The sequence below is a fragment of the Gorilla gorilla genome, chromosome 2 (genome assembly GCF_029281585.2).
Source record: "Gorilla gorilla gorilla isolate KB3781 chromosome 2, NHGRI_mGorGor1-v2.1_pri, whole genome shotgun sequence".
NCBI lineage: Eukaryota > Metazoa > Chordata > Mammalia > Primates > Hominidae > Gorilla > Gorilla gorilla.
This window is the reverse complement of record NC_086017.1, coordinates 122,392,857-122,906,936: the sequence shown is the minus strand read 5'-3', so window position 1 is coordinate 122,906,936 and position 514,080 is coordinate 122,392,857. Positions and strand designations below refer to the sequence as shown.

Here is a 514,080-nt window from a genome sequence, read left to right as displayed (position 1 = left end):
CTCTGTCAAATACTTAAGAGCAAGATTAAAAGGATCTCATGGCCCTTGTGTGTTACTTTTCTGTGGCCCATATATACCCTGCTTTATCATAATTTCTCTCTGTCTCCTTTATGGGCTCTCTGAAGGAATAAACGGTAATTTATTTTGATTCCTCAGCCCCTAATGCAGGGAGTGCCTGGCTTAGCTTTGAAGCTCAATAAACATTTGAGGGAAGGAAGGGAGGGACAGTGGGTAGAGGGGGAGAGAAAGGGAGAAAGAAAGAGTGAGAAAGAGAGAGAGAGAATATTTCCTCTTAGCACAAGGTTCAGCACATGGAAATGCTAAATAAATGATGGCTGAATTAAAAAGAATTTGCAACTGCTGTGAGTGATAGGAAACAGCTTCCCATCTAAGATCCATTCAAGGTCACTTTAGCCCTAGGAAGTGTAAGGAGGCTGGGGAGGGGAGGAGGAAGCACGGGGTAAGGGGCAGAAGGATTGAACTCCTGTCCTTGATTTGTTTTTTCAGGTAATGTGACCTTGGACTGACCACCTTGCCTCTAGGCCGACCATATAAAACAACAGTTGTTTTTTGGTTTTTGTTTGTTTTATTTTTATCAGGGAAGTGCTTCCTAGATTTTTTTTTTTTTTTTTTGGTCGCGGACTCTAAAATTCAGATGAAAGCTATGACTTCTTTCCAGAAGCTCACGCATCCTTCTCATATCAGTAAGTACTCTACAGTCAGAACAACAACCATGTAAGAAAGATCAATTAATTTAGCATTCAATCAGACTATATTTACCTAACTCTTCAGTTCAGCCTAATGTACAAGATCCTCCGTATTCTCCCTGTTTACCTGTCTGTCTGTCTACCTCCTTTTTCAAGGCCACCCTCCGTGCCCAGATTTCCTGTATCAAAACTAACCTGTTTTCTATTGAAAAATTATTACTGGTCCATACCAGTCTCCCTTTGCTTGTACTGATCTGTTTCCATGAAGTGGCCTTCTCTGATTTTTATAAACCAACAAACTACATCTGCACAAGGATGTTCTAAAACTTTATATAAAAATGCTAGGACAGTGCAAATGTGTCAGCTGGGGAACAGCAGAGAAACCACGGCAAATAAGCTGCTTTGTTCTGGGTTGGGGTTGTGTGTGTTTGTCTTAATGGCCCATTGACTTGACTTCCCCACCAGTTTCCTCAAGGACAGAGATCTTATCTTGCTCACCACTCTGCTCCCATGCCTACCCCAGGACCCAACACATAATGAACAGTCTCAAGATGTATCAAATGAATGTTCGGGAACCAGTTCATGAACCCTTCTCTGGATGCCATCCCTGGGCAATTTGGATGTCTTTCTTCTGTCATCACAAGATAATCACTTAAGCAAAAAAACTCACACCTTCTCTCTAGCACTGAACTCTGAACTTTTTGAAAGTAGAAGATGCATCTGTGAGCTTTCTGAAGGTAGGAGATGCATCGTGGTGTGTTTGATGCCCTACATTCTGCCAAGCAAATCACAAGTGATCAATTTATGTGCATATAAGTGACCTGAACCGTTCAAGACAGTATTCCTTCATTTTTTGCCTGAAAGTCTTCCCTTCCAATCAGATTTTCATATCTCTGAGAGTACATCTAGGAAAACTGTTTCTCTACCCATAACACTTCTGTCACCAAATGTGGGGGTGGGGGTGGGGGTTCCGCACACCAAGCAACTCTCCAATTCATTGCAGACACCAACTGGATGTCCAATGATTCAATTCAATTCTGACATCAGCTACCAAGAGTTCGTGTCAGACCCCAAAGGTTAAAGGCACATTCTTACTAGACCGCCCCCCAATGCAGATCCCAATCAGAAGTAGTAGGTCCCCAGGCTACCCACACTGCTGTCCAAATTGGCTACAAATTGGCTGTTCTCATAAAGCCCTCAGGTTTCATAATTTGCTAAAATGACTCACAGAACTCAGAGAAACACTTTACTTACTATTCCTTCTTTATTATAAAGGATGCAAATGAGCAGCCAGATGAAGAAGTACCTACGGCGAGGTCCAGAAGAGTCTCTAGAGTAGGAGCTTCTGTCCCTGTGGAGTTGGAGCATGCCACCCTCCCAGCAACTGGATATGTTCACCAACCTGGAAGCTCCTTGGTTTTTACAGAGGTCAGTTTTAAATCATTGTGCATTCGTGATTAAGCTCAGTCTTCAGCCCCCTCTTGAAAGTTACAATCCTCTAAGCATGTGGTTGGTTTCTCTGGTTACCTAGGGGCTTTCAGCCACCAGTCACTTCGTTAACATACAAAAAGACATTCTTAGAAGCTCTGTGTTAGGATCTAAGGACTACAATCAAATATTATAACAAAATGTATGTATATAAACCAAAAGATGCTCCTATCACTCCTATCATTCAGGAAGTTACAGAATGTTAGAAGCTCCGAGCCAGAAATCTAGGGCACAGAATAACTACGTATTTCACATTATATCATGGTGCATGATTTTGTATCAAATATATTAACATGTATAGATGGCAACTCCGATACAAGTCAACAAAGGCTATACTTGCAGTGTTGCATAAGTGAGAACTCTATAGGAAAGGGCTTAGTTATGACACCTGTCCGAAAGGATCAGTCAGATCAACAAACACGTAATAACAGAGGAGAGAAAGATGCATGTGCAAAATGGAGCTCAGGGAGCCGGAAATTCAAGGTTGCCTAGAAACAGGTGGTGGGTGGAATGAGGAAATGAAACAGCTTAGCATTCCATTAATTTTTTTAAAGCTACAAATGCATTACATTTCTGAACCAGTGAAAATCTCCTGAGCATCCTTCTCAGCTCTTCCCATCCTAACCCCAATCTCCTCCTCTTGCTCTCCTATGGGGAGAAAATGGTGTTGGTAAAAAAAAAAGAAAAAGAAATGAGAAAGAGAATTCTGGCTTATGTCTCCTTAAAATATCAACACCAGGCCGAGCACCATGGTTCACGCCTGTAATCCTAGCACTTTGGAAGGCCAAGGTCGGAGGATTGTTTGAGTACAGGAGTTTGGGACCAGCCTGGGCATCATAATGAGAACTCTGTCTCTACAACAAATTTTAAAAGTTAGCCCAGGTGTGCTGGCATAGACCTGTGGTCTCAGCTACTCAGGAGGCTGAGGCAGCAGGATTGCTTGAGCCCAGGAGTTCAAGGTTGCAGTGAGCTGTGATTGTGCCACTACACTCCAGCCTGGGTGACAGAGCAAGATCTTGTCTCAAAACAAAATAATAAAAAACCATCAACACCAGTTTTGGAAATGGTGTATCCATATTAGAAAAAGGAAAATCCCATCAGAAATACCTATGGCAGATTAGGGCTGCATTGCTAATGCTGGACTCATACCATAAGCCCTAACCCCAAAGAAACACAGATTTTTAACTTACTGATATACAGCCACAGAAGTGTCCAGGCTATGACTGCTAGGATGAATAAAAATACAGTGAAGAGAATGATTTTATTTTGTACATTCCAAAAGGGAACTTTTTTCTTGGATTGCTTCTTGGGTTTGGCTTTGCCAATGGGTCTTTGTGGTGGTCGTCTTCCTGGCAATGGTAGTCGTCTCCCTGGCAATGGTGGTCGTCTCACTGGCAGCTTCTTTTGGGCACTGACCACTTGGACTGAGATATTGGATATCTTCAAAAAAAAGAAATAAGATATGTTACCAAGTAGAAGTAGACAGGATCTTAAATGAAACTACCCAGTCAGGAGATGTTGGTACTAAAAGGCCTAAATGTGACTATTTAAGCATTCATATTTATGTAAGTATATCAAATTATTTACATAAGTATAATAACTTGATTTGCACCAAGTCACAAAATTAAGATCAGATAAACTAGACATTACTGTATACAAACCCTAGTGAAATGGTTTCTATTGGGGGAACCAGCCCCCGATATTTCAATGTAGGTTCTTTTCTATTTTCCCTAAGTGTCGGCCGGTCTGAGAAATAAAGAGAAAGAGTACAAAAGAGAGAAATTTTAAAGCTGGGTGTCCAGGGAAGACATCACATGTCGGCAGGTTCCATGATGCCCCCTCAGCCACAAAACCAGCAAGTTTTTATTAGCGATTTTCAAAGGGGAGGTAGTATATGAATAGGGTGTGGGCCACAGAGATCACATGCTTCAAAGGCAATAAAATATCACAAGGCAGAAGGTCAGAGCAAGATCACAAGGTCAGGGTGAAACTAGAATTGCTAATGAAGGTCCATGTCCTGCTGGGCACACATTGTCATTGATAAACATCTTAGCAGGAAACAGGGTTCAAGAGCAGAGAACTGGTCTGACTAGAATTCACCAGCCTGGAATTTCCTAATCCTAGCAAGCCTGGGGGTGCTGCAGGAGACTAGGGTGTGTTTCATCCCTTATCTGCAACTGCATAAGGCAGACACTCCTTGACGACCATTTTAGAGGTCTCTTCCTGGGGATGCTTTCTTTTCCCAGGGCTGTTAATTATTAATATTCCTTACTGGGGAAAGAATTTAGTGATATTTCTCTTACCCATTTTTGGCAATAAGAGAAATATGGCTCTGTCCTGCATGGCTCCCAGGCAGTCAGACCCAATGGTTATCTCCCTTGTTCCCTGAACATTGCTGTTATCCTGTTCTTTTTTCAAGGTGCCCAGATTTCATATTGTTCAAACACACATGCTTTACAAACAATTTGTGCAGTTAACGCAATCATCACAGGGTCCTGAGGCGACATACATCCTCAGTTTACAAAGATGACGGGATTAAGAGATTAAAGTAAAGACAGGCATAGGAAATTATGAGAGTATTGATTGGGGAAGTGATAAATGTCCATGAACTCTTCACAATTTATGTTCAGAGATTACAGTAAAGACAGGCGTAAGAAATTATGAAAGTATTAATTTGGGGAACCAATAAATGTCCATGAAATCTTTACAATTAATGTTCTTCTGCCATGGCTTCAGCAATTCCCTCCATTCGGGGTCGCTGACTTCCCACAACAGTTTCTAGGTTCTTTCCTCAACTCTCCAACTCTGTTGAATAGATGCTGTGGAGGAGAGGCCTGAATTTCAGGGGTAAAGTAGATTAGAGGATTTGAAGGTTAGGAGGTTAAGGTTAAGATTCTATGTGGATAGATTCATGTGTGTACACAGCCCCTCCCTTTTTTTTTTTTTTTTTTTTTTTGACAGAGTTTTGCTCTTATTGCCCAGGCTGGAGTGCAATGGAGTGATCTTGGCTCACTGCAACCTCCGCCTCATGGGTTCCAGCGATTCCCCTGCCTCAGCATCCCAAGTAGCTGGGATTACAGGCACTCACCACCACACCTGGCTAATTCTGTATTTGTAGTAGAGATGGGGGTTTCACCATGTTGGTCAAGTTGGTCTTGAACTCTTGACCTCAGGTGATCCACCCGCCTTGGCCTCCCAAAGTGCTGGGATTCCAGGTGTGAGCCACTATGCCTGTCCACAGTCCTTTTTGTATATGTGTGTGTTTCACATGTTTGTATTATATTGTTTTTCTCTCACAATCAATTATTTCTGGGCTTATGCAGGATTGAAAATAAGAAGATAAGTGAGTTCCCCACAGAAATGAATTGATTTCCTAGTTACAGCTTCCTAGTTACAGCTTCATGACTGGGTGGTAGGAAGGAAAAGTAAAGGTGATATGATAATTTGCATAGGTTGTACAAATTTGTGCAATTTGTAACTGCACAAATTGTTCGTAAAGCATGTGTGTTTACATAGGGTTGTAGGGTTGTAGGTTTATAGGAATTAAATATGTTTGTTTTGCCATTGCCAGCCACTGCCATTGCCAGCCACAGTTTCTCAATTATAAATGAAAGAATTATTTAAAAGTAAATGGAAGAATGAAATAGAACACTCATTAGATTAGAAAATTGTTGGTTTAAGTGTATTGATGTGCATAGTGTTATGTGCAAGAGTAAAAAATACATTATTTAATTGTTTCCCTTCCTCCTCTTTTATTTTCTTGTCTACCCTCTGCTATTTGATGCTGCGAATTCTTTAATAATGTATTCAAGAGTTTAGCTTCATTTAAGGAGAGATTTATACAAGTCAGGGTAACTAAACTCCAGAGATGAAATAGCTTTTAACCACACATTCTTTTAAAGGCAACAATGTGGAATGCCAATGCCAAAGAAATAATCTGTCTTTCGCACTGTCCTTAAGAGTTCTCTCCTTCTCTTTTCCTCTCCCTCACTCTTCTCTTCAAAACTCATACCCTCCAGTCTTTAATCTTGCCAATTAATGGGATAATACGTGGCCACGTACACTCTGAATTATTCATGGCCCCTTCATTCTTTTTGCCAAACACCTTGTCAACCCCTGGAGTGAAGTGTCGCTTGTATCCTTTCTGGTGAAATTGAACTAGACCAGACATCATTTAATGTGGTGTCCTGCAGGAATGAGGATGGGGTTTCTAAAGAGAGAAACATTCCATTGTAGAATGAGTTGATGATGGTATCAAGCTACTTTCAAGTGCTCCCCCAAAAGAAATAAACACGCAGAAATGCCAGTACATGTTGAACTGACAAAGCCAAGTTTGGATCTTTTAAGTGCAGAAACACATTATAGGCAGTCTCAGTTAGCACTGATTAAATTTTAAAATGGAATTTGTGTAGAGATCAGTACAATTCCCCTGGAGTTTTAGAAAAATGGCTACAAATCAATTGCCACGTACAGCACTTTATAATAAGCTCACATTTGTAAAACCCATTAATTAACATAAGAAGATAAAATATTTTATTATTGTTTCCTTTATTTTTATAAGGTCATACAATCTCATTTTACTAACAGGGTCAACAATAAATGGCATTCAAGTAAGAGAAAGTTTCTCACCCTGTACTTACTTTCAGGTCAGCAGGTGCGGCTGAAACATCGCTGTTTTCTTTGTCCATTATTAGGCGTTTTGTGTGTGATCATCCAGGGGTGTCTCAAAGCCAGTTTTCGCCTCTTATATGCTCTCTTGAGAAGAATTGAGAGAACCGTCACCGCATTCAAGCTAGCTTTCAGAGGAGTGGAATCAATTTACCTCCACCGGGTTCAGTTCAGAAACTGAAGCCGCCTCATTGCTATATTGTAAATGTTAAAGGGACCTAGCACTCAGCTTTGCACCCCAAACTCAAGGATTCTCAATGTAACTTTCATAGGAGTCAGGCCTCTCAGAGTACAGCCAGCCTCAAGGCAAGGTTTTCTTATAAGAAACACAATCCTACAATCCAGTAACATTGAAAAATCATTATAATTTTTTTCTTGCATCTCCTAAAGAATATGAAGAGGTCTAATTTACAACCCTCAGCACCACATCTGAGAAGTCCTCACACCTCATTTCTCTTGCGTGGCATCTCTTGCCTGCTCCAGGAGACTCACTCTTCAGTCCTGCTCTCAACTCTCCAGCCATACTCTCTGAGAACTCATAATCCAAAGGGACTTTTTTCCATTTAGCTCCCCCTACTTCTTGCAGTCAGTCCTCAGTAAACCTGGGGCCCTTTCTGCTGTAAAGCCCCTGTTTCCATCTCTCCCATACTTCCCAATGTCAATCTGAATTAGATCCATGGTGGGAAGAATAATCCTGAGGGGCAGTGTCAGAATTTTTCTTAGCAGACTGGGAGAAAAAGGCAGGGATTGCTGGAACCTCATCACCCTGTGGGCACTGGGTGTCAACAGAAAGCTGATCTGTCACGCTTTAAAGGAGAAACACTGTTCTGCTGATCCAGACACAAACTTCAGCATCATTCACGGGCTGTGCATATGGCAAGTGAGAAACTGCCTGCTGAAAGTGGTGAAAGATTAGTTGAGTTGCCTCATACCTGAAATTTGATCGAACTTGGGGAAGATGAGACAGAATAACAAAAAAAAAAAAAAAAGAATTAAGTCAAGTACAAATTCGCCTCTTGGGTTTTGTTATTTATTATTCACATTGATGAAATTATTAATAATGGTTTAGACTTTATAATATTACTTTTAATGGCTCATCTTTCCAGTATTATTTCTCTACCTATTTCTAGAACTAACTCATATTTCACCAATATAAGTAAAATTTATATACTTATCAGTGGCCATTGACAAAGACTCTCTTCTTGACCAAAGTGTAGTCAGGTTACTCTGAGCTCTCTTTTCAACTAGACCTTGTCCTTGGGCCTTGTCTTTGGCCCATCTAGTCAGTTTAGCAGGAATCCCCCCGCCTTGATATCTGATCACCCTTGATTTTGCTTTCTTTTTCTTTTCTTTCTTTCTTTCTTTTTTTTTTTTTTTTTTTTTTTTGATTCAAGAGTGGCCTCGAAATACCCTTGATATCTGATCAAGTTCTTTATCCCCTACCCTTGATATGTAAGTCCTTGGCTGCCTGTAACAACAAGAATCCCGATTGGTCAGTTTAGCAAGAATGCCCCTTGATGTTTCCCCTTAGTAATTTTCCAACCATGGACCCCCTCACTCTCTTCATTGACTACTAATCCCCAGCTTTCTTTGCTGTATTTGGAACTGAGTTCAGCTCTATATCGACTTCACTTTCTCCCGTTGCAACAGTGCTGAAGAAAATCTGTCTTTACAGCCTTTAACTAGTGTACCCCCAATCCTTTTTTCCCTTTCACACCACGAAGTGTGAAAAGTGGCAGCAAAATATCAGCAGGCTGTGTTAAATGTACTGAATTTAAAAGCAATCATAAAACCAACCAAAGGCTGCTTTTTCACTATCATCATGCCAGCAATTCTAAATAATGTCAGTGACAAAATACTCCTCCCTAAAAAAAAAAAAAAAAAAATTGGTATGAGTTCTAAACAATCACTGCCACTACAACCGTTTTAATAATACTTATCTAAGTGTATAATGAGCAATTCCTATTATTCATTTTTTAATAAGTGGTGAATGTCATGCAGAAATTAATTTGGAAAACTCCCAACTGTAAAGTTGGTCTCAAACATGTTGTGGGTAACAACTATCTGGGGCCCGTGGTGCAGGTAGTAAAGGAATTTCCCAAGACAGTTGTAGGTAAAGAAAGGTAGATTTGTTAGAGAAAGTAAGAAAATACATTGCAAGAGAGCAACAGGCAGATCAGCAAGAGAGGAGCCGGCTGCGAGGAGACAAAGGCTGGCTCGGGATTTTACAGGATGGTGCTTGTGCTCAAGAGGGCCACGTGGAGTGCTGATAATGCCAAGGTCACAATGAGCTAACTTGTATTTTTCTATCAGCCAAGGGTCTGGTGATAAGTTGGGTGCAGGAAGATTGTGAGTTATTTGAGTTACTTGCACAGGAGGGCTACATGTCTTGGACCATGAAGAAAGGCAGACTTACAGCTCATTTGCTTTCTTCTTTTTGCTTTTCCCTGCTTCCACCAGCCCAACTCCTTTTCCCTAGTTAGGACTCCACAGAATACAAGAAGACTGTGACACATGTTCATTTCAAGAGTAAGCTTCTAATAGTCTGGAATCATTTGCACATACTTAGGGCAGAGTCCTTGCCTCCAACAATCCCTGTGGGATTACACATTGCTGCATTTAAAGGGAAGGTTCAAAACAAGCAATAATAGCACAATGATTGTAAAGACCAAGAAACAGAACTCCAGTTATTTCATTTGTCCTTCTATGTGACCAATGAGTTAATTTATATTTAAAATTTAATACAGTTACAGAGTATGAACTGCAAGGTGTAATATTTTTATATGTAATATTCTGTATGCAGTATGTATTTTGTTAATTTTATTTTTGCTAGCATAATTATATATACAAAGTTGACTAAAATTTTTCACTTTTTTTCTCACCAATATTATTATTAGTTTTATTTCATGATTCCTCCTGAAAACAATTTTACTGTATAGGAGAAGAGATTGTTGAGAAATGATCCACTCCAAGGAGAAGCAGCCCCTGAGTAGCTGGGCAGCTTCTGTAGGGTCAACAGTGTGAAGGACCGACCGCAGGGTGTCGTTGGCAACCGCCTGGTAACCGGTGAGTCCATCGGCCAGCAGAGCTCATACCCACATTCCCAGATTAGTCCAGGGGGTCCAGGTACTACCTCGGCTGCGGCTCTTCCAGATGCATGGAGGCTGCACCACCGCCCATGCCCTGAGTGCATGGTACCAGGAGGCACAGGCCATACTTCTGCTGGAGCCAAGTGGTGCAGAGCCTGGGCCACTGCTCCAAGTAGCTGGGCCTTCCCACAGCTAACTATCCAGAATAAGTGGTAGATAACCTTCCAACTGGTGTATCCACTGCGTTTATCATGGTTGGGCCAGTTTGGAAGTGGAAATGTCCATAAGATGGTGGCGAACATAGGGTGGAATCCATACTGCAAAAATACCAAAAAAATCCACAAAAACTCCTACCATGCATGCCTTTAAAGAGGACTTCTGGCGGGGCATAGTGGCTCATACCTGTCATCCCAGCACTTTGAAAGGCCAAGGGAGGAGGATCACTTGAAGCCAGGAGTTTGAGACCAGCATGGGCAACCTAGCAAGATCCTGTTCGTACAAAAAAAAAAAAAAGCCAGGTGTGGTGGTTCGCCATTAGTCCTAGCTACTCTCTGGGATGCTGAGGTAGTAGGATCTCATGGGCACAGGAGTTTGAGGCTGCAGTGAACTAGGACTTCTGTGGGAAAATCCTCAATGTGACTATCGTTGGCTACCTCATAAAGGAAATTACTAATCAGAAAAAAACTTTTTGGATTCTTTAGAGTCACTTGTTTCAGCAATTCATGGTGATATTGAGGAAGCTAAGAAACGATGTGATTTACCAGAACATTTGAAACTCAAAGAAGACAATTTCTTCCAGGTTCCTAAAAGCAAAATGATGAATGGCCACTGATGAAAAAAATCATCTTATTTATTCATTCACTGTTTTCTAGTGAAAACGTAACTGCTCATAACTCTGCAGTCTCATCTTGGTTGTATTTTAAAAACCAAACATTTCCCTACAGCTATTAATTAGTTTAAACAGTGCACTGCAGTTACCATTTTATGTTTCAACTGTTAAACCCATCAGGACGTAGTACAAAAGGGATTCATTTAAAAATCAATATTATTTTTATGTAATATGTTGATTCAAATGCATCACTAGAAAGGTATTGGTCTTATCACGGAAATGAAATGTATGTAAGTACGGGTAAAAAGGCAAGTCACTAGTTTGATGTGAGAAGTATAATTCTCATGGTAAAATACCAGCATATATGTACTCATATAGATTTACTGCTAAACACAGGGGCCTTATAAAAGTAAATGCACTAAACAGAAGGTTGATAGTTTATTATAATCTTAAAAGGAAAAAATCTAGATTTTGTACTTTTTTGATATTTTGTACATCAATATATTATCATAAACATGAGGACATTTGGGAAATATTATTTTAGTCATTTCCTTTATGAGGTCACAGCATTGTATCATCTTCATTTTTGTATGGCACTGCCTCAGTTTGTGGACTAGACACCCTCTGCCTATCATGGTTTTTGTGTTTATATTTTAAGACAGCAGAATAAGTGTTTTTTGAATCTGTAGGTCTCATTTTTGTGTTGGATAACCCTTTTTATCTTTTAACATTTTGTGTTGGATAACCCTTTTTATCTTTTATCTTTTTAATAGTAGATATCTCTGTCCTGCCACCATTTTTTTTTACTTTTGTTCTTTCTTCCTTTAAATTATTGTCAATGTCAGTTTATTCCATTTAGAATATCCTACAACTGTATACTTAAAAGAGATTGCATCTGTCCATACCATTCCATTCTTTCACTATAGAACAGTGATTAAGCGTATGTATGTATTGCATTTTATAGAAAAAACAAAACAGCAAACTTCATCTTTAGTTTTCCTTAAGATTTAAATGAACATGTAGCCGTTCATTTATATGTACCAGTTTTTTAAAGGGCACAAAACTATTGAGCCAGTTAAACTATAAAATAATTAGAAAGTTATTTATTTTTAATGCAAGTATATGTTCTGGAGCAAATCTAAATTGCTGTAGTTGCATATGCACAATGTAATTTGATGCTTGTCTAAACAGTGCTTGTAGCTTCAGGGAAATGCATAAAATTTTACTTAAATAATTTTCATAATATGGATTTTTCCTCCTACTAACTGTATGATTTTTGGCCATTTGAATGTTTTTCTTTATACCAGAAGAAAGTTGAAATCGTTGGATATTTAGGAAATTAAGATTACAGGTTGTGTTGGGCTCCTCAAACAGCATCTTGCATCATTGTTCACTCTAGCAACAGATTTGGTGGTAAATGGGGGTTGGGGTTGGAGTAGAACTACGCAAAAGCTATTTTTAAAGATAACTCTTTATGCATCAGTTTCCCCTAATCTGCATAGGTGAATTAGAAGTGATTTTAATTAAAATATTTTAAATTATTTAGAAAAGCATATAAAGTTGTTGGAGAAGAGAAAATCATATATAAACTCAGTTGGATTGTGTTTTACTTTTTGGTGTATGTATTTATGGCAAACAATATAGTTTGTAGCTTCTTTATATTTTATAGAAATATTTAGAAAACATAATTTTAAATGTTAGAAATCCTATACTTGAAAGAAGCCTCATTTATCACGGATTTTTGAAGCAAAGTTAAAAACAAACCTGGAAATTGTAAAAATATTTGTGCTTGTTTTGTCTGAATAGGTTGCTGCTAATTATGTTCTCCTTAGGTGTGTGAAAGTTATTTGATGTTTTATTGTCATCTTGCATTTTGTTAAATAGCCATCACTTTTGAAAATCAAAGGGTATCCTTGTTTAAGAATTGTGTCAGCATTTTTCAAAATTTTATATTATTTATGTATTATAATAAATTACTATATTACCATTTTGATTAGTCTGAATGTCTTCAGGCCTTGAAATAAATCTTGACCAAGTGATACAAAACAAAATATAGAAAGAAATGATCTACTCTAAGTGAGCAGTTATATGATAAAGCAACTACAGCAAAATGTTAATGGTAGAATCTAGGTGTGGGTATATGCATTTACACTATAAAATTATTTCAACTGCTTGTTTGAAATTTTTCTTCATAAAATGTTGAGGGGAAAATGATCATCTCTGAGAGTCAAATACACTAGATAAGTCACTGGTTTTGAGTAATGATGGCAAAGAAAGCTGGGATGTAAGATAAGCAAGCTTGCAACAAGCTTGGTGAGCAAGTATGCATTGATCTCCTTGTTGTTTTTTACTGGTATGGAAGTTCTGGTACAGAGTCCTTTCAATCCCAGAGCATATGACCAAAGACAATCACAATGGCCGGGTACATGCTGATGTTTTCCATCATAAGCAGTTTAGAAGACGGTGGAGAGATTTCTATTTCTTCCCAGGAGCAAAGGCCCCTGTGCTAAGGGAAGCAGGGTAGGTGTCTGAAAGCTGGCTTTCTAAGCAGATAGTGTACAGTGATCTAGATCAAAGGAGAGATATTTCTCCATTGCATTTAGCAGTGATTATTGGGAGAAAACACATCATCAATACATGAATTCAACACACGAAAACACTTTAGATGTTTCAGCCTTCCATCCCTGTGCTGAGACTAGCACATTGTGAAGACAGGATGTAAGTCCAAATCATCTATCTAATGTGAACAAGGTTCTGCACTGCTGCCATAGAAGGCACTTAGCAGCGGGAGGTGACACTTTCATCTTTGCCTAACCAGAGGAGAGGTCAGCTCTTCAGAAACTGATAAGTGTCTTTCTGCTACTTAGGACCCACTTCTCCCTATTACGATAAGTGGCTACGTGCAAAGTTGCCATCTGATCACCACTGTCCACTGAGTCATCTGCAGAGGGGGAGTAAATCCTGAGGAATCTCAAGGTTGCACAGGATGCTGGGAAGTCAGCCAGCCACTTAACATTATCATTCTCGGTGTTCTGTAATAGACTCGTGTAACAATGATCCTGGCTTCCCTTTCCGTGATGACTTGCAGGGAGCATGATTCTAATCTTTTGGGTCACATCACATGGATTTTTTTTTTTTTTTTTTTTTTTGAGATGGAGTCTCGCTCTGTCGCCCAGGCTGGAGTGCAATGGCACGATCTCAGCTCACTGCAAGCTCCCCCTCCTGGGTTCACACCATTCTCCTGCCTCAGCCTCCCGAGTAGCTGGGACTACCGGCGCCCGCCACCACGCCCGGTTAATTTTTTTTTTGTTTTTGGTAGAGATGGGGTTTCACCGTGTTAGCCAGGATGGTCTCGATCTCTTGACCTCATGATCCGCCCTCCTGGGCCTCCCAAAGTGCTGGGATTACAGGCATAAGCCACCGCGCCCCGCCATGGATCTTTTTTAAAAGTGAAATTGTAGTACGGCATCTGAAATCTGGGCCATTGCAATATCCTCTTAACTGCTTTTCCTTCTGTAGGCTCATCTGCCACACTCTGACCCATGAGTACATCACTGTTAATAAATCTTCCTAAAACGACTCTAACGTCACTTCCATCTTTAACAAATGGCAGCCCTTTTGTGCAGTCCCTCTAGCCTGGCATTCGAGGTTTCCTCAGTGTGGCTCCAGGCTGCCTTTCTAACTGTGTACTCCTGTCACATATACTAACCCTGTTCTGTCAAATCATGCATTTTCCATTTTTATTCCTCCATTTATTCATCCATCTATCTGTTAACTCAATATTTATTTCATGCCTACTATATGACATATCAAATATTTTTAAAAACTGAATAAAACCTATTACTGCCCTTAAAAAGGTCTCACTGGAGGGGGCAGAAATGCAAATGACTGATTATAATATTATGTAATAAATATTATAACAGAGATGTGAACAAATGCCCTAGAACCTTAGAGGAAGCTGATATTAACAGCCCTCTCCCCTGAATTTCGTGCCCCCAGAGCATATTGCTATTCAAATCCTAACCACTTTCCATACCCTACTTATAGCTCTCCTCCATGCTTTTGCACCCCACCGCATGACACTCTCTTCTTCCTAACTCAAAACCTTTATGGTACATACTAGTACTTGAGACTCTAAATAATGTAATAATTAATCAAGCACTACTTTGTAGCATCTATCATCTGTCTTGTTGGCTATTTAATTTGTCATATGGATATCCTATCTCCAACTAAACTCCAGGCTCCTTGAAGACAAGGTCCCTGTATTATATCCTTCAATGTAATAACCTTGGGAAGGGGCAATTGGTGATAGCCTCTTCAGGAATTAGTTAGGTCTGGGATTTGTTTGCACCTTATTTACAAGCTAATAAGTTAGCTTGTTAACTGTTTTATGGATGGTAGCAAAAGACACAAGATTCATGGCTCAGCAAACAGCATGAGTGTCAGTGGGTGTCCCACAGGGGTGATACAACATGGTCCAGATGGATGCTGCATCTGTAGTGGGTTTCCATTGCAGCTGAGGAATGCAGAGTTTGGAAAATCCACCATTTTTACAGCAAACAATAAGCAAACCTGCTCATTGTCCAAGATGAAGATATTATCTCCTCCCACAGAGCCCACAAACACACCCTGAGAAATGGCCAAGATGGAGAGCAGTCAGGGCCTTGTATTCTTGGCATACACAGCGTATTCGTTTCCCAGGGCTGCCACAAATTGGAAGGCTAAAACCACAGAAATTTATTGTCTCACAGTTTTAGAGGCCAAAAATTCAAGGTGTTGGCAGGGTCATGTGCCCTCTGAAACCTGTAGGGTAGAATTTTTCCTTGTGTTTTCCTAGCAGCTGCAGCTGCAGCCCTTCAGTCTCTGCGTTTATCATCACATGGCATTCTCCCCTGTGTGCCGCTGTGTTTCTTCTTTTATAAGGACACCAGCCCTGTTGGATTAAGGGTCCGTTCTACTCTACCATAACCTCATCTTAAACAATTACATCTGCAATAACCCCATTTCCAAATAATATTACATTCTAAGGTGGTGGGAGTTAGACTTCAACGTATGTTTTTTGGGAGACATAATTCAATGCATACCACCCAATAAGGCCTGTAGGATATTGAGAGACTTGGAGAACTGTCTCTCTCAACAGAGTAAACTTGCCTGTAATAGACAGCACTGCAAAAATTCTAGAGCCAGGTCATATTCTGAGATAGGTGTAGGTGGCATTCTTACCATTTCATCCAGATGTCATCCTGAAATCCTACTCTACTCTTCTGACTCTCCCTCTACGGTAGAGAGGGGGAGGATGTTTCAGTGTGATTTATTTATGGTCAAGAAGGAATTATGATTCATTAGTACATGATACATGGTCAGCCATATTACAAGAAGTGAATGTTCAGACAAGATTGTCCTGCTATTCAACTAGACCAGTAATGGGAGAGTTAATGGGTGAAAAGTGTCTTTTCTTTGTGGTTCAATGGACCTGTAGAAAATATCTCTTTTCGTTTTTTGATTGCCTACTATGAGAAGCACTCAATTCAGTATGAACATGTGACTGGGCTAAGGGACACTGAGGTAAACTAGTCCAGAAGCCATTCTACCTCACATATCTAACCAGACAAACCCTAGCAGGCACAGATTGTCCCCAGGTGGTAAACAGCATTGTCACAGAAAGCTGCCATCTCATTGAGCTGGTGTAGCATCTGGCTCACAGCAGGAGCTAAATCTGATTTATGTTTGATGAAGAAATGAACCTGCTGTACTAAAAAGTACTGACTTTGGAAATAGTACAAAGGTCACTAGATTACAAAGGGATGCTTTTGAAAAACAACTACAAATCAGAATAACAAGATAGGGTTGGGAAAATGATGAAAGGATAGAAAATGAGAAAAATTATGATAGAAATAAATGAATCAAAATGAACTTGGTACAGAGAGGTATGGAATAAAAATGAGGAGTGAAAATCAGTGGAGGAGAAAACAAAAGGAACAGAACAATTAAATAATTTAAAACATGTATTCCATGGTTTAAGTTGGCCTGGAGACCATCTCACATCTTAGCATCCAAGGGCTCAGTTTTGCAGCTCTGCAGAGATAGCTTCTCCACCAAATTCATCTCAGTAATGCTGTTCAGTGCTCCCAGCTTCTGTGCTGTTTAGCGCTGTGTCATATCAACTTTTTCATAGACTATGCACGTTCTGGAATCTGAAATAATAACACTCAACTATTTGCTCATTGCCCTTAATCATTCCCAGTTAGAGGCCCCAATGGCCTTGATATAATTTGATAATGGCAATTGAGAGAAATGACTGAGTGTGTGTTCTGGAAATTTCTGTCAAAATCTCAGGTGCTTGAAAGCACAGCTAAAATCCAAATAAAAACAGTGGTGATGTGATAAAACAGAAATCCTACCTTATGTCCCCCACCCCCCAAAAAAGAAATATTTCAAAATTAAATTAGAGGTTATATTATGCCATTTTTGTGTTGCTGTAAAGAAACTCTTTGGGAGGCCAAGGCAGGTGGATCACCTAAGGTCAGGAGTTCGAGACCAGCCTGACGAACAAGGTTAAACCCCATCTCTACTAAATACCAAAAATTAGCTGGGTGTGGTGGCACATGCCTGCAATCCCAGCTACTTGGGAGGCTGAGGAAGGAGAATCGCTTGAAACCGGGAGGCGGAGGTTGCAGTGAGTTGAGATTGCGCCATTGCACCCCAGCCTGGGCAACAAGAGCAAAACTCCATCTCAAAACAAAAAAAAAAGAAAAGAAAAGAAAAGAAAAGAAAGAAACTGAGACTGGGTAATTTGTGAGGAAAAGAGATTTAATTAGCTCATGGGGTTGTAGGCAGTACAGCAAGCATGGTGCCAGCATCTGCTTCTGGTGAGGACCTCAAGGAGTGTACAATCACGGTGTATCAGTTCATTTTCACACTGCCATAAAGAACTGCCCAACATTGGGCAATTTATAAAGGAAAGAGGTTTAATTGACTCATGGTTCTGAATGGCTGGGGAGGCCTCAGGGAACTTACAGTGATGGTGGAAAGCAAAGGAGAAGCAAGGCACGTCTTCACAAGGCAGCAGGAAAGGGTGAGTGTGAAGGAGGAACTGTCAAACACTTATAAAACCATCAGATCTCGTGAGAACTCACTCACTATCACAAGAACAGCATGGGGAAAACCTTCCCCATGATCCAAAGACCTCCCACCACGGCCCTCCCTCAACACATGGGGATTATGGGGATTACAATGCAAGATGAGATTTGGATGGAGACACAGCCAAACCATATCACATGGTGAAAGGTAAAGGGGAACCAGCACATCACATGGTGAGAGGAAGGAAGAGAGAGAGAGTAGGGATCCAGGTACCACACACTTTCAAACAACCAGATCTTGCAAGAATGAACTCACTCATCACCAAAGGGATAGCACTGAGCTATTCATGAAAGATATGCTCTCATGATCCAACTACCTCCCACCAGGCCCCACCTCCAACTCCAATACTGGGGATTACATTTCAACATGAGATTTGGTAGGGACACAGATTCAAACTATATCATTCTACCCCTGGCCCCACAAATCTCATGTTCTTCTCACACTGCAAAATACAATCATCCTCTACCAATAGTCCCCCAAAGTCTCAACTCAAAAGTCCCAAGTCCCAAATCCAAAGTCTCATCTCTAAATAAGTTCCTGACATCTATGAGCCTGTAAAATCAAAACAAGTTATTTAATTCCAAGATACAATGGTAGTACAGGCACGGAATAAACACTTCCTTTCCAAAAGGGAGAAATCAGCCAAAATAAAGGGCTACAGGCCTCAAGTAAGTTCAAAACCCAGTAGTGCAGTCATTAAAATCTTAAAGCTCCAAAATAATCTCCTTTGACTCCATGTCCCACATCCAGGGCACACTGATATGAGGGCTGGGCTTCCAAGACCTTGGACAGCTTCATCCCCATGGCTTTACGAGGTACAGCCCCTGTGGCTGCTCTCATGGGCCGATGTTGAGTGCTTGTCACTTTTCCAGATGCAGCGTATAAGCTGCCAATGAATCTATCGTCCTGGGGTCTGGAGGACAGTGGCCCCTTCCCACAGATCCACTAGGAAGTGCCCCAGTGGGGACTCTGCCAAGGAAGATTGGCAGCCTCCTTCACTCTTGAACTCTGTGCACATGCAGGCTTAACATCATGTGGAAGCCACCAAGACTTAAGGATTGCACCCTCTAGAACAGCAGCCTGAACTGTACTTGGGTCCCTTTGAGCTGTGGCTAGAGCTGGAGTGGAAGGGATGGAGGGAACAATGTCCTGAGGCTGCTCAGGGTAACAGGGCCCTAGGGCCTGGCCCCCCAAAACCATTCTTTCCTTCTAGGCTTCTGGGCCTGTCATGGGAGGGACTGCCTCAGAGATCTCAGAAATGCCTTAGAGAACTTTTTCTCATTGTCTTGGCTGTTAGCATGTGGCTCTTTTTTAGTCACAGAAATCTCTTTAACAAGTGGGTTGCTCTGACACACTCTTGGATTCCTCTCCCAAAAAAGCTTTTCCTTTCTCTGCCACATAGTCAGGCTGCAAATTTTCTAAACTTTTACACTCTGCTTCCCTTTTAAATATAAGTTCCAACTTTGGGTCATTTCTTTGCTTGCATATCAGAGTGTAGGTTGTTAGAAGCAACCACGCCACTTCTTGAACACTTTACTGCTTAAAAATTTCCTCCATCAGAGGCCCTACATTGTCACTCTTAAGTTCAAACTTTCACAGATCCCTAGGGCATAGACACAATACAGCCAAGTTCTTTGCAAAGGCATAACAAGGGTGACCTTTGCTCCAGTTCCCAATTAAGTTCCTCATTTCCTTTTGAGACCTCATCATCCTAGACTTCACTGTCCATATAACTATCAGCATTTTGGTCACAACCATTTAACCAGTCTCTAAGAAGTTCCAAACTTTTCCTCATTTTCCTATCTTCTTCTCAGACCTCCAAACTCTTCCAATCTCTGCACATGACTCAGTTCCAAAGTTGCTTCCACATTACCAGGTATCTTTATAGCAACACCCCACTCCTTGGTACCAATTTCTATGTTAGGCCATTTTTGCATTGCTGTGAAGAAATACCTGAGACTGGGTAATTTGTAAGGAAAAGAAGTTTAATTGACTCCTGGATCTCCAGGCAGTACAGAAAGCACGGTGCCAGCATCTGCTTCTTTTGAGGGCCTCAGGAAGATTACAGTCATGGCAGAAGGCAAAGGAGAGCTAGTGCATTACATGGCCAGAGGGAGCCAGAGGAAGAGTGGTGGGGGAGGTGCTATACACTTCCAAACAACTAGATCTTGTGAGAATTCACTCACTCATCACAAAGGGGATGGCACTAAGCCAATCATGAAGAATATGCCCCCATGATCCAAATGCCTCCCACCAGGTCCCACCTCCAACTTTAACACAGGGGATTACATTTCAACATGAGATTTGGTGGGGACAAACATCCAAACCATATCAGATCCTTTCTGCTAAAGATTGCTTTGGCTTTCCAACCTTTCCTATCCTAATTGAGGAGCCATATAGTGCTGGAGCAGTTGTTTTTTTGTTTTTGCTTTTTTACTTTTTTTTACTGGTTTTGTTTTCATTTTGCAACCGTAGGTTCAGTTTTGTTCCTGGCAACGCACGTAATGTTGTGTTTCTGTTTGTGTAACACTAGCCACTAAACTGATTTTTATTCATTTCCACTGGCATCTCTAATAGGGTGTTAATTCAGCAGAGGGTCCCCTGGCTGTTGCATTCTAACTGATCTCCTTGGAGAATTCTAAAATATGGTTGATTAGGTTCATGGACCTAGCAACAAGATGCAGGAGCCTCCAGTGGAATTTTACTACTTCCCCAGCAGGCTAAGTGCCTCTGACTTTCTGAGGGTACTTGCTGGCATCCTCACACTGTCTCATCAAACATAAAGGGCATATGAGTGGATGTCTCTGCTATGTGATCATTCAGTACATCAATTTGCTCCAATGGGCTGGAAATAGTTTTATCTTAAATGGTATTTTTGCACTTCTTTCATAAGTTAAATTTCACTAGAAGTCCTTGACGGCACTCGCCTACAGTTAGCCACAGCTGCCAAATCCCCTTACTCAGAGATACAGGCTCTTCAGATTCGCTGATAAAATGCCTTAGTGTTTCAGCAAATCAGTGGAGGATGGAATCTGTCCACAGGGCTGGTATCACACTGTGAGAATCATTGTCCTCCACAGTAATCCAAAGTCGTGAGGCATGACTGCACAGTTAGAGGGGCTGTGCTGACTCTTTTTTTTTTTCTTTTTTTTCTTTTTTCAGACACAGCCTCACTCTTCTTCACAGGCTGGAGTGCAGTGAGGCGATCTCGGCTCACTGCAACCTCTGCCTCCCAGATTTAAGAGATTCTCCTGCCTCAGCCTCCCGAGTAGCTGGGAGTACAGGCACCCGGCACCACGCCAGGCTAGTTTTTGTATTTTTGGTAGAGACAGGATTCTACCATGTTGACCAGGCTGGTCTCAAACTCGAACTCCTGGCCTCAGGTGATCCACCTGCCTCGGCCTCCCAAAGTGCTGGGATTACAAGCATAAGTCACTGTGCCCAGCCCTGGCTCTTCTTATGAGTGACCTACATCAGCTAAGGGAGAGTCTGTTCCTTAAATACCCTGAGGGTATTATGGTGCCCGACATATAGAAGGTGCTCAGTAAGTCTTGGCTGTTATATTAATTAAATTCAAAATGTCTATTAATTAGATTAATAGCATCTATTAATTACTATGAAGCAATGAATACAACATTGCCAAAGACCTAGTTTTACCATCTTTATTCCTTTTACTACAGAGAGGAGTGTTGTGACTCTTTTCCTTCTCAAAATTAAATTTTGTGTCCAAGGAGAATAACTCACTCATTTTACCCTAATCCTGGACCTAATTAAAAGATCCCAAAGAAAGAAAGTTACATGACATCTGCACAGCTATGCAAGCATCATTCCAATCAAGAACCATATGTTAAACTTTCAAATGTAAAACAAGCTACTTGAATATTGATTATTTATATACACAAGGGTGCTCTGAATTCAGGAAAGAAATACATATTTTGAATTTAAGCCAGAGAACTACACCTATCTGTACTTTCCTGATTTATAGACTGGTAAGCTCTTCATTGTGAGTTCCTATTGGGGAAAGAGTAAGTGTTAATTCAGTACAGGGACCATGTCTTCACTCATGTATCCACCAGAGTCCAGCACTGTGTCTAGGATGTGGAAGGGGGCACTGTATAGTAGAATTCAGAAGGCTTTGGAATCAATGCTCAGAGTTCAAATTTCAGTTCTTCCTCTTACTATTTGTGGACCCTTGGACAATCCCTTAGGCTCTCTATACCTCACTTTCCTTATCTGGGAAATTACATAAATACTCACCTTACAGGGTTGTTATAAGTATTAAAGGATATGAATTATATAGAGTGCCTGACACTTAGTAGGTGTTAAATAAATACCTGCTACAGTTTGAATGTACATGTTCCTCCAAAATTCGTATGTTGGAACTCAAGCCCCCAAGGTGATGGCATTAAAAGATGGGCCTTGTGTGGTGATTAGGCCATGAGGGTTCTGTGCTTATTAATGGGGTTAGTGCCCTTATAAAAGGGGCTTCAGAGAGCTTCCTAGGCCTTCAGTTTCTTCTGCCATGTGAGGACACAGCATTTGTCCCCACTGAAGGACACAGCAACAAGGTGCCATCTTGCAAACAGAGGGCAAGCCCTTACCAAACACCACATCTGTTTGTTTTTTTGATCCTGTACTTCTCAGCCTCCATAACAATGGGAAATACATTTTTAATATTTATAAATTACCCAGTCTAAGGTATTTTGTTATAGCAGCCCAACTGGACTAAGGGCAATTTCTATCAAGTGAAATTCCCATAGGTCATTATTTTTTTCCCTTTAGTTTGTTCTGAAATGGAATTTCTTCATAAGAAATTTCTTTATAAGGCAGAGTTCCTTATTTTGCAATCTATGTGAGCGAAGCTCATCGCATCATAAGACTGATGCAATGTTCTCCCGAAGAATTATTGATTCAAAACTGTGGAACCAGGCCGGGCACGGTGGCTCACGCCCGTAATCCCAGCACTTTGGGAGGACAGGGAGGCGGATCACCGGAGGTCAGAGGTTCAAGACCAGGCTGGCCAACATGGTGAAACCCCATCTGTACTAAAAATACAAAAAATCAGTCGGGCGTGGTGGCACATGGCTGTAGTCATGGTTACTCGGGAGTCTGAGGCAGGAGAATCTCTTGAGCCTGGAAGGTGGAGGTTGCAGTGAGCTGAGATCATTGCCACAGCACTCTAGCCTAGGCGACAGAGTGAGTGAGACACCGTCTCAAAAAAAAAAAAAAAAAAAAAAGAATGTGGAACCAGAATGGATCTTTAACTTTATCCTCCAGAAGGCATTCAATATCTGTCTCGTTAAAACAAAGGTCAGTAGGATAGTATTTACCCTAAACTCATTTAAACCACAGTGAGATTTATTCTTGCCCTTCAACAGAGCTTTACTTTTCAACTCAGGGCTTTTCAACTCAGGGTTATAAAAGTTGACATATTTATTTTGAGTCTATATTATAGACTCACAGCCATGTCAAATTCTTTGATTTTACTGAGTAGTAAATCAATTAACTACATTTTGCAATGCTTTCTTGTCTAAGACATTCAAATTGAATTCTGGAAACAGTAATTTCTGTTCTGGTATCATATTTTTCAATAATTTTTTACCAGCCAACCCTTCTGTTTTTAGCAATCCTATTTACTTCATACAGTTTTACTTCATACAGTCATTAACAAGCATAAGGCTGGGTATGGTGGCTCATGCCTGTAATCCCAGCACTCGTGGAGGCTGAGACAGGCAGATCACCTGAGGTCGGGAGTTTGAGACCAGCCAGACCAACATGGAGAAACCCGTCTCTACCAAAAAATACAAAATTAGCAGAATGTGGTGGCACATGCCTGTAATTCCAGCTACTTGGGAGGCTGAGGCAGGAGAATCGCTTGAACCCAGGAGGCAGAGGTCACAGTGAGCCGAGATCACACCATTGCACTCCAGCCTGGGCAACAAGAGCAAAACGCTGTCTCAAATAAATAAATAAATAAATAATAATAAAACAAGCATTAATTGCTCACAGATCCAATGTGCTCTGTGGCAGAAATGAAAAACACTGGGATTTGTGGCAAGGTATCCAACCACCATAAAATTTCTTTGCAGCTGCCCAGGAAGAACACCAAATTCCACTAACATCCTAGCATGCAGACGGTGTCTTTCAAAATATTCACAATTTTTAAAAAAGTGATAATGCTTATAAGAGTGTATGGAAATGGCCACATATACTTAGCAGGTGAGGCGCTAAACTGGTAGTATGGAGGGTAGTTTGACAATATTAATCAAAAATGGATACTTATCACTAGGAAATTATCCTAAGGTAATTATTACAAAGATATAGCTATAAGGATGTTTCTTATAGCATTAATTTTAATGATGAAATTTGACAACATTTTAAAATCCAGCAGTAAAGTGTTAATTAAATGAAAAGTGATACATCCATTCAACAGATTTTCAAGGAAAAATTATTCAGTCATTTCCATGTAGAACTTTCCATGTAGAAGGACCAGCTTCCTCATCCGGTCTTGTTGGGACACCCCATTGAGTCAGACCTTCCTACTTCTTGAGAAGATATCTACCCTCCCCTTTTATCTGATAGGTTGTAGCTGTGAGAAACTGGTTTATTACCAAAGGATTGTAGAAATGAAGATATTCTCGATATGTTATGCAGATTACATATGCATTTTAATTTGCTAGGATGAGATGCACTAAATTGTGGGTTGTGGTTATCCTGGAGGATGGAATTAAAGAGGGTCTTTACGTTGCCCAAATTGTTGAATATTTTACAACGTTTTATCAAGGGAAAAATCTATTTTGAAATTTGATAAAAGGGAATAATTATCTTGCTGGCCCATTGTACAAATACCTTGAAGCTACAGTGACAGTCAATAAATTAAGCATGATAAACATTAATTAAGATCTGTGTTATTAATAAAGCAGCAGCAAAATAATAAAGCAGGTACAAACCAACATCTAGAATCACCCTGTGTTTTCCAAGGAGCTTTGCCTCAGAGGCTCATCTATTATGGAGTATGTCACAACTGCTTACTGCAATACAAAGCAACTTTGACTTAATATATTGAAGAAAGGATTAATGTTTTAAAATATGCAATTATCTTTCTTTTGTTTGCTGGGTGCACATGTTGGCAAACAACTGTTTCAACATGAAAATTCCCATTTCTAGATATGAGCTGAGAGGAGTGAAAAAAAAAAAAGAAAATTTTTATTTCTACAATTTGCAGCATGTTATCATCACATGGAGAAAAATTGAGTACCAGAGGCCCAGAAGAATCCTTCTCATTTGGCCCCCTAGCCAGTGGTTTTAATAGCACAGTAGGTGTATTACTAACACAGGGTTTACATAATGACTATCCAGAGTTTACTGTCACTCAGTCACCACTGCCTGCAATTAGAAAAAAGTACATGGCATGCTAATTGGGTCTATAATTTAAGAAAGAAGAAAGATTGCTCTTTTAAAAAAATGGACTTGACTATACTTTGGATCCAATCAAGCTATTACATTATTTCCTGTAGCTGAAATGCATAAACAAACTATCAAGAATTGGCACCTACCATATGAAATGGTTCTCAAACAATGCTCGGGAGCAGAGACGCTGATCTTACTCAGGGGGTGCAGTGACCCTAAGCTTGTTTATCATATGCACAGTGTGAGGGCATTACCAAGCCCATGCGAAAGATGGCCTGGAGTCTACATTATTCAAGAAGCTGACCTTGGCCTGTTTAAATGTGGAAATTTCACTTCTAAAATGTCCAAGGGAAATAGGCTTTAAAAGCACTCACAAGAATGATGTGCTCATTTCTGCCAATAATGCTACTACAATTTAAAATTTTATCTTTGTGCTTTACAGTTACCATAGCAGTGAAAGATTCATAGTCAACAGAATTGTTTCAATTTCAATGACTGATTAAATTAGCAGTTTTGCTAATTTGAGGCCATGCCAATTAAATTTATTATCTACAGTAGTGCTGCACTCTATTATGCCATTAAAGCTTTCTGCGAATGGTAACTAAAATGGCAGAATGCCTGCAAATAAAAAACAAGATCCTACTACTTGACTGCAAATGCAAAGTGGGAAAAGAGGGAAAAATAATATCAGGCTTTAGCTTGGATCACTTCTGGTGACTTTTGGGAAAATACATCGAGACAGATATTCTTTGGAACTACACACTGGATTCTCATTCTCTACCCTAATCAGGGTAAACCTCTGCTCTAGGGCCTCAAATTTTTTCAAGAGCCTCGTCTCTAGGTTACAATTATTAGATACAACTGAAGGGATGGGAGTCTCCATGGGCGGGGGTTGCATCTTGTTGGGAGGAGAAATATCCAGGTGCTGGCAAGTCTACCGGTGCTCTTTTTACCTGCTCCTCACTCCAGCTGGGCTCCAGCACAGCCCTGAACTTAGCAAGCTGATTCCTGCTGGCTCTGAACTAATTTTGCTGTTTTCTCACCTCTCTGTGTCACTGGTACAGCTAGGGCAGTGTGGGAGCCAGAACACGGCACATCCTGAAAGTTCTCTCCCAATCCATTCCCTTCCTGATGGAGGCTATTTCCCTAGGGCCCCTACCCCCAATCCCAAACAGGGACCTAGACACCTTCTGTTTCTCCAGGACTTTCCTCCCAGTTTTATTTCGCTTTTTGGGATCCATCGGCCTCCCTCTCTTACTTTTGTGGCAACTCCAAGGTAAGGTTTTAGGTAATAATTCAGCTGCCATAGCTGGGAGACATCTTTCTGGGAATAGGCAGTTCACCAGTAGCTGTCAAAGGGTCACTAGAACTTCTAGCAGACACAGTAAACTGCTTAGGTGACCCACAGGCCAATTTTCTTTAGCATAATGGTTTTTCCTTTGTTCTTTTACATTAAAGGTCTTTTTTAAATGTTATACTGATTCCTAATGTGTAATATAGATATATCAGAGCTGCTATGGTTGAAGCAGGAGTGGGGGCCCAGGGTTCTGCCTCCTCAGCAGTCCTGCCCCCACAGGGATCCCATAGGAACCTCTGGGTAAACCTAGAACTGCAGAGAACAAAGAGAGAACACAGTCCAAAAAACTACCATCCAAACATTTAGAGTGTGGCGATGTCTATACTTTCAACTATTTTATCTTTTTCTTGTTATCCATTATATGGATAAAATACCTTATTTCTTTTCTTACTAGATGTATCACATGTTTTTTTTTTTCCTTGTTTCTACTGGTAAGAAAGGATAAGATGAACTGATAATCCCCAGGCTTTTTTGACCTTTTAATGTTTTCTACCCACGGGGAAAAAAATCTCAAAAACCTATTCATCTTAGGCAAATCTCAATACCAGGCAATATCCTAGGGTTTTCAGGGTTTAGACCCTTTAAATGACTTTAGGAGAGCAAACTACATTGTCTATAACTCCTGGATGATGAAAAAAAACTGTATAAATGTCAGCACTGGACCTAGGGTCTGGTCTGTAAGAGGAAGATGAATGCTAGAGAAGTGAAAACTGCTCATTCATCCAGTCATCTACCCACCCATCCATTCAATAAAACCATCCACCCATCCATTCTTCCTTCCATCCATTCAACAGATACTTCCTGGGCATCTCTACAAGAGCTTCTCAAGAAACCGGGCTTTGTCTCCTGGGCTGTGTCCTCTACAGGTCTAGCACAATAAGCACAAAGTACATGCTCAAAAACTTGTTGTGGTCAAAGACTTTGTTCTTGAACTTATGTCTCTAGGCTCTCAGAGTGGGCGAAATGACTCCTAAACTTTCTATTCCAATTGCCAAGATAAACGCGATAATCTTGCAAGAGCGTCCTCATAGCTAACCTATATTGCTCAGCTGCAGCTTAAGCTTAATTCCATCTTTCTGGCCTTTGAATGGAAGAGAAACCAGTCCGGACTGTGGAGTCCCTAAGAGAAAGAACGAACTTTACACTGTAAGACACAAGACTAATTACTTTATTAGGTGCATTCTATAAGTTGAAGAGGAGAATTTTTGGCAAATAAATAAATAAATAAATAATCAAACAGACTCTGGGGCCCGAGGAGCTCAGGAAAACGGAAGCGGAGTCTTTGCATAGTTCTAAATGAACAGGAGGTGGCAGCAGTAGGCAACGCGGATTCTCGGCGGAAATGCAGCACTTGCAAAAACCAGGGACAGAAGGCTTTGAGAAAGAGGAGAAGGTCAGAAGGTGACTAACTATTTCTTTTTCGTAGAGACCATGGTGTGGAACATTCGTCCTCTCTACCAGGGGCAGGATGCCGCGTCCTACATGATCTGCCTGGGCATCCCGTACCCTGTCATGCCCGCCTGGGAGGCTCCCTTGTTGCTGCCCATCTGCAGGCCTATTACGTTCTGTCCCTGGCGAAGCTGCTCCTCGGAAAAGCCTCTCCGATTCTGCTGGGCTTTCCTGGACAAGGAAAGTGAGAGGGAATAATGTCATTATGACAGTTTTCCAATCCTTTTCAAGATATGCAATTAGACAGGCTCTGCTGGGGGTCCCCAAATAGATCAGCAGGTCCTACCCTGAGCTGTGGTTATGAGCTATGGCCCTACTCTGAGCTATGGCCCTACCCTGAGCTATGGCCCTACCCTGCACTGTGGACCTACCCTGAGCCGTGGCCCTACTCTCAGCTATCTCTGGCCCTAGCCTGAGCTGTGGCCCTACCATGATGCATGAGCTCCCTATCTTTTAGAAGCCCAGGTGTTTTCCAGAATTCCAGCAAAGAGTAGGGCAGAATCAGTGGCTACCTCTCTGGGGAATTTACTCTCAGCTTTTCTTGTTTCTCTTTCTCCCCACTCTCCCTTCTTCCCCCACCACTTTAGGCCATCTCAGACTTCTAAGAAGAAGCCTGCTTCTTCTTACCCTTTCTCTCACAGCTACCTCAAGCCTTTGTGAAAATTAAAATTGGTTCTTCTTACAAAGCACATCATTAATCCCATTCCCCCTTTCCCTGTATAGGGCCAAGATGAATATACCCTTTTAGAGCCAAGGGACCTAAGAGTTAATGAGGGGAAATGTCGCACTCTAGATTAGAGGTCTGCAAACTTTGGTAAAGAGCCAGATAGTACATAATTGTGGTTGTGTAGCCACATGGGAACACGGTAGTTCACTAATAATACAGACACTAAAACCAGGGTTTCAAATGGCCAATATCTCAGAAGTTTTCAGGGCGAGTGTTCTTTAAAATGACAAGCTGGTAATTTTTTTTTTTTAATAACTGTCAAGGAGAAGAAAAGGGGATCATGGAAATGAATAATCAATTATTTGCCACAGGGCACTCTTCTACAACTAAATTACCCAGTTTAAGCTTCCTGCCTACCCTACCCCCTGAAAAAAAAAATCATTTTAAAAAAAGACCCTTTACTGAGAGATAACCATATAATTTGTCATCCGGACTAGGACGCTGTTGAGAGTGAAAGAGAGTTCTATTAATAGATACACTGGGACAACATAGATATTAACCATGACTGTTCCAGACAAACAGGACATATTTACCCTTTATTAAGTACACAAACAAAAAAGGAAGGAAGGAGGGAGGGAGGGAGGGAAGGAGAAAGGAAGAAAGGAAGGAAAGGAAGGAAGGAAGGAAGGGAGGGAGGGAGGGAAGCAGGCAGGCAGGCAAGAAAGCTCAGAGCTGGCTTAAGTCATAATAAAGCCAAGTTCAGACATGAAGCCACCTTCAAGAAAGGCCATCCAGTCCTGCTGAGCCTCAGGAGAAACAGAACCTGGGTGGAGCTGGGAGGTATCTGGTAGAAAAGGCCCAACCATTTCTGCTCTGGATAGGTTACTGGCCTGTACAGAAGCATCAGTCTTTCATTGCTTTGGGGAACTCAGTTGTGGAGACAGCAGTGCTTGGTCCTGGGGCTTTGCACATAAAGCCTCTGTAGAGTTCCAAGGCTTCAGACCCTCCCTCTGGTTAAAATCGCCTTGTGGTCCAGGGGGCAAGGAAGAGGCTTTTACCTGTGAAACCAGGATGGCTCTCCCCGATAGCAGCCATCATCCTTGGTGACTGCAACGCTGCCTAAAGCCATCAGGGTCCTCTGCACAGCTGCCATGTCCTTCCCTGGAAGCCAACAAAGAGATTAAAGCCAAGCACATGTCAGAGCCAAGGAATGCTGGAAGGATACGGCTGGACACCCAGGAGGGAAGTTCTGATAGAAGGCTGCAGGTGACCAGATTCAAGGGAGCAGTGCTATCAAACACCTCCCAAAGTGGCCCTAAGACAACCATACCCAAACTTCTCAGAAAGGAACAAAAAGTAACCTGGTTAATTATTCTCTATATGGTACATACCAGAGATACCAAGTTTCTAATCCGTTCATAGTTGCTGTATAAATAAAATCATCCATGTGCATCAAATTGAGTATTCACTTTGCTCTTTGGGCCAGAGGCCTGGCAAATGAAGAACAGCAAATCAACACAGAAAGCACTCAATGTGACACAAGTGATAGGGCCTTTATTTTGTGCCGCTTGAAAACAGCTAAATGGAGACAATGAACAACTGGCTTGTGTGTGACAGAGAGGAGACCAAGGGAGAGGGATGTGCAGTGTGGCCCCTCCACAGTGGGATGGGGAGCCCTGTTACCTAAGCAGCCCAGTGACCATTAACCCATGGAGAAAGCAACTGGGCCTTACAACTCAGCCTTTCCTCCCATTCTTTCTCCTTTCTTCTCTTCCAGTTGACTGACCTGTCCTAAACTGAGAAGATGCTACTGAGGGGGTGGCCTGCAATTTAGAATCAGACCAAAAGTCCATGCAAGGCACCAGTGTGGAATACAAAAGCTAAAAAGCATAGGGTTAAAAGGGAAGGCAGCATCTAACCTGGCGGGGAACTGTGAAAGTTAAGGGCAAGTATTAAGGCTCTCTTTAGACCTGGTGAACCGTCTGCAGTTTTTTGGCCCAGCTGCTGCAGCTCAGTCTCTGGGGAATACAGAATTACAGGGGAAAGGCAGATGGAAAGTGAGAATGGAGTATGAACTGTAATAAAATAAACAATTAAGGCCTTCAGAGGAAGTCCAGCTCAGGATCTTCATTTATTCGAAGAGGAGAGACAGAAAGCTGATCCTCTCTCCCCTCCACCCCCACCTCCCATATTAACCACAGGGTGATTGCCTGAATCCTGAGGCCCTGTGGGACTGGTTGGTGAATACAAGGATAAAATGCTGTCAATGGATAGTCCCCCAGACTCAAGGAATAACTGGGGTGGTGGAGAATGAAGTATTTCAGAAGCAGACAGAAGGGAGAAGGCATAAGGAATATTCAGAACTAAGAAGAAACACAGAAATTGTTGTTAGAATGACTCTTCCACAGGTGAAAGCATTTCTGTAATTGTCACCATATAATGGGACACTTTTTTAAAAATATAAATGTAGTAATGATATTCTGAAGGTTCCTTCTGTGAAGAGATAGGGAGAGGACTTGCTCTTAGGCAGTGAACTATTAAAGGGAACCTAGAGAAATAAATGAGCAAAGGAAGGCTTAGGTTAGGGTATATCACTCATCTCTACTCTTTACAAAGAGCACCCTGGATACTTGTTTCTGGTGGTTGGAAAGAGCTATTCTGATATGTCCAGGATCTGGGAAAATGTGGGGCCTGACATCCAGCAGATCACCCACAGACACTACCCTGGAGCAATGCATGAAGAAGCAAAGTTTTATTAAACTATAGAACTAGACTCCTTCAAAGTAGCTAGTTCATCCCTGGTATCCCTGCATCTAGAAAATTCCCAACACTTAGTTCCCTTTGTCCTTTCTGGGTTCATGTAGTAGTCTATATAACACTTCTTATATATAAGACTATATATAAGAACTTATGAGAACTAACACTTATATATAAGTGTTATATATAACATTTCTTATATAGACTACTACGTGAACCCAGAAAGGACAAAGGGAACTAAGTTGCCGGCTAAGATAAGATATCCAGGAGCCTAGAACTATCAACACAACTCCACCCTCATCCCAGGAGAGTGGAAAAGGAAGTGATTACACTTGAGAAAGAAGCCACTAGGGAAGCAGGCATTATTTGACAGGAAGAAATTGGAATTTTTTCCTTAAGAAACTTTCCAAAGTAAGATATTTGATATAAATTATAGGGTAGACACTGTATATGTCATCTCAACCTCGTGGAATTGGGATTATTCCTCCTCATGTTTGGATGAGAAAACTAATTCAAAGAGGTTAATTAACATGCCCAGAGTCACCCAATCAGTTAACAGAGCCCAGCTCTAGATCAGACCTGTCTGAATGCAAAGCCCTTGAACAATCCACCATGCCACTCTGCCATCTCCCATGGCACCCCATTGCAGGCTGGATGAGGAGCACATTCCTCAGTAGGAACCAGCGATCAGGGATGATCTGAAAGGGTCATGATGACTGTTTTGTGCCAAGCCAGAGGGGACACTGAGGGGAATAAAACTGGAGCACAGATTTCAGGCCCTGTAGAATCAAGGGCACCAACCTCAATGCCCATAAGTCTTTGAGTGTTTTCGTCTAGGTTTCTCCATGTCTTCATCCAAACAAGACTGAAACAAAGAAAAGCAGTTAGGGCCTCACTACTGATGTTCTGGCCAAGTGATATCATTTGGATGTTTTGTCCTCTCCAAATCTCATGTTGAAATGTGACCTCCAATGTGGGAGGTGGGCTTAGTAGGAGGTGTTTGGGTCGTGAGGGCAGATCCCTCATGAATGGCTTGGTGCTGACCTCATGATAATGAGTGAGTTCTTATGTATGAGTTCACACAAGATCTGGCTGTTTAAGAGCCTGGCACCTTTACCTTCTGTCTCTTGCTCCCTCTTTCACCATGTGACATACTGGCTCCCCTTCGCCTTCCACCATGATTGTAAGCTTCTTGAGGCCCTTGCCAGAAGCAGGTGCCAGCACCACACTTCCTGTACACTCTGCAGAACCGTGAGCTAAAATAAAACCTCTTTATGAATTACCCAGTCTCAAATATTCCTTTAAAGCAACAAAAATGGACTAGTACACTAAGTTAATGATTGCCAAAATTCTAAATAACATTATGACCAGAAATCTGCCTTCTGGAACCAGTTCACATCTAGCTCACTTTCTTGTTATGTTATTCTTGTTATGTTTCCTAATTCCAGCACTCTTGGACTGACAAGATGGGAAGAGGGCCTCTTTCCAGCCTTCCCTGTCTTGTTTTGCCAGTTCAGAAGCCTACATCAAGTACCATTGGATGAGAGTGGCACACAGGAATCAGGGCCACTTGTAGAAGCTGATTTCTGCAACTGGGGGTCAAAAATTTAAGTGCATAAAAAAGCGCTGAGGTTAAGGAAGCTCTGTGATGTGCACGAAGTATAAAACAACAAAAGGCTGGGCACAGTGGCTCACACCAGTAATTTCAACACTTTGGGAGGCTGAGGCAGGAAGACTGCTTGAGCCCAGGAGTTTCAGGCTGCAGTGACCTATGATTGCACCACTGCACTCCAGCCTGGGCAACAGAGGGAACCCCTGTCTCTAAATAACAATAAGATAAATGAAATAAATTTATAAACAAGAAAAGCACAACTAGTCGTATCACAACCAAGTGTCATATCTGCCTAATGACGAAGCCTTCAAAATTGTGCAAGTGTAAAAAATGGCCATACACAGCCTGCTTTCCCAAGCTTCTTGGATTATTTATGGGAGTTTGAGGGGGGGCATCTCTTTTAAAATATGCATTTTGAGGTCATTCTCCTGAGAGAATGATTTGGTAAATTCTGGGAGTCCATATTTTTAATAAGCTTCCCGGGTGATTCATATCTTCAGGCAAGTTTGAGAGTTATAGGTGTTGCCTGGTGATTTGCAAGCTAAACTGATCTTCAGGATTACCCAAGAATCTTAAATATTCAGATTCTGGGGCAGTCTCCTGGGATGATTGTGAGGCAGCCAGATGGACAAGCAGATACTACTCTAAAGCTTTGGTTTTCAATGTTTAAAAACATCCCCATGTCTGCCATGTGGTAAGTACTAAGTAATATTTGTTAAGCAATAACTCCTCTCTTCAGAGATATCCTCCACAAAGTCAAAAGTAAAAGCAATAATTAGAAAAGCTCTGTTCCAAGTTGGAAGTCAGCCCAGAGCCCTGCAGCTTGGAATGGCTTTGCTCCCTGACAGCCACCCTGGATGCTTTGGTAGATGGCTGGGGCTCCTCAAGTGAGCTTGAAAGCCACTGCTCCAGGCCATTCTTCCAAGAAAAGAAAAACATTCCTCAAAGAAGGATCAACTAAGTGTCGGGAATTTTCTGGATGGAGGGATAGCAAAAATGAGATAGAGTCTGGTTATCTAAGAGCTGGTGGAATCTGAAAAGCATACATACTGTATGATTCCTACTTTATGAGATACTAGAAAAGGCAAAACTCTTGAGACAGTAAAAAGATCAGTGGTTGCCAGGGTTGAGGGTGGGAGGGATGAAAAGGCAAAGCACAGAAGCTTTTTAGGGCAGTACTTGATATGATACCGCAATGATGAATATGCGTCATTATACATTTGCCCAAATGCATAGAATGTATAACAGCAAGAGTGAACCTAATGTAAACTATGTATTTTGGATGATAATGATGTGCCAATGTAGGCTGATTACTTGCAATATGTGCTCCTTTCGTAGGGGATGTTGATAATGGGGAAGGCTGTGCATTTGTGGGGAGAGAGGGCATATGGAAAATATCTGTACCTTCCTCTCAATTTTGCTGTGACCCTAAAACTCCTTGAAAATATTAGTCTTAAACAAAAAAGGAGCTGATGGTATGGTAGCTTTCTCTGTCTCACCTGGCAAGCGTTTTCAGCAAGAGTCTCACCTAGCAACTGACAGCTTTACTTGACAATACAGAGCTCCCTATTTCCTACATTGTCACAAAGTAATGTTATCCAAAGTGTGATCCTGTACCCCATATTACTAAGTTATAACTCCTGGGGAGTAGGACTGGAGGTTCTGCATTGTAAGGCCCCAACCAAGGAATTCTTAATGCTATAAAGATACTTTAACAAGGATTTTGTTCCATTAAATTCTTTATTACTTCCAAGGTATCTTATGTATGTCTATGAAAATAAAAAGTAAATGAAAAGGATAAAGGCAAAGAAAAAAGGTAAAAGAGAAGTCATTTGGGTGTGTCAACTTGGATTGGACAGTCTCTACTTTCTATTTCTACTTTTAATACAAAAAATCAGTCTTGCAGTCAAAGTTCTTTGTCTCAGAGCTATTATACTTCTGTTATATATCAGTCTTGACTCAGCCTTGTAACTCTTAGAATACTGGATTTTTCCATCTTTCTTGGACTTACAGAGAAAGTAAGCAGTAGTGTATGAAACCATGTCTTATTTCCCTGAATAATAACTTTGGCCTAGCTTCCAATTCTCCACTGAAGGTAGACCAAAATATTGCAACAGTCAAGGGAGAAATATCAGGGGTGAGGTTGGGTTTGCTCTGTGGATTTTGTAAATGTTTGTTGCTTGCCTCCCTGACTCCCACTGCTCTGGGTGGTGCTCTTAAAGTGGGGTTCCCTGACCAGCAGAATCAATATGGTCTGTGAATTGGTAAGAAATACAAATTCTTGGCCTCACCTCAGACATATTACCTCAGAAACTCTGCTGTTGGGGCTTAGCAGTCTGTGCTTTAACAAGTCTACCTAGTGATTCCGGTGCATGCTAGCATTAGAGAGCCATTGCTAAAGGAAAGACCCACCAAATACAATCGTCAGCAGCCACTTGAAATAAATGCAGTGACGGCTGCTCTGATAGAAAATGAGGCTTCCAGGCCGGGCGCGGTGGCTCACACCTGTAATCCCAGCACTTTGGGAGGCCGAGGTGGGCGGATCACGAAGTCAGGAGATCAAGACCATCCTGGCTAACACAGTGAAACCTCTTCTCTACTAAAAATAAAAAAAAATTAGCCGGGTGTGGTGGCAGGTACCTGTAAGTCCCAGCTACTCGGGAGGCTCAGGCAGGAGAATGCCGTGAACCTGGGAGGCGGAGCTTGCAGTGAGCCGAGATCAGGCCACTGCACTCCAGCCTGGGCGACAGAGCAAGACTCCATCTCAAAAAAAAAAAAAAAGGCTTCGAGCAGCAGACACTTGTGATGTCTCAAGTCATTACAGGTACTTTACTTACAATATCCCAAGAGATCTCTCATGCTGTGTGAAATATCTCTTCACTCTTGCTGTTGAGGAATGACACATAAAGTGACGCCTTCCCAGAGAATATATTTGAACCTCCAGCCCCTTCCAATGTAAACCATACCTCCCTAACTCCCAGTCATCAAGAGAGGGGAACAGGCATGACATCACCATGTGTTCAGGATCCTTACCAGTAGAATTACTAAGAAGAGCCATGAGACTGATTGATCTGTGAGTCTTGCCTGCTCTGACATTCTAGAATTTTATACGTTTAATGCACATCAAGTGGTTATACAAATGAACCAAAAAGATCAGTTGCTGAATGACTAATAGTGTGGGGGGGAAAGCCAACATTTATTAGGTGTCTGGTAGCCAGGCACTGTGCTAGCTTCTTTACATAGTTAATCCTTACAAAAATTCTACAAAAGAGAGGCATTAGAACTGTTTACCGAGAAGGGAACTGAGGCTCTGAGAAACTAAGCAATTTAAACAAGGTCACACAGTTAGTATGTAGCAAAAGAGATTTCAACCCATCTACCTGACTCCAAAACTCATGCTCTTTCCAGCGTAGTGGGGTCTTCTGTGTTTGGAATTAGTAAAGCAATAAATTATGGGGAAAGACATCAAGAGGGTAATGATCACAAAGTGGAAAAAAATGTCAATAAAGTGATGCCTAAAGCCTAGTCGTTCGTATTAGAGAATAGCTGATGAGGTAAAGGCTCCGCAGCTGTCAGAGAGGGCAAAGGTCATTCAGGCAACCTCCCCCGCCCCCCCCCAACACCAGCTCCTGTATGTGGCCACTAAGTCCATTTGTTCTAAGACAGAGTGAGTGTCTTTCCAGACTTACTTTTCCCTCCCTTATTTTCTGTTAATCTTAGAAAAGACAAGCCAATGACAATAATAATTTCTACATCACCAACTTTTATTATCCTCTACTATCGTCATGAACCATGCTAAACACTTCTAATGAACTATCTTGTTTACTTTCCATATCAACCCTGTGAAATACATATGATTATCCCCACTTTACAACTGAGAAAATCGAGGCTTAGAGAAGTTAATTGATAAGTGGTAGAGCACAGGTTTGGCCAGGCAGTCTAATTTCTGACTCAGGAGCCTTTACTCTCCTGTAATACTTTCCAGGATAAGCTTGTATTGCAGTCTTTCTGTCCTGATACTACACCAGCACACTCACTTGCTCTAATATGTTCTCTCTCTCTCTTACACACACCCCCCGCCCCCCACCTTTCTTGTTCTGCGTTTTCTTCCTTTCCCACTTTCTGTCCACAGAAAAGATGCGGAAGTCTTACCTGCAGAGTACTTTCTTCTGAATCATAGACAGCTGAGATGGCCCCACCCCTGCCCTTTCCAGGGCACCCATGGCAAATCCAAAAGTAATCTGCCAGGCCATTCACCTTCTGTTATCCAAGAGAAGACTTCCCAGGCCCCTTCCATTCCTCTAAGCCACCCTACTTCTTCTCCATCACTGAAAGCAAGTGGTCACCCCAGCTCCCTGCTAGGGGGACTTCGGTAGCTTTGTCTATAATGTCCCTGTGATTGTGTTGTTTTTCTGGACCATTTAGCTTTGGGTTTCATTTTAAAGCCTTGAATCTTGTATTCCAATTACCCTGCAGTCTATCTGAAGTATTTCACCTGGGGGGATTAAGGATAGTGGTACATCTGGGGCCTCAGCCTATAGAAGTGATTGAAGCCTAAACAAGAAGGCATTTGGCAAGCCTGGGCTCCTCCAGACTTATGGGTTTGCAACATCCAGGCAGCCTGAAGAGTCAGAGGGCAGCTGTGGGCAAGCAGAGCCCTACTTGGGAGAAGACACTGAGTAGGGGAGATGGGAGAGTGAGAGCTGTTGGGCATGAAATACTTGCAGAGGAGGAAAAGAAGCTCCTAGGCAAGGAGGGCTGGAGCCACAGTGGCCACAGACACCACATCCAAGGTGCAGGGAATCCAGAATTAATGTAAGTTGATATGTGAGGACAGCATCAAAACCACAGTCAAGGTAGAGAGTAGTAGGGAGAATGTGGCACTAAGCTAAGCAAACAGCTAGTCTAATAGCTGTGTGCACAAACATGTACCCCTCACATGCACATAGACGCATAACACGTGCCAACCCCGCCCCGCAGCATTCCTTTGATTTCAGCTTTCTTATGCCAAAACACATGAGCAACAACCAGTTCTTGCAGAAAGGACCCCAGCCTCACTTGCTCAGTCTGCTCTGCAGTACTGTCAGCCTTCCCCTCCCTCTCCCTGCTTCTCTGCTCAAAGCGACCCACTTTTGTACCTCCTGCCCTGTTGTATGGTGACCAGCATTGGCCTAAGCTTCAGACAGTGATCCTGGGGAATATCAGATATCCCCTCCAACCTATAATAAATCTCCCTGGACTTTGGTCCTCAGTTGCCATTCCATAGAGTCAGCCACCAGACCCTGGGGCCTCTTGGGGCCATTTGGAAACTCTGAAGCACCTGCTTTCCTATTGACAGCTCTCCTGTTCATCCCTACCTACTGCATGACCTACCTACAGTTCTTCCTGCTACCTGTCAGTCCAGGTGCCCTTGGAGTGGACCTCCTTCCTTATTTCCTTTAAAGCCCCATTTTTCTACCCTAGGGCTGGGACTCTTAGTATCTGTCTTGTTGCCCTGGAGCTGACTGGTCCACGGCCCTGGCTCAGGCAACCACACTCATCCCTCCGGGCCTCCCTCTTTCCTTAGAGGAGTCTAACACACGGGTCTGGGGCAGGTGGTATATACCTCCTCCGACTCTGTACATCAGGGACTATTTCTCCCTACACTCCTCCACACTTGCTGTGAGCACCTCTGACGAGTAAAGTTTACCTTTGTGTTCTTTGTAAAAAGGGGAGAGACAAGTAAAGCATCCTCAGTAGCATGAAGACAGGAAAGCTCTCAGAATCCTCACCTCCCACAGACCTCCTGGCTTCTTCCTCCTCCCACATACTTCCTGCACTTTGTGGGGTGGGGGGGGACTCACCCGGGTCCCTTCCATTCACACTGACTCTCCTATCCTTCTGTCCTACACAGTTCTGAGTCATCTTCCTCCTCCTCACCTCCTCCCCCACCTCCTCTTCATCCTCATCACCTAGTCACCATTATGATTCAACAGCACACTCACGGTGTAGGTGAAGGAAACTAAGCCTCCTGGCTCAAGAATGGGTTGGCAGACTAGTTAAGGCTCTATTCTTTGCTGTCAGAGAGCCCAGGTTTGAATTCTGGCTCTGCTATCTCATGGACACAAGAAACCATGTGCAAGCTTCAGTTTCATCATCTTTGAAATGGGAAAATTAAAAAAACATTTACCTCATGGGATTGTTAGCAGAACTGACTGACATTATGCAATAAAGCACTTGTACAATGCCTTGTGCATAGGAAAACATCAATAAGCAGTAGCTATGTAGCTATCTGTATTAGCTAGAAAAAAATCATCATAGTTTTGATCTAGGAAGCAAGGATCAAATCTCAACTGTGAAATTACATGAGAATTTGGAGGCTCAACAGCAAGACCCATAGCCTGGCCTGGCCTGCGGTTTTGAATATCTGAGTTTCTAAATAATGGCAAACCACAAGGTAAACTTATTAGCATCTTAGGATTTTAACCACTTACCTATGAGGGAAACATGCAATGCCAGCTCTTTGCATGACGCCGAGGATTAAGGAGGCAATTGTTTCTTTATAAATCATAGTGTGGTGAGTAGTAGAATGGTCCTCTGCTAGAAATCTATTTCAACCATCATCTGAACACCCTTTAAAATACCATGTCTGTCCATCAGGGGAAAGCTACCCCATTCTCACTGTCAGCAGAGCCATTTGGGTCACTGCCCTGGGGATCCCGTTGGTTGGGCCACTAATGACAGCCAGTGACAAAGAGCATGTGAGAGCAGAGTCAATCTGACAGTCCTGCTCTGACTAGTTGGTATCTCTTGGTGCCTCAGGCAGGCCTAGTGGAGAAGGAACACAGTCACATGGTTGGGTATACACATTTTCGCTAAAGGGGACATTAACGACACCATGACCATAGGTCCCAAATTCTCTGGCAGTGTCTCCATTCACATCATTTCCCCTAGTAATGGCAGATCATTAAATACATTCAGGAGTGTGATTTGATTTTTATGCTTTTGTAAGATTTCCTCACCAAGTCAATTCACAAATGTGAAGGAAACAAGCACTTGTCACACTGTGAGCAGAATGCATATCCGGAAGGCATAGTCACCAAGCTCCCAGATAAAGGTTTAACAAAAGCTTGGAGTGCTATCTATTTCTCAGATTGACAAAATAGCCCCAGATGGTTTTGTCTATAAGCTGCAGTTGAGCAAGAAGCACACTGGCCCCCTGCCTCCCTTCTCTGGTAGCTGTGATTTGTTATGGGAGAGGTAAGAGGAATAAAAGGCAGTATGTCACCTTTAGCTTCCTCTAGCTTGAGGCTTCTGTTTACATTAGTTGCTGAGATCCCCTCTGTGTCCTCAGGGTGTGTGTTCCATTAAAAGAGGGTACCTCCTTTTAATAGAACATAACAATGGGGAAGGCAAACAGTGCCCCCAGGATAACAGCTGAGAGCATCTTACGCACATCAATCGGCACAGGGAAGAACACTGTGAGCAGTTTTTACAAGGAGATGGGGCAAAGGAGAGAAGAAAAGAACGATCCCAAAGGCCAGAGGGCTGTTTACCTTCCCATAGATCCACCGTCTGAAAGATGTCAGTGGTTCTGACACCATAGGTCTCCGCAGCTTTTAGGAACTGGGAGATTTGCTCCATCTGCTTAAAAGCCATCTTTGACTCTGAGATCTTGGGTATGGGCTCTTGTCCTGGTGGGTATAAACTATTTATCAGCTTGCACAGGACCTGAAGAGGGAGGGGAGAGACAGAATCAATGTTTCCCTTCGTATTTACAGGTCAAGAATGAGAAGTGAATCCTGCTCACATGGGACACTGCTCATCCAGTTTGGGCAGGAGCAAGTCATGGGCCCCAGGAAGGCATGGGCTCTGGGCTGTGTAGCCAGGCTCCTATACTAAGCCCCAAAGGCCCAGATGACCCCATTCCTAGTGCTGCTCCTTACCACAGAGATTCCTGTAGCCTGGGAGCGCCATTCCCTCCCTGTTCCTCCCTTCCTTTTTCTGGATGAGGGAAAGAATGTTTACAGATAGGGAATGACGTGACGTGATGAGGACGTGATTCTAGACTTTCAAAGGAGGAATGACTTAGTGGCTCCTGAGGTTGGCAGAGCTCAAATGATAGAGTCTAATATTATTTCTTCTATCAAAAGGCAAATAAGCAGGCTTCAATTTACTCATCCCATATATTTTAACATTGTGTAAAAGAAGTGAATGTGGTACCTTTTTCTCAGATATATATATAACCCAAGCTCTGGGCAACCCAGCAGAAGCATTGGATAGCAGTTATGTAACAGTAAATCACAGACTGCAGGAAAGGATGGGCTTGTTTGAATCACAGAGCCTGCGGCCCTCAAACCCTCAAACACACACAAGCATTTGGTCAGAAAGGCAGTTAACAAATAAGGACTCCTTTCAGTTTCATGAGAACCCATCCACTCAATAAACAGACACTGAACACTTCCAGGGTGCATGGCTCCCACAAGAATGTGAAGGTGGCTAGTCCCCCTCCTCCCTCCTTTGTTTCACTGTGTAACCAACACGATCCCCTAGGGAAAGAAATGGCCCCAGAAGAGCTGATGCACCAGGAAGGCTGGGGAAATTACAAGGACATACTTATCTCTATTCTCATTAGAAAAATCAAAAGGGCTTCGAATTTGCCAACTCAGAAGGGAGATGTAATGCTAGGGTGAGTGGAGAACCCCCAAGTTAGGTAGGGAATAGTGCATGGAGCCCAAATCTTCCAACCCTGAAGAAATAAAGGCATTCTCATCCCCTCCCGGTGAGACACAGAGCTTGGCAACAGCAGCTCTTCCCGCAGCCTTACGTTAAAAGAAAGGGCCCTGGAGGGTTTCCCTGCCCACCGCCCCAGCAACCGAGATCGCTGCCGGCCTTACCGTCCCGTCCATTAACCATTTCTGAAAATGGGCCCTGCCGGGGGGCGGGTGCTCTATGTCCTCGGCGCACTGCAGGATGATCCAGTCCACCAGCTTGTTCTCCAGGTCCGCATCATACTTCTGCTCGATCTTCTCCTGCACCTCTCGGCTTAAGCCATAGCTCGGGCCCCTGTTAGCCATCTCTGGAAAGAAGAGAGGACACGCGCGGCATCCACACAATAGCAGCAGCAGCAGCCTCCGGCTCCCTGCAGACGGGGCTGGGATATGGCTGGGCAGCCTGGCCCAGCAGCAGCAAAGCGGGCAGAAAGCCGGGCGTGGTTTAAATCAAGGAGCCAATGAAGCCAATGGGGTTTCACCTACAAACGGGAAAGAAAAGCACAGCTACCCGCCAGTAACTCTAGAATAAAGCTCCGGCCGGTCCAGGGGGGCTGGAATCCCCCTCCCGATCCCGCCTATCAATGAGACGAGATGATATAACACGGACTCACAATCAAGTCTGAACCCCCAGGCAGCAAGGGGGATGGGTGGCGGACGTTTCCTCCCCCTTCTCAGTAGCACTTTGCAAAGGCAGAAACCATGAGATCGGGAAGAGCAGGTAATTAGCAGGCAGGGAGGAAGCCTCCTTTCATGTTGAATTGCAGCCGCTGCTGCCTCGCGCCTGGAAGAATGGCACATTGATTTGATTTTCTCATGGCTGAGGGGGCTCAACCAGGGCCGTTGCTAAGAGCCCTCCAAAAAGCCAGCCCTCTCCCGTGTCAATCAAGCCCGCCTGCCTCCCTCCCGCTGAGAGCCTCTTTCTCATCTGCACAATTCTTTCCCTCTTCTGGGGAGACAGCCGATTGTCTACGAGGCCAGCAGCTGCACAAGGGGATGAGGGCCTGTGGGAGGGTCCGTTCTACCAACTGTCCATCTGTCGGGAATAGCCAAGCCACTTTCCCCCTGCCCTGAGGTAACAACTGTCTGGCAGGACAGGAGGGGAGGGACTGAGAGCTGCTATCATTTACTTGTTCAGCTGCCAGCCCAACTTCACCCAGAAACTTCCATCCTGAAACTGTTGTGCCTCAGTTTGACTTATTCAAGGGAGGTATTTTTTTCATGCTACTCTTAACCGAAAGACACTAAGAACAAGTTTTATAAATTATTATTATAATTCTTACTATATATTTTTAGACAGAGTCTCGCTCTGTTGCCCAGGCTGGAGTGCAGTGGCACAATCTCGGCTGGCTGCAACCTCTGCCTCCTGGGTTCAAGCGATTCTCCTGCCTCAGCCTCCCAGGTAGCTAGGATTACAGGTGTGTGCCACCAGCCCTGGCTAATTTTTGTATTTTTAGTGGAGATGGGGTTTTTCCACGTTGGTCAGGCTGGTCTTGAACTCCTGACCTCGGGTGATCTGATTGCCTCAGCCTCCCAAAGTTCTGGGATTACAGGCATGAGCCACCGCGCCCGGCAAGTTTTATAAATTAAACAAAACTCAATGACTAAGAACTCTTAGAGTGAAAGGTTTTGATAGAATGTAAAGACTTCATCTGAAGTAAGGACCGTGAAGGCACAACTGACATATTGTCAGAAGTAACTGAATATTTCTCATGGGCAAACAAGCACTCAGGAGAAACCATTAGATCTAAGTTGGCCCCAAATTTTTATAACAGCTAAAGGGCTTGGCAGTTTGTCCTCCTAGACTGTAAGCCATTTGTGGGTAAAGATTGAGTCTCATTGGTGTTGTGTAATTCTCTGGGTGTTTTTCATGAGAAAAATTCCACATTTTTTTTGTTTGGTTCATTTCTTCATTCAACAGATATTTACTGAGTGTGTATGCCAACTACTGGACTGAGGAGGAATAAAATACAATTCTTGCATCGAAAACAGATTGATAAATTGACTCAAGCATATTAAATAAAGCAATTCTGGGTACATGGGATGATGATCTTTGTCCCTGTGGGAAATTGATTAGAAGCTACGCAGGAAATGACTCCTCAAATAATACATGTATTGAGAAAAATCTCCTACCGGCTGGTGCCTGGACTAATGAAAATTTAATTACTTAGGAGATATGTGGGTGGTTTGCCTGAAAAAGACTTAGCAGTCAGTCGTTGAAGGCCTGGCAGACAGTCCTCTGAAAACAGAAAACCAGGAGCTTCAGGACAGCAGTAGGTTTAGGAAGAGACAAGGGAAGGGCTGACTAAGGCAGGTCTTGATGCTGCATGAAATCATCAGTTGAAGAAGCTCGAAAGACAGCAGCACTGTGTTGGGACACTTGGAGCTTAGGGGAAGAGTTTAGAGCAGGGAAATTGACAGAAGAATTATGGAACTCACCATTGGTATCTTGGGGAGCAGCCATAAGGCTAGTTCCCACCTTAGACTAAGCGAACGGAGTCCCAAACAGAAACCATGTAATTTTTTCCATGGCTGGAATGGCTCTAAGGAAGTTGTTGGTTTGATATGCAAAGCTTGAAACAATTCTAAAGATGTACATTTGCTTGACTTTTTTTAAACACTGTGTTTTGCAAATCTTTTGTACCCAAAGAGTCCCTCGTATTATAACAGAGTAGCTGGTGTGCTTTAAGTGAATGACTGGGCCCATGGTTCTAGAGAGGATACAATGGCAAAGAGAGGGGCCACAGCAGGGCATGGAAGTGTCCAGAAATCCAGAGGAAGTCTTCAGAGAAAAAATGCTTCATCTCCTCAGGGGTGACAGTGGAAATCAGCTCAATGCCACATTTACTAAGTGCCTACTAGTATTATAGTCAATGTTTCAACAACTTTTTCTTTCTTTTTTTTTGATTCGGAGTCTCACTCTGCGGCCAGGCTGGGGCGCAATGGTGCGATCTCAGCTCACCGCAACCTCTGACTCCCTAGTTCAAGCGATTCTTCTGCCTCAGCCTCCCAAGTAGCGAGGATTACAGGCATGCGCCACCACAACTAGCTTATTTTTGTATTTTTAGTAGAGATAGGGTTTTCACCATGTTAGCCAGGATGGTCTCAATCTCCTGACCTCGTGATCCGCCTGCCTCAGCCTCCCAAAGAGCTGGGATTACAGGCGTGAGCCACCACGCCCAGCCTCAACAACTTTTTAAGGGCCTATGTGTATAGCAGAGACACAAAAATAAATGATACATGACAATTTGGTTTAGTAACGATGTTAAACTTGTAAACAATAAATGCCAGATGTCATGCTAAAATTATGCACAAAGAACTCAGATTGGTACAATAATACCTGGAGGAGGGTGTTAAGGAATCAGTATAAATGAGATTATTTTAAGTCTTGAAAGACAAGTAGGTGTTTGCCAGGTGGATAGAGTGAGGCAAGAGGGGTAGGGAATGTTGCTGTCAAAAGAAGTGTATTTAAGGTGAAAATCTTCCGGTATTAATAAAACATAGGGTTAAAGAGAAGAGAAACATAGAAAGAAAAATGAGGCTGGAATGTCAGGCAGGCTCCAGATTATAAAATGGTGTGTTTGCAAGTGCCCATGGTTAAATTTTCAGGAATTTCAAGAGACAGATGCTAAACTCAGTCATTCTTAGCAATAAGGTTATATTAACTTACTCTTAAATAAGTTATATTACAAAGAAAAGTTACTCAAAATGAACCACTTCCTGATTTATTTTGCTACATTTTACTGTTAGCTATGTTGAGGATATTCACGTTTATTGTCTCTATATGGTGTAAATACGATGTGATGGTGTGCTACTGGGCATTTTATTCCAGCTTTGCATTCAGAGATGTCATGATGTAGTTTAAAACCAGCCAGGGCAGGAATATTTATGCTGTGAATATTAGCAAATGCTACAAATCAGGGCTTCCACCCCACCACCAAAAGCCAGTTGTTAAACTGGCTTTCAGCAACTGGTTTTTGTTTGTTAAACCAGCCTTTCATGGACTCACATATCATGCAAGAGTTTGAGCTTTTTCATAGAGAGAGAGGATCATCAATCCGATTTGGGTAAAGGAAAAGGAGACAGTCAGAATGACTCACAAGTTTGACTTGTATAACAGAAGCAATGGTGGCGCCATTTATTTTAAGAGGACTCATAGGTGGGGAGAGACATAAAGCAGAAAAGATAATAAGGTTTGGATTTACTGCATTTGGGAAGCCCATGGTCCATCCCAGTTCGTTAGGCAGTTGGTTTTATGTGTCTGGAGCTCAAGAGTCTAGATTGTAGGTATGTAGTTGAGTCACCTGCAAGCAGGTAGTAGTTTAAACCATGAACATGGGTGATGTTGCTCAAGGTGAATAAGTAGCAAGAGAAGACTGCCAAGGCCAGAACTCAAGGAGTATTAACATTATAAGGTGGGCAAGGAGGAGGAGCCAGTAAAGGGGTTGATATAGCATAGTCAGAGCTGTCTGAGGACAAACAATGTCAAAATAAAGCTTCTGACCTTGGTCATCCTTTGAGAGAAGGAAGCTAGGATATAAACTGAGAATTTCAAAGCAGGAAGTGGTACCAAAAAGGCATGGATAGAGTACTGTTCACAAGAGAGCCCAGAGGACCCAGCAACAAACTTCCTGAAAAAGAGAGATGGGGATGAGTAAGGAAAGGATTCCGAGAGACTGACTTTTGAGCTTCTTCTTTAGTAGAAGTTTACCTGCAAAACCCTGAAAGCCTAGGAAAAGGGGAAGACAAAATGGGAAAGTATATTTTCCCCAAAAGACACATTTAGTTAAAAAAAATTGCCTGCAAATTTCTAGGTATATTCTCTAAATATACCAAAGCATCACATTTTTTTTTCATCCAACCATTACACATACTCCACGATTGTTTCTAAACTAAGAAGTACTTGAGATCTATATTTAGAGGATCTTAAAAAGGTATATTGAAATTCCACCCACCTCAACCCCAGAATATAAAAATTCTTTAGATTTAACTGTTCCAAATTTAATGAGTATTTGACATATTCACTTTGGGGACTATCCTGGGAACAGTTATGTGGCAAGTAATTCTTTCAGCTTTCTATCTCCATATTTTATAAAACTCAGTGTTGCCCAGAGCTTTTTTCTTCTCCTTCTCCAGAGACGTTTCTATATTGGCTGTTTGGAGAATGGTGTACTGTTTAGATTTGTATCTGGAAATGCCTCTAATCTCAACAGATGTAGCAAAAGCAAAATAGATTACGTGGCTTCACTTAGCCTTCTTTTCAAATGGTATTTGCCTTATTCCTTTCTGTTGTGCATACTGAGATTTAGAGGGGTCGTGTCACTTATTTTAAATAATGACTAAGTTCCAGGGACTAAGGCACTGAAGGGCTCCCAGTTATTCCTCCATTTTACACGTCAGTAAATACATGGGATGGAACGGTTTCAGAAAGGAGCTTTGGGGAAAACTAGAAAAAACAAATAATTAACAGCGCACTAAAATACACTAAATCTCATGGATGCAAACTCATTTGGAATTTGCGATGTTAACCTCTGCAAAGCTAGATTAAATTTTAAAAGATTTTCCTAACCTTAGATAATAAAGGTTCCTTCTCCTTTTTTGTTTTAAACAATTAGCATTTGAAAGAATACCATACAACATTCCTATTTGGGATCTCGAGGTCAGGAAGGTCAAATCCAGTCCAGTTCAGTTCAGCTTTAGAAGACCTACCCACTTCCTTGCCTCCACCTTCCTTCCTATGCCTTCATGGATTGTGTCCATCAGTCTCTGACGGGACTGTGTTCTGTACATAATGAAAAGCAAAAAGATACTGCCTCCTGTGTCATTGTTCTAAATGTATTTGTGCTTATTTAGACCTTACACCGCATTATCTAGGTTTATGTTATTTTACAGAAGAGACTGAGACTCAGTGAGGTTAATTGCTCAGTCACAGAGCTAGTAAATGGTGAGCCAAAATTAAAAACCAAGCTTGTCTCTGACCTTAACCATTATGCTATACTGTCTCTATATATGTATTATAAATCTCTAATCATATTTATTATTTTGCGCAGAAAACCATCATTGGCAAGGGCCCTCGCCTTCATGTTCCTAACAAGCCTCACACCTAGCAATGTCTAGGCAAAGTAAGTCCTTGAATAGCCAGTGCCATCTTCTATCAACCCACTCCAGCACCAGAGACTGTGGCACTCATAGATGATTTATCTTTGTGGTTTGTAATTTTTGTCCAGTATAAAAGATAACCCATGGATTGTAGTTTAATTGCCCCGTAGGACATAAACCAGTTTTGTATCTGTGGAGTGGAGAGGCCCTCACCACCACCCCCAAATTTGAAGATTTGCTAGGAAGACTCGTAAGACTCCACATACAGTTCTGCTCACGGCCATGATTTATTACAGTGAAAGGATACAAAACAAAATCAGCAAAGGAAAAAAGACATATGGGGTGAAGTCAGGGGAAACTAAGTGCAAGCTTCCAAGAATCCTCTGCCAGTGGAATCACAGAGGATGACCTTAATTCTCCCAGCAACCAGTTTTAACAGCACTTGTGAAACACTGTCAACCAGAAAAGCTTCTTAGAGACTGAGTGCCTGGGGTTTTTACTGGGAGCTGGTCACAAAGGGTAGTCTCTGCCTGGCACATACCAAAATTCCAGACTCCCAGAAGGAAAGCAGGTGTTCAGAAGAAACTATATTGTTTTACAGTTTACACATAGTAAGCTACTTTGATCAGTTCTGGGAATGGTGGAAGCCCCCTGAACTCCAAGTTCCCAGATGCCAATCAAGGGCCAACCTTGTAAAGCAGGTCTCTAAGGTTAAGTAATCAGGTCGGCTTCATTAACACCTTTTTCTGCACAGCAATTTTATCTCAACATTTTTTCTTCAATGCCCATAAATACTCAGTTTCTTGAATTGTACTTTGAACCAGGTTTACTATCTGCTCGTTTCCTCATTAATGAGTTGAATAAGTCTTCGACACATGCTCATCTTATACACGTATATATATGAGTCATGTTGTCAACTTAAAAGGTTTGACAGATAATAACCTAATCAAGCTAAATAAAGTCCCGCCAAAATTAATAAATAAAAAACATTAACTCAATAATATCAAGGCTCAATCTACACCTCACTTTAGTTATTCAGGAAAGAAAAAAAAATAACCTTTATACTAGCATTTCACACTTTCTTACTGACTTCAGAACGTCTTCTGATTTAGGTGGCAATCACTTGCCTAGTTGTACTTAGGGCAATATTAATAAAATAATGAATGTTTCTGCAAGAAATAATATATAAAGATTAATTTCCTCTTTAATTTTACCAATCAGAATATTAAAAATACTACATCATTGTTTTAGATGAAATTCCCCATTTAAATATATTACACATAAGCCAAATTTTACAAACAGCTCCTTGTATCACTGTACAATTTTGGGCCTTTAAAAAAAAAAGCTCAATTTTAAGTTTGAATATAATGTGCAGTTTATATAACATATATATTATATAATATATATACTTTATACATTATATAAAGTATTATCCTTATTGTGAACTTTATTACGCTTCTGAAATTTCTCCATCATTTCAAATTTACTTCAATAAAAATTTCCCTATATTTTGTGAATTGCATTTTCAAATCAGAAGTAATGTTACAAATTTCCGTCTATAATAAAAAACAAAATATTCACCCTTTATTAATAATCCTAATTGGAAAAGGATGCAATTAAGAGCTGGCACAGCTAACATAAGCATAAGAAAGGTAAACTTTTCCTGAATTAAAAAAAAGGAAATACTTTAATGAAAAAAAATCAAGGACAGAAGGAAGGAGAAAATTTTCTAAACAGCAGCTGGTCCTTCTTCACAATTTGCATTACTTGTGCAAATACATCATTAAATAATACTCATCTGATATTTACAAAATAGAGAAAAGGGAAAAACCTAAAGTATCAGGACCTTTCACTTGTTATCCCTCTTCCAATCTTCTGGATACATTAGTTTACATACCAACTAAACATGTGATACTAGTTAACTATAGTTGAGAGCTTATCAATTAAGTCATCAATAGTGTAAACAAGAAGTTGAATGTCTGCTTTTTCCCTCATTCGGTGATCACTGTGTTTTCGGAGGATGACATCCACATCTGTGCTGAGTACTCGATCGGCAACCTGCATTGATGTATGCCAAGGTACAATGTCATCCTTCATGCCATGGAGCAATCTTATGGGGCAGTTCACAGGAATTGGGCTATGTAATAAGCAGTGATGTTCAGCTTCTTTAATGAAACTGTACTGAACGTTATAAACTCCTTCTTCAGAGTATTTTGATGGCATGCTCCACACACCTTTCATCTCTACTTCCTTTTTTAGCTATTGGAAAAAGAAAGAAAAATAAAAGTATTTGTGACTTTAGGCAACATTAACACAGGCAATAGTTTTAAGTAATCTAAAGAAAGCAGTTCACAAAAGTATAACAATAATAATTATCAATAATTACTATATGCAAGGTACTGTGATGGGTATTTTATACATATTATTCCATAAGATTCTGATAATAATTCTGTTGTTATTCTATTTTTATAAAAGAGGATATTATGGTTTAGATAAATGAAATACTGTGTGCAACAGTTCAGGGCTAGGCTACTAACTGTTATGGCTAAGACTCAAACTTAAATTTAAATTTATCTAATTTTATCATACACTATCTCAAATCAGATGTTGCTTCATCCCAACTGAAAAGAAAAATGAAGGGGGAGAAAAGCACTACAATTTCTTGGAATCAGTCCAGGTATCATTCATATTTAAATAAAATCAAATCTTAGAATAAACATTGTTTAGATTTCAAAATTGTAAACCTAAAAGTGCTTATAAGTAGCTAAAATGGGTATGGCATAGGGGAAGAAGAGAAAGAATCAAACACAGAACTAAGAACAAAAAAATAAGAGTAATTACACTGTAACAATCATACACATACTCATGCAATTTTAGGCTGAATGTAAAGAAATATAGTTTTTCCTTCCAGAGTCCTATAAAAGAGAAAAAAATTTGATTTTTGTTCTGGATGACAAAGAAGTCTTCCACATACTTCCTGAAAGCCAAACAATAATATCTGTACATTTATTCCCTTAAAATGAAATATACATGTCCTTTGACTTTTTGAGAACTCTTAGTTTTTATACAATTTATCTTAATTTTTCTAAAAAAATTAGAATTTTGTATAATGAGTAACATGCAGTCATATAGAAAACATAAAAATAATTAAAGAAATAAATCACCCATAATCCTATCTTATGGAGAGAAAAACCATTAATATGTGGCTTATTTCCTTCCAATATTTGTCTATATGTGTTTTGGTTTTTGTGTAATATGTAAAATACATACATATTACACATTCATATACAGTTTTCTATGCTGCTTTATTTAGTACATATATTTCTGGGTTTAAAAAATTCTATGAAAAGGTTTTAAATGCTGCACAGCAGTCCACCATAATTGACTTAATTAGTTTGACCATCTCATACTGTGGTATTGTCATGAACACTTTTGAGCATAAGTTTATTTATATATAATAGATTATTGGAAAGATGATCACAGCTTAAAACTAAAACAAAAATCAAGCTATGAATAGTTTCAAGACTGTTACAATCATATAATATGAAGGGCATTTCTAGAAAAATGGAATGGACATCTTATCAAAAATTTTTAAAAATAAGGAAAGAAAAGCTACACATATTTGAAAAATTTAAAGTTTCAACAAATATACTATGATTTTCCCATGTTTAAAATTGTTAATTTATTGCAAATGTAAAAAGGAAAACAAGAACTTAAAAAATATGTATGACATAATATAATCTATATGTACTTAAGCTTTTAATGTATTTTTAATTCCAAAAAGACTTAATAATTCAGTAAAAAAAAAACTGTACTTCTAAATATGTCTCCAAATGATTTAAAATTAATGAAATTCTACAAAACTATAAAATGTATAAATCTATATCAATATCATGGCATTCTCTGTATTAAAACAACATATGAACCAAATATTTAAACTAAAGATGATATTTAGCTATCCTCAAGCTACTCAGGATTGTTTCTGAATTTGTAAATACTTCAGCAGATAGAACTTAGTCCCACTGGTTATTAGCTGAAGTGGAGGCTTTGCTAATTAAGGGGACACTGAATTAATAATAGTTTCATTTTAAGCATCCCTGGCCCCCAACTAGCTCTGCTACCTGCCACTGAATTGAATGAAAATGGTCCATTTGAAGAACAAAGTTAACTTTATAAAATGTTGTATGTCTCAAATCCTCAAGAACAAAAAGTTCAGAAACAGCAAAGACATTACCCAAAGAAAATGTACAATATATTAAGTTCTACATCAACAAAACTTATCAAGGCAATGTGGTTCAGAAGCTTACATTCCCAACAGCTGTGCATCATGTCTGAGGCCCTCTAGTGTCCAAAGAAGGTGATAATAATTAGAGTCGGTTAAGAGGATGGTCAAGTTCTTACAGAAGTAATGAGAAATGCTGGGCTTACTATTCCCAGGGTTATAAAAGATAGTAAAAATCTCCACATCTGCTCCGTTGACATTGTTAGGGCTAGCTGTTTATGTGGAGAAGAGATAGCGGTCTTAGTGTTGGTGCTCTTTCCTTATACATGCTTTTAAGTTAACCAAGGGCTCAACATGCTTCTGTTAACAACTGCTTATCTGATTAAGTATTAGCAAAAAATGCCTTGATTTGCAGATTATAAATCTTCTCAATTAGAAAGTATCTACCCTATGCTCACTCTGACTGATGTGAACACACACACACGCAGAGAAATGTACATGGCCAGGCACAGTGGCTTGTGTCTCTAAACAGCACTTTGGGGGTCCAAGGCAGGAGAATCTCTTGAGCCTAGGAGTTCAAGACCGGCCTGGGCAACATGGCGAGACCCCATCGCTACAAAAAATACAAAAATCAGCCAGGCATAGTGGTGTGCACTTGTGGTCCCAGCTACTCAGGAGGCTGAGGTGGGAGGATCTCTTGAGTCTAGGGGGTCAAGGCTGCAGTAAGCAATGACTGCACCACTGCACTCCAGCCTGGGCAACAGAGATACCCTAAAAACCCCCCAAAATAAAAACAAAACCAAAACAAATGTACACAGGTTTTGTCATTTACCAATAATTAAATACAATAAACCCCCCAACCCCCAAAAATCAACTCCTTTTCAATCTGCCATGTCTTTGAGATAATTTCCTACCCAAGAAGCGCTGTATTATTGAGTTAAGAGGATGGAGCAAGGAGTCCACATTTAGATCCACAAAATGGCAAAGGTGGGAAAAACATGAAGACATTGAGCAACTATGTATGAGAAATCACCAAGAAAGTGAACAAAATTCAGAAACAGGAGATAAGTTCAAGGAAGACCAGCTTTGTAATTTCAGCTCTGATAGGAAATAATATGAGAAACCTGAATACACACACAATGCTATTTCTTAAGGAGCTGAAAACAACCTGAACTAAGAATGAACTTAGTTAATACATGGCACAGGTATTAATGCAGAACTTGAGGCAAATCAATGACATTCTACTATTCAACACTGCATACGTTTTTTCTTCTTTTTTTTTTTAAATTTCTGAACCTCCTTCTCCTCTTCCTCCATTCTCTAAAGCATTGTTCTCAAACTTTACAAGAGGTTTGTTAAAACACAGACTGCTGGGCCATACCCCCAGTTTCTGATTCAGGGTAAAACCCAAGATTTTGGGTTTCTAACAAGTTCTCAGGTGCTGCTGCTGCTGCTGCTAGCCTAGGGACCATATTTTTTAACTACTGCTCTGTTTTCTTTAATTTCTGTGTCTCTGTCACTCTGACTGACAATATCTGTCTGGAGAGTTCTGTTGAGAGGAACTGAGGCTGCTTTTAGGCTAAAACAAAGACAGTCAGCTCTCCATATTCATGGTTTCTGCATCCATGGATTCAACTAACTTTGTATCAAAAATATCTGGAAAAAAAAGATTACCTCTGTATTGAACGTGTACAGACTTTTTTTCTTGTCCGTATTCCCTAAACGATACAGTATAACAACAATTTACATAGCGCTTACATTGTACTAGGTATTTTAAGTAATCTGGCGATGATTTAGATTATACAAGATTATGGGCAAATACTACACCATTTTTTTTCTCAGAGACTTGACCATCTATGGATTTTGGTATCCATGGGAGGTCTTGGAAGCAATCCCCTTCAGATACCAAGGGATGACTGCAGTTTCAGTTCATTAGCCCACTCTAACATAGTCATAAGAACAGGCACTACTGCCCATATGCCACAAAGTAAGAGGACCAAAAGGAGATCACGATGTATGATCCAAATAAGTAAATGTAATAATAAAGAAAATGTGGCTAAAAAAAAGAAACTTCAAAGTGTGATTTTGTTAATGTGTCTCAAATACTTGGCAGAATGATTTGAAGAGACTACGAAGAAAGGAAATCTTAAACAAGATGCCAAATAGTTAAAGATAGAAAAGAGATTGTGTACAGAAAGGCAGCTAAGACAAAAGCTGGGCCAGCACAGTAAGTCAAAGGAATTATTGTTTTCTGTCCCTCCTTCCCTCAAAGAAAGAGGGAGCAGAAGAAGTATAAGCGGTAAATATACTGAGGTGGCAAAAGTGACTTTTGACTTACCTCAACAGGAAGCTGATTAAACTTTGTCACTAAGGTATCTGCAGCTGTAGCTACACCAATAAGAGCCACGACCTTTTCTGGTCGTGCAATCGCAGCATGAAGCATAAGCCACCCTCCAAGGCTAGATCCAACAAGAATCTAAAAGTAAAATAAAATAAAATATTAGGTCTTTAAGATAGAACAGGTTATAAACATAAAACAAAATATGTACAATAAAAAAATTAGAAAGTAAAAATAGAATCATTTTAAATCAAATATCAAAATTGATTAAACATTTAAATTAAATAAAAACATTTTCATATCTAAAGAAACAGCTTAGGCCGGGTGTGGTAGCTCACGCCTGTAATCCCAGCACTTTGGGAGGCCCAGGCGGGCGAATCACGAGGTCAGGAGATCGAGACCATCCTGGCCAACACGGTGAAACCCCGTCTCTACTAAAAATACGAACAATTAGCCGGGCATGGTGGCGGGTGCCTGTAGTCCCAGCTACCTGGGAGGCTGAGGCAGGAGGATGGCATGAACCCGGGAGGCGGAGCTTGCAGTGAGCCGAGACTGCGCCACTGCACTCCAGGCTGGGCAACAGCACGAGACTCCATCTCAAAAAACAAAACAAAACAAAACAAAACAAACAGCTTAAATACGAGGTTACAGTAATTATCATCATACTTAACAAAAACAGTCACCTGTGGCCCATCAGCCAAGTCATCAATTATAGAAAGAACATCTTTTCTCCATTTCCCCAGTGTGCTTTCCTCTGAGTTACCATCTGAACTTCCAACTCCTGAGTAATCAAACCTGGAAAAAGGGGAAAAAATCTATATCTAAATATCTATATATCTGCTTCTTTAATTTTTAAGAAAGATAGCACCTTCCTCACTACTATAATGCTTATAGTGAAACATCACAACCAATATGTATTTTAACAAATTCTATTGGCTTATTAATTTTCAAATACCTCCTGTGTCCAATCACTTTCTCACCTCCTCCACTGCTACCAGCCTGGTCCTAGTCACAGTGTCTCTCAACCGAACTGAATGCAAGTGTCTCCTAAAAAGTCTCCTGTTTGCATTTTCACACTCATTGTCTTTCCCTATATAGCAGAGTGATCCTTTTAAAACAAAACCATGTCTTGCAAACCCTCCAAAGGCTTTCTATAATCTTTAAATCCAGAGCCCTTACCATACTCTGGTGCCTGATCACCTCTCTGATCTCATTTCTCATTGTTTTCTCTCTCTCCCTCCCTCCCAACTGTATCTTCGCTTTGCTTCTTGAAGCTCCCATCTCATCAGCTTTTCTCTCCACATGGCATACTCTCCTCCAGATAGCCATTTAGATTGCTCCCACACTTCATTCAGGCCTTTGGCTCAAATATTACATCCTCAGAAAAGCCTCCCATGACCATTCAATTATTAAAACTGTGCTGCTTTCATCATTCTCTAATTCTTTACTCTGCTTCATTTTCTTCATAGCACTTATTACTACTTGAGATATATTTGATTATTTATGGTCTGTCTCCCACATTAGAATGAAAGTTCCACATGGGCACAAGCTTTGTTTCAATGCGTTCCTAGTGCCTAGTTCAGTTCCTTGTGAGTGGTAGGTGCTTAGTGTATATTTAGTGAATTAATGGAAGGGAAGGAGACCAGAATAAAATTCATCATCACCAACCCATCCCTTTCTCCTTCCAACTTCCTAGTTATCTAGGCTCAGTTATCTGTCTGATCTATGAATTTTACCTCTCCTTAAGGGTATCAAATCAATAAAAAATCATGGTGGTATAAAGTATCATACCACACCCACAGGTTACCTAAACCCTAGTCATACTGAACTACTCCTAATTCCCAGTTACACCCTTTTATAACTTAGAGCCTTAGCATGCTGTTCTGCTGCCAAGAACAGCTTCCTCCCCAACCCAAATTCGTAGTCACCCTTTAAGTCATGTCACCTCCTCTGAGGAACTTCACTTGACATATATGCCCCATTTAATACTAGTCACTTTCTTTTGTATGTACTCAACACTTTTCATATTGTATTGTAATCAAGTTTGTTTTTAAACATTCATCTCCCTCTGACTAGAATGTCAGTTCCTTAAGAGGAGGCTGTTTTATTCGTTTGTTTTTCCAGGCCACAGAATACTGCCTGCCCTATACCATCACCATTCTTTCTCATTTCTTCTTATGTTCAACCCTTTCTTGGTACTTTGGTAAGTCCAGTATCTTGGTGTAGGTGTTTATTTGTCATCTTAGACCTAGACTATCACAGTAGCCTTCTATCTTGTGTCTCTATGACTCTGTCTTTAAATAGAGTCACTATATACATGTCAGTTTTTTTCTTTAACATTATAGCATTACCTTCAGTGCTCCCTGTGATATACAACATAAACACTTAGTGTTTTGGCCTGTTTTTTTTAACCATTATATTCTGGTCATTTCAGATTGATTTCACAATTAATTTTACAGTAAATTTTTTTTTACTACTAAATTTTACAGTAGTACTCACTTCATCAGGGAATACTACTGCTTTAGAGAAATTGATGAACTTACTGTTCCTAAAATAGGTCTATGTTTTCTTATGTGTTTCACATCTCACACTGTTGATTCCTTTACCTGGAATACCTTCTTCCATCATCTTCTTTACTGATATCTTTTCTCTTCTTTACTGATATCCTTTCCCAGAGCCTAGTTCAAATGAACCTTTTTGGTGGAATGGCTGGTACAGTAAGTAAGGGATTTATGAGAAATAGGGGAGAGAAGAAATTAAATTTTTCTTTAGGTTTGAAGTGAAACGATTTTGGATCCTTGGGAAATAGAACAGGGCACCTGGTGCAGTCTAAATCAGTTACTGTTTCCCCCTCAATCCAGGGTATGTAAGAGATGGGTAGAAGGGGTGGAGGAAAAAAGGGGGAAAGACACCAACTAATTTTCTCCTTTTCTCTCTTCATAGGTGGCAATTGGATATGGCTGAATGTGGCATCTTTTACAGTTAGCTGTCTTCCAAATATATGGTGAGGATGCAAAATACTTGTACAGCTCCTTCATGAAGGAAAATATAAATACTTGGTGATACTAATAGGGTACCATTAAAAAAATATAGTTAACTCTCACTGAACCCCAATCTAGAGACAAAGATAATCCAAACATATTCAGCACTTTAAAACTTTTAAACAGTAGCACATCTCCATCTTAGCAGCCTCAATAGTCTGGGATGTAGTCCCAAATAAAAATTCTATTACAAATAATTATGAGAGAATACCAGCCTTAAAACCATATGTTATATTCCTGAGATCTGAATCGGTCTTATTTTAGGCATGGTGATAGGACCTTAATAAAACATTTTCATACAGTCATATGTTTTCTTTCTTGTGTAATAAACTATTTCATCATTGAAGATCTAAATTTTACAGCAAAAAATCCCAACAAAAGCAACCTGAAAAATTAGAGAATAGAAGATAAAATCTCTTATAATAAAGTGCAATCAATAGTTAACAATAATTAGACTGTGATGAACTTTGATAAGAGCAAATAAAATGGAACTTGTTCAAACTAAATATTTGTAGTTAAGCACTATTCTTTATGAAGGTATACTCATACAGGATCCAAAAATGCAGAAAAGCCACATTATGTCTTATAGGGAGACAGGAACTGGTTATAACTCTCATAGTCTCAAAGCTGAAATTTTAGAACTGGTAAAATGGTGATTTCTTGATTCAAATTTATTCAGTGGCAAAAAAGAAAAGTGATAACAATATTTTTGATATTATGATCTTCTGCTCAGGACAGTCCCCCTCCTTGGACAGCACTTCCCTCCTACCCAAATCTGAATTATTCTTCAACGTTCCTTTATCTATTTCAATCCCACTGTCTCTAACTTTATGCAATTAAGTATACTGTTCTTTTGTCACAATCCCATTCTGATGAGTATTTCTGCCAAATTTCTAACATGTATTTTATCTTGTGTTTCCCCACCCTGAATGAAAGGTCCTCATAGGCAAGTACAATGTTTTATAATTCTTTGTTATTATGCAGCACTCAGTATAGTGCTAGAAAATCTATTTCCAAAAAGTACTCCAATCTTCAGAATAAGTCAGAACAGATTTTAAAATAGTTCTGAGTATGAAAATAAAATAATTCATTAGTTTGGTAAAAGAAATAAGATTAAATCTTATTTAATTTTATAATTGACATAATTGCTGCTAATATATTGAACAGGTAGTCTGAAAGTTTTATATACAGCTGTATTTTCTAGAATTATTGAATGAATGTTTGTGAGTCACTCTTCTAAAAATTTAGATGGATAGATTTTTAGGCTGTTAGTGCTAGAAAATAACTCAGAAGTTATCTCTAGTCCAACCTCCTTCTTTTGATGACAAACTTAGGTCCAAAGTTTATTAACTTACTTGTCTTGTCATAGTTATTGCTCGAATTTATTCTAGAACTCATGTTTCTTGAATTCCAGGCTAATCTTCTTTTTACGAAATCATACCATCTCTTCTGGACAGTGGATACTAAACATATAACTGCTACAGGTAGACCTTATAATAACATAAAGTTATTTACTAAAATAACTCTCAGTATGAAAAATTAGGAATTATAAAATCAAGCTTGAGTTAAGTACCACTTATCCCTATTTATGCTTATATATATTCAGATTACAGGAGAGGGAAGAGAAAACTCAGCAGAAATTTGCATTATATGATACTTTTAAATACATGTATTACTTTTAGATAAACAGTGATCAAATAAAGTCCTTAAGTCCCCAGTGGAAAATGATAATATAAGAGACTGTATGAAAGCCAACTAGTATATCTGTTTGTTGTCACATACATTATTGCCTCTAAAGAGCTTAGTTACCAATATTTCCCTTAAGATGTCCTTTTCTGCCAGGGTTGTCAGCGTGGCACAAAGGCCTTTAAAAAAGGTCTTTTAAAGGTTGCTTTTAAAATTACCCTAAATCACAAGATGCAAGTTTACAGACCATTAAAATAATGTATAAAAATGCTGGCATTTACTTCAACTGATTAGAACAGAAGTAATTCTCCATTGTAATGCTAACAGTAGCAATATTTTCTCAGTAATGTGTTGTTCCTACCTTATGCAGGCGTGACCTAGAGATTTGCAGAACTCCTCAATCGCCAACGCTTTTGTACCATTCATATAAGAAAGATAGCCAGGGATGAAGATAATTCCTGGACTTTTGCCTTTTAGCTTCTTATAAGCCAGGTTTGGAAGGTCTGGTCGATTAAGGAATGAGAGTGACGTCTTTTGTCTACAAGCTAAACAAAGTACACAAAAAGTAAACTATGGTTTGTAAATTCAGTCTTTGGAAAACCATATATATTTTCGATCTTAACTTTCTTATCTCAATGAATTGATATTAAATACTATTTCCATTTAATAGAAAAAACAAGAACAGACTCAAAGTACTAAGTTAGCAAGTCTGTGCATGAGATCTCCAGTTTTAAAATCATGCCATCAGTAACTTCTTTGAGCAAAGTCCAGTCTTGATTCTTCCAAAATACACAATGCGGTAGGAATTTCAAGACAACAAAAGACAGAGACTAATCGAAAAACATTTTCCTGTTGCTGCTTTATCATCTATCCTAAACAGTATCAACCAACATTCAGATTTACCCGCAATAGTTTCAGCCCTCTCTTGTGAGATTTTTGGCTTTGTTTTTAAATTTATTTTTTGACAAGTTTCACATCCCTTATTTTCTTTCTCTCTCTTTTTTTTTGAGACAGGGTCTCACCTTGTCACTCTGGCTAGAGTGCAGTGGTGCAATCCTAGCTTACGGCAGCCTGGACTTCCTCGACTCCCCAGGCTCAAGCCATCGTCCCACCTCAGCCTCCCCAGTAGCTGCATTACACGCATGTACCACCACACCTGGTTAATTTTTGTATTTTTTGTGGAGACAGGGTCTCATTATGTTGCCCAGACTGGTCTCAAACTCCCAGGCTCAAGTGACCCTCCCACCTTGGCCTCCCATTGCTGAAATTACAGGTGTGAGCCACCATGCCTGGCCTTGCATCTCCTACTTTCTTGGGGGTCAGGGAAGAAACAGGTTTGGTCTGCCCTTGGAAAATTGTTTCAAAGGAGGACGTGCTGTGCCCTTTTTATTACTGACTCCCATCCACCTGCCCACCCATCCGCCTACCTCAACCAAGAAATCATGAGCCATGGTAACAACTCATAATTTTATTGTCAGCTGAGGTGGGTTCAATGAGCAGTTTCTTTAAAAATAACATATGATAGTATCGTTTTTGGAAAGAGATTTCTTATAGACCTATGCAATCACTTTGCGTTTTGTTGGTTTGGCTTTCTGTAAATGGTACACAGAGATTTTAGTGTAATTTAAGTACAACAGTACAATTGGTGAACTTCATAAGATTATTCTATTTCATCTTTTTCAAATTTTCCATTATAAAATCCATACTTGCTCTTAAGAAACAAGTAGATATTTTTTTAAAAGAGTCATTTATAATCCCACCTCTTCTTTCCAAAGACAATAATTTTGTGTACTTCCTTAGAGTCTTTGGACTAATACATTTTCTTTTTTTATATTAAATGAAGCTGTCCTCCACTTTGAAAACTTCTCAGTCTTGAGAAGAGAATCCATGTGTGCTGCTAAAGTTTTCCCCATTTTGTAATTAAGAAGTTGATTTTTCAAAGATGTAATTGAAGGCCTTAAAGCTATCCTTTTTACATAAAAGCTTGTTTCAAAGTATAGAGAAATATGCCAAATTTAAAACTTTTGGTAAGGACCAGTTATGTTGATCCACTCATGTTCATTTCCCATCTACTCAGCTGAGCACTAAAAAAAATTCTTACTATCCTCTTCCAGAAATCACCTCTCAAAACATAATTTCCCCGAGATGATTATAATTTATTTAATGTAAGTTCTAAGTAGACAGATTCATATAATTATATTCATAAATCATCTTTGAACATAAAGATTAGTTCAAAGCCTGGTGCATAAGTGCTCAATGAATAAGTGCTAACTAGATGAAATAATATACTCTGGTTAATGAACTGACATACTACATTTTACTAGGAGTATTTGCATGTGTAACATGCCTTTTGGTTGCGCACAACTAAATGCAAGTTAATCCGATTATAAAAGTTTAAAAACTGGATACAAAAATCTCCATACAAAAGATCTGTGCCGTGACATTAATTACCACTCCAAGCACCATGCATCATCTGACAGCTACGTGGCAATGGTGTGAACCACACACAAAGCCAAAAAAATAAAAGGATCTAATTCAAAGACTATATATACATATACGAGGTTCTCTGATTTTTAGCCCAAATTCTAGTTTCCTTTGTGCAATAATGATTATGGTTCTTTCACTGAGTGGGTGCAGCAAGAAAGCAGAACTAGAAATTAGGCTTATGAGGGCGTCTACACTTTTACAAAGAACATGCCTCGCATTGTTAGGTTCCCTAAACTCAAAGGAGAGGCAGTCTAAGCATTTTAGGAGTCACAATCTACAAATTCCTAGAAGTAACTAATAATAATGCATTAAACGCACATCTTAATTTTTTCTAGTGTTGGCCTTTAATGCAGGGGAGGCAGGTAAGGAGCAGGAGCTCTTTAAACTGCACAGTGTAAAACGCCAGCGAGGGCCCGGGGTGCCCAGAATGCCGCAGGGCCGCGGCAGAGCTCTCCTCACAGCCTTCACCAGAAGTCTACAAAGCGCCTAGAACTGGGGTGTTGAGAAAGGGGGAGGAGCATTTTTGAACCGGGCGCCAAAGACGCACTGCACAGGCACGGTAACTGACGGAACCCGAGGCGTTCGAAAGAACGCATCCTACTCCCGCCTTTCGGACACTGACCTGGGAGCCACCGTGGCGCCCGCTGAGGTATCTGTGCAAGCAGAACGCTGAGGCCACGGTGGGGACCGAAGGGGACGGCTGCCCAGCCCCAGCTCCGACAAGGTACCCAGGCCGCCACAGCTGCGAAGCGCGCAACCGCCATCTTCGTAGTTGTCCCCGCACCCTGCAGTGTCCCACTGAGGGGCACGCTACGCAACGGAACCGAGGCTGCGCATGCGCTTCAGGCTGGAAGGCGGAACTTGCTGAAGAGCTTCCCGCAAGATTTTCAGCTTGCGAAGAGTGCACATGCGCAGAGCGTCGTGGCTCTTTCGTTTGTTTTAGACTGTTGGTTCTACTAGTAGCGGGGTTTGGCTTGGGGCCTTTAGGATGTTTTGAGTGACGTCGGGAGGCTGCCCTATCAGCGAGCTGATAGATACTACAGAGCTGGAAGCTCAGAAAGGAACCCTATCCAACGGTCCTAGATGGGAAACCGTCTCCTGTCGAGGACACCAGGCTTGCTGCATCACCTGCAATCCCGCCGACCGCGTGACAGTTTTAACCTGTACTGGAAATGCTCCCAAGATCTGACATTAATCTCGCCTGTATAACCTGGAATGGTATCGGACATTCCCCGCTCTAGATCTATATGCCTGATTAACGAAATATTGAATTATCTTGGCCCCTTCCTCGTGCTATATGCGAAAATAAACTTCAGTAAAAAAAGATTTCAACGGAAGAATACAACTGAGAGGATTAAATAAATTTTAGGAGAATATTATATAATCCGGGGACAGAAGGGACTTTCTTAACCAAGATTTCAAAACCCCAACATCATAAATAAAAAATATATTTGTATACGAATTTAAACTTTTTGAATGGCAAAAGACACCTCAAGTTGATTAAGAGCCTAGAAAAATGGATTTTGTAGCATAGATACATTAATACTTCTATTCAGCCTGCTCCTATAAATAAAAAATATAATTCAAATAAAATTGGCCAACAGCTATAAATAGGCAGCCCATATAAGGAAACATGATGCTCAAACTCACTAAATGAAAAACTGGAATTAAAAAAATAATGCCTTTTTCCCCCCATTCAGTTGGCAAAAAAGAAAAATAATTGGCAAGGATGCTAGACACTAGCACTTATGTATGATTGCTAGGAAGGTGAATTACTAAAATTTGTTGTCAAGTAATATGGCCACATCTATTACAATTTTAAAATATGCATCCATTCCAGTGCCTTTTAACGCAGTGGCACCAATTTGTGATTATCCTATAGAAAACAACACTAGTTCTTAAGACTGCATATTATCTACTACACCGTTTTTAGAGGCAAAGAGAAGGAAAAAATGGGAATGGCTAACAATAGAAAAATAGTTGAAAAAATTGTAGTACAAGGGTTTCCAGACTCCAGCTCTAAATACCTTTCAAACTAATTCCTGGGGGCCTCAAGCATCAACCATGGAGTTTTACGTAGTAGTTTCCTGTTTAAAAGTTATGGTGGCTTGTGTAATACTTTGAGTATATATAAGATAGTAAAGTAACTTTTATTATCCTGGTTATAAATTTGGGGGGCAGTAATTGGTACCAGAATTAAAGGCAAAGTTTGGATATAGTGAATCCAGCATGTCTTTGGAGTCGTGAGAACCTGGACTGTTGGAACAGTCTGGAACAGTTAGATAAATAAAGACTGAATAGATCTCTTTCTTGAGAGGTGGGATGCCTCTCTCTACTAAGGACATATAGTTAAGGACAGCAACTTGATTTCAGGACATACTCCAAAAGATGCTGAGCTATGTTGCCCGTTGTCCATTAGACCTGTTGTAGACTCTAAGGGACTAAATCACTAAGGTGATGCCTGATGCATGTCATTTCATCATCCCTTATATTTCTTTTTTGGGTTTGTGTGTGTGTGTGCGTGTGTGTATGTTTTAGACGGAGTCTCACTCTTGTCACCCAGCCTGGAGTGCAATGGGGCGATCTCAGCTCACTGCAACCTCCACCTCCTGGGTTCAAGCGATTCTCCTGCTTCAGCCTCCTGAATGGCTGGGATTACAGACACCCACCATCATGCCTGGTTAATTTTTGTATTTTTAGTAGAGATGGGGTTTCACCATGTTGGCCAGGCTGGTCTCGAACTCCTGACTGCAGGTGATCCACCCCCCTTGGCCTCCCAAAGTGCTGGAATTACAGGTGTGAGCCACCGCACCTGGCCCATCCCTTATATCTTAACAAACACTTCTCTCTGCATGTTTTGGATAATTGCAAATATTCTCAATCACTTCTCTCCCTTTTCTTCCCCTTTATTTTTGCAAGTCTTCTTGCATTTTACTTGCAGTAAGATGAAAAATCTGACTGGTCATAGTGGGAAAATCACTGCACAGAAAAGCAGAGAAACCCATGGATTGTTTTCTGTATTCATTCTTGTTGTCTAACAAATTAGAAAAAATTATGGCCAGTAGCAAGTACAGATGCTTTTACGGACAGTGATGAGCTTGAAGTAGACAAATTTGTTTCCACTCTGGGTACCTATTGTCAATGTTGACTTCATCAATATATAAAGGGGGCAAAGGGACATACTGCTGAGGGAAGCTTCTCTCTCTGAAATCTGCTGCCTTAGTTCAGGGAGACAAATGAGATGCCCCACCAAATAAAGCTTTATATCACATTTACATGATTTTTTTTTCGTGTAAGATATAAGGATAAGTAAACACACTCCTTGCAATCCCCAGCAATAAATGTATCTGTGTAAACAGACAACAATATGATGTCAGAGTTTTTCAGGGTTCATTTCATTTTGTAAGCAATAGGATGTAACCAGAGATACTTCTATTGGAATACTTCAGTTTACACACTACAAATCATAATGTTAGCACACAACAAACTTTACATAGTTTCTACAACTGTCATTTGCGATTAATTCATCCTCCATCATACTACAGATAGGTAACTTCAAAATGAGAGATGAGTTTATTTTCAAATGTGAAATCATGTCAACATTTTAATCCAAACTCAATATATTTAACACACATATTTAAGAGGCTTACTACATCATGCAATTGGATTAGAACACCTTTACAATCCTATGAAGAGGGTACAGTGCAGAAAAGTCATATCTTTACATTAACCAACAAAATCTTAGCAATTATATTTTAGTCTTACATCACTACAGGGTTTAAAAGTGATCGCTGCAAAATCAGATTTTAAAAATATCTTCCACAATCATGATTTTTGTCCTTCACTGTTCAAGTAAAATCTTGTGTCATCCAGTTGCAAAATCTTATTATTGACAACACGTATACGTGTATACAAACCACACTGCAAATTAACAAAAGAATTGTACCCAGTCAGGCTGACAAAGTTTAATAAAGGGACACTTCTAATCTAATCATTTCATCTTGTAAGTAATATCGTTATTCTCTACATCTATTCATTTGCCATGTTTTAGGAAAGAGCACATTCATACTTTCAAACATGCAAAACATGATAAACTAGAATAAATGGCACTTGAAAAACCATTATAAAAGAGACTTGCCTGAAGTCGTTTCATTTGACAAAAATTAACTAAAAAAAAGGCTAATTGTAAAAAAAATAATAAAATAATACATTATAGAGAATATTAAGTTGAACTTCATTTGCCGTTTTGTAGAACTACACCACTTCTGCAAATAAGTATGTTAATTGGTCTGTTCTTTGGTGAAAACAGAGCTATGATTTCATAGTTATGTCGAGGGAGCAGTTAGCAGGTGTGCTCCACAACAAAAAGAAATCAGACAATCTAAAGGACATTGGCTACTGGTTGCCTTTATTCTCAGCACCAAGAATGGAGAAATCTTCAGCAAAACAAGCTCCTAACACCAGATATTCTCTTTATTTAAAATTGTTCAACATGACAGAATGCCTGTTGCGTAACATGGCTTTTTTTTCTAAAACGCACAGCTTTTTGCTTTCTTCTTTTACAAAAAGTGGTTTACTACATATATATATATATGGTAGCTTACACCAGTGGTGACACTGCAAAGTCAATTTCCTGGGCATTTGATGGCATCAAAATACCATTTTGAAATATACAGAACAATACGAAATGCAGTTCATCACTTGCAGTTACTACTGTTCCACGGAAGTCAGGTCAGGTCTTTGGTTTTGGTGCAGTACTTACAAAATTAAGGCAAAACTCCTCCTAAAATGTATTTCCCTCCAAGCCCTTACTTGCTTATGTTTACAAAATAACTGTCAACAAAATGCTACCTTTTTTTTAAAAAGCCAGTTGATTACCAATAATGTCAATGCCAATGATTTGGGTGATAAAGTTATTCTGTATTTTCAAGTACATACAGATATTCTGTGTAACCTGTTTAGTTTATTTCACCAAATCCGACAACTGATTAAAAACAGTTTGTAAGAAATGTTCCTATGAGTGATCCAATTTATCAAAATAGTGTTTTCTTTCTCATGGAAGCTTCAATTATTTTGCTATTTATTATCAAGGTTTGTATTAAAACCCCTTCTTTATTTTTTACAAATAACTTGTCTTGATATGAAAGGAGTTCTGAGTGTTTACAGCTCAAGGGATGGATCTGTTGGGTTTTCTCATCTGGGGTTGAATATGGCTTCATTCTTGTAAGAGATTATTGCCGTCTGCCCTGAAGTGGACTGTTGCCTCAGTTCACTACAACAAGAAGTGAGTGTAACCTTCTGCCCCCGTAACTATAACATCCATCCAGATCCGCATGGCTTCTGGCGATGGGGCTACCATATAATAGATTCTGTCATGAGTCTTGACGCTAAAGGTGAGTAACGGATTAGGACTCTAAAATTCAAAAAAGGAAAAAGAATGTAAAATAAACATCTTAAAATACAACATTAAATAACACAGACATGTGATGACTTCTTCAAAATTTTCAATTTATTAAATTTACAAAGGCGTTACTTTTGCTCTACTATAACTCACACACCTGTCCCAGAGCCTTTTTCAGGACTGACCATTTTTCTGAACAGGAAATCTCAGACAGAACTCATAAATTATTTCAGCAGCTAGTTTGTAAAGCTCTAGCAGGGTACCTAGCTGAGAGTAGGAGTTTAATAAATAGTAGCTGTTATTCTTAGCCCTACTAGGACTTGCTCACGATCCCCCTCTTAACTATACAGTAGCTTCTTTTTAGAACCCTGGCAGAGTCATTTCGCAGGGTTTCCCAAACCATTATGTCCAGAATATTTCCTCAGTTTGCTATGATATTTTTTTTTCCTCAAAAAGAACAGCCATCCCACTTACTTCGTGTTTACTTTTCCAGGACCATTCTGATCATATCTATCTGTTATATCAGAACATCAGCTTCAAACTTCTTAGACTCCAAAAATATTTTTCCCTTCTTAATTATGCATTCAAATTGTAGGAATTTAGAAAACTGATGTTTACCTTATTAGCATTCTTGAGGTGATCATAATAGACTTCTTCAATGGCTTGAAAGTATATTACTCCTTTCAATTTAGTTTCATGCTTGTCTGCAAAGACAGATAAGTGTTAAATACTTTATCGCCACTGAAGAACAGAAAAAATAATAATTTTATTACAATTATAATCATTAAAATATTTACAAAGTATTTAATTTATCTAAGATTAATTCAGAGAACTTGGGCTAGTGCATGAGGCCCCTTCCATCTATATTGGAAAAATAAAAAAAGAAAAGCCATAAAATTACTAGCTGCAAACCGAAGAACGAGATGACTTTGCCTAAGGCTCTCCAGCAGATTAGCAGTCAAAAGATAACCCAACATACTGACTTTCAGGTTAGCATGGAAAGTGTAAACTCTAACAGCACCAATACAAATGATTTCTCCGCATTTTCCAAGACTGTCTTTGTAATGAAAATATTAATATGTAGATCTGTTGTAATAAAATTTTTACAAAGTGTTTTTTGACTTGTTATTTAAAATAATTTTCTACCCATATTTATTTCTTATCAAATTTCTTATTCAGGGTGCTTGATTTTTTCCCCCATTTTCAACAGAGCTTCAAGCAAATAATTTATTGTCCTTTCAATGCAACAATTTCCAAACTGTTTTCAAAGATTTCATCACATTTACCATAAAAACAAAGCAAAACAAAAACAACCAAAACATGACTCAAACATATAGCACCACTCTGTGATCTACTAAGTTCTTGAAATATTTTGTAACTTAAACTCTGCAAGGATCACAGTGCGTGTCAGCATATTAAAGAATTTTAAAAGCATGAATGAGGAGGCAGGGAAAGAGACTCTATCATACCCTAGTAGTGGAAGTGCAAATAAGACAGCCTCTTTTGGAAGACAGTTGGTAAAACAAACACAATTAAAAACACAAAAATCCTCTTACTGAGCAATTCCACTTAACTGTATAAGATCTCGTGTGTGTGCAAATAAATGTACATGGATTTGTGTTTGCTGTGGCACAAGGTTGCAAAAGATCTGCTTGAGCTTTAATAGGAGACTGATTCAATTATAGACCAGCCATACAATGAAATCTACAAAGTTACTGAAATGATGGAGGTAGATCTGTATCTGCTCCTAAGCAAAAAACCCTTGAAATACTATTATATGAAATAGGGTACGAATAGAATGAATAATTTAGTCCCAAATGTATAAGAGAAAAAAAGAAAATACATACATACTGAAACATATATAAAAGTGAATAGAGAAAATCTGAAATATTTCAGGCTTAAAAACGAGAGATCAGAACTTTTGTAATGATAAAGAGACTTACTTTCATCATACAAATTTTTGTTATATTTTGAATTTTTTACTAGGTGAATGTCCCTTTTTAACTACAAAAAGTTAGTCTAAAAAATAATGGCCCTGAAAAGTTCAGCAGAGAGTAAAACTATTTAATCGCATTTAATCCAGAATATCCTAACCTATTTGCCCATTGACCATATTTTTTTCTTTGTTTTTCCTCTTCCTTGTGAAACACTGTTTTAACTGATACCGTGTTCAGTTAAGTTTCAGTCAGTTTCTGTGAAAGACAAGGTCAATGTATCTCTCAAACATTTGCTGGAAATGATATTGCAGTAATTCATGAGAATACAATAATACTTTGTTTTCTGAAAGCAAATGTAAAATAAAATCTGGAGATAAAAGCAAATCTTGCCAGTGTTTCAAGCAAGCAGAAGGAAACTTTGGTTTGCAGGGCACTTCATATATGAGAAAGAACTCTGAAAAATATAAGCCTCACAGCCACATTATGAGCGAAGAGAAGCAATGATGCTATTGTAAATTGATGAGATAACGCTGCGCATTCTGTCTCTCTCAGTATTATGCCATCAATTTGCAGACATATTTTCTAGGCCTCGGTTTTCTTTAGAGACTCTCCTAAAGATCCCAGTTAATATGGGAGGCCAAGGACAAAGGCCAGGGCCATGAACAGAGTCCTGGGACTTTGCCACTCAGCGTTCACATTTGCAGCTCCTTCACAAGTACACGGCCATTTCCCTCACTGACAGGCAGAAGGGACGTGACTCCTGTAGGGTTAAGTACAGCCCAAATTGCGATCTGGATGACTGCCTGCGGACCGGTCTATTCCTGTGCTTGTTGTGTATGAGAAGCGGGGGTGGGGTAGGAGTGGACAAAGCTGATAGGTGATGGCCGTAAACAGAGCCGAACGAGCAGCGTTTGTCCAACTAGGTCTCACCAGCCAGTTATATCATAAATACATATTAAAAAGCAAATGAAATGTAATTTTTGTCTGTTTTTTTAAATTAGGGTTCTGGGTAATTTTTCATATACCAAGAAGGTTTTGGTATTTTTTTAAAATTGAAATCAGTCACCAGAAGTTTCGGTTTGCAAAGACACATTTACATGGGTCTGAAGCTTGGAGCTTAGGTTTGAAGCAGTTGGTCAGGTCATGAAACCACTCACCTGGCCGACAGATGAGAGAATGAAATAAGGCTCACAGAGAACAGGAGCACAGAAGAAGAGTGAAGCAGTTTTGTCTGAAGTTCTTTAAAGTTGTATTTTTGGAAAATTCTGGGTGAGGTTTTCTGAAGACAATACCATATCATACAGTTTTGTTTATGCAGTGTGCAGACATCAAATTGTATTAACTGAAGAAAGCTGCTCTGGATGTTTATAAAACTCAATGACAAAAAGGCTTAGAGAGGCAAAGCAGGGGACCTAGGACCGGCAGGCCATCAGCTTCAGGCCACTAACTTCTCCAGTAACTGGAACCTCACCCAAAGAGCTCCTCAGTGAAAGGCAGGCATTCCCCTACCAGCTCCTCACCCAAATTCTGGGGCTCCTGAGCCACTCCTTCCTTTCTTCCACAGGCTGCTTGGTTTCTCACACTTCTCCTTATAAACATAACCTGACCTCACTGGATTGATTAAATGACTAGACTGTTATTTATATTTTATTGCATCGATACATTTTACTATTCCTGGTGATGCTCATAAATACTGACAGTCACCCCAAAACAGGGTTTTTTTCATAATATCTGGTATGACACCACTCTTTTTTAGCAGCTGCAAAGAAAGTAGAGCTATACTTGTACTAAAAATAGACATGTTTCGTATGTGATCCAAGAGGAAATAAGAGGTTCTTAATAAGTATGCCAGTTACACTAATATTCCTGCACTTATATAAGATTTGGTAGGGTATGTTTCTTGTCAGCCAACATTTAAGAATCCAAAAATATTTCAGTCACTTAATAAATATTACTGATCACTAGTTTACCAATGAGCTTTACTCTCTGTGCTTAAAAGATCATTCTAGTTTATGAACTATAGTTGAATGATTTTCAGCTACGGCTGCCTAATTGTGTGTGACTTAAATGGGACGTATGACAATCAATCAATCACAAACCTCCCCCCACCCCCTTTTTTTTCTGGTGCGGTGGTTTGAAAGGCAATATTTTTTCTGATCACACCCTATAGTGATAGTATTTCTAGTATGATATTGTGATGTTTCATAAAATACAGTGAACATAAACAACTTGTTACCTAAATAAAGAATGGATTAAAACAGAAAAACAAATAAAAGGCAATATTTTGATCTAAAGAATAAATTTTACTTAATATTTATTGGGACCTGAGTTTACTTCAGAAGTAACATAGACCACTTCCCACTTTTTAAAGTAACATATAATGTTTATTATTTCTAGAAAGGAAATTCATATCATATGGACTATATAATCCAAATATAAAATAATGTACACCTACAAATCTAATATTGCCATTAATTCTGTTACGTATCAACCTACCTATTTACACTGAATTTCAATTGCCTTTGCTCTTTAACAGGGGGTTCTTGATTTGAGTATATGGCTTAAATTGTTTTTATCACCCACCTGCATAATAAGAGAATGTTCGCTTGTTCCGATCAAAAACAAACCAACGTTTTTTCCACGTTTTAATTTTCCCACCCATTTTGATGAGGAATCCTCGGCAGGTCTTCTCTGTGATTGATACATGGTAACAGGTGTCAATATTGTGGCCAGCAGTTTCTACATGGCTCCGCAAATCAAAGTCTTCCTTCCGGACAGGCAGGTAGCGTGTCAAAGGACGAGCCTGGAAAAGTGCAAAACCCATTGCATCTATAGCTAATTATTTGTTTTGTTTTAGGTCACAGATGTTTAGAAGCAGAAATTAACTGTAAAACCTAAGCTTTAAAATGCCTATATGATTAAAAGAGCTTAAGATAAACAAACCACTTATGATTTGGAGTCTAAAAAGTGGATAGTATTTTCAGAAAGATGCTGTAATATGTAGGGGAGAGGCAGATAAACTCATGACAATTTATTCTATTCCTTAAGATGGGCAGTTGAGAAAATGAAAAATGGTCATTTATCTTAGTTTAAAAGATGTGCTTTGCTCTTGTAATGAAGCATGAAGTTTTCTGGGCTGCTCCTTGCAGATGAGGACTGCTCCACTGTTAAGTTTCCAGAAGTTGTCCCTGCCACAGCTTAACAATCATTCTCAAGTAATCTCAAGCATGACATGATTGATTGAACACTATTTAGTAAGTACGGCCCCCACAGGATCCCACAAAGCTGTACTTGTCAGTTTACATATATTCCGATAGAAATTGAAGGCAGAGATTTATATTTTGAAAAGTAAAGCTAAAATAAAGACAGAAGTGGAATCGAAACTGGACCTAATGTAATGAACTGTCTAGGACCAGATGCCAAAGGGATGTATTTAGATGTCTTTTATGTTACTGATGGCTGGTATGAAAGCTCGTCCAATCTAGGAAGCATATATCACCATGGGTGATAGTTCTAAAATGGTGTCTTATTTTATGCTGTTAAATAACCCCACCTCTTTGCCTTGGGGAAACGACCTAATTATATACTTGGAGGCAACACTTATAATCAGGATTAAAATAGAATTGTGCTTTTTGGTTTGGCTTCAGATAGTAAACAAGCATGGATGACTTTCACTGCAAGTCAAAATTTGGCAGAGGGTTGGGCATGATGAAATAAAATAAACAAATTTTACTTTCTACTTTTCCTTCAATACTTAACGTTTGATTATGTGGTACTTTGGTTGTAACAGATGCTACAGGCTTACTGATACCTCAAAGCACACAAAGTCTTAAAGATAGTCTCTAACTGCTATACTATCAAATGGCCAGCAACCACAAAGAATAAAAGTAATGGTATCTTTTGCCTTTGAGTCTAGTGAATCTTGATAAAATAGCGTTCAGCTTTAAATTACATAGTACTTAACAAAACTTTATGTTAGTTGCTCAGAAAACATATTATGTAAGCAGCTATAGTGACAAGAACAGAGATTCAAATTCTATGATGACCAAGATAAGACATTAAACAAAATGTGTGGTTTCTCCAAACTTTGCTTGAGTACAACAAGCTTGTGCACAGGTGTTGAGGACTACTGTAGCAAAGGGAACACATGTGACAATACAGTGCTCAGAAAAAAGACAAAACACTACCACCATGACGAAGACACTGGGCTTGGTGAAAAATTACACTGCTCTAGACTGTTTGCTTGTAAAAGATGGCTTAGTAGAATCTCTTCCATTCCCCAAGCAAAGGTTTCAGTTCAAATGTTGTATTTGTTTTCAGCAGCAAATCCAGGTGCATTTTTAAAAGCTGCTCAAAAAAGATTCTCTTTTTAAAATGTACTCCAAGGAATGGGTGGAAGAAAAAGTGCTGCTCCTGGCAAAACGTTCCATGCATGACTAAAGAAAAGTGTCATTTGGTTGGTGGTTCCCTAAGAGTTTTGAAATGAACTCACATTTTTTTTTTTTTTTTTGCACAGGAATGCACTCTCTTCTCTTAACCCTTACATGTCAAGTGCTAATGCTCAGTGCCCAGGAAAGCATCCTCAGACACAGAATAGCTGTCTTCTAGGAACTGCCACCAGGGGGCAACCTGCCCATATGCATTCAGATTGACTGACCAACCTGTGCCCTTTGTTTCTCCCTTATTTTTACTTCCTTTTCTATTAACTTCTGCCTCTGGCTAGTTTCTTCCTGTAATCGTTTTTCCAGGATTTCCCGGCGTCGTTTTTCTTCTTCCAGGGCTCGTTTTTTGGCTTCCATTTCCCGTTCCTAAACATTATGCATAACAATGATTATTTTAAAACATACTGGTTATACTTGAATGGTTCCAATCAATATAAAAAAGACAATTCTTTCTAGACAAATCTTGGTTTGTAGACTAGTCTCTTATAATACATAACCTACAAGAAAACAACTCATAACCATGCCTGGTATAGCTTCCAAAATCATCATCTGCAGAAATGCAACCACTAAATTTAATTAACAATTAAATTGTGGTCTTCAGTGAAAATCCAGCTTGTTAATATATTCAGTCATTTCATCATTTCATATCAACCAGCAACTCTCCCATTTTAAATAAAAAGCCTCACAAACTGTACTTGAGCACTTATCACGTGATTTAGCCTGTCTTTTGACTACCGTCTTCTAACTGAAGGCCATGGTCCCTCTAATTCCTGTTGTTGCTCTGTAGTTTCCTGGCTGAAGGTCACAGAGGAAGCACATGGGGAAGTTAGAAAAGGAAAGGAGGTGCCCTTCAGGGCAGGATGCAAAGGCATTTTGGGGGATTCCTAAGGAAGTCAGATTCTGACTTGAAATACAGTTATAAAAACGTGGGATTTTAAATATTAAAATAGTGCAGTTAGCACAAGCTGGGAAGGAAGAAATAATGCATAAAGACATGACATTCCTCCCTGCTCCTTGGCAGGAACACAAAGCAGCCATCAAAAGACAAAAAACAAAAACAAAAAACAAAAAAAAAACCACACAAAAAAACACAAAGTGTTCATTTCGGTCTATGTCAATACTATATATATATTTCAAGTTATGGAAAATCCACTGCAGTAGAGAGCCTTAGAAATCATCTAACACCTTTATTTTTCAGATAAGAAAATGAGACTGAGAAAGGTTGAGTGATTTATTCCAGGAACACACGGCTCCTTAAGGAGGAGTATTGTCTGATGCCAAGTGCAGGGCTCCTGCACCACGGTATCACAGACCTCCAGCATGAAAATATGAAGCTTACCCTGGATTCGAGCAGCCGCGTCTTTTCTGCATGAGCCTGCTTCAAAAGTCTCTCCATTTCTTCTATTCTAGCAATATTTGAAGTGCTGGCACTGAATGAAACACCAAAGCCTTTTAAGAATATTGGTTTAGACTGAGAAGTCTCTCTAATACACACACACACACACACGCACACACACACACACACACCCCACACACACACACACACACGGGGTCAAGGGAGGTACATGACAAAATCCAAGCATATATAATTTAAAGAATGTTACTTACGAGTCATTGGACCGAAGAGGCAAATCAATTCAACTCTGAAAATTGTAGGTGACACTGACTTACCTCAGTTTAGAAGACAAAATATAGGCAAGCAAAATAATGCTAATGCTTTACTCATAGGTAAATAAACCAAAACCAAATCTTGCAAAGTGTGACTTCTAAATGCTTCCTCCAAAGTCTAAAAATAATGACCCATGAGAGTCCTTCCCATTAGTTTAATGACTTAAAGATATCAGACCAACAAGACTATCACCAACGTTCTATATAAATGACACCTAATGTTTGGAGTCACTTTATTCAGTTGTGGAATATGTATTATGAGCTACTTTTCGTTGTCCCTTTATATGTGTGGACACTTTATTTATTAAATCATGATGCCAATTAAAACATGACTTCTCCTATAGGTGCAATGGATGGATAGCAGCCAGTTTTGTGAAGAGTACCCCCTCATGATACCAATGAGAAAACTGTATAAAGAGATTTAAGAGCTTCAAAAGAAATGATGGAAAAGACATCACTCAAGTGAAAGATGAAACCAAAGGGAGTGAAAGGTGCAAGAACAGTCAGGGTAACTAAAAGACAAAGTGAAAACTTGAAAATGTTTAACACAAAACAGGAAATTTTGTTTTCCACCGCTTACATTCTATTTGACTGTTCTGGAAAAGAGAGACTATAACCTAGGTCAAAACTTATTTACTTTGCTGTTTCAGCTATGGAAACCATATGCTGTTTGTAATGCATGTGTACTTTTGTACTCATTTAAGTACCTGCCTTCTTTACTAGACTCTCTTGAGGACATACAGACAGACTTTCGTGCCTGTATCCCTGTAGCATAGAACCTGGCATAGAGTAGGGATACATGTTTGTTAGACACATTCATATAAAAATAAATTCATTAAAAATTCATATAAAAATGAAGAATCAGAGACCTCTTGGTTATAGATACTTATTAATATAGTATTCTCAAATTATATTTTTGTAAATCAAACCTAGGATGGTTTAAATCTAGGGCTAAGAGTTCTGTTGAAGAGAACACAGGGCATACAGTTTATTCTATAATCAGTACTGACAGCCCCATTACAAAACACATCCATTAAGGAGTGAACTGTCTTAGGAATACCGGATCCTTATAAGCTTAACAATTAGGCTGCACTTTGCAGAGTAACCTTGAACCACTTTTTAGCCAGGTGTTTTCTCCCACATGAAAGAGAAGAACATGGCAGAATCTTCTCATTATTTCCATTAGCCAGTGAGGAGATACAAAAGAGTAAGTTCTGTTCTCTTCAGCTAGCAAGAATCCAAGGGAAAGAAATCTTTTAATTTTTGTACAGGAATTCTTATTCTCCTTCATTGTGAATACCTGACTTCATGGATGGAAAGGGATAAACTTCATTGCCCCAACTGAGAAAGCCAAAGACAGGCATGCAGGACATATAAGGGCACAAAATTATATTTATATTCTATAGTGTAGTTTGTGACATCAAATATATATGTTTTATATCTCTCATTAATTTGAAAATAATTTGAATTTCACTAAGTTTCAGGTCTTGAAAACTCGCCAGTTAGTCAAAACAAACTCACCAATAGCCTAATCCCCATTTATCCCTTTTTTTCATATAGTCAATGTTTATTTAGATTTCACTGTTTACCATTTTCTTTGCTTACATGTCTTCCCTCCTGCCCCCACCATGAGATTTATTGAGCATACATATACTTGACAAATTAAATTTGCATATATTTATGGTATATAACATGATGTTTTGATGTATGCATACATTGTGCAATGATTACTACAATGAAGCTAATTAACGTGGCTCACGCCTGTAATCCCAGCACTTTGGGAGGCCAAGTTGGGTGGATTACCTGAGGTCAGGAGTTCAAGACCAGCCTGGCCAACATGGTGAAACCCCTTCTCTACTAAAAAAAAAAAAAAAAAAAAAAAAAAATTAGCCAGGTGTAGTGGTGGGTACCTGTAATCTCAGTTACTCATGAGGCTGAGACGAGAGAATTGCTTGAACCTGCAAGACAGAGGTTGCAGTGAGCTGAGATTGCACCATTGCACACCAGCCTGGGCAACACAGTGAGACTCTGTCTCAAAAATAATAATAATAATAGCAACACATTTATCACCTCATGTAGTTACCTTTTGTGTGTGTGTGTGTGTGTGGTAAGACACATTTGTCCCTTAATTCTATGATAGCACTATTGCAGGATGGTAATTCCTGACAAGTAGTTACGTGTGGCCATGATCATTTTCCACAGTTGCTTTACACAAAACTGACTCTGTGGTGCTGGCAACTGCAGATAATTAATCCCCATGGTCAGAAACTACTAATAGTATTTAATGTCATTGTCTTATGAGATCTTCTGAATGTCAAAAAATTGAAGCCAAAGTAGAAGATGCCTGTAAAAGGTGGAGTGCAAAGGGGAGAGAAAAACAGGCATTTCTCTTCTACTACCACCAACTTTAAAACAAAATTTATGATACTCTAAGATAAGCTCTTACCCATTATTATGATGGAAAATAAGTGATAAACATCAGGGAAGCAGGTAATGAGGAACTAATGTTTGGAATGTGTATTTTGATAAAGCATCCTTAATTGGAAATTTTTTGAAGATTGGTAGAAAGAAGAGTAAAAAACTAAAAAATCTTTTCTGCTTAAGATTTGTTTTTAACTTATGTACTAAAATATTCCCAAATTATAAGCCTATTAATGAGGTAATTCCATGCTGAAATTCTAGTCACACAAACTTGGTCTCGTGGTTTATTATGTCACAAAAAAATATTTGTAGGATGATAGGATTACTCAGAGTTGTGGGTACATTTGCCCTTCACTTTTTGTTGAGACATCACTTTGTGACTACCAGAAAGTTACATGAGTCAGACAATGTTTTTGTTCTTTCAATATCATTATTTACAGTGTAGATAAACATAATGCTCAGAAAATAGGTCTTGGGTCACAGAAAACAGACAATTGAGAGTTAATTCTGCATGCAATCTCCATTCTGCTAAAATTATTAAACTGGCTTATAGAAGAGTATTCTGAATACTACCTACACAGATACTTATTATTACTATGATCATTATTAACTTACTAAGCCCTGACTTTGTGCTTATCCTTTGAGAAAATGTTAAGAACCAGTACAGTCAAAGGCACAGAGATGGGAGAGTTCTTCATCCTCTCAATCATTAAGCTCTGTGAGGTGTATTGGGAGAATGAACGGGAGTTGGGCTGGACCTAGAGTGCCAGGTTCTGGGATCCGAGAGTAGGTAGTGGGACATCAAAACTTTAGAAAAGGAGGAGCACCATGGCCAGATTTATATGTTAAGACCACCTTTGCTTGTCTCAAAGTATAAATACAAACGTGAACACTTAAATCCTTACAAAAATTTTAACATACAGAATAGCAAAAAGCTTCCTTTTAACAAATACAAGGGTAAGAAATCCTCCAAAGTTCTGACTGCTGTTGGAAATCATTCCTTTTCTTTTTCTTTCTTTTTTTTTTTTTTGAGATGGAGTTTCACTCTTGTTGCCCAGGCCGGAGTGCAATGGCACAGTTTTGGCTCACTGTAACCTCCGCCTCCCGGGTTTAAGGGATTCTCCTGCCTCAGCCTCCTGAGTAGCTGAGATTACAGGCATGCACCATCATGCCCAGCTAATTTTTTGTATTTAGTAGAGACAGGGTTTCACCATGTTGGTCTGGCTGGTCTCAAACTCCTGACCTCAGGTGATCCACCCACCTTGGCCTCCCAAAGTAGCTGGGATTACAGGCATGCGCCACTGTGCCTGGGCCCTCTTTTTTAAATCAAAAGCAGTGTAAGTGAAGCTTAGAGCTAACCAACAGAAGGAAATCAATTTTAAAGCACAGTGTAAATTTGAGCTCAAGTGGAGAAAAACAGGATAAAGGTGGACACAGATTATATGATGCCTGACTAGCTAAGTTACACAAGATAAGAGAAACTACTTTCAAAGGCCATCATGATACCAACCCTCTTCTGCATTACAGACCCTTTATGTCTCAAAAATTTGGGCTTGTGCATATACAGTTCCCAAACTGATGGCTTTACTTTTTGTGAGCAGTAGGCTCTTTTCCAAACCAGAAACCTTACCCATAAATAAATCTTACCTAGAGATGTTGTCAGGTGAGCAAGCAGAGATGCTGGTCTCCATGCTATCAGAGCTATCGAGGCTCAGAGTATCAAAGGCCTGGTCCTTGTAGCTGTGATCTGGATAATGGAAACTATTCAAGTAGACATTTGATTCAGATGCTGTGCGGTTGTAAAATTCAGATTTCTGCCTGTGTCCTTCACTCATCTGTTGGTGATTATAACCTAAGGAAGGAGCCATAAATATGTTAGTTTGCCTCATTTTTCAGTCTTTGAATCTTAAACATCTACAGACACAAGCCAGCAACCAGAAACATCTGCCTATGAAGCTTGGGCCTTGGTCTAATTTGTTTTGAAGCCAAGAAGATCAAAGAAAGAGCACCATGCTCAGTGCAAGCAACAGTTTAAATGAAGTGGTCTGCTGAGTCTCTTACCCCTCAGCAGGATCACTTGACACTTTCCTATGGCATTCCTACATCTCAGCACAACCAGCAACACACAAACACAAAAGAAACCAAACAGAAACACAATCAAAGGCCCTGAATCCTCTAGAAATAGCTGTGTTCAAGTGAAAATAAGATGCCTCCTAGTGACAAGCAAAACCAGGGTTTTAGGGCAGGCACTTCTTCAATGGTATTCAACTTAAGGAACACTCAGTCTGGTCATAAAAAAGCAGGTGGAATCTTTCAAGTGTAGGATTTCAGAAACTCATAGCTCATATCATCACTGACACTTTTAATCTTGTTAAGATCCAAACTACACATTTTTCCCATTTTCTCTGTCTCTCTTTTTCAGTTGTTCTTGTCTGTCAATTACTTATTTAATTCAGAGTCAACATTCCTTCCAATGATTGTGCTCCTCGTAATTACCCTAGCTCTCTTCTTTTCCCACCATAACAATCAGCCTTCCACAAGCTGTTGATAACAACCATTTGAAAATGTAGGCATCAGTAGGACGAAAAGCACCATAAATGAGAGGTCTTTTCTTTATTTTTTATTTTTATTTTTTGAGACGGAGTCATGCTCTGTCACCAGGCTGGAGTGCAGTGGCACAATCTCAGCTCACTGCAACCTCCACCTCCTGGGTTCAAGCAATTCTCCTGCCTCAGCCTCCCAAGTAGCTGGGACTACAGGAGTGCACCACCATACTCAGCTAACTTTTGTATTTTTAGTAGAGATGGGGTTTCACCATGTTGGCCAGGATTATCCTGATCTCTTGACCTTGTGATCTGCCTGCCTCGGCCTCCCAAAGTGCTGGGATTACAGGCGTGAGCCACCGTGCCCGGCCAAGAGGTCTTTTCTTTACCCTGGTGCTCGGTCACCTGGCACTTTAGGTTACTGGCTTTACCTTGTGTTACTGCTGTGGCTTGCTCTCTGATCGCTGATTTAGGGCATTACAAGTCAAATTTTCTTCTTTTCAATTCTCTATTTATCATAGACTCAGAAGCAGGCATCATATTGATTAACAAATTCCTCCATTCATTAAAAAACTTTTCTCTAGCCAGTACTAGAGTTTGTAATCTCTTTCTCCCTGATAAGAGAATGTCTACTCGAATAGTTTCCATTACCCAGGGAGTTATTACCAGAGCTATTCAGAGTTCACAACTGGACCATTTGAATTTCCTCTTTTTTGTGTGCTCTACCTACCTTTCAATGAAAGTTTTAGTAATAATGAAATGGTCAATAGTAGGCAAGAGGATGAAAGAAGAGAAGTAATTCTCAATGGCTTTCTCAGCTATTGATTAAACATTTCCATTTAAAAATAGAAGCCACATCCATGATGCCTTAATAAAGCATTGTATGTCAAAATTTCTGTAAAATGGTTTTAGTTTCATGCAGAGTATTCACACCATTAGTATTTGGAGTGGTTTTAGATATTTAAGTGAAAATAGGTTATTTCAGATTCAGACATTTCTGGGAAAATAAATTACTTTAATATAATCTGCCATTATAAATTATAAATACATATGTATTTTTTAAAGCCATATAGCATTTAGCTAAGGGAAGATGCAAAACATAAAAGCACACCACAAGACTGAATAGAATGTCATGAATTATAATGATCAATCCACACAGCATTGAATGAAGCTGGTATAGTCACATGCGTGAAGCTGCGCCTTTTTTTAAGGAAGGCGAAATAATTCATTACTCAAATATTTACCTTTGATACTTGAACTTTTGGAATTACTAATTGCTCCTTTTAAGTTGTTTCCAATTATTTATTATGCAAATGACAAAAAAACAACAGAAATTATTTGAAAAGCTCACACACGTATATTTTCTTATGATTTCAAAAAAAGGCTTGTGGCATAGAAAAGTTTCACATTGGCACCAACTACATGGAAGATATTTCCTTGTAGTATGAAAAACAAATCCCTAAATGACAGCCATGTAATTTAAAACATACAAGAATTATCTCTCTGGCAATGAGTGACATTGCCACAACCTCTTCCTCTCCCTGAGTTTTCACACTGAGGAAAAACCAACCCATATGAAGCAATTACCACCGTCTTGGAAAAGCAGGAAAGAAGGTGAGCATATTTCTTAAGGGAACTGTATGTCTTGCTCCTCAGATCTTCCAGGGTTGTGTTTTTTGTTGTTGCTGTTTTTCGGCTACTTTTCCAAAAGTAACACAGAATAACAAAATAGAACTTACGGGTGAAGGATATAGTAAACTAAAATGACTCAGATGTTTCAGGTGAATGTAGAAGGGCCAGCTACATTACAATTTGTACTGTGCTAAGGGTTGTGAATATTAATTCCCCAGACCAACTCACAAGTTGTTGAGGTTTGACTCTACGACTGAATCTCCCAGTCATTCTGGTGGTAGGATAAGCATTTTACATTTTCACGGCAACTTAAACGAAAAAGCATGAGGCCAATAATAAGCATCTTTTTCCCAACCCATGATTTTTATTTCCCATGAATCCAAAGTGAGTGGAAAAGTTCACCTCATGGAGCTACTCATTTCTGCCTACTGGCAACACTTTACTGACCTCAGTGAACCCCACTGTCACCTGGCCTAGCTTCCTCCCTGCTGAACAAATCCCCCCAAAACAGGTAACCCCTGCAATTATCAGTACGGGCATGGGCCCCTCTCCTGTGATCCTGCAATTGAACCAGTGTGATTCCAAAGAGCTCATTTTGGGATTCAGGCTCTGGCCTGGCCATCCAAAGGCATAGATATTTTAAACAGAGGAAACGTCATAGAAGATCAGGGGACGGGGTTGGGTAACCTGGTAGGAGGCCCAAGAGAGATGCTGGTGCAGTGAAGGAACACTAGAATGGCAGTAAACTGGCCTAGGCCTCCACTCTCATGGAAGCTTTATCAGGAAAGGGGATGCAGATGTCCTGTGCACCACAGTTTACCTCCATTTATTTGGCATGTGGATGTCATAAGATAAACAGTCACTGAATTAATTTATCTTTTCATCTGTATATTCCATATAAATAGTCAAATAAGGAAGTGGAATGCATCTACTTTTTGAGGGGGAGCAAAGAAACAAGATTGGGAAAAATGAGACTTTCCCAACCTCTGAGACTATTTGGTTTCTGTTTTTTAATTATGTAGCAAGAATAACATTAATCAGTGGGAAAGCAACTAAAACAGTAAAAAGGGCCTTGAAAATGCTCTAAATCCTTCCTATCCAGAGAGAAATAGCTGTTTGAAGGGGTAGTTTATAAGGTGTATAAAGCAAGACCTAATTGAGGCTTGTTTCTAATCATAGCCACACAAGGAACCCAAACCAGTTCAGCTCTTCACTGCCTGGGAGAGCCAAGGGACCAAATGTGCAAGGCCCATTTATTATTATTATTTTTAATGCCAGTCTCTATTAATTCTGGCTAAATGGACCTGAAAAGTCTCTTGTGAGTTAACGATCACACAATGTGTAGAGTCCTGCCAATACATTCCCAATATGTGGTATATACTTTTACATGGCTATCTGGGCTGTAATATAGAAAGTAAGATGACTAAAAGTATAACCTGGGGTTAAGAGGATAAAATTAACCAGTATTTCTAACAATTCAGCCTGTCATAGCTCACCTGCTGAGGAATTCATTCTTCCTAATGACAGTCCACAGCCAGAAGAAGAGGGCACAGGACAAGTCAGGAATGAAGAAGGAGAATGATTGTAGAAAGGGAAAAAGATACAAGATCAAAAAGGATGACAAGGGGGCAGGAAAAACATACAACACTTCCAACATGCACTCAATGATGGTGTTAGTTACAATAGCAAATTAACAAGGTATGATGTTCACAGTTTCAGATTAAATCCAAGTTTACAGAGAAAAACTCAAGAAACCTTAAAAAAATTGATACATGCATAGTCAAAAAAGACTGTTACAAGACAAAGAAATCTTTCACACATATTCATCAACCAGAAAATAGGAAGAATAAAAACAGATTATATCTGTCAAACAATTCTTTTTCCAAACAGACAATATAGCAAATAGTTTTTAAGAGCTCAAGTTTGTAAAATGCCATTCAATTATTTGAAGCACAGTTCATCAAGTGTTATAACACATCGTCTAACATCCTACATCTCTACCACCTAGCCACAGGAAATAACCATCTTACTTATTCAAGCCAATCATTTAAACTATACTTCACTCTCCACTAAGTCTTTCTTAGAAAACAGGCTCCAACGAAATGAATAAGTAGGAGCTTCCTAAATCCTTTCATCCTTTGACTGTAGCCTGACTTATTTATACCTGTCCTTTTTAAAGGAGAATCATGGTTTACACTTAGCTCATATACATCACAATACCCTCTATTCTCTTTATACAGATCCTGAATCTTACAAAACAATGCTTCCACAGCACTTATGTTTCCTGCAGGGTCTGACCTTGCGATTAAAAGCCAAAACAAAGAGGGTCATGCAGCTGCCAGTGAATGAACAGCAGCTGCACCCAGCATTGTGTTTCTTGCAAATGTGCAACAATTTTTCTCTATTGTGTAAAAGAAATAATCATTAGACTAAAAATCCACCACTGCACAGTGTTAAATCTGATCATTTCTTAAACATGACTTGACAATGACCTTTCAATATTTGCTGGAAACAAAAACACCACACAATGAGGTTGTCATACCTTTCTTGGACTTTCCTGTATTTAACAAAAACAAAAGGACAAAGATTTCATTCATTCTAAAGCTGACAAAGGAATAGTTCACAAGTTGTTCAAAAGCCAATAACCATTCCAACTTCAGAAGCTGAGTTTCTCAGCTCTCTGTTTTAAACTCTCCTCTCAAAGTTCTTTGCACGACTCACGCTGTCAGTTCTATTAACAGTGCTGATTGAGTAAGGCTTATACTTACACCATCATCCTTGATGTATCCATTACGAATAGCAGCAAAAAAAGGTGTATTTAAGTTAATTGTGTAAGTTTAAAAGATGATTAAGTCTACTAAATGTGAGTTAGTGAAAATATGCCAGGTATAATTTTTTTCAAATCCATAGAATTTTACTTGTATTTGCTATTTTAATAAAGTTAACAAGTGCTAGTCAAACAATTCTAAATGAAATTATGATCCATCCCTCCTAGGTTTTTTGTGAACCACCAGTTTGGGCTGTGTAGAAAATCCTGCCAATTTTACAGTCTGCTGGGGCTCTAAGAACTATAGACCCTGACTTCTCCTCCTCTGGGTAGGGGAGCCAAAGGCAGCAGGCTGTCTTTTCAGAACACATCTCCTTGGACCAACACGCATATAATGGTTCTTTATTTCCTCAAAAGCTGCCCCATCAGAATTACATGAAACTCTTCAAGAGGAAGAGCACTTCACAGTTACAGCAGAGAAAGACTGAAGTTGCAGTCTTCTGAGCTGCATAAAGGACGTATCAATAAAGAACAAGAGCACAAAAGATAAATCAAAGACAGATTTGATTTTGCGACGGGAACATCAGTAATGTGGCCTAAGGGAATTAGCTCAGTTTTCCTCTATGAAACTGGCATGGGATTCCCATTACTTCAGGGGAAAACAGATTAGAATAACTGAGATCAAACCTTCCCTCGGTTTCACCATATTCTCAGAAAATCCTCTTAAATGGTAATGTTAATGGCTCTTGAGTTTTGCAAATCTATTTATTTACTCTAAAGTTCTAGTTTTTCTTACTCTTTGAGAAAATACTTTTATTTATTAATTTATTTTTTGAGACAGGGTCTTGCTCTGTTGCCTAGGCTATAGTGTAGTGGCATGATGTCGGCTCACTACAGCCTTGACTCCCAGGCTCAAGCGATCCTCCTACCTCAGCCTCCTGAGTGGTGGGGACCACAGGTGCATGCCACCATGCCTGGCTAATTTTTAAATTACTTGTAGAGATGGGATCTCACTATGTTGCCCAGGCTGGTCTCAAATTCTTAAGCAATCTTCCCTCCTCAGCCTCCTAAGGTGCTGAGAGTACAGGCATGAGCCACCAAACCTGCCAAGAAAATGCTTTTAACATGGAGTATAGTAATTTGTGATCCCACTCTCTTTCCCAAATGCTTGCTCTTTCAATTAAACACCTGAAGTACATGAAAATGCTTAATGGTCTTTGTTGGTGTTGTGGCCAATCTAAGCTTTGATGTCTTCCGACGGTGGGAAAAATATATTTAAAAAGAAGTCTAATACATGCCTGTAATCCCAGCACTTTGGGAGGCCAAGGTGGGAGACCACTGGAGCCCAGGAGGTCGAGACCATCCTGGGAAACATGACAAAAACCCATCTCTGCCAAAAAATACAAAAATCAGCCAGGTGTGGTAGCACACACCTATAGTTCCAGCTTACTTGAGAGGCTGAGGTGGGAGGATCACTTGAACCCAGGAGGCAGAGTTTGCAGTGAGCTATAATCACACACCACTGCATTCCAGCCTGGACAACAGAGTGAGACCTTGTCTCAAATATTTATATGTAAATATTACAGAAAAATGTTTCAACAGCAAATAGACTTGACCCACAACTTAACAGTGATAAATGAGAGCCAAAATAGACTCATTTGTTTATTATTTATAAATATCAAAAGAATATGTTTAGCTTATTAAGAAATTATGGCAAAGAAAATAAAATAGTTCAATCAGTTTATTTGATTCAAATATTACCACTGCAAATGTCTCTTACACATTATAAACCTATTATGAATACTATACCCTCTAATTTTTAAATCGCCTTTAGTAATGATTTGAAAACCTCGTTCCAGTGATATATATATATATCATATATACATACACAATACACATTATGTGCACATATATATAAATTTATGTATGTATATGTAGCATATATGTATTATATGTATGTGCGTGTGTGTGTGTGTGTGTGTGTATATGTATATTTTCCCCTGATGGAAAACCAGTGTTATCTCTCAGTACCATTGGCAGAGGCCAAAGAGCTAGAATCGAATTCCAGCCTGCTTAGAGGGGAGGATTTGAATCCCATCACTGCATGAATGTATTTGAAGGCCAAATGCCTGCCATCCCCAAAGCATTTCCATTTATATCCTGGGCATACCGCCATTATTTCATTTACCACGTTTTATTGAAATCATCTGTTCTGTGTCTTTCTTCCTCAATAGACTATAAACATTTCAAAGGCAAGCTTCCTATCATTCATTTGCATTCTTGGCACCTAGCATCGTGCCTGCTCTAAAGTTAGGGCAATGTAACTTGTTGACTTAAACTATTGTGTTAACACAAGAAATCTAATCCTCTCAACAGGAAGCTTAGCCCTGGAACTACATTACAGTAATTTCTTCTAGCCCCATGAAGACTATCTGAGAATCCCATTATAAATGTAATGTATTACTACAAAAAAAAAATGCTGAGTCAAAGTCTACCTGAAACATAACAACTATGAACTATAAAAGCTCAAATCTACATTAAAAGGCCTATAAGAATTCTGTTCTGGGCCACTAATGCTATATTTGCCGTGTCAGCTCAATGATTCTTTAGCACAAGGTTCATTCGACATAGTGGCTCAGACACAACCCAGGTGAGTGATCTTGGTTAAGTGCCCTGGTAATCTCCTTGGATCTCACTGGTCTCTCTTTTCTTTCTATTAATCGAATGGGAAGGTTAGTAATTCTCTAGGGGTCTTTCTGGTTTCAGAGTTCTATCAAATCTATAAAGTACAATGGGAATGTTTAAAATATACCAGCTATATGTATAAATAGGAAAAATTATATATCCCTCCCGAAAGAGAACACATTAAGAGTAAAATTAGGCCTTTGGTTGATCCCTCCTCTAATCATCCCTACCCCTGTTCTCACTTCCTCCCCCTGAAGAATTCTAATGCTTAACAAAAGGCCATGACATTTGGTTTAAAAGGTACGTACCTCTGAGCATCCTCCGAGATTCTGAGTCTTTGGCCATGGCTGCCAGTGAGGGAGGGAGCACACTTCCACAGCTGTTACTCTGTCCTAGGGGCAGGTGGGCCTGCGGGAAGCAGGAGGGAGTACTTCAGGCAAGCTGCAGGCTGAATGGACCTTTAGGAAATGGCCACATCCCTGTTTCCAAAGCTCCTATCTAAGTGTACAGGGCAGAGAAGGTAAGTCTTTGCATTTCATTTGTTGATGCTAAGTGGTAAAGGCCAGTTACTGGCCCTCCCGAGAAGTTCCAGGGTAGTCGCAATATCAAAGCACTTCCTCCAACAGCAGCAATTCCAAAAGTGAAGACAGCTGGGGAAGACACTGTCCAAAATCACCTGAAAGAATGACTGAAAGTTCTTCATGCATAAGGAGCAGAGGGCAGATGCAGGGCCAAGAATGCATGCGCACCATGCAAAAGAACAGGGAAGAGCTACTCTTGTTACAAATGCACCCATTTTTATTTATCCCGTTATGCGGTGGGCTGAAACTGAAGAAATCTATGAACACCCTAATGGTTTTAGCATTTTTTAAAAATAGCAAAATCCTTCATGTAGATAAAATATACTTGAAACACAAATTTATAAAACAGATTAAAACAAAGTTACTCTGATTAAGGGCAGGGGAAGGGCTCAAAAGTCTGTCTCATTCAGAACCTCCTTCACACCTGCCTCTTCTCTTGCCACAATGATCCCCTCAGGCATGTCGGCAGAACCTGAGGGAGAGCTTGGGTGGGCGTCAGGTCGCATAGGTTCACATTCCACTCCACTACATACCAGCTGAGGGCTCCTTGGTTAGTCACTTAGCCTTATACACCTCAGTTTATCCATACATACAACCGGAATAATAATCAGTAGTCTACTACCCAGTGCTGCTGGATTTTCAAATGAAGCAATCCACATAAAAGGCTCAACCCAGCGTCAGCTACATGAAAATGTCTGAATAAATATTTGTTGCTGTTATTCCTGGAACACAGAGGCTATATCCTATCTTATCTCCAGATGTGGGATGCAGCCACGGAAGTCCATCATGTAAGTGAATGCCACTCATCGCCTGGGTTGTGCTGGTAGAAAATACCCTGAAGCATGTTCTTTGGCCCCAGAGCATACAGTTTCAGATGTCCTCTGAACAGGTAGAAAATGAGATTTAGTCCTGATGTCTGCCTAACAAGTAAATGTAATGATTTATTATTTAGCACTTTTCTTTAAAGGCCTTTACACATCAGTGAATATAATGACAAGAAGACTCATGGAATGGGAAGCCCGTGGTTTCTCCCAGGTCCTACCTTTGGGGTGATGCTTCTCCCCATAGTAGCACTGCTGAAATGTGGGGAGATGGAAGATGTGGTTTTCTTTCGAGGCAAAGTATCACTCAGATAGAGGCCTTCTTTATGCTGTTTTTTCCTTTCTTCCAGACTTCTAAAGTGCTTTAAATGCAAATGCAAAGCAAAATAGCAAAACTTGACTAACTGTAATAGGTGACTGAAGAAATGAAGAATTATGCATTTACAAAAAAAACTGGAATTTTAACAGAATTTTTCTTAAAGTTATTCAACATATACTGTGTTCACTGATAGATTTGAGCTAGTATTTGATTAGATACTAAACACTGCAGGAATTTATGCTGAACCTAGAAATCTTTAAAAAATTCCACCTTTCACTTCTGTAGTGCCTGCGGCCTTGGGGCCTCAGGACAACTTACAAATTATTATGATGGTCGCCATGTGGATGGCAGAACAGCCAGTGGACAAAGCACGTAAGCACTTTCTCCCCTTCCGGGCAGTTCTGTGTGATGACACAGATACCAGTGAGAAGAGGACAAGAAAGGGGGAAAAGGAGAAAAAGAGAAAAAGCTAGTAAACAGGGAAGATGTTTGAAAGTTGTAATAATATTTCAGTCACATAAACACACTCCAAATCCACATAAAGTTTCCCTAAAAGGCATCATTCTAGGTTACTTTTTAAAAAGATCTTGGCCAAGGAGCCCCTACAGTAATCTCTCATATTTAAAAATCCTCTAATGGACTATTTAATTTTTTTCAGATTTCTGAAGAAAGATTTTTGTCCACTTGAAACTTACTCAAATTTTTCTTGGCCTCACCCTAGGAATGTCTTTAATAGTAAAATGATTTCTTGTTTAAGTGATAGGTGCACCAAAATCTCAGAAATCACCACTAGAGAACTTATCCATGTAACCAAACCCTACCTGTTCCCCCCAAAACTATGAAAATAAAAAAAGAAAGAAAAAACACAAAAATGAGCTCAAAAAAATTTTTGCTGAAATATATTTGAAACATATAGATAAGAATAGAGGATAATTTAAAAGATATTCATATACCCACCACTTAGCTTCACAAAATCTTAACATTGCTTTATTTTTTTAAAGAAATAAAACATAAATATATATAGTAAAGTGATTTCTTAATTAAAGATTTTTTAGGTCTGATCATTTTAAAGTCATTTTAAAAGCTCATGCTTTTGAAATGCACAAGAATTAATGCAAATTTTAATTACCAAATTTATAAACAGTCTTCAAATATGCCAATCATAAAAATCTGCATTTTAACTTTATAATTAACTGTTTATACTAGCTAATCAATTTATTAAGAGCTATGTGCCAGGTATGATGGTTTATATATGTTATCTCATTAAATTATTATAATAATCCTGTGAGGTAGGTACTATTACTATCTCTATATTACAGATGAGAAATCTAGGGTGCAGAGAGGTGAAATAAACTTAGCCAAAGTCATGTAGCTGGAAAGCGGCAGAGCTAGAATTCATGGCCAGGTAGTCCATACTAAGATGATAATAATACTTTGCAGTTTGGCTGATTAATGCTCCTTTTAGATAGTAAAATGACATCAGAACACTTCAATCTAGCTCCCACTATGATCAAATATTATAAATTCTGAAATTCATAACTTTCCAACATTCCATAATGATAGCTTAATAAAATAGAAAAGAAACCCCAATGAAAACACAGTCTAACTGAAATTTGGCAGAAAACAGCAGGTTTGTAAACTGTGATTGTTTTGCTACTAGAGATTTCTTGAATGAAGCTGTTTAAGAAATAAACCTAACATCAAAATTGAAGGCATTTAGGTCTTCCATTCTCCTTGTTTCTTCCTTGAATACATAACTTATTTCATCCACCTTTCACCAATATCCTTTCATATCAGCCCAGGTGGCAGTAACCTTAAGGCAGTGAGAGATATAGTCCTTTAACAAATGGTAATTGATGGTAAAGGTAACTTCAAGAAACATAAGGGCTAAGCATGACCAACCAGAGCTTGCCTACATCAGCGCAATGACCCCTTGGGATCTTTTGGCACCAAATTCCTGTAGGTATTTGATTATAATCAAAAGGAAGTCTCAAAACAGATTTTTTTTTTGAATACCCAAGCATCAATATACTCTGAATGTTCTAAAATGAAGGCAACATTTAGAATAAAAAATTATTTATTTAAAAATCTGGTGAATAAAAACTGGATTTATGGACCAAATGCACTATTTGTGGTGTGACCTTGGACAAGCTACTTAACCTCACTGAGCCTCAGTTCCCAAAACTTTAATATGGAGATAATTTTTACTTCATGGGATCATTAGAAGGATGTAAAGAGATACACAAATTTATAAAACAGATTAAAACAAAGGTACTCTGATTAAGGGAGTAAAATGTTTAACAAATTCTGACACAGTAACAAGGGAATGATGTCTATTATGGTTTCAACTATGTATAATAAAAATATTTTGTGTTGATAACATAACTCTTTATACTATGGATTTTATAGAAATGCTTGCTAGTATTTTAAGAACTATCTGAGATAAGTTGCAATATTTTGGTTGACTGGTAACTGAAGGATGAGGGTATAAAAAGTGCTCAAACATATAAAAGCCAGTAGGGGACGCTCAAGGTATCAAAACCTTACAACAATTCTAACACTCTTAGAACACACTAAATGTTCTTAAGAGGAAAAAAAAAATCAGAGAAGTATGCAACTTGCCTTTTTAAAAATGCCTTTGGGAAAGTAGAAGAAAAGATTCCACATAAGTAATTTCGTTGTCAAAATAACATTCCCAAACTCTAAATTCCAGTTCCTAATTACCTGTTGCTTCTGCTGCTGCTGCTGCTGCCTTCTGTGTTTCTTAGCTGGTAAAGGAGGAGGTGTGTCATTTAAAGGTAAAGGATCAACAGATGTAGCCATGAATTCAGGCCATGGGGCTGATGTATGTTGAGTGATAGGATGAGGAGAAAGAGTGGAAGGAAACACAAATCCAGAATAGACAGGTGATCTTTGCTTTATAGGAGAAAGAAAAGGTATATATGTGTCCACATGAAATGAAAGAATAAGACATAGAAATGAAATTGATAGTTTGTTCTGTTTTGTTATATTTTAATTAAGAAGTTACAATTGATGAGCAATATCTTTCAATTTAGCCTCTTATTAAAATCCCACACTGTAAGCGACTTGGATCATTGAAGGTATTTTAATTTATTATTATTGACCCCTCCCCTAGAAGGCTTTTAAAAGGCCTAATATTTAAAAGCATCCATGTTACAAAACAAAATTGAAAACAAAGTCAAACTGAAAAGGCAACTCAAATCAACAATTTTAGAAAGGCTTTTTAATTTATAAGAAAACTAAGTTGAGTTAGAGTGCTAAGACATAGAAAATATTTCTTTGACTTACTTCTCCTAGTACTCCACTCTGTAGCATAAGTTTCATGGTTTCTAGAATTTTTTATTGGCAGAGCATTACCCCCAAATTCGTACACTTTATAAACTCAGCCTTACCCTACCCCTCTGGCCAAACAGATACACATTTGTCATGCACGTTCTCGTGGACCTCATTTTCAGTTGGCCGTGGGTTAATTTCTGACATGAAGAAAAGCAGTGAATGAATGAAACGTCATGCCTACACACCTCTTTACTCTGTGGCTGGCTCGCCAGCACAGCTGTGGCAGGCTCAGTGGCAACAGCATCAGCATCAGCAGGAAACTGAGTGGAAGGGGATAGATTCGTGGAATTGCCACATGGCTCATTAATCTCATTTACACTGATATAGCCCTAAAAGGAGGAATTCAGAAGTTAAACACAAAGAAAGCAAAAGCTGAGGCATGCGAGAGTATTAATGTTCCCAGTACAATGAAGTTAGCTTAGAGCGGCACAGCCAGATATCTGTGGTATTATCAAATGTTTCATTAAAGGAATAATCAGCAATTAAAATGGATTTACATTGCTTAATCTTGAAAATCGGCATTCTAAGTATTAAACATAATTTTTCTGATGAAATCAAGATAACTGTAGTATAAATAACCCAAAATCTTCTATTTTAAAATATCCAGAAGTATCAGCATTCATTCTGTTGATGGATTAAGGTTGTCAACAACATATACATTTAAAGTAATAGCACACCAAGATGTAATAGTACACCAAGATGTAAAATTGACAATGCAATCACTCATTCCCTAATTAAAGAGCCTTTCTGACAAATCTTCATTCTTAGATTTTCACCGTTTCTGTTTCCTGATGAATTAAAGTGTGAGGAAAATGGGCTGAGGGCTACTGGGTTTTACACTAAGAAAACATTTTTAAAACAGTAATTATTTATAGCGGGTTCTAGCTTTTGGGCATCTCAACCAAATGAGAATAAAAATAACACTGTCCTTTCATGCAGGTGAGTCTTCCCTAACAAAACAAATGTGTGCATGCACAAACACACAGACACACACGCACACACACACACACACACGGAGTCCTAAGGTAGAGTTGCAACCAGAGTATGTTTCAATTCAAGGCAGCCTCCCTAACCCCCATCTCTACCCATAGGACAGAGAATTTCCAGTTACTTTTGAACTCAATAATTGAGTTCTGGCTTCAGCTTAGAGAAAATACCCACAGATCAAAATATCTGAGAAGCAGAACTCCCGAATCTGTGGAAAAGGCACTTGTCAATTTTCATGGAAAGTAATTATACAGACCAATCATGATTTTCACCACCCCAATAAAACAGTGTGAAAAAGCTATATAAAATAACACCTCTCTTTTAAAGCTGAAATTGAGTTAAATTTGACATAAAGATTCTTCAATGACTCCATCAATCCTTTTACAAATTTTAGGCTGAAAAATAAAAAACCTTGATTTTTGGTAAAAACCTTGAAAGGGTTGATAACAAAGTGGAGAATGCTAGAGTTGATTGTTTATAAATTGGATGTGTCAGAGACTTGCACTTCAGAAGGCAGGATAGATATCACGTAAAGTTTTATAATGTTAAACTGAAGAAAAGAAGTAGTCAACTAGGTCAAGTTCATTCAATATGTAATACTGAATCAGAAAGAAAATGAACAATTTTGAGTTTTTCTTTTGCTCAGTTAATAGTCGACTGTTTTGAAGCCAAGTTTTAATTATTTATATGAGTCATAAACCATACAATTTAATTAATTGCTTCAAAAATGTAAACTGCTTTAAAACCTGGGAGGTCTTTAAAAGAGGCTATAAATCAATCACCCCTTTAAAAAAGAAAAAGGAGAGAGAATGAAAGAGAGAGCAGAAGAAAAAAAAGAAAAACATCTTGTGAGTCAAGTCTGCTTTGTACAGGAAAGTGAACACACAGCACAAGAATTGCCATGTGTTCTCATAGCAACTCATTGTTGTACTCAACAAGCAGAAGAGTTGCAGATACACAACAATAGTAAAACAAACTAAATGTGCTTTTGACATCAGAATGTCTGCAGGAAATAAAGAGCAACTCATTAACAGAAAAGGAAAGACTTCATTCTTCTATTAGGAGACGAAAAGACTTTAGAGCCCATCCAATTCATCTGGATGCCACAAGCTCTTCAAACTCTGTATGTCCAGAGTCAACTCCAAATCTTCCCTCTTAAACAATTCCTTCCGCAGTTTTCCCTATCTCACTAAAAGGTGCTTACCATCTACTTCATTATTCAAACTGGAATAATGGCATGATTCCAGACACCTTCCTTTATTTACTTCATCCCAACATCCAATCTATCAGCAAGAACTGTCAACTCTACCTCCAAAATACCTGCTAATCCAGCTAACTCCTTCTATCTCTCTGCCATCCTCCAATTCAAGCCACCAGCATCTCTAGCCTATGCTACTGCAGTAATCTCCAAAACAATTTCCCTGCATCTCCCTCTCTTACTTTTTATGATCCAGTAGTCACAGAGCAGCCCAGAGTGATCTTTAACAAATGGATAGCAAATGTCACCTCCCTGCTTAAAACCACTTAGAGGCCTCCCATCACACATGCAGTAGACCATATTTCTTTAACAGACTCACAAGACCTGCACTCTTACCCACCTTGCTAACATTGTCTTAGGCCATGACATTCCATTCACAACCACGCTTTGTTCATTGAACCTGACAGTTCCACGTTCCGAATAATGAAAAGAAACTATGAAACTGAATGATCTAATAAAGCTTTGGAAGAAATATTCACAAAATGCTTCTGAGGTACACATATAGTCACACTTAATATTGTGATGAGCATTTTGTTTCATATACTTACACACACAAAAATATTTTCTATGTAAGAGTCCTAACTCCACTGTCTAAAGGGTTTTTTTTGATTATGCAAACACGTAAGTAGAAGCAAGCTTTTCTTTTAGCTTTTTAGAAAAACAATAAATATAAGGAATATAAATATAGGCTGGGCCCAGTGGCTCACGCCTGTAATCCCAGCACTTTGGGAGGCCAAGGCAGGCAGATCACCTGAGATCAGGAGTTTGAGACCGGCCTGACCAATATGGTGAAACCCTGTCTCTACTAAAAATACAAAAATCAGCTGGGTGTGGTGGCGGGTACCTGTAGTCCCAGCTACTCAGGAGGCTGAGACAGGAGAATTGCTTGAACCCAGGAAGCGGAGGTTGCAGTGAGCTGAGATCATGCCACTGCACTCCAGCCTGGGCAACACAGTAAGACTCTGTCTCAATATATATATATATATATATATATATATATATATATAAACTATTTTTTCTCAGTTATAATTTTCCAAATTAGAGTTAAAATATTCTCCCAGTGTGGCAGTGTAGTTCCTTAAGATATCTGGTGGGCAAAGTGGTGATGGGGACTGGGGAAAGGTGGATATTGGAGATAAAGAGTATGTACAGTTTACTGTAAATAGGACTTTCCAGTTTAGAGGGGAAAATGGCAGAAACAACAGTTGCAGGGGTGGGGAAATAGGGAAAAGAAAGAAACCAGACCACCTTCTAAAATGTTTGCAGGCATTTTCATGTTCTGTAAGACTCAGGAGAAGGAGAAGCAAAATAAGAGACAGGAGGGAGAAAGGAGACTCAGGAAGGAAAAAGGAGAATTTAAGACTCATCTTGGTCTGGATCTTCAAGTTTTTGAAACGCCAGATTAACCCACAATGTCACCGCCCAGCAAAGTAGACACACACACACAAACACACACACATACACATACACACACACACACAATGTGCATCTGCATTAGACACAAGGATAATCTCTGAAATCCTCAAAGCATACATAATGAAAGGCAGGGAAACCATCCAAGCATTGAGTGCTTTCACAGGTCCTTTGAGTTAATATTTTTATTATTCAGCTAATCAAGTAAAGCTGAAATACATCTCCTGATTTCTAAGGCAACATAAAGCGACATGTAAAATCATAGCTTACCTCTTTTAAAGTATTGGGGTTAACGGGAAACCCTTTCCCCCCAGAGAGGCTGGAGTATTTCTTTTCCAAATTACAAAGATTCTCCTTTTCCTGAAGGAATACAAAACCTATTAAACTTAAAAGTCAACCTTCGATGCAACTGAGAAGCATGGTGACTTTGCATTAGAGACTAACATCAGATTCTCACATATTTCCCCCATTTCTATTTCCTCTCATCATACTCAGTCAAAATTTCAAATCTGTATACTAGAGGTCATCTTCTGCTAGCTGATATGCTGCATGAGTTGTTTCCAAACATACTTAGCTATATAACCTTTAATTCCTAATAAATTTTATAGAGTCATTTAAAAATGTGTTTAAAATAAAATTTTAAAAACATTATTTTCAGCCAGGTGTGATGGCTCACGCCTGTAATCCCAGCACTTTGGGAGGCTGAGGCGGGCAGATCATGAGGTCGAGATTGAGACCATCCTGGCTAACACGGTGAAACCCTGTCTGTACTAAAAATACAAAAAAATTAGCCAGGTGTGGTGGCAGGCACCTGTAGTCCCAGCTACTCGGGAGGCTGAGGCAGGAGAATGCCATGAGGCGGAGGTTGCAGTGAGCCGAGATCGCGCCACTGCACTGCAGCCTGGGAGACAGAGCAAGATTCTGTCTAAGAAAAAACAAAACAAACAAAAAAAAACTAACAAAAATTATTTTCTAATGTCTTTTTCTTTTAATCCTTCCAAATAACACATAATTGTTGATGATGTAATATCACATGATGTTGTTGATGACATAATATCTGATGATGTAATATCACAACCCAGTGATATATTTTCTTTTGGGAACTTTATGGTGTTAGCTTTTATATTTGTCTATGATTCATCTTGAATTAATTTGGTATTAAGCAACATTTATGGGTCACTTTTTTATTGTGGTATAATTTGTATATGTGTCCTTGCCATGGCTAGGGCTAAAATATTTTTAATTAAAAAAAAAAGTGCATTCAGTGAAATGCATAGATCTTAAGTATATAGATTTATGAGTTTTAACAAATGGAATAATATCCCAGACAAGATAAAGAGCATTTCTGTCACCCCAATCATTTCCTCATGCCCCTACCTGTCAACTTCCACCCTTATGAGCAAGCATTGTTCTGATTTCCATGGCCTTAACACTAGTTTTGCCTGTGTTATAAAGTGTTTGCCTACTTATAAAATGTAACCACTTTATATAAATGGAATCATACAATATGCATTCTTTTGTGTCAGCCCTCTTTCACTCCATGTTACAGGCATCAGTAGTTCACTGTTTTTTATTGTTGAGGAGTCCTGTATTATATAAATATACCTAACAATTTGCTTATCCATGCTCCTATTGATGGATATTTAGGTTTTCTAGTTTTGTTTTGTTTTGTTTACTATTATGGAAAAAACTACTTTAAACAGTCTTGAAGAAGTTTTATATGAAGACATGTTTTCATTTATATTGTGTAAATACCTAGAAGTGGAGTTGCTGGGTCATAGATGGATGTTAAAATAAACTTCTACAAAGTTCTGTGAAAGGACTGTATATTTTACACTCAAGTCAGCAATGTATGAAAGTTCTAGTTGCTTCATATTCTTGTCAGCATTTGAGATTTTCACTTCTTAACTTTAGTCAGTTTAGTTTATGAGGTGGAATTAAATTGCTGTTCTAATTCATATTGCCTTGATGACTAATGATGAGTATTTTCCCATGTAACTTTTCGGTTCTTCATATACGTTCTTTTGTAAAATCTTTATTCAAGACTTTTGCCTGTTTTTTAAAAAAATTTATTGAGGTATTGCTATTATTATTGATGTGTACAGGTTCTTAATATGTTGTGGATACAAGTCTTTTGTCATTTCTTTTAAAAATTTTTGCTTACTCAAGGCTATAAAAGTAAACTTTCACTCATATTTTGTTCTGGAAGCTTTATCATTTTAATTTTTATATTGAGGTCTCTGATATATCTTGAATGAATTTACATATATCATATGACGATATTGAGGTTTATTTTTTTTCCATGTTGACTCAGTTGATCCAGCATCATTTCTTTGAAAGACTTGTTTTGGTGCCTTTGTCAAAAATCAAAAGACAGTATATATGTATGGGTCCATTTTTGGACTTATAGTTCAGTTTCATTGATCTATTTAATATACGTGTATTTGTATGGCAGTACCACCCTGCCTTAAATGGCTCCAGAGTAAACCTTGAAATAAGAGTACAAATCCTCCAACTTTGTTCTCATTCAAAGTTGTTTTGGCTGTTCTAGGCTCTTTGCATTTTCATATGCAGTTGATTATTGGTGGTAACTATGTTACATAATGTTGCCACGAACACTGAAATTAGTGAATACTGAACCACTGCCCCTAAAAAAAATACAGGGTTGGGTTCCTGCAAGCCTCTAGTCACAGTATTTTCATCAACTGATCAGTACTGAACTTTGTTTTATGTGTGTTTCTGTTTGAAGACACTTACTTAATATTATATTATATACCATTATATATTAATATTAACATATTATACTATATATTATTATTTGTATATTAAGATATATATTGCTGATTCATTAACCTTGAACTGACAGTCAGCAACACTATAACAGCGTGAATGAAGTTCATCTAACACACGTATTTTCTCCATAAGGCCCTTCACAGCCTTCTTGCATTTAGAAGCACTTCACTGCACTTAGTCACTATGCTTGGGAGGCATTTTATGCAGCAAATCACCAACAAAAAACAAAAACGTAAAAACATGGCATTAAATAATCCACAAAAATAACACTTGTTTACAGTATGAGAGAGAAAACAAGAAGGCGGGATGCTCCCTTGTTCAACCTCAGCTGGGAATGTGCATATTGGCCAACTCAAAATTTTCACCACTCCGTGTATTTCTGTCAATGACTGCAAAAGTGCCACAAGTATCAATTTAGAGGTTACAAATACATTTTAGCAAGTAGACATAATCACAAACATAGAATCCCTGAATAATGAAGATCAACTGTAAATTTTAGCATCAACTTGTCAATTTCTAGAAAAAAGTCTGTTGGGATTTTGATTGGGATTAAAATGTATCTATAGATCAGTTTAGAAAAATAAAAATCTTAATACTTACAGACCACAATTTTTACAATCTAATTGTATCTTATATATTTTAATAGGAAAATATTATATCTGTGATTGTGCTTACCCATTTTATAAAATCTATCACTAGGAGTTTTTCTTTTTGGCTAAAATTTTAAATATTAAATACTACATATTACACTATCTAAGTTAACCTGTGACTTTGAATATTGTGTTCCAAAGGTAAAATAGTAGTGAGGATGCTAATGGAAACAGATTTCATCCCCAGAGCAAGAGATAGAGAGGGAAAATACAACTCCATTCAGAGACTTCGAGGTGGGAAAAAGAGGAAGATGGAAGTTGTCAGAAATATGTACGGGCTGCTGGGGCACCTCAAATGGGTTCATAATTCTACGTGAAGGATCTATTTCCTCTCTCTTCTCCTTTTGTTTTGTTTTGTTTTGTTTTGCTTTGTTTTTTTGAGACAGGGTCTCACTCTGTTGCCCAGGCTGGAGTACAGTGGCATGATCTTGGCTCACTGAAACCTCTGCCTCCCAGATTCAAGCGATTCTCCTGCCTCAGCCTTCTGAGTAGCTGGGATCAAGGTGTGTGCTACCATGCCCAGCTAATTTTTTGTATTTTTGGTAGATATAGGGTTTTTCCATGTTGGCCAGACGGGTCTTGAACTCCTGGCCTCAAGTGATCTGCCTGCTTCAACCTCCCAAAATGCTGGGATTGTAGGCAGGAGCCACAGTGTCAGGCCTTCCCCTTTCCTCTTAACCTAAAATAGCTAAGAAGGGAATGAATATTCATTTATTTTAGGTGGGACTATGGTATAGCTTCATCCTTTAATACTTCCTTCTGGATTTGGTCTTTCTCTGCATGCCATTCTTATGGTCCCAAGTGTCATATTGCTAATGTAGTGGCATAAATGCAGGGTTCAGATCTGAGACTAACCCCATTAACTTTAATGTTTCGTGTCTTATTGCTGAAATGATACCGGGGCCATGTCAGAGAGTTAGGCTACAGCTTGCTTTTCAATGTCTTTGGGCAAAGAACTCTCTTTACAGGTAGTCACTTTAGGTGTTGGACCAGAAGAGGACATAGTCTCTTTGGTGAGGATGATCTTGCCACCCCTCGACCATACCATATGGAGTTTCTACCTACCCAATTAATTCAAACTAAATGCAATGTGACATTTGCTAGAAAGACCCATGCACAAATAACTGGAGTTCAAAACACCAGATCAGCTGGGCCAAAATATTTGACAGTAGTAAAAAGGACATTTTTCCTTAAGTTCACCCTAAATTGGTGTTAGAATGCATTTTAACTATTTGATGAATGGTATGACTTTTTTAAAAAAGAGGAAAATAATCATTTAAAAATACAGACTTTCCATCGTTAAGATTTTCACAATGTGAAAAAAGCATGAAGAAAACATCCTTGCTTATTTTCTGAATGCTAGTTAATAGTTCAGAGTATCAGCTTATGAGTGTGGAGGATTAAATAAAAAAGTATATAAAAATCTTCCTTAAATTGTATAGACATTCACTATTAAAAGGTGTTTACTTTAAAGGGGGCAATTTCCCTGAATTTGGAACCTATGTTTTACTGTAGCCAGTGCTGAAAAGGAAATACTTACTCTTTGCAACATCATTATTAAATTATTCTTTTCTTTCACAAAATGATCTTGTTCTCTCTGAGCCTGCTGAACAATGTGATTGGCTTGCTTTTTCAATGCAGAAATTTTTTCCTGGTGGAAAAGAGATGATCATAGGAAGATGTACATTAGACACTCAAAGGTTTGCTAGTCTGTCCGAGAAAAGGGACATAAAAATTTTCACAACTGGAATAACAGTGACTACATTTTAGTTGCTGGTGGGCAGTGATTATTACCAAGAGACTGTGAGGCATTTCTTTGACCTGTCAGCCTCAATACTTTCTTTACTGAAGGCTAATATAGATCAACTGATTAAAAACCTATCTTGAAGAACCCAGAAGTCAACAGGAAATCTTGTTTTAGGCTATCGATGAATTTTTTACAACATCTTGGGTACGCCTCATGAGAAAAAAACAATGGAATTTCTTATTTAAACTGAGAGTTTAAGAAAACACCTTCTCTTGTCTTTCCTTTCCTCAATTTTACTGGTTTAGCACAGAGCCCTGGGTGTGATTCTAAATTCTGGAACAAAGTTGAATTCTGGGCTGGACATCTAAGTGCTAGGGGTTGGGTGGAGTCAGTAGTAATCCACATGGCATTCTACTTCTAATGGTAATAAGCTATCAGCCAGTTTTGAGAACTATTGAGCAATGAAAACAGAGAAAAATCCAAAATAGACTTTGTTCATAGAATTATTCTGAACCCAGTTACTATGATTGCAAAAAGAAATAATTTAAAACCAATATCTGAATTCCTGATTTTCTATGCCTTGGTTTTCACATGAATGAAACAATTAGGTATTATTCATAAATGCATCTACAGCATTATGTAACAACTGTAATATGTCTCAATTTGTCTAATTTGGAACACCATTTGCCACATACATGGCAGACTACGTAATCTGTCAAATGTGATATTCAGACAGACATATGTCATAACTATGTTAAGCAGAAATATATTTTGATTTTTCACATTGAATGACACCTGGCAAAAGTACCTTTCTAGAAACGATGTTCCGTTGATATTCAGCAACTTCACGCAGGAGCTGTTGAGTCAAGTTCTCCTTTTCTTCATCTAGACGGCTCTCATGTTCAAGCTGCTGGAACTCCAGGTCTTCAAAGTGTTTGCTTTCAACATCCAACAGGTCAGCATCCTTTGGAGAAAAGTGAATGAAAACAGGACACACTGAGATAACTACCACCTTCTTACTGTGAAGAAACATTTATTAAAAGCAGTTGGTCCAAGATATCTTTCCAATTACAATATTGACCAGGGTTAGAACATAACACTATCTTTTGGAGTTAAATCCCAGAACGTGACTGTTAGAGGGAATCGAAAAGGCAGCATTTATTTCACCCTCAGTTTTAGACTTCTCTGTGGAGGTAAGAATTCTTGCGTTAAACCCACTGGGTGGCTTTAAAATGGAGAAGGAAGTACAAAAACAACTCAGTAAATAACCTAAACATAATCTGCAGTCCAAAGGTGTAACATAGTGTTACAAGAAAATTCTTCTTGGCCAGGCGTGGTGGGTGGCTCATACATGTAATCCCAGCACTTTGGGAGGCTGAGGTGGGGGGATCACCTGAGGTCAGGAGTTTGAGACCAGCCTGGCCAACATGGCGAAACCCCGTCTCTACTAAAAATACAAAAGTTAGCTGGGCGTGGTGGTGGGCACCTGTAGTCCCAGCTACTTGGGAGGCTGAGACAGGAGAACTGCTTGAGATGGAGGTTGCAGTGAGCCGAGATTGTGCCATTGCACTCCACCCTGGGCGACAAGGGTGAAACTCTGTCAAAAAATAAAAATAAAAATAAAAATAAAAAAAAGAAAGAAAGGAAAGGAAAGGAAAGGAAGCTCTTCTTTTCTTCAATTTTTCATAGAAACAAGACTAATGTGGAGATTAAAGAGTCAAAAGCTGGCACACGTACAGACCAGAGGTATCTAATAGGGATACATGTATCCCAGATGGTACACAATACAATCTGCTGGACTGTGCAGAAAAAAATTAGACCCCTTTCATACTCGTTTTTAATTGTTTATTTTCTTTTGCAGTTTCTTAACATATGTTTTCTAATGTATACACAAGCAGCATAGTATGTATACATGATTTTAAATACATACATTCTTTGGGCATGCACACTATATATATTTATAATAATATGGATTATATATCATATATCTACAAAGGAAATGCATGCTCTAATAATTTTATTAAAGGGATAAGCAATCAAAAAACTTTTGGACATGGGCTCTAGGTGATGATGATGTGTCGGTGGAGGTTTAGCAATTGTAACAATTGTACTGCTCTGGTGGAGAATGTTGATAATGAGGGGAGCCTACGCATGCGCAGGGGCAGAAGGAATATGGCAAATGTCTGTAAGTTCTGCTGGGTTTTGCTGAAAATATAAAACTTCTCTAAAAAATAAAGTCTTTTTTTTAAAAATTGAAAAGTGAGGTTTTAAAGCCAGGGTTCTATGAGCCCATTAAAAATATGTACACACCTTTTTACTGGAAAGTGTAAACAAAGCTTTTATGAGGCACAAAGGGTGACTCAAAAGGTTAAACACCACCACTCTCAGAATAATCTTGAGGACATTTAAGGAAGATCAGAAATCATGAAAATCAGATGGTCTAGAAAAAGCATTCTCTAACCTATGAGGTACTTGAAGACAGGAATATATTTATGCATCTGCATTCATGCAGAGATTGATGCATGTTGTATAGATTATTCTCTAATATACTTTTTGTTTAAACACCCTCTTATTTTTGGAGTCTTTAACATTATTTATAAATTGCGTATGTTTAGGAAATCTCTTTTTCTTTTCCTTTTTTTTTAATTTTTTTTTTTTTAGAAGACAGGGTCTTGCTTTGTCACTCAGGCTGGAGTGCCATGGCACAACACAGCTTACTGCACCCTCGACCTCCCAGGCTCAAGCGATCTTCCTGCCTCAACCTCCCAAGTAGCTGGGACTACAGGTGCACACCACCATGCCTGGCTAATTTTTGTACTTTTTTGTAGAACGGGGTTTTGCCATATTGCCCAGGCTGGTCTCAAACTCAAGCAATCCACTCATCTCAGCCTCTACTCACATGGATCCACTCACCTGGGATTATAGGTGTAAGCCACCACAGCCAGCCAGATTTTTTATAAATATAACTTATACATAATCTACATCCAAAAGGAAGAGGTAGCTGGGCTCTGTGGCTCACAGCTCTACACAGCTAACATAACCAAAGCATTTTTTGGTTGTTCTTCAATCAAATCATCAAAGAGAGTTGGATAAATAATTATATGCTAAGTTATTTCTATATCGATATTCAACCCCACCCCCACTCTGGTTTTTATATTAATGATAAAACAAGCTTTTTGATAAAATGAAATGTATTTCTATCTTCTGCAATGACTTTTACTCTAGGGATGATTCATAGAAGAGCTATTAGCTACTGAGTAATTAGCAACAAGACTATCATGTCAACACAGACAATTCTCAAAGCTTAAGAACAGGAAAAACACAGTTTGAAAAACATATTCAACATTTCTTAACACTTCTTTACATTTTATTTGGCTCCAAAAAAATATATGCTCAATTTCAAGTGTTTGGTTGACATTTCAAGTTTATCAGACATTTCAAATTTATAACTTCTAAAAGAATTAATGAATTAAAAGAATTAAGGAATTAAGAAATAACTCAAGTGTTATGGCTTAAAACAATATCTTCTGTTTTGAAATAATACACTGGCTGACATAATAAGCACATACACTCAAGTTTATAAGGTCTTCCAATTAAGCTTGATTTGTGGCCTAAGATTACTGAGATTTTAAAAAAAGGAATAAGCCCTTTTTCTGGCTTATAAGTAATCTTCATTCAAAGTGGCCATATGACTCAGAATATATACACTTTGCTAGTCAGTTGCTTACTCCACATCTGGCTAATATGCAATATGTGTTATTTTAACCCTGCATGAAAGTCAAAGAATCATTCATTTATTTGTAGTAAATACCTAAACCACTGCATGAAAATAATGGCATACTAAGTAAGAAAGTTGAAAATTAGGCTAGGCTCAGCACTCAGACTCCACTGACGTAATCATCTGATCAAGTTATCTAAACCATCAAAATGTGTGTATATAAACTTACATCTTAAACAAAAAACTATTAGGGAGAGGAATAAAAACTTTTACAAGATTTTATGTATGAATAAGAAGTCTGGGAATGGAATTTGGGGGCAGGAATAGTTTAATTGAGCACAGAATAATATACACAGGAAGTTCAAAGTGAAGTATGTATGACTAATTGAACGAAAATTTTAACTATACTTCACTCACTAAAAGAGCATTACATATCTCTACTGGCTGGCAAGCTCAAAGGACAGGCATGAAGGACCTAAAACAGCTGCACTAAAGGAAATTCTGTGCAATTTCTTTTTTCTTTCCAGTAACTTTTTAAATAATGTATATGGCAGAAGTTTACATGCAGTTCTTTATGTTTTCTTTGCCTGATGGAGGGACAGGAAGAAGAGAATAGATGTGGTATGACCAGGAGAAATTGCAGTAATAACAGCTCATGGCCAACTCCAGAAGCAAATTTAAATGGGGCTCAGGGTTTTGTTAACTTTTACACTTTAACTACATACTTTTGGAATATGGAAAAAGACAGTTGAAATAATCTAGTCCAACCTCCTTGAGGTGATTAATACTGTCAACCTGATTGAATTGAAGGATGCAAAGTATTGATCCTGGGTGTGTCTGGGAGGATCTTGCCAAAGATTAACATTTGAGTCGGTGGGCTGGGAAAGGCAGACCCACCCTTAATCTGGGCGAGCACCATCTAATCAGCTGCCAGAGTGGCTAGAATATAAAGCAGGCAGAAACAAAACAAAACAAGAAACAACGTGAAAAGACTAGACTGGCCTAGCCTCCCAGCCTACATCTTTCTCCTGTGCTGGATGCTTCCTGCCCTTGAACACTGGACTCCAAGTACTTCAGTTTTGAGACTTGGACTGGCTCGCCTTGCTCCTCAGCTTCCAGACAGCCTGTTGTGGGACCTTGTGATTTTGGGAGTTAATACTTAATGAACTCCCCTACATCTATCTATCTATCTATCTATCTATCTATCTATCTATCTATCTATCTTATATATACATATATCGTATTAGTTCTGTCCCTCTAGAGAACCCTGACTAATACACTCCTTATTTCATATATGAGGATATTGCAGCACATAGAAGTTGAATGACTTGTCCAAGACTAATGGATAAACTAATTTTATAGCCAGTGACAGTAAAAAGGTCTTTTAATTGTAGATCACTGAATAAAATTTTTTTAAAACATCAAGATACTCCCCGACTCTACTAAAAATATGAAAAATGAGCCAGGCATGGTGGCAGGTGCCTGTAGTCCCAGCTGCTCAGGAGGCTGAGGCAGGAGAATGGCGTGAACCTGGGAGGTGGACCTTGCAGTGAGCCAAGATCGCACTACTACACTCCAGCCTGGGCGACAGAGCAAGACTCTGTCTCAAAAAAAAAAAAAAAAAAAATCAAGATACCAAAATCAACCATTCATTTGAGTAAATATCAAAAGCACAAGAAGACAGTTACCTGGCTGGGATAGTTTTCTTGTGCTTTTGATTATTTACTCAAATAAAAGTTTGATTTTGGTCTTGATTAAAAAAATTTATCCAGTGATATCTACAATTAGTAGACCTTTTTTCTATCACTGGCTCTAAAATCATTTTATCCATTAGTCTTGGACAACCCATTCCAACTCTATGGGCCTAAATATCCTCATATATGAAATGAGAAGGTAGGATGAGATTATTTCTATTATCTTTTTCCACATGAGATGAGTTAAGTGACTCATTTTCATTTAACATCAGTTTTCTTTTCTACACTATTAGTAACCCAGGGATTGCTGTGCCCATATCAACTACCAGATTGGTAAGGCCATGTTAACAACATACCAACCACAGGCCACAAAACCAATATCAGATGAAAATAATATTCAGACTCTAACATCATGATTTAAAGGTAGGAAGACCAGCCACAAGTCATTATGTTGCATGTACAAAATCATTCTACAATTTCAGCTGAAGTATTCAATATGCAGTTTAATAAAATAACTTTCTTCTTATTCTTTTATTTTTTTACTTTGTGTGACTTACCACCTAATGAAGCTATTTATAATAAAACAAACTTTATTAAATCTAGTTTAAATGCCCAAGGGAAAGCTTTGTAGTGAAGTCATATTCTGAAGTGTTTGAAGTCTAAAGGGAGATAAGCTGTGATAACACAGAAAGGTCCTAAAGTGAACTTTAGGACTTACTTCTCATGAAGTAAGTGAACTTTTTACTGATTAAGCCAAGGCATTGGTGAAGAGTTATACTGGTCGTCATCCTTGAAAAACAGAATTAGTAGACCTCTTAATATCAGGTGAACTGCAGCCATCACAAGCCAGTTATCTCTCCTAAGGAAAGAGGTTTTATAAGAATTTTACACTCTGGAGAGGAAAGGGAAGAAGTCTCTGCCTTCAATTAATGGAAAAGACTGTCTGCATCATTTCCTTTCCTCTTTTGTAGTCAGAATCTTTGGAACATATAACTGATATTGTGAGTTATCCTACAGAATCTAGATTAAGCTAAACAGTATTTATGTTAATCATAATCCAAGTTGTGAATAGAGTCTATCAATTTTTATGTAAAGCAATGTTTATAAAGAATACAATAAATGGATAACCAGAGGAAGGGAAGGACAAAATATACAACTATGCTGCTGACTGTAAATAAGGAATTACAATGACTGTGTAAAATCTTTAGTGATAAGGAGAGTTAAAAAACAGTAAGCAAATATAAAAAAAATCAGTTTTCCCATCTCTTTTGTTAACTAGCATAAACACAAGCAAATTACAAACTGAAATTACTTTACAAATACTAGTTTTCTTCCAATCATTTTTATCATAAAATTTTCAGAGAATTGTGACTGAGAGGCAGGAAGTTTTATCTTCTTACAACAAATTCAGCTGCATACAATAAAAGGAGTAAAGGGAAGACATATGGTTAAAACTTTCTTTGCTCCAACATTGTAAGAAATAAATACTAAAACTATTATGCTGCAGTTTAAACAGCTGCACTGGATTCTCATTATTAAGATGTTCTCAACTTCTGCAATACACTGAAAAGCTTTAACTGTTATTTTTTCACCTAGTGACGTTCTCAGAGGTAGCAAATATTTTTGTATTAAAGGTCATCTTAAGAATGTTTAAGGATGTGCTATCTCAATAAATTTTTCAACCTCCCCATTCCCAAGAAGGTACAAACATAATAACATGGATGAAACTAGCTTGTTATACTCAGGTAGAATCATAAATTGTTACTCACTTAAGACAAATTACTATTACATGACTCTTTCAGATATCTAAGACTGTTAACGACTGCTTCCCCAGAGGGAAGCAGTTTACTGGGGCTGCTGTTCAAAGGAAATGACCCAGTTGCCAAGAGGCTATGAAATATTAAGTGGCTGTGCCAGTGTTTGTGAAACTATCCACCTAGGAAGTCTTGCTTTCAGAAGATAACCAGTGTGGTTGTGTTAAACGCTGCCAACCTTAAGGATCAAAGAATAACTTGATAAAGCTTAACTAGAAAGTCTATGCTGCATTAAGTTCTTAGAAATTATGAAGCTCACATGAGATGTTGAGGGCATTCGTAATGCCCTGCATCTTGGGTCTTGGTGTTTAATTGTTGTGATTGGGCTAATTGGTTCAATGTCACTAACCAGCAGAAAGAAAAGGAAAAACAAAAGAACAGCTGCTGGTGGGGAGCAAATCAGAAAATAGGATAATTTGGGGACAAGAGTCTAAAATCAAGCTAAAGAACAAAACATTCAAGGGTAAATAGGATTCATGATGCAGCAGAGAATGCAGGGGAAGAGATCAGTTAATACAAATGCTATAATGTTGATGTTGGTTACAAATCAGAAATAGCTTCTTTTGTCACAAAAAAAATGACTCCAGAAATGGTTTTGCATTAGAAATTATGTGAAGGATTCTAACAAGGAATTTTAAAAACTGATTAGCATGGAATAATATATACTGTTAGCATGCATATTTCCATTTAAACGTATCTAATGACTAGAAGTTATGCAAACTTATGCTATATGAAGTAGTAAGTCACAGGTAAGTGGCACTTAAGTGAAAAACAAAAACGAAAAGCAAAATAACTGGTGCATTCCTGTTTGCTACTGACCCTCTTCAGTTGTTGTTGTAACTGTTCCCTCATGGACTCAGGACAATTGTCCAGCTGGGTCTTCTGCTCGGAGTAAAGCTCCTGAAGCCTCTCTAGTTTTTCCCTTTCAGCATCAAGCTTTACCTTCTCCTGAAGTTCAGAAACCAGAAAATAGAATAGAAATTACCTTCACACCCCCAAGCAGGTGCTAGTGAACATTTCTCAAGGATAACACAAACAAACATACACAAACTCTGGACAATCTATGAATGTAGAAACGTATCTTGTTAGTGGCTAGGATAAAGGGATATAAGTGGAAGTTAAGACAAAGGGACTGGGTTTCTGCATTCTCAAAGCACAGTCCACTTCATGGCAGTGACTCCCACTTTCCTTCCCTCCCTCCTTCCTGCCACCATGTTACAAAAGCAGGGGAAGCAATGGTCATGTTGAGTGTTGGTCATTGGCCAACAATCAAAGAAATGCCAACCAAATTCATAAGCAAGCCTTGCTAAGAGTCACCTGTCAGAGAAACAGACAAAGGAAAGGGGGCATTTACCTCAAGGACTGTCATAGCCTAACTCGCTCAAGGCCTTTCCATGGCAAGTTTTGGAATTTATTGGTTTTGTTCTCAGGTTAGAGGAATTCTAGGTGTATTAATTGACATCCCCGTCATCTGAAACAGTTCTAGCTATCTGGAAAACTTCAGAACTTACAGAGTTAGAAAATCTTAATCCAGAGAGATTATTCAAGGACTGAGAGAGAGCTAGTAAAAATGCAAGACAGACAAAGCAGCGAGGGGAAGGCATAGGCAGCTCAGACACACCAAAAATGTGATGGGGACTGCGGAAATACAGACTTTCCCACAACGACTGACATAAAAATAAACTGAAACACGGACTGTGAATAAAAGAAAAGAGTCAGAGAAGAAAGGAGAAGGAAGAGAATACTAAATCCCTTCCAAGTCACACGTGCCAATGAGACCCTGGACATTCTCTAGGATTTAATAGGCAAATACTCTAATACAGTGATTACACGGCTTTACAATGCTACCTCTTAAATTAAGAAACAAAACTTCAGTTTTTTGGTGTCAGTCTTCCCAACTTGTGTTCTTTTTATGATGCTCTGAACAATTGAAACAAATTTCAGATGTGTCTTCTCCTTGTGTAACACCATCAGCCTAAACAAAAGCACTTTATGAAGCACTTTGACAATTTGACCTTCGGTAAGTGAAATGACCACCGCCTTCCCTTCCTTATATTCCTTTTATATAAACTGGCAGGAACAAAACTAGCTTCTAAGCACATCACAGAAGGACTCTTTTTAAGGATTTTCCTCTGAAATAGTCCTATGAAATTATCCTTACTACATTTTACCAAAATGGCCATGATTTCCTACATAAACACATAGATTCCGTATAAAAGATGTTATGGTTCAAATCTAAAACTACATGACATCAATACCAGTTCACTTGAGTCTCCATTTTTCACTTAAATTTAGAAATGTATATTTGGCTTTAGAAATGTAATTTTCTTAAAATAATTAAATTCAGAAATCATAAATCTGAGACCCCTACTTCACATACCAATCTAACATGGTTCTGTAACAACTTAAAAGTTTAACAGACAAGAACGAAAATTTCTTCGATCTTCAATGGTAAGTTTGCTCACTGTACACACCAATTGTGCAAGAGTTGGAGAAAGCAATGGCATTATTAACAGAACAGAGGATGCCCACGTGTGCTAATCCATAGTTAAACTGAATACACTAGCACCATTAGATTTAGTCTTTAGTTTCAGAATTTTTTTTTCCTTAATAAAACCAGCCATACAGAATATCTGTTGTTCTCTGGCTAAGAAAAAGTGTTCTCTCCTATGTGTGCGCATCAAAGATTGCCCTATTTACACAGCAAAATAATTTTATCCCAAGAGTTCTATTTCTAGGTACTGCATCTCTACTAGCATGTACCTAGTAGAGTTTGGAGGTAGTACTAGCAACTCTACCTCCAAAAGGAAAGCTAAAAAGTAATTTAAAAAAGAAGAAGAAGAAGACTACTCATTATAATTTAATAGCACATGTATAAAGCCCTAAAATTTAAAGTTATCTTTGACAGAAAACACTGATATGATATTTGATAATACAGAAAGCCACTGGCCTAAAACACAGGTCTCAAATCTGAAGAAATAACAAAAGTACTCCTGATGCTCTCAAATGTTTGTATTGTTAATAATAAACTCAAATCAACAACTAATAAAAAAAAATCTTTCATGCCTGTAATCCCAGCACTTTGGGAGGCTGAGGCAGGTGGATCATGGGTCAGAAGATCGAGACCATCCTGGCTAACACGGTGAGACCCCATCTCTACTAAAAAAAAAAAATTAGCTGGGCATGGTGGCAGGTGTCTGTAGTCCCAGCTACTCGGGAGGCTGAGGTAGGAGAATGGTGTGAACCCAGGAGGCAGAGCTTGCAGTGAGCCGAGATCGTGTCACTGCACTTCAGCCTGGGCGACAGAGTGAGACTCTGCCTCAAAAAAAAAAAAAAATCTTATATTTAAATAGTGCCTTACTTCCGAGGTGCTCAAAAGGTTTCGCAATTCATACAAGGGGCCATCTAGAAGAATATGCAAGCAGGCACCATTAGAACTTTTTGCAGCTTCTCTGTTTATCAGTAATGCTGTGACCACTACCTGGGTCCCAGAGCAAAAGCTCAGTGGTGCCAAAGCTAGGGCAAAGGAAGTAAAGGGAAAGGATGAAAGAAGACCAGTGGCAGGTGGGCCTGGCTATAAATCACAGAGGATGGCAGAGGTGATATAACTCCTGTGAGTGCCAGAAGTAGACCAACTTTGAGCCAGAAAGAAATTAATATTCCTCTATTCTATTTATTGTCCAGGAAGTTGTTAAAGGAAAATTAGCTCTAGGCAAGCAGTTAATTAGAGCTGAAAGTTTCACCTTCTACAGTGAATGTAAAATAGATGGCATTTGAGGGTTTAGGGATTCTTGCTTTTTAAATGTAAAATATTAAGATTGAGGTTTTTCTCTTCCACCATATTTAAATTGGTAAACTCACCTATTCTAACTACAATAGGCACAATAATATTTTCCAAACACCAAATTGAGAGAGAATATAACTTTTTAAAAAAGATTCATAAATGTACTTTCAGGAAAAAAAAATGAATTAAAAAAATTTTTAAAATAGTGTCTCACTCTGTCATCCAGGCTGGATTGCAGTGGTATGATCACAGTTCACTGCAGCCTTTAACTCCTAGGATCAAGTGATTCTCCCATCTTAGCCTCCCAAGTAGCTGGGACTACAGGTGCGCACAACCATACCAGATTAATTTTTTATTTTTTATCTGAAGAGATGGGGGCCTCATTATGTTTCCCAGGGTGGTCTTGAACTCATGGGCTCAAGAGATTTTCCCACTTCGGCCTCCTAAAGTGCTGGGATTATAGGCATGAGCCACTGCACCTAGCCTAAAATGCATTTTTAATAAATTTATCACATTTCACTTTATTGAAAAAATTAAGATTAGAAGGAATTGGAACACTCCAGGAAAATCCAGATGTACAAGAGGGCATTTATAAAACCACAAACAGAATGGGACTTTCCTAGAGACAGCATTGTTTTCACTTTGACTTGTCTTCTCTTGATGTACGAGCAAAATCCAGTTGGGTCACAAATTCATGCCAGTTTTGACCTATTTTGTATATTTAAAACTGACGTTTCTAGAGTTCCACATTCATATACAGACAAAGGTAAATTACCCATGGGTAAATTAAGGTAGAAATCAGTTTATAAAATTGGGCCTATATTTGCTTCCATAGTGAGTTGTTTGTTCATTTGCCCAATAACAATTGAAAGAAAACTAGAGGAGAGGAAAGAAAAGAGAGCAATTGATCCTGTCCCCATGTAGCACAGTCCAGTTAACCCGTTAGAACAATGTGGAAGAGCTTTTAAATATACTATTTCCCAGGTCCCAATTTGGTTACAAATCCAGGGATAGAAGACTTAGTAACATGCATTTTAAAATCTCTCCAGGTTTTCTGATATGCAGACAGGTTGAGACCCATTGACTTAGCCACCCAGGGTTATGAGAGAGGCAAAAGCAATTAACTACAATTTGATTTTTCTAATGAATATACAGAACATTAATACAGGATCCACCAAAAAATATTCTTAAAATATTTGGTCCTAATGCCTTTACTTCACAGTATAAAAGTCCTCTCTTACAAATAATACCCCAGTTGTAAATTTTTTGCATTTAAATTAAATGTCTCAAGTAAACCAAACAAAAACTGTGACAGATTCCAGTATGCAATATTCATACAGACAGGGATGATACATTTCAGATTCAGAGGTGAAATATTTATCGTCTAACCATACAAATGATCAGGATTGTTAAGAGTTTACACTAAAGGATTTGAACTTGCACACGAGTTGCCAATAATCTTGAATGATCTTAAAAACGCAAGGCTTGTCAAAAGACTACTTATTCTGCTAGATCTCATGGTTAAAAGACAATAACATAAATTGTCTCTCTTCTAAGTTGTATTACTGAAGGAATAAGCAAATTTAATTTGCTAACTCTCTGGAGATTCAATACTACACAGAATATTCTAGGATACCAATTAAAAAATCATTTTACCATATTTAAGTGTGCAATACTTGATAAACGGATGGTTCAAGGTTACGAATTTATTAACCTGTAGGGCTGCCAGATAAAACAGAAGACATTCAGCTAAACTGAATTTCAGATGAACAACAAATGACTTTCATGTTAAGTATGTCCCAATTATTGCATGGGACATAATTACAATACAGAATGATTCTGTTTGTCTGAAATGCAAATGTACCTGAGGTTCTTGTATTTCTGTTTGCTAGTTCTGACAACCCTGTTAGCATGATAAAGATTTTCCTAAAAATTAAAATCCACTTTTGTAATTTCCAAACTGTTTAGCACAGAACCCAGCACTCTAGGCACGCGGGCCACATTTCATTAGATATGCGGTCAGGTTTGGAATTGACGCAGTGATATGTTAAAATTTATAGTCTCTAAGCCTTCATTTATTTATTTATTTATTTGACAGAGATGAGGTCTCACTGTGTTACCTACACTGGTCTTGAACTCCTGAGCTCAAGTGATCCTCTTGCCTCAGCCTCTCAAAGTGCTGGGATTACAGGTGTGAGTCTCCACGCCTGGCCAGTCGTCATTTTTAAGGGAGGTCCATTCAAAGCCCTATCTATATATCCTAAAAATCCCTTTCCTTCCTGTTCCTAAACCCTGTGGCTTTGTTTGGGAGGCAGGCATCCTTATAGGTTCATAGATTAGGCAACTATTTTAGGCCCATAATCATTTATGTGAAATTCGTTTTTCTTTTAACTGCTTTATTGAAGTAGAATTCATAGGCAAAAACATGGCCCATGTTTAAGCATTCCTTTTGATGAGTCTGGACATATGCATACGTCCATGATACTATATAAGTCAGGAAGTATTTTGGATATCGGAATATTCTGAATTTCATAGAGGTAACACAGATTATATAGTGTATATTATATGACATTTCCAGTAAGATTTGGAGCAGTACCCTCTAATCAAACATGTTACTATTTCTGTAGCTACATTTATGAATACTCAACCTTACAAAATTACTTTTTCTCCCCACGAAACTTTTCAGATTTTGGAACTGCAGAGGAAAGATTATAGACCTGTGTCAACAAATAATGATTGTTGAGTAACCAACCATTCTCTGCCTCTGAAGAGGAACATCCTATAATTCTTTCTTTCTTAGATTTTTTTCCTTTGGCTTTGACATTTTAATTACACAATTGATGAATGTTTAGCATAGAAAAAAAAAAACTAGAAAGTCAGAAACTCAGGACTTATGTAACCAAACAACTACCAGAAAAAAATAGCCTCAATCTGGAATCCTATTGATTTAATTCCCAAATCCCATTATACAGTTCCACTTCCTCTGACCAGGGAGCCAACTTTGAAATGTAAGAAAGAGGCACGGGAAGGGCTGGGTCCCTGCTGCACACTGACTGTGACTTGGCACCTGTTCTGCACTCAAGAGGTATTAACACTTTGCTGAAGAATTCTGGGCTAGGCTCACTGTCTTTCTCTGGCTCCAAAGGAAGGATGGGGAGGAAGTAACAGGTACTTTGGCCAGAAAATCGTGGGAAAAAAGATTTAACCATTTAACATGCAATGATATATGCTTACTGTAGAAACATTAGGAAGTCAAAGAATTTAAGATTTCATTCAGGAACATGTTGTATGGCACAGAATGATTTAAGCTTCAGTTCAAAACTTTAAGTGTGTTTCATGTGTTTAAGCGTGCAGGCTAGGATGGCTACAAAATATAACAATGCATCTGTGTGAAGACACACAATATTTGTCCTTAAACAAAAGGATAGTTTGAGATATATGTTTATCGTCTGGGTCATGGGAAGACCCCTCAGCACGTCTACTGAATCAGAAGCTTTTCTTAACCATTTTATTTAATTTTGGTACAACTGACTTGATTTTTGTGCGCTAAAAAGAAGCACAGATAAAACAGATAATCCAGAAATAGAAGAAATTGAAAAATATTTTTAGTTTCAAATTTTTAATATAGCTAGAAATAGACAGAGACAGAAAACCTACGCAAACAGATGCACACATCCGTATCTTCTTAGCCATTGCCTGAGATCAGGCTCTGCCTTGGAATGGGGATGGGGAGTAGAAGGGAAGGAAGCCAGTTCCACAGTCAGGCCTTTGCCCAAGCTGGGCTTCATGGTGCTAGCGGTTTCCCTACTCTGTCACCAGGCCCATTAAATGAGAACAGTTTGCTAGACAAGAGGTCCCAATCTTCTTTCACTTGCTATAAGAAAATGTGATGGTCTCTTTGCTTACTGCTTCACCAAGTAAATATACCCTCCAGATTTATGTTGGAGTTAGATCCTTGTTTAAGCTTCATCAGTGTTCATAGTGGCTCCATCTGTGATGTGGCTACTGTCCGAGAACACAACCGGCAGGTGGCATGTATCTCAAGGTCAGATGGAAACAGGGTTATTGATGTTCGTAACAGTGGTACCCCTAAGGGTAATAAAAGGCCAGTGCAGGAAACTGCTGCAAAAATGTTCAATAAATACACAGTAGAACAAACTGACTATATTTTATGTTTTCTATAGAAGTATGCCTACAGTTTATATTTCATATGGTAACATATAATAAATACTAATCATGATAACTTACACTAAATGTGCAAAATAAAATGCATTCCTAAATCAGCTAAAAGAAGTAATACTAAAGATCAATCTTCAGGGCCAAAAAAAATAACATCAGTAATTTCGTATCAAGATTTGAATGCTGATGTCTGGGCTAGGTGGCTCACACCTGTAATCCCAGCACTTTGGGAGGTCAAGGCAGGCAGATCACCTGAGGTCAGGCATTCGAGACCAGCCTGGACAACATGACAAAACTCCGTCTCTACTAAAAATGTAAAAATTAGCTGAGTGTCATGGTGGGAGCCTGTAATCCCAACTACTCGGGAGGCTGAGGCAGGAGAATCACTTGAACCTGGGAGGAGGAGTTTGCACTGAGCCACTGCACTCCAGCCTGGGCAACAGAGAGAGACTCTGTCCCAAAAAAATAAAAAACAAAAGATTTGAATGGGGAGGCATTCTGAGGTATTATTAAGCCTTTTTCCTATGGCTCCGGCCTTGTCTCCAAAATTCTAGAGCCAGGCTTACAGGATGTACTATTAACATCTGAATCGGAGCTTGCCCAACAGAGATATCTTTTCAGGTTTTGCTTTTCTCATTCCATGGTTTATATCTGACCACAGCAACAGGTGTATGGAAAAGGAAACACGATCCCTAAGGGGAAAGGCCACTTCCTCCTTCTGTCTTACACTTTGGCATGATGGGCCGTGTGACTACAGGCCTCCTGGCATGTGCACACGGGCAGCCCAGCCCAGCTGTCCTGAAACTTGGCTGCACGTAGCTCTTTGGCAGGTGTTTGGCTCAGTGTTTTGCTAAGGCCCAGCCTGGACCAGCCATTAGCAGGAAAATCCAACAACAATATTCGCAAGCACACTGGGCAGTATCCTGGCACATGCTACGGGCTGGATAAACAGTGTATCACAGTGCCCTAGTGCCCTCCTCTATTTCACAGGCTAGAGTGGGATATAAATGTCTAGTAGGCTCAAAACAAACATAAATTATAAAATGTTTATCTGTAAAAAGAACAACAGGGAAAATCTAACCTGAACTGGAAAGGTCTAGGAGGGCTTTTCTGAAAAACTAACACTGATCTTGAGCCCTGAAAGACAGAACCAATCAGGCATGGAATATGAGGAAGGGAATTCCAGGTAGGGGAAAACAGTATCTGCAAAGGACTGGGGTTGGGGGAGGATGAATCTTTTAACAAATAGAAAGATAGAAAGGAAGGTGACTATGAGAGTGCTGTGAAGAATGGGAGGGTGGTGACAGAAAGGCTGCTGATAGAAAGGCTGGTGACAGAAAGGCTGGTGACAGATCACACTAAGGAATTTGGATGCATAGTCAAGTACAGTGTGATACAAACCACAGTAATATGGTCTAATTTCTTCTTTTTAATCACATTGGCTGCTGTGAAGAGAATGGATTGAAGGAAAGCAAGTGGAAGTAGACTAAATAAGAGATTTTCATAATAGAGAAGAGAATGCTGTTAGTGGAGATGCAGAGATGTTGAAGCAATCAAGAAATAAGCTGGTAATCAACTGAATGTAGGGATGATAAGGAAAGACGTGTCAAGATCAATTTCCAGGTTTCTGTTGAAGATATAGGTGAATAGAGATGCAATTTCCTGGTTGGAAAAACTGGAGGATGGAGGGTGGAGGGTGGAAGGCAAGGGAAAAGATAAGATCAAGAGTTCAGTTATGGGTGTGTTCAATTGGAAATACCCATGAAATATCCAAGTGGGGATGTCAGGTAGGCACAGGATATGAGTCAGAATTCCAAAAAGGGTTATGAACTAGAGAAATCCCTATGATAGTCACCAGCATATACAAGTTATTTGAAGCCATAGCTATAGACGGACATGAGGGTACAAGAGAACTGAGTTCAGATGAGAGATAAAGAGTGAGAAAGAGGTAAGAGAAATAGATGGAAAACCAGAAGATTGTGGTACACAAAGGCAAACAAAAGGGAGACAGTGAAGAAGCACCAAGAAAAGAGCTGCCCCCTGTACTGAATGCTGCTCAGGAGTCTGATCATGAGGGGACTGAAAAGCACCCAGCAGGCTGGGCACCACTGAGGTCTTTAGTAGTCTTAACAGGAGAGAATCTGATGGAGGAGTAGAGGTCTAAGCCAACTGGAGTGGGAAGAATGTTTAATTGGAAAATGAAGAAAAGGAGACACAGTATACCCAGAAAATTGTTTAATAAGTTTAGCTATGATGAAGAGAAGAGAGATAAGGCAGTAGCTTATTGTTAATCAATAAAGTAGTAATTTATTTTTAAAATAATAATATTGGCATGCTGACAGTAAAGAGAGAGAAACTGCCCCCAGGGGGTGAGGGTGCAGAAAGACTGAAGACCTCAAGAAGGTGGGATAGGATGACACCCAGAGCACATCCAAAGGGACTGGTCTTTGATGGAAGGAGGGAACCCCGCCTTCATTGTGAGAAGATGGGATGCTTCTAATTTCTCTGTGGTAAGATGATCTCTGAGCCAGAGGGATGAAAGTGGGCCAGGAGTATGAACAGAGTGTATGAAATAGCTGTGTCATTAAATGGTGGAATAAATTTATTTGAGAAACATAATAATGTTTTTGCCAAGCTGTGTTGAGTCTCTATTTGAGTTTAGTTGTCAAGAATACGTAGTAACATCATCTAGACCAGTCTTTGTTTCCACTTCCCACATCCTCTTCTGGAGTTCCTCACCCCAAGCCAGTTTCTGCCATTTTTCACATGATGTAATGACAGACAATAATCCTACCTTCTAAGACCAACTAATTCCCTCATAGCTGTATGAGCTGGTCCTATGCGTCAAGCCCCTGTAGTCCCCTCTCCAGTGCATAGCCTCTGTCAAGCCATCAAAACAATATTAGGAAGGATGGAGGTAGCTTCCTTGCTTGTTTCTGCCCGTGTTCCTAGAATTCCACCTAAGAATTCCACCTTGAAAACATAAGATAACTTTCCCTGGGAAGTGAGATTTAACATTGGCTCAACTTGCTTCACTTTTGTGTAGAATCTGATATTAATGAGAAATACAGAAATAGAATTTGCAGGCCATGCCATATGTGAGATACACAAAATAAATAACTACATGGATTAGGATGGCAGGAGGGTTCACAGGGAACATGATACCCAATTCCTATGTTGCACGAGTTTTCCAATATGACATAAATAGCAATAAAACTACTCTACTATTACTTAATTTAATTAATATTTACTTGATAATAAAATATTAACACAAGACATCTGATGCCTCCAATGAAGGCTTCTTGCAGAATCTTTGAAAAGCATAGCCATTAACTGAATCCTTCAGTACTGCAGACTTAGACAGTCAACTCTTTGACTTCATTTTGGCTTTTAAGAAAAATACACCCACTACCCAAATACTACTTAAAAGTTTGGGCCAGGTGCGGCGGCTCACGCCTGTAATCCCAGCACTTTGGGAGGCTGAGGTGGGCAGATCACGAGGTCAGGAGATAGATACCATCCTGGCTAACACGGTGAAACCCCGTCTCTACTGAAAATACAAAAAATTAGCCAGGTGTGGTGGCGGGTGCCTGTAGTCCCAGCTACTTGGGAGGCTGAGGCAGGAGAATGGCTGAACCCGCGAGGCGGAGCTTGCAGTGAGCCGAGATTGCGCCACTGCACTCCAGCCTGGGCGACAGAGTGAGACTCCGTTTCAAAAAAAAAAAAAAAAGTCTGGGGGCAGAATGAACATATATAAAATTTAATATGAAAAGCCTGCGCAGTTTAATTCTAACATGCTGGTAACCAAGAAATTGATGTGTAGCATTTAATTTGACTTTATTTCTGACTACCATTTTGAGCTCATTCTCTGGCACCAAGATCAAATGCCCTTATTTATAGGTCTTAAACAAATAAGAGCCTAAAAAGGAAGTCACGTTCAGCAGAAATTCTTTCTACACATTACCACTAGAACTTACTCAAACTAAAAATTTTTTCTTTTTCTCAGCTTAGTGGAGAACATGTTGAGTAAGGAAGAATGTGTTAAAGCTTATTTGCTTTTTCTTTCTCAAATTGGAATTTTATTTTCAGTTTTATTGGAATTTTATTTTTAGTTCTGCTCTAACTAACACAGAATGGGAGAGGAGAGTAATGTATATTTCCCAGAGGAAAAAAACACATAAACAGACAAACCCAACTACCATCCTGAATTCTAAAATTTGCAAGTGATTTTTCATACTTTCCCTAATAGATATCAGCCACCATTCAGGTTGTGATCCAAAATGTATACACAGAACCTTTTCCAAGATAAGTGTCAACTGTGTTTCACAGATAGCTTTCCTTTGGCAGTGTGTGAGGACTACCCCAAGAAGAAAATTTTAGAAACTCCAATACATTTGTCAAAAAGCAGTGCACTTGCATTGAAAACAATAGCAAGGCAAAGCAGGTGAGATGAGTGGTTCTCATTCATCTGTTTAATAAACAGAAAAATGAAAAGAAATAAAAGAAATGAGGCAACCCTATTTGAATTTGCTTAAGCCGTCCCTACAGGGCAGCAGTGGTAAAGAACTTCAGTATACTAAAAAAATTACTTAAAAAACACAATGGAATCAGAAAAGCAGAAAGGCCAATGAAAAAAAGCAAACAAACAACTCACTCATCTCAAGTAGGATAAAGCTGCCAGGAATATTGGCTCACAAATTATATGAACTCTGCTCTCTCAGCATCAGCTGCCCAGTACCTGGCAGTTCTTGGTTTCTGACAATGTATGATCTTAGGATTTTTCTCTAGTGCCACTGCCTCCAGGAACATGATACACAAATCCAAAACCACAGTAATCCATTCAACATTTAAATTCAATCAATTGGGACCACCACTTTGCCCATAAAAACTGCATTGAAATATAATTTTCTTTTACCTTGGTCTTTTCACCAACAATGTTCTTTTCCAGTTCAGCTATTTTCCGGTTTAGATGATCCAAAATCTCCTTCTCCTTCATAAGTTCAGTTGTTTCAGATTTCTGTTCTCCATCCAAAAGAGCACATTCCATATCCAACTAAGGACACAAACCAAAGCTCAGAAGTGTTTCACCTTTGGGGATATTCTCAACTGACCACCCTAGAGATACATTTGCAACAGCTACAAATTTCCAAAAGTAATACTGTAGCAGCCAGATCGGGTGCCTGAGAACACTCCAGAGAGCCCATGTGAAAGCAAGATTCCCATATAAGCAAGCTAGAGAGCCTAGAATATATTCACTAAAAAAACTAGCTATCTTATCACTTAACTTTTCTACTATAACCTCTCTTCTGCTCACTTCTCAAGGATATTTTGCCTATTTGCTTCAGCTCAAGATCAAGCACAAACCACCATGGGAGCAGCCACGTCTTTCTTTCTTTGTCCCTAGAGCATGGGAAGAGAAAGTTACCCGAGCCCAGCATGTGAGCTCTGCATTCCTCGCAATGCCAGCAGGAGGGGTTTCCAGCGTCTCTACGCAAGACAACAGGTGAGCAGTCCCCTAACCACTTAAGGGCCTATAGGTATCATCTGTAAGGACAGACACACAGATCTTCCCTAGGCAGAATTATGTGCCCCTTCTCATGCCATGGGGGTAACATAAAAATGCCACTGTCTTCTATTGTGGTTATGTAATATGTGTTCTGTCTGCTTCCCCCTGGTTTCCAAACCTCTAGAAACCTGGATCGATTTTTGATCCATGTGTGAATTTCATCATGGTGCCAATGTGATATCCAACTCATAGTAAAGCAAGTTCAGAAAACATTTGCTGGATTTGACCTTGAAATCTAAATACAGAGCACCTCAGCTGATAGATCCTCTGTTAGGTCAGGTCAGAAAGCACGTACTAGTTTAAACAAAGTTGGTTGGAGATTCATAAGTACATTAAAGAGGGCTTAATATGTTTATCTCATCTGGTTGGAAAAAAAAAAGAAAAAAGGAATGTAGAAAAAGGGTATTTTCACTCTACACAGGGAACCCACTGAATAAATGTTTGCTTGTGTTGACGTCTATGTATCTGGCCTCCAAAGCCTATGCCTGAATAAGTAGCAATATTTTCAAGCTAAAGGAAAGAAAGAAAAAAGGGAAGAGGGTAAAAAGTTTACCTCTCTGAAAGACTCATCCATCTGATCATTTATATCTTTGATTTTTTGCTTAAGTTCCTCAAGGTTGTTCAGAATGACTATCCGGGTTTCTTCCATTGCAGCCAACTCCTGAGATCTCTGTTCTTCACTTATACCCTCTGGGGTCTGCGATTAATCAATACAGAAATGGATTATTCACACCTCAGTTCTAGAATTTCCCAACTTGACTTGTAAACCATCCACAGGTCTAGGGTTTCACAGTCTCCATGCCCATGTAGATTTTAAAAGCATCCCTGCAATTGCACGCTTGGAGCTCTGATGTGTTTTTCCCACATGATGCCATCCTTGGCAGTTAGGCTCTCAGGAGAGTTGAGACAAACCAACTTCAGTTCACCAATTCATATCCTTTTGAAGCTAAAAGAACTAAGAGATTACACAGATAAGAAAGGTGTGGTATGTAGAGATTGAGATGACTTCTCCAAGGTTATAGAGAAAGTTCAGCATAACAGAGAACTAGAACTGACAGAAGACTTGTGGCATCTTCCTCAGGATCTCTTGGGCATGATGCTATGGTTATTACAAGCACAATATTCTCTCCCATCTTCCAGGTGAGGACATCTCCTGCAAAAGCCTCTTGAATCTCTAGGCATACTGTTGGGTCTTGCTGCTAGGGTTACCTGCAAATAAGCATTCATGCTTATGTATTTCCTTCTCAACACAAGTTAGAAAAGCAAGGGCACATCACTTTGGGGAGCCATAAAATGATTTAAAACTACACACTCAGTATTAAATTAATTGATGCTTCACTTTTGTGTTAGTGCACTATTTCCTCTCTTTGTCCTATAGACCTTCTTGCTATATAGCATCTAAGACACTCCCTAAAACAGGACACTGGCCACCATTCATAAAATTATTTCATGGAAAAACTGGTTCATCGGCAAGAAATAAGAAAGTCAAGAAACAAGTGAGAGAGTGCATAGTTACACTCCTGAATGGAGCTATGACAGATGGCCAGGGAAGAAGGCAATATTGTAGATCACACACACAGTCAAAATGTGACTGTTTATTCTTCAAGAAGAGAATGGAGTGAATTACAAATAGCTTCTTCTTTCTAGAATTTCTGGTTAGTTATCTTGGATATCACCTGGTAGAGACCAATCTTTCTATATATACTATATGTCAGTATGAATGTATTATTTATTTAAATTATCCCTTTTTGAAAAAGAAGTAATTTTTTTGGATCAGCAAGTCAATAATTATACAGTTTCACAAATGAAAATTGAAAACAGCAGCCCAGTTGAGTAAATTATTGAATATTTGTTACTAATTATTAAAAAAAAATCTTCAAATTAACCCCCAAAAAAACCCATTGAGTATATTTCACTAGGTTCACTAAATTTATTTGACAATCCTGATAATACATTTAAGAAGCCATCCATCATGTCATATTCTGTATGCTTTATTCATATTTATATTCTTTATTCTTTACTCTACTTTGTAGCTTTTTAAAGTGATTCAACGATTCAGCATTTAGTACCTCAGGTTTGTTAGGACAAAGGTAAGCAGCTCTTCCAAGCTTTGACATTTAGCTCTTTAATTGTCATCTTACATGAAATATCTTATCAACTAATAAAACAACTGTTGACCTTTTTATCACAGACAATAAAGCTCATTGTCCTAATACTAAGGTGACTGTTTTAAGCCATGAGGAATGCCTGTAACAGTGAAATGGCATTCCAGAATCACTGTGAGTAATCCTAGCAGGAAAGCCTCACCAAGGGCGGTATCCTGTTGGGTCAAGATTACATATTAGGTTTCTACTTCCAAAATGGCTTAAAAATATCTCTTTCACAGGTGGAAGCAAGGCATTAAGAAAAATACAAAACAACAGAACAATCTGCAAAACTCTAAACTTTATAAGCAAGTAGGGGATAAAGATGGTTAATAGTGGGAATCATCTACATAATTCAAAGTTTTTAGAAAGTTTATCACAGTAGATATATTTAATAATAGACAACTTAAGAGTCTGTTTATAGCAATAAATGCCATCTAGGAAATGTTTGTGGTTTTTTTCTAAGTTATTTATAAGAAGCAAAATCTCCAGGAAGCATTCTAAAACCAAACGCTTTATGATAGAATGGGGTGAGGACAATGTAATCTCATTTATTAACCAAATAAAGAAAACCAATAGAAAGCCAAGGTGTGGTAGCCACTGAGTAGCTTTAAGTTTTATAGTGACAGAGAACACTGCAATTTTAAACATATGCCCTTCATTTTAATTTCTCTGGGAATTTTTTTTTCCAGTAATGGACAGGAATCTACTAACAGTGACATGTTTTAATAAGCACATTACGCGTGTATGTGCATCCTCTAATATGTTATCTTTGGGGAAACTTGATCCACACAGGAAAGGGGAGAGATGATAGGGGAAAAGACACTTTCTGCTTGCCCCTTTTTCACAGATTTCTTCTTAAAACCCTTTTGCAGCCAAAGGAGAGAGGGGTGCAAGGGATTCAAAAGGAGAAAGATGAGCCACTTTCCAGACAACTTTTACCTCAGGAGGTGGTTCACAAAGGCCAACTAAAATTAGCGTATTTCCAACGTCATCTGCATCTGTAAGTGTTACATAAAGCAAGTTCTTGACTGGTAACTCTCAGGTTTCCTAAATATCATTAAGATTGTTTTGTATAGTTAAGTCAACTTACAAGAGAGGAATGTGAAAAACATTCCTCTCTTCTCCATTTATCCCTAAATCGATTATTAACATTGTACTTTGTTAGGCAAATAATCCAGTGTGGAAATTAATTGAAGAGAAAGAGCATGCAAAACAAATAGGAAGGTTTTTTTTAAAAGAATTTTCTGTCTGCTGTCTCAAGGTAATATATGTCCACCTTCAGAAAGTAATAAGTAAAAAAATGTGTTTCTTGGAATCCATCAGCTCTGCTCACTTGTACTCTTTCTACACTGCTGTGTGGTAACCTGGGTGTCCTTGATGTTTCCTGCCTCTAAAGGATGCAGAGTCTTACCTCTCTTGCAACAATAGATGCTGCACTAAGCTTCACAGGCCTCCTATTCCACAATTACACGCTTGAGCAATTAAAAACATCTGCCAAGATCTGCTCGTGTATGCACCAACAGCATTCTTGTCATAGCCCTCTCCAGGAGGAAACCTGTCTCCCAAAAGATAGTCTTTAGAGACAGCACACAGCTTAACGTTTTTAACAAAAAACTGGCAGATCTCCATAAAGGAAGATATGTGAAAAGAGTAAGATCAAAAGGAAGCAAAGGGTTTCTAAGGAAGCCCAATGGCTGATGACAACAACTCAACTTTTCAAGTGATGGGTCATTTACTGTGCCTGAACAACAACAACTTTTGATTCCTCCCTGCCCCTACTTTCTTCCCTATCTTGGTTTCTAATCATTGCAACTCTCTGCCCACAGAAACAGATCCTGTTCAGAATTAGTCTCCATTGAGAATTAGTAAGGTAAACATGGTCACTATAGCAAAAAGAAGGGATGGGTAGGGCTCAGTGGCGCACCCTTGTCATCCCAGCACTTTGGGAGGCCGAGGCAGGCAGATCACTTGAGGTCAGGAGTTCGAGACTGGCCTAGCCAACAGGGTGAAACCTTGTCTCTACTAAAAATACAAAAATTAGCCAGGCATGGTGGCGTGTGCCTGTAGTCACCGCTACTCGGGAGGCTGAAGCAGGAGATTCGCTTGAACCTGGAAGGCAGAGGTTGCAGTGAGCCTAGATTGCACCACTGCACTCCAGCCTGGGTGACAGAGCAAGACTCTGTCTCAAAAAAAAAGAAAGAAAGAAAAAAGAAGGGATTGATGTCCAACATGTATTCAACAGTCCAAAGTCCTGATGTGTATCATGGAAAAACTCACTAGGTAGATAATGATTTCTGACTAGGAACATTCAGTGTAAAAGTCTTGCCGTAGCTAAACAAACACACAAACTCCCCTGAATAATGCCCATGTGATAAATTACTGCCAGAATTTAGTACCATGACAATATCTTCCTCTTAAAGAGTCAATGTGTCCTTCTCTTATAACAAAAGATTAACTAAAGAATCTCACAGTTGAACTTAATAGTAAGCATCAATTAAGCAAATCAATACATTAATCCTACTTATTCCTAAATAAGTAAATCCACCTTGTGAATATCATATCTGCTTTTTCCTCCTATTTACTATTTTTGTTATTCTAATTTTAGTCCAATAAAATTTATATCTTTCATTGTAAGCTCCTTCAAATCATTTTTGGAGAAATTTAAAACCTGAATTGTTGTAGAAAAAAATTCTTAACCTGTGTGAAAAAAATGTAATAACACAAGATTTTGGGGTTCTAAGTCCTGTACAAAAAGAAAAAGAAAAAAAATTTAAAAGATTTTTCCTTAAACTCCATTTAACAAATCCTCAAAAGGATGACAATTTTAAACCAACATACAACCAGAAGACGGAATAGTACTTATGAGTACCAATAAATCTTAAACTCCTATATGCCCAAAAAATATAAATAAAGTCAAAATAAAGACTAGTTATGATAAAAGGCTCATCTGCTTACCACAAACAGCTCTTACTACTCAGTAAAACACAAGAAAAATAAAACAATTAAAAAAATGGGTGAAGAACATGAATAAGTGGGTCAAAAAATACAAATAATAACTAAAAATATGAAAAGATCCCCAACTTGATGCATAATTAAAGAAAAGCAAATTAAACTTCTATCAATTTGGCTAATTGAAAAATTTTGACAATATGCAACCTTGGCAAGTGTATGGAGAACACTTGTGTTTATATGCACATATAAACTTAGTCAAAGTGTCACCTGGATATATAGACTCTTTTTTTAATATGGTCTTTTAGAAGTACGATTTGGAAATATTGAGTAAAGTGAAAAATACACAAACTCTTTGACCCAGCAATTCCACTTTTAGTAAGTGATCCCACAGACACATTTGCAGAATTGTGCAAATATATATATGCTACAATACTTGCTGCATATGGATTTTATTAGCAAAAAAAAAAAACCCTGAAAATAAATGGTAGTTGCAAACAAAAGAAGAGCAATTGGTCATTAAAAAGAATGAGGTAGAGCTGTGTATACTAATATGCAAAGATACCCAAGGCATTTAGTGAGGGAAAAAAAGTACAGAACACTATGTGTGTGTGTGTCTGTCTATGCCTATAACAGATAGCCATATATACACAGAAAATATTAGGAAGGCAGGTAAGACAATTTTAGCACCAGTTTTACACCTGCTTATCACTCAGGTGTACCACCTGAAAGGGTGCAGGGAGAAGAGAAATGTGCTTTCTTTCTACTCTTCTGTGCTGCTACAATTTTTACAGTGCAAATTTGTTACTTTACAGTAAACACCCTAATTTGCTGCACCTTGCTCAGCTAATGACCTCTTAAATTGAAATTTCACTGAAAACATCCTGGATAATTAGCATGATAAAATCATCAGTTTCCATGCCAAAGCATATGCACAGCCCTAGACCTTAAATCCTAGTATCTTTGCTGGGCCAACATTACCTTTGGTAGGATACTTAGATAAGAGGACTCGCTGGAAGCTTTCGGAAAGGTGGAGGATGGTGGTGGAGGAGTCCGGGTGAGGTCGCTGAGTAGTTCATCATTCCTGGTGCTCCTGGGGGTAAAGAAGCTGGCACTGCTCTGACTGAGACTCCCACAGCTTGCCAAGTCTGCATCAGGGAGGGAGTCTTTCCGGTGGCACCTGTATCTTGTGTCAGGGCTCATGAGGGCTTCCTCAAACACAGACTCCTCATCAGAGAGCTGCAGCTTCTCAAGCTCCTTGTTGATTTTCTGCACATCTTCCACGGTGGTCCCAGTAGATAAGCAACTGTCGGGCTTTGTGTATTCAGCACAGAGACTGAGGATGGTCTCCAGACGCTGTCTCTCCTGGAACACAGAGAGGAGGGGGAGGTCAGTGGGTTTGTGAGAATGAACACTACTCCAAATAAAAAGACTGAAGAGGCTGGGACAACTGGTGCTTGCATTCCATACATAAACCCACAAACACTTGGCTGGTGATGATTTTCATAATCTTTGACGGATGCATTTAAAGATCCAGGTGAAATGGGGTTTAACAATGCCCAACTTTCCTCCCAAACTCAATTCTGGCTTCTACTCTCTCCCCTTTATTGGTATATCACAGGGCTGGCCCTAGCACACATCAGCACTCAGTAAGCCTTTTCATAACTTATGAATTCTCCAAGGTTTCTGAAGGGTGGGGTTAGGGAGAAAGACAAGGTCTTACTCTGTCCCAAAGGCTGGAGTGCAGTGGCACAATCATAGCTCACTTTATTTAACTCCTGGGCTCCAGTGATCCTCCTGCCTCAGCCTCCCAAAAGTTGCTGAGATTACAGGCACATGCCATTGCACCAAATTCATTTTTTTTAAACCTCCATTTCCTATCTATCCTCCTTCCCAGCCTCTACTTATCTACCTTCAACAATATCTAGCTTTTTCATCACTACTGACTTAATACTTGTGCTTAAAATTAATTCTCTAACTTCCTAAATATTATCCTACTGTTAGACTATGTGTTAGACACACAAAGAGAAAAACAGCTACTTACTGAATCTTTTAATTTAAAAGACCTATGTCTTCAATTTTTTTTTTCTTGAAAATTTTGAAAATTTTCTAAACTTTTTAATGCCTGGTCACCATATAAAGGTCTTTCTCTACTAATTTCTTATATAATTAAAATTATAAAAGAGATAGAATGTTGCACTAAAATGAAGAACATTTCACATGAAGTCCAGATACACACCGATGTAACTCAAATTCACAGGTCATTAAATCTTTGATTAATTTAGCTAGAAAATAAATTTATTTTTAAAAAATCAATACATAGGCCATTGATATCTATAACAGCACTGCAATCTTACCGGACTCCCCATGCAACAGGCAGATATCTATGATTTTGAACTTTAAGTAGGTTAATTATACAGTTTGTGAGCAACAGGATATAATTTACAAAATGCTTCTCTGCTTCTCATAAACCTAGACAGCATTGCTTGAGGTAGGAAATCTCAACGTCTTTACCTTTCACGTTAATTCCAAGGCCAAAGTGAAAAAAGAACTAAAAACAAAAACCATCTATTGTGATCACATTTACCACACTGAGAAGAGGCTTCACACGCTCTCCATAGAAAAACATTTTCCAAACTGCTTATCAGCAATAAAGCAGAAAAATATTAAGCATCACTGGACTGCTGTTCTCATTTCAATTGCAGCTAATTTGTAAAGACAAACTTTACAAGACAATTAGCTCTTTATTAGTTGATGCTATTAACAAGCAGAAAAGTCAAACAGGAACAGACCAACATAACTCCTTAGGTTCCATTAAATACATTACTCAAATGACAAGACAGATATTTAAGGTGTATCTGACTTACATTTGCCCTCTAAAGTAATCCCCCAACAAAAAGATAAAAGAGCAATAGCTTGATCAAAAGGACTAATAAACTAGTTCCTACAAGCTCGCACCTCCCTTTCACTGCCTGAACTTCTGGACTCCAGCTGCAGCTCCGTCCTCATGGCCTCTTCCCACGGCAGGCACTCATAGCTATACACTCTCATCTTGGGCTCTTCTGCACCCTATCCATCCAGGAGCCCTGGTACTTATTTATCTCTTCAGTTTCCACCAGCTGCCAAGCCCTGCCCATCTCAGCTTTATAGGGAGGAAGCAGAGGGGACATAGCCTTCATTGCCTTATTTTAAACTTCTCCAACAATCTGGAAAAGTCTACATGGGCATATGCAAAAACAACCTCCAGGAGCATATGTAAGGAGAGGGAGAGGGACAAGATGTTACATTTTACTTCTCAATAGCATCTATATTAGAGGCGAATCTCTGAAGAAAAGTTCTTTTTCTGCCACTTAGGTAATTAAGTTGAAGCATCTAAACTCAAGTCTTTCCTAATCTTTGTAGTATAACATGCATATATTAGCCTTGGCATAAATATTTGGGATTATCTGAAAGTTGTCCATTTCCAATTACCTGGGCTCTAAGGTGTGGTGTTCAAAAGCATGAAAGATATTTCGGTCTAGCCTGGAATACATAGAAAAATTCCTCCCACATGGCCTTCCCAAAATAGTTTCTTTTTCTGCAGTGGTATTGCTTAATTCCAAAGGGAATAAATGATCCCAGCCTTAAGATGAATGCTATTTCAGACAGTGAAACGCAGTATTCAAAGGCTTGTGCACAGGAAGTTTGGTCTACTGGTATGTGTTTCTCTCTATTCTTATCACCCCATTCACAGCCAATCCGTCCAAGTTTGAATCACTGACACATGCAGCACTGCTGCCCACGAGTTTAAAAGAAAACCAGGTTGCACTGAGACACACTGGCCCTATAATAGCTGCACCAAAGAAAAATAAACTGATGTCCAAGGTGCGTCAGAAGAAAGTCTGTAAGGCATTTCAGAAAGCACTACAGGAAGCCTTTTAAGGAAAACTCTGAACAGAAATTACTGTCATAAGATAATTCTCCCTTCAGCCTTCTGCACTCTGGAGTCTTCTTCCTTCCCATTCATCATGCCAATAGCCTGCAACCTGCATGACCCAAATCCAGAATGACCATTCCAGACCAGAACCTCTCAAGAATCAAAGAGGGCACTGTTAATAATTATGCTGGAACCTCAAATGCAAACTGGGATTGGTCCTGGCAAACTGTGATGTCTGACCCCCCACTTAAAACCAAACTTTCTTTGAAGCTTCACCTAACAACCTGCTATTTAATAAGTCAAAAGGCTGGCTGCCCTCTGAGATTTCCAAATCCTACCCACCTTTCCAAACTAGGAATCTAGTGTTCATTCTCTTGAAAAGTCCAAGTACAGAGCCTACATACCTTAATGCTCCAAAATATCAGTGCTAAGAATTTAGAAAGTAGGTCATCTTGAATAAAATTATTTTACATATATTTTTATTTTTTTCGCCCTTCCCATTTCTCCTTTTCTTCATCTCTATCTCCCACATATATCAAAGGAAGTGTTGAAGGAGACACAAGATTTTAGAAAGTATACGTAAAGAAAATTGTGTGCAATTTTTCACTTAGAGGTTAAAGGGGAAAAAATGGTGATGGGCTACGGGTATGCTTTTTGACCTCTGAGCTTTTTTCCATCTTCAGAGGACTGTGTCTGACATTGTTCCCACTGGAGATTCACAGCCCTCAGGAGAGGGTATATCCATCTCCTAAACCCATCCAAGGGCCCTTGTAACTAACACCAACCAGTGTAGGTCACAGGACGGTACACATACTGCATAAATACATACATTATGCAGAAAACCAACTGCTGACACTTAAGCACAGGTGTAATCTTTGCTAAAAACCTTTTGTTACAACCAGTATATTGGGTCATGTATTACTTAAAACAAAAGGTCAACCTTTAATTTTTAGATATAATTTAGTTGAAATGGGATTTTTTTTTTTTTAGGAGGACCTATTATAACTGGTGTGACTTGACTTCTCTCTTCTATTAGCCCCAGGACTTCAATGTCTCCATAATCTTCAGTTCAACAAAGGTCTACTAACTTACTTATTGTCTAGTAACGTGCTGGGGATCCATAAATGAAAAAAGATGGCAAGATGAAAATTTTTTTCTTTTTTTCTGAGACAAAGTCTGTCAATGTCACCCAGGCTGGAGCACAGTGGTGCACTCATAGCTCACTGCAAGCCTCGATCTCCTGGGCTCAAGGGATCCTCCCACCTCAGCCTCCAGAGTAGTGGGGACTCCAGGCATGCAACCTTGTCCAGTTAATTTTTTAATTTTTTGGAAGAAAGATGGCATCTTGCTATGTTGCACAGGCTGGTCTCAAGCTCCTGGACTCAAGCAATCTTCCTCTCACCTTGGCCTCTCACATGAGACACTGCACATAGCAAAGCATAGCATTTCTACCCTCAAATCTTTAATAGGAGGCACAAATAGGTGATCAGTTATAAAAGCAGTGATAACAGAAGTTTATAGACCACCTATGAGTTCACAGATGGCGAAACAGTACACAAAAATTACAGAAAAACAAATTTGAGTCCTCAAGGATAAATATGAGTCTGTCTGGTCTACTGGGACAGTGGGGTGGGCAGGGCATTTCCATAAAAGCACCACAGAAGCAAAGGCATAGAGCTGTGGCATATCATGGTATGCTCAGAGATCAGCAACTAGTATGTGGCTAGAGAGATGGGGTCTTTTGGGGGAAGAGGAATGAGGTACCTGCACAGAAATGGGTCACATTTCTTCCTCTTAGGGATTACAACAGCCCTAAAGTAAGTTTTGGAAACCACAAGAGTCAGGAACCCTGGTCTGAGTGAGTGGTGGAATGAGAAAAGCTGGTGCTGACAGCAGGTATGCAGACTTTCCAGGATTCCATGTACAAATCCTGATGTTTCAATTAGGTAATGACAGAAAGGAGGGAAAACAGAAGCAATGGCTCAAAGTCTGTTATATGGGTCTGTCTGTTTTAGAGATAAATCCTTGAGGGTAGTAACCGGGCTATTACAATCAGTTCACCTCTTTCTGGACACAGGATAAGACGGCTCCTCTCTTCCTCACCCTCAAACTGGATATGGCCCTCAGACTTGTACCGGCCAATGAAGTGTGAAAAGCAAGGTGTATCACTTCTGCATGAACAACAGCCAGGGCATGATTCATCACATGCCTTGCTCTAACATGGCAGAGTGGCTCTCCAGATTGGCTGCAGGTGTTGGCTCCATCAGGAAACGTGGAGCAGAGGCTTCTTTTAACTCACACTAGTCCTGGAGTGTAAGAAAGAAACAGACCTGTATTTAAGCCTTGGAGTTTTTTTTTAATTTTATTAATGGACTTCTACATTATGACTAATAAATCATGTGCAATTTCAGGCAGAACACTTTTCCAAAACTTAGAGATGAGGGACTCAGGGATCCTACTAAAGAAAGCTCAGTTACTTATTGGGTAATAAATAATTTGTCTTTGCCCAAAGAGAGGTCTGACCTTTGCCATTGGCTTCTGGGAGATAATCTATGTCATACTCAGCTGCAGTGTCTTTGTTTAGGGTAGAGTGGGCCACATGTGATGATCTTAGGGTATAAGCTGGCCACTCCAGAAAGACCAATTATGTGATTTAGTGTGGGGGCCTTAAGTCATGGGTTATCAGCCAACCTGGAGACTGAAATTAACCATGTGGGAAACTGATCAATCAGTAATGCTTATGTGATGAAGTCTCAATAAGAACTATGGCAAAACCCCATCTCTACAAAAAATGCAAAAATTATCTGGGCATGGTGGCTCATGCCTGTAGTCTCAGCTACTTGGAAGGCTAAGGCTGGAGGATCACTTGAGTCCAGGAGGCGGAGGTTGCAGTAAGCTGATATAGCACCACTGCACTCCAGCCTGAGAGACAGAGGGAGACCCTGTCTCAAAAAAACAAAACAGAAAAAAATAGCTGATCACGGTGGCTCACACCTGTAATCCCCAAACTTTGGAAGGTTGAGACGTGTGGATCACCAGAGGTCAGGAGTTTTAGACCAGCCTAATATGGTTAAACCCTGTATCTACTAAAAATACAAAAATCAGCCGGGAGCGGTGGTGGGTGCCTGTAGTCCCAGCTACTTGGGAGGGTGAGAAAGGAGAATTGCTTGAACCCAGGGGGCAAAGGTTGCAGTGAGCCCAGTCGTGCTACTACACTCCAACTTGGGCAACAAAGCAAGACTCTCTCTCAAAAAACAAACAAACAAACAAACAAAAAACCTGTGGGTACTACAGCTTGGGTAAGCCTCCCTGTCATGTGCATACTATCACCTACCAATGCTTAATGCTGGTAGAGTAACACTTTCTGACCTACAGGAAAAGGACATGGAAGTGTTGCCTTTGGAACTCTTTGGACTCTGCCCTGTGTGTGTCTTTCTTTGGCTAATCTTTATCTGTATCCTTTCCCTATTAGTGAATCGTAACTGTGCTTATCATAGCTGTCAATGGGTTCTGTGAGTCTTTCTAGTGAATTATCGAATCTGAGGGTGGTCTAGGAAACCCCAGAACTTGCGGTTGGTGTCAGATGTGGGGAAAATCTTGTGTGGAGACACTGCTCTTCAGACTTTTCACTGGCTTTCACATTTACACAAACATTGCCTTAGTATTGCTTTTATCAGTTTAGGACAAATGATCTCATTTGTATATAAAAGTGAGGGGTTTTTATCATTTGGTTTTACAAATTATCTTTATGGAAGTCAGTTCAATATCTAGCTTCTTAGCCACACATTATTTTATTTTATACACTGGCTGAGAAGTCTGCCTTCAGGCTTGTGGTCAGGAAAACACTTTACTCTGCCACCCTTAGTTTAAATAGCATGTGCATGTATGTGTGCACCATCAGTAGGGCTGAGCTGGAAAGAGGAAACAAAAGTGTAATGCCTTTGTATGACTGTGTCTGCTCTGGAGGCAACTGTAAGTTATTGGAGAATGTGACAGCCACTAACTGACCAACATTTGTTATGTGCAGATTACTATTGATATTTTGTATGCTAATGCCTATTCTCCCGAAGAATAATAGATAACTGTACTGAGAGTGAGACATATGTGAATAACTAGGACAGCATTTACCAGTCATTGATTTTTCAATACCCACTTCTCAAACATGCTCAATACACTTACATACACAAACACACTGCCTAAGGAGACCAAGGCCATTCTGCTTAAATTCCCTAGACTTCCCTCTTCTATCTTCGTCCATCTAGTCCTCCTTTCGTCAATGTACTATAGTGGCTAAATGCATGAACTCTGGAGCCAGACCACTTAGGTCTGAATCTGGGTTCTGCAGCTACCTGTGTGACCCTGGCCAAGCTATTTAGCTTCTTTGTGTCTCAATTTCCTCAAGTATAAACCAGAATTACTAGAATGTCTACCTTATTGGGTTATCATGAGGATTTATGTATATGAATGTATACAGTTATGTGTTGCTTAACGATGGGGATATGTTCTAAGAAATGCAAGGTTAGGCTATTTCATTTTTGTTCAAACATCAGGGTGTACTTACTCAAACCTATATAGTATTAGCCTACTACACACCTAGCCTATATTGTATAGTTTATTGCGCCTAGGCTACAAACTTGCAAAGCATGTTACTGCACTGAACGTTGTAGGCAATTTTAACACCATGGTAAGTACTTGTGTATCTAAACATACCTAAACATAGAAAGTACACTAAAAATATGGTATTACAATCGTATAGGACCACCATCATATTTGTGGTCCATCACTGACCAAAACAAAATATCTGCACACATAACAACATTCCAGTCAACAAGGTGCTACATATACAAAGGTAGTCCCATAAAATTATAACGGGTGTCATCTTCCATTCTCTAACCTGAAAAACGTAAAGGAAAAAAAAAGATTATAATGGAGCTGAAAAATTCCTATTTTTTAATGACATAATAGCTGTTGTAACATAATATGTTGCAACATATTACTCATGTGTTTGCTGCGATGCTGATATAAACAAACCTACAGCAAAACATGTTGAGGAATCCCTAGCTTACCCATGGGGTGACCCTCCCAAAGGTAGCTCAGACTTTTAAGGTAGGGTGTGGTGGCTCACGCCTATAATCTCAGCACTTTGGGAAACCAAGGCGATGGATCACTTGGGGACAGGAGTTTGAGACCAGCCTGGCCAACATGGTGAAACCCTATCTCTACTAAAAATACAAAAATTAGCTGGGTGAGGCGGCACGCACCTGTAGTCCCAGCTACTTGGGAGGCTGAGGTGGGAGGATCGCTTGAGCCTGGGAGGCAGAGACTACAGTGAGCCGAGATCACACCACTGCACTCTCCAGCTTGTGTGACAATGAGACACTGTCTCAAATAAATAAATAAATAAATGACTTAAAAAAACAAAAAACAAAAAACAGAAAGCCAATCTCTTGACACATTACATCAGACCCCAACTGAAAAGGTTACTGTCTACTTTAGAATTCTTACACTTTTAAATGATTCCCACCTATCCCCAGAACAAAATAGTAGTCAACAGCAGTTAGCTAAAACTCACTGGGTGCTTGCTGGGTGCCAGACACAATCCCCACCTGTATTTTAATTTTTAATTTTCATGACTTTGTGGGGGGTGGTTTTATTCTAATCCCCATTTAACAGATAAGGAAAGTGAGGCACAGAGAGACTTAGTAACCTAATTAGAGGGCCCGCTCTCATGCAACCAGTGGCCAGTGTGAATAGGAAAAATCATTGCCGTTATCTTTCATAATACACTTTTGCAAGATGATGAAATCACCTAACAATGCATTTCTCAGCAACACATTCCCATCATTAAGCAATGCATGACTGATCATCTATGACACTTAGAAGGGTGTCTGGGACAAAGTAAACAGCATAAGCATTAGCTCAGTTATCTGAGGAGAGTCTCTCAGTCTTTCCAAGAGGAAGCCCTCTGCCTGCACCAATGCACTTTGTTCCCACTGTCCTGTGGCTTTGCTCTATTGATTATTCCTTCTCCTACACCTTTCCCTCTCTGACTCCTTCTCCTTTGTCTGAAAATGTACTCAAGTCCCTCCCTCCCATCAAAATAAACAAAAAGCCATCTTACAACCAGATTATCCAGTAGATCTACTCTTCTACTTCCCTACTTCCCCTTTCACACCCACCACACCCACACTCCCAATCTCCAAGAAGCTACTAATGCTCAGCACTTCCATCTCCACTCATTCCCGGAGCTTTGCAATCTGGGGCAGCATGCTCCTGCCTTTACGCAGACTGGACATCCCGAATGAGAAGGGGCATTTTGCACTTTCCCCAGGAAAATTAGGAGTAAAATGACCAGAAATAGGTGAAGTGCTTAAAAATAAAGATATCAGGACTACAGGAGGCTCAGTACCTCTCTGTCATTTTATATTTTAATGATTTGTGGAATAAATTGAATTCTCACCTCCACAGAACCCTTGGACTTTTTTTTTTTTTTTTTTTTTTTGAGACAGGGTCTCGCTCTGTCACCCAGTCTATAGTGCAGTGTTGCAATCTTGGCTCATTGCAACCCCCACCTCTTGGGTCCAAGCAATTCTCCCACCTCAGCCTCCCGAGTAGCTGGGATTATAGGTGCCTGCCACCACACCCGACTAATTTTTGTATTTTTAGTAGAAATGGTGTTTTGCCATGTTGGCCAGGCTGGTCTCGAACTCCTCACCTCAAGTGATCTGCCCGCCTCGGCCTCCCAAAAGTGCTGGGATTACAGGTGTGGGCCACTGTGTCCAGCTGGACTTTAAGAGCAGAATCTGTATTTCAGCTTAAGTAGAAAGAACATAGAGTTGGATTTGAAGTTCTGGCACTTATCAGACCTATAACACAGTTATTATTTTTTTTAATCAAGTTCAACCTTTCAAGCCTCAATTACATGGTCTATAAAACAGAGATGAGTAGATTAGTGCCTCCCCTTGGGATCTTGGAAGAATTCAGTAAGGAACTGTGTGCGCGAACATGTGATGCACTATGTGCTTTCAAGTCTAAAGGTGGTGCCAGTCTTGTAGTAGGTGCTCACTCTTTGTCAGTCATGGTTAGGATGGTTTCTGTCAAAAGCGTGAAGTGAACTAGATAATTATCTTGTAGACTCTGAAGAACCATCTCTAATACTGATTAACAAGCACGCCTAAAAACTAGACTCAATTATTTTCAGGGAAAGGAAATACAGGAAAAATACATTGTTATGCAGCCAAATGTCTCCCTGAAAAATCTGTGGGGTTTCTTTGGCTATCTAGAAGGACACAAAATTCCCTCAAGGCCACCAACTCCCTGCCCTGTGGTCCACCTGCCTCTGCCCCTGGCAACAGAGCTCTGCCCAGTTGCCATAGTAACCTGGGGAGAAAGGCATCTTGTCATTTGGTCCTCCCACGCTCACCACTACAGAGCAACACATTAAGTATAGTGGAGTCGCTTCTAGAAAGAACTACCCTCCAAAAAATCCATTGTCTTATTAAGGACACATACTTCACCCTTGACATAAAACCCAGGCTTCTCTTCACACTGCCCTGGCTCCACCCTAAACTTCAGAGAAACGGGTGTCCCCCCCCTACTGAGGGCATGCATCATTCAAATACCCGAGGAACTTTCTCATATCCTGCCTTACTCATACTTAGAAGAAGAAATTTAGTTCTTTTAATCTTACCTCATGAACCAATTCCTCACCTGTGTTTTTAAAAATTACTATCACAAAAAAAATACAAATAAAAATTATGATTACTCAGAAGTCTCTCTAAACCTATTGTGGTTTGGTAGCTTTCCAATTAAAAAATAAATAAAATAAAAACTGAATAAATTGCCAGGACTGGTGGCTCACACCGATAATCCCAGCACTTTGGGAGGCCAAGGTAGGGGATCACTTGAGGCCAGGAGTTAGAGACTAGCCTGGGCAACATGGTGAAATGCCATCTCTACAGAAAATACAAAAATTAGCTGGGCATGGTGGCTCACGCCTGTAGTCCCAGCTACTCAGGAGGCCAAGGCAGGAGGACCACTTGAGCTGGGGAGGCGGAGATTGCACTGAACTGTGACCACACCACTGCACTCCAGCCTGGGTGACAGAGGGAGACCCCCACCTCAAAGAAAAGAAAATTGAATAAATATTTACTGTTACTTGCCTGTGTCAACATTTCCCTCAAACCCACTTGCCTCTACTACTATTTCTGGCTATGTGCCTGTTTTATTTGTACTTTAAAAATAGATATAAATATAAATTAAGTATATATTTAATTACTAATGTATGCTAAAGTAATGTTTATTTATTTTTATTTTCTTCCTTTTTGAGACAGCGTCTTGCACTGTCACCCAGGCTACGGTGCAATAATGTGATCATGGCTCACTGTAGCCTCAATCTCCTGGGCTCAAGTGATCCTCCCACCTTGGCCTCCCAAAGTGCTGGCATTTACAGGCATGAGCTACCATGCCCAGCCTATTTTGATTTTCATTTACATTAAACACATTCTTAAGTAATATAACTTGATTTAATTAATCCTATTAACTTTTTGGCCAATGACGTTTTCCTGACTTGTTTTTTCCACCTCAGCATTTTGTTAGGCAGATGCAAGTAAATCTCTGACCACAATTACCATTTATCTAGGATCCTCTATATTTTAGACCTTTTCCTGATGACTTTTTGCACTTTCTACTTAAAATCAACCAGCAGATGGGTGGGTTATGAAATGTTTTACTTTCAAAAAATATTAAGGTTGGAGGTGAACTATTCTTAAAAGACAAAAATATATCATTTTAAAGAAAATACCCATTATGAATGACTCCAAAATATTCAAAGGAGAAAACAGTGTATTTCTCCCTATTGACTGAAAAAAACCGGCCATAAGTCAAAGAAATTCATGTGATCAGTATCATCATAATTTCCATACAGCATCTATGAAAAACATGCCAGATGTTTTTCTTACATAGACAGTGTTCCAGAAGGAAGTCTGCACAGTGCCTGACTTCTGTTAAAGAAATTATGCTATTGCTCTTCACCATTAAAGAAAACACAACAAAATCTAATCATACTGTCATCTCTTTACATTTTCGCTTTAGCTTGATAAAGTTCCAGAAGATCTTGTTTGCTTCATCTGAAAGACTATAGTCTATAAAACACAATCCATTAAAATACTTTAGTTCAATCAAAATAAGTATATGAGAGGTATAAAGACCTTTAAATCCTGATGTTTGAAAACATATCCTATCCTTTAAAAAATAAGATTTTTTTTAATGCATAAAGAAACCAGTAGGTAAAGAACCAGGAAAGTCTGCATGTAAAAAAACGACAGTAGACTATAACATAACAACTGAAGGTACTGTAATACAATTATTTTTGAGTCATATCACATAAAAATATTATGTGTTAAATTTTTTTTTTTTTTTTTTTTGAGACAGAGTCTCACTCTGTCACCCAGACTGGAGTGCAATGGTGCGATCTTGGCTCTCTGCAACCTCCACCACCCGGGTTCAAGTGATTTTCCTGCCTCAGCCTCCTGAGTAGCTGGGACCACAGGCACGTGCCACCACGTCTGGCTAATTTTTTGTATTTTTAGTAGAGATGGGGTTTCACCGTGTTAGCCAGGATGGTCTCGATCTCCTGACCTCGTGATTCGCCCGCCTCGGCCTCCCAAACTGCTAGGACGACAGGCGTGAGCCACCGCGCCTGGCCTGTGTTAAAATTTTAAGAGCATGTCACAAAGTTTTATGTAGAGAAACGCAAAAGAGGGCTGGGTGCAGTGGCTCACGCCTGTGATCCCAGCACATCAGGAGGCTGAGGCAGGAGGATCGCTTGAAGCCAGCCTCATCAACATAGAGAGACCCCATTTCTATAAAAAAGAAAAAAAAAAGCAAAACAAACAATGGCATGTCTTCTTTCTAAATCTGAGAATAGTGTTAAGAAAGTAACTACAGGCATATCTCATTTTACTGCATTTTGCTTTATTGTGCTCTGCAGATAGTGCATTTTTTACAAAGTGATTTGTGGAAACCCTGCAGCAAGCAAGTCTATTAGCACATTTTTCCAATAGTATGTGCTCACTTCATGTCTCTGTGTCACATTCTGGTAATTCTTACAATATTTCAAACTTTTTCATTATCATCATATCTGTTATGATGATCTGATCAGTGATCTTTGACATTACTATTGTAATAGTTTTGGACACCACAAACCATGCCCATATAAGACAGCAAACTTAATTAATAAATGTTGTACTTGTTCTAACCACTCCATCAACAGGCCATTTCCCTGTCTCTCTCCCTCTCTTCAGGCCTCCCATTCCCTAAGACACAATATTGAAATTAGGCAAATTAATAACCTTTTGATGGCTTCTAAGTGTTCAACTGAAAGAGTTACAGATCTCACACTTTAAAGCAAAAGCTAGAAATGATTAAGCTTTGAGAGAAAGGCATGCCAAAAATGAGATAGGCCAAAAGTGAGCTCTCTTGTACCAATTAGCCAAGTTGTAAATGCAAAAGAGAAGTTCTTGAAGGAAATTAAAGGTGATTCTTCATACACAAATGTTAAGAAAGTGAAACAGCCTTACTGCTGATGTAAAGAAAGTTTTAGTGGTCAAAATAGATCAAACACTTCCTTAGGCCACAACCTAATCCAGAGCAAGGCCCTAACTCTCTTCAGTTCTATGAAGGCTAAATGAGGTGAAGAAGCTGCAGAAGAAAAATCTGTAACTAGCAGAGACTGGGTCATGAGGTTTAAGGAAAGACATTGTCTCCATAACATAAAAGTGCAAAGTGAAACAGAATATGCTGATGTAGAAGGTGCAGCAAGTCAATTGGGAAGATCTAAGATAATTGATGAAGGTAGCTACACGAAACAACAGGTTTTCAGCTGGGCCAGTGGCTCACTCCTGTAATCCCAGCACTTTGGGAGGCCTAGGTGAGAGGATCACTTGAGGCCAGGAGCTCAACACCAGCCTGGGCCACAATTAATCAATCAATAAATAAACAACAAACAAACAATGTAGACAAAACAGCTTTATATTGGAAGAAGATGCCATCTAGGACTTACAAAGCTAGAGAGAAGTCAATGCCTGGCTTCAAATCTTCAAAGGATAGGTTGACTCTGTTTTTAGGAGCTAAAGTCAGCTGCTAACTTTAAGTTGAAACCAATGCTCATTGACCATTCCAAAAATACCAAGGCCCTTAAGAATTATGCTAAATCTATTTTGCCTGTGCTGTGTAAGTGGCGCAACAAAGCCTAGATGACACCACATCTGTTTATACCACGGTTTACTGAATATTTTAAGCCCACTGTTGAGATCTACTGCTCAGGGGAAAAAAATTTCCTTTAAAAATATTACCGCTAGGGGGAAGTCGGGGAGAGCATCAGGAAAAATAGCTAAATGCATGCCAGGCTTAATACCTAGGTGATGGGTTGATAGGTGCAGCAAACCATCATGGCATATGTTTACCTATGTAATAATTCTGCATATTATACACATGTATCCCAGAACTTAAAATAAATTTAAAAATATATGAATAAAATTACTGCTCCCTGACAACACACCTAGTCACTCAAGAGCTCTGATAAAGAGGCACAAGGAAAATAAATGTTGTTTTCATGCCTGATAACACAATATCCATTTTACATCCCATGGGGTAATTTTGGCTTTCAAGTCTTTTTATTTTAAACATATACTCTGTAAGGCCATAGTTGCCATAGGTAGTGATTCTTCTGATAGAGCTGAGCAAAGCCAATCAAAAAACCACCTGGAAAGAATTCACCATTTTAGATGCCATTAAGAATATTTTGGTTCAGAAGAGGAGGTATTGACATTTTTATCAACATGAACGAGTTTGGAAGAAGTTGATTCCAGTCCTTATGGATGACTTTGAGGAGTTTAAGACTTCAGTGGAAGAAGTAACTGCAGATGTGATAGAAACAGCAAAAGAACTATAACTAAACGTGGAACCTGAAGATGAGAATGAATTGCTGAAATCTCATGATAAAACTTGAACTGATGAGGAATTGCTTCATATGGATGAGCGAAGAAAATGGTTTCTTGAGATGGAAACTACTCCTGGTAAAGGTGCTGTTAACATTTTTGAAATGACAACAAAGGATTTAGAATATTACGTGAGCTTAGTTGATAAAGCAGTGGCAGGGATTGAGAGGACTGATTCCAACTCTGAAAAAAGTTCAGAGGAATCTTTTGTGAAAGGAAGAGTTGAATCGATGTGACAAACTTCATTGTTATCTTATTTTTAAAAATTGCCAGCTGGGTGCGGTGGCTCACACCTGTAATCCCAGCACTTTGGAAGGCTGAGTTGGGTGGGTCACTTCAGGTCAGGAGTTTGAGACCAGCCTGGCCAACATGGTGAAACCGCATCTCTACCAAAAATGTAAAAAATTAGCTGGGTGTGGTGGCTGGTGCCTGTAATCCCAGCTGCTTGGGAGGCTGAAGCAAGAGAATCACTTGATGTCAGGAGGCAGAGGTGCAGCAGTGAGCCAAGATCACACCACTGCACTCCAGCCTGGGAGACAGAGCAAGACTCACACACACACACACACACACAAAGAAATTGCCACAGCCACTCCAACCTTCAAGAACCATGAGCTTGTTCAGTCAGCAGCCATCAACATCAAGACAAAACCCTCCACTAGCAAAAAGATTACAACTCACTGAAGGCTCATATAATTGTTAGTATTTTTTTAAGCAATAAAGTATTTTTAAATTAAGGTATGTACATTTTTATACATAATGCTGTTGCATACTTAATATATTACAGTATTGTGTAAACATAACTTTAATATGCACTGGGAAACCAAAAAATTTGCGTCACTTGCTTTATTATGATGTTTGCCTTATTGCGGTGGTCTGGAACCAAACCCACAATATCTCAGAGGTATGCCTGAATATTTTCCTTTCTCCCAAGACAACCTGTAAATTGAAATCTCTGCCTAAGATGATTTAGGCCTTGGTCTTCGTGATCTGATGGAAACGATGACCTTTCATAGCTTCAGCTTTGTTATTCTATAATCAGAATGAAAGAATAATCACCATATGAGAAAGCTGTTCCTCTTAATTCTACTCAGCATTTTCCTAAAATTCTGTCTTTTCTCAAAATCCAAATTACAACCCCAGAGCTGGGATATGGTCTTAGCAATTTTGAATAAGAAATACCAATTTATCCAAACCAAAATTTTTCAACCTGCAGTCATTAGACTTCACCACAGCAAAGCTTTTGGCTATTTGCAACTGTAGGAAACTAATCTCACTGACTTCAGCTTCAGGGAAGATGAATTAGACATACTTTACCCTGTTTCTCCCACTAAGTATAACTCAGAACCCTGTACATTATATGGAGAAAAAAACAGAAGAAGACTCTGAAAGGTGGAAAAAGGCAGACTGGGGACCCAGCGAAACACACAGAAGTGTGTCTCTGGGATTTCCCTTTGCCTCATGTATCCTAGTCTTAAACCTGATGAACCAGTGACTGCAACAACCTGCCCAATTTCCACAGAACTCTGCTGAGTGAACAAAGCCAAACCCACAGGTTACATGCTATACGGTTATATTTTGAAATGACAAAATTATAGAAATGGAGAAGAAATCAGTGGTCATCGGGGTTAAGGAGAAGGGAAGCTGGTACGGCTATAAAAGGCCAACATGAGAGACCCTTGTGGTGTTAGAACTGTTCTGTATCTTCACTGTATCAGTGTCAATATCCTAGCTCTGACATTGTCCTATAGTTTGACAAGATGTTACTATTGGAGGAAACTGGGTAAAGGATACACAGGATCCCTCTGAATTATGTCCTATGATTGCTTGTGAATCTCCGATTATTCAACATAAAGAGATTATTTTATTTAAGTGACTTCTAATAAGCACCTTCTTAACTGGCACATTGAGATGGCTGAAACAAAAGAAAAAGTGCTGGATGTGTTACCCTTGTAATGCTTGTTTTGGATTTTCTTTTTTTTTTTTTTTTGAAAAATCAATTTCCAACTTTAAGAATATTCTCTACAGCAAATATTCCCATAATCTTTTCTCAAGCTGGGGAAGAGAAATTCACATTATAAGAATTAGCCAGCGCAGCCTGGACACAGTGTCTCACACCTGTAATCCTAGCACTTTGGGTGGCCAAGGTGGGCAGATCGCCTGAGGTCAGGAGTTCCAGACCAGTCTGGCCAACATACGTGGCAAAACCCCGTCTCTACTAAAAATACAAAAATTAGCCAGGTATGGTGGCAGTCGCCTGTAATCCCAGCTACTTGGGAGGCTGAGGCAGGAGAATTGCTTGAACCCTTAGGAGGCGGAGGTTGCAGTGAGCTGAGGTCACACCACTGCACTCTAGCCTGGGCAACAGAGGGAGACTCCGTCTCGGGGGGGGAAAAAGAATTAGCCAGCACAATCACTAAACCTATTAGTTGATGATAAATTTTTAAAATGGTAGCTCAATAAATAGTCAGCTTTTAAATTTAGATATACTAGGCCAGGCATGGTGGCTCACACCTATAATCCCAATACTTTCAGAGGCTAAGGGGAGCAAATCACTTGAGGCCAGGAGTTCGAGAGCAACCTGGCCAACATGGCAAAACCCTGTGTCTACTAAAAATACAAAAATTAGTTGGGCATTGTGGCATGCACCTGTAATCCCAGCTACTCAGCAGGCTGAGCCGAGATCATGCCACTGCACTCCAGCCTGGACAACATAGCAAGACTCTCCTCAAAAAAAGAATAATAAATAAATATAGATATACTAAGTAATTTGACAACAAATATGGGGACCACTTTTACCAGAAACAATCAATAGTCCTCCTTCACTTCATGTATCTCCATACAGATAGATAGATAGATAGACAGATAGATTTTTTTTTTTTTTTTGACTGAGTTTCACTCTTTTGCCCAGGCCGGACTGCAATGGCTCGATCTCGGCTCACTGCAACCTTCACCTCATGGGTTCAAGCGATTTTCCTGCTTCAGCCTCCGAAGTAGCTGGGATTACAGGCATGTGCCACCACGCCCAGCTAATTTTGTATTTTTTTAGTAGAGACAAGGTTTCACCATGCTGGTCAGGGTGGTCTCGAACTCCTGACCGCAGATGATCTACCTGCCTTGGCCTCCCAGAGTGCTGGGATTACAGGCGTGAGCCAATACGCCTGGCCTCCACTCCTATATATTTGTTGGTCTTGATATATTTTCAGTTTTTACTTAGTTTATATTTCTTTCTACAAATTTTATTTATGACCTTTATTTCTTATTTAGAAACAAGTGTTCATATATTTATTTATGATTTTAAAAAAGAATGAGACTTCTTCTATAACTGACACGGGGGCATACAGGGCCTCTTTTTAGTCCAAGTTGCTTTCTATATTTCAGCATTTAGCCTGAGAAAGCTGAACTATGTGAAGAGTCAGAACATACATCTCTCAAATTCTAAGAACAATTTTTTAATGCATGGCACCATCAAGAGGCAATAGCTTGTACTGCTACTATAAGAACAGAGGGTTTGCTCTCAAGAATGGACTACTGCAATATAGAATTTCATGAAGACTTTAGCTCTGTTTCCCCAATGTGAAGTCATTAGATTATTGCCAAATGCTAACTTTTCCTTCTCACTGCTTTTCTGCCCATCTCTCCAAGTGAAGAAGAAAGAAAAAAGATATGACAACTGTTTTTTTTTTTTTTTACTCTCAGTTAATGGAGGACAATTGGCAGCCCAAATTTGCTAATGATTAATTCCTTTAATATTTAATCAACATATACACACATACAGACATACACATACATACATACATACACACACACTCGCACACCAGCAATTTGTAGAGAGAAAGTCCTTGCTTTATTCTCTAATGACCCAAGGTGATCTGATGACAGATAATATTTTTCTTTATATTACCCAGTGACAAAAAATGTACTTACTTTATTTAGAAATAGTGCTGTTTACTTAGAGAATAGATTGCTTATTTAGGGAGTGGGTAGCATCGTCAATCTACTCCTGTGCTGTCAAATATATTATACCTAATTTCACCTGGATTTTTTTTTTTGCTTATCTTAACATAATAAATTTAAAATGACATTCATGGCTCACATCATATTTCTGAGCTAAATCTGATAAACCCTCCAAACAACGTAGGAAAGTTAAAAAAAAAAGGCAGAGAATTGACTGGCTATTTTAAACATTAGAGAAATTAAGAAAAGTCTCCACAGCAAAAATTCAGCTTAAGGCTTAGGCTGAATCTGAAGATTAAATCAACTTATGTACCTGACAATGGCCATTCTAGCTCAGAGTATAGGAAGAGAGCCATTGTTTCTCAAGATCCTTTCAAAAGTCTTGAGCCACTAAGTTTATTGGGTTGGTAAACAAACCTCTCACACCATCTGCAATTTAGCTGGCTTCTTCCAGCTAGTGCAGCCATTTTTTTAATAAATTAAAATTATACTCAGGATGTAGCAAACGGAAGGGCCACATCAGGAAGGAGATTCAAGTAAGACTGGAGGACAAAATAGTTTTCAATACTTAAGCTTGCCTTCACATTTCAAAGACATTCTTCTAAAAAAAAAAAAGATGAATACTATGACTAAGCAACAATAAGCATGCTCTTAACATTGTCCATTCTGCTATTCAAACAAAAAATATTGTCAAACTTATAATATGGCTCAACATAGCCAAAAAGGTCTGAATGCCCAACTTATTTTGGGGGGGTCAGGACTCACCAGGAAATAGAGACAGCAAGAAGCAAATAGAGAAGCAAAAATCTACATGTGGAGTCACTTTGACCTGACAACGCTCACTAGTCTTGGGTTCCTAAACAATTTTTCCTAATTACAACATTAAATAATACCAACCTGTTTATTTTCTGGTCTTTAAAATAGCATCTGCATCTGACCACGTTTCAGAGATTGGAGAACATATAAATTTATTTTATAAAATGCCAAAAATCTTTAAACAAATATGCTCAATTAGTCTTTTACTTAATTTTAGAAACATTAGATCTATGATCTGCTCAATGGTACACAAGCAAGACTCTCAGACCTGTAGCTTTGGTTTTTGTACGACCTTGGAGACCACCAATTCTTACAAAGAATGCTAGAAAATTTTCAAAGTAAAGAAAAATAACTCTTTCATCTTTTTAATTGAAAGTTGGAAAAGAATTTCCCCTTTCTGGAAGTAAAAAAAGAATGCATTTATACTGAGATATCTTCATTTTTTGTATAGAGCTTCACTATTACCTAGAACTAAATGCTTATCATCTGGGAACCAGGGATGCAAACTACAGTCACAGATTAAGGAAACCCAGAATAAACGTCAAGAATGGGTATCAAAAACATTCAATTACTCTTTTTAAAAACATTTAAAGAATGCTTCCTATACTCTAGTCATCTGGCTAGGAGGTGCATCTATAGTGGTGAGCAAGATAGGTATGGTCCCAGCCTCTTACTGATTAAAATTATATAGTTATAAAGTGCTTTCATGGGAACTATAAGGACAACACACCTTCAATGGTAGGAATTGCTGACCCAGACATTTCACCTATTCACATAACTACCACAGAAACATTAATATGTGCCTTAAAAGAAAGCCAACCTTATTTTCAAGGAATCCATACGTAATGTAAAAAATTCATATGTGTGTAAAAAATCAGAAAACCTTACTCCATGCTTCATGAGAGCTGGTATCACATTACAACATGTTTGAGAAGTAAGTATCAATGTGGCCCTGCATAGTTCTAAATGGCAACAATGCTATTTACCAAGGCACTACAGACGACCATCACCAGCCAGAAAGAAAATATTGGATGGCTACAATGCAATTTGTGGGAATCCACTGGTTCTCCACAAAAGAACAAGATGCTTTTGGCAACGTAACCAAATGAATACTCTTAAAAGCATCACGGTTTGCTTTCATTTTTTAATTTTCCCCTTTTCTTCTGAAAATGACTTTCACTGCCTTGGACCATAAAAAGCTCTAGACGGCCATCACTACCTCTGGACTACTTGGAGGAAGGCAGGTGTCAAATAGGATGAATACAAGAATACCCTACTTTATAATGACTTTTCTAACCTCTAGAACAGCAGTCTGCAAAATTTTTGGCAACAGGATTGGTCTCATGGAAGACAATTTTTCCATGGACATGGGGGAGGGATGGTTTCGGGGTGATTCAAGCACATTACATTTATTGGGCACTTTATTTCTATTATTATTACACTGTAATGTGTAATGAAATAATTATATAACTCATCATAATGTAGAATCAGTGGGAGCCCTGAGCTTGTTTTCCTGCAACTAGATGGCCCCATCTGGGGGTGATGGGAGACAGTGACAGATCATCAGGGCGTTAGACTCTCATAAGGAGCGCGCAACCCAGATTCCTCATATGAGCAGTTCACAATAGTGTTCACGCTCTTTTGAAAATCCAATGCCACCACTGATCTGACAGGAGTTGGAGCTCAGGCAGTAACGTGAGTGATGGGGAGTGGCTGGAAATACAAATGAACCTTTGCTGGCTCACCGCTCACCTCCTGCTCTGCGGCCCCATTCCTAACAGGCCACAAACACTACTGGTCTGTGGCCCATGGCCCAGGGGTTGGTGACCCATGCTCTAGAACATCTAATTTGTCAAAGAATCAGCATCCCAGCCCTCTAGCAACACCTTATCCGTTAATGTCCTCTACTTGAAACAGAGCTCAGAGTGAGGAAGTTAAAATGACCACCAACCAGTCCAAATGGATGTCACAAGGTCTATGAACTGAAGAGCACACACTTCATGTGCTCAGGACCTCCTTGAGAACCTCACTTGTACTTAGTCACTCTTAGTTCAGAACATTTCAAATCAAGGCTTGATAACTGATTTCTAAGATCATAAAAAACGAAAAGGCTGGCAAAAATGACCAAAGCATGAATTGGCAGCTGAGAACAAAACCAAAAAAGAAAAATTTTTTTTTAAAAAAGGAACAAATTAAACATCTCAAATAGCACAGCAGCTGGAGGTTATTTAATACGGACTCAAAGTGGATTATTTACCTCATTAATAGGCCCTTGGAGATACATAATTACAGTTCGATCTTTAATACTCAATAAAAGTACCTTGAGTTTTCAAATAAAGATTGAACACATTAAAAAAAATCCAGGTGAAACACTAGTAGAATCACAGCAGACCTAAAAATATTACAGATATTATGCTTAGTGAACCAGCTTTACCCCACCTGGTTTCCTCATTAATGAGTTAAAGAAATCTTTGGCATCTATTCATTCTTCATTTATATAAGAGTTGCGTTTACTTTCTGAAAATTATGCTTTGACAATTTGGAGGTCCTAATAAAATGTGCAAGTGACTCACTTTATCCAGTCAATTAAATTGCACTGCCCATGAAGTATATCTCATGGGCTGGATGCCCAGACACATCTTTTCTTGGCTTCTGAGGTAAATCACAAATGGCAGTAGAACATCACCTTCACTGACTCGCTAATCTCTTTAGCTTTTGTTTTACTGAGTCTGTCTTAGTTTTTGTTTCTAATCCTTGGCCAAGTTTCACTGGGGTTTTGGTTTGCATACAACTGACAGTTATCTCCATTGGTGGCAGCCATGACTAGGAATCTGGTTTCACGATCTGACCACGTGGTGAGTTGTCAGGTAGAATCGGAATCCAGTCTTGGTCAGGTGAGAGGTGACAGAGTATTTGTTTGTTGTTGTTGTTGTTTATAATTTGTTTGTTTTTCTATTTGTATACTCAGATCAGGAATATATTTTGTGCCTGATGGAAAAGCAATCAGTCTTTTGAGATCTGGAAAAGTGAGATTTTGTGTTCTAGTGTTCACTTTTGATCTGTAATTGGAGCTGTAGGACTTAAGCCATAAACCTTTCATCTGTCTTTCTACCTGGGGGCAGGATGGGGAACACGGTTTGTAGGTGAAGTATTTTTCTATCTCCCGAGGATAATAATAAATTAAACAGAGAAGGCCTACTGTTCTGATTGGTTTATAGAGATCAACAAGTAGTTAGATAAGTCTAACATTCCCAGAATTTCAAGAATTTATTTTCTTGAAATAAATTTTGTGAAATTCTAATGCTTTAAATGTGCTTATTTTAATGATGGGGTTTCACTCTGCCACCCGGGCTGGAGTTCAGTGGCATGATCATGGCTTATTGCAGCCTCAATCTCCTGAGCTCAATCAATACTGCCACCTCAGCCTCCCAAATAGCTGGAACTACAGGTGTGCACCACCACACCCAGCTAATTTTTGTATTTTTTGTAGAGACAGGGTTTTGCCATGTTGCCCGGGCTGGTCTCAAATTCCTGGACTCAAGTGATCCTCCCACCTTGGCCTCCCAAAGTGCTGGGATTACAAGTGTAAGCCACCTCACCCAGCCTAACTGTGCTCCCTTAAAAAAAAAAAGACCTGATTTGATAATTTGGTTTTAAAAACAGCTATAGGGACACATGTTGTCAGGATCTCCTGGGGCTGTGTCATGGGTAAATATAACTTTTAAGAAAAAAATACATTTTAAAAACAACAACAAAACAGCTACACATCTTTTCCTTGTTTCATCAGTGTACAGTATAATACAAGTATAATCTCATTTTTTAAAAAAACTCGAATGTTTTATGATGAAGAGATTAGTTTACCTGAACTTTTAAACTGTCTTATATTAGTTTGCTAAAAACATAAGCTAAGATTACTTCCATAAAATTAAGAAAAATATAAACTTTGTGCTCATCTAAACTGAACTATAACTGTGACAAACCTTTTCACATTATCAATAATTATGTTCTGTGATGTGTTAGCTTGAACATAATTTCTAATACCTTTAAGTATTTTTGTCTTAGTGTCTGGTTGTTCCAGAATGTGGAAGAAGTTGATGGAAACAGAAAATTGCAGATCTGCAAAAAGGGAGTTAGATTTAACTTGGTTTATAATGCTTGCAAATAAAAAGGCTATAAAGAAGTAATAAAATTTTAAAAATTTGGCAAAGTTTGCATGATTTTGATGCAATTATTCATAAAGTATGTTTAATGTAATGCATTAAAAATGTAATATATGACAAGCACCCTGTTAATGTAAAACTAAAATGCAGTTATCTCTATTGAAATGACAGACTGATCTTGGAGAAATCAGCCTACGCTTGTAAAAGGCAGTACTAATCTGCCCACAGAACAGAGATTAGTATCTTACAAGTGTAACTTCCTGAGCTTTGCGCTGACTGGAATATATTCTTGCAAAGAGTTTTCTTCATTTTTGAATGATTTGAGGTTTCTTGCTCATCATAAAATAATCTATTGCCATTTTCTTAAATAGCCAAACCACAAACATTCACTACTCTCAGGTATACACAATTCTTTATTACTCAAGTGACAAAATCTCTGATTTTGCCTTCAAGATCAGGCAGACCCTAAATACAGAAAAAAAATAAAATTTCCAAGATATCTATTCCTGAACTACTTTTAGGTTTTCCCAGAGAACCTCTGGGCAATCACAAAGATTTGTCTTTAATTTTACAAAAAGAAAGAGGCTAGAAATAATTAGGTTTGTTCACTGTGCCCCTAAAAATTTCTCAAATCAAATGAGAAAGTTACCCTTCCTTAAGATAATTTTGTACGGGTAAAATAATATTTTTAATATTATAGGTAATGTTCAAAGATTGGGTACTTTACAGAAAGACCCTGAATATATGTCAGTGCCCTCACTCTCTGTAATATGTTCTTGAAAAACTGATTTAAAGGATTTTAACTCTCCTTCATGCTGATATTGTTTGTTAAATTAACCATAAATAACCATAGCCACTTAACTCTTACATTCACCGAGTGTTCTCTACTTTCTCCGTGAGCTTGTCTACAAAATACAATATCTCATTAATGAAGAAAAGACAGTTTTAGAATCTTGTGGACAGAACTTTACCAGGTATTCTTAACCCTTAATATTTCAAAGAATTGCATAGACAAAAATGAGACAGTACTAGGCAGCTACATCAGATTTTCAGGACTTTTTAGTCTAGAAATAGATGACTTCATGAAACCAAATTTAGAGCCTAAGATACAGAGGAATAAGAATTAATTACATAGAAGTGATTGAATTGATAATAAAAAATGAATTTCTAAATGTGGATATGTGTTTTGGAATATTACTAGTATTATTTTTAATGTTCTATTTTTTCAGGGGGAAAACCCTTTGGAATTCATACTGCTCTATCTCTAATCCTCTATTCAGCTAACTCTGATTTTGCAAACTAAATGAAATATTATTTTAATGGTAAATTGTTCTCACTGATCTCTCAGACATATTTGAGTCACTTTACTTTTTAATGGCAATATCATCATTTGCATAGGCTTGATAAGAATCCGTCATCCCTTTTACCACAATGTAGTCAAACAAATAGACCATGCAACCAAGATCAAGTCTAGAGTGTCAAATTTAAAAATAAGCCTCATTTCAACAGATACGATACGCCCACTATTAAAGAAAAAATATATAAATTCATATTTAGAGCAATATCCACAAAGCTCTCCCAAGAAGTCAAAACTGTTTATGACTTAACAGGCCCAACCTTACAGGCAGTACAGAAGGTCACTTCCTGGATTGCCAAGAACCATACCAGATTTGGAAAATCTGGAGGAAAGAGAAATTCACCAACACTTAGTGATGCTGAACATGAAACCTAGCAGAGATGAATTTCTTGAATTTGGTTCCCTATCTTTGGAACAGAAGAGCAAATAGAAGCATTTAAGGAAGATGTCCGGAGTAATGGAAGCCATTAAAAATGCTCTCCCAGATTTCTTGATAAGTTATCGGATAGAAGTTAATATTCTGGCTTTATAAATAATAGTTGCTCTGCATGGTATAGCATTATATTTGCTGTCCATATACAAGATTTTTGTATGCTAATTAAAACATCTTCTGAATTTCTGTCAATGAAGCAAGCCCAAACAAAATGCCATTTTGTGACCATGAACAGTCTGCAGAGATTATTTATGGTAATAAAGAGGAAAGTCATACTGAGTACTGTATAACTGACCCACTCAAAGACTATCTAAATTCTCTAAGGGTATGCACATTTGTTTTCATTCACTATTGTCAGTTAGGGTATTTGAAAACTCTGTAAGAACAGACATCAACTTATCAAAAACTATGAGTGATGCAAATGATTACTGCTCTAAAATGTCAAACGTATTTCCTTCTGGATGGATGCAAATGGTTTCTGTCCATTATAATCCAAAGGTTACAACAGGGGTGTCCAATCTTGGGCCACACTGGAGAAGAACTGTCTTGGGCCACACATAAAATACACTAACGATAGCTGATGAGCTTTAAAAAAAAAAAAAAAAAAAAAAAACGCAAAAAAAAATCTCATAATGTTTTAAGAAACTTTGAGTTTGTATTGGGTGGCATTCAAAGCCATTGTGGGCCTTGTGCGGCCCACAGGCCACAGGTTGGACAAGCCTGGGTTACAATTTTATTGTCCTATAGGGTATTAACCAGTTTTGTGATTCAAAAATCATATTCTAGAATATTTTAGCGACTAAAATACTTCTGATAATCCTACTGTGTTGTTGTAAATCAGCTTTACTATCCTGCAGCTTCTCTTGTTAAGGAAATCATGAATCAAAAATGAATCAAAGTAATCTCTCACAGATATTCATTCTAAGAGAAAAACCTGTGCTTAAAAGAGAATGGAAAAATGCAGTTGTTTATTCTCATTCATTGGTGAGACTCTCAAGGGATGTTTCCCCGTCTTATTTTCAATATTTCAACGATAAGTATAAATTCATTTTAAATGGAAAAAGACAACTCAATAGATCTTGTGAGTATGTGTAGTTTGGAATCACTGTACGTGATAAGAATCAGAGCTAAAGATAGTAAGGTTGCATATGAACAGTGTGGAGAAAAGCTGAGCACCACTGAGGCAACTCCAACTTTCTAGACAACTTGCTATAAAGACAAATTTACTACCTAATTCTTGGTGAGTCATGATTTCACTGACTACTTCTCTCATAACCATACACAAGCAAATTTAATGATATAAATAATACAAGTCAGCATTTCCTCATAAAGAGAAGTTTGTAAGACTCAGAAATTTCATAAAATTCGCAACTCCTCTGTTATGTTTTTAAAGAATTTATACTTGTGAGAAGTCCGCAGAGCAACTAAATTAACATTAATTTCTGGAGGCCTTCAAGATAGCCAAACACTCCTATTAATAGTGATATGGGAAGAAGAAGGATAGCAGGAGAGAAGAGAAAGATAGCAGCTGTGGCTGGTGAACATGAATATCCTATATTCCCACATATCCTGGAGTCTATCTCCAAGGCTGCCCTGTAGATGCTGGTTAATGAAACAGTGAGGTCAATCACTGTTGAGATGAAGATTACCAATCGCTCCATTTCCTGCTCCCTGAGTCTTTCCTCCCTCTGCCGCCGGTGATAATCCATCAGGTCATCACGTCCTGAAATGGAGCTAATACTGCTTTTCCGTTCCCGAAGGGCAGGCTGGGGGGTTCCTGAGGCCTGTCTGAGGCTTTCCAAATCAGCCTCATCAAATTCCACAGATCCACAAGAGAAGTTCCTCCTGGTTGCAAAAACTCTGTCTGACTCTCCAGCAAGAAGTGAATGACTCGGGTTTGTCCCCACATATGAAGCCCGATCAAAGTCATCAGAGGCACAGGAGGAGGTGGAGGCCAGAAGCATCTTCCGAGCCACTCGTGGACTGGCAGGGACACTGAGGGTAGAACTTACATAAGGATTGCCTTCAGAAGCAGAGGTTTTATAGGGTAAAGCCCCTGAGCTCAAAGAAGAAAAATTAAGGTAATTGTCATTGTCTATTACGCTATGAGGTAGATCCTTTTCCCCAAGTTTTGTTCGTTTGGAATTGCCCAGAGAGTTTCTTGGAGGCAAGCTGAGAGGTGTCAGCTGGTTCTCTGTGGCTCTGTACAACCTGGGAAGTGATCGGCTGTAGGCTCCCATGTGACTCAGGCTGCTGCTGGAGTACTTCCTAGTTCTCAAATTGATGTTTTCAGATGCAAGCTCCTTGTGTCTAGTTAACTTGGGTTGAAGCATCAGGCTGTCCTGAATGCTCATTTTCCTGGCTTGCTTTGGGCTTGAAGGCATGCTTGCGGCTCCCGATCTGCTGATAGGAGGCGGGCCAGCATCACTCAGGGAACTTCCATTCCACATGGCCAGGAGCGAGCCAGATGCCTTCCGACCTTCCAGCCCTCCAAGAAAGTAGACATTGTCATGCGATTTATTCCTTGAGCTATATTTGGAATAGGGAGGCTTCTCTGAGAGCCTCAAGGCCCTTTCACTGTCCCGGCCAGTATAATGATCAAAGTCTGCTCTTCCAAGTGGATATCCACTGAGGGAGGATGTAGTGTTGAGTAAAGGAGTTGGAGGTTTCATAGGAATATTTTTGTCAGTTCCATCATAAGAGAACTGCTTGTTTCCCTGGATTTTGGCTAAGGAGGGGCTGCTTCTGACACTGGTTCCCAAAGGAGAAGGGCTTCTCTTTGCAGGCACAGGTTGTGAGAGGGTTAAATAGGAGCCAGAATAGTCTCCATTGGCTTTAAATCTCAGACTGGAAGAGTATTTCTTTGGGCTGAGGCTCTCCATCATGTTTTGGGAATCGTTCTCAACAGAATGCACCACAGAGTCTTCCTCTAAGCTACCATTTTGTAAATCTAGCTCCTTCTGTATGTAGCTATGCTCTTCCATAATCTTGCTGGAATCTGTAAAGAAATAAAAGAGAAAATTTTGCCTTAAAGATTTTAAAAGAACAATCCCTTGTTAGGCCTACATCTGAACAAATAATCTTGCAGTCTGACCTAATGCAACTAACAAACACAAACTCAGTTTTACTAAAAAACCTGTTAAAACCATACAGCAAATTAAAGGAGAATAAAGATCATTGATCTGAGATAACTTATGTACAAAAGAGAAATAAAAGGACAGCAATGACATTTGAGCGAAACAAATCCCTAACCAAGTAAAGGTGCAGGATTAGGCTGGTACATTAAAAAAGACAATTTCTCCTTAATGTTCTGGCCCTTCGAGAAACACCTGCTTCCCTAGTGACTAGCTAATGCCCAAAGGCATAATGCAATGGACTTTCCTATAGCTGTCTCTGCTAGAATCATTAACTGTTCAGAAATAAAGTCCTGAGGAAACAAAATTCACATTTGGGCAGAGAAAAAAAAGTTTACGTTAGACACTGATCAATAACATGAGGGTTAGAAGATGGTTCTTTAAACAAGGGCTCTGGGAGTTACCTTCTCAACAAAAAGACTTAAAGCTCCTTTAGTCATCAGAGGCAGGTAATAACAAAGAAAAGGGTATTCCACCAATTATTGACACATGGTCAGGATGGTATATTTAAAAACCTGAAACTGTTATACCCTTTAAATTTTCTAGTACCCCAAATGCACTATGCTCATCCGTGCAAATTCTCTCCTCTAGCAGAAACAACTATCAGGACCTAGTCACTCTTCCAGGGACAGATCAGGATTCTATCTTCCACCATTAAAATTTTTAAGAAAATATGTTTTGAACCCTGGTTTGCACAATGTTAACTTAAAACACTAAAGTTTTAGCCGATGAAAATGTCTTTGAATTACAAACTATTACTGCAAATGGGAAGGCTTATAATTCTACCTGAAAAAAAAATTTTCTTAGATTATCAGCAAAGGGAAAATACAGTTTAAACATTGTCATTGAACTCATGAACCACTGTAACTGTCCTCCAACCCTTAGGCACATCAGACACTAATTATGACATCTCTGGTCTATATATAAACAGTATCACATATGGTTAGTAATGGTTTCATAATGTGGTTGTCTCTGTAACTAGGCCACAAGTTTAAGGAAGAGGTTATGTCTGGTATTTTTATCTTCCACCCCTCTAGCTCTTGTTGTCCTATAGGTGAAAAACTTGATGAACATAAGCTTTCCATTTTAATCAAAGCCTTCCTCACTCCCTCTCAGCCATGGATTAAGGACCTTCACCCTGTTGCTCAGCTTCACACACTTTGTGAGCAAATTCAGGCAGCCTAGTAAAGAGCTGCTTCTTTATCCAGAAGGCCAAGAAACAGTCTGGCTGCATAAATCCTGGTGATGGGCCAGGTACCCAACTGCCCATAAAGGTGCCTTGGGCTCCTTCTCCTCTAACCCAAAGCCCTGCCCAGATAGATACAAACATAATTTATCTTTTTAAATGCACCTCAAAAAAAAAAAAAAAAAAAAGAAGTTTCTTCATTATATTTGGCTCCCAGCTGGGATCTAGTCCTGCCATCTAGCTCTTGGTAAGGCTTTCATTTCCTCCGGGACAGTGCCCTTTCTGCCTCCAAGACAAATAGTCTTCTCAGCATGTGTCTACTGCTATCAATTCTGGTTTTAAAAGCAACACCAGCCTGGATTGAGAAATATCTTACCATGCCCGCTTAGAGGACTGAAACTGAGACTCCTCTATTCTGAACTAACATCACCTCTCGTTGGCTTGCCATACTGAAATTCCAGCAAGCCTTGGACAATTCTCTCAAGTTAAATATTTTGGAAGTGAAAAAACAAGGAAATACATAGATCCTGAGGACATTTCAGTGTTATTTATTAGAATGGGAAAATACCATAAATGCCAAATAATAGCGAAAAAATTAAATAAGCTATAATACATCATGAGAGAATATTGTACAATCATTTAAAATCATATTTTGAAGTACATTTTATAGCATAAAAAGTACATTCATAAAATGTTGTTAGTTTTAAAAAACATATATATAATCAGGGCAGCTTTTTTACAGACACCCACCCATACACATGGATTATACACACACAGGTATATTTCTGTATATAATACAAGGAGTGTCATTTTCTTATTCAGTTGACTCTTGAACAACACAGGATTGAACTACATGGGTACCCTTACCAATGCAAAATTTTTTTCAATAAATATACTGGAAAATTTTTTGGAGATTTGCAATAATTTGAAAACACTAACTGTGTAGCCTAGAAATACTGAAAAAAAAAAGAAAAGTGAGGTATGTGATGAGCATAAAATATTTGTGGCTACTAGTCTATTTCATCATTTACAACCATAAAATATACACAGATGTCTTATGAAAAGTAACACAGACTACACATGATGCCATTCTCAGTATAGAGAAATGTAAACAAACATAAAAATATATTATATCATGGTTGCATAAAATTAACTGTAGTACATACTATACTACTGTAATAATTTTGTGGATACCCCCTGTTGCTACTGCAGTGAACTCAAGTGTTGCAGGTATTCACTGAAAACGCCATGTGATGCTAATCACCTCCGCATGAGCAGTTCATCTCTCCTGTAAATTTAATATTGCAGTAATAAGTTATATCTCATGGTTCTTAAGTATTTTTAACACATTTGATGTAATATTATAAACCCTGAATAACACCATGGGACCCATACGAAGTGCGATTAGTGATGCTGGAAGTGCTCCCAGGAAGCAGAGACAAGTCACGACATTGCAAGAAAAAATTGAATTGTCTGATATGTACCAGAGATTGAGGCCTGCAGCTACAGTTGCCTGCCATTTCAAAATAAATGAATCCAGCATAAGGACCACTATAAGAAAAGAAAAGGAAAACTGTGAAGTTGTCACTGCAGCTATGCCAGCAGGTATGAAAATTTTATACTTTTTGTGAAATAACTTTGAGTCTCATAGTGAAAATGCACATTTTAAGTGGGCACAGGATTGCTATAAAAAAAGGCATACCTATAGACTCTAATAAGATTCAAGAAAAGGCAAAATCATTACATGACAACTTAAAGCAAAAGGAGGTAAGGAATCTAAAGCTGGATAATTTAATGCCAGCAAAGGTTGGTTTGATATTTTAGAAACAGATTTGGCTGAAAAAATAGCAAGATAACAGGAGAAGCAGCTTCTGCTAACCAAGAGGCAGCAGATAAGTTCCCGGACACCATATAAATTCCCTGAGGAGAAAGGATATCTGCCTGAACAGGGTAGTTTCATTGTTTTTATTTATTTATATATTTTTTAATCAACTCCCAAGCACTTGGATGAACAGGTTTTTAATGCAGAAAAAATTTGCCCGATCTTGAAAAAAAAAAAAATGCCACAAAGGACATTCGCTAGTAAGGAAGAGAAGCAAGGATTTAAGGCAGCAAAGGACAGACTTACTCTACCATTTTGTGCATATGCAGTCATAGTTATGACCGGAACTGTCCTCTATAAAGCCGCTAACCCTGAGCCTTCAAAGGAAAACATAAATACTAGTCTTTTAGTTGTACCACAAGAAGGCTTGGACAATGAGAGCTCTTTTCCTGGACTGGTTCCACTGATGCTTTGTCCCTGGAGTCAGGAAGTACTTTGCCAGTAAGAAACTGCCTTTTAAAGTTCTTTTGACATTAGACAATGCGTCTGGCCACTCAGAACTCCATGAGTTCAACACCAAAGGCATCAAAGTGGTCTACTTGCCCCCAAACATATCTCTAATTCTGCCTTTAGATTAGGGGGTCCTAACGACCTTTCAGGCTCATTATGGTACCCTATGGAAAGCACTGTCAATGCTATGGTAGAGAACCCTGACAGGGAGAAAAGCATAAAAGCCTGGAAGTACTACCCTATTGACAACACCATTATTGTTATAGAAAAGGCCATGAAAGCCATGGAGCCCAAAATAATACATATCTGCTGGAGAAAACTGTGTCCAGATGTTGTAAATGACTTCAAAAAATTTACAACACAGCCAGCCAAGAAAATCACCAAAGAGACTGTAGATATGGCCAAAAAAAAAAAAAAAAAAGGCACTGGGTGAAGGGTTTCAAGATATGGGTCTTGAAGAAATTCAAGAGCTAATACACCACACAAGGGGAATTAACAGAGGACAACTTAATAGAGAAAAGTGCTTCTAACCACTGTCAGATGATGAAGAAGATATAGAAGAAGCAGTACCAGAAAACAAACTGACATTACACAATCTGGCAGAAGGGTTCTGATTATTCAAGACTGCTTTTGCCTTCTTTTACAACGTGGACCGTTCTATGACACAGGCACCGAACTATAGCAAATGGCTGAAGAAGGATTGGTCCCATAATAAAACATTTTTAGAGAAATAAAAAAAGTAAAAAGCTTACTTTTTGTAAAGTGTAACTTTACACTTCAAAAAAGTTACACTTTACAAAAAGGCGTAAAGTTACACGAATGTGCCTGCCTCTCCTGCCTCCCTTTCTACCTCCTCCATTTCTGCCTCTGCCACCCTGGAGACATCAAGACCAGCTCCTCTTCTTCCTCCTCCTCAGCCTACTCAACATGAAGATGAAGAGGATGAAGACCTTCATAATGATCCACTTCCACTTAATAAATAGTAAATATAAGACTATACTTTCAGGGATCATTTCTATACTTCATTACTAGAGAAGTTTCTCTGAACGTGTAGAGTACCAACTTCTACGCAAATAAACTAGAAAATCTAGAAGAAATGGACAAATTCCTGGACACATACACTCTCCTAAGACTAAACCAAGAAGAGGTGGAACCCTGAATAGCCCAATAACAAGTTCTGAAATTGAGGCAGCAATTAGTAGCCTACCAACCAAAAAAAGTCCAGGACCAGACGGATTCACAGCTGAATGTTACCAGAGGTACAAAGAGGAGCTGGTACCATTCCTTCTGAAACTATTCCGGACAATAGAAAAAGAGGAAATGCTCCCTAACTCATTTGATGAGCCCAGCATCATCCTGATACCAAAACCTGGCAGAGACACATCAAAAAAGGAAAATCTCAGGCCAATATCCCAATGAATATCAATGCGAAAATCTTCAATAAAATACTGGAAAACCGAATCCAGCAGCACATCAAAAAGCTTATCCACCATGATCAAGTTGGCTTCATCCCTGGGATGCAAGGCTGGTTCAACATATGCAAATCAATAAATGTAATCCATCACATAATCAGAACCAATAATAAAAACCACATGATTGTCTCAATAGATGCAGAAAAGGCCTTTGACAAAATTCAACAGCCTTCATGCTAAAAACTCTCAATAAACTGGGTATTGATGGAACGTACCTCAAAATAATAAGAGCTATTTATGACAAACCTACAGCCAATAACATACTGAATGGACAAAAAACGGAAGCATTCCCTTTGAAAACCAGCACAAGACAACGATGCCTTCTCTCACCACTCTTATTCAACATAGTATTGGAAGTTCTGGCCAGGGCAATCAGGCAACAGAAAGAAATACAGGGTATTCAATTAGGAAAAGAGGAAGTCAATTGTCTCTGTTTGCAGATGACGACTGTATATTTAGAAAACCCCATCGTCTCAGCCCAAAATCTCCTTAAGCTGATAAGCAACTTCAGCAAAGTCTCAGGATACAGAATCAATGTGCAAAAATCACAAACATTGCTATTTACCAATAACAGACAAACAAAGAGCCAAATCATGAGTGAACTCCTATTCACAATTGCTTCAAAGAGAATAAAATACCTAGGAATCCAACTTACAAGGGATGTGAAGAACCTCTTCAAGGAGAACTACAAACCACTGCTCAAAGAAATAAGAGAGGACGCAAAGAAGTGGAAAAACATCCCATGCTAACAGATAGGAATAATCAATATTGTGAAAATGGCCATACTTCCCAAAGTAATTTAGGGATTCAATGCTATTCCCATCAAGCTACCATTGACTTTCTTCACAGAATTGGAAAAAACTACTTTAAATTTCATATGGAACCAAAAAAGAGCCCGCATAGCCAAAACAATCCTAAGCAAAAAGAACAAAGCTGGAGGCATCATGCTACCTGACTTCAATGTATACTACAAGGCTACAGTAACCAAAACTGCATGGTACTAGATAGACCAATGGAACAGAACAGAGACCTCAGAAATAACACCACCCATCTACAACCATCTGATCTTTGACAAACTTGACAAAAACAAGCAATGGGGAAAGGATTCCCTATTTAATAAATGGTGTTGGGAAAACTGGCTAGCCATATACAGAAAACTGAAACTGGATCCCTTCCTTACACCTTATACAAAAATTAACTCAAGATGGATTAAAGACTTAAACGTAAGACCTAAAACCATAAAAACCCTAGAAGAAAACCTAGGCAATACCATTCAGGAAATAGGCATGGGCAAAGACTTCATGACTAAAACACCAAAAGCAATGGTAACAAAAGTCAAAATTGACAAATGGGATATGATTAAACTAAAGAGCTTCTGCACAGCAAAAGACACTATTATCAGAGTGAGCAGGCAACCTACAGAATGGGAGAAAATTTTTGCAATCTACCCATCTGACAAAGGGCTAATATCCAGAATCTACAAAGAACTTAAACAAATTTACAAGAAAAAAACAACCCTATCAAAAAGTGGGCAAAGGATATGAACAGACACTTCTCAAAAGAAGACATTCATGCAGCCAACAAACATATGAAAAAAAAGCTCATCATCACTGGTCATTAGAAAAATGCAAATCAAAACAACAATGAGATACCATCTCACACCAGTTAGAAAGGCAATCATTAAAAAGTCAGGAAACAACAGATGTTGGAGAGGATGTGGAGAAATAGGAACACTTTTACACTGTTGGTGGGAGTGTAAACTAGTTCAACCATTGTGGAAGACAGTGTGGTGATTCCTCAGGGATCTAGAGCTAGAAATACCATTTGACCCAGCAATCCCATTACTGGATATATACCCAAAGGATTATAAATCATTCTACTATAAAGACACATGCAAGCGTATGTTTATTGCAGCACTGTTCACAATAACAAAGACTTGGAACCAACCCAAATGCCCATCAATGATAGACTGGATAAAGAAAATGTAGCACATATACACCATGGAATACTATGCAGCCTTAAAAAGGATAAGTTCATGTCTTTTGCAGGGACATGGATGATGCTGGAAACCATAATTCTCAGCAAACTAACACAAGAACAGAAAACCAAACACTGCATGTTCTCACTCATAAGTGGGAGTTGATCAACGAGAACACATGGACACAGGGAGGGGAATATCACATACCATGGCTTGTCAGGGTGTGGGGGGCTAGGGGCGGGATAGCATTAGGAGAAATACTTAATGTAGATGACGGGTTGATGGGTGCAGCAAACCACCATGGCACGTGTATACCTATGTAACAAACCTGCACGTTCTGCACATGTACCCCAGAACTTAAAGTATAACTTAAAAAAAAGTAAATACATTTTCTCTCCGTTATGAACATCTTAATAACCTCTTTTCTCTAAATTACTTTATTATAAGAATATAGTATATCATACATATAAAATATGTGTTATTTTGTATTAAAATATGTGTTAATTGGCTTTGTTATTAGTAAGGCTTCTCGTCAATGGTAAACTAACAGTAGTTAAGTTTTGGGGGAGTAAAAAGTTATATGCAGATTTTCAACTTAGCAGGGTGTCAGTGTTCTTAACCGCCAAGTTGCTCAAGAGTCAACTGTACATACACCCAACCATACACACAGGTAGGGGTCAAGCCAAAATCCTGGGAATCAACGTTGGTCTCCTCTGTTACTAGCACCCCCTTCCTCATTTTATCCATCAATAAATCCTGTCAACACTGTCCTTAAAACATATTCTGAATCTGATCATTTCTTAGCATTTCCATGGTAGCCTCTCTAGTACAAGCCAGTATCTACTCTTGCCTCCTCAATATGCCTATTCTTCCACAGCAATAATAACAATAACAATGGACTGGAAGAAATCACACCAAAAAAATCAGTAGTGATTTTATTTGGATGGCAGTTTTACCAGTGACTTTTAACTTACCTCTCTCATACTAGTTCATATTTTCTACATTTTATATAATACATTTGGACCATTTTGACAACCAGGAAAAAAAAAACTCACCATAAAATACTAGAATATGTTGCAACACTTCATTTTAAAGTTGATTAAACATTTTCTTTTTTTTTTTTTTTGAGACAGTCTTGCTCTGTTGCCCAGGCTGGAATGCAATGGTGCAATCTCGACTCACTGCATCTTCCGCCTCCAAGGTTCAAGCGATTCTCCTGCCTCAGCCTCCCCAGTAGCTAGGATTACAGGTGTGTACCACCATGCCTGGCTAATTTTTGTATTTTTAGTAGAAACGGGGTTTCACCATGTTTCCCAAGCTGGTCTCTAACTCCTGACTTCAAGTGATCTGCCTGCCTCGGCCTCCCAAAGTGCTAGGATTATAGGCGTGAGCCACTGTGTCTGGCCAATTAAACATTTTAAGTTGATTTTTTCCTTACCTCTTGCCCAATTTTCAAGCCAGATATTAACTTTTCCAAAAAAAGGTTAAAGAACTCCTTTGCCAGGCGCGGTGCCTCACAACTATAATCCCAGCACTTTGGGAGGCCCAGGCAGGCAGATCACCTAACACTGGGAGTTCGAGACCAGCCTGACCAACATGGAGAAACTCCATCTCTACTAAAAATACAAAAAATTAGCCAGGCATGGTGGTGCATGCCTGTAATCCCAGCTACTCGGGAGGCCGAGGCAGGAGAATCACCTGAACCCGGGAGCGGAGGTTGTGGTGAGCTGAGATTGCGCCATTGCACTCTAGCCTGGGCAACAAGCAAAACTCCATCGCAAAAAAAAAAAAAAAAAAAAAAAGTCTTGATCAGACTAATTTAATATATAAATATTGAAGACTGCAACATTTTTTCCAACTCTTCTAAATGACTGGCAAAAACATTAATCATATGAATTTATCTGTTTCACTCTTTATGCATCTGAAAAACTACAAAATCAAATATTTCTCTGATACGAATAAAGCTAACAGAATTGTTATAAAAAAAGTCTCTAGATGTTTGCTGAATAATAGCTTAGATAATATTAATATTCTTGTTTTTTAGAATGTAGCTACATTACTTCCATATTTGAGTAGTTCTGTTTATTGTACAGGGAAAAAAATTAAAAATCTCAATGGGTAGTTTTAGGCACTTCATTCATTAAATCCATGCCTACTGTTTATCAGACATTTACTTAGCAGGCATTAGTGTTACTCACTAATATTCCAGTTTTTCTTTCAGGAACATAGTGAGGTTGCTCTTCCTCATCTCTGTGAGGTTAGGTGTGGCTATGTCCCTTGCTTTGATCAATGAAATATGAAAGTAACTTGCCAGTTCCAAGCTGAAGCATCATGAGTCAGAGCAGCAGTCACCATTTCCCACTCCCCCGCTAGGACAACTAGCCTCATCCAGGCTTGCAGAGGCTTTGTTAACCCCCACTCCTGAATGAGGACATGGAACAAGGTCCTTGTCAACACAAGATTGTCTGCAGCCCCTGAGATTTGGGGTTTCTTTGTTACTATGAGGATGCTAATCTTCATTAAGTACCTAGTGTAAATCAGGCTCTGAGCTAGGCACTGGGAGACATACGGTAAGAGATACCATTTCCTGCCTTTACATAGCTTAGAGTACAAAGGGAAAAACACACTTATGAACAAATAATTGCTATGCATGCCTTAATATAATTGGTTGACACGAAAAGGAACACAGAGTGGGGCAAATCCAGTGAGAGTGGTAGTTTTGAGGAGGTTACAGTATAAAGAAATGATGAAGGAGCCCACTGAAGGGAAGGGAATCTGATCGGTATTATTCAAAAGTAGCATAAAGCCACTTGCACACCTAAAATTCTGTGAGTTAAAGGATGTAAACAAACTTCCAAGCCCATATTAGGTCAGACCACTGGTACATCCAACAAACATCCTATCTCTGATAGAATTAAAAACCAAATCCATATAGGAAAAATCATTATTTTCTATAACACCGTTTTTTAAAATCTAGAACGGTAAGTCTCCTGGTATGAACTACATTTAATAATCGTGTATTTCTCGCTCGTAGTTCTCTAAATCTTTTTCTGTCTCCACCACCATGTAAGATATGCCCTCCTGGGTCCAAGCAGCATGCCTCCCCTAAAAGTGATTTAACTTGGACAGTAATCCTTCAAGTGTTTAGGTGTGGCTCCAAAAAAAATCTGAGATGTTAGAATAGACAAGAATTAATGCCAGTTAGTAAGAAGGACTTTGCTTTGAAAGAAATATATACAAAATGGGAAACAAAACTAAGTTAAGGGTATTCCCATAATATGCAGACACAGCAACCCAGAAAGCAAGCCAGGGCAGATGTCACTAAGCAGAATAAAAAGCTAAGCACTTACACCCAAACTGCATTTTAAATATTTACTCCAACAGTAAAGAATTGAAGGGTTTAATACCTCATGTCAAAATGAATACTCAAAGGTTTGGCTTTTGACTCCGCAGTATAAGACACTGATGTTATTTTTTAGATGATAAAATACATTAATATACTCGAACCTGTTTGTAGTTGGAAATGCTACTTAACCACCTGACTAAAATATTACGAAGCTCTGTCCCCTCTTTATTTGGGCTAAAGAAACTATAGAGTATTAAACTACATACAGATTCCCTACTACCCCAGAAGTGCCACCACTTTTCCTCCTCTCAAATATACACTTTTTCTAAAAACCAAAAACTATGATTACCAAAGCAGATTGGTTGGCCAAACAAAATATAACAGCAGAATTTTCCAAAGTAGTGTTGGCTGAAAGATCGGCTTTACAAACTCTAGGGAAGCAGCAAGCAGGATATTTGCAAATAAGAAACCACATCTTAGAAACAGCCATGCACCATTTCTTCTTGGCCATGCATATCTGTAGAGGAAAGTTACAGAAGACTGGGATGGCAGGATATTCCAGAGAAAATTTGAAGGGATATTCGTGTTTGATACCCCATTTTTTTTTTTAGTTCAAGCTTATCGGTCCTGTTTAGAATGTATAAAAGGTTCTGCATTTAGAGATTTACCATCAGGTACAAATATGGAATCCATTCATTTTCCTGAAGCTTAGTTTACGTGCCACAGCTGAATGTATATGTATATTTGTTTCAACTTGATTTCTCTTAACCTTACAAATCAATTCAACTCAAAAGGTACAGAATAATTCAGATGGGTGACTTTTCTGACCCCATGAGTGACAACAACGGCTACTGACAGCTCTTGCCTTCCCTATTTCCAGAGTGCCCTTTTCATTTTAGGTGTGAGTAGGCCTAATCCCATTAGGAACTCCTAGGAAATGCAGACCAGTCATCAGTCGTGTATTTTGAATGAGGATTAGGGTGTGGGCAAGGAGAGAAGAGGCACGAGGATGAAGAACACAGTAAGAGTTTGGTTTTAATTCCCTAGGCAATGACAGCAGGAGGGACGTGATTGTACACATCAGAGACTGCAGCTGAGTATAGAGGAAGAAAGCAGAGTTAGGAAGGTGAGAGGTGAGGGAGAGCACACAAGAGGCACTGCCAAGGTGACAACAGGAGGGAGGGAAGTGGGGAAGGGAGGTCTGTGTTAACATGTGTAAGAGAGGAGGCAAAGAAGATGCCAAAGTTTACAGCCTGTCTTCTTGATCTATGCTGATGTGTTTGTTTTGGGTTTCCTGTATATTTTACGTAAACAAAAAAGAGGTCCCAGTGAAACTATATGATCCCTGCATTATGTTACTGTGGAAAGAAAACAGTCCCAAAGGCCTTAATGGCTACATGCCTTATTACATGTGTATCCACAGAATGGGCTGGGAGAAGCGAATGCATCTGGTGCCCATCTGAGAGAAAAGGCAACACAGGGAAGTCTAAACAGGAAAGAAGTTAATATATGTTGAAATGTTTGCATTTACTTTCCAATCCATAAATTAAATCCACCCAGTGCTCTTGTTATTTTATCACCTGAAACCTACTACATCACCTCATTAGAAAACGCCAAGAAGTCATGAAGAGATCGCTGGAAGGTACCCACAGAAAGTCACAGTACTTTTTCCCTGGAAAATAAAATTACCTGAAAAACCAACTTAGGGATCATTTTTAAAAGTTCTTTGGGAGATTCTTTTCTCTTTGGTACAATTCTGGTATCTGTTTTGAAATAAAATTCTCCAGCTCCATTTGTATCAGATAGCACCAGAATGAAGCTAATCCCTTTCAAACTATAAATCGACAACAGTGAATTTATGATACTGTGAACTGTAGGGATCAGAGTTTCAAGATAATGAAAACACACCGAAGAAACAAAGGTTTTTTTGGAGTTTTTTTGTTTGTTTGTTTGTTTTAACAGGGTCTGTCACCCAGGCTGGAGTGCAGTGGCACAATCTTACCTCACTGCAACCTCTGCCTCCCGGGCTCAAGCCATCCTCCCACTTCAGCATCTCCAGTAGCTGGGACTACAGGCATGGGCCACCATACCTGGCTATTTTTTTTTTTTTTTGTACTTTTTGTAGAAACAGGTTTTTGCCATGTTTCTCAGGTTGGTCTTAAACTCCTGGGCTCAAGTAATCCACCTGCCTTGGCCTCCCAAAAGTGCTAGGATTACAGGCATAAGCCACCATGCTGGGCCAAGAACGAAGTTTTAAAAGCAAAGAAACAAATGTAAATGTCTGTTGTATTGTGCTGTGTTGTGTTAGAGAAGAGGGACTTAAAGTCTGGCCTACATAAATGCAATTATCCAGGTAATTTATACGAAGTGAGTATGGAGAATTCCCAAATTATACAACGTATTACTTGTCATTTCACACTGTCACATACAGACACTGCCTTAGGATCATCCAATCAATATAGTAGGAATTAATCGAAGAGGGACTGACTGCAAGAGCAAGTGATAGAAAACTGTAAATCGTTTCATATTGTTGAGAAAATGCAGAGGGATTTAGATTACAGAAGCAAATTCAGGAAAATTCATTTCAAAAAAAAAAAATTAGAGTGTGGGTCAAAATTTCCACTTTATAACAAAGTTTGAGTCTATACCCATGCCCTGCAAGAGCCATGGAGCAGAGACGCTGACTTGGAGTCCGCATTTTGTGGCAGACAGTGGTTGATGCTTGGTGTTCAAAGCACTCCCCGCACACTGGTGGTCCACAGGCTGGTCTCTTTCAGCACTGATGTTTACAATAAGATGATGTTATGAATAAAGCATGCACTGATGACATGTAATTGAATTCAGACATCAGCTTAGAGCAGTCCTTCAGAAGCAGTGCCATTTTTTACAGGAATTCTGTGGGGGTATTTCTGTGGTGACCAATGGCAGCAGATGGGGCCTGAGGGGAAGCTTTCAGAGGATTGAAGGAAAAAACAAATCTAGTTAAACCTGAAACTCCAAGCTTTATAGTGGACAACAATGGACACAAAAACTTCTCTCTTTTTCCACTAATCCCAACATCAAAACACATGGAAGAGGGAGCTAATTATTAGAAGCTCCAGAAACAACCACTTCCTAGCAATATTCTCATTTCAAAAGTCAAAAAGGAGCCTATTTTCCTCATCCTCTGTTCTCCAAACACCATCCTCAGTTAAACCCTTAGTCCCCTCAACTCCCCCTCTGCAAACAGACCTAGCTACTTCACAAATATTTCCTTGCATTCTTATCTCCTCCTCAACCTCCTCTATCTCTGCAAACAAGCCTCACCTGTCCACATATCCCCAAACTCATCTGCAAACACCCCCCTCTAAGCAAATAGCCCCAGATCCTCTCTCCTTCCAACGCTATTCCCTACAGCTTCTGCAGCCATCCATAACCCTGGACCTTCCCACTGTCTCAATACCTTCTCCTTAGAACTTCCTCTTCTCTCACTCCCTCATCCTGGCTTTCTAACCTCTGTTCCTTTAAACTCTTCCTCCACACACAAGATTTTATATCTCACAGCAGAGAGAGAAAAAAGCCTGTTAGTAGACATAGTCTCCTTATTGTTCTGTTTTGCAAATAAACACAGCAGCAAATGGATTCCAACTCCTCTTCCTTTGCACCATGTTCTTTGTCACTCAAAGACCTGCCTGTTTGAACAAAATAATTATTACCCACTAGAAACATGTAGGTAGGTGGATATTCTCCAAGGAGGATGTTTACAATTATCAAAAAGATCCAACAAAGCAGTTCCATGGGAAGAAATGTATTTTAATGGCAAAATAAGGAGGCTTGTTTATTCTTTCAGACTGAACCTATTACAACAGGCAGCTGTAAATCCTAATGTGTGTAGACACACACACACACACACACACACAGAGACAGACACACATGCTGTCCACATGCCTACAGTGGTCTAAAACACACAAAGGCTTTTTGTGACTGCTAATGGGGACTCTTCAGAATTCAGACAAGACACATCCTCGGAATTCACCAGGTGACAGGGCTGGAGAGAAAGGTGAGGGCCGCTGGGGACCAGAATGTGGCTGTGATATCTCAGGACACCGATTACACAGTTGCTTTCTTGCTTTTCTTTTTCTTTCTTTTCCTTTTTTTTTCTTTTTTTTTTAAATTTTTACTTTATCATATTCTAAAGATACCTAAAAGAAGAAGTAAGGAAGACCATTAGGGAAAGAACAAAAGACTCAAAGGATGCTACAGGAGGGAAAAGGGGCCCAGAAGGAAGTGGAGAGTGATGGGGGATAATGAGAACATTAAGTGCAGATGGTAGGAGTGGAGCACAATATAAAAGAAGTTCCAGCTTCTTCCTGTCACAATAAAAGAGTGTAACCCCAGGCTACCATTCCCTTCTGTTATCCCTAGCTGTATTGAAGTCCGAGCTCTGTCAAACAAGAAGAAGAAAAAAAAAATTCCAGATGGTATTCGAAGGTTCCTAAAAGTAATCACAATCAACAGCAATAACCATATTTCAAATGAGGATCTTCATCTCCTGTGAGCAGAGGCTACTTTTAAATCAGTCTACATTGTTTTACATTAGGAATTGTTAGAAATCTTATAGGTCTCTTAGTAAAGAGGGTAAGCCATCAATCATACAGATTTTTAAAAAAGTTTTGTGCTAGTCCCTTGAGTAAGACTAGTCTGTAGGAACTTTAAAATATTCTTTAGACTCTGCAAGTAATTTAGCTGCATGTTCCCTGTGATAACTCTCTTCAGCCAGTGAAGAGGACAGGTTGGGGGAGGACAGAAAGCAGAAGCAACCTCAATAAACTTTTGTGTCATTAGTTTCCTCACACTTGCAAAATTCCTTACTTTTACATAAATCATCAAGGTGTGATTTCTTCAATTAGGCTCACATTTGTGTTAAAGGAGCTTTACCAATATTTAAAGGAGACAATATCAATAAGTATTGAAATATATATATATACACACACACACACATATATATATAAATTCAGCTCAACAGAAATTAAAAGTGTGCTGTCTGTGATTACAGAAAATACAAGGAAGAGAATAATATTTTTTTTTAAAAAAAAGACAGAAATGCAATTACCTAATTCTAAAATATGGGAAAGTCCCCAGGGGTGGGAGGGGGGTGGGGGGAAGACTCATGAATAAGCAAATGGCAAGGGGGGAAAAAAAAAACAAGAGGAAGAGAGAAGTATTCTCAATTAAAGAGACTGAGGGCACATACCAATTAAATGCAATGTGTGGACATGGTTTTGGATCCTGTTTTGAACAATCCATCTATTTTTTACAATGTATGAAGCTAGGCAAGGTGGCTGAGGCTCATAATCCCAGCACTTCAGGAGGCCGAGGCATGAGGATTGCTTGAGCCTAGGAGTTTGAGACCAGCCTGACCAGCATAGAAAGACCCCATCTCTACAAAAATTTAAAAAATTAGCCAGGCATGGCGGTGCATGCCTGTAGTTCCAGCTACTCAGGAGGCAGAGGCGGAGAGGCAGAGGTGGAGGCAGGGGGATCACTTGAGCCCAGGAGGGCAAGGCTGCAGTGAGCCATGATCATGCCACTGCACTCCAGTCTGGGTGACGCAGCAAGATCCTGTCATTTTTTTTTTAAAGTATGAGCTGGGAGCAGTAGCTCAGGCCTGTAATTCCAGCACTCTAGGAGGCCGAGGCAGGCAGATCACTGGAGCCCAGGACTTCGAGACCAGCTTGGGCAACATGGTGAGACCCCATCTCTACAAAATATACAAAAATTAGCCAGGCATGGCGGCACAAGCCTGCAGTCCCAGCTACTGGGAAGGTTGAGGTGAGAGGATCAGTTGAACCCAGGAGACCAAGGCTGCAGTAAGCCAACATGGTGCCACTGTACTCCAGCCTGGGTGACAGAGCAAGACCCTGTCTCAAAAAAATAAAAATGAAAATTAAAAAAAGACATATGAGACAATCAGAGAATTTGAGACTGGAAACTAGATGATAATGCTGTGGTTTTTTAAAAGTGTGATGATGATATATCTTAAAAATACTCTTAGAGTTACATTGTAAATTATTTACGAATGAAATATGATGATGTTTGGAATCTGCTTTATAACAATCCATGTTTTAGGGTAAAGTGAGGTTTACAAATGAAACAAGATTAGCATATATAAATAATTGTTGAAGCTGGGTGATAGGTACATGGATCTTTGTTTATTATTTTATTATTATTTTAGTATACATTTAAATTTTTGTGTAGTTTAATATTTTTCATGATAAAGTATCTTTTAAAAAATCTACGCGCATTCTGCAAGTCAACATCAATAAAATGTGTATACTGCCTTAAAAATTATAGTAGCTGACTTTACAAAGAAGGTTGGGGTCATATCACTGGCTCCTAGCTGATTTTTTTTTTTAAGTATAAAATACTAACTCTTTATCATACTGAATTAAGTTCCTAAAAGCTGGTACATGTATTTTTAAGTAACTGGGAGAAGTTTGAAAGCAAATACATTTTCAAGATAACAAGTAAGCAGGCCATCACATTTAAGATATTTTCAAGATAACGTTATGTGGGGTAGCTAAGTGTCACCACTGCGTGCCCAAATAATGATTTCTTCATAAAACTGTCAAACCCTCCATATCAAGAATTCCAGCCTCAATTAAAAGGTTAAAATACACATACACACACACACACACACACCCCTTAGAAACTTATGTTAAGGAAGAGAGTGGAGGAGCTCTTTAGGTCAAGTTCTTCATAGAATCCTAACCAAGGATCCTGATCAAGTCCCCCGTAAAGCTAGAAGGGTCTTCCTTTACTATGTAATCACCCAGTGAAGTGCAGAACCATGGGATAACTAACTTCAGATACTCTTCTTCAATCACAGGAGTGCTACAGGGAAAAGCACCCTCTGATCTTTTGATCTCAAAGCTAATTTCAAGCAAGAGAATTATCAACCTGGGGATCATATGCAGATAAAGATGCTCTCTCTTGACCCTGAAACCACCTCTGTGGACTTTAACTGGAAGCTGAGGAGAGTGTATGGGAGGGAAACTCTCTGATCTTGCCGCCATCCTGCCCCATCCCACACTACTGATCAAAAGACACTCCCTTAAGAGTAATATTTAATTTTTCCAAAGTAACCTTCCCCAGACCTAAATACTTGCTGGAATTCCCATTCCCTAACCCAAGATTTATGAACTGCGAATAGTCAGAGTACAAACAGGCTCACAAGAGGTGGAACAGACACAGGTCAACCACGTCTTCCATGTTTGTAATGCATTTCGCTTTACATCACAAATTGAGTGGGTGTGGCCGGGCTCGGTGGCTCATGCCTGTAATTCCAGCACTCTGTGATGCTGAGATGGGCAAATCACCAAAGGTCAGGAGTTTGAGACCAGCCTGGCCAATATGGCGAAATCCCATCACTATTAAAGTACAGAAATTAGCTGGGTGTGGTGGTGCATGCCTGTAATCCCAGCTACTCGGGAGGCTGAGGCAGGATAATCACTTGAACCCGGGAGGCCGAGGTTGCAGTGGGCTGGATCGCACCACTGTACTCCAGCCTGGGTGACAGAGCAACTCTGTCTCCAAAAAAAAAAAAAAAAAAAAAAAAAAAAAAAAAAAAATGAGTGGGTGGGTAGGTTTCTAAAATATTGTAAAGTAAAAATAATAATTATGATAATATCATATCTTCATTACTTAGCAGCTGATTATGCAGAATGAGTATTATAAAACACTTAATTTTTCCTTCCATGCTATCTACCTTTTGACCACTTACTGCTTGAAAGAAGGGAAATAACTTGAACAAGTCAAGATAAACAATTGACTAAGTTTAATTTAATTTTAATCAATGCTTTTTTTTTAATAACTCTGGCCAAAAGATCTAATAAAGGAAATGGTTACGTTAGGATGTTATTTTTATTACAGTGGCCAATCTAGTAGAAAGAACACTGGATAGGCTGCCAGGGAAGCAAGTCAGAAGATCCATCTTAGTTCTGGTTCTGCTAACAGAACTAAGATCTGGAGCACGTCAATTCGCCTGTCTTCATTTTGTTTTAACAGGAGTTTCTCCATACTCAACATGGTGAGGGTGAACTACATGTTCTTTCTGCTCCAACTTTCTGGACTCCCACAGATACTGGTTAAATAACACAGGAGTGCTCATTACATAATGCAGGAAATGGAAATGACCACAGAACAGAAATAGTTTTAGTGATAAGGTGGCAGCTACCTAATTGGGAAAAGATTTCACCGGACTGTTGCCCATGACATTCCAAAGGCATGGTAAATTGTTTTAGCATAACATAGTGGGAAAAAGGCCTGGTCAGAGTTATGGTAATGTAATACAATATGGGTATTTGATTGAGCATGATGTATAAGAAAGGTTTTGTCTGCATTCCCATGGCTTGCAGTTTCCTTAATAAATCTTAAGCTGTTTTTGAAAAGCTACTTCTGCAATGACGTAAGCAGTGAGGCAGCCAGACATCACTTCTCAATCCCCTCTGAATATCTCTTGGCTGTGCAGCACTATTCACACTGGGTCTGCACTGGTCAAAAGAATGTAGGAGCTGGGTTTCTTTTGCCTTTATCTTTCCTTGTTTTAGCAGTAGGGTGGTCAAGAAAGAAATCTTGGAAAACTCTTGTAATCTTTAACTTTTTTGCTATTTCATAGGCTAGTTCCATGAACATACTGCCATCTAGGGCAGTCACATGCAATGTGCAAACAAAACATTCTAAGATGATCAACACCAATTCCCACTGAATTAGCAGCAAGTCTCAGAAAAAGCTGACCTGGCTTAAGGCCATCGATAAATAGTGGCATACACAATATTTTCTTTCCTTTTACTTTGTAAAGTAAGGAAAAGCAGTTCATCTAATAAAATCAACCTAACACACTAAACAAGTATCTCCTGTAAAAATCCTCTCAAAAACTTTTTGACTAACTAACCCTGTTACTCTATATCTTATTAATCTGTTTCTTTGTATAGCAATTACCTACAACCTCTAGGTTTCCCACACAACAGTAAAATGATTTTTACACTTGGGTTTCTCTTACTGACCACTAGCTGCTATAGACAACTATCTTGCCTTTAAAGCAGATACAGCACAAAGCTCCTTTTCTGCAATGTCTAAGAAATATCCTTAAGCGTCATGAAAACAACTGTAAGCAAATTAACTCCCAGAAGGTACAAATTCCTGGATGAACACAGAGAGAAGTTCTGCCTTGCTAAATGTTTACTTTGAAGGGATTTGAAAATCTGAGCTAACAATTTTGGTTTTATTTATTTTTAAAAGACAAGTTACTTTAATCAAATCACAATAAATATTTCTAGCCAACAGTTATTTTTTTAAAAACTACTCCTGTCTCCTCTCCCATCATCTGAAAAACAGTAACAAGAATGGCCAGATGAAAGGTGATAATGAAAAGACTGCTACACCCCTTTTGCATAGTACCTGCGGGGGGGCAGATCCCCTAAAAGGGCTATCACTCTTGAGTCATTTCTAAATATATCACTATGTACTTGGCTTTGAGGTGCACCCTTTGGCTAGTTGTCAAAATGATAAGAAACTATCTTAACACTTTTCAGAGGTTTTATGTCTCCCACCAAAGGCATACTAAAAACTTTCCTATATGGCCAGAACCTGTCAGATTTGAGTATTAGATAAAATAACTACCACAGGAGGACAACTTGGCACCCAGAACTAGAATCTATAATCATGAGCCTAACGGCTAACCATAGCAATGTAAACAGGAGAGTACACATGTTTGTAATTAATCAGGCTATGGTGTACAACTTTTCTGATAATCAAAAACTCATTAAGGTAACTCCTTTCTATAAACAGAGCCATTCACAAATACCATGCTTTTTAAACTCTCCCAAGTAATTAACAATAACTTTCTTTACTATCATTTTCTTTCCCATTAGGTAAACACATGGAATGGTAGAGACTGTGGGTGCAGGAGAAAGTACAATAGAACAGGAGGCTTGCAGATTCTGCCGCTATCTAACCCAGTTAGTTGGTTGGAGGGAAAAGATTCAGATAAGAGGATTTCTAAGGTTCCTTTTACCCCCATAGTTATTTTGTTCTACATGCTGAAAGAATAGCTAAGCTTGAATTGTCTTCTGATTCTTAATCCTAGTTCTATGCAATTGAATTTATATTAGATATCCCCTCATCAGCTTATGAATTTCTCCCACAATTTCCCCAACACTTGCTCATTTCCATATATGCCAGGTGTCTTTTTTTCTTCCATACTCAGGAGGCCTCTGTAATTCTCCCTTCTGTCCAGGCCAGCCCTATCCATTCATGTACTCTACTCTTAACCGGTAAGGCAGGGAGGAACAGAAAATCTCAAATGTTCTGTTTTGTACCTGGATTCAAAAGCAACATCTGCTATGTCTGTGGAACCATCTGTTGCCTACTTTGCCATGGAAAGGACGGTACAGGCATCAGAAGTGGAGTGTCACAGGTCATATAATGGAATTACCTCTTTCTGGGACTGGGACACCCAGGCACGTGCCCCACAGTCTCTATGGCTAATGCCACCCCTCCCCCATCGAAGCATTTATTTATTTTCTCACAGGGAATGGTGCTTTGAAACTTTTACACAAGGTCAGGTCCAGTGTGTTTTGTTTTTTGTTCCCATTTGCCTGAATCTCTATTTTAAAATTTTTAACTACTGGGTTGTACCTAGAACTTTGTCTGCCCGCCCTTAGCTCGCTTGAGACCTTATGAGTCCTAAAGCTCTGAGTGTCTCAGTTTTTTACATCTATAAAAAGAAGGGGTAGAAATTAAGTGATCTCTGAGGCTCCCTTGTGCTCTAATGCTCCCAAATCCCATGACTTTAATCCAACTCAAAGTTGTCAATGAACACAAGTTCCTCGACCTCTATGGTATATTAAGACTCTAAATGGCAAGGACAAAAGAATCTGCTGCATACAAAACGGCTTCTATGATAAGGGTCTCTTGTTTAACACAGTTAAACAAGTTTCTTGAGGATCCAAATCAGATTAAGATGCCTAATCTTGTTAACCTACTCCCCCAGGCAATACTCTAGTGTAGGGTTTGGGGCTGCATAATTGTTTTTGTGTCCCGTGCATGGCAGGGTGCTTAACCGCATCCCAGGCCTCTACCCACTATATGGCAGTAGCACTCTCCTCCTGTCAGTTGCTACAACCAAAAATACGTTGCCAGTATCCCCTGGGGGCCAAAACCCCTCTCCCAGTGAAAACCACAGCTCTAATGTATGTCAGGACTTTAAGATAAAGCACATCACTTAGGTGTTTTTGTTTCAAAAGAGTGACATTTACACAATCAACAATTAAGTACACCAAGACTTTACAGATAGATTCATAAGGCACAGGTACTCCACCTAGAAAATGTACAAAGCCACTGTCACTCTAAGCCATCCACAGCACCATAGCACTGCCTCCCTGCTAAAGGTTGAAAATCAGGATATAAAGCCATAACGTTAACTACTCTTTTAAAAATATTTAAAAGGAGACCGGGTGTGGTGGCTCATGCCTGTAATCCCAGTACTTTGGGAGGCCAAGGCAGGTGGATCACCTGAGGTTAAGAGTTTGAGACCAGCCTGACCAACATGGCAAAATCCTGTCACTACTAAAAATAGAAAAATTAGCCAGGTGTGGTGGCAGGCGCCTGTAATCCCAGCTACTCGGGAGGCTGAGGCAGGAAAATGGCTTGAACCTAGGAGGCAGAAGTTGTAGTGAGCCGAGGTAACTTCTCCAATGAACTCCAGAGTCAACCCTTGCTTATAGATCTCAAAATGGAGCTTTGAAGAAAATAGTGAAAACCAGAGACTGGTTAATCACTTTGGCTTATTTTTTCCTCTCTTGCATACACAACAAACACACATGGTAAATAAAACGTTTCTGGAAAGGTTGCTAACGAGTTTCAGCTTGGTCACAGTTATTGAAGGGAGGAGTGTGAGCAAGCTCTCCGTCCAATTTCCTAAGTATCTTTTCCTCCCCTTTTCAAACAGGGATCCAGGCGACACCCGTGGCAGACGATCTCAACACCAAAAGAACAGCAGCTGCCAGCTGCATAAAACAGATTGAGGCCTGCAAATTGACTGAAATGATGACTACTCTTAACCAGACATCTCATTTTTCCACTTCTGACAGGCTGAGATCTGCAAACCTCTGGGTCTCAAGAGATGAAGGCTACATTAGCCAACTAAGACGACAAACTCAACTCTTCCTTGTCATTAAATAATTTGCCAGTTATAAATGGTTTAGTAACTTTACAGAATTTAAGTACATGTAATGTTTATATTTCCCCATTAAATGTAAGAGGCAAAGAAAATCCTTTTAAATAACTAAGCAGAGGATATGAAAGGGGAGCCAAGAATAGACAGAACTGTTACTTTTCAAAGAACCTTCGCTCTTTATTCAAACAAATATTTACACAATTGAAGGCAACGGCAAGAGAGATATAGCCATTCTGTTAAAATAGTGGGCAACTCTAACGGTTTATTTATCCCAAATCCGACAGTTCTGTTGCTAACCTACCAGGAACCAAGAATTCAAGTGTTCACAGGGCAAAAGTTTAACCTTTTGAAACTGTGGACCTCATTTAGATCTCTCCCAGCCGAATTCAAACGTTAGAATCCCAGAGACATATCTCGAACGCCCAAATTAAACCAAACTAGGAAGCTTAAAATTACACGTCCAATACTTGAAAACCTACATCTGTAACTTACACGTTCATATTACGAAGGGAAATGTGGCTGACAAATATTTACACTAAAAAGACTCCACATTTTTATGCCTCGTCTAGTTACACTCCCAGCTGTGCCTGGCTATGACTAGCTGTGCATTCTAGAGCTCTTCAGAGCTACTTCAGAGTTGCAGGATAAAGATTTCTAGGGAAGAGGGCAGGGCCAGGCGCCCGGAGGATTTCCAGCCACGGGTAGTTTACCGAGAGAAAAAGCTGCGGGCGTCGCTCCCTCTTTTACATAAGAAAGGTAAGTGAGGAACCGCGAAGCAGTTTGACTTCTCAAGCTCTTTCAAACAGGAAACCCCAACCCTGGGAGGGACAGCCTGTCAGCCTTTTAATTTCCTGGTGGTGGCGGGAGTTAGCCAGGTCCTCCGCGCTTTAATAAGTGATGACTGCTAGGGCTAAGTTATTAAACGAACCAGCAAACAATTCAGCTGCGCCTCCGCCGCGCAGGGAGCTGGAGAAACAGAGGGTTAAAATACTCCCCAAGCCTTCCAGCTGCTATCTCTAGGGGTGCCGAGACGGCCACACTATAAACTTTCAGTGGGGGGTCAAAAGCCAAATCGGAATCAGCCGCTCTTGGCGGTTAAAGCTCGTAGGTTCACTCTTGAAAGAAAGTGGAACTAGAAGCGCAGCTAGCCAAATATTTGCGGGGAGGGAGTCTTCTCTGAATCCCGCGCCCTACACCATCCAGCAGCGGACCTTCTCTTTCTCAGGGAGCTATCCCAAGGATCCCCATCCCTCTCTCCATGTGCATTCCAGAGTTGTTGGAAAAAGTTGCCCCCAGTTCCCCCACATTCTGCCTGTTTCCTACAATCACTCTGGAAGCATCTTCCCTACCAGACACTCCCTCCCCGGGATCCCCTCAACCGGAGATCTACCCAGCCCCTCGAGAGTCATGCACAACGGGGTTCGCCACCCCCATCCACCCAGCTGCGCAGCCTGGGCACTGCCGACCCCAGCCCGGGCTTTTGTCCCTACAGCCTGTAAAGAAGCAAAGAAACTCTGTGTCCCCGGAGCCCACTCACCGTCTCATCTTTCCTCCAAACCGCCGCTCTACGCTGGCGCCGCCGCCCTAGCGCCTAGCCTTTGCCCCCACCCACCCTGTCTCCTTCAGTGAGCCCGCCGGCCCCTCCTGACTCGCGGTGAGCAGTCAGCGCGCCCCTCCTCGGCCCGGGCAGCCACTGCCTCCTCTCCGCCCCCAACCCTCCGCAGCGCAACCGGCGGCAACCAACTCGGCCGCGGGGGAGGCAGCGTCCCCGGGACGCACTCCTGGCACACGGAGTCGGCACCACCCCCTCCTCCCGGGCGACCACCGCCGCCTCCTCACCTGGCCATTGGTGCGGCCCGTTCCCGGCGGCGAGAGAAGGCAGGCGCGCTCCTTGCGCCACGCCACACCGTCGGGCCCCCGTCGGGTCCCCCTCGGGCCGCAATGGTGGGCTCCGCGCGGCTGGGTCCGGCACTCTTGACCCCCTTTGTAACCACCGCGACGGGCACCCAGGGAGTTCGAGCAAAGAAGTTGGTGACCTACCCCGCTCCCAGGCAGTTTGCTGTTGGGGCTTTCACGGCTGCTGGAAGGGCATGGCTGTTTGCCCCATCACTGGGCGCCAGCTTCTCAAAGCTACGTTCACAGCAACGCAGTAGGGACTTTCGTGGCAGACTTTTTGTAAGAGCTGAAAGAAGGGCGGGAGGGTTTACGTCCTCGGGTGATGATTTCCTCACCAGACAGTGAAGTATCTATTGGGAAACTCCAGGTGACCGCACCTCCTTCCGACAGTTCGCCCCGGGGCAAGTTTACCAGCTGCGTCAGAAAGCAGGTTTGCAAAATCCTTGGAGAACGGCCTGAGCTAAGGACTGGGGTCAGGAGGGTTTTAAACTCATTCTGATTTTCTTGCAATCATATCTCTTGAAAGTTTTAATATTTTCCCCAATATTTTTCTGAGTTGCTATAACCAATGAAAACAATGCTGATGTAGACGTCCACCAGCCAATGCTTTATTGGAAGTCAACGAATGAGACCGAGGGTGGCCCATAATCAGTCTCGGCACGCGGGAATGTGAACCTCTTCCAAGGTCTGGGCGAGTCCCTAGAGTTAGGCAGATGAAGGACATTGGCCCTCGAGAATCTCACACCAGCAAAGAAGAGCACAACGAAGCGCAAACTACTTATGATCACTGTGGCTTTGGGCAAGTTGTAGCTCCCAGCAACAATTTCTTCACCTAGAGTGCAGCAATAAATGATACTGGTGCTGCAGGGCAGCTAATAAGCTTCTGAATAATATATGCAAAGTACTTGGCAGCATGAGCAGAACTCAGTATACCGTCACTGAAGAAATAGCTTATTTAATGATTACACTTTTCATAGGTGCAAGTAAAAGTTTGACTTTTAGGGAGAGCCTCACCTACGGAATGTCTTTTTTAAATTTCTTTTTTAATTATACTTTAAGTTCTGGGATATATGTGCAGAACGTGCAGGTTTGTTACACAGGTATACATGTGTCATGGTGGTTTGCAGCACCCATCAACCCTTCATCTAGGTTTTAAGCTCCGCATGCATTAGTTGTTTGTCCTAATGCTCTCCCTCCCCTTGTCCCCCACCCCCAACAGGCCTCAGGGTGTGATGTTCCCCTCCCTGTGTCCATATGTTCTCATTGTTCAACTCCCACTTATGATGAGAACATGCAGTGTTTGGTTTTCTGTTCCTGTGTTAGTTTGCTGAGAATGATGGTTTCCAGCATCATCCATGTCCCCGCAAAGGACATGAACTCATTCTTTTTTATGGCTGCATGGTATTCCATGGTGTATATGTGCCACATTTTCTTTATCATTGATGGGCATTTGGGTTGGTTCCAAGTCTTTGTTATTGTGAACAGTGCTGCAATAAACATACGTTTGTATGTGTCTTTATAGTAGAATGATTTATAATTCTTTGGGTATATACCCAGTAATGGGATTGCTGGGTCAAATGGTATTTCTAGTTCTAGATCCCTGAGGAATCGCCACACTGTCTTCCACAATGGTTGAACTAACTTATACTCCCACCAACAGTGTAAAAGCGTTCCCATTTCTCCACATCCTCTGCAGCATCTGTTGTTTCCTGGCTTTTTAATGATTGCCATTCTAACTGACGTGAGATGGTATCTCGTTGTGGTTTTGATTTGCATTTCTGTAATGACTAGTGATTATGAGCTTTTTTTCATATGTTTGTTAGGAATGCCTGGTTTTTTAGAGGAATTCTTTTCCCTGTCCTGAGTTTTTGCCCTGCAGAAGCATACATACACTGATCAATCCAACAGTTAAACAGTTAAGTGCTCCAGCAATGTTCTTTTCTCACCCACGTCATCTCTTTCCTCCTCTTTTTTGGATCATCCCCATAAACATACAATCATTTTATTTCCTTTACCTTGGAATTTTTTTCTTTTCTTTTTTTTTTTTTTTTGAGACAGGGCCTCACTTTGTCACCCAGGTTGGAGTGTGATGGCGCAGTCATAGCTCACTGCAGCCTTAACCTCCTGGGCTCAAGTGATCCTCCCACTTCAGCCTCCTGAATAGCTGGGACCACAGGTGCAGACCACCATGCCCAGCTAATATTGAATTTTTTGCAGAGATGGGGTTTCACCACATTGCCCAGACTGTTCTTGAACTCCTGGGCTCAAGCGATCTGTCCGCCTCCGCCACCCTAAGTGTTGGGATGACAGGTGTGAGCCACTGTGCCCAGCCTCCTACTTCCCCTTTATCACTCACTTAGCCCCTGCCACAGTGGCCTCGTAGACTAGATTCCTAGGTAAATACGTTCTATCTCAGGGCCTTTGTTCTAATTGCCCTCTCTGCCTATAATTCCCTCCTCCCAAGTATCTGCATGGTTCACTCCCTCACTTCCTTCAAGACACTGTTCAATGTCACCGTGTTGCTCAGGCCTGCTCTGACCACTCTACTTAAAAGTTTAAAATGTGTTTTCCATACTACTTAAATTTACTTTTTGACAAAGTCACCACATTCTATTATATTGTAAAATGTACTTTTAAAAATTATGTTTATTGTCTGTCTCTCCTCACTAGAATGTAAGGCAGGCAGGCAGAGAGTTTTGCCTGTTCTCTCCAGTGCTATATCCCTAGTGTGCCTACAAGGATGCCGGACATGTAAATGGTGCTCAAGAATAAATGATGGCTTTGACCCAAAGCACTGTGTTGCAAACATTTCCTTGCCTCGAGCAATGCCAGAAATACACTTGACTACACAGACATCTTAGAGACAACTTTTCTCCCTTCAGGTCCAAGGAGAATGTGCACCAACACAGCACATTTAGAATGGCCATAATTAGATTGCCAATATTTATGTCTAAGAAAAAAATAGCTAAATTTATTGAGAGCAATAATTACTATTGTATACATATCCGGTATTCTTCCAAATATAGGACAATATTCGTTGATGCGGTGAGAGTTACTGTTTGTTACTACTCCCATTTTATAAGTAAAAAAGGAATCACAGAGAAGTCAGTTGTCACTCAGGTAATAAGTTGGTAAAGGCAGAATTTGAGCACTTGTTCTTGAGTTCATTGTCTTTAATGCTACCTTCTACCTCTTTTCTAAGTATGAATGTTACTAGGGGACATTTCTGTATAATGAATAATTCCAAATTACTAGACAAAAAGTAATCCTCACTGGCCTCCCTTCACTGCCTTGTTTTATCTGCTAGCATCTCTATCTCTTATGATAGCCAAGCTCCTAGAAGGCAAAGGGAGTCATTTTATTCATATTTGTATGAATCATACTCCAAGACTTATACATGGAAGGGACTCAAAAAGTAGTCATTGAATGTGACTTTTTCAAGTGACTAAACCCAGCAAAGTTTCCCATTCCTGATGAGTTAGAGTGGTTTTCAATAGCTTTCATAAGGCCATAGCAGCCTGAAGGTAGACGAGACCACCCTGAAGGTGCAAGTCTTAAATTAGATAAATTCAGTCCAGGCTCAGTGGCTCACGCCTGTAATCCCAGCACCTTGGGAGCCGAGGTAGCAGGATTGCTTGAGATTAGAAGTTCCAGAGCAGCCTGGCCAACATGGCAAAACCCGTCTCTACTAAAAATACAAAAATATTAGCCGGGCATGGTGGTGCACCATCTGTAGTCCCAGCTACTCAGGAGGCTGAGGTGGGAGAATCACCTGAGAATTCGAGGCTGGGTGAGCCATGATCGCACCACTGCACTCCAGCCTGGGTGGCAGAGTGAGACCTTGTCGCAAAAAAAAAAAAAAAAAAAAAAAAAAAAAGACAAATGCAGACCTCAACATCTATAGAAAGCACTCAATAAAGTGCAACTGTTATCGTTATTATTATATTACCAGACTTTCTTTTAGTAATGGTGATGGAAAGAAAGAAGAAAGAAAGAAAGAAAGGAAAGAAAAGAAGGAAGGAAGGAAAGAAGGAAGGGAGGAAGGAAGGAAGGAAGGAAGGAAAAAGAGGGAAGCGCGGGAGGGGGAGAGAGAGAAAGAGAAAGAAAGGAAGGAAGGAAGAAAGAGAGAGTTTTTCTACCTTTTCTATTTCCTGGGTTCTTTATAATAAAGTTTTCTATTTAATCACAGACCAGAGTCCTGCCTCCGCTCTGCCATTCCTTATTACTAGAGATATTGTGTTGTAAACTAAACAGCAGACCTTTATTGTTTGCCTCTCCAGGATCTGTAGTGGTTACAGTCCCTGATCTTACTTTCCTGTGTCCTTCACCCTCTCAGGTGGGGAACCTTAAAATGTTGCACAGTGTTGAGGCTAAAGCAACTCTATCTTGGATGCTAATCTGACATGCTGACTTTTTTTTTTCTTTTTACCCTAATTCCATGGAAGATTACCTGTTGACTTCTGATTAACCCGAGTTCTGGGAATTACTCTAAGATTTGTACTTTATCTACTGTTACCTTAAATCCTGCCCTTGGGTCAAAACAACCTTGACCATAAATCCTGCCCATGGGCAGATTCACGTAGCATTCTTGCCTCTCCCCAGGGGGTCGACTTCAATTCTCCTACACATTCTTTTCCTTTAGTTTATGTGTCTTGACTCTGGGAGTGACAGCGTGGAGATGCACCATCTTTTTTCGCAGCCACTGGGGACATGGCTTCTGTTCATAAGTCCCTATTAAATGTTTCTCTCTGAGAAACTGGACTTGTCAGCCTCTTTCTTTGGCTTTTCAGCTTCTGTGGTCTTTGGGAGTAGGTTTGTACATACCTGCTCACTTTGAAACACATACAGTGATATTATGAATTATTGATGTTATTCCATTTGGAATTATTTTTGCTATTGTTCTCTTTTATTAGAAAAGATCGGTTGGATTTGATTAACTTTTTATGTCCTGAATCTGTATATTTGCTCCTTTCTCTGCAACGATAGCCTAACAAATCTTTGTAGCTATTACCTCATTTCAATCTTACTGCAGTTTAACTCATGGAACAATTGTTTGTGCTGAAGTTCGCTTTAATATTATGATGATTTAATGAATCAAGAAGTTTCTACTTGCAAAGTGCAGTGGAAAAATCATTGACTGTAAAGTCAGGCAGAACTGGGTTTTAAGCCCTGATTCAGCCCCTTTGCTAGCTAATATGGTTTGACTCTGTGTCCCAACCCAAATCTCACCTGGAATTGTAATTCTCATAATCCCAAAGTGTCAAGGGTGGGACCAGGTGGAGGTAATTGGATCTTGGGGGCAGTTTCCCCCATGCTGTTCTCTCTCATGATAGTGAGTTCTCATGACATCTGATGGTTTTGTAAGTGTCTGGCATTTCCCCTTCTTGCATTCATTCTGTCCTGCTGCCCTGTGAAGAAAGTGTCTGCTTCTCCTTTGCCTTTTGCCATGATTGTAAGCTTCCTGAGGCCTCCCCAGCAATGCGAAACTGTGAGTCAATTAAACCTCTTTCCTTTATAAGTTACCCAGTCTCAGGTATTTCTTTATAGGAGTGTGAGAATGGACTAATACAATAGCCAAGTAATTTGAGTGCATTATTTATCTTCATTGAGAAGCAAACTTCTATTCTGAAAAGTAAGAACTATTTTTTTTTTTTTTTTGGAGATGGAGTCTTGCTCTTGTTGCCCAGGCTGGAGTGCAATGGCATGATCTTGGCTCACCACAACCTCTGCCTACTGGGTTTAAGCGATTCTCCTGCCTCAGCCTCTGGAGTAGCTGGGATTACAGGCATGCACCACCATGCCTGGCTAATTTTGTATTTTTAGAAGAGATGGGATTTCACCATGTTGGTCAGGCTGGTCTTGAACTCTCGACCTCAGTTGATCCACCCACTTCGGCCTCCCAAAGTGCTGGGATTACAGGTGTGAGCCACCGCACCTGGCCAAACTCATATTTTATGAGCCAGTGTGTTAATGTAGGTACCATTCCTTGCACAGAGGATAGACAGCACAAAAAGAACACCCAGCAGAGTAGTTTCCAACCACATTTGCCTTTCTGGAACTATTGATAATGATGTTGACCATTGAGTTGTACACTGACTGTCCTATATAAGTTCAGTTCCAATTTACACACTCTTTTTAGTACTTAGATAAATTTTCTCTCTAAAAAATAAATGTACTTTCATTTCTTAGAAAAGGCATCTTCATCTATTTTCACATTGGATCTGCAATTGTTGTTAAGGGAAACTATGTAACCCAGTGTTTCTCTTTGTATCCTTGTTGCCTGGAAGCCCAGAGTCAAGCTTACCATTAAATTTTTGTGTAACGGTAATAAAGACTTTGCTTTCCTCTCCTTTTTAAAATGTTGATGTATTTTTATTCCAATAACCTTATCGAATATTTGGTTTTTACTATACATTCTCTAATATATATTTAAATATATAAAGTATAAATAACATATTAATCAAATTAATACCAGAACGTTAACCAAAACTAAAGTGAAAATCGCTTTTTAACCTCCTAGGGGCATAAAAAGGGAAATACCTAATTTTTGTCTCCTCAAGTTTAATGATTATCCCCATGTGCTGGTTTATCTTTAAACAATTACAAGGTAGGTTCTCCATGAGAAAAATGTAAATCTATTTGGAACATCTGATTAATTTCTGCATTAAATGTTCTCTTTCCGCCCTGCCCCCAATCTTTTCTGTGAGTCTGTATTGTAATCAGGCAGGAAAAGGATGGTGTGTGTGTGTGTGTGTGTGTGTGTGTGTGTGTGTGTCTTTTAGATTAACCTATCCCAGCTGTGTTATCTGGCTCACTTTTCTTGTCATTTGAGGACCCTGAATTGGTCTACTTTGCCTGCGTAGTGGGCTTAAAACAAGGAGTTTCTCTGTATCTTATCTGCTTATCATGGAAAAAAGAAACCAACACCTTATCAGCAGTATTCCTTGATACTGAAGAGAACTCAGCTTCTCTTCTCTCTATTGGTTTTCTTTGTTTTTCCTTTCATCTGACTTTCATCATCCCTCCAGTTATACCATACCTTGATTTCAAATTTGTCCTTAATGTTATACATAAAGATAATTATATTATGTATAAAGATAATTATACATAAGGATTATTATAATATATAATCCTTATGTATAATATTAATTTATGTATATATAATATATAATGTGTACTATATATGATCTTTACATATAACATAATTATATATATAATATATATTTTACATATATATGGAGAGAGAGAGAGCGAGAGAGAGAGGGAGAATGCCACCTTGGGCATCTATCCAATTGGATAGATGTCCAAATTGATGTGTCAGATATACACAGACTTCAGCACACGGGAGAACTCTGACAACTGAGAGCAGGGGCCAGGATTCAGAACATGAGGAATGTTAAAGGCAAATTTACGAAGCACCTACTCTGTTTTATACTGCCTAGCATATAACTGTATATGATAATGTAATATATACTAAAAAACAATGATACAGAAGAGTTCAGGTGAAGGGGTATTTGTGTCCTATGAGTCCAACAGGGAAGACAACATATGTGAGTTTCATATTGAAAAAAAAAAGGTTGGGGGGCCTTCTAGGCAGAGGAAAGACCATGAGCAATGTAGGAGGACAGTAAAGCCAAGGCAGGTTTGGGAAAGAGTGAGTAATACAGCCGCCTGAGCTGGGGAGGGAGGAGTAGGAGATAAGATCTAGGGTGCTGGGGCCAGATTTGAGGAAAGGGGAAAGATGGGGCTTTGAATTTTAGGCTTCACATCGAATACCATTTTAATTATGTCATTTCCTTACTCTAAACTTGCACTGGCTCCTTGCTGCGGGACAACAGGAAGAGCCAGCGGCTATGTAGGAAGTGGAACAACATGATTACATAGGCATAGGGTGAAAAAGAAATATGAGCTCCAGCCACAACATTTAAAGACTTTAATAAAGCCCCACTCTACTTCCTGTATTAAACAAGGTGTCAGTCGCAAGTCGAAGCTGCTCAACTGCGAACTGCGTATTCATTAGGGCCACAATTAAGATATTAAATCTCTCCGTCCACTCCTGACTGCCCTTTTTCTTTTTCAGAGTTATGATTACTCTGTAGTCACAGATCCTAAAATGCTCACAGAAATACACATAAGCAGGCCCATTTTGGCTGTTGGGTCACTGATGGACTAGAAATTCAGTGACAACATTCCAATTAACTGGCTGTGTCTGCAGGGGCTCAGAGCTACTTGCCAGACCATTTTTAATGTTCCACTTGATGGGGTCAATGTCATTGCTTGTCTCAGGAGAATCGCAAAGAACACTAGTAAAAACCTTTTTTTTTTTTTTTTTTTTTTTTTTTAAGACGGAATCTCGCTCTATCACCCAGGCTGGAGTGCAGTGGCGTGATCTCGGCTCACTGCAAGCTCTGCCTCCCGGGTTCATGCCATTCTCCTGCCTCAGCCTCCCGAGTAGCTGGGACTACAGGTCACCACCACCACACCCAGCTAATTTTTTGTATTTTTAGTAGAGACGGGGTTTCACTGTGTTAGCCAGGTTGGTCTCCATCTCCTGACCTCATGATCCGCCTGACTCGGCCTCCGAAAGTGCTGGGATTACAGGCGTGAGCCACCACGCCTGGCCAAAAACATTATTTTATAGCACTCAACTCTGACTGGAGATTTATGTTAGTGCTCAATAAATTCTAAATGGTTGTTTGAAGCATTTATTTCTGAGATACAGATAGTGATGTTATGACTAGTATAGTTCTTTTATTTATTTATGTATTGACTTTAAAGACAAGGTCTTGTTCTGTTGCCCAGGCTGGAGTATAGTGGCGTAATCATAGATCATTGTAACTTGAAACCTGGACTCAAGCCATCCTCGTGCCTCAGCCTTCCAAGTAACTAGGACTACAAGTGCATGCCACCACACCCAGATTTTAAAATTTTTTTGTAGAGATGGGATCTTGCTGCGTTGCCCAGGCTGGTCTTAAGCTCCTGGGGTCAAGTGATCCTCCTGCTTCATCTTAGTATGGTTATTTTAGTCTCATTTGAATTTATGACTATCCTCAAAAACCAAGAATTTCTTTTTAAATTTTTTAAAATTTCAACAGCTTTTTAGGTACAAGTAGTTTTTTTATTACACGAATGAATTATATAGTGATGAATTTTGATATTTTAGTGCACCCATCATGCAAGTAGTGTACATTTACCTAATGTGCAGTTTTTCATCCCTAGCCCTGCCCCCCTCACCTTCTCCCTTTGAGTTTCTAAAGTCCATTATGTCACTCTGTATACCTTTGTGTACCCATAGCTTAACTCCCACTTATAAGTGAGAACATACGGTTTTCAGTTTTCCACCCCTGTTATTTCACTTAGAATAATGGCCTCCAGCGGCTGGGCGCGGTGGCTTACGCCTGTAATCCTAGCACTTGGGGAGGCCGAGGTGGGTGGATCACGAGGTCAGGAGATCGAGACCATCCTGGCTAACATGGTGAAACCCTGTCTCTACTAAAAATACAAAAAATTAGCTGGGTGTGGTGGCGGGCGCCTGTAGTCCCAGCTACTCGGGAGGCTGAGGCAGGAGAATGGCGTGAACCCGGGAGGCGGAGCTTGCAGTGAGCCGAGATCGCGCCACTGCACTCTAGCCTGGGCGACAGAGCGAGACTCCGTCCCCCCCCCCCCAAAAAAAAAAGAATAATGGCCTCCAGCTCCATATAAGTTGCTGGAGAAGACATTATTTCATGCTTTTTAATGGCTGAATAGTATTCCATGGTGTATCTATACCACATTTTCTTTATTCACTCATTAGTTGATAGGCACTTAGGTTGGTTCCACATCTTTGCAATTGTGAACTGCACTGCTATAAAATATATGTGCAAGTGTCTATTTTGTATAATGACAAGAACTAAGAATTTCTGAGTTACAAATATTCCTAAAGAAGATTATCAAAATTCACTTGCTGTGCTGTTCAAATGGAAAACAAAAGAAGCTCTATTTAAAAGGTCATTCTCTTAATGGTAATTTCCAGAGCTTGATTCCTATGGTATTAGTATTATATTTACAAGACTGACATAAGAATTTTCAGAACTTTGGCCTGGCACAGTGGCTCATGCCTGGAATCCCAGCGCTTTGGGAGGCCAAGGTGGAAGGATCATTTGAGCCCAGGAGTTTGAGACCAGCCTAGACAACATATCAAAACCCCTTCTCTAAAAAATTTTTTTCAATTATCCAGGCATGGTGTCTTGGGCCTATAGTCTTACCTACTCTGGAGACTGAGGCAGGAGGATCACTTGAGCCCAAGAATTCAAGGCTGCAGTGAGCTATGATTCCATCACTGCATTCCAGCCTAGGCAATAGAGTGAGACCATATCAAAAAAACAAACAAACAAAAAAGAAACAAACTCCAGAACTTTAACATGGGTATATGGATTCACTGTATCTTCAATGTTAATATTAAAGGTAGCTTTATAAAAGGCTTGGCAACCCATCAATTCACAAGAGGAAAGTTTCATATACAGTCGGGCATTGCTTGAGGCTAGGGCTATGTTCTGAGAAATGCGTTGTTAGGTAATTTTGTCGTTATGCAAACATCTTAGAGTCCACTTACACAAACCTAGGTGGCATAGTCTATTACACACCCAGTCTATATGGCATAACCATAAGAATGGCATAGCCTATTCCTAGGCTACAAGCCTATATAGCATGCTACTGTACTGAATACTGTAGGCAACTGTAATATAATGGTAAATATTTGTGTATCTAAACATCTCAACACAGAAAAGGTAAGGTGTTGTGCTACTGTACCACTGTCACCAGATGATAAGACATTTTTCCACTCCATTATAATCTTGCAGGGCCACTGTTGTACATGTGGTCCCTCATTGATTGAAACATTATGCAGTGCATGACTGTATATGTCTAAAGGGAGTATTTTTCTCCCCACACCCCAAGTCTGTTGGCAGAGCTTTCTGGGGCTCTTCCTCTGTTTCTTCAACAAAAATCCCAGATAAGGTCTGAGATCCCTCAACACTTGGAGTGCTGTTTGGGGGGGTCAAAGCACCAAAGCACTTATGCTTTTTACTCCTCTAGCCTGCTGAGCATTGATGAGCAATGTAATCAAGACAAGCTCTGATGTGGTTTATTGTTTTCCTGTTGCAAAAGCTAGTTTTGTCCTGCAGAAGTTATCAAAGTGACTATCCAGGTGGAAAACTCCTTACACAGGCAATTTTGAAGGATCCCTAGTGGCAGGTGGCGGGGGGGTAACCTTACCCTTGATGAATAATTCACTGGTAATTAGTTCTCAAAGGAAAGTTTTATCTCTCATGGGCTATTAGCATTTTATGATAGATTCTCAATTACTTTGTTGAATGCTTTGATCCTACTGGAAATATCAGTCCTTTGTTTTTCATTCCAACTTCCACAATCCTCAGTACAAGAAAGAAGGAAGGTTTAGGAATGTACACGGGGGAAGGTGAGGGTCGCATACTGTCTACCTACACAGAGGTATCCTTTGGGCACAGCAGACGTAACATGTCCTAATCATTACATCATTATCACCTTCCCTCACGTGCACCCCTCAGCCCTCCTTCTTAATTGTAGTCTACAATTAAGTAAAGGACACCCTCTTAGATCCAGTCATCCAACTCCCTTATCTGGAAAACTTCTTCAGTCCCTCAAGTCCTCCTCAACCCCTATTACCAATACATTGCCAAATCATATAATTTTTACCTCTTAAATATCTGTCAGTAGTACTTTTCATCCCCTTGCCTTCATTTACTACCTGGTATTTCCCCACTTTTAGAGAGAGCCAGGAATAAGTCAAGGGGAGATGGAACCTCATTAGGCCCAGGGCTAAAGGGACATTGGGTGTGCAGTAAGTAAGGCTCTCCCAAGGAAATGGAAGATGCAGAGCCTAAAGAAAAAGCTAAGATCCACATTTTGGAAAGAGGGTCTGGAAGTATCAAATCCAAGACTGTGCATTTTGCCATGAGAGGGGATGGGGTATAGGGCAGTTGCTGAGTAATATTCAGTATTTAAAGCTTCCACTTATGGCAGGATGTGATGGCCAGGTGAGATGGGATGGGAGGATATTGGAATTGTAATAGGCTCCTAAATCAAGCCTCAATAATAGTACTTAAAATTTTAAGTTCTTTTATTAGTCTTTTTTTCCCCTAATCTCCTGCACACAATTCTAAGCTGTATGAGGACCGGGATCTTTCTATCTTGTTCATTGTCATATCTCCAGTGCGTCTCTCAGAACTTCATACATGACAGACACTATTAAATATTTGTTGAATAATTACATAAATTGGTCTTTACTGAAACTCTAATCTCATCACTCCAATGCTTAGAATTCTTCAATAACTTCTCAAAGCCTTTAGGATAAAATAAATCTGGAATCCTCAGATTAGCATGAAAACAAATAAAAAAAAATGTCATTTGGTTTCTCCAGGTTATTTTCCCACCTAATAGCTTGTCATTTCCTTCCTCCTCTTCCTGCAAGGAGGGAGCATTCCAGTCACAGTAAACTGCCTGCAGTTATTCACATGAGTCACATTCATATATCTCTTTCCTCATAATCACAATTCACCTAGCAATCGTTGCTTCAGAAATCACCCTCTCCAGAAAGTCCAAAACCATGACTGGTTTTGGTTAGATGTCAAAGTATTTCACATCGTCATATTGCAATGTTTCTGTTTTATTTTCCATGTATGCTCGAGATAAACACTCCCTACAGATTGCAGAATTCCCAGCCAGCCCCCACAATAGAGCAACTGAGTAAGACAATTGCTTAAAATCTCTCTTTGTCTCTCTTTCTCTGTGTGTGTGTGTATGTGTGTTCTATTGGTTCTGTTTCTCTGGAGAGCCCTAACGCAGGTTTTTCTATTTTAACTTCTTGTGTCTAGAACTTAGCACAATGAGTAAATGAAAAATTAAATCTAGTTTGGAATTGCCCTCCCTTAATACAAGAAGACTTTGCAGTACAGAGCTGGTCAGCTGGTCAGAAGGAAATACTAATGAGATTGGCTGAAACTAGGTAACCAAGCTTATCCCTCAGCCTTCTGGTTACTTGATCATCTGAGGCATAATAAAAAATAATGAGGAATATATACACTTTATAAACCTATTTAGTCTGTTTGAGTGCCAGGGAAACCCTTTGCAAAGATTTCAACCAGAACCACAAACCCTGTGAATTGGGAGTAGTCGTATTGGAGCCTCCTCCCTCCTCAGATATGTCAATATCAGCTACTCTGCTGGAGTCTAAAGGCTTGGTGTCTTTCTCTATACATCCCATCCCACCCTTTCTTGTGCAGGCTTTGATTTCTGAATGACTGATGAGTCACTGGGAAAGACCTCCACACCAGCTGCTTGGGTCTTCCCATCCTTCAGCATCTGGACTAAATAAAACCTCAGCATATGTCTTCAGTGAAGTAAGATATGGTGGCCTGTGAACAAGCAGGTGACCAAAGTTCTGGGCAAGGATTGCCAGCCTCAGGCTCTCTTCCCCAGTGATTGCTGGACTCCTGGGTATATGCTTGAAAATGCCAGCTCATTCCCAATATGTATGATGGAGTAAGAACTTGTAAATATGTACTGAAAACCTCTGACAATAAAGTTCTCACCGAAATGTTGCACATCACCAACTCCATCTTCCTTGGGCACCTCTCTCTTGGTATCCTCCTCCTCCATCAGGATCTTCTGCTGAATCTCAAAGGATAAACTGGGATCAGTGCCAGCCTGCACACAGCAAGAAAAGAGAGGTACCATAATTGGAAAGCTGAATTGACCTCTGAAAACTCAAGGTCAACAGAACTTCATCTGTTGAACACAGATGTTGAACATCTGGGGAAACTAACTACTGCTGAAGTCGAAAAACAGACGTCCTGGATCACTCTGTTATTCCACTGCTATCTTCCCTGTAAAACAACAGAACTTCGCCACCACCAGCACCACTGACAACAAAAGCACACTTTTATCTAGAATAGACAAATCTGGCAAACAAGTAATGGACAATGCTTAAACCAAAAGAGGAACCAGTTTCTTAGCATAGTTATTTCTTCCTGGGCATGTTGCTGCTTATTTTCTATTTTTCATCCCCTGCTTTTTATTTTACCAGCCACCCTGTTAGGTACTTTGTCTTTACTATTTCTTCTACTTTTTACAAATCCCATAGTTTTTGTTTGTTTGTTTGTTTGTTTGTTTTGAGACAGAGTCTCACTCTGTCACCCAGGCTGGAGTGCAGTGGCATGATCTTGGCTCATGCAACCTCCACCTCCCAGATTCAAGCAATTCTCCTGCGTCAGCCTCCTGAGTAGGTGGGATTACAGGCATGTGCCACCAGGCTCGGCTAATTTTTTTGTATTTTTAGTAGAGACGGGGTTTCACCATATTGGCCAGGCTGGTCTCAAACTCCTGACCTTGTAATCCACCCACCTCGACCTTCCAAAGTGCTGGGATTACAGGCATGAGCCACTGCACCCGGCACAAATCCTATATTATAGGGAAAGAAACCAGTGTCCTTGTTCTCAAGAGCTTCCCAAAGAGTTCCTGACTTTAAGTCTGGATTCCCGCAGCTGACATATCTGATATTCTCTGTAGACACAGGGGAGCCCCAGGAGATAACCTGGTCCCACTATCATGTAAGTAAGGGCTCCCATTTGTTGTACACCTAGTATGCCAAATATTGTCCCACTTGATTCTCACAATGTCTCTAAGACTAAGTGCTGTCATTTTTTTCTTTAACAAATGAGGAGCCAGAGACTGAAGAGGAATAATTAGAGAGTTATCAAAAGTCACATAACCAGTGATGTACATTACCTAATAATGTGACAATCACCATCTCCTATTCAAATGCTAAAACATACCAGGTTTTGTTTATATTGCTCTTGGTATATTAAGGAGAATGAACCTTAATGGTGGCAGAATTGGAGGTAGAAAGATAAGTTAGAGGTCTATACAATAATTCAGGGGAGAGATGCTAAGAAACTAAACTAAAGGCATTTGTGTACAATAGTGAGATGCAGACTGTATGATATACCTGAGAGGTACAACGCATCAAGCCAACATGATTTCTTGATTCTAGAAGGTGCGTACAGGGGAGAGAGAGTTTGATTTGGGTAAGTGACGGATGATGGTGCCATTATCTATGAATGGAAATATTGAAAGTAGAACAGATGTGGGGTGAGGAGGGGAATTTAATTCTGGACATGTTGAATTGAAATATATCTATAGGGCATCCAAGTGAAGTGCAGGGTAGAGAACAAGATTAGAGATGTATATTTGGAGGATGCAGAGCAAGACAAGTTTGTTTTTGTTTTTTTTCAAAATGGGAGGGAGCAAGGCAAACTGTCTCATAGGCTGAGAGAGATGTTAAAGATCTAGGAAACAGAGAGATTAAGTGACAGAGGAATGTCCTGGGAGAATAGAGAGAGGATGAGGTCAAGAATCCAGCTGGAGTGTTGGTCTTGACTAGAATAAGCTCTTTTTATCTCAAGAGCATGGGTAGTGAAAGCAGGTAAGGGTAGATGCCAATGTAGGTCAACAGCTATGTGATGGGAAGGTTACAATTAGAGGATTTTTACATTACTGAGTTTTTTACATACTGAGTTTACATACATTGTTTTTGTCCATGAAGAACAAGGCCAAGTCTTCCATTGAAAGTGTACTATTTAGGAGATAACTGTTGAAATATAAACTTCCATAAGTTATACTTAAAAGAAGCTTTAAAAACTTTTGTGCTATAAGCAATACCATCAAAAAATGAAATGAGAGCCCACAGAGCAGGAGAAAATGTTTGTAAATTATATATCTGATAAGGGATTTGTAGCTAGAGTATTTGTAAAACTCTTAAAATTCAAAACACTTAGCAAAGCATGGTGGCTCACTGTTGTAATCCCAACACTTTGGGAGGCTGAGGCAGGAGGATCACTTGAGCCCAGGATTTCAAGACCAGCCCAGGCAACATAGAGAGATCCTGTCTATACCAAAGATTTTAAAAAATTAGCCAGGCATGGTGCCATGTGCCTGTGTTCCCAGCTACTTGGAGGTTGAGGCAGGAGGATGGCTTGAGCCCAGGAGCTAAGAGCTGCAGTGAGTTCTGATCATGCTACTGTGCTCCAGCCTGGGCAACAGAGTGAGACGCTGTCTAATAAAAAAATCAAAATACTCAAAGGATTTGAGTAGACATTGCTCCAAAGGAGATACACTGAACATCTTTAGCCATTTGGGAAAGGCACATGAATACCACAATATGATACCATTTCATACCCACTGGGATGGATATAATAAAAAAGACAGATTGTAACAAGTATTGGAGAGAATGGAGAAATTGGAGCACTCATAGGGTGTTTGTGGAAATACAAAATGCCTCTTTGGATCACAATCTGCCAGTTCCTCTAAAGGTTAACAGGGCTGCCATAAAATCCAGAAATTCCACTCCTACGTATATACCCCAAAGAAATGAAAACATATGTTCTCACAAAAACTCATATGTAAATGTTCATGGTGTCGTTATTTGTAATAGCAAAAAATGGAAACAACTCAGATGTATTTCAAAAGGTGAATGGATAAAGCATGATTTATCTATACAATGGAATATTATTCAGCAATACAAAGGAATAAAGTACTGACAATGCTTCAACATGGATGAACTTTGAAAACATGCTAAATGAAAGAAGGTAGTCACAAAAGATCACATATTACATGATTACATTTATATGAACTGTTCAGAATAGTTAAATCTATAGAGACAGAAAATAGATTTGTGGTTGCCTGGAAGTGGATGTAGGGAAGAGATGAAAGAGGAATAGAGAGTGCTGCTAATGGGTGTGGATTTTCTTTTGAGAGGAAAATATTCTAAAGTTAGTTTCTGGATGACTTTTTGAATATATTAAAAACCATTGAATTGTAAACTTTAAGTAGGTGAATTATATGGTCTGTGAGTTATATCTCAATAAAAGCTGTTTTTTAAAAAAAGAAGCTTCACAGAAGATTTTTAGGGCAGTGAAAATACTCCGTAAGATACTGTAATAGTGGATACAGGTTATTATATATTTGTCTAAACCCATAGAATGTACAATACCAAGAGTGAACCCTAATGTAAATATGGATTTTGTGTGATGGCAATGCATCAATATAGGTTCACCAGTTCACCAGTTGTAACACACATACCACCCAGGTGGGGATGTTAATAAGGGGAAAGGCCATGTTTGTGTGAGGATGGGGATATATGAGAAATCTCTGTACCTTCATCTCAATTTTGCTGTGAACCAAAAAATAGTCTTTAAAGAAAAAAAAGCAGAAGCTTAAAGTCTAAGGAAAAGATTGTTGATGGAGGCAAGAAGTGAACACTGCTTAAGACCAGATAATAATAATGGCCATTATATTTGTGCAGTTATGAGCCAGGTACTGTGCTAAGTGTTTTACCTACATTATCTCCTTTATAACTTCACTATAACCCTATAAGGTACTTTTCCCTAAATTTACAGAAATGCAATTAAAGCTGAGAAAAATAAAGAACTTGTCCAAAGTCAATAGTAAGAAAGATAGGAAGACAAAATGCAGACCTAGATCTGTGTGAGTCTGTTCCTTAATACATGTACTGTGCTGTCTCCCACAAGCTTTGCTTTGCTTTCTAACTCTGACTTTCTAGGTTCTGCACAAATGCCAACATCTTCAGGCCAATTTCTTTTTCCAGGGCATTCCTACAGTGCTCTAGGTCTATCAGTCTTAGAGTGGTAGACAGCATTTCTACCTCTACAGTCTAATGAAGAGTTGCAGAATCAACACATTCATAATAAAAATGTTGTGGAATAAATGTATTGATAAATGTTCACTCTCCTTAACTCCTCCACACGCAGGAGTCCTAGAAACCCAGCTGATACCCTGTACAGAGTGATTTCCTGATGTTCAGAGCACTTACAGCCAGAGTAACTGAGAGCCCAACCCAGAGAAAATGCATCTCTTTATTCTATTTGAAGAGGTTATGAGTGAGAAGAAAAGAACAAAAGTTGATCTCAACTGTTAGATAGAGAGACAATGCCCATACTCATTCACCTGTCAAGGTGGTTCTGGAGTTCTACAATCTTGATGCAACCTTCCACCTTTCCTCACATAGTAACTGCAGATATACCTAAATTACTTCCTGGTATGTAGGAGGGGTTCAAGAAGTTTCCTCTTCCTTTTTCATTCCTTTACAGCTCCCCCCTCCTCCTACTCCTACTCAATAACCATGAAAAGCTCACTGTTTAAATTCAAACCCCTTCTCTACTAAAAATACAGCTAAAAATTAGCTGGGTGTGATGGCGAGTGCCTGTAGTCCCAGCTACTCAGGAGGCTGAGGGATGAGAATCGCTTTAACCTGGGAGGCAGAGGTTGCAGTGAGCCAAGATCACGCCATTGCACTCCAGCCTGGGTGACAGAGTGAGACTCCATCTCAAAAATAAATACATAAAATTAATTAATTAAATAAAATTATAAATTCAAACTTCTAGTCTGGAATGGAGTAACTATAAAAGAAGAGAAAAAATATAAACCTAGCTCCCTAGATTAGCTGCCTAAACTCCTCTGTGGCCTGGTAATCATGACAAAATGGTATTGGGGACTATCTGCCTGCTGATGAAACTATGACATCTGTCCACATATGTCTTTATGCCACGTTATTATAATGTGAGAGGCAGTAGAAGAAAAATAGTTCTTTTTAATAAAATAGGGTATACCAGTGTTTACGTGAGCTTACATTGTGTCAGGCATTGTACTGAAGTCTGTATAGACATCTTGTCATTTTATTCTCACACAATCTTTTGAGTAGGTTCTTATAATTAATAGGCAAGAAAATTGAGGGCAGAAGAGGAGGAATAACTTCTCTAAGGTCACCTAGTCAGTAAGGGAGGAGTCAGCAACCTCCCCTTAATTTATGTGGCCCTAAGACAGGTCTATTTCTGTGTTAGATTGTCTCTTTATCCTTTCTGTTATCATCAAGCTCCCTTTCATGGAAACTGTTCTCCTAAAAATGGTATGGAGGAAAATGACTCTAATGCGTAAACAAGATTACAAGCCATTATCCAATATCAATGCAAAAATGCTAGAGTAAATATTAGAAAACAGAATCCCAACACCACATTAAGAAAATATACCACAACCAGGTAGGATTTATTTCTGGAATGCAAGGATGATTCAATATGAGGAAATCTATTAATTTAAATACTATATTAGTAGATATAAGAAGAATAATCATATATTATCCTCAGTTGGGGAAAAAGCTTTTTAAAATTCTTTTAATTTTATTTTATTAAACAAATTTTTTTTGGAGACAGGGTCTCACTGTCACCCAGGCTGGAGTGCAGTGGTGCAATCATAGCTCACTGCAGCCTCAACCTCCTGGGCTCAAGCAATTCTTCTGCCTCAGTCTTCCACGCAGGTAGGACTACAGGCATGTACCACTCTACCTGGCTAATATTTTTATTTTGATTTGTTAGAAATGGGGCCTCACTATTTTGCCTAGGTTGGTCTTAAACTCCTTGTCTCAAGCAATTCTGCTGCCTCAGCCTCCCGAAGTGCTGGGATTACAGGCATGAGCCACCACACTTGGCAAAAAAAAAAAAAAAACAAAAAAAAAACAAAATAAGCGGGGGTGGGGGGCTTTTAAACAAAACTCAATTCCTATTCCTGATAAAAACACTCAAGAAAATAGAAATTGAGGCATATTTTCTACACTTGATCTTAGCCACAAGGCTGATAAATGATAGTGCATATTTTTCTATACCTCGGTCCTAAAGCCGGTGTTATGTTTAATCAGAAAATACTAGAGGTATTTCCACTGAGATTAGAAAAAGGTAAGGATGCTTACTCTCTCTCCATCTATTGAACATTTTTTTCCTAGAGATTATAACCAACACAATTAAAAAAGAAAAAAAATCGATTCATAGGAAATGGAAAAGAAGAAATAAAACTATTTACAGATGATATAGTTTACCCAGAGAATCTGAGAAAATCAATGATAAACTCACAGGCCATAAAATCAACTTTATCTTTTTAAAATGCTAAAGATAACGTTAATTTTAAAATAACTTCAAATGTTAAAAGCTGCAAGAATAGCACAAAGAACAATTTTTTTTCTGGAACTACTTGAGAGTACATTGTGAACAGAGAGCCCATCACTGTTGAGTAATGTGTAACCCTTCCAAGAAGGGCATTTTTCAGATAACCAATACACAAGAATCAAAATCAGGACATTGTCATTGACACTAACATTAAATTCAAAACTCCATTCAAGTTAGTTAATTATCCCAATAATATTCTTTATAGAATGCAATCTAGGAACGTGTTATATTTAGTTTTTCTGACTCTTTAATGTTTTTGTTTGTTTGTTTGTTTCAGTCTGGAAGAGCTCAGTGTGGGTGGCCTCTCTTGGCTAATTTATCCTCACTTGCACCCTCTCAGTACCAGGGGTAATGGAAGAGACAAAGAGGGTGACCACAATCAAACCCATCCTGCCAGACATATAAAATGAATAATTGCTTGAGTGTGTAGAGAAATCTGGAAGTGATTCTACACTTTTATCTTATTTTTACTATAAAAGTTTTGAAGCAGACTATAAAAATAGAAATATGTTAAATGATGAATATTCATTCTGCTGAATTCTTCCTGGATAGAACGTTCACAAGAAAAAAATTGTCTTATTTCCAAAATGGTTCTCCTAAATTAGATTTAGAAGTTTATCTGTTCTTAGGTCAGTATATGCTCAGCACTAACTGCTCTTCAAGAAAATCTCAGAGTCTATTCTTAGATTAAATTTTAAACAGATAATACTGAGAACACAACTATCCTCATTTTGTTAGATATTAATTCTAAGCAAGTTTTAAAAAATATTCTAATCTGACTCTGCCTCAAAGTTCTGTTGAAAATTCAGATTGTCACTAATTCTGTGGGGCTGTAGTTCAAATTTCTTTACACGTAAAGCCTACAACTATTTTTTCCTAGTTATATTTTTATGGTAATCAAATTATTAGCCTTCATCCATGTTGACTGTCTGAAGGGTTCTGAAAGTATAATAGGTATATAAGTAACTTCCATGCTGTGCTGGTTTGATGAATTTCTGGGAAATCAACCCAGATACATTATTGGATTTGCTATCATTCTTGTAGAGCTGCTTTTCTAAGAACAGTTTGGAAAGGGAAAGAGGGATTGTGGGCAGGGTCAAATTCCTCTTCTAGGTTGCCAGAGGCAAGAGCGTACTGAGGAACTTTTTAAACATACAGGTTCCTGGGTAGGAGTGGTGGCAGGTGCCTATAGTCCCAGCCGCTCAGGAGATAAAGGCGGGAAGATTGCTTGAGCCCAGGAGTTTGCGACCAGCCTGGGCAACATAGCGAGAACCTGTCTCTAAAACAAACATGCAAACAAATACATAAATAAAAATAAAATTACAGGTACCTTACCCGCACTCTAGACTTTCTGAATCAGAATCTGTGTTGGTAGGTTCAGTAATGTGTGTTTGTTGTTGTTGTTGTTGTTGTTGTTATTTTTGAGACAGAATCTCCCTCTGTCACCCAGGCTGGAGTGCGGTGGGACAATCTCAGCTTACTGCAGCCTCCATCTCCCGGGTTCAAGTGATTCTCATGCTGCAGTTCCCGAGTAGCTGAGATTACAGGCGTGCATCACTATGCCCGGCTAATTTTTGAATTTGTAGTAGAGAAGAGATTTTGCCATGTTGACCAGGCTGGTCTCGAACTCCTGGCTTCAAGTTATCCTCCTGCCTTGGCCTTCCACAGTCCTGAAATTACAGGTGTGAACCACCGTGCCCGGCCAGGTTCAGTAATATGTGTTTGTAAGAAGTTTCCAAAGAAAGTCTTCTGTAGTAAGCTTAATACTAACCTTGATTAGCTTTGAGAAATTGTGTCCCACAGAATGTCAGTTTAACAGAATGATCCCATAAAAACTAAGGAGTTTTGGAAATGATGCATTCTATAGCCCCTCCTTAGCAAGCCATGGGACATATTAGTATATGCATTTAGTATAGGGTCTGAGGAAACATCTACTTAATTTTGTGTAATCCAGCATTTCTCAAATTTATTTGAGTACAGCACACACTTTTTTTGACACAACAGAAATTACTATGCACCCCAAAGAGCACGACTTTGAGAGAGATTGATATAGAACACACTCTTCTCCATGCCACCCCCTCTTTATTAATAGATCAACTGTTTGACGTTAGGCAACTCAGGAATGAATGTAACTTCAAACTTTTATAAGGAATATTGTACAAGGTTGCATAAGAACTTCCTGCCTAGTATTCTCTGGCTCTTCCTCTGTTCATTCCTAAACTTTAGATATTTTTTAAAAACCGATAACAGTTATGATAACAAATGTGCACTGATTTCTTACTCTATGCAGACTGTGTTCTAAGCACTTTGCAGGCATTATACCCCTTAATACACAGCCCTCTGAGGTAGTTTCATTACTATAACAATGCTATAACAGGATACTGAGGTACAGAGATATAAACAACTAAACCTAAGAAAACTCACAGTAAGTGGTGAAGCAGGTATTACAGACACTAAATCCAGGTTCTCAGATTCAAAGTCTATAATGTTAACCACTTCATTATTCCACCTGAATAATGTAGATTTGATATGGTTGGGCTCTGTGTCCCACCCAAATCTCATCTCGAATTGTCATCCCCATGTGTCAAGGGAGGGACCTGGTGGGAGATGATTGGATCATGGGGGTGGTCCCCTCTTGCTGTTCTCCAGATAGTAAGTTTTCATGAGGTCTGATGGTTTAAAAGTTTTTGGCAGTCCCCCTCACCTCCTGTCGCCATGTAAGACGTGCCTTGCTTCCCCTTCACTTTTTGCCACAATTGTAAGGTCCCTGAGGTCTCCTCAGCCATGTGGAACTGTAAGTCAATTAAATCTTTTTCCTTTATAAATTGCCCAGACTCCGGTTGTTCTTTATAGAATGTGAAAATGGACTAATACGAGATTCTTTGGGAATCTTATTCAAAGCCAAAGCTTCCCTTGTTCTTGGCTTCCTAAGCCCTGTCCCTAATGCTTGCTCTCTCTTCTGAGCTACAGATCTACATCCCTAACTGCTTGTTAGACACGTCAGTGAGGAGCTAGAGCTGGATTCTCAAACTTAACATATCTCTGTAGAACTTCATCTTCCCTTTCCAAACTTACCCTTCCTTTTGTTTTCCCTCTTTCCAGCATTCATGAATTTCTTCATATGACAACTGTGAGCACTTACCATGCATTTGGCACTGTGCTCTGTTGGGGACTTAAAGGTGAACAGGGCTTCTTATTCCTGACTTCCGTTTGGCTCATAACTTCAGTGAACACATGCTTCATCATGGCCACTTTCTTCTCTTTCTGCATTTTGTCCTTTCAGATTAGTCTCCAGCAGCTGTTTTATTCTGTAAGTTGTTCTTAAGTCATATCATTGAAAAAGAATTTGGTTGTTGGATTATCTTTCTCTGAAAGGACATTGGCATGTCTGTAGGTGCTGTGGCAGATTGTATTACAAAAGTGGCCCCACTGGCTCACATGCTCATGCCACCATGTGACATTGGCAGCCCTCCATCATGAGGTGGGATCTACATTTCTCCCCTTGGATCTGGATGGGCCTGTAAATACTAGTAGAAGTGATGCTACGCTATGTGCTTTTCAAGGCTAAGCTCTAAAAGGCAGACAACTTCTTCCTGGCCCTTCGGAGAAGCTAGCCCTTGGAACCTAGGCCCTGAGTCGTGAGGAAGAGGAAAGACTACATGGGGTCACTATGTAAGGTGTTCCTGGTGACAGCCCCTGCTGAGGACCCAGCTGACAGCAAGCACCAACCTCCAGACAAGTGAGTAAGATTTCAGATGATTCCTAGTCCTATCCTTTTCATGTCCCCAGCTGATGCTGAGTGAAGCAGAGACAAGATGTTCTCCCTGAACCTTAGCTAAATTGCAGAATTGGAGCAGCATAAATACCGTCATTGTTTTAAGCCGCTGAGTTTTGGGGTGTCTGTTACACTGCAATCGACAGTGGGAACAGGTGCCTACCATTATTTTCACCAGCTATTGACAGAGGTAGAGTCACATGGCATAAAGTATAGCTACCTGGAAGGAGCTGCTGCTGGGGAAGCAGGCACCATTATTAAGCGTCAATTGTGTGCCATCCGTTTCACATTTTTAATCCTGTGTAGCACTTAATAAAGTACTTTGCATGTAGTATATGTTGAATAAATATTTGCTAAATTGAGTTGAAATATGGCTTGATAGTTAAGTACATGACTTTAGCAGTCAGATATACTATACAAACCACAGCTCTAGACGCTACAGCTGTGTGATGGGAAGCAAGTTTCTTCCCCAATCCATCAGTTTCTATATTTTTATGGTAATAAAAATATCATTAAACTCTGAAACTGATATAAGGATTAAATATTTAAGGCATGTGCAAGTGCCTAAGAATGCGAGGCTCATGGTAAATCTCTCTCTCATTCTCTCTTAAATTTTAGGACAAAATGAGAAGGATTGTAGCCTGATTGTGAGGGATCTTGAAGCATAGTTAAGGTTCATTCTTTAGGCATTAGGGACTCATGGAAAATTACAAAGGTGTGATATGCATAAGGCAAGGTTTGAGAAGATTACTATGGCAATAATGTGTAGAAAGGATATATAAAGACCAGTTCCGAAGCTAAAGTCAGTGTCCAAGAATGTTAGGGTCTAAAAAAGACTTAAAAATATAGCCAAGGGGATATCAGGTCAGGAATAAATTGCAGGATGATATTACAAAGGAAATTTCCATAGTCTTTGATTGGCTGGGTTTGAGTCTACCAAGGAAAAAGTTAAAATAAGAAAAGCAAGTCCAAAATTGGTCTCAATAATTTGGCAGCATTTATTAAAGGATCCCCTATGATTCAACAACTTCACTTCTAAAAATTTGTCTTATAAAGAAATGAGGGCAAGAGTACTTAAAGTTATATGTCAGAGATATTTACTGCATCCTTGTTTGTGATAACACAGTGTTGAGAAACTATAATACCATCAGTAAGGTCATGGTTAAGTAGACTACTATATGTTCATACAATCAAATAATATGAAAATGAGGTAAATCTAGATAAACTGACCTGAATGATAAGTTGTAAGTGAAAAGAGCAAGTTGTAAAGCTATATGTGTGTATATATATACACACATATATATAAAAATCAGATGACTATATATATAGTCATCTGATATATATATTATATATAATGGCATTATATATATAATGCCACTATATATATTATATATATAATTCTATTATATATAATATTATATATAATGGCATTATCTACATTTTTAAGTTGGTATGTATCTACATATATAGAGATAATATATAATATTACATATATAATGCCATTATATATATATAATGCCATCTGATTTTTGTTAACAGCATTAAAAAGCCTAAGTGTCGGAAAATAACAACACTAAGATTAATGCTGTTTTCCTCTGGGGAATGGGGATGGAAGGATGTGGGAATGGAGTGGTCTTACAAGATTTACTTTGATTAATTGGTACAATTTATCTTTTTTTTTGTTTTTTGTTTTTTTAAAAAATAAGAACATATTATATTTGCAAATTTCATACCATTACAAGCAAACAATGCCATTAACAGAAGCAGTAAAGTTGAAAAGATTGTTGGATTCAGGGGAAAGAAACTGATTAGATATAGATTAACTTGTAAAAAGAAAAAGAGATGTAGATTAACTTGTATTTGGTATGAAGTGGTGCTGTACTAAAGGGTTGGATTGTGGTTAGAGTTGTGGTAGTTGTTGGCAGCAGTCAAGGGTGTATCTGGGCAGGCTTTCCAGGTTGTGGTTCTTGTAGGGCTCAGAGAAGATGTGGTTGATATGAATAGAGCTTGCAGCTAAGACTAGAGGGTCAAAGGCAAAACTCATGAGCCAGTGTCATGGGAAGCAGCACTACAGATCATTTTTACTGCTGCTGGGTCCTAGGATTGGAGGGAATAACTCTCTCTGACACAGCCTTGTTCACCCTAAAGGCTAGCTTAGGACATCTATCTGACTGACCAATAATTTACCCTGGATTCAACATAACAGGAGAGGCAGAAGGTAGTACAACATCCTACTTGTGAAACTAATCTTTATTAATTTGTCTATTCCCACCTTAAACTTATTTACATTTTTAAGTTGGTATGTATCTATATCTGCATTCGTATCTATATCACCCATACTTATAACTATAATCTATATCATCTCTCTGTTTAGATAGATACAGATAGGTATCCCTGTCTGCCTCTTCTCATGTGAAACAATTAGCAGGTATTCAAACTTGGTCTTGAACAATACTATGTATTGAGACATATTAAATATAGGGTAAGCACATTATAAAAATGGATCCCACATGGGGTATTATAGTGGTATGTTGTAGAGCCAGTGTTTTATTGTAGAATTACTGATTGCTTCTCCAGATGGGTTTAAATTGATGACTCTAAGAAAATTTTTGCAAACTCCCCCCCTTGTGGCTTACTGTCCCTACAAATGTGCGCATGGGAAGACCCACTTTCTCTTCATTACTTGAAAATGCTTCGGGCAAAGAAACACTTGGATGTTTTTATTAAATAAACATTATCTTCAAAGCCCAATGATGAATTTTTTTAATAAGTGAAAGTCTCTTTTGAAATCCTTTTCAATATTAATGCATATTGTATAAGTATAAATAATACATTTGAGATTTTTAAAAATGCATATGCAAAGTGATTTGCAGAAGTCCCTAAAATATTTATGATTCTACTATCTACAATTTCCTTTTATTTATCCTATCTCCTTGTAGATTCTGATTAAGTATAGGTAGGGATTTTTAAAAAGTGTCATGGCTCATGCCTTTCTTTCTTCCTTCTTTTCTATCTCTCTCTTTTCTTTCTTTCTTTCTTTCTCTTTCTTTCTTTCCTTCTTTCCTTCTTTTCTTTCTTTCTAGAAAATAAAAATGTGGAAATATAATGAGTCCTCTAAGATCCCACCGCCCCTCATGCTGACAATGATATGCTTAGACTCTGGGATGTGCTGCCTTTTTTTTTTTTTTTTTGCCATGTTCCTTATTCATGGTATTTCAGAACAAAAGATTTATACATACCCATGAAGCTACATATATTCTTTTTTTAAAATCACTGTTATCAAGCCATATGATATCTCATAAATTAACAGAAAAATGTTGCATGTAAGATAAAGAATTTTAGATTGCTTTAATTTTGTCAGTCTCACTTCTTTCTAAGCAGAAATACCAGCCTCAGTTTCCCTGCTTATTAAGCAATATATGCTTCCAAGCAATTGCAAAGTGAAAAATGGAAGTACCTTTAGAAATTACTTTATGCTGCCACCACTAATCTGATAGAGGCCTGGAAGTAGGAGGAAAGAGTAAAAGCTGTTTTTCTGGCAGTCAGGAACAATGCAGAGAAAGTGGAGGCCTGCTCCAAATTTTAGTAGCTTATATGCATCATTTACTATAGTTGGTGAGTGGATAGGAGAAACAAAATTACAAATTTCTCTTTAGTGGCTTGGCTAAGAAGTTGAAATTGAGAGTAGACTCAATCTAAATCTTTTAGCAATTAGATACATATCTAATTCTTGGTTTTGCTGTGTGTGTGTGTGTGTGTGTGTGTGTGTTTTGAATAGTTCTGTCAGTTTGCTGATAAGAAAATGTAAGGTGATATGAAATAAAAAAAAACAAAAAAAGTATTGTGAGTTTAGGATCTAGTGAAAAACTGTGGGTGGTCTTCTAGAACCTAGTTAAATCATATACAAAATAGAATTGTTAGAAATATCAGATGTTGGTCAGGCGCGGTGGCTCATGCCTGTAATCCCAGCACTTTGGGAGGCCGAGGCGGGCGGATCACCAGGTCAGGAGTTCGAGACCACCCTGACCAACATGGTGAAACCCCGTCTCTACTAAAACTACAAAAATTATCTGGGTGTGGTGGCATGTGCCTGTAATCCCAGCTACTCAGAAGGCTGATGAAGGAGAATCGCTTGAACCCAGGAGGCAGAGGTTGCAGTGAGCTGAGATCATACCGCTGTACTCCAGCCTGGTAATAGCAAGACTCAATCTCAAAAAAAAAAAAAAAAAAAAAACCAAAAAAAAGAAAAAGGAAAAGAAAAAGAAATATCAGATGTTAGGACTTTTTTTTTTTTTTTTAAACAAAAGAATAATGAAAGAACCAGGAATCCAGGATGGGAGAGTTGAGTGAGCATGATACCTTCCTTTAGGGAGGAGAAACAATCCATTGGCTAGTTTGAGTTGTTTTTCAGTCATAGTCATGGATTTGAACAATCCATCCAACTCTTTCACCCAGTTCTTCTCTTTAGTAATTGCATGCCTTTGCGAGATGGGGCAATGTGGGAGAGATGTGGGAAGATAAATGGCCCTTCAGAGGTTTCCATGACTTTTTAGAATTTTAGTGTGTTGGCTCTAATTAATGCTGTCAATAGGAGAAGGGAAATGTCTAAAATTCTGGGTGAACAGTCACTTAGCTACTCAGAAAAACATTTGGAAATTAGAAAAAACATTGTAAACATTTATATGTGTTCCTTTTGATCTAACAAGCGTCTATATTCCCTTTCCTCTAAGAGAAAAGATCCAGTAGGTTTGGCTGGTTGGCTAATAGCAGAGGACCACTGTGATGTCTTCGTATTTATACTACACAGTGTGTGGCATTTGGCAGGGACTCAATAGATGTTTTCTAGGTTTCATTAAATTGACTGAGTCAAGTGGAAGGTATAATCTTTTTTGTTTGTTTGTTTGTTTGTTCATTTTGTTTTTGAGACAGATCTCACTCTGTCGCCCAGGCTGGAGTGCTGTGGCGCAATCTTGGCTAGTCACTGCATCCTCTGCCTCCAGGGCTCAAATGATTCTTCCACATTCACCTCCTGAGCAACTGGAACTACCAGTGCACACCACCACACCCGGCTAATTTTTGTAGAGACAGGGTCTCCCTGTGTTGTCAGTCTGGTCTCGAACTCCTGGGCTCAAACGATCCGCCAGCCTCAACCTCCCAAAGTGCTGGGATTACAGGCGTGAACCACTGCGCCTGGCCACAGTCTTTTAAAAGCCAAAACTATTTAAAAATATTGATAAAATGTTTATTAAGTATGTCATTCAATATGTGTTCATAGATTACCTGAGCAGGGGAAATTAGAGAGGGGAAATCAAAAGATGATCCATTGACAGACTGGAAGTTCCCTGTCACTGGTAGGAAGCATTACCAGCATCTAAATCAATCAGTGCACAGGAGGATATTGGGGCTGGGGCAGGGCAACTTCAGCTGCCTCTGTGTTTATAAAGCAGTTGGACTTCAGTTGCTGTAACTCTCCTGGCCTTTCTCTCCCAGTTGGTTCACTCTGCCCCAGAAGAGAAGGGGCAACTCTCCCATGGGAGCATTTGGGAAATACACTCGTTCTGTGTAGTTGAGAGCTAGCTGACCTCAGGAGCTACAGTGGCTGAGCTCCTTTCTGGTCTGGTTTACAGAGGCAGGCCCCTATGGGGAGGTGCACTGTGAATGGCTGTTAGTCTACCTAATTTTGGAATGCAGTTTTAGGAAGTCCTCTGTTGCACTGCACCTAAGCTATACCCTCCTTTGTGAGCTTTGTAGTAATGAAGGTGACATTTTTATCTCCTTCTGCCAGACTTCCATGTCTATCTTTTCATTGTTTTCATTTGGAAATATGTACTGAGCCCTTAGACTGTGCCAAGCACTCCAGTAAGCCCTGAGACTCTACCCACAGAAGCTCACAGTGTAGCATATTTATAATGCAGTTGAACAAGTGGGTGAGCATGAAGCTTCCCAGGAAGAAACAGTCTGAACCGAGTTGCTCAGTTTTTGGTCTTTCCTTTTTTTTTTTTTTTTTTTTTTGAGACGGATTCTCGTCTCGCTGTGTCGCTCAGGCCGGCGTGCAATGGCACAATCTCCAATCTCGGCTCACTGCAAGCTCCGCCTCCCGGGTTCACGCCATTCTCTGCCTCAGCCTCCCGAGTAGCTGGGACTACAGGCGCCTGCCACAACACCCGGCTAATTTTTTGTCTTTTTAGTAGAGATGGGGTTTCACCGTGTTAGCCAGGATGGTATCTATCTCCTGACCTCGTGATCCGCCCACCTGGGCCTCCCAAAGTGCTGGGATTACAGGCGTGAGCTACCGCGCCCGGCCTGGTCTTTCCTTAACCGAGTCATAACAGAGTGGGATTTGGCCAGAAGGTAGTCGGGTGTGGTGAGAGCTTCGGCTGCAGAGGCAGTAGGAGCTCGGTTCTGAAAGGCTCTCCTTAAAAGCCATACTAAGGGCCCTGGATTTTGCCTGGTAGGCAACAGACAGCTGGTTAAAAGGTTAGAGGAAGGATGTGGTCACATTTCTGTCTTAAATAAGTCAGTTTGATAGGTGGGAGGATCAATTTGAACAGGACAAGCCTAAAGAGACTAGTTTGCAGGTTGTTCTAGGTGAGAAATTATAAGGAAGTGATTTAGTAGCACCTCTGTTTTTCCTTTGTTTTTCCTTTCCTTTTTTCTCTTGGACATTGTGACATGAGCTAATGCACAAAAAGCATTTGCGTTTAACTGCAGTTCATAGCAAGAACTCAATAAATGTCGGCCATCATCATTTTCTTTTTCTAAATCATCATGTCATTTCCATCATCATCAGCAGCAGAAGCAGTAATTTCTCCCTTACTACTCATCCTAAATAATGAGCAGCCTCCTAGAGGCAGGCTGCTCCCAGAAGAAGAGAGCCATAGAACCTTCTCTCAGACGGCTCTGGTTCAGCTGATCAAACCACTCCCTGCACCCACTCCCACTCCACCACCGCATGACTACACCTCCCCTGGCAGAATTGCCAAAGATCCTGCATTCCTACCCTGGCCGTGGAGCAAAACTGCGGCATTACTGTTGGGTATTAAGGATTTCCTCTTTGTTTTACCGTTATCATGCTTTCGTCTAGCCAGAACTCTACTTACCTGATAGAAAATGTAGGGTTCAATTCTTTGTTTAGCTGCCAAGATTCTTCAGTGCTTTGGCAAGGAAAGGAAATCTGGCACAAGTGTTTAGGATTGCCCATGTACCTAAGAAAACTACACTTTCTAGATGTAAAGAGTATGTGAGTGGTCTTGTCACCAATGTGCCAGCTTTATCCCCTTGAATAATTGGAAATCCCCCAGCAAATACCCTATTGAAGGAATTTTACTTGACTGGTGTATTTTCAAGGTCTTATTTAAAATTATATTTGAATTAAAATTTTTTTTTTCTTGAGACAAAGCCTTGCTCTGTTGCCTAGGCTGGAGTGCAGTGGCATGCTCTTGGCTCACTGCAACCTCCACCTCTCAGGTTCAAGCAATTCTCCTGCCTCAGCCTCCCTAGTAGCTGAGAATACAAGCACGTGCCACCATGCCTAGCTAATTCTTTTTATTTTTATTTTTAGTAGAGATGGGGTTTCACCATGTTGGCCAGGCGGATCTCGAACTCCTGACCTCAGGTGATCCTCCCACCTTAGCCTCTCAAAGTGCTGGCATTACAAGCATGAGCCACCATGCTCGGCCTAATAATAACATTAATAATAATAAGTGTAATAAGGAAAAATGACAAAAATAAAATAATCCAAATTTTATTACAGAAAACTCTTTCTTAAATTAAACTTAAACTTCTTAAAATAACCACAGAACAACCAATTGATTTTATTTCAACCTTATTTTTCTTTTCTAGCTCTCTTATAAAGATTTGTGAGCCAAAAATTAAGAAGATTCAAATGAAAAAAACCTTCATAAAGATGCAGCACTTAAAGGGTTATTTAAAAGAGGAAGTGTGGGCCAGGCATGGTGAGGTGGCTCACCCCGGCAATCCCAGCACTTTGGGAGGCCAAGGTGGGCAGATCACTTGAGTCCAGGAGTTTGAGACCAGCCTGGCCAACATGGCAGAATCTTGTCTCTACTAAAAATACAAACTTTAGCCAGGCATGGTGGTGCACGCCTGTAATCCCAGCTACTCAGGAGGCTGAGGCACGAGAATAGCTTGAACCCATCAGGCAGAGGCTCCCATGAGCTGAGATGGTGCTACTGCACCCCAGCCTGGGTAACAGAGGAAGATTATGTCACAAAAAAGAGGAAGTGCGGTTTGTATGTTCTTTCAATATAGAATGGCTATTTTTTTTACTCTACTGTAAGCATGGTCAATATGATTTTCCTACATCTGTCTTCAAGAAGATGAGAATCTTTTGAAACTAATAGCTTACAGTCTCCCAAGGACCTCTCTTTTTGATAGTGTAATAATCTTCATATATCACCAAAGTAGAATTATACTGGCAAAGTTAAGAATCTGGATCCAGCTTGTCAAAGTCACAACCTTTTGTATGTTTGTTCAATTGTCCTACAGTGATTTGTACTTGTGACAATTACCTAGATTATGGAAATTTGTAGGTTTGAGCAAATCTTTTTCTTCTCAGTATTTTTGTCTTCTTACCTGTAAATAGTGAGCATGCTAAAAGCTCAAAAAGTTCTTCTCAGGGGTTTACCATGAAATAGTCTTCCTTTAAATGTAGAGATTAAATTTTAAGTTATTTACGTGAGCAGATGAGGCCATTAAGAGATAATATAGAAAGGTAAAGGGTCTACAAGTGGATATATAAGGAACAATTTTTCCACATTTTTCAAGAACACTCAGGCAGAGTGAATTATTCATGCACCTATAACTAAAAAAGGCAGTTATCAGTTGCCTTTCCACAGAGTACATACTTTAAAATGTCCAACAAAGTTTGCGTCTGTTAGAATACTTTCAGCCACAAGTTTGTCAAATTAGCTTAAGCCATGTTGAAAACCATCGACTCGTGTAACTATACATCATAGATTCACTGGGCTTCAGGTTCATGGACTCAGATGCTTTTCAGCTCTAGGTTCTGCTGAACACAGGCTTCATTCTGAGGACAGTTTCCCACAGCTGCCAGCTGCAATCAGGGCTACATGCTTTTACTTCCACTGCTGGTGTAGGAAAGACTTGCTTCCTGAAAGGTCCCTCAAGCATAAGGAAACGTTTCCCCTGGAGACCTTTAGTTGATTTGGGTCACACGTTCACTCCAGAATCAACAGTGGGAAAAGTTATGAGATAACTCTTTGGCTAGTCAGGCTATTGAGGATGTGGGCTGAGTCAGAAAGAAGAAGATACCTGGCCAGAAAGGGGTGGATATCTTCCATTCTGTTGGAAAGGAAGAAAGGACAATGGATGCTTTAGGCCACCATTAACAGCCACTCCAGAGTTCCTGGGAGGAGTAGGCCTATGCAGTAAGGAAGAAAACCACTGTGAACATTCATACGGAGTAAGATTTGGCAGTCGAAGCTACCAAATGAGGCAGATAAAAAACCTATTTATAGGGAGAAGACAGAGAGAAAAGAACCAACCAGCAAGTGGGTTGGAAGATCAGAGGGTATGGCTAAGAATTTTATTGCTTTTCAAAGCAAGGAGAGAGGATGGTTTCAAGTTATCTGCAGACAGAGAAGTAATAGAGCAATAATCCTGTGACTGACTGCCCTGCGCTTAAGCACACTTTGTGTCAGAACTTCTTGCTCACTCTTAATAGGGGAAAGGAGGCTCTGAAAGACAGCATTTTTGTGAGTAATCCAAGATGAAACTAAGTTACCTAAAGAGACAGATACGACTAGTGGATTAAACTAAGTCTGTACCCCCTCCACCATCTCCTCACACATACACACGTACTGCAGTGCTATGCAGGCAAGGGGGCTGGTGAGGAACGTCAGGCCAGTCACAGGGAAAACAAGACACATTTTCTTTATAGCTCTCAGTGGTATGTGAACCCAGCATACATTTCTTCATTACATAATGACCAAGTTATTTGAAAGATCAAAAAAAGTTAACACATACTGATCGTGATTGTACAATTGTCTGTCATTTAAGTTTGCTGTGAATTTATCTATATGTAGATGTGAATAGATAAGACTTTGCTAGGTTTGTGAAAGTCTGGTAAACTATTTGGTCAGTGTAGAAACCTAAGGGCTAGTGAGAGGAACTTCATGCAGATTCCACTCCGTTGACCCACTGACTATTCTAAGAGGACTCTTGAGATCAGTGATTAGGGGCATTGTTTTCCTTAAAAACTTGTCATCTACAAATATGAATCTACAATTCAGTGATAAATACCTTCCTTCAAGCACTATGATATGGTGCAACTTTTTTGAAACTTCTAAGTTGAATTCATTGAAATGGGGTATTATCTGGAAGTCTCTGAAAATAACAGAATAAGTATTTTCTCAGGCATGCTATCTTGGGGTATATGCAAATTATTGAACACCTATTCCATATCCCAGCTCTCATTAGGGGGAACTGTTGAAATTGCAGCTCCATTAAGTCAAGAACTTTGGCTCAAAATGGAGGAGATGATCAAGGTATTTCCCAACTCCCACTTCTTCCTGGTCCCTTAGGCCTCCTGGCTTGCAACCACTTGGAAGCTGCCCTGGTTGAGTACTCCAGCATCACCTTGGTGGTACTATGTGCTGCTAATGGCACTGCTGCTGCTCCTTTGACCATGTGATGCAGACATCATCACTGAAGCCCCTTCCAGGAAAGCATGTTGCCTAGTGCCTCCAATGCCCTTCCTTTGTCCCCATGCTATTGCTGCATAAATCTGTTACTTAACCAGACATGTTATAATTATGTGCATTTTTTTTTCCGAGGGCTAAACAGAGAGTTCTTCCAAGACAAGGACTTTCATGATTTATAGTGCTGTATTAATTACATAGTATGTGATCAGCAAATAAAGGAAAGAAAAGTTCTGGTGGCTTTTGGTATTGGTCCCAAGGAGGGAATTTGGACCAAGGAGGTAAGATTGGAATAAGAGAAGAGCTCACATTGTTAGCTTAATTTCCTCTGACGTCAGGCTTTCTCTTCTGCAACTTGCCAATGTTTACCAGAGCTCATAGGAAAGGTGCTGTATCTGATTTTGATTTTAGACATTGAATTTTCACTGTAATACAGAAAATTCCCATCCTTTAAGATGGGGCAAGCAAATACTAGAAATGTGTGGTGGTCTAAAGACTGCTCAAGGAGATTTTCAATTCTGACAGTTGAGGCTACTTTATATGTTCACTGAAAGTTCCTGACTTTCCTTGACATTTTTGGAATTGAGAGGAGTCTAAGAGATATCTCTTCTACACCTGCCTTTCATTTTCACAAGGAAAACAGTTGTTCGAATATTGGCAGAACAAGTTGTTTTCAGTTTACCATTATATATATATATATATATATATACACACACACACATACACACACATACATAAAGATAGAGAGACAGAGAGAAAGAAACATTTTTTTTTTTTCTGATGCAAAGTATGAAGGAAATAGAGGAGAGCAACATGTGAGAAACTAATACCTAAATTTACTACCTCAGGTTCTGGCATCAAAAAGTGGACTGGAAAGGTAATCAGTATAATTATATATAACCTGGCCTGCTTTTATTTATGGGGCTTGACATATCACCCAAATTTGCCAAATATAGGGTTTCCTGAAAACTGAAATTCAAACTCTTCCTGTAGAAATGTGGTCATGCCTAGTAAAGCTGCTACCCCACAGAGGTTATATATCTTTTCAATACTAAACATTTTTGCCTGCCAGCAGCCTGGAATGAAAATAAAGCCTGAAGTTTCAGACCATTAGACCATTAGAGCCTGCTGGGCCTCCCCTAGGTTACTGATATTTTCCTGGGTAGGTAGTAAGAGGAACATGTTCAAATAGAACTTTACAAAATGTAATAGCACTTGGCAAACAACGTCTTATTTTTAGTAGCATTACCTGCTGTTGTGTTCAAGAACAAATTAGCTGTCATGGAGCTGGTGATGATTAATTTTGTGTGTCACCTTGACTACATCATGGTACCCAGATATTTGGTCAAATGCTAGTCTGATGTGGCTGTGAAGGTATTTTTTTAAGATTAATATTTAAATGAGCAACCTTTAAATAAAGCAGTTTACCTCCATATTGTGGATGGGCCTCATCTCATCAGTTGGAGGCCTTAAGAGAAAAAAGACTAATTTCCCCTCAAAAAGAAAAAATTCTATCAGCATACTACCTTTGGCCTTGAGCTACAGCATCAAACCTTCCCTGGTCTCCAGCCTGCTGACCTACCCTCCAGATTTTGAATTTGCTAGTCTCCATAATCATGTGAGTCAATTCCTTAAAATAAATCTCTCTCTGTCTGTCTCTCCCACTTCTGTCTCTCATCCATTGGTTGTGTTTCTCTGGGGAACCTTGACTAATACAGACGCATCACATATTCTCCACAGCATGGATTTAGGCTCTCTGGCGCAGTGTCTTGGGTCTTAGAAGAACAATGAGCCTGGTTTGACCAGAAAAGACATTCAAAATCTATCATGGCAGTGGGACATATATTTCTTTGGGTTTCATCTTGGGAGAGTTGCTGAAAGCAGGCCCGATTCAGCTAGGACTTACACTGGATACTCAGAATCACTGGGGACCCTGACATGGAACCCACATAAGACCTAAAAGGAGACTTTTCCTGAAGTCTCCAGGAGAGGAGAACTTCAGGGGCTCTTGGAACTAAACCTCGGTTCTGGAATTGCACTCTCCCAACTAGCACATTTTGGCTGCTGAAGTCTGAAGGCAAAATCTTGCTTGACTCTGGAATTTGTTCTAGTGATATGCTGCTATTTTAATTCTGAAGTGTGTTAATATCCTGACAACTCCTGGTGTTGATAAACTATAGTACTGTCCTTATACTTGGGCAAAGGGATATGTGCCATAGTTCTCACATTTATAGAGCCTCATTCCGGCCATGCCCTTCTGGCCCTATCTTCTTTGCTTTACTCCTCTTCTTCCTCCTCCTTCTTGACCACAAACTGGAGAATCCAGGTCTGGAAATTCCATGCCCAACTTCCTTGTTCAGGGCCTGTGAAGATCTGCTCTCTCAAAGGTACATACATTTAGATCTGAGAGGTGGCCATGGGGCCACTGGTTGTAAGTTATGTGGATTGAACTTATAGTTGTGGGCTAGTGTGAGACACAACACATATGAGACACAGTAAATATAGTGTAGAATGGATCACAAAAGAGATTGAAAAGAGAGGACTTTCAGTCTGAGCCAGGACTAGCTTTCCTTGCATCACTATAGTGTTTCCACTATAGTATATAGTTCCACTAGAGTAGAATGCCAAGGGGTCTGAGAATTCTAAACTTCAATTTTGTTTTCCAAGAGGTTATCAAGGTATTTTTTAAAATCAAGTTTGGAAGAAAAAAACATTTCTTTAACCATTTTAACTTCGTTTTTAACTTTGAACTATTTCGACTCAGAGTATGCAGACATTCATTTGTACTCTAGACCATCTCTGTCAATCATTACAACAGTGGAGGAATTTGTGACTGAAATAAAGGTTTAGATTAGCTGACCACCAAGTCCCCTGCCAATGTTGTGATTCTACATGTGGTAGTTAGGGGCGGAAGAATATGGTCAGACCCTCTCTAGAGAGCTCAAGAAAAACAAAGAGGAACAACCTCAAGCCACTAGGGCAAGGATGGTTTGACCTTAATCCAAGTTTCCTTTTGGTTAGACTTCCTATGTGAACACTACTTTTCTTCAAAGCTTCATTACCATGAAAGCCTGCAAGACATTTCATACCATGCCAGATGCGGTTACTAAATGAGGACTTGTCAACCTTGTTTGGTTTCAAACTCAGTAATTTATTTGATAAATGTGGATGCATCTTGACAATTAAACTCTCAGATTCCATTGGTATTTGTTTGTCTTTGGGGTAAACAGATAAAAGAAAATTAGAATAAGTCATTGTATATTCTAAAGGACAAATAAGCAAGGTATCTTCTGAAGGACAAACAACACTGGGGTTGAGATAATAGTGGGTTTGTTTTCTGAGAGGAAGCATAGTATATCCATAGAGAATGTACTCATGATATTTCTAGGACACCCACTTTGGTTTTTTGGGCATTTTATCCAGCTTCTCAAAATTCTCTGTTGTACAAATTCTCTCAAAAAGAAAAGAAGAATGCCTAGAACTTGAAATGAAGCTCTCCTGTACTCATTGTCCCCCAGGTGGGAAGTAATCAGTGTAGTCAGATATCTCTGGCTTTGCCATGAATTAAAGATGCAGAAAGGTCTTCTATTTCAGATGATTAGACTTGAAAAAGACTAAGTGGCATTGAATTCAGATGGGTTATCTACCTTGGCTTTTTATGGATTCCCTTGACAAAATATTGGTTACAATTCTATATGTTTGAAGTCTCGAAGATTTGTCATTGTAAACTAGGATGGTGCTATGGACTGAATTTTGCCCCACAGCCACCCCCCACCCCATTTATATGTGGAAGCCCTAACCCCCAGTCAGAGATGGGCATTTGGGAGATAAGTAGGTTTAAATGAAGCCATGATGGTAGACCTCATGATGAAAAGAGTGCCCTCATAAGAATAGACACCTGAGAGCTTGCACACACATTCTCTCTGAATATGAGAACACAGTGAGAAGGCAGCCATCTACAAGCCAGGAAGAGAGTCCTTACCAGATCCTGACCATGCTGGCATTCTAATCTCGGATTTCTAGGCACCAAAACTGTGAGAAAATACATTTCTGTTGTTTAAGCCACCCAATTGATGACATTTTGTTTTGGCAGCCTAAATTGACTAGGACAGATGGACATGAACTTTGGAAGGTGCATTGGAAGGGAAAAATAACAAAACTCATGGAATGAAACCAACCTTGAGGAGAGGAGGCATCTAGTATAGTGACCAAGGTTCAAGGGGTTCAGTGATTATTATGGCCCAGCATGGAGCCAATGGCAGAATTTTTTTAGAATTCAGCAGATCTGGACTGGTGTCAGCCTTGTGGAAAATGGCATAAGAGAGCTGAAATTTTAAAGCCCTATTTTTGGCTTTCACTCTGGTGCTAGTAAGGCTCTAGCTAGCAAGGCCATGACTGCAAAGAGCTTTTAGAATTTTCAAGACCCATCTTCAGCTGTGACAGTGTATGGCATTGTGGAAATATGGCACTAGTCATCCAATCAGACTCTTAACTTAGAGAGTGGAAGCAGGACTAGCCTACTGGGAAAAAAGTCAGTTCCTAGAGTTCTTGAACAATACAGTTAAGTAGAAGATTTGAGACTTTGTACCAAAGGCAGAAACTGGGCTTAGTACTAATAGCCCATGTTAGGGAAGAGGGTCAAGTAAGTAACAAAAATGTGACCAATTTTGTGAACATATTTGTGCTGAGTTTAGATAGGTTGTACCATTTATTAAATACATGGCTTCTAAGACGATTCCACTTCCTTCATCTCAAACAAGGTCTATCATCTCTCCATTTCCAAGGCCACTACATTTCTCTTTGATACTTTACTAAATAGTAACACATGCAGACACACACACACACACACACACATGCACACACACACACACACACACACACCCACACACACACCAGTTTTTTAAAAAATTTCTTTTTAAGCAAGACTGGCTTCTCAAAACCTATCCCTATGAGTCAGCTTACATTTAATAGAAACTATAACCTTATATCAAAGGCCTTTTTTCACAAGAAATCAATCTCAGAGATGAACATTAGTGAACAAAAATGAGAAAAGCATAAACGAATAAAATAAGGCACCATAGCTCATCAAAGAACAAATAAAGGCCAAATGAGCTACAAATGTTAGCTTGTCTTGTACTTATTAATTTCAATAATATATTAATATTACCAGCCTATCTTCTCCCACAAGAGACATATTGTCAGTAAAGTAAACAAAACTCACTTTCATTTCTGCTCAGTCTGATTTGATGCTTATAACTCAGTCAGCTAAACTGTGGTATTATTAATGTGTTTACAGAATCTGAGAAGTCATGGTCTCCAGCACTCTAGATATTCTGAGCCTATTTTCATATGCTGGGCTATGTCTACCTGGGGAACCACGGTCCTAAGTACAATTGGCTATGAGATAAGAGTTTGGAAAGTTCTAACAAAATGCTAGAAAATATGGGAAAATAATTTTGGTTAAGGGATACAAGTTGTTCTTGTGCCTTAATTTGAAAAGTAAAGAATAAAAAGATGGTAGTGTAAAGGATTTAAAGGTGACATCCTCAGAAAGTGACCTTTCTAATGATTTTCTTCTATTACTAAGAAATGATAAAGACCAGCACTGTGCCAATCCTATTCTTTCTCCTTTATACCTTTAAGTCAGCTGGTATGGATCCTCATTCATGTCTTATATGCAAGAAACTTTAAATAAACTTCTCTTCTTGTGCATAAAGCAACATAAGATGTTGCTGTGGTTTGGATACTGTTTGTTTATTCCCACCAAAGCTCATGTTGAAATTTGATCCCCAGAGTTGCAGTATTGGGAGGTGGGGCCTAGTGAGAGGTGTTTGGCTAGTGGGTGGATCCTCATGAATAGCTTGGTGCTGTTCTTCTGGTAATCGCTTGTATTAGTCCGTTTTCACATTGCTGATAAAGACATGCCTGAGACTGGGTAATTTACAAAAGAAATAGGTTTATTGGACTTACAGTTCCACATGGCTGGGGAGGCCTCACAATCATGGTGGAAGGTGAAAGACAAGGAGGAGCATGTCATGTCTTGCATGGATGGCGTCAGGCAAAAAGAGAGCTTGTGCAGGGAAACTCCCACTTTTGAAACTATTATATCTTGTGAGACTCATTCACTATCATGAGAACAGTGCAGGAAAGACCTGCCCCCATAATTCAATCACCTCCCACTGGGTTGTTCCCACAACATGTGGAAATCGTGGGAGTTACAATTCAGATGAGATTTTGGTGGGGACACAGCCAAGTCATATCATTCCACTGTTGGCCCCTCTCAAATCTCATGTCCTCACATTTCAAAACCAATCATGCATTCCCAACAGTCCCCCAAAGTCTTAACTCATTTCAGCATTAACTCAAAAGTTCACAGTCCGACATCTAATCTGAGACAAGGCAAGTCCCTTCTGCCTATGAGCCTGTAAATTCAAAAGCAAGTTAATTACTTCCTAGATATAATGGGGAGTACAGGCATCAGGTAAATACAGCCATTCCAAATGGGAGAAATTTGCCAAAACAAAGGGCTCCAGGCCCCATGCAAGTCCAAAATCCAGTGGGGCAGTCAAATCTTAAAGCTCCAAAATAATCTCCTTTCACTCTAGGTCTTACATCCAGGTCACGCTGATGCAAGAGGTAGGTTCCCAGTCTTGGGAAGCTCTGCTCCTATGGCTTTCCAGGGTACAGCCTCCCTCCCAGCTCCCTTTATGGGCTGTCATTGAGTGTCTGTGGCTTTTCCAGGTGAACAGTTCAAGCTGTCAGTGGATCTACCATTCTGGGGTCTGCAGGATGGTAGCCCTCTTCTGACAGCTCCACTAGGCAGTGCCTCAGTAGGGACTCTGTGTAGGGGCTCTGACCCCAAATTTCCCTTCTGCACTGCCCTAGTGGAGGTTCTCCATGAGGGCCCCACCCTGGCAGCAAACTTCTGTATGGTCATCCAAGTGTTTTCATACATCTTCTGAAATCTAGGGGGAAGTTCTAAAGCCTCAATTCTTGAATTCTGTTCACTCGCAGGCTCAACACCATGTGGAAGCTGCTAAGGCTTGGGGCTTACACCCTCTGAAGCCAACATAGGTTGGCTCCTTTCAGGCACATATGGAGCAGCTGGGCACCAAGTCCCTAGGCTGCATACAGCATGGGACCCTGGGCCCAACCCACAAAACTGCTTTTTCCTCCTAGGCCTCCAGGAAGCTGTTGTAAAGACCTCGACATGCCCTGGAGACATTGTCCCCATTGTCTTGGGGATTATTTGACTCCTCATTAATTATGTACATTTCTGCAGCCAGCTTGAATTTCTCCTCAGAAAATGGGATTTTCTTTTCTATAGTGTTGTCAGGCTGCAAATTTTCTGAACTTTTATGCTCTGCTTCCCTTATAAAACTGAATGCCTCTAACAGCACCCAAGTCACCCCTTGAATGCTTTGCTGCTTGGAAATTTCTTTGGCCAGATACCCTAAATAATCTCTCTCAAGCTGAAAGTTCCACAAATCTCTAGGGAAGGTGCAAAATGTCACCAGTCTCTTTGCTAAAACATAACAAGAATCATCTTTGCTCTAGTTTCCAACAAATTCCTCATCTTCATCTGAGACCACCTCAGCCTGGACTTCATTATCCATATCATTATCAGCATTTTGTCAAAATCATTCAGTAAGTCTCTAGGGAGTTCCAAACTTTCCCACATTTTCCTGTCTTCTTCTGAGCCCTCCAAACTGTTCCACTTCTGCCTGTTACCCAATTCCAAAGTCACTTCCATATTTCTGGGTATCTTCTCAGCAGTGCCCCACTCTACTGGTACCAATATACTGTATTAGTCCATTTTCATGCTGCTGACAAAGACATACCTGAGACTGGGCAATTTACCAAAGAAAGTGGTTTATTGGACTTACAGTTCCACATGGATGGGGAGGCCTCACAATCATGGTGGAAGGTGAAAGGCAAGGAGGAGCACATCATGTCTTACATGGATGGTAGCAAGCAAAGAGAGAGATTGTGCATAGAAACTCCCATTTTTAAAACCTTCAGCTCTCGTGAGACTCATTCACTATCACAAGAACAGCGCAGGAAACACCCGCACCCATAATTCAATCACCTTCCACCAGGTTCCTCCCACACTACGTGGGAACTGTGGAAGTTATAATTCAAGATGAGATTTGGGTGGGGACACAGCCAAACCATATCATCACTTTTGTGAGACTGGACTAGTTCTCTCAAAAATGGATTTGTTTCTGAGAGAGTGGGTTGTTATAAAGCCAGGATGTTCCTCGGGTTTCCCTCTCTTTGTGCTTGTAAGCTCCCCATTTTGCTTTCTGCCATGAGGGCAGCCTGAAGCCCTCACCAGATGCAAATGCCCAGTCTCAAACTTTCCAGCCACCAGAATCATAAGCCAACCCCCACCTCCCTGCTTTTTTTTTTTAAATAAATACTTCATTTCAGGTATTCTGTTATAACACTACATGAACCATGCAGACATCTATGTAGAAAACTTAACATCATGGGGTACAATAAGAAAATCTGTTTTCCAATCTTATTTTAAGAACTGCTCATATATAAAGGAGAGTTTATTAAGTATTAACTTACATGATCACAAGGTCTCACAATAGGCTGTCTTCAAGTTCAGGAGCAAGGAGAGCCAGTCCGAGTCCCAAAACTGAAGAACCTGGAGTCTGATGTTCGAGAGCAGCAAGCAACCAGCATGGGAGAAAGATGTAGGCTGGGAGGCTAAGTTAGTCTTTCTTTTTCACATTTTTTTTTCCTGCTTATATTCTAGCTGCACTGGCAGCTGATTAGATTGTGCCCACCCAGGTTAAGGGTGGGTCTGCCTTCCCTAGCCTGACTCAAATGTTAATATCTTTTGGCAACACCCTCACAGACACACCCAAGATCAGTACTTTGTATCCTTCAATCCACTCAGTATTAACCATCACAGTGGTGTATCCCACGTTTTGGAATACACTGTTTTGGACCATGTCCTTGCAGCTCAGCTGCAATTGGGTATTTGAAGGAGACTTATGTTCACCTCCACCTGGCACACTGTGGGAGTTGAATTAAGATCTCCCTTTTAGCAAATATTGAGCATTTTGAACAAATGACATAGAATAAAAAGAAGCCCCTTAAGTGGATGAAGAGCACAGCAACCACATATCTTGGGTTGTTTGAAACAGGCCTTGTTTAGTGCCCCTTTTCACTCACAAAAGCATCCCCAGTTTTTTGATAAAACTATGTGTTTGCTCTAATTAAGTGGCCTAAATATCACACAATGAATTGTATGCATCCAAATACATTACTTCTTCACTCAGCTCAAGAACTGGTGGCAAAGAAGAGAAAGTCTGAACCAGATTGCAGCCTTAAATATACTTTGTAGTTTTTCCAATTGGTTTATAATTATTAGCAATTTTTGGCACTCTTCCATTTTCCTTTCCTTTTAGTCATTTTTCCACTAAGAATTCCAAAGATTTGTATAATTTTGAATTTTGTGTAACACGCTGTTTTAGACTTTCAGTTATAACATTTACTATTACATTTATTCTGATAGGAGGGAAAATTTGTCATAAAAGCCCAAAGGCTGGTAGGTTTGCTTTAGCCTTAAGCCACAAAAATTTCACCTGTCAATTATTTTACATGTTAAGGATTAACTAAAGACCAAAAGAGGGGGAAACTAAATATACTAAAAATATCCTTTCCCTTTTAAAAAAATGTCTAAGCCTCCAAAATATATTGTACATGGATTGATTTACTTATTTATTTTAATGGACAAATAAAAATGTCATATGTAATATACAAAAGTACAATACATTGTTATTAACTATAGTAATCACATTATACAACAGCTCTCTTGAACTTGTTTCCCCAAGCTGAAACTTTGTATCCTTTTACTAACATCTGCCCAACTCCTCCTACACATTTTTTATACTTGAATGGGAAGTGTCCATTCAGCTGGAGTCTTTTAAGTTAAACATGCTACAAACTACCATTATGTGCTAAAGCACTCGGCTAGATTTTGATTATTGAAGCCTTGGTCTCTTCTTTAGCAGAGCTTCTAGTCTGAGAAAGGATAGCTATTAAATACCAGTTACAAAGCAATGTGATAATGCTATGGGGGAAGCATCCTGCCAATGTTTGTAATGTTTTCCCCACACTTCCTTTCTAGGACCACATGACCTTACCTCTGGATTTTGGCTGTAAAAGCTTGATTTTTATGTCTCCACTCTCTCTACCCTTTTGAAACAAGAGTTAAAAATAAACAGAAAATGTAAAAAATTAATTTGTCTGGCTCCAAGCTATATTCATTAACTTCCTCTGCAGAAAGTCAAAGGCTAGTGGTATTTGATGAAGCTCCAATCTGAGTTCTTCTCTCAGGGAAAAAATCTTAATGAAGCTGCTTTGAACAGTTGGGATAAAACCAGGCAGCAAAGGGACTGTCCTAGGATGATCATACTAAGCAAACTCATCCTAAGCCTGGACATGGTCTCATAGTGTAGAAGAAGCCAGCTGAAAATCTCCCAATGAGGTCATTAATTCCTCCTCATTCACTGATTCCTTCCAAAGTTGAGAAACTCCATGAAAACATTCAGTTACCTGGTCCTTCCATTGGATCATCACATAAACTTATGTTTCATTTGCTAATTCAGACATCATATGTTTATACTGTCCTCTCCATTTCCCCTTGCAGAGTACTGTTCTTACAAAGTGTTAGCTTTTGTGTTCACTGTAACTTTTCATAGAGTCACAATTCACACACAGCATTCCTGCCTTCAAGGAAACTGTCTTAAGCTCCATTCGTATCAACTGAAAACACATGGTGATCACAGAAAGATGGCCTGGATATATGGATGATGTTCTAAGTGACTGGGAACATCCTAGAAAAAGAAATAGTCTGTAAAACAAAAATCTGTCTGCCTGAAATATATTAATGGCCTTGGAAATGGAATCAGAGATAAGAGACAGCAGAGAAGCCCCTTTTCTTTAATCTAAATACTGGAATTCAGGTTCTGAGATTTCACAGAGACGGGGTTGATAGCAGAGCCAGAAGAAAGAGAGCAGATGTTGATGAAGGAACATTCCAAGCAATTTTCTCTCACCTTGGGGCAATGTTTTGAACATACACAGTTAAGGTGGAAAGCAGCTTATATAGGATGAAGGTCACAAAAATGAATATAGTTTAGACATCATGATTTCATCTCTCTCTCTCCTGGACTTTATCATAATGGCATCATCCAGTGTGCTTAGAGTGAGCAAAAGATGTTTGTTTTTAATAATTCTTTGGCAGATAGGTCAGGAATGTAGGCCTAATATCCTGCTTTGCTTATATGAACCTTAAAAACAGAATTATAGTATCTGAAAGACAGAAAGAGTTTAAAGATCATCATTTCATTTTTTTGTGTGTGTGTATGTGTGTGTGTAGTGATGAATCTATTGATTACCTGTATCACAATCAATAGGGTGCCAGTAAATAATTAAGATTCCTGAATCTTGTCATAGAACAAGTGAATCAAAATTTTTGTGGGTGCTACAGGTTAAAAACCTGCATATTATTAATAATAAATAAACTGCCTAACGATTTCTTTTGTACATTAAAGCTTGACACTCACTGGCCTAATCTACCCTTTAATTTGCCAATGAGAAAACTGGGCCATTTCTTCACCAAGACTAATTGGTAGCAAAATATGCATAATGCAAGAGTTCTCCTGACCCCAGTAGAGTACATTTTTTAAAATGATTTCATGAAGAGACTTGGAATGTCCTATAGCAATGATTACTTTCTGTTTCATGCAAACACCAAGTCCTGAAAGGTTCCTTAACGGGATAAAGCTTCTAGTTTTGTAGGTACTTGGTTTTATTAGTTAAATGCTAAATGGAGTACATTTTTATAGGAGGCTTTAACTGTAAGACCAGTTACTTAAATCCTCCTGAGAAATATCCTGATGACTCAGGATGAGACATCCCCTGGTCTCTTCTTGCATCCAAAGTCCTTTTTAGCTCTGCTTACAGATTATCCTGTTTAATAGCAAAGATGTTTCCCTGAGGGGGTTCATGGAGCATGTATCTGGGCCATTTACCTAGGATGACAGCTCTTTGAAATCTCCTCTGTATCCTCTTGCAGAGCTAGTTTAGTGCAGATACAACTGTACATCCCTACACAGATCAAACACATTTCCCAAACTTACTGTCCAGTGTATTTATTTATTATATTATACACCGAGGATCTTTGTAAAATTTATTTTGGACAAAGGATTCCATTGTCAAAAATAAGGCATTTGGAAGACATATTTTTAAAAATGTGTTGCTTTGAAGAGTAACACTGATTTCTACATTTAGGGATAGTCTGTGTGGGTTGCTATATCATTGCTATGGACGGAATAGCGTCCTTGGAAAATTTATATGTTGAAGCCCTAACCCTCAATATGACTGTATTTAAAGAGAACTTTTAGGAGGTAATTAAGGTTAAATGAGGTCATAAGAATGGGGTCCTAATCTGATAGGATTAGTGGTCTTAAAAGAAGATGACAGACAGAGCCCTCTCTTCACATACATGCACCAAGGAAAGATCATGTGAGCACACAACAAAGTGGGGGCTGTCTGCAAGCCAGGAAGAGGGCTCCCACCGGAAATTGAGCATGCTGGCACCCTGAGCTTGAACTTTCCAGCTTCCAGAATTGTGAGAAATAAACTTCTGTTGTTTAAGCCACCCAGTCTATAGTATTTGTTATGGCAGCCTGAGGAGATTAAGATAGTCATGAAGAGTAGGCCTAGTTTCAGAAATGGACATGAAAACACACGGTAATATGGTCCCAGATAGGCCCCTTCCTGGAACACATATTTCCTATCTCAGGTGCTCTCAGGTTGTGGTTAGTGTGTATGGCCTCTGTGTGTGTCACCTTGCATTTGGCTTAATAGCCTCTAGCTTCTTTCAGATAGCTCCATGGCAGTGTTAGAGTGATGCCCTACTGGTGTTTCCTTAGGATTGTTAACCATAACATGATGCACTAATGCTCTTAAACCAGCCTGGACAACATAATGAGAGCTCGTCTCCACAAAAAAGCTTTAAAAAAATTACCTGGGTGCAGTGATGCATGCCTGTAGTCCCAGCTACTTGGGAGGCTGAGGAGGGAGAATTCCTAACTATAGGTTGTACAACAGAACTCTAGAACGTCTTCATCTTGCATAACTGAAATTTGTTACTCTATTATATGCTTGAGGTGTATCTAAACTCTTGAGTTTGCATACTTTTTTATTACATCATGACTATTGTCTTCAAACCTTTACAAGTGACTGGGCTGATAAACTTAATTTAAAGTGACTCTTACTTCAGGTAAGTTATTTCATTGATTCATATTTCTTCCAACCTTAGCACCACCACAAATCAGAGCTTCCTGATGATAGGTAAATCTGCCAGGCTTTGCCTTAGCAACAAAGAAAAGCAAACTTACTAAAGATATTTCAGGGTCAAAGACCTGATATATAGTGATAAGTTGGCATTAGATATAAAGAATCCATTTTAAGAACTGAGGAAGCTAATAAGTATGTGGGTGTTTGTGGAGAAAAGAAGAGGAAATCAGGTTTGTGAGGCTGGGCAGTGGCCCATTGCTGGACTTCAGATAGACTTTTCAGATTACTGACATGCCATAGAACCACAGGCTTGGAGACAGCATTCTCATAAGGGAAGGGGTTGAGCATAAGGTCACCCAAAGGCAGAAGAAAATATTTATTTTACTATTTAGAGTTGTTTTCCTTTCTTTAAACAAACTCTCCATCAATTCCACAGCAAGAGCTTTCTTCTGGCACATCTGGTTTTTGTGAATACATTAGTGAGTTTCCCAGGAAGCCGCAGCATCACACAAAGGCCCATGATCATTTCACCAGGTAATGATTAATGTCATGTTACAGTTTCACAATATCATAATTGAATAATCAATTAACTAAGGTTTTGTGAGTACTATGTGTGAAGAACAATAATTTATTTATGTGACTATTCCTCCTCGATGACAGCAGTCAGTTCCTTCTGGAAAGTATAGATTAAGCCATTGCATTTCTTGGTAAATAAATATACTAGTCAAAGACCAAGATATTATTTATGTGTATGTACTAATGACTTTAACAGAGATATAAACCCTTATTTTAGGAATTGTTTAGTACTAGTAGTAGAGTTCTAAATGGATGCTATATAAAGAATTTGCTCTTTATTATATTAGTTATGAGAATTACAACCAGTGAATCGTAGTAACTGGAAAATACCTTAGGGTTATAAAAGGAAATCCATTAATTGTACAAATTAAATATTTGAAGACCAAAGAGGGCAGGAGACTTATCCAGGCCTCCTGAGTCTTTAGAGTTTTTAATTAGAGCACCAGTCCATGCAGATTGTATTTGTCTTCTTGAAGCTGTGACTCATGAGATATACAGGTATTGCTTAAGAATACATGTTTACTCTTTCTGCACTACCTGAGTGACAGGATCATCCATGTCCCAGACCCCAGCACCACGCAGTATACCCACGTAACAAACCTGCATGTGCACCCTCTGAATCCAAAATAAAAGATGAAAAAAAAAACCCAGAATATATGTTTAAACACCCAGCTCTGACCGAGGACTCAAAAGAAAAGTGGCAACACAGGATGTGGAGGTGAACGGCAACCTCCTTTTTCCGAGCAGACATAGCTAATGTCATTCACGCAAAGCCCTTATGTTTGATTGCACAAACATACAACACCATGTAGAAAAATAAGAAAAGATCATCTGTGGATGGAACATCTGGGTGGGTACAGCCAGTCTCTGTGGTTTGTCTCTTTCTAAGATGTCAGAGTGGCATACTCTAAAGACAGTTCACCCCACAATTTTGAACACATTCCCTAAGACCCAGAGAATCAAATTGTTAATGCTGCCATGAATTCTTTACAATGGTTTTACATTAATATTGCCAGGAGAAACTTTAAAATCACCAATGCCCCGGCCCCTTTCCAGACCAATGAAATCAGAATTTCTGGGCTGGGTCCCAGGCATTGGTAATTTTTAACACTCCCCAGGTGACTCTAATGTGCAGCCAGGCCTGAGAACTATTGAGTCACTCATAAAATTAGGCAAAAAAAAAAAAAAAAAAAAAAAAAACAACACCCAGATTATTTATAAAATGGTCTTCTTATCAAAGAAATAAAGCAATGTTCAGTTAACTACATTTAGCAAATAATTACCAATTTAGCTGGCACTGTCTTAAATCTGTGAGATTCATTCTTCTCCTCATCCTCCTCCTCTTCCTTCTCCTTCTTCTTCTCATTTTTTGAGACAGGGTCTCACTCTGTCGCCCAGGCTGTAGTGCAGTGGGTCCATCATAGCTCACTGCAGCTTTGAATTCCTGGGCTTGAGCAATCCTTCAGCCTCAGCTTCCTGAGTAGTCAGGACTACAAGTGGGACTACTGGACTACAGGCGTGTAAATTTAAAAAATCACACGCCTGGCTATTTTTTTTAATTTTTATTTTTTTGTAGAGATGGGGTCTTCCTATGTGGCCCAGGCCTCCTGGGCAAACTCCTGGCCCCAAGCAATCCTCCCAACTTGGCTTCCCAGAGTTGCTGGGATTACAGGTGTGTGCCACTACGCCTGGCAGGGATTCATGCTTCTTTTGACATTTAAATAAGTCAATGTTTAAACCCTAATCTTCAGTTTCCGACATTTATGACTTTCCCTCTTTATGTTCTTTGTCTCAAGATGAACATTTGTACTTTAAGTGATTTTCTAGTCAGCAATTATCATTTATTAAATTCCTAATGTTTGCCTGTCTCTATGTTAGGTACTTTGTACACTTAATTTATTCCTCACAACAGAGCTATGCATTAGACATTATTATCCTCATTGTATATAAGGGAAAATTGAATCCCAGATAAGTTGAGTTGGATGGCTAGAAATAGCCATTCTGATCCCCTAAACCAGGTTTATTTTTTTCCTATTCTAGTATACTGTATCCTGACAATAGCATGGCGTCACAGCTAAGTCCCGGTCTGAGAATCGGCAAATGTGTGCTCTGGACCTGCAACTAACGTCTCTTGCAAGTCCCATAACTTGAACTTCTTCATCTTAAGAAAACAAAAAGGGGCTGGGCATGGTGGCTTATGCTTGTAATCCCAGCACTTTGGGAGGCCAAGGTGGGAGGAGTGCTTGAGCCTAGGAAGAAGTTCAAGACCAGCCTGGACAACACAGTGAAACCCCATTTCGAAAAAAATTATTAAAAAAAAAAAAGAAGGGCTAGGTGCGGTGGCTCATGCCTGTAATCCCAGCACTCTGGGAGGCCGAGGCAGGCAGATCACCTGAGGTCAGGAGTTCAAGACCAGCCTGGCCAATGTGGTGAAACCCTGTCTCTACTAAAAATACAAAAATTAGCCAGGCGTGCTGGCTCATGCCTATAGTCCCAGTTACTTGAGAGGCTGAAGGCACGAGAATTGCTTGAACCCAGGAAGCAGAGGTTGCAGTGAGCCAAGATCGAGACACTGCACTCCAGCCTGGGTGACAGAGTGAGACTCCGTCTCAAAAAAAAGAAAAGAAGAAAAAAAAAGATTCAAGAAGGCAAGAAAGAAGCCAGTCACAGAAGACTACATTTTGTATTATATAAAATTCCATTTATATGAAATTTCTAGAAAAGGCAAAACTATAGAGACAGAGAATTGGTTCAGTGGTTGGCTGGGGTGGGAGAGGGGATTGACTGCCACAGGTGTGAGGGAACTTTCTGGTGTGATGGGTATGTTTTAAACTGGACTGTGGTGCTGATTGCATAATCATATATAGTCATCAAAAATTCTATAATTGTACACTTACAATGGGAGAATTTTATGATATGCAAATTATTCCTCAATAAGGCTGTTAAAAATGGTACTGGGACTTGCACTAGAAGATGACTGCTGTAATGATTCTAGAGATACTAACTCTTTATGGCATTTTCACAGCAGATAACTTGAATTGTTGAATCTTTAACAACATTTTGACCTGTTTTTTTATGTACCCATTTAAGTATCCAATTGATAACTCTTGACCAATTCTCTGTCTCTATTGTTTTGCCTTTTCTAGAAATTTCATATAAATGGAATTTTATATAATACAAAATGTAGTCTTCTGTGACTGGCTTCTTTCTTGACTTCTTGAATCTTTTCTTTTTTCTTCTTCTTTTTTTTTTTTTTTGCATACATCTATGCAACCACCATCACAATCAAGATATAAACATTTCCATCACCCCAAAATTTCCCTGTGTCCTTCCCAGTCAACACTCCCACTCACCACCCCTGGCCCCAGGCACCACTGACCTGCTTTCTGTCACTATAGATTAGATTTGTCTTTACTAGCATTCCATAAAAATGGAATCAGACAGTATGTATACTTTTGTGTCTGGCTTCTTTCACTAAGCTTGCTGTTTATGAGACTCATCCATGTTGTTGCATTTATCCAGTAAATTTTTTTTTTTTTTTTTTTGAGACGGAGTATTGCTCTGTCGCCCAGGCTGGAGTGCAGCGGCGCAATCTCGGCTCACTGCAAGCTCCGCCTCCCAGGTTCGTGCCATTCTCCTGCCTCAGCCTCCCGAGTAGCTGGGACTACAGGCATGCGCCACCATGCCCAGCTAATTTTTTTGTATTTTTAGTAAAGACGGGGTTTCACCATGTTAGCCAGGATGGTCTCGAGCTCCTGACCTCGTGATCCGCCCGCCTCAGCCTCCCAAAGTGCTGGGATTACAGGCTTGAGCCACAGCGCCTGGCCCCAGTAATTTTTTTTATTGTTGAGTAGTATTAGATTGTATGGCTACATCATAATTTGTTCTTGGCTATAATGAACAAAGCTGCTATAAACATTTATGTACAAGTCTTTTGTGGATTTACGTTTCATTTCTCTTGGGTAAATTCCTATATCTAGGAGTAGACTTGTTGGGTAACAAGGCACATGTACGTTTAATGTGTTAAGAAATTGCCAAACTGTTCTCCAAAGTGACTGAGGTTGACACTTTCAAATTCTACATTCTTGCTAGCAGTGTATAAAACTTCTGGTTGCTCCACATCCTGCCCAGCACCTAGTATTGTTCTATTATTTTATTTTTCACATGAATAACTTTTTATTTCACCAAAAACTTGATATTGTTCTATTGTTATTTATGTCAATATTTTATTTCTCAGTGAAATTTATTACATAATTTTGAAGTTTTTCTCAAAATAAGAAGTGGCCCACTTTTTAGAAGCCCTGTGTGCAAATTAATTCTTACTGTTCAGCATCACAGTTATTTAAAAAGTCAAATAAACACTGCAGTTTAGCAAAGTTTTCCCCCCAGAATTTCAATGGTAAGTATTAGCTGTAATTTTAAATAAGAAATGAAAGTTTAATTGGGCAAAATCTGGACATCCACATGGAGTAAAGTAGAAACGTATCAGTCAAGTCATGTGGGACTAATTTTTTGAGGTTTAGCTCCATTATTACTGTACTTGTGCTGCAGATAGTATACCTTGTACTCTGAGTAGAAAACAATACATCAGTAGGTTGGGGCCTAGCATCATCATTTACTTTTTTGCATCTGAGGCTTCTTTCTTTATTTCTAACAGGTTGACCTGAACATCATTGGCTAAACATAGGAAATCAAGAAATTGTTAAAACTTGGCCAAAGTTTTCTACCTCTAATAGTTAAGAGATGATGAAGGGAAGACTCTGTTCTTTAGAAGAATTCAATAATGTCTTCTTTCACAGGCTTTAAAAGATTATCTCTTCAAAGATTCTTCTAACTTTTTGTTTGTTTATAGACCATGTGTTCTCAATAGGAGCAATATTGTCCACCAAAGGGTGAAAATTGGTTCTTGGGGGGTTTAACATTTTCTTACTATTTTAATGTATAAAGCACAGATATACGTATATACAGTTCCTAAACAACATAATGGTGTCTCTGTGGCATTAAATCTCATGGAGGAGAGGACGATCAGAAAGAATGTCTAAAAAGGCTTCTTTAGGGATGTGATACTGAACAAAAGTTTAGAAACTGAAATAGAGGACAGGAAAGGCACATAAAGAGTTTAAGGGGACTAATCAAACAGGACGTTTTCAACTGATTACATGAATTTGGTCTGAGACTGATCCCTCAGAATGCCCCCCACTCTCAAGATACCATTTCGCCTGAAGTCATTAGCTTTGGAATAGAAAGGAACAAATCTACGCTTTGTTAAGAAATATTTGTAAATTGGAAATTTGCATTCTTTATCTCACTTTGTTTTAAAGCAACATCGGATAAAAAAATATTGTTATATCCATTTTTTATAGCTGAGGGAAGTAACGCTCAATGAGGTTAACACTTTCAAATTCTACAAAGAATACACAGTTTCTGAGTGTGATTACTGAATGTAAGAACCTGAGTTTCTTTCATTTCAAAGCCAACGATTTCCTCCCGCTCATGTGCTAGCCAGGGATTGCTGGTGGGTGAGATGGTGTTCCATTCCACTATCCTGAGTTCACTGAAAATGGACTCAAATGCCTGAGTCAGGAATTGATGTGTTCTCACAGCTCGAATTCTGGGAAGACTAGTGGTGGGGGTGGGGCTGTCACTAAGATGTCCAGGAGTTCTGCACGGGGCGGTGGGGGCACATTCTCCCGGGAAGTCTCAACTGGACTGGAGCTTACAGGAATCCAAGAGCTTTGGCTAGAACAGAACCAATCTCAGGATTGCAGAGAACCCTGTTAGTAGCAACCTTACATTCCATTCCATATTTGTCAGTGAGGGAGAGGCACTCTGATCCACATCAGAAATTTGAAGAACCACATAAGTTTTGGCTAGCTGCCTGTTCCCTGTGCTTCACAGCTTAACGATGAAACTTTTGTTCGCTGTGTTCTTCCATCCTCCGCTCCCAAGTAGCAGATGCCAACCAAGGAATGACTGCTGATTTCAAAATTAGAGAGATGGCCATATAGACTATGAACATATAGATCATTTCTGCTTTTTCTTTTGTTTCTAGAGATTAGTATAAAACTTTTTGTACAACATCCCCTATACTCATTAAATCTGTGACATCCTTGTTGCTACCTGATATCATATATCTGCTTTATTTTATATTTCTGCTTTTCCTTTTCCAGTGACAGGTTGCCATTTTAAAGGTGATTAATTATCTATCATTTGGGAGCAGAACCATAACCTTTAACTTTTCCTGACAGGACAAAAAACATGTGTTCACACCACCCACCCTTATTGATTCTCACGGTAAGGAAGAAGAGAGGATCATAAACTAGAAGTGAAAAAATGGAGGTTTTAGTGCTTTTTCTTTAAAAGAGAGAGAATGCATGATGCTTGCCTCACTCTGCTGTAACAAATGAATGTAAGTTAAAACTAAAATACAGTTTAGAAAACTTTCACATATTACTCACAAGAACAAGCTATGAGTGTTGTTATTTTACTGTTTGCTAAATGTATAGTACTAATGTCTCTTCTAAGGGACAAATATCAAGCATTTCACAAGAGGTTACACGTCATCTTGCTCTATGCTAGCATGGAAATAAATGAGAGTTGGGAAAACAGGAAATAAATATTCTAAGTTATCAGGGAATGCTGCCAAGGCATCATAGGAGTGTCACTAGTTATTTTGGTTTCTCAACCAAGACCTGAGATACAAGGCTAGTGGGTGGTGTCTAGGACAACACAGAGAAAATGAGGAAGCTCTTGGAAAGTGCTCTCCCCTTGCTCTGTGTCCCCTTTATTCTTCACTCTGTAGGCCAGATCCTCTGGAGGCAGAATGCAGCCACCACTGTGTTTACACTTTGGTACAAGAGAGGTTTCTTGTACGTAAGCACAGTGCTCCATGGAGCCATAGAGATAGCTGGTGGCACTCTGCAGTTTTCTGTGCAGTAGCTTGATAGACTGGAGAAAGCCTGAACTAGGAGCCAAAGTTTTGATGTTAGATGCATAATCATCACAAGTAACACAAATCAATTTTTAGCAAGTGACTTAAATCTTTCTATCCTGGTTAATTTATTTTTTTACATTCTAAAAATTGAGATAGAATTCATATACTATAATATCCACCCTTTATAAAGTCTAGAATTTGATGATATTTAGTACATTCACAAAGTTGTGCAACCATCACTGCTATCTTATTCCAGAACATTGTCACCATTCCAAAACAAAACAAAACAAAACACCCATATCCATGAGCAGTCACTCCTTACTCTTCCCTCCTCCCAGTCCCCAGCAACCACTAATATATGTTCTGTCTCTATAGACTTGACTATTCCACACATTTCATATAAATGTAATTATATGTTATGTGATCTCTTGTGTCTGTCTCCTTTCACTTAGCATAATGTTTTCAAGGTTCATTCACAGTGTTACATGTATCAAAATTTTATTTCTTTTTATGGGCAATAATACTCAATTGTAGCTTATTGTTTAGTCACTCATTCATCTGGTCATCCATCCTTCACCTACTCTTCACTGAATACTTATTATGAACCAGCCTTGTCCTAGGCTCTTGGGACACATTTATTCATATTTGTGACATGAATGAATAAAGGCACAAATTTATTAACTATTATATAAAGATAAATATGAGATCTTCATATCACCTCAGTTAAAAATATTGGGTGAACAGATTGTTTATGAGCTTTTAAAATTTTGAGGTCTTTGTATCCAAAGGAGAGCTGAGTTCTTGTTTAGTTTCTGTGTCTACTTACCCCTTGAAACTTAGATTAGAGGAGGGAGGGAGGCCTGCTTCATGAACCCCAGGACTGTGGGTTATTTCAACGTGGCCCTGTGCTCAGAGGGGCCTATGCTTGTTTTAACACTCTGTTGTGACTGTCTTGAAATTCTTAATAACTTTTGAACAAGGGGCCTTGTATTTCATTTTCCACTGGGCCCTGTAATTTATGTGGCCAGTTCTGAAGGGAGCAAATATTTATTAAGTGTCTACTCTGTATTGGCCATTGAATTTGACCCCACAGCTCATGTTGTTTAACAAGTCATATTTCTCTATTTTAAAAATGAGAATATTACATTTAATATTATTTAAGGTCTCTTCTATGTCCAAATTTCACTAATTCTAAGTCTTGCAAAATGATCTATGAAGGCAATGTATTATACTTGTACCAGCTGATTCATCTTTTCAAGATTTATCTTAATTGTCATAACTTCCTGGAAATCTTCCTTGATTCTTTCCCCAGCCAAATTTAGTAAGCTTTCTTTTGTGTTCTCACACTCCCTCAGTGTTATTAACAGAGCTTTTTATAAAACTGGATTTTATGGAGTAAAAATAGTTTCTGTCTCTCTCATTGCATTTTATGTCCCCTTTAAATCAGGTACTGCTTCTTAGTTAACGTGTAACTTGCATAATGCTTCTTAAAACAAGCAGGATTAAAGAGTCCAATAGTAAAAATGAAAGTTCAGAAATGCCAGTTCATGACATTATTAGAGATGGGAAAATCTGAGGCAAACACATAGTCCACAACAAAGTCACTGGAATATAGAAACTAAAGATATACAGTGAGAAAAGAAATTAGGACATTTTCCCAAGTAAACTTAACTTAAAAGAACTATAGTTTTAAAATGATATATGCATAATAGTATAGGAATTTAATAAACAAAAAGTAATACAAAAGTAATACCTCTCCATAATTTTAAAATAATCAAAAGGCACAGAGGGTATAAAATAAAAATTTCTTTTCATGTAATTTCCCAGTCTCATTTTCCAAAGATATGCTCAATAAGAGTTTCTTGGCCAGGCATGGTGGCTCACGTCTGTAATCCCAGCACTTTGGGAAGCTGAGGCAGGCAGAAACTTGAGCCCACGAATTTAACACTAGCTGGGGAAACATGGCAAAACCCCATCTCTACAGAAAATTGCAAAAACTAGGTGGGCATGGTGGTGCATGCCTGTAGTCCTAGCTACTCAGAAGGTTGAAGTGGGAGGATTACCTGAGCCCAGGGAGGTTGAGTCTGCAGTGAGCCGTGATTGTGCCACCACACTCCAGCCTGGTTAACAGAGTAAGACTCTGTCTCAAAAAAAAAGTTTCTCGAGTCTCCTCCTAGAAATGCTTTATGAGGAGTACATTTATACAATCTTGTTATTGCACAAATAGGATTCTATTTATATTTCTATATAGTTCTTTTCCTTGCCTTTTACTTAGTAATATTTTTGAGACCTCCTCCCATATTTGTATCTATAGATCTCCCTAATTCATTTTCAGGAGTGCATAGTACTCTATGACATGTGTTGAACACAGTTAAATAAAGCAGTCCTTTCTGACGAATACATAACATTGTTTTCAGTTTCTGTAAATTATGGAAAACCACAATAGATATCTTCATATAGGAAGATATTCACAGTATAAATTTCCAGCAGTGAAATTGCTGGAAGTCTTTATAATTTGATTTTAAGAAAAACTTAATTCAGTACCCAACCTGATGACTTTGAGACAATTTCACATTTACTTGTTTGTTCTTGTCCCTCACCTTCCTTTAGAATTTCTTTTTTCTGATTGGGATGACATATTTCTAAAGTATTTCTAGCTTTCAAAAAATAATTTATAGAAAATCAGTCTAAATTTTTAAAGACCAATTGAAGCTGTCTACCTCACCAATGTGAAGAACTGAAGTAGAATTTAATTTTCTTTTCTAATACTTTTTTCTAGTATTAAATTCAAAGACTACTATTCGTCTTTTATTTACAGCAGTCTGTGTTCAAATTGTGCTGACACCATGATAGATTTCAGAGTGATCTTTTTGGCTATGTGGGTCTCTCCCATTATAATAAGAGTACCAGCTTCTTAATGCTTGTGATATGATTTGGCTGTGTCCCCACCCAAATCTCATCTTGAATTTTAGTTCCCATAATCCCTAGGTGTCATGGGAGGGACCCAGTGGGAAGTAATGGAATCACGGGGGTGGTTTCCCCCATGCTATTCTTGTGATAGTGAGTTCTCACAAGGTCCAGTGGTTTTATAAGGGGCTTCCTGCTTCACTTGGCTCTTATTTTTCTCCTTGCTGCCGCCATGTGAAGAAGGATGTGTTTGCTTCCCCTTCTGCCATGATTGTAAGTTTCCTAGGGCCTCCCTAGCCATGCTGAACTGTGAGTCAATCAAACCTCTTTCTTTCATAAATTACCCAGTCTTGGGTATGTCTTTATTAGCAGCATGAGAGTGGACTCATACAGCCTGTCTCCATGTTAGCTCACCTTCCTGGCTCTCATATGAGGCCCAAACAACACTCCTTTGCATAGTAGAAATTCAGCATATATTTTGAAATTGTATTGGAAACATCAAAGATGCCAGATCCTAGAATTGTTCAGATTAAAGATAAAATAACATTTTATTTTATTTTATTTTATTTTTATTAGAGACAGGCTCCAGCCCTGTCACCCAGCCTTGAGGACAGTGGCATGATCATAGCTCACTGCAGCCTTGGCCTCCTGGGCTCAAGTGATCCTCCTGCCTCAGCCTCCCAAAGTGTTGGGATTACAGGTATGATACACTGCACCTGACTGAAAATATTTTAAATAAATGCTTTAATAATTTCATTGCAGTTTTGTGGCCCAGGTAATTTTCACTTAATCTTACTTGATTACAGAAAGCAGTATGAAAAGTAAACACAAGGAAGCCTAGAACATACCGAAATTCTCCTATACAGATGATTTGAGTTTTAAATATTTTTAGGTCTCATTTCCTTGCTTTCTTTAGAATGATGGTAAAAATTGACTTTTTAAACATCTTTTGAAAAATTAGAGCACTCTCAGATTTAGAATGTTCCCTGATTCTTTTTCTTCTTCTTTTTTTAAGATAGAAAATTTGGGAGTAAATTATAAAGGCCAAGATTTTAGAAGTTCACCTTGTTTTCTATTCCTCTACAATTGTTTTTCAAATTTTTCAAATTTTAATTTTTTGAGATAGGGTCTCACTGTGTCACCCAGGATGGAGTGCAGTGGCATGATTTTGGCTCACTGCAGCCTCAAACTCCTGGGCTTAAGGGATCCTCCCACCTCAGCCTCCCAGGTAGCTGGGACTACTAGCATGCACCATTACACTTAGCTAAGGTTCTTATGTTTTTATAGAGATGGGTGTCTCACTATATCGCCAAGGCTGGCCTCAAACTCATGGGCTCAAGCAATCCTTCCACAGTGGCTTCCCACATGGTGGTGATTACAGTCGCAAACCACTGCACCCTGCCCTATTTGTCTACAATTGAGTAATCACAATTGCGTAGCTTTCGGCAAATCACTTCATTTCTCTGAGGCTTGGTTGTTCTGTTGTCTGCAAAGTTAAGAGTATCTTAAATATCTATCCAGTTCTAAAATGGTATGACATCAAAGTGGGAGTGATGGTGGAGAAGGGTTGTGAAAGTTGCTTGTAAACATATTTAGCAGATTTACAGAAGTCAAATAAAGCAATGAAAAAGTTCCACATATAGGAGGAGTTTAAAAAGACACAGATGGTAGCAAAAATAGAACCAAGGGATTTTTGCCTTTGTCTCATGACAGACTGTCTTATGGAATCCTTACACATGGATTGAATTGCTTTCAAGTAAGGCAGTCAACAAGAATATGAAGCAAAAATTCTGTGGCAATGGCTGGGCCTCTAGTTATTCAGTGTCTGAGATGAGAATTAGGAAAGTGAGATGGTCTATAACCCACAATAACTACTCTCTCTGTGTGTATGTGTGTGTGTGTGTCTGCCTAAATAGAACTTAAACCATTCAAAGTTCCACATCTTTCTTTTTCATTTGTTAATTTCTTTAGGATCTGCTATTCGTTAGGCACTGGTGATATGTGGTCAGTGGGGGAAACAGATATTGAGTAAATAATCACGTCAACACATAGATAATGACATATTGTGGCAATGCTAAGAATGACAGTAAATATAATGAGAAACTAAAGCAGGGTCACTCATTTAGATTATGTAATCAATGAAAGCCTTCTTTGAGGAGATCACATTTAGCTAAGACATGAGGCATGACCAGAAGGTAGGCAGGAAAAGAAGATTTTAGGTAAAGGGGTAGACTAATCCTGAGCTAGAAAAGGGTTAGAGGAAGTTTAAAAACAAACAAAACCGGTCATGTCAATAGCCTAGAGAAGAGCAATAGGGAATAACACTAGAAGGCTTATAGGCCTTGTAGATCTTGATAAGAATTTTACATTTTATTATTGTATATCTTACTATTTGAGGATGTTACACAATCTGATTTGTGTTTTTAAAATCTCTCTCTTAGGCCAGGCACAGTGGCTCATGCTTGTAATCCCAGCACTTTGCGGGGTCAAGGTGGGTCAGGAGCTTTAGAACAGCCTGGCTAACATGGCAAGACCCTGTCTCTGCTAAAAATACCAAAAATTAGCCAGATGCATGCCTGTAATCCCAGCTACTCAGGTGACTGAGGCACAAGAATCGCTTGAATCCAGGAGGCAGAAGTTGCAGTGAGCTGAGATCATGCCACTGCACTTCAGCATGGACAACAGAGTGAGAGTCTGTCTCAAAAACAATAAAAAATAAAATAAAATCTCCTACTGGCTATTCTGTGGAGAATCTGTTAGAAGTGAACAAATGTGGATTCAGAGATTGGTTTAAGGAGATATAGAGAATTACCAGAATTAGGAAAGGGATAACATCAGGATGATAGCAGCTTGAACTAGGTAACAGCAAAGGAGCTGGAGAAAAGTGGATAGATTTTGGCAATATTTTGAGGGCAGAATCAACAAGACAGTGTCTTAACACTTCTGGTATTTTGTTTGTTTCTTTTTAGGTTTCATTTACTTTGTCTTCACTACATCTAGTAAAAATGAAAAGGCGTTTTTCTATTCCTCTCTCCCTCTAAAGAAAACAGGTCTTGGCTGGATGTGGTGGCTCATGCCTGTAATCCCAGCACTTTGGGAAGCCGAGTCAGGCAGACACCTGAGGTCAGGAGTTCAAGACCAGCCTGGCTGACATGGTGAAACCTCGTCTCTACTAAAAATACACAAAATTAGCCTGGGTGTGGTGGCGGGCGCCTGTAATCCCAGCTACTCAGGAGGCTGAGGCAGGAGAGTCGCTTGAACTCAGAGGGCGGAGGTTGCAGTCAGCCGAGATCGCGTCACTGCACTCCAGCCTGGGTGACAGAGTGAGACTCAAAACAAATAAACAAAACAAAAATTAGATGGGTGGGGTGGTGCACACACCTATAATCCCAACTGCTGGGGAGGCTGAGGCAGGAAAATTGCTTGATCCCGGGAAGCGGAGGTTGCAGTGGGCCTAGATCACATCATTGCACTCCAGCCTGGGTGACAGAGCAAGACTCCGTCTCAAAAACAAAAACCAAAAAAAACCTACCCAGGTCTTTACTTATGAAAACTAGGTAAACTGAGGCATGTTGAATGATTATCCAAAAGGAGGAGGAGCTCCAAGGATTAAAGGAGGCAGTGTGGGTGGGAAAGAGAGTGGGATTTCCCAAGACTTCAAGATGTATGGAAGTGAGATTATTTATCAAATGCCTACTTACTTTCAAATAAATATTGTAGGGACCTAGTTCTGCTCCCATGTGACTCACTGGAGATGGCAAGATTGTTGATGGAGGCAGCATTGTGAAGGACTGTGTGGAGACTCTTAATGAAAGATCCTCAGCTCAGGCTTACCACAGAGAGAACAGAAGCAACTGCATTCAAATGGACCGTAGGTCTTGGACAATGTGCACTTTGGTGGCGACTGAAATTTCCAGTTAGGGTACATCCTCTCCTTGGCCATCTCCACTCTTGTATCATTTTTGGGAGGAAAAGGAGCTCTTAAACATTACTGAAATGCAGTTTCCCATGACTGAAGGGTGGAGACCTAAGAATACCTATCTGATTTCTTAAAATAAAGAAGTGCAACTCTGAGGGTTGAGGAACTTCTTTTATTTACATACCTTTTAATTATGGCACCTTAAACAAAAACTAGACATTAGTTGTTACCACTCATGATGATAGTGGTGGAGAACTGGTAGATTTGAGAATATTTTGCAGTCAAATGCTCAACCACTGAGCTATACCCCCGATTTTAGAATATTTTGGAAATTTTGAGACAATGCTCCTGGAGTGAACATAAAAACAGCTGGAGAGCATGTGATCCTCTTCACATCTGAAAGCCATTAAAGACAACAGTGGCAGAGGCATTCCAGATGGTTCCACCCCTCAGCTAAATGCTGTAGGCCCTGCTTTGCATGCTAGCTCCAATACCACACCAAAGTGAGCAGGCCTCAAGCAAAGATGAGAATGGCAAGGGTTGATCAAATGCCTTGCCATTCATGTATCAGGGACTGAAGTTCCACAGCTCAGGTGTGTATCATGGCCCAGGTGGATCCAATCCAATCACTTTAGCCTTATAAAGCAATTTAGGACACAGTGAAATCCGTACTCTTATACATTTTTGTGACAATATGAATTGTTTAACCTTTCTTGAGGGCAGATCTAGTGGTATCTACAAATAATCTTCAGGAAGCAAGATGGCCAAATAGCACCCTCGAGCAATTGTCCCCACTGTAGGAACACCAAATTTGAACAACTATCCACAAAAGAAAGCATCTATAAGACCCCAAAATCAGGTGAGTGATCACAGTACATGGTTTTAACTTCATATCACTGAAAGAGGCACTGAAGAAGATAGGAAAGACTGTCTTGAATTGCCAACACCACCCCTCCTCTATTCTGCAGCAGCAGCCACATGGCCCAGAGAAAGAATCTGCATGTTGAGGGAGAGAGGGTGCAGTGACTGCGGGACTTTGCATTGGAACTCAGTGCTGCCTTTCACGGTGGAAAGTAAAGCAGGGCAGAAATTGGCAAGTGCCCATGGAGGGAGCATTTAGACCAGCCCTAGTCAGAGGGGAATCATGCATCCCAGCGACTGGGTTCTGGAAAGCATCGCCACTCTGGACTAAAGTGGTCTGGGGTCCTAAATAAACTTGAAAGGCAGTCTAGGCCACAAGGACTGCAATTCCTGGGCAAGTCCCAGTGCTGTACTTGCCAGTGGACTTGGGGTACACGCAACCTAGTGAGACACCAGCTGGGATGACAAGGGAGTGCTTGAGTTACCCCTCCCCCAACTCCAGGCAGCACAGCTCTCAGCTCTGAGAGATTCCTTTCTTCTGCTTGAGGAAGGATAGGGGAGACTAAAGAGGACTTTATCTTGAAACTTGGATACCAGATGAGCCACAGTAGGTTAGAGCACCAGGCAGAGTCCTGAGGTCCCCATTCCAGGTTCTAGCTCCCAGATGACATTTCTAGACAAACCCTCGGACAGAAGAGAGCCCACTGCCTAGAGGAAAGAATCCAGTTCCGGAAGGATTCATCACCTGCTGACCAAAGAGTCCTTGGACCTAGAATAAACATCAGTGGTAGCCAGGCAGTATTTGCTGCAGGCCTTGGATGAGACCTAGTCCCATGCTGACTTCAGGTGAGACCCAGCACATTCCCAGCTGTGGCAGCTATGGGGAGGGACTCTTTCTGCTTGGAAAAAGGAGAGCAGAGTATAAAGGGAGCTTTGTCTTGCACTTGGTTATCAGCTCGGCCACAGTGGGGTAGAGCACCAAGTGGGCTCTTAGGGTTCCTAATTCCAGGCCTTGGCTCCCTGGACCAGAGGGGAGTCCACTGCCCTGAAGGGAGAGACCCAGATCTAACAGTGTTCACCATAAGCTGACTGAGGAGCTCTTGGGCCTTAAGTGAACATCAGTAGTAGCCAAGCAGTATTTTCTGCAAGCCTGGGGCAGTGGTGGCCATGGGAAGAGTCTCCCCTGCTTGAGGAAACGGGAGGGAAGAGTAGGAATGACTGTCTTGTGGCTTTGGAGCCAGCTTAGCCACAGTAGAATAGAGCGCCGGGTAGATTCCTAAGGTTCCTGATCCTGGGCCCTTGCTCAAAGGCAGCAATTCTGGACCTGCCCTGGGTGGGGTGGGGGAAGCTTGCCCCCTGAAGGCAAAACCACAAGCCTGGCTGGATTCGGCACCTGCTGATTGTAGAGCCCTTGGGCTTTGAGGGAACATCCTAGGCAGTGGTCGCCATGGGCCTTGGGTAAGACCCAGTGCTGTGCTAGCTTTGGGTCTGAATCAGTGTAGTCCCAGTGTTGGTGGCCACAGGGGTGCTTGTGTCACCCTACCCTCAGCTATAAATAACCTTCAAATATTCACATCCTTCCTTCTTTTCATTGGATTTCTTGTACACAGAAATAAATTAATCATAACCTTGGTTCAGTACATACCCATGGCATGCATTTGTTTGCTTATTTGTTTCTGATAAATCCTTAGAAAATACCAACCAAAGTGAATGTTCAGATCTTTTTGTTTATTTAGTTTTTCTTTTTGTTTTTGTTTTTTTAATTTGAGACAGGGTCTTGTTTGGTCACCCCGGATGGAGTGTAGTGGCGTGATCAGGGCTCACTAAAGCTTCAAATTCCTGGGCTCAAACGATCCTTCCACCTCAGCCTCCTGAGTAGTTAGGAACACAGATGTGTGCCACTACACTTGGCGAATTTTAAAATTTTTTGTAGGGATGGAGGTCTCCTTATGTTGCCCAGGCTGGTCTTGAACTTCTGGGCTCAAGCGATTCTTCCACCTTGGCCTCCCAAAGTGCTGGGATTAAAGACATGAGCCACCATGCCTGGTGCTCAGATCTTGATGCTAACTGATAGCTAATTGTAAGTTCTCCACATTTCATCCCTATGCCTCCCTCCTATCTGAGCTAATGTGAATCTCATATTCATTATCTCATGCTTTCTCTTTTATATAAGAAAGGATATATATACATATCAGAATTATGAAATGATCCTTTCAGAAATGAGGGAGAAATAAAGTATTTCCAAAGCAAGCAAAAACTGAAGATATTTGTCACCACTAGGCTGGTCTTACAAGAAATACTGAAGAGTCCTGCATCTGGAAGCAAAAAGACAGTAATCACCATCACGAAAACATGTAAAAGTATAAAAGTCATTAGTAGAGCATAGAGACAAACATTGTATGTTTTTACTTATATGTGAAAGCTAAAAAAGTTGATCTCATGGAAGTAGAGAGAATGATGGTTACCAGAGGCTGGGAAGGCTGGTTAGGGGATGGAAGGGATGAAGAGGTTATGGTTAATGGGTACAAAAATATAATTAGATAGAAAGAATAAGTTCTAGTGTTTGAGAAGACAGTAGGGTGACTATAGTTAATAATAACTTATTGGATAGTTCAAAGTAGCTAGAAAAGAAGATTTCAAATGTTCCCAGCACAAAGAAATGACAAATCTTTGAAGCAATGGATATCCTAATTACCCTGATTTGATCATTACACATAGTATGCATGTATCAAAATATCACATGTACCCCATAAATATGTACAATTATAATGTATCACTGATGAAATTTAGAACATAAAAAAAGATAAAGTATATTTAACATGTGGCTTTAAAATAGCATTTTATAACCATTTCATTAAAAGCAAAAAAGTCTGACAACAGATCCACAGCATTGCTTATACACTACTGGGGAGATTGAGTTGGTACAACAACTCTGGAAAACAGTTTTGCATTATCTCTTAAAGGTAAGCATTTACCTACCCCGTGACAAATTGCCTACACAATGCTGCCTCAACAAAGATACTTTTGAGAATAAAATGGGGGCACTAACAGTGAGTTAGTCCTGTGAGTCCTTGGATAAGAAAGTGTAAACTGGGACTGAAATGGGAAAAGAGAATCACCTTGTCATTTACCTAAGACCCAGAAAGTCCACTCACAGGAAGCAAACCATTGCATCTGCTCACAGGGGTCCTGTATAGGAATGTTCATAGCAGGGCATGAACACAGTCTTGCACATAGCCTTTCACCCAGCAGATACCATATATAGAAATTTATTATAACAAAAGAATATTGGTTAAGAACAAACATTCACCTACAGTGTAACTCATCAAACTATTTTTATAATTCTGGAAATCTGGAAGCTATCTAAATATTGATAATTCATAGCTGGTTAAATCATTGTGACACAATAATAAAACATTACCAAAAGTTAGGGAAGATAATATTACAGAGAAATATTTATGGAAAAGGTTCACAGTACACTAGGGGAAAAGCGGATTACATATCAGAATGCTTACCACGGCACCATTTTTATAAAATGAATACATACGTTAAAAAGAGACTAGGAGGATACATTTTACATCATTAATACTAGATATTGGTGGTTTTCTTGAAAATGTTTAATTTTTTAATTTACTTCTCTATATTACTATATTTGTCTACAACAATCATGTATTTTTAAAAAAGTTTTAAAAGTGAAAAGTAAATTCTATTGCACCAGAACACTGTTTAGGTTGGAGGCTGTTCTGTTATGATTGTCTTCATTTTAGGTCATTTTATGTCCAGAGTATCCTAAACAGGCAGCTTCCCTTGCACTGCGCTCACCTCATCAAACAGAAGTCTCTACTGCATCTGCGAAAGGTTCTTTTCCTTTGTCAAAACACAGTGCTTAGGTGGCCACAAACACATGTCAGTTCACTGTCATAGTCTGGCTCCTGAGTTGCAATAATTCAGTAACCTACTGAGCAACTCCTAATGCCTCAAGTGCTGTGAAGAGAGTATGAAGAGACTACTAGTTGTGTGGATGAAAAGTTCTGGAAGGTATATATTAAACCTTTCAAGATCTTTGGAGCTTGGTACCTTATCAGAGGAGAGACATTTACCTGAGGAGTTGGAGTAAACCTTTTGTGGTCAGAAAGGAGACACAATGAACTTCCTGGGGTCAGAGGGCAACCATATTACTACAACAGCAGGAGTCTCTTTCTTGGCGAGTCTCTAAATGGAGAGTGGTCTTTATTTCTAATAAGGGAAGCTGAATATTCAGGTCTATGCTATGAGATTTTCAGGGTTATGAAAACCCAGAGTATGCCTATTTCTAAGCAGGAACAAAATTAAGAGGCTAGGCCTCCACTTCCTAGTAGCTGACTAGCTGTAACATTTCTGAGGTGCTGATAAGATCCAAGGGCAATTTGAACGCCCTGCCCCCAGTCAGGCTCCTCACGCCCATGGAGTCATGATAGCACTGGCTGTGGTATGAGAATTCCATTCCAAAATTCTGAGGGGGCTTTGGTTGGATAGAATCTGCCATGTGAAGATCATGGACTTCACAATATGGGGGTGGTGAGAACCAAAGAATCATTGTTTCCAAGATTTCTCAGGAACTCAGTTTTGTATTGCTCAGTTGGCTAAAGACAAGGGCCAAACAAAAATACTCAGGGCACATAGCCCTGGTGATGATAGCTTGTCCAATTTTGGCACGGCAGTAACTGCTATTTGTTGGTCGCTGTTTATAGGGTTAGACACCATATGAACTAAGCACATAATATATATTATTATCTCATGTAATTCTGAACAACTCTGCAAAGTAAGCTATTACCATTGCTATTTTACAGGTGAGAAAATGGCATTTCAGAAAAGTCAAATAACTTTCCAAAGTCCACAAAATTAGTAAAGAAATTTGAACTGAGGACCATTTGAATCCAAAATCTGCACTCTCATTCACTATAGTACATGGCTTCCCATGTATATATGTCAGAGCAGTTAAATCTTTCTTCTTTTTTTAAACAGAGAATGTACTTATAGCAAAACCATTTTGTTCTTTATGGCCTCTAAAATAATCCTGACTGGAAGATATCTGCCAATTATGTAACCAACTATGAGTGGTGCCTCCTTAATTGTTGGTTGAACAAATGACTACCTAGCTCCCATAGAGAGCATATTATTACACCTTCTCAGAAAGCAGACTAATAAGGAGTTCTATTGGAGTCTATAGTCTTTTCTTCAAAGGAACTCCTAATCTGATGCCAGGCATCTGATAGAACCTTGAGCAACAGGCATAATTTGTTGTTTAGCAGAGACCTCTTTGACTGACCAGGAGTGGGGAGCACTGTTTTTTCCATCGCCTTGATAAAAATACCTGCAGTTACGATTGGGAAAAGTAAAACTCAGGGATTTGATGTGTGAACCTGGCATTCCTGGCTCACCAATATGATTCCAACAAGGAGAAGAACATAATATAGCGCTCATCATTTCATTTCTCTACCCACGATCTTGCAATGTTTTTCCTCTGCCAACAAGGAAAGAAAATAGAGCTATTCCTTTACTGAGCACCTACTATGTGTCTGATAGGTGCTTTCCCATAAGTTATTCTTTTACTCTTTAAAGCAGAGGTGTGCAATCTTTTCTCTCCCCTAGGCCATATTGGAAGAAGAAGAATTGTCTTGGGCCACACATAAAATACACTAACACTAACGATAGCTGATGAGCTAAAAAAAAAATTGCAAAACAAATCTCCTAATGTTTTAAGAAAGTTTATGAATTGTGTCGGGCTGCTTTCAAAGCTGTCCTGGGCCTCATGAGGCTTGCAGAATTCAGGTTGGACAAGGTTGCTTTAAAGCATCCCTGTGTGGTATAGGTTTAGCTATTTCAATCTTACTGCATCATCTTAGGCTCTTTTTAGAGAGAAAGAATAAAAGGTAGATAGATGGGAGAAGTAAACAGGAGAAGAGACAAAGGGTCTTTATAAAGATCTTCTTTTCATTTAGGGAATATCAAATTAATGTCATTTAAAATAATATTGACACATGCTTTCTCCTCTTGGACTTTTCTACCTTTAGAGGACAAAGGCCTTGGTGTTAAATAGCAGACTGACACACAAAAGTTCCAGACTCTACTTCTGACCTGGGTGAATTTATCACTATGTCACTCTTAGTTTTTGGTCATAGGAAGGTAGTCATGCAGATATAACCCCATGGCATTCATAGGAAGCAACATGACATCTATCCAAATTACTGCTTTGAAATGACATTAAAAAGAAAATACCATAATGGTTTTTTCCATCCACTCGCTTCTGTGACTGAGTTTCCTTCCTTTGTCCTTTAAGCACATTTAGGGCTGAAAAGTCCCACCAATTCTCCTCCTGGAAACTAGTAACCTTCTTGGGTCAGGATGCATGAGACAAACATCTTGGTTAAAGTGAGAAGACTATTTATGGCCAGGAGTCTTGACCTGTTTCCAATTCATGCTCCCATTCCAGTCTTTGCCAGACTGGAGGATTTCTTACCCTCTATTTCTAATATATTTACTGAAAAATTTACTGCTTTATTCTCTAAGGTTTATTTTGGGGGACTACAAAGTCTATGTTTATTTAAAAAACTGTGGAAAAAAATTGGTGTATCTTCAACTTGGTGTTCTATTTTAGAGAAACATGCAATCAGGTTGGATTCACCCCAGAATAGATTGGGTAGGCTGCCAGAGACTCGACCCCGGGGTGGTCCTTTCTTCTTGGCTGTGGCTGTGGAATGCCTCCCCTATCTCCCATGTGTCCTCTTTGAGGTGAAGTGGACCAGAAGGAAAAAGAGGAAAAAGGCAGGTCAGAAGCAGAGCCCCAGAGAACACAGAAGAGAAAGCCTAGAGTAGCCCAAGCTACCAACAATGTCTTTGAAAATGGTAGAAGTAGATTGAGCTCTCCAATTCTAGCTTGAAAGGGTTCTCATCTGTAGCAAGTGTCAGGCCACAGTCACACACCATGAAAAGTCAGGAAAAGGGTCTGTGAATGTTATGATGGAGAGAACATTCATTTTCAGCATTTGAAACCCAAGTGCAAAAAAATATCCAAAGAGAAAGGAGAATATCTCACTTATAAGTTCCATTTGATTTAAAGTTAACTGTTCTCTAAAGAAATTCTGATTAAATAGCATGCTATAGAGCACACGGTAAATACTCCCGAATGGCAAATTATTAAACTTTTTAAACAGGGAACACATTCACCTTCAGTAACGCGAAAGCGTGAGGATAGAAATTATAAGCTAGAGTCTCTTGGGGTATATTTGAGATATCTAAAGGCCAAGTAGGCTGTCAGTCTCTGACACTATGGCAGTTAAAGACATCCAACACAATTGTTATGTAGTAGCATAATTGTTGGTCTACTAGGCTGTCATCACCACTAAACTGTGAGAGCTTTGACAGTACAACAGTCTTCACTTTAATTGCCCTTGAATCAATAGTACCTAGCATTGCGCCCCATGCAAAATAAGTTCTTAACCTTTTTTTTTTTGATGAATGACGAATGTGTGAACCTTGGATTTAACCTCTGGTTTTTGCATCTGAGGCTCTCAGTAGGACAAGGCACTGAGACAGCCAGAGTTTATTAAAATAGGCATAGGAGTTTCTATTTGAAAACCTGACTATGTCATTTATTATACCTATTTATTAAACATAGAATTATAGGATCTTAGGCTTTGAGGGGACTCTTAGATCATCTGGTAATGATATTTTAGTTCAACTCTCTCATTTTAGAATGACAAACTGTAGCCCAGGTGAGATAAGTGATCTGCCTAAGATTCTACTGCTTATCGTTGGGTGGGAGGGCCTGGGCTTGTCTGCCAATCCCCTAAGTTGCCGATGCTCTGTCTTATCCTCCCACTTTAAGCCTTTTTCAGAACTCACACTTAAATTTTTGAAAGTAACAATAGTTATTTACTAGGTCATTTTCTTCAGCTAGGTCAAACAATCCAGAATCATAAAATCTTAGACTTTGGAAGAGGCCTTAGAGGTCATGAGTTTAACATCCCAACCCAAGCAAGGATCTCCTGTACAAACTTGAATGGCATTTAGTAATTGTTTGAATTCCTACAGCAGTAGGATGTCAGTATAGTCAGTCCTCTGTATCTGTGGATTCTGCATCAATGGATTCAACCAACCATGAATGAAAAATATTTGGGGGAAAAAACTGCATCTGTGCTAAGCATGTATTGACTTTTTTTCTTGTCATTATCCTTAAACAATACAGCATAACGAATATTTACATTGCATTTACAGTGTATTAGGTATTAGAAGTAATCTAGGGATGATTTAAAAGAGAATGTCCATAGGTCCAGTGCAAATACTATGCCATTTTATATCAGAGACTTGAGCATCTGTGGATTTTGGTATCCATGAGAGGTCCTAGAACCAATCCTCCATAGATACTGAGGGATAACTGTACCTCATTTTTGAATATAAAATTCTTCCTTTTATTTAAATAAGATTTGCTACAAATTTTAATGTGCCAAATGCCAATATCTAGAACTACACAGAATGAATCTACCACATTTTCATGCCAATCCTTCCTAATTATGAATACAATTTTCATGTCAATATAAATCTCTTCCCGAGCAAAACATTTTTTGAATTCTTCTTCAAAAGATATGGTTTCCTGAACCACCACCATTCTGGTTGCCCTTCTCTGACTATCCTCCTATTTATCAATGTCCTAATTGAATTTTAGAAGTAGTCTAACAGATGAAGAGTAGTAGAATTATGACTTACTTCTTGGTGTGTCCTAGACTTTTGTTAAAGAAGTTTAAGATTGCATTAATGTGTGTGTTTGCCTCTCTAATGCTTCTTGTTGAGTTTAAGATTACTTAAAATCACTAGGTATTTTTGGGTGGGAGGGGAAGAATCCTGTCATATTTAATATTCAGAAATAAATTCTAGATGGATTAAAAATGTATATGTAAAAACAAAATAATCAAAGAACTAGAGGAAAATATTATATTTGAAAATGCTAATTTTACTTGGAGATTTGAGAATTCCAAATGTATCTTTCAAGGATATAAGTCACATAAGACAGACTGCTATATTTTGCCAAGTAAAATTAAAACTCCAAAGTGGAAGAATAATAAAAATATCAAAAAATAAACAGAAGACAGAAATATGCTTGCAAAATACATGTAGGGGTTAACAGAATTAATATCTCAAGAGCCCTTGAGAATCAACTGAAATAGACTAATATCAGTAGATCAATGAATAAAGAGCATGAATAAGTGAGTCACAAATGAAGAAATAAAATGGCTCACAAACATGTGATGAAATGTTCAAACAAGCTAGATGCCAAAGTTGCTGGCAAAATTAAGCTGCTAAAAATGAAATTAATAGCCAATATTCTATGCAGACAAATACTTGGAAAAACAGATTTTCTCACACACAGCTGATGGAACTATACATTTTTATTACTTATTTAGTATAATTTGGAAATATATGATCAAAGCTTAAGAAAGCAATTAATTTTGTTCTCAAAAATATCACTTTTCCTAATTTATTCTAAGTGAAATATTAAAGATGTGTGCAAAGAGTCTTATCATAGCACTACTTATAATATAAAAATAGAAAAAATAAAGTTTTTACAATAGGGAATTGGTTAGGTATGACATGTTAGAGTAATGGACCATTACTATTAATTAGTTAAAAAATTGATGTAGAAATATACTTACTTCACAATATAATGAAGTAAACAAGTATGTTACAATATACATGACATTTTTATAATTTATGTGTATATTGCATATGTGTGCTAAAAGTCTTGGAATTAACAGAGCACAAACACACTTTTTCTTATCTTTATGTTCTGAAATACTAGTTTCATCACTCAGAATAGGTTGGATTATACTGCAGTAACAAATAATCCCCAAATCCCAGTGACTTAACGCAGTCAAAAATTAGTTCTTGCTTATGCTGCTTATCAGCACGGTTTATGAGAGAGGGACCTACTGATCACACCCACTCACAGACACAGACAGATGGCTCCAGAAGCCTCCACTACCACTGAGGCAGGAAAAAAGGATGAGGCAACTTGCACACATTGCATGACACTTCTGGTATTTTGTTGTTCAAAGAAAATCTCATGTCTCACTTCAAAGGAACAAAGAAATGCAAGCTTCCAATGAGCTCAGAAGAACAATTTTTGCAGACAGTCCTAATGACTATCACATTTACAGTTTTTTCTGTTTGCTTGTTTGTGTTTCCTGATTTTTGTAAGTCAACATATATAACACTTTATTAAGAGAAATTCCTGTTCGGACATATGTCCTTAATCATGCATTTGTGGAATTCTGGGCTCTGATATTTATTGCCTGTTAGAATATTTCTCAATCTTGATCTGATCCTATTAACCAACGTATCTTCCCTCCCAGTTTGGTTATTTGGCAGTTCTGAAGATATCATCTAAATCATCATCAGTGACACCAGGCAGGGTGATCATTCCGGAGAGAGAATTCCTCTCAAAGGACATGGATCCTCTAAACAATTGCCCTTAATATGCTTATTCAATTGACTCTGAATTCACCCAACTGTATTTTTATGTAGCCCTCAGTTTACCATCTGGTTCTTAAAGATAACAAACTTTGTCAAGAGCCTTACTGTAATTGAATTTCTCTTTGGTATTCATCTGATGTAGTGTTTTAAGTTTGGCATAACTTGATCTTAAAAAACTCCTTTGGGATTAAGGCAAGATTTTTCTGGCCCAAATGTTCACAAATTGGCTTTTAATATTTATCCTAGAATTTTGCTAGTGATCAACAGCAAGCTGATCAATCTCTAAATTAGAAGGTCAATTTTCTGTCTCAGGAATACAAGTACCTTTATAGTTATTAATGTTTATCTTCAACCTGTTTCTCTCCCTGGGTGCTTGCTCCCTCATTGATCTGCAAGTTTGTTCTGAATAATCTGGACCTGGAGATTTGAACACATTTAAAGGTGATGAGTTTTTGTTTTGTCTTGTTTTAATTTCTTTCCCTTGCTCATGTTTCTCTTTTTCCCTAGTAGTGTTTATTCAATTATTTTATTTTTTTCTCCAAGCCTCAGTCTTGAAAAATAATTCTTTTATTTTAAAGAACGTGCCACTACTAAGATAAATAGAGCTTAATTCTAAAACAAAGTGGATATTTTAGATGTAAATTGCCAGTTGAGGCTACCCATTTCAGAAAGAATATTATAAGCAAAGGTTATCACATGTTGGCTCTTCTATTATTGCCCAGTAGAAGATTTGTACATATTCATTGGAGGGCTCTAGAAATCTCTCTCTGAACAGTAAAGATTTTCCCATGACCTTGATGCTGAAGCCATGGACTTTGGAACTCCTGCAAGCAGTTTCTAGAAATAGTCATGTTGAGCAAGAATTCTCAAAATTTTGAAGCACAGAGAGCTTTGGAATTTTAGAAAGTGCTGTCCTGGAATAGCAGCTGGGGACAGAGGAGGGGAAAACAGATAGGAACTAAGAAGAAAAAGGAAAAACTGGAAGTAGGACAAAATTATATGTGATATAAGGTTAGTATGCAAGACTAATTCAAGCTATGCAATAATATAAAATGTATATATAGAGAATCCTAAAAAAGAAGACACTATGTCTAAAAATATTTCAAAACTTTTTTCTCTCTGAATAGCCTGAGAACAAACATAAAGCTCTATTTATCACCTCATATGTGCTAAGCACTTGTTCAAAATGATGAGAAAAGTAGAGAGGGTTGTTGCCTTCATGGAATTTATTGTTAAGAAGAAAGACAGACAATTCCTAAGCTGTGCCTGATAAGTACCCAGTGGGGTCAGTACTTGGTACTACAGAAAGAAGCTCTAGCAGGAGTCTCACCCAGTTTAAAGGGGAATAGGAAGGGCCAGGGAAGGATCTCTGGCATAAGTGATGTTTAAACTGAAACCAAAACAGAGAAGAAAGAATTTGCCAAGCTTATGGGGAGAGTAGAGAGCATTCTGGACCGAGGGAATAGTAAGAACAAAAACTTAACAAATTGATTGAGTGTAAAAGCTCAAGCTTGAGCTTTTGAGCTCAAAGAGTGGTAATTTTGAGGGGCTCGTGGTAGGCCAGAGCATCTCTCCTTTTTTACTATCCTCGCTTTATATTTTGGAACTGAGATCACTGAGCTATGTGACTAGCTTAAGGTTTGACTTAATTGCCAGGAACGTAATGTCCTTTTCAAGAGTGGCCATTGGACTGAGAATAGGAAGTTCCATGTATAACTAAGGTTGTTCCCAGTAAAAACCTGAACATTTGCTACCAATTTTAAGGGCAGTCATTACCCATCTCTAGATTGTACTATTATTTTTATCATTTGGATGCAAATAATGAAGTTTAGCTTCACACTTAGTCTTTCTCTATTACATCCTATCTCCATATCTTGACCCTGGCCTTGGATCCTGTCATATTCCTGAGACAGTACATAAGTAAACAGAGCTTGGCCTGAGGGAAATAGAGATAAGGCATTCTTTCCTTGCTTGACCAAATTCAAAATAGGCAGGTTGCATTCTGGCCCTATGACTGAGGTAGTTTTGTGCCACAGCAATACTGCTTCTGTTTACAGCTGCCACCTCATCATTTAGAGGACTGTATTTAATCTGCACTAAAAGGAGTGTAGGAACCACTTGAGAAAATCTTGCAAAGTTCTCCGGATTCTTTTCTAGATTAAAAAACACCTTCCCCCCAAACTGTACTTACTATACTTAAGAATTTGAGAGTTGAGAGTGTGGGGAGAAAGGAATGCATCTGCATAGCAGAAGGTGGAAGAAAATTCTTGCTTTTAAATGAAATCATATTTGAAAAACTAATGATCATTTCTGTTATCTATGTGAGCCTGTTCTTGTTGTGGATATCCACAAAGGAGAAATTAATTGTAACTTGACACAAATATTTAGAAGGTAGAACAAAGAATCCTGGAGGAATAAGGCTATTGTGATGAAATCATTGTTATTGGGGAGATGCTGGTAAAAAGCCCCCAAATTAAGTTTGGTATTGGTATTGGAGCATTACATGAGTAGTCCAAGCTTTCCTGGCAATCCTGACTCAGGAGGGCTGTGGATACAGAATGTAATACAGGATTTGGGGAAAAGGGAGAGGGATAAAGAAGGATGAGAGACATGTGGATTAGAGCTGAGGGAAAACTTTTCTCAAGAGTTTAAAAATAGGCTTGGGAGCAGCTCCAGAGCATAAGGAAAGCAGGTGGAGAGAGATAAGGAGATTTTAAAGAAATAGTCACTATGGTCAATAGAGTTCATCAGACATAAGTAAAGAAGTTATGTTTTTAAAATTTTAAGGCATTTAGTTTTTCTTGATTATGACATCACTCCATGACTGGCCCATAATGACGTCAACTTGAAATATAAAAGCTAAAAAATGACTTTAGAGAAAACTCCATACATTTTAATGTTGAGGAAGATAATGCAAAAGAAAACATTCTGAGTAACTACACAAACATAATGGATGATGATCATTCACTTGTTGATTAAATATTTATTAATCATCTACTATATGTATAGCTCTATGCTTGATTTGGGGGAAAATCAAGATTCAGTGTGCTGCAGAGGAACAGGCAATCTACTTGTGAAGACACACAGATAGTCCTTTGTAAACATTCAGTTAATGCACTCACATATGAAAACACCTATCAACATCTGTTATAAGATCCTGTCTTTCCTTCTGCTGCTATTGATGCATTTGGGTCTATCCACGGGGCCATCAAAGCTGCAAGTCTGCCATAACCCATCATAATTTTACCTGAATAATCTCTGATATGAGAGTTCCAGATGACATGAATTAGAATTCTAAATGTGCTTTTCTATTAGCATAAAACTCATATGGTTCTGAGATGCTGTCTTAGTCTTAGCAGGTTTCTGCCGCTGTAATGGAATACCACAGGCTCCAACATTTATAAAGAAAACAGATTTATTTTGGCTCATGGTTCTGGAGGCTGAGAAGTCTAAGAGCATGGCACTGGCACCAGTGAGGGTCTTATTGCTGTGTTATTTCATAATGGAAAAGAAAGCAAGGCATGTGAAACAGAAAGTTGGGCCTAACTAATCTTTTTCTTCTTCTTTTTCTTCTTCTTTTTTTTTTTTTTTAAATCAGGAGCCCACTCCTGCATTAGCAAATCCCCTCCTGCAATAACAGCTTCACTCTTATTGCCGAACCTTCTCTTTAAGGTCACCTCTCAATGTGGTTGCTATGGCAATTAAATTCCAGCATGAGTTTTGGTGGGGGCATTCCAAACCACAGAAGAGCTATACTTTAGCCTTTCTAATAATGTACAGAATGAAGTCAACATCTGAGAACTTACTGTGACAAATAATTGACTTGTAAATGAATGTTTGGCTCACATTTTGTGAATAGACACATGTCAGAGTCCTCGACTCTCCTCTTCCTAAAAATCTGAATGTGTGGGGTGATAAATAGCCAAGTGTTGGGGTGTATGACCCAACCCTTCATTGGCCATGGCTGATTGGCTACTTACCCTAAGTATTTCCATATAGAGGATGGCCAGAGACCTGTGTAGCAAAGGCAAAAAGAGGATGTAGGTCAGAGTCCTCTTAAGAGTATAGATTTTTGCATTCTGCCAAAAGAACATATGCACCTGTATGTTCATCTTAACGCCATTCACAAGAGCAAAAACATGGAATGAACCCAGTTGCCCATCAAGGGCCCAGTGCCCAATCCACTGTGGGTGCCCAGACTAAAAAGAAAATGTAGTACATATACACCATGGAATATACTATGTAGCCATAAAAAAGAATGAAATTATGCCTTTTGCAGCAACATGGATACAGCTGGAGGCCATTATCCTAAGAGAACAGGAGAAACAGAATGCAGAAACAGAAAACTAAATGCAGTTATGTTCCCACAAGTGAGAGCTCAACATTGGGTACACATGGAAATAAAGATGGGAGCAATAGATACTGGGGACTACTAGAGGGAGGAGGGGGGCAAGGGCTGAAAAACTACCTATTGGGTACTACGCTTAGTACCTGGGTGACAGGTTCAATCATACCCCAAATCTCAGTATCACACAATATATCCTTGCAACAAACCTGCACATGTACCCCCTGATTCTATAATAAAAGTTGAAAAAGAAAAAAATATATAGATTTTGGGAACCTGAAAGGTTATAATAAGTAATCCATGAAAACTGAAGCAGAAATGTCATACCGTAGAACAGTGCTTCTTAAAGGTGGTCCCTGGACCAGCAGCATCAACATCACATGGGAACTTGTTAGTTTTTTCCCCAGACCTACCGAGTCAGAAACTCTGAAGGTAGGGCCCAGAAACCTGAGTTTTACATATCCTCCAGGTGATTCTGATGCTGCTAAAATTTTGAGAGCCACTATTGAGAAAGTAGCCAAAGAAAGGCTGCCTGAGTGACCTAATGAACCACATAGATGATAAAGGGAGTCAGTAAGGAACTCTGTGTGAGCAAAGGAAAATTTTAGGTGGAAGAGAGTGGATTAGATGACAGAAGAGAACTGGGGAGAAAGTGTGATCCCTCAGTTTCAGTTTCTGTTGATGTATATCCACACAACACTTGCCATGTTTTTTTTTAGGGATTCACATTTGACTGTGGTTTCTTGGGACCAAATTGTCCTGAGTTGAGCCCTGGGTAGAAAGTAGAGATGTTCTGAGCAAGATAGTCTAAGGCTACGGACTCTCTAATGAGAGTTGAAGCGCATTTTACATGAGAGCACGAGTTGCCTTCCAAGTTCACTAAAACTATGGTCAAGTACATTTTTCTAGAAAGGGCAGTTACGGCTCTGAGGGTGGGCTGAACATTTTACATATTTTTGCAATCCTTAATGCAGCCTAATGCGGGGGATTCATAATGCATCTTGTTAGTTTGCTAGGGCTCCCATAACAAAATACTACACACTGGGTGGCTTAAACAACAGAAATTTATTGTCTCACAGTTTTGGAGGCTAGAAGTCTGAAATCAAGGTGTGGGCAAAGTTGGTTTCTTCTGAAGGCTATGAGGGAAGCATCCATTCCATGCTTCTCTCCTTGGCTCGTAGATGGCCATCTTTATGTTCACATGGTGTTCTCTTCATGTGCTTGTGTCCACATTTCCCTATGATAAGGACATAAATCATAGTAGAGGAGACCTACCCAATGACCTCATGTTAACTTGATTACCTTTGTAAAGACCTACCTCCAAATAAGGTCACATTCTGACGTCTTGGTGGTTATGACTCTACATATGAATTTGGGGAAATATAACCCATAACAGTATCCCTATTTTCAAAATGAAGACCTACAGAGAGGTTGTATGAGTGCCCAAGGGGCAGTAGGTTGATTGTGCGATGAAATGTAAATCCGGAGCTCTCCACAATATAGTCAGCTCCTACGCTTATAAAACATATCTGCTGGAGTTTGTTAAATGGTCTGGATTTGCCAGAAGCCAGTCCGTTTAGCTTAAAAAAAAAGGGAGGGCAATGATGTAGAAGAATATGTAACATCTATACTGGGGTAAAACACATGTTTTACATCTACAACTAGTTGAAGGATTTAGCACCCATTATTTTTGCCCATTAGAATAGTGCCTCCTATTTCTTTGAAGAGGAATCAGATGAAATTCAGCTCATGTGATAGGACTGCTAATTCTTTTTTATTGTATTAAACAGATGGCATCAAAAAACAAGTTGCAAATATGATGCATATGGGGTTACCACAAGTGAGTATCTTTTGGAAGAAAAAAAATGTGGCACATAACAGAAAGAAATCACATAAAGATGAACACAGAATGAAAGAGCTGTTTTGTTATGTGGAACCAAAGTGCCTTTAGTCTTTTTGCTCTTCTAAAAATATTCACATTTGAGAGTGGACTGGTCTGATTCAAGATGCTGTACTAAATATCCCTTTGTTAGAAAATAAGATAAAAAGAAATACCATAAATTCTAAGCCTAAATTTTAGAGCTGAATATTAACTTCAAATTATATTATGTGGTATTTTGGATTATCTTATGAGAAAAAAAGAAAGAAAATAAGAGAAAGAAGCATAATCCTTATTTAGAAAATCATACTCGTTCAATGTTAATAATTAACTCCTATTACTGTTGTGTAATGGAGATAGATACCTGTTTCATTAGTAAAAACTAGTAATCTGTTTTGACATTTCGAGAGAAAAAAATGTATTTTGCTTGGTCCTTGAGAAGATGCCTTGATTCCTAGTTATTTTTTTTTTCTAGTAAGAATCACTTTCTTTGTAGAAGACCCATTTTCTTAGAACTTCCTGCAGCAAATGATGCTGTCTCCTCATCAAAGCCCTTCTGTCTGGGCCTCTTGTGTCATTGCCTGTAACTGGCTCTCAGCTTTCTGGCTTCTCTTTTTTATGCTGATTGGTGGCCTTTATTTCTTTGGCCCCTTAACCGTACACACTTTCCAAATTTTCTTGGCTTGACTGTAAGCTCCTTAGCGATAAGAATCTATCTTCTATTTCCTTGGAAATATACTTAAGTGTCTTCAGCTTAAGCATCTTTGGACAGAATGTATTTCTATCTTCTCTACCTGAGAAAGATTGGAAGGGAGAAAGCATAATAAATACCACTGGTTTTAGGACTGATTGCCAAATCTAAAGGAAGTACACGTTATTGAATTACCTGATGACTAAGGGAAGGTGAAGTTTATATGAAACATCAAGGGGGAACTGTAACTCCTTGGCACTCTTATGGAGGCCTAGATTCTTGGAGTTCTACATCTAGGTGTATGAGTTATTACAAATCCCTTCCTTCACATTTTCCAGTTTTCTAGAATATGATGTAGTTGATTTAGTATCTAGGCAGGAAAAGATTTGCCCTCAGGAAGCTAAACTTTCCAGGATGCTGCAGGGAGATTCCAACTGTATCAGTCTGGAGTGAGAGGTGCAATGTAGGAATGTGCACTCAGTTAGTAAATTAATATTTGATTTAAAATAGATATCAAATCCTATAAATTATAAATACTTTGAAAATAGGTTACATTAATAGAAAGGGAATTTCTTATATTAAAATGTCACCCTATACACAGTCCTAAAGAAAGAGATTTTGCTTTTCTATCTTCTCTTTCTATCCCCTTTCCTTCCCCTAGTGCCACTTGATTGACAAAGAGATGTGGAATGGGACTCAAGGAGAGTTTATACGATAAAAGGGATTATTTCCCAGATCCACTTATACTCTAATCCTATAGGTAATTCCTCTGAAGGTCCACATTTGAATAAGACTGATTCTTACATGACTGCCTTCCTAAATAGCAGTTATGAGGGGCTCTCAGTCTAGTTATTCATAAGCATCAGCCCAGAAGCTTGCTCTGTATTGTCCCACTATGCTTAAGAATCTCTTGCCTTTGGAATTGCTGTGAGGAGGTCAATATCTCTGAAAAAGAGCTAAATATGTTCCAAAGCTTTCACCAGCAGCTGTCAGAATACTTCAGGGCCAGTTTTATAGCAAAGCAATGAAGCATACTTTTAAAACTTATTTTAGAAAGAAATGCCCATTTCCATAAACTCAGTGCAAATTCTGAGCTCTCACTAATTTAGCAGTAAGATATAAATGGGTTCCCAGGTGTTCAATTGTAGAGAAATGTAAACATTCTCCTACTTTATTTACTAGGGGAACACATATCTAAAATAATTATTCTCTGGGTCAAACTTTAAGCCAAAATTTTATCTCTAGTTTTATAATTACATTTCCTGAGTATTCTAGTTTCTTTTATATTTAACCTTCAGAACAAACCATATTCTATGCACATGACTTGAATGACATTACAAAATGGAACAATTAGGAAAAGTTCTAGGAAGGATGACCAAAAATCTGAATTAATTATTATCTAATTACTTCCAAACCCCTTTCTGAACACCCTTTCTGCTAGAAGAATGCTTTGGGCTATATCAAATTTAGCATCACACCTGCAGCACACATGCTCTGCAACCTCCCACTCTTACTTCTTGACTAACCAGTTTTTCAAAAGTATCATCTACATGCTCTTCTATGTGATTTTCTTCCATGACTACTCATCTGTTTAATCGGTGGGGGAAGTAATCTCAACTGAATAGATTAGACCTGGGTTCTCGAGGTTTGTTTTCTAAGGGTGTGGACCAACCCTGCATCTAGCAAAATGATAGTCCAAGTCATCTCTTTTTGATCTCTCTGCTCTTTGGTTCCATGTATAAATGATGGTGATGATGATAGTATCTACTCATAAGGTTGTTTGGAGGATGACATGAGATATCTGTAGAGCCACAAGAGAAGTGCTCTGCAATTGACTCCCCTGTTCAATGATTGATAGCTATGATTATTATCTCATTATTAGGAATTCTTATAAGACTCTCATATTTTCTTTATGTCACACATTGTGCTATTAAATATAAATCTTAATTCGGTTCCCTTGTTTCTCCAACTCATTCCTTATGGCACATCCTTCTGATGAGATTCAGGCAGAATCCAATCCATCAAGAGTATTTTCATGTTTCCCAGACATTGTCTTGGGTTTCTCAACAGCACAGAGGGATGCTGAACTGGATAATGAAACCACACCCAAGCTGTGGAGTTGACAAAAGAGCTGGATCATGAAAATATTTCTCTTAGGGATAGGTTTGGCAACCCTCTGTTTAAATTAAAAACACCACGAATTTGGGGCCTAGTAAATTGACAGTGTTCTTTGAAATCAAAATAAGTTAACATGACAAAGAATGTGCCAGTCAGGATACACACATGCCTGAAATGATTTCAAGTCAGCTTTATTTCAGCAATTTTTCCCTTTGAAAGATGAAAACAGAAAAAAACCATGAAAACCACTCCAAGCCCCAGTGGTGCCCTTTCCCAGGACTCTGCATGTCTTACATTTCTAGCAGTGATGCTTCTTCAGCCAGTGCTTCTAAATGCAGATGCGCCAAGCCACTCGGGGCTCGCATCCCTAGCATTTTGCTGCCTGATCTCCATTAACTTCCAGGAGATAGAGCATACATTAGCACCAGGACTTTGATCAATTTTTTTTCTGTCTGACTTTATTAATTTCCTGAGCCACTAAACCCTCCCTGAAGGAGGAAACTGCACCCTAACAGCAAGTCTGCAAAAACATCTGCTGTGAAATGCATTCCTGAAGCACATCCATCACCCAGATACCTCTCACAGCCTTACTTGAGTGAGACCCCTACCTGGAGCTCCCAAGAGCACACAACAGAGGTGGGAAGGTGAGGTCTCAATAACTAAGGAGCCCTCCCTGGCACTGGCTTTCTCCTCCCTACAGTCCACTGTGTGAATGAAGCAGCAATATTCTAAAGGCTGTATCTCATAGTGCCACTGACAGGTGTTTATAGAGCTCAGCTAAGTGAAGAAGAAACCTTAATACTGAATACAGATGAACTAAATGTCATTTGAAAATTTCTCTTTATTTAGGCCAGTTTGGCTTTTTCCTGGTACCTGCTGTTACAGCAGCTTTCCCAGTAAGTGGTGGGAAGAGAGTGCATAAATAAGTTTTCAACACAAGAAGTGACGTGGTAGTATTTGAGAAGAAACTAATGTTTTGAGATATTAGAAATAAAGATCCAACAAGACCTGGCCTCATATTAAACCTATGTTATAGTACATCATAATAGTTTACTGAGAATAAGCATAAACTCTTTTGTTGCTAAGTTCCTGATGAGTAAAATAGCTATGTTTATTTATTTAATCAACAAAAGTTTATTAAGTGCCTACTCATACAGGCACTCTGCCAGTCAAGGGATATATCAAAGCAGAAAGATACGAAGTCGTTGTCTCTGTCTCAGGAGAAATTCAGGTAAATAGATCTGGGTAACTCAAAGTCAAGGATGAATGCGAAGTGCTTGAGAGAGCATAAGATCGTGGAAACATATTTTGCTACAGCTATGAGAAGTCAGGAAAAACCCTATCTAAAATTCACCTTTCTCTAAAGCTTGTGTGACAAATCACCAATTTTATTAGTCTTTAAGGGACCCCCTCAAGCCTATGTTGGGATCCATATTCACAACCCTTGGCTGTCTTCTCATACATTTGGGTCATGCGATAGCTTTCATACTTTAATGTGAATTGAAGGCACCTGGGAAATGGTTAAAAATGAGATTCATGAGTTCTCACTCCGAGAACTTCTGCTCCAGGTTTGGAGCAGAGCCTGGGAAACCTTGTTAACTTTAATGAATAAGCTTTTCTGATAATTCTGCTAAAAGTGGTTCTCAGACTGCACTTCGAGCGATGCTATCAGAGCACTGAAATTCCTGTTTGTCTGTTTCAATAAGGACTGGTTCCTAGACCTTTACAATTTCAATCCTTAGAGCATAAAACTTCTTACCTATCTGTTTACTGAAGTTGTTTGCTTCTATACTTAAACTCAAGAAAGGAGTGCTGAGAATCAGAAATATATGATTTGCACATGAGTGGAAATGGATAGGTGAGGAGATGTTGGCCTCAACTTAGGAATTCTCACGTCTCTGTGAAGAAAATCCAAATTGCATTCCTCATACACGCCAACCCTCCTTCAGGGGTGCAGGCCTGTGGGGCCTGTTAAAAAAAGTGTGCAGGGATGGGCTCTATGAGGTGTTTATGAAATCATGTCTTTCCCTGAGGTCCATGGACAGTCAAGGCAAACAGATAAGCTCTATAGGTATAGCTAAGCCCTTTGGTAAAGAAAACGACCCTGGATATTCTCTTGCGGCAACCTTTACTTGTGAATTTGAACAAAGAAAAATGCCAATGCAAACCCAAAAAGATAATTTAGACTTGGCTAGGTCCCTAGTACAATTTCCTCTACAATAAAAATGTTATTCCCAGAATCTAGCCAGGCAGCGCTGATCTAGGCATTTCTGAGTTCAGGGACCAGAAAGTGGAGAGAGCTTTAAAAAGCCCTCCAGCTTTGGGGTTAAACCAAACAAAAACCTGTAGCCTTAGTCATTTATATGGTTACTCCCCTTCATAAGTTTAGCCTTCTTCCTCTTCTTTTCCTTCTTTTTACTCCTTCCCTTCTCCCCAACCCCACTTTAAAAATCTTTCTGTTAATATAAAAAGTCTAAATATAATTTATTTAAAAAAATAGAATTATTAAATTAAGTCTTTTTGAAAATACTGCTTGTAGAACTTTTCCAAGGGCACATTGGAAAATAACTTCCTTTGAACAGGGTCTCCTCTGGAAAAATAGTAACAGTAAGAAAAAGACAATAGGTTTTGAGCCATTTTAAGTATATAATTTGTTCTCAGTGATGTGAATGAAAGTTCACAGTTCAAGTAAGAAGGAGTAATAAATTCTCACAATGATTGCAGCCTTCAATTTCAATGCAGCATTTATCTTTTCTTTTTGAGGAGCAGAAGGTATTTTATACCAAATTCAAAGGGTTATTTGTCAAAATATAAAAAAATTTAAAAACCTAACAAGAAAAAATTGAACTTTATAAAAAAGACAGTTAATCCTTATGTTTTGAGGTAAGTAACACTAAAATAAGCATGTGAAGAATGACTATTTTTGAATTAGGAGATTCCATTTAAGAAGAAACATTTACTCTTTTGTGTTGGGTGAATTGTGTCCCCCCAAAAGATGTTGAAGTCCTAACCTCCAGTACCTGTGAATGTGATCTTTTTTGGGAACAGGGTCTTTGCAGGTGATCAAGTTAAAGTCATGAGGGTAGACTCTAATCCAGTATAACTGGTATCCTTACACAAAGGAGAAATTTGGACACAGGCACATATGTGTATGTCAGAAGAATGCCATATAAAGATGAAGGCAGTGGCCGGGTGCAGTGGCTCATGCCTGTAATCCCAGAACTTTGGGAGGCTGAGGCAGGCGGACTACTTGAGGCCAGGAGTTCGAGACCAGTCTGGCCCATGTGGTGAAACCCCATCTGTACTAAAAATACAAAAAATTAGCTGGGCGTGGTGGCACACACCTGTAGTCAGGAGGCTGAGGCACGAGAATCACTTGAACCCAGGAAGGGGAGGTTGCAGTGAACCGAGATGGCACCACTGCACTCCAGCCTGGGCAAGTGAGCAAGACTCTGTCTCAAAGAAAAAAAAAAAAGAAGAAGGCAGTGATGGGGTGATGCATTTACAAGACAAGGAAAGGCAAAGTGTAACAGCAAACCACCAGAAGCTAAGACAGGCATAGAAGAGATTCTCCCAAACAGCCCTCAGAAGGAGCCAATGCTGCTGACATTTTGAAATCGAAATTATGTTGTGTAAGCCACCCATTTGTGGTAGTTTGTAATGGCAGCCCTAGAAAACAAATACATTTAGCTAGGCACCGCTTCTTCTTTCTCAAAACCCATGATTGCTGAGATGCTGACAGTTTCATCTGCACTGGAACTTTCATGAGAACTAACATTAAAGAAAGGGGCAGCTGCACAATGGTGTGTGCAGAGCCTTGGGAGAAACCCCCGCATGCCATGAGGCTGCTGGGCTCCACATCTCTCCTCACCCTACTCAAGCTGCCTCATCCTGGCTGCTTTGCTACAGCTGACTGGCTTTGTATCAATCACTGTTTAGTTCTGGGGCCATTCTTCTCTGCAGGTGGTCAGATCCTTGACCAGCCCTCTGGGACTAGGATTTTTATTCGTCTCCCTTTGCTCATCTTCCAAGAAGAGTCTTATGGCATATCCTGGCAAAATCTTGGATTGAGAAGTGAGATTTTTACTTTTGGTGACCAGTTCTACCTCTGTGAGGTGGGAACCGTGTAATATTGGAGAAGTCATTTCATATCTCTGAGTAAGTTTTTCCATTTACGAAATGGGTAAAGTGATATGAATTCTCTCACAGATTCCTATAATAACACAAGTTATGGTAATTTATACACTACACAGCATTTTCCCAAGTGCGTGTCTATAGTCTTATAACCTGGCATATTTTGTGTTTGTGTAGGTGTTGCACTACCTTAGACAAGAGAATTGTTGTGTCTGGGGAACAACAGCATAAAAATCACAGATTCTCAGAGGCTAGCCCACTTAACATTTGCATTAAAAATAGTAACAAATAAATTAGATGCCAAACTAAATTTGCAATCTTACTAATTGGTAGTCTCTAAGGAAAGGGAAATACACGCATCAGAAAAGTAGGAGAAAAAAAATAATGAGCTTTCTTACAAAGATCTAAGTACTTGCTTAGGGATAGTAAATGTTTCCCCAGGCTGAGTTCCCATATCCCAAAAAAGAGCCTGGTATCTGGAAAAATACATTGATGACGTAATAAGCACCCTTCCCAGAGGAAGCACCTTCTACAAGGGAAACATAGGCTTCTAGATGCAACCTATGACTCTCAGCTGTGTGGCTCTGGCCTGTTTTTCTCATTACATCGGTTTTCCATTAATGAATTGAAGAACTTGCTTTTTCTCTAAAATATTTTACAGAAATACTGGAAAGTGACATAAATTTTGTAAAATTATCTGAGACGCTAAAAAGTAAAGTAACTAAAATTCAACAATGGATTCTATGGGTTAATTTATCTATGTTGTCTGAACAGCTAAGATACTTATGGAAATCACTACACAGATATATTTAACCCAGCAGGGTTCTTAATCTCTGTCTTAACCATATGTGTTTCATCAATTTGCATCCATCTGCCCAAATACTTACTGAATAGAGCAGCTAAAGATCATACAGTTTAGAGATGGAATGAAACATGAGTTCAAAGGAAAAGTTTCTAAGGCTGTAGGTTGTAGATAATATTGCACATCCAGACAGCTAAGAATGTATGCACTTTTTTTTCTACAAAGTGCACTTTTAGACCTGGAAAATGTTGGAAATGAGGAACTCCAATTCCCTAACATCACTCTTCCCTTAGGTTGAACCTTCTTAAACTTTCTATCAGCACTTTAGTCATATGCTGTATTATTTGAAAATAGAGTAATCAGACTCCAACAAACACCTGATCTGAGCTACAAAATGTTCAGATGAGGGAAAGACAGATAATGAATACTTGGTTGGCAGGGGTTTTTGAGGTAAGAGTTTGTCTTTTACTCTCTAGGATGGTAGAATATGGGGAAAAGACAGTGTCTGACAGAGCTGCCAAGCAAGGGTTTGGACACAAGTGAGAATATTTATTTGGGCTTTGGGCTGCCTCCCAGAACATTATTACCTAATAATTTGGACTGGTTTTTCCATACTCTTCATGGTCCTAGTGCTTGATAAGGGAACTTGGAGGGGACAAATTCTTCTTTCATAGGCCAATCCTCATCCAAACCCATAGTGTTTCACATACAATATTGAGGTTACTTATATATTAAACACAGCTCAAGCCCACAGGATAACTGATGAGTGCTGCTCTCAGTTGATAAATAAAAGTTCTGTTAAATGTGGTTCTTCACTAACAATTTCCATCTGGCAACACTCACAGTCACGTGTCTGACCATGGGTCAGAGGTGAAAGGGAGGCAGCAGTTCACTAAAGGCATTGTTTTCATTGGCCCATAATTAAAGGCTCGAGAAATTGCTCATTGGCAACCAGTGGGCTCCTTGGGCACTTGTGAATCTCTTCCCCAGGCAATGATGAAGTGGGAGTGGGTTCAATGGTATGCTGAAGCATTCCAGACATGAATCCAAGCATTGTCTCCGAGGACCTCTGAATGTAGGTCCAGCTAGACAATGCAAAAGAAGCTGGCAGGGCAGAGCAAACTCCAAGTACGTGGGTGGACTTGGGTGATGAGATTACACAGGAAGACATTTAAATCCCAGGCAGTCGTATGGACCTTTGTTTGGCATGGGTCCATTAACATTGCTATGGCAGTGTTTCAAATATTTGTGGCAGGATCCGAGGGTGTGGGTGAGGGACGGACTGGCTGGCTGATGTGTGGACATACAGCTCTCCGGAGCTCCCCTAAACTCCCTGAAATCTTTTAGCAGATCATTTCTATTGTTTTCATTCATGGGTTGGGGCTAGGTCTGCAAATAGAAAAGAGGTCCTCTGCAGGCCATAGTTTTAGCACTACACCTCTCACCAGTTGTCCTCTTACGTTTTTCTCCTCTACACGCCCATCATAATAGTAGTCTGCTGTTTACAGAGAATAATATTCTCACTTAAACGTGAGAAATATTTGTTACAAACTATAGGTAGGCAACCCCACCATCAAATCCAGGTGGACTCAACAGGATTTTTTGTTTGAATCCCTTAGTTCTCTTCTGAGTATACCACCACTTCCTCATTCTGGTTCATGAAGAAATTTTATCTTCTTCCTGCAATCCAGTTTCTATCAAAGTCACCTAAAACGAAATTGGGTAGTTTGCCTGAATATCAATGGCCAGGGCAAAAAATAGCTTTCCTGGGTACTTTCTAATAGGGGAAACTCCCCTATTTGTGGCTATCAACTCTCACCTTTTCTTCATTTTCTTCTAGACAATCCTAATCAGGATCAATCATCCCTCTCTCTGATTCTGTTTTTTCAAATTTAACTTCCAAATCTCAACCTTTATCACATCCTACCAGCTCTTAACAATTTCTACCTGCTTCCTCTAGATAACCCAATTCATATACAACCCAAGCAGGAACTTGGAAAATCAAACCTAAGTCAAGACAAAAATTAACATCTCTATAGACAAATTTAGTAGCCACATTTAAAAAATCATAATATTTTAGGAAATAGCATCTACAACAAAACATATTTTCCATTGCCAGTAAAACCAATGGGCTTCCTACAAGGATAAGAATACCTACAAGGGTAAGAGATAGCTGTTGAGAATGAGAACAATGACAGTCATAATAATCATCATTTATTGAGCTTTCACTATATGCCAGGTACAGTTTTAAGTACTTCAGAGGAATTATTTAATTTCATAGCTAAATGTGGAAGTCATGATTATCATGCTGATTTTCAGATAATAAAAATACATTTTTATTTCTAGCTTCCCAAAGCTAGAAAGTGGTGAAATGATTTGAACCCTACATGGCAGGAATTTTTTTGAAACTTCTGCTTATAGTGAAAATGCCTGTTTCCAATTCTAAGTTATGTCATCAGATATTTGATTCACTACTTTGGTGTCAACAGTCTACAAGAAGCATACTTAATGAAATGTGGAAGAACGACAGATGTTTACAGATGTCTTTTCACTGACATGAAGGGTTCAAGACAGGAGATTATGAGAAGCCAAAGTTGAATACAGCTTCTCTCTGCTCATCTGTACCCAAATCCTTCTGTGTACCAAGTCCACTGGAAAAGTCCCTTGACTTTTCTGTATGCAGGTTCTCTGTCTCAAATCAGAGACACCCAGACTACCCTCCATCTGAACAGAGTAACCAGACAATGGAGCTCTGGGGACAGATGCCATAGCAAGGTGACTTTCTCAGTTGATATAATGCATGTAAAGAGACTCCTTTGCTTTAATACTGTTTTTGGACTGCTTTTTTTTTTTTTTTTTTTTTTTTTTTTTCAGATGAAGTCAGGCTCTGTTGCCCAGGCTGGAATGCAATGGCACAATCTCGGCTCACTGCAACCTCTGCCTCTCAGGTTCAAGCGATTCTCCTGCCTCAGCCTCCCAAGTAGCTGGGATTACAGGCACGTGCCACCACACCTGGTAATTTTGTATTTTTAGTAAAGATGGGGTTTCACTATGTTGGCCAGGCTGGTCTTGAACTCCTGATCCAGGTGTTTCACCTGCCTTGGCCTCCCAGAGTGTTGGGATTACAGGCATGAGCCACTGCGCCCAACCTGGATTGCTAACTCTTGAAAGACAAGGATATCAGTGCCTCTGCAGCCCGCACTACCTAGTAAGGGTCCAGTAAACGTTTATCAAATAAATAAATGACTCATCTTAATTTATCCCATGTTGTAAAAATACTGTGTTGTCCAGGCTGGAATATTCTACATTTGGTAAGCAGTATCCAAGCAGGTGTTAAATTGGTGTCTTCAGAGTGTCTGAAAACCCTATGAAATTACATGCAAAACTCTTTTTATGCACGTGTAAAAATTTTGGTAAGGTTTCTTAGATTTCATCAGATTCTTTTTTTTTTTTTTGAGACAGAGTCTCACTCTGTCGCCCACGATGGAGTGCAGTGGCATAACCTGGGTTCCACTGCAACCTCTGCCTTCTGGGTTCAAACGATTTTTCTGCCTCAGCCTCCTGAGTAGCTGGGATTACAGGTGCATACCACCATGCCTGGCTAATTTTTTTGTTGTTGTTGTAGAGACGGAGTTTTACCATGTTGCCCAGGCTAGTCTTGAATTCCTGGCCTCAAGTGATCCACCTGCCTTGGCCTCCCAAAGTGCTGGGATCACAGGCATAAGCCATCATGCCTGGCCTTTCATCAGATTCTTAAGAAGATTCTTGAAAAAAGGTATTTAAAAATTACTGCTTCATGATTTACAAAGCAGATACACTTCATTATCTTATTTGATCTATACAACAAAGCTGTAAGAAAGACACTATAATAATTTTTAATTTATGGAAAAGACAATGTGAAACTGAGAAAGATGACACAGGTAGTAAATTAAAAATCCTGGTGTTTTGACTTCAGATTTCTATTCTTCTGATTTGCAGTATGTGTGTATGTGTGTGTGTGTGTGTGTGCGCGCACATAAAAGAAGAAATGGCAACAATGAAATATTAAAGTAAATCTACATTATTGATTAGAGGTTGGCTTCTTTTCCACCTTAAGTTTCAAATAATGGGAACATATTTTTTCACTCACCTCTCAGCCTCCCTTCTCAGGGAACTTCTGGATATAACCTAGTTCCAATCTTCACTTCAAGCCCTGATGTCACCATAGACTGTCTAACCCAGCAGAGAAGTTTATGAACCAAGTTTACATCACCATTTTATTTTGAGCATTAGCTTCTATATTTAGGTAATGGAGTTAAAAATGCCACTTGCTCTGACCTGAATACATTTCTCTCTCCGTTTTAAGGCAGCTAAAAATGTAAGTGATTTTTGGATCGATTATCTTTCCTGGATGCTTTGCACTGCCTGACATCTGAGACTCATTTTCTCATCTGAAAACTGGGTGCCTTAGGACAAGATAATTTTGTGGATGGCTTTTAGCTTTAAAGTGCTGTATGATACATTGTGTAAGAAGCCTGTGGGGGTGGCAGAAGGGGAAAGTATGAAAGGAAAAACACAGTCACTTGTTAGTGTTCTGGAGTCAATATTTTCCATGATCTTCTTCCATGGGTGTTTGGGTCCATCCATTTTTTTCTCACCACCCTTCAGTGCTGATATCACTACTTCCTTCTACTTCTTTAGAAAGTGCATTAGTGAGGACTAAGGGGCTTCAAACACATGTGCTGGTGGAGTGAGCCAAGGGTTAAGAGTGTTTCACGCCTGCCTATTGAGAATGAGAATTTGTTGAACTCTAATACTCCTTGGAAGCCAAGCCTCAGACTTTTTTTTGTCCCTATTGACAAAGGCAAACTGGAACTGCACTAGCATGTTCACCTAGGGCACTGGAGAGGGTGGGCCCAATGACCTGTGCTGGTCTTTCAACTCTCAGATCTGTGATTCTATAATTCCACTTCATGGTGATGTCGCTTGGGTATTAGCAAGTTCTCACTCAGCAAGTATAAATTAACTTTTGGAAGACAGAGTCTGACTCATCAAAAAGAAGAGAGGTTAGAGTCCAAGTCTGTGTCAGTGGACCTTGTTTCCTGCACTTTGAGATCAGAGCTATTCTGTTGCACAACTCCAGGAGGCACCCATCCTATTGTGTTCTCCATTAAAGGCCCCCTTGGAGCCTAGCTTTAATACAGTATGATGGAAACAGTGCCCCCTGGAATTGAACGATGCTGGTGCCCTACCTGTGATTCCTCAAGAACCTTTATTTCATCACACAAATTTCATATAATCTGAAAATTGAAACTTGAAGATCAGTGGGGTATTTTTTTTTATCATAGTTCCCTTTATGAAATCTGGCAAAACCTCACCACATCAACATGTATATGCTGGGACAAAAGTGTGACTGATAAAGAAGGGGAGGTTGGGAATAGGGGTGATAGGCAATTTATCAACCTAACAACAATCCATGTTTAACACAGGAGACAGAAAAATATACAAAGGACCATGTTAGTTTACCATGTACTCTGTCTGTGTATATTTGGTAAGAATCTCAGATGTTGGGATTGTTTTAGTCAGTTGTATCAAGTAGGGTGGTTGTAAGTGCTTTTAGGAGAAACTTACTTAATGGATTTCTTTGTTCATGTGACCACACAACAACTACCATTCCTGGGCTGCTGACCAACAGTTGCAAACTTCCCAAACATTACTTCATCAGATCTTCCCTGTAGCCCTATGAGGTAAATGTTATTATCTCCATTTTATAAACGGGAAAGTGGATTTAAAGAGGTTCCATAGCTTGTCAAAGGTCACACAACTTGAGTAGTGGTGTCAAAGGTCATGTGCAGGTCTGTCTGAATCCAGAGTTGTGCTGTTACCAGAAGGCCAAACTGCTTCCTTTCTATTTTGGCATTATATTTTCTTGAGCAAATATAGCCATAACTGCTTGTCTTCGTCTGTTCGGGCTGCTTTAACAATTTATCATAGACTGGGTAGCTTAGAAACAACAGAATTCATTTCTCACAGTTCTAGGAACTGGGAAGTCTAAGATCAAGACACCAACAGATTCAGTGTCTGGTGAGGGACTGTTTCCTGGTTCACGAATGGTGCCTTCTCACTGTGTCATCATGTGGTAGAAGGGGCTGGCCTGCTCTGGGGTCTCTTTTATGAGGGCACTAATCCTAATCACAAGGGCTTTGTCCTCGTGATCGAATCACCTCCTAATACTACAACCTAATACCATCACCTAGGATCTCAAAACATGAATTTCTGGGGATACAAACATTCAGATTATAGCACTGCTCTTTTCCTTGCAGTAGAGTAGTAGTTGTAGTAATAATAATAATAAAAATAAATAGTAATAGCAAGACATATGGGGCTTACTATGTATCAGGAACTGCCCTAAGCACTTGATAATTTATTAAGTAATTTATTCCTAGGAAAATCTCACAATGTACGGTTGATGACAAGTCCCACTTACAGATCAGCAAACTAAAACATGAAGAGTGTGAGTAACTTGCCCTAGGTCACCCAGCTAGAAAGTGGTAGAGGTGGAAATGAAAGTCAAACAGTTGGGCTCCAAAGCCCTGTGCAGTTTGCAGTTCGCTATTATGTTAGAGTAACTTGTCATAGAAATAACTCACTCAAGGGAAATTCACTGTATTGTTCACACAGCATAAACAGTGTGTGAAGAGTTGACTCTCCAGGAGAGAAGAATGCTAGGGAGTCAATGAATCAAATACCTAAAATCCTTGATTTGCATTGTCCAGTTTCCTAACATACTCACTTTCAGGCAGGATCATAAAGCTCAGTGCAACTATGGCTCCCTGCCTTTCCTTGGGGCTGCCTGTAGAAGTGCTGGGAGACATGCAAGGATTCTTGCAGGTGCAGAAGAGGGTGGGCTCTCAGAGCTATATACCCTGCACCAAACAGGCAGCTAGTTTTAGTCTTTCCATTTCTCTTCTCACTTCTTAGTCATTGCTCTCCTTTTTCAAAAAAGGAGAATTAATTCTTTGGAATTCTTAGGAACCAGAGGGCTTTGAGTCTGCAATGTTTATGAATCTGCTGAGAGTGCTGGGAAATGAGGCTTCTTTTTTGCACATGAAGTCATATTTCAACCCAAACCAAAAGAAAAAAAAGAGAAAGATTATTTGAGAGTCTGTGGGGATCAGAGCTGGGTATTGTGTTACAGAAATTTTCCATTTCAGACACAAACTACGTACAGCAGTATGTGAGCCAAAAAAGGCCAAGAGAGACTCCAGGAGGGCTTGAAGAAATAATACCTCCTCCTTTAATCCTGAGGAGTGTGGCCAGGTTCTTAGGAGGGCTGGGTGGAAGGTCTGGATCAGATCACACTTAGAGGCCTGTGATTAGAATGATGATAATTGTGGCATCACAAGGCATAACTTCAGAGCGCTCCCTAGGATGCCCTTGGGCAAGGTACTTAACCCTTCTGTGCCTTAGTTTCCAATATCTGAAAATGGGATAAACATCTCAAAATTTATTGACAGTGTCAAAACATTACACATATTGGCTATATAATAATAATATGGTAATGCTGTTATATAATTAAATAATACATATAGTTAGCATTTATTGAGGCCTTACTATACATGAGCTATTGTGTTAAAGCTTCCTAAACATTATCTTCTTTAAACTTCACAACAGTCCTCTGAGATCAATTGTGTTATTCTTCCAATACTGCAGTTTAGAAAAGTTAAGTGACTGACTTAAGTTTATCATCTTAGGTAGTAGACTTGGATCTCAAATCTAAGTCTAGTCTGGCACCAAAACCCATGCAATGAACTAATAGCTAAGACGCTGGTCTGGTTCTCAGCTGGATGTGGCGGATGGGACTGGGGGGGCATCCCTTGTTGGATAAAATGTGTTCCTCTGACCCCTCATCCTCTCTTTTAGCAGTGCCCCTCTTAGGTTAACATAGAAGCACCTATTTTAAGGAAATGTCAGGCTGGGGGTAATTACTCTGTAATTCTTCTTATGTATACACATTAAATAAATTTGTATGCTTTTTCTCCTATTAAAAAAAAATGTTGGGCTGGTTTTCCAGGTAAATAAACCAGTCATGGCCTCTGTGGCTCAATTCTGAAACCGGTATTGCCTAAAGCAGTGGGTCTTATGGTGTGGTATCCCTGACCAGCATCACCTGGGAACTTGTTAGAGCTGAAAATTCTCTTGCCCCACCCACATGTACTGAATCAGAAATTCTGGGTGTGGAGATCAGCAATCCTGTTTTAACAAGCCCTTGAAGTGATCTGAATGCAGCTAAAGTTTGAGAACGACTGGCCTCTGGGGTAGATAAAGGAGAGAGTTAAATCAGGAATAGAGGTCTAACTATGATTCTTAACAGCTGCTAGTGACTCATTCTCCCTAGTCATTCTCTTCTGAGTTTCTGTCCTTTTTAGGATGAAGGATTTGTTCGCATCCCATCTTGTGTGATAAATTTCATCAACAGTGTCAGTTCCTTTCTGAATCAATGCCGTGTATAAGGAGACTTTGAGCTTTATACACTCTCGTGTGTACCCATACCCACTTCTGCTTTTGGAACCACTTGCTCATTTCCCATTGTGGATGATTAGCTTCAAATTATCTTCATGTCAGAAGAAAAAAAATTGAATAACACTGTAGTTCTAGGTGGAATAGGAGAATCACAATGCCGCGATTAGTATTCAAATGTGTTTAGCTTTTTTTTTTCTTTTTCCTTTTTTTTTTTTTGAGACACAGTCTCACTCTGTCGCTAGGCTGGGGTGCAGTGGTGCCACCTTAGCTCACTGCAACCTCCACCTCCGGGGTTCAGGTGATTCTCCTTCCTCAGCCTCCCTAGTAGCTGGGACTACAGGCACACACCACCACGCCCAGATAATTTTTGTATTTTTAGTAGAGACGGGGTTTCACCATGTTGGCCAGGATGGTCTCAATCACCTGACCTTGTGATCCACCCGTCTCGGCCTCCCATAGTGCTGGGATTACAGGCGTGAGCCACTGCGCATGGCCGACTTAGTTCTAAATGTTCCACACAGTGCTATGAATGAACCAAGTAGCATCCTGGCCCCTCTCCCAAACTTCTCACCTACAATTTATCACAAAAGATAAAACAACTAAAACTGAAAATGGAGAAAATTATTGCTTCAGTTTTTTAATCTAAGGTCTGATTCAAATTTTGCTTCTCAGTCTCACCAGTCCCACGTGGCTCTCGGGGAAAAAAAAAACAAAACTGTATACACATCGCAGAAGCAAGAAAACAGAACACGTTTTCTGCCTTCTAGTTCACTCCCCAGAGGCCGGAGTAAGATAAGTCCCGCAGTCCAACACAAATCTTTTAATAACCATGTAAACATAAATTTCAATAAAAAGCACTCCAACTTTGCTAGTTTGTTACAAAAGCCTAGTTTTTTATCTGAAATGCTGCTTTTCCTAATTGAAAAATAGTAGAAAATTTTATTTGACTTTGATAGAAAATGGAAGCTATGGTTATTGATGAGACCTGTATTTAATATCTTTGGAGTAGGACAATTTCTTTTGTCTCAACAAAGATGCATTGAAATTAAGTTTTGGTTTGAGGGATCTTTGGATTCCATCTTACAGTCCACGTAAGGTAAAATAGGAATTTTAAAAATGTAAACATGGTTTCTGCTGATGGACAATGTTTGTGAATTTCAAAAGAGTTTTGCTCCGCACTTTATATTGCTCTCTGGTCTTACTTTAATTCATTGCGGACATACTGAAAGAATATCAGTCAGGAATATGGGTTAGCAACATGCACATGAAGGCAATAAGTATTATGTGCATGAAACTCTGACCTAGTGGAAGTGAAGATTGCCTAGCAATGTCTCCCCTGAAATGCTTTTGCATAAGTATTGTGGCTACAGCCTGAATCCAATACAGAAGCATGAAGACACAGAAACTTCACATGGCTTTCTCTGTTTGACAGATACATTTAGATCTCTGCCCTTAAAGCCTCTTGTCCTACAAACTGCATATTGTTGCTATTATGAACCAACAATATTCCCAACAAACTCTTGTCACCCAATTATAGCCTATTGATTAAGAATAAAAAATTTGGAAAAAGAGAAACTCAAATCCAAAATCTGACTTCATCTCTTATAAGCTGTGTGCCCTCAGACAAATTACTTAATCTGAGATTTGTTTGCTCACTTATAAATTGGGGATAAAAATTTCCACCTTATAGGGTTGCATGATGACTGATTTGGATAATGTCCAATTACCTGGCCTTTAGTAGGTGTTATATTATTTTGCTGTCTTGAAACCATTTGGTGTAAAGAGTAACTTACATGCTACACATATATTCCTTACTGTGCACGCATACACACACACGGGATATACATACATACATATGTGTGTGTGTATATATACATGTAAATATATATAAAATTTCAATGTTGTGGTCTAAATGTTGGTGTCTCCTCAAAATTCATAAACTGAAACCTAATCACCAATGTGACAGCATTAGGAGAAGGAGCCTTTGGGTAAGGCTGAAACTCTCATGAATAGGATTGGTACCCTTATAAAAGAAACCCCAGAGAGCTAGTTTGTCCTTCCACCATGTGAGGACACAGTGAGAAGGCACCATCTACGAACCAGAAAGTGGATCCCCACTTGATACCAAATCTGCTGGTGTCTTAATTGTGGCCTTTCCAGCCTCCAGAATGGTGAGAAATAAGTTTCTGTTGTTCATAAGCTACCCAGTTTATGGTATGTTGTTACAACAGCCTGAGTGGACTAAGACAATCACTGAAAAAAAAAAAAGATATATCACTAGGATATTTATGCACATATATAATTACATTTTTACTCTAATCAGCTCTGAAGAGCAGTCATTTTTCTCCTTTCTTCCTTAAAATATCACAGTAAACTCCACTGACTGACTCCTAGTTTCTGGGATGATGCTTATAGGCTAAAGATGGCCTGGGCCCCATATTGATAGGACCCATTAGCAAAATATAGCTTGTTGTCTCTGTCTGTGCTGCATCTAGTAGATTATAAAACCATCTTCATGAGTTTATCGTGGTTGTTGACTCACCCCTTCCATGGCTGCAATCCTATGAAACATGTCAAGCCATGGGTTCTTCAAGCTATACTAACAGCAAAATAGATGCACTTGAAATTTTTTTGTGGTCGAGCCAAAATGGCCGAATAGGAACAGCTCCGGTCCGCAGCTCCCAGCGTGAGCCACGCAGAAGATGGGTGATTTCTGCATTTCCATCTGAGGTACTGGGTTCATCTCACTAGGGAGTGCCAGACAGTGGGCACAGGACAGTGGGTGCAGTGCACCATGCGTGAGCCGAAGCAGGGCGAGGCATTGCCTCATTCGGGAAGCGCAAGGGACCAGGGAGTTCCCTTTCATAGTCAAAGAAAGGGGTGACAGACAGCACCTGGAAAATCGGGTCACTCCCACCCTAATACTGCACTTTTCCGACGGGCTTAAAAAACAGCGCACCAGGAGATTATATCCCGCACATGGCTCGGAGGGGCCTACGCCCACAGAGTCTCGCTGATTGCTAGCACAGCAGTCTGAGATCAAACTGCAAGGCGGCAGCGAGGCTGGGGGAGGGGCGCCCACCATTGCCCAGGCTTGCTTAGGTAAACAAAGCAGCCAGGAAGCTAGAACTGGGTGGAGCCCACCACAGCTCAAGGAGGCCTGCCTGCCTCTGTAGGCTCCACCTCTGGGGGCAGGACACAGACAAACAAAAAGACAGCAGTAACCTCTGCAGACTGAAATGTCCCTGTCTGACAGCTTTGAAGAGAGCAGTGGTTCTCCCAGCATGCAGCTGGAGATCTGAGAATAGGCAGACTGCCTCCTCAAGTGGGTCCCTGACCCCTGACCCCCGAGCAGCCTAACTGGGAGGCACCCCCCAGTAGGGGCAGACTGACACCTCACACGGCCGGGTACTCCCCTGAGACAAAACTTCCAGAGGAACCATCAGACAGCAGCATTCACGGTTCACGAAAATTCGCTCTTCTGCAGCCACCACTGCGGATACCCAGGCAAACAGGGTCTGGAGTGGACCTCTAGCAAACTCCAACAGACCTGCAGCTGAGGGTCCTGTCTGTTAGAAGGAAAACTAACAAACAGAAAGGACATCCACACCAAAAACCCATCTGTACATCACCATCATCAAAGACCAAAAGTAGATAAAACCACAAAGATGAGGAAAAAACAGAGCAGAAAAACTGGAAACTCTAAAAAGCAGAGTGCCTCTCCTCCTCCAAAAGAACACAGTTCCTCACCAGCAATGGAACAAAGCTGGATGGAGAATGACTTTGACGAGTTGAGAGAAGAAGGCTTCAGAGGATCAAACTACTCCGAGCTACAGGAGGAAATTCAAACCAAAGGCAAAGAAGTTGAAAACTTTGAAAAAAATTTAGACAAATGTATAACTAGAATAACCAATACAGAGAAGTGCTTAAAGGAGCTGATGGAGCTGAAAGCTCCATTCATGAAATGAATGAAATAAAGTGAGAAGGGAAATTTAGATAAAAAAGAATAAAAAGAAACGAGCAAAGCCTCCAAGAAATATGGGACTATGTGAAAAGATCAAATCTACGTCTGATTGGTGTGCCTGAAAGTGACAGGGAGAATGGAACCAAGTTGGAAAACACTCTGCAGGATATTATCCAGGAGAACTTCCCCAATCTAGCAAGGCAGGCCAACGTTCAGATTCAGGAAATACAGAGAATGCCACAAAGATACTCCTTGAGAAGAGCAACTCCAAGACACATAATTGTCAGATTCACCAAAGTTGAAATGAAGGAAAAAATGTTAAGGCAGCCAGAGAGAAAGGTTGGGTTACCCACAAAGGGAAGCCCATCAGACTAACAGTGGATCCCTCGGCAGAAACTCTACAAGCCAGAAGAGAGTGGGGGCCAATATTCAACATTTTTAAAGAAAAGAATTTTCAACCCAGAATTTCATATCCAGTGAAACTAAGCTTCATAAGTGAAGGAGAAATAAAATACTTTACAGACAAGCAAATGCTGAGAGATTTTGTCACCACCAGGCCTGCCCTAAAAGAGCTCCTGACGGAAGCACTAAACATGGAAAGGAACAACCGGTACCAGCCACTGCAAAATCATGCCAAATTGTAAAGACCATCAAGGCTAGGAAGAAACTGCATCCACTAAGGAGCGAAATAACCAGCTAACATCATAATGACAGGATCAAATTCACACATAACAATATTAACTTTAAATGTAAATGGACTAAATGCTCCAATTAAAAGACACAGACTGGCAAATTGGATAAAGAGTCAAGACCCATCAGTGTGCTGTATTCAGGAAACCCATCTCACGTGCAGAGACACACATAGGCTCAAAATAAAAGGATGGAGGAAGATCTACCAAGCAAATGGAAAACAAAAAAAGGCAGGGATTGCAATCCTAGTCTCTGATGAAACAGACTTTAAACTGACAAAGATCAAAAGAGACAAAGAAGGCCATTACATAATGGTAAAGGGATCAATTCAACAAGAAGAGCTAACTATCCTAAATATATATGCACCCAATACAGGAGCACCCAGATTCATAAAGCAAGTCCTGAGTGACCTACAAAGAGACTTAGACTCCCACACAATAATAATGGGGGACTTTAACACCCCACTGTCAACATTAGACAGATCAACGAGACAGAAAGTTAAAAAGGATACCCAGGAATTGAACTCAGCTCTGCACCAAGCGGACCTAATAGACATCTACCGAACTCTCCACCCCAAGTCAACAGAATTTACATTTTTTTCAGCACCACACCACACCTATTCCAAAATTGACCACATAGTTGGAAGTAAAGCTCTCCTCAGCAAATGTAAAAGAACAGAAATTATAACAAACTATCTCTCAGACCACAGTGCAATCAAACTAGAACTCAGGATTAAGAAACTCACTCAAAACCGCTCAACTACATGGAAACTGAACAACCTGCTCCTGAATGACTACTGGGTACATAACGAAATGAAGGCAGAAATAAAGATGTTCTTTGAAACCAACGAGAACAAAGACACAACATACCAGAATCTCTGGGACACATTCAAAGCGGTGTGTAGAGGGAAATTTATAGCACTAAATGCCCATGAGAGAAAGCAGGAAAGATCCAAAATTGACACCCTAGCATCACAATCAAAAGAACTAGAAAAGCAAGAGCAAACACATTCAAAAGCTAGCAGAAGGCAAGAAATAACTAAAATCAGAGCAGAACTGAAGGAAATAGAGACACAAAAAACCCTTCAAAAAATTAATAAATCCAGGAGCTGGTTTTTTGAAAGGATCAACAAAATTGATAGACTGCTAGCAAGACTAATAAAGAAGAAAAGACAGAAGAATCAAATAGACGCAATAAAAAATGATAAAGGTGATATCACCACCGATCCCTCAGAAATACAAACTACCATCAGAGAATACTATAAACACCTCTACGCAAATAAACTAGAAAATCTAGAAGAAATGGATAAATTCCTCGACACATACACCCTCCCAAGACTAAACCAGGAAGAAGTTGAATCTCTGAATAGACCAATAACAGGCTCTGAAATTGTGGCAATAATCAATAGCTAACCAACCAAAAAGAGTCCAGGACCAGATGGATTCACAGCCGAATTCTACCAGAGGTACAAGGAGGAACTGGTACCATTCCTTCTGAAACTATTCCAATCAATAGAAAAAGAGGGAATCCTCTGTAACTCATTTTATGAGGCCAGCATTATCCTGATACCAAAGCCGGGCAGAGACACAACCAAAAAAGAGAATTTTAGACCAATATCCTTGATGAACATTGATGCAAAAATCCTCAATAAAATACTGGCAAACCAAATCCAGCAGCACATCAAAAAGCTTATCCACCATGATCAAGTGGGCTTCATCCCTGGGATGCAAGGCTGGTTCAACATATGCAAATCAATAAATGTAATCCAGCATATAAACAGAACCAAAGACAAAAACCACATGATTATCTCAATAGATGCAGAAAAGGCCTCTGACAAAATTCAACAACGCTTCATGCTAAAAACTCTCAATAAATTAGATATTGATGGGACGTATCTCAAAATAATAAGAGCTATCTATGACAAACCCACAGCCAATATCGTACTAAATGGGCAAAAACTGGAAGCATTCCCTTTGAAAACTGGCACAAGACAGGGATGCCCTCTCTCACCACTCCTATTCAACATAGTGTTGGAAGTTCTGGCCAGGGCAATTAGGCAGGAGAAGGAAATACAGGGTATTCAATTAGGAAAAGACGAAGTCAAATTGTCCCTGTTTGCAGATGACATGATTGTATATCTAGAAAACCCCATTGTCTCAGCCCAAAATCTCCTTAAGCTGATAAGCAACTTCAGCAAAGTCTCAGGATACAAAATCAGTGTAAAAAAATCACAAGCATTCTTATACACCAATAACAGACAAACAGAGAGCGAAATCATGATTGAACTCCCATTCACAATTGCTTCAAAGAGAATAAAATACCTAGGAATCCAACTTACAAGAGACGTGAAGGACCTCTTCAAGGAGAACTACAAACCACTGCTCAATGAAATAAAAGAGGATGCAAACAAATGGAAGAACATTCCATGCTCATGGGCAGGAAGAATCAGTATCGTGAAAATGGCCATACTGCCCAAGGTAATTTACAGATTCAATGCCATCCCCATCAAGCTACCAATGACTTTCTTCACAGAATTGGAAAAAACTACTTTAAAGTTCATATGGAACCAAAAGAGCCCGCATTGCCAAGTCAATCCTAAGCCAAAAGAACAAAGCTGGAGGCATCACACTACCTGATTTCAAACTATACTACAAGGCTACGGTAACCAAAACAGCATGGTACTGGTACCAAAACAGAGATATAGATCAATGGAACAGAACAGAGCCCTCAGAAATAACACCACATACCTACAACTATCTGATCTTTGACAAACCTGAGAAAAACAAGCAATGGGGAAAGGATTCTCTATTTAATAAATGGTGCTGGGAAAACTGGATAACCATATGTAGAAAGCTGAAACTGGATCCCTTCCTCACACCTTATACAAAAATTAATTCAAGATGGATTAAAGACTTAAATGTTAGACCTACAACCATAAAAATCCTAGAAGAAAACCTAGGCATTACCATTCAGGACATAGGCATGGGCAAGGACTTCATGTCTAAAACACCAAAAGCAATGGCAACAGAAGCCAAAATTGACAAATGGGATCTAATTAAACTAAAGAGCTTCTGCACAGCAAAAGAAACTACCATCAGAGTGAACAGGCAACCTACAAAATGGAGAAAATTTTCGCAACCTACTCCTCTGACAAAGGGCTAATATCCAGAATCTACAATGAACTCAAACAAATTTACAAGAAAAAAACAAACAACCCCATCAAAAAGTGGGTGAAGGACATGAACAGACACTTCTCAAAAGAAGACATTTATGCAGCCAAAAAACACATGAAAAAATGCTCACCATCACTGGCCATCAGAGAAATGCAAATCAAAACCACAATGAGATACCATCTCACACCCGTTAGAATGGCAATCATTAAAAAGTCAGGAAACAACAGGTGCTGGAGAGGATGTGGAGGAATAGGAACACTTTTACACGTTGGTGGGACTGTAAACTATTTCAACCATTGTGGAAGTCGGTGTGGCGATGCCTCAGGGATCTAGAACTAGAAATACCATTTGACCCAGCCATCCCATTACTGGGTATATACCCAAAGGACTATATATCACGCTGCTATAAAGACACATGCACACATATGTTTATTGCGGCTCTATTCACAATAGCAAAGACTTGGAACCAACCCAAATGTCCAACAATGATAGAGTAGATTAAGAAAATGTGGCACATATACACCATGGAATACTATGCAGCCATAAAAAATGATGAGTTCATGTCCTTTGTAGGGACATGGATGAAACTGGAAATCATCATTCTCAGTAAACTATCGCAAGAACAAAAAACCAAACACCGCATATTCTCACTCATAGGTGGGAATTGAACAATGAGAACACATGGACACAGGAAGGGGAACATCACACTCTGGGGACTGTTGTGGGGTGGGGGGAGGGGGGAGGGATAGCATTAGGAGATATACCTAATGCTAAATGAGGAGTTAATGGGTGCAGCACACCAGCATGGTGTATGTATACATATGTAACTAACCTGCACATTGTGCACATGTACCCTAAAACTTAAAGTATAATAATAATAAAATAAAATAAAATAATAATAAAAAAAAGAAATTTTTTGTTAGAAAATAACCGAATGAAAACTTGATGTTTCCAGTAAACTCTGATTCTGACATTTATATACTAACAGCAAAATAGATGCATTTGGAATATTTTTGTTAGAAAATAAGCGAATGAAAACTTAATGTTTCTAGTAAACTCTGATTCTGACATTTAAACTACATGTACTAAAATGTCAAGTAATAAAATATTAATGTCAAAACATTATTTCTATTTAAGCTTTATAAATCAACTTGTTATTAAGGGGCTTCACAAATTCCATTAAAAAAGTAGAGAGCCTATGAGAAAAGCGAATGATAGAATTTTAGAATTTAGTAGGATATGAGTACAGGCATTTCTGTCTTAAAATGCACACACACACACACACACACTTAGAAACTCCCACTGACTAGAGAAATGCGGAGAGAAGCATTAAGAACCAGAGCTCTGATGGTGGGGGATGGTGAAAAAATGCATGAAGTCATTTGCTCCACCCTGCCACAGTGAGATTATCCCCCATATGGTAGTTTATGTTTCTGTGGTTTGCTCAGGGCTTGAGTTAGTTTTGAACAATTTTCTTCAGGGTGTTCTAAGCCAGTTTAAAATCATTTTGTGAATTATTCATTCTATCACATGCCTTAGCAAAATCTACCACAATCTAATAAGCATCTGAATAGATTCTCTGAGATGCAGCTCAGAGTCTCCTTTTCTTGAATTTCAACTTTCTAGCTCATTGCAGCAAAATCTCTCTTTTTTAAAAAAATTTTATTATTATTATACTTTAAGTTTTAGGGTACATGTGCACAACGTGCAGGTTTGTTACATATGTATACATGTGCCATATTGGTGTGCTGCACCCATTAACTCGTCATTTAGCATTAGGTGTATTTCCTAATGCTATCCCTCCCCTCTCCCCCCAGCAAAATCTCTTTACCTCCTTGGCATTTAAATTTTTCCTAGGCACTGAGGGATTTGACCCTGTCTTGTTACGCAATCCACAATTGACTTTAAGATTCACGGGCTGTGTCTCCAAGGAGAGGTTTTATAAAATGAGTAGAACATAGGTCTCTTTACCTCCTTGGCATTTAAATTTTTCCTGGGCACTAAGGGATTTGACTCTGTCTTGCTACACAATCCACAATTGACTTTAAGATTCACGGGCTGTGTTTCTAAGGAGAGGTTTTATAAAATGAGTAGAACATAGGTGGTAATAAGTAATAAATAGGTCATCAAATGCTTGAAAGTTATAGCTCGTTTTGTTCTTTGCTTCATTTTTAATGGAGTCAGTGCAAGATATTTCTTGAGTGTTCATTATGTGAAAGGCATTGGGCCATAGCCCTTTGGCCCTGGCTCCTGCGCAAATCTTCCTCCCTGCTGGACTCCCTGGTGGTTACTATCTGTCTACACACACACACACACACACACACACACACACACACACACACCCCATTGTCTCCTTTCTGCTTTTTTCTTTTTTATATTTGGTATTTGTTTAGTGTTTTATTTGCTGAGATCACAGGTTGGCTTAGAACAATTTTCCCAGAACTTCCAGATGAAAATGATTACCTGCAGCATTTAAAAAACACAGTTTGGGGGCTCTTTCTCTGGCATATATGGTTCAATAGGGCAGAGAAAAGAGCTGGCGAATTTTTTTTTTTTTTTTTTTTTGAGACAGAGTTTCACACTCTGTCGCCCAGGCTGGAGTGCAGTGGTGCGATCTTGGCTCACTGCAACCTACACCTCACAGGTTCAAGTGATTCTCATGCCTCAGCCTCCTGAGTAGCTGGGGTTATAGGCATGCACCACCACGCCCGGCTAATTTTTGTATTTTTAGTAGAGGTGGGGTTTCACCATGTTGCCCAGGCTGATCTTGAACTCCTGGCCTCAAGAGATCTGCCCACCTTGGCCTCCCAAAGGGCTGGGATTACAGGTGTGAGCCATCGCATCCGGCCCCTGGGGAATTTTATTTTTAGATTTCTCATAAATGAGTCTTTTTAACAGGTAAGTTTAGGAAACACTGGGGTAGAAGATGATCTCTCAGATTACTTCCAACTTTCGTACACACTCTTCAGACCAATCTTTAAGGTCTTGATTACGTCAACTTTCTCCTTTAACCTCTGGCCCTGAAATGTTCTCACTTCTGAAACTTGCATTGCAGCCATGTGTATTGTTCAGCAGTTATTCATGAACTAACTTGCAGAATTTCTTTGGTGACTCAGGCTTTTATTTAAATCTTTAATTTTATTTAATGTTTTGAACTTTTAAATCATGCCTACTGAGACTCTGGTAGGCTTCTCAAGAGAAGGGGAAATGTTTTGTATTTCTTTCTACATTTCTTCATTTGTGTTCGCACAATGCTTTGCATTTGAATGAATGAGCTTTTATTTCTAATTTAATTTTCTTTTTAAATATGAATATCCTACTGCATGGATAAAGAATGTATCATTTCATTCCACATACTAATAGGCATAAGATTTGGGAACCTTTGTTTTATCTTAGCTGGTGCAGCTGTTGGGTACTCATACAACCCCTTAATCCTTTGTAAAAACTTAATGGGGCAGCTGCTTTGATAATATGCAGTTTCAATGACTACCTCTGTTGAGGAAAATAATACACTATTGTAGTAAGTATCACAGATTAATGATATTTCTCTGCAAGGAAACGTGTAATGGACAGGAGTTCCCAAACTGGGACTCATGCTACATGCCAGAAAAAAATTACCTTCAATATCTACCATGAAATGGAAGTGCCTTCTTTGAATTTAGCAGCTCTTGACATCATTGTTATATTAGTGGTTTAATTAGACTGTTTCAGTGTCATAGAACAGTTCTCTAAAGGACTTTTAACAAGGATACTACTGTTAAAGAAAAAAGGCTCTTTCATTTGGGCCATTAAAATTATAAGGGGGAAAATGAAAAAGTACTACTGGCAGCATATTTTTTTGTTCAGCTGTGACTTCTCCAGCCTAATCACTAAGAAGTTCTTGCAAGGCAATTCTTGTTTATATAGCAGTTTGATCTGGATTCTTGTAAAATTAAACGTAGGTTGACAAATTAAATTTAACACCACTACCCTCCAGGACACTGTAAATGTAAAGGAGACTAAAACAAACATAAGAAATATTATTGTAACAGGGTAGTGAAAAGTCAGATCCAACAAAATATAAAAATCTTGCTTACGAATATAATTTAGTGCAAAGAGTATCAACCAACGGTTGATATTTCTTTATTTATACTTACATCATCTTTCATATGCCATTAAAATGGATGTCTTTGTTTCCTCACAGATTTTTTTTTTTGGTACCAATTTACCAGAGACATCTATTTAACTCTTGAGTTAAGCAATTCAGTGATTTCTGCGCTATCATAGTTTAAGATATCTTTCAAGAATTCATGAAATAAGCATCTTACATTGTTGGTGGTTAATTACATTGGAACATTCAGTCTCTTTGAACTTATCCTCAAAATGGTTCTCTGTTTTATTTTTTATTTTTATTCTTCTTATTTTTTTTTAGTCTTCTCTTGTTCTGGAAGGATTTTTGTTTTTCAATGAAAAAGGCTCATAGGTAATGTGAAACTTATGTCCCAGTAGAATTTAACAGGAAAGACTTCTCAGCCTCATGTATGTTTATTCAGAAGTACACATAAAAAGACTCTAAAAATGTAAATGAGAAACTCATGTTTAGAGTACGACTTGGAAATAAGTAAAAAATATATATTATACAAATATAACTAACGTAGCATAAGTATCCCGACTTGCAAACTGCTGAATTTGACAAGAAAAAAGAGGTGATGGCTGGGTGCAGTAACTCACGCCTGTAATCCCAGCACTTTGGCAGGCCGAGGTGGGTGGATCACCTGAGGTCAGGAGTTTGTGACCCACCTGACCAACATGGTGAAACCCCATCTCTACTAAAAATACAAAAATTAGCCGGGTATGGTGGTGTGTGCCTGTAATCCCAGCTATTTGGGAGGCCGAGGCAAGAAAATTGCTCGAACCCGGGAGATGGAGGTTGCAGTGAGCCAAGATCGCGCCACTGCACTCCAGTCTGGGCAACAAGTGTCTCAAGAAAAAAAAGAAAAAGAAAAAAGAGGTGACAATAAACAGGGACATGAGTTGGCTGCTCTGGTAGAGCCTCACAGGGTCACCAAGTGAAGTGAACTTTTGACAATTTTGCCTGCCCTGCCCTCCTATTTCAGGAAATACCAATAAAGAAAGCCCAAGCCCAAAGGGTTAGACATTTCCTTCCCTGGAAGCTCAGGCCACTAGGAACATCTGGCTAGGATTTGAGTCTTCATTGAGCAATGCAAATTTCCAGTGAACCGTTAGAGATTAAGGTTGGTGCCTCTGATGGAGGGTAGAGTCAGGTGTGGCTGGTGAAATCATAGCTAGTGGTCATGGTGACAATGCCAATGGTAGCCTCTTAAACAGACTTCACATGCCATCTTGGGTCTATTTTGCTTCCTGTGATTTTTCCCATACACCAGGCCTCATTCACCAGCATTCTTAGCTCTCTTGTAAACTGTTTGACTTCCTTTCAATAAATTTGTTTTCTGCTTACAGCTTGAGTTAGTCTGATTGTGGAACCAAGAACCCTGAGCAACATATCAAAAGAGCTGGGTTAATCCCAGCTCTGTAGGACCAGAAGCTCCAGCGCATCCAGTTGCCCACAGGGAATCAGGGTCCAGGGGCTGCCACACCTCACAAGAAAGTGAAATTAGGGTCATTAGTGATATTTGTTTAAACTCTTTCTCACTCCAAATAACATTTGAGATTAGTTATACAAAAAGACACAACCCAACAGGATAAAAGAATAAGAGAGAAAATGGGAGGAAGTAAAAATAAAGGTATTGATGCATGAGTCAGATTGCTAAACACTGCTTTATAATGAGAGGTGGAACTTGTAGGCAAACACACAGCTCAGTGTATCCTCATGTTCCCTTCCCTGCGGGAGAGGCTTCCTGGGAAACATAGTCAGAGGCTACTGGGGATTGCGGGTGGGAAGAACAATGAATATGAGTCTAAGTCAAGGAAGCTGGGCCAACTTTATGGGTGAGCCAACAAATCACAGTCTCTGGGCTCCTCTGTCCTGGTATTGCTGCAGTTGATGAGTTTCTGCTTTTGGCTCTGTAGTGTCCTTAAAGTCCCTTCTTTTACATGAAAGTCCCTTCTTTTACAAATATTTTTGTAAATATATTTATAAATATATTTACCAATGTAGATATATTTGGAAGAAATAATAACCTTAAGGCATTTACTTTAGCAAGGTGTTTCCCAAATTTCAGTCATTCTTGTGCTGTCTTCACAATTTTGCCATAGTCACCTACTCTCTATTCTATTATGTATTTTTAATACCTAAATACATGTAATACTTTTCTTCTAAATAATATACGTAGCTATGGAAGCTTGCTATGCTACATATTTTTAATACTCATAAGAATAAATCTATAGTATTAAAATGATTATATATCATCTTGCATTCTGCTGAAAGTTTATCAAGTGAAGTAGAATTTCATCCTTGTTTAAAATATTTTGCACAGAAGTTAAAATTTTGGTTTTTACTACCAGAAAAGGTCTATATTCTGCTCTAAGTCTTGATTTATAGTTTGGCTGGGTATAGAATTCTAGGTGGAAATGTTCCCTAACTTTGAAGGCATTTCCCCAGTATCTTCTAGCATCATATGGTGGTGATGAGAAGTGAGAACCAGTTAATTTGCACTTCTTGTAGGTTACTTTTTTCTCCTCTCTGAAATATATGTCCTTTTAGTCTTCAAAATTCTAAAATACCAAAAAGTTGCCCACATATTTGTTTTTCCTTTTTAAAATTAAAAAGAAAATTTTTAGAGACAGGATCTCACTCTGTCACCCAGGCTGGAGTGTAGTGGCAAGATCATAGTTCACTGTAACCTTCCTGGAAGAACTCAAGTTATCTTCCCTCCTCAGCCTCCCAAGTGGCTAGGACTACATATGTGTGCTACCACACCCAGCTAATTTTTAAAAGTTTTTTGTAGGGGAGGGGTCTTGCTATGTTGCCCAGGTTGGTCTTAAACCCTTGGCCTCAAGCGATCCTCTGGACTTGGCCTCCCAAAGTACTGGGATTACAGGTGTGAGCCACTGTACCCAGCTGGCCTATTTCACTTTTTAATTCATTGTGCTGGACATGAACCCTATTCATGTAAGATTTGTATCTTTTGAGCACTAAGATTCTACTTTTTGATAATTTCTCCCTTCAGTTTTCAGTGCTATTTCTGAAACACCTGTCAGTTAGATATTGGACTTCCAGGATTAGGTCTCAGCATTTGGAACCTATATGAGTTGGTCAGGGAAATAAAAGACTTTCTGTGTTCTCTCAGTAGGAAGTGTCTCAACAGAAGGAATAAGCATTGGAAGGGCTGGAAGAGTGAAAGTTTATTGAATTGTCACTGACTCGCTCAGTCCACAACTCCAAAGTGCTTGATTCTAGATGCTCAAATGTTAAAGCTGTTTCAAATCTCACATCCAACTTTTGCCCATATATCTGTCTGCAACTGCCTTTAGAGAATAATAGTCTTTTCTTATTTAATACCTTTCCAGTCACTGATACTGGCTTGAGGCTGTAATCTGAAACCATGTGGGGCAAGCACTCTGAAAAATGTTGTTCCTGCTTCTTCGTGCTCTCAGCAGAGGTTTGGAGGTACTCGGGTGACAGAGACAATTCAGCACAGAGCTACACTGGCTATGTGCACACCCCAAGTACCAGCCAAGTGGCCTGGGGCAAATTTTCTTTTCTTTTCCTCTTCTCTTCTCTTTTCTTTCTTCTTTCTTTCTCTTTTCTTTTCTTTCTTTGTTTTTTGTTTTTGTTTTCAAGGTCTTGCTCTGTTGCCCAGGCCGGAGGGCAGTGGTGTGAACATAGCTCACTGCAGCTTCAAACTCCTGGGCTCAAGCAATTCTCCTGCCTCAGCCTCCTGAGTAGTTGGGACTACTGGTGTGTCACCATGCCCAGCTAATTTTTCAAAAAAATTTTTGTAGAGACGGTGTCTTGCCTGTTTTCCCAGGCTGGTCTCAAACTTCTGGCAAGTAATCCTCCCACCTTGGCCTCCCAAAGTGCTGGGATTACAGGTGTAAGCCACTACACCTGGCCTTTTTAATTTCTTAATGCTTCAACCTCTCCAACTATTAGGAGAGAATAATATCATTAGCTACTTCATAGGATTGCTGGTAAGATGGATTGAAATAACACATGCAATTAATATAAATCAGTGCCTGGCAAATATTCTAGTGCTTTTGGTATATGTTGGTGATCTTAATTTTAACTGTTATTATTTAATATCTGTTTTTTCACATTTCCAGCTATGTCATTTTGCTCTACATTTCAAAATCTTCAACATAATTTTCCAGTCTATTAATTTTTATGACTAATAATTGTAATCACTAAAAGAACTTTCTTATTTAGGTTTTTAAATAGTATCTTCATTGCTTTACAGATGCAACTATTTTGGCTCTGTGTTTTGTTCCTCTGTCCCATTTGTTTTCTGTCTTCCAGCAATTTATTGATAGCCCCCTCTTTCTTCTCTGTTATGAGTTTATTCTTTTGGTTTTAAATTTATTTTAATAAGGTCTTGGGAGGATCAAAAGCCATGGAGCTAGTTTGCCATCTTGCACAGAAACTGACAGTGCTATTTTCATCTTAATTTTCCTCGTATAGCAGGATTGAATCCACAGGCTGTCACTAACAATAGTTCATAGTTATTCTGCCTTACTGTGTGTCAGGTGGTATACTAAGAGCTTTTCATTCATCCTTTCATATAATTCACTTTGATGTTAAGATATAGGAAGTTGTGTTATCCTCGTTTCTTTAAGATGAGATTAGTGAGGCTTACAGAGGTCAAATGACTTGCCCAAGTTCACACAGCTAGTAATGAATAGAGCTAAAATTTAAACACAGATCTATTGGCCACTGAACTACTACTGGTAGCTCTGAGCTACTACTGCAACATGGATCTCATCATTTTAAATGGCTGCACGGTATCCATGTATGTTTGTGTTTATATCTAAGCCCTCTCTGATGAACACTTAAGTTGTTTTCAAAATTTGCTGTTATAAACAAACCTTACATAAATATTTAAGTACTGTGTGAAACTTTTTATGCACTGCGCTATTATTGTTTTCTAAAAATAATTCCTAGAAGTGAATAAATCGAAAGTTATCTTTGTTAAAACATTTTAAAATATGTTTTGACAATCTGTCCTTAAAAAAGAAGTTGTAGCGATTGACACTTCCACCAGCAGCAATGTGTGGAAGGGTCTGCTCCCCACATGCTCATTAACATCTAATATTACTCAATTATTGCCAATCTCATAAAAATGAAATGCTACCTTACTGTTTCAATTTGCCTTTATTTCATTGTTACTGTGGCTGAACATCTCTTCATATCATTATAGATCATAAGCCTTTCTTCTTGTGTGAGTTGTCAGTTCATTTTCTGTCCAACTTTTTACTGGGCTATTGCCTCTAGCTGGTAAGGATTTAAAAGCACTCTTTAGGAACAGTAACCTTTTGTCTGTTTTTTATGTTGCAAATGTACTTTCTCAGTTCACTATTTCTATTTTTACCTTTGTTTAAGCATTTGTAAAATAAGTTTTAAATATTTAGTTAGCCAAATCTATCCTAATTAACTTTTATAGATATTCTTCCAATGGATGATAAAAATGAAACCAATATGAAAATTGTTCATTAAGAGTGTGATTTATGATCTGAGTTTCTAAAAGAATCAGAAAATTCAACAATCTTGTTAGCCCTACTTCAGGAAACAGGCAAATTGTTTAAGATGATGAAAGTTTTCACTTATACACTAAAAGCTTACCTAAGCCAACTTAAGAAGGATTTCCAGCCAGGCTAGGTTGAGAGCTACTAAGCTGACCCTTCTGACTTATATTCTGCTTACAATGTGTAGTATTGGAGAGTTGGATTTGGATGCTAATGTAGGCTATTGGGATGGGGGCTGGGTTGGTCATGTTTATTCTTTAACCTTGAGCTTCCTACCTGGTGCCAGCTGCTGACATCAGAAGACCTCACTGCTACTTCTCTAGATTTTTACTTCGTTCACTATTCCTGTTTAAAGTTGCTCCCAGGAAAAATGAAGTTCAATTCATAACTGAGTAGAAATCAGATTTATAACAAGCTTGTCCACGAGGCAGAAGTCCCTAGGGTATGGGAGAGCATGCGAGCCCTGGACTGCACAGAATGTTTCTAAATTAAGTCTCCAGTCCAAACGATGTGAATTAGGCAGAGACTGTGATTCAGGGCAAAGTCTGAATTCTTTTTCCTACCTTTTAGTTAAAAGGATCTCCCCAGACTCCCCTCTTATCCTCTTTCTCCAGGGATCGAAACTTCCTTAGCCATGGCTACCACAACTGTCTCTACTCTTGTAATTTCACCTCCTTAGGATATTCAGATAAATTCCTAAAAGGAAGTAGCTTTTTCTTCATAGCCTGGATTTTTAGAAAGGAAGAATGTGAATCCAAATTTTCTTTTCTTTAAAATACCACTTGGAACCCAACTCCTTTGGTAGTTGGGGAGCACCCATCTGAAACTTTTCTGCTTTGTGTTCAGTTATGACTACATATGATACTGTGTTGGCTCCTTTATTGGTTCATTTTCTCTATAAGATGTTGATCATGTTGATCTTTCTTTGGGCAGAACTGTCAACTACTCATCTCTGAATCTATATCCCTTAGCAAGGTGTCAAACATGTTGGCACTCTATAAATGTCTTCTTATTGGATCTATGTTAGAACAATGGAAAATATTTGATAAATCATGCTGCTATAAAGACACATGCACACGTATGTTTATTGCAGCACTACTTACAAGAGCAAAGACTTGGAACCAACCCAAATGTCCAACAACGATAGACTGGATTAAGAAAATGTGGCACATATACACCATGGAATACTATGCAGCCATAAAAAAGGATGAGTTCATGTCCTTTGTAGGGACATGGATGAAGCTGGAAACCATCATTCTCAGCAAACTATCGCAAGGACAAAAAAACCAAACACCGCATTTTCTCACTCATAAGGTGGGAATTGAACAATGAGAACACTTGGACACAGGAAGGGGAACATCACGCACTGGGGCTTGTTGTGGGGTGGGGGGAGGAGGGAGAGATAGCATTAGGAGATATACCTAATGTAAATGACGAGTTAATGGGTGCAGCACACCAACATGGCACATGTATACATGTGTAACAAACCTGCACGTTGTGCACATGTACCCTAGAATTTAAAGTATAATAAAAAAAATATATATATAAAAGAACAATGGAAAATATTTGATTCTCACGTGCTATTATGACTTTGGCCTGGGGGAAGTGGGAGTAAATAGCTTTTGATATAAATGCATGTGAATAATAGTAGTATCCCAGTTAGAGTTTTATCAGATACTGGTTAAAAGAGAAAATATGGTGACCCTCAACCGATCCCTTTAAGGGAACAGCCAAATATTAAGCCAAACCAGACATGTGTAGAGTATGTGTCTGCAGAATAGGAGAATAAATACATTTGGAGAGTAGACTCAGCACACAATCTAACCAAATGATGTGCAGGCTGCTGTATCCAGTGATGAGTTTACCTGAATTTTATTGGTTAATCTTACTCATAACACCATCTAAAATAAGATGTATTGGTAATGGGATATAAAATTCAGCATGCTAAGAATTACTTGAAGACATCTGAAGTTCAGTATAATTAACCAGGCCTGAGATTCGTTTAGACATCATGAAAGAATTTTTTACATGCTGAAGGATCTTGTAGTGTATCTTTTCTAAAAATGATTAAAATGTGTTGTGGCACTTTTAGAGAAAAGAGTATGCTATCAATAGAAGTCTTTAAGACTAGTGTTTCAAACAGATATTTGCTAATTAATTACAGAAATTAAACAACTATTTAGGTTTTGTGTAACCAACACCCAGAAATAGTCCAGACAAAGGATTTTTCTTGTTGCAAAACTGATTTAATGCCCTTCTCATATTAAAATTCTTTCCATGTAACACACACACACAGACACACACACACACAGAGACATGCACACACACACACGGACACACACAAACTTGTAAATTATTTTAGTTCCATCTCAGTCACAGCAAGACACTTGGTGCCCACAAATGCCTGAAGATTTATGGCATGAAAGTCTCCTCTGTTGAAAATGCTGCCTCCCTTTCTTTTGGCCTAGTGGGCAGTGAAGCATGGGATTATCAGAAACAGTTCTGCATCTTCTGGAAAGCCTCTACTGGATAAGCCCTCTCTTCCCTTTTTCACTGTGAGACAGGTGCTCGGGCACAGATGGGAGACCCATGGACTCTGACTTCCTTGACCATCAATGAGTGAGGGCTATGGGTAGGTGTATGAGATGAGTTTTTGAAAGTAGGAAAACAGAGTTCTATTTTACCTCATGCTCTGAAACTCTTTTTCTCCTGCTAGAAAGCTGGCAGTGCTAGAGAATCCAGTCCAATAATAGGAATTCAGTTCAATTCAAGAAGCAATGGTGCTCACTGATTGGAGAACTTGTAAAGGTGCCAGCTGGTACTTGGTGGTTAGCATTAGGACTATGTGAGATTGTCTCCATGTTTCAGCACCTTATCATCATTGTTCACATTTCTTTGTTTTTAGCTTTTTTCCCCCCCTCCTCTCCCCACTGTTTCTTTTTTTTTTTTTTTTAATTTGATGGGCATGAAATGAGGCATTGAGGTCTGTATTTGAGTTAAGTTTGACATTGATAATCATTGTTGGACTCATGGGCTGTTCTGATTCTCTGACTTCGTTAAGAGATACTATATGGTTGAATCATAAGCCTGTCCTCTTCCTATCCTACCTTAAGTGAATGTATATGGTGGGGGGGGGGGCAAGCCAAGGGTGACTTTTGGTGATTGTTAGTTTTGTGGCTTCTAAAAAGTGAGTGTAGTTAATACGGTTGTGACAGTCAACTAAGCATTATATATTGTGTTATGTGTTATCTATCCTTCTTCCCAACAGACTACCTAAGAAGAAGTTAGTTAGATATTAGGAATAGAGTAGAAACAGAGAAGTGGGTATACTCAGTAAGATTTTTGTGGAGTAAAGCAGAAAGTCACTTGAAGACTCCGCCAAGAAATCAGTGTGTTCTTACTGAATTTATGGCATCGTCTGCCCACTTCATGTACCTCAAAAATTACCAGATATCCCCTGGTGATGATAATTAATTCTCTCTCTCTCTCTCTTTCTTTCTCTCTCTCTCATATTTAATGAGGACAATAATAGGCAGCAAAGTGATGCAGCCTCTAAATGCAACTGAGACATAAGATCATTGATGCCTAATTTCTTTCAGTGTTTTTCTTCTTGGACCAGAGGTTCTTTGCCATCACTTGTGATTGTGGTTCTTCAGGGTCTTAGCATTCCCTAGGCATGGGTCTGGGTGATAAGGTAAACCCATGTGAGCCATGATGATATCACACTTTATTTACTGAAATGTCTAGCTGTGCCTTGCTGTTTGGTGCAATTAGTAGGTTCCTTTGAGTTGTACTGCCCGGGCTGCCTTCTCTCATACAGTATCATAGTGAGCAAGCATTATTCTTTCCTTTTTATGTGGAGAAGGAGAGCAAAGAGAAGTAAAATAACCTCAGGTAAAAAAAAATTTAAAAAAATGCTTGAAATAGAATGTCATAATTCTGCTAGTCATCTTGAGGACCATTCATTTCTGCAGATTTTAATAGGGAAACCAGACTTCCTCTTAAAAAAAAAACCTGCCTTTTTGGTTCGGGGCCTGGAGGATGCAGTCTCCCTTCTTTGATATGCCCTCTCTTCATTACAAGTAGCCTTTTATGAAGCTTACAAGAAGGGACACGAGCACAGGCACCCAGTTAGCAACAACCTGGGCGAGTAACCCTGGGCAGGGCGCCTGGGGTGGCTCAGGGAGAGGCAGGGAGACAGGGGTGATCTCAGGATCCAGAGCAGACTCAAAGCTTTTCTGCAGCCTGTGACCATTGTTTTGTTTTGTTTTGTTTTGTTTTTAACTTCAGAAGAGGTGTGGATCTGTCCCTCACTCTCTGCCTTTTGTTTATAATGTCATCTTCTCCTTCTCCTCCAAACACACACAGTTCCATCTGACTCAGTGCCATGTTTCTGTAACCTTGGGCAAGTCACGTCACCTTTAAGGGCTTCCGTTTATTTATAAAGAGAGAATGATAGTCATGACTGCCTGCTTGCTGGAGCTTGCATTAGTGGCACACAGGCGTGGCAAAGCTGAGTGATGGACAAGAGAATTTAGATGTGGTTTCTTGTACTCTCCCAGCCAAGTGGGCTTCTTCTCTAGTAAAGATCAATGCCAGACTCACCAATTTGTAACATCTTCAAGGTGGCATAGCTGGGATCTCTTGAGCAGCTTTTTCATTCCCCTTATTTACCCAAGAGATAGGAATGATCTCCCTAGATAAATTAAAATTATTTCTGTATTTTCCGTAAAGAACTTTCTGAAGTAAACTTTTTTAGTTTTTCATAGAACACAGAATATCAAAACTAGAGAAGACATTAGAGATGTTATACTCTCAATCCCCTGCCTCCATTTCGAAAATGAGAAAATTGAGGCCAAGAAAGCTGAAGTGACTTGCCGAGAGTTGCCCTGTTGGTGTGTGTAGTAGCAGAATCAAACACAACCGAGGTCTCCTATGTGCTGTACCATTCAGTTGGGGGTTGGCAGAAGAGCAAGTAGACCCTTGATGCCCTATTCCCTCTACACCAATAGTTAACACTTCCAATTCTTTCTTTAGTCTCCCCTAGCAATTCCAGTTTTCTTTTTATAAATCAATTTCTTGATTAAATTCCTAGCTGATTACTAGTTTAGTATCACCAACAAATATCTACTGAGAACCCATTATCTTCTTGGTACTGTATAATGATTAAAAGTACACATACACACACAGATACATACACACAGGCAGACACACACATACATGCACACTAACATACACACAAATATAGAGGACTCTAAAGAAGCTGTGGTTTGGCCTACTGGATAAATTTAAAACCTTCTCATCTCTAGTAAGTGGCAAGATTATTTAATCCTATGTCAAAGACAGTGTCTAACACACTTCTGGGAAAGAGTAGATGATTGTTGCTGAACTGAGTGGATAACCCATCAATAAATGTTTGTGGTTATCCATAATTAGAACGCAGATGAGTAAAGATGTGAAACTGAGCCACCCCCAAGATGTCTAAAAATTGGCATAAAGCCACAGAGCAAGACAACAGTGATGTCAGGCCTAGGATGCCTCTGTTGGGCTATTTTAGTTTAATTTGTTGGACTATAATTTATCGACACAACTATATTCTATAACAATACTATTCTTATGGAAAATGGAGAATTTTCATTTTGCAAAGAAAAGCAAAATGAGATGAATTTGAGTAGAGAACAGTCACGTTCTGGGAAGTCTAGCCATTAGCTCTTCCTATGATTAGGATTCCTAGCCAGGAAGCAGAGCTAAATTTTGTGGGATACATGTATTTGAAATTAAAAGTACATCTCCTTGGAATTCATAGGGGTATTGGCTTTCCTTGGGTCATAGAGAGAAGCCTCCCACCTGCCAATTCACTGCAACATCTTCTGGCCGACCTCTCCTGGGTCTTCTCTTCTCTTGAAGCCTGCTCACATACTAACCACAAGTTTTCAGCTGTTTACCTTGTGAAACCTAATGAGATCACCACAAAGTAGGCCCCATGGACGAAAGCCATCATTCCACAGAAGTACACATGAGCTCCAGCCAAATGCACTATATAAGGCTTATCTTGAGAAATGAATCCTTGGAAACATCAACCCAGTGATGACAAAAAAGAATTCTGCCTAGTTAGAGTTCTCTGCAGGAAGTATTTTTGATATTATTTTGGCTTTTGAAAAAAAAAGACTTTGTGGGGGTTACCTCAGTGCACAGTGAAATTGCACATTCAAACTGTTTGAATCCTGTCCTCCAAATACAGAGGTCTTACGTGAAAACAATCTCATTTTCATTTTACTTTCTGGGAACCCCTCCAAGGCATGGTGAATTGCCAGCATTTTGTGACCTTCAGTTCCTTTACTGCTCTCATGGGAAACTTGACCTTGGAACTGTAGAGAGGAGGGGAACAAGTTTTGGGTGGGTCAGGGGCAGAAGTTTCATTCACTCTGCTTGATCATTGCCCAAAACTATGGGTTCTCCTGCACCAAGATCATTAGAACCTCAGAGGTCACAGAAATGGGGACCAAAAAGTATGATGAGGATGCACACTAACACCAAAGCAAGGATGTGGACAACATGACTGTCACATGGGATGGAGACTCAGGCAGCCAGCTAGGGGCAATTCCCAGTGAAGCATTAGGGATAAGAAAACACTGGATCTCCTCCAGATGCATAGCTGATGCAGGGCTCCCGGACCCTTCAGAACATCTTAGGACTTAAATGGAATTCCTAGGGCATAAGGTTTCCTCCTGTAACTCTAGCTGGTTTCTGTAGGGTTGAAACTACAATAATGGATTCTCAATTTGTAGAAGGACTTCCTTAGGTTCCATACCATTAGGCAACTGTTTGACTCATGAGACATGCATCTGACTACAGGGTTAGAGAGGGCTTGTGCATCTCAAGACACAGTGGGGTCTCTAGTCCCTACTCATGTATACCGTTCTCTAGGCACACAACTGATTAGAAGACAGTGGTGGCTTATTCTTCTAGCAAGAACCCCTTTGATATCTTATTTTGCTCATGGGCACATGGGCTTGAAAGATTTTTTGCCTTTAAGGAAGATTTTATTAAGTAACAATTAATGTCTTTATTTTCATTACTCTGTGAAAATCTAATTAGAATAACAGCATTACCACACTGACCTGACAGAATTCTAGCCCAAAGCAAAGCAATCAATATTTGAGTGGTCTCTGCCTGAGAACAGGCTGTGTAGTCATTTGGCATTTTTAATTTCTGAAAATTTAAATAAAAAGCTTGTAGGCCCCATTCCTACCATTTGTAGGACTTAGGAATCCAGGGAACTGCGTGAATATTTAATTTAAAAAAGAACAAAAAATTTGGAGTCCCAAGATCTAAGGGACTTAGCTGAGTGAGACTGAGAAGGCCATTCACCTGTATTGAGTCTCAGATTCCTTATCTGAAAGGACATCATCTGAAAACAGTACTCACCTTACAGGGCTGTGGTAAGATTAAATACAACTATTGACATACTGGACAGTTTTGAAAAATTTAGCTGATTTCAAAGACTGAAATTTCACTGCAGAAATAAACTTTTTAAAAAATCTTGGTATAATAAATGACAAATTTGTCTTGTACATTACATTAAAGTCAATCACTCAAACAAAACAATGTTTATAAACTAGGAGATGATAAGGACAATTTTCTCTCAGCTTCAGAAAGGAATCAAAGCACTGACTCTTGGGCAATTGCTATTGTGCATGTGCATGTGTGCATGTGTGTTTTGTGGTTCCTTTTCTAGAGGAGAGGAAAACCACTGTCATATTGAGTTTTATGCTTACACTCAAGAACATCAAGAACATCTTGTGTGAGTGGGAAGGGGGAATAAATATATACTCTAAGGATCTGATCAAATAATTTAGAAAGAACTTTTTTTACTCTTCTACATTTAGAACGTGAACAGTGTAGACACTGTTGGGTGAGTATGTTTCCCAGAACAGAATGCTGAAGAACATGGGATTTGGAGTCAGATCCCAACTCAAATTTTACCTCATCTTACTAGCTCTGTGACTTGGGCAAGTTGCAGAGGTTTGTTATGAAAATTAAATGAAAAAAAGTGTAGATAAGAAGGCAGCAGTTCATGTTTTGGTCATAATAAGTACTTGATACAGGTGAAATGTTGTGATGAGTCTTTGTGTTTTAGCTTCAACTTTCTTTCTCCTAGTGTTTTGGTTAATGAAAATGATGGCATGTAAGTACAGTTCATGCAAGGTCAGTTGATTAGTAAAGGGTGCTGGTAGACATGGTGATGCAATCCCTATTTGTAATGCCTTTGCTATCACACACTTGAGATACATGTGAGGCAAGTCACTAGAAATCCTTTGTTCAAAGACATTTAGTTGACCTCATTTCATGATGGCATTTCTTTATCTTGATCTTGTAAATGCTCAGGAATTGTGGCTGCTTTAGAATTTATGACAGACAGCTAATGGAATCTTTAGGACATATCTGAACAAAAGTGAAACTAGGGGTGGGGGGTGGATTAAGTCTTCTGCTGTACATTCACTACTCAAATGACACCAACAAGCCATTTAGACTCCAAGCCGACATGGGTCTCTTTGGGTTGCAGATGGTGAGAGCCTTGACAGGAGGGACTGTTGATGGTTTCTCAGGCTTTAAGCCTCTCTGTGCCCAAGTCTCTTAGATTTAAATGAGTGGGTATTTGCTGAGATGAGATAGTAAATTCTTGAGTTCCTTGAGAAAGATTGGGATAGGGTCGTTTCTTCTCTGGAAATAGTTCAGATGTTGTACTTTAGTTGGGGCTCATGAATTTGAGTCTACAGTATAAAAAGGGACAAAGACCTAGCCTGAAGATTAGCTGGGTTATTTAGAAAATATACAGGACAGAGAAGACTCCAGTGACTGCCATGACTAAAAACACTTGCTTTTGCTCTTGCCTGTTTCATCCTTTTTGGAAGTCCACTACTGGCCTTTTGGTTACAGTGGCTCAGGCATGGCACATCCAAGAGCCAGTGGAGAACTTCCAAACTTCTGACTGTATTAGTCAGCCTTGCTTACCTCAGTGACCCTCCAATTTAAGCTTATCCACATGGTCAACTCCATGACCTTATGGGAAATGCACTGGGTTGGGAACAAGGCAGAACTGAGTAGAATCCTGGCTCAGACTAATTGCATGATTTTGGGCAAATTAATTAACTTCTATATTCTAACTACCTAACGTTAAAAAACAATGACAATGCCTATTCTAATCTAGTCAATCTGAAGAATAGTCTCCCTCTACTTACTATCCAATATTCAGGAAATGGAAAGAAAAAGCTGGATATACCCTTAGGGGCTTCCAGTTTGTTTTAGGCCCTGAGCCAGAAGCTACAAAAAAAGGACAGGTCAGACCTGTGTGTCTGTCCCTAAGGCAGCCTTCAGTAATGTGGGGAAATATGGCCAATGCATAAATTTTTAAAAAAAATTTTTTGTAGAGACAGAGGCTCACTTTGTTGCTCAGGCTGGTCTTGAACTCCTGGCTTCAAGCAATCCTCTGCCTCACCTTCCAAAGTGCTGGGATTACAGGTATGGGTCACCATGCCCGACCTAGCCAATGCATTTGATCACCCCAAGATCCTTTACCCTCGTCAAAACCACCTCCGTCACTTGCATTATCTATGAACATCCTCTGGATACCAGCCAGATTCACACTTAACATTTTGCAGTGCTTAATATCTTCACAGAAACGTGTCAGTTTTCCATAATTCTCCACAACATTCTTGAGAGGTAGCCACAGACTAACCCAAAGTCACACATGGGTTTATGTCTACAATGGCCTCCACTCTTGCATCTAGTTAACTGCCTCAGACACTAAATATTCAGCCACAAACCTTACCTGAGGGGAGTCACTTCAGTTCCACAACTGATTGACAAAAATAATGTCAAACATTACCTTGTCCTACATGACCCAACTCCTTCCCTAAAGGGAGTTCAGAAAAATAGGGCTTCAGCATTACTAGGCTTCTGACTAATGACTATAGGAGCCAGGAACCACTGCACAGGCCTGAAAGTTGTATGTGGTGACCATATGACAACATTTCTGCAATTAGAGGAGTTATATTCAGACTTAAGGAAGAGTGAATCACATTAGATAAAAATTACATATTTCTAGAATGTATAGACTTGAAGGGGAAAATTTCCATATTTTCCTTGGTGATTACTTTATAACTTTATTCTTCCTCAAGAATCACTCAATAACTTGTTTCATAGTTATCATCTCCTTCTTCCCCATAGACCTCCAGTGATGAGGGAAGCTCCCTCCAAAGCCACAGGCTTTGTACATAGAGTGGCATTGGTATCAGGTTTGCATATTAGTTTTGCTCATGTTTGTTTATCATTGAGCTGGGGAAGGGGGGTCTTGGGATATTTACTATTCTGGGAAGGAGAAAAACTTACTTCTGGTGAGAAGAGAATCTGGACTATAGCTTCAGAGGAGCATTTCTTCTGTGTTGCCCATGACTTTGCTACAGAGGGACTCAGGCCAGCAAAGGGTTTGGTGGTCCTCCTGATTCAGGGTAAGAAACAGCCTAGTCTCAGTAAATGATTGACCTGGCTGCCGATGTGATAAGCTTAGGTAAATAGGCTTGATTCTGCTCCAGTAATTTCAGGACTTTTAACTCTCTAGGTTCCAAAGCAGAAAAATATACGTGACTTCCTGGGAGAGCCTATCATATGAGGTTGACAGCCCTGTGAATGGACAGTATATTTCTCAGAATATATTATTCTATACCATATACTGCAATATATGTACACTGTCCTCTCTGGTATGTCTTGAAAACTGAAAAAAATTATGCAGCGAAAATTCTGGAACAAAACCATGCTTGTGGAGTTACCACCAATGAAATCATTTTAATAAATCACACATATAATTTGTTATAATGAAAAATTTTTTAAAAACCTTCCAAGTTTCTGAAATACGTACAGGAGCAACAACAATTTTCAGAAGAGATAGAAGACAGAAGGAAAATACAACCTGCTTTCCAGAACAGGCTGATAGAAAAATGACTGAATTCAGACACACACCCAGGTCTACCATATCTCCTTCAGCAGACCCTCCTCAGAGACACTCTGGTGACAAGGCTGTATATGGTGCTCATTTTGTGGTCACGAGAGAAGGGCCAGTGACCAGAGAGATCACCTACCTTGTCTGCTGCTTTTCAATCCCGACTCTTCCCTCAGCTTCTTTCCTGACTCAGCAGGGATGGCCCATGGCTGTTCCAGCGATTGCTGAAGAGAGTGGGATGTTGGGAAGACACATTAACACAGGTTTCTCCTTTTCCCCAAGCATGAAGGTGAGGTTCCTTTCCACTTCCTTTCCTGCTCTCTCTGGCCTCTGCAGACAGTGGTCACAGGCAGCAACTTGCTTGCAGCCAGGTATATTGACAGATGTGAAGGAGGGAGTCTGCCCTGGCCTCAGCCGCCTGGTCTAGCCAATCATTATACACCAGGATAGATTGCTAGTCCTGCTTAAGTCCAACCAGAGCTGCATGGAAAAATCAGATGGCAGGACTGTAGGGTGCAGAAAGCACAGTCTGATAGCCATTGGCTATCCGGAAAAGTGATTCCCTTGTAACTGCATCTGGGAAGTGGACAAGAGGCCCCGAGCATAGTTTATAGAGGAAACGAAATTTTTATTCCTTTAGATTTCAGCAATCTCAGAGGGAAATCTGGAAGTCACTTTATCAAATGTCCTATTTAATAGTGGAGTTTCTTCTATTAAATTCTTGTATGGTGAGAAGCATCTGGTAGTTTTTTAAATAAATATGGCTACCATTCATTGAGAGAGTATTATATGTTATGCATTTCATGAATATTACCACAAATCCTGATGGTAATGTTGAGATTTTATTTCTATTTTATGCACAAGGGAACAAAGGCTCAAAGGGGTAATGGTCATGCATCTAGTAGGTACTGAAGCCAAGATTTGAATCCAGATCTGTTCTAATACCTGCACCAGCATCAATAAGCCTTTCCGTACGTTCTGTGGTAGGTTGAATTATAGCCCCCCAAAAATGTCCACATCCTAATCTTCAGAACCTATGAGTATGTTATCTTACATGGTAAAAGGGACTTTGCAGATGTGGTCAAGATAAGGATCTTCAGATGGGAGATTATCCTGGCTTATCCAGGTGGGCCCAGTGTAATCACAGGGGTCCTTATGAAAGGTCAGAATAAGAGAAAGAGATGTGATGGCCTATAATCCCAGCACTTCAGGAGGCCAAGGGGGGCAGATCACGAGGTCAGGAGATCGAGGCCATCCTGACTAACACAGTGAAACCCTGTCTCTACTAAAAATACAAAAAATTAGCTGGGCGTAGTGGCGGGCACCTGTAGTCCCAGCTACTCGGGAGGCTGAGGCAGGAGAATGGCATGAACCCAAGAGGCAGAGCTTGCAGTGAGCAGAGATCGCACCACTGCACTCCAGCCTGGGCAACAGAGCGAGACTCCGTCTCAAAAAAAAAAAAAAAAAAAAGAGAAAGAGATGCGATGACAGAAGCAGGGTAAGCGATTGATATGCTGCTGGCTTTGAAGGTAGAGGAAGGGGCCACAAACCAAGGAATGCAGGCCGCTTCTAGAAGCTGAAAAGGCAAGGAAGTGGATTCTACTCTAGGGCCTCCAGAAGGAGCATGGCCCCACTGACCATTTTAAACTTCTGACTCTAGACCTGCAAGGTAACACATTTGCACTGTTGTAGTCTACCAAGTTTGTGGTAATTTTTTATAGGAACTATAGAAAATGAATACACATTTCCTCAGAAATACTCTTTATGATGGTGAGATCACTGTCTCACTTAGTTTCCTATTCTATAAAGGAATACTCTTTATCAAGCTAAGCTCGACCTTCTTAAAATGGCCATTAATTGGTCCTAGCTCTTCCCCGCACATAAGGCACTCGGGGAGGCAGCTGGAAATGGTGGCAAACAGTACTGGGAAGGGAATCAGAATCTGGATTCTAGTTCCACCTCTGCCTTAGCCAGTCAGTTCTCTCTGGCTTTCAGTTTTCTCTCCTGTAACATTAATGCCTTGTACAAATGTTCTTTGATCCCTTCTATATCTAAAGCCATAATATTCTAAACTCAAGTCATGTAACAATTTAAAAATACTTGAAGATATCCCTGTCACCTTGCTCCAAATGTTTCCTGTTCCAACTACCTCAGTTTTCCATGTGACATGACTTCTGGACCCTTCTGTCTCCAAGTTGCTCTTCTCTAAGAAGGCTCCAGTTTAGCCATTTCCCTCTGAAATGTGGTGCCCAAGTCTTCACATAGTGCCCCTGCCATTTCTTGTCTGCTAGTGTGCCTGGTTCTGCTGGCTCCTCTGACCACACTCTCTTGCTGGGTCTCATCTAACTATTCCTTAGGATCCTTTGAACTTGGCCTAGTCTGTTTCTTTTCATGTTGTTTGATCTGACCTTACCTCTCGAAACAGAGCACCTATAGTGAACAATTCTACAAGAATCTTAGATTTTTTTTTTTTTATAGGAAGGACAAAGACTTGCCAGTGCTAGCCTAAATTAGTCAGCCTTGCTTGCTTAACAACATTTAAATGATAATGCATTCTCATAGACCCTTGAAAGGCGGTGGTTTATCACATTTTAAGATCATAAATTCTTTGAGAATTTGATGCAAGTTTTGGGTCCTCTACCAGAAAAAAGTGCACATACATCTAAAATTGTCTGTGTCATTTTGGGGCACTTCAGCCCCCCTGAAGTAGTTCACTGCCCCTCTGATGTGTGGTAAGTTAGTTCTACACTCACAAGTTGTTGGTGGGGGAAGTTTTTACAAAAGGCAGCCTAACGTTTTCTTCCAGATCTCCTTATACTTCATGGAGGTCCTAGAAACACCTCCTGGAACTGGATTGTGCAAATGCCCAGTGAGGATAAAGGTAGGAAAGTCTCCAGGCTAAAAAGTAGCTCAGTTCTCAGGTTAAACAAAAAAACAGCATTCAGTGGCCTCCTTTTATAAGAATATTGCTTCTTACGGCCTTTCTCTACAGGATAAATCCTATTCTTTAGATGCTTAGCTCCTTAGATTAAAGCCATCTGCCTGCCTAAGGCTTCTCTCAATTGCATGATGCTACTGGACAGAGGCTGACACTGCTGTGGCCTCCTCCCCACCCATGCTGTCCAAAAACACTGACTGCCCAGCTGTGAAAACACCCTGGTCTGACTAGGGCTTTTGTCTCACTGGCACTTGTCCAGGCCATCCCGGGTGAGGTTTGAGGCACATGGGCTTTGGCCACTGTCCCTCCCTTGCAACCTCCCACCCTCTCTGAGAATGAAAGGTTTCAAGTCTTAAAAATAATAACACTCCTTTGGTCATACCGAGTAGATTTGCAGAGGGATAAACACGATCACTTCTTGCTGATCAGGAAGAATTCCTTAGGGAAAAAAAACACAACAAAAATCCAGGACATCAGGCAACCTGACTTCAGGGATTAACAGAGAGGGAATCAGTTTCAAAGTTGAAGAAATGGAGTTTACTCTGCGTTTCTTGTTTGTCAAGCTCAGCCATAGGTGGGACTCAGTGACTCCATGACCTTTCTTTCCCTAGTTTAAACTGCTCTACAGGACAACATGGAGATAGATTATCTGAGCATGGACTTCCACAGGAAACATAAAGGAAGTTCCCTTATGAAAAAAACAGATACTTTTCTATTCCAAATAGCAGTTTCTTCATGTATTTAGTTACTAAGAAATGTTTAGGAAGAACAAAGTCAAACCCAGTTCTAGGCAAAAATGAGTGGTACAATCAACTGTATTTTTTTTTTTCAACCTGGAAAGGATCATAAACTTAGATCATTCTCATAGCTTTTTCATAGTGGGCTCTTCAAAAAAGTTAGATAAATTTATTTTGAAGGGGACTTTATATCACTATTGAAAACCTAGGACTGCCTGCTACAAACAGAAGGTAACCACAACGTAAACACAGTATGAACAAAATGAGATTAAATGTTCACTAGACACTATTGCCTTTTTGGTTTTAGTTGACAAGCAAGGATAGAGAGGTTTCATTACTAAACTGAGACTTCCCTCTTGACTAATCAGAACTGATTAAGTGATTAATGACATTAATGCTATTTAAGGATATGGCCATCTTCCACCTCACATCATCTTGCATACCACCTGTGGCATAAATGCTACGCTCTGAGTAATGCATTTTTGGTTCCGTAACTCTCCAACTGGTTACACACCAAAATACATGTTTCTAAGTATTCCTCCTAAGATATGCCCTAAGATATAAAGAATCATAATCTTCAGGGATCAGGTACAGAAATGTATATTAATATGAGTACCTCCAGATTAGGAAGCTTCCAGAGGTGGAAACCACCAATAGCCAAAGCCCAGGACTTTGTCTCTAGTGCGTTACTCACACCCACCCTGTTCTACTCTTTGCCCCTTACAACCATCCCCCTCTCACCTACACACACACAAACACACACACACCCAGAGAGACAGAGAGAGAGAAAGAGAGACAGAGATGAATGACCAAGTCTAATCACTCAGCACCATCCAGCTGCCTTGACCTTCCACTGCAGAGCCTCAAGAATTTGCCACACAAAGGGATTTCACATTTTCTTTCACTGTCAAATTTATATTGACTTACCTCTCATTAATTAGTTCCTGCTAAATCATCTACCAATTAACACAAAGGTTAGCAATCATGGTGAAGTGATCGTTGGGTGCCATTTGAAGGAGGAGGGTGCAAACTCCCTTATTACTAAGACTAAGAGCTACTATGGAGTATTTACTACGTGCCATGCTCTGTGCTAAAATGCTTCCTATGCATTTGCTTATTTTGTCTTCTCAATTACCCTTCATGGTTGGTATTTTTAGCCCTATCTTCTATGTAGGTAGAGACGTTAATTTGCCTAAGGTTACTCCGCCAGGGTATGGAGTTGAGATAGAAACCCAGGTCTGTGCACTTCTGAAATGCCTATACTTAACTTCTGTGCTAAACAGAATGTTCATAACCTTGTTGTAATATAAATTAATCTGTGAATAGATATAAAATAATTCACACATAATGTGAGAGCTCCATTGTTATAGAGGCAATGTTTAAACCCAAGTATATGTTCAGAAATTGAGGCAGGCCAGTGGTATCTTTGCAATTGCACCATGCAGGTTATACATGCTTTGCTTATGTTTGGACCCAGCCCTATCTATATCATGCAATTTATTATTAAAAACTGCACAGGAATGACTGTAAGTGGTAAAGCCAACCAGAGGGCAGTATGGTAGATTTACTAAACAATAACTATAAATATAAGTTAAACATTCTGAATATGACTATGTTGTTAAATTGCTATGGTAACTTAAACACTTATAATTATTCTTAATTACCTGTTTAAACCTTTGACTGTATGAAATTAATGGTTACTTAGAATTAATTTGATCTCTGCTAAATTCATACAAAAAAGTCTCAACTGATTATTTTTTGTAGAGGATAAGGGAAACACAGAATTCACTTAAATTAAGTGGTCTTGGATATTCTATTAAAAATAATTAGAAATGAGGAAGATACTGGAATCTTCATTGCAGCAGAAACTGCAGGTCCACCCTTATTTAATCTTTGTATACACAAATATATTATCTCTGCATTGTTTTATTTCTGGGCATTTTAGCAATCACTCAAACTAATGTGGGTAGAGGTGGTGGTCAAGTGAGTGTGGATGTCAATAAGAGCTGCTCTAAGCTTAGTGGAAATAACTGAAGCGCTAAGGATGAAGCTTGGAAAAGCATGGGGTCAAGGTTGTGTACACATTTCACGCACTGTTCAATCTTGGGGACTGCAAGCACATTTACTTAATCCAAATATGTGTCAGACATGCTCGAGAGGGTTTTTGTCCAATATTATATAACAAGATATTTTATTGACACTGAGTTTATAACTCTTTAAGACAAAATTAGAAGTGGACCAATAACAAAATGTTCATCCAAACAAAGGAAAAATGCCTGCCAAAATTGTATATTTATTACTATGGTTAAGCCTATTTAGGTAGTTCAAATCAAATACAAGAGAACACATCAGGTCATCATATTTTTTTTTCACTGTTAAAATGAGGTATTCTGGCTTTACAATGTTGTAAGTTGAAGTAAGCAGTTTAATCAAAGTTACAAGAAAGAAGATGAGATATATACTTGGACAATTATTTCCTAGGGGTAAAAAGCCAAGTGAAATGTGTATGAATAAGATAATTAAGCCACAGAATACATTTCAGAATATCAAGAAGCATATGTGCAAAATTTCAATTCTAACCTTAAAATTGGTATACTTTATTATTATTATCATTTTACTTAGCAAACAACATGCACCATACTGTAAAACAAGCAATACAGGACAAAATAGCATATCTATTAGAGCATTTATCAGGTTCACGTATCATCTGAATTGACCAAGACTTATTTTCACTATGACAATTTGTGTATTTTTCTAATTGCTCATCAGTGAGGTTAAGTAGTACAGTTGGCATATACACACAAAGAATGCATACACAATCTGTATTTAATACTTATTATCATATTGGGGTATAAGTTACTAAGTATAATAGCAGCAAGGTACCACTATTTCTAGAACATGTTCTAAGACTTATCATATTGAGACTGTAGATTCACGACTGAAGTGTTATTAGTGCTATAAACTAATAACAAATGTAAAATTGCAAATGTACAGAGCTACCAAAGGCCTATTTGACTTTTCAAAGTGCTGTGCTTCTTGTTGGGCTTAATGTTTGTGAGCAAGCCCCTGCTATTTGAATTAAGTATTGGTCCCAAGTTCTGGGCTCCAATCAGGTATAGTTCTAATGATTGGATGTAGGTTGAGGGGTAGAATAATGCATTTGAAAAGAGTAAGAAGCAATAACCACTGTGATAAGAGTGTATTGGACATCACTGAACACATGTGCCTAACACTGTAAGCTTTGCCAGCATCCTGTGGTTAGCAATAATCAGCAGATGATGGAGAATGGCCAGGAGACAAAAGGAAAAAGTAGTATTCTATGAAGGAGACGGGAAGGAATGACACAGAATATGCCTCTAGACTGTTGATGGGCTTGCCTTGGCAAATGGTGAGCCTGAATTCCCCCCAAATATAAGGGTAAATATTTATCTAAACTATTTGGCTTAGAAATGAGTTTGAAAAGTCCTAAAAAGTTTTGTTGGAGAATATAATAGAATACTATATCCACTGCAGGGTAGAAAGAATTTTCTTGAATTATTTGTATAGTGTCTAAGACTGTGATATTTTGAGAAAATCAATCGCATTTTGGGTTGTATTCTTCTGGGTTAGGGCCTGTTTAGGGTTATAGTGCTATTGGAGTCCTTGTTTCTAGAAGGAAACTGGGGAATCCAGAAGCTACGGAGAGTGTCCCTTGGGGCAGTAATGAGCTGTTTGGTATCATTTGAAATTAAGGGTAAAGTTTCTAGCTAAATTACTTATCACTCAAACAGTTCACTCTGTGTGTCCCAAGGCAATGGTTGTAAGTGACAACGCTATGGTGCCAAACACCAGGGAGCAGCCAGAGGCAGAGGGCCAAGATATCCTGGAACATTAGTGGAACTCAGAAGACAACCATGTTCTATGCTATGCAAAAGAAACTTCCTGTCAGTTTGGATATTTGATGCTATCATTTCTATTCACTTCCTCTTGGCATAACAAGTCTACTTAGCATGTATTGGGAAAGCCCACCTCTCGAGTCCACATACATGTTGGCAGATTTCTTTGAGCTCTACACATTTCATTATATGGATCATCAAAGGTGCCATTCCTAGATAAGTTCTGCCATCCTACATCACACTGTTGGGAAATAAGCCCAAGCAGCTTTTCCACCCAAGCCACGGAAGGAAGAATAGCATATCTGCGCACCCCCTGAGTATAAGGCATTTAATCTAATCATTAGGGACCTTATGATTTGGGGAGCTAATCAACCAGGATTTGCAAATCAGTCAGCACTAAAGTAGCAGACAGCATCTTCAAAGATGAAGGAACCAAGAAAGATTTAGCACAGGATCACATGCTCAGCTAACGGAGCGGAGTCTCATGGCTGTGCTCCAATCATTAGCCCACTCTGTTTCTTAGAATCTAACAGTAAAAATCTGAAATTAGCTACTAAGAAACATCACACAAACTTCAACTGTGGCATGAACTAAATCTGCAGGATGGACTGGTTTCATGTAGCTCTTTTACTTCCCAGGAAGAAGTAGTTTCATTTCCATCTGAATTTCTTCTGTTGCTCCACCTTTAGCATTGTGCTAAGCCTCCTAGCTGGGAGGTAGTAATGTCTCACTGGGAAGCACTTTCTTATGGCAAGATTCTCAAAACAAGAGATGGAAAGTCCCACCACGCCATAAAACTGCATTTAATTCCAGAATACTCTACTACATTGTCTTATTGAGAAGAAACAATTTTTTTTGGATGAATATGAGATCATGTAAAAAGAACTAGGATTCCTAAGATGGATCATTACCTGGGCTCAGATTTTGTGCTTTTCTTTGAGTTTATAATAAAATCCTGGGACTGTGGCTTAACTGCTCTCAGTAATTCAGGATTTAGATTCAGTGCTAAGGAAAATGACTAAAAGTAATTACTATTGAGTTTAATACAGCAAATATAAAAACTGTTTTTGGCATGACCCTCTTGGAGGTCTGCCACTAATTTAAAATTTAATCTTCAATAACTTATTCCCTTCCATTAAGTCCATCTCGACCTCTCTCTCCAATCCTTCTGTATCCATGAAATCATGGTGGTATCTCTAAAAGGCTCAAAGTTCAAGCCTGTAAACACTACTCTAACCGAACTAAAACCTTTGATGGTCCCCTTTGCCACAAAGCCATGGAAATGTGGCTGTGTGGGAAATGGTCCAGGGAGCTCATGAATAGCTCAGTTATATTTCAGAATAAATATGACCTAAAATTCTGTGAAACTAAAGTCCTCTTTGGCTCAATCAAGTAGCTTCTTAGCTGATCTTGAAGTTAGTTCTGAGCAAGTATGAGAGCCTTGTTTTGATCTGAAAGGTCTCCAGAACTTGTGAGAATAAGTGATGTGGTTGGGTCACTATTTTATTGTTGGCAGTTGCAGAATGAGTCATGAACCTAAAATCTGTTTTCCCTCTGTCCCACATGCCTGAGTTCTCCTGTCTGGTCTCATGGTCAAGGAGCAGAAGGCACACATCCTTTACAATATGTTAAGCAACTTTTTCTTGAGGCAGAGATTCTGCTGATGCAAGGGTGTTTATCAAGGGAAAATTGTAAATAATCCTCCTATCTCCCAGAACTCTTGTGCAGACTTTCAAATTGCAAGCAAGGCTGGCAGCTCCAAGCAGCATGGAGGAGTGAGCACCCACATGCACCACGCAGAGCAGGACTCCGTGCATGCAACCTTGGTACAGTTTTCTGGGCTTTTGTGTCATGCTTGATGACATTTATCATGCAAACACTGAGGTGCACTTAAATGTTACAACCCAAGTGAAGTGCAACCATATATTTAAGAACTAAAGGACAAAATCATGTAAACATTTCATGGAACAGTCAGCAGCCCTTGGGTGTTACTGGCATCCTGTGTAGATACTTGTCAACACACCTGGCCTCATAGCACCAAACACCTGGACAAAGCCGAGGCTCAAATAAAACAGAGAACAGTAATTCTCCTTTTGCCTCCTTATCTCTTTGCCAAGTAACAAAGGGTAAAAAGTGGGGAAATGATCTAGCCCCTAGCAATTGACCAAAAATTAAAAACAAAAGCAAAATGAAATGACAACAACAAAAATAAAACCCTGAGGGTAGACCAGGGATTTCAGAGCTTGTCATTAACATTTAGCATCAGAATTGAAGGAAAGTTTAGAAAGCGAGGGAACACACTTACTTACTCTTATCCAGAGAAGGCCCTACAGAATTTGACATTATCCCAGAAAACCCTTTGGGGAGGGGTTCAAATGCAAAAAAAGGAAAGTTCAACCAGATTTTCCCAGAGGCATTTCTATTATGACCTCCTCAAGGGTGCAAGCTAAAAGCCAGGGCTTAAATTGTTTTACAGAATGTATAAGGTGGAAGACCAAGAGTTGGGGGTGTGCATGTGCTTTTAGTACCTCACCTAGGACACCCCTCTCTGCAAGCAACATGCAAAATCCATCTATGGGCATCAAAAGACAGAAACAGGAAACTGCTGGAAGAAGAGTCTGACAGTCTTTATAAATGCATACATCCATTCGGGACTCCATGTTTATATTTCCTTCTTAAGAATCCAGAAGCTGCCACTTCCTTAGGGATTCTCAGGTGGTGCTGAGGAGCAACCAAGTGCACACATTTCCATGCCTAGTTTTCTTTCTAGGGCCTTTCTTTTCAACACTCTTCCGGAAGGTCTACTTATGAACTAATAGTTCTTCACGACCCATTTTATCTTCGTTCATGGGCATGGCTTGGTAGTGACTTCTCAGATCTAGACCACATCCACACATGTATACTGTCCCCAGGATGACTGGGGGAGCCAGGACATGAACAGCAGAGTCAGGAATCACTCACAGCCCTGAGATGCGTGGTCCTGTTCAGGAGAGAAAGACCATAGCAGCATCTATCCTGGGTAAGAAAAGTTCACTAAGCTCCTGTGTGAGTGCTCTTGATGTAAGAAGCATGGCAGATATTTAATCTATAAATAAATAAATAAATAAATAAATAAATAAATAAGTCAATCAAAACACAAGAGAGCTCTTTATAGATAAGCACCTCTTATCAATAAAAAAAAAAATCCCCTCTTGAGTTTCAAAGCCCTCATGCAGTAGTGATTGGTAGGCTCAAAACAACCTGCAGAAAGTAGAACCATCAAGAGAAGGACTGGAAATGTTCCAACACTAGGTATTTCTCACTTGGTGACACACGAGTCATCCTAAATATCCCCGAGGTAGTCTTGTTTTCAAGGAGTTATAGAATGGCTCCAAATCCACTTGGAGCTTCCTCCTTTAATGCCATTGCACTTTCCCATGCATCCTGTGCCTGCTTCCATGGTGCCATGGATAAGGGGCCTTCCACTTAGCGTTGTGTCCCACAGCGCAGACCTGAGTCCTAGGCAGACAATAATAAAATGCAATTCCAAGATCAGGCTTGAAGACCCCACTCCAAAGAGGACTTTGCCAAAATGATGCAGGTGCTCTACCTGGCAGCCATTCTGGAAAAAGCTGTAGAATTAAATAAAAGATATCTGGCATACAGCAAACATGCATATCTATCTCTTGTTGGGCCCCACGCTAAAAAGATCTCCCATCATTGTTCTTTTCACTTTTAAGAAGGGGCCAAAAGAAACAGAAAGGAATCCAAGTTTTAAAACTGGGAAGCATATTTCTGATACTAAGGGTAGTATGCACTGTTTATCTGAAGAATGAGGTGACCAGTTACCAGTATACGCTATGAAAGAACAGCTTGTGTTTGAAACATCTTAGTGATACATGAGTCCTACTCTCTCAGAAAAGTGGTGACATCCAACAATCCTAGAGAGACCTGGTGCTTGGCTCTTTTCCCCCTCAGAGCCCCTGGTTGATGTTAGATCCACCCCAGATGGTGGTCCACAGCTGCGATGAGCCAGTCTTTTTCACCAGGAATGTGTTTCTGGTTCAACTTTCTCACCGGCTCAAACATAACAACCCGGACGACAATAGGGAGCTGGGCCAATTAGGGGGACACTCAATACCCCAATGGGTCCTAGAGATCCTATTTCCAAATTCCATTCACCACCATAAGCCACTGGGGAGGTCCTGACCTTGGTCACATGAAGCATGCTTTCTTCCCTTGGACTTAAGTTTTAAAAAAAGTCTCATTTGGGAAAAATGCAATTAACAGCCCTGTAATTTTATCTAAATGGCCCTGTGAGGAAGGGAGAAAAAAAAGTCATCTTCCTCTTACTTCATCATCACTGCCCCAGGGGCCATCCTAACAGGACATCCTTTAGAACTCTACCCTGGATCAACAAATTCAACATTAAGGTTAAATTAAAAATTAAATCAGCATTTAGCCAGAGCTGTGTCCTCCTGTAGGAGGTCATTCAACTTGATGACAGTCGCAGCAAAGTCCACCAGGTCCACGAAGTCAGACGTGATGATGTTGACACCCATGGCTCCAGGCTTCTGAGTTTTCACCCAGTCCAGGATGGCAGGAAGATTCCTATACAGAGGAAAGTGTTGGAGGAAGAGAGTGGATACAGTACAGCTTAGAGGGACTTCTCCAGACATGGACATAAAACATTTCCCTTAATATTACAAAAGTATGTTAATAAGAGCACAAGCTTTCAGAGGTATTTCCATTTAAGCTTTATATCTCCTTCAGGGATGAAGTAGTCTCTATTCCATTAGAAAATTACACTTTCCAGGGTTTCTCTGCTGGAAGAGGAGATTATTTGCTTCAAGCATCAAAGAGATACCATGTCAACAGGAACTTGAAAAACTAAGATCAGGCCCAGTGGGGTGGCTCACGCCTGTAATCCCGGCACTTTGGGAGGCTGAGGTGGGTGGATCGCTTGAATCCAGGAGTTTGAGATCAGCCTGGGAAACATGGTGAAACCCTGTCTGTGAGGAGGGGTAATCACCTGAGCCTGGGAGGTTGAGGCTGCGGTGAGCCAAGAGCTGCACTCCAGTTTGGGTGACAGAGTGAGACTCTGTTTAAAAAAAAATAAAAAAGAAAAAGAAAAACTAAGACCAAGAGCCTCAGCTTTAATGGGTTCTTTAATTTTTTTAAATCATGAAAATATTCAAACATATGGCAACAGTGAAAGAATTTTGCAGCAAATGTATCCACCACCTAGATCCCACCATTAACTATACTTGCTTACCACATATCTATCCATCAATCTGTCACTATCCTTCCATCAATCCATCTTGTATTTTTGACATATTCCAACTGCAAGCATCTATAATCATTCCCTAAGTACTTCAGCATGCATATGATTCAATATCTGTTTTTAATTTGTTCTTCTTTTAACATAAAGTTTACACTCAATAAAATTCACAAATCTTAATGGTACACTTGCCGAGTTTTGACAAATACGTACACATAATTCAAACTCATATCAAGGTCTAGAACATAACTGGTACTCCAGAAAGTTCCTGCAAGCCCCTTCCTCATCAACACCTGCCCCATCCTCCCAGAGGCAACAGCTATACTGATTTTTTTTCCACTGTAGATTAGATTTGCCTGTTTTAAAACTTCATATAAGCCATGAAAAATGTATTATTTCACGTGAGTTTTCTTTCACTTGGCATAATTGTTCTGAAATTCATCCACGTTGCTGCATGTATCAGTGGTTTGTTGCCTTTTAAAATCAATGCAGAGAATTCCATTGTATGTATATACCGCAGTTTGTTTATCCATTTTCCTACACTGGCAGGATGGACACTTGGGCTATTGCCAGTTTTTTGGATATTATGAGTAAAACTGTTATCTGTTCAATTCTTTTACTCATTTTTTCATTTTCTTTTAAAAAATTGTTGAGTTGTAGAAGTTATTTATATAGCCTAGATACTGGTCTTCTGTCAGACATATTTTGTGAATATTTTCTCCTAGCCTATAGCTTGTCAGTTTTCTCAGTGACATATTTTGATGAGCCGAATTCCTTAATTTTTATGGATTCTAATTTGTCCATTTTTTTTTCTTTTATGGCTTCTGTGATCTAAGAACCACTTCAGTCCACTCCAAATTTACAAACATATCCTATGTTTTATTCTAAAAGCTTTATGGTTTTTAGCTTTTAGGTTTAGCTCTAAGAACCATCTCAAATTGATTTTTGTATATGGTATAAAGTAGGAGGTCAAGGCTTACTTTTTTCATATGGATATACAGTTATTCGATCACTAAGTATGGCTTCTTAATAGACCAATACTTAATCAGTTGTCTCACTAACGGTCTTTCAGTCTCATTTTATTAATCAAAGGCTTCCTAGGTGACAGCCAGTTAGGAATAATGAAAATTCAATGTGATAATTTCTGCATTAATAGTAAGTGTAAACTACCACAGGCAGCATAGAGAAGAAAGCAATAAAGTGTACTTACAGTTTACATCATAGTAAAAACAGCTCAATACATACTCAGTAGGCTGAGAATGCTTTAAAGAAGACAGAAGAAACTCTCGCTTGATGCTGCCTGTCCTTCTTTCAGCACATATCTTGACTTCTCAGTTTTCCAGACAACCCTGTTCAGGCCTTGGTAGCATTTTGTCCTTCTCCTCTTTCTTTTTCTCTTACCATAACAACTATAATCAGTCCTGGGTCTCCTCCCTCTCTCAGTGGACTCTACAATCAGCCACGGGCTAAAACACATATCATAAATCTATCTATCTATCTATCTATCTATCTATCTATCTATCTATCTATCGTCTTATTTTTTTTGAGACGGAGTCTTCCTCTGTCCCCCAGGCTGGAGTGCAGAGGCGCGATCTTGGCTCACTGCAAGCTCCGTCTCCCGGGTTCACGCCATTCTCCTGCCTCAGCCTCCCGAGTAGCTGGGACTACAGGCGCCCGCCATCACGCCCAGCTAATTTCTTTGTATTTTCAGTAGAGACGGGGTTTCACCGTGTTAGCCAGGATGGTCTCGATCTCCTGACCTGGTGATCCGCCCCCCTCGGCCTCCCAAAGTGCTGGGATTACAGGCGTGAGCCACTGCGCCTGGCCTATATTTTTATATTAATAGCTGATTATGACTTAATAGATCACCCTCCCCGGGGTACTTCCATTTTGAACGGGGACTCCTGAAGAGTGATAATAATAATGCTTCATACAGATTTTTGGGGAATTAAACAAAATAATACATGTAAAGTGTTTAGAAGAGTTTCTGTGATACGGTAAGTCTGGTAAAAAAAAAAGGGAAGGAATCATAACTGGAAGAGTATGAGGTAGAAATATTTGGTGGCTGGGAGTAAGAAACTACACCTTAAAGAGGTCACATCCTCCTGCTTACGTGACAACATGTTGTGGTTTGGAAGTGAGAAGCTGCAAATACAGACTTCCTTAAAGATAGACCAAGGATACACAAGGGACCCACACCAAGGACACAGCAGTACTGAACCTGATAGATTCAAGACTTCATTTTAAAAGCCTGAGTCAGTGTTGAAGTATGAGGTGCAGGCGCCCTCTGCTGGTCATTACAGGGAAATGAGCCTTAAAGGCTTGCAACTCCAGTCACTGCAGCCAGAACCTCCTCACCTTGGAGGATCCCCGGAGCCTGAGCAGAGAAATGCAGTGAAAGGTATGTACCTGTGGTTTCCAGTGACAAAGAGTTCTGTGTCAGCTTCGGGTAGCATGTGTCAACCTTCTCCAAGGCAAGGATCAAATAATTAGGATTAAGTACGAAGAAGGGGAAATGCAGAACCCACAGTGAAGAGGAGCTACTTTATTTTCTCAGCTCTTGGTATTTACCAGGACAAGGGATCTGTGCAAAAGGCTGAACCTGACAGTGCTGACAGGCCCGTGAGGCAACAGTTCCTATGGATGGCAGAGCAGGAGGTTAAAAACTTCCCTTTGACCTTGGGGCCCAGCTGGGAACAAGGGTGGTCCATAGTGTTTCTGGGTGTCTTTACAAATAGGGATGGCATGTCTATTTTCTGCCAGCCACTGTGGCTGGCATTTTCATGTTAAGGCTACAATCTGATGAGGTATTATTAATCCTGTTTAACTGGTGAGAAAACCACAGCTCAGAGACCTCAGAAAACTTGTCCACGGCCACCCTGTTGCTCAGGGACTGCATTGGTTTGCTAGGGCTACCATAGCAAAACACCACATACTGGTTGGCTTAAATGACAGAAATGTATTTTCTCTTGTTTTAGAAGTTGGACATCCAAGATCAAAGTGTCATCAGATTTCGTGTCTCCTGAGGCCTCTGTCCTTGACTTGCAGACAGCCGCCTTCTTATTGCATTCTCACATGGCCTTTCCTCTGTGAACACATATCTGTGGTGTCTCTTTGTGTGTCTAAATTTCCTTTTCTTTTAAGGATACCAGCTAGACTGGATTAGGGCCCACCCTAATATCCTCGTTTTGACTTAATTACCTCTTTAAAGGCCATATCTGCAAATGTACCCACATTCTGAGGTAACTGAGAGTTGGGACTTCAATATGTGAACTTGGGGATGGCGGGGATGGGAGGGGGCACAACACAATGCACCCTGGAACAGGGAACATGTCAGGCTGCACTCTCGGGCCTTCTGATTTCAGTCCATGTTCCCTTATAGAGTTCATGGATGCTCTGTCCTTAAGCTTAGGCAAAGCATTCTCATTTGATTTCAGTGGGAGTGCCATGAACCTGAATTTCAGGTTTCTATAAGTCTGGGAGAAACCACCATGGAAATTAAGTCAAATGGCTATATTTCTTGTGGCTTCCTTCTATGGTGTTGAACCAAAATGAACAAGATCTTAGCTCCAAAGTTTATCGAAGAGTTAGGGGGTTAAATCCCTGCCGAGAAACCACCTCTACATTTGTAAGAAAATATACCCTGTCTTTTTTTTCTTGGTTTGAGCTGACCACCAGTGCCAGCGACCAGTTGTTAGGACAGACCCTCTAGGTGTTGGCACACAGGGGAAGGCCCTATGTTTGTTCAGCAGCCCAGAGGAAATGACAGCCACACTCTGCACTGGCCTTTTGGAACAAACTCAACCAGAGCTATATTTTCCTCCTTCAGTTGATGTGCAGGGCTAGGAACGCATGCATACTTGTAATATTCTTATGGCCGGCAGGGGGCGAGATGCCAAAGAAAGTATCTTTCCAAGCTTGGGGACATCGGCTTGCTGCTACCAGTAGTGCAAGGGCTCTGGCACAGTAGGATCCCTTGGCTTTGGGCGCATGCCAACATCATTATCTCTCATCATAAAGGAAAGAGCCAATGTTTCACTTGCAGCCAGATTAAAGTTTTAGGAATGTACAGATATGAAAAGCTTTGTGACATTGTGGGTTACCAGTTATAACCTGTAAGATATTACCAGATTCAGGTACTAATAAGACAACTGCAGCCCTGTGGAACAGAAAAGAATAAGCATAAAAATATGCAGTATCCAAGTCAGTGTCCAACGCTGAAAAGGGCAGTGGTCTAACGATCAGAAGGCCAGAGTCTGAGAGGTATTCTTGACTTTTACTAGCTGTATGGATCGGGGTCACTTAAGCTCCCTGAATCCCATCTAAAGAGGGGATGATAATATGCTATAGACAATGTGCCATCCTAGAGGCTGACTTGATTTAAGAATCAAATGAAATCATCTGCAAAAAGCCATTTGATATTCAGAATATGGTATACACATATAACTTATCCTTAGTTTTTTAAATACTCCCTCTCCCTTATTAGTATGGCTGTCTGCACAGACTTCTTCACAGTGGTATTTCACATTGCTTTATAGAAATTTTCATGCCAGTTTCTGCTGCTAGACTGTGAGTTCCTTGACAGCAGACAGTATAATATTCACCTTGAATCTTTGTACCTAGCTCTCCCCAGGTACTCAATGTTTGTTGAATGAATATATAAATAATGTTGATCTACAAATATACCAGAGGCATGAGGAAAACAGTGTGGATATACAAACATATATTATTAAAACAATAAAGCTTCTAATTCGGGATCTTTCAAAGAGATATAGTGCTGGTTTATAAAATTCACTTTTCCAAGTTCAGCATAATGAATTCAGTCAAGACTTAGTAGAGCCACACAGAAAAGACTTTCTGGTTTTGTCCATGGTTGACATAATCAGGAGCTCTCACCAAGAAAGAAAAATCTAGTCCTGCTATCTAAACTCCTGCTAGGTGAACTCCTGTTATCTGAACTCATGTTACCTAAACTCAGGACCAAATAAATAGAAACATGTTTTTGGATGAATCTTTCATTATCTGAACTCTGCTCGTCAACCTGAAACTCAGGGACCAAACTGATTCTTGTAAATATCTTTTGCTACCCAAACGTATTAGCTTCCTTAGCTTGGATTGCAAGGGATTCCCTGTTATCCAAATGTATTTATAACATTCCTTTTATACATATACATATACACATACACATGTACAGGTACATAGACACATACATACACACACTCACATATATGTGCATGCACACACACAAACACACATACAAATAGACCATCCTTTTTCTTGAGAACATCTATCATTCATTGGTGTCCAGGATAAGGAACACCATCTGATACAAAATTACTGAAGCTTCTGCTATCTAATTGTACAGCCAGGCTCAATTCTGCCCTGAGGAAGTATTTGAAGCTACAGCATGGGCATGGTGGGTGGCATCCTAAGCTGCTTCTTCAGTGACTCGTGGTCACCATGGAAAGGAGAACAAATTCTTGAAGGGCCAGCTCTGAATCCTTAGCACCTAGGACAGCAGCCTATATTGCATGCTTCTTAAATGAGCGCCTGGGTCAGCTGCGAGGCACAGGCAGGACCCCATGTGGCCAGGTGCCAGGAGTGAACAGACATGGTGTTGGCTCAATGTGCTTTGCCTTATAGCAAAATTTAGAGAGTACAGTATTTATGGTATGATGTGTACTTACGAACAAAGTGTTTAGAGAGCCTTTGTTAATACAATCCACCTCAACTGCATGGTTTTCTCGAATACAAAGTTTTTTGCTTGTTTTGTTGTTTTTCTAAATCCTCAGACTACATGGCTTCACTGCGATTTACTCAGAATAGAATCAAGATAAATATTTTTTAAAAAGCTTTCCTTGTGGGGTGGAAGCAAATTCTTACCTATGAACCAGCGTGTTCTTGAGGCCCCCAACCAAGCCCCGGGCAATGGTCTTCACTCTGGGGGTGAGGATCGCTTGGGAGACGTGGAAGGAGCCCCGTGGGGCCCGCTCACTCAGAGTGGTCTCCAAGAAGAGGATTAGTTTGCACACACTTGTGGTGTTTGCCCAGGGTGCTGGAATCTTCTTTCCTGGCCACAGGAAGGGGTACTGCTTGTAGAAGGGACAGTGGTAGAAAATAAGAACCTGAAATATTCAAAACACAAAAAGGAGAGCAATCCATAAAAATGCTAAATGTTAACTCCTCCGTTTTATACGGACTGCTAGGAAAAAGGCAAGAAAATATAATCATATGTGGAAAGTCAAGAACTGTTTATATTAATATATATTTTTAGGAAATCAGCAAAGATTTACAGAGCACTTGCCATATGTCTGACTCAAAAATTCTTAATTTTGTTGGCATAAATACCTTTGGAAGTATATTAAAATCATGGACCCCCTTCTCAGAATTACATTTTAAATAAATGCATACAATATACAGGATTACAAAGAAAATCTATGATATGGAAATATAGCAATCAATATATTAAATAAGTTTGTAATAAATTAATGTATGTGCTGCATGATAAATGCATTCAATAAAAATATTTTGTTGTAAGTCTAATAAGTTCCATAACTGTGAGTTAGGGATAAGCATAAGTGGTATCTCAGATATCTGCAATAACCAAAATGTGAGATGGACGCTTCTAGGGAGATAAAAATCAGGCAGGGCTAAGATTGTTGTGGGTCACCGCCTGCCCTCATAATCTATGGGTATACTAATTTTCAGTTCAATTTTAGTAAAAATGAATATGTAATTTTTTTCCCATCGAAATTTAAAGACTTCTTAAATTCTACCCCCATATCCCCTCTGGGGAAGCTTTGGACCTCAGGCTGAGAACTCTTAGGGTAAGCAGCAAGCGCTATCTAGAAGTTATATCTCCTGTAATTACAAAACTGACAGCTTTTGGAGTTGAAATAAAAACACTGAACTAATTTGTGGGTAAATAGACTTTCAATCGTGTGTGCTGGCTCTGCCTGGAACTGCCCTTCCCAGGAGAGTGGGGAGTGTGCCACTTGAGTCAGGGGAGATTTTGCAGAGGCAACTGGCCTCCACAGGGACCGCTCAGGATGGTGGTGATGTTGAAAATAATTAGCAAGCTACATCCACAGCATTAATTAGTTCCTGGGAGGCAGCTGTGGGATAGGAAACTGCTATTTTGATCGTCCCAATTCAGAGCTCTGCTGTGAAGGTTTCTAAAGGAATATATTTTTCCCTGTCCCAGGCACTAGTAATCTTTTCCTGGAGGAATGCCCTGCACATGCTCACGAGGCCTGGAATGCCATCCCCAGATAGTTGGCCACAGAGGGTAATCCTCCCGGCACCCAAGAACAAGAGCTCTGGATGTCAGCCTCATTTCCGGTGTGCATTTAGCTCATGACTAAAGTGCCTGACTAACTGCTCCCCAAGGCCCAGAGCTGGGGAGTACCAGGCTGGTTGCACTGAACCGGGTAACGGCTGTTCTTGTTGTTTCTAATGGTTTTGAGTAATGTCTGACTGACTGCTAATGACGTCTGTGGTAAACGGGTGTGTTAATGAGGTTAATCACAGGCTCATGATAAGCAGATTGCCTGGGGGAAGGGGAGGATTTCCTTGTAGAGGTGTAATTGGCCAGGTGGTAAGGCTGGGGGCTGTGAGGAAAGCCGTCCTGTGCAGTGGACCGTGGGAGAGGTGGGAGGCGGTGCAGCCCTGTGACAGGACCTGCCAGACACATCTTGGGCCTGCCCCTGGGCCACATTTCAGGGAACGAGAGGACTGTGCCATTCTTTACTCTGCCTTGGAAAAAGTGCATTAAGTACAAATTATCCAAAAGGGTCTTTATGCCTTTCTTCAAGAGCCTTCTTCAGCAATCTGACCCTAAAGGTTACAGGGAGAATTTCTGTTTACAGGGGGAGGCTGGCCTTGCAAACCAGCTCCCACTGTACAGGGATCTAGGTGCAGCAACTCTCACTCAGGGCCTGTGTTTTGCATCTGCCTCCCCCTCCCTCCGACCTCTGTCTGCTGTGTTTTTCTCTGAAATACTGTCCTCTCTATCTCAGTGGTTCATGTTCAGTTTTTCTCTTGAGACTCAGATTAAAAGTCTCTTTTCCTTCAAGAATGATTCCTTGACGGACCTCCTCTTATTCTGGTCATTCTTTTACTTGGAGCCTCTGGGATACAGACTTAATGCTACGTTCTACTTTTCAACTGATTTATTACAAAACCCCCTTCTTCATATAGTACAGAACATTTGAGGCACTTTTATCATGCAATTGTCTATCAGTTGTTTCATATTCCATAGTTTTACATACTCTTACCATTTTATTAAGATCCTAAATACCTCCAAGATGTAGATTAAATCTCTAACTCATTGTACCCTCAAAACCCATAGCCACTAATGTACAAATAAATATATACCTATGGCTATGATGTAATTGCATGTTAAGTAAATGAAATTTGACTGAATGGTAGCATACTTCTTTCAACTAAATTGTAGTAATAAAATACGCAGGGGCTTACATGTGAGGCAGCTCATTACATGAAAAATATTTAAAGTTTAACTCTGCCCTGGCAGTAGCAGGGATGACTGGTGCCTCTGTTTGAAATCTCTTTGTTTAGCTTTATTTTATTTTATTTATTTATTTTTTTGAGACGGAGTTTCACTCTGGTCAGCCAGGCTGGAGGGCAATGGCACGATCTCAGCTCCCTGAAACCTCTGCCTCCTGGGTTCAAATGATTCTCTTGTCTCTGCCTGCCGAGTAGCTGGGATTACAGGCGTGTGCCACCATGCCCAGCTAATTTTTGTATTTTTAGTAGAGATGGGGTTTCACCATGTTGGCCAGGCTGCTTTTGAACTCCTGATCTCAGATGATCAGCCTCGGCCTCCCAAAGTGCTGGGATTACAGGCATGAACCACCGCGCCCAGCCTGTTTAGCTTTCAAGAAGAAATGTGGCAGGAAAAACATGGGAAAGAAGGGAGCACAGGGGGATCTTAGGATTTAAACTGATGATGCTCTCCCTTTTTCTGAGATATCATCACAGTCTCTTTCCTTCATAACTTTAGAAGTATTTGTAGTTGGATAATACAGTTAAATTAGCCCATGCTTAAAAAACTATGATAGATCATCACTCTACTGTTAGAAATTAACTGCCTACACTATTCTTTATTCCTGAAGATACCCCTTACTCCTGCAGATTTGTAAGCAGTTTAGTATGCAATATGTCAACCCATCTCAATCCTGGCTGTGTATAAAATTATATCTGTACTCAAATTTAACCGAATCCCCAAATTCCAAAGCTCTCCATCACTTTCTCCCATTCTGCTAATTCTCTGAGATCTTCTGATAATAGGGGCTCATTAATAAAAGCAAAGTATTTCATTAGCCTAATATACAACACCAGTTGTAAAAAACACCAATGTGCCTAAATACCCCTCAGAGAGCATGAGAAGCTGTAGGAACTCTGGAAAGCCAGAAAGCCTGCGACTGAATCCTGGTTCTCACTAACTAGGATTTTAAAATTTGCCCAGGTTTCTCTTGGGTGAGTTGCTTAGTGTCTCCATACCTCAGTTTCCTCATCTGTAAAATGATGACAATAACAAAGTACCCATCTCATGGTGTCACTGAGAGGATCAAATGAGTTAATCCATGTACCTAGCTGATTGTAAAGGTTCAATAAACATTAGTTGTTGTTACTATTATCTCATATTGTAAAAGAGAAATGCCACTGGGAAAAAGTCTCTCCAAGTTAGACATGAACAGATATAAACTTACTTTTATGGTATAGAGGTGTGATAAATATTTAGCAAAATATCACTTACAAAAATCTTAGTGAAGAAACTTGTTTAGATAGACTTTAGCAGATACTAAGAGTTAACTCATGAAACCTCTGTGGTGTCGAAGACATTTAGAACTTCTCAGGGTGCGCAAAAACAACTTGGTATTTCCGGTTATTCAGGCCAAGCCTGGGAATCATCCTTGAATCCTCATGTTCTTTCATACCCCAAATTGTATCCATTAGGAAACCCTGTCGGCTCTACCTTCTGACAGATGCAAAATCTGACCACTTGCCACTAACAGTCTCACTGGGTTCCTTACTTCTGCCCGATCCCCCTGCCCTGGTCTCTTCCTAGTACTGCAACCGGAGAGATCTTATTAAGACCTAAGTCAGGCCACAACATCCTGTGCCAGAACTCTCCTCGCTTAGAGTGAGTGAAGGCTAGCGTCTTTACAGGGCCTTCTAGGCTCACATGATCACCAGTCACCTCTCTGACCTCCTCTCACTACTCTGTTGTCACCTGCTCTACAGCCACACCACATGCTCCTTTTCCTCAAAGATGGCAGGGACACTCCTGCTTTTGGGTCTCTGCACTGGCTGCTTCTTCTGCCCCCAAATAAGCATGTGATTAACCCCTTCAAATGTCATCTTTTCAATGAAGGCTCTGCTGATCAACTTTTAAACATTTCAACCAATCCTCCAACCCACAGAATCCTGGTTCCCTCTTACCATGCTTGACCTTTTCGTTTTCCATAGCTCTTATCACTTTCTAACACTTTATGTGTGTGTGTGTGTGTGTGTGTATACATACACATATATGGAGAGAGAATATACATATATGTATATATGTGACACACAGACACATACACACACATATATGTATGTTTATTATCTCTATTATCTATGATCTATCTCCCTCCACCAGAATGACAGCTCCATTAGGGCAAGGTATCTTTGTCTATTTTATTTACTAATTTATCCCTAGTCCTTAGAGGTTACTTGGCATGTACCTGGTGTTTAATAAATATTTTCAAGTGAATAACCTTTAAACTATTTTTAATCAAAAGCTCCTCCTTGAGTTAAAAAATATCTGCCTCATAAAGTTGTTTTGGTTAATGCATCTGCTGAGCAAGTGAGTAACTTCGAATGAAAGGTACGTCTTTTTTTTTTTTTTTTCAGAGAGTGTAAATTAAACACTTTCCTGAAGCTCTTTTCTCCTACTGTCATCCTTTAGGATCAGAGTGGAATATATCTGAGGCCCACATTCCTCTTCCTGAGCGTATCCCTCATGGTCCTAGGCTGGCAGGCTCTTCTCAACTTAAGCAGACTATGGAATGCTCTTCCAGGCTGCAGCCCCTTCAACAGGCTCTTCCTTCCTTAACTGTCTCTCCCTCTAAGACCCAAATACTTTTATAATATTAACACTCCTGAGATGAATCACTATGTTTCAGTCAGCTAATACTTTTCCTAATCAGTCGATACCTTGGCCAGGATTATCTGACATTGAGTTGAAGGCAAGATGGAACAGACTATCCCTGAGGGGAACCAGAAGGGTAAAAATGGACCTCGGGAAACAGAGAATAGTAATGACCTACTGGCCCAATTTTACAACTTTGCCTTGGTTGTTTCTGGCCAGGCCACTAAAAGTCAATTAGATGTCAAACAGTTTGCTGGACAAGCTTTAAGTATTCGGCAGGTGTTAGCCCTAGCCCTTGAACCTATTCTAGAGACCAGGAACTAGTTTGCATATGTTTAATATTCCAAACAATCCACTCTTTAGCCTAAGAGCCCTGGTTTGAGTGATTTTACAGACGGCAATACAGGAAAAGCAGGAAGAGTTAAATTCTTGCTCTTGGAAGCTTATCTCTCCTTCCCTCCTACCTGGCAGTTCTTTTCCCACAGAGTTCGCAGCGTCAAACTTTCCACACTGCAGGCTGGGCACAGCTTGTTTCCAAAGGCCTCCTGGATCCGCAGAACCAGGCATTTGTGATGGGTCTCATCCATGGCATAGAAGTGGTTGAAATCCAGGAAGATAATCTCCTGGGGGTGCTGTGTAAGAAACGAGTCAATTTCCATCAGCCCATCCCAGACCTTGATGCCAAAAAGCCCATGGATGAAGTAGATCTCCTGGTCGGCATCCCCTGGTTTGGAAGACACACGCAGGTCAAAGTAGCGGATCCCAGCTTCCAGCTGTTCTCGAAATGTCAGGTTCTGAGTCACAGACCACTTCTTCATTAGCTTCTTCACCAAGGAGATCCTGGCGAGGCGTTTGATAGCTTGGGTTTGGTCAGGCCCCACTGGGGACTTTTCATCCACCCAGTAGCTGAATGAATCATGTGAGCCTGTACAAAGGAATAAAGGTGAGGAAAGCAGATGAGACGGGAGCTGGGAAAAATAAGCCAATTGATGAGAAAACAAAACAAAACAAAAATTAAGAACCAAATAACACACTAAAACTGCAAATGAATAGTAGCAAAATTTGCCAAGCTTGCTAGGAATAAAATAAACACAAAGAAAAGTAATGTAGCAGCTTGTTAACCCTGGGGTAATACTATAGTTTTCATATATTTTGCTGGCATAAGGCAAATTAATAAATATCCTTTTGCAAAGCTATTTAGAAATATGCTGAAAATAGGGGCTTTAAAATATTCATACAATTTGCTCCAGTAATTTCATTTCAGGAAAGCTATTCTGAGGAAATAAACTCTAACATTCAGGAAAACAAAGATGTCTGCCAAAGAATATTCATAATAGAGACAAACTGGAGATAATGCTTAAGTGTCTCTTATAGAAGAATGCTTTGTTGTGGTATATCCACTTTATTCATGCCATCATTGAAACAGAGGGTATGAAAACACTGTGTCTATCTCAACAATGCTGAGAAAGGGATTTAAATTCTAGGAAAGGCAGGATTTCAAGAAACCGAACTTGCTTTCTATGTTTTTAAAATATATAAAAAATTGTATATATTATTTTACTATTGTAAAAGTCTGAGTCAGTAGGAATGATTTATTGACAGATCAGCTAACCATTTCGATGGGCTCAACACAGTTTAGCTAATATGTCCCTCTTTTTGAATTCGTACCTCAATGAGCCAAAACTGCTATTAAATGGTCCAAACGCACATTCTGTTCCTCTGTCTTAACAAAGGGATAGTATGAAATGTTTTGTAAATGTCTGTTATGCCTGTTTGGTCTATAGTGCAGATTAAGTCTGATGTTTCTTTGTTGATTTTCTTTCTAGATAATCCATCTGTCCAATGCTGAAGAAGTCTGCAACTATTATTCTATTGGAGTCTACCTATTTAGCTCTAATAATATTTGCCTCATAAATCTAGGTGCTCTGGTGTTAGGTGTATAAATATATTTACAATTGTTATATCCTATTGCTGAACTGATCACTTTATATAATGACCTTCTTTGTCTCTTTTTGTTTTTTTTTTGCCTTAAAGTCTATTTTGTCTGATATAAGTATAGCTAATTTGCACACTTTTGGTTTCCATTTGTGTGGAATATTTTTTTCCATCCCTCACTTTCAGTCTACGTGTGCCTTTACAGGTGAAGTGAGTTTTCTGTGGGCAGTATATAGTTGTGTCTTTTTTTTTTTAATCCATTCTGCCAGTCCATATCTTTTAATTGGGGAATTTAACATTTACATTTAAGGCTATTATTGATAGATGAGGACTTACTCCTTGTCATTTTGTTAATTATTTTCTAATTACTTTGTATATTCTTTGTACCTTTCTTCTTCTTTTATTGTTTAACTTTACTATAAGCAAACATAGAAGAAATGCTTCAAGACATTGGTCTAGGCAAAGGTTTCACAGCTAAGACTTCAAACACATAGGCAACAAAAACTAAAATAGACAAATGGGACTATATTAAACTGAAGTCTCCACCCTAGCAAAGGAAACAATCAAGACCGAAAAGACAACCTGTAGAATGGGAGAAAATATTTACAAACTATTCATCTTACAAAGGACTAATATCCAGAATATACAAGGAATTCAAACAACTCAACAGCAAAAAAACTAAATAATCAAATTAAAAAGAGGACAAAAGAATTAAATAGACATTTCTCAAAAAGAAGACACACAGATGGGCATGGTAGCTCATGAGTGTGATCCCAATACTTCAGGAGGCTGAGACCGGTGGATCGCTTGAGTCCAGAAGTTTGAGACCAGCCTAGGCAACATGTGTGAAACCCTATCTCTACAAAAAATACAAAAAAAGTAGCCAGGAGTGGTGGTGCACACCTGCAGTCCCAGCTACTCAGGAGGCTGAGGTGGGAGGATTGCTTGAGACCAGGAGGTTGAGGCTGAAGTGAATGACAAACATCATACCATGGCACTCCAGCCTGGGTCAGAGTAAGACCCTGTCTTAAAAAACAAACAAACGAACAAAAACAAAACCATATAAATAGTAAACAAACATAGGAAGCAATGCTCCATGTCGCTAATCATCAAGGAAATGCAAATCAAAACCACAATGAGGTATCATCCCTGCCCAGTTACAACAGCAATTATAAAAAAAAAAAAGACAAAAAATAACAAATGCTAGTGAAGCTGTGGAGATGTATGTAACTGTTGTTGGAAATGTCAAGTAGTACAGTCATTATGGAAGACAGTATGGGGGGTGCTGAAAAAACTAAATGTAGAACTACTACACAATCCAGCAACCCCATTAATAGGTGTTTAACCAAAGAAAAGAAAATCTATATATCAAAAGGATACCTGCACCCCCATGTTTACTGCAGCACTATTCACAATAGTGAAGATATGAAATCAACCTAAATATTCATCAACCAATGAATGGATAAAAAATATGGTATAAACACACACTGGAATGCTATTCATCCATAAAAAAGAATGATATCCTGCCATTCACAGCAACACGAATAAGCCTGGGGACGTTATGTTCAGCAAAATAAGTCAGGCACAGAAAGATAAATATTACATATTGTCACTCATATGTGGGAACTCAAAAAACTCTTGGAGTTCACAGAAATAGAGAGTAGAACTGGGGGTATTAGAGACTGGAAGGGTGGCAGAGCAGGTAGGATAGAGAGGCTGGTTAGCAGATACAAAATTATGCTAGGACCAGGCGTGGTGGCTCATGCCTGTAATCCCATTACTTTGGGAGGCCGAGGCGGGCAGATCACTTCAGGTCAGGAGTTCAAGACCAGCCTGGCCAATATGATGAAACCCTGTCTCTACCTTAAAAAAATACAAAAATTAGCCAGGTGTGGTGGTGCATGCCTGTGGTCCCAGCTACTTGGGAGGCTGAGGCGTGAGCATTACTTGAACCCAGGAGGCAGAGGTTGCAGTGAGCTGAGATGGTGCCACTGCACTCCAGCCTGGGTGATGGCTAGACTCTGTCTCAAAAAAAAAAAAAAATTATGCTAGATAGGAGGAATGAAGTCTGGTGTTTTGCAGCACTGTAGGATGAATATGATTGACTATAATTTATTGTATACTTTCAAAGAGCTAGAAGAGAGGATTTTGACTGTTCACAACACAAGGAAATGATAAATGTTTGAGGTGATGGTTATACCAATTACACTGATTTGATCATTATACATTGTATACACGTATTGAAATATCACTCTGTATCCCATAAATATGTGCAATTATTACTGTCGACTAAAAATAAAAGGGCAGGGGGTGTGAGGAAGAAAGCATGAATCCCCCTAGACAGAGATTATCTTTTTATGAAGTATGAGTGACCACCATAGGCATATTCCTAATTACAGTGAGAAAATATTTCAATAGTAGCTGTTTCTAGATGAAAATCATCTTTAGCAAATATCTTTCATTTTGGTTATTGGTTCTATCCAGGGTCAACCATTCTTATGTCTATTATCCACTAACTCATGCGGAAGCTAATTTGGTTACTGCTGTGACTGGCTCTGAGGTGAGGGACTCCACACAAGTGGCTTCACTTTGCAAGTAAAATCTAGAAGGAAAATGCCTTTGCTTTGGCACTACTAACCTTGTTCTTAACCACTACCCCCCCCCCCAATATTACCATCAGAATTCCTGTATTCATACTAGTTCACTGTCATCCATTTTCCATTTTTATAAATTTTAGTGTAGGTATTTCACATATAATACAAAATTTTACCACACTACCATTTTATATTATTTCAATTTTCTTGAAAACAAATCATTCTGTGGTGACTCAGTGTTTTGTTTCCTAAGAAATAAAGTGAAAAAGGAAAAAAAAACCATCAAATATGTAGCATCTGGAACATAGAGGCTATCCAGTAAGTATTAAGAAAAGACCTATTTATTCATCCTTAGGCAAATTGAATTTTGCAAGTGAGAAAATTACCAGCATATTTCAGGTAAGAAAAATTGCCATTACTAATAGAAATGTGGAACAAGTCCCCCTGGATTTTCCACATTGGTTATCTCTGTTAACGAGGCTCCCTGGATACCTGCCTACTGCTCTGCTTCCTTTGGCTGTATAGCAACAGGAAATTTTTATACCTCCTCATTGAGAGATTTATTATGAATACATTAGATATAGATGGTGAATAGTGAGTTCTCTCTTCTTTTTAAATTGCATTAACAGCCCAGCTGTTCAGGATTGAGTGTGTAATATAGTGCAAGGCACATACTGAACTTAATTCTTCCCTGGGCATTAGGGAATAGCCATTATCCAAGCGTGGAGGAGAGACGAATCCCCTCTGGTGTTCTCTTGTTGGTGTTGAGCCCAGTTTCATCTCCAGAGGGAGATGTGCTAACAACCTCCAACACTTTTCTCTGTGTCTGAGGACTGTGCAGAAATGTGACAGCAATGGGACCCCAGGGATCATTTTGAATATAGAGGGACATACATGGTACCCAGCCCATCCCACAGAAGAGGGAGAGCGTGTATATTTCCTAGGAACAGAGTCTCTTTTTACCTCTTTGTTCTCTTTTCATTTCCCCAGCCCCACCTTAGGCTTTCTGACATCCTGTGCCCAGCACCATCCCTGCATCCCTCCAACCCCCTTTACAGGACAGGACAGGACAGAACAATGAAGCAGATTGCTGAATGTTTTATAGCACTTGCCCTATATAGGCCTATAGCAGTCAAAGCCAACTCTTACTTATTAACCACTATCAATATTTTTCCTGTTCTACTTATTTCTTTTCCAGAAAGCTTTTGTGTCATATGGGGTGGGTGAAATAACATTTAACTGCCTAAATGCATTAAATTATTTCTTTTTGGAAAAACAGGCTAACAATGTCCCCCCTTTCCTGCACATACAATATTTATAAACCATGTAATCTGCAAATAGTACTTACAAATAGAAAATCCTAATATTTTATAATTCAAATTCACTATCAAAGTTTGTTCCCTTATTACTCCCCTACAACTCATGGAAATTATTTTATTCTTTAAAGACAGTGATTCTTCCCTTCTGTCCTGGAATGTATGAATAAAATTCGAGCATTTCTTCAGAAGAGGAGGAAAATACCCTGCACCACTGATCTTTGCCTTATTCTCTAAGAGAATTGCTGCTTGGGAACTGGTAGGGATAGCAGTTCGATGCATTCTAGTTTGTTTTATGATAAGGTCAGCAAACAGCTTAGGACCTCATCCCACTGTAATTTCTGCTGCTAAAATCATCTTTGCTGCTACTACCTGGTATTACCTACGCATCTTCACTCACCTCTCTCTATGGCTTCTTTATCTCTGTCTAAAATATATTTAAGTGGTACCCCTTTGTCTTAAAACAAAACAAAGTACTTTTCCTTACATGCCTTACTCCACACACGATTGTCTTCTCTTTCCTCCTTGCTGTCAAATTCTTGAAAGTGTGGGCCAGTCCTGCTGCCTTTGTCTGCTATGACATACTCACTTCTTTCCGTCTGAGTCCACTTTCTCTCCTTCTGTTGCTACTCTAATTCAAATGGCCATATTCTTCTTGGTTTCTACGTGGGTTTGCCAAGTCAGTTTGTTTGTGGAACCTTCCATTCCCTTGTGCTCAGTGTATATTTCTGCACATTTCTGGGTGTTCCCATCCTTCCTTTACCTTCTGTCTGCTTTTTTGACTCGTCTTTATTGTCCCTAAATTTAAATGTTTTCCAAGGATCTGTTCTGTATTCACTTCCTCTGTCCACCTTCAAAGACTTCAGTCCCACTCCCCAGTTTACCACAGTATCATTATGCAGATGACACCAAAAGCTTCCTTTCTAGCTCAGACTCTTGTAAGTTGCAAACTTACATTCCCACCTTCCTGCTATGGCCTGCCTCCAATGGCCTGCTCACACAACAAAGTGCGTATTTTCAAAGTCTAGCTTCTCCTGCTGGCCCTCTCATCCCCACAAAGTGCCTCTCTTGAATTTCTGCCAGTAGTCACCCAGTCACTCAGACTTGAAATCTTGGATTCTATTTAAACTCTTCCCTCTCTCTCACCGTCTTCATTTAACCAGTTACCAAAACTTTACATTTGACCTTTGTAACATACATCAAACCTGTCTCTTTCATTAACCTTCAACTGCCACTGTTCTCATTGATACACTCATTGCCTGTCAAATAGTACCAAAAACCACCCAAACAAACAGAAACCCTAATTTGGGTCCTTTCACTCTAATTTGTTCATATTTAAAAGGTAGTTTTCTTAAGATACAGCTTTGATTATGACACATTCCTCCCACTTCCCGCCTTCCAAATAAAGCTCAAACTCAACACTGGGATTTAGAATTGTCTTCAATATGGTACCAATGCATTATTTCAGACTCATCTCTTACCAGGCCCCTACTTATAGCCTGGAAACTGTTGGTATGCAACATACACAGATAGGCAGGCCCCTTTCTGGACTCTGTTCACTTTTGCTGATACTCTATAAAATATTTTCTCACCCCAAATATGTCTATATTTTCTCCCCAGCATTTGTAACCCATATTGAGTAAGTTGCTTTTTCCATGTCTCAGTTTCCTCATCTGTCAAATGGGCCAATAGCACCTATTGTCACAAAATTATTGTGAATATTGAAATGTAAGCAAAGTGCTTTGAACAATACTGACACTTAGTAAGTGCTGAACTGTAATTATTGCTATTATTAGCCATTCTTAATTAGTCAGAAATCAGAGTGTGAAGGGCTGATTAACTGAAGCTTCTTGCCTTAAATACTGATGGTCTAGAAGATTTTATTTTCTGTACCTGATTCATTGTTCCTCTCTATCTTATTAGTTGACATGGAGATGAAAACTTAGCCTCCACTCTGTTGACTATAGCCACCACCACTGTTTTGGTCACAGTCTAAGTTTGTCATCACCCACATTGAAAATCTTAAAATTTAATTTCTGACTTTTTGATCACAAGTTCCTTTACTTCTGCCACGCTGCAACCTGACTTTTATATTCTGCCCCTGACCCCCCGTCCCACCCTACACAGTCTGAGAGCCCACAGCATTGGCTTTACTTCATCCTTCGGTTACATCCAAGATCATCCACTTGCCAGTTTTCACCTGCAGAATTATTAATTATAACTATCTGAAAGCTGTTAGGAGCCTGCTGAGGTATATTGTCTGTCTATACAGTCCTGAAATACACATACAAATATTAATATGACATTTTCTAACACACCTTTTTACTAACAACAAATGTTTTTTTCCCTCTTCTCCAATATATTTCATTTATAGAGGAGAAGCAATATGATCTTAGGAAGTAATTGGCATCAAATACTAAATGACTGTTTTCAGACTTCTCTGGGCAGATAATTTTATGGTCATCTAAAAACTATTCCATATATAGCGGTAAATATGGACATACAAGTCCCTCCTTAATGTTCTGTATGCATAGGACTAATTTTAGCCCTTAGAAAGGTGAAGTTTTTTTCCTCCAGTTTCTAGAAATTGACTTTTCTCTAATCCTTTCATTTTCACAATTACTACCCCTGTTTCTTCCTATTTTCTTATACAGTCAACAGTCATTAACAGTGTTTCTTTTTCCTTTCTGTGTGCATACAAAAATCCTGAATCATGTATGTGAAAGCACTTTATAATGTAAAGTAGTGATCCTCAACCTTAGATGCACATCAGAATCATTGGGAGGTGGCAGAGCAGGGGGCGCTTTTAAAAAGAACCAGTGCCCATGAGCTCACCCCAAACCTTCTAAGTCAAAATCTCTCTGGGACGGAAGTTGACAAGCTTCTTGCTGATTCTAATGTATACCCAGGCTTGATACTTACAGCCACAAATGTAAGATTATAGTTTCCCAAAAGTTCTCTGACTTCTGGGCATGGTCTTCTCTGGCTGGTCTTCTAGCACTTTCAAACCTTCAAATAATAATCTGGTGAAGTGCCTTTCCCATGTATTGGTAGATGCTTTCTTCATCACTCCTTTTGTTCTAAGATACACCCTGCCCTTTAACCAATTAAATAACCACAGCTTGTTTGTGAAGAAGAAAAATATTGGGAGGCCTTGGTTTCCTTATCATGCCTCCTAGTATGTGATTAGATTAGGTTACTTAAGGTTTACTAGGATCCTTGGGATGTGCGCTAGGTTACGGAGCTCAGAATAAAGTCCCTGTGGCAGCAAACTCACACGGGAAGACAGAGATTTGAATGCGAAAAGGTTAGCAAGATTTTTACTCAGTGTTATAGTTATTGCCTCCTAGGTAGTGTTAGATTATTTGAGAGGTAAGGTATGAGAAAATGAGCTAGCTGGCCTTGTGAAGACCAGGCACAATCAGTTTGCTCTTTATCTGGAACACAAATTACTGCTTGATTCTTCCTGAGGGTTTCCATTTGGGGATTAGAGATCTCAAATGAGTGCATTCTAGTTTTTAAATGCTTTATAAAGCATTTAAAAGCATTTCATTACCCATTTCTTGCAAATTGGAGTAGTTACCATTTTCTGAGCTCAAATAAAAAGAATTTAAAGCAGGCTTCTTGGGAACCTGGTTTCTAAATAAAACAAAAAGAATTCAAAACACACACTATGAAATGATACATTTCATTACAGTACAATGGCATTTCAGATTACATGATGACCACACTTGTAGCCATGGAGGGAAGATTGAGACAAGAGTTAAGTGAAGCTTATAAGAAGATAGAGAGAAACTCCCCATCTGGGTAGGTGAGGATGGTGACCCCAAGTCAAAGAACTCCTGACTTCACATATTTGAGAAAACCTCCTGTCTTCACCTCCCTTAGGTCCTCCTGTCTCTAAGTCCTTCAACTTTGAAGCCCATTAGTTCCTCCAGGTGCTTCACTGATCCCACTCTCCCCACCCCATGTGTATTGATACCATCCAGTGTATCTGTGCCTTTAGGCACTGACATTGCAAAAATTTGTTCTTAGGGGGTGAAAAATCTTATTCTTCTATGTACAAAGTACAGACATATCTGAGTGTTATAATTTCACAGGGGAGGAGGGGGGGAAATAAGGAATAGAAATGCCTAATAAGACTCCTTCAGGGAGTGATTATGAACAAAAGGCTGAGACAGACCACCACCCTAGACTGAGGTTCCTGGCTTGTCTGGGCTGAACCTCTGACACTGTCTCTTTTTATCCTTAATTGGCCTGCCTCTCAATGCCTCCAGCAATGTTTCCCTCCCATCCATAAGGTGACCCAGTACTGGAAGGTTCTATTCCCACCCCCTGTCCCTAGAACACTAATGGGTTGGGAACCACTGAATTTCTTCTTTTCCAGTAATCTTTTTAAGTATTCTCACTTGCAATTTCCAGGACCACCAACAAATCATTTTTCTGTCTACACAGTCCCAAAGGACTCAGACTTGCACTTTGTAAGATACTAGTTAAGAAAGAACTTCACAAATGGTGAGTCCTAACACCTAACTTAGTGAATTACCATAGCTCTGAATAAGCTAAATGGAGTGTCCCCGCAGTGGATAGGGGCACAGAGTCTGTTGTCAGGCTGCCTGAGTTCATAATCCTGGCTCTACTGCCTACTAGTTATGTGAATAAAATGCTGGGCCTCAGTTTCCTCATCTGCACAATGTGGACAACAGCAGTACTAACTTCATTGGTCTGTTGTGAAGACTAAATGAGTTAACTCAGGCAAACACCCAGAAGAGTCCTTGGCTAATAGAATGAGCTCAAACATGTTATTATTATTCATTATTAAGAAATTGGTGTCATCTTCTATTTGGATGATACTATCTGAGAAACGAATAATTCTGGTTTTTAAATAAAGCCATGAAATCTCAGTCAATATTTATATTTGAGGATCTGTCATGGCAATTAACATTTAGGGCTAGGAAAAATGAAGTCTGTAGTTTAAGTCATTTATTTTAGGTTACACCCAAAATCAACATCAAAAGGAGTAAGTTCGGATCATAGTATTCTACAGTTGAAATTCAAATTGGCACTAAAACTAAAATTATAAATTATTAATATCTCTAGTCTGCTCCTATGTCAGTACTTGGAAATAAATAAATACAGTGACTACACAATTTGCAAGTATAAGAGAGAAAATTCTGAGGATGTTCTTAAACTTTTTATTTTTAACAACATAAAATTAGATGTCATCAAGCGATTTTTATGGAAAAACAAATCCAACCTGTTGCCAAAAATATGTTGAATGACAGATTTTTTGAGAGTAGAAGCCTATATAATCCATTATTTGAAATGGGAAAAACAGTAATGTCTTCCCAACCCATCAAAAAAACCCTATCAGTTTTCTCAAATACCAAATATCATTAAAACACTCAAACACCAATGTAATCATCCACAGTTAATCTTTCCCTAATATAAACAGCAGAACCAGTAATATTTTCAGAAGTTTTTCTGTATTTTTTTTCTACAAATTAAAAATATTAATGCATAGTTCTTAGAGATGTAAGTATGGCCAAGTTTATGTTAGTTCATCTCTCTCAATATGCTTTATCACCCAATTTTTCTTTTTAGGCCTCTCGAGTGTGCTTGTTTTATTTAGAGGCTTTTTGCTTTCTTAGAAGATATTCTCACTCAATAATGTGGTAAGTTGAGAGCACTAATGCACAGCTCGAGCCTGCTGGGAGGGTAGCTGAACTATGGATGTAACACATTCTCCATCTTTTTGACAAGGTGTACCTGCAACTTAAATGTTTTTTGCTAGCTCACACGATGGGATTTTTTTATTTAAGTAGTGAATTCTGGATAAAATAAATCTTGTAAGTTATAGCAAATGTTTGGATAGCAAGAGTTTGGATGGAATATCTACAGACGTGTTTGGAGCTAAGGTCCTCTCAGTTACCAAAGTATTTATGTGCATGTCTATGTGTACATGTTGGCACTAAAACTGGCCCATCTGAAATGAAATCCAGAAAATTCTCTTATTCAGTGGAAAAAAAGCCCACCTTTCATTTATTTGGAAATATGTTTACTAATATCAATAGAAAACTTCTAATAGATAATAATTATTCTCTAAAAATTCTTTTAAAGACAAATATTATTTTGAGCTCATTTTTGAGAGTCATCTAAATGCCATGTAAGCTCCAAATTTTTATCAAGACCTAAATCATATTATTTCTATCAAAACTAAGATCATCTGGTCCATCGTAAGCTTGGGCTAAAAACATATATTGGATATGCATGTATTTTCTATAACGAATAGTCAGAGTGTTCAATTAAAGCTTGTCTATTTTATCTCAGTCTGAATTTTAGGTCACATGTCTGTAATTTGCATATTCTTTCTCTATTAGCCTATACTTTGTCAAGTGAGGTCAGAGTAATGCAGGCAGCTTGCAAAAAAACCAGGTGCGGCTATCTTTCCAGTTACCCACTATAGCTGTGATGCTGCATAAAATTGCATTGAATGTCAAATTTAGTTTTCCTAATTAATATAAAATATATAAACTAAAAAAATATTCTAGGCAAATTAATAACATCTCAGCTGCAAAGACTCTTCCCTGCCCAGCAACAGCAAAAAGATATTAAAGGTGCCCAAACACAAAAGACCAAAAAAAACCCTTTGCTCACACTTTATCTTAATAAAGCTAAGTAATTCATATGATGCTAGCTACCAGAAGGTGTCTGGGCAGCAGTAAAGGCTCAACTAGGTCAGAAGACAATCTGTGCAAACAGCAGAAGAGAAAGCAGTATCATGCTTATAAAAAGATAGAAGATATAAGTGTTCAAGCCAAGAAAAAGAGTAATTTTTTCCCATCTCCGAAGGAGGAAAATGAGAACAGATGCCCCCCTCCAATGGAACTGAATCAGAGATGTCCAGCTAAACAATAGCTCCTCCTCCCTCATCACTGCCATCTTTGAGGGTTTCAGAGATGTCAACCTCATGAGTTGTTAACCAATTTTAAAGAGTTGAATTTTTCTGAGAAAAAATAGTAGTCCCTTCTTATTTGCAGTTTCAATTTCCACAGTTTCAGTTAGCCACAGTCAACCGTGGTCCAAAACTATTAAATGGAAAATTTAAAAAATAAACAATTCATAAGTTTTAAATTGTGCCCCATTCTGAGGAGCGTGATGAAGTGTTTTGCCATCCCACAGGCCTTCCAGCCCAGGATGTGAATCATCCCTTTGTCTAGCATATCTACTTGGTAGAGGTTCCCCAACCATTAGTCACTTAGCCATCTCAGTTATCATTAAAACACTCAAACACCAATATAACCATCAACAGATAATCTTTCCCTAATGTAAACAGCAGAACCAGTAATATTTTCAGAAGTTTTTCTGTATGTTTTCTACAAACTGAAAATACTAATGATGAGTTCTTAGAGACGTAAGCATGGCCAAGCATGCCTGTTGCAGTTTCACAGTGTTGGTGTTCCAGGAACCCTAACTCTACTTGAGAATGACCCCAAAGTGCGACAGCAGTGATGCTGGCATATTGTTATCATTGTTCTATTGTATTACTAGTTATTGTTGTTAATCTCTTACTGTGCCCAATTGATAAATTAAACTTTATCATAGGCATGTATGTACAGGAAAAATTACAGGATGTATAGGGTTTGGCTCTATCCATGGTTTCAGCAGCCATTGGGAGCCTTGGAACATACCACTTGCAGATAAAAAGAGACTACTGTAAGAAGATTTTATGATTTGATTTACGGAGAGCCAGAAGACCCTATCTTCATAGAATTTCTATTAAAAATGTTTCAACAAGATTTTTTTTTTTTTTTAGTAAATGGGCTAAAAAAATGAGATTTAGGCCCTCAAACACATTATCTCACTAAAAGTGCTTGGATTTTAATGACCTATGATTTTTAAGAAATTCAACATTTTTTTCAAATGTACTAAAACGAAGGCAGTCAAAACATTCCCACTCAAGTTCACCTGATTAAAAACTCTGAATATATTCCTGAGGTTTAGAGAAACCACTACTTCATTTTACAAATGGCTGACAACATATGTCTCAATATGCATATAGGCAATACAGGCAAAATCAGCAGGCCAAGTTTCTGGAAGAAGAGCCATTTAGGAGCTGCTCCTCCTTCAGCACGAATGTCCACTCTCAGACTTCGACAGTGATGAGGATATGCCAGAACACCTCTCTGGCCCTTCAGAGAGCACCGGCCTAGCTGGACTCCGGATCCCTTAGGGTCCAGCTCTGACTTCCCATGGAGGCTGTCACCAGCTCACTTCCCTGTGGAACATCTTCCTGACTCACAACAGCAGCCAGCTCTGCCAGGACTATGAGCTTCCAGGTACAGCCATGTTGAGGGGCACGGCCACAGAGCAGTGACTAAAGGGACTAGTCTACAAAGGATGTTAAGATATTGCTTGGAAAAACTGCAAATTTGGTGCCAGTTGCTGCAGGTTTTTACCAGCGACTCCTTATGAAATGGGCAAGATGTTAAAAAAAAAAAAAAAGCTCTCTTCAATGCACATAGTAAACTCTTTATCTTGAAAATGAACATGCGATAAGAGAAAAAGTCATTTTTAATCACCACTCTCCTCTAAGCACAGTGAATACTGGTAGCTGGAGTATCTTCTGTTTGCTGAGCACCAACTGCAATATTCATCTCTGGCATTAATAGCTTTTGACATACTTGAAGCAGTATTAAGCAGTGGGTAGGGATATGCCAATTTAGAGATAGACTCTTGGAAAGACCTCAGTGGATCTGCTGAGGAAACAGAGAGAGGTTGAGAAGCTGGGAGTGAAGGCTGAGGAGGCTGAGAATCAAAGGGGAAAAGGAGAGGGATCAGAGGGGGCTGCAGGGCTCAGAAGAAAGACTCAGGAAAGGAGGCAAACCTAATAGAAAATTTTCAAAGCTGCAGTATACTTTCACTTCTACAACTTTTACCAAATGAGGTGTAAATATTTTTAAAGCGACAGCTTGAAGGGGTAGCCTATTATTAAGCTGTCTGAAGCACACATGTCTCAGTCTAGCCATTTTGAGGCCCCATCCCTCAAGGGGCTCTGCTCTATGGACCTTGTCTCCTGGCTTCATCTCACCTGGTGCCTGGATCACAGTCCCCAAGCAGGTGCAGACCTAGCTGGGGAGTGGGGTAATACCACACAAAGGGGTGAAGGAGGTGGGAAAGTACAAGAGAAAGCTTTCTCTCTGATTGAGATGAACACCTTAAAAAAGACCCCTTTATGAATAAATAAATGTTTTTCTTGGTATACTGGAATTAAAACCCTACCCAAAGCGCTAGCAACATAAGCATCGAGAAGCAAGATATATCGATCTGGGGGCATTCGAAGGAGAATGATGTATAAAGTCACAAAAGCATGAAGTAGAAAATGAGATGAACACCAGGAATACAGCATTTCACAGATACTGTTGAAGTAACTACAATAGCTAGAAAATGTAGTGTTCAGATAATCCACACAAATAGGTGACTTTCAAGGCTGAGGCAGGGAATATGTTTTCATTAGTTGACTAAAAATTTACAACCACAAAGAGTCTAGCTTAAGCTTCACGTTGCTCAGAATAGCACTGCACTAGTGTAGAATGCAGCAGGTCGTCACTGCGGAGGCTCAGAGGTTCCGACTCTGCTCCTCCATAGCCATAGATGAGTCTGATGAGGAACTTTCTATAAATAATAAATGCCTCAGCCTTGTGCTGCATTTGCCTTATTTAAAGGTAACAGATTACTGGAAAGGGTAAGCAAGCCCCTGGGGCTCAGCGGTAAGCCTCACAAACTCTGGGCAGCCTTTTATGAGCTTTTGCAGTACAATAATCTATATAAACCTCCTGGTGATTGTCTTATCTAGAATAAGTATTTAGATAACAGAGGCCAGCCCAATTCTCCCTTTGCTTTTCTCTGGTTATATAACAAAAAATGGTGGCATAGATGATGTGTTCCTTCTACCCCTCCCTCTTCCCCATTTGCACGTTATTGAACTATTTCCCTTAATTCTCCTATAAGCTGGTGGAAGATACAGACAGAATGGCCAGACTCTACACTTCCACTGACATTTAAAGGTCAAGTCTCCTTGTATCATAAATAATGATATCTCCCTTCCACACGTAGGGAAAGGATAACTGAAAATTACCTAAGGTCAGAGGGGGAGGGAACCTTTGAAAGTTCACCTGGCAAAAGGACTTGATTTACTGCAATTTTGCTGAACACTTTAGCTGAGATAGCTTGTTTCATGAAGAGTTGAAGGAAATTAAAATCAAAGGACGAATTCATCCAGCTATTGTTTTTCACCTCTGTTCTTAATTGATTTTAATTTGGTTACCCTCTCAATAAATAAAGACTTCTAAAACTGGGTCAATGACATAAATAGAATCTGGTTTTCAAATATTTTCTTTCATATAGAGGCTTTTAAAAAAAATATGGCTGGACCCTTAGTGCCAGGTGTTACCTTTGAGAGAGAGCTTCTATCTGTGGTCAAGCCACGTGGCTTAGGTCCATTTAAATTTCCCCATCTGAAGAAGAAATTCATTTTTCAGGAATCACATATTCAGTACATATCTCTTTAAAAATTCTCTCTCCCTTTCCTCTGCCCCTGGAACTCATGGAAACCTTTTCACCCAATAACTAAAAGCATCCTGGCCGGGCGGTGGCTCACGCCTGTAATCCCAGCACTTTGGGAGGCCGAGGCGGGCGGATCACAAGGTCAGGAGATCGAGACCATCCTGGCTAACACGGTGAAACCCCGTCTCTACCAAAAATACAAAAAGAAATTAGCCGGGCGTGGTGGCGGGCGCCTGTAGTCCCAGCTACTCCGGAGGCTGAAGCTGGAGAATGGCATGAACCCGGGAGGCGGAGCTTGCAGTGTGAGCCGAGATCGCGCCACTGCACTCCAGCATGGGCGACAGAGCCAGACTCTGTCTCAAAAAAAAAAAAAAAAGGAACCTGAAGACATTCAGTTTATCTCCCCAGTGTTTTACCTCAGCTCTTTCAACATTAACTTTTTTATAACCCTGGCGGGGGCTCTTGCCTGAAAATAACTGGAACAACTTCAGTCTATTGAGTGCTTATTATGTACCTAATGCCAGGCTGGGCATTTTACTTACATGATCTCATTTGACCTGTGCTACAATCCTGCAGGGCAGTGATTACCTGCATTTTACAGATGAGGAAACTGAGGCTCAGACTGGTTTTGCAACTAGTTCAGGGTTGCAAAGATTCCATGTGGCTGCCCGGGACATAGACCCAGGTCTGTCAGACCTCAGTGCACACAAAGATACTCTGGGGATGATATTATTGGTTCTATGTCCTTATTGATTAAACAAGTCAAGTGCATTGTTCATTTACTTTCAATAACATGGTGATTGCAGAGTTTGTCTTTGGACCTAAATGCCTGGTCCCTGCCAATGCAGGAAAATTGATGAAGAGATTAAAGCTATTTTAAATTTTGTAAAGACCTAAAGAATTTCTACATAGGGACACAGGAGGGCACTCTAACCTTCTCTCAGTTGAAGAAACAGTCTGTAATTCCACAGCTGAGCCTGAATCCCAGTGCTGGTTCTGCTATGATTACTTCTGTGAACCTGGGCTTCCAAACTTGTACTTGGAATTCTGTTTCTTCATTTGCAAACTTAGGAAAGTGGGCGAAATGCGACTTAGGGTCTCTTCTATCTTAAGAATTGGATAATTCCACTTATTAACAGCTTACTAAAGGCATTTGTGACCGTATTTACGAAGGACTATTCATCATTGCAAAAAAATAACATTTTTCTTTCACACTTACTATACTTAAACAGAAAATATGCCTGTAAATTTAACTCATCATATTTGCAAAAAGCAAATCATTCCAAGCCTAAAGTGGTATTTATTGCTTTTTGGCTGAGAATTTCATCAAATTGCTGGAGACCCTCTTTCTGCTCACACAGATTCCTAGGACCCATATTCCTGTTGGGTCTTAGGTCTGTCCTACAGTGGTTAAATGCATTGGCCAATAGTTCACTTATTGTTTAGCATTTATGTGACAGTGCCCTTCACTTTAAAGGCTGGTGTTTCATTATTTTGTGGGTCATTTTAATGGAATTTATCATTGGGACTTTGAAAAAACATATTTATAGTTACCTAGTTTGGCTGGAATTTTTCACAGGGCAGAGTTATTTTAAGATTCATTTGATAAATTGGAGAATGAGATACAGAGAAGCTTCTTAGCTAGTTCCCCTCCAGGATAAGAAGAGGTCTTTTCTCTTTCCTGTAAATAAAGGCCTAAGCTAGGTGTTCTGACAGAGGAAAGGGAAAAGGGAGGAGAGAAAATCCAGTAAGTAGCAGTTTAAATTACATGAAATGGTGGGCTTAAAGTGAATTTGTACATTACACCCAACGGGGAAAGTGAATGAAAACACACCCCACCCTTGAAGACCAGTGTTCTGGGAGCTTACACACCTGCTAAAGACTCATGCTGGTCTTTCTGTGTAGAGGCAGAATAGAGGCCAGATAGATTTTTTTCTGTGCCAGAGCCTTGCTGGGTGATTACTACATAGACCACTTAAACCACTGGGCTGCTTTTGTTCTGAGTCAATAAAAAGCCTCCTAGATGTCTGGTCTTGAAAAAAAAAATGTAACTTGTTCAGCCAGAACAGGTCAGCATGTAGTCCTTCAAACATCACCATCCTCATGGGTGCTCATGCATTAGAGTCCCGACATGGGAGCAAATGGCCTCAGATGAAAAGAAAATTACCGTTTATTACAACCAACAAAAGAAACTAAAGTTACAACCCAGCACTGGGTCAATCTCCAACTCTATCAGTGACTTTTATTCAAATGCAATTAAATGAATTTGGCATGACCTAATTTTTTACAATTCTAGTATTGTTATCAGGATTTTGGGGGGCCATCTGCTTAACCTCTCTGTGACTGAATTTCTTCATCTGTAAAATGGGGATAGTAGGAGTATCTACATCATTAATTTATTATAAGAATTAATTGGCTTTATATAAATCAAACAGCAACATTGGTCTCCTAGGAAGTGCTATATAAATATTAAATGAGCAAGCTATTCTTCTTCTGCTTCTTTTATTATTATTATACTTGTTCTTACTCTTAAAGCCTTGAGGCATCTTGAGAAGACTGCAATGCAGTTATAAGATTTTGTCTTACCTTAGGCGTTACTACTTGCTTCCTGCCTGTCCTAGTTTCTCCTTAACCAGAAATATAGATTTTTAAATATCTGTTTTTTATGCTTAAATTCTTTGTAGATATATTTCAAGATTCCATCTCTCCCCTCCTCCTTCTTTCCCTCCACTTTTATCGTAAGGTGCTTATTCTGAACAAGACAGCAAGTATACAGAAATGACAAAACAGTTGTATACAGCAGAGAGAAACAGTCCCAATGGGGTATATCATGTCCTATAATGGAAATGTGCACAGAGGTCATACCTGAACTTAACTGTAATTGGCGAGGCAAAGCGAAGGTGGGTTATTGGAAGGGAGAGTGTTCAAAGACTGGAATTATAACAGGGATAGAACACTTTCTTTCACAGTTTTCTTCAAGCCCAAAATTGTCACTGGCTCCCTAGGTCTACAACACAAAGCATAAAGTGCTTAGTACAGTGCTGAAAATCTCTCTCCAACTGGCTTGTCTGTCTTTCCCTAACTTTCCCATTTCCTTCTCCTGTCACTTCTACAGGTGACCATGGCAGCCCTTCTCTGTTTCCTGAAGGTGCCCTTGTTTTCTCATCTCTAATTTTGGGCATTTGCTTCCCTGTCTCTGGAATGTCCTTCCCTCTTCATGTTGAAATCCTCCCTGTCTCTCACAGTCCACCTCACAGGCGCTCTTCTCCTGAAGCAGTTCCTTACCCCCCATCTAGAAGTAACCTTTCCCTTTCCAGGTCCCAGCACAGTTTGCTTGTTTCTTTGTCATGGTACTCACCTCATTCTGCTTTTATTGACTTTATTTGAACTCTTGTATATCTCTTATAAGATCTACAAACTACATCTTGTTCATTTTTAAAAAATGTCCTACAGTAGCTATTATGATATTAGGTATATATTAAGTAATCAAAAGGATGTTTAATAATAATAGCTATATATATATATAACATATTTATTTCATAATTGGCAATATTCTAATCACATTGTATATCTTATTTAATTCTTTTTTTAAAGTTAATTTACATTTATCTTATTTAATTCTTTTTTGAAATTTAATTCTTAAGTAACTTTGTTGTGTAGTAAAAAATTTAAACCTTACCCAAAAGGAGGTATGGTCTTTGCCCTCAGTCCTTGGGAGGCAATTGCTTAAGCCCTTGGAATGTCCTGCCTGATCAAAGTATCTTTATTTACCTGACAGCTTTGGGCCATAAGGGAAAGTCTAAGGATGTGATTTATGGTGCAGGATTTGAGTCACATGGGTATGGGTTTAACCTCTGAAGGGGCTGGATACTTAGGTCAGCCATGTGGAAGACCAGAAAAGATTCTGGACACCAAAGCTCAGGTGAGCTTCCCTGGTTAGCAGTACTTTGTGTGGTACTGTCACACATCAATACGAGGAAAGAAACACTGTCCATGGGAAGAGGACAACTGGAAGCTCCACATTTGGAAATTTCCTGAACTTTGCTCCATGCACCTCTTCCTTTAGCTGATTTTGATCTGCAGCCTTTCAGAGCAATAAACAGTAACTATGAGTATAACAACTTTCAATGAGTTCTGTCAATCTTCCTAGCAAATTATCAAACAAGGGTGATCTTAAGGCTCCCAAACCTGTAACTGGTATCAGAGTGAGGGTGGTCTTCCAGCTTGTGCTTCCTCTAACTTTGCACTTTTGAAGTGGATATTATAATTATCTCAATTTTACAGATGAAAAAACTAAGAGACAGAGGGGTAAAGCTTTTTACTCAAGGTCATGCAACTATTAATAGTAGCTAGGATTTGAGCCTACAACCTACACTCTGAACTACTTTTTCATAGTGCCTCCTGTGTGAATAACAAAGAGAGAGAGGATAAAAGATATAAGAAAAGGCTGGGCACAGTGGCTCATGCCTGTAATCCCAGCACTTTGGGAGGTCATTGTGAGAGGATCGCTTGAGCTCAGGAGTTTGAGACCAGCCTGACCTGGTCTCTACTAGAAATAAAAAAAAATTAGCCAGGTGTGATGGCATGTGCCTGTAGTCTCATCTACTCAGGAGGCTGAGATGGAGAACTGCTTGAGCCAGGAGGTTGAGGCTTCAGTGAGCCATGGTCATGTCACTGTACTCCAGCTTGGGTGACAGAGCAAGACCCTGTCTCAAAAACAAAAAAAGAAAGAAAGAAAGAAAGAAAAAAACCCATAAAGAACAGAGGGATGAACATGTGTTCTTAAATGCTGAAGATATTTAGGGTGGCTTTCATAGAAAAACATCTTGTATTCCAATTCAGGTATTTAATCTATACAAATATTACAATAAATTTAATATGAACAGATAATAATTGTGCATGTTAAAATATTTGAGGCCTGAGTTAAGAATATATTAATTTACAAAGTTATTAATACATATAAGTACGCCTTATGGTCATTGAATATAGCAAAAGACTTGTCTAAGAAAACAAAAAACCCTTAGAGTCCTTGGGGACAATCTTACTGTCCCTTGCCTTTCCATTTTAATTACCATCATTAGTCTGTGAGCTCACCTGACTCTACCAAGGAGACTGACCTGTTCTTTCCTCTGTGATTCCATGGCAGTGAGTTGATATTTGATGAACTTAGGACATTGAGTGCTATTTATCTCCATATCTGTCTCTGCCACCTAAGTGTAAGTCGTTCAGGGCAGGATCATGTCAACTTCATGCTTATATCTCCAAACTTAGTTTCTGGAATTTAGTAGGTACTAAATGCATCTATACAGAATAAATACAAGCATGGATACTTGAATAAACAGATGCTTAGAGAGTTGCCTTAGGCTGGTAGGCCTAGCTCTCCTGATCCTTTCCCAAACTTCTATTTGGTCCATCCAACATTAAACAGGTAGGGTTCACTCTCTGCTCCTTTTCACCCCTTGCACCTGTTTCCTAGCTCCGTTTATCTCCCTTTTTCCTTCTAGCTTGAGTTATCTGGGTCAATGAAGAGGAATGTGTCAGAAAACATAGAGGACAAAATTAACCAGAAAGGATGACTAAAGGAACAACTATAATAAAATATTACATTGAACAATTTTAAAAGAAAGGTACCAGAGAGATTTCCTGCAACTTATGCCTGCATAAATTATATTCTAATAATATCTCTTTGGAGCCACCAATCTCACACTTCTGAATTAGGTCCTTGAGAAAAATGCGACATTTGTAGAGAGCTTGACTCCATATTAACAAGTAGAGAAAGGCTGAGGCATCTTTAGGGTATACAAAATTAGTCATTATGAGTCCAAGATTCCAAATGAGGGGGGCCACTTAGTAGTCCCTTGAACCAAAGATAACATCTTTAAACCTTCTTCTCAACCTATCATACTTGTTTATTTTCCACGAGGCATGTGGGAGAGTATTCACAATAACCATCAAACTGCCTGCAAAATCTGAGAGAGCCATGTGGCCAATTTAATTTTTAATCAGTCGCCTATTGAATTCATAATTATCCACAATGCAACAAAGCAACTGTTTAAGGCAGAATACTTGGAAGCAGAGGATGTTGATCAACTTATTCTTTTTTATGTGCTGAGAAGCCAAGGTGCATCTCAATGTCTGAGGAGAGACAGCCTGGGAATTAAAAAAGTCTGTCTTGGTCTACCCCTGCAACTGGCTGGATGAGCTCAGAGATAATTGAAGTAAATCAGAGGTTTACAGGGTACGTTTTAGACCTGCAATACTTTCAAATGAAGTATCTATGTGTGAAACAAATGCAACCAGACCTTCTCTAGTTGAAGTTTCTCCCCAACAGTCTCCACCCCTTAACCTGAGATTGCCAGAGGGGCACCAAAGGGTACTAAACCTTCCCTGCTCTGCAAGGCACAATGAGCATTCCATTGCCCAAGGTATTCCCCAAGTTAGCTCCAACGTCCTATGATTTATGTGAGCCAAAGGGTTTTCAATCCCATGTTGCGGGGGGGGGGGGGGGGGGCATTTTAAAGCCCTCTACATGGGGAGGGGTACCTATTCTCTTTTGAAAGATTTTCTCTTCTTCAATTGTCCAATAGACCCCAATCCCTGCTCCAAATAAGATACTGTAGATAATTCATTCACAAGAAATTCTTCTTCTATTCTGCTACCATGCATCCTGCTCTGTCTCCAAATAGATGGCATCATCTTTTTGTGAAGTAACCCCTTGCAAGGGGCACTTGGTCATTCCCTAATAAGCCTTCTCAGCTCTGAGATAACCATATTTGCTTTAACAACCTTTTTGTAAACACACAAGAAAGAAAAATAATAAGCTTTAGGAGAAACCAGAAAAATGTTTAGGGTAGGAAAAAAAGTTACATTAAATGAACTATTCTACTGCAAAATTCTCCTGCTTTTTTTGAGCTTATTGGTGCAACCTGAGATGTCCATGTATGAAATAAATTGTGTTTGATGATTGTGGTAAAGCAACTAAAAGTTTCCATTTCACAGCTGGTTTATGGTATAGTATACACAAGCTAACTCCTACACTCATGCCCAAGCTGCCAAGAGAGAATTCATACAGAACAGGCAGAACACTGGACACTAGACAAACACGAGAGGGCACCTCTCTGGGAATAGAAACTCAACAAATTTTCTAAAAGAAGTACAATCTTAGTTCAAATCTAAAATATATAATCTAAAAAATGAGGATATCAGCTTTAAATTCAAACCATCTGATATTGGATATAATAGTAGCTGTGAGTGAGGGTAGAAGGTTGGGCAAATTGTGAAATGTGAAGATTTAGCTCTGAAACCATCTCCACTGTGTCCCACCTGTGCCCTTCTCCCAATTCTGAAATGTCCCACAGGTGCCTCAAATTCAGCATGCCCCAGACTAAGCACCTGCTTCCTTCCACCACCTCTAAACCTGCTCCTTCTCCTTTATCCATATTCCTGAGAATGCCACCAACTTCCTCTCTCTCACCCAAGCCCCTTGCACCTTCTCTTTTGCCCTCCAATTAATCGCCAAGTCCTGCCGACACTTTCTCTTTTTCTTTGTCCATGCTGTCACCCTCCTCCTCAGGTCAGGGTCGTCTCCCGCTTGGATGACCTCATCAGCAACCTAATTGGTCCCCTTGGTTACAGTACTTCCTAGTTCCCATATACTTTGTGCTGCAGCGAGAGTAATCTTTCCAAAACACAAAGTTGACCTTGTGATTTGCATGCTTAAAACCCTTCCCACTCCTGTTCAGGTAAAGTTAGTTAACTTTTTTTTTTTTTTTTTTTGTAAGACAGAGTTTTGTTCCGTCACCCAGGCTGGAGTGCAGTGGCATGATCTTGGCTCTCTGCAACCTCCGCCTCCTGGGTTCAAGTGATTCTCCTGCCTCAGTCTCCCAGGTAGCTGGGATTACAGACGCCCGCCACCATGCCTGGCTAATTTTTGTATTTTTAGTAGAGATGGGGTTTCACCATGTTGGCCAGGCTAGTCTCAAACTCCCGACCTCAAGTGATCCACCAGCCTCGGCTTTCCAAAGTGCTGGTATTACAGGCATGAGCCACTGTGCCCAGCCCGAAGTAAGATAACTTTAACATGCCTTTTATTTTATTTTATTTTTTTAGATGGAGTCTCACTCTGTCACCAGTCTGGAGTGCAATGGCGCAATCTCAGCTGATTGCAACCTCTGCCTCCCGGGTTCAAGCGATTCTCCTGTCTCAGCCTCCTGAGTAGCTGGGACTACAGGTGCATGCCACCATGCCCAGCTAATTTTTGTATTTTTAGTAGAGATGGAGTTTCACCATGTTGGCCAGGCTGGTCTCGATCTCTTGACCTTGTGATCTGCCTGCCTTGGCCTCCCAAATTGTTGGGATTACAGGCGTGAGCCACCACGCCCGGCCTAACATGGCTTTTAAGACCTCTAAGTATGTTGCCACTTTACTCCCTGACAGTCTCCTCCTTGCAACCCACAGTACAACCATAATAAACTATTTTGGTTTGTTAAATGGGCCACTCCCTCTCTTCAAGATCCTCACTCATTTTATTTCCCCTTCTAGAGCATCCTTACTGTGTTCATCTTATCCTGAGGGCTAATTTCTGTGTATTTTTCAGGGTTTAGTTTATTCATAACTTCCTCCAGGAGGCCTCCCTAGTCTTGTTAAGATGCCCTTGCTATATGCTTCTTCCAGCAGTAATGTATACCTCTCCAGTCATCCTACATAGCATATTGTGTTATAACTGCTTGATTAAATGTCCATTTCTCCAACTATACTGTCAGCTCTTTGAAGGCAAGGACCATGTCTGTACTGATCATCACTGAATCACCAGTGCCTAGGAGAGAGCCCAGTATATGGAAGAAAATTATACAAGTGTTGAATAGAGTGAAGGAAACAATGAGTTTCTCATCTTAACCCACAGTATCCCTAATAACTGCTGGGTCATTTTGTTTCACTTCACTCTTATGCAGTTATTTTAGGGGGGACTTTCCACCCATTTCTGACCAACTCTTTCAATGGCTGCTTTTTGCCATCAGGATGACATTCAATCTTGGCATGGGCATATAAGGCTCATTAGGATCTAGTTCTTGCCTACTTTCCCAGCCTCATATCTATTCATTTCTTTAAATAAAATCCATGCTCTAACCATACCAGACTGCTTGGCTTTGCCCAAGGTCACCATGCTGTCTGACTCCTCAGTCCCTCTGCACTGGGACACCTGGCTTTCTACTCCTCGCTATTTATATTTCAACCCAAGGGTGCTCTTGGAAGTCCAAACTACCAAGCTTTCCTCCTACTACCAGTAACAGAATTGGGTATTGGTTTTCTGAGTGTTACAGACCCCATACATTTTCTCTATCATGTTTGAATTTTGGCTTTCTTCTAAGGTCATATTTTCAGGAAGAGCAGGGAAAAGAATCTTACAAATCTGTGTGATCACCCGATTTAACACAGTACCTGGCACAAAAGGGCATTCAGTAACTACCTTTTGAGTTAATGATTTTCCTTTAAATGAATACAATTTTTTAAATATAGGCAATGAGAACCAAAAGAAGCAAAAGGAGTATGCAGGCACTGACATATATTTTTAGCCAAATTAACACAACATACTCATATAATTCTTGTGAGGATCCGTATGGACACCTACTGCCAAGATGATCACCTAAACTCGAACCTGGGGAGGGTGGACGAGAATGCTGTTTTCACCTTTCTCTGTTTGGCATTTATTTGGGGAGGGGTGTATCTGGTTTCAATCGCACTTTAAAAATAATGCTTTTCATATATAAGCCTCCAAATTATACATGTTCATAAAATATTCATCTCAGTCTGACAGGGCCTAGGCATTTTTCAGTTCCACCACTACTGCAGACTGCTGCCACACTCCAAGACATTTGCATTATAGCGTACAAATGTGTACTATTTTTTCCTTTATTTTCATCTTGTCAGGTCTGAACAGAAATAAAAATACTGATAGAACATTCTCTAAGAAGAAATGATACTTTACAGCTGACAGTTCTAGAGTAATTGGACATTAACAAAAAAACCCCAACCTGTTATTTTCTTTGAAAATTTTAGCTGCTTAGTAGACAATGAATCCACAAAAGACTGCCTGTGTTTCATAGATGATATAACCTAGGCATGCCCCTTAGAGCAATGCAGACCTCTGTAGCTCAACCTGTTTTATCTTGAAGTTACCTAGAGACCTACTAATATAATCCTCCCATGTACTTTGATCCTCACAGTGTTCAGTGATATAATCCAAATTCCTATCGATGTTTAACAACACAAGAGAGAAGGTGGAAGGACTCCTGCTTAACCACAAATGTAAATACTAAAATACATTTAGTCACAGATCTCCTCCACCTAAATTTGGTTCTTGATGCGTGTTCAAATTCTTTTCACACACACAAACACACCCACCTATTACAATGTCTACAAATAATCCCTCCTCTGCAGGCCTGGTTTGAAACTCTAATTGGGGTTAGTCAGCATTGGCAAAGTGGTTTGCGATTTTCCCAGAGGCAAAGTTGCAGGACGCTAAAGCACTTCACTAGCATTACCTTTAGTGTGCCTGTGCTCCTAAGTTCCTAGAGGCAGGAGAGAGATGTAGAAGCTACCTGTCAATCTAGTGGAGGTCAGGTCAGATCACGTGTTAGAAACCAACTCCTCAGCTTCAGAAACATGTCTGAGAGAGGAGCTTGCAGGTGGAAACAGCACACTCCAAGGGTCTGAAGTGTCAGTGGGCATGTTTTGCAAGACATTTATGACTGGTGAACGATAGCAGGTATTGAGATTTGGGCCCAGTGGAGGTTGAGGCTGAGGCTAACGTCATAGCTAAGTATCTGTGCATGTGTGTGTGTTGGGTAATGGGTGGTGCATGTGTGTTGCATGTGTGGGTGATGTATGTGTTTGGAGGGATGATGAAGCTATTATTCCAATAGCTGGGGGAAGGAATTATGAAACATGTATAAGGATTTGTTCAAAGGAAAGCATTTTGTAACATTCCCACTCTCGAGCTAGGAACAAAATGACTGGGTTAGGAGGGCAAGTGATGAGGAAATGAGGAGAGCAGAAAAAAGTTAACAACATGTTTCTGTCACAGAGGGCTGAGTTTTTCCCAAAGGCTCTGGATGTCTGGGGAAGACGAAGTCTGACAGCTGAATTCGGGATGGTACAGGACAGAGTAAATAACTAAAGAAAGTTTTCTGGCTGTCTTGATCAGCCACCCCCTATTGCATCTAAGACACCCTTGGCACTCACATCCTGGGCAACCCTCCGTGTATCCTTCCCTTAACTTTAAAGCCTCCTTTGCAGGGTAACCATTCAAGTTACCCTAATCTGATCAGACAGACAACACTGAGTCAGACAGTTTAATTGGACAGTCAGCTCCTTAACTAGATTGTAAATTACCTGAGGGTATAAACTGCATTTTACACCTCTTTTTTGTTGTCCATTCCAGGCACAGGCTTTCAATAAATGAACGTCCTGATTGATTTTTTTTAAATGATACATAATAACAATTGTTATTATTATATAGTGCTTATTTTGTGACAGAAAGCATACTATATGAATTAATTTATTTCTCACACTAAGAAAATGAGGTGGTGCATAGATTACCTGTGTTACAGAGAAGGACACTGAGGCACAGAGAGGTTAAGTAATTTGTCCAAAGTCACACTGCTTGTAAAGGGCAGAGTCAGTATTTAAATCCAGATAGTCTGGCTGTTGTATTCATACTCTTAACCAATCCATGATCTTTCTTTTTATAGACATGTGTGATTCTGGAATTCTTTGTGGCTTTTGTGATTTGCAGGAGGAGAGACGGCTAGAGAAATGATGAGCCTTTTTAAGAGTGAAACCTACTAATGGAACCACCACAGTCATAGCGTATTTTTATTTTTCACCATGGCCACCCAGAGGGGGGAAAAAGCGAAACAAAACAAAAATAAACGATCCTCATTTAAGAGACAATTTTGGTCTTGTATGATTTTTTTTTTTCATGATTGAGTCAGCCTTAGTAGATTCAGCTTGGTCCTTGGTTTCCCACAACCTCAAATCCTGTAGGAAAATGGATTTGTTTTAGTGTCAACTCATGGTTCATACTATCCTCAAAGTAGAGCCAACCAAAACTTCTGGTTACACAATTTATTTTGTGCTCTTTTGGGGTGGTCTCCAAATCTCTTTTAGATATGCCAGATCTGGTTCAACTTTCAGAAGCAAGATCTGAGTAATGACTCCATCCTGCTCCACTAAGGGATTTTGTCTCCATGTCACACATGTGGGAAGAGGGTGTGGGGCCACAGGAGGAAGACCTATAGAAATCACTAAGTACTCAAGGGCAAAACTGCTAGGAAAAGGATAGGATTCCAGAAAGGTAGAAAAGAAAAGAAGGGAATGATCACTAGCAACATGAGAACAGAGAATCGTCTGGGAATCGGAGAGCAGTGAGGAGCACCTGCGGAAGGGTTGACCCTGCCAAGGGAAGGCTGGGGACCAGGTCAGGTCAGTGGAAAGAAAGCAAAGAGGGGAACAAGAAATGAGAACTGGGAGAGGCAGCAGCCAGGCAGCAAAGATGAAAAGCTCTAATTTGACAAGGGAAGAAGGAAGGCAGGAGGGATGTTGGGTGAAAGAATCGCTCCTAGAAAAGAAGTTACACCAGGGCTCTGCTTCTGACTCTTGTGACCATTTTCAGCCTCAAAATTTTCATTTCTAATGGGGCTCAGTGATGAGCCTTATCAAGCCTAATCTTCAGGAATATTATGCGCAATAACAAGAAATGGATTGGAAAATCTTCATATGGTTTCATGTGGCTATTTGTGAAAGCTGAACTTAACCAATCTATTCAGCTCTGATCACAATGAAAAACGATGGTGGCTGCAAACCATGTTTCTAGCATTCTTACTCTATACTTTCCAAACTTTCAATTATTCACTCAACTGTCACCAATGACTGCGCTGCTACCTTCTACTGTGATTCAGGATTATAAAGGAAAATAAGATATTTTCTGTCAGCAAGTTGTTCACATGGGAAAAACATACACTTAAAAATAACAATGTGTTGAGAAGTACTATGACAAAGAAACTATAACAGGGATATGGAGGGACCAGAGAGGGTGTCCTCTAGCCATTTCCCTCATATACCCCCATTTACTCCCATATACCCCCATTCCACCTGGAAAGCCTCCTTCCCAACCCTGACCCTCAACCCATATCCCTTGAAGTCTTGACCATTCCTCAAATTCTAGATCAAATGCTATTTTCTCAACAAGGTAGTTCCTAATTCTCAGAAGGTGGAATTAATCTTTCCATTCTGTGTGCTTCTGTAACATGTTATTTATATCTCTGGTTTAAAATTTATTCTAATTAGTTCTTTTTAAAAAAACTATGTATGATGAAGGTACATATATACATATATATATAAATATCTCTATGGAGGTTTCTTAAAGTGCACTTAGGGTCTGGTGAGGTAAAAGTTCATTTACATCAAGTAATCTACAGCCCCTTTTAAGAGGCTAAAGTGAATAGACCCTGCTTCATTCTGGCAATTGTGAAACCGTGTTTATACATTTTCTTGTTTTGAAGAGGTATAAAATAAATAGGCTTTAGACCTAAAATGACCCAATCATTCCTTCCAACTCTTTCTACATTGGACAAAGAACAGGCAACAAAATAAAACAAAAAAAAAACCCTCAAATTAATCACATAATTTTTAATCTGGAAAGGACTCTATATTTCATTTAACCCAATATCTTAATTACAAATAAAGAAACTATGTCCTGAGAAATTTAGATACTTCTTCAATATGACACAGCAAGAATCAACAATAAATTTTGCAACCCTTAAGTTCAAGGCTCTTCCCAATAGAACCTTCCCAAAATATAAACCAAGTAGTTTACCTTTAATAAGAAAGAAAGTGTTTTTTAAAAATGAAATAGCATTAAAATGTACAGAGAAAAAATTCATTGAAAAGCAGTATACATTATAGAGAAATGTCTTCCCATTAGTCCATTTGTCCACAGAGAATATCATGCTTTTACAAAAATCAGTGAAAATGTTTGTAGAGTTTAAAGCTTTAATTTAAAAATCTGTCTTTTATGATGTCTGGATCCTTTATCCTTCAGACATCAAATGATTCTATACAGTTAGCAATGAGAATTATTTTGAGGTTCTTCTCCAAGATATTTTAATATGTTTGGTGGTATTGGCCATTAACAGGTGTTCTTAACAGTTGCGGAAGTAAAATAATACATCAAGGCTCTGTTGAGAGGTGCACATTCACACATGTTCTCTCCCATCATGACTTAGGCAAAGGCAGCAGGTGCACTCAAACGTGGCATAGTTTACTCCATCTCATTTCTGCTATTGTTGCCAGAAGGCTTGCCTTTTCCCTGCCCTTTCCCATGTCCCCCGCCTCATCACCATCCTGATAGATCTGACCCAGTCCTATAGATGCCCCAGATTGGGCATGTGAGCATGCATGCACACAACAGGTTGAAGCACTAAAATTGAATTTAAAACTTACTGGGTTTCAATTCTAAACAGGCATATGTATATATAATATGTATATATGTACACAAGTATATGTGCATATAATATGTATGTATCTACCTATATATTCAAAGTGATAATCACTTAGACAAATACCACTCGCTTTTAAAAATTCTTTCATTCACTGCAGAGGATGGTTTGAAGAAACTGGCTTTCAGTTAAAGATTACACCCACTGCTCTGCCATTCCCAAGGACCCCTAAGGGGCACAGAGACAGTGCCTGGGTTTTGCAGCTACACAGGGGCTTAAATACAACATCTACCACTTACTATTTGTGTGATCTTGAGAAAATTACTTAACCTCTTTGAACAATAATTTTCTTAACTCTAAAGTGAGGATGTTAATACCTACTTCATGGAGTTATGAGGACTGGAGGTAATGTATGCCAATGGGTCCTGCGTGAGAGTGCTCAGTACATAATAGCTATTATGATGCAGATGATGATAAGAGGGAAGAGTTAAAGAGGAAGTAGGGGGACGATGATGGCCCCCATTTCCCAAATGCCTACTATATTTCAGGATTTCTCAGCAAGGACTGGTAGAACTTGACTTGACTGCTAGCCTTTATCTGGTGAGTATGAAGCTCCAGGTAGAGGAAAGAGAACTAGTAGGGGGAAGTCCATGAATGGCTAGCATTTAATATGTAATTTTCCTGTCTTGAGCCTACACATACATACACTTAATGTCCCTTCCACTGCTGAGGAAATGGCATTTCACAGCAGTGAATTCAGCATCTTTTGAGGAGTCAAAGCCATTTTTTTTTTCTTTTTCCTTAGCAGGACCGGACTTCACATAGCAGGGTGAAAGAATTCGCGTGATCTCCATGGTGGCTAATCATATAATTTCCAGTTTCAGCAGCTGGCACCAGCTATTTGCTCCCCCGCTACCCAAGCAATTCTAGTAACTGTGAGATATCCTATGGATCACAGAACAAATGCCCAACTCCTTTCTACAGTCACGGGGTCAGAGTACACAGCCAACCCACTAGCAGAGCTGGAGTTATGGTTTGAGCCAAAATACAACAAGGAAGGAGGAAGCCCCAACCTACCCCGGACATGCCCTGAATGACACAGCCATTTAGGGCCTGCCTAAGATGCCATTCTGTTTGCAAACACATATTACCTGCCATATCACTCAACAAAATAATTCCATCAGAAGGCCTGAAGGCAAATGACTAATGTTAAAAGTGGCCCATGCATCATTTCAGTGACAACTCCACAGGCGCCAGTTAAACATGGAAAAGACCTGTTTTGAAGCATGCCCATCTGGCATTTCCCAAGGAACTGTAGTCAATGGCTGATAAAACATACATGATCATAACCACAAAGAAATTTCGCAGCCCTCTCCTTGCTCAAAAGCAACCGCGGCCTATGAGGACAATGAACCTGGAAGACACCCAAAAGAGGAGGTGAGTAAAGAAAAGCCTGCATTTGTAGCCAGCACTGCTCTTCCTCATGCACAGAAAGCAAAGATCGGGAGTTGCATGAGGTCAGATTTTCAGCCACCAAAAACAAACAAACAAAAAAACCAACCAAACCTCAAAAAAAACCCAGACGGGTCTAGGGAATACTTGGGAGTTTGTCTGGTAGTCTGTGGGTGAACTTCAATTGTTATGTCTCTGAGTGAAAGAAAGGATTGGCAGTAGTCCATCCCCTGCTTCTAGGAGTGCTTTCCAGTATCGGCATTTGTAGGACTTGCTCAGCACACCAGGCCAAACTCACTGTCCAAATATCCTTCCCTAGAAACCATACAATAACCACCTTCTGAGTGGAAGGAAGAGGACACATTTAACAAATGATGTCAAGGCATAAAACCTCTGGCAGAGAGACAGTGGCTGGAGCAGAAGTGCTTTTCAAGGCTGCAGTTCTAAATCAGTCAGGCAGACACCTGTATACATACATACATACAGAGACAAAGCTTCAAACACCACCACCTCATCACACCTAATGACTGCCTGTGATGAGAGTCTGCATTCTCTATTCTGGCTTTCTAACAACAAAAATGTGTCTTTATACTCAGTTCTGATTCTGAACCTATTCTCTAATGCTTATCCATTTTTTGTTTTTCCAATACACAAGGTCAGATAAATGAGAAATAAAATATCTTTCAGTTTTAATTTTGATCCAGATCTAAATTGTTTGTGACTTTTATTTCATTGCCTTTGATTTCCCCTTCAAGTGATTTAAGTCAATGCACACCTCACATACACATAACAACAGTAAGAAGGATAATATTCTTAGAATGGGGCTAGCAAATATAAGCAAACAAACAAAAAAGCCACAAACAAAAACAATGATGCTTCTGTTTTCATGAGTCCTTTTACCAACGATGCAGTGTACTGCAATCTCTTTAAAGCAGCTGCTTCAGTGTTAAGTTTTTGGTTTGGAAATAAAAAGGGGTCACTGACAATTAATTTCTCAGCACAATAGAAAAGCAACCCAACCCCTTAACAACACTAAAATGGCAGAATTAAACACAGTGGGAACAAGTAGGAATAGACGAATACCTGGGATTGCCAGATTGGAAAGGGGGAGGTTGTGGAGGTGAGGGGGGAGCGAGGCCATCCAGTCGGCATTGCAGACCTCCGATGATGTCTTTGTCCCGCTGGGGTTGGGGGAGCAGACGGTCCCCATCCTGAGTTTCCTCCTGGCCTTCTTAACTGCTAGCATCCCTGTTGTTAACAAACTGGCCAGTCTCAGCCCAGTGCCACTCACTCAGTGATCATCACTTCTTGGGCTCTGTGGACGTTTCAGGGCGACGCTTGCCACGCCAGTCTTTCCAAAATGCCTTTCTGGCTGGGGGACGGGGCAAACAGATGGATCCTTACCCACTAGCACTCGCAGTCCCCACTCTCTCCGGCCCAGCCTCCGCTCCACTCCCTTAATCTGCTCAGTCCCAGCTCCGTTAAACTTCTTATGTTCCCCTCTGGAGATGGGGAAAGGTAGGCCCCTAGAGATAAATCTTACATAAACTGAAAGTCCGAGGAGCAGCCACACCCGGAGCCACTCACAAGACAGGTGCCCACCCAGTGTACAGACATGCCTGCGGGTCCATACACAGGTGCGCGCCCCGGCGCGCCGGCTCTAGCCTGATTTATGTTTCTATATATGTCACTGGGCTGGTACACAAGCTGGGCCTGCCTGCTACTCACTCCCCCGCTTCTCTGCACAGACGCCCCCTGCCCTGTGGCTTCCTGAAAGACACACAGAAGTGCAGCCGGCGGCACCCGGACTCCCAGCAGCCCCTCCCCGCACTGCCGGGCAGATTTGCCGGGCTAGGCGGCCCGTGATTGGCCGCTGGCGGAGCGCGCTCCGATTGGCCAGCGCCCTCCGGGCTGCCCCTCTGTCCCGCTCCCACGCCTTCCCTCCTCCCCAGTCTCCTCCCTCCGTTACTCTTGCCTTCCTGTGTGTGTGTGTGTGTGTGTGTGTGTGTGTGTCTGTGTGTGTGTGTGTGTGTGTAGACAGACGCCGCGGCAGCGACTGCATTTGTGGAAACTTGCAGGCTTCGGCCAGTCGGTCCTCAGATAGGTCCTCTTTCCTCCAGCCCCTCACACAGTCAGCACTCAGATGTTCACCGCGACCGCAAATGTTTCCTTCCTTCCTTCTTTCAGACACGCGCGCACACACACCCATACACACACGGAAAGGGTTACAATTTCCGTAAACCACAGAAGCAGCAGAAATATGATAGGTAAGAGGCCCAGAAAGGGCTGTATCTCATATTTGGATGACAACATCTAGGATGGTTTGTGTTTCAGGCATTACATAATTAAGCTTCACCTACACATCACTACGCAGCAGTTCTGTGCAGTTATTCCCATTTTACAGAGGAGGCAATAATGAAACATATTTGTATTGTCCTGTTGTTTGGAACTTTCTTTCAAATTCCTTGTCCCATTTGCTCTTCACAGTACCCCCACCAGGCAGGGAGGGTTGCTGACATAATTCCCTTTAGAAGATGAAATGAAAGTCTGGAAGCATTCAGGGAGCTGAATGTGGTGGCACTATTGGAAATCCCATTTTGGAAAGAGTCTCGCTGGTATGGAGGCTCGTAGGCATACAAACCCATTTTCCTGCTTTCTGCAGTGTTCCCTACTCCTTCAAATGGTACTTCTCCGTGACGGAAAACTACGAGGTCTCTGCTGATCTGAGGACTTTGCACATGAAAATCACAGGGACATCGTGGCAAACAGACAAATCAAGAAAAGCACCCTGGACTTGATGGTAGGGACCCGGAGGGCTTGATGGTAGGGTTCCAGAGGGCTTGATGGTAGGGTCCTGGAGGGCTCCAGGTCAGGCGGGTCCTCAGTAACTCAGGAGGACCTTATGGGAAAAGAAGGCGGTTGCCTGAGCTAAGACAAGACTGAAGGCTCATATACAGATCTGTAGGTCTGCTAACATTTAATCACCAAGTGGCCCCACCTTATCTCCTGAGCCCCAAACCACCTTTCCATACACATAACTCCTGCTGCATAGTGGCCCCTTTTGACATCTTATCAATCTTTCCTTTTCCGGGCTATTAACATTCATTTAAACCTGCTTTGCTGCATAATAGTCCCAGTTTTTCTGTTTTGTTTGTTTGGTTTGATCTGGAGGATTATCACTTGTATGTTAAGAAAGTGTGTAATATTTTTCATATATCTCCTAATGCTTAAAGGGTACTTGAGTATAAACGTGGTATTCTTTGTTTTTAAGTACACCACAGGATATTGGTAATATGTCACCTACCTGTTTGCATCAACAATGTTTTTGGGCTTTTTCCTCCCACCCACTCTCCTAGAAAAATCACTCTGTGAAGTAATATCTTAAGATTTATTTTTGAAGTGACAGCTTTCAGGGCTTCCCTTCAGCCTAAAATTTCCAAACATAAAACTTTATGGAAGCGGTATAAGGCAAACACAATGTATTCTTTAGTCTCTACTGTGAAATGTTAATTTTAGTGCCTTTTTTTCCCCTTATTTTTCAGCTGTTAATGAAAGGAATGAGTGATATTTACAAGGCATCAAATTTGGCCGGGCGCAGTGGCTCACGTCTGTAATCCCAGAACTTTGGGAGGCCGAGAAGGGTGGCTCATGAGGTCAAGAGATCAAGACCATCCTGGCAAACATGGTGAAACCCCGTCACTACTAAAAATACAAAAATTAGCTGGGTGTGGTGGGGCATGCCTGTAGCCCCAGCTACTCAGGGGGCTGAGGCAGGAGAATCGCTTGAACCCGGGGTGGTGGAGGTTGCAGTGAGCTGAGATCCGCCACTGCACTCCAGCTTGGTGACAGAGTGAGACTCCATCTCAAAAAAAAAAAAAAAAAAAGCAAAAAAGCCTCAAATTTTAGAGACTTAGCAACATTACTAAGTGAGAACTTGAAAGGAAGTAGAACCACTTCAGAATGAGATGATTTGCACCTCTCTGAAATTGGCAGCTTTTAAATTTACAGTTACTTGATTTGCCCAAGAAAACAATTCAAAAGGAGGGCAACACTTTTTCCATATATTCCTGAGTCAGTCTTGGGAAAAATCTAGCAAATGAAAACACAGTGTCTGGTACAGTACTTGGCATATAGCAGGTGCTCAGTATTTATTGGAAGGAGGGAGATGCTTGGTAAAAGCTCTTGGTAAATGTCATGCTCTGCTGAGCTCTAAGGAGTGTATTAGAGCAGTGCTTTTCAGATATTACTATGTAAATCAACCATATTCTGATTAAATCGATTTGAGATGGACCTGATAGTCCAAATATTCGACAAGCTTCTAACCGATGCAGATACTCCTGGCCCAGACTACACTTTGAGTAGCAAGGCCTTAGAGAACAGGCTCATGTTTGACAGGTAGGATATGCAGTGCTTTTTCTCTCTTTTCCAAGATTTTATAATGTTTTTACATAACTTTTATAATCATAAAATAAATTTGCTTTAAAAAACTCAGCTAACAATCTCTAAGATAATTTTTTTTATCATATTATGCCATGGAAACCAAATTACCAGTGGGATTTTTCTACTATGCTATAGGAGTATAGGGAAAAATGTTTTTTAAGTAAAAATTAATATTTAGAGTTTGGATAGTTAATATTTTTATACATTCTATATTATGACATCAAAAGAAGAGAACTCAATTACAGGAGGACTGAAATTTTGAAGTAAATTTTAATTAATAATTACAACCAAATGGAGTGCTTTTTTGTGTGTAAATCATTCTGGTAGGTTCTAGGAGTGGAAGAAAAGTGAAATGATCCTTAGATAATATATAATCCAGTAGAAAAGAGAGTCAAATATGTGAATTACAAATTGTAATATCAGGGAGAATGAAGGGATAACAGAGACACACAAGTGGAGGATAATAAAGTGGTATATATTTTGATGGAGGAAGAGCCAAGGGATGCACTGTTAGAGGATGTGGTATTCAAACCAGGTCTTGAATTCTGAGAAAAGTTTTGCTCATGGAAAATGGGTAGAGGGTTTTGGCATGGGAGAGGCATATGTAGCTGGGAAAACAGAGGCAAAGCTATGACAATGAATGATAGATGTGAGAAACAGAAAATATACTAGAGTGACATATGAGAGAAGTGGGAAATATTGTTCATTTACTCTCATTTAATCTTCACATGAGCCCAATGAATTAGATACTATTACTGTTCCCATTTTACGAAGGATACTGAGGCTTAGTGGCTACATAACGCTGTCCAAGATCTCATAGCTAGTGAGTTGCATAGCTGGGACTCCAAGTCTCTTGATCATTGTGTCAAGGGCTTCCCGTTACATGTTACCTGTTATTGTAAACCTGGTAAAGGCTGTTTATGACCAACGCATATTAAAGAGTTGCACTTTTTTTTTCTATTGACAAAAATGGCCATTGCAGGTTGAGAAAGGGAGTAAAATGATTCACATTGTACTTTAGGAAGGTAACTATGGCAGAATGGAGAATGCTTGGGGGAAATAAAGAGTCTTTCAGATAAATCACTGAAACCAATTATCTAAGCAATGAAAAGTGAGAAAAAAATGCAAAGACCTGGCACATAGAGACTAAATGCATGGCCTTTCTGAACTCTGATGCTTGGCTCCCCAACCCTACTTCTCACCCCAAGGACCTGTAATTCTAAGGCCTGAGTGGGTAGCTTCCCTACCTCTTAAATTATTTTTTATTACTTGAACACCTCATCAAACTGTTCATCCATTTTTATTGAATACAACCAATCTCTTTATGTAAATACATATGCAAATCTGTTTTCTGGAAATTTTTTCTCCATTACACTCTTATTTCCCCAACCATTCCCCATTCTGCCATAATTATCTTCCAAAATACAATGTGAATAATTTTGCTTCCCTTCTTAAAAACCTGCAATGGCCTCTCTTGTCAACATAAAAAAATTTCCAAGCTTTTAAATATGCTTTGTTCATAAACAGCCTTTACCAGGGTTACAATAATGATAGGTGACATGTAATGGTAAAGACCCTGCTGGATTCCTGAAGAGCTGACTATAGCCTTTGCCCTCTATTTGGAGACTCCCTTATTGTTTGAAATGTCTGTACTTTACAAGTGGTTTGTTTTGTTTGGATTCACGTGATAAATGAGTAGTGAGGATCCCAGATAAAGCACCAAAACAGCTTGCCATTCAGGCATGTGTAGTTGGCAGGATAAGCCGGCCTGATTTTACTTGATTAAAGGCACCCAAAAAGCCTTGGAGGAAGCATATTGATTTAATGATATTGGGACCAGGGCTGTCCCTGGTCCCCAGAGCTAAGCCTCAGGACTGTCTTACTTCCCAGGCTGTGTACGAGATGGGGAAGGAACAGATCCCAAGCAGAATCAGAACACAGACATGTATTTGGTCGAGGGATATTGCCTAGAGGGGAGTGAGGTTATATGATGCTTTGAGTTCCACAGTGATGCGTCACACACAATTTTTTTTTTTCTGGCTGGGTAGTGGGGTGGGTGGAAAAGGAATAAGGGACTGAAATGAGGAGCCAAGTAAACGAAAGATGGGATGGAGTAGAAGCTGCTTTGCTTTATGGCCTCATACCAGTAGAGTTTATTCCTAGTCATTCCCAACCTTCTTCACCCAGCTCAAGCCCAAAGACTGTATGATAAGGATCAGAGGAGAATGAGGAGATGCAACCAACATAGGTGGTGCTGGGACGTGACGACAGCAGCAGCAATTACCTCCAGGAAGAGTGACATCATTGCAGCAACTGGGGATCTTCAGGAGCCTCCAAGGAAATGGAGACACTGAGGCACACACTTGTGGACACATGATACAACTTACACATTCCTGACATCAGAAGACAGAGGATTGGGATCTACTTATTTTGTTGATTGGGGTAGAGCCAGAGACCATTGTTTTGTCATTTTTACTGTGACCATTCCCGGATTATACCCAGGTGGTGTGTCCTTGAGAAACTGGGTAGAAGAGAAGCAGAAGCTTAAGCAGGAAGTAGCATTGTCTATATTATCTCATGCCCACTTGGTATTTATGGCCCACAACTGGGATTCTGTAATGAGACAAGAGTGAATGGCAGCAATGGCTGGCCATAAGATTGTTTCTCCCAGATTTGAAAGCTTGGTGTTCAGGAAGACCCTAAGAGCCTCTGTGCCTTTTAAGTTTATTGGACATTAAGTTTTTCTGGTATGCTTTCAGAAAATTTATTTTAACAGTAGTCGTTACTATAATACTTTTGAGAGGGCTACTAACAAGTGATGATTGTAAAATTCGTTTTAATATCCATTCATTTCCGTCTACCACACCACATTCCAGCATCCTCTTCCATTTCTCCTTCCCACGCCACCTCCAATCCCTGAAAAGGTAATTGAGAGGAAATAAAGGCCTCAGAGCCTTTATTTTCTAGCTAGTTAGCTAGTTAGCTAGTTAGCTGCAAAGTCCCTGATTTAAGATGTTATAGAGCCACCTGCTGGTATTCAAGGCTCACTTCAGGCACATATAATATGTTCTGTCAGTGTCAATTATCCTAAAAATGTCTGTAGATCACCAGCAACAGGAACAACTAGGAGTTTATGCAATATACAGATTTCTGGATCAAATGCCAACCCTCCTGCATCAGATCCTCTGGGGATGGCATCTTTTCCTCCTGTCTTTAAAATGTTCTCCTCAGGGGATTTTTATGTCTCAAATGTTTGAGATGAAGGCTTTGAAATGTCAACAAATTTCTTTTTTTAAAAAAAGTTAAAATAGGTAGAATGGCAGAGTAAACAATTCTTATCCATGCTGCATATAACTTTATGCAATTAGGAAGACTATTTTGGCAGAGATAGTTGATCTCAACTAGCAGGAAAATCAGTTGATCTACCACCCTTACCTTTTTTTCTCCAGGCTACCACCCCACCCTAAGGTTCCTAGAATTATAAGAATTATGTCTATTATTGGGAGACATTGTTGTATTAATGTGTATATTAGTAATCACTTGAGCTTCAGTCACAACAGAATGACCTCTGTGCATTTGTTATCATTTAACCAATCTAATCTTGGGAATGCATTCTTTTAACAACATGACTCTGCAATTTGGGTTGCCACTATCAATTGGAAATAGCATGATGCCACCTCATCCATGGAGTAAAAATTAGTAATATTATCATTACCTAATACTATCATTCTCTTCCAAGTTTTTAAATATTAAAATTATAAGTTTGTACAAACAACCTTGACCAACAAAAATATTTTTTAATAAAGTAAATAAATTTCAATGTAAATAAAAGTAATGAATTTTTAGTCTGTCAACAACTCTCTCTGATCAACTCTCTCTGAATGTTAGGTTGTAGTCAAAAGCCCTTACAATGCTTCTTGGCCTTTTGATGATTTTGTTTCAAAGGATTCTGATTTGCTTAAGTGTCTGTAGTTAACTCCCCAACTCAGCCACGTGTTTGGCTCTGCCCTTCCTAAACTGCAGAAACTGGTCATGGAGGAAGTTGTAGTTTATCTTAGCAACATCTGCACCCACAGTTTCCTCTTCCTTTGAGTAGCAGAAGTAAAAGAGAAAGTAAAATTTATGCCACACATCTTTCTGTTTCAGCCAAGTATAAAGGAGAATATTCTAGAAGTCAGAGTTAAGCAATATAAGGAAGTAGAGGAGGAAGTGAGTTCCTATAACTGGAAGCATCCAAGCCAAGCTTGGCACCAATAAGACAGTAACACGATAGAATTGAAGCACTTGATGCTTGATTGAACTACATGAACTTCACGGTCTTTCCAACCGTACTCTGTTTTTTTCCCTCTGCCTGCTGTAGATACCTTTTATCTTTGCACAGTTAAGCCTTTCTTTACTTTTTTATTACCTTTCTTCACTCAAATCTTTGACTTCATTTGCTGTAGTCAGGACTAACAGAACTTCTATATAAATATGGACCTAATATTCTAAAATCATGCTGCTACCAGCAAAAGCTTGAGATTGTGTTTTGGGGAGTACCTTTATACTGGTAACATGTTCTAGCCTCTGGGGACACCTCAACATTTTCTCTACCCTCTCCCCACATTCAGCACCCAGGATGAGATGCGCTTAGCTCAGGCAGTCAGGCTCAGAAAACACATAATGAAGCTCTCAGAGTGGGAAGTATGAATGACCTGGCTGGAAGTCACCTTTAGTGCCTCCATCACCTCCACAGTGGTAGGATTGATGTGTGTGCGGCCCGAGGGCAAAGCTTCTCAACTCTTGCACCAGAGGTGCCCTAATCATGGAGCTGAGTAAATGCACACTCCCCAGAGCCCCGTATGGCAGGCATGACAAGCACTGATCCTGGCATTTCTTTCAAGCTGCATAGTTTGTTTTTGTGAATTCATTCACATTTTGTTACACACACACACACACACACACACACACACACATGCACACACACACAAAATTGATGTTCTGGATGTGCTATGTTTGCCCTGTGGCTTCGAGTCCCTTCTGGCACATGCCTTTATTCTTGGGTACTTGTGACCCCTAATGTGAAAGTGCTAGGTCTGGAAGAAAGGCACCAAGAAGTCAATTAGGCACAAGAAAGCTCTGTTCGCTCATGGCCCAGCCAACTTTAGTAAAGTAGAAGACTACGAGTGGATTTGAAACCAAAGCTTGAAATCGTGTCTATTTGCCCAAACCTTAGGCAACGTGGAGCAAACGCTGGTGAAGAATCAAGATTATGAGCCGTTAGAGACATGACTGTCTCCTTAAAGAGAGTAGAGAACTGAAAGCTTCCCACCTAAGCTTAACTCTCTCCTCTTGAGTTGACCAGGAGAAAGTTTCACTTGTAGGGCTCATCCTGCCCTTCTGGTACCGAATGTACAATATTAAAGCCTGATAAATTTACACAGAGGAAGTAGAAGACAAGAGGCCTCTGACTCAGGTCTCAAACTCCTATGACTCTTTAGCCTGCTGAGGTATGTTCTTGCTCCAAGAGTTTTAGACTAAGTTTCCTCACCTGTCTAGACTGGTGTTCTGTGTCTACGTACTTGAGTCTTCACTGATTCCTTGGATCTGTTTGTTTTTTTTTTTCCCCTCTGCACCTATGATGCCTGCCTGATTCTACCAATCTGGGCTAAACTTTGAAACTGACTCAGTGGCCTATTCAGCCTAAGGCATCTGACAAGCCGCCCAGATTTAGGTCCTGACCTCTCCTGGCCTGACTGACATGCCACAATAAAAACCATTAGAAGAAGAGCATTGATTTAAAGTGGATATATTAGTCTGTGATGTGAAGTGAGTCAAAAGAAAAGCTCAACTCACCATACTTGAGTGACAATCACCACCTTTAGCAAATTCTCTGTTCCACAAGGCATTTTTCTTTCTCCTACTCACTCATTTGCCATTTCCTGTCATTCATTCACACGATACTGAATTGAATATTATTTTGTGTCTGGCCTCATCCTCACAGTGGGGGTGTTGAGGAGTGAAGGCAGCTTTCCACCTTTGAGGACATTTGGGTCCAACAGAGTTCACAGCCCGCGTTCCCTCATCTTGGAGTGACATTGCACATTTTGACATAAACATTAAAGCAACAATAGCAAACCGAAAAATTTCATCTCAGTAGATAGGACAGAGAGTATCTTCAAATAGTATTTATTGAACAAATAAATATTGGTCAAGCTGTGTACCCAAAATTTGGGGTGATGGGTAAAAGTTCTGTAGGAGGAGGTTATGTAGAAGTGATTGCTGAGCCTTCTTCCTGCCCTGGCTCCTGTGTGGGGAGCCCCAAGTAGGAATGTTGAGCAGGAGTCTGCCCAGTTCTGCCACATGTGTGGGATCTTGCTGCAGGGACTGCTGTAAACCGTGAATTGTTTCTGTAGTTTCTACTAAAGTAGCAACAAAAAACACTGCCCAAGGGTTTGACGGAGGAATGAAAGTCTCTCTCTCGCGTGAAGTCTGGAGAAACACAGCTTAGTTTTCTCTGATATGAAATGGTTTAACGGTGAGAGGGTAAGTTTGCCCTGGAGTTTTGGGAAAATCAAAGGGCTCCAATTATCTCCTTAAGAAAGGAAAATTGATTGAAGTTTTGGTGGATCCCAGACAATACCTAGGGCAGAATAAGACCCAGAAATGATATAAAAACAGCGAACTTATGGGATGAATCCTTGCTTATTTTCTTTCTGAACTTTCAGATTAAACAACGCTCAGAGAAAAGAGAAAGAATCCTGCCCCCCACACCAATGAAACAGCATTTTGGATTTTGTCATACTGTATAAAGTCTGCAGTCTTGGAAAAACAGGGTAGTTTTGAGTCAAATTAAGAATCTTTCATTAGGGTCTTGCTCAAGTACTTTTTGTTTAAACTTTCTACTTGGAAATAATTTCAAACTTCAAAAAAAGTTGCAAAAGTAAAAATATTAAAAGACACACACATACACACACACACACACAACTTATTCCATCTACCTAGATTCATCTGTCTTTAACAATTTGCCCCCTTTGTCATTTGCTTCCATCTCTCTCTGTATGCATATACATGTATATCTATACATGCATGTATGTATGTATAAGTGTATGCATATACATATACATGCACACATGAACACACACCCTTTGAGGCAAAGTTATTTATATCATGGTCCTTTGACTGCTAAATAATAACTGTGTATTTCCTAAGAATAAAAATATCTCTTACATAACAATATCGGAGTTATAAATACTTTTATCTAGTCATCTGTCCATATTCTAATTTTGTCACTTGATCTAATAAATGTCTTTTATATCATTTCCCCCCTTCTAGTACAGGATTCAATCTAGAGTTAGGTATTGCAATCAATTGTCATGTCTCTTTAGCCTCCTTTAATCTAGAATATTTTTAGAGCCTTTCTTTATATTGACATTTTTTAAAAATACAGTCCTCTCTCCCTTTTTAATAGAACTTTTTTTGTTGTTTAAAATTTCAACTTTTATTTTAGATACGGGGGTACATGTACAAGTTGCACGAGGATATTGTGTGATGCTGAGGTTTGGGGTACAGATCTTTTCATTTAGGTAGTGAGCATGGCACTTGATCGGTTATTTTTCAACCCATGCCTTCCTCCTTCCCTTTATGCTCTAGTAGTCCACATTGTCCGTTGTTTCCATATTTATGTCCAGATGTGCTAAATGTTTAGCTCCCACTTATAAGTGAGAACACGTGGTATTTTTTTTTCCTGTTCCTGCATTACTTCACTTAGGATTTTGGCCTCAAACTACATCCACATTGCTGCAAAGGACATGATTTCATTCGTTTTAATGGCTGCATAGTATTCCACAGTGTATATGTACCACATTTTTTTTTTCCAGTCCACAAATGATGGACAACTGGGTTGATTCTATATTTTTGATACTGTGAAGGGCACAGTGATGAGCATACATTTGCACATGTCTTTTTGGTAGTATAATTTATTTTCCTTTGGGTATACACCCAGTAATGTGATTGCTAGGTTGAATGGTAAAGCACTATTTTAAGTTCTTTGAGAAATCTGCAGACTGCTTTCCACGGTGACTAACTTACATTCCCACCAGAAGTGTATAAGCGGCTGGGCGCAGTGACTCAAGCCTGTAACCCCAGCACTTTGGGACACTGAGGTGGGAAGATCACGAGGTCAGGAGATCGAGACCATCCTGGCTAACATGGTGAAACCCCATCTCTACTAAAAATACAAAAAATTTTCCAGGCGTGTGGTGGCAGGCACCTGTAGTCTCAGCTACTTGGAAGGCTGAGGCAGGAGAATGGCGTGAACCTGGGAGGCGGAGCTTGCAGTGAGCAGAGATAGCACTACTGCACTCCAGCCTGGGCAACAGATCGAGACTCCATCTCAAAAAAAAAAAAAAAAGGTGCATAAGCATTTCTTTTCTTCACAACCTTGCCAACATCTGTTTTTTGACTTTTTAATAATGGCTATTCTGGCTGGTGGGAGATGGTATCTCATTGTGATTTTGATTTGTGTTTCTCTAATGATTAGTGATGTTGAACATTTTTTCATGTTTGTTGGCCACTTGTATCTCTTCTTTTGAGAAATGTCTGTTCATGTCCTTTGTCCATTTTTTTAAAAGGAGTTGTTTTTTGCTTGTTGATTTGTTTAACTTCCCTTTAAATTCTGGATATTAGGCCTTTGTTTGTTGCGTAGTTTGCAAATAGCTTCTCCTATTCTGTAGGTTGTCTGTTTACTCTGTTGATTGTTTCTTTTGCTGTGCAGAAACTTTTTAGTTTAATTAGGTCTCACTTGTCTACTTTTGTTTTTGTTACAATTGCTTTTGGGGACTTAACCAAAAATTCTTTGCCAAGGCTGTTACAGTTTGGCTTTGTGTCCTCACCCAAGTCTCATGTTGAATTGTAATTCCCAGTGTTGGGAGAGAGACCTGGTGGGAGGTGATTGAATCATGGGGGCAGATTTCCCCCTTGCTGCTCTTGTGATAGTGAGTGAGTTCTCACGAGATCTCACAGATTTGTTTAAAAGTGTGTAGCAAAAAAGTACTACTCACTTTTTTGTTTAGAAGTGTGTAGGACTTCCTCCTTTGTTCTCTCTCTCTCCTGCTTACTTCCCCTTTGCCCTTCCACCATGTTTGTAAGTTTTCTGAGGTCTCCCAAGCCATGCTTCCTGTATAGCCTGTGGAACTGCGAGTCAGTTAAACCTCTTTTCTCCATAAATTACCCAGTCTCAGGTATGTCTCTATAGCAGTGTGAGAATGGACTAATACAGAAAATTGGTGCCAGAGAAGTGGGGCATTGCTGTAAAGATACCTGAAAGTGTGGACACAACATCGGAACTGGGTAATGAGCAGAGGTTGGAACAGTTTGCAGGGATCAGAAGAAGGCAGGAAGATGAGGGAAAGTTTGGAACTTCCTAGAGACTTGTTGAATGGTTGTGACCAAAATGTGGATAGTGATATAGACAGTGAAGCCCGGGCTGTGGTTGTCTCAGATGGAGATGTGGAACTTATTGGGAACTGGAGTAAAGGTAACTTTTGTTATGCTTTAGCAAAGAGACTGGTGGCATTTTGCCTCTGCTGTAGAAAACTATGGAACTTTGACCTTAAGAGAGATGATTTAGAATATCTGGGAGAAGAAATTTCTAAGTGCAAAGCAAGTAAATTGGTGACTTCTTAAAGCCTATGCTCATTTGCATAAACAAAGAAATAACCTGAAACTAGAACTTATATTTAAAAAGGAAGCACAGCATAAAAGGTTGGAAAATTTGTAGCCCAACCATGTGGTAGAAAAGAAAAGTCCATTTTCTGGGGGGACTTTCGAGGCTGCTGCAGAAGTTTGCATAAGTAAAGAAGAGCTGAATGTTAATAGCCAAGACAATGGGGAAAATGCCTCCAAGGCATTTCAGAGACCTTCACAGCAGCCCGTTTCATCACAGGCCTGGAGGACTAAGAGGGAAAAATGGTTTCCTGGGCTAGGCCCAGGGATCCACTGCTCTGTGCAGCCTTGGGACATGGTGCCCTGCATCCCAGCCACTCCAGCTCCAACTGTGCCTGAAAGGGGCTCAGTTACAGCTCAGGCTGTTGCTTCAGAGGGTGCAAGCCCAAGCCTTGGAAGCTTCCATGTGGTTTTGGACCTGCAGGTGCGTAGAAGGCAAGAGTTAAGGTTTGAGAACCTCTCCCTAGATTTCAAAGAATGTATGAAAATGCCTGAATGTCCAGGTAGAAGTCTGCTGCAAGGGCAGAGCCCTCATGAAGAACCTCTACTAGGGTAAGGCAAAGGGGAAATGTGAGCTTGGAACCCCCATACATAGTCCCCACTGGGGCACTGCCTAGTGGAGCTGTGAGAAGAGGGCTACTGTTCTCCAGACCCCAGAATGGTAGATCCACTGACAACCTCATCATGCACCTAGAAAAACTGCAGGCACTCAATGACGGCCTGTGAAAGCAGCCAAGAGGACTGTACCCAGCAGAAACACAGGGGCGGAGCTTTCCAAGGCCTTGGGAGCCCACCCTTTGCATCAGTGTGACCTGGATGTGAGACATAAAGGAGATTATTTTGGAGTTTTAAGATTTAATGGCCCTGCTGGTGTTCAGACTTGCATGGGGCTTGTAGCCCCTTTGTTTTGGCCAATTTCTCCCTTTCAGAATGGGAGCATTTACCCAACATCTGTATCCTCATTGTATCTTGGAAGTAACTAACTTGTTTTTTATTTTACAGGCTCATAGGCAGAAGGGACCTGCCTTGTCTCAGATGAGACTTTGGACTTGGACTTTTGACTTAATATTGGAACGAGTTAAGACTTTTGGGGACTGTTAGGAAGGCATGATTGTATTTTGAAATGTGAGAAGGACATGATATTTGGGAAGGACCCAAGTGGAATGATATGGTTTGGATCTGTGTCCCCATCTAAATCTCATGTTGAATTGTAATTTCCAGTGTTGGGAGAGGGGCTTGGTGGGAGGTGACTGGATCACGGAAGTGGGTGTCCCACTTCCTGTTCCCAGGACAGTGAGTGAGTTCTCATGAGATCTTGTTGTTTTTTAAAAGTGTGTAGCACTTTCCCCTTCACTCTGTCACTCCTGCCGCCATGTGAAGACATGCTTGGTTCCCCTTCACCCTTCTGCCATGATTGTTAAGTTTCCTGAGGCTTCCCCAGCCATTCCTCCATACAGCCTGTGGAACTCTGAGTCAATTAAATCTCTTTTCTCCATAAATTACCCAGTTTCAGGTATGTCTCTATAACAGTGTGAGAACGGACTAGTAGAAAGGCCAATGTCGTCAATAGTATTTCCTAGATTTTCTTCTAGGATTTTATAGCTTAAGGTACATTTAAATATTTGATCCATTTTGAGTTAATTTTTTTATATGGTGAAAGATAGGAGTCCATCTTTGGTCTTCTGCATATGGCTAGCCAGTTATCCCAGCACCATTTATTGAATTAGGAGTTCTTTCCCCATTGCTTGTTTGTATCAGCCTTCTTGAAGATCAGATAGTTGTACATGTATGGCCTTATTTCTGAATTTTCTATTCTGTTGCACTGGTTTATATGTCTGTTTTTGTACCAGAACCAAGCTGCTTTGGTTACTGTAGCTTTATAGTATAATTTGAAGTTGGGTAGTGTGATGCCTCCAGCTTTGTTCTTTTTGTTTTGGATTGCTTTGGCTATTCAGCCTTGTTTTTGCTTCCATATAGATGTTAGAATAGTTTTTTTTCTAATTCTGTGAAGAATAACTTTGGTAGTTTGATAGAAATAGCATTGAATATGCAAATTTCTCTGGCTAGTATGGCCATTTAAAAAATATCGATTATTCCAATCTATGAGCATGGCGTGTTTTTCCATTTATTTGTGTCATCTCTGATTTCTTTCAACAGTGTTTTGTAGTTTTTCTTGTAGAGATTGTTCACTTCCTTGGTTAGCAGTATTCCTAGGTATTTCGTTTTCTTCATAGCTATTGTAAGTGGGTTTGTGTTCTTGATTTCACTCACAGCCTGGATGTTTTTGGTGCATAGAAATGCTACTGATTTATACATTGATTCTGTGACCTGAAATTATGCTAGTTTGTGAGTTGTAGGAGCCTTCTGTCAGAGTCTTTAGGATTTTCTATACAGAATCATGCCATAAGTGAAGAGAGATAGTTTGACTTCTTTTACTATTGGGATGCCTTATGTTTCTTTCTCTTGCGTGATTGCTCTGGCTAGGACTTCCAGCACTATGTATAACAGGAGTGGTGAGAGTGGATATACTTGTCTTGTTTCAGTTCTCAAGGGGAATGGCTTGAGCTTTTGCCTATTCAGTATGATGTTGGCTGTGGGCTGGGCATGTATAACTCCTATTATTTTGATGTATGTTCCTTTGATGCCTAATCTGTTGAGGATTTTTTTCATGAAAGAATGTTGGATTTTATCTTAAGTTTTCCTGTATCTATTGAGATGATCATATGGCTCTTGCTTTTAATTCTGTTTATGTGGTGAATCCTATTTATTGGTATGAATATGTTAAACCAGTCTTGCATCCCAGAAATAAAGCCTACTTGATCATGGTATGTTAACTTTTTGATGTGCTGCTAGATTTGGTTTGCTAATATTTTTGGAAATTAAAGAACTTCCTCCTGAATAACTACTGGGTAAAACAAAAAAATTCCTTGAAACTAATGAAAATAGGTATACAAGTTACCAAAATCTCTGGGATGCAGCCAAAGCAGTGTTAAGAGGAAAGTTTAAAGTCCTACATGCTTTCATCAAGAAGTTAGAAACATCTAAAAATTAGCAGTCTAATTCTGCACCTAAAAGAACAGAAAAGCAACCCCAAAGCTAACAGAAGTAAAGAAATAATTAAAATTAGAGAAGAGCTTAATGAAGTTGAGATGCAAAAGATCTATGAAACAAAAAGTAGGTTCTTCAAAAAAATAAAATAAGAGATTGATAGACTGCTAGCAAGATTAACAAAGAAAAGGAAAGAGAAGATTCAAATAAGAACAATCAGAAACAATATTACAACTGATCCCACAGAAATACAAAAGATCCTCAGGGACTGCTGTGATCAACTATATGCACAGAAGTTAGAAAAGAGGAAATGGATAAATTTCTGGAAACACACAATCTCCCAAGATTAAATCAGGAAGCAATTGAAATCTTGAATAGACTAATATCAACTTCTGAAATTGAATTAGTAACAAAGAACCTACGAAGCAAAAGAAGCCCTGGACCCGATGGATTCACAGCCAAATTCTACCAGATGTACAAAGAAGAACTGACACGATCCTACTGAAACTATTCCAGAAAATTGAGGAGAAGGGGCTTTTCCCTAACTCATTCTCTGAAGCCAGCATCAGACTGATACCAAAATCTGGCAGAGACACAATGAAAAAAGAGAACTTCAGGCCAATATCCCTGATGAACAGAGACACAATAGAATATATCTTATTTTGTATTTATTTGATGCTACTTTGTGATTGGATTTAGTTTGGTTATTCTCTGCCCTAATACTGCATAGGTGATATTGTATCCTTCCCAGAGTATTACATTTGGAGGTGCACAACATCCCTGTCTCTCTCACTGATGATATTAATTTTGATCACTTGGTCAAGTTCTTGTCTAATTTCTCCACTGCATAGTTACTGTTTCTGTTTCTCCTGTGTAACCAATAAGATTTTACAGGGAGGCACTTGAGACCATGCATATATCCTGATCTTCATCAAAATTTCCTCAGCTTAGTATCCATTGATGATTCTAGCCTGATGCAATCTTTATTATGCTGATTACAAAATGATAACTTCTGAATTTTAGCACTCCCTTCATATTTCTTAATCTGCTCTTGAAGTTTTGCTATAGGCGAGAGCCCTCCTTTCTCTCTCTGTCTCTCTCTGACTACCTATCTATGTATCTATATAGCTATCACTTACTGCTGGTAAGGACTCATGAATTCCTGCTTTTCTCAATGGTTTCTAACTCATTAATATACTTAACTATATCGATAGTCAAATTTTCCTAGATGTATACAGTGGGAGTCCTTTCAAACTCACTCCTATATCCTTCTGACATACCCTAGCAGTTTTTGGACTATGTCCTTATTTTCTGACTTAACAAAGTATTTCAAGTTCACTTATGTCTACTTTGTCCTTAGACATTTCTCTGAGTTCAGTTCCTTTCAGCAGGTAATTATATTGAAGACCAAGATGCAGATGCTAGGTATACTCTTTGCTACCGGATATCTTTCCTTCTTAGTCCTTTCAAAAGGCACATCTGGGAAATATAGGCACATATACATATTTGCAATGCAAAACACATATGCATGCTCAAGCACATTTACACACAGACGTGATTAAGATTAAGATTACCAATGAAGGACAGGTGGACATCATAGATCTCCAGATGTGATGCTTGGGAAGGACACTAACCTTCATGCACATACACATGCATACACACACACATATACACACACATATTGTGGAAATCATGAGTTTGCATTGATACTGCCAATTTGACTCCATCCCTGCATCTACACAGGGCTCTTTCCAGTCTTTCCTTATTCCATATTTATATGTTCCTTTTCCCTCAGTGAGAACCTGGGCACCCAATGACAACACATTTACGTAATCTTATAATACAGAACAATGTTTCAAAATTGCTTTGCTTATATCATTACAATAAAAAAATCTTACTACCAAGCCTTCCAGATTTGCTTACAATTCTCACCTTGTTCCCGCCACCCCCACCCCACCCTACACGAGACTGGGGTATATAGTCAAATACATAGTCAAATTTTGTGTTCCTAGCTACTTGGATTAGGTTTTTTTTTTTTTGAAATGGAATCTTACTCTGTTGCCCAGTCTGGAGTGCAGTGGTGTGGTAGCTCACCACAACCTTCACCTCCCGGGTTCAAGTGATTCTCCTGCCTCAGCCTCCTGAGTAGCTGGGACTACAGGCACATGCCACCATGCCTGGCTAATTTTTGTATTTTTAATAGAGAGGGGGTTTCACCATGTTGGCCAGGCTGGTCTCAAACTCCTGACTTCGTGATCTGCCCACCTTGGCCTCCCAAAATGCTGGGATTACAGGTGTGAGCCTGGATTGGATTAGTTTTTTCTTTCTTTTTTCTCTTTCAGTGTGCTTATGGTATTTATTTAAAATACAAATAGTTTGCTTTCAGTTTTAGTTTTTTTTCCTGTTCTTATTTAATTTTATTATTTTAATACGTAGAATACTAATATTCTTTTTTTCAGACAAAATTATACAGAAAGGTATATACAGGAAAGGTCACTTCTCCATATATCCGTCACACTCTGTTCCTTCTTTACCCCTCAACTCCAGCATTTCTTGATTTATCTCTCCTGTTCCTTTTTGTAAAAATAGGCATATACATACTTCAATTTTTTTATTTTTCCTTCTTTCTTACACAAAGGTAGCATATTACATGCTCTTTGTACTTCACCTTTTTCCCTTAATAATATCTCTGGAAATCACTCAATATCAGTTGATAGAGATTTTCTTCTTTCTTGTTTTTACAACTGCACATTAACTCTATTTTGTGTATTTACTACATTTTATTCAACCCATCTCCTATATTGGACATTTAGATAATTTCAAATACTTTGTGAATACACATAATGATACCAAAATAACCTTGTGCATATATATTTTGATATTGTTGGAGGCTGAGTTTCATGGTGAATTCCTGAAGATGAATTACAATGTCAATGAATAAATTAATATGTAGTTTTGTTAGATATCATCATATTCTTCTCAATATTGGTGGCACCATTTTGCACTCCCTTCAGCAGTATATGAGTGTGCATGTTTTCCCCAAAGCCTTGATAACGGACAATATTGTCAAACTTGAAATTCATGACAACTAAATGGAGAAGAACTGATGTCTCAGTACATTTTTAAATTTTGATTTCTTTTATTATGAATAAATTTCATGTTTTTCAAATGATTAAGAGTCATTTTAATTTTTGTGTGTGAATTATTTGTTCATGGCTTTAGCCCATTTTTCATAGGATTTTTCAGTTTTTTGTCCTCAATATTTGTAAGTTCTTTATCAACTAAGTATATTGATAAAGGTATGTATATTGATATATCATCTGTGATATATGTTGTAAATATTTTCACTTACTTTATTATTTGTCTTTTGACATTGCTTTCTCTCTCATGCATGTTGTTTTTATTCTTAAGTAGCTAAACTTATCCATCTTTTCTTTCATTGCATATATATTCATACGATTGTAGTTATATAGATGTATACCATAGAGTATAGTACACGTATATATGCATACATATATATAACACTATATATAGTATTTATATACTATAACTGTACATATATATGTATCTACAAATACAACTGTAGATAGATTTGCATGCATGTATTATGTATATATGTAGTTAAGAAAATATCCCTTTTTCTCAAGAGTTTTTAGTAGGAATGGGTGTTGAATTTTGCCAAAGATTTTTTAAACAGCTATGGAGATTATTCCTATCCTTTTTCTCCTTAGTTCTATTTATATGGTAAATTATATTAAGCAATTTTCTATCATCAAATGCTTCTTACATTCTTGGTATAACCCTTAGGTAATGTTTTCAAGTCCCATCACTATGTCTCAGATATCAGGGTCTCTACTTCAGTGGCCTTGCCTCTATTGACAGCCTCCTTTCTGAAGCCTTTAAAAGTATTTCTCATATGTTGTCCCTGAAATCATACCTTTTTCTTTATTATTTTCTCTTCTTTGCGCATAACTTAATTTTTATATCTGTAACACTGTACTGTATATATTTGTTTAAATGTCTGTCTCTTCCATTAAATTTTACATTCACTGAAGGCAATAAGTAGTTCTTAGATTTTTTTAATATCAATTTCATGAGTGTGGAATCTACAAACCCTAAACTGGCCATCCAAAAGAAGTATTCAGGAAAAGTGCTTGTCAGACTTTTCTAGTAACTAGCCACAAAATTAAAATCAATTCTTATTTATTACTGTGTTAGATTTCAGATTTGTTAGTTACCAAAGCATGTCCCTTTGAATCAGTGCAATGGCTTTATGTATAAGAAAAATCCAATGCAACCCAATTATCTGTAAGAGTGGAATTAGGCTTATCTCAAACCAGCAATGCAAAAATGATTGTACCATAGATGGAATTCTCAGATCCCTGATCATCTTCCCATTCAGCTTTAACAGATATTTAAGCTTTGAAGAGAGAAAATGCAGAATAGAGAAAATGCCATTATACATGGCTCTCAGGATATCAGGTCCACTATCAAACTTCTCTGCAGGATTCATATGACTGTTGTTCTATCCCCTCCAGCCTACCTTCTTGGCACTTTTAAGTACTTTCTGGTGATAGTTGAATGGCATAATGCTGTAGCCAATTTTATTTGGTGATATATCTTCTTTGGACAGTAAATGGGGCATAGTCTGACAAAACTCAGGGCAAATGTGCGTAAGTTTCTGGCATTTACCCAGGGTAGCTGGATATGGCCCCAGCCATGCTCTCTTCTTTATGTTGTGATATTGGGTTTGTTGCTCTTCCCTATTATTCCCCCCAGTGTCCCTCCCCACAATCACAATGCCACAGTCTTTGAACAAATATGAGGAATCTGAGTGTGCAGAACAGGAAAGAGTTTGGAGATTTGGATAACAGAGATTGGAGGATACAAAGATGCTGTCTGAGGAGAAAAATTTAGATTCTATTGTTCCCATTTCTGTGTTATTTGCACCCACAAAATATCAAGACCCATCACAGATGCACCATTCAAGCTTTAACAATAATTCCAAAAGTGTTCCCTGGCCCTGACCTAGCTTAAGGTCATAGTATCCTGCTTTCTGGTCATGCCTTCCTGGCTGGAGCATGGTGCCTTTGTTAGTAATCCAGGAAATCCAGGAAAAAGGTACCTTTGCAGGAGCTGGGAAATAACTGCCTTGATTCCCCAATTCTCACTATGTGTTTCTGCCAGTTAATGTGGACACCCATCCTTTAGCTTGTTGACACAGCCATGATTGCTGTTGTCAAACAGTCGGTTAGGCTATGCATTTCAGCCCTCGTCTCAGAGAGAACAAAGTTTCTATATTTCTGAAGATTCAACCTTCAGGTTCAAAGCCACCCTCCTAAGTCTGGGTGCCAAGAGGGCTACCTTTAAGGACCTCTTCCCCTGTTCAGAGCCTCTGAGACATTTTTCATTATCTCTGGCCTTAGTAAGTTTCTCTAAACTTTCTTTTCAACTTCTGATCTTGATTAATCTCTTTTCTCTTTCATTTCCTCATTTTCTTTGACATTTTTTAGAGCTTCCCATCCCCCAGGGTTAATTATTTCTACTTTTCTTTGTTTTCTGTTACAATTTTTAGCATATACTACCAAGGCATAAAAAAAAATATTTACCTAAAAGCACACAAAGCAGCAGCTCTTGTCTATAGTAAAAGGAGATACCAAAGCAATTAAATATTGATTACACTCTAGGCTAGAAATCAGAGAGCTGGGTCATCACGTTGGTTTTACCATTTCTAATTGTGTGACCTTGGACAAGTCAATTTCACAGAACCCTTAACTCATTTTGTAAAATGACCTCTAAAACCCATCCTGGTCAAATGTTCTATGATTTTTAAAGATCTATAAATGCAAAGTTATTTTGGGGAAGTCAACCATATCTTCTTGTTAAAACAAAACTCATGCTGAACCAAAGAAAATAGAAAATACTATTTTTAAAAAAAAATAAAGCACGCATTAGGCACTTACATATGAGCTAAAATATGCCTACCTCAGGATCTATATGTGTAGGTTAACTATTGCTACAATGTTGTGTAATAACCACACAATTTCAGTGGCATGCAATAATATCTAACTTATGTGCCTGTTGAGGTAGGCTGTGAGTTTTGCTGATCTAGACTGGACCAGCCTTGGGTGGTACTGCTCCATGAGCCTTTCTTTTTCTTCTTGGCACAGTAGGCTAGTCTGAAAACGATCTTCTCATGGTGACGGTAGAAAAGAAGAGAGTGAATCCAATCATAGAAGTACTTTTCAAGCCTTGGGTTAGTCGTGCCCATGATATTCCATTGCAAAACAAATCATGTTGTCAAGCTGAGGAGTTCTCCTGGTGCAGGTGGGTAAGGAAATGAACATATGAATAACAATGTTAACTAACACATAGTGCTTTGGAAATGAGCGACAAACATGCTTACATATGGCTTTTTCTCAGTGAAAATGAAACTTTAGGGATTAGAATCTAGTATTGCTATTTCTCCTATGAGACAGAGCTAAATTCACTAATAGAGACAGGAGTTGCTGGTTGAGTCAGACTCTATGAATTTACTTGCACACAATTTAAGACTCAAATGAAACTGTCATTTTAGTCAAATAAGGGTGGTCAAGCTCACAGTACTACCTAAAAGGCAACTGGAGCCCCTCTAATTTGCAGGTTTGTGAAAAGTTCCTCTGAACTACTCACTGAAGATCCCTCCATTGATAAGCAACCGCTCACTCTATTCAAGTGGTCATGAATGTGCAAATGCTGACCAGAACTTAATTACAATACCAAAAGAGTGTACTTCAAAGAAGAGCTAATATAAAAACACAGTGAGACACCTGTCATCTGATAGACTGATAAATTACATGAATTTATGTTATACTGTAAAACTGTCTCTCCCTTTAGTGAAACAATCCAAATACCTCCAACTCTGCCACTCTCTACTCCTAACTCTGCCACTCTCTACCCCCACTTTCTGCTTGTATTCATATATTATAGTAAAACAGTAAAATAAAACCACAATGCTTTGTATACAAATTACTGTTGATTAAGTCTTGTTAAATACAAATAGCCATACACATGAAGCAAAGCAACAGCCATACATATGAAGCTAGCATTTGTTTCTTGAGAACTAATAAGGAACTAAAGGTAAATAATTAAGGCACGTAAACGTTTATTTTTCTAGTTGTTGAGCTGTATAGTTATCTGTCGCTATGTAACAAATTATACTCAAAATTAATGGTGTTAAACAATAAGCACTTATTATCTAATAGTGTTAGAAGTTCAGAAATTTAGTAAAAGGCTTAGCTGGGTAGTTCTGGCTCTCTTGAGGTCTTGGTCAAAAGATCAACTGAAGTTGCAATTATCTGAAGACTTGACTGGAGGCTGGAGGATCTGCTTCCAAGATGGCTCCCTTACATGGCTGGCAAGTTGCTGCTTGTTAGCAAAACACCTCAGTTCCTTGACAGGTAGATTTCTTTCTTTCTTTCTTTCTTTCTTTTTTTTCTTTTTTTTTTTTTTTTTGAGGTGGAGTCTCGGTCTTTCACCCAGGTCAGAGTGTGCAGTGGCACAATCTCGGCTCACTGCAAGCTCTGCCTCCCGGGTTCCCGCCCTTCTCCTGCCTCAGCCTCCTGAGTAGCTGGGACTACAGGTGCCCGACACCACGCCCGTCTAATTTTTTGTGTTTTTAGTAGAGACGGGGTTTCACTGTGTTAGCCAGGATGGTCTCGATCTCCTGACCTCGTGATACACCCACCTCGGCCTCCCAAAGTGCTGGGATTACAGGTGTGAGCCACCGCGCCCGGCCACAACAGGTAGATTTCTCAATAGGGCTGCTTTGGTGTCTTCATGGCATGGGAATGGGCTTTTCCCAGTGCCAGTATGGTCAAAGAGAGATCAAAGAAGAAGCCACAGTGTATTTTGTGACCTAGCCTTGGTCACTTCCAAGCTTTTTTGGCTATACCAATGGTGAGAGTGGTACTCATTCTCAACATTGTGCAAGTGCATGACCCTGAGTGTGAATACCTCCTTAAATTTTTTTCCCTAGGTACATTGATTGCCTCACCTTAATCCTGGCCTCAGGTTACACAAATCATCTGTATTCAGCATTGGAGGGGACCATATAAAGATGTGAATAGTAGGAGGCAAGAACACTGGGGCTCATCTTGGAGGCTGGCCACCACAAGAGTTAAGCACCTACCTAAGATTCTGAGCCATGAGAAAGAACTTCCACAGGCTCGATGGTTCTCAACTTTGGCTTAACATGTGAATCATTTGAGAGTGTTGATGCCTGTGTCTCACTCCTCAGACATTCTGATTTAATTGAACTGAAGTGTGACAGCCATGGTGTTTAAGAAAAAGACATAATCTCCAGATAACTCTGCACAAGGCATTCTCATGTGCAGTCAGGGATAAGCATACTGCAAGTGAACTAAAGTTTCCTTTTGGGACTAAAGTCCACACAGAATTTGCCTATCACTCTATCTGTCAACAACATCTGTTTTTCCCTCCTGGAGCAGGGAGTGTGGGAAGATTTCAAGAGACAAGGAGGATTAGTAATTTATTCACTCACAAACTGTTGCTGAATACAGAGCATGTCTGGCTGACTAGGTTTCTTCTCTGACACCTATACATTCTGCTTCAACTGCTTTATAAAAGATTGGTAGGAGCAGGGTTAATTAATCAGTGCTGGTCTGATTTGAGGCTCTTTATCTTTTTCAAAACAGATCAAAACAGGCAGGTTAAATGAACAGGAAAGTCACCAGATGAAAAAGAGAATAACCGGAATTAGATGAGTAGGGTTGGGCTTAGGCTGCCTGTTTACTTACAAAACAGTTTGGTTCCAGTTTGATGGACATACACACGAAGGCACTCAAATGAAACCACTCCTGGCTAATATAATTTTAGAGGCCAGTGGAGTTTTGTATCTTCTAGGCTACTGGGTTGTTGGCTAATTATCTCTTTGATCCCTCTTCATCCTGGTCCATGTGGCAGGAGTCTGGGCTGAACATGGTAGGAAGACAGTGAAGGAGGATTGAAAATGTGGTTCCTGTGCAAAGTATTCTGTTTCCTTCCATGAAAATAAACAACAGAATTTCAATACGAAGACTAACCATACTTCTCCATTACTTGGCAGCCTTGTTAGCACTTTTACATTTTCTTTTTCCTATAATTATCTTAGGGAATGCAGCAAAGCCCCAGGATTTTGGCAAAGAGTTTACAATGTTGATAGATGTTCAAATAAGAGGATCAGGCACGGGCGTACAGTTGAAACCATTGTTGTCCCTCCATCAGAGAATTTAAATGAAAATACTGTATTTTTTTTTAAATGATGGCAGACAAATATGTACTTCTTACATAAGCAAGAAAACCACTACGAATTGCATTGAGTGTGAACATGACTTATCCTCTCACTCTTGGTTAAGCTTCAGGCGTTTGGAGATGAAAGAGGGTGAGTTGCTGGGAAAACAGGTCACTCACTTCTGACTTCCATTTCAGCTGCAGCAAAGGCATGGCTGAAGAGCGACTATATTAATAAAGCACAACGTCTACCTTCTCAATAGGATTCCAGCAGAGTTCTGCCATGGGGCAAAGTCTCACGAGACTAGAGGGTCTCCATCTCATGATAAGGCAGATCACTTTCGTTGGGCTCCTGAATGCAAGTGTACTTGATGGGAGGTGGTGGTGGCTTGAAAGGTGGAGGTCTTTCCATTCTAGGAACAAAATATTGGTCTTTCAATGCTAAGAATTGAGGGAGTCTTATGCACACACACACAGACATGTGTTGTTTCTTTAAAGGAGAACACAGATTGATGAAAAAGAGACATACTCTCCCAGTTCTTTCAGCATTTTTGCTGGCATAACCCTGTGCCTGTTAGTCACATTTGAACCTCATGATCTATACGGTATTTTGTAGTTTGCAAAGAATTTTTATCATAACATTATTTACTTTGTATGTAGAAATTACATCACAATCTACAGATAAAACTGAGCATTTTTATCATAACATTATTTACTTTGTATGCAGGAAATGTATCATAACATTATTTACTTTGTGTGCAGGAAATGCATCACCATTCTACAGATAAAACTGAGGCTCAGAGGTTTTAAACAACTTGCTCAAGAGAACCAGACCAACAATTCAAGTCTTTTCACCAGAACTGATACTCTCCATGACAACTGCCTCCTAATAGAAGAAATGTTTCTTTTATGCGGATTAAAATATTCCTCCAGAGACTAAATCTTAAAATCCTAGGATTTAAGACTGAAGCTTTTCATATAGCCTCTTTGCTAACCCTAGCCCCAGCCTTTGCCCAAACACTCACTAGGTACTGCGGGGATAGGGTAGAGATGGGAAGTAAAGCTCTCCTCAATCCCCGAGTACTGGCTAGATAATGCCTAAATCCCTTTTGTTTGAATCAGTGAACATTCTTAAAGTCATCTTTGTACAAAGAACTATTTTATGTTAGTACAAGTAATCTCTTTTTCCGAAATGCATTAAAGAGCCAAGTTAGTGTGGAATTTAGCTATACAAATGCTCTAGCTATCTTGATATCAGGAAACAGAAATATATCTGTGAACATCTTTATGTTCATCACTCAAACACCTCTATGCCCTGGCAATCCATAGCATCTTAGGAGAGATAAAGAGTGGGTAGTGGGGGAAGGAGGATAGAGAGATTGATTCTCATCTCCATATAAAACAAACATTTGAATACAGAACAATTTAAAAAATCAATTCAGATTTTCAGATTTCATTTGTTCATTTAATATAAAGCTCTCTAATCCCTATTACCCAATTTTTAGATGCTTTAATGGAGACTTCATATGTATTAATAGGTAATTCTACGAAACATGCACTTTTGTTTTACTTTTGTTTTTTGGGGAATTATGAGTTTCTCAAGTTCATGTGGTGGCCAAATTGTAGTCCTTGGAAAAGAATCCAGAATTTCTAACTACTGGTTTAGTGTTTTATTCACCACTCCCTGTATGTGGTTACAGAGTCTTCAAGGATACTCTGCAAAATGTAGGAAAGCGTATGGCACGATGGTTAATGTTATCTTAGAGCAGTAGTAAGACAAGTGGAAGATCAGCTCTGGGTACTGGCGTCCCTTCCAGTTATGGCCCAACCCAGACTGACTCAAAATAGCAAGTCAGAAAAATGAGGCTTAACCTTATGTACCATTTCAGACTGCCGATTGGAGAAGGCTTTTGGAAAATATTTCAATAAGACAAAAATGGGGTAACCCAATGCTTACTTTCTTTTCTGCTTGGGAAAAAAGGAAAGGGCAGTAAAAGCCCACTCTGGTAAAAAAGCAGCTGGAAATCTCTTAAAATTACCTTTTTCACTCAATTTCACACTTGAGCATCTATGACCAGTGGAGCCTAGGCAGTTCAAAGATGCATGAAAATGAAAAAATAATGAAGATTAAAAGAAAAATCAGTTTTAGTTTTGAGGAGAGGTGAGGCTCAGTTCTCATTTCATGTCCACGGACTTGCTCTATCTGACGAATGTTACAGCCTGACTAGGCCAATGCAGAGAGGGATACTGAGTCAGGAGTTGTGTATTTAATCCCAACTATGTAATGCTGGGAAAGCTATATAATCTCTCTGAGCTTCTGTGAGCATTATTTCCTCAGTAAAATATGGGAGGAACTTCATAGAGTAATAATATATTGTACTGATGAATATTTTACAATGAAAAATTAATCTGTTCCTACATATGTTAGTATTATACTCACATTTCTTTTTGGTACTGACACCATTTTCTCACTCCAAGACCAAACAATATCATGCAGCAAAAGAGTAAAGCTGCTACAATCACTGGCCAGGACATTCCATCTTTGGGCTTATTGACCACAATACCTGAAAAGGGCATAAAGAAAGATGAACTTTAATCCCAAACTCTGGCATTTGGAAAACAGGATTAAAACATTTTTCCTACGTGAAACATATTTTCTTCAACATTGGCTGTGATCATACTCTGGAGGTGGGCATGTCTAAGCCTTGTTACCTACATGAGGTGATAACTTTTAAGAGTTAATTACGTACCCTACCAGAAATTTTCTGTGGATATATATAAGCATACATATGTACCATGAATATATACCCCTTTTATTACAGTTGGGGGCATATTATACACACTATTCTGTCCATGATTTCTTTTTCTTTTTTTTCACTATTTTAGGTTCAGGGGTACATGTGCAAATTTGTTATATAGGTAAATTATGTGCTGTGGGGATTTTGGTGTACAGATTATTTTGTCACCCAGGTAATCAACAGTGCCTGACAGGTAGGTTTTTTTGTTTTTGTTTTTGTTTTTTAATCTTTACTCTCCTCTCAACCTTCAGTAGGCCTCAGTGTTTGTTGTTCTCTTCTTTGTGTCCATATGTACTCAATGTTTAGTTCCCACTTAATAGTGAGAACATGCTGTAGATGGTTTTCTATTCCTGTGTGAGTTTGCTTAGGATAATGGTCTCCAGTTCCATCCATGCTGCTGCAAAGAATATTATCTCATTCCTTTTTATGGCTTCATAGTATTCCATGGTGTATATGTACCACATTTTCTTTATCCAGTCACTGTGGATGGGCGTTTAGGTTAGTTCCATGTCTTTGCTTTTGTGAATAGTGCTGTGATAAACATACGTGTCCATGTGTCTTTATGGTAGAACAATTTATATTCCTTTGGGTATATATCCAATATAATGAGATTACTGGATCAAATAGTAATTTTTTTTTTTAAGTTCCTTGAGCAATAGCCAAACTGCTTTCCACAATGGCTGAACTAATTTACATTCCCACTGGCAGTGTATAAGCATTCCCTTTTCTCCACATCCTCACCTGCATCAGTTTCTTCTTCTTTTTTTTTTTTTTACTTTTCAGTAATATCCATTCTAACTTATGTGAGATGGTATCTCATCGTGGTTTTAATTTGCATTTCTCTAGTGATTAGTGATTTTGAGCTTTTAAAGTATCCTAAGAAGGTAAAAATCATTTTACATTTTTAACATTTTACATTTTACATGTTTTTTTAAGAATAAGAGGCCAAAAGACATACACCTGGCCTCTTTTTCTTAAAAAACATTCTTGGAATACTTTCCATAGCACCACACAGAGATTTACCTCATTCTATTAGATGACTGGATAGTTCAATGGATATACCAGTTTATTTAATTTATCTCACGATGTTAGATGGTTAAATTGTTTCCAGACTTTGTTATTGCTAATGATACTCCAGTGAAATTTCTTATACATGATAGATAGATCTTTAGGTATTTCGATTACATGGATCATTTGGGCAAAAAGCTATCTGGATTGGTTTTCTTTCCTTGTCTCAACTAGGTAGTAACTGCTTGTGAGTGAAGACAAGGATTTAAATTTCTTTCATTGCCCCGTTTTTATTACACTGCTTTCATATAGTAAAATCTCAAAAAATACAGGTCAAAGAACTAGATGTAATATTAGTTATCACATCTTTTCTGTGTTTTTACATAGCCTGGACTGAAACCATGTGATGTTATCATGTTAGCATTGGTTAGAAGTGTTGAAGACAGTTCCCTTTCATACAACATACATCCAGGGATTTGAGGTCTTCCTGATTCTCACCCCTGTCAAAGCAGAAACTGAGGGTTCACTGGAGACCCATGTAGTCCAATAATACATAATTATGTGACACATTGTATATACAGATGACTAGAAAGTTTACATAGTTCAAACCACTAGAGTAGCATGATCATGAAAGAGACAATTGGTCAACTTAGGACTAGACAAAGTTCTGTTTCACACAAGTCAAAATTTACTAAGCTCTACCATGGTAATATGGTGGGATATAATATTTTATGTCCAAAGTTTTAGATAAAGGAAAGAACAAAAGGTTTTATTTTATTTTTCCATAAGTTATTGGGGTACAGGTAGTGTTTGATTTTATGAGTAAGTTCTTTAGTGGTGATTTGTGAGATTATGGTGCAGCCATCACCCAAGCAGTATACAGTGCATCATATTTGTAGTCTTTTACCCCTTGCCCCCTCCCATTCTTCCCTCCAAGTCCCCAAAGTCTACTGTGTCATTCTTATATCTTTACATCCTCATAGCTTAGCTTCCCACATATCAGTGAGAACATATGATGTTTGGTTTTTCATTCCTGAGTTACGTCACTTAGAATAATAGTCTCCAATCTCATCCAGGTCACTGCAAATGTGTTAATTCATTCCTTTTTATGGCTATGTAGTATTCCATAGTGCATATATATATATATATATATATACACCACGGTTTCTTTATCCACTCATTGATTGATGGGCATTTGGGTTGGTTCCACGATTTTGCAATTGTGAATTGTGCTGCTATAAACATACATGTGCAAGTATCTTTTTCGAATAATGACTTCTTTTCCTCTGGGCAGATATCCAGTAGTGGGATTGCTGGATCAAATGATGGCTCTACTTTTAGTTCTTTAAGGAATCTCCACACTGTTTTCTATAGTGGCTGTACTAGTTTACATTCCCACTAGCAGGGTAGAAGCGTTCCCTGTTCACCACATCCATGCCAACATCTACTGTTTTTTTTTGATTATGGCCATTCTTACAGGACTAAGGTGGTATCGCATTGTTATTTTGATTTGCATTTCCCTGATTATTAGTGATGTTGAGCATTTTTTCATATGTTTGTTAGCCATTTGTATATCTTCTTTTGAGAATTGTCTATTCATGTCCTTAGCCCACTTTTTGATAGGGTTGTTTGTTTTTTTCTTACTAATTTGCTTGAGTTAGTTGTAGATTCTGGATAGTAGTTCTTTGTCAGAAGTATAGATTGTGAAGGTTTTCTCTCACTCTCTGGGTCATCTGTTTACTCTGCTGACTGTTCCTTTTGCTGTGGAAAAGCTCTTTAATTATCTTTGTTTTTATTGCATTTGCTTTTTATCTTTGTTTTTATTGCATTTGCTTTTGGGTTCTTGCTATTTATCTTTGTTTTTATTGCATTTCTTTTTGGGTTCTTGGTCATGAAATCCTTGCCTGAGCTCATGTCTAGAAGAATTTTTCCAATGTTATCTTTTAGAATTTTTAGTTTCAGGTCTTAGGTTTAAATCCTTAATCCATCTTGAGTTGATTTTTGTATAAGGTGAGAGATGAGGATCCAGTTTAATTCTCCTACGTGTAGCTAGACAATTATCCCAGCACCATTTATTGAAAAGGGTGTCCTTTCCCCACTTTATGTTTTTGTTTGCTTTGTTGAAGATCAGTTGGCTGTAAGTATTTGGGCTTATTCTGTTCCATTGGTCTATGTGCCTATTTTATACCAGTACCATGCTGTTTTGATGACTATGGCTTTATAGTATAGTTGGAAATCAGGTATGTGATGCCTCCAGATTTGTTCTTTTTGCTTAGTCTTGCTTTGGTTATGTGGGCTCTTTTTTGGTTCCATATGAATTTTAGGATTGTTTTTTCTAATTCTGCAAAGAATGATGGTGGTATTCTGATGGGTATTGCATTGAATTTGTAAATTGCTTTTGGCAGTATGGTAATTTTCACAATATTGATTATACCCATCCATGAGCATGGGATGTGTTTCCATTTGTTTGTGTCATCTATGATTTATCTCAGCAGTGTTTTGTATTTTTTCTTTTAGAGGTCTTTTGACTCCTTTGTTAGGATATTCCTAAGTATTTCATTTTTTTTTTTTTTTTTTTTTTGCAGCTATTGTAAAAGGGGTTGAGTTCTTGATTTGATTCTCTGCTTGGTTGCTGTTGGTGTATAGATGAGCTACTGATTTGTGTACATTAATCTTGTATTCGGAAACTTTGCTGAATTCTTTTATCAGTTCTAGGAGCTTTCTAGAGGAGTCCTTAGGGTTTTCAAGGTAAACAGTCATCATCAGCAAACAGTGACAGTTTGACTTCCTCTTTACTGATTTAGATGCCCTTTATTTCTTTCTCTTGTCTGATTGCTTTGGCTAGGACTTCCAGTACTACATTGAAGAGGAGTGGTGAAAGTGGGCATTCTTGTTTTGCTCTAGTTCTAAGAGGGAATGCTTTCATCTTTTCCCCATTCAGTATTGTGTTGGCTGTGGGTTTGTCATAGATGGCTTTTATTACATTAAGGTATGTCTCTTGTATGCCAATTTTGCTGAGTTTTAATCATAAAGGGATGTTGGATTTTGTTGAATTTTTTTTTGTATCAATTGAGATGATCATGTGATTTTTAATTCTGTTTATGTGGTGTATCACATTTATTGGCTTGTGTATGTTAAACCATCCCTGCATCCCTGGTATGAAACTCACTTGATCGAGGTGGATTATCCTTTTGATATGTTGTTGAATTTGGTTAGCTAGTTTTTTTTTTTTTTTTTTTTTTTTTAAGGATTTTGGCATCTATGTTCAGCAAGGATATAGGTTTGTAGTTTTCTTTTTTGGTTATGTCCTTTCCTGGTTTTGGTGTTAGGGTGATGCTGGCTTCACAGAATGAATTAGGGAGGATTCCTTCTTTCTCTATCTTGTGGAATAGTGTCAATAGGATTGGTACCAATTCTTTTTTGAATGTCTGGTAGAATTCTGCTGTTAATCCATCTGGGCCTGGACTTTGTTTTGTCAGTAATTTTTCTTTCTTTTTTTTTTTTTTTTTTTTTAGGCGGAGTCTCAGTTTGTCACCCAGGCTGGAGTGCAATGGCACAATCTCTGCTCACTGCAACCTCTGCCACCCAGACTCAAGCAAATCTCCTGCCTCAGCCTCCCAAGTAGCTGGGATTACAGGCGCCTGCCACCACACTTGGCTGATTTTTGTATTTTTAGTAGAGACGGGTTTTCACCGTCTAGGCCAGGCTGGTCGTGAACTCTTGACCTCATGATCCACTGGCCTCAGCCTCCCAAAGTGCTGGGATTACAGGCATGAGCCACTGAGCCACTGCGCTCAGCCCTTGTTGGTAATTTTTAAATTGCCATTTCAATCTCGCTGCTTCTTATTGGTCTGTTCAGGGTATCTAATTTTTCCTGATTTAAGCTGGGTGGGTTGTATTTTTCCAGAAATTTATCCATCTCTTCTAGGTTTTCTAGTTTATGTGCATAAAGTGGTTCATAATAGCCTTGAATGATCTTCTGTATTTCTGTGGTGTCAGTTGTAATATCTCCCATTTCATTTCTTAATTAGGTTATTTGGATTTTCTCTCTTCTTTTCTTGGTTAATCTCGCTAATGGTCTTTCAATTTTATTTACCTTTTCAAAGAACCAGTTTTTGTTTCATTTATCTTTTGCATTTTTGTTGTTGTTGTTTCAATTTTATTGTGCTCTGATCTTGGCTATTTCCTTTCTACTGATGGATTTCCGTTCAGTTTGTTCTTGTTTCTCTAGTTCCTTGAGGTGTGACCTTAGATTGTCTGTTTGCACTCTTTCAGATTTTTGTTGTAGGTGTTTAGGGCTGTGAACTTTCCTCTTAGCACCACCTTTGCTGTATCCCAGAGGTTTGATAGGTTGTATCATTACTGTCATTCAGTTCGAAGAATTTTTAAATTTCCATCTTGATTTCGTTTTTGACCCAATGCTCATTCAGGAGCAGGTTATTTAATTTTCGTGTATTTGCGTGGTTTTGAAGGTTCCTTCTGGAGTTGATTTCCAGTTTTATTTCACTGTGGTCTGAGAGAGTGCTTGATATAATTTCAGTTTTCTTAAATTTATTGAAGCTCATTTTATGGCCTATCATATGGTCTATCTTGGAGAAAGTTCCATGCACTGTTGAATAGAATGTGTATTCGGCAGTTGTTGGATGAAATGTTCTGTATATATCTGTTAAGTCCATTTGTTTCAAGGTATAGTTTAAATCCATTGTTTCTTTGTTGATTTTTGGTTTTGATGACCTGTCTAGTGTTGTCAGTGGAGTATTGAAGTCCCCCACTATTATTTTGTTGCTGTCTATCTCATTTGTTAGGTCTATTAGTAATTGTTTTATAAATTTGGGAGCTCCAATATTAGGTGGATGTATGTTTAGAATTGTGATATTTTCCCTTTAGACAAGGCCTTTTACCATTATATACTGTCCTCTTTGTCTTTTTTAACCACTGTTGCTTTAAAGTTTGTTTTGTCTGATATGAGAATAGCTACCCCTGCTCGCTTTTGGTGTCCATTGGCATGAAATGCCTTTTTCCACCCCTTTACTTTAAGTTTATATGAGTCCTTATGTGTTAGGTGAGTCTCCCGAAGGCAGCGAATAGTTGATGGGTAAGTTCTTATCCATTCTGCTGTTCTGTATCTATTAAGTGGAACATTTAGGCCATTTACATTCAGTATTAGTATTGAAATATGAGGTACCATTGCTTTCATCTTGCTCTTTGTTATCTGTGTACTTTGGATTTTTGTTTTTGCTTTTTAACTTGTATTTTTGTTTCATAGGTCCTGTGTGATTTATGCATAAACAGGTTCATTTTGATGTGTTTCCAGGATTTGTTTCAAGATTTAGAGCTCCTTTTAGCAGTTCCTGTAGTGGTGGTTTGGTAAAATTCTCCCAGGATTTGTTTGTGTGAAAACAACTGTATCTTTCCTTCATATATGATGCTTAGCTTCATTGGACACAAAATTCTTGGCTAAAAATTCTTTTGTTTGAGGAGGTTGAAGATAGGTCCCCAGTCTCTTCTAGCTTGTAGGATTTCTGCTGAGAAATCTGTTGTTAATCTGATAGATTTTCCTCTATAGGTTACCTGGTGCTTCTGTCTCACAGCTCTTAAGATTCTGTCCTTTGTCTTAACTTTGGATAACCTAATGACAATGTGCCTCGGCAAAGATCTTTTTGCAATGAATTTCCCAGGTGTTCTTTGTGCTTCTTGTATTTGCACGTCTAGGGCTGTCACGAGGCTGGGGAAGTTTTCGTTGATTATCCCCCAAATATGTTTTCCAGGCTTTTAGAATTCTTTTCTTCCTCTGGTACACCGATTATTCATAGGTTTCGTTGTTTAACATAATCCCAGACTTTTGGGTGCTTTGTTCATATTTTCTTATTCTTTTTTCTTTGTCTTTGTTGGACAGAGTTAATTTGAAGATCTTGCTTTTGAGCTCTGAATTTCTTTCTTCTATTTGTTCAATTCTATCACTGAAACTTTTCAGAGCATTTCACATTTCTAAAAGTGTGTCTAAAGTTTCCTGAACTTTTGATTGCTTTTTTTCTTTAAGCTATCTATTTCCATGAATATTTCTCCCTTCACTTCTTGTGTCATTTTTTTTGGATTTCTTTGGATTGGGCTTCGCCTTTCTCTGGTCCCTCTCTGATTAGCTTAAATAACTAATCTCCTGAATTCTTTCTCAGGTAAATCAGGGATTTCTTCTTGGTTTGGATCCATTGCTGGTGAGCTAGTGTGATTGTTTTGGGGGGTGTTGAAGAGCCTTGTTTTGTCATATTACCAGGGTTGGTTTTCTGGTTCCTTCTCATTTGGGCAGCCTCTGTCAGAGGGAAGGTCTAGGGCTGAAGGCTGTTGTTGAGATTATTTTGTCCCACTGGGTGTTCCCTTGATGTAGACGCTCCCCCTTTTCCTATGGATGTGGCTTCCTGTGAGCCGAACGGCAGTGATTGTCGTCTCTCCTCTGGGTCTAGCCACCCAGTGAGTCTGACTGGCTCCAGGCTGGTACTGGAAGTTGTCTGCATAGAGTCCTGTGATATGAACCATCTATGGGTCTCTCAGCCATGGATACCAGTGCCTGTTTTGGTGGAGGTGGCAGAGGGTGCAATGGACTCCGTGAGGGTCCTTACCTTTGGTGGTTTAATGCTTTGTTTTTGTGCTGGTTGGCCTCCTGCCAGGAGGTAGAGCTCTCCAGAAAGCATCAGCTATAGTAGTCTGGAGAGGGACTGGTGGTGGGCGGGGCCTTAGAACTCCCAAGATTATATGCCCTTTGTCTTTCACTACCAGGTTGGATAGGAAAGGACCATCAGGTCGGGGCAGGGCTAGGCATGTCTGAGCTCAGACTCTTCTTGGGCAGGTCTTGCTGCCACTGCTGTTGGGGATGGGGGTGAGATTCCCAGGTCACTGGAGTTGTGCACCTAGGAGAATTATGGCTGCCTTTGCTGAATCATGCAGGTTGTCAGGAAAGAGGGGGGAAAGCCGGCAGTCACAGGCCTCACTGAACTCCTACGCAAACTGACAGGCCATTCTCACTCCCACCATGCCCCCCACCCCGCCAACAGCCCCGAGTCTGTCTCCAGGTGGAGGGCGAGATGGGCTTGAAAATTTGTGTGAGGCTATCCACCTCCCAGAGTATTTGGGGTGTCTCCTGGGTGCTAAAGATGCAGTCTGCTTCCTTCAGAGGGTCTGTGGGTTTTCTCAGGATTGCTGGTTTGTTCTTGCAGTTGATCTGGAGCTAAAATTCACAATGAAGACTCTGCATGCTGCAGAGTTGCAATCTAGTCCTGCTTCCTGTCTGCCATGATTCCTCATTCTTGCCAAACAAAATATTTTAAAGAGGTCTTACATCAATGCTTGTATTTTTTTTTTCCAACCAAGTGTAGAAAATGAGACCACTGCCTTCACAATGGAAGTGGAAAAGCAGAACTCCATTTTTGACCCATCTCTAAACTAGACAGCTCTTTAAGGCACCCATATATTAAAATCTTTGTAGTACCTCAGTTTGCAGCTTTATTGCCACGACGTGTGCAAGATGATGCTCCAATGATCAGAAGACTGTATGACCTTTGACACAAAATGAGCTGAGTACATAGGTGTGGCGTTCACTAGTCAAGTGAACACCCCTGAAGTTGATTATGCCTGTGAACTTACAATCATGACCTTCATTAGGAGGGTCCTAACTTTATTGAATCTTTTGCTCTCTCGTGATATAAAAGAGGGATTACATTTTGCATGACAATATTATATTAGTTGAATTATAGGAGTACTCTTTGTTCCAATGATTTCTTTCTCAGACTATGTTTTCATAGGCCTGAAATGTTTTTTCCTACTTTTCAATTTATTCAACAAGAATAAATTCTTATTTATTTTTCTCAGATTTTAATTTAAGTATCATATCCTCACAGAGTCCTCTCCTATCCTCCAATTAAAATCAGAACTTCCGTTTGACTCTGACAACACCTTATCATAGTACTTGTCAAAAATAAATTTAGTTGTGATTATTTATTTACTATACACATGATCGCTAATAGATTATAATATTCAAAAAGCCAGTGTGTTCACTGTATATCCAACAACTGGCATAATGCCTGGCAAATGGCAGGTACTTGATAAATATTTATTGAGTGAATAAAGTATAAAATCCCCCAAAATAGGACAAATGACTTACCAGTGATATGGACGTGATTAGTTTTCGTAGATCCATTGGCAGTTGTGGGGACTTCTGAAAATGCTCTGGCTGTGCTGGTAAAGACATTGTCTAGGGATATAAAGGGGATATCTGGACAAGACATCTCAACTTGATCAAGTGGTATAAAACCATGATTGGGTTTCATATGCTATTTGAAAGAACTCAATTTAAATTGTCTAAGTATCCCTTAAATATTATGTGTAAAGTTTATTAAGAACCAATTTATAGCAAGGCTGGGATCCTGAGATTTGTCTAACAATTGCCAAAGGAATAAAATTTCCTATTGGTTGAAAAAAAATTTCCTGTTGGTTGAAAATAGGAAAATTTCCTATTGGTTGAAAAAAAAAAAGAAGCTCCATACTTCCAAACAACAAAATGATGTCTGCTAAAGAATCTCCATGAGAAATGTAAGTGGTACAGAAAAAGGCCAGAGTTGGGGGTCATGGATAAGTGAGGCTCTGTTCCTGTTCTCTTGGTATGAGAGGTTCAGCTGATCAAAATACTAATTTCTCTCCACACCGATGTGTTTGATAAGGTTAATAAAAATTCGTTTGCAACATTAGACTAGACAAATCCATGTTGACTAATTATTCTATTTTCCAATAAAAAAATTGAAATTTATTTTTCATAGTTATAACTAGTAAAAAATGCTATTGTGTAGATTTTTTTTGGAAATAAAATGTATAAAAATCTAAGGCTTGGTCTCTATCTTCTTTGAATGGCTGAGAAGAATTTTGTTTCCATTCATTGTAATTTTCATCATCAAGATGTACTTTTATATATCTATCTGAGGCTGGCTTCTTATCAGTTCTTGTTTTTACACCTGTGTCCAAATAAAGCTGACCACTAGCTTCAGTGTCCCTAAATCTTCCCCAAGTACTCACCATGAAATGTTGAGCCTGCACCTGAGGGGGATGAACTGTATGTTTCACTAGGTATCCGTGAAACTGCTAAAGGAAGAAGATATCAGAAGAGTTAACCTATATGAGACTATATTACCACTTCTTGACTGCTAATTTAATCTAATAATTATAAAAAAGGATATTAATGAATACGTAAAGCAAAATCATTAAACTGTTCCATAGCATACACAAGAATGTCCTCAAACAAAGTGGGAGTTGAAGGGATTCTTGTAGTTCAGATGTCTATAATAGGGAAGGTTTTAATTATGGCCACTTAGAAGCAGGAAAAGATATGGAAAGAAAACACTAGAAGGGGTTCCTCTAGCCAGAGTGTGTCATGCTCATTCCATAGATGAGCCAAAAAAAAAATGGAAGAGAATGAAGGTCCAGGTGTGTTATGGTGGCATTTAGTCAAGAAAAGCTGCCAGTAGGACTTTGAAGACCTTGCTAGAACATGCATAGGGGAAGAAAACACTTTGTACTTGTGGCTCAGCTGACAGTCTTGCTGAACTGTGAAAACAAAACATGTCAGCGGTGAATTATCAGACCCCTGGGGTCACAGTCCTTGTCAGCTGCTGAGGGAGTCCTTTTGAAGCATTTAGAGGCAAACCTTCCCCTTGAGTGGATGGCAGCAAACTCAGACAGCACATATGGCTTTTGAAATAGATCTAACAACTCATTTTGTTTATTGCCCCATCTCTGGCAAGAAAGATTCACTCCTTGGCAGACACCACATATCTGTATTTGATAAAAGGCCTTCAGTGCAATGTAAAGTAAAATAACTATAGTAATACACAGTTGTAATCAGTACAAATATATTACATCCATTCATTTAAAATATTAGCATACATGATGTTCATAGTTAAAAGCTTTCTTGTGTGTCAAGACCAAATCAAATGAGCAAAATCAAAATAAAACAAACAATACCCTCAGCCCTCCCCTTTCCTTGTTTCTTCTTAGATGTCAACAGCAGCTGCAGTTGCTGACAAAGGTGTGTGATCAGGCCCTCCAGAAGAGGTAAGAGTCCATTCTTTAGGGCTTGATTACAGGACAATTTGTCATAGCTATTTCCATTTGCGGTCACCTGAGAAGTAAAAGTGGTTTCATACACAGCTTTTTTTCAGTCTGAGTTCAGGGAGCTGTTCTTATTTTCAATATAACTCTCTGATACTGCATATTAATTTTTGTTCTAGACAGAATATCAAGGTCTATTGATGATGATGGGCTAAGCATTTTTTAATGATTATGCCATTCGCCGGAATTTGATTTCCAAAGAGCAATAACTAACTGAAAAACAATTGGGACTAGGCCTAGATTTAGGTAAAATTATGAAGAAGGAAGTTTGTTCTGAATAACCTTGTAGTTTTTTGCTCAATATGGTATGATGACTCCTTTAATTTCTTACTTTCTGACCTTGATGTCTTTATTTTGTATCTCATCAAAGTATGTTTGCAAGAAAGAATGGGATAAATTAATTTATGCTAAAGTCTAAATGGCTGAATAAGCACAATCCATTTAAGGAAAATGGGTATTTAAAAATATTTTCCATTTCATGTTTATTATCAGTGAGTCAATATAGAACACTTTGTAATGGTTAGTGATGTGTGGACACTAATAGTTTTCAGCAAGTATACAGTGCCAGGCTTTTCTGGTCAATATTGATTTTGCCCAAGCAAAATAACCTAGCATAACACAATTTCAGGAGATGGTGATACCATCAGCACAATTACAAATTACAAACATTACAACACTTAAAAGTATGCCATTTTCTTTTTGTAATTTCATGAAACTTCTTTTTGGACTTCTACTAACTTTCTCAATTTTAAAAGACCCCTCAAAATAATTAAAAAATTAAAAAACATAAGCCACTTTGGAAAAGTAGGGAGTTGTTTTTCTAATTTTGACTTTGAGGTTTTTTTGTTTTTGTTTTTAATCTGTTAATAACATGTAGTGGGAAGTATGGTGAGAGAGGTGAAGAAAATGGAGTTTCCCGTTGATGGATTCCACATGTCTGAAAATACTTAAATACATAAAGGTAAACTTTCAAGACCAGAAAGATATTATAAAAAATAGCCTTTCAGCAAGATGAAGAGATGAACAATTCTGGTATCTCTTGCTCCTGCAGGAGACAACATCCTGAAGAATGCTTGTTTATAGAATCCTCTGTAAGACAGAGTTGGCTACTTCTAGTGATTCATCTTTTGATGAAACAATACTTTCCTGAATGCTTATCCACTCTATCATTTAGAGATCTAATTTTCAGAATGTGAAAATTTGGCTAATTTGTATGCCCTTTTAAAGTCTTCTTGGGAGTCTCAGCAGAATTATGTTACTATTGTCTATTTTTTTTTTTTTGAGACAGAGTTTTGCTCTTGTTACCCAGGTCGGAGTGCAATGGAGCAATCGCACTCACTGCAATCTCTGCCTCCCGGGTTCAAGTGATTCTCCCATCTCAGCCTGCCGAGAAGCTGGGGCTACATGTATGTGCCACCATGCCTGGCTAATTTTGTATTTTTAGTAGAGACGGGGTTTCTCCACTCTGGTCAGGCTGGTCTCAAACTTCTGACCTCAGGAGATCCACCTGACTCAGCCTCCCAAAGTGCTGGAATTACAGGTGTGAGCCACCGTGCCCTGTCGCTATTGTCTTTTAATTGACTGAAATGTCCTGTGTACTTCAAGGCAACATTATGTTTGTTAACTGCATGAGGTAATTCTCCTTTAAATCCTTTGAGTACACATTTTCACAAATCTACAAACAAACACTACTTTGACATTTGGATGATAAACACCAGCTTGACTGATAAACTTCTCTACAGCACCAATATCTGCTGAAAATATGAAAATGGATACTGTGTTATTGGAGCTTCTCAAGTAAATTATTATATCCTTCCTTGAGCATAACATCAGATTCTTCCACAATTTCTTTAAATTTCATTTTTTGGTAAAGTTTGTTCAACAAAGACACTATTGATGGGCAGCATACTATTCTACCATAAATGGGTACTTCTCTTGAAGTTAACAGGTTCAACTTCAATAATAAAATATTTTTCCTTTAGTTGCAATAACCTCTTTGACATTCACCTGTGACAAGTTTATAGTTGTCAATCATATTATGACACATTAGGCATCTTTTCCCTTGGTAGGAAAATCTACTTAGTGTCATATCAAAGTCCATTATTACTAAAGTTTGGCATCTTCCTTTAATAAAACCACAGATAATTTGTGATTTTTGCAGGGTTCTTGATGCAAACTGAACTTTTCTGGAATTCTTGCATCATTTTTACATGCACAGCAGACTTTTGATGAGTCACTTCTTAGCTATTCAATATTCCTTAAGGCATTCTGAGTTCTTCTGTTTTCGATTTTGTCCTTGAACAACAGTATAGGTGGCAAACAATATCCAGAGATACAAGGCCTGGACACAAGAATTTTGATGATCTTGATTTTTCATCTCATCTTCCTTTTCAAGGTGAATATGTACTGGGCCAGCATCACCTCTGCCGCCAGGATGCACACACTGATGCTAGCTTCTGTGACCAGTTTTGCCATGTCCACCTGGTCCACAAATGTGGCCCTCATACTCTTGCTGACAAAGATGACATTCACAAGCTTTGGAAGTATGGGACTTGTGCCTTAACCATGGGGAAACCCATGAAGCCCCCAGAAATTGGTGCAGGCATGCCTGACCATGTATCTGTATCACAGACACAGATACTGCATTTGTTTTTTTTTTGTTTTTTTTTTTTTAACAAATTGTAGCTTTGTGGCAACCCTGTGTCAAGCAAGTCTACAGGTGCCATTTTTTCCAACAGCATGTGCTCAATTCATGTCTTTGTGCCACATTTTGGTAATTCTTGCAATATTTCAAACTTTCATATTATTGTTATATCTACTATGGTAATCTGTGATCAGGGATCTTAAATGTTACCATTGAAATTATTTTGAGGCATCACAAACTGCACCCGTAGAAGATGGAGAACTTAATTGATAAATGTTGTGTGTGTTCTAACTGCTTCACTTTCTGGTGGTTCCCCCATCCCTCTTCCTCTCCTTGGGCCTTTTTTTTTTTAATCTGAGGCAAAACAATATTGAAATTAGGCCAATTAATAATCCTAAAACAGCCTCTAAGTATTCAAAGGAAAGGAAGAGAAGCACTTTTCTCACTTTAAATCAAATGCTAAAAATAATTAAGCTTAGTGAGGAAGGTACGTCAAAAGCTGAGATGGGCTCAAAGCTAGGCCTTTTGGGCCAAATTGTTAGCCAAGTTGTGAATGCAAAGAAAAAGTTATTGAAGGCAACTAAAAGTGCCACCTCAGTGAACACATAAATAATAACACTGCTGACATGGAGAAAATTTGAGAACATGTGGTGTTTGGTTTTCTATTCCTGCATTAGTTTGCTGAAAATAACAGATTCCAGCTCCATCCATGTCCCTGCAAAGGACATGATCTCATTCCTTTTTATGACTGTGTAGTATTGCATGGTGTATATGTATTACATTTTCCTTATCCAGTCTATTATTGATGGGCATTTAGGTTGATTCCATGTCTTTGCTATTGTGAATAGTGCTGCAATGAACATACCCTTGCATGTGTCTTGAATAATAGAATGATTTATATTCCTTTGGGTATACACTTAGTAATGGGATTGCTGGGTCAAATGATATTTCTGCGTCTAGGTCTTTGAGGAATTGCCACATCTTCCACAATGTTGAACTAATTTACACTTCCACCAGCAGTGTAAAAGCATTCCTTTTTCTCCACACCCTCATCAGCATCTGTTGTTTTTTGACTATTTAGTAATAGACATTCTGACTGGTGTGAGATGGTATCTCATTGTGGTTTTGATTTGCATTTCTCTAATGATCAGTGATGTTGAGCTTTTTTTTTCATGTTTCTGGCCACATACATGTCTTCTTTTGAGAACTGTCTGTTCATGTCCTTTGCCCACTTTTTAATGGGGCTGTTTGTTTTTTGCTTGTAAATTAGTTTAAGGTATTTATAGATGCTGGCTATTATACCTTTTTCAGATGGATAGACGGCAAAAATTTTATCCCATTCTGTAGGTTGACTGTTTACTCTGTTGATAGTTTCTTTTGCTGTGCATAAGCTTCTTAGTTTAATTAAGTCCCATTTATCAATTTTTGTTTTTGTTGCAATTGCTTTTGGCATCTTCATCATGAAATCTTTGCCCATCCTATATCCTGAATGGTATAGCCTAGCTTTTCTTCTAGGGTTTTTATAGTTTTGGGTTTAAGTCTTTAATCCATCTTGAACTGATTTTTGTATATGGTGTAAGGAAGGGGTCCAGTTTAAATTTTCTGCATATGGCTAGCCATTTCTCCCAGCACAATTTATTAAATAGGGAATCCTGTTCTCATTGCTTGTTTTTGTCAGGTTTGTCAAAGATCAGATAGTTGTAGGTGTGTAGTCTTATTTCTGGGTTCTCTATTCTGTTCTATTCGTCTATGTGTATGTTCTTGTACCAGTACAATGCTGTTTTGGTTGCTATAGCCCTGCAGTATAGTTTGAAGTTGGGTAGCATGACGCCTCCAGCTTTGTTCTTTTTGCTTTGGGTTGCCTTGCCTATTTGGGCTCTTTTAAAATAGTTTTTTTTTTTCCAGTTCTGTGAAGAATGTCAATGGTAGCTTAATGGAAATAGCATTGAATCTATAAATTGCTTTGGACAGTATGGGCATTTTCATGATACTGATTCTTCCTACCCATGTGCATGGAATGTTTTTGCATTTGTGTCATCTCTGATTTCTTTGAGCAGTGGCTTGTAGTTCTCCTTGAAGAGGCGCTTCACTTCCTCTGTTAGCTGTACTCCTAGGTATTTTATTCTTTTTTGTGGTAATTGTGAATGGGAATTCATTCATGATTTGGCTGTCAGCTTGCCTGTTGTTGGTGTATAGGATTGCTAGCAATTTTTGCACATTCATTTTGTATCCTGAGATTTTGCTGAAGTTGCTTATCAGCTTAAGAAGTTTTGGGCTGAGAAAATGTGATTTTCTAGATATAGAATCATGTCATCTGCAAACAAAGATAGTTCAACTTCCTTTATTTCCTATTTAAATGTGCTTTATTTCTTTCTCTTGCCTGGCTGCCCTGGCCAGAACTTCCAATACTATGTTGAATAGAAATGCTGAGAGATGGCAACCCTGTACCGGTTTTCAAGGGGAATGCTACCAGATTTTGCCCTTTCAGCATGATATTGGCTGTGGGTTTGTCATATATGTTTCTTATTATTTTGAGGTATGTTCTTTCAATCCTTAGTTTATTGAGAGTTTTTAAGATGTTAAATTTTACTGAAGGCCTTTTCTGCATCTTTTGAGATAATCATGTGGTTTCTGTCTTTAGTTCTGTTTATGTGATGAATCACATTTATTAATTAGTGTATGTAGAACCAGCTTTGAATCCTGGGAATGAAGCCAACTTGATCATGGTGGATAAGATTTTTGATGTGCTGCTGAGTTTGGTTCGCTAGTATTTTGTTGAGGATTTTTGCATCGATGTTCATCAAGGATATTGGTCTGAAGTTTTCTTTTTTTGTTGTATCTTTTTTTGTTGGTATCAGGATGATGCTGGCCTCATGGAATGAGTTAGGAAGCATTTCCTTCTTTTAAATTTTTTAGAATGGTTTCGGTAGGAATGGTACCAGTTCTTCTTTGTTCCTCTGGTAGAATCCAGTTGTAAATCCATATAATCCTGGGATTTTTTTGGTTGGTAGGCTATTAATTACTGTCTCAATTTCAGAACTTGTTAATGGTCTATTCAGGGATTCAGTTTCTTCCTGGTTCAGTCTTTGGAGGGTGTATGTGCCCAGGAATTTATCCATTTCTTCTAGATTTTTTAGTTTATTTGCAGAGAGGTGTTTATACTTTTCTCTAACAGTTGTTTGAATTTCTGTGGGGTCAGTGGTAATATCCCTCTTATAATTTCTGATTGTGTTTGATTCTTCTCGCTTTTCTTTTTTATTAGTCTAGGTAGTGGTATATCTATCATATTGATCTTTTTTAAAAAACCAGCTCCTAGATTGGCTGGTTTATTGAAAGGTTTTTTGTGTCTCTATGTCCTTCATTTCAGTTCCAGTCTTGGTTATTTCTTGTCTTCTGCTAGCTTTGGGGTTTGTTTGCTCCTGGTTCTCTAGTTCTTTTAGTTGTGATGTTAGTTGTTAACTTGATATTTTTCTAACTTTTTGATGTGAGCATTTAGTGCTATCAATTTCCTTCTTAGCACTGCTTTAGCTGTGTCCCAGAGATTCTGGTACATTGTATTGTTGTTCTCGGTTTCAAAGAACTTCTTGATTTCTGCCTTAATTTCATTCTTAACCTGAAAGTCATTCAGGAGCAGGTTGTTCAATTTTTATGTAGTTGTATGGTTTTGAGTGAATTTCTTAATCTTGAGTTCTCATTTGATTGTGCTGTGGTCTGAGAGACTTTTTTATGATTTCCATTCTTTTGCATTTACTGAGGAGTGTTTTGTTTCTGATTATGTGATCAATTTTAGAGGAAGTGCCATAAGGTGATGAGAAGAATGTATATATTCTGTTGTTTTTGGGTAAAGAGTTCTGTAGATATCTATCAGGTCAACTTGATCCAGAGCTGAGTTCAAGTCCTGAATGTCTCTGTTGATTTTTGCCTTGATGATCTGTCTAATATTTTCACTGAGGTGTTAAAGTCTCCCACTATTATTGCATGAGAGTCTAAGTCTCTTTGAGGGTCTCTAAGAATTTCTTTATGAATCTGAGTGCTCCTGTATGTGTGCATATATATTTAGGACAATTAGGTCTTCTTGTTGAATTGAACCATTTACCATTATGTAATGCTCTTCTTTGTCTTTTTTTTTTTTCTTTGTTGGTTTAAAGTATGCTTTGTCAGAGACTAAGACTGCAACCTCTGCTCTTTCCTGTTTTCCATTTGTTTGGTAAATTTCCCTCCATCCCTTTATTTTGAGCCTATGTGTGTCTTTGCATGTGAGATGGGTCTCTTGAAGACAGCATACTGACGGGTCTTGGTTCTTTATCCAGCTTGCCATTCTGTGTCTTTTAACTGGGGCATTTAGCCAATTTACATTTAAGATTAATATTGCTATGTGTGGATTTGATCCTGTAATCATGATGCTAGCTGGTTATTTTTCAGACTTGTTTATATGGTTGCTTCATAATGTCAATGGCCTGTATACTTCAGTGTTTTTTTTGTAGTGGCTGGTAATGGTCTTTCCTTTCCATTTTTAGTGCTTCCTTTGGGACCTCCTGTAAAGCAGATCTGGTGGTAATGCATTCTCTCAGCATTTGCTTGTTTGAAAAGGATATTATTTCTTCTTTATGTATGAAGCTTAGTTTGGCCAGATATGAAATTCTGGGTTGAAAATTCTTTTTTATGTATGTTGAATATAGGCTCCGAATCTCTTCTGGATTGTAGGATTTCTGTTGAGAGGTCCACTGTTAGTCTGATGGGCTTCCCCTTTGTAGGTGACCTGGCCTTGTTCTCTGGCTGCCCTTACCATTTTTTTCTTTCATTTTGACCTTGGAGAATCTGATGATTATGTGTCTTGGGAATGATCTTCTCATGGAGTATCTTACTGGGGTTCTCTGTATTTCCTGAAATTAATGTTGGCTTGTATTCCTAGGTTGGTGAGGTTCTCCTGGATGATATGTTTTCCAAGTTGGTTCCATTCTTGTCTCTTTCAGGTACCCCAATCACTTATAGATTCAGTCTCATTACATAATCCCCTGTTTCTCAAATGTTTTGTTCATTTCTTTTCACTCTGTTTTCTGTTTTTGTTGGCCTGTCTTATTTCAGAAAGACAATCTTCAAGCTCTGAGATTCTTGCCTCCACTTGGTCTATTCTGCTATTAAAGCTTGTGATTGCATTGTGAAGTTCTTGTAGTGTGTTTTTCAGCTCTGTCAGGTTAGTTATATTCCTCTCTATACTGGCTATTTAGGCTGTCAGCTCCTGCATTGTTTTAACATGATTCTTAGCTTCTTTGCATTGGGTTACAATGTGCTCCTTTAGCTCAGTGAACTTCATTTTTATCCATATTCTGAAGGCTACTTCTGTCATTTCAGTGATCTCAGCCTTAGCCCAGATCTGAACCATTGCTGGGCAGGTGTTGAGATTATTTGGAGGAAAGGGAGCATTCTGGTTGTTGTTTTTTTTTCTTTTTTTTTTTCTTTAAGTTTTCAGTGTTTTTGTGCTAATTCTTTCTCATCTTTGTGGGCTTATCTGCCTTTGATCTTTGAGTTTGCTGACCTTTGGATGGTTTTTTTGTTTTGTCGTTGCTGTTGTGTTTTATTTGTTTTCTTTGAACGACTAGTCTGGGCATTCTTCTGTAGGGCTACTGTGGTTTGCTACAGGTCTGCCCCAGACCCTAGTCACGTTGGTTTTTCCAGAACCTGGAGGTATCATCAGTGAAGGTTGTGAAACAGCAAATATGGCCACCTGCCTATTCCTCTGAAAGCTCTGTCCCAGGGGGGTACTGATCTGTTGCTGGCCTGACCGTGCCTGTAGGAGGTGGTTGGAGATTCCAGTTGGAAGATCTCACCCAGTCAAGAGGAATGGAATCAGGGACCTGCTTAAAGATGCAGTCTGGCTGCATTTTGGTAGAGCAGCTGTGCTATGTTGGAGATCTCTTCAGCCCCCAGTTGATTGGGGTTCTTCAAGGCCCACAGCCTGAACTGGCTGAGATGCCCAAACAGCAAATGTCTGCCTCACCCACTGGGCACTCTGTCCCAGGAAGAAATTAGAACTCTGTTGGCCATAGAACATGGGTGGGGCTGGCCAGAGGCCCTGGCTGGGAGGACCCACCCAGTGAGGAGGAATGGATCTGGGTCTGTTTAAAGGAGCAGTCTGGTCATTCCTTAACAAAACAGCTGTGCTGGGGAACTGTGCTGTGGAACTGCCTCTGCTCTGTTCCGTTTGGACTTTCCAGTGCCTACAGGCTGGAAGGGCTGAGTCATCCAAACAACCAAGGTGATGGCCCACCCCTCCCACAAGGCACTCTGTCCCAAGGAGACATCAGAGTTCTGTCCATAGAATACAGCTGGTGGGGTGGCTGGAGGCCCCAGCTGTGAGGTTCTGCCCAGTGAAGAAGAATGGATCAGGGTTATGGCTATTGTTTTGGCTGGCTTCATAGTATTTCACTGAGTTATCTCATCCTATTTGCCATTTCTTATTACTGAACATATTTTTCACCCTCTTAATACCCTCTCACTCCTACTCATATACACAGATTTATAAATGTTTTCTCCCTGTCTCATCCTTTATATCTCCATCAAAAGCAAATGCTGTCCTGAATGTTTATAATTATTATTCACTTATAAAGCTTAAAATTTTATATCACATATTACGTCTAAAGCATATGGTGTTTGATTATACTTGCTTTAAAATTTCATTAGAAAATATGCCATATGTTGTTATTTGGTATTTACTTTTTAATTCAACATAATGTTATTAAGATTCATTCATGCTGTTGTATATGGTTGCCATTCACTTGTTTTTCATTGCTCTTTAATATTATATTTTATTAGTATACTACAATTTATTTATCTGTCCTCCTGACTATGGCCATTTAGATTACTTAAAGTTTTTGCTATATGAACAGTGTTTCCTCCAAACATTTGTGTGCATATCTCATGCATACATGTACTAATTTTGGAGGGATTTTTATATCTAGGAATAGAATTGTTGGATTATAGGTATGCAGATGTTCAGCTTTGAAATAGAATGCCAAAGGATGGTGGAAAGTGATGGTACCACCAGTAACATATAAGAAATTATGTTGAAAGGATGCTGGATAAATCCTATTCAATAGTTGGCAATATCAGATTTCTTAATTTTTGTAAATTGATTACACGTAAAATGATTTTCTAATTCTAGTCATTTATATTTCCTGATTACCAGAGAGACTGAGCATTTCTTATTATTTTTTTTTTTTTTTTTGAGACGGAGTCTTACTCTGTCACCTAGGCTGGAGTGCAGTGGCACAATCTCGATCTTGGCTCACTGCAAGCTCTGCCTCCTGGGTTCACACCATTCTCCTGCCTCAGCCTCCCTAGTAGCTGGGACTACAGGTGCCCACCACCACGCCTGGCTAATTTTTTGTATTTTCAGTAGAGATGGGGTTTCACTGTTAGCCAGGATGGTCTCAATCTCCTGACCTCGTGATCCACCCACCTCAGCCTCCCAAAGTGCTGGGATTACAGGCGTGAGCCACTGCGCCCGGCCGAGATTGAGCATTTCTTTAGATGTTTCTAGCCACGTGTGTTTCATGTTTCGTGGTGTGACTTTTGTTCATTTTGTCATATTTGTTATTAATTTGTAGGCATTCTTTGTAATCTCTTGATGTAAAATTTTGATCCTTAGTCAATTATATATTCCTGATTCATTTTCAATTATATGTGTGGCAAATATGTTCCCCAGATTATAGCTTGCTTTTTGTTTTACTTTTTAAAGACGTCTTTTGATGAACCCAAGTTTCCTAATTTTATTCTAATTTTTACATATTTTTTATGGTTATGTCTCTTTGTTAAGCCCTTCCCTACTCCAAAGCAGGAGGAAATCCACATTTATTTTATTCCATGTTTTAATGTTTTGCTTTTGACATAAAGATCTTAAACTATATAGAGTTATTTTTGTGTAATGTGCATGGCAGGGGTACATTTTAATTTTTTTTCTTACCAATAATCACTATTTCTAGATCCTTTTGCTGAACAGTCTCCTCTTTTCACAGTAATCTGCCATACCATCTTTGATAGACACTTAAGTTCCATTTCTTTTTAGATTTCTTTCTATGCTCCCCCTTCTGAATACTGTCTTTTCAATTCTTATATTTGGGTACTGGGTTCACAGGTGTCTATTACATTATTAACATATTTATTAAAAGAAATACGTTAAATTACAGAGGGTCATGCATCGACCAATGATGAAAGTGTCTCATGAATTAAATATTATGATTAATTCAAATCTGTGAGCCTGAGGGCCATCAAAAAGATAAAATAAATAAATAATGCTACAAAGAGCAGTCCTATTCATGTTCTTTTTCTCTCTTTCTTGCCTAAGGACAAGTTCCCAGGAATGAGGGAGCAAGCGTATACAAAATATTTTTAAAGGTTTTAACTGTAAAACTTAAATGCTTTCCAAAGGGACATACACATTATGCTTTGTGGCAAAGAGTCTAGCATTTAAATTCAGAATTCTGGCCCTGTGGCATCCATCATCCTCTCTCCTTTTGCTCCATCCTCTTTCCTTACCACTTCCCCACCACACTGATCGTTGTCTAATACCACTAAGAGGCAATATATTTCTTCTTCAGATCCTGTCTGTATCTGCTAAAGCAGCACTTACAGACTCTACTGCTAGTTGGCCAGATTAAAAGGAAGAATGAAACAATTTCTGGCCTTACGTTGGTCTCTCTCTTTTCATTTTTATTACTGATATGCATTTTCTAGCTAGTTTGCTCTTTCCCCAAATATACTCACAGCTTGCTCTTTCGGGTTGACTGGTTATAGCATTGCTCAGATGTCACCTTCTTCAGTAAGACCTTTCAAGACTGCCCATTTAAAATGGCAACCCTTCACTCTCGATTCCCACTGTCTCCCTCCTGTGCCTTATTTTCATATAACTTATCACCACTTGTCTGTCTCCCCTTAATCAGAATTTGGAGCTTAGATCTCTTTTGTCCATGGGTGTAGTCTCAGCATCTACAACAATACTTTAAACATGATAGATGCTTTGTGAACATTTGCAAATATTATTACAAACAAAGCACATAGATGTTGTTCAATATATCTGTCAGATGAATGACTGAAGTCCAGAGGACTCAAGGGACCCATGATTATACTTAACATTTTTTGGCATCTGTCCCACTGGAGGTCCAGGGATAGTTGAAGCCTCGGGTAGTCATACTGGAATTGCTGGCTGAAAGACAAAATTATTTTCAGAATCCAGCTTTTTTCGAAAGCTGTAATTTAACTTTGCTTTGATGCACAGAATTTTTAATCTATGTGACTTTGGGGAAATCTGAAATTGAAAATGTGCTTCCCTATGCAGGAACACTAGCTGGCATATTAAGCAAAAGCTCTGTAGTTTATGTTTAATGCCAGCTTGTCACTGATTTGTGTTCTTTTTCTGTTCTTGTCACAAACTCAGATCACTGAGAGTATTGTGAAGACTACTTTAATATTACCTTAAAATCCCTTGACAAACAAAAGATACAATATAATAAATCACCAGCCCTTATTTTTTAAGATTATAGAAATTGTCTTATCAATATATAGTCACCACAGAGTAACCCAAAACCAAGATATTAACAAACATCAAATGAAAAATACAGCTGTTTGCTGAAACGTCAACATTATAGAAGCAGTCGTAAAACTTGTGAGTGTGTTGTCTCTTTCCAATCACGTAGGAAAACTTTGCTGAACTCACGTTGAGGAGTGGTGTTTGGCCTCAAGGCACTCACATCTACAAGGGTCACTGAAGATGTAGCTGGATATCCTATTTTGAAAATAAAATTCCCAAATTATTATATGTATTTACATTCGTATGTTTAACTGTTCCACTACATTTAACAAGAGCCTGTAATATTAGAGTTGGAAAGAATCTTAGTGAACAGTCTCATTTTATAAATGATAAAACCGAATCCAAAAGGAATATGCTTGTGGTTAAATAATCAATATCCAATATCATTTCTTTGCTATTAACCCGGTTCTCCTAATTCTAAATGTATTATATTCACACTTTCAAAATATATTATTTCAGTGTCTACTGTATGCCAGACTCTATTCTGCACGCTGGGGATATAGCAATAAACAATGAAGACAGGGTCCCTGCTCTCGTGAAACTTACCTTATAGTGAATTTTCACAAATACTACTGTGAAAATAGTATCTTCACATGCTAAATATGGTTTCATATTTACTTCAATTGTTAGTTTGCAAAGTCATTTCTCCATCTTTATGCTCCATAATTGTTACATTCTCTTCCTTCCCCCTCACTCCCCCAAAATGAAAGACTGATTCATATTCATTTGAAAATAGCTCTATATTTTAGAACTATTATATAAAGCAAGGTAGATTAAAGAAGAATATCCAACAACAGTCCATTGAAATCAGGTTTATATCTCTTGGAAAGAAAAATTTCAAATACATTTTGTGTGCATTTCTCTTTTGGTTCAAAATGTATTTAAGGTGGTTTATATCAATGTGCAATACAAGAAGATAAAAGCAGAAAGGCAAAATAGGAACAAGGAAAATACAGTAGAAAAATTATGTTGAGTCCTGTTGAAACCTAAACAGGGATAGTGGACAAAGTGCATTTCCTGATGTCCTATGCTCTTAGTAGATGTGGGCCCCACATTTGGTCTGACCTTTCTGGTAGGAAGTGCAAAGAAATAAAGAGTACAGGTTATGTGCTTGATGAATATAATAAGATAAAAGCAGTATTATTATGAATAGCTAGAGAAATAGTTATTCTTTTTGTTGTGATTAAAAAGAAACTTTTCCCCAGGTCTTCATAAAAAGAATGCTGTATAATTGTGTAAAGTATCCTATAAAATATCATTACAGTATGATAGCCAGTATGTTCATTAATCCTCAAGCTTTAGTTAATAGTGAATGGCAGCCAGCTTTCCTGGTACCTCAGTTATATGAAAGGACATGCCTTAAATAGAGAACACGTGCAATCAAATCAAATGAATAAGTTGTCATTGTGGTTTATGCATTTATAAGTAGTTCACATCCAGAGGTCATCAATGACAACCTTTTTTTGCAATGCAGCCTATCAATGAACTACAAAAAGATACTTACACACCGTGGCTTCATGATTAAAAGAGTCATACATATAAAATACTTAGAAGAGTGCCTGACATGTAGTAAATGCTAAAAAGTATGTCTTAGAATCTGTAAAACAGGTCACTTGCAGTTTATCAGATGTTGATAATACAAGCATATTCTAACTATAGGCCACTTGAATCTCCTGAGGAGTTCCACAATTGCCCCATTTACCTTGGTCTTTCTGGAAGAAAGTTGATCTAAGGTAACTAATTCCTTCTTTCCCAGGCCTGGCCCAAGTCAAGAACTACATTCCAAAGTGTTGTACTAGAAAAGGGCTAATAGTCAGAAATAAAGAGTGTGATAGTAGGCTGGGGCGTTAGCTTTGTGGTAGGGTAATAACTTCTCACTGGCAGAATCACCTACAATTCTTCTCCTCTGCCATCCCACTGAGCCATCAGTACCAGATTCTTGTGCGGTAATTGTAACTTCTAGCTCACTGCCTCCAACCATTCATCAAAGGCTGTATTAATAGAAAAATTGCACAAGATTGACTACCTAAAGCATATATGATGCTTTTGTAGATTGCTTTGAACTGAGTATTGGAACTACATTCCTAGTCACTGTGGAATTGCTCTTATATAGTACTGAGGATTTTCCCGTTGGCTGACACTAGATGACAGTCTAATACGATGCGGGGAGGGGTCGCCACTGTTCACTTGCAGTGAGAAAGTTCCTGGGACTGTGCTCCACCACGCCTTCTAGAGGAGGGCCCAGGCAGTCTCTGCATTAAGAGCGGCTGTGCTTCTGGACAACTGCCTTGTTATACCATTTTACAAACCTATGGATCACCGAGTGATTTATAATTTTATTTCTCTCATTAAGAAGACTTTGCTTTTGTTCTCTCTGCAGCAATTCCTTCAGTTACCTCTTTTCAAAATTCTGTATTGTTATGTATTTTTAAAGTTACTTCATATTCCTTTTGGGACAAGACAAGGTAAAAATTATATAGAAGAAAATAAATAAATTAGGTATAAGTAATTTGAACACTGTGAGATACTGAGAGATATGATAGGCTCTTCCTAATGAATAAAGATGGTTCTTTCCTCCTTCCTCCCCTCCCTTCTCTCTCTCATGCTGAGAATTAACCTCCAAAAGTATTTGCTGAGAGATTTGGTAAGTAAATTCAAAGGAATTGTTCTTAACAGTGGTGCTATGATAACAATTGTCATAATGAGGATGATGAAAAAGATCTAGGAAATAAACATCAAAGAACTTAATATTTATTTGTAAACTACATGACCACTACCTAGAAATCTCAGTCTAATAAGCAACTGCCAGCAGCCTTTAAAAATATATCTTACCTGCAAGCAACAGACACTTTCCTATGCCAGCCTGGTTGCCCACACTGGGTGCTGGCACTGACCAGGACATATGATTTAATTCTGGCAGGAATCACAGGAATCCTGATGAAGTATAACTTGATTGGGAATTTCATTTATATTAAAATGACTGATTAAATATTCTCTTGTGGAGGTCAGAAAATAATGTGACATAAATCATTTCTCAAGGTTTACTGTAGGAGAAGGAGAACTCACTCATTTGATTCTACCTATTATGTTATTTACGGACCTTGTTGGGGGAGAAACATGCCTCAGGGATGCATGCTGCCTTAATCCTTGTGTGACTATGTCTCTGCCCCAACTTAGACATCTACGTTGCTTTACCCTTCTCACACACAGTGCTGTGGAGTACACTGAGGGCTGAATACATGCCAAGTGTGGGGAACAAAAGGATCAATGATACCTAGTCTCCTAGTCTCTTTCCCCAGGGAGCACAAAGTTATTCCACTCCTATTGGTCTCCAGCTGAATTTTCTTTAGACTTTCACTTGAGGGTCTGAACCAACTTGACAGGTTATTGGGATAATGACCCCTTTACTATGGGACCTCACTCATTATGTAGAAGTCAGAGTTAAAGTCTTTTAGAGAACTATGTAGTTCCTAGATAAATTAAATCTACCCCTCTCTCTCCCACTTTACGCTATGGTTCAAGGTTAAGGCCCCTTCACATTCCATGACTTGATCTCTAAAAATCTTCACATAGTCCTCTCTTGCTACTCCCTGCATACATTTTTTTATTTGTTCAACCAACATTTGAGAGTCTCTAAATTTCAGGCACTGTGCTTGGCACTGGGAATACTGCTCTCCTGGAGTTTAAGTTCATGAAGGAGATGGACATCAACCAGATGACCACATAAGCCAATTCAAATGCTAGAACATATTAAAGCAGGGATAGCCCAGTCAGAGTCCCAGGAAACCTTTCCCAAGGAATTTAGTGGGAGATTGTGGCCAGTGGAGGGAGGGTGGGAGCTTTCGGGCAGAGGGCATAGCCGTGCAAAAGCCCAGTGTGTGGTCCCACATATCATGGATTAGTAATAGCCATCTCTGGCACCTGTCCGTTCCAGGGCTGGGCTCGGGGTGTTTTTTCCATGTGCTGAGTTGAACTGGATGTGAGAGCTAGGTGGGGCGTTACCTGCCAAAGTGCATATCCAAGACAAAAGCAGCAGGAGAACAGTGACCAAACTGTGGCACAGTGTTCAGCAACACTGCTTATTTCTTAGGAGTTTTGTTCTGTTTTAAAAAGTCCCTTCTTAGAACCTGACCTGGAGATTCTGTAACTATATAAGAACATGTCTGACTGTCTCTTGATATCATGCAGAGAATTAAAAAATTTTATTTGCATTCCTCATAGCCATGTTTTTGAAAGATTCATATTGATCATATATTTCCAGATGTGAGAAAGCTTGCTTTGTACCTTTTGTTTTAAGGCTAAGTTTATATTTCACAACATAGCAAAATCTCTTCAATATTCAATAGTGTGTTCTAAATCATGAGATACTATGTAGGCAAGTAAGATGACAAACTCTGTGATAGGGAGTTGATGGCTTTGTTTGCTGATTGTTTATTCCTTCTTCAGTGTGAATGTTTATTATTATCAAATCTTGCAAGTATCCAGAGTTACACTATAATGACCCATGTCTCCAGGAAATAAGATGAAATTTAGAGGTAAACACTACTTCACACAAAATGTTTTGTTTATACTAGCTCAGAAATGGCCATGAGGTTACATGAGGAGGTTTGAAGCCTTCCTGGCTCATTTCTATTTTAACTCTTTAAAAATTTTCTCACTAAAATAAAAAAAAACCCACCCTTTTATGCTATCACTGGAAATTCAATTAAGTTAGAAGACAGCTCCAGTCAGTGCTGAATTGAGTGGGCAGACAGAAACATGTTCTAAAAGAGCTAATTCTGGTCATCTCCATGTGACATCATTAAGCAGAACTGAATCTCTTAACCTATACTCTTGCCAGTCTTCCTAGTGGCCTAACTGCTAGAGAAAGGAAAGGTACAGGAAGGCTAGAAGATCTATGGTTGATTAACTTTTGGGAAATACTGAAATATTTTCCAAACAACATAGATTTTAAAAATAATTTAATATGGACCTAATATGCCAAATAAAAGAAGCAAGTGAGCAGTTGCAAAGTAGCATAAGGGGAGCATAAAGAATAAGCTGGTAACTTAAAAAAAAAGCAAGGCCGGGCGCAGTGGCTCACGCCTGTAATCCCAGCTCTTTGGGAGGTTGAGGCGGGTGGATCACAAGGTCAGGAGATCGAGACCATCCTGGCTAACACGGTGAAACCCCGTCTCTACTAAAAATACAAAAAATTAGCTGGACATGTAGTCCCAGCTACTCGGGAGGCTGAGGCAGGAGAATGGCGTGAACCTGGGAGGCGGAGCTTGCAATGAGCTGAGATCGTGCCACTGTACTCCAGCCTGGGCAACAGAGCGAGACTCTGTCTCAAAAAAAAAAAAAAAAAAAAAAGAGAAATAAATTTGATCATTGTTTCCTCCTTCAAGGAATTAAAAATTACATATAAAGGTCTTGATTTATTTTGAGATGGTTTTTGCTTACTAGACTCTTAATCATGACATTTCTTCTCAGACTGGACAGTATGAGTCATAGCTTCATTGTTGTTTTTTATGCACTTTCACATTTGATTCTCCTAATAATTGTATGAACTAGATAATGTTACTCTCATTTTTTTAAGACAAGGAAACTACTACAGAGGTGAAATTGTCACGGGATCCTTGGGGTGTTGCTTTGCCAGCCAGAAATTCTGTGGCCAGTGGCACCTTCTGCCTGAGTATTGCTCACACTTCTGGGCTCATTCCACCCACTTGGTTCAGCAGGCTGTGCTTGGTCTGTGCTACCAGCCTGGATCCCACACCTGCCAAGGGTAAGCCAGGTGCAGAGCAGCAAGGGGTGTGTGAACGAGTGAGCGTGGGGTCTGGCCACTGCACACAGCCAGGCACACTGGCTGCTGAGGCAGGGTGGGAATCTCCAGGCTCCAGCATGGGTGCCGACTCTGTGTGAGGCTGCTGCTGGACCAGATGTATTGCAAGCAGTTTCTGCTGCAGGCACTGGTGTCTGGACAAGGGGAACACTGTGGCACCAGAAAGCTTGGAGATGCCAGGAACTGTAGAGCTCCAAAGAGGGTTTTACAGCCCTGGCCCGAGAGGCCTTAGGTCTGGGCTCCCTGAAGGGCCACAGCTCTTCTCTCCTTCTCATTGCTTGCAATGTGGTGAGCAGGTGGGAGGTGTGTTTCAGCTGGGTTTGTGTTACAACTCTTTCAGTCCCACCATTCAGTAGGTCCCAAGTTCTTGTCTCGCTCCCAAGAAGAATGAGGTATGCAGACAACTGGAGGGTGAGCAAGGTGGAGAGGAGCTTCACTGAGCCACTGAACAGCTCTCAGGAGACCTGAAGTGGGTAGTTCCTTTCCATATGCAGGCTGTCCCAATGAGTGTCCAGCTCTCAGTGGAGAGGAGACCTGTAGTGGGTAGCTCCTTTCTGCAGGCAAGTTGTCTGGATGAGGAGACCCATAGTGGGTAGCTCCCTCCCACAGCTGGTAGTCTTGACTTCTTTCTGAGTCTGGCTGAATCCCCGGTTTTTCATGGGCTCGGAAGGGAGAAAGTGCATGGTGATTGGTCCATAGATGGCCATAGGCAGGCCAGGAAAAAGCACTATCCAATTGGCCCAATGGTCATCAATGAAGGTATTACTCATATCCATGGACTTCACCTGGAACTGGCAGCCTGGCTCCCAGGCTTCAGGCCATGCCTGGCCTGAAGGTGGGGTTTCACTGGGGACCTACACCTTTCCATCCAGGAACCTAGTCAGCCTCCCACTGTCATCATGCCTTCCATAGCTCAGGCTATTTGCACCAAATGGCACCTGCAGGCCTGCACCCAGCTGCCCTCAGCCCATCTCCACCTGCTGCCTCCTTCCTGTGCTCCTTGGCACCCAAAGTCTGGAGGGGGCCAAGGTGGGGGATTGGTGTGTCAGTGCTGCCCCAAGTGTGCACACACCTGGCCAGGTTGCGACAGTGCCTGGGCTGAGCCTCAACTTTGCTCCGAAATTGGAGCAGGTGCTGGGAGTGGGAAGAGTCCAGGGGGTGGAAGCAGGCCCTTCTGAGCCTGCAGAAGCAAGGGTGTTCCCAGGCCCTTGAGAGCGCAGGGGTGTCAGGGTCTGGAGCCACAGCTGGGTGGCTGCAACTGCCCTGAAAGCCCAGGGCTCCTGCCCTGCCAAGTCAGTAGGGGGCAGGCTCCCTCCTGTTCTCAGCCTCTACGGGCTCAACAGTCCCAGCCAGGCCTCCCTCACTACAGCTGGCATCCCCACAGCAGCTAGTCCAGTCGGGCAGCTGCTGCCATCAGAATGACTTGCTCTAGGCTACAGAGCCAGTAGGTGGCAGAGACAACAACTGAACCCAAGGCTGTCTGACACTAAAGACTATATTTATTCCATTCTGGTAGCCTTATAAGTGTAGTTAGCCTTGCTGCAGCATGCATCATCATCATCAGGGCCTAGCCACGGAAGAGCTCACCCATGATGTCTAGCACGCAACCGCCCAGAATAGCAGGCCTTTGATAGCTTCTCTTCCTGTCCCACCACCACCTTTCAGCTTCCTGTCATAAGACTACCCAGACATCAGCCCTAGCCAGATGGCTTTTCTTTAGGGAGACATCCTGTACATTCCCTAAAGCCTTCCTTTGTTAATCTCTTCTTTTTTGTACTTAAAAAAATTCACCATTTAAAAAATATTTACTGAATTATCAATACTTATTGGTAACCATGTGTTATCATTGTTCTAGGTGATACAGCTGTATCAGTAGACAAATAAGATAAAAAACACTGCCCTTATCAGATTTACTTTTTGTGTGTGTGGAGAGGAGCCAAACAGGTAACTTATAGACGGTGTTAAAATGTGTTATGGAGAAAATACAGCCAAAAAAGGGGAACAGGAAATGGGGTGGGAGGCAGCTGCAATTTAAAATATGATGGTCATGGAGTACCTCATCGAGAAGGTGACATTTGAACAAAAATTTCGAGAAGATGAGGGTGTGATCCATGTAGATATTTGGGGGAAGAATTTTTCAGGCATAGGAAGTGAGGTTAAAAGGCCCTGAGATGAGAGAAATCCTGGTATGTTGAAGAAACAGCTAGGAGGCTAGCTTGGCTGAGCAAAGCAAGAGAAAGGGAGACGGCAGTCTTGGGGGATATATCAAGTAGGGTATAATGTGGCTTTTCATGCTAACTGTAGATTTCTGCTCCTCTTTACTGCCCACTTCCCTCCTCCCCTCACTAGATGTTGGTCCTTGTGAGCCTGGTTTTGTTTACATCAGTATCCATCTCAAGTAGATACATAATTCTAAACCTAGAGTACTTGCTTTCATTCTAAACCTAGATTATTTTTATTAAAACACACATGCACGCAGACACACACATACACACACACCCCTTAGACAAAGACAGACTGGTCAGTCAGCCACTCTATTTCCTACCTTGGGTTCTTACTGTATTTCCAAATGGATTTAGAGGTTCTAATAATAGAATACAACATGTTGACACTTACTGTGAACCAAGTGCTATAGTAGGTATTTTGTTTGCTTAGTCTCTTCTGTTGCTTTTAATCACCCTTAGAAGAAGGAACCACCCACGTGAAAGCTTTCCCTTTTCTGCATTCTCCTGTCTCCCTTCATGTTCCTCAAGCATCCTCACGTTTGGCCAATGCTTTTAGAACTCAGTGTTTATTTTCCATCCATCACACTATTGCTAAGAACTACAGCTTTCTGTGGATCCTCTCAGTGGGTTAACCATCACCTCATCATGTTTGCTTCATTTTCACTTTATTTCCTTTAACTCTTCAATGGTTAATGCAGAACAAAATTTTTAAATGGAATCCTTGTACCTTCATTTCAGATGAGGTTCCAAACGTTAAGAACCATAGTACAGGGCACAAACCACCTCATGTTGAAAGCAGGGTTCTAGCCCACCTATGCAGGACATGCGAGGCAGTGTGGAGTGGGACCTGTCAGTGGTGGTCCATCATCAACCTCAAAGCTGTGTGACGGGATGGGAGCAGACTGGCTAAGAGTTCCTTTGAAGGGTCCTGTGCATCAGGCCCTCCCTCATGGAGAAGATGAAGAAGAATCCGCTCCTTCACTTTAGACAAAGCGAAGTGTGGATCTGAGAGAAATACTCAGATCTCTTGACCTGTGTGTCCTGGAATTTAGGACAAAGGGGCATGGTGCCTTACTCAGGCTGGAGAGGCTGCATTAGGAGTCCATGGTTGGTTAGCAGCTCTGAATGGGTATGGAGAAGAGAGACAGGGCCACACTGGTGAAGACGAGCACTTCCCCCATAGAGTAGGCAAAGGTGCATATTTTTCCAGGCATAATAGGGTGCCATGAAAAGAATCTCACTCAGGAAGAACACCTAGAGGAACAAAGAAGCCCCCAAGAGGAGCTGACCTTCAGAAGTTTAGAGGCTGCAGGGAGAAGGAAGCAGAAGACCAGAAGAGAGGCATGGCCTGCACCAAGGGACAGCAGCCATAGGACAGTCAGGGATTTCTGAAAAATCTGCCAGAGTGCCCCATGAAGTCAATATGGCAATTTTTATTCTCCTCATCCAGAGGACACCTAAGTCAGATTACATCCAGCCTATTAAGGAAGTTCCTTCCTTACCTACCTCTCCCTCTTCTTCTTACGCCATTCCCCATAAAGAGGGACCCAAGCCAGCAGCTAGGAGCGGAGGAGAGGATGAAGCCAAGTCAGGGAATCAGAGACATTCTCTGTCTCTTCCCTACCCCCACCTGACATATCCCAGCGTTTCCAAGTTAAGTTAGAGCCACACTTGGGGGAAGGAAGAGGAAAGAAGTTCTGGACTAAATTAACTTTTTTGAGTTTTGACATTACATTTGACAAGAGTTTTTAATTATTGACACAGGTCTGTTCTTGTGGCTGAAAGGGACCAGATGACATTTATTATATGGAAATCACCAAAAAAGCCAAATAATCTGTCTGAAATTTCTTTTAGAGGCCAAGAAAAAATTATTCAATATATCTCATTTGAACAGAGAAGAATGGAAAAAGTAAAAATTATTCTTTGCTAACCTACCGGTTTAGCTTATTTAATCAACCAAGTACAAAGGTAAAAGTTATTTGTAAGTTTCAGGCTGCTGGTTAACTTATCTGGTTAGTCAGACTCTGTTATCTAAGATTTTGCCTTATTCCAATGTAAAACTGAACCTAAAAATTTAACTTATTGTCTCAAATAGAAATATTTCCATTGGGCCTTTCATTCTATCACTATAGCACCTATCGGCATAGCACAGACTTAGACTTAGCCATCTAGTTTCTGGACAAATGTGTAATTGCTCTCCATCAATTCATCTGCAGCACAAAGAGCCTTTAAACACAGTAGTGACATTAACTGGAAAATATAGGCCTTCAACTACATCTAAACACATTTGAATCAGCTTCATCATTTGAATCAGCTTCATCAGTCTGTGTGGTCAGGATAACGTGGGCACTGACCTTCAGCCCAGCATAAAGGAGACATGTGGTGTGAAACCTAAACCTAAATCTAAACCCTGCATAAAATTGTTCTCATGTGGGAGGCAGATTGTTTGGGGCATGTGCTGACTAAATGGGGAATAATAATGTGTATTGCTGGATTACTGGTCCAGAAAGGGTTTCAGGACTCCCTTGGGGAAGATGCCAGTAAGCAGGACAGAGCTCGTCACGCATCATGTGGTGAGCTTGTAGATACTCAATAATTATGAAATAAACTGAAAAATAGGTCAACTGATAGCTTTTACCCTGAGGAATCTCACCCCAAGGGGAGTAACTGAATAGATGAATACCAAAAGTAAACTAGTCATCAAGAAGGCTAACCTTGACTTACAGGTGACAGATGTAGAAAAAAGAAAAATCCTTTTAACAGTCTGCAGAATGTTGTGTGCCCCAGGTGGAAGGTGGTGAAAAAGATACAATAAACAGAATTTCCCAGGATTCAAGGAAAAGCACTGGAGTTTTGTATGGATTCTGTAGATTCATATCTACAGTGAGAATTATATGATAATAGTGTTGATGGCGGGGGTGGGCTACAAATGCAGGAGGGGTTTCTCTAATTTATTTCCAACTGAGGAAATGTTATCTTCACTCTCAGATGCTGCATGTCTCAGGAAAACACTGGTCTGAAAAAGGGAGAGATTAATATAAGCATAGGTGTCATGTTTGACCTTTTCCTAAGACCTATAACAGCTTCACACTAGAAGGGATTTATTCAGTGTCTAAAGACATTTATTCAGCACCAACCATGTACTCTTTGAGGCAGTAGGACTCAAGGTCTGAAGTCTGTCTGGGCTCAATACTGGCTCATCTACTTTCTGCATGACTTTGGGTGAGTTATTTAACCTCTTTGTGCCTCAGTATCTTCATCTGTAAAGTGGGATAATAATAGTACCTAAGTAATTGTGTTGTTGGGAGGATTCAATGAGAAAATACTTTACTAGTTTAGAACAGTCCATACACATTGGAGGCAACCAACAAATATTAATATTATTGCTTAGTATTGTTATACTATCATGGCAGTTGGTAAACATTTTTATGTAATTGCTAGGAAAAAAATGGAAAGGTCCTTGTATGATTGTTCTCTGAAAACCTTTTTAGTCCCTGTATTTAGGCAGACAATCCTGGTGAGCCTCTGTTGCAGCACTCTCCATTTCTACAAATGCCCATTCTAGTTCAGATCATATCATTTTTTTAACCACCTTCGTGATCATGGAAAATAAACTTAAACCACTTTAAATCTATATCATTTAGTCTTCTTTCTCCCTGCTGTTGCAACTATCACCTACCATATACATAACTGCTGTTTTCCTGACATTTTCCCACATACGAGAAAAGCCATAGTGGCTATTTGTTGTTCAGGTCACAGCCCCAATTCATAGCCCATTAGTTGATGTTTAAACACAGTAGTGACATTAACTGGACAATACAGGCCTTCAACTACATCTAAACACATTTGAATCGGCCTCATCAATCTGCGTGGTCAGGATAACATGAGCACTGACCTTCAGTCCAGCATAAAGGAGACATGCTGGGCTGTGGGCTATGAATTGGGGCTAAATGAGTTGAAGCTCATCTTTACCTTGTTCCACCCCACCTAATCAACCCTTAGCCCTCTCCCAACAAGCAATGTCAGAACTCCTGCTTGTCTTCTCATGTCCTGCACTCATTTTGTTTTACGCCTTTGCTTATGATGCGAATGTGAAGATCCATTTCTCATCTTTCTTCCACCTGAGTCAGTATTTTCTTCCAGACCCTGCATGAAGACTTCCCTGATCCCCCTTCCTTTCCCCCAGTACTCACTGACTTTTCTTACTTTTCAGCAGCAGATACATGTTGATAAAGGCAGAAACTATTGGACAGCAATTGAGGCACCTGAATACAGGCATGGCGTGACTAGCAAAGGGGTCAGAAGTTGCTATCACAAACAAATCACTGGAGCCTTCTCACTGTCTTGCAGACTCTCTCTGGCATTCCCCTGTTAACACTAGAATCCAATGCCCCTATCAACTGCCGAATTTCTGATTTACTTTCTTCTAATCTCATCTAATGACATGTCTTCTGGGTTGATCCGCCACCATTTCTGACATGCTTACTCATAAATCAGTAGTTTTGTTGCATCCCCTGGTCAGTTGCTTCCTTTACCCTGTGCCCCTCAATGTCTGATCATCCACTTGCCAAAGATCAGTTATGTTTACCTGGGGTGCTGGCTGAGGGTTAGAGGCAGACTGGACCTAGTGTTTTACTCTAAGTATCCAGGAATAGAAAGACCCAGATAGTGAGGACCAGCTAAGTCATTAGAAAGGGCTTAATATTAAAATCAACATCATCAGGTCTAAGGGTCATGTGCAGACATAACAATAGGAGTCAGAGCCAAAGGGACTGATGGGCAGTAAAACAGGAGGCAAGGCAAGTGGGTCACACAGGATCGTAAGCTCTGTAAGCAACAGGAGCCCTGTCTGTCTTGTTCATCACTGTATCCTGCACCTCAAACGTCCCTGACACATTGTAGGCACTCCATACTTATGAGTTTCATGAATAAGTGTCTTGGATGATTGCCACACCGGGTTGGCATCTCTTAGGCTACATAACTCTTAGCCAAATCATAGCCAGTGAATTGAAAGGCACATGGCTCTCTCCTCAAGGCGACGGAAACTCCTGAATTGTGTCTGTACAGCCCCACCCTGGATTCATCAGTTGTCTCTGATTGTTCCACATGGACTTGTCTCATCTCGCCACTTAGCTTGTCAGCCTGTCTTCCTTGAGCTGTGCTGAGAATGCAGCTGGGACTCAGCAAACACTAATTGGTTCAGGTTGAATTGAGCTGGGCTTCCCTGGATAACTCTTGCAGTTTGTTATGAGTTATTAAGTTCTCCTCCCCTCGTTAAAGAATATTGCTTTCATGACCTTCAATATTTGTTTAAAAAATATCCTTTCATCGAGGAAAAAATAAGAATTGGATGCTTGCAGCCAGACATGCAGCTTCGTAATGATGACTGGATTATAAAGCTCATTGCATCTTAGAATTCGGAATGAAACCACAGCCTTTGAAGTTGGTTTCCGTGACATACTTCATCTCACTTCCTTTCTTCAAAGAACATGCAAAGGTGAATCCTACCAGCTTCTGAGGCAGGAAGTCATCGTGTGATTTCACAATTACCCTCCAGTTTGCCAAGACAAAATTTGGATTTTTCAATAGTAATTCAGTGATTATTCCAAAAAGATAAGTTTATTTAGACATAATCTGCCACTGGTTTAACACGAGTTTTATTGACATACAAAATCAAATAGAAAATTATTCCAAACAAAAACTATTGTTGCCATCTTGACAGAAATCCAGATTTGATTTTGTAAAGTAAGAGATACCTACTGTAATTACACCTAAGCCTTGATCTAAAACAAGTCTTCTTGGCCTTGGCACTATTGACATTTTGAACCAAATAATTCTTTGTTGTAAGGGCTGTTCTGGGCTGTGTTGTACAACGTTTAGCAGCATCCCAGGCCTCTATACACTAGATGCCAGTAGCACCCTCCCACCCTCATTGTGACAACCCAAAATGTCTCCAGGCACTGCCAAAGGTCCTCTGGAGTGGCAAAATTACCCTGGTTGACAACCACTTATCTAACACAATCCTCAGGTCCAATGTGGTGGAACCTTATTTTACGGAAGTCTTTTGATTCTGCACAGACTTCCCAACTACATCGTCTTAGTGTGATAGTAGATCAGGTGGCATTTTCCCCCCTGCTTTTTAAACAAATATGGTACTTGACTGTGCTTTCTTTCCTTCATTAATACTAAAACCATATTAAATTGTAGGCTTCTTAAGTGTAACAACTGCTTTCTTTTGCTTTGAATTTTGTCACAGAAGTAAGAATTGTGTTTGTAAGCACTGATATAAGCACTTAGTGTATGTAGACTAACCCCATAAAAATGCAACTAGAAGAAATTCATGTCTGCTTTTAACTAGCAGAATATAAATGCCATGAGGACATTTTGTTTTCAGTTTTGTTCATTGCTGTATTCACAGCACCTACAAAGGTACCTGATATATAGTAAGTGCTCAATAAATATTTGATGAATGAATAATATCACTTTCTTTCTAAAATAAAGTGGAATGAGGTCCTTCCCCCATTTCATAAAGGATAGCATTTGGAGTCCTTAAACTGAGGTTCAAGGCTTTGTTTAGTTTGCATTTTCCAATTTTCATCCCTGCTTTTTTGGTACACAATACCACCTCTTTGATCCAAACTTATCTACTGATGCTTTCTCAAATGCCCATAAATATCTTTGTCACTGCACAAATGCTCACTTTGTTTTCTCTGTTTAGAACGTTCTTTCAAGCTCTCCACTGAGTCAAATATATACAATACACACTTCAAAGGTCAAGTTATTTCATCTCTCCCAGGTAACATTTTCTGAGCCCATGAACTCACAAAGAACTTTCAAAGCCTAGTACTTACTGTTTTGTACCTCTCCCTGGGCATTTTAATTCTGTAAGGTCCACCACCTTTCATCTTAGTATTTTGAATTATTATTTTTATGTGTGTATACCTTCTCTTCCAAGTAGACTGCAACCTTTCTGAAGGCAGAAATATATTTTTATCTTTTTTCTTTAGCATTAAATAATCTATTAAATAACATCTACATAGTGAAGGAACATTATTCTTATTAATTCTTTCATTCATTCAGTTAGTTATTCAACTAATAGTTTTTGACTCTCTACTCTGTGCTAGGAGGAAAAACAAATACGGTTCCTGTTCTCATGATATGTTTAGACCAACTGGAGAAAAAATGGTGTCTAATGTGGTGAGAACTAAATTTAGTCATAAGACTGTGGTGTGAATGCAAAACACTGTCACTTACTAGGTATGTGATCACTTAAGCTCTCAGTGTCTTAAAGTCCCCATCTGGCAAGTGGGAACAATAATGCTTGCTCTGTCTACCACTCATAACAAAGAAGATCAAACCACATTGCCTTTTATTTACAGACACTTCTAAATGACAGGGTATGGTGGCTTTAATTTGTTCATAGATTCTTTGAGACCTGGAGCCTAATTCTCATCCCCTTGAGTATAAGATGGACCTAGTGACTTACTTCTAGTAGATAAAATAAAGCAGAAGTAATGACATGCAATTTTGGAGACTAAGCCATAAAAAGGCAATATGGCTTTTGACTTAGTCACACTGTTTCTTGAATTACTTGGTCCAGAGGAAGCCAACTGCCATATTGTATGCAGAGCTATAGAGAAGACCATGTGCTGAGGAACTGAGATCATCTATATGCTAGAGCTTAGAAGCAGATTCTTCAGTTCCAGTCAGGCCTTCAGATGACTGAAGCCTCAGCCAACGGTGTGACTGCACCTCATGAAAGAACCCAGGTTAGCACCTGCCGGCTGCTCCTGAATTTCTGACCCCCAGAAACCATATGCGACAATATATGTTTTGTAAATTGCTAAAATTTGGGGCATTTTTAATGCAGCAATGGATAACTAATACACAGGATACTAGAGAGATTTAAGGTTTTATTATTTTTGAATATGCTAATACTTGTTAAATGAAAAATGCCATGATTAACCGGTGGTGAGTTAAAAGTAGAAGAAAAAGAGGCTTCAAAAAAAGAAGAAAAGAAAAATTACAAAACATTAAGAACATGAGAAAATCAGATGGATATGAAACTTTTGATGGGTGGTTTGCAAGCTTTTCTGCCACTTGCTTCATTTTCTGAGAAGTATCAACCTGTGACAGCGACTGCAGGCTACATGCCAAAGGTTACCAGCCAAAGGAATTGTTCATTCCTACTGACTGCTTTTGTTTTATTCCATTTTCAGTTCTCATTTTGAGCTAAAATTGATAGTTTTAATTAAATGAGAAATGAGAGCCATACTTCTTCTTTACATAGAATATAAGCTTTTTTGTATTAGAGAGTCACCATGGTTCTTTGTTAGACACAAAAGCCACAGTCGTGGGAATTTATGATTTGTTGCATCAATGACAACTTTTGAGAGTCACTGCCGCTCCTTTGCCATAGCATTGCTGACCCAGACTGACCTCCATTATTAATGATGCCTCAGATGGGAGGGCTGAATTCATAGTCCTTACCAGTCAACTTTGTCAACATTAATTTGAACCAGAACAAATTTAAATTTAAAAGGATTCAACCTCTTTTGGCCTATCCCCATTTACAACCAATCTCTTAAACTCCCCACTGAGAATATTGTTTTGGAGAATGACTGTCATTTATTAACCTATTTAATAATAAATACAGAATTTAAATTCCTCACTGAATATTTATTTACCTTGATTTTCCCAGGGCTTTAAGTAAAGGATTTTGGAAGCTATGTTAACTCTTTGAAGCCATGAGAATGATACTTTAATATGTTTAGGAGTTTCTTTATTAGATGATGAAAATGTTCTGAAATTGGCTGTAGTGATGGTTGTACAAGTCTGTGAACATACTAAAAACCATTAGATCATACATTTTAAATAGGCAAGTTAATGTGACGTGAATTATATCTCAATAAAGCTGTTAAAAAATAAAACCCAATTTCAGCCCCAAAAAAGTCATAGCTAAGAAACAGGCATGAATCATGCAAGTTTGCTGAAATTTTATCGTTATCAATCTGCTTGGTTAAATCAATAGCTCAGTGTGAAAACATTCTTACTTGCAGGAGATACACTGCTGGCTGGAGAAGGTTGGGTGTCAAGGGTAGATTCTGTAACACTCAGTGGAGGGTCTGTTGAGGAAGTTTCAGAACCTGAAAGGATTAGAAAGAGATTTATAATGAACAAAATATTGTAATCAAAAGATAAAGTAATGACTTAGTTCTTAAATACACTTTCCTTTATTTATTCATCATGTAACAAATCAATATTGGGGGCCTATTAAGGTCGAGGCAGTGGGATATAATGATGAATGAGAAAGACATGGGATTGTCCTTAAAGGGCCTATGGCCTGGAAACTAGGCAGCCAAGCATTGTGTTGAGTACCATGACAGTGGAAAGCATAGGTGGCCACAGGAACACAACGAAGGGGCACCGATAAAGATTGGGAGGTCTGAGAATCTCCCTGGAAAAAGTTACACTTTACCAAGACCTGGTAAAACTATTATAGCATTTAATATTTTCAAGTGTTTGAAAAGTAATTGTGCAGTTTACAAAATCCATAAACTCACAAAAATTTTTATATCAGCAAGAGTAGAAACAATGATACAACTACCCAATTGGATGTTAACATTAGTAAACTTGTGATGTTTTTCTGCTTTCTAACGTGTCAACTTTTGTCATAATATTTTTGTTTGGCTACAACTTTTTCTTTTGTGTGTGTGCGTGTGTGTGTCTGTGTTGGGGGGAGTTGAAATAGAGGATAGAATGTGGTTTTACTTATATTTTACATTTATGTCAATTCCTTAAATCTCCATTACTGTATTTAAAAATAGCCCTATTGGAAGGACAATTTACAAATGCCAGAAGGCTCTATTGACTTTAGGAACATGTGGGTTAAATGTGCTTAGATGATTTTGAAGTTAGAAGATTTTATGATTTTTGTAGATATAATGTTACTGGTTACAGTGTTACACATCTGCTGATACATATCAATCATTTGGATGTTTAATTACTAATTAAACTATTGGTTCTATTCTGTAATGTACTTTAAGGGACAAGTATATTTTACTTACATTATGTCACTTGATAGCACATAGCCCAGTGGGAGGAATTGGTTTTTCTAAGCTAGATGCCTGTATGTTCTATTCTTATTGCTAGTAGCACTGCTATTGCCAGTGACTGTGGGTGGCACTCATAGCTAGCTCTGATCCACTACTATATGAATGCTTTTGTGCAAATAATCTCTGAGGAGGTGGAGGACGGTTATATGGGAAGTATATGAATAGGTTAACAAAATGACCATCCTTTTTCTTCATACATCCAAAATAAGTTTGAACTCTTCAGCATGACACACAAGTCTAATTATGATTTGGGCTGTCATTACACTCCCAATTTCCTGATGTTGCTTATCATTTTTTCCATCTCTCTCAAATAATCCCCTCTATCCAATAAGCAATATTTCAACCCAATTTCTGAAACACAATATTCTCTCTGTGACTTCTGGGACTTCTTGATCTTAATTTATGTGGTTTCCTGACCCCAAACTTCTCTGAATGTACCTTCTCAAGCTGAGGAAGCCTGGGGATCTTTGTGATGTGCTCACCCCTCAGTGTTTACCCTAGCAAATGCCTCATCACTGTATCATCATATATGCCCCTCAAGGGAAGTCACTGTTTTGCTCCGCACCATATTTATGGATTCTGGCAAATGGAAGTAGATGAATCAATGCATGCAAATTTATTCTTAACACTGAAAGAAAGAAGACCAGCATTAAGTGTGTGTCTGACAGCTGGTGGATCATAAGCATTATCTTCCAAAGTGGTACCTTAATAAGACAGGACATTGGCTTGGAAAATAAATGCCTAGATGTTTTTCTCTGTATATTGATTAAAATAGAGGTTGGCAAACTATGGCCTACAGTGAAATCATGTTTATAGAGATTTTATTGGAACACAGTTCCCCCCCCCCTTTTTTTTTTTTACCTATTGTCCATGGTTGCTTTTGTGCTAAGGTGACAGAGTTGAGTAATTGTGATAGAGATTAAAAAGTCTACAAAGCTTAAAATATATTTACTATCTAGCTCTTTACAGAAGAAGGTTGCCAGTTCCTGGAACAGAAGATATTGGTGCGTTATGCTCAGTTTCCACAATGGGAAGCATTTATTTTTCATTGATTGAACATTTCAGTTTTAGGATACTTTTCTGCCATATTTCATCACCAAGTGATTTTGTAAGCTGAGGTGTTCAGCCTCATAGTGTATTAAGAAGATATTATTGTAAGATGTGCATTTTGAGATGAGCACTTTGCCTTGTGACAGAGGGGAAACATAGCTTTCCACATAAAATATGGGACCTAAACATGTCTGTCTAGTTTTAGATTAGACTGTAAAGTGGAAACTCTGCCTTGGTCAAAACAAAACTCAGGGGTATGAAAAGAGTGGTTAAAACCTAAAAAGGAGAAACAGTTTCCCAAAACCCAAATGCAGAATTTAGCAGAAACACCTCTGCCAGTTTCCAGATCATTGCATTTACCATAATGTCATAAGAGGGTAAGCTGCCGCCTAAAGCCACTTCATCTGTTCCTGGGTGTGTCCATTCGAGTAGGCTTGGCAGGGCTCTCAGAACCACCCTCATGGGCAGCAGCAGCCATGGGTCTGTCCCATAGGGCAACTGGCTTAATTCCGGGGTTTCCTCAGAGCTTGTATAAGCCCTTATCTTGTCCACCTAGAAGTAAGCCAAATCCCAGGGCTTGCTAGGTCCTTTCTTCTCAAAATGTTGTCCATAGACAAGCAGAATATGTTTCTTTGAGGGTCTTGTTACAAATGCAGAATCTCAGGTCCCACCTAGACTTACTTAATCAGAATTTTTGTATTTTAGCAAGATCCCTGGGTGATTTATATGCATATTAAAGTTCTCAACTGATACTCTCAGAAAGGATCAGTCAAGGGTATGAGGCCAGCTGCACTGAGGGAAGTCATGAAACAGGAAGTATTTGTCTGGCATCTTCCACACCAATATGCAGTGGTCCTCCTGTTCCACTATTAAGATATCTTTTTATTACTCCTCTTTCCACATGTGAAGATACACATGCATACTTACACACACATACACCTACACAACTGTCAATGCTTAACTCTCTTTCTATCCCAAAGGTCTTGATCTCAACAGCTACAGTCAGAAATCCATTTAATAAACAAATCTCTGTCAAGGGTGATGACAACCAAAATATTATCCACCCCAGGGGGTATTGCACTCAACTTTTGCATTAAAACAAGACAAAATATCTCGTATCCACTCCCCAAAACAAAACCCACAAAACCCAGCTCTTTAAATCTACCAAAAATAGACTCAGCAGTGCCATGATTTTAGACATTTTGACATGCTAGCAGTGCGGGATTTTTTTTTTTTTTTTGAGACAAAGCCTTGCTCTGTTGCCCAGGCTGGAGTGTAGTGGCATGATCACGGCTCACTGGAGCTTCAGCCTCCTGGGCTCATGCAATCCTCCCACCTCAGCCTCCCGAGTAACAGGGACTAATGATGTGTGCCACCATGCCTGGCTGATTTTCTGAATTTTTTGGTAGAGACAAAGTGTCACTATATTGTCCAGGCTGATCTTGAACTTCTGCACTTAAGCAATCCTCCTGCTTCAGCCTCCCAAAGTTCTGGGATTGCAGGCATGAGCCACTGTGCCTGGTCCATGATATTTTTGAATGGCTTTTTTTTCTTAGTGGTAGTTACTGTGGATCATGGGAATTCTGCAGGTCCTAGTGCACAAATAGCTGCCTGAAGAGTCACTGATCACCCTAACCCTAATCCCATGCCCTGTCTGAGTTTTCTAGAATAGGGATCACTGAGCACTTGGGAGACTGGGCGTAGGTGGAGAAGGAATCACCTCAAAGGGCTGTTATCTCACAGTCTCCAACATTAATACCCTTTTCTGGAAACAAAAGGGATCAAAGAGAGAAAAACTTCTCCCCTTGTCTCACTAAAACTCTTTCCTGCTGTGTAATATTCTTAGCGTTTCTCTAATCTAGCACTCAGGGATGGCAGATTTTTCTTCTGTGTCTTCATCTCAGTATCTTGTCAACAACAAATAGCTTGGTAAGGCAATGACTCTTGCACCACATATCAGAAGTTTACTCCGGAGTTCATAAAGCATCCGGCAGTACCATCACAGACAGACAGCCTGTGTGGAAGTTAAGTGTTTAAGAGCTTGCAACAATAGAGGGACATAATACAGTGATGACATTGCTTTATAGAGCCTTGACTACATCTTCTAAGTCAGTCACATAGATATATGCCACAATGGGATGAGAATGTAAGCTATAATTTTGAGAAACTGAACTCCTAAAGATTAATTGTCTTTAATATTTGATCATAAAGGATAAAGACTCATTTGGCAATTTAAAATTAACCACCTGTTCAGAGCCCCAAATTATGCTAGATCAAGGTCTGCCCTATACAATTGGAATTATGGTATGTTTTCAGTATCAGAATCAGTGTTCTTCCTATTACCTAAAAAGGTATTCATTATTTTCTGATACTGAAATCAAGCACTGTTTTAACATCAGAAAATATTAGTTTTACAGACATGGTTCTACGTATAATGGGAATAGGGTTCTTTATAGGAATTTGAGCTTTTAGGGTCCTTTAGCTCACATCCTTAGATTCTGCCAAAGCTACTGACAAATCTATGTGAGAATCAGCTACTTCCACATTGTTCCAAGACTGCAGCCCTATTATGTTCAGCTTTCCAGGAAGGAGCTGACTTATTCCTAAGGGAATCAGATGAAGTTGAGTAAGGCTATTTTAGTGTAAATACATCACAATTTCTGAATGATTAACTCAAAGTACACAGGATGATGTGTTCATACATATACATATACACAGACACACAGGCAAGGCTACGGGAGCGATGCCAATGCCCCGGCATCAGAATCACACCTGCTTCTGAGTAGTAGGGATAGATTTGTGCTGGGCATACACTTTTCTTCATAACCAACCACTGCACCTGTGAAGGAGCTGGACAGAACCCAAGATGCGGGTTGTGCCCTTGTAACAAAGAAAAACTGTTTCCTTCTTAAATTATTCTGTGTTTTTATGAGTATGTTATAGATTATGATATCTCTGAAAATAGGATGTGGTTTAAGAGGTCAATGCTCCTATAGAGTTGTAATAATGATTTGCAAATCTATTTACGTTTGATAAGATAACTGTTAAATATGAATATCTGACAGTTGCCATTACTTCTATTTTTCTTCAGGCATATCTGTTGTCACTGTATTTATTGAGGTATTAGTTCATCTTTTATGTAGTAAAATCTCCATTATTTCATCTCGTTCAGGGTAGTAAATACTCTGGTTACTCAAATGATATAATAACTAGAGTAATCCTATACATCAATTTTCAATCATAAAAATCTTCTATTAGCTAACTACAGTGCTTGAACCTAGGGATACTACAATTATTAAGATACAATCCCTATTTTTATGGTATTTTTATTGTACACATCTTATCCATTCCTAAATATTAAAAGTATATATGTTGTACATAATGGAATGTTTCTAATGATGCAGAAGGAATTTTAGGGTCTTTTAAATGTTTCTTGATCATCAGTATTAGTATTAATTTTCAATATGTGATGGATTAACAAAAATGCTAACTAATTAAGAGTTATGATGAATTAAATTTGAACAAAAAATTTGCTGTATGCAGCAGAAATTCTTTGTGAAAACATGAATCAACTATTTTCTTTTTAGTTGAAGAATTCTTTTCACTGGAGTCCTACTTGTCAAAAATGTTTGATAACTTGAAATAGTTTTGAGTTACATAAAAAGTTTTCTGAGATTAAAATGTTATGGAAGTGATAATCTTCCCATTAAAGATATTTTGAATTTATGGCAGTCTTAGCAAACTCTTGTTGATCTTATTAAATAGACAACTCACCTAAGAGAAAAGTGATCTTTTCTGATGAGATGTTCCACACTTTATTTCCTGGGACTGGAGACAGAGCCATACACCAAATGGTCAAGTTGTCTGATTGGGCTGGTTTATTACTATGTACCCTGGTTAAAACAGACTTCAGTTCCAAAAATCCATCTTTGCCTTTTCTCTCTTCATCAGTAATATATATTCCTGCCAGACAGATACGAACATGGTTCAACACTAACATTTTATGTATGAGCCATACAATAATGCCAAGGCATGGCATGATCAATTTATGGTAATGTAGAGTCTAAAGTGGTCAAATGGCAGCTTCTCTGCAGTGAGAGTCAATTTCAGCAGATCTGAAATTAACTTGAGCTGTTTGCTCAAGCTCCTGCATGTCATTGATCCATGGTCAGGGTATAAAATATATTGACTAATAGTGTTGCTTTGTTTGTGACCATGTGTCCAAAATGTTTTGGGGCAGATTATCCCAGCTCATCAGCATTGTGTGTTGACAACTGTGAGACTGATAATTTATACCTAGTCTAGGTCGGATCTTGGGAGAGCTCTGCTGTGGAATCTGGTTATGTTGCAGGAATATACCTAAGTGACCAGTAAAATATAAAGCAATCTCAGTTGGGACTCCGTTTTGGACTACCCACTTCTGAGCTCTTCTGTGTATATATCAGTAGTCTCTGATCTGAGCGAGGAAGTGTGTCTGGCTGTGGCCCTTAGAGAGGAAGGACGAAGGAGCTCATATCTGACTTCTCTGGACTCCTGGCTGTAAGTGTAGGATAGGATATGCTGCATATTGTAATCTTTTTGCTATGTTGTCTCCTCTTCTTGAAATAAGCTGTAGATTTGTAAGCATTGCATTTTGGGTCCTGTGAGTCTTCTTTAGAAATCAAACTCTGTTTTAAACTGTTATGTTAGTACAACCTCCAAATAGCATACTTGGCAGCAGAAAAATAATGTAAAACCAACTATCACTATATGTCAGAATTTTCTGGATTCTTATAGCTTTTTCACATTACAGATTCTTAACACCAATTCTGATGTAATTACTTACCAAAGTAATAGCTAAATGCAGTTGTGTGCCAGTGCAATTCTGAGCACAAAATCTAGCCTCTAGTTTGGTGAAATTTGGGTGCTTTGCCTATGCAGGGCTTATTTAACAGGAGAATAAATTTATAATAACTTTTTCTTTTTTTTTGAGATAGGGTTTCACTCTTGTTGCCCAGGCTGGAGTGCAATGGCGCAATCTTGGTTCACTGCAACCTTTGCTTCCCAGGTTCAAGCGATTCTCCTGCCTCAGCCTCCCAAGTAGCTGGTATTACACATGCCCACCATCACACCCAGCTATTTTTTTGTATTTTTAGTAGAGACGGGGTTTTACCATGTTAGTTAGGCTGGCCTCGAACCCCTAACCTCAGGTAATCCACCCCCTTCGGCCTCCCAAAGTGCTGAGATTACAAGTGTGTGCCACCGTGCCTGGCCTATAATAATTTTTAACCTATATTTTTAGAATTGCATTCTGTCATTGTTGTGGGTGAATTATTTTTTTAAAATAAACTAATAAAACCAATAATAATCTCAAAATGCATCAAGTGATCAATACACTCATTAACATAAGCTTTCAATTTTATCATTTAAAAATAATTCAGAAAGGGCTGGGCGCGGTGGCTCAAGCCTGTAATCCCAGTACTTTGGGAGGCTGAGGCGGGCGGATCACGAGGTCAGGAGATCGAGACCATCCTGACTAACACGGTGAAACCCCGACTCATCTAAAAATACAAAAAAATAGCCGGGCGTAGTGGCGGGCGCCTGTAGTCCCAGCTACTCGGGAGGCTGAGGCAGGAGAATGACGTGAACCCGGGAGGCGGAGCTTGCAGTGAGCCGAGATCGCCCCACTGCACTCCAGCTTGGGCAACAGAGCCAGACTCCGTCTCAAAATAAAATAAAATAAAATAAAAATAATTCAGAAAGAGTTTTGTGACTCAGTTATTATTGAAGACAGATTGAACTTTGAGGAAAAACGACTCAGGAGAAAGGAGAATAGCTGTTGTTTCAGGCAGGGACAGCTGAGATTATTCTGGTAGAGGCTGTCATGGTTACTATCTATAAAATCACGGCTTTGTGAATTTTCACCTGAGCTTGTCTTGATGTGTGTTCCTCCTCCAGGAACTTTTAATCCTCCTGGGGAACATGTACCTTGTCAAGGAGCCAACTCTTTTACATAGGCTTTCTCTAGTGCTCCACCAACACCTGCCTCAGATTCTCACATAAAAAGGTAGAAATTATTTATTGGCTGATTTAAAGCAGCGGTGCTAAGTTAATTGAACATATTGTTTTGAAATAAGAAAGACATGGAAAAACAGGTAGCTATGTTATAAAGGCAGAAAAAGTTTGAATAAATATATGTAGACGTAAACTTTTTGTCCTCATCTAAGATATTCCTTTTACTGCTAGTTAAATAAAATATTTGGATGTTGTTTGTCTAAATCAATTGTATTTCTTTTATTCTGGAAAATGTTACACTCCACCCCCTTGGAAGAAACAGATGAAGCATCAGAAAATGACATTTGGTAGGCAGAATGATGTTTTTCTCGGAATGAGAATCATTCTTAAATGCCAAGATCAACTTGGGCAATGACAATTTCTAATGTTCTTTGTTTTCTTTCTTTTTGTACCGAACTTATTTGCATTGATTAATTTCCTTACCTTCTTTTTCATCATGAAGAAAACTTCCATCTATAAACCATGTGATATTTGCTTTGGGAAATACATTCTTTAGTAAGCAGGTAAATCTTCTCTGGGGTAAAGACAGAAAAAGGATTATTTGCAAATTCCTGAGAAACTGGTACTCCTTACAACTTACTAACATTCATATAACATAAGTTGGCAAAAACGAGTTTCTCCATTTTTAACTGAATAAATAGAAGGCAGTGTCTACTTTTAATATAGGTTGTGTTAGAACGTGCACTATAAGTGGGCTATCTCCTATAGAGATGTTATAAACTTCTGGCTATACTCCTAGGTCAACTTAAGGATCTAGGACTATACTAATGTTCCAAGTTTGGATTCTGGGTTCTGTAAAAGAGAAATCTTAACTCTGTGTAGGCAGAATAAAATAATACTAAATGGAAACCAAAGAATAGAAGGAAGAAGCTATAGCAAACAGAGGCCAGAGAAGAATAGTCTGTTAGATTAAAAGCTCAAGGGGATCTACAAGCTGTTTCTGTGCCCCAAATAATGTACGACACTATTTGTAACAACCACAGAAAACGATTTATATAAATATCCTGCTTTTTACTTGTGAAGCATTTTCCTAATTTTTAAAAACAATTTATTGGCTTAATCTTAAGGATAGGTAGGGCATGCCTTATTTTTGCCATTTGACCAATGGAAAAATCAAGGCACCCAGTGGTTCAAGCAAGTGGAAAATAGTTAATGGCACAATTAGAAACGATGTCTCCTTAATCTCAGTCCAACATATTTTTTAATAAAAATTGTATTGAAATAAAAAATGAAAGAAGTAACTATATTATGAAAGCAGAGAACTTAGATGCAGGGCTATTTATATTTTATTTTCAATGCTATGTTTGTTCTTTGGGGGATGATAGTTTCTTTTACAGTCTGGTGAAAATATCCAGTGAGAATTATTGGATTCCCATTGTTTTATCTGAGACTCTTCAAAATTATAATTCCATTTATAATTACCTGTTTTCTCATCAAGAGATGTATATATTTTACATATGACCAGCCCTAGTTCTTAGTTCTCAGATATTTTCCACAATTAATGAATATACTAGTTAACATGTAAAGAACAATTAAATGTATGTGATGATTTGTGTGCCAATCCTCAGACTAGTTACTCCCAAGAAGTCTGGGCCTATAGAGCTGAGAAACCAAATTCGAGAATGCTAACTAACATTTTCCTGGTGAAATCCTACAGAAGTTTACCATTTCTCAGTACATTGCTACAGAAATCCCAATGAAACAAGAGAATTTCAGACGGGGTTGTCTAGCATATCCAAGATGCTGGGTGGCAAACACCGTAGCTCCCAGTATTCCCATCCGTTCAACACTTGCCTTTCCAGATAATGGGGATACATATATGGGCCAGGGATGCTAGTCTCTCCACTAAAAAATTAAAAGCAAAACCAGATCCTCTAAAATACATTCTTATTAAGTAAAGGAGAGTGTTCAGTTTAATTCAATTGATGCCAAAGATTGATTTTTATCTCCAGTTGGTCCAGGAAGAGATAAAAAGGTAAAGGAGGTAAAATGTTTTTTTAAAAAAAGAAAAAGATACAAAGGTTTGCATTAATCCAGTGACATTAACCATTCTTATGATTCATTTCCTTTATCTTTAGTTAACCCACCAAAGATGACGATATGGTAATATCAGGAGTAAGTGGGGGTGTTATTATTTTACAAAGGCAACTGGCTCACTGAAGAACTCTGGTTAACGTCTAAAAATTTTGAAAAGATTTGACTTTCATGAATTCTCTAGGTTCAGATTTTCTGAAATGATCCAAATTTCAAACATTCTATACTGTCTCTAGACTTTGTGTTCCAAGATTTGGTTTTGAAATGTGGTTCATGTTCTAAAACTCCTCCCAGTCTCATTCCTATTTTGAATCATTTCCCCCCATCTTTTTTTTCTATTTTAATTTAACTGTCAACCTCTACATATTTTCTGCTATGCCATTTCTTTTTCTTTTCTTTCTTTTTTTATTTTTATTTATTCATTTCATTTATTTATTTTTTTGAGACAGAGTCTCCCTCTGTCGCCCAGGCTGGAGTGCAGTGGCATGATCTCGGCTTACTGCAACCTCCACCTCCCGGGTTCAAGCAATTCTCTTGCTTCAGCCTCCCGAGTAGCTGGGATTACAGGCGTGCACCACCACACCTGGCTAATTTTTGCATTTTTAGTAGAGACAGGGTTTCACAATGTTGGCCAAGCTGGCCACGAACTCCTGACCTCAAGTGATCCACCTGCCTCGGCCTCCCAAAGTACTGGGACTACAGGCATGATCCATGGCTCCTGGCCTGCAATGCCATTTCTATCTTTCCTTTTATAACACAAAGTTTTTTCTTCTTCTATTGATACCTTCTTTAGAGTCTTCCTATCTCCTCTTGGTAGGTTTTCCTTCTCAATCTAAATATGTATACACACACACACATATATTATGCATATTATATATAATGTATGTATATATATAATATGTATGTGTGTATACATTTAATATTTCAGCCTTTCCCACCCTTCCTCCTTCAAATCGCTTGCTTTACTTGAGAGGTTAGGTAATCTAGTCATCAAAAAAGAGAACTAAGACTTGTAGGTGCTTGACTTACTGTTTTGCTGCATGACATATGCCAGGAACATCCTTTTCTTGGTGGTGAAGGGGGTGGAGAAAAGGTTTGCATCTGTGTCTAAGTGTTGCAGAAAAACCCAACAGGCACAGACACACCTACCTGGAAACAATGCTTCCCTAGAAGTGGGAGGAAACCAGAACTGGAGGTGCCCTCCTTCTGGGGGTAGGAGTCAGCTAATAGACATCCAAGGTGTGCAGGAGTGCTTTCACTCTGCGCAGGAAATATCAGAGAGAAGTCCAGAGCCTTGCCTGCTTGTAAGTACCCACTTGTGGCTGGGGGGAATTTCCTAACTGTTCATGGTTGCAAAGCTTGATTAAATAAAGCTCTCATTAGTTTAAGAAATGACCCAAGAAAGGAGAGAGAAGTCAGGCTGTTTTTAAATGTAATATGATTTTCCATTTACTTACTTATCTTTAAAATGAGGTAAAGAGAAAAACATCTGGAGTAAGTTGCCTCAGGAAGGTCTTATTGGCTGTTGGCTTTGCAGGTGATCCTGGTGGAGAAGGTGGAGTATGGTGAGCTGCTTGCTAAGGACAGCCGGGCAACACCATGTTTGTGAAGATGTGCTCCACCTTCTCCTCTGTGCATCCCAGCTCCTCCTGCTGAAACAGCTGAGCTTGCTTTTTGGATTTCTTAGACTCCTGGCCTCCAAGAGACACCTCTAAGGACAAACTGACCTTGCATTGGGAACTTATTATCCAGATCCTCATAGGCTTTGTCTACTCTGGATTGCTTGTTGCAACAGTTCTTAGGAAGCAAGATTGTCTCCTGCACCAGCATCTGCCTGTGTTTGCTTTTACCTACTTTGAGCAAGACCCAGTGAGGCCCTAGCTCTGTTGGTCCTGAAAAGCCTGAACCCTGAGGCTGTTTCTCCTGCCTCCAAAGTGCAATTATAGGAAATAAGAAGCACAGAAACAGTGGAAACAACCAGGAGGAGAAACAAGAAAACCTAAAATTTTCAATATTCAAAAATACCTGTCGTGGTGGTTGATGCAGAAAACACTGAGTTCATCAAAGAGCTTTGTAATTGTTGGACCAGAGAACCCCTTTGCTACAGGAAGTGATATGTTTTGTCTTTCTGGCCTAGTCAAGGGAGGATAAGTAAGTATCTGGGGCATGGAAGGAATGCACTCTTGGGCTGTTTTGCTTGTATCTGACTCACCCCTGACTCTCCAGTGAAGCAGAAAGGAAGAAACCTCACACCACCCAGGTGTGGCCAGACTTTGGCCATTATTGTGAATCCCCAAGAGTTACCACAGGCCCTTCCCAAATATATATTTAATCTTGTGGTTCAAATAAGCTTTTGGCTCACATCTAAGCACATCATAAAGAACGCTGTAGAAGAGGTGACATGATGAGGCGGGAAGACGAGGAAGAGGAGGGAACCATGATGAAGGCAAAAGGGGACTTAGAGATGAAGGAGGAGGAAGAGATTAGTGAGACAGGAGAACTGATTGGCCCTTTTGTGAGTGCTATGCCCACTCCAATGCCCCACAACAAGGGCACCCGGTTCTCTGAGGCATGGGAGTATTTCCACCTAGCTCCTGCTCGTGCTGGGCACCATCCCAACCAGTATGCCACCTGCCGCCTGTGTGGCAGGCAGGTGAGCCGTGGTCCTGGGGTCAACGTGGGCACCACTGCACTGTGGAAGCATCTGAAAAGCATGCACAGAGAGGAGCTGGAGAAGAGTGGCCATGGTCAGGCTGGGCAGCGCCAGGATCCAAGGCCCCACGGGCCCCAGCTCCCCACGGGCATTGAGGGTGACTGGGGTAGGCTCCTGGAGCAGGTGGGCACCATGGCTTTGTGGGCCAGCCAAAGGGAAAAGGAGGTGCTTAGGAGGGAAAGGGCAGTGGAATGGCGGGAGAGGGCTGTGGAAAAAAGGGAGCGAGCCCTGGAGGAGGTGGAAAGGGCCATCCTGGAGATGAAGTGGAAGGTGAGGGCTGAGAAGGAGGCATGCCAGCGGGAGAAAGAGCTGCCTGCAGCAGTACATCCCTTCCATTTTGTTTAAATTGGGCTTGGAGAATCTATTCTGAAAACATTGACTCTAGACTTGTAGAAAAGAGCCATTTTAGTTTCAACTCAAATGTAAAGCAAAGTAGTTTAGTGACATTTTGCTTTTATGTGAAATAGTGCACAGTATGAGTTAATCTGAGCAGGTCTGAATTGACCAAATGCTTATCTACGAGGTTCCTAGAGCTCTGCTGACCCTTGGCCGAAACTCTAAAATGTACCTATTAAAGATAAATGCTTTTACCAAAGTAAAACTCTGTGAGTTGTTTCAGGGCAGAATGTACCAGCCAGTCAGCGTTGTTTAACAAAATAATCAGATTTTTGCCTAGCACTTGGTTTTGGTGGAGCTGACGATTTTGAGGGCTAAGGCTGCTTAGGTAGCTGGAATGTGCCTATGTGACCAGCTCACTTGCAGACACCCTGCCGGAAGCAGAGCTTAATCTTCCTAGGACTGAGGTCTTAGCACATGTACTGGTGGAGCTTCCAGACCACCAGTATGAATAAAAGCTTGTTCTGTGTGACCCAGCAAGTGGAAGGACAAAGAATTGTGAGCCTCAGATCTTTGGACCCTTCCAATGCATCTCTTTCTCCTGTAATTGCTGCCATGTATTTTCTTGCTTATATTAAAGTTGTTTCATCAGTATAATCTGAGTCCTGTGCATCTTTTTAACAACCTAATGCTTAAACTAATTAATGTGTAATTAGCACAGAGAAATGAAAAACCTCTCAACTTACTTAGTTTAAACATTCAGTATAGATTATATAAAACTTATTCATAAATAGTTAAAATATAATCTAATTTCATATTAAGGTTTGTCAAAGGAAAAGGAGTTAGTGAGGAAGAGCTGAAAGAAATTCAGAATGAAAAGAAGACAGAGATATAAAGGAAGTATGGAGAAATAAAGAACAGAGGAAGGAAAGTTAGAAATAAATGGGATAGAGAAGAAATGCAAAGATGGGGAAGAGAGACAGTGCTCTAGGGAAAATTTATCATGAAAATGGAAGAGAACATGACTGTCTGAATGAGGGAAGGATGGAGTACATTTTCTCAGATCCTGAAGTTAATTTTAATGAGTTAACTTGGTTTTGTTTTGTGCCTACAGACCAGTTATTTATTTGAACAGTAGTTTTTAGATTTTACTCGTACCTCTGAAATGCTAACTGCATGCCAATCCACTGTTCACTGATTTTTTTAAACTGTTTATCTTTAAATGTTCAGAGATGCTTTGAAAAAAGAGATCCTAACAGTCTATAGAGAGAGAATAATTTCCTGGGCTGCTGAAAGTATGCCTAAAATATTAATTTAGAAATAGAATAAAATCAAACTGGAAAGTACTCTGGCCTCTGCACTGGACCTGATATTTGTTATAGAAGATAGATTCCTCTATAACCACACCACCCTCCTCCAACCAAACACACACATTAAAAAACAAAACATAATGTGGGTTGGGAATGGAGATGGAGTGGGGGAAGAGCTAGGGAAGACAGGAATAGATAAAGACAGCATCCCATTATCTCAGAGATAGCCCAAGTACTTTGTGGGCACCAATCTCTCTGGAAGTAGAGGATGTCCTTGTGTAACAGTGGTGTCTTGCCTCCTTTGGTCCTGACCTATGTAGTTCATTCATATTCTTCCTAGAGTTGCTAGGCAGCCCTCACTTCTAGACCTGTCTTCCTTAACAGCTGTTTGTAGAACAAACAAAAGTCTGAGCACCAGGCTTGTGAAATAACCAGGCCACACTGAAGTCCCGTCATGTTCTTTTTTTATCTAGAGATCTGCCTGATATTAAAGATTTCATTTGTTATGTGGTCTCCCCACAGAGGTATGATGCCCTTTTAGAACCTTCTCTACCTGTGGTGCAAGCTCAGGTGCTCACCAGTGCAAGTGACGACGGCTGGACATTTGGACTCAGAACCTTATTGTGTTGCAAAAGATGCTAGGAAAAAAAAGGAGGCTGTAATACCTAATTATTTAAAAAACGAAAACCAAAACACATATTTTTGGAGTGGGGCTTAGGAAGCTTGAGGAAACCACAGGGTTCAAGCCTTGCAAAACCGAAACCAAATAAACACAAATAATCAAATTCTCCACAAAGATGCTGGAGCTCTGCTGATGTCAACCGGTGTGGTATTTAGGTTCTGGTGTCTTTATTTATTTATTTATTTATTTTTTTAAGATGGAGTCTCACTCTCTTGCCAGGCTGGAGTGCAGTGGCGCGATCTTGGCTCACTGCAACCTCCGCCTCCTGGGTTCAAGCAATTCTTCTGCCTAAGCCTCCTGAGTAGCTGGGACTACAGGTGCATGCCACCACGCCCAGCTAATTTTTGTATTTTTAGCAGAGACAAAGTTTCACCACGTTGGCCAGGATGGTCTGGATCTCTTGACCTAATGATCCGCCCACCTCGGCCTCCCAAAGTGTTGGGATTATAGGCGTGAGCCACTGCTCCTGGCCTCTGGTATCTGTTTTACATGGTTATTAATATTGTAGCCTCTCTTCCTTTGTAGGCATCTTAACCCCAAACTGCTTTTGTTTCCTATGTTTCATGACAGATAACTTTCTTTAGATTTTTTTTTTCCTAATTTATTTCAAACATAACAAAGGTAGCAAGTGATATGAACAAGACCCATGGAGATGACGGGGCTAAAGTATAAAGCACAAGCATAAGAGTGAGAGACATATGAGGCTTGTGGAAAGTGTGAACTGCTGAGTACACGCTGGAGCTTTTATGCATCCCTCTTGTGCCTTCTTATGCTACATCATTAGCTGTGAGTTGAGGGGCTCTTTGGCTTGATATCTTTTGCTCTAATACAAAAACCTGCCACATGGAGGGGCCCTGAAATTTAGGTTAAAGACTCTTTTCTCATTGTAGTGCAGGAGTGAAGCTGTGTGTCAAGTTGGAGCCCTGGCAAAATCTTGACTTTGGGAATGCATAAGATACAACATTCACAGGTGTGACACTCTCCTTAGACATCTACGGCATGTCCATGCCTGAGGGGCATCATGCTTTTGGGTCTTTTGTATTTTACAGAAATACTAAAATTAGCCATAAACTTTGTAAGTTTAACTAATAACACAGGAAGACACAGCTCACAACTGACCAAGTCCCCAGAGTATTTCCACACTGCGGGCTGCTAGTGTAGTGAACAGGTAGCAGAGCCAGTGTGTGCATGTTGACTTCAAGAATTTCTAAGGAATGAAGGAGGGGCAGGAAATTGCCAAGACCAAAAACTTGTGGTTGCTGGATGCTAGGTATTTTGCATACGTTCTCTTACTTGATCCTTAACATCACCCTTGTGAAGTTGGAGCCATTGCCCTCATTTATTGTTGAGGAAGTTAAGGAACTGAGCTCTTAGGGGTCAGAGTTAATAAGTGCTGAAAGAGAATTCAAACCTAGTTCTATCAGATCCCACAGTCTGTATTCTGGGTTAAAAAAAATTATTCCACAGTATCTGCTAGAATCAGTCACATAGCTGATTTATGAACGTAAGAGAGTGGGTAAATGATAAATAGTGGGTAGGGAAGAAATATTCCTGAAATGTATACTATGTGCCATGAACTCCATTAGAGCATAAATTTAATCTTCCTAAGAACCCTCTGAAGTATTTGTTATTATTCCAGTTTTAGATATGAGTTAGCTGAGGCTCGTGGAGGTTAACTAATTGATGAGGGTATGTAACCAGCTAAGTAGTTGAATTAGAATTTGACACTTGTGCTATCTGACCCTGAAGCATGATATCCTTCCATCATAATAATACTATTCTGCCTGGATACAGGCACACTAAATATGCATCCCAGCTCTGCCCCTTATTAGTGACTCAGCCAGTTGTTAAGACTTTCCAGGCCCCAATTTCTCATCTGTAAAATGACAGATGCCCTATCTATTTCAGAGGCTCACTGGGAGCAGCACAAGATAAAAGTATGTGAAAGGACTTTGAAGAGTTAATAAATTATTAAAAATACAGCAGGGATTGTAAGAATATTAGAGTGAGGAGTTACTAATGTTTGGCAAGATCTGAAAAGATCCATAGACAAGCCATGTCCTGTAGCTGGTTATGTGTGATTGGAGAAAGATTACTCACTAATTCTCTAGGAAGGAAAATTCTCTGGTTTTCTTAGTTAGCACTGAAGCAAGGGTAGAGAAGAGAAAATTTTATGGCATATTAGGTAAAGTTGTTTTTTTTGTTTTTAAACTGGGATTCTTGGATCCAATTTATGGTCCTATACCTGGATTGAGCCCATATTACCTGTAAACACTGGCACCAAGAATCTATTAGAGATCCTTATAAAAAACAAAAACAGGCCGGGCATGGTGGCTTATGCCTGTAATCCCAGCACTCTGGGAGGCCGAGGCAGGCGGATCACGAGGTCAGGACATCGAGACCACCCTGGCTAACACGGTGAAACCCCATCTCTACTAAAAATACAAAAAATTAGCCAGGCATGGTGGCAGGCGCCTGTAATCCCAGCTACTCAGGAGGCTGAGGCAGGAGAATAGCGTGAACCCAGGAGGTGGAGCTTGCAGTGAGCAGAGATCGCGGCACTGGACTCCAGCCTGGGTGACAGAGTGAGACTCATCTCAAAAAAAAAAAAAAAAAAAAAAAACAAAAACACCTACCAAAAGCTGTATGATTAGCTTATTTTTGAAATGTAAACTATTGAAATGAAGTTCACTAATACACTTAGAAATTAAGTTACGACACAGCAAAAATGATTAAATCTTTTGCTGTATAATCAGGATTATAATAGCAGTGATATGGTTTGGCTGTGTCCTCATCCAAATCTCATCTTGAACTCCCAGTGAGAGGTAACTGAATCATGGGGGCAGGTCTTTCCCATGCTGTTTTCGTGACAGTGAGTAAGTCTCATGAGATCTGATGGTTATTATAAGGGGGAGTTTTCCTGCACATTCTCTTTTTGACTGCTGCCACCCATGTGAGATGTGATGTGCTCCACCTTGCCTTTGGACATGATTGTGAGGCTTCCCCAGCCACATGGAACTATAAGTCCAATTAAACCCTTTTTCCTGTATAAATTACCCAGTCTTGGGTATGTCTTTATCAGCAGTATGAAAATGGACTAATACAGTAAATTGGTATCAGAAGAGTGGGGCACTGCTGAAAAAATATCCAAAAATGTGGATGCAACTTTGGAACTGGGTAACAGGCAGAGGTTGGAACAGTTTGGTGGGTTCAGAAGAAGACAGGAAAATATGGGAAAGTTTGGAACTTCCTAGAGACTTGTTGAATGGCTTTAACAAAAATACCAATAGTAATATGAACAATAAGGTCCACGCCGAGCTTGTCTCAGATGGAGATGAGGAACTTGTTGGGAACTGGAGCAAAGATGACTCTTGTTATGTTTTAGTTAAGAGACTGGTGGTATTTTGCCCCTACCCTAGAGATCTGTGGAACTTTGAACTTAAGATAGATGATTTAGGATATCTGGCAGAAAAAATTTCTAAGCAGCAAAGCATGCAAGATGTAACTTGGGTGCTGTTAAAGGCATTCAGTTTCAAAAGATAAACAGAGAATAAAAGTTTGGAAAATTTGTAGCCTGACAATGCGATAGAAAAGAAAATCCCATTTTCTGGAGAGAAAATCAAGCTGGCTGCAGAAATTTGCATAAGTAACAAGGAGCTGAATGTTAATCATCAAGGCAATGGGGAAAATGTTTCCAGGGCATGTTGGAGACTTTTGCAGCAGCTCCTCCTTCAGAGGCCCAGAGGTTTAGGAGGAAAAAATGGTTTTGTGGGTGATGCCCCAGGTCCCCATGCTGTGTGCAGTCTTGGGACTTCGTGCCCTGTGTCCTAGCCACTCCAGCCATAACTGAAAGGGGCCAAGGGTACAGCTTGGGCTGCTGCTTCAGAGGGTGGAAGTCCCAAGCCTTGGAAGCTTCCATGTGGTGTTCAGCCTGTAGGTGCACAGAAGTCAAGAACTGAGGTTTGGGAACCTCTGCCTAGATTTCAGAAGATGTATGGAAATGCCTGGATGCCCAGGCAAAAGTTTGCTGCAGGCGGGGCCCTCATGGAGAACCCCAGCTAGGGCAGTGCAAAAGGAAGATGTGGGGTTGGAGGCCCCACATGTAGTCCCCACTATGCTACTGCCTAGTGGAGCTGTGAGAAGAGGACCACCATTCTTCAGATCCCAGAATGGTAGATCCATGACAGCTTGCACTGTGTGCCTGGAAAAGCTGCAGAAACTCATCATCAGACCATGAAAGCAGCCAGGAGGGAGGCTGTATCCTGCAAAGCCACACTGGCAGAGCTTGTATCCCTAATGGGACACCACCTAGCAGAGATGTGAGAAGAGGACCACCATCCTTCAGACCACAGAATGGTAGATCTACCAACAGCTTGCACTGTGTGCCTGGAAAAGCTGCAGACACTCAATGCCAGCCTGTGACAACAGCCAGGAGGGGAGCTATACCCTGCAAAGCCACAGGGGTGGAGCTGCCTAAGACTATGGGAACCCACCTCTTGCATCTGCATGACCTGGATATGAGTCTTGGAGTCAAAGGAGATCATTTTGGAGCCTTAAGATTTGACTGCCCTGCTGGATTTCAGACTTGTTTTGGCCAATGTCTTCCATTTGAAATGGCTGTATTTATCCAATACCTGTACTCCATTGTATCTAGGATGTAACTAACATGCTTTCGATTTTACAGGTTCATAGGCAGAAGGGACTTGCCTTATCTCAGATGAGACTTTGGACTCTGGACTTTTGAGTTAATGCTGCAATGAGTTAAGACTTTAGGGGACTGTTGGAAAGGAATGATTGGTTTTGAAATGTGAGAACATGAGATTTGGGAGAGGTCAGAGGTGGAATGATATGGTTTGGCTGTGTCACCATCCAAATCTAATCTCGAATTCCCACATGTTGTGGGAGGGACCTGGTGGGAGGTAATTGAAGCATGGGGACTTTCCTGTGCTGTCCTCATGATAGTGAGTAAGTCTCATGAGATCTGATGGTGATTATAAGGGGGAGTTTTCCTGCACATTGTCTTTTTGCCCTCTGCCATCCATGTAAGACATGATGTGCTCCTTCTTGCCTTCCGCCATGATTGTCAGTCTTCCCCAGCTATGTGCACCTGTAAGTCCAATTAAACTCTTTTCCCTGTATAAATTACCCAGTCTTGGGTAGGTCTTTATTGGCAGCATGAAAATGGACTAATACAAGCAGTTACCTAAGAGACTAATATATGAAACTGGCAAAAGACACAACTACTTGGAAGATATTTTTCCAAGTCATGCAAAACCATCTCAAAGAATCTAAGCTATGATTTGTATGCAATTATCAAATTAAATGACTAATATTCAGTAAGACCAGAGATTGTAAGTTATTTAATGTTATTGGTGCGAGAAGAAACTAGAATGAATATAATTTTCTCTCACCTCATGTAATAGAAAATGTTAGAGAATTAATGAGTATATTTTTTACTTAGGGTTTTTAAAAGCTTGGCTAAAGTCATAAGGCCACAAGACAGTTGATTAATACAGATAATAATAATAACGAAAACAAGAACAATAATGTTTATTAAACACTTAATATATGCCACACACTGTACTTAGATTTTTTCATATGCTATTTAATTTTTAAAAACAGCAACAATGTGAAGATACTATTATTATTCACTTCATATAGATGGGGCAACTGACTGCAAAGACATGAAGTAATTTGCCCAAGGTCACAGCTCGCAAGAGAAAGAGTGAGAAATTGAGTCCAGATCCTAGTGACTAGAGGCTGGTAACTACCACCCAGAAGAAGTTAAGTCAGAGGTCCCTATTCAATTTTCTTTTTTCTCCTGCCCTTCTTCATTACTACCAAAGACATACCCAGGGTTCTGCAGGAGTACAGGAGGGCATATCTCCTCCTGTCACTTTGAAATAAAAACAATGGGAAAGTGGGTAAAGGAAATGGGTTAGAACAAATTAAACGTCAGCTGAGCAAAAGCCTCCTTCTTACACCAGGGCTCACACAGCTTTCTGCCCTACTTTGTCCTCACTATCCACCTGAATTTTTATAAAAGACAAGTTTAAACAACTGTGACTATTTTTTTTTCTGAGAAATTTAAGGACTAAAAGTGCACATCAAACATTCTGAGAGCCCTAAGTCTAAAAGTAAAAATTCCCATTCACTTTCTAGAAACAACCCAGCTTCCCTTCATCCCTATTAGCAGTTAATTGGTCAAGGGCCAAGGAGTAAATTCTTTGAGAGAACATTCCTGGCAACTATGCAACCTGACACACCTTACATGTAATACTGTAGATTTTCGAAGGCTTTTATGTGACTCACCTCTACCAAGACATCCGTGGAGTTATTTTCCACAATCACAGGGATTTCTGGTTTAGCTTAAAGGCAAATAAAACATAGTTAGTGGCACCAAATGTCATCCTACCTGGCCACTAGTGTGTGTATGTGTGTGTGTGTGTGTGTCTATAAGCATCTTCATTCATTAAATATTAATATTTATAAATTAATATTTATTAATATAATACTGCCAGGCCCACTGTGTACCTGGCAGTATGCTAGATGCTTAGGAAACAAATGCGGACAAATAATATTCACTGTTCTTAAGAAATCTACAGTTTTATGGGAATACAGATAAACAAACTGGAAGTTATAATACACTGAGATAAGTGCAATGATTAAGGACATGTAGGATTGGAAGACAGCTTTTAAATAAATTTTCTAACCTAACCTTGGAGGATAGGAGGAGGCTTTTGGAAGATGTGATGTGGTTATCAGTGATGAGTCAAGTAAAATTGGGAATGTGGAAGACTGGTAGTGCAAGCGGAGGATGGGTGGTGGGGAGGGAGAGAAAAGAGCAATGTTCTACATGTCCAAAGGCTTATGATATGGTTTGGCTGTGTCCTCACTCAAATCTCAACTTGAATTGTATCTCCCAGAATTCCCATGTGTTGTGGAAGAGACCCAGCGAGAGGTAATTGAATCACGGGGGCTGGACTTTCCCATGCTATTCTCATGATAGTGAATAAGTTTCATGAGATCTGGTGGGTCTATCAGGGATTTCCGCCTTTGCTTCTCCCCATTTTTCTCTTTCCATTGCTGTGTAAGAAGTGCCTTTCACCACGCACCATGATTCTGAGGCCTCCCCAGCCATGTGGAACTGTAAGTCCAATTAAACTTCTTTTTCTTCCCAGTCTTGGGTATGTCTTTATCAGCAGTGTGAAAACAGACTAATACAGTAAATTAGTACCAGTACAGTCGAGTGTTGCTGAAAAGATACCCAAAAATGTGGATGCAACTTTGGAACTGGGTAACAGGCAGAGGATGAAACAGTTTGGAGGGCTCAGAAGAAGACAAGAAAATGTTGTGAAGTTTGGAGCCTCCTAGAGATTTGTGGAATCACTTTGACAAAAATGCTGATGGTGATATGAACAATAAGGTTGAGGCTGAAGTGGTCTCAGATAGAGATGAGGAACTTGTTGGGAACTGGAGCAAAGGTGACTCTTGTTATGTTTTAGCAAAGAGACTGGCAGCATTTTGCCTATGCCCTAGAGATTTGTGGAACTTTGAACTTACGAGAGATGATTTAGGGTGTCTGGCAGGAGAAATTTCTAAGCAGCAAAGCATTCGAGAGGTGTATTGGGTGCTGTTAAAGGCACTCAGTTTTATAAGGGAAGCAGAGCATGAAAGTTTGGAAAATTTGCAGCCTGACTATGCAACAGAAAAGAGAAACCCATTTTCTAGGGAGAAATTCAAGCTGGCTGCAGAAATTTGCATAAGTAGGAAGGAGCCTAATGTTAATCTCCAAGACCATGGGGAAAATGTCTCCAGGCCATGTCAGAGACCTTCACAGCAGCCCCTCCCATCACAGGCCCAGAGGCCCAGGAGGAAAAAGTGGTTTCCTGGGCTGGGCCCAGGGTCCCCTTGCTGTGTGCAGCCTCGGGACTTGGTGCCCTGTGTCCCAGCCATTCCAGCTATGGCTGAAAGGGGCCAACGTGTAGCTTGGGCCATTGCTTCTAAAAGTGTGGAAGCCCCAAGCCTTGGCAGCTTCCACATGGTGTTGAGCCTGTGTGTGCAGAGAAGTCAAGAATTGAGGTTTGGGAACATCTGCCTAGATTTCAGAAGATTTATGGAAATGTCTGAATACCCAGCAAAAGTTTGCTGCAAGGGCGGGGCCCTCATGAAGAACCTCTGCTAGGGCAGTGCAGAAGGGAAATGTGGGGTTGGAGCCCCCACACAGAGTCCCTAATGGGGCACTGACTAGTGGAGCTGTGAGAAGAGGGCCACCATCCTCCAGACCCCAGAATGGTAGATCCACCAACAGATTGCACTGTGCTCCTGAAAAAGCTGCAGACACTCAACACTAGCCTGTGAAAGCAGCCAGGAGGGAGGCTGTACCCTGTAAAGCCACAGGGGCGGAACTGCCTAAGACCATGGGAACCTACCTCTTGCATCTGTGTGACCCAGATGCAAGACATAGAGTCAAAGGAGATCATTTTGGAACTTTAAGATTTGACTGCCCTTTTGGATTTTGGACTTGCATGGGGCCTGTAGCCCCTTTGTTTTGGCCAATTTCTCCCATTCAGAATGGTTGTATTTACTGAATGCTTATACCCCCATTATATCTAGAAAGTAATTAACTTGCGTTTGATTTTGCAGGCTCATAGGCAGAAGGGACTTGCCTTGTCTCAGATGGGACTTTGGACTTGGACTTTTGGGTTAATGCTGAAATGGGTTGAGAATCTGGGGGACTGTTGGGAAGGCATGATTGATTTTGAAATGTGAGGACATGAGATTTGGGACAGGCCATGGGTGAAATTATATGGTTTGGCTGTGTCCCCACCCAAATCTCAACTTGAATTGTGTCTCCCAGAAGGGACCTGGTGGGAGGCAATTGAATCATGAGGGCTGGTCTTTACCATGTTATTCTCATGATAGTGAATAAGTCTCATGAGATCTAATGGGTTTATCAGGCATTTATGCTTTTGATTTTCCTCATTTTCTGTTGCTGCTGTCATGTAAGAAGTGCCTTTCACCTCCTGCCATGATTCTGAGGCCTCCCCAGCCATGTGGAACTGTAACTCCAACTAAACCTCTTTTTTTTCCCAGTTTTGGGTATGTCTTTATCAGCAGCATGAAAATGGACTAATGCAGCTTAGAAATAAAGTCTCATTATAAAGGTCCCTGAAGTGGAGCAGAGAAACATTTGATTCTTGTTTGGTTGCTTGGCACTAGGAAATATCAGGGAATATTTCAGTGATTTTGTTGTTTTACTACATTTTAAGTGCCTCTGAGCCAGTATTTTATCAATTTCTTCATCTCCAGCACTTAACTGTGCCCAGCACAAACTAGACATTAAGTACATCGTGTTGAACAGAAGTGGCTTCAAGTAAATTCTTGAGCATAGCAAACACAGCCTTCTATGACTCAGTGGAAAGAATGCTAAACTTCCAGTCACAGATGCTGTCAGTGCCTGCTACAGCCACTAGCCATTTACCTTGGCATACTGAAGATCTCTTACTGGGATAACTCTTTGATGACTAGATGACTCTTTGCATCATGATTTATTGAGATTATGGGAGTACACTTAGTCCACAAGTAGTAAAAACTGGGAGTCCCAGAGAATTAATAGTGATAACAGATGGAGAGATGGTAGATGAATACCCCAGCTTTCATGCCCTTCACGTGGAATAACTCTGATGTGTGTTCTATGCTGTCTCCCAGTAAGATGAGCTCTAAACCTATGGTGCTAACTGATATAATCTTGTACATTTTCTTATCTTCCTTCCCTTCCCTGACTCACTTTCTCACTCCTTTTCTGATGTTTCCCAGGATGGCCTTTCAAATAAATTAACCCCAATCCTTATCTCGATGTTTTATTTCAGGGGAACCCAAAACCAAGATACAACCTGAAACACTAATGGATGGAGAGGTATCTCTTACCTCCTGTTAACAAATACCAGCAGAATAAAAGCCCTGAAAGAAAGAACAACTACTAAAAATTGCAGAGGTGACAGGGTGAGACAGATTTTCTTTGAGGCTGAGGACAATCAGATTTGGAATTTAGGAGTGGAACAGAACCCTGTGATGGGCAGGTGACTCCCTGCCAAGGAAAGGAAAACCAAAGGAGACCAGTGAAGGAGATGCAGGAAGTGGCAAAATTGCTGGAGTAGCCCCTCTTGTCCCTGGTCTGTTAAACAATGAAGAGTTGAGCAATGGGCATTGTTTGGGAAGAAGAAATATGCTGGGTTTAAGGCATGTGGAATAGATCTGATATATATTTGGGTATTGATTTCAAGGTTTTCATGGGTGTTTGGGGGAGACTTATTCTATATGAGGAATCACCAAGGGATGTAAAGTAGGTTCTTATAAGATATGTGGTCAGGGCCACAATATATACTTGGGTAACACCTCAAAACAGGTTAAGGACTGGATGAGACTCCACCCAAACACAACCCGCCCAGCCAATTTACTAAATGCAAAAACCGGGAAGCATGAAAAATCTAATTTTCTGAACAAGCAGGCAGGGTTTCATATTTTTAAGCATCCACCAAAAGGACTTCAAAGAAGAAACAAGAGAAATGTAGAGACAAAGAGCTGTAGAATCCAATAGGGTGATAAAAATGAGATATAAAAGGGTGAAAAACATTTAAGACCAAGATAGAGTTATTTTAATGCAGCAAAGAGATACAGGACACAGCATAAATGTTGACAAGGCAATTAGATCAAGTTATGATGCAAACAGTCTTGATCAATAGGGGACACAGCTTGCCTAGATTAAAATTGATATTTCTTTCCACATTGAGGATGGCTGCCTTCATTGGTTTGACAATAGACCAGATGAAGCAGTTTCATGTTTGCACTAAGACAGTCACAGCCTGGTAAATAAACAAATGGTGATAGCAAAAGAGATGAACAGCTTGTTTCCAACTCTTCACAGGACACTGTTTAGGCTCCGTAAGGAACCTGATCATCAGGGATGATTATTGCCTAGTCCATCCCTGAGGAGAGATGAAGAGAAAGAGAAGAGGGAGGATGCAGAGGGAAGGCGAGGACAGAGGAGGGAAGGGGGAGGCAATTTTGTGTTTTCTTCAAAATACTAAATTGTATGACTGCCAATAATAAGGCAATACAATTCCAAATAATTTTTTTTTTGCTTGCTCTGCCCTTTAGAGAATTGAGGAACAATCTAGCAGCCTGTGTCCACAGGTTTGTGAAGTTATTTTCTCTTTGTTTATCTCATTTTCAAAAATAATTAATTGTCTATCCACCTCACTGCTTTTCTCTTTGCCTTCTTTAAAATTGACTTTCTAAAAAACACAGATCTTTGTCACAAAAAATGAAAAAAACATCCAAAGGCAGAGGCTTCCCTTCATTAATGGTGTTTATTAATTGGTGGTACTTCCTTGTACCACTGGGGAAAATAGAATTTTAACCTTTCCTCCTTAAATTGGCACCCTGCAGATAGTCTGCATTTTGAGTGAGGCCACAGTGGATTTCACAGCTCAGCTACACACTCCTGAGAGTGCAGGTTCAGAGGGCCTTTCCTAAAGGCTCCTTTGCTGGAAGGGCTGGACCTGGATGGTCTCACCCCAGCTGGGCCTTGGCAGGATAGCAGGGGAGGAGGAACTTCTGCAGTTTCTCTGGGGCTATATTTATCACCTTCCTTTTCTCACTGACTTTACTCCACTTTGCTCAAGCAAGCAACTAAGACAATTAGACAACCAAGCAATTAGACTTTGGCAGTTACAATTAAAGAGATTTCCAGTATTCTGAGAAATATTAACATTGTAAATAAGATAGTGGTCACCAGGAAATTGATCTGTCTGTTATGGTTTGAATGTCCACTCCAAAATTCATATTGAAACTTAATCTCCAGTGTGGCAATATTGAGAGCTGGGGCCTTTCAGAGGTGACTGAATCATGAGGTCTCTGCCCTTATGAATAAGATTAATCCATTCATGGATTAATGGGTTACTGGAGTCATGAGTTATAATGGGAGGGAAACTGGTGGCCTTATAAGAAGAGGAAGAGAGACCTGAGTTAGCACATTAGCAAACTCTGTCCCCTCGCCATGTGATACCATGTGCCACCTTGGGATTCTTCAGAGAGTCCCCATCAGCAAGAAGGCTCTTACCAGATGCGTCCCCTCGACCTTGGACTTAGCCTCCATAACTGTAAGTAATAAATTCCTTTTCTTTACAAATTACTCAGTTTCAGGTATTTCATTGTAAGCAACAGAAAACTGATCAATACAGAAAATTATTGCTTTCTGTATGATTTTATTCTGTTAACGGAATCATCATTCTTTAGCATCCTACCCTCATCCCCCTGCCCAACAAGAATGACAAGTATCCAGGGAAACAGACTCCAGCACTGTTACCCACATGTGGCTGCTCTGCAGCATAATAGGGTGCTTCCTCTTCAAGGAAGAGCAGGGCAGGAGACAGGATGATGCCAGTGAGTCTGTAGAACAAAAGCCCTTACCAAAAACCTTGACTGTGGTGGAGCTCCTCAAGATTTTGTTAGGACCGACTCTAATGTGGCAAGAGAACTTCCGCCCATCATCGAAGATTTGGACTGGAGAGAGGTGGAGTCTGTAGTCTGTACCAAGCTTGACTCTATCTTTAAGTAATGTGGAATTGCTGATGAGGTGATTTTGGGAGATAAGTGTTTCCTGAGTTCCATTATCCTCCTGGTGAGAAAAATTGTTACCAGTTATTGAGTCCTCAACTGTGCCAGCTCTGAACTAGGCATTCGACAAGCACTGATTCATTTATTTTTTGTAAAGTAGAGAGGAAGAATGAAGGATTGAAATTAGAAGACATTTAGTATATTACTAGAGAAAGTATGATACACTTGACTTTCAGTTAAAAACTATTGTTACCCTCTCCTAACAAATGGAAACATTCTGTTCTTCTGACTAGACCTTCTTCTTAATCTTTTATGAACTGTATATCTGGAGCAGGATTTGGGGTTTGGAATGGGCAGGACTAATGGCAGATTTTAATTTTCATTTAAGAAGTTCTGACATCTTACTGCTAAGATGAGAAGACTGTATCAGTGTGAAGATTTCATAAAATCTTCATTTAAACTGGATGATTACAGCTATCCCTAAATTCCTTTAGAAAATGACTCTTTTCAGCTCCTACCCGAGCCTGGACTAGGATCAGGTAAAGTGGCATTCTCAAAGTCTTGCAAGTGAAATGTTGACACCCAACGTGAGTACCTCCTTAAATTTTGTGCACTGGGCAGCTCCTTGCCTCCTTTCACAGCCTTGTTCTGGTCCTAACCTTATTCCCTTTCTTCTGTGTTTGTGTTAGCTTCAAAGAGGATGCATGAAGAGTAGCCTGAAAATGTTAATCTGAATTTTGGAGATCAGAGTATATTTGAGGTACTTGGTTCTTCTATCCCATATCCTTTCTTCGGTCTGTGATGAAAAGCCCTATTATTCTCTCTGTGCCTGGAATTTTTTTGGACAAACTCCCTGGGGTGTCACAGTGTTGGTTGATGTCAATAAAAGTGCTCACTAGGGGCCCAGTAAGGAGGGGATTCTTGACGGGCACAAGGGTAGAGGATAGGTTAGGTCTTCATATCCTGTTAGTATGACTCAACATTCTCAGTTGAGCTGCTTTTAAAACACTCTGATGCACAAGCTTGTCTTCTAGAGATTCTAATTCAGTCTGTCTGGGATAAGGCCATGGCTAGGACAATTGTTTTTAAGGTACTCAGGAGATCCAGGGCTGACATCTACTGGCCTAACTCTAAACAACAGATGAATCCTTGTGTACAGTCATCAGGGGAAATGGAGGGAAGTAAAATGGAGAAGGGTAAACAGGAGTGCATTCAATGGGGGAAATGTTACAAAATAATGATAAGATCTATGAATCGGAATCTCTAGTTTTAAAAATGAGACAGATCAGGCTACAAGAAATGGAAACCACATTCAAGTATGGGCAGAAACAGAGGATGGACTAAGGTAGACTTCTTAAATAGTTTAACTAGAAAATTCCAGAAATACTTAGTAGAAACTCTTATGTAAGACACAGTTCTTTAGCTGAATCTGGCTAGGATTTGTGTCAGTCTTACATACAGATAGTATTGTGTTATTGCCTGCAAATAATCACACTCTGCTGAATTCTTTTTCCTGAAGCAATTTACATACCTTTATACCCTTAGAAAGAAGGACCCAAGAATCTGTGCTGCTGTTTTCCTAAAGAAGAAGAGCAAAAGAAGAAGGGAGAAAGACTGTATTACAGAGATAGGATCCCCCAGAGGAGCTCTAAGTATTGGGTGGGGACAGGAGAAGAAAGTGGAGAGCATGTCACTCAGCACTGGCAAGTCTGGAGGTCAATAATTAAGAAGGCAGGTACCCCCTGCAGATCTTTTGGCACAGGTACGTTTGGCAGCCTCTTGCTTTTTTGTGTGTCGGGATTTTAGAGTTGAAAATGCTCCTTGGTCATTTAGTATATGAATGCCATTTGGAACAGTTCCATCAACTGTCACTTTGTTGTGGGAAAAAGAGCAGTTACATGCTGAAGTTGGTGACTGGTGAGAAAAACTGCTTTTTTCTTTATTATATAGCAGATTGTGACTAGGTGGTTTAGTTGATAGAGAAAAAATACAAAACCTTCCAACTTATCCAAAGGTTGCTTTTTTTCCCCTGGGCAGTTGACTTTTGCAGAAAGAAGGGTTTGTTCCTTCACTGGGAAAGATGGGATTCAGTTGCAAAGAATGCCCCATAACCTACAGGATAAGGAGATCCTGAGACATTCTAGAGTCTTCAGTTATAAAGGGGGCAGTAGCAAGAACTTACATATGAGTGGCTGCCTTCACAGAGCAAATGGGAGGAGAGGTGAAAAAATTAGCACAGGCAAACAACGAAATGCCTAGGACTGGGAGAGGGAGAAATAATACTAGTATTATGACATGACCATTATTAAACTTTCATAATCTTATGAGTCATAGTTTAAATTTATTTAGCACCTACTATATTCTAAGAATTCTGCAAAGTCCTTTCAAGTCTTATTTACTCCTTACAACTATGTAGAATAAATTGAGGTTAAAAATTTGATCAAAGATCACACAAAGTAAGAGGTATTTAAGTCACAGCATCAAAAAGCAAGGAGGCCCAGAACCGGGGACAAATAAGTCTCAGATACAATTTATACTAATAAGAACCAAACTATAAAATAATAATAGATAAAAAACCTTTCTGAAGTATCTACAGTGAGAAATTTAATAGAAATTTTAGAAAGCTAGAACCTTTCATGTGAGTTGTAGATTACAGGGGTGAGGGCAATTTGTTGATTGAAAGGGGCCTTTGTATGACATATTGACCCACTTTTGGTGATAGGTGTTTAGAGCACACCTCAACTCCTACTTGATAATAATGCTCTTAGCTAACCTAGTCTTCAGGAAACAGACTGATAGAGGCAAGAACCTGTATGTGACAGCCTTATTTCTACCAGTTTTTTCTTTTCCTGTTCTTCAAAGAAAAAAATTGTCCACTTTAAAAAATATTAATAAGTATTTCTAAAACTTTATGGATTCACACCTTGGTAGACTCCCACATTTTAATGGGAAATATAGATTTAATGAGGTAACATACATGATATACTTACTCTAGTCCTGACACTTAATAGATGTTCAATAATACAAGCTTATTATTATCTAGTCCAGCCTATGATCAACCTGCTATCTCATGAGTATTCACTATGTGCCTGGCTAAACTGAGGAATTACGGAGATTCATTGCTATGGTTTGAATGTTTTTGTCCCTTCCAAAACTCATATTGAAACTTAATCGCCAATGGCATAGTGTTGGGAGGTGAAGCCTAATGGGAGATCCAAAGGGCTCTGCCCTCATAAATAGATTAATGCCACTCTACAAAGTGCTTGTAGTAGTGAGTTCTCTCTCTTCTGCTCTTCTGCCATGTGAGGACACAGTTTTTTTGTCCTCTCGGGAGAACATAGCATTCAAGGTGCCATCTTGGAAGCACAGAGACCAGGCTCTAACTTGCTGGCACCTTGATTTTGGACTTCCCAGCCTCCAGAACTTGAGAGAATAAATTTTCTGTTTATAAATTTCTCAGTTTCAGATATTCTGTTACATGTAGCAGCACAAAATAGATTAAGACAGTTATAAAGCCATGAATAGCTCAATCTGCTCTCTTGCCAATGTCAACCCATAAGGGTTGGCCCTTGGGGGACATAATGGCCATGAACAACAAGTTGATTGGAAAATACTGTTCCTTAAACAATATAAATGTAGCAAGGTCTCAAAAACACACAAGCAACAGTCTGCCTTTATTTACAAATTTGATGTTTTGCTCACCATGGATTTTCCCTAACTTCTGATTTTTAAAAATTTTGTATTAAAATATTTATCTTGATCACTAATTTTTTTGTGCTCCCTTAAATTTTGCTTCCAAGGTTAATGGCCTTCCTTGCTTCACTCTGATCCCAGCCCTTAGGTCTCATAGCCAGTAAGTAGTGGAGATCCAGGTCTTGAAAACAGCAATTTCCCTCCAAATATCACACTGTTAATAACTTTGCTATATACAGTCTCACAAAAGTAGTAAAAGAAACAGTCTTAGCCTTTCCTACTTATAGTCTACTTAAGGGCTGGATTTGGTGGCTCATGCCTGTAATTCCAGCACTTTGGGAGGCCAAGGCTGGTGGATTTCTTGAGCCCAGGAGTTCAAGACCAGCCTGGGAAACATGGTGAAACCCTGTCTTTACTAAAAATACAAAAAAAAAAAAAGTTAGCTGGGTATGGTGGCACATGCCTGTGGTCCCAGTTCCTTGGGAGGCTGAGGTGGGAGGATCACCTGAGCCTGGGGAGGCCAAGGCTGCAGTGAGCCAAGATTATGTCACTGCACTCCGGCCTGGGCAGCAAAGTGAGACACTGCCTCAAAAAAAAAAAAAATCTAAAAATTCAGATTTTTAAATATAATTTTTAAATAGATTTTTTGCACTAAAAAATATAGTTAAGGAGAAGAACAAACACGCACACACAAACAAATATGAAAATCAGGAGCCACAGAAAAGAAACAAATGCATAATTAAATTATGTATAGGAGCTTGATAAAATAATTAGCATGATAACTGCTGAAAGGGATCTTATTGAATCATGAAACTGCTGTTATATGTCCCTTAAATACTTGACAAATCCTAAAATAAGTCATTTAGGCTTTGTTTTTGAACTAGAATCAAAATTTTCAATTTAGAAGAGGAATCTTTGTACTACAGGTTGAGTACCCCTTATCTGAAATGCTTGGTATCAGAAATGTTTCAGGCTCAGATTGTTTTGGATTTTGGACTATTTACATTATGCCAGTTGAACATCTTAAATCTGAAAATCTGAAATCTGAAATGATCCATTGAACATTTCTTTTGAGCATCATGTGTGCGCTAAAAAAGTTTCAGATTTTGGAGCATTTTGAATTTCAGGTTTTCAGACTTGAGATGTTCAACCTCCTTGATTTAGTGATGATATTTCATCTCTGAGCTATCCTGAGCTCCTTGAAACCAGCTCCATGTCAGAGCTGGCTGCACTGACCACAGCACATGGCAGGTGCTGAGTGTACAGAGCTCATTCAATAACTGCTGTTAACTGTACTGATTTTTACTCCTTTTTTCTCCAAACTGTTTCCTATCTTCACATTTCCTCCACTTATTCTCCATCCAATCAGTGCTGTCAAAGCAAGCTGCTTGCAAAGCTCCCCACATCCATTTTCTAGAGCACCAGAACAATATATTTCTAACCATTGCTGTTGGTTATCAACACTTTGTAGTTTGGTTGGCACTTCATTTTTTTATTAAAGACAATTAGAATCAGCTGCCATCAGGTAAGAGGTTACAGTTTTGTTTTCTGAATAGTGAGGCATCCATAAGCATAACAAACATTGTCTATAGTACCACTTACCTTTTAAAATAAATAGCACAAATATTAAATAAGAGCATGTTGAAGATATATTTATAGATAAAAATTTTAAGAGAGATGAGAATCTATAGTTATGTGCTTTTGTCACTAATATTGAATTGTTTGAATTGGAAATATTCTTGTCCTTCTCTTCATGATTTTAAAGAGAAAAATCGTGAATTTCTTTATTTTCACTGACTTTGGGAACAAATCTTCCCTCTTACGCATTTTCCCGTCTGCACTACCAATTTGTACTTAAAGGTCTCAGGGTCTTGGTGTAGCATATGTCTGTCTTTTGCTAGCCAACTATTTCATTATCCAGCTCAAATATAACCTTTTCTAAGAAGCTTTCCCAGGTTCATCTAGTCGGAATTGAACTATTTTCCCCATGCTGCCATTTTTAACATTTTTATTAAAGGTGTATGTCATGGTAGGAAATATGTCCAATATACTTTTGTATCCATGCAGGACTTAGTGCTCAAAACAGATTCATATACGTTTATTGGACTGAACTGAAATTTATGCTGTGGGAAACAAGGATGATAGTTTGCTATGAAAACAGAATATTAGAGTATATTTAGAAGCTTCCAGAATAAGCCTGCAGAATTTCCCTCATGACTATATGCTTATGTCCCAATGCATAAGATGGGAAAAAATACCACTTACCTTTCAGCTTCCAACTGCATCCCATCTAAATACACATATTCTAGGATTTCTTATATATTACTCCTCCATTCACATAGATTATTAGTTTGCATTAGAGAGTTAACCCTTTGTGTTTACTTAGTTACCCCTCATGCTGGATGAATGTTAGATACACTGTCCATTTGCACCTGATGCCCGTCTACCTCAGTGTATTCCCAGTCCTGCAATGTAACTTCCCAAAATGCAGAGTCTGTCCCATTAACACACTTAACACAGCCTTAGCATTAGATCAGGCACATGTAGCATAAGAGTTTATTTTATGAGACAGAATCCCAATAATAACCTTTCCTATGAGGGTCATAATTGAATTAATTACCTTTTATAAAATTCCACATACAGGAAGACATCACTTTTGTTTTTCAGTGACTTAGATAATTTTAGTTTGTAAATTGTTTCCAGGGTTTCATGAGTCACTTGGGGCAGAAGGCCTTTGAAATTTCCCAGAGTTCAGTATAGGAAGTTTCTGCTCTCCTGAGCTCACCTTCGTCATTTCTATGTTGTAATCTCTTTCTAAAGAGATTATATAATGTTTGTAAGAACAATAGGCTTATCTTATGATTCTTATTCTTAGTTTAAGAAGAGATTAAAGACCAAAAATATGGATTGGCTGGAATATTTGTGTCCTTTGCAGACATGTAACAATTATGATACTAAGAGTTGTAGTTTATTCCCTAATATAAGTGTTGCCAGTGCCACCAGTTTGTTTTTGACTTTACCACACAAAAGAATTTGAGAGCAAGTTCAAAATGAAAAGAGGTAAGAGAGCTTACTGCAAAGCAAAAGTACACTCACCGCTGATCACAGCGGGCTACTCAAAGGTGAGATGATGCTGACTGACACTAGGGAAACTCCCTTTATGAGAGTCTCATATGATTATTCATGAAGGGGTGGGAAGGTGTGTTGCTATTAAGCATGCTCGGGGTGGTCCTCCCGATGTGCTATTGTTGTACATGCTGGTAGATACACGGCATGTCTCATTAACATCTTAAATCTCCACTCATGGGTGTGTTTTTTACTATTATGATGAGCATAGGTCAGCCCAAAGACACTAATCATGGGTTTCTGCACTTGCATGAATGTGGAGATTTTCCATTCTGTTCCTTTACTTCCTTGCTGTAGGATGTTCTAACCATGAGCCCAGGGTGTGGTTTATGCACTGTCAGGCAGTTTGTTCCCTCCACTTATTTAGGAAGTTTGTTCTCATTTAAGGGAGACTATAACCACTCTATGTAATCTACTTTATAAGGACATTAGATGGTTTAATAGACTGGCTGAATCCTACAGCCATCAATAGTGTGGGGCATAGATGTAAATGAGAGGAGCAAATAGATTTTGACATTTTGAAAGGAAATGTACCATAGGATTTTAATCAGCACATTTGCCAACACCATGTTCCCTTTGAAGAAAGGTTTCTTTAGAAAGACTCTTCAAGTTGTTGGTATCATGGTGCATTCTTTAAAGTGGCAGCATGGCTTGAGGTTCTAGTGGATGTTTAAGATTCACCCTCTCACTGTGTGACCTTAGATGCACTCGCTGGCATTCATTTACTCTAAATGTCCTGGCAGAATCCAAAGGTAATGTCTATATGGCCTTCTTAGTTTCTTTAAAGGAAGCTACTTGATAAACAGTGACTCATCAGTTGTCAAGTCTTTGATACTTAATGAGCTGCCACTCATTAAACAATCAAACAGCATGAATTTAGTGATCATTAATTTAATATGAGAACAATGAATAAGACTGTGGGGAAAGGGGACAAATAGAAATAAATTAATTCAAGTATTTATTAAGTATTTATGAGTACCTATGCTCTAGACTCTATACTAGATGCTGGAGATTTTTGAAATGAGCAATACAAAAAAAAACCACAAAAAACAAAAAACAAAACAAAACAAAAAAACTCTTACTCCAGGCAAGAAAAGGGGGCAGGGAAAAGGGGGACCCAGGTAGAGGGAACAGCATGTGCCTTAACCCTGGAGTCAGAGGGATGCCTGGGTCTTAGTCTCCACTTGACCTACCTCCTACCCCACAGCCTGGAGGGACCTCCCTCCTACAAGCCGCCGACCCCAAAAGAGAAGCTGGAGGAGCAGGAGATGCCCTCCCAGCTCTTCACTCTGGGGGTCTCGGAGCACAGCCCACTCAAGACCCCCTACTTTGACGCTGGCGCCTCATGCACTGAGCAGGAAATGCCTCGATACCATGAGCTGCCCACCTTGGAAGAGCTGTCAGGACCCTTGCACCCTGGAGCCACAAGCCTGGGGTCCCCCACCCCGGTGCCTCCAGGGCCACCTGCTTTGGAAGACGTTTCCCTGGATCTAGAGGATGAGGAGGGGGAGGAGAAGGAAGAGTATCTGGACAAGATCAACCCCATCTATGATGCTCTGTCCTACAGCAGCCCCTCTGATTCCTACCAGGGCAAATGCTTTGTCATGTCCCGGGCCATGTACGTGTGAGCTGCCATGCGCCTGGTGTCTCGCATCTCACCTGTTGATCCCTTAGCTTTCTTGCCAAGGATCTAGTGCCCCCTGACCTCTGGCCAGGCCACTGTCAGTTAACACACATGCGTCCCATTTGTGATTTCTACCCTGGTGGCTCCACTGTGACCCCTAACCCATGAGCCCAGAGAAATTCACCGTGATAATGGAATCCTGGCAACCTTATCTCACGAGGCAGGAGGTGGGGAAGGTGCTTCTGCACAACCTTTGATCACAAGGACTCCTCTCCCAGACTGTGACCTTAGACCATACCTCTCACCCCCCAATGCCTCGACTCCCCCAAAATCACAAAGAAGACCCTAGACCTATAATTTGTCTTCAGGTAGTAAATTCCCAATAGGTCTGCTGGAGTGGGCACTAAGGGCTCCCTGCTGCTCAGACCTGAGCCCTCCAGGCAGCAGGGTCCCACTTACCCCCTCCCCACCCTGTTCCCCAAAGGTGGGAGAGAGGGGATTCCCCAACCCAAGGCAGGGTTTTCCCAGCACCCTCCTGTAAGCAGAAGTCTCCGGGTCCAGACCCTTCCCTGAGCCCCCACCCCCATCCCAATTCCTGCCTACTGAGCAAGCAGCCCCAGCCTAGGGTCAGACAGGGTGAGCCTCATACAGACTGTGCCTTGACGGCCCCAGCCTTGGGAGAAGAATTTACTGTTAACCTGGAAGACTACTGAATCATTTTACCCTTACCCAGTGGAATAGGACCTAAACGTCCCCCTTCGGAGGAAAGTGGGTCATCTGGATTGGGGGTAGTGATTGATACTGTTTTGTAAACTACATTTCCTACAAAATATGAATTTATACTTTGGAAAAAAAAAGAAATGAGAGATACAACTTTTTGTCCAGGAGAAGCTCAGACTCACATAAAAGACACATACTGAAGGCTTTACACTTGCTTAGAAAAACAGATTACATACCCACGAGACAAGATAAGAACACTACAGTAAAAATATCTACAGTAAGGCTTTATTAAACCAGTTGCCATTGTTAATGAATTTGTGATAACTGGGATAGGAAGTTTCCGCTCTGTTGGTGGAAAATATTAAGCAAGCTAAGCATTTCATTACTAAAATGTTTTGTATAGTACATTTCTGTCCTCCTGAAATTATCTCACTTAACCTTTTTCTCAGAACTATGTTGCATCATGTTTATTAAGAACAATGGACTTATACTTATCCTAATGATAGGCCTACTGTCCAGGAAGGCTTACTTTTTGGAAAGCAAATCCTATAAAAGGGCAAACGAGTTTTGTGACAGATGACAAAGAGACACTGTAGGTTTTACAACCATTTGGGAAAGTTATTTTAAAATATAATTCTTTTTATTATTTACTGTCTGAAAAATACCTAGACAGTGAAAAATTATCAGTAGGTTGTATTTAAAGTTCTTCGTACAAGTCATTTATTTTGGGTTTGGCACAAACCCAAGGAAATGTTTTTATATATAGGGTCTAGTTTCCAAGACTGTCCACAAAAATCTAGGTAACTTATAATGTGAATAATCAGCCATCTGAATCACAGTATTTTCCAAATTGTGCCAGCTGTTACATTCATGAGAATCGGTGAGTTTCATAAGAATTTTTAAATCCTTTGTTTTCATTTTGACAAAAATATAAAAATTAACATACAGTAATCATATTCTGTATCATGAAAATGAATGCCCTATTATGTGATTCTTGAAATCATGTTTATGATCACCTCTATAATTGTGTTTGTCTCTTTGTTGTCATTTGTTTTTAACAGTTTTAGGGGTTTACTGTATACACTGGTTAGTAGCTGGCTGCCATTTGGTTGACTAACATTAAAGTTATAATGACACAATTCTTTCATATTTATTATTATCCTCATGTTGATTTTGTTTACGTGTTATGAGAAAAAGCTCAATTTTAGTTTTTAAGATTAAATTTAGATTTTAAAAATAAACTGATGCATTAGGCAGAATAATGTAGACTAATGATAAAATAACAAAGGCAGACAAAGTAGATAACTGATGCAGTTATGTTAAGGGACAGGCCAAATTAAATCATAAATCCGATTAGATAAAGATCTGTATAGATGAACTCTGCAGTATTTCAAGGAGAGAAAAGTAGTGGGAGAATTTAGTCATCACAGGACATGTTAAGCATGTTAAGCAACTTAATAGTTGGCCCACCATAACTGCCAAAGTGAATCCTCAGTGAAATTTTTTAAATTTATAATTAGAGTTATATTTTACAGTGTCTTAGCAAAATAATAGACCAGTACTTATTTTTGCTCTACACATCAAAATAATAGACCACTATTTATTTTTGCTCTACACATCATTTTTAAAATTGGAAAATTTTTCATAAAAATCCAGATTTCTGGCTTTTGTTTGTTTGTTTTTTAATGAGAAGGCATGGCAACTATAGGCCTGCAGCCCCCTGTGGCATTAATAGAGCTGGGCAGTGACTATTTCTTATACAAGGCCTGCTCGTCTCATATACATTTGCTGCTTATATTTCACAAGCATTAGAGTCTGTGCTTCCCTATCTAACCCAATGTTGGATATTTCCCAGGATGTAGTAATAAGTGTTTTTGGAGAAAGGAGTCTGTAGCTCTGCATATGTTGTTTGTGAAACAAGTATCTGTGAGGAGGGGCTTCTGCTGAATATGGCTCCTTTCTAGGGCACTATCACACTTTGTTCTTTCTGTAATCATGGTTTGGTATATAGATAGAAGTAAAAATCAATCTTTAGAAGCAAATTTACAAATTAATTCACTGCATTCATAGACTCAGAGGTTTGCCTGTGAGAAGGAATCTGAGTGACCTCTCCTTCCTTCCCTACCCCTCTTCCCACCACTGGCATAATGCCTGCCTGTTATTTGTATGCTTCCTTCCCTATTATTACTGCTTATTCATTTTACTTCATTAATGTTTAAAGACCATTGCGGTTATTCACTGAAAAGGGCAACACTTACCACCGACCATGCATAGGTGAACTCAGATGAAATTTCTGAGGAGCTATTTTGAAAGCATGGTATTTCCAGAGTCTGATTTATCTCTATTTCTATCGTATGGTTGCTTTTCCATTCATCTGGTGTAACTGTAACAAAACATAAGGTAGAAAATATGTGAATCTCTGATTGGTTTGTAAAGTGCTTTTTATCAAAGAGACAAAAACAGTTTTAGTATAGGGATTCATCTGTCCTCAGGGTACACCTATGAAGCAGAGAGGCAAACTCCCACAATAGCCCTCATTGTATAAGTGGCTAAATGGAGTCACTGAGGAGCACAGAATTGTTGCTAAACACTGAAAAATTACAAGGAAATGACCCCAACAGAATCAAACTCATCATTTGGCATGTTCTGCTTTGGCCCCAAATTGGTGCTTTAATCTTCAGATTCCATTTCCTTGATCAGATAGAATACAAAACTTCATAACCTAGCCTTAACTGTCTTTTTATTTTGTTGGACTTTATTTTTTGGAGTAGTTTTAGGTTCACAGCAAAATTGAGCAGAAAGTACAAAGTTCCCAGTATATCTACTACCTCTACCCACCCACAGCCTCCCCACAGGAACTGCGGACATCCTGTTCCATAGCGGTACCTTTGTTACAATTAACGAACCCACACTGGCACTTCATTATCACCCAAAGTTCATAGTTTACATTAGGGTTTACTCTTAATTTTGCACATTCTATGGGTTTGGACAAATGTATAATGACATGTATCCACAGTTATAGTATCATACATAATAGTTTTCCTGCCCTAAAAATCTGTTCTTTTTACAGTCTTCATATCTAACAGTCTTCCCAGAGTTTATAAACATTCCTCCCACAAAGGAATGACACAAACATATATAAGGAAACTTTGAGGAAGCAGTGTTAATTATTTTCATTTTTAAGGTAATAGAAGATAAATATCCATTTTGTAGTCTCTCCTATTGGGAAAGTTTTATATACATACATATAAATTTGTGACTAAACTGTAGCATCAAAAAAGTTTATAAATAAAGGCAACTCTACCATCCAAATATCCTAAAAATCTTATATTCTTTTTTCTATATTCAAATCTTGTTTGCATACATGCATGTATTCTCATAGTCTGCAATCCTGTTTACCGATGAATGTTATATATGTTGTTACTTTAGAATGTTTTGTGTGATTCTTGAACTACTGGTGATTTAAATTTATGGGGGCTTCATGTCATTTTATCATATATACTAATCATCATTCATTTAGTCATTTCCAATTATTGAATCATTATGCTCTTTCAGTTTGGACTTTTTACTTTATTTTAAGCCATTACATGCTATATAGCAAGGATCATCCTCATGCTAATAGCTTTCTTCTGACCATTCAGCTACTTAAGATAAATTCTCTGAAGTATAATTAATGGATCATTGAGTATGAACATTCTTATTGCTACTAACATTGTGTATATATATATGTTATAAAACAGTATAACTTTTATATTAGTCCATCAAAATAAAAAGGCAAAGGCTAGGTTATGAAGTTTTATAGTCTTTCTGATCAAGGAAAAGGAAACTGAAGATTAAAGCACCAATTTAGGGCTAAAAATTATATATATAAATATATATATAAATATATGCTATATAACAGTATACATTTTAATGGCATATTTCTGTTTATAAATTTTATATCTAGCCTTTAGATCTTTGTTATATTTTAATCTCTTATCAATATCATCTATCTTCTTTACCGATAACTCTTTCCTCCTCCTTTTCCTAATTAAAACCAGATCTTCCCGTTAGGGTACATCTTCTCCACAGCATTTCCAAATAGTGGTTATATATTTTCTTGCACTCTAATTCCTCAAGTTCTGGAGGTGGGATCAGTGCTTTCCTTGCTCTCCACTGCTGTTTCCAAATAGTACTCCAAGCCCATAATTGAAAAAAAAGACCCCTGTCCCTTAAGGGGAAAAAAAATCACTTAGCTATCACAGCACTTCCAAATGGAGTTGTTTCTACACCATCTCTACTATCATAATTTTTTGCCATATTTGCATAAGACCATTACTACTATCTAATTTTCTTCTTAAATTATTGTAATTATTTTACTTATATATATTTATTTAAAATATGCTGAATATCTCTGAAGTCCATGCAATCCAAATATGTTAGTTATATTTTAATGAACATCAGTCAAATACATAAGTATTACATTTTTGTAAATTTTGTCCAGAATCTGGGAAGCTGGCAGTATAAGTGGCATTACTTTTTGAATATACCTGAAACCCTCTATAAAAACAAAGAGGATAAATAGGGTAACAAAACTAAAAATACATAGATCATATCTACAAGAACACTAAATAACAACACATCCCTCTTAATTGGTGGGGAAAAATCTACTAAACCACTGTGTTACCAGCAACTGTGCAGAAACAGAGGAAGATCAACTGGGCTTCTGATGGATCTTAGGACTAGAGAACCCATACCACCTCCCTCTGCCTAGTAACAGGTAATCACTGGAAAGACAGGTAGATTGATCCAAGAATAGTAGCTGAAATGGAGAAGAGAGTTTGCGGGCACCAAATCACCAGTGTCTTCAAGAAAAACAAGAAAAAGGTTGTCAGTGCTGGAGCAGAAAGGACTTCTCAGGACACATGCCATGGGGAGAAAAAACTGCTGGACATAGAATCCAATAAGACAGGACAGGTCCAATAAGAGAAATCAAATAGGCAATTTAGGTAAAAGTGAGGGATAGAAGCAAAGGAAATACACTCAGAAAGTACAATGGTAAATTACTTACCTTGAAACTAACAGAAGAGGCGGCTTTAGGGATACTGAACACTCTAGAAAAGCTAGCCTGGCCCACTCGTCTGTGATAAGAATGCATTTAACTTAAGCATGAGTGATAGAAAGGGAATGAGATAGAATAACCTATAAAGATACCAGAAGCAAAAAAAGAATAGAGAACAAAATAACATTCCTACAACAATGAGAGCATATTATCAAGACACGACAACAAAGTAAATAAAAACTACAGCCAAATTATTCAAAATGAGCAAAAAGAAATAAAATGATGTAAATTGTGCACAATTTTGGAAAGTTCCCAATGAGTCCAGTGGAAGAAAAAAGCTTACAAAACACAGGTAACGGAATTCAAGAAAGGGTTAGAAATAATAAATTTTTAAAAATCATTCCAGAAACTAAGACAAAATTAGAACAAAACCAGAAACACAGAAACACAAAAGTTAATTCATTAAAGTTCATTTTCAAAATAGAATGAGAGAAATTTTGAAATAAATAAAGCAATATGTAATTATAAAAAAAGAAAAAAGTTGATAAAAGAGATTCAAAGGAAATGATATGCAAAGAATATAAAAATATATGTGCAATAAAAGACATTAAAGAAAAAAGACGAAAGCAATGGAACAGAACAAATATTAAAAACTATAATTCAAGAAAAATATAATAAAATTTAAAATGACTAGAAACTGCACATTAAACGATTATACTGCAAAATAGGAAAATAGACCCAGAATGGACAACTTTAAGCATGTTCGTATAAAAGTATTGAGCAAAGTCAAACATGGGGAAAGAAAATCTGATTGTTATTAGCTTTTTGATAGCAGTCCTCTGCCAGAAAACAATAGAGTAACACAGTTAATATACTCAGGGAAAGAAAATGTGAGCCAAAGATTTTATATTGTTTTTTAATAAAGTCTTTTTTAATAAAGACTACAGAAAGATGTTAGAGTTACGCAAGAACTCAGAGAATATTGCTGCTATGAGCCTTTCCTGAGGATTCTCCAATATAATACATTTCAGACTGGAGATGCATTTACATAAAGGTTAGTGGTAAATGTTGATTATCTATTTACCTTTAGCACTAAGAATATATAATTGTCATAACAAAGGGAATAGTGATGAATATATGTTTTTAAATAAAGATACAATATAAATATCAAAATATGGGGTGTAGGAATGAGAGACTTCTGGTTATGGGGACATGAGGAGGTCAGTAAAAACAGACAAGTACAAAACTGGGGAAATGTGTTTAAAAAAACAACAACAATTTTAGGGCTGTGGAAATTGACTAAAGGTAGTCATTAAATTGCAAAGCATTTCTTATTGAAAAATCACTAGAGCTTTAGTAAAAACAGCAGGAGACTTCAATCTTTTTGCCTCAGCTCCATCCATTCCCTTCTCCAACCTGGTCATTAAGAAATGTAGTTTTAGCCACATGGAGCTGGTTGCAAAAACCAGCAGCTTTTTTTCCGCAATGGGCAGACTTAAATTAGGTCTAGGGATAGAAACCTTTCACCTTTTCCCATAACAGGAGCAAACTTCGTAGGTGCCAAAAACCTGAAGCTTGGTTAGTTTGGGTTTGTATTCCCATTTGGAGTGAGTGGCTGCTATGATTTGAATGCTTCTGTCCTCTGAAATGCATGTTGAAATTTGGTTGCCATTGTGGCAGTATTAGAAGGTGGAACCTTTGGGAGGTGATAGGACAGAGCTCTCATGAGTGGCATTAATGCCATTATAAAAGGGCGAGTTGATTCCCCTTTTGTCTCTTGCCCTTCTGTCTTCCACCATGTGAGGACATGGCATTTCTCCCCTCCAGAGGATTTAGCAAGCAGGCCCTCACCAGATGTCAATGGCTTGATCTTGGACATTCTCAACCTCCAGAACTGTGAGAAGATAAATGTCTATCCTTTCTAAAGTATCAGTCTGTGGTATTCTGTTAGAGCAGCACAAAACAAAGACAGTGCTAGACCAGAAAGACCTTTAACATGGAGATCCTGGAAACTAGAGTCATGGAATGGCTAAGATAAGGACTTCACAGATTATACCCTGACTAGGAAACTACACACTGAGTCAGGGAGACCCGAAAGAGCCTAGCAAAATGTAAAAGCCCAGGAAGTCTGGATAACTGGCTGCAACTTTGAATGCACTCCCTGATTGACACACAAATCTATTCATACAGAGTGGAAGCCTAATGGATTTAAGTATTTGAGCATAACTTTTGCCAAAATCATGGCTGGACCAATAAAGTGGCTTTGCCAATGCAGGGGCAACTTCTTGCAAGCCAAATTAAAAAATAACTATTAGTATAAAAATCTGAGAAGAGAGATCAATGGCCTTGCATTGCAAAGGAGACATTCAATTTAAGCATAGATAAGTTACTAAAATGAAACAAAATGAAACTAAATAAGACATAATATAGAGTTGCAACATATATATATATTCTATAGTCTGTCTATAAATATATATATATTTTTTAATGTCCAGTTTTCAACATAAAATTATGAGACATGGAGGAAACAGGAATGTGTGACCGATAATCAGGAAAAAAAGTAATTGCAGCTGAATCTGGGTGGACCCAGGTGTTGAATTTAAGAGACTTCAAAGAAGTTGTTATTAGTCTATTCAAAGTATTAAAGCAAAATATGACAATGACTCAATAAATAGGAAATGTTAGTAGAGAAATAGAAAGCTATAAAATGAAGCAAATGTATATTTTAGAGTTGAAATGTCAGTAACAAAAATAAGAAATTTACTAGATGTTCTCAATAGCAAATTTGAGATGGCTAAAGAAAGAATTAGTGTATTTGAACATTGTTCAATATAAATTATCTAATCTTAAGGGAGAAAAAGGATTGAAAGAAATGAAAACAGCTTCAGAGCCATATAGGACAGTATCAAGTATGGTAACATACATGAAACAGGAGTAGTAGAAAAAGAAGTGAAAGAGTAAGGGGATGGATCAAATATTTGAAGAAAAAATGGCCAAAAACTTCACATATTTGATTATTTAAAAACTTCCTTAAAATTAATCTACACATCCAAGAACTTTAACAAAACCTGAATAGGACAAACACAAAGAGACACCCATAATCAAACTTCTGAAAGCCAAAAGACACATCATAATCAAACTTCTGAAAGCCAAAAAGAAAGACTAAATTATAAAAGTAGCAATTGAAAGGAGCAAAAACCAACCAATCAAACAAACAAAAACAAAAGCTCATCCCATTCAGCAGACTAATAATATAACTAGTGGCTCATTTTAATCAGAAATAATGGAGATCGAAAGATATATTCAAAATGCTAAAAGAAAGAGAAACAATCCACTCTGAATTCTACATCCATTGAAATTGTCCTTTAAAATTAAAAATGAAAAAATCTGAAAGAATTCATTGCAAGTAGATTTGTCTTACACGAAATACTAAAGTCCTTCAGGCTGAAAAGAAATGACAACAAACAGTAACTCCAATTCATGGGATAAAATAAAGAGCACAAAAAATGGTAAATACGTGAGTAAATATGAAAAATTATATATGTAGTGTTTATATGTGAGTAAATAAAAACTATACATACATTTATTTATTTTTTCTTTTCTCTTAATTTCGTTAAAGAACATGAAATTCTTTAAATCAGGGGTTCTTAGCCCCTGGACCATGGACTGGTACTTGTCCGTGGCCTGTTAAGGAACGGGGCCACACAGCAGGAGGTGAGCAGTGTGCGAGTAAGAAAAGCTTCATCTGTATTTACAGCTACTCCCCATCACTTGCATTACCATCCGAGATCTGTGTCCTGCCAAATCAGTGGCTGCATTAGATTTTCATAGGAGTGCAAACTCTATTGTGAATTACGCATTTGAGGGATCTAGGTTGTGTGCTCCTTATGAGAATCTAATGCCTGATGATCTGTTGCTGTTTCCCATCACCCCCAGATGGGACCATCTAGTTGCAGGAAGACAAGCTCAGGGCTCCCACTGATTCTACATTATGGTGAGCTGTATAATTATTTCATTATATATTACAATGTAATAATAATACAAATAAAGTGCACAATAAATGTAATAGGCTTGAATCATCCCCAAACCATCCCCCTCCACCACGGTCTATGGAAAAGTTGTCTTCCATGCCGGTCCCTAGTGTCAAAAAGTTGGGTACTGCTGCTTTAAATCCTTAATTTAACACTGAACTGTTGAGTTTAATACATATATTATTATATATGTGTACTTTATAGTTTGATATAGATGCAGTATATTTAATAATACAGAGTGGTTTAGAGGAGATACAGTGGAGCAAGTTGCAAAAAAAGAAAATAAGAGAAAAATAGACATAGGAACAGACAAACAAATGCTTCTGACTTTGGAGTTATCCAACAAAGATTTAAAATAACTCTTTTTCATATACTCAAGAAAACAGAGAAGAAATGGAGGAAGTAGATCAAAAGGTGGACAAATTTATCGAAAATTAAAAATCTATCAAACGTGATCAAATAACTTAAAAATACAATATCAGAAATTAAGAACTAATTTGATGGGGTAAAAACTTATTGGACATCATAGAGATAGAGTTCATGATTGGAAGACAGGTCAATACCTAACTGAATCACAGAAGGGAAAAAAAGTAGAAAATATAGAGGAAGGCATTAGAGATATATAAAAATGTAAATTTAGGTGTTTTTATTTTGCACCAGAAACCTAACATTACAAATTTAAATGCTCATAAAAGAAAGCATGCAAGTATCAGAAATTATGAGCAAATTCTTATATAATTTGGAAATGAAGAAGACTTTTCTTGACCAAAACTTAAAATTAGGACCAATAAGGGAAAAGAGTAATAGATTTTATTTAATAAAAATAAGAAACATGCTGCATTGCAAACAATATAAGAAAGTAAGAATAAATGACAAACTGGGAAAATATTTGCAACTTATATAACAAAGGATTAATAGGTTTTATATATGGGACATTTTCAGTAAAATAAGGATAATAACCGTAATGAATTGAAATTCATCAGTATGTTTAAGTTCATATGAATTCATGATACTTAACATAAAATACTTATGGGTTACTTTCTAAAAATACTAGTTAACCAACTCATTTTTAAAACTGGTGATTAAAGGGAAAGAATCAAGTATCTATTCTGCTTTTCTTATACAAACTATACATCAAATAAGTAATAAGTTGATGAGAGGAAGTTTCTCTTTATAGAAATACTTAAGCTAATAAATTAGGGAATGATAGAATATTTCTATTTGGCAAATCATAATGATTTAATGGATGTAGGCAATGCTCACCAGTGGCTCTTAATATCATGTAACCAGAATTCTGTGCCTCTCATATAACTATACATCATCTATCACATAGTCTTGCCAAAAAACAAAAAAGAAAAAAGAAAACCTAAATGTGATCAAATCTCTGTCAAGAATATAAGATAACTTAGAGTCTATGAGTCTAACTATAAGGTGAAAACATAGAGATACTGTGAGACTATAAGAGCAAAATCCAGGCTGGACAAATCATCAAATTTATTCAACAAATATATTGCAAAGGAAAAATAACAAATGTAATATAGCTTTCAGATTAAAAGGGAATTTCCAAATAATCACAATATATCTAGTTTATCTGCATCCTAATTTAAAAAAAACCAAAATATAGCATTATCAGGCTGATGGGATATTGAATAATATTAAATACTAATTTTTTTTTTTAGTTTTGGTGGTAGATTATGGCTTTTTTTTAAATGACATCTTTATCTTTTAAAGATTCATACTAAAATAAACAAGAAGTCTTGCATTTTCTCCAAAGTAATCTTGGAAGGCAGCAGTTGATAAGGGTTTAAATAAAATGAGATTCCCTATGAGTTGATAATTGTTGAAGTTTTATGTTCAGTATGTGGGAAATTAATTATTCTATGTAATTTTTGTATATTGTTTAGAGTTTTCCACAATTAAAGCTTTTATAGTTGTTTCATGAATCACCTAAAACCGTCTCCAGTACCAGTATTGTCAGTTATGAGCAACATATTTTAAGAAAAACCAAACAATCCCTTTCTTCCTTGATTCACTGCTATTATCCTCTAACTCAGAGGTCATAAACCTTGGCCTGTGGGCCATCTGGCTTGTTGCCAATTTTTGTAAATAATGTTGAATTAGAACATAGTCAGGCCCATTCATTTACATATTCTCTGTGATGCTTTTTATGCAACAGTGGTAGAGTTGAGTAGTTGTGACAGAGACTACATGGACCACAAAGCCTGAAATATTTAGTATTTGGACTATTTCAGTCTGTTTTGTGATGCTGCAAAAGAATATCTGAGATTATGTAACTTATTAAAAAACATATTCATTTATCTCAGTTCTTGAGGCTGGAAAGTCCAAGATCAAAACATCGGCAGGTTTGGTGTCTGGTTAGAGCCCAGTGTCCTCTTTCAAGATGGCACTTTGAATGCTGCATCCTCGGAGGGAGGAATGCTGCTCCCCACATGGCAGAAGAGCAGAAGAGCCACAGAGAGAAAAGAGGGGGCCAAACACACATTTTTATATTGCCACAAATCTTTTCCAGGAGAGTGGAGCCCTTATGGCCTAATCACCTCTTAAAGGGCCTGGGGTTTAATATCCAGTGTCTACAAAGGAACTTAAACAAATTTACAAGAAAAAAAACAACCTCATTAAAAAGTGGGCACAGGACATGAATAGACACTCCTCAAAAGAAGACATATATGCAGCCAACAAATATGAAAAAAAGCTCAACATCACTGATAATTAGAGAAATGCAAATCGAAACCACAAGGAGATATCATCTTGCACCACTCAGAATGGCTGTTATTAAAAAGTCAAGAAAGAACAGATGTTGGTGAAGTTGCTGAGAAAAGGGAATGCTTTTACACTGTTGGTGGGAGTGTAAATTAGTTCAGCCATTGTGGAAGACAGTGTGGCCATTCCTCAAAGACCTAAAGGCAGAAATACCATTTGACCCAGCAATCCCGTTACTGGTATATACCCAAAGGAATATAAATCATTCTGTTATAAATCATTCTGACCCATGAGGGGGAACAACACACACTGGGGCCTGTCGGAGGGTGTGGTGGGGTGAAGGAGAGCATCAGGAAGAATAGCTAATGGATGCTGGGCTTAATACCTGGGTGATGGAATGATCTGTGCAGCAAACTACCATGGCACACATTTACCTATATAACAAACCTGCGCATCCTGCACATGTACCCCTGAACTTAAAATAAAATTTGAAGAAAAAGAAGGTCCCATGTCTTAATACTGTTACAATGACAATAAATTTCAAAATGATTTTGAAGGGGACAAATATTCAAAGCATAGCACGACCCTTCAGAGAAAAAGTTTGTCAACTTCTGCTGTAATCTCCCAATCACACTCCGTTATTCTTTGAAAATGTTATTATGTAGATTGCAATATTTTGCAGCCCCAAACCTGACATAACCTAGGTGCTTTCAGTGACCATGCAGATGACTTCTCCAATACCTGGACTCTCAGTTCTTCCCACTGTCATCTTCATTAATTGTCTCCACTTCATCTTAGCAATCTGCTCTCACAATCACATCTTGGATCTTGTTATCATCTAAAATAGCTCATCTACAAAATCACAAATTCAGACCTACAAACATCTCTTCTTCCAGTTTGTGCAACCAGTTTCATTTCAACTGTTCTCCAACCTCATTGGTCTTTTAATGAGTTAATCACTCTACTTTTTTCCAAATCACCAGCTTTATTTTTTCTTTGCATCTCTTATTATCAAGCTAAAGTTCTATAGTGCATTATGTCAATAATATTTTTGCTTATGCCGCAATTCCTTGGCCTTTTTGTTTTCCTTTTGGCAACAATCTAAAAAGGAATCCAAATGTGGCACTATGTACTTTTTAATTCCCAGACTCAAGCAGCCAATCACTGCTGGAGAAAGCCTTGTGCAAATTGTTTTCACTACCATTTCATACCATACCCAAATGGATGTTCAACACAGACCAAAAATCCAAATGTGTTAACTTAGTGAATCCATTTCCCTTCTATCCATAGCAGCTATTTCAAACCTTCCTCAATCTTCTTTTCTGAAGCTTCCTTCCTCTCTCTAGCTGAAGATGGTTTTGTTTCCTATTTTAGAGAAATAGAAGACAGCACCTCCCTCATCGTATGCACTCATCTTATTTTCCCTCCCTCCTGTTACAATAAAAAAAACTGTTCTTTTTTTTTTTCAATGTTGGGGTAGTCCTACTTGTGTTGTGAGTATCATTGTCCCCATTTTCTTAGAAACCTTGGTTTATTATTTTGTCTTCCATACTGTGTATTTAACTACCCTTTTTCAACTAGATCCTGCCCATTAACTTTGAAGCACGGTCAAGTGTCTCTTATTAATTGAAACCACCACCACCATCACTACTGCAGTATCAGCAGAATCCCGCATTTGAACACCTCTATCTACTCTTTCTGTTACTACTGGCAGATTTCTTGAAAGTCATATCAATGTGCTGTCCCCATTTCCTTGCCTCCCACTCATTCCTTTTCTCCCTCCAGCCTGACTTCCATTCCATAATGCCATCAAACAGTTCCTGTTAGGTAATAAAAAAAACTTCATGTTTTAAAGTACATTCGAATGACTATTTTATCTTCTTAGAAACTTTATAATTGATGGCTATTCCTTTTATGTAATATGTTTCCAGGTTTTTGTGACCCAATTCACTCCTGATTCTACTTTTGCCTCTTTAATTGCTCTTCATTACCCTCTGAAGACTCACCTTTCTCCATCCGTCACCATGGACTCTGCTGAAGTGCCACATGGCTTTTCTTGCTTGATTTTCTCTTCCTAGAGGATTTCTTTCACTCCCAGAACTTTAGTTAGCACTCACACTCAGATGACTCTGTATCTTCAGCTTAAACCTCTCTCCTAGATCTGAAATTGTATATCCAGTTTACCTAACATCTTCTGTATGTCACAACTTCATGCCTAACTCAACATCTATAAGATTAAATGCAAAATAATTTCTGTATGATCTGATCATCTTCCAGTGTTCCCTAATACAATGTTCCCCTATTTTTTCTGTGTCACATATTAGAAATTAAAGCATCATCCTTGACGCTGCTTTTTATTCCTTCCTTCACATAGGCAATCCACCACTGATCCTGTGGGGAGAATCTCCTACACAAGTTTCTAATCTAAACATTCTTCTGTTTCTAGTTTATCGCCACTGTACTTAATGGTACCAGCATCTCTCATGTAGCTTTCTACTGTTGTCTTCTAACTGATCCACACTATCCTCTCTGCCTTCTCCAATTCATTCTCTACACTTGAACCACAAAGATGCATTTTTGAAATGCAAAACAAAAAAAATCAAACAAAACAACCACCTTTTAATTAGTTCCTACAGCTCTTAGGATAAAGACAAAACTCCTTAAATGGACTAATCAATCTTTCTAAACTTATCGTCAACTGCCTCACCTGTAATCCCTCTGCTCCAGCCATAATACCTTTTAAAATCTCCCCTGCCTACCCAGTTGTTATAACTTCCTTCCCCCATAGAACCTTTGCATGTCCTGTTCTTTGTAAAGCTCTGTGTTCACTTGGTTAACTCCAGTTGAAGCAGCACTTCCAAAGGAAAGGAAAGGAGAGGGGAGGGGAGGGGAAGAGAGGGAAGGGGAGAAGAGAGGGAAATGAAAGGAAGGGGGAAAGGAAAGGAAAGGAAAGGACAAAGTAAAGAAAGTCTTTTCTGATTTTCCTATTATACCCTCTCATACACTACTTCCTCACTTCTGAAGCACTTCTCACTGTTGCAATTTGATATTTGTTTGCTTATTTGATGAATGTCAACTTCTTCCTATTGAACTTTGTGATTCATGAAGACATAGTCATGCATATATGCCTACTCTGTGCCTAGTGCCCGGTGTCTAGCACTGTAAGCACTCAAAAACACTTGTTGGATAAAGACTAAATACAGGAATTTAAGAAGAGCCAGCATTCAGGCTCAATACAAACTAGACAGGATAACAACATGTTTTAGACCAAGCTTATCAACATTGTAGTATGAAAATTTTATTGCTACTATTACTACTACTTCCAGGACCATGACTTCTCCAACCACATTCACTGCTACTACTGCTTCCAATAACATTAACAGCCCACCAAGGCATTTACTGTGAACTAGTAAATTAAAGCCATGTTATACTCTTATAACTGATCTTAATAACTACAAATTTTAAAATGCACCAAAATCTTACAATCTGAAGCATTATGGGATCCAGTAGCATTCAAATGAATGAAATCTAGATGATGACAATCCAAGGCTTAACTCAGAGAACTGCATTTCTTGGAGTGACTGAAAAGCTCCTAACCTATGAGGAAACTCTGTCAAGTGAAAGCGAAAAAGAGGCAAACCTCACACTGTTTATTATATTTCCACTCTTGTCCACAACCTCAGAGCACTAAGACACACACAGAGACAAAATATTGTGAAAAGAGAACAGAATCCTTTCACAGCTAGGCCCTTGGGGAACATGGGAACAGGATTTAGACACACACTGTGTTGTGAGCAGACAAGAGAGAATGACTCAAACAGCAACAGAAAAGAAACAGGAAGAGATGATCAACTCAAACACCTCAAGTCCCTCAGCATTTTCAAATTAGGTTCTTATGCACCACTTCAATTTGCATTTGTTTATGTACTATATAAGTGTTTGCACTTCAGGTGCGTTTTGCTTACCCAACTAGCTTGTAAACTTAAAGACTGAACAGGGGTATAAAAAGAAAACTGTACAAGTGAGAGGAGAAGAAGCAAGAGAAGATCAAAACAGTAAAAGGTAAAAAGAAAATATGCTATTGGTTGTGAACTTGACAGAGCTCTCAGATGGCAACTGCCTCCCTTTAGTCAGCTGCCTACTCTGTAGCTCCATATCAGGCTTACATTTTTGGTCACTCTGTGGTGAAGGATGTTTCCCCCTTCTGTTTTGCTCTTTTCTATTTTACTCCCTTTGTACCCAAAAGCACAATACCAGAACCATTTCTCTAACACTGAGGCCATTGCTTTTCATCTGATCCAGATGACAGCAGCAAAGTTACATTCAGAAGACCGGAAATTTTCCAACCGCGAAAAGTATAGATTAGGTTTCTGCCTCTCCAGTGATCTGCAGTTTTTAGTAGCTATAAGCTTAACTCCCTTGGTTCTCTTTATTTTAAGAAATACATTTTCTTTAAAGGCAACACCATCCTCCTTTCTGGATAATATAATATCTGTTCTCCATTGCTGTCTTCATTTTGTGGCATCACATATTCTATTTCCTATAAGGTACATCAGTCCATGTTGCCAAGTCTCAGTGAAGGAAACACTGAGTCCTCCGTGAGGCAATAGTATTGACTGGTTCAGGCAGAATGTACAAAAAAATCTATGTATGAAACCAAGGTCAATGTGTACTTGTACTAACATTACATGGCAAATGTCTTACTGGGTTCCAAATGAGGTCAATATATAAAAAGAAGGAGCAGCGCTCATATTTAATTAGAACTGAGAAATAGAATTTGCTCAATATGATTATTACTATTCTTAATTCAAAACTACCATTTACCAAACTCTTATCCTTCAGCAGGAACTATATGTTTAAGTGCATTACACAGATTATCTCATTTAATCACCAAGCTAGTGATACCTGTAAAGAAAGCACTATAATTATCCATATTTGTTATGTAAGAAACTTGAAACAACTTGGGAATGATGAAATGTATGGTAAATGATAGAGCCAATACCCAAATACAGGCTACCTGAATCAAACTATGTACAGCTAAACAGTTTTCTATATAGGTCTTCCATTTCTTTTTACTTCAATCCCACTCCACTCCATCCTTAATTGAACTGAAGTGCGTGTGTGTGTGTGTGTGTGTGTGTATGTGTCTGTGTGTGTGTGTGTGTGTGTGTGTGTGTGTGTGGTGTGTTTTCCTCCTGGAAAACAGCAAGGGAATTGGGCATTATAAGATAGTAGTTGATGGGACCTTGGCCTATAGGTGGACTGTTCCAACAGCATATTTTTAATGCAAGTAAGTTATAAGACATGGAGAGGAGGCTATAAATCCATACGTGTTGTTTGTTCTGGACAGCTCTATGCCCCCTTTAATATGACCTTCACGAGTTATTTTTTTTTCTTATATTACCAGGCCACTTTGCCCTGAGTTAGAACCAGTCCACTGCCAGTGCATTTTGCATCTGTTGGCTTTCACTTTCATTGTTTTCCATTAGCAGAAATGAAAATCATTGACTTTAGGACCAGGTAATTTAGGGCAGGCATTATTATAATCATTTTCCAAATGGGCTCAGAGAATTTACACCATAGGCCCCAAGTCAAATTTTATTTCTATTCAGAAAGGAGCTAGAACTTAAATCTAGGATTCCCACTTCTAAATGCAGGCCTCCAAAGTATGTTTGGTGTGAATGCTTCATAGTTAGCAGCTTCCTTTGTCCCTTTACCTGCCCTAGACTAAATATTGTATACCCAGAATCACTTTCATAAATTCACCCACAAACCTTCCTTTACCTTCCATCACAGTGAATAGCCCTACCATTCAGGTGTGCATGCCAGACACCCAGATGTCACCTTTAACTTCTTTCTCTCCTTCCTTCATACTGCCCTTGTCTTATATTCTCTCTATGATCATATCTGTTTTATGCCCAATGCACAAAATTTGCCATTTTCCTTCTATATCGACCTGAACTACCACTCTCTCTTTTCTGGGCTACTGAGGTGGTCTCCTGAGTTGTCTCTACCTTCTCCTTCTTGTCCATCTTCACCTCATTTTCACACGAAAGTCAGTATGACTTTTTTTTTTTAAACAACGCAAATACAGTCAGCCTATAAATGTCATGCCATCCTTTTGTTGGAAATACTTCCATGTCTTCTCATGGTTCTGAGATCAAAATAGAAACCTTTTAAAAGGGAAGCTGACCAGGTCCAACATGATCTGGTCCTTACCTGCCTTATCCTTTAATTGCTGTATTGCTGTCCCACTGGCATTTTCCCATTTCTTCAAACACTCCAAAGAGCTTCATGCAAGCTCTTTTCTCTCTCTGGGATTACTCACAATCCCACTCTGCCTCAGCCCCACCTCCTAAATTGTGGTAGTGTCTACTCATTCTTTAGACTTAAGCTATGGTGTTAATTTCTCAAGGACAATTTCAATGGGCTCTGTGATATGCTCCTTCACAAGACTGTTACAGTATTTATTATCGACACTTATCACTGTTGCAAGTTTACATTTATTTACTTAAATGCTGTGGTCACTTCCTGTCTCTCTTATCAGACAATAGCTCTTTCTGCTCAACCTTTGTATGCTGAGCACCATGCCTAACCTTGCTTTTCTTACAATGTACATTTGTTGAATGAGAGAGAGCTGAATGAAAGCACATCCCTCTACCAGTTATGCTTACCATGTGTCTGAATGAGAAGGTTGTAGATTTTAGTCTGAATGCCCTCTGGATACAGAATAAGCATACACTCGTACCTTCCACTGACTGAAGAAGACATATTCCTTAAGTGCAGAGTCCCTTTTGACCCATTCTCAGGAGTTTCTGTGAAAGTCACAAGTGACTCACAGGGTCTCCCATAGGCACAGTAGAAGCCGTATTGGGGATGATAGACAGCAATCAGGTCTACCTTATTGGTGACCTTGGACCATTGCATCTGCACGAAGAAGCCTATTGTCTGTGTTTGGCAGGTCAGGTTGACATCAGAACCAAGTGTAGCATAAACATTTTCTTCTGTGTTGACTGTTTTTTCCCAAACTCCTGAAAAGAAAGAACATGAGCCATGAGTTTAAATAATTCACATAGAATGACTCTTAATTAAAAACCCTAGTCACTTCAGTAAGGTGAGGGGAGCAACTGAGGAAATTTCTCCCTGCCTGCTTTAGGAATAGAGTAGAGCTTGTGTCTCACTCAGATAGAGATGCATGAGACAATATAAATGAGGAGGCATTTACGTAGAGAAGCTAGAGGCAATTACTGACTTCTAAATATTTATCTATGTGTTGGTCTGACCAAAATATAATTGAAGGTTTCTGACTACCTGTGAATAAAATTAAGCCTATTTGAAAATTGAAGCACACCAGCAAACTTAGTATGACGATTCTTCTTACGTTTAATATAATTGGCTTTTTGGGTTATAAAACAACAGCTGAATATAATACACACGCGATGCTTTCTGAAACTGCAAAAATAAATGATATGTGTATAGCAATTTCTTTGAAAAATACATGTTTACAAGGGCCTTTCATATCTTATCTTGTTTAATCCCCCTCACACGCCATAGGTGATGTTGTTAACCCCTTTTTATGAGGAAGAAACTGGGCCACAGAGAGATGAAACAGTATGCTCAAAGTCACACCTCCAGGCCTGGCGTGGTGGCTCACGCCTGTAATCCCAGCACTTTGGGAGGCCGAGGCGGGCAGATCATGAGGTCAAGAGAACCAGACCATCCTGACCAACACGGCAAAACCCCGTCTCTACTAAAAATACAAAAATTAGCTGGGCGTGGTGGTGCACGCCTGTAGTCCCAGCTACTTGGGAGGCTGACGCAGGAGAACCGCTTGAACCTGGGAGGCAGAGGTTACAGTGAGCCTGTATTATTATAATCCAGGCTGGCTCCAGCCTGGCACTCCACTGCACTCCAGCCTGGCAACAGAGTGAGACTCCATCTCAAAAAAATACAAAAAAACAAAACAAAACAAAAAAAGTCACACCTCCAGTAAAAGAATGAATTCAGTTGCCCAGAGTCTGTGGTCTTTCTATAACCCTCATAAGTATAACAGTAAACCTCCAGCCAAGGAAGACAAAGAGACCTTTGGAGACCAAAGGGAACTTTATTTAATTCAGGCATCCAGGCCCACAGCAGACTCATGCCCAAAATGGCTGCTGACTCTGACAAAGAAAGCAGGCTTGCTTATATGTCGTTTGAGGCGGGAAAACAAGGCAAGATACAGGTTTCAGGCAAAGACAGTAAATTATTTAACCCGTGACAATTCTGAGAAAACTTACAATTTAGTTATCTTGACCAGTCAATCTTGAAGCTAGACAGGGATGGGGTAAGGTAAAACAGGAGTTACAGAAATATGTGGGGGTCTGGGGGCAGGCAAGAAGCTTGGAAGGTTGAGATAAGCTCGCAGCTGCAACTTGTTAGCAATGCTGGGAGGGGCTACTTAAATTTCTTAGCCTACATATAACTTCTAAGTAACCTATACTTAATGTTAACTATTACCTATGTTATGTTTATTATTTTAAACTTTATTATTACTTATTTCATTTTATTTTCCTTCCACATAACTTCCAAACTGTCTCCCAAATTCAGTCTAGTTGATTAGAGTGAGAAATTTCACTTTCAATATACAAGGATTGAAAGGACCTCGTCTAACCTTAGGTAGAGGTTCCACTTAGTATCACCTCTAATCGATGGTCTGAAATACTAGACATAAGCAGAGTCTCTTTCCCATCAGCAGTCTGACCAAGTGATACAGGACACTTAAAATGGGTTAAGCATTGAGACTGTGACATGCCTTCAATAGTGTTGGCCTCAGTTTTAGAATTAACATGGAATCCTGTTACAGAAATGATATATATTATTGTGACAAGTACCACTGAAGCTCACAAAAGGAAAAGATAAAAAGATGACAAGCAACTGAGAAGAAACAAGCCTCTTAAAAGTAAAAGTACTTGACAAATGGGAATTATCATACTTCTGTGGATGCAAAAGTTTGGTAGGCAGAGGTTAGTACAGTTTAATGTAACTTCCTGTGAGCTATCCTTTGCTTGAAAATATGGCTCTGATCCTATCTACAGCATTATATTCCAAATCTCTTTTGATTTAGAAATTCTCCTTAATATTTTCATGCTATATCTGAAAAGCACAGTTAATTCTTAAGACACTCAGGCTTACTATAATACTCTCATACTGTGGAATACAGAACTAATCTTGCTTCTTTCTCTTTTTAAATAGGCCCATAAGGCTCTCGTTCCCACTGTCATAAGGATTCCACTTTGTCTCCCAGGTTCATACCTACACATGCCTCATTAAAATTCAACATGTTTTCAACTCCCAAAGACCTTAGTATTTGGATGAGAAATACTTGTTATATCCAAAAGAAAGAGAGTACTTGAGAGAGAAAAAAGTTAAACAAGGATCTCTGAGCGTTGATGGCTTTGTAATTTTTAATTTTTCTGCAGTTGTTTTGGCTACCATTTGGAGAGCATTTCATTTCCAAGAAACACAATTTGCCAATTACTCCAGAGATCCTGTTAGAAAGGAAATGGGTGAAAATGCCTCAGAGCAGTGGCACAAATGACCCATTCCCTTCTTATTTTTAGTGTTCATTAGTAATCATTTCTAGATTCTAGCATCTCTCTTATACCTGCCGCTTAAATACATAACTGAAACCCTTAGTAATGATTTGTCCTTTGGTGATCAATTTCAGCAGCAGTCACAAGGCATTTTAAATGAACAGAGGCCCCATCCGCCCCTAAAGCGGCCCATCCGACAAGAAGGGACAACTGGAAGTCTTACCCTTGACAAAATGTATCTGGATGATGTAATAGACAGCACAGTATTTCCATTTTTTCTCCATTGTCTTCTGAACACCTTACACCAGCATTTCCGTAATGATCACAAAGTCAATTGATGTTTTCAAGCAAACTCCAGCCACCCACTTCGTGCTAAAAAACCCGAAATCTACCACACACGCCTGGGTCTGTTTATCACTTGGCAAGCCCCCAGGAAATGAAACGTAGACAGGAAAGTAATGTGGTTCAGGACTGAGTATAACGTTCGACAGAACAATGTTGAAATTGTTCTCTGAAATTTGTGTATCACCTTCTTTAAGAGACTTTTCAGTATCCAAAGAGTCTCTTATTCAGGATCTCTGTGTCAGTCAAGCTGCGTCTAAAATCCAAACAAAGGATATCACGCAGAGCAGTTAGCAATGTGCTTTTTATGCATTTTTTTTCAAGAGCACAAAGTCATTTAACAAATGTGAGCTTGGTGTTTTTCATAATAGTTTTTCTGTTCAATCTTAAGATATGTTTTCTTTCCAGAATTGCCCTGGGGTGAAAGAACAAAGAATTAACACATTTAATTTTAATAAAATCTGAAAAGTAACAGGGAATAGTGTCAGCTATCAAACCAAATTTTATTGTCTCTCCTCTTGCAGGGAAATGCACATTTCCTGGGAGTGGAGGAGTGAGGGCTACTTTTCTACCCCTCGTCTGGGAAGACGAGGGAAGGTTGGAGGTCAGATAGGGAAGTCTCCCACCAGGTTGGCAGGAGGCCATTTTTGTTCACCACAGAAGAGCTTATCCATGCCTAAGCCAAAGCAAGGCAGTAACAATCAGAATCCAAAGGCAGAGAATTCCCACCTCAGTGAGCTATTATGCTTATTACATCTGCCTAGTTACTTCTATTTACAGAGAACCGCAAACAGGTTTCAGGAAAGTGACCCCTTGGTAAAAATGTCTGGCTATTCGTAGAACATGATGACTATTCCCTGCTATGATTCTCTGATTTAATTGTATTAGTTTTTCAGCCTGAGATAAAATAGGCTGTCATCACCCTCCAACATTAAGAAAACAAGCATTAGACTGAGGACTACTGTAAGTTTGATGGACAAAGAATAACTACAAATAAACATGTGTGTCTTCATACAACCGTATGAATGATTAAAATATCCTGTGACCCTAATCTCATTACTAGAATATACGTACCACCTAGCAAGACCAAAGACAAATGAAAAGGCCAATTGTAATCCTGAGATGGGAATTCTTTTCAAGTGAGGTGGAGATAATTTTCGTCAGGTTGTCATCATGTATACACCAATCTCTCCTATGCAAGGACTCGTGGTGAATATGGACGATGCTAAGACAGAAGGAAATGCTTTTGCCATTCAGGAGATTAAATTTAGATGGGAGAAGAGAGGTTTTCATGTAAATAAACAAGGGTGACTGTCTTCCTGGACGTCCAGATCACCCCCTATACCACCACTGCAAATACTTGCCGTGATAATTGCCATACTTATTCAGTATTCCTCAGCTAATGATTTCTTGCAGAATTTAGATGTAGTTACTGCTTGCCTAGTCCAGTGCTCCCCAAACCTTTATTATCACCCCTTCTCAACTTCCCATGAGTTTCAGGTCACTGGGGATATTGGGTCAGGCAGTACTGACAGTGATTTTCCAGGGAAGGCCTGGGAACTCAAAGTCCTTTATAGAAGGGCAGGAAGAGACATAACTGCTCTGGGTAGCTTCATCTCTTCCCATTGACCCTGGAAATTCTAGTAAATCAAAGTTTTATGAAGCATAGCAGCAAAAATAGTCCTGGAGATGCACTATGAAGATCCTGATTTGCACGTTGGTGTCCCTATTAAATCAGGACACATTACAAGCCCGAAGAAGGGATTCTATGATCTCGTTCCATTTTTCATATTAAGAGGAATTTACCTAAGTAGAAACCAATTCAAATATACATTTATTGAATTCTCTAAGAACAATACCCTCTTTGGGGTATTTAGACTTCTCCTATCTTTTATTGTATTAAAGCCAAACAATTGTTCCAAAAAAGTCTGTAAACTCAGAAACATGGAAATGGTCGTTTATTTTCCAGTGCTACAGACTTACTTTCAGTAGAATTCTTGCCTCTCATTGGGGTTGGGCTACCTGAGCCATGCATTTAGTGGCTATACGGCAAATCTGTCCTCTCGGTGTTGTTCAGGGCTTAGTTAATGATTCTTATATCTAGAAACTTCTATGGCCTGAAGCCATCAGATTTGATTAATTTTTCTTTGGGATCCACACAGGTTCTGAAAGTATAACAATTTCAGATGCATGGCCACAGAATATTAACTGAACGCTTACACTTCGGGTGTCCTGCAGCTGCAAGATCCAGGCAACAGCCCCTCCATGGCTGTTTGCATGCAGCAGGTGGCAGCAACACTCCGCAGACTGGCACGGCTATCCCAGGTGATGGGAATTGCCCCCACCGCCTTTCAATCCTGGTAATATTTTCTAAAGGCTCTTTCGGCATGGGGATAGACAGGCGTTCTCTATACTTAAAAATAACTCTCCTATGGAAGTCACGTCAATCTCTTCTATTATCCTCCCTACCCACCATATCCCAATTGCACAGGGTTTCTTCTGCCTTATAGTCTGCTGCACATAAGGAGAAAACAGAAGCAAGTCAGTTTCACACACAAAAAGAAATCGTGATCTTCTTGAACTGCAGAGGCAAATTCAATTATTTACAAAGAGAAGCAGGAACACACATTATTTCTGCTAAAGGCAAGCCATGATTGTGTGTTTTGGACAAACTTTTTAAATGCTCTAGCTAAACACACTCAATGAGAAGAGGACATTTTCAGAAACAGGAAGTTGAGCAAAAGGTAAACTTGCTTTTGTGGTTTTCATAATGGTTAACTCAAATATTACTTACTTATCTTTAAACACTTACTAAAAATAAAAATGGGAGTGCTATACTTTTGCATGTTTTCCAAAATGCTTAGAAAACATGATGGTTAAGGTTTCAGTTAATTAAAAAATACGTACTGTATGTCAATTCTTAAGAGATTACTGAAGAGGCACAGTCCTAGATAATTTTAAAATACCAAAGATAAAACACAACCCTCAGTTTTAAGGCAGTTACCATTTAGCTGGGAGGAAGCATCCATGTGCACCAAAAAAGTCAAGCAGCATAAAGCACAGCCCAAATGAGAAGGTAGGGCAGGATTTTAGCAAAGGGGGAGTTATCTTAGGGGTTGAGTGGGCCAAGAGCATATGAAGTGTGGAATCTAAACTTGGCCCTATAGGCGTCAGACTGGTAGAAACCGCAAGCTAAGTCATTCCAGGCAGAAGAAACAGGAAGAGCCAACACTTGACAGTGTTGAAGTTCAAGGCCATTTAGTGAGTGGGCTATTCTGGTTTAGCAGAGGCTGTATTAGGGGACTTGGTGCAGACAAAGCTGTCCAAGAGCTTTGAATTCTAGGCTAAAGGGTGTGGGTTTTTTCCTCACGTCAGAGAGACTCCCTAAAGATATTTCAGCATATGAGTCATATATTTAAAGCAACATTTTAAAAGGATAAATTGGGTGGGCGTGTGTGAAATGAATGGAAGAAAGGAGAACAGAGAAACAGAAGACTTGTTAGGAGTTTATGTTTCTTTGGGCACTTTAGGATGAGAATGGGCTGACTGGCATGGCGAAGCATGATGAAAGCAAGGTCATTACCAATAAAGAGGCTGTAAGGTGAGATGTACGATTGGGCATGGAATCAAAATCTCCTATAAAGTTTCATGCCTCAGAATTAGGAAAAAGGGAAAACTAACAGAGTTGGATTCTTGCTGAAAGAACCACCCTAATCAAGGAGCAGTTATTAAATGATCAATAGATTTTTGATGGATGTGAAAGATAACCTATTATGGCACAGCTAGCAGTCCTGCCTTCATCAGAGTAGAGTTCTTTTGGTTTTCACTCAAATTTTATGAGTTTTATGAGTTAGCATGTAATGAAAAAGAATTTCATGAGACTTTCAGCATAGCAATCTGTTTTATCACCACTATTTTCACCATGCCGAATTCCATCCATGAAAGACTAATTTTAGTTTAATACTTTTTTTCAGTTACAACATCAATATCTGCTCATTACATGAAACCATTTTAAATGGATAAGAAAGAAAATTTAAATGGATAAGAAAGAATTCTAATTGCCCAAAGACTACCAAGACCTATATGGTGTATATTTGTCTAGATTTCTTCATAAACATGTACATATAAAGAAAATGAATTTTTACCACATGCATGTTAAAAATTCATTTTATAGATGTACAAAAAATAATTTTAGGTAAGATATATATAAAATTTCCACCTAGCATTTTACTTTCAGAAATAAAATTATATAATTCAATTGGATAATTATAATAAGTAATCTTTGAATATTTATTTTGAGTAGCAAACTGAAACAAGGAGATTGAGAGAGAGAGAGAGAGATGGAGAAAGAGACAGACAGAGATATTTTGAAATTGCCAAAGCCCTGGCAATTTAATAACTCAGTAATGTTGATTTTTTCAGAAATACATTGAAGAAACCATTAATATTTCCAAGGTTAAGTTAGCATAGCCAGAATTAGAAGAAATATTTTAAGTTCTACATTCTACCTGGCTTGAAAACATTAAAATTTATTAAAATGTCTCTTCATAGTCAATGAAGAAAGAAAGAACACCTTGAAAAACGAGAAGGGTTGCAATTGATTTTATAGCTTAAAAATAGATAGTGTGGAGCAAAATCACATACTGTGGTTCTTTGATAGACTGCTACAATAATATTCTTAATCACATTGTATTTTTACAACTATAGTTCACATAGAAACTGTCGTGTTTCTGTACTTGGTGAAAACAATAGACTAGGTAAGGTCAACCAAGGACTGAATCACCCCTCTGTTCGCTGTTATTTCCCCCAGTAATTTCCTTTTAAATGGAGTCCTGCATTTGAGGACAAGAGTGAGAGAAATAGGGCATGCAGAAGTGCAAGAGAGGGAGGGAGACAGAGAGAGAGAGAGAGAGAGACAGAGAGACAGAGAGAGGACAGAAAGCACACTTTTGTATTTGTTGCTTTTAGTAATGGTATAGCTCAATACAACCTCAATTAAGTAATGTTATCAGGGAATAGGAGATTGTGATTAATAGCATTTCCTGGGCAAATAAGAGCCAAACCAAATTCTTTTCTTGGAAGAGGAGGGGTAGTACCAGGGAGGAGAAGTAAGTAGGATAGAAATTAGTCCTTGTTGGTGAACATCTTTAAAAATGCATTGTTTCACATTTCTGGCTCAATGAAAACCTTATCATGAATATAATTTTACTTCAAGATTGGAGATCTTACAGAGACCAGGGACTTTGTTCTGAACCACAGTCCCCAGAAAGTAATCATAACAAACAAGAAGACAGTTGTGCATAAAAATATGCTCTCTCCTTCAGAAAAGAAGTCTAACTTTGTAAAGATTTGCCTGTTTTGTGAAAGTGTTAAAAGCAGAGGCATGAGCATGCTTGCACACATAGGTTTTCTATTTCCTACCAAAACCTACAGAATGTTGGAGTTAGAAGAAACTGTATTGGTCATTTAGCATAGACTGAGCCCTTTATTTTACAGATGAAATAAATGACACCCAAAGGGGTAAAATGTCCTGCCCAAGATCAAAGGGTCTCTTATAAAAAATCCTGTGCTAGTTACGATGAGTCTTTTACACCATTAATACATTGAGCTTCATAACATATTCAATAATAAAAACCAATTATTCTTCAATTTAAAATGCAAATTGCCTCTAATATCTTGACAAATAAGAAGCAATCCAAAAATCGTACATTTTTTTTCATTCCCATGACATTTCTATTGACAAAACTACACCTGTATGTCACAGAGGAAAAAATAAGGATTTATATATATTCAACTATACACACACACACACAATAAATAGATTTTTATCTCAAACAATTATATATATATTTTTTGAGAAGTTTTTGTTTGTTCTCTTGCTTGCTTTTAAATTTAATTTCCTGGAGAAATTCTGACTGACTCTGGGTGAAACCAAGCATGCTATTTTTTAATTAAAGGTATTGAATTAGCTTCATTCCAGTGTTATATAACTCAGCATCAATTTTACTTTATTTTCACTGTTCTTTAGCCATTTATTATTCCCTTTGGTTTTGCTCAGGGAAGATACTATGGGTCTCATATTTACATCTCCAAACTCTCTTTCTCTTTTGAGCCTCTCCTCTATCTCCAATATACATGACTGTAACTTAACGGGGAAGCTTCTCTAATAACCCAGCACATAGTGAGGAAGGCCACATTTCCAGGGGTGCTAGAGGAGGATGGAGACAAACTATAGAAAACGCTCCATGTGGAGGTTTCTTTTAAGCAAGCTGAAGATCCTCAAAGCTCTTTTTTTCTAAAATAATAGTATGTCTTATTGCTTCGCAGAAAGTTAGAATCTACTTGGAATTAATAGTATTTTTATCAGTTTCACACTTTAGCCATGTAGACCCATAGAAACTCAGGAGAATCAACTCCCTTATTTTATAAATCAAGACCTGGTGCCCAACAGTGGGAAATGCATCCTGAAGTCATAGTTGTGTATATTTAAAGTATTGAAGTGGTTGGCTTTATCTTGACCTTTTTTTCATACAGAAATGAACATTAATCAGATCATGAGTGTTACTACTTACATGATCATGAATAAAAGTCCACAAAATGAGGTTGAAATTTGGGTGTTGGCTGTTAACTAGGCTAACTCTCCTGCAGAGTGATTCACAGCACACATAATTCAGATGTATCACTTGGTAAAATAAAATATCAAAGAATAATGTGTCAGGGACCATGACAGTTACCTGTGAGAGATGCACACTTCAAATATCAACTCTGTAAATGTCCAAGTTCCCCTTTTCTTATGTCTCTAGGGCATACACATGCTTGACCACAGCTAATGGCCCTAAAGGCCCCACGAGCCCCTGGCTACCTCTCCTCCCTCCTTCACCCCATGCTCCTTCACTTATCACAACCCTCCTACTCTTTCCTTTCTGTCCCTCAGGCTCTCTGTGTCCTTCCAACCCTGGGGACTTTGCATTTGCCCTGCTTGGAAAACTCTTCCACAGGCTACATACATGAATGTTTTCTCTCATTCTGTGGTTGTTCAAATGTCCTCACCTCAAAGAGGCCTTTCCTGAATTTCATGGCTATCTAAAGGAGCCCTGTCATGGGTCTCTGTCACAGCAACAACTGTATTTTTTTCACAGGGCTTGTTTGCATGAGACATTAAGTTGATTATTTATTTATTTGTTTTTTTGGTATATTGTCACTTTCCACTAGAGCGTTTGCCTGGGAAGGACAGGAGCTTTATGTATTAGTCACTTCTTGACTCACCAAACATTTTTGCAACCCACCATTAAAGTTAGGAAAAGATCAACGTGGTTTTCCTACTCCCTTGCAGTCACTCAGCACTTCACTTCTGACACCAGCTGTCTGGCGGTTTTCCCTCACACACCAAGCAGTTTTTCAATTTTCTAGTCGACACCAACTGGATGTCCTATAATTTTATTCTGACACATATCTACCCAGATATAGTGTCAGATCTCACAGATTGAGGGCTTAGTCCCAAAAGACTGTCTCTCACTTCAGATGTCAGTTACAAGTCCCAGCTTGTGACCTGTGCTCCTGATTGACTGGCTATAATTCAGGGTTCTCATGACCCCCTTTCTCAGGTTCAACTAATTTGCTAGAGTGGCTCACAGAACTCAGGGAAACAGTTCACTTATGTTTACCCATGTAAATAATGTTATAAAAGATGAAGATGACCAGCCAGATGGAAAAGATGCATAAGGCAAGGTATGTGGAAGGGTGCAGGGCTTCTGCGCCGTCTCCAGGTGCTCTTCTCTCCCAGCACCTCCACCTGTTCAGCAATATGGAAGCTCCCCAAGCCCAGTCCTTTTGTGTTCATGGAGGCTTTGTTACATAGGCATAATTGATTAAATTATTGGACATTAGTAATCAACTCAACCTTCAGGCCCCCTCCCCTCCTCAGAGGTCAGGGTGTGGGGCTGAAAGTTTCAACCTTCTAATCACATGGTTGGTTCCCCTGGTAACCAGCCTCCCATCCTGAGGCTATCCCAGAGGCCCCAGTCATCAGTCATCTTGCTAGCATACAAAAAGACATCTATCACTTAAGAGGCTCCAAGAGTTTCAGGGGTTGTGTGCCAGGAACCGGGGACAGAGACCAAATACATAATTCTTATTACATCACAATATCACACCCACCTTTTCATTCCAGCTGTCATGGGTCCAACAGGCTGCTCAAATGTAAGCCTGAAAGCACCTCTCCTCAGCTGCCCTAAATATCTCTTACTTTCTGACCTGGGCATCTCCGCCTCCTCAGCAAGGGAAGGGGGATAGGTGGGGGTGGAGGCCTCATTCCACTCATCCATGCATACACATGCGTGACCTTGGAAGTGCAGGGAGTCAACACCTCATCGGGCAACCTTTGATCAATGGGGAACAGGAGCTTGTGTTGCTCAGGTGAAAGATTCTAAGATGCGTTCTACACAGATCCTAAGAAAGTGCCCAGAGGGACCCAGACAACAGTGGACCATAGTGTAAGCTGCTTGATATTGCACCCTTGCATTGACTTTCCCTCCTTCCCTGTTTCACTCTTTTTCACCCCCACTCCTGTTCCATGCGATTACATCCCAAAGTAACTGTAGGCAGGCCCTTGTCTCAGGCTGTGCTTTTGTGGAGAATGCATGCTAAGGCTGTCTGATCTCAGGCTGTGCTTTTGTGGAGAATGCATGCTAAGGCTGTCTGATTACTCTACTGCTATATTTCTAGCCCCCAGAATGGTATTGAGCACATAATAGACACTATATGAATATTTTTTGATGAAACTCTTGAGTAAGTAAATCCATTTCCCATCAATAGAAATAATACAGCATACACATTTCACAAGGTCCACAAAATTGAAATAAACTAGTCAGAGTTCTAAAAATAAAATACATTCTTAATTTTGCTGAGTGTCTCAACAAATACTGAGCTCCGCTTAAATGTCTGGCACTAGGATTGATCTGTACAGGAGACAAAGATAAAGAATATCTCTTCTCCCATGATATTATCTCAGCGTTATCAAGAAGAGGGATGCCCACAGTAGCTATGAGCAGTTCAAGGAGCCCATTAGATCTGCCACCAATTATCACCCGTAGGTCTCCTGTGGAGTATGTAAGATGAAGGAAATTAGCAGCACATAAAAAAGCAGACCATATTTGCCCTGCCAGAGAGAATATAAATCTTAAGACATTTTGTGACTGGCTTTCCAAGTGCTCAAATCAACTGTAGAAAATAGAGAAATTCTTGTTACCTAAGGGATGGAATTCAATAGCAGTACTTAAGATAGATAAAAATAAGGATGACAAACCTATCTCTACCAATGATAAGATTCTTTTTTTTGAAAGCCAGAGGGTTAAAGGATCTAATGCTATAACTATGGGAAAATGAGTATTATAAAATCCAGGTCTCTTACATATAGGCACATAATATTACAAAATCTCAGGAAAACTGCAATACAACTTTTGCTGTCACTAGTGGCTTAGCATTGACTGAAGTCATTGCTCCCTGGGAGCTAAATTACCCCAGAGTTGACAAGCCAGTCTAGTCTCAGTAGAAAACAGAAGGCACATTCAAAAGTGATAATTGAATAGAGTTTAATATAGGGGCTATATATAAAGATGTAGTAGGGCTTAGGGGAGACCAGGGGTAGCATAGTTCTTAGGGGCTAGCAACATTGGGAAGCCACTTTCTTTCCTATGACTGCAGGGAAATGGGAGACAGCCACGAGAGAGGGTAGCTGCAGGGAGAGAGCCTCCCAACAGGAACTGTGGCCTTCAGCATGGATGTGTAGCCAAGCCTTGGCAACCCCTCAGTTAGAAACCTAGGGATATAAGTATCTCAGTGCCACTCTCCCTCCTATTGAGGGTTTTAAGAATACAAATTTGATGTAACGATTAAATGGTATAAGATGTTGTATTAGTTTTCTAGGACTGCTGTCACAAATTACCACAAACTTGGTGGCTTAAAATCAAATAAATTCAGTTTCTCACAATTATGAAGACTAGAGGTCCAAAATCAAGGTGTTAGCAGGGCTATGCTTCCTCCAAAGGCTCTAGGGGACAAACTGTTCCTTGACTCTTCCAGCTTCTGGGGCTGTGAGCTTCATTCCAGTTATTTCAGTCTTCTCATGGCCTTCTCCTCCTTTCCCTGTGTCATCTCCTATTCTGTTTCTTATAAGGACATTAGTCATTGGATTTAAGGCCCACCCCATTAATTCAGGAGGATCTCTTCTTGAGATCCTTAATTTAATTACATCTGAAAAAATCCTTTTTCCAAATTAGACCATATTTACAGGTGCTTTTCACATATATCTTGAGGGGTCACCATTAATCCCACTAAAGATATAATGAAGTAAAATATTTTCAGAAAATTAAGCATGCTATCAACACTGAGAAAACTGGAGGTGTGTAGTGGATACTGTGGAGCACTGTCCCATTTCCCCATTCAGGACTGAAGCACTAATTTTTTCTGCTGCTGGGAGTGTTGCCTGCTGAGGGCTCATAGCTGCATCACTTTCTAAGAATTTCCTTAATCTAAAGAAAGCTGCCTCTCTAAGTTTTTGCTTTCTCCCTGGGAACAGCCCACTGGTAATGAGTGGATAATGAAGGAGGATGCACAAAGGTCTGGCTTTGTGCCTCAATTCTTGGTAACTCTAAAGGGACACCCCAGCTCTAGAGCTGTCTTGTGGGAAGGGCTGAGGCTTCTTTTGCAACTTTATTGGAAGGCAACTTCTCCTTCCATCCCCTCTTGCTTCCCTCACTCCCTTGTAGGTGTTGTTCTCAACAGCACTTCTTGATGAAGCTTTGTAGGCAAATTTCACCACAGTGTCTGTTTTCCAGGGGCCTTGATTTAAGACATACTCCCACATGAGATGAACCATCAATAGTCTAAGTAGCTCAGAAGGAGGCTTTTTGGAGAACCATCCTCCCAATGCCTAAACAAAAGTAGTTTTATGCTCCATTGTGTGGGCTCTCTGTCTTACTATTGCCCCTGTGATAAGAAACATGAGGTAAGAAGTTAAACACAAAAGCTAGAAGAATGAAAACCTTTTCAAAATAGAAGTAATGTTTTTCAAGAATTGGACAGAAGTCTAAGTAGATGGTTAGTGGGTATTGAGAAATTAAACCAAGATCTTATCATATCATAGAAGATTTGGGAATATATTTTTAAACAGAAAAGGAAAGCCAAAAGTCCTGGATATTGAGAACAGAAATTAAGAAAAAATATCTAAGTGTGGCTAAAGAAAAAGGAACATGCACTAAAAGTAAAAAAGTAATCAATCCATAGCAATCTTGGGATGGCACAAGTTTCCCACAGTGTTGAATCCTCTCTTTTGACAATAGAGACAAGCAGTGTGGAGTCTTCCTCCTCAATGATTTGCACCAACAGCCACCCTTTCAACAGGTGTGGTTTCTCGGTACTGACCTCTAACAGCAGAGACTAAGCAGCATCCAGCCTGGCCTCCAGACACTTCCTGTCTATACCCCCAGTAGAAGTAATTGATAGAAAGGCATCAAAATCCTCTCCACTGGGGCTTGTTTTGCCATGTCAGAATCCAAAATCATTTTTGAAAATCACACCTAAGACTTTACAGATATATATATATATATAACCTGTGCTAATTTGGGCTGTTCAGCACAGAGAAAATCTGGTACAGAACATGGATCCAAGGTATATCAGATATACTTTGGTTCTTGGCTCTGCCATTTTCTAGCTGTGGCCTTACACAGAAGCTATATCAGGGGAACCTGCCCCCAATATTTAAATGTAGGTTCTTTCTATTTTCCATAAGAGTCAGCTGGCTGAGAAATAAAGAGAAAGAGTACAAAGAGAGGAATTTTACAGCTGGGCTGCTGGGGGCGACATCACATATTGGTAGGACCATGATGCCCACCTGAGCCTCAAAACCAGCAGGTTTTTATTAAGGATTTCAAAAGGGGAGGGGATGTATGAACAGGGAGTAGGTCACAAAGATCACTTGCTTCAAAGGGCAAAAAGCAGAACAAATATCACTTGCTTCTGAGGAAACAGGACAAAGGGCAAAAGGCAGAACTTCTGATAAGGGTCTATGTTCAGTGATGCACATATTGTCTTGATAAACATCTTAACAGAAAACAGGGTTCGAGAGCAGAGAACCAGTCTGATCAAAAATTTACCAGGATGGAGTTTCCCAATCCTAGTAAGCCTGAGGGTACTGCAGGAGACTAGAGCGTATCTCAGTCCTTATCTCAACCACATAGGACAGACATTCCCAGAGCGGCCATTTATAGACCTCCCTCCAGGAATGAATTCCTTTCCCAGGGTATTAATATCAATATTCCTTGCTACGAAAAGAATTTAGTGATATCTTCCCTACTTGCATGTCCATTTATAGGCTCTCTGCAAGAAGAAAAATATGGCTCTTTTTGCCTGACCCCACAGGCAGTCAGACCTTATGGTTGCCTTCCCTTGTTCCCTAAAAATTGCTGTTATTCTGTTCTTTTTCAAGGTGCACTGATTTCATATTGTTCAAATACACATGTTTTACCATGAATTTGTACAGTTAACACAATTATCATAGTAGTCCTGAGGTGATCTACATCCTCAGCTTAGGAAGATAACAGGATTAAGAGATTAAAGTAAAACAGGTGTAAGAAATTATAAAAGTATTATTTGGGAACTGATAAATGTCCATGAAATCTTCACAATTTATGTTCCTCTGCTGCAGCTCCAGCTGTTCCCTCCGTTCAGGGTCCCTGACTTCTCGCAACTTCCTTCTTTTTATATAAATGTGCCATGGTGATGAAGGCTTGTTCGTTCTCTTGGTTTTGACACAGGATTCTTTGACTGGTCTGGCACACTAAAAACAAGCTGATTAAACAGGGAAACCTAATCCCAAAATTTACTACAGTGGAGCCCCCAATAGACTTAATCCAAATTGTGGGATTTAGTCCAGAAAGACTTTCTGCCACCTGATCTAACGCCTCAGCTCCAGGCACAATGGATAAATGAGCTTGAGAGGCTTCAAAAATTTGTTTCTTTAATTTAGTTATGTCCAAGGATAAATTATCTTCCCTACCCAGAAGGTGTCCTTTGACCATTTCCCATGAATGATCAGTCTCATTGTAGGAATATGGTGTGATACAGAAATCAGAAGTATTCTAATCACACTGCATTTGCATGTGATGTTCGAGACTCATAAGCCGATCCCCAAGCCAAATAACAGACTGTCTTAAATCATTAATTTGATTAGCTAATTTTTGATTGATGCCTTGTTGAGAATTCCACATTTGGGTGGAACTGGCTTGCCAATCATTAACAAAATGAGCCATTCGAATAGATTGGTGTAATGCCACTCCGGCAGTGGTGGCCAGTGCAGTGACTGTAATTAGGCCCATGATCACAGCAATTACAATGAAAACAAATCTCAGATCTTTTGAGAATTCGGTGTAACGCTTCATTAATTAAATATACTGAGGGGGAAGATTCCCAAGGTCTGGGTAAAGTTACTGGTATCTAGATTCCTTCTTGAATTTGAACCAACATTACACTTTTCCTGAAGTCAAAATGGGAGTTAACACAAGTGTATAAATGACAATTATTGCATTGGACAGTTTGACTGTTCGTCCAAATTTTGATATTTCTCATTAACAGCATGTAAGGAGGCTTAACACAACTCTGTATAGGAATAGTCAGGTTGGAGGTAAACAAAGCAGAATGTTTGAATCTACGTCGATACTGAGGGAGAGGAGTGGTGGTGGCAATGCCCGACGTTCTCTGCTGTAAAGAAGCAATCTGAGGTGCCCAGGGATGCTGAAGAGGTGGAGGGGTATACCTGGGTTGAGAAGAATTATTATTATGCCAATCGGAGTCCCATAAAGGAGGATCAGCATCAAAAAGAGGAAAAGGGTTCAAAGGGGATTTACCATGGGGTTCAGAATCACGGATGCAAGGGGCGGTAGTGGGGACAACAGACAGAAAAGTTTTCCCTTCCCACACTCAGAGTCTGGACATGACAATAGACAATTTCCAATGTTCTGGGTGTTCTAGGCTCAGAATGGGGAATATCATATGAGGCCTCAGGTGGGGGGTAATGCCCTTATATTCCCATTTTAAGGGAAAGAACGAGCTGAACCTCCTATGCAAAGTAGGATGATGATCCTCGTCCTCCCAATAAGAAATAAAATAAATACCCTCCAGGCATCCCCTTCTGCCAGAAGAGCAATTGTTTTTTAAATAGCCCTTTGGTGCCCAGCCTATTACTAAACCATATGAGTTTTTTTTAATACTGCTGCATGTGAGTTAACACAGTCTTCCCAAATTAAAGTTTTAGATGGGCCCTCAAAATTTTTAGGACATGGTTTTCCTACAGGTTTATATTGAAAGTATGGGGTATCTCCTATTACTCCCCTTTTTATTTGTCTTAAAGGAGAAAGGGACAGGCCGGAGACCAAATGTCCTCATTCCCTTGTAGCTAATCTCTCTGGAAGATAAGCAGCCCAGACTTGAGTTTCTAGATGGATACAACCAGGTGCATGTCCGAGGCACAGAGGACGGTATTTATAACCCATAGTAACATTAAATGCAGTGCCTTCTTCTCCTGGTTGAGCAGGGCAACGGTCATCTGTAGCTCCAGGCATCCACACACCATCGTTAGTATAGATTCCTCAGGAGCATCCATCCAGGTGAAAGTTCGAATAAGTGGAGGAAAAGGCACATAAGCCCAATAAGAATAATTTTGTGTAGCAGGTAAATCAGTTTGAGGGGAAACTGGTGAGACAGAAAGTATAAGGAGGAGAATTATTAAATAAAACCAGTTTAAGCAAGATCCAGTGCTGAAGGAGGAAGAGATGAACAGAGGGATGTTATTTTCAGACTAATAGAAATGGTGAGTTTTTAGGTTCATAAGGAGAAAAAGAAAGGGAATTAGGAGAAGTGGGATTAGTTACAGGGGTCTCCATTGCCATTAGGGAGGATTAAACCAGACCCATTTTGACTTGGCATGCCAGTTTCTGCAGAGTCAGCACAGATCTCACCAGGTATGATGGCGGTCTCTGATGCAGATGTCTTTTCCTTGTGGTTTTCATTGTCAGTATTTACAGGAAGTTTAAGTCTTCTAGTGGGCACCCAGACAGTGGATTGATGATCTCCTGGTGAAACACAAGCATACCCTCTTCCCCACATTAAAATTGTTCCAGGTTCCCAGGTATTGGTCTTGGAGTTTTTCCGTAACACTGGCTTGCTTTCATTTAGGGAGAATTTTTTCCCTGTATAATGGCGTTCAGCTGCAGTCAGAGTATTGTCTTTAGGAACATTTAGAAAGTCTAAAGTAAACAATGCTAAATGTAATTGGGAGTGGGGAGTGGTTAAATTATGCTTTTGTTGCTCAGACTGTTTGGACAATGGAGTTTTGAAAGTGTGATTGGCCTGTTCCACCACAGCCTGTCTCTGAGGAAGTACTTTCTATTGATAATGAGCTGCAGGCTCCTGATTATTGATAGATGGTACAGTAAAAGCAAATTTTTCACAATCTGATTTATGTAAAACAATATGAAAGAAACAGTCTTTAAGATCAATCACTATGAGAGGCCAATTTTTAGGTATTAAAGCAGGGGCAGGCACACTGGGTTGGACAGCTCCCATAGGTTTAATTACAGCATTAATGGCCCTTAAATCAGTTACCATCCTCCACTTGCCTGATTTTTTTTTTTTTTTTTTTACTAGAAACACAGGAGAATTCCAGGACAAAAGAGAAAGTTCCACATTTCCAAGTTATAACTGTTCAGAAACCAATTGAGTTAAAGCCTCCGATTTTTCTTTAGAGAGCAGCCACTGCTGAATCCAAACAGGTGTTTCAGATTTCCATTGCAAACTTACAGGATTAGGAGGCATGGCAGTGGTCATCATTAAAAAGGATAACCTAAACCAGCCCTGTCTTCTTTTACAGTAACTTGAAGAGGTTTAGTAATTCCTTCATGTCTTGGACCGAGACCAAGTCTGGGAACAAACCCCATGTTTTCCATTATATGTTGACTGGGAGCACTATAAGAGTTACACGGAATATTAATTTCAGCCCCCCATTGTGCCAGCAAATCTCTACCCCAAAGATTAATGGGGGTTGGTGTGATATAAGGCTGAATTGTACCCTTTTGACCATCAGCGCCAGTGCAAGGCAAGATAAATGTGCTCTGGTGAAATTCATCAGCTTTTCCAACACCTACTAGTCCCATGTTAGCGGGATGTTTAAGCCAGGAGGAAGGCCGTAAATTAGAGGAAATAATAGAAACATCAGCCCCAGTATCTACTAGGCCGTCAAACTTTTTTCCTTGAATGTGTATGGTGCAGATGGGCTGTTGTTTAGAAATTACATTAATCCTGTAAGCAGCTTTTTCACTGCCGGAGTCCATCCCAGGGCCCCATGTCTTATCTCCTTTGTTTAAAACAATATTAGGTAGTAAAAGTAATTGAGCAATTGACTCACTGGCCAGAATGGAAACAGGAACTTTGGCAGACACCATAAGTTTAATCTCATCAGAGGAATCAGAATTAATGAGACCAGTATGAACTATGATACCTTCAGCAGAGGTGGATGCCCTGCCTAACACCAGGCCCACTGAACCTTGAGGTAAAGGGCCAATAACCCCCGTGGGGACAATTAAAGGCAAAGAATTAGGTAGCAAATTTAGAGGAATGGTACTACAGAGATCGACCGCCCTGCCCCCTACTGTGGAGGTCGAATATTCCCTTTTTAGGAAACCAAGGACAGTGTTCTTCCACCGCCCTGAATAGGGTGACCATATTTTCTATGGGCACTCAAACTCCTCCCTGTTTTAACAGGAATTTAATATAGCAGAGATAAGCATAATGTTTAGACTCCGTGTGACCCATAGTTACCCTGGACAATACACAGACAACTCACCAATTGTCAGGGAGCTGAACAAGCATTTCTGTGCACCAGACCAATGAAAATTTCTCCACACCTATCAAAGGGAATTGGGTTCCCACATGCACTTAGGAAAAAGAAAACCACATTGGCATGCCAGATATCAGGGGAACCTGCCCCCAATATTTAAACGTAGGTTCTTTCTATTTTCCATAAGTGTCGGCTGGCTGAGAAATAAAGAGAAAGAGTACAAAGAGAGGAATTTTACAGCTGGGCCACCGGGGGTGACATCACATGTCAGTAGGACTGTGATGCCCACCCGAGCCTCAAAACCAGCAGGTTTTTATTAAGGATTTCAAAAGGAGAGGGGATGTACGAACAAGGAATAAGTCACAAAGATCACATGCTTCAAAGGGCAAAAAGCAGAACAAAGATTACATGCTTCTGAGGAAACAGGACAAAGGGCAAAAGGCAGAACTTCTGATAAGGGTCTATGTTCAGTGATGCACATATTGTCTTGATAAACATTTTAACAGAAAACAGGGTTTGAGAGCAGAGAACCAGTCTGACCAAAAATTTACAAGGATGGAATTTACCAATCCTAGTAAGCCTGAGGGTACTGCAGGAGACCAGGGCATATCTTAGTCCTTATCTCAACCACATAGGGTAGACATTCCCAGAGCGGCCATTTATAGACCTTCCTCCAGGAATGAATTCCCTTCCCAGAGTATTAATATCAATATTCCTTGCTAGGAAAAGAATTTAGTGATATCTTCCCTACTTGCATGTCTGTTTATAGGCTCTCTGCAAGAAGAAGAATGTGGCTCTTTTTGCCCGACCCTGCAGGCAGTCAGACCTTATGGTTGTCTTCCCCTGTTTCCTAAAAATCGCTGTTATTCTGTTCCTTTTCAAGGTGCACTAATTTCTTGTTGTTCAAACACACATATTTTACCATGAATTTGTACAGTTAACACAATTATCATAGTGTTCCTGAGGTGACATACATCCTCAGCTTACAAAGATAACAGGATTAAGATATCAAAGTAAGACAGGCATAAGAAATTATAAAAGTATTATTAGGGAACTGATAACTCTCCCTGAAATCTTCATGATTTATGTTCCTCTGCCGTGGCTCCAGCTGGTCCCTCTATTTGGGGTCCCTGACTTCCTGCAGCAATGCTAAATCTCTCTAAGCCTCTGTGTTCTAGCATCTCTTAAATGGGTATGTGTGAAGACTGATGACATGTAAAGTGCCTGGCATCCAAGTAAGCCAGGTGCAAAACAAGCTATTCTTAGCATAAAATGCATAGTCCTTTTTGTTTTTCTAATGATAACAACAACTTTTGGCCAAAATGTTATTTTACATGAATTGCCTAATTCTTTCCTTGATGAAAACAAATGTGAATTTATTTTTCTTTCCCCGTGTCAACTGTACAGATTCAAAAGAGCTGAAGAAGAGTGATCTGTATACTGGTTAGTGCCATCCATCATTAACCAAAGTTCCCAGCTGTGTTTTGGACCCCTAAGACAGTCAGTGATATATGGAGCAAAAGGTGGTCAAAGAAAGTGATTTTCAGGCAAAGATTTGAGCTCACATCATGAACAATTTAGAAAGTCACGTTTTGCCTTAAGGAAGAAGTTGGGGAAATGACAAAAGTGGCAGAACACTGCAATGTCATCTTTCTAAGCAATGTTATCTATGGGGTACGATTAGGAGCTTAGAATTTGGGTGGAAACAAACTTTAGCTTAGTATCTAGGATTTACCCAGCTTTTAGTTGAATGACCTTGGTGAAGTAACTTAAATTCTTTCAGCTTTAGTTTCCTTACATATAAAATTATGGTAATGACAATGCCTTCCTTCAAGATTGCTGTGAAAATTCAAAGGGATTACATACGTGAAAGTTTCTGGTGTGGCGTCTGGCCCATACCACAGCTAACATAGTCACAATAATGCTAAGAAAAGTAAGAAGCAAGAGAGAGGAGTCAAGGGAAGGAAGGCAGTTTCTAGATATAGCTCTCCTCCAACTCAGTGATGTTGGATGGATAGGTCATTTAACTTTCCTGGGCTTGCATTTCCTCATTAGTAAAATGGTAAACTGCTAAAGATTACATAAATGAAAATGGCCTCCTAGTTCATTGATTCAAGACGAGTTTAATAGTCATCACCAAATGACTTGGCCTGCCATTAAGTTATAAAATATAAGATTTCCATGAAATATATAGAAAATGATAGGCCATGTAAAACAGAAAATTACAATAAATTATATGAATAAATATCTTAGTTTTGGCAGATGTAGTCTGTAATCCCTTAATGCATTTTTTCTCCCTGAACTAAGGAGGCCTTTTCAATGATCCTTAAAAAATCAATGCTGCAGTAAATTAATCACAGCCTGCTTCTGTGATTGGATTAATGAGAAGATCTTGCTAGGGCTTACATAAAAGTCTAAAGTAAACAGCTACCCAATACACAGATCTACTGGTTTGAGCACAGAAATGCTATAAAAATCTCAATAAATCCATCTGCTTAAAAAAAACAAAACCCCTTACTAAACAAGAAGAAGCTTCAACTTCAGATTCTCTGTCCTTTTACCCCTTATCAATTTTGTTCAAATCAAATTTAAGTTTTATTAAAAGCATAGATCCCATAGAAGTCATAGGAAAGTTAGCCAATGCATCTGCCCCAGTTGCTTCCTGGGGTGATGACGACTCTAGACTCTTTAACATACATCAGATAAATGTCTAAATTTTCATCAAATTCACTTGTGAATTTAAAGAAGCCTCAGAACATTCAATATTGGAATCTTTTAAGCTAAGCTTGAGAAAGTCTCTTAAGCTTCCACTGTAATAGAAAGAAAGGTACAGCTAAGAAACTGAGTCCCCACTAATTTGCATGATTCAAGATGTTCGGCATAAAAGTTCAGGGAATGATGAGTCAATATGCACTCAGAGGTTGCCATAATGCTCTGCTTTATCGTGTTTTACTTTCCCCACAAAGCAGGTGACGAATGGGAATAAAGCCAGATGAATCTATTCTTATTAGATTGGGCCCACAATCTCATATTGGGTTTTAGATACTGGATTTCCTGCCAGCTTCTTGTATTGTCTGCTTATTGCTTTCAAGGAAGCCAGCAATGGCCTGGGATAACAGTGTGTCTGTGGTATGAGACAACTTAAATGGATGACACAATTTCCCTGGGCTCTGCTGCCAGTGGAGTTCCCTAAGCAAGTTAGTGTTTATGTGCTGCTGATGTTTGCGGGCAGGACAGGAATGATCTTTGCCTAGAATAATGATATCATCAAAGAAAGTGGGAACACAAAGATAAATATTCTTACAGATGACATTTACTCAGGGACCGTATTGTCTATCTGAGTGAGGAGCTGTTTTCTTTTGGCTAAGTTTCAAAGATTCTTTCTGCACTGATTTTCCCTCTCATTTCCTCTTAGGTTGTTATGAAATACACTTGCCTTTGACGTATCCTTTATATCCAATTGTGGGATATTCCTCTTTCCCACATCAAATATGACATATGCTCCCCAAATCCACATGTTGTAGACTTGGTCCTTTAATAATTTTCTGACATAAACTTGATCTGTGTGGCTCAAGGCTTCAGTGTGACAAAACAATAAAGCACTTTTTTTTCCGTTTAAATTATACTTGAGCCTTGGTCTGGCTACTCTTCTTATAAATGTAAGTTTGATAATAAAAGTCCTAATGTTTGCTGATAGGTTGAAAAAAACCCAATATTTTTCATTAATTTAGATTTCAAAGACACTTCTGACATGGATGCTGAGAAAACAGGAGGCAATCAAATCAGTACAAAACCTAGATCTTAGTAATGCTTTGTTAAAAATTAAAGTTCCTGGGGCTAGAAGTTATGGATGGATGGGTAGGAAGAGAGAGGTGAGGGGGCACCACATCTCTTAACCAGAAGATTCCTTCATCTCCTAGTAGCTCCTTCCAGGATTGCTGGTCCCCCTGGCATTAGCAGCTGACTGTCCCCTCTATCCAGCAGTGTCTTGCAGGATAAAGGCCAGCCTCACACCTGCTGCACTGGTCTTCACCTCTCTGTCCCAGCAATGCAACCACAAACCTATTGGGTAAAGCCCACCTGGCTGGAATGGAGGTTAGCTCTTTCCTCTCCTGACACCCTTTGCTCAGAAAGTGGGGCTTCTGTGGACCTTGGTCTGGCTTTCAGTGTAAGTCCAGGGCTGTGCTCTCTTGCCCCCATTCCTAACCCCATACACGCTTCTGTGGCTAGCCTTTTCCCATCTTCTTCGTAGGTGATTCCATCTTCTACTCTTGCAATCTTAACCTTTCAGCAGTTCTGTTTTCTTTCTTCTTTTATTCTCTGTCTACACTCCCAACTTCATTTATCACTAGTGAGTTCAAATATGCAGTGCCAGGGGAGTGGTGTGCACAGAGGCTAAGCTTTAAGTCAGAAGGCAAAGAGGGAGAGGATTCTTTGGAGAAAAAAAAAAGAGGACGAATGATAGCAAGAGGGGGAAGCAGTTAAGTATTATTGGGATGAGACTTTTTTCATAAGATAAAATTTATATTAGGTTGTAGGAAGCAGAGAGTGAAGAGGAAGAGACTAATAATTCAAGAAACAGGAAAAAACTCACAGGGAAGTATTTGGGAGATTAAGAGAGTGCAATAGAGCACTGATGGGGTACGCAGACTGAATAGGGAAGTGTTTGCTCTATAGCAGGGTGGTTATCAGAGAAATTACGGTAAAATTGGGATGTGGAGAGTAATAAAGTTGAAGTTCTGACTTGAACCTCCAACCTTATGTATAAATAGAAAGGAAGATGGGTTATTTGTGAAAATCAGTGAGGAAGGAGCCCTAAGGAAAGTGGAACAGGGAATTTTGGACTAGTTACTGGGAGGATGGTGACAGGAGGCAAAAAAAAATATTTCTGAGCATAGGTGAAAGTGTGATTGAAGATGAAGGGCTGACTTTGGACTGGAGTCAACAGTACCTGGTGTTAGGGAGCAAGATAGGAGAATGCTGGATAGGAGGCTGCAGCTTGGCTAGGTGGTGATGTTAGGAGGCTGAGGGGCCTAGGTACAAAAAGATGAGTGAAGACAATTAAATATGCTGACAATGGGGTCTATTGTCAAATATACTTAATTGCTTCCCTCTCTTGCTATCTCTCATTCTCTTTTTTTGTTCTCCAAAGAATCCTCTCCCTCTGCCTTCTGACTTGAAGTTCAGTCTCTGTGCACACCACTCCTCTGGCACTGCATATTTGAACTATATGGAAAAATAGAAACTAAAAAAGTGGCTGAGGAATGGTGAGAATAGGAAGTTTGGAGGGGACAAGAGAGGTAAGGAAGGAGGAGGTCAGCTTTCCCTCAATGCTTACGTATTGTTCTCTATTTTCGTTAGTTTATCATTTCAGCCCCAATTTCACTAGTAGGTTAAAAGATGAGCACTTGTGTGAATAACATCCAATTTAGTAGTCAGCTACTTCTTACCCCAACAGCACATTGTTATTCCAGCCAACACCGACTTATAGGGAAAATAAACTTTTTTAGAGGGGAACTAACATGTCTTTCTGAGTGGAGTGAGAAAAAGGGTAGTGCCTGCTGTCTGAGAGCAGTAATCTGGGAACCACAGCCTTTGGACTTTAGGTCAAGGGAGTGAGATACGTCTTAGAGGAAGCAGAATGCCAAGGAATAACCTGGCCTAGCCATATTTGCCATATTTTTTCTTACAGGTGTCTGTCGCTGAGGTAAATAAATTATTATGAAATTCTGTCTAACTTTCCTGACCCAGGACAATGCGAGTGCTCAAATAGGAACCAAGAACTGGTGGGAGGGAAATGACCTACTTAGACCAAGATAGTTCCCCATATCCAAGTACAAATGGTGCCAGCCCTCAATTGTTTCTTTGTCTTTGGACAGCTGCCAAGTTTTGTCTCAGGAGGTCTTTATTTTCTTTCAAGAGACCAAAAATCAATCACTTAATTCTTGGTGAGGTTAACGTGAAAGATTAGAACGGATTAGAGTCGATTATAAACACAATCCCTTCTGCTGTGCTTCCTGGGGACCAACAGGAGCCCGTCAGATGCCTCATTAAAACAATTACTCTCAGAAGCCAGTGATACGGTATCTACATTATCTATTGACCAGACCTGAGTCTACATTGAAACCAAACCAGGGAAATTAAGAGAACAAAACAGGAAATTAAGTGCCTAAAGGATCTCATAGATCCCAGATTGAATGGACATTGCTCACAAGCAATCGCTGTCTCTATATGTGTGTATGTGTGTGTGTGTGGGTGTGTGTGTTTTACTTTAGATCAAGGCTGGCAAGGACCTTTAACTTCTGGAACTGACCAATCTAGATATTAATATTAGGCCCACACTTTCTGAGCTAAAAGAACTGAAAACAATGATGGTGATGGTGAAAGGTGAAAGGAAATTGAGTGTTAAGTAAATGATAGAAAGCTGTAGGCAAAGAGACAATTGAGGCTAGAAAATACTGCTGGTGCCTCTTCCACACCCCATGAAAATGCTGGGCCTCCATGTTGTGATGAATGGCACATCTGCCCAGCTGGTTCTTCTACCAGAGTAGATTCTGTATGAGGCATTCCTATTACTCAAAGAATGGCTAAGTGTTTCACAGATGTG

At 39.4% G+C, this 514,080-nt stretch overlaps 6 protein-coding genes, 1 long non-coding RNA gene and 2 pseudogenes across 25 annotated transcripts; 4 read left to right on the top strand and 5 right to left on the bottom strand.

The window, feature by feature from the left end:
* The first annotated feature begins 8,858 nt into the window (after positions 1–8,858).
* LOC101147201 (riboflavin kinase-like) lies at positions 8,859–10,784 on the top strand (annotated as a pseudogene).
* A 17,051-nt stretch (positions 10,785–27,835) lies between these two features.
* Positions 27,836–42,794, bottom strand: TAGLN3 (transgelin 3). 2 transcript variants are annotated; one of them, XM_004036046.4, is made up of 5 exons: positions 42,538–42,794; positions 42,050–42,405; positions 40,709–40,883; positions 29,863–29,965; positions 27,836–28,308 (listed from the first exon to the last, which is right to left on the bottom strand). In XM_004036046.4, the coding sequence occupies exons 2-5, from the start codon at positions 42,227–42,229 to the stop codon at positions 28,167–28,169; spliced, it is 600 nt and encodes a 199-aa protein (XP_004036094.1). In that variant the 5' UTR covers positions 42,230–42,405; positions 42,538–42,794; the 3' UTR covers positions 27,836–28,166. The 2 variants fall into 2 exon arrangements, with proteins under 2 accessions (XP_004036094.1, XP_063560091.1); XM_063704021.1 differs by having other exon boundaries at positions 42,050–42,794.
* A 5,491-nt stretch (positions 42,795–48,285) lies between these two features.
* Positions 48,286–62,772, bottom strand: ABHD10 (abhydrolase domain containing 10, depalmitoylase). The gene is made up of 5 exons (XM_004036043.5): positions 62,419–62,772; positions 59,671–59,854; positions 55,266–55,377; positions 54,583–54,720; positions 48,286–50,281 (listed from the first exon to the last, which is right to left on the bottom strand). Exons 1-5 carry the CDS (start codon positions 62,558–62,560, stop codon positions 49,937–49,939), a joined length of 921 nt encoding a protein of 306 aa, XP_004036091.1. The 5' UTR covers positions 62,561–62,772; the 3' UTR covers positions 48,286–49,936.
* A 2,574-nt stretch (positions 62,773–65,346) lies between these two features.
* PHLDB2 (pleckstrin homology like domain family B member 2) lies at positions 65,347–306,125 on the bottom strand. 17 transcript variants are annotated; one of them, XM_055381575.2, is made up of 21 exons: positions 305,917–306,125; positions 194,873–194,987; positions 155,354–156,702; positions 128,051–128,434; positions 122,527–122,670; positions 121,323–121,460; positions 109,264–109,392; positions 102,027–102,182; positions 101,012–101,122; positions 96,299–96,388; positions 92,556–92,699; positions 91,738–91,929; positions 88,916–89,056; positions 87,601–87,700; positions 83,337–83,357; positions 79,313–79,517; positions 74,916–75,006; positions 73,796–73,942; positions 71,718–71,937; positions 67,816–67,901; positions 65,347–67,209 (listed from the first exon to the last, which is right to left on the bottom strand). In XM_055381575.2, the coding sequence occupies exons 2-21, from the start codon at positions 194,937–194,939 to the stop codon at positions 67,069–67,071; spliced, it is 4,056 nt and encodes a 1,351-aa protein (XP_055237550.1). In that variant the 5' UTR covers positions 194,940–194,987; positions 305,917–306,125; the 3' UTR covers positions 65,347–67,068. The 17 variants fall into 17 exon arrangements, with proteins under 17 accessions (XP_055237550.1, XP_055237553.1, XP_055237551.1 ...); XM_055381578.2 differs by lacking the exon at positions 109,264–109,392; XM_055381576.2 differs by lacking the exon at positions 83,337–83,357 and having other exon boundaries at positions 305,917–306,124.
* On the top strand, positions 161,347–161,451 carry LOC115934068 (uncharacterized; annotated as a pseudogene).
* Positions 306,126–311,725: 5,600 nt separating the features above from the next.
* On the bottom strand, positions 311,726–363,950 carry PLCXD2 (phosphatidylinositol specific phospholipase C X domain containing 2). 2 transcript variants are annotated; one of them, XM_055381589.2, is made up of 4 exons: positions 363,184–363,950; positions 330,204–330,664; positions 324,471–324,712; positions 311,726–317,917 (listed from the first exon to the last, which is right to left on the bottom strand). In XM_055381589.2, the coding sequence occupies exons 1-4, from the start codon at positions 363,344–363,346 to the stop codon at positions 317,758–317,760; spliced, it is 1,026 nt and encodes a 341-aa protein (XP_055237564.1). In that variant the 5' UTR covers positions 363,347–363,950; the 3' UTR covers positions 311,726–317,757. The 2 variants fall into 2 exon arrangements, with proteins under 2 accessions (XP_055237564.1, XP_055237565.1); XM_055381590.2 differs by lacking the exon at positions 311,726–317,917 and adding an exon at positions 318,703–322,746.
* A 73-nt stretch (positions 363,951–364,023) lies between these two features.
* On the top strand, positions 364,024–366,581 carry LOC129532384 (uncharacterized). The gene is made up of 3 exons (XR_008678100.2): positions 364,024–364,367; positions 364,763–364,900; positions 365,643–366,581. It is a non-coding gene; the product is annotated as an uncharacterized lncRNA (long non-coding RNA).
* Positions 366,582–386,289: 19,708 nt separating this feature from the next.
* On the bottom strand, positions 386,290–490,830 carry CD96 (CD96 molecule). Its single transcript, XM_031009878.3, has 14 exons — positions 490,467–490,830; positions 487,343–487,699; positions 471,134–471,258; positions 459,566–459,773; positions 453,404–453,459; positions 440,440–440,530; positions 437,737–437,925; positions 431,851–431,943; positions 414,875–414,943; positions 414,293–414,364; positions 401,427–401,492; positions 400,522–400,611; positions 391,004–391,127; positions 386,290–388,976 (listed from the first exon to the last, which is right to left on the bottom strand). Exons 1-14 carry the CDS (start codon positions 490,525–490,527, stop codon positions 388,868–388,870), a joined length of 1,710 nt encoding a protein of 569 aa, XP_030865738.1. The 5' UTR covers positions 490,528–490,830; the 3' UTR covers positions 386,290–388,867.
* On the top strand, positions 443,112–445,753 carry ZBED2 (zinc finger BED-type containing 2). Its single transcript, XM_031009879.3, has 2 exons — positions 443,112–443,354; positions 443,588–445,753. Exon 2 carries the CDS (start codon positions 444,452–444,454, stop codon positions 445,106–445,108), a length of 657 nt encoding a protein of 218 aa, XP_030865739.1. The 5' UTR covers positions 443,112–443,354; positions 443,588–444,451; the 3' UTR covers positions 445,109–445,753.
* Positions 490,831–514,080: the final 23,250 nt, after the last annotated feature.

Bases quoted from the DNA above. Each gene is read 5' to 3' on its own strand.
- TAGLN3 (XM_063704021.1), bottom strand. From the start codon at position 42,229: ATGGCTAACAGGGGCCCGAGCTATGGCTTAAGCCGAGAGGTGCAGGAG. The intron at 40,884-42,049 runs GTAAGGCCGGCA...CTCCCTCTTCAG, and splicing joins AATGGTTAATGGACGGGACG to GTCCTGTGCAAGCTGATAAA. The intron at 29,966-40,708 runs GTAAACAGCCCT...GTTGGCTTCCAG, and splicing joins GACGGTGGATCTATGGGAAG to GGAAGGACATGGCAGCTGTG.
- ABHD10 (XM_004036043.5), bottom strand. From the start codon at position 62,560: ATGGCGGTTGCGCGCTTCGCAGCTGTGGCGGCCTGGGTACCTTGTCGG. The intron at 59,855-62,418 runs GTCAGTGTCCGA...TACTTTGTTTAG, and splicing joins GGCGCCACGGTGGCTCCCAG to CTTGTAGACAAAAGACGTCA. The intron at 55,378-59,670 runs GTAGGAACAACA...CCCTTTTTCCAG, and splicing joins CTAGGTCACGCCTGCATAAG to GTTTGATTACTCAGGAGTTG.
- PHLDB2 (XM_055381575.2), bottom strand. From the start codon at position 194,939: ATGGAGGAGGAGGATACCAAGAGAGAGGTGCCCAAGGAAGATGGAGTT. The intron at 92,700-96,298 runs GTAAGCTATGAT...TCCTCCTTTTAG, and splicing joins ACCCCAATACTTTAAAAGAG to GGCTATATCAGTGTAAATGA. The intron at 75,007-79,312 runs GTAAGATTTATT...TGTTTCATTCAG, and splicing joins TCACCTGACAACATCTCTAG to TGCCAGCACTTCAAATATTG.
- PLCXD2 (XM_055381589.2), bottom strand. From the start codon at position 363,346: ATGCTAGCAGTTAAGAAGGCCAGGAGGAAACTCAGGATGGGGACCGTC. The intron at 324,713-330,203 runs GTAGGAGGGAAG...TGAATATTTCAG, and splicing joins TGTGGGAAAAGAACTGCCAG to GTTCTTATTTTCTACCACTG. The intron at 317,918-324,470 runs GTAAGAATTTGC...TCCTCTGTATAG, and splicing joins AAGAACACGCTGGTTCATAG to GAATCTTCCTGCCATCCTGG.
- ZBED2 (XM_031009879.3), top strand. From the start codon at position 444,452: ATGATGAGGCGGGAAGACGAGGAAGAGGAGGGAACCATGATGAAGGCA.
- CD96 (XM_031009878.3), bottom strand. From the start codon at position 490,527: ATGGAGAAAAAATGGAAATACTGTGCTGTCTATTACATCATCCAGATA. The intron at 414,365-414,874 runs GTGAGTTCAGCA...TTTGTCTTTCAG, and splicing joins GCCAAACACCACTCCTCAAC to CCAGCAATTCCAGTATGACT. The intron at 400,612-401,426 runs GTGAGTACTTGG...TTATATCCCTAG, and splicing joins TGCAGGCTCAACATTTCATG to ACAATGTCTTTACCAGCACA.